The sequence below is a fragment of the Pipra filicauda genome, unplaced genomic scaffold (genome assembly GCF_003945595.2).
Source record: "Pipra filicauda isolate LSUMZ 115617 unplaced genomic scaffold, ASM394559v2 scaffold11_size5308982_pilon, whole genome shotgun sequence".
Taxonomy (NCBI): Eukaryota; Metazoa; Chordata; class Aves; order Passeriformes; family Pipridae; genus Pipra; species Pipra filicauda.
In genome coordinates this window covers 2,226,364-2,797,500 of record NW_024103652.1, presented here as the reverse complement: position 1 = coordinate 2,797,500, position 571,137 = coordinate 2,226,364, and the positions used below count along the sequence as shown (strand labels likewise).

The 571,137-nt window shown below is 36.8% G+C and overlaps 3 protein-coding genes across 20 annotated transcripts in view; all 3 read right to left on the bottom strand.

Moving 5' to 3' along the window:
* NPAS3 (neuronal PAS domain protein 3) overlaps positions 1 to 78,088 on the bottom strand; it is a 610,089-nt gene extending 532,001 nt beyond the window's left edge. For 4 of the 8 annotated variants that reach the window (XM_027726870.2, XM_039386541.1, XM_039386534.1 and 1 more), the window contains exon 1: positions 77,652 to 78,088. In XM_027726870.2, coding sequence (XP_027582671.1) covers positions 77,652 to 77,812 — 161 coding nt within the window. In that variant the 5' untranslated portion in view covers positions 77,813 to 78,088. Of the gene's footprint in view, positions 1 to 73,703; positions 74,209 to 77,651 lie in introns of those variants that run through there. The other 4 variants (XM_027726873.2, XM_027726874.2, XM_027726872.2 and 1 more) reach the window with 3 other exon arrangements.
* Positions 78,089 to 84,103: 6,015 nt separating this feature from the next.
* Positions 84,104 to 406,503, bottom strand: AKAP6 (A-kinase anchoring protein 6). Of its 9 annotated transcripts, none has more exons than XR_005565501.1 (15): positions 406,418 to 406,503; positions 356,670 to 357,027; positions 319,760 to 320,011; positions 313,008 to 314,792; positions 291,984 to 292,106; positions 274,498 to 274,594; positions 273,082 to 273,248; positions 219,175 to 219,323; positions 213,304 to 213,424; positions 184,328 to 184,474; positions 180,627 to 180,851; positions 161,633 to 161,848; positions 137,904 to 141,367; positions 129,688 to 129,737; positions 126,386 to 128,275 (listed from the first exon to the last, which is right to left on the bottom strand). XR_005565501.1 is itself a non-coding variant. In XM_039386507.1 (15 exons), the coding sequence occupies exons 3-14, from the start codon at positions 356,991 to 356,993 to the stop codon at positions 137,945 to 137,947; spliced, it is 7,029 nt and encodes a 2,342-aa protein (XP_039242441.1). In that variant the 5' UTR covers positions 356,994 to 357,027; positions 372,134 to 372,239; positions 406,418 to 406,503; the 3' UTR covers positions 131,896 to 132,845; positions 137,904 to 137,944. The 9 variants fall into 9 exon arrangements, 7 of the variants coding, with proteins under 7 accessions (XP_039242447.1, XP_039242453.1, XP_039242446.1 ...); XR_005565502.1 differs by having other exon boundaries at positions 129,688 to 129,733; XM_039386507.1 differs by lacking the exons at positions 126,386 to 128,275; positions 129,688 to 129,737 and adding exons at positions 131,896 to 132,845; positions 372,134 to 372,239.
* Positions 406,504 to 454,894: 48,391 nt separating this feature from the next.
* On the bottom strand, positions 454,895 to 502,906 carry ARHGAP5 (Rho GTPase activating protein 5). 3 transcript variants are annotated; one of them, XM_027726828.2, is made up of 8 exons: positions 502,646 to 502,905; positions 495,350 to 495,459; positions 487,578 to 491,476; positions 477,922 to 478,069; positions 466,240 to 466,317; positions 465,121 to 465,252; positions 463,379 to 463,484; positions 454,895 to 458,754 (listed from the first exon to the last, which is right to left on the bottom strand). In XM_027726828.2, the coding sequence occupies exons 3-8, from the start codon at positions 491,298 to 491,300 to the stop codon at positions 458,424 to 458,426; spliced, it is 4,518 nt and encodes a 1,505-aa protein (XP_027582629.1). In that variant the 5' UTR covers positions 491,301 to 491,476; positions 495,350 to 495,459; positions 502,646 to 502,905; the 3' UTR covers positions 454,895 to 458,423. The 3 variants fall into 3 exon arrangements, with proteins under 3 accessions (XP_027582629.1, XP_027582630.1, XP_027582631.1); XM_027726829.2 differs by lacking the exon at positions 495,350 to 495,459; XM_027726830.2 differs by lacking the exons at positions 454,895 to 458,754; positions 463,379 to 463,484; positions 477,922 to 478,069 and having other exon boundaries at positions 465,133 to 465,252; positions 502,646 to 502,906.
* Between the last annotated feature and the right edge of the window lie 68,231 nt (positions 502,907 to 571,137).

Sequence of the window (571,137 nt, the reverse complement as noted above, 5' to 3'; positions counted from 1 at the left end):
TGCAGCAGGAAAACTATGACAGTTACCATCATGGAAACATGGTGAGATGATTGGCACAACTGAAGTGCTGCAAGGGGTTGTAAACTCTTCAGAAGGGATAGGCAAGGAAATAGGAGTGGCAGAGTAGTTCTGTGTGTTAGGAAGTGGTTTGGTCATCTACAGCTTAATGATGATAATAGGATTGAGTATTTATAAGTAAGAACGAGGGAGAAGGCCAACAAAACAGATGTCATTGAGGGAGTCTGTTATAAGCCACATAACCAGGATGAAGATGCAGACAAAATATTCTATAAGTAATTGGAAGAAGTCTCACCATCACTAGTCCTTGTTCTCATGAGGAACTTCAATGTACCAGATGTCTGCTGGAAATGCAATACAGCAGAGACGTAACAGTCCAGTAGTTTCCTTGAGTGTGTGGAAGATAACTTCCTGACACAGCTGGTGAGTGAAGATCAGCCTGTCAAAAAGCTATGGCTGGCACTCAGGAAAAAAGAGTTAATGACCATTGGAAGAAGGAGTGAGAAACTCGTGACAACTACAAGGATGCCATGAGGTTACACAGGGAGAAACATAGAAGGGCCGAAGTTCAACTAGAGCTTAACCTGGTTACTGCTGTAAAAGACAGTAAAAAATGCTTCCATAAATACATTAGCAACAAAAGGAAGGCTAAGGAATATCTCCATCCTTTAATGGACGTGGATGGAAACATAGCGATAAAGAACGAGGGAAAAGGCTGAGGTACTTCATGACTTCTTTGCCTCGGTCTTCATTAGTAAGATCAACTATTCTCAGGCTACCCATCTCCCTGAGCGGGAAGACAGGGACCAGGAGCAGAATGAAGGTCCCATAATCCAAGGGGAAATGGTCAGTGACCTGCTACACCGCTCAGACACACATACGAGTGCATAGACGCAGATGGGATCCACCCAATGTTACCAAGGGATCTGGTGGAAGTTGTTGATCTGGTGGAACCACTTTCCATCGTTTACCAGCAGTCCTGGCTAAGCAGGGAGGTCCCAAATCACTGGAGGCTGATAAATGTCTACAGGAAGGGCAGGAGGGAGAACTACAGGCCTGTCAGCCTGACCTCAGTGCCAGGAAAGGTCATGGAGTAAATCATTTTGACTGCCATCACTTGATGCATACAAGGCAACCAGGGGGTCAGCCTCAACCAGTACGGGTTTATGAAAGGTAGGTCCTGTTTGACTAAACTAACCTCCTTCAATGACAGGGTGACCCACTTAGTGGATGGGGCTGTGGATGTTGTCAACCTGGACTTCAGTAAAGCCTTTGACACCATTTCCCACAACATTCCCTTAGAGAAACTGGTAGCTCATAGCTCAGAGGGCTGCATTCTTCACAGGGTGAAAAACTGGCCCAGATATTGGTGGTAAATGGAGTTAAATCTAGCTGGGGCGAGGGGTGTTCCCCAGGGCTCAGTATTCCGGCTAGTCCTGTTTAATATTTTCATTGATAACCTGGAGGGGAGGATTGAGTGCACCCTCAGTCAGTTTGCAGATGCCATCAAGTTGGGCAGGAGTATCATTCTGCTGGAGGGAAAGAAGACTCTACAGAGTGATATGAACAGGCTGGATAGATGGGCCAAGGCCAATTGTACAAGGTTCAATATGGCAAAGTGCTTGGTCCTGCACTTTGGTCACAAGAACCCATGCAGCACTAAAGGCTTGGGGAAAAGCAGCTCTGCGGAAAAGGCCCTGGGGGTGCTGATCAACAGCCAGCTGACCATGAGCCAGAAGTGTGCCCAGGTGGCCAAGAAAGTCCTGACTTGTATAGTGTGGCCAACAGGAGCAGGGAAGTGTTCATCCCGCCTGTACTCAGCACTGGTGAGGCTGCACCTTGAATCCTGTGTTCAGTTTTGGGCCTCTCAGTACAAGAAAAACATTGAGGTGCTGGAGCACAAGTCTTATGAGGAGCAACTGATAAAGCTATGGGAGTTTAGCCTGGAGAAAAGGAGGGTCAAGGGGACATTATCGTTCTCTACAACTACCTGAAAGGAGGTAGTAGTGAGGTGGAGTTGGTCTCCTCCCAGGTAACAAACAGGACAAGACAAAACAGGCTCAAGTTGGACCAGGGGAGGTTTGGATCGGATATTAGGAACAATTTCTCTCCAAAAGGGTAGTCCAAGTGCTGGACAGGCTGCACAGGGTAGTGGTGGACTCACCATCCCTGGAGCTATTTAAAAGTTGTGTAAATGTGGCACTTAATGACATAGGTTAGTGGTAAACTTGGCAGTGTTAGGTAAGCAGTTGGACTCGATGATATTAAAGGTTTTTTCCAACTGAACAAGTCTATGGAGAAATTTTCTATAGTAAAAATGATAGTAATCTCATGTAGCTAGAAGGACTTAAAGTCTTTTCCAGGGCTCTGGACTATTATATAAACTGACATGTACATCCAGTCTGTCTTTGTTTTCTTTTTTTTTTTTTCCCCCAATGCACTGATATTATAAAGCAGCACAGACTGCAGCAATTATCCATATTGATTATGCTACTTGGGTTTGATGTTTTTCTGCATTTTATAAGCACATAAAGTATGAACAATTTTGAAAAAATACCTGCCCTGAGGTTGTTTCAGAAGTCTATTCAGTTAGTAGTTGGCTTACATCTACCTTAATATACATAGAGTTATCTTTTTTTTTTTTAACTTTTCTGAAATTTAGTATTCTTTACATAGCAATCATCAGGGACCATTGTCTAGGGAGAAGATACACAAAACACTTGGGTAGTTAATTCTTACATACAAACCTAACTTCATATCGATTAAAAAGGAAGTTTAGCACCTGCATACAAGTTAAGCAGTTGAATAGTTTTTTAAGTCTTATTCTGGGTCCTCTACAACTAAAACACCTGAAGTTGAGAAAGATTATATGAGTTGAAGCCCAAGGTCACAAAATAGGTCAGTATCAGACAGAAATGAAGTGAGTTGAATTCCCAACCCTTGATCCTTCCCAAACTGAAACAGTGAATGTCTTAAATACTTCGACAAATGTCAAATCCTTTCCAAACCTTTCTACATTTTTGATATAAAGGAAGAAGAGTGCAATGAAATTCAGTAATTAATCATAAAACGTAGGGAGGGAGGTTGAGTACATTTTTGTTTTCTTAAATTCTCAACTTCTAATTTTACTTTATAGCCACTGGCATCTTGCCATTATAAAGCACAGTAAATAGGAGCATTCAGTGTGTATCGCTGTCAGTATTTTTTGTCATGCATTTCTCATCTTTTTTCTCTTGATACTTACCTAACCTCTTCAGCCTCTTCATGTTAAACATGAGTAATTTTTGTTGCTTCAGATTGACTCTGTTCTTGCTATATCTTTCTCTCAGTGATCAGAACTGAACACATTATTCAAGTTGTGTCACGTCATTGATCTATACACCACAACATATTTGTTAAAATGCTCACACTATAGTATCATTAGATGCATTTTCAATACAGATGCTTTTTCTACCCTGTCCCTCAACATTGCTTACATTTTGTTTGTTTTTATGTTTAGTGTTGCACACTAAAGCAGATTTTCACCAAGCTGTCCACAGTGACATCCAGGCATATTTCCTCTAGGTACAGTTAATTTAAAACCCAGTAATATGTATGAGTAGCTCAAATTGTTTTTTTTCCAATGTGCACTACATTTCATCTGTCAGCAATGAATCATTTGTCATTATGCTGCCTATTAGCTCAGTGAGGTGCCTCAGAAGTTTCTTGTAATCTCTACAAACCTAAGCAGAAATGAGCTTCTTCCATATCTTATTCTTTTTTTAAAATACTCATAACTGTATTAAATTTTCCTTAAAAAAATTTAATGAGGGGCATTTTCAGAAACTGTTAACAGTCAGAAATCACACCATTTTTTTGCCATCCTGACTAATATTCTATAACAAATTTCTAATAGAGTAGAAAGGCACTGCTTTCAAGCATAGGAGTCCCTCCATACACCTAAGTTTTAAGCACTTTTTTTCAAGTACATTGTGGATGTTTTATTGTAAAATTCTACTTAGTTAATTTTACTCATATTGTTACTGGGAAGTATTTTTTTTTTAATATTTCAATCCTTATTTTGCCATGGTTTTGACAGAATAGAATCAGTAGCAAAAACAGATCCATAGAGCTAAACGCAATCTTCAGTCTATAATCTAAGTGGCCTGATAGGGCTATAGATTTCATTCCCTGACATGTGAATGAAGAGGAGAAAAACCAAACTGTTGTAGACCTTCTTCCACAAGTTTAAAGTCTGTGTTCTCAGTGCCCCAGTATATACAGTATTTTTGCTGGATTCATGTAGTTAATACTCATCCATTTCTGCTGACAGGATCTCCTAAGACAACATGATACGTAAAGCTCCTATGCACAGCTCTAAAGAACACAGGGGCAAATATTTTTCCTGCTGTATGTCAGCACTAAAGTTTTTCAAACCCCTTAGATGAGGGGATAGTTCAGTTTAGCAGGTTTCTCTCTCAGAAAGTTTTTTCCCTTTAAAAAAAAATTTAGTAATTTGCCTCCGAACCCCTTCCATGAGCTTCATGCTGTCATTTTGGTGTTTCTGTTCCAAGATCAAAAAATAAACAGGTAAAACTCATAATATCTTGACGTGTATTCTATTCAATATAACAATTACATTTACAGAGATAGGGAATATGCTCCTGAGAATAAGCTTCCTGAAGTTTGACTTGGGCTGGAGCCAAAACATTTCAGGTTTAGTACTCAGGAGTATTATTTAGAAGATAAATTGCTAGATATCAGATTTTGGGAAAGGTACAATTAGCATCAAGTCTTGTTGCACAGCAATTCATTGGAGGGAACATACCCTGTATTACTTGCTCATGTTCACAATAATAATTAAAATACAAAACAAATCTCTGGCTAAGGGAATTTAGCTTTGATAAAATGTTTTGAAAATGCTGTTTGGGAGTATTCCATGTAAAGAAAAGTGAGAAATACCCTCCACTTTATTTTTAGGTTAGCATAATATTGTGCAGCTTCAAAAAGATTTTGAGCACTTTACAGACTTTTAAGTCTCTTACCATGAAAACTGATTATTCCTATGAATGGGAGACCCCTATTATTGATCTTGAACTTTTGAGTGACGAGTTCTTGAACCACTGTGCGGCAGTTCCTCACAAAATTCACTCTCGTAGAAAGGATTATATTCAACTAAAACTGTTTTTACAAAGAAACAAAAGCAGCAGCAGCAAGAAGATATGAACTACTTATTTTCCCTTTGCCTACTTGGAGCCTAAGTTTTTGCAGATGCTTATACCTATAGCACTGCATGTACCCAAACATGCATGCACGCCATTCACATACACACATCTGAATAGGAATTGACTCATAAGTAACAAAATTCTTCCTCTTCTCTTGCAAGTCCAATTTTTATCATGGGTATGTAAATATTATTGGTATGCAACACTGCAGGCAACTGCATCACCTTGTGTTTGTTTGCAAATAAATGAACAGGGATATTACTCCTTGAAACTATACTATTGCACACACACCTATTCTTCAGTATCGAGTTGAGCTGTATGCATTCCATTATGTTCTTTTATCCACATGTTTTAAATTACTTTCAAGAAAACAAACAACAGAGATCAGTCTAAAATTAATGAAAATAAGCCTGAAGTTGTACAGGGAACCATAGATGTCATATAGCTGTCAAAAAGGATGATATTGATGTTAAAAAAATGGTCTTAGGAACCAGTACTCAAACATACAAAATCCTCATTGCTTATTGCTGACTTGGACCTATTCTGAAAGGCATCTTTTCTGAGACACACCTTTTCATGAACAATGAGTGAAAACATAAGGCGATCCAAATGTATTAATGGAGAGAAAACAGCTGGTGGCACTGAAAGCCTCAGAGAAAAAGGTAGTAGAAGGCTTTTTTTATATTTTTAAAAAGAATTTCAACTTGCTTAAAAGGGGGCAGGAGTAAAAACGATTCTCAGCAGCACCACCTGGTTATTTTACTTTTGATATTCACTCATCTCATTTTTATTTAAACATGTTTTAAGAGAATTCTTAAAGCAGTTTGGTTTTTGCCTGTTTTGTTGGTTGCTTTTTGTTTGGGGTTGGAGGTTTTATTAATACTGCCACTGGACAGTGATACTGCATCAATAAGTATGTCTTAAGTCCCTACATTAAAATGATATGATTATGTTTTGGAAATGCAGCAAGTATTACATATCTTTAGTTCTCCAAATAAAGGTGACAGTAGTGGTAAAACTTTAACACTACAGAGGTCACTGGAAAATGTTCTAAATAAATATCACTTAACAAACAGATATTATTACAGTAACATATTACTGACACCAGTGATTCACAACCACTCTTATGATTCTTTCTATTATATAGATACCATTATTTTACATGTCTCTCTCCCCAGGTTCTGACAATATAAGAAATTTAGGCTGGTAACAGCTGGAATGAATACATGAAGGAGCAATAAAAGAATTAAATTATTTATATAGCTAAGTATTTTTAATACATATATAGGGAGTGATATTCTCTTTTACTAATTCCATTGTAAATTGTTACATAAATAAGTGAAATCCAGACAGTACACTTATCATTACACGGTTTAGCATTGCTTCGTAAACTGTATTATGCTGAAAGATGTTTTTTACTTCAAATATGATGGCAAAATTGCTACAGTCACATTTCTGTTTTGGAGAAAAGAATGGTAGAGGAATGCTCCATTAAGAGACATTAATTTCATAACAGAAATCCATAGATATCCCATTTCCTACCACAAAATTTTGGGAAAATTAATTCTTATCCAGCACTTCATACAACTTCTTGATTTCAAAGCCTGTAAAGGCTATTAAAGTAATCTAGTTAATAGCACAATAGACTTCTTGGTGTAAACATAAATGCCCATTATATCTTCAATTTCTTCTTTGCTCTCAGTAATCCTCCAGTAAATCACACTCAAAAATAAATAAATAAATCTTAAAAATGCTGATATTTTCTAAATCACTATGAGTAAGCAATCAGGAATGAAGAATATGTTTTCCTTTCTGTTTTGATTTTTTTCTTTTGAGGCAAAGGATTGGTTTTTGCCTAGTTTTGCAACAGCTTTAAAACATCTAAGTTTGAGAAACAGTACCTTCTTTTGAACGTAGGCATCGCCCAATGTTTTTAACTTTGAAAGTCAAATGTTAAAACAAAAAAAATTGTATCATGTTAGTCAGTGATGAAGTTAAAGGAAAATGTGTTTCTACTTCAAAATACCGAGGTATTTGCTACATTTCCCATCTTCAATAGCAACATAAACTTTTATCAGACATATTTAAGAACAGAACTGCAGTGTCTTCTTAGTGAGGAGTTATTCTGGTTGCATACATACTGTACATGCTATTGAAAGTTTTTCATAATAGAAGACCATGCACTTTCATGTAATTCTTAATTAGAAGATGACTACAACTGAATTATTTAAAATCAAGCCTTTGTTATCAGCATCAGTTTTAGACAGAAGCTGAGAATCATTTGTGAGCTGTGGCAGACCCAGACTGTTCAAAGCAATTGCTGTTCAGCATGAAAGCTGCAATGGAGGTCACAGAACAGGTCAGGAGGAAAGATAGTGTATCGATTTCACACCAGGAATAGAGGCGAAGCGAGGGCCCGCTGTTGCTGCATATGATGTATTTCACTTCAGTTTAAGGCACATTTCATTCCAATTCAAGAGGGGGTGGGGTGCAAAGGGTGAGCAGATTTCACACTGAATCATGATGAATTCTGGACTTGTGTATTCCAGTAAATATCTCCTTCCTGACATTAAGTATTTCTATAGCAGAGTGAATACAATGGAAATTAGACGGCAAACAGATAGGAGAAGAGCACTCCTGGGAAAGGAGAAAAAAAAAAAAAAAAGGCAAAACACAGCTCCCCAGAAACCTCCCACCAAAATCTATATACGATTAGGTCTATTGCCTCCTGGCTTAGGATATACAAATGTTGTCTCAAACCCAGAGAACTGCTATAGACAAAAGAAATTGTACATTGTTCCGATATTCATGCTGCTGAAGACACGATATTCTAATCTTTTATTAAAGCATCTTTAAGCCACATAAACATAAGCCAAATGGCTTCAAAACCCAAAGAACAGAAATTCTGTTCACACAAACCTTCCAGCTATGCACACACAAAGTTATGCTCAGTGCAAAGGGAATGCAACTCCTGACAAAATATTTTAAATGCATCAGTGTAATAGACATACAAAAAGGTGGTGCACAACTGTATTTTACTTCATTTTATTTTCAAACTGCTATTCCAACTAATCCTGACTTCTCCAGCAGGGGATATTAGCAGTTGTCCCTAACTGTTTTACAGAACAGTGTTGATTATTCATATTTCATTGTCCTGTAGTAGTGGCCAGCTTCTGCCCCATGTTCTTTCTTAATAACTAATTAACTAACTAACTAACTAAAAACATCAGTTCTAAGGAGTAAAGCATTAAATATAAGTAGAGGGATATTTCTAAGTTACTTGGATAACAGGCTAGCCTTGTTCAATTTTTTTTCCAACACCGAGAAACTGAATTTCCAGTACTTTTGCCCAGTATGCTGTAGAAGTGTCGTGTCAACTCCTAAACTGCTAAGATCATATACAGGGTAATGGTAAAATGCTAAATCTTTTATGGATAAAGTGTTCCCTCCCTTCCTCAGTGTTACTTTGCATAATTTGTTCTCTGAAAAACTGTTCTTCTTTTCAAATGCTGACTCTGCTATTCTGCTTGTGACAATATTTTACAACTTTTCTAGATCTTTATATTGGCTCCATAACACTAGGAAAATAGCCAGACACTGACATATTTCAGAACAAAAGACGATTGTATCTGAAACTGCACAGAGATTTCCTACTAAATTATTTATATTAGTTCACTTCCACGTCATTATTTCTTTTCAACTGTTCTAAGGCATCAATGTCAACTTCTTGAACCCTCTCATGAAAGCTTTGCTGTCATCAGGGTCTATTTCAGCATCCTTAATTCCGCATAAGGAATCAGTTACCCAGCAAGTTTTCAATCACAAAGGGCCAGATGCTCCTCTCTGCTACATGCTGGAGCTGGGCAGACGGGCCCCTCACTAAGTCTGAGGAGGGCAAAAGGTGGCTGTGCAGAGTCTGTGGGTGTGTGCACACGTGTGTGCTACCAGCCTGCCACAAAACAGTTGAGACTGCTGTGCATGAAGAGAAAAAAAAATTCGAACAGTGCCAATGATTAAAAACAAGTGACAATCAGGTGCTCCATGAAGAATGATCCACAAGGAAATGTCACTAACTTGCACTGCAAAATTCCATCATAGTTACCACTTCTCAATAATTCCTCAAACTTCAACGATGCTGCGCTGTATAAATGTATAGAAATCTTCCACAGCCTTGAGTGAGGCTTCAGTGGATAAGCACCTGCTGGCTACAGAAAAAGTCAAAACCCACTAATGCTATTTGATCTACAGACTCCTGCTGACACCGTGCATCATGCAATTCTTACCTCCTCTGATATGTGGAGTATAATTAAATTGCCAGTGATGGCTCTTCTCAGGAACATCCACCACCATGGTGGTGCTTAGGATTGTTTCCTAAAGACCATGAACTGTAGAGTAGCTGCAGACACAGCTCCATGATCAAAGGCCAAGAGGACAGGCATTTCTCTTGCCTCATGGTGCTAATATCCAGAACTACCTCTTCCATTAAGAGTGGACAATATGAGCATCAAGACTCACATCTGTTACTGGACTCCCAGAGAGTACCAGTAGCCAAAATAAAGTCATTTTTCCATTTGCAGTTGAGCAAAGGATTGCTATTTTTTAACGGACAAGGATCTTAGCAAGATAATAAATCATTAAGACCACTGCTGACTTCTAACACACAGTTTGAAAACAGCCTGCAAGCCACCCATATGGAACAGACTGTAAATCCCAAGTAGTTAAACAAAACCAAAACACAGTAATTCAACAAAGTCCACAGTGATTGCCAGGCCTAATTTCAATTCCAAGCCTAATCAGAAGTTCAGTGCCCTCAGTGGCATGGGTCCCCGCTGTTTTATACATCCTCACATTCCCCCTGAACACCAGCACAGCAGTTATGCTTATCTGGGACACATTAGCTGATGCACAGGGAAAAATGAATAGCTGTGAGGCTTGCTTTCATTACAGTTCAGGTTAAGCTGAAGGCTTGCACATGCCACAGAAAGGTTTGTGCCATGCATTGCTATTGATACTCCTCTTGCAGGAAAGAATATGTCAGGTGACACAGCCTGCCGTGGGGGTTCCTCAGAGACACAGCACCAACAGCTGTACCAGGTATGACCACATGCTCCATGGCTGGGGAAACGTGGCAGGAGTGTTGGAACGGTTACTGTGGCTGTGGGCTGGAGAGGTAGGAAACTGTTGCATTTCCCCAAATTTCTAGATCCCGGATTTTTCAGTACTGGCATAATATTCTATCATTCCATCAAAGTCCTCCACCTCCCCATTAATGGAAGTGACCTGTGCTGTCAAAAAAAAAGAGTTCATTAAAAATTTAAAGAAATTTGAAATCTGAGTAATTTTTTTCTCTTCAAGAGTGTGGGAGATGGGAATGAGAAAGAAGAGAGATAAGCAAAGGGGCTTGGGTTAAGTTCAATTAGCAGTAAAGCATGCTCTCTGGAAAGGTGCATGCATAAAATACAGGCCTCAGGGAATAACAGTGGTAAATAGACAAATTAAACATCAAGAGTCTTTCTAACCTCTCATATATATAATTTTTTTAAAATATTTACTGAGTGTAAAAAGATCAGCCTTAGACCCTTGCAATGAACATGATAAATGGTTATATTGTGTGTGTGTTAATTAATACTAACCCCTCTCTGGATAACAAAAAAAGAGTAATGCAAAAAAAAACCCACAACAAAATATACATGCTTTTAAGCAAAGCAAGCATGGCAGGTGGTTGTGTTCCAACTAAACTGCACCGCCATTTACTTTCTATATGGAGACAACAACCCTAAAAAATGAAACTCAAGTGCAAAGCACTTAAATTGCATCTTCTAGTTGTAAGATGCTTTTACCAAAACATTCAGCCACTTCAGCAACAACCTCATCCAAACTACAATATTTGGAATAAATGGTGTGAATAGAAACTTTCGGTTCTACACTAGACATTTTCACAGATTGACCGAAAACACAGTGAGTTTCTGCACAGTCGACTTAATACCTAGCAAAGTAAACATGCTAGAAGCCACTCCTTTACAACCCTGTATCTTAATTCACACCCCTTTTGCTTCTGTTTTGTGTGGTAGGGTTTTTGTTTTTTAAAACAAGGATACTGAAATCCAACACATCTCAGTTATACAGAAACATAAAAGTCATACTGTTCTTTTGAGAATGAAAGACTTCCCCTCGGTGTCCTGACTATTAGAGAAAAAGAAAATATACTCCCCTAAAGGCACAAGTAGCAAATATTTTTGGGAAATGTCCACAAATGGTTTTTTCCTACTAACCATTTGCCTGAGCAAGAAAAGATAACACTTTTAAACCTCAGAAATGTTACTCTTTTTAAAGAAGGACAAAAATCAGTTTGGGGTCTTTTAATCACCTTTTTCAGCTTTATTCAAGTCTGTTTTTTTCCGCTAGCTTCCTAACCAGCATTCCATATTAAGCCATAAGAAGACTGTTGAAAAGTCAGCACTGAACTGAAAATAAGAAAACACAGAAAAAAATCCACAAAACCTCCCACCCCAAACACCACACCCCCTCAGATTCACAGGTAAGCAACTCAAGTCCTGTAGCCTGACAGACTGGACTTCCTATGGAGGATTACTAAGGACTATATGTAATTAACCATAGTTGCACGTTATCTTTCTTACACAATCTATCTCTCTTAAAAAGGGACAACAACCAATACGGATTCTTTACGGTTTCTGATAACACTAAAAAACACAATTATGAATAAACTTCTGAGATTTCCACAGAGTACAAGTAGCAAGACTCATTTCAGAACCAATATCAGAACAACCAATCACAAAGACAACGTTGCAATTGCTGTCTGCTTGCTTAATGATGACTTTAAATGAACTGGTATTCTGTTAGATCAAAACACTCATGGATTTGATGTTTCAGAAAAAGGTCTTCAAGATAATGAATATCTTTAGTATTGATATTTATTGAAAGCATAGAGGGTACTATTACTCCTTCCAATTCTGAGGGAATGAACACTTTAGTAATGTGTAATTCAAGAATGAGAAGGTTGAGAACAATAGTTTTGAACAGATATTTCAGGTCTTCTAGTTTTAGAAGACACATTTAAAAACAAAATGCTTTTTTGGATGCCTTGGCAGAAGGAAAAAAAAGGCAAAAAAAAATCTGAAAAGCAAGCAATGTACTTTTTATGTGATATTAAAGAAAACAATGCTGTTTAAAAGAAAAAAGCAGCATGTCTTTCACATTTTATGTCCTAAGTAGGTTTAAGTACTGCCTATTACTTGTCAAGAATTCAATAGCAAATAGAAACTTTCCAGGTTGACGTGCTGGGGCAGACGAAGGTCATTCTTTAAAGCATTTGCTCCCTTGAGAGGAAAACCTGGAAGGATGCTGTTTGAGCAATTTATACCAGGCACAGCAAGTCATTAGATGCCTGTGCTCCAAGTCTGCCATGATCCTGATTCCACAGCCATATGTAGTTACCATGGTGGGAACCAGTTCTAAAAGCCAGTAAGTCAAAGGAGTGCAGAGGTGTGTATTTTCTTCTCAATGTACTGAACAGATATAGAAACTGTAAATCTTTCACGAAACAGCAAGACAGAAGAAAAGGTGTGTTACACAGATGAACATCACACGTAAGGGTTAAAAAAAGTAAATTTTCAATTTCAGAGCGGGAAATATGACTGTGGAGGGGAAAAAAAGAAGGCAATTTGCAGGTAGGAAAACATTCTTTCTGGTTAGTGTTTTAATGAGAATTTTTCTCCTGATTCAGTTTTACTTCAAAACAAAAACTAAACATTAAGCAATCCCACAACATCTGTGAGTAAATACTATACTGCTCATTTTCTCTTTAAAAATTTTGATAGAGTCAAGAGATTTCTATTTTAAATAGCCAAAACAATACAATTCCTGAACTGTATTTTGTAAAGACTTGAAAACTCAGCATTTTTTGAAAATCCAGCCATCCAGAAGGAATATATGAGCTTGCAAATAGCTCTCTTTTCCAGGAGGAGGTTACAAAAGTATGCAACAGATGTCTAGTTTTCAGATATATAGCGAGCAATACACAGTACAGATTCGCTTATACATAACATGACCTTATTCCAGTTACATAGGCAGAATTTCAAGCCTAATACAGACCTACATGTTTAAAGAGAAACATAAATGAGTCTATTAAGTGCATACTCCTGATATGCATGTGACATGTACCACTATCCAATGTTTACTTTTATTTTCCCTGCAGATTACAAATGACACAAAAACCAAAAGCACTTTAACCAACAAGAACAGCATATGGACTAGTCCCACTCTTCCTTCTCTCAGTGCTTTAATGATCTAAGTTGACACTCATTCCTCTACTTGCCGTCCCCAAGGACAGCCCTGTCTCAGATGTCTCAGTCCAGGCAGATGATTTCTCATTTTATCATGGACTGGTTCACTAGCCTGTTCAGAGTCCTTCCTATGCCTCTGAGCCATACGAAAGGGAAGTTAATCCTCAAGTTCTTGTCCAATTTTATCCCTTCCACATTTGCTGAATGGTTTTGTGTGTGTAGGTTTACTGTGTGTCTGAAAAAGAGAAAGCTCAGGAGGAAAATGATGTGTGTATATATATTATTATTTTTAACTCTCAAACTTCATTACAGAATCTTTACATTTATATACAAGCACAATATAAGTGACTTAATATTTTATGGCCTTTTCAAAATACTCTCCTGTAACATCTGAACTTGTCCCTTTAGCTGAAGGAGCTATGTCGACAAATTTAATATACTCAGAGGACATCCTGACTTTCTTGTAAATTTGCATATCCCAATTCTCACATATTTTTAACATTGGGAAATACATCAAGCTAAAACTCTATGGAAAAAAAAAATCACTGTACAGGACAAAAAAAGCAACCAGATTCACTAAGGTAAGCAAGAGTAGAAAAATCAAGCAAAAACACCATCCTTAGCTGTACACTATCCAATCAGCTTCTGCAGTAGCCTGTATTATGCAAGATATGTGCTACTGTATTTTAAAATGGGGTAGAAGACACTTCCAATCCTGCTGTTTCTTAATTTTTGTACTCTACATTTACTTATCTTCATCCTAAAACTACCAATAGAAAAGAAAATATATCATGCCCAGAAATCAGTTTCCCTTTATATCAAATATCAGTTTTATCTGTGTATAACTTTCAGTGCTTTCCACTATAGGAAAGCACGAATGGTTTTGTCCACATGAAGATTATCCAATTACCTCTCTACCATTAAATAAAATAAACCATATATAGAAACATTTTAAACTTTAGGACACACACAAAGGAAAGAAAAGTACCCCAAAGACAAATGAGATTCTAACATACATATGAGCATTAAGACACAGACATTCAAATTTCTAACAGAAAACTACCTTTTAAAAAGCCACTGCATTCCTACAGCCATATTCTTGTTCTATATGGTCAAAGTTCCACTGAAATCAACAGCACAACACATGCATTAAATGAGGAGCCACAACAAAGTCATAATTTTGTTAAAACAGAAAATTTACACCACAATCCTAGCAACACATCATTCAGAGGTTCTTACTTGAAAACAACCTAAGAGTCCGCCAGCATGTAATGAACTTATCTCAACTTCATCAAAGGTCAGAGTATATGTTTCACTTTTCTCTTTTTCCTAAGCACACCCATGGCCAGAAAATAATGTCTCTGGTATGTTTATTATGAGGTGTCTACATATATAGAAGCAGCATGTATGCATATACACGCATGCACCTTTAAAGGCTTTCTTTCCAGTATTATTAGCAGCTGCTTGCATATATGTAACTTCTTGTCCAGAGTGACAGCTGTATTTTCGCCTGTTTTGACATTGAGTCTGATCTGGGTGAATAGCTCATATCCATTAAAGTGCTATTACAACACTGAATGACTGCCAAAATACTTCCTGATCAATTTTAAAAGCCAGCTAGCTGTCATCATCTAATCGCAACAGCAGAAAACAAATCTTTGGGGAATAAAGCAAGATTTTAAAACATTTTTTAAAAGCAGGGTATTAAGTCTAAAACCTCCAAACTATTTAAATAAAAATCACGAGCTGTAGCAATATCTACGTAAAAATCTCTGTGCTTTGAAAGCTCATATACTTGTTACTGACAAGCATTCTAACATAGTTTCTAAATCTACCATTTCAACAATCTCTGGAGTTTGAACTCTTGCCATCACATAACTTAATAAAGCAATACTGAAAACAATCACCACAGAGTGTGATTGTGCTCACCATTAAAGTTAGTTCTATAAAATTTAAGACTGAATTCAATCATCTTTGTGTCTTTGGTTGAATGGCTGAAAACCAATGTGCAGGTTCAATTCCTTGCTTCTGAATAGCTTTACAGTATGCATATTTTTAAGCTGCAGCACAAACATCATTTCAGACTTTCATTTATCAAGCATACTTGAAAGGCAATATAATTCAGAGACAGTTAAAACCGCTTGAAGAGAAGGCAGAGTTGGCACAAGTTTGGCACAGCTTTCAAAGAGCCTGCAGCAGTGCTGTATTTGTAATACAGCACACTAAAAGAATCAAAAAATAGGTTGTAAGAAATTACATGTTCTAAATGAATGATGTCTAGTAAGTCAAACATGCAATGCCTACATGCACGCATGGTGACTACTCTATGTGTAGATGACTTTTTAATTTCTCCCCACTGCACTGTTTTCTCCCCAACTCTGTGTGGCTTGCTGCTTTGCTGTGTGGTCAGTCTATTTTGATCAGTAAAACACATAACACCAACTACTAGAATGAAATGTTGCCGCATCAAAATATATATGCATGGAACTAGCTCAAAAAAAGTGGACCCACCATTTGCTCCACAAACACCCATGACATGGCTCAAAGAAGACACTGTGCACTTGTCATTAGAAATACACAATAAATTAAAACTTCTTTGAAGAGCTCCTGTATCTCTAACCTGGAGCTGACACAATATCAAAGAAGCAAAAAAAAAAAAAAAACAACCAACCAACAAAACAAACAAACAAAAAACAAAACTAAAACTTCACACACACCCAAAAAAAACCCCAAACCACCAACACACACATACATACAAAAAGAAAAAAAAAGAAAAACACAAACAAAACAAAAAGACAAAAATAAAACAAAACAACACACCAAACAGGACTCACGATGTTCTTACACTAGGCAAGACTGTCAACATGCAGTTTTGCATCCAAATAGCTAACAGAGTATGCCCTTTCAGTTCTAGTTCCCACATAATTGAACTCTATGTTTATGAAGTTGTAAAACCTGATTAAAAAGACAGTTGCAGTACTGCCTGCCAAAAATAATGCCATTTGACAGTTTACAATATAATAATAATTAAGAAATTTTGAGTGTTATCCTAGCCAGAGTGCTCATGACAAGAAACTTCTCTCTATGTAAAATGAGAAACCAGAGAATTAGAGAGGGTTCTGCAGACACAGGCACGATATATTTTATCAGAGCGATAATTCACATGTGAAAATGATGAAGAAGTTTGTGTGGAATGCATGTCATAAGACCTTACTGGTTTTGGCAGTATGTTTTGGCAGTATGTCAAAAAATGTAAACTGCATATGAAGGAACTTTGACAGTGACTCCTGGATTTAAGTGACAATAAATATGTTTTCAGAGAAGTCACAGTGACGACATACGATTTAATAAAAGGAATCTCTCCACCTCAGGCTTTGGTTCAATCCAAACAAAGTGGACAGAATCTAAGTAAATAATTTCAAGCTCATTAAAATAAAAATATAAACACAGTGAATTGTTCAGATGTACACTTAAAAAATCCAATCACATTTGTTTTTTATATTGTAAACATTTAGATTTAAAACTAATTTTGGTTTGTGTCTTAGGTCTAGAAAGAGGAGATCTGACATGAAGTACTAACTAGCAGCATGTCAGCTCCAACAGAATATATGACTGTATTTTCATGTTGTTGTTTATACATTTGGTAGAGAGGATCTTAATCTCCAAGAAGAACTTCCGAATTTTTTTGAGAATAGTAATAACCTAAAGCTGGAGAATACCATTTTTATATAGCAAGTGCCTAAAAGATTTGTGTTAATGTTAAAAAAAATGTATTACATATTATTAATAGATCTATAAACTAGCTTATACATTTTATACCATTTATAGATCTGTTTTTATTAATAAAACACTCCTAAGCTAAGCTAAGTTTAGCTTAGGAGGATAGCATGTTGATTAACTGTTGATAATTCTGGAAAATAGCACTAGTAATAAATAGCGGCTGCATTAATAGCTACAGTGGAAAAGGACTACTGGGAATCTGCATATTTGCAAAAGGATTTTGAACAGCTAATATGTACAGATTGCTACAAAATACTGTTCATGAAAATATACCTTGTCTTGTAACTTGACATCAATAGTGCAGCCTATTAAAAAAAGAAATGATTATAATGTTTCCATAGTTTAAGGGTTCTCAAGATCTTATTCTGTTCTGCATAAAATTCTGCAGCTACCTTCTTTCAGTGTCAAAATTATCATATGTTTTCTGTCAATGTAACTGTACACTAGAAAAAAAGAAATCATAAAAATTGACTAAGAAGCTGAAGAAAACTGATCCTTTTGCATCCCATCGAGCAAAGCCAACCAGGATGATCCAATTAAATAATAGAAATAAGATATGAAACTCCGCATAAACTGGCTATGTCAGCTAGTTAACAGTTATCCATTTACTATTTCGGAAGGAAGACATGGACCAGATCACAATGAACATCTCACTCCCAAATTGGCAGGTTCCCCAAAATAGACTGGCATGTTGCCACTGTGTTTAATCTCAGCAGGAATACACAACAGGAAGAACACTACAAAAGACCACAACAGGAAGGAGGGACAACAGGAGTCTACAATCCTGCTCTTCTTTGCTATTTGCAGAGGAAAGAGGTCACCAATTAAGAGACACCCAAGTCATGTGAGTGACTTTAAAAAAAAAAAAAAAAAAGTAAAAAAGATGATGAACCTTTCCCCTGCACACATATATTCGTGTCATCCAGTAGACAAGAATGCAGGGTGACATTTGACTTATGATGCCACAACATATCATGTTGTTACTTAATACAACTATGAAGTTACCATTAAACTAATTTTAGAAGTATTACAAAGAGCATGAGTCTCACATATCTACTACTGTCTGCCTGAAGTGATTACAGTACTAAGGATACAAAACAGTTTTTGGAAAACCCATCTAAAAGACTGGTTTAGCAATTCCATTGCTAAGAAAGCTTCATGATGTTACACCCATCTCACAGGTATTGATTATGCACATATAACACTGTAGAGTAAATCTAGCATACTACTAATGATGACAGTAGAGACAACTATGCTTTATTTGCATAGTGTTACAGAAGTTGCTCATTGCATCAAAATCTCAAGCCAAAAGAACAGAGCAGAGAAATATATGCAGTTCTGCAACAGTTTGGCTAACGGTCATTACAAACATCATGTCAACTGTATGCCGATTTTATTTTTTTCTTAAAAAAAAAATGAGCTTGTCACACGGTTCATGAGGGAGATAGCTAAGCCCTGGACTGCAAGTAAATCCACCAACGCTAAAACCTCTCCCAGATGTACAGCTGCTTTCTGCAGCACAGAGATATTTCTTAGCCTTTAAGCAATATGAAAATGAACTACCAACTGAAAAGAATAACTGTCATATGCTAATTTAACTGGCTGGGAAAAAAAGTCAGTGGAGAGTCAGGGAACTGCACATCCTACCAGGGACCTTTCACCCTTTGACTTTCTAGCTCACAATCTGGTTGTTCTGGAATGCTGACCTACATGTCAGCCATACAGGATCTGTGCCTAGGGTGTTCATCATGGAGACGCACAGCACAAAGGTATGGTTTTCGTTTCCTTCCCCAACCTCCTTGTCTCTCACTCATAATCACATAGGATCTCTAGCCTCAGTGTTATCCACTTCCAGGGCAGCTCTGTCCTTCCAGTTTGGAATAAAAGCCCACCTCTCCCTGCAGCACTCTTCCTTTACTCATTTCCCTCCTGATCCACTCTACCCGCAGGGCATTGCTTCAGCTAAAGGTAAGACTGGGAAGACAGAGACACAACTCACCTGATGAAGCCAGGCACAACAGGGCACCCAACTGCTACCATAAATTGATATCAGGAATCACAGTAGCACCACATAGTTTTAATACTATTTGGAATAATGTATTATAGAATCAAGCATTTACAGAGGTGGTAGTGACTACAATAACTCATCCCTGTCATTACACAGGAAAAGTCTCCACCCATCACTGTTTCACTAACAAGGACAATGTAAAAGTCTGATATACAACTGCACTTCACATTTATGAGTGTCATTCACAGGAGACTTGATTTCTTTTTTCTTGGGATGTGTTCTATAGTATGCAAGAGGTACAAAGATAAGTTAGTTAGCAAGCATAAAATTGTCTGACTTCAAGTCTGGTTTGGTTCTTCTGTACAGAACTTGGCATATTTTTTTCTATTCTTCCAGTTCTTTTTTCAGCAAGAAATGGATATTGGCCATGACACCAAAATGGACCAACATCATTCTCTGTATGAATCCTCTCACTAAAAATGCCTTAACTTACCTGTCACTCCAAATGCATATAATTGACCAGGTCTCAGAGAGCATTCCTCTAATACTTTAGGAAAGAAGATACGATTGTAAATACCTGACAACACTAACCTCCACAGCAACATGTTCACTAGCAATCTGAAAAAAGTACAGCTAACTAAAGAACCAGCTAAAATACAATATGTAAGGGGAGGGGGAGGGAGGGGTGAGGAGGAGAGGCAGGCCAATGTGAAGAGATCAGCTAGCACTTTGTACTGAAAGATATTAAGTTCCAAAAGCTATGTCAGAAGCCATCTTTGAATTCACAAGTAATGCTAACATTGTTTCTCGGCTCACCAGAAATGGTTCGACCCCTAACAATTACACCTGAAGTGACTACCACAGGCAGATCAGGCAGATCTTTTTCTGAAACCTCTAGACTGCTTCTTGTCAATGATAGTCCATAGCTTTGATAGAGTCCAGACTAGAGCAGGTCTAATGGCCATGCTGGAAGCTGGCAGACCTGACGTCTGTAGCTGTAAAGCTGATAATTCTCAGTTGAGCTGTTTTTGTTAAAACTGACAACTGAGGCTCAGATTTGTATCCAAAATGTTCTATGTTGGACAGCTGTAAGGCATTGCTATATGAACTACCAATCACTTAATATGCTGCTATGTGACTTACATCATGAATATTGCTAGATGCAGTTACATGGATGTAACATTTAAACAATACTGTAATTACAGGAGTGCCCTAAATGTGGGCTTGATGTTTACCAAGATAATTCAGTTGTTGAGAATGCAAACCTATGAAAAAGGGAGATTATGACTGACTTCACAACTTTTAGCACTGGTACCTCATCTATTCCATATATGTCTTTTCTATTAAGCTATATATAATCACAAATACATTTGAAATTTGGAAGAGTTTTCATCCAGAGGGACCTTGACATGTTTGAGAGGTGGGCTGATGGAAACCTCATCAAGTTCAGCAAAACAAAGTGCAAGGTCCTCCACCACGACAATCCCAGATACATGTACAGATTGAGTGGAGCAGTGATGGAGAGCAGCCCAGCAGAGAAAGACTCTGGGGTAATGGTTGATGAAAAGCTCAATGCAAGCCAGCAGTGTGTGCCTGCAGCCTAGAAAGCCAACTGTGTCCTGGGCTGCATCAAAACGAGAGTGGTCAGCAGGTCAAAGGAGGCGACTGTCCCCCTCTACTCTGCTCTTTTGAGACTCCACTCAGAGTACTGCACATAGTTCTGGTGCCATCAACACAAGATCACGAAACTGTTGGAGCAACTCCAGAGGAGGGCCACAAAATTGATAAGAGGACTGGCACACCTCCCCCCACAAAGACAGGCAGAGAAAGTTGGGGATGTCCAGCCTGGAGAAGATAAGGTTGCATGGAGACCTCATAGAAACCTTCTAGTATCTGAAGCAGACCTACCAGGAAGCCAGAGAGGGACTCTTCATCAGGAACTGTAGTGATAGGACAAAGAGTAATGTGTACAAATTGAAAGAGAGAAAATTTAGGTTAGATATTAGGAAGAAACTCTTTACTGTGAGGGTGGTGAGATATTAAACAGGTTGCCCAGGGAGGTGCTCAAAGCCAGGTTGGATAAGGCCTTGAGCAACCCAGTCTAGTGGGAGGTCTCTATCCACGAGAGAGCACGTTAGGACTAGATGATCTTTAAGGTCCCTTACAACATTTAACATGACTGTATGAAATGTTATTAAAAGTTTCAAAGACAAGCAGGTTATTAAAGATCTCAGATTTGTTGAATTGTTTTTGCTCCCTGAAAAATAAAGCACAACTCGGGGTTTTTTTTTTGTTTGTCTTGGGGTTTTATTTGTTTGGTTTTGCTTGTTACACTCAAATTAAAGTTGCATATTACCATGGAGCAAAATAGGAAGGCAGTCTAGACTCTCTCTGTACTGAAGGGAAGTCTTGAAAGACTTCCAGTTACTGAAATAAAACAAAGTCTGTAAATATGAGCCAACATTTCTAAATCTACATAAGTGGAGTTAACAATCCCCTTTTCTATCTCCAGTCTAACTGGAATTTGTGTGCCTGATCTGATGCCATTACTGTTCTTATTCCTCATGTTGGCCATCCAGTCTTTACATCAAATATTCAATTGTCCCTCTGCTCTAAGTATTTAAGGTATTTGTATGGGTATTTCAGAAAGCCTATAAAGCAACATATGTGGTAGTACTCATGACTCACAACCCCACTAACAATAGCCTATGGGGAAAAAAATAAATCAATAGTAGTTAACTCCTACTTCAACACCAAAAAAAGTCTAAATGTCTCTGTGGACTTGAACTGTTAGGTGTGGGGGGGAACTGTGGGGGTGGTGAGAGAGGTCAAACAAAATATGCACACTTCTTCATGAAACATGTCCCGTCATGGTTCACATAACTCTTCTGATACCTTCAAGCATATAACATGCAAAATGGTTTAACATGACTTATAAAAGAATCGAGTGGTAAATTACCACTGTATCTATTTCAGAGATCCTTTTACCGAGTCAGGTGTGGGTGAGCTTGTTGTTTCAGCAGGCCAAATTTGCCAGCAGAGAGGATTAACAACAGTATCAAATGGATGTAGTGGTGTTGACTCCTAGAACAAGAACTGTTAACACTTCAAAAGCACATCATGAAGCAATGGGACCTCGCAAAGTCCCTGCCCTCACAGCTCTCTGAACTTCAACACCTGAACTTAACAACTTAGCAATCATGACACATAACAATAGGCACCACATTCAAAACTAAGTAATCAAAACTGGGTGTATAAATCCTTTGCAAAGTATCGGTTTGTTACAAGTTAGAGTGGTTTTAACCAAAAGAAAGAAAAATAAAAATCAAACTGAAAACGCTCATAGGAAGTTATCCCAAGCATCAAAGGTGTATCCTTGCTGTAAATAAAGTTTTGTATTTACAGCACTATAATTTTGCAATAACCTATTAACTTTGAGAAAAATCTATCTGGTATATAGAAGGAGAGATTTTCTTATTTGTCTCCAAACTATTACATGTTTTAGGATTCACTGTTAGTATAGATAAAAGTATAGTGAAGCATATCCATGCATAGTTCCCATTTATGTGATATGAAGATGAAGAATATTTGCAGTAGTAAATAAATAAAATCATTAATAAGTGTCAGGCTATTCATAATAAAAAGGATACATTAACTTTGCACTCTTAGCTTCAGACTAGATTGTTTTTCATATCTTGTTTGTATTCTTTTAACTAATTCTTTCACCACACCAAAACGTGTATCAGTTGCTTCTGAACGATATTTTACAAAACTGAACTAAAAATGAAGCTAGACCAATGCTTACACAAGAAATGCAGCTTATTACATTTGTTGCACTCAAAATAAATATTGATTTCAATCTAAGAATGCTATGAAAGGGCTTGCATCAATTACACAGTACATCACAGTCATGATGCAAGTTACCTAATTCCAGTGATGCACACAGCAAATCAATCATTCACATCCACACAGCTTGGTGAGTCAGAGCCACCACTACTTACCTTTATCTGAACTTTTAAATACTGCATTCATTTTGGAGTGGCATTATAAAGGAAAAGGTTTACAATGAAAAAAATGTCAGCTAATCTGCCAAAAACCCTGCAGTAATTATAATTACCTCTATTCATGTCATGTGTGTTTTAATACATACACAAATGAGTAAAAGAGCCCTTAATGACAACAACATTATGAGGGGAGGTTTCCCTTTTGCATTATCTATTTATTCAACACAAAATTATTAGGCTATTGTGATAAAGCAGCTAGAGTACAATGACTTTCCTTTAATCACTAATTAAAATGCTGATTGCCTGTTGAGTGAGACGTGCAGTTATGGTCAAACACCAAGTCCTATTGTGTGATAACAGCTTGGGCTGGCCTTACAACTGGGTGGGGTTGAATCACTGCTAAGTAAACAAACCCTCTATGGCTGAAAAACACAATCCCTTCAGCTCAATAAAATCCTTAAGTAACTTTTAATTTTACAGCCTTAGACAAGCTAATATTGCAGAGCGCAAAAGTTCAGAGATAAAGAGATCTACCAGGTGCTGGCATAAACAAGCAATTACACAGATTATAGGAGAGCAGTACTGGGTCTGTATGAATTAATTTATTCTGTGTACAAGCTGAGGTGGAAATTAATTTCATGGGGCCAAATTCAAAGGACCACTGGGACATTAGTGGCTTCATCTACTCAACTTCTGGAGTATACTCAAATTACACCTCCGCAATCCCACTGATAGTGCCCCAATGCCATCAGTGGGGTTTCACAGATATAGTCAGGAGAATCCACACACTCGCATTTCCCTTACATACTTGATTTATTGCAAAATAAATCAAGTAAAATAAGACCTATTTATCTACAGTCCTGTATTCCATGTAATCATTTTAAATGACAGTAAAAAAAAAAATCTGCAATATGCCACTTCACATTGGACACTATTTAACACGTAATGTTATGCTCCAAGTACCAATGCTAAAAAGGAAAAAAAACCTTCACATGCACACACACAGAGTGTAGGACACGAGAAAATCAGCATCACGGTACTTGTCATTTACAAAAAAGACAATTATTTTTCAAGAAAGGGTAAATAATTTGTAATTAAAACCAAAATAAAGTAATAACTGATTCTAGTATTATGATCTTAATTTCATGAGATACCATTGTACAAACCTAAGGATCATTACAGCATTTGGCACTTTCGAAAATAAGGGGGAAACCCCCCATTTTATCCCAACTGTGGATTTATGAATATATGGCTTGCTGATGTTCTAAAAAATCAATTTAACCCATAAAGTTAACATGGCATAGAAGAAACAAACACACATCATTTGTCATATGTAAATTCATTCCTTTAAAAGGCCATTGGTTATTACTAATTTAAAATACCTCCATCCAATAAATAAGTAAGAGCAAATTTGCTTTCTTCCAGTTCAACAGGTTTATTCTCTTAACAGAAAAAATAATAATGTGCTGTTTAATGGACTAAACTTTATCATAATTCAAATAATCACATGAAGTTTGGAGTGTTTGGGCTGTTTTTGGTTTTGTTTTTTTTTTTAAATACAAATTGTAAGAAATTAAATTGTTGCTATACAGAGGCCAGAGAACATGCTACATCTTGCAGATTGTCAGCACTAGACATACAGAAGTAAATGTGTCAGACTATCTCCCACATCCTATGACTATTATTACCAATTATTACCAATATGTAGGGAAAATCATCAAAATATTGTGGTTTCTACCAAAAGTTAAAGAAAAGTTTTGTTTCTAGATTTCTGTAGATCGTTTGGTGATCTAGCCACCACGATACTTTATAAAAGGCACCACTATAGTAAAGGGATCACAATAATTTTGGAGATAGGGCAACTTACGATGACAGCATTGGTAGAAATACTTCAGAATAATTGATAAAATAGCCCAGGCCCTAATCTTCCATGAATACATATATCATTCTCTGAATCCCTGCCTATGTTTCTCAGGCTTTGCAGAAGAAGGAAATGAAGGTGGCATCCAAGTACAAGACTAGAATCTAGGGCATGGGGTCTAAGGTTTTTTACTTCATAAGCATTCAACAGAATTACAAAACTTAGTTTTAGTCTTCAAAACTCCCTTAAGTTTACAGCTCAAATTCTTTTAACCCTTCCGCTCAACACATTCAAATAACTTCCAAAGGCATCAGTTTCCTAACCACTGAACAAATACAAATTGAATGCAGTGACCCATCTTTCTAGACAGCACTGCTGTGGTTTTCTTTTGATCACTATTACCCAGCTGCCATTAAAAAGCTCTCTCTTACTGCCTATGATACTCAGGTGGCTTGGCAAATATAGAACGTTGATTTTCAAGAGCACATTGATTATTGAACATTTCACTTTTTAAAAACCACATCTTTCTTACATAAAGAGGAAGAGACTTTGCCTAATACACCAACAGCTATGCCCTGATCAGTCCTCTCAGTGATTCAAAACTGAACTTGTAAAGATACCTGCCCACATTTTTAGAAACTTGCTACATTTGCAGTTTATGACTTCCATCTAGCTTTGGCATACGCAAGCACACAAAGAATACCAAAAGTTTAGGCAAATACACGTGGATTCTCCACTGATACACAGGAACATTATGCTATAATTGCAAAGGACCACCTAAGATGATCTAATTACACATGGAAAACTAATATCCACTTAAGTGGAAACAAGGAACAATGAGAAACACGAGAATAAGATAAAAGAATGAACATAGGCATCATCAGATAATCTTCCTAAAAGCTGAGTGTATTAAGCAATAGAACAGCTTGACAGGGTAGATGGCAGAAACCCACTAGCTTTTGATTATTATAACAGGAGAAAGTAGACTAGAAAATTCACTGTATATGGGCAGAAACACCGGATGATCTAACTGGTCTTTTCCACTTTTGAATTCCATTATTGATTAGTCCTGAGCTTTATTTAATCTTTTCCAAAGCCTCACACAGTAGTAAACCAGAGAACCAATTCATATCTAACAGCAAATATTTTTAATTCTGTTCCAAAGATCTTCATAAATATTCACTTTCTCACAAATCAGAACTGTTCTGTTTGTATCTACTCTAAATAACCTGACTGAGCACAACATTTCATAAGACAAATATATCCAAATAGAAGCATATCATAAGACAAGCATGTTAAAGCCAAACAGAAAGGAGCAGCAGATGCTCAGATGCAAGAGTGGCCTTTAGGACTTTAAACCCTATCACAGAAAACAAGAGAAACAGTTAGAAGGATTCTCTAGCATCATCTCCCAAGTCATGTTGTGCCATTAGTTGAAGAAAAGCCTTACAGGCTTTTCCCTTGTGCAAAAACAAAAACCAAAAAAAATCAAAAAACACCTGAAATTCCAAACCCATGGGAAAACACTTGTAATACACATGCAGTTTACACTTACATGCTACACTGATGCCACAATACATATATAAATAGAATGTGATCAGCATTATAATGCTAATATGAAGGTTGCATACTTGTGAAGTATCATGAACAGAATTAGTGTTTATGAGGGGTCTACACATCAGTACATAACTTAATGCTAACTTTATTAGCTGTTGAACAAAGCATAGATATGCACACCAGTATATTTTCTTTTTATGAAGGAATGGATCAATAAAATGAGCCAGTTTGAGATGGTACTTATTACAAGGACTGGGAAGCACACCTAAATCAGTTCAAGAAGCTGTTGCCTTCTGTATATTACTAGTACCCAGAAGTGAGTTTGTTTGACCTTTCACAGTGTTAGAAACACACTTGTATGAGACTGAGAAAAAAGATGTGGTTTTCTTCCATTTCCTTGTCTTACGATCCAATCTTTGTTTTTGTATTAACATGCCACACTAAGCCTTGAGTTCAGCTTGTTACCAACTACCAGGACCCCAAGATGCTTTTTCTTCTAGATCATCATCTCACCAAGTATTTAAAATCTTAGCATCATGAAGTTTAGCACTTTCCTTTAGTGAACTGTATATATTTTATTTCCTCAATTTATCAATACAATTTGGAATTCTAATCCTATGCTTTAAAATGCACACAGACCTTCCTTCTGAAAGTAGCTCTAGGTTACAACTACAAATTAAATAAATATTTCCTATTTCTTCATCCAAGGCATCAGTGAAGAAAAATGCTACCAGGTCCTGAAGGCATCCCACCACGTCCACAGTGAAACTGTGCTCACACTGCTTAGCTAAGGGCATCAGTTTGGTATCTATGTAAGAATTCTAGGCTGTCCATCTGATTATGACTTTTCTCTCAATCATCAACCCAACCCCCTTTACGGTAATTTCATCATCATCATCTTTATCATAGAATAGCTGAAGAAAGAATGTCAAAACTAAGATATTTACTAAAAGCTAGAATTTTATTAAAATATATGTCACATTTTGTTTCTCTGCTTCCTATAATGTGTGCTTATCCTATTACTGTAGGGTAGACTTGTTGACACTATATTTATTGAAGGAGTCGTGTGGACTTCTTCCAGATGTTTATGAGCAATGCGTATTTTCCAATAGATGAAGTTTGCTGATTGGTCTATTAATTGAGTCAATAAGGTTTAAAGAGAAGAATGGCTGAAAAAACAGTACTCATAGACACCTTTTTCAGGAAACCAATTAAATGCCTAAACAAGAATTTCTGATAAGGAAAGACACTGTCAGAGGAGCCCCCTGACTCCACTAGGAGCCTGGAATTATCTCTAGTCACTATTTGAGGCCTAGAATCTTAACTTAGGCATCTAACTCGTGTTGAATTGAGCACAGCTCTACACCTGCTAGTATGCTAGGAATCTTACCAGTTCTCCAACAGTTTTCATAGGTGATGCTGTCAGGTATGTTAGCTGCCTGACCAGTTCTCAATTACTCTTGAATATCATTAGTTGTTAAATCAGAACAAAACAAAAAAATCCCCACACTGCAACTCTACTTACCTAGGTATTTTTCATTCCTTTGTTTTTTATATGGATGGCTGAGTTTCTCAAACTTTGGCATAGATTTTAACAGCAAGAAATATCATGTCCGTTAATACTTCCAGTGAAAATTAAGCAGCAAGAAGTTAACAAATTATTCTAAGAATGCCAAGGCATCTATTGGTCTCTTACCTGCTCACTAAGCAATGAGCAAGCCCTTTTTTCTCTTTCTTCCTTTCTCAGTGCTTTGTCTCCTATAGTTGAATTCCATTTTGTGCCCAAGTCTTTCAGAGTTTATCTCCATTTGTCCATACCATTCTTTTATGATCATCCATAACAAACTGACCCAGTTTCAGCTTTTGACAACATCCCTCAAGTTTTAAGTCACTAAAGAGTTCACGTTTAGTTAAACCAAACTTGTGTTGAACTTTATTTCTTTGCACTAGGAAAGCTAGTGTTTAGTCCTTTTGAATGTTTCACTAAAGAACTGTCTACTGCCTTCACATCACTGTGCCATGCACTTGCTTCCTACAGAAAGCTACCTACTAATTTTCCAAGTTTAATGAAGTGCACTTTCTTGAACCCTACCATCATTAACAATAGGATGCATTGCATCTGAAAGCTGCACAAACTGTCAAACTATCTGACAGCCAGAAAGGCAATGGGAAAATTAGTCAAAAACCTGAAAACTAGCCAAATGGTAGCCATGGAAATGCTAGAGACTGGCAAATAGGGCCAAGCAACTGGAAGGAGAGAATCAGAGATTTGTCACAGTTGGAAGAGACCTTTAAGAGAAATTACTTGAAAGTCATATAAGAAATAGTGACAATATAAAAAAGATACAAAGCTATTAGAAAGCCTCCAAAGGAGGGCAATGGAGATGGTGAAGGGCCTAGAGGTGAAGCCAGACAAAGAGCAGGTAAGGTCACTTGGTCTGTTCAGCCTGGAGAAGAGGAGACTGAGGAGAGACCTCATTGCAGTCTGCAACTTCCTCATGAAAGGAAGAGGAGGGGCAGGCACTGATCCCTTCTCTGTGGTGAACAGTGAAAGAGCCTGAGTAATTGGTCTGAAGTTATGCCAGGGGAGGTTTAGACTTCATATTATGAAAAGGTTCTTCACCCAGAGGGTGGCTGAGCACTGGATTAGGGTCCCCAGGGAAGTGGTCACAGCACCAAGCCTGACAGAGTTCAAGAAGCATTTGGACTACACTCTCAGGCACATGGTGTGACTCTTGAGGTGTCCTGTGCAGGGCCAGGACTTTATGGGACCCTTCCAACTCAGGGTTCTATGAAAGGCTGCGCATTGCAGACAGCCCCAACACTTTGGTCCTGGATTGCACAGTAGTGGATTTCTGGACCTGTAAATTACGTTAATTTATGCAAATTAAATTAATTTTACCCTAAGAAAAGTCTTATTTCCTTGGCACTAAGCATAAGTAATTACCATTAGTGTCCATGAAAGTTATATGTACTTGTTGAGAATGGATTAAACAGTTTATAAATGTTTACTTGGAAGGAAGGAGAACAGAAGAGAAACAAACAACACAGAAGTCCTTGGGAAGGTAACGTATTGGGGAAAGTGGTCAGAATAGATTATCCATAGCGTGCTGCTTCACTTGCAGCCATTTCATTTCCATATATTTCTGTTCCCAAGCTGCAGAAACTGAAAAAAATTCACTTTCATGGTTTATCATCTTCAGTTCTATGATATTCAAATTTTTTTTTGTTCTTAACCAGTGCTCTGGCAAACTTATTTACTGATAGAACTGTGTAAAGAACAAGAAACTGCTTTGCCTACTGCAGAATTTGTAAGCACTAGTATTTGGGATACAACTTTGAAAATCGGGTATCTATTCAGTCAGAGAATAAAACGGATCAGAAACCCAATGGAAAGAGCTTAAATTTCACATCCCAAGTAGTCTCACAATTAGCACCTTCTAAATCAGTAAGAACTAAATTTACTTAAATTGTTATTGAAACTTTTGAATAGCTAATATGTTTGGGAAATATTTACAAATAATTCATCATGAGAAAATCTGTTACGAATTAGTATTTGTTATTTATTGCCCCTTAACTGCAAATAAAATAGCTTGTTCATAATAATACAGAGTTGTGTGTCAGTTGCACACTAGATTAAATGAAACTTTTGAAATGCCTAAAATAAAAGTTTTGGAAAAGTTTCCATTTACTAATGCTCTAAATGTTAAACAATTTATATGGCCAGTCAATTTTAACTGCATAGTACGGATAAGACAGGTAGCGAGAATATAGCAAAGCCTGGTAGGGTGTATTGCAAATAACTGAAACTAAAAGTCTCCCACAATTGTTGCATGGGTAGTCCAGGATGTAACTTTGCATCACTTTTATCAGTGGAAAGCTAGCCAGACCTGTTTATCAGTGGATGAAAGGCAGAACCATACCCTACCAGCTTCCAGGCCCCTCCATCTCTATGTTTTAATTTAGTTTCCACTTACAGCAAGCTCTGCATCTGGCACATCCCTTCCCTGTGCCAGAAGGCTCCAGAAGAACCCCACATCAGAACCTCACATACTATTGTACTGTATTTAGATAACTTTATTAATATTTTAGTATAAAAAGAAATTAAATGTATATTTTGCTTATCTTTCATAGTATTTCAGTTTTAACTAAATATTAATAAATTGCAATGCTTTTGTTACCAGAAATAAACTTCAAAGCTCAAAAGCATTAATATGCTGCAATAATAGCTTTTCCAATAACTTTGGCTAATTTCTCTATGCAAAACCCATTATGGAAAGAAAGAACAACATCAAGTCTTTTTCACAAAATGGAAAATCCTTTCTTTAAAGCCAGGATACTGTTAAGGTGTGTAAGGATAGTCAGGTTACTTGTTCGTGTAAGACATTAATTATTTGAAGATGAATACTTCTTTAAGGGAAGAAACACTAAGATGGTGAAACATTTTTATCTGCCAGAAGGAAGCAAATCTTTAAAGCATTTGTTACATTGCAAATGCCACTCTGGACTACACAGACAGAAAACATAGATTTCTGGTAACCGGATTAAAGGCCAAGGCCACAGCTTTATTGAAATACAGTAACTCACAATACAGACTTATCTGACAGCCAGTAGTCCTTGCAGCAGTAAATACTGAGAGCCCAAGGCAAAACACCACATACACTGGACCCCAAAGAAACGCAATCCAGCCCTAATGACAAACTAAGTTTACCAATACTGATGAAACTTCAACTCTTTTGTTTTGAGATATAAAAGATGCAGTAATACCTGCATATGGCAATAAAACTTTCCTTTGCAGTGACTCTTCCTTTCCTGTCTTCTTACTGCACATACCAAAAAAACATTGGTGAAACGCAGTTTTAACAAAAATAAGAAGTGACAACCAGAAAAATCAAAGGCATTTGACTGTTCTCCACCAAATCTATTCAGAGTACTGTATTCCTAGCATCTTTCCAAAGGTATTCAATACCTTCAAAGGTATTCAATATTCTGTCATATTAGATAAGGTATAAATTACTTATTACTCAATTCAATTCATATAAAAATTGTGTGCATAATTTGTCAGTGGAACCACCTATAAGTTTATGCATGCACTAATATACCTTTCTGAAAAAAAATAACTTTGGTGCTTGCTGATTTCTTACCTGATGCACCACATATCTTGAGGCAGCCTAACAAAATTACTTTAGTAATATTATGCAAGGTCAATATTACACTCCTGTACTTCAAGGGTTATAGATCCCTTTTAATGTAAATCAAAAAAAATAACTCATTCCTCACATCAAGTTGTTCTACTTCCAGCTCAATACTTAAAATCAAGTCCATCAATGCTGTTTGTCTCCTCCACAGGAGTATCATTCTGGAAGGAAAGGGAGCACTTCTAGCCTTTCTTCAAAAACATACATCTTAGTCTAAAATTTTTATTAGTTTTATAACTGAATAAGAAGCAGAAAAAGGAAATTACAAAAAAAAATAAAAAAGTAAAAAATTGAAGTGTTATGTCCTCAGGCAACAATGCTGGGAAGAGCTATCTTGCCTGTCATTCATATTAGCTCGAACAATAACAAAAGTTGGCTATATATTGTGGGTTTTATTTGTCCATATACAGATGAACCAAACAATACTTCAGTCCAAACAAAAAATGGGAAGGGCAAACTTTGATATTTAAGGCCCCTTCTAACCCAAGCTATTCTATGATTCTATGAACTTGAAATCCGCAAATAGGAAGAACAGTCACTAAAACCTGCTCAAAATCTACAGGTATAGGATTGGTACATCCTCTGATTGAACAAGGATCTTCCCACAACCTTATGACTTATAGGTTCCTACTACATACTATTGCCTACTAAAGTGCATAAGCAAATAAAACGCTGGTCATTCTCAGTCACATATAGGTAATAGACCAATAACTCTTTTCCTGTAAAATAATGGCTAATGTTCTCAGTCACACAGAAAACTTGCATAGCTCCTGCTCTTTTTCAGGAAGATCTACAACCTACTGCAATGTTATTAGCATTTGAGAAACAAATTACTCTAAATTCTTCGAAAATAGTCAGCTGTAATCAGTTGATATAACAAGGTCATAGGATCCAGAAGTAAAGAAAGCACAGGAGAAAAAAGTTTTGCTATTTTGAGTTAGAAAGTCTCCTTCCGATTAACCCTTGCACCAAGTTCCAAAGGCTACATGAGAAGTAACATGTTGCATTAGATTCCAGTTGTTTCTCCCTGCCGGGTAAGCTCTACATGTAAATCCATTAAGTCTTCGGAGTCTGAAACCTGTACCTGAATGCTCAGTCAAAACAGGTGATAGAACAAAGTTCCTACTAATCAAGTCAAATTATCCAGGAAGTGAGGCTTTGCTAATGAATTATAGTAATTAACTCTAGGGATTGGTCAGTGCTGGCAGACTACTGCTTGTTCTCAGCAATAGGAGACATACAAAATACGCATGTTCGTATGCCTAACTCTCCATTCCTACAGGTTTTGGAGCAGTATCTCATCTCCCTGGAACCTGAAACTCTGAGGTAACATCAAGGGCTAGACAGGCCCCTGGCCCTGAAGTTCAACACTTGACCAATAATCTAACTAGGACAGCATGAGAAATGTACTCATCAATTTCCATCATCTAACTAAAAAAATAGTGAGTCAATGTAAACATATCACTCATCTGAAGAGGTCAACATCATTCCTATATCCCCTGATATTTATTTGACTGTAGCTAATTGCTGGAAGTCCTGGGTTAACAAATGAGCATCGTCTCATCCTACAGCTGAGATCACCATCAGTACTTGAAATTCAACGATCTAAAGAAATATTATGGTCCAAATACAGAGTTGGCAAATATACAGTGCCACCTCAGTCCCATATCACCTTTAATAATCCAAGTAGTATACAATTGTTTAATTTTCCTGGCCCAGCTTACATGAGGTAATAACAGAAACTGCCACCTAGCCAATTTAAATAAACAATAATAAAAATATCTGAGAACAAGTTAAACCCAAAAAACAACAAACACACAAAATTCAGAAAATAGTAAAGCACTCCCCAGCCAATGAATGCTTGCCTCAGATTATGAGAAGTGCATGGTGTTTTTGTGTGACCAGGCCACCTTATAAATATACTATTTATTCTACAGTGACCCAAGGAGTTGGGTCCTTTGTGAAAGAAGAGCGATGCTGGAAGTCCCAGCATCACTTACAGCTCTGTGCATACACACTAGAGAAGAAATACTGCTGGAGATCCCAATCAGAACTGAAGGTGAACAGCACACAGTGATATCCAGCCTCTTTCCATAGAGACAGGGAGTGATTCTTAACTCCAAAGCTCCTCTTCCCTTTGCCACCACTGTCAATGACTGAGGCAGCTCAAATCCTACTCAGGACCCAGCTCTACCAGTAGCTCCAGCTTTGGATTTGTGCACACACTTGAATAGCCATTCCTTTCCATTCCCTTCTGGTGGCTCTCCAACTCTTAGCACATACATAGCAAGTAGTTTTCTCACCACTGTGAGCTGAAGGCACTGCTGTCACTGCAGATCTTATTTAAACTCTGTAGCGTGTCTACAGACTTTTCCATAAGCTGCTGCCACCTTCTTCAGGCTAGCTGCTACAGGGTCATAAAGGTCACTAAAGCCAGATCAGTCACTAGGATCAATTTTCCCTTCACAAAGATACACACAGGAAGAGGTGGTGAGAAACACAGGGTAGGTGTGCAGTCCCCATAGTTTTTGCACCAGCAGCACCTACAGGGTCATAGGAGTCAATTCCCAGACAGGTGGGGAACCCCGTATTTGGTTAAGATGCTATGCCTTTAAAACAGACAGAACACTGTAAATGAAAAATTTCTGTTCTAGTATTTTGCTGCTCCTAGTAGGGGGAACACTTCAATCTTTTTGCAACTGCTATGAAGCTTAAACCGAGGAAATCCTACTTGGATTTCTTTTAAATCAGAATAACCTACCAAAATATTCATGGGAAAGAGTTCATGATAGTGTTGTATTCTTTTCTGAAAGCTTAATTTAGACAACTACCAGCAGATCCCTTCATGAACACAGCAAAATCTTAAACTCTTTATTTGACTGTGCTTGCCTAAGGCATTAAGTTCAATCTACCATGTCGCACCTCAGTAACTCAACGGAGACTTGGAAATTCATACAGTCAGCTTCCCTGAGGGATTTGTTAAGTTTCACATACATTTAGTTGTGCAGTTGGCCTGTTCAAATTGATAAACTTGTTGCTCAGTGCTTGCAGATTTTGTCACTAGGAAAAATAAGTATTGGAGTGGGGGAAGAGAGGCTACTACATCTCAGTAATACTTTTTTTTTTTTAATAATTACACATGTATTACTGCTTCCATCTTTTCTTGAGACATTTATTTTGCGGAAGAGACAGGCAGATACTCTGGTGATGGGCACATTAAAAATGCCACAGATAGACAAGATGAATGTCATTAACATGTGAAAAATGAATAGAGCAGATAGATACAAAAATACTATTCAATTCTATCAAATATAAAGGAATAATTCACCACATGAATATCCTATGTATCTGAACAATACCCATATATAATATGCAGGCTACTGATAAAGACTTCAGTCTGGAAAAGCACTTAAATACTTTTACTTTTTAGTAGGTGAGCAGTGCATTGGAATCAATGAAATTATTCACTGGATTAGAGTTAAAGCATGTATATCTTTTTTTGGTTGAAGGCTAATATGACCCACAAGTAACTATTAGACTACTTTTATAATGTTATATCATAAACATCAGTATGACATGTTATTACAAAGTAAAAGTAACTTCCTCCCACCCAAATGATGCTTATGGATATAAGAATTACTATAAGAATTACTAACCTATAGTATATAGCACAAAACAAACCAGTTCAACCCAGTATCTGCAATGGCTTTTGTCAACATTGGCAAAGGGAGCAGAAAAGCAGCAGGAAAGGCTGGTTGAAGAAATAAGAAGCAAGAGCATCCTCCTTTCCAGAAGGGTAACTTAACGGACATACAGCAAGCAGAAAGCCTACGGTGCTGGCAAAGAAAACCAAACATGGTCACAAGCATCAAACCAAAGGAAGATATGATGTGTCTTTTCATCAGTCTTCAGAACACACAAATTAAAACTTTCTCTGTATCCTGCAGAGCTCCTCAATTACTTGTCATTACTATTGTGTGAGATAGAAAGCACTTAGTCCTCGGAGTGTAGCACAGATAGCACACCAGACTTCTCTTTCAGCTATAGTGTCATGTATTTTGATGACAACCCAAAAAGAAGCAATTATTTTCTCCATCTTTCCTCAGATGCCTTTGTTATAAAATACAAAAAGTCTTATTATCAGTCCTTGCACCTAAACTGTACAAGGATTTCAAATGATGAGATGAATTTACAAGGATGATGCATTGAAATACCAATGATAGAACCACTGAACAGAACATCTTAGTTACGTAGTTCTGCAGGGATCAGTGGTCTGCAGTTTGTGTGATACTCTTAAAAGTTATAGGTTTACAAACACCATGTGGCTGTGCTTGTGACCTGTCAGAAAGCTGAAGATTTACAGTCTCAGAGGTGGGAATCCCTGTCTGTTTTAAAGGAATCCAAAGTGTCACGATAGCCTTTTTTTTTTTAAATATAATATGTTAAAAAGATCAACCTTATTTTCCAGTATGTAAATTGAGTTTTTTTAACAGATAAAATAATGCCAACAGAAATACACATATTTTCAAAAAGAGGATAAAGATCATTTAAGTTATAAAGACTTAATATAGCTAAGAGAAAATAAAGACATATATATCAAAGGCCATTCAGAACACAAATCCTATAAGGTCAAGTGTTTAAAAAACAAATATCTAGAAAATATGTATATATATTTTCATGACAAGTTCTGAGGGAGAGATTACTTAAGGACCAGGACATGCAAATTGGTATTTAGGTGCAGCAGGATATGACCTAATCTTATTTTCAGAGGCAGTTAGAATACCTGAGCCAATAGACAAAATCACATACACAGAGGCTAGAATCTGGATTATCCCAGAAAACATTAATAAAACCCCAAACAGCAACAATTAAAAACCCCAAACAAATGAGAAAAAAAAACCACAACAAAATCCCAACACCAAAACACACGAAAAAACACCAAAATCCAACCCCCAAAATAATTCACTGCCAGTTTTGGGCCCATGTTCTCATCTTTTTCTAACTCACAAATAAGGCATCTTAGAAAGCAGAACAGGTTACAGAAGCTTTCATTCTTATTACCAGCACTGCACCTGACCCGTGAAGAAATAGGACATCATCTTCAGCTGACTCAGTGATTAGAACTTCACAAGCAATGAATAGCTTAAGTTAGGGCAGCTACACTTTCTTCACACTTGAACATAACGATTGTCAGCTTGTGCAAGAGAATCTATACCAAAGGGAAATCTCCCCTTGCTCAAGTTCAAAAGAGCCAAACAACAGCCCATCTGCAGTAACCTGTCTGTCTTTTGTAACTACACTACTGTATGCTCTGCAACAAAGGTTTTATACCTACTCAATGACATATTTATTTTTCATTTGGGAAAAATAATAAAAAGCTCACCTTTTTTTTTCCACTCCCACTTGCTATATTTCAAGATGCAAAGCTGTTTTACAGTTATAAATAACTGTCAAAAGGAACAAACTTCTAAACATCTTGTAATTACTTTCTTGTCCTAATTTAACATTAGAGGATTGCTGTTTTTCTGCCTAAAAGAATGAATGTATTGGTAATAGCTTTGCAATCTAATATGAAACTTTCTTCAAAAACAAGTATAAAATGTTATTTGAATAGATTTTGTTTTATCTTTTCTTTCTATGGACACAATGTTCAGCTTGTCTTTCAAATACTGGGATTGGCATATCAACTAATCTGAATGACAACGATAGCTTAGTTAAACATACAGTATACCTGGGAGATAAAGGGGATCTTCCTCAAAAAACAGTTATTTATGCAGTCTATTTCATAAAGAACTCCCCTAAGGTGGATATGAGCCACCTTTTTCAGACAGAATGGGCTCTTCCACCAATATGCATGCAACGATTGAACAACCATATGAAATGTACTTTGCACACTTGGAAGAAAAACTATGGGAGTTCTCATTTAGAGAATAATACAGTACCTAGTTAATCTACTCAATCAAGCTACCTATAATTCTCTTTTGAAGCCAGCTGTAGTTTGCTGCTAAACTGCCAGTTTCTGTACTGCCTTTAAAAGAAGTAGTTGATTCTCCTGTTTGAGAATGTTATAGTTCTCAGACAACAGTGTGTTTACTATCTTTAGTCATGGTCAGTTCTTCAGCGATTCTTCAACTCTTTCAGAATGAGACAAGTATAAACCAGAAAAGTATCACCTACACTACTTATAAAGATCTATGATCAAGTACAAGCCTTGATAAATAGGATTTTGAGTCAAGGTAAATTTTATCATAGTGAAATCCTCAATCACTGGTGGCCAATGAAAAACGTCTTCATTAATCACTATAGGAATGAAATCATTCCTACTGTATATAACTCAACTCTAGTCCTATAACCCTACAGTCCTACTATTCTTATAACTAGTCATAGTACTTTGATGAAGCCTTTGTTTACTACTAATTAGACTTCTCACACTGTAATTACAGACTGCATCTTGGAGTATTTGTTTGCAGAACTGGGCCTTTAAACTGCAAAATTCCTCCTATTAAGAAACATAATTTTTATCAAGTGTCACAAACTGCTTAACTCTCAAATAGGTGTTATTGGATTTTTTAATAGTATTCAACTTCTGAAGGCAGAAATACACTTTTCTCAATCACCACTAGACAGTGTCTAGTGATTTCTCAATCACTAGACAGTGAATTCTCACCCTTCCTAATTTATTCAACACACTTTACTCCCCACACCTTAGCTCTAATGTCAAATTAAAAATTTCTGCATGTGCCATACTCTGTAGCAAAGGAATTCTAAGGAAGAAATCACAGTGTAGAAAGACAGACCATCACTGTATTTTATGACAATTCAGATGGTCAAAGCAAAGCACTACACAATTAATATTTGCAGCCTCAGTGTTAAGCAATAAGGCAAAATTCCACCAAGGAGGAAGCAGAGAGAAATAAAGCAAAGTGACCTACCTACAGTCATTTGGAACAAGTCCTGGCAGACTGAAGAGTGGAAGCGAGGAACACCAAACATCCAAATCCTGCATGCATTTTTTAGATCAACCATCTCTCTAGAAACATCACCTAATAGCTCACAGTCAGCTCTGGAAGCCAGCAGTTTGAAGCCAAACCTACTGGTAGAATCCATCTGCTTTACAACAGGTGTTCCCTATCCAATGGCCCTAATAATGACTTAGTTGGGTAATCTTGCTTTGACTAGTTGTAAACGGATCCTATTGCACCACATATCCAACCTAGAGCTTGTATGCTGTTGTCTTCTCTACTGCTTGGTGCACAAGAAAAATAAGGCCAGGCTTAGCAACTTCCTTTGCCACACTGATATATGATGTACTTTCTGACCCCTGCAGCTGTTTCAAATCTGACTAAAATTAGACCAGACAGCAAATTCTTCAGTGAACTACAGGGTTACTGAACAAGCAGAGATGCAAGAGAGCAAAAGGAAACTAAAGCCATTTTTATGCACTAGCTCCATCCTCTACACAATTGAGCTATAACCCATAAATTATGTTTACAGTTAAGTCATGAATTGATGCTCACCTTTTTCTGTGCTTTGTTTTTGTTCACTTGTAAAATGGGAATAACAGTAGTGGACTATCTCCATGAGGACAATAAAAAAGGTGTTTATTACCATTTTAGCACCACACTAATGTTCAGGTAGCACAGTGATACATATAAGAACACATGTACACATAGAAACCTACATAGCATAAAGGGGTTTTAAATCTCCAGATCTCCCTCCTAAATATTTTAAGATGAACTAAGAAAATACAGAAATAAAATAACAGAATAAAAGCAGGTCTCATGCAGAAATTACCAGTGGGTTTTTTTTTTTTTGATTGTGCAGAGCAGGTGCAGTATCATTTCCCTCCTGCTGTTTGGCCCACCTGCTGTCTGCCTGATGGTTCTATCCTCACAACCTTAGTATTTATTTTCAATATGCAAACTTAAAGCTAACAATCTAATTCTTTTCATCTTTTTGTTTCACCTCAGGTATATTCTAGGTATTTCCCCAAATAACTCTGTATATCAAACGCAACTTCATTACTCATTCAGATTATGGTGAAAAGAAAACATGCAGCAAAACTTCTTCATCTGAAATATTCTGTTGTACAGATGTGACTTGCTGCAAAGAGTCCAGACAGAGGACATTATGGCCCTTTCTCTGTTTTGCTTCTCATGCTGTCAGAGGCAAAAACGAGTGGTGTCTTACTTGGTGTGAGACATTGCATGGATTCATTGAAAAGGTGCCCAGTGTAGAAGGGCTGACAACTGCAGCAATAAAAGCCTCACGATGTGTAATAAAAATAATAAAATACTGATAATAACAATAAATTTCAAGGTATAAGTCACCTTGGTTTTGAGCCTATAAGGTTTTCAGAGTCTCGTTAAAGATTTTGACTAAAAGAAAAAAACACAAGCACAGGATGTCAGGGGATTTCAAGTAAAATATTGAGTCTCATTAACTCATAATTAGATGAGAGTTAGTAATATTGTAGCAAATCTTATCATGCAATTCTCTCTCCTCCTCCTTTTTCTTCCACAAGCTTTGTAAAAACACACTCTTTCACACAAATGTTTACTCTACAGAACTATGCAAACCTATATGGAAACTTGCATATCTGAGAAAAATCTGTAATTTCCTGGTTCCCCTTCAGTGCTGCAGCTTGGCTGTTAGGTTGTTGGACACCTTGGTTCAGCTCTCCCCCGGCTCACCTGGGCTCCTACTCCGAGGGTGCTGTGTAAGAAAGGTCCAGAGTAGGCAGCATAATCCCAGGAAGGGGTGGAAGTGCCTCCCCACAGCCTACTGCTACAACAGCCATGCTTGCTCTCCTTTGAGTTAATGCTGCCACTTCAGGGATGTGTTCTCAATTTTCTGCTTAGATCACAGACTCTTATGTTGTTTTAATTTATTAAATAGAAATCTACATTTACGGGACTCATAATCAACACCAAAATCTAGATGACACCTGCAGTATATGGCCCATACCCACATAGCACAGCTGCACTGCAAAAAAGTCTCACTCACAGCTCTCCCAGCTTCCAGTCTTCCATGCCTCCAGTGAAGGATATGGCTGACATCTGCATTTGTGAAATTCCTTCCACCACACACTCTCAAGGCCAGCGTTTGGACCACTATTCTGCCCTACAAATCCATGTATGTTTTCACAGCAATGCACCAATGTTTTGATAAGAAAGCATTTATATCTGATCATGTGAACTTAAGTTTTCCTTCTCACCTGTGAACTGAAATGAATCTTAAGCCTCCTTTTCTCTGCAATAAGAGATCTATTGATCTGCAAAGAGAAATTATTCATTAACACTACAAGCAGTAATAAAATTTAAAGTTTCATAATTCTGGACAATGAGGTCCCTATATTTATAACTGATATAATTCTTAATTCAAAACAGTTACTAATGTCACTACTGTTTATTATACTTTTTTGTTTAGAAGATATTTCCTTAAGCTTCACCTTTTTCTTTTGCTATTTTTAACACTTTTCAAATTCGTTCTTTGACTATCCCAATGAAAATTATATTATGCCAAAGAATATTGTAAAGGCTACTGTCCAAGCAATAACGTATTTGTTATTGCTCAAGAAAAATAAACACTTTTATAAATGCACAAATTATGAGAATAATTAATTTTGTTATCAATACTATATGAAAACTAAACTGAGGTCAGAAAAAATAAAAAGTAACAACTGACAATGAAAAAAACCTGAGGCTTTTTGCACAAAGCAAATATATTTGCCACAGCTTTCTCCTATCTATAGTAATGTCCTGACTTTTCTATACGTATGTAGTTTTTATATTCCGATTCCAAATGTCTCAGTCTTTAACTGTGGCTACATGCATCCCAGCACACAACAATACAACAGCTTTCTTTATTTTACCGTTCTGTTACTCAGAGCATAATTTTATTCTTTTAAAGAAAACATTTCTATAAAATCCAATAAATCAATATTTCTTAAAGATAAAAGTTTTCAGAAACATGATTTGCTCTGTTTTCTCCCTTAACTGGCTTTCCGTTTAGCATGAATTTTAAATGTAATGTTATTTCAGTCAACCAATACTTTTAAGCATGCTGAATAGTGTGGAACATTCCTTTATTCTGATGTCATGCAGAAAGCATTTTTCTCAGAAGACATCTTTTGTAGTTGTAACCAAAAGGCAAAGGAAACTGGAGATCTCAAAGGGTGGGGGGGCTGGGGGGTGGGGGGTGGAGGAGGGGAAGGCTTAAACTCTCAATCCTGTCACTTCCAAAATGGTATTAAAACCACACATATTTTTGGCAGTGACCTCTTAAAATAGTCCCTTAAAAGCTAGTACTTCTTTGCCACATTCAAGGTATTATACATATTTTTACAGGTTTTGACTAAAAATTCCTTGCATTATTGTACTGTATCACAGGGAAGTTCGCTATAGTTTCATGAAAGACGTTTTCATTTCTGACTGGCATCTTCTCAATAGCAGGGGGCCCAGGCGTACCGCTCTCTTCCAGGCAAACCTTTCTGCTCTTAAACAGTACAGCATTCATAACGTGCTTTCAGCACCGCAGGGCAGCTACATAGAAAAGTTTCTGCAACTAAATAGGTTACATCACAGAGAATTCCACTATTTGGCCAAGGTGTAAAACATAAATACACCCCTCACTCACTTCTGCACCTTACAAAAATGGAATAATATCTGGCTCAAAGACATGCATTTCCACACCACAGCCTGGTAGGTTGTATTTTTTAGTGTGTTTATTATGTATCATCACTCCAATTAAACACATGAAATGGATAAATCAACTACAGAAGAAAGGAAGTATGAAAAGGTATCAACAGAATAAATACAAGTACTGGCAATAACTTTTGTTTCTGCAAATACTCTGAATTCTCACTGTATGAAACTGTACTTTATGCTGAATGTGACTCTCTCTTTACTACCTCAACTATCTTAGAGGTCTAGACATAAAGGGAAGGCATAATAAGGTAAAATTGCTTAAAAGCATCATCAACATGATTCAGGAACAGGAAATCTTACAAGAAGCAAAGCTTGGTAATTCTAAGATAACTGATGAAATTATAATTAATAAAAATTTTGTATCATCATGTGCTAGTCTACTGGAGCATTCCACCAAGCTATAATTAGAGAAGGAAAAGAAAGCATTTTGCAAGTACTTTTAAAAATGCTCTTTTATTTTTAAAGATCTTTATATACTCAGAATCATAGAATCAAAGAATCATAGAATATCCTGAGTTGGAAGGGACCCACAAGGACCATCAAAGTCCAACTTCTGGTCTTGCACTAGACCACCCCAAGGATCACACGATGTCCCCGAGAGTGTTGTCTAAATGCTTCTTAACTCTGGTAGACTTGGTGCTGTGACCACTTCCCTGGGGAGTCTGTTCCAACATCCAACCACTTTCTGGATGAAGAACCCTTTCCTAATATCTAATTAGATAAGTCCTAATATCAAATTAGATAACTCCTAATATCTAATTAGATATCTAATATCAGCCTCAACAAAGACATCATTGCACCAGGGAAAGTGTCAGATGCTATCAATATAGAAGTACATACTACGTACACACATATATATGTACACAGCCTGTTTGAACTGTGAAGTTCCAACTGTTGTTGCCATCTCAAGTAATAACACACAAGTAATGTAAACTTCTGTGTTCTGCAAATATAGAAATAGAGACACATTAGGTTGTGTGTGTTATGGGATGTTATTATTGGACTGAGCTGTTGGTCATTTACATATATATGTATAATAAATAATACGCAGAAGATAAAAATGTTACCTTACCATTCATAGTAAACACACACCCCTTTTTTTCCTGCATACCTACCGATAAATACACTGGCTGCAACATATTCTGCCAAAAACATACCATATTTCAAGTAGACAAATGCCACATAGTTGTCAAAAAACTGCAATGTTAATGCAGGAAAAGCCTGGTTTCTATTATCTTTTCTGTAGAAATATCTCAAGAACACATTCTGCCAGAGGTAGGACTTGGGACAACCTTGTCTTTTCATGTGTAATTTGGAACTGAGATCCAAGTCTTTTTCTGTGAAAAGAAGGGAAACCTGCTCCCAACAGATCTTTACTAGCATATCAAGCTACATCATAGAATTGTTAGAGTTGGAAAGGACCTCTGGAGATCAACCAGTCCAACCCCCCTGCCAAGGCGGGGTCACCTAGAGCAGGTTACACAGGAACATGTCCAGGTGCCCCCCTGGGCAGCCTGTTTCAGTGCTCTGCCACCCTCAATATAAAGAAGTTCTTCTTCATGTTGAGATGGAACTTCTTATGTTTTAGTTTATGGCCACTGCTCCTTGTCCTGTCACCGGACACCACTGAAAAGAGTCTGCTACCATCATCTTGACACCTGCCTTTGAGATATTTATATGCATTAATGAGATCCCCTCTCAGTCTTCTCTTCTCTAGAGTGAACAGGCCCAGCTCCTGCAGTCTCCACTCATAACAGAGATGCTCCACACCCCTAACCATCTTTGTGGCCCTCTGCTGGACCCTCTCCAGTAGCTCCTTATCTTTCTTGTACTGAGGAGCCCAGAACTGGACATACTACTCCAGATGTGGACTCCCTATGGCTGAATACAGAGGGAGGATCACCTCTGTCGACCTGCAGGCCACACTCTTTCCAATGCACCACAGGATAACAATATCTATTACTTTAATACACTTTTCCAATGTACTAATGATGGGAACAAATGTGACAGCACCACTTAAAAGGAAAAATATTAAAAAATTTCTTTAAACATGGTATGATCTTATTACAGTTGCTGGGAATAATCATAAATCCTCTAATAGGAAAAAATGTTTTTCTACTTTTAATTTTTCTTTTACAGAGTCAGCACAGCTACAGGAGAGTACACTGGCTTCTCTTCTGGCTCATGCATCAGCAGAATTGGTAGCTAAGTGCCAACTGTAGCATCCTCATTGTTGGTGATCCATGAACCAGAAAGAATATAGGTAGACTCAAATTCCAGGTTGAACTTGTGGCACTGGCAGCCAAGAAAAGCTCCTTTTCACTTACTCCTTCTCCTCTTTGATTCTAAAAAATAAATTAAATTATCCCAGGAAAGACAATCAGCTGCTTTGTGATAACAGATTTCTTAAGATAAGACTTTGCTTTAAAAATCAACAACAGCATGCACTGAATGCACACTGTTAGACTGTTGTCCATCACAAGTAATGTGCCATGTGCTTATTGAAGAGCATTAAAGTATAAAAGGAAAAAACAAGCAGAACTGCTTCTGAAGGAAATCATGTTAAAAAACTTCAGAGGAGCAGTCCAATCAAGGGTTTTTAATGCGAAAATAATGTAAGATTCTCAACTGCAGGCAGGATTGCTGAACAGGTGAAGGCTAAACAGGGTAGTGTTTCTGCATGCTTTGAGTTGCCGTGGAGGAAAAAAAAAAAAACAAACAAAGTAGCATAAACAGAAAAATAGACTCTTTTGTCTTTTAGTCATTCAGCTTTCTTAAAATTATTTAAGATTTAAAATTTAAATGCAGTGTGTAATACAGACATTTGATACTAGAAGGGAGTACACAGTACCATGAAAGTTAAGCAATAATATTGTGTACATATATGTTTTGGGAAGATATACTATATACAATTTTAAGTGTTGCAACTCACTGGAATGAACTAGAACTATATGCAAAAGACAGCAAGTGTGTAAAGAAAAGAAAGACTACTAGACAAACACAGACATGTAACCATGAAAAATACTGCAGAACAGCTTTCATCCCCACTAGAAAGACAATGCTGAAAAGGACATTTACTGCCCACACCCTTTAAAACAAAAAAGGAGAATGTTAAATTACTATGTATTTTTGTTTCATGAGGTATCTGGCATAAGCTCAATAATAACAGTTGTCCCCAGCCTCAGTGCTATGTAGCCACTTAAATGACAGCACTAACACTTAGCAGTGCAAGTTCTTCTTTATTTTCTTCTACCACTACTCACTCCTAAAGTTTATCATTCTTCATATTTATTATATATCCACCAGGAGCAGAAATTCAATGTGTTCATAATATTTTGAAAGAGATGCAGCTTCACAAATCATAGGAACCTTGGGGCATTTCAAATTGAATGCATTTTTAAAATCACTTTAAATTTCAAGTATTGACTGTAGCTAGACCTGCTCGCCTAAAGGTAATGCTCTGTATTACCACGCCATCTGGATTACATTTCCAGCCTCTCTATAGCTTCCCAAACTGGCACAACCTGGGGTGAGACTAGTACCTCTTGTTATCATGCAAACACCACTTCAGCAGATTAAGGAGCAGCACTGTTCAGCTTTGAAGAGAATCTCATCCTCCTCACCAAGAAGGCTGTGTCTTTGAGCACAGAGAAAGGTTAAAAACAGGGTTGAAATGGAGTATATCCTCAGGGCTCCACCAGGGACATGAAAGACAACCCCAGAAAGTATGTTATATGACAACAAAGACATCAAATAATTTTAGCAGAACAGCTGCCTTCTACCTCTACAAGTTTCCTGGGCACTTCCATATGCATACCATACCTTTTTCCCCTTCCATCACAAGATTTTTGCGTATTGCTCCTATGTGCTATGAAACAGCTGCTACATTTCAATCTAGATAGCTAAATTACAATGGTGGATTAAGTCATTCACACATAATGGATCAATTACCAGGACCTTCTGTACTCAGTGAAAAACAGAAACTACTCATAAGAGGGCATGTGTAGAAAGCAAGCAGCTGGGTTCAAGTGTTGCTACTTAGTTCTGAAACTTCACATGATCTTGTGCACTCAGTCCTGGTAGGATGTTCAAAATTTAATTTACATTTAAAAATGAAGGAGTTTGTTTCACTACTCCCAGATAGTAGCTAAATATTCAAATTATTCTTGTTAAAATGATAAATAATGTCTATGGGTAAATGTGCGGTATTTATAAGGAGATTCAAAGACAGTCCACACACACAAAACATTCCATATAGCTCTTGCCTACTTTCTGAAGAGAAAGAAAGAAATCCTAAATTTGAACTGCTTGTTGTAAAGCATACAGGAATCCTTTAGAAAGGTATAATCACACTAGATGCTATTGTAAAGGCAATGTTGTTACACTTAGGCTCATGGTACAAGCTTTGTATCTGATGATTTTAAAGCTTCATAGTGTGACTACTTGGCTTGAAATCTGATTTTCTCCATTAATGCAGTTATATACAAAAGAAAAATGACTTTCAGATTAAGGTAAGCAGCTGCATAGTGATAATGGGAGTAAAACCAGCATCTGTGGTTTTGTGAAAATCAGTATTAGTTCAAGAGTGGATGTTGATAAATAAATGGCTGAAAGGCTACATACTTCCTGGAATATAGAAAAAGCCAAAAAGGACAGTGCTAAAGCGCCTAAAAATTTGAAAGATATATACTGCTGAAAATTAAATTGAAATACATTTTCTAAATACCTTCCATAACGTAAGTGGCCTGTATCTTCTTTCAAGACAGAGTATCAGTTTATTTCAAATTTAGAGATATTGGCCTTGATTCAAATTCATGGCAGTTATAGAAACCAATGTTCCATGGCTTGATTCAGGTGGCAAGCATTAAATCTTTTTCCTGCTGTCATGCAACAACAACTTTAATACAAATTAGCACTGCCAAACTCAGTTTCTTGAGCTCAGAAGTCCTTGATGCTACTCCCTGAATTTTATTCATACTTTCACACGAATTTTGCTTTGCTGAAATTGTTATAGCAGACAAGAAACAAAAAAATACAATTTAATGACACTGGATTCAGTATTATTATTCATGACATCGTTTAAAATTTAACATGCAGCTCTTCATTATTTTTTTTAACTGAGGTAAAGCTCAATCAAATCCATACACTGTTTGTCAGATTTTTTTTAACATGTAAATTTGGTTTCTGTGAATCATATCTTCCCTTCAGACCAATTGTTTATGCTGAACCCGATCTCGTCAGTCAACAATAACTCACATTTTTCAAGCTACCGATTTGACTTTTACAATGGCCTTCTTGGCGTTCAAGACAAAGCCATCCAAGCTTCAGAAAATACAAAGCAACAAACCAAAATAAAGAGTTTGTTTCAGTTTTTCTACTCACCAAGAATATACAATTAACTAAACCTGACACTCCAGACAACTCAGAATGAGATCCAGAGGGTAGATCTGAGTCAGAGAAAGCATATTTCCACTTAAAAAAGAACTCTCTGTTTCTTGAATCAGCCACTCCAGATTGATGGGCCCTTAATTGCAGAGTTCCACAAAAAGTGGTGGGAAATGCCAAAGAGTACCTAAGCCTTCTCAGTTTCCATGGGCATGCTCAAAAACCCCTGGCAAAAATTTGCATTTCAAGGAACGCCCAGTTCCAATGCCTTGTGACTCCCACAGAAGTTAACCAAAATCCAAAACCACTTCCTAGCAAAATTTCTGCCAAACCAGTCAACTCCCTGTAACTTTAAAATGAACAACTCATTCTATCTGAATTTAGACCTCAATTTTAGCCAGTCATTCATAAGTTTGTTTTCCTTTTTTATCCTTATTTTACAAATAGTTTACAATCCGGGAGTACCCAAAGATAATCAAGCTCTAGGCTTTAGTGTGCTGCCAATAAAAAGGCATATAATGGTCAGTCCTGGTCAGGGGCTTACAATGTGTGAAGACAAAGGAAGCAAAACAAACTAAAATAACATCCCTTTTCGTTCCCAAAATCCTGCAATGATGAGGATAACCTTGTTAGTTCTATGACTAACAGAATTTTCACTTAACATCTAAATTTAACCTTTGTTATTTTTTAATAACTGCAGCCTTGCTATTTTCTTAGTGATTCTCTATTAGAATTTTTTTTTAACTTCTTCATATAAAAAGAAACAATCAATCAGTTTCTCAGTTACCTCTGTCTGCCTACCTGAAACTACCCCTGGCCAACTACCTTGCAAGTGTGCTTAAAGAAACACTGAAGTCAGCATAGGATGACATTACTCAGACTCTGAAGGCATGGCATACATGTGTTCTGGCTGGCCCTTCCTGCTCCTTCTAGGGCATGCTGGTGTTTAGCCTAAGAAAAGGGGAAACTATATTCATGATTCTCCTTATAAATAGGCTTAAATGATTCTCCAATATAAATAGGACTAGAGTCTTTCTGTCCTAAAGAGATCAAAAATAGTGATGAATATGTTCCAGTGCACCTTATGAAAACACTTGAATTCTTGAATTAAAAAGTGTCTGTGCATGGGAGGGCTGGGGGATTTAGTCTTTTGGAACTACCAAATTCTATACCACTATCAAATTATAACATTTTTAATAACTCATGTTAACAATGAAATATGCTTACCCAGGATTTGTAGCTGTTTCACTAAGAGTGCTAAAGTCAAGAGAATTTTGTGAAAACTGTGCTCCTACCTAAAGACCACACAGGTAGAAAACAGACTTTTCAAAGAGCACAATAGATGTTTACAAAAAATAAAAAAGAAAAGTAAGGAAAGCAATGGATAAAAGTTTAAAGCATACTATGCATTGATACAATTCTCTATATATCTTACTACATATCAAGCATTTATCAGTTGTCAGGAATAGCAATACCACGTTTTTTAAGGCTCACATATGTGAATGTATATAACAGACTTCCACTATCTACTTACAATTTGGAATTACAGAAATGGCAGTGTTACCTAGTTTTCATTGAAACCAAAGAAGACCCTTATTGATTTCATCTGCGATAGGCTCCAAATGATGAAAAAAAAAAATCAGATGTTCTAAATATAAGTGGCCAGCTTGTAAGAGAACCAGAGCATCTTCCTGGCACTGACTTATTTTGGTGACAAATAGCAAGACATTATATAAAATTTTGCTCTAGTACCAAAACTAAGTGAATGTTTTTGCATCTGAGGCATAAAAACATGTATACAAATGGAGAGAAAATAACAGGAAAAGCAGAAGAGGAAATCTGGAATGAATTCTGATGGGATTTCCTAGCTGCACTGCACATACTCAGCTGGATACTCAGCTTGTGTAAATTGACAGCATAGCACTGGAGCCAATGGAGCCACGGTACTTAACACTAGCTAATAATCGGGCTCTATATACTGATGTCAAGATGAAAATAAGCACAAGCTTTCCCACCAAAGAGATTAAAATATAAAAGTGACCCTAACGAATACAATGGTGTTTGGGGAATTTCTGTATCTTTTGCACAAATCAAAAGAAATTATGAAGGGACAGAGAGGGTAATAGCGGAGCAATAATGCCTCACGTAACCTCATGTAACCTCACTGCTAAGAGATTCATAATGAAAATCTTCTCTAGCTGTGTGCATAGTGCCCATGGCAATGTGCCTTTGCATTCCACAGAAATAGGGAAAAACTTACTGACAGGGGACTGTGAGCCCAGGATACAGCACTGAAAGAGGTATTTAAACTTGTGAAATAAACTGGACACCCTTTGAGAAATTCACAAAAATTAATGGTGATATTATGGGATGGGCCAAGCATCAATAACTAGAGATCAGCCGGATACTTAAGGATTAGAACAGACTTTCTCTCTTTCAGCTTTCTCTCTTTATGAAAAATAAAAACTTTTTCTTTTTTAAATAAAACTCTTTAGTGAATATGAGTTAATAACTTTTCAAAATTTTTTCAAAATCTATCCAGAGTCATATGACTACTAAAGACGATGTCAACACACAACCTGGAAAGATTATGTTTTGGAAATTCCTACAAAAAATACTTGCTAGCCTATCTGATAGTACACTTTTTTACAGTTTGTCTTATGCTTATGATGTGAAAAGTATCTTGCTGTCCTAACCTTCAGAAATTACTCTTGATTTCTGTGAAGTAATGACTCATCTCACAGACAAGCAAGTCACAGTAAGCACAGCGACTACTCTCGTAGTCTGACTTGTATCAGACAAAAGCAAAGTAAAATGTCTTGATTTTATTATTCTTTAAGCCTAGTTAATAATATTAGACACACTAAAACTACCACTAAAAAGAGTTTTAAAGGAAGTTAAGACTAAGAGTGATTCAAAATCAGTTGAGATCACTGAGGGTCTTTCCATTGATTGACTTTCTTGAGCTTTGAAACAGGGCTGAATTGGTCAGCAATGATGTTCCAAAGCACATTACAATGTAAAATTCAATTAGGAATGTAGAAATATGCAATTATTTTACCCCTATCATGATCAAAGAAAAGCCACCTCTTCTGTAATCTTTGGCATAGCTTCACAAAGCTATACCTACTCACTACTACACTGCTTGTCAGGGGTTCTTTCTCCCTTTTTTGGGGGAGGACAATAGGGGAATGTCCTCTGTGACAAATGCCAGGTGCTCTCGCCAGCAAAGCAATTCCCTGACCCTAGGAGCTGGCAGAACAGAATGTCTCAATTGGCTCAGAGGATGTCCAGCTTTCTGAGGAGGCATTTAGTAACTCCTCTAGCACAAGCAGAAATAAACTTGTGCCATGTGCTTAAAGTAACAGAAAGAAAAGACTAGATGGTGACATAAAAAATCTTAAATAAAGCCTTCTCCCTGTTTGCTTCTGAATGGTGGGGATAGAACAGATCACCATTACAAGACAAACAGAGGTATACAAATACCCTAAATTAAGAAAAATATTTAACACAAAGTTGTATCCTCGAGCTGGTTTTTCCTACATTTTGTAGCACTGCATTCATTTCATATTTTGTCTAGTTTTGCTTATTTAAATAAATCTCAAAGGGACGCTCTGTTCTTTGGATAACTTGATGTTACTACTGTTAAACATATAAGTGATCCTGAAAATCTTTAACTGAGTAGGATCCCTGTACTTAAGTATTAATTCTAAAGTAGAAATGTAAGGATTTAAAAGGCTGGGCCAAACATTCTATAACATGAAGAGGATGTCTATGACCATTCTTGCAGCATCAGCATGCACTTAGAAGAGCACCAATGCATTTTGAATGTCACATTGTCTAAAAACACATGATAATACAGAATTGATTTTAAAATTCAACCTGAAGTATCTGCATATGATATATACTGTTATTAGGCTTTAAATGTTCACATGTGAAATCCTGACATCCTTCACTATTGACTGCTAGGGATCAGGTTTTCACGTCTTCAAAGAATTTACCCATTTCTTTTAAAAGTATCCCTTTCTGGCAGAAATAAAAAACCCAGTCCAGCTTCTACTGAAAACTGGATGAGTTTCTGTGTTACCAACATTTTCTTCTAGGGAAAAAAACAACCCAAATGACATTTTATTGCTAGTCGGCAAAAATTAATAAAACAGTGATTGGGAAACCAACGTCCCATTTTTCAAAACAGGCCCTTAAGCACCAACACATCTTCATGCTTTTCAATGAGATTAAAGTTCTGTAGATAAAACATATCTGGAAATGAAATTTAAGGTTTCAACCAGTTTGATTGTTTTGAAAATATTACCCTGCAACTTCAAATAATTGTCCAATAGAGACCATTGTTTATTTTTTTGCTCTAAAGTAAAATTTCTCTACAGTTAGCAATTTTAATATTATTGACTAGGACTTACTGAAGATTTTCACTTAAACAAATCAGCAAACCCAAGCTTCAATTTCTTGAGCAACTTCAGCATCTGCTCTGTTTATACTAGCAAGTGAAATTGAAAGTAATATATTATCCAGCCTTAAGGGCTTGCTTCTCTTTCTCCTTTCAATTAATCTTGTCTCCAAGGAGTCCTGCATTAAAATAAAATAAAATATCAATACAATTCTTTTTTAATTTCTATGTGTTTAATTATAAGCAGCAATTAATCAATTTTTTTCAATTTCACTTCTTCTTGGGGGCATCTCACTGATAAAGTGAAAATCAACACCAGTGTATTAATCAAATAATCACAAAACTTTGAGGCAAAAAAGTCTTCACCCCATCAAGACTGTAACCTAAAGCAAAGCAAATCCCATCTTTTACTTGAATTATTAGTAGAACTCATTTATTTCTCCTCAAAAACATTTTCAGAGTATATATTAAAGTTCAATAGAAGAGGACTGATTTCTGTTTTCAATTACACTCTGCAACTTCATTAACACCAGTGGAATTGTTTGGATATAACTAATGGTAGAAAATTACTCACAGTTTACACCTTTTTTTCTGAGTACTTTCTATCAGAGAAAAGGGAGCTCATGACTAATCCACATTGATACTCCCAGTACGATCCTAAAGCCTGGAAAATGCAAATTTCAATCATTTTGACATTACTATTGAATCCACTTAAATGGAATAACACTAGATACTGCTGCTCTCTTCAACATTTTAGTATCAGTGGATCAAGTCAAATCACTCTGGATAGGCTTGGATTTTGATCTATGTGCAATATTAGTTAAGAGTCACCCAGATTTTCATTCAAACCCCTTGGTTTCTAAGAATTCTCAGTATGTCTGACAAGTTGGCCTTACCACTCCAATTATTTTTGTGAATATCTATAAACTTCTCCTCTAACAATATCAGTATTTGACCTCATTTACATTAGAACTGTCATTAGATTTTTTTTTTAGGTACTGTTACAGATAAGAAATTCAAGTATTCCAGGAGTTAATTTCAATTTCTAGCATAAGTCATTTAATATTAACCTCTTCTTTTGTTTAATCTATTTAATTATTTCCACTATTTTAATCAGTTCAGATAAATTAACTGACTTAACTGCAGCAATTTCTTTATTTCTGCACAGGCAAAATGCTCTCCGTCAACAGAAAGCCTGAAGTTTCTTCTTCTAATCCGTAAATTAGTATTTTCCACTGAAAGCTCTAAAAAGCTTTAGTATATTTCTGCCACACAGCTAAGTTCTCAAAAAACATATATGGCTGATTTATATTCATTTACCTAAATAAAGCACATCTGCCAAATTATTTTACATCTTACAGTAGTAAATTCATCACCAGAGCAGTAATGAACACCCTTCCAATAAGAAAAGTGTAAACACTGACAACTTCATTACAGCACATTCTGCCACACACCACTTCCCCATTCACAGTCACACCCTCTAAGAGAAGCTTTGTGCTTCCTGGGAAGGGAATTATTTGTGATGGACTTACTACTACTACTACTACTTTTCTTTGCCGTTGTTAATAGTTGGATCTCTTACACACGTACTGTCTTTATTTATTTTGCATGTATATTTTGCATGTATAATATATATATTTATTTATGCACCTTAACTTATTTAGTCTTAACCAGAAAACCTGAATGTGTGAAAACATGTGTCTAAGTGGCAAGTTACTTGAGAAATTAGAAACTTCACAGTAAACACAGTAAACACAGTAAACAATTGACAAGATTTGTTTATATATATTATAGCCATATTTTTGAAAATGTAGGACTTGTCTGCTTCATATATTTCATCACCTTTAGTTTGTAAAAATTCAGCCAGTGAATTATTTTTAATAAATTCTCTTTGATCAAGAGTGGTAGTTATATCTCTTTATCATTACATTTTTAGCTCAGTTCTCCACAAATGGTATTACTTTATGAAAAGTTAACTCTATATTAATTTGATTAATTGTTTTGCTCTCTCTATGGACAAATAATGATCCACAGCTCAATAAGAACTCAAATAAGTAAAATCAATTAACACCTTACTGTGTCAGTAAAACAGGTGATCACACTGTCTTAAAAAACCTGACATGTAGAGCGGAAAAATGTGGAAAAAATGTAGAGCGACAATTACTTTTTTTACTGAATCACACCACAGAGGTAAAAAATCAACTGTAAGCATTTACAATTTGGGGGAATTTTAAAGCTGTTGGCCCATGGAAAAATGAGATTTAAATATTCAAATTTCACATCTTGGAATCCATTACTTTATACTAACAAGGAGTTTGCTAGAAAAAGTTTTTAAGTGCTCTCCAGGGACAATAAATTTCAAGTTTGACAAAATTTTAAACACGGTTAAAAACATGTCTGTCAAAATTTGATCTTAAAACAATCTTGTTTAGAGAAGTATCTCTCAGATATTATTACAAGGACACAGTTAAATATCTTATTAGCACTTTATTAAGCAGTTTGTGTCATGCTATTTTAATGATGAATCTGTTGTTTCTTGCAGAAAGTTTTCAGCTTCCACATATTTTAAATACTGTAAAGCAGTTTCACAGTTGTCTAAATCCATACCAAGTTTTTTTAAAGCAGCTACTCTATTGGGCCTCAGTTTAACAAGCCATCACTAGTACTCCGCTAGGATCAATTAAAAATACCTGTTCAGAGCAGTTATCTACAGAGGTGAAACTGCATGATCATTTTAGTTCACTCTGTTGTAAAATAATTCTATGAATGAAAGCTGGTTGTATGTTGCATGCCCCCTGCACAATGCACATCTGTTTACAAACAGGGAGCTGGGACTGCAACATCCACCTTAAGAGAGTTCAGGCTTCTCCCTCCAATTTAAGTGTCATGGAAAGCATGAAAAGCATGAAATCATAAAAAGCAAGAAAGCATACCAATTTTCTTTTCTTTTTAAAGGTGCTTATTACAGATTTTGATTATAGTATATTTTACCTTCCAAAGTGAAAAGTATGATCCTTAAAGCACCAGCTGCTGGACACCAATGCGTGTTCAAGGCCTGATCTCCTGTTTGCGCTCTGTCCCACTATACTCCCTCAAGTAATGCCTGGTTAGCCACCCCCACCATCTTCTATCTGACTGATTTGACAGAGAAACAGGCAGCACTTTACAAATCCTGATTTCTGTTTTTCTATAAATGAATACACGGTAGCTCTTCACTTAAGAGATTCCGTTTGGGGTCTTCTGCTCCAGAAATGAAAGAAACCTTAGTAGACATTGTCTCTTCTTCATGAAGACATTTTCTTATTTACCAAGGTCAGCTTTTCCTGAGAATTTCTTCCTTTCTTTTCAGTCCTCTGCCCTCCCACACAGACACACACAGTGTTTCTACTGTAAGGATGGAAACAAGTACCAGATATGCATACTTTTTAACATGTTTTAAGCTAAACAGTGAAATAATGTGACTGCAGAGTAAAACAGTACCTAATTATATGAGTAGTGGTCTTTCATGTTCTGCAGTCTGTGTAATCCTTTATGATCCACTTGAAGAACAAAATGCTCCCCTTATAAATAATGTTTGAGACTGTGTGCTGCCCCTTTGAGCAGTAAGCATTTCTCCACTGGCTTGCTGCTCCCACAGAACAAGGATTTCTTTTCCTGTAATAATTCTGTTTCCAGGTCAATAATAAGCATCAACATGACATGTAAAACTGGTTGAAAAATCAGGCTTTGAAGTACTGAATGTTCACAGGAGCTCTTTTTTAATGTCCAGAGCAGTTGTGAAAAATTATTTATCCACTCCGCTTTATTTTGTGCATTTCTATACAGCCAACTTCATACAAAACATTCCTGTGCCATGAAGAGAACTTTTCTTATTTAATTCTGGTTTTTTCCATTCTTGAAATATCCCATATCTCTTAGAGACACATCAGACATAGCTAACCAAATGTCACTAGCTGCAACTTTTGTGAGTTTTTATAAGTTATTTGCAGTTTTCTCATGCACTCATTCTTATGGAAGACCAACTTTTCTTCCTACTGTTAACTGTCCATTTCCAGTGGACTTCTTTTTCAAGATCCAGTGGACCTGTGAGAAAATCTCACTCAAATTATGTATCACCTGCAATATAGAACTGACTTCCTTGGTTTCTTCCAGAATACTTAGGGGTATACATGTAGTAACAATAAAAAAATCACAAGTGGCAGGAGGCCTGTTGATGCCCAAGTCACAGCTTGTGAACAATTAAAAGGAAAAAAAATACGTAGCCACTTAATTCAGCCTGAACCGTTGATGATAAAGAATGTCTTTAGTGTGCTTCCATTTCTGATTAAAACTGTCCACAATGTTAGGTAGTAGAGGAACAAACAGAATTCCATTTTGGATTTACAGAAAGATTTAGGATTAGTAACTTTCTGTGATTTTGTCCTCTAGAAAATAATTGATGTTCATTACCTATGGACTGTGGTACCACCATAATTTTAGTATCTATTATGATCCCCAAAATTTTAAAAGACTCTGACTCAATCTTTCTATCCTAGGTATTGACTCCCACTGTTTCACTGCAGATGACTTTCTGTTGCTTAAACTCAATATACTCAATAACACAATATTTAGTATCACATATAAAAAACTTGATCACGGTTAAGATTGACCATCTGCTATGGTGTATCTTTTTTGAGTGGTTTGTTCAGCCACTCAAAATCACTGCTGTTGCTGATCCATCCTTAACATTTTTGTCACAAAGTTCTCATTGAAATTCACTATCCTACACTAACATGCATAAAATCAGAGCTTTCCTATTGGAAAGCTCTAAAGTTTTAGAGCTGGTCTACTCTACAAGAAACCTCAGATCTCAGGCCTGTGCTGGACCTTATCAGTGTGCAGCCTTGCATCAAAGAAGGCCAACAGCATACTGATCTGTATTAACTAGAATGTATGCAGTACATTCTCCTTCCAACACTTGTGAGATTGCATCAGGAGTACCGAGTACCGAGTCCAGTTTTGAGCTCTCCAGAACAAGAAATACAGGGACATATTGGAACAAGCCACTGCAGAAAGCCACCTAGACACACAAAGGACTGCACTATGTAATACACTACGAGAGGCTGAGAGAATTGTGCTTTTTCCATAAGCATAGGAGGTGAAAGAGAGTTCTCTACAGCTATATAGTGGAATGTTACACAGAGGATGGAGCCATACGCTTTGCGGAAGTGTACAGTTGTAGAGCAAGAGACGAAGACACAAGCTAGAACACAGGTGATTCTAATTAAATATTACAAAAATCTCTTTTGTCATGAGGTGGTCAAACACTACAGGTTGGTCAAGGACATTGCGGAATCTTCATCCTTGGAGATATTAAAAACTTGGACAACCTGATCCAGCTGACTCTGCTCCAGCAGTGGGGGTTGAACCAGTTGATCTCCAAAGGACCCTGACAACCTCAGCTATTCTTTGATTTGAAGGAAGTCATAGTCTAAGCCTCTCATGACACATATAATGAAACCAGGTCTTGTTCAAGACTGTGATACACGTTCGAACCTGAAAATAAATCATAGTTTCCTACTCTCCCAAATTTGCTGTGGAAGAAATCAAGCTTCCATTCGCTCTCTTTCCAAAACATTCCTCTAAGCTTCTCAGCTGTATTTAGCTTATGCAAAGGTATTAGTACAATGACTTTCTAGAATACAATATCCACTTTCCCTCTCAAGGTGACAGGAAATGTGGTCACCCGAGTTTCAGTTCTCCCTCCTGGAACTCTCCAAATCTCTCCTCCTGATTCAAGACCCAATTATCAGATCGCCACTCTACAATTAGGTATGGATACCAACCTTCTGATGAACAGCATTCCATAATTTCTCTTTCACCTCCCTTTCCTTAAGTAAATCAACACAAGAGGAATTATTTCAAGCTAGAGGAACTTAGGAAAATGAAATTGTATACCTGCAGCTACCTCAATACATCTGTAGTCTTTCTAATAGTGCCAAGTCTACATTGATACAACTGCAAGATGTGACTTCAAATATTGAGCACATAACTAATTAAATTTACACACATGATAACCTATGCCCGCAAGTAGAAAAACTTAGATATTTATGAAAACAGTTATTACAAATCAGATTTTTCTCAAAAAATTACATAGAGAAATTATATGGGGACTGGTATTAAAAATCTTTTACAGAAGTTATCAATGCATATTAAATGTGCCATTTAATGTCCACATCACTACCAGTTGTGTTTACTTTTATCATATAAAACATAATCTGCATCCTGGTTTAAAAGTATAATACACATTGAAGTTCACACATGTTCACTGCAATGTTCAAGTCATCACCACAATTAATGTTATGCCATTGGGGTTTCAACAAGCAAAAATAATATTGAAGCATTTAATTTTGCTGAATTCAATCTGTTTAATATGCACTTTGCTTGATAGTAAAAAAAAAAATCTTCAAATATGAGTGTAAAATTAACTATGTTACAGAAAAACCTTTCCAAGAAATGAAGAATAAACAGCAATTAAAATTATGAACTCCTCAAAGCAGGCACACTTCTTTCTCTTTCTTTTTTCAAGGCATCATATGGTATAGTTCCTTGTCCATACAGTACGAATAAGATCTTCCTTAATCATATCAACACAAGACAAAAATACCTTACGGAGCAGAGTAATGAAGTTGTGGTACATCTCATATCCATTCATGAAATGCACTGAAAGTAATAGCAGCCAAAGCTACTTAACCGAGGCCAACAGTTTTCTAAGAGAGAAAATCACTAAAGAGACTTGCTACAGCTTCCAGAAACATCCTACACAACAGCACAAGAACAGGAGTACTGAGTCAGACCAGTGTTTCCTTTATCCCATCTCTAACCATCCCCAAACGTAGCTGCAAGGAACAACATAACAAGAATGACAGTATATATGATATGCACCCACAGTCTCCAAACATTTTCAGTGCAGGAATTTCCTCAGATTGATATGCATTTAGTAACAGAGTGGATTTCTCTGTCATTAATTTGTCCTATCTCCTCTGAATTTCATAAAAGCTTTTCACACCTCAACACACTTAAAAGACATCACTTAGTCTCACGGGAACTCAGCATCCCAGATCAACCAAATACACAGACAAAATACTCAGATTAGCAGCAGTAACTGTAGTACTAACACATTCACTATATAACCAAGAGCCAAAGAACAAAACTCCTGTCCGCAGCCCCCAAAATCTTAGAGAGCAAGTATCAGACAAGAGATAAGAAATTATTAGAAGCAGTAAGACAACAGCAGCTAGCATCACAAGAAGCAATATCTTGTTAGAAGTAGCTTGATGGTGTCATGCTTTTGTAGGCATTTCAGGTAAGAACATCTTGGGAAGAGAGAGAAATCCAAAAGGTGATGTAACAAGGGAGTCCAAGTCCAACCATAAGGTATCAAACAAATATGTGTTTGCAAATAGGTAAATGGGCAACAGGGCTGGTGTTATAACTTGAAGGAAAAGCTTGACAAAGAGAAACAGTGTGATACAGATCAGTGAAGAAGGACTTGAAACGTAGAGCAAGTTACTAATATTTCATACACCAGAGAAGGGAAGCCAGGAGGGATATAAAAACATACAGTCAGTGTGACAGTCTGTCATTCTGAAAATAATCTCTGTAAGAGGATTCTGGACAGGTAGAACTAGAGCAAGAATAATTCTCAAAGGTAGTGAGGATGAGCATTTAACTGAAGAGTAGGAAGGAAAACAAATACAGCAGGGACGTTAGGCAGAAAAGACTGCGAGATTTAGATATAGTCTAAAAGCAAAGAACTTCAGAACAGAACAAAACTGTTACACTAGGTCAGTAAAAAAAAGTATAGCAGAGAAAGAGCATCCCTTTCCATGATATCCCATGTCAGCAACTAGAGTCAGCTGTGTAAAAACTTCCTGAAGTTGAGTTGCATCATTACCATCACACATAATAGCTTCTCAGAGACATAATAGAGCAATGCCTGATGCATTCTTGAGCCTGTTAATATTTTTTACCTCTAAAACACCCTTTGACAAGGAATTCCACTATTTAATTGCATGTTACCTGGGGGGAAGGAGGAAGAATACAAAAAAGCTGTAAAAACAACAAAACAAAAAAGAAACAAACCCAAAACCAACCAAACAAAACCACTTCTGTAAAATGTTTTAAAACTGCTTCCTGAGACAATTACACAAGGTGTTTCTTTTTTCTCATATTATTAGAGTTAATAGTTGTTTCCCGATTGCCTTCTTTAAGCCTTGCTTGCTCAGTCATCTCTTTTCCAAGATGAAGTATTTTACTTTATTTAACTTTTTCTCTGACAAAACTCCTTCTATATATCTCATCAGCCTTCATGTCCTTACCTCAAACTAGTTACTTTTTGAAATTATGACAATAAAAGTACACAAAATACATAGATTGCACACACTGTGGATCTATGGATTGCCATCATTGTATCAATGCTCATGTTTTCTGTTTGTTTTTCTATTTCTTTCCTACTAATACCAATTTCTTACTAATAACAAATAATCTATTTGCCTTTTTAATTGCTATGCTATGAGGGAGAGGTCTGTACCAGTGAGACTGCCAAATTACAGACCTGTCCTAACTGGAAATATGGCAGTGTTAACTTGAAAAGTAGATAGAGGGCTTGGAAAGAACTCTAGGAGATCTGTTTTGACTAAGGGAATCTAAGCTAAGCAATAAAGGAAGAGATGACAGAGAAGCAAGACTGAATTTTCATTGAGATGGAAATACTGTGAGCTTAGGAATCATCTGCAAAAAGGTGACACTTAAACTGTGTTTCCACATAAGATTATGCAAAGATGAAGAGAAGAATAAGGGAAAAAAGGGGGGCGGTTGAGAGACAACATGTTGCAGAGCTCCCACACAAAGCTGGGTAATGAATGAGAAAGATTCTCCAAAGGATGGACTAAAGAAGTGATCACAGTATCCAAAGGCAGTAGAAAGACGACATTTGCCAAGAAGTCAGAGGGCAAAAAGAAGAGGGACATGGTCAACTGTTTTCACAGCTGACTGGTAGGTTGGGAGGATCAAAACTTAAGATTTAAAGTGCAATTCACAATGATTCTAATGATTTAGAAGTCTATAGCTTGCTTGGAGAGACAGCGTCAGAAGCAATCCAACGGAATCACTGCACTTACTTGTATATGCCTCTGCTCTGCCCTTTAACACGCCCATAGCACTACTGCCCATCCCTGCAATGCACTCCGCACTTGGGCCTGCCTCAGCCTCAGTGGCATAGGGCTATAGAATGGCACTGAGAAGCTGTTTAAATCATGTGATTGCAATACCCAGGACTTTTCATATAGCAACCAAATTTACCTTATTCAGCCTTCTGAGCAGAAGATAATATTGACTTGAACTAGTATGAATTCCAGCTGGAACCAGGTATTACACAACTGCACGAGCCGTAGACCCTGACCCTACCAGGAACTGGGCAACAAGTGGAAGGGTGGCTCCACTGCTATGGATCTGCATCACCTTTTGTTACCTAATCCCAGATCAGTTAACCAGGTTAGCCATCTTCTGCTAAGCTTTCTCTCACCATAGAAGGAAAATACTGAAGACTTTAATTAATACAGTTTCCCACCCTGAACTAGTCCATGAAGTGGGACAATCTAGATCAAAATTACTGCTTAAAAAAATGTTTGGATCCTCCCATTCCTCTCTAATTTGCATTCACATCTCCAATGAAAACTGTTTTGTAGATGGACTAAGTGATTTCACAACAGCTAAAATGACTAAGAAACTCTATAAACTCATTTGTTTTCCAACAACTACACATGCACATACACATACTCATGCTTCCTTCTAAATATCAATGGCTTCTGAAAATACAAATGGAAATAATGGAATAATGGAAATCATGCAAACGCTCTTTCTTTTTCATTGGATGCAGCAAACAGAGAGGGGAAAAAAAAGAAAAAAAACAAAACACCACCGTTTTTAACTGATATACTTTAGTTACTAATATTTTTTGTTACTTAGAAAATAGATAAATTAATTATAATTAGCTCCCATTTGGACAAATTTGTTTATAGCATTCATGTCAGTGATGTGTTAAAAAAAAGAGCCAAAATCAACACATACATTTTCTTAAATAAAAGGCTCGCATAAAACAAAGTCAGGCACTCAGTTCCACTTTCATTCCATATGATACACAGCTGTGTCAATCCCATCAGGAAACAGGCAACAGGAAATTCTTAACATTCTGAAGTGAAATCTAAAGATGTGTCTCATCACCCTTCCTCCTAAAAGTGCTTTCTGATTGTCTAAAAGATGTTTATACTAGTTCTAAAATTATTAATTACTTTACTTAGGTTTTAAGCAGCTATAGGTCTCATTAAGTAACTAACAAGGAGGCAAAAAATACTTTTTTTTTTGTAAGTTGCCTTCACTTTTTCATTTCCTCCATCCCAAAATATAAATTAATAAGGAAACCTTGACACCTATGGACAAAATCAAAGCCAAGTACATAGCTATTGGAAAATGTTCCTTCATAAAGTGCTGCTCCTGTGTTATTTGTGTTTCTAACTATAGCTCTTGCATATATAATTCCATTATACTTTTATAAACCACCATTTTGAAAAATGCTTTTGAACCATTAATATATTTTCCTGGTTAAAATTCTTTGAGATGTTCTTAACAAGAGTCAGATAATGAATTTGGGCAAACTCTGGAACAGTCTTTACAGTATTATCATTCTCATTAATTTTCAGAACTACCCACTGTGTTGAGATGATTGTCATGGGCCTAAGACTTCAATTTGGCTAAATATTTTTGCATATATTTCAACATATAAGTAACTAACAGATGTTTAAAATGTTACATTCACATTCTAGAAATGGTTAAATGTTTACTGTAATATCATAATTTGTTTTGCACTCATATTTATTTTCCTGCTTCTATCTTTAAACACTCTTTTAGAGTTCTGCTTGGCTGTAGATAAAATGCTTTAAAACAACTTCACATGAAAACAAAACATATTCGACTTAGTGAATACAGCTGTGTTTTCAAAGAAAGAAAAAAAAAAAAACACTGAAAGGTACCACAAATTAAAACCAGAGAAAATAAAAGAAAACATTTAATGCTATAAATGTTACTTTTACCTAAGTTCCAGGCTTAATGTAAAACCTTTCAAATTGTTTGTATAATAAAAAGTTTAAAATTCATATTTTATATTTGCTTTAGAAATCTCATACATTCTACTGTCACACCATTCCTAGAAGACTGTGTTAGATGAAAACAAAATTACTTTTAAAATGTTAATACACAGCATAAACAGCATCTTACTTTAGTCCAGATTATTCTTTTCTTTGCCTTTTTTTTTTTTGTTATCTTTGAAGGCTGCTTCTATTTCCATTGTTTCATCCTTAACCATTCACATATCAGAGCAATAAGTATTTCATTACTGGTTTATCTGTCCAGAGGCTTGAGAAGCAGTAACAATTAACCCTCCCTTCACAGTGATTGATACAGGCTTTGCTTTCAATTTGTTCCACTACACAGATCATGAAATTCTGAATGCGATCATCCTTATTGACCTACACTTTCAAACACACGGCTACAATGAGATGAAAGTAATTATTAAAAGGAACATAGGACTACTCAATGCTGAAACAAAGTCTTGAAAAATCTTTTAGATGACCTTCTCATAAAACTAGCATCATTTGATGTGAAATAAAAGGATGGATTTTCTTCATTATGTGAAAAATTAAATTTAAATCTGACCAAAGTACGATATCATTATATCATATAAGCCCAGCTCTAATGTCACATCAGTTCATATCTGACCCAATAAACAGTAACTTCGACTGGAGTGATCATGGTAGGATCAGCCCATATATATTTTAAAAGTTCCTCTGGCAGCTTTATTTTACACCAGCTCTGTTTGAAATGTTGTGTTAAGAATGACAAGACAGTAATTACTTTCTATTGTAGTCTGTTTCGAAAAAGAAACGGTGTTTATTTTTAAGATTCTGGACTTCTTGAGGTACCTAATGTAAAAGAAGTACACAGGAAATTCAGACTGCTAAGGAAAAATGAGAAACTCAAGTCAGATTTCCATCACCAGCTGAGATGAACTAAGACCTATAAACACCACTGCTGGAGACTTACTGCAGTGGAAAAAAAATGTTTCTCATAAACCCTTGAAAAATAACCCCACAATATATTAATTTCTTGTAATTGATACATTTTTGAAAAATGAACTAGGATTGGTAGGTGAACAGTAATGATAGAACTATTTATTTATTTATTTATTGCAGTCAAAGAAAATCAGGATAGAAAACTGTGCAGAAGGATGTTCTTACAGGCCTGAGGCTCTAATCACAAAAGAGAGTGATGGAGATGAACCAATACTGCATGGATTAGCAATGAATTATTTTGAACTATAATCATGTGCCAGCACAAAGGGGAGCTAAAAACTAGCCATTACTCACAAGCTGATCTGCAGATAAGAAGGAAAAAAAGTAAAAAGGGAAAAAATTTATATGCTAAACTGAGTCAGGAGAATAATGAAAATCTAAAATGTTGTTACACTTCAAGTAACATTCTATTTAATGTCTTTCGTGTACTGTATAATATCGAGTATGTACACAATACAATCTGTAAGACACTAAGGGCTAAAGTAGGGTTAAATCAGATAACTCTTTTGCAAATTAGTACTGCGTAATAATATGTGCTGAAAAATATCTTAATAGATGAGATAGTTTCAAAATAACACACATGGGCACTAACTTCTCCCACCATAAAACTACAGAAAATACAGATATATATATATATACACACATGCATAGGTAGAGACAGGTACAGGTATATGCAAATGTATACACATGCACACTTGTGTATACATACAGATACATAATGAGGGATTTAATTTCCATTAGTCCATCTGAACGCAAAGCACCACCATCTTAAGATTCAATCTTAGTTTTCCCATTCAAGAAAAGAAAATGTTAGAACTAATTTTATGAGAAAGAAAAATCAAAACTGCTATCCACAAAGATTCCTGAGATTCTTATGAACAGACTGTTTAAATGAAGAGCACTTTAATCAGTAGAGGAATCCTCACGTTTCTAATGTCTTGCTGTGCATTCTGCAGGTTATAGTAGCAGCTGGTAGAGGTCATATATCTTTTGTGAGCATCCCAAAAAGGCTCACTGCCAGACTGTTAAATTATGAATAAGCAATGAACAAAAGAATGCAGATACGGTGGTGACAAGATAATCCAAGCAAATTTATCTATGACAAATTTCACAGGATTAACAAATTACATTTACACAGAACAATAAAAACGTGCAAAAAAAAAAAAAGAGATGAGCCTACTTTTCCGTCACAGCATTAGAGGGAAAAAAAATCTCCATTCCAGTACACGTATTTACATTTAACTTTATCTAAAGTAAGACATTTATAGCTTGCTGAAGATGAGCAACTAGCATTACTTCCTTTCAAGCAAATACATATACTGTGTCTAACATAAAATGTATAGCTGCACTTTGCAGTACGCGTGCATACAACTCAGTGAAAAATCCTTTAAAGTTTTCCTCATAATTAGTAATAAGCAGAATAAATATTGAAGAATTATAATTTTGTTTTTCAGGTGGAATACTTTGTCATTCTCTGTCATTTGAAACACACTTTTCCCCTTAATCAGTTTGGGTTTTGTTCCTGTTTGAATTGAACAAATATTGTAGTATATGATAATTGCCACAAGAAACAAGTAAGTCATGAATAGGACTTAAATACCTCCTTTTGCACTAGTACCATAACAAACAATTTTAAAAAACATCCCTCTTAAACGAATTCTAAATCCATAATCTAAGTGCTGGCTCTTCCTAAAGATGCACATTCAGTATGTGAAATTATTTTTGGGGAAAGAAAAGGGGATTTGCAATGTTCACTACATCCTGTGGTCTCCTGTTCTGGTTTTTGGAAGGGATACAACAACAACATTTGAAATATTACCCTCAAAAAGCATGGAATAACAGTTTTGAAATCACAATTCTGTAGAGAAGCATTTTTCTTCCTGTCAAGAAAGGAATAAAAGGAAAGAAAGCATCTCTTAGTTTGGAAATTTGAGTGTAAGTAGAGTGATTGATAAAAGTAACAGCATATATGTTTGAAAGATCTGGAATCTGATGTATCTTTTCTATCATGCTTCTCATATGAAGCCTATTTTCTGTCACTTCCACTTATTTCTTTTTGTTTAACACAAAACAGTTGTTCAGTAAAAATAGATCTTGAATAAAAATGGGCCTTCTGAAATCATATATATCACTTATGTATCAAATATATGTTCTTGTTACAGAGCACTGCCTACAAACAGGAAACCTCACTATTAAAGTGAACATCCAATTAATTAAGATACTTTAGTAAACTACTTGGATCCTGCAAACACTGCTACTTGAGTACCATTTATCTAGCTCATTCAGCCAACGACAAAAATTACTGAACTTTTGATTTTTCACAAGAAATGCAAGTTTTGCTGTAAAACTGAACAGCAGCTCAGAAAGAATAAAAGAATTAGGCCAAAGCATTTGTTTCTCTTTTTATGTTCATCTTCCTTTTGGTATTTACCAAGAGAAAGCAGTTTTGTTTTTTAAATTGCAGTTCTTTTCGAAAACCTCCTGTATATACTGTTAGTAATTTATGCAAACGTGAAGCAAACGTGCCAATCCTACATCTAACTATAGTCAGACAAATAAAATCAGCTACCTTGTTTTTCAGCCGTAAAGGTTGAAGGATAAGCACCTCTTCTCTTTTTTTAATATTTTTTTTCCTTTTTTAATCCTGCTGCCAGCACTGTACAGATTCAGTCACTCAGTTCTTTCTATTGACCTCAACCTTGATCTGTGAAGACTGCCCACTTACATTTTTTTCCCACAAAGTAACAAATTCTGCCTCACACCATCTCTAAGAAAAAACAGCTTTCTAACAAACATTCTCCTAAAACTTGGTGTCTTATGTTTTTGCTAAATCAATTACAGCTTTGGCACCTACCTCATATAAGCCTAGGCTCTGAGTAAACTGATTGTAAATGTGAATTTGCATATGATTTTCCAACATGATATGTAAGCAAGAGGAAAAAAATCTCCACCCTGCCCCCCAAACATAATATATAAATATATCTGTTCTGTGCCTAAATTTGAGCAAAACTATAACGCTTTAGGATTTCATCTAAAATGACTGTTAAAAGACTATTCATTACACAATAAAATTCAGTTTAAAACAATGCAATGTGTAATGAATGTAATGAATGTAATGAAGCCTGTTCTAAATTCCTGTTGGAGACAAAATTCCCAGGCAAGTATTTTAAAGGGGGCTTATAGGATTTAGGTGCCCATATTTCACTGAAATGCAGTATGTGTTGAATGCCTAAATCCAATAGGCTCTTCAGAAAATCCAAGCCCCTGGGACATTATTGTAGATAACGTATATACATATTATTCAGACTATATCCCCTATGTTCACTATATACATATGTAAACCTAACATGCCTGCAGGTAATGGAACAGTACTTTTCCACTTAAATTATTTAACGTAAGTGTTGAATTTCTATTATATATCAAGCTAACAGCTAATTTTAAATTGCAATCAAGCCATTCTCTGAAAGCACTTTATTTCAGTGGAGGTTTTGCCTGTAAAAGAAATGTAAATCCCTCTAATGAAGGCAGTGTAATCTTTGAATACACAGTCAAAATAGGGGCTGGAATTTTATTCCTAGTGCTAACATTGACATCTTTTGCCACTTCTGCTAGTTCTCAAGAATCTTTTGTGTGTAACTATCTCATCAGTAAATGTGTAGAACAGTGTTTTCAGACTTTTCAAAGCATGCTAAGCTATATAAAGAAACATATCTACAGAAATACTCATTATTAATATTAAAGTCTTCAGACACTGGAGGACATTAGCAAGAAGTTCTCCAGAACAGACAAATGACAAGACAAAACTGAAGAGTGAAAGTCCAAAATGCAACATATAAGAAAGGCTGGGAAAATATCCTGTAACAAATCTTAAAACTCTGCTTTCAATAATCTGTTTCAAATTCTTGCTTACATATCACTTATTCTCTAACATGCCTGGCTCTCGCCTGCATGCAGAGTCCCGGGTGAGGGCTGGCATAACTCTCAGTATCTAGCTGCAGCAGGCTGAGATCAGGATCTCCTTGAAAACCACTCCATTTTTATTTGAGAATCCCAAGACTTTTGCGTTTTATAATAACGCACAGATGTAAAGTTCACTCCTCCCGCTATGTACATTTATCATTGTGATCTCTTTGAGAACAAATTCACATCTATTAAATTATATGTTTAAAATACTTTTACCCTTGCTTGTGATTGTCTGTAGTACACTTTAATTGTCTACATAATTTCATTTGGGACTTTTCTAAAGATTAAGGTACAACTTGAACTCAATATTGCCCCAAAGACAGAGTCCAGTTCTGGCAAGCTACAAACAGAAATACTATCCTACCCTTACCATACCTTCTTTGTCCTATGTAATATGCTTCTGTAGCATACAAAATTAATGAATATTTGTACTACTCAAAGTCCTGTTCAAATGAATGGCACAACGGTCCTATTCATTTGCTTAGGACTTTGTGTACTGCAAAATCACTGCTCCAGCTACTCACAGAACAATGCTGTAGTCATATAAGACGTGGCAGCAATCATTATATTCTTACTATGGCACATTTTCTTATGCAGCAAAATACAATATTATTACAAATTATCCTTATTATGCAAAGTCCTATTAAACAAAGTCACACACCTCATTTGCACTAATGGGACTTTGTATGTTAAAGATAACATACAGTAGCCTTATAAATATTACATAGAAAGAAATTTCCTCTGCTGAAAAAACTGCAGTTCTTTTGAAATTAATTTTCAAAACATTTCCTCTCATGGCCGTAAATCTTTGGTAGCTTCTTTAAAAAAAACCAAACAAACCCAAACATTAAGCATAAGCAAACAAACCAACCAAAGAAACAAACGACTGGGGTGAAAATTCAGTCTTGGCTATGCACTTTAAAAGTATCTTATGTTTAAAATATATAGACAAATTTCCAGCGTGACATCCTGCACAACAACTTTGCTTGATTCATTTTGAAACAACGTGACTATGCTGAAATCTCATCTCAGAAGATGAGGTGCTTTTACACCTGCATGAGCTACTAGTGACAATAATATAAAATTAATCTGATGCACTGACTGAATGTAAGGTTTATTTACATGAGAAGAGATTATAACAGTAAATTCTAAAAAAACAGTTACTTAGTTGCTGTCAAATGAAATTCTGCCATGTTGGTAAAATGGCTTCATTCTACTGACCTCAGTGGGAGAAGAATCATTCCCAAAATGTTAATAAAATGGTAACAGTTAGTTTTCATGATCAGTACCAGTTATTATCCCAGAATACATTTTCCAATAAGGAGGTTATTGTTATAAAGATCACTTTATGAAACAAACATTTTAGGAAGGATGCTGATGACACTAATGCCTAGAATGTCAACTTTCAACAACTGTTTTACATCACTCTTTCAGTAAAATTCCCGCCTAGGCTGGCAACTTCTGTGCCAAGTTTCAAAAAAATGTGATTTGAAATTGCCAGTATATTAGACTCCGAAATTCAAGTGAGATGCTAATAAAAAGAGATGGATGTTGACAATATATGCTGATATTCTCTTAAAAATACCTATGGGTGTTGTATTAATCTGTTAACAAAATTCTCTAAATATTTATAACTTATTTATAATACAGCTTTAGAATATAATGCCATTAAATTGGTAGAAACAAGCTAGCTAGGTATAACTTGTAAGAAAAAACCAGTTGTGCTGTAAAGAATGTAGAAACAGTGCAGCAGACAAAACCTTGTTATTCAGAATCCCATTAGTTTCTGAAAATACGTAATATAACTTTTGTTGATCAATACTCTCATGTAAGCTCTAAATAATATATGATTCCAGTGGAGAAAAATGCAGCAAATCAAATATGGTGGGAGAATGTTTCAAATTATGAAGAGTAGTATGACTGCTAATCCATAAATCAGAAATCAGACCGATTGTTGTAATGTGGGAGGGCTCTATTTAATAAAGGTCATTATAACTCCTGGCTCTAGAGCTATAAGATCTAATATCCTCTCTGGTAGCTCTATGATATGCCCATGCATTACTGTTCTTGTTGACAGTCTGTTGCCTTGGAAATATTTCATTATTTCAGTTTTTCCATTTGTAGACCCTTGGCCTTGTGATATGAAGGCCACCCTATTTCATATTTTCGATTATCATTTAAGCAATCTTCTGGAGCTATTTATATAAAAGCAAGTGTTAGACAATGCATATCATCATTTATCACTGCTATGTTTAAGCTCATGCTCTAGAAAAAAATGCCAAAATAAAGATTTTTTTTCTCTTTCACTTTAAACACATAGCACTCTAATATTAAGATATGCTTTACAAATCAATGCTGGCATATCATATGCATGACACTTCTGTCTATTTAATTTTCTTGAGTGTATATCCACACAATTTCTTTTAAGCTTAGAGTTTAAAAGAAAACCAAACAAGTGTGTGTAAGTTTTCATACATTCTTTTAAAAACCTAAACAGGTGAAAAGAGTTTTAAAACAATTTGTGTGCCTGGTTACATCAAAGACAACTACTTTTTACATGTGTTTTGTAATCACTAACCTCTTGCTTGAAAAAATGTAACACAATCTACTTAAATACTGTGGTAGTGAAGACTGAAAAAGAATGTACACAAAGTTCGCATACAGGATTCTTAATTTTGAGAACTAGTTTACTGAAGTAGTAGCTAAGAAGAGACTGCAAAACCCCTTCAGTAACTGACATGCTCCTGTATTTCGAATAGCTTGGCTTACACAGCTGAAAGGATGTGTACAAAGACAGCTAAAATAGTTACACGCAAGACTTCAGGAGCACATTACATAACTTTTGAAAAATGTACATGGGTACCTGTTTTTGAAGCATTGATCCATCTTCTCCAAAAGTTTTTTAAGGAACAAATAGATTGCCATTATTTCTGCTACAAAAAATGTCATCAATTTCTACATGCAATACTTATCACTAAACTGTCCAGAGCACTGTAAAGATCACAAAGTGAACCCTAAGGGCAAAAAACAACTTCTTGAACACTAGCCCAAGTTTATGGCTATTAGTGTTCTAGGAATTTAGACTACTTTTTTCCCCGGAAATGATTACACCTCCCACTCCCTACAGGGAAAAACTACTCCAATCCAACCTTTAAAATGACAGCATCAGAGCTGAACAAGAAGATGCTATTAAAGGGCATTAAATTAAATACAGTATATCCTCCTACAACTTCAATCAGAATTTCAGACCAAGTGTTATTTAGTTCAGCTCTCAAGTGGAGCAGAATAACAAATCGCGCACTTTGATTTACCTTCTCCGAATGCCAAATGGAGACAGGTGATAAAGAAAGCACTCATGCACAGGCTATGAAGTTTCCCCTAGAAATTAATTCTATCTTCAAGATTCCTATCTCAGAGAAATTCCCAAAATGGCACACAAATATGCTTCTGCTGGAGAGATTACTGAAGCTATCCTGGCAAATACACTTAGCACTAATATAGTACCATTCTCAGAAAGAAGACAGCAGAATTGTGTGTCGGAAGGAGGGGGCAGAGAGACTGGACTTATTTATATGAATTGTTTTTCCAACAAAGAACTCTGCAGGAGAAAAACATGCTGCTTTAAGTGTTATTAACACACTAGAAACACCTTTGCAGCCACTGGCATGAAGATTTTAAGAAAATAAATTTATAGTTGACGATGACAATCTGTAATTGTCATTGAATTCTGAGGATGCACTGTTTTCCCACTACATCTCTCTCCGAATTTTGCTACATATCAATGTAGCCTTGTCAAAGTGCAACAGTTAATACTAATGCATCTAACACAACCACACTAACACTTCCGTGGTAAATATGAAACGTATGGGGTTTTTATACTGGGCAGACTGCTTTCTTAGGAGAAATGACACAGCTATTTAGACAAAATCTGTGTGATTTGGAAGCTGTACTAGAAATGCTGATCATCCTAAAAAATGTAAGTATGAAATTAAGGCCAAAGTATTTTTCTTTAAATATTTTTCAGACTTACTTGTGCTGTGAAATATAAAGCGTCTAACACATGATCCAGCTACTTTTAAAGGCTGTCTAAATGTTAATTTCCATTTTTACAACTAGCCAGGAACCTTCCTCACCCCTCACCCTCAAGTTCACTTGTAACGCTGAAGGGGGCGGGAGGGAAAGAGCCACCCCAAAACCTCTGGCTGTTCTCCTTCTGGGCATACATCTCGTCGCCGTGTCGCAATGGAGCTTTGAATACTTTTGTAAGAATCACAAAGTAACATCACATGAACTTGTACTCTTGTCTCCTACCAGTCACTTCTAGAAAGATTCACTTTACTAGAACAAATCCGCTACGGGCAATTCGTGTCACCAGCAGAGCAGATTAATCGCAAGCACTCTCCACCAACAAAAGTACATGGGGCAGGCGGCGGACCGGGAACCAAAAGAGGGGTAGCGCGATCCCCCCGCCTCCCTCCTCGGACCCCGCGCACCGCCTCCCCCCGTCCCGCCCGCCCGCGCACCGGCTCCGCTCTGCCCACCCCGGGGGGCACCAGCATCCGCGGCCCTCCCGGCGGCGGCGGGGCGGGGGGGCCCGGCCGGGCAGCTCCGCGGGCGCAGCTGGCGGCGCGCCCCCCCTGCTCCGGCCTAGCCGCGCTGGAACCGCACCGGCGGGGCCGGCCCCTCCGCCCGGAACGCCGGGCCTGGCGCGGCGCCCCGGGGCCGCAGAGCGGCGGGGGCCGCCCGGGGGGGCCTCCTGCCCCCGCGTACACACACACACACACACACACACACACACACACACACACAGACACGTCCGCTTCACAACGCGCCCCGCCAAGCACCGGCTCCGGCAGCCGCGGCGGTGCGGCCACCGGAGCGGGGCCGCTGCTGCGCGGCTTGTTCTGAGAGTGTGTGTGTGTGTGTGTGTGTGTGCCTGTGTGTGTGCGTGCGGCTGGCGGTGCGCACTAGGAGGAACTCACGGTGCCCGGCTGTGCGAGCAGCGGGTGCCGGCGGCAGGTCCCCCCACCCCGGCATGGCAACCAGCCCCGGCCCCCGGCGGCGGCGGCTCGGCCCGGCCCGGCGCTGCTGCGGCTGCTGCTGCTGCTGCTGCTGCAGGTTCAATAAAGAGAAAGTGTTACCGTTCTCGCCTGGAAGGATCCTGCTGAAAGCTTGGCTTGGTGGGCGCCATCTTCCTGGGATTTTTTTTTTTTTTCTCCTCTCTCCCTTACTTTTCCCCCTCCTGATGTTGGTGTGTGTTGTGTGTCTAGCAGCAGCAGCGGCGGCAGCAATGGCCCCGGTTAGCCAGACAGGCTAAGGAAAAGTACTGAGGCCAAAGCATCGCGGGCTCCCACTCCTCCGCGCAGTCCTGGTGCAGGTTGCTTGCTCGCTTGCTTGCTAGCGCTGCTGCTGCCGCTGCCGCCGTCCATAAGCCGCGGAGCGGAGGGAGCCGGGGCCCCGCCGGCCCCAGAGACATGCCCAGCGCAGGCAGCGGCGGCGGCCGGCGGCGGCGGCGGGAAGCGCGAGCCGCGGCGTAGCCCCGGCGGGCAGCCCGGCCGCTGGCATCGCCCGGCAGGTGCGGCACGCACACACACACGCGCGCACACACACACACACACACACACACACACACACACAAACACGCACGCACTCGCACACACACTCCCGCACACACGCACGCCCGCGCCCGCGGGCCGGGCTACGCGGGGTGCCAGGCCATGGGGCTAGCGGGGCGGGGGCGGGGGAGAGAAGGAGGGGTGTCAGGGATCTCCAGGCTTGACCACTGTGAAAGTATTTCTGGGCATTTTCCAGCTGCTTTCCCAGCTCCGCTCCCGCTCTGCGTGCAGGGGACACAGCCTCCGCTGCCGGCGCAACAACGCCACTCAGTTGCAGTTTCGCACACTTTCTTCCTCTGGAGTCTGGGCTCCAGCAGGGAAGAGGAGCAGAGGGAGGCAGGGACTCTCTCTGAAACTCCGCGGGCGCAGAAGGGCGGCGGGTACACAACGGGCGCAGGCAGCGTGTCCCCCGTGGGCTTCCCACGGCGGAGGACAGGATGGGATGGGAGCCGTGGGCCGGGGTTGCGCGCTCCCTGCGACCCCCAGGGCCTTACCAGAGGTGCCCGGCGCCAGCCCGGACGGGCTGGGCCCGGGGAAACCCCACGCACCCCCCAGGCACCTCCGAGAATGTGCCCGCACGTCCAGAGATTGGGCATCGGGTAGTGGCGGGCTAAAAAGGCGTGATCCTGGAAACGTGAACTGAGAGTGATGACTCGCTTTGTTGGTAAAGGGTGTAGCACTTCACGCTGTTTTATTGAGGATTATGAAATTAATTATTAAATAAAGGAGCGGGGAAAAGAAACCGCTACCTTAATTGTTCCTTGCAGGACACCGAGAGAAACCGGGCGCTGATAGCTCTTACAGGAGAAATCACTCTTTCACTAAAAGCTTTCCATCTCCAAGGTAACTTTGTGGCTGCTCTGCGGCTGCCTTGGAAGTACAGCTGCCCGGGCCTGATCCTGCTCCCTGGGAAAATCCGGAGGGCTTCCTTGGGGAAAGGAGCAAGCCCCGAATGTCGGGAGCATTTATTCAGGAGAAACGTTTCCGAGACAACTCCAAAAGTTTTTGTAGGGGAGGGGGAAGAGGGGGGGAGGGGGAAGAGAGGGGGAGGGGGGGGGCGGATGTCTAAGAGCGCGCACGAACCGCAGGGCAGAGCCAGGGAGAATAAGTTAGCAAAAGACCTGGAAGTTTGGCTGCGGGGCGCCGCGGGGTTCCTTCCCGCGGGAGGCAACCGGGCTGGCGGGACTTCGCGCGCGGCGGCGCGGGCCGCCCTCGAGCCCGGGCAGGGGCACGCGGACGCCGTTCGGAGGCATCGCCGCGCGCTCGCGCCGCTACGCACGTGCGCAGCCGGCGGCGGGACGGCGGCCGCCGGGGCTCGGGAGCCGCGACCCCGCGGCGGCGGCGGGACCTCGGGGCGGGCAGGGCAGGACAGAGCCGCCGGGGCGGCGGGAGACAGCGGGGGTGCAAGGTGGATGCGAAGGACTGCGGAGAGGGGGTGTCTGCAAAGCAGCAGATGCCGTTCGCGGCCGACAATCCTGCCTCCTCGCCTCCGAAAGGGGAAAAAGAAGTTAACAGGTGTCTCCTCGGCTGTGGCAATAGACTAAAGAGGTGCCGGTGTCTGCTGTATTTTTAGCGTTTTCAGAAAGCACGGAAGAAAATCGTTCGACGTAAACCACGCTGTTTTGTCGATAGTATATAGTCAAAATTTGGGGAAAGCGCGTAATTGTTTCTCCTTGTTAGCTTAGTGTGCGAGACATCCAGGCTCGTCTGGATTCCTAGTGGTCAAAGTACTTGAATATCTGCTAAGCACTATTTGGATTAGAGGTGTTAGTAGTTTGTCAGAGAAGTATTGCTTTTATAACTTCTTCCTGATTACAGACTAGCATAACCAAACTAAAAAGTACTAAAAAATTGCTGCCTTGTCTATATAATTCTGTTTAAGTCTCCAGAGGTCTCTTTCATTTGTCTAAAAGCCAATCTGACATTTCTGACCCTTGACTTCCCCACTTCACAGACTAAACTATTGTGATTGCTGCCTGTACTTCCTCGTTAAAGTGTTCGTCAGTTTCCATTGTAAGTTAAATATTTTATAAGTGACAAAAATCATACAGAAACCATGAAAAGAAATAAACTTTAATCTGTTCTTTATATCTCTCACATTCAATTTTTTTTTTTTTTTTTTTTTTAGTATATGAAAGCTTGCTGTGTTTGCTTGAGCAAAACAAGACTCCTACTTAGTTTCAAATGTTTCTCAGCTAAGAACATGCTTAGGCATCATAAGGGATTATTTCAGGAGCATCAGCTCCCTATTACTTTTCATTTAATAAAACCTACAAAAGTTACTACCAAACGTTTTCTATCATAGGCTTCGAAACTATAGGAAGCAATACAAAGTTGCTGAACAACAAAACAGGCAATGGTCGATTGCCTAAATCTGGTTCCTAGACTAATTAATTTTGAAGTATTATGCTGAAATTTCCTATTTTTTTCTTTTACATCATAGAGATACTTTGTTTGGACACTTGGGATTACACAGCATTTTTCTCGGTATTTAATTTAATGTAATAGTGGAAAGTAAGATACTCAAGACAGTGCCATTTTTATTACATTTAGAGAAATGTAAATGTTTTGTTCCGATTTCAGTAGATCTGTTGTCATCTACTTTGTTTGAAAATCCAGCTTCCGTTATAAGCTTATGATAGAGCAAACTAACAGATTCAGACTTCAGATTTTGGCTCACAGAAACACAAAGAAATGCCAGGTAATTAATTAAGCTTCATGTTAGTATCAGCACATATAGATGAATTGTTAGGGGGAATGGGGAAGGTCTTTAAACTTCATTATGACTTACTGCCAACTTTCTACGCTTTGCTTCCTAAAGGCGCTCTCTGTGAATTTCCCGCATTTGCATTAGAATGCATTTAAGATGAAAAAATAGCAGTGCTGAGTATACTTAGGGTTTCTTGTTATATTTCCCTGTAGTAACAGGTGACATGATAAAACTGTTAAAACTACAATGTGGAATTGCAAGTGTGTAACCCCAAGTGAAAATTGTTCTCTTTCTTGGTTGAAAGAAAATTATCAATCAGCATACCATGATCAATTATCCCCCTGGCTGCCACACACTGGGATTTGCACAAGGCATTGACATTGAGAAATTCCTCTTTAGAAAGGATGAGCGGACGGGATCCCAAACTTTGGAGCAGCCAAGCTAAGATGCCGGGGTCTCACTTTTTTTTTTCTTTTTTTTTTTTTCTATTGTTGTTTACCAGCTCATCCAAGACAAAACTAGGAGATTGTGTTTACTTCTCAGTGCATTTTAAAAGATGCTGTCTTTTTAAAAAGAAAAAAAAAACAGAAAAAAAGAAAAAAACAAAACAACAACCCTCCCTCCCAACCAAGCTCCCCCCAACACACAGAAAGGAGAGATAAAAAAAAAAAAAAAAGGAAAACAAAGAAACACAAAAGCACAAAGAAAAGCAAGTGAGGGAGCCTCAAGAAGAGCCACACAGCCCTCTCCCCCTCGATGCTCACCGTTGTTGGTAGGAGGTGATGCCCTGGACGTTTTGCGGGTTGCCGTTGGCCGCGGCGCCGGCTCGCCCCATGCCCGGTGCCGCCGGCACCCCCCCGGCCGCCCCGCCGGCCGCCGCCGCCGCCGTCACCTGCACGCTGAAATCCGGGAAGATCCTGATCATCCCCGCGGTTCAGCACCCGGCGAGTGTCGGCGAAGAGGTGCAGCAGCAGCGACTCTCCCTCCGGCGGCTGCAGCAGCAGAGCCAGGCACACTGCAATCCCATTAGTGAGTGGCGGCCACTGTGAGTGAGGACGGGCGCTTTGATGTGAGCGCCTGGGCTGAGACTGAGGAGTTTGGGGGGGCTGGGGGTAAAGAGGAGGGGGGGGGGATTTACCGAATTGCAAACATGCAACGCGTGAAGATTTTGTGGGGGGTGGGAGGAAGTGGAATATCCGAGCTACAAAAAAAAAAAAAAAAAAAAAAAAAAAAAAAAAAAGAGAAAAAAAAAAAGGTATGTCTTATACTGCTGGAGCTGTAGATATAGGAGAAAAATCCAAGCCGAGGAGGGACGGGGAGGAGAGAGGGGGGCGCAATTACTTTAGCGGTGCAGTGAAAATGATGAGCAGCAAATGTTGCCTTTTTTCCCTCCTCCTTCTCGTCCCTCCACCCCCCACCCTCCACCCAAAATGCAAGTCTTAGAGGATTTCTCTGTCTCAATGAAGTAATAATAAAGGCGGCTGACCACAGTCTGGGCTAGCGCCAACTGTGCGGGGGGGGAGGGGGAGGAATATCCCTGCTCCCAGAGGCCTGAGGAGAAGAGGAAGAGTGGAGGATTGTTGCAGCACAAGTTCTTGCTCTTGGTAACTTGCTTTTGCTCCCCACCCCCCTTCCCTTTTCTTTCTCTCTATGAAGGGACGGTTTTCACAAGCGAGGAAATGAGCCGCTTTTGTGCAAAGGCAGAGTTCGTTCCTTATTCTAGGGAGCTGACTCTCCTCCCCTCCTAGTGTGCAGCAATGTTATTGCGAGTCAAACTTGTAAGGTGTGTGCTGTCTGTGGACGCACTGATCCCTACTGCTGCTTCAACATATCAATTATACCGCCGGTGCGCAGAGCCCCCTCGCAGAGCTCCCCTCCGGGCGCGGCACGCACCACACCGGCAGCGGCGCGGAGGGGCTCGGCCTCCGCCGCCCCCGCGGGACGCGCGGCCGCAGCGCCTTTGCGCCTTTGTGCCACCCGGGGCTGCGCGGAGCCCCCTCTGCCCCCCGCTCGGGCGGGTGTGCCCTCCTCCACCTCTGCCAAATGCTTATCCCGAGCCGCGGCGCTGCGCGGCTCCGCCAGCCCGCCGGGACCGCGCTACTGCCCCTGCTTTTGCCCCGGCCGGGCCGGCCGCCGCCGAGCCCGCCTGGCCGCGGCGCTGCGCGGGGGTGGGCGCTGGGAAGGAAGCGAAGAAAGTTGGGCGGGAGCGCGGGTCGGCGGCGGACACCCCCGCTGTCTCGTCCTTCCCCCGATGTCTCCCCTTCCTTGCTTCAGCTTTGAGAGCCGCAACCGCGGTGGGAGTGGGCACGGAGACGCGAGGCTCCCTCGCCATGGTGCTCGGAGGGAGCTGCCGGGGCTGCACTCTGCGCTCCCTCCTCTCGGAGCCGCAGGGGGAGTCGAGGGGCGAGGAGCCCGTCCCAGAGGGAGCATAGCGGCTGTGCCGCGTCAGGGTCAGCAGAGGAACGGGAGAAAAGGGGACTCCCTCCCGCAGTAGGGTCTCACTAGACCTCCCGGCTTCTGGGGTGACTCGAAAACCACGGCCCTGGAAGCCAAGTTGCTGATTGCCGGAGCTAAGAAGTGTAGTGCGTGTGGAGAAGAACTGAACCATTCACCAGACTAGTGAGTGGACAGCTAGAAAAGAAAGTAACACATTGTGTTAGTGCACCTTGCACAAATAGCAGCCGTGATGCTACGCCGTTTCTGAGGAAACCGAGGCTCATTCATACCAAGAGGAGTTGCATGGGACAGAACACAGGTAGCAACACTCCAGAGTATGCTTAGTGTTGGAAAGGCTATGACAGCATCTTAGAAGGGGGCAGATGTCCCAGGCACTGTAACCTTTGCTTCCATGAATCAAAGCTGTCACCTGGGCTAGTCTCCCCTTTTCCCATGCAACTGTGTGCCTTTTGGAATCATAGCTTGGCTCCTAATCTAACAGTATTCTCTTATCTTGACTTTTCTGTCCATTGCTGTTCCAAAGCAAATTAAGACACACCAACTTTATGTTAAAACAGAGACTGCATTCAAATCCTTTGTATTAAATAACATCTGTGTTTGCATTCTGTTTTAATACAAAATGCTTTGTATTGCAGCTAATACCAGGAGATATGAAACTGGTTAGTCCCCACATGTTGCACATAAAAAGAATTCATAATGAGCATCTGTGGGATGTGGAATGGATCCCATGAGTTAGCTGAAGACCTCATAACGTAAGAGCTGAGAAGCCTAAGTGAATTATGACTCTCTTTCCTCGCAAGTAGGATTAATTTTCTATCCCACTTATATTCATTATCTATCCTGTTTATACTATAGGGACATCAATTGTTTGAGTGTTAAATATGAAGACTTTACAGAAACGTGTAGGTTAGATAGCTTGCAGAGAAGAGGGGGGGATGTTATTGCTAGGAAAAATGTTATTCAAACTCCATGTTTAAAGACAAATATTAGATAAAGCTGCTCCGTTTTTTAAAGACTGACAATTCTGCGCCTTTCTCTTACAGCATATTTAAAGTGTAAGGTTTACAAAGTAACCCTCCATCTGCCTGTGGCCCTCCCAGTGATGTCAATAGGAATTTTGCATGCAGATGAAGGCCCGTATATGGCCTTTAGAGAGCAGGTCAATAAATGGCTGGAGGAATAATTAAAGACTTCTGAGCTGCTCCTTTCCTTTTTCTTACATTATAGTACAAGACTGGCATGAATATCGGCTGGACTACCACTCTAATTGGCTATGGAATAACACTGAAAGGAATTTAAATGTGGGCAGTAGCCATTTTCCAAATGATCACTCCATTACAGTAGTTTTGTCTGTCAATGTATGGCCAGGCAGTAGAGTGGATGTAATCATGTCGAAGTCCCCATCCATTGATTGTCACTCTTTACTCTACAGTGGCAACTCTGAGCAGATTTTCATGTTTCAAAGAGACAGCCAGGACAGAGAGCCTGCCTTTAGCCAACCTTGCTTCAGCTTAGTCTCGAGAGTCACTGCTTTTCATCTGTGTAGGCAGAACCAGGATCTCTGATATTTAATAAGATCTTTTATGACTATTGATTAATATCTTAAGTGTTAATGTGAGCAGAAAGTCAGTCTGGATAACTTTGCTTGCACAAGTAAACCCACCGAGTCACTGGAACCACTTGCAAATAGTTTTGTATGTTAGAAGATGAGCAGGATTCAAAGGTAGTTGCGAATGTCTATAGAATACAGAAGCATTTTCTTTGTCATAACTCTTAAAGATATCAAATAAAAAACATTGTCTCATATTTGAAGAAAAGTCCATTTTGATTGCTTGTATCTTTTTTCCGCCCAAAATTAATCACAATGGTAAAATCCAGTAGGAATTTCTGAGACTTGTTTTATACACTGATGAAAATATCCATCATCAAGCTTATACTCTATGCCATATTAAATAGCGTGGACCCAATTTGCTACATATTTCACCAGTGATAAAACATACCATGATGGATTTAAATTAATTTGATGCAGCATGCTAGAGGAAATGAGATGAGAATAAACCCCAATATTTTTAATTTAGTTTATTTCTTACTTTGATAAAACTATTGACAGCTTCTGCTGTCTGAGCGGCATAGTTTTTGTCTCAATACCATATACTATTGCAAGATGTGCTGCAAGTTGCTTTAGTATTGATTAAGAAAAGAATTATCCTAATAAAGTCCTGCTGTTTCTAACTATGTCCTGTAGACTTTCTTTTCTTAGGTAAAAACACAGTAAAGATAAAAATTAAAAACACATGACAGTGTGTAATACAATAACATTCAATATTTATGCTTTTCATATACTACTCTATCACAATTATATGTTATATCTTTATTCGCATTGTCAGTGTACTACTGTTCCTTTCTTTCACAGGTGAAAAAATATCTCTTCGATGGAAATTCATTTCCATTTACTTAAAGTTAAACGGTTTGACTTTGAATTTTCATTATCTGCTGTTGGAAGGAGCCTGTGACAGGTATGAGGGAGAATGCTACAAAGCTTCATTGTATCGTCTAATTTTTGCTTCACTTTAGTCAGATATCATTTAGGTAGAGAGTAAAATAGTATACGTGGAACAGGATAAGATAGAACAAAACAGAACAGAAATAAAATGAAAATAGGATATATAATGAATTACAATAGAAAAATGCCTTTATCTTGAAGTGATTTTTTTTTTAGTTATACTGATTCCTCACTAGTGAGAAAATTGAACTAATTTTATATAAAAGGAATATGTCATAACAGGATATGGCATTTATCTTCCTGAGATAGGGGTGACCTCATCATTCACAAGTGGTGTAGCTATGAATGAGTAATCAGCCTCCCCACCCATTAAGTGTAGATAAAGTCCACATCTTCTGTCTAAGTATTAAATATTTGATTTATTATTTTACAACTCACCATCTCTACAAGTGTTCACTGACTGTTGCTTTGGTTGCTGCTACCAATATGTACCATCATTTGGAAGCAGAAGCAGCTCCTCAAAAGGTGCCCTGAATAATAGTGAATGTAAGATGAGAAGGAAACGGAAAATAGCAGATGAGAAGAAAACAAAAGATGAACCTACAGGAAAAAAATTATGAGCAGAACAGGGATACGGAAAGTCTTTAACTGGCCTATATTTTTATTACCTGTAATATTCCAAGAGCTTTATAACATACATGCAGTGAAAATATTTTTCATATTAATACCTCACATATATCAGCTACCTCCTATCTCAAGTTATATTGCTTAAGTTATTCCCAGAGGAATTTATATATGTATAATGTGAGAGAAATATTTAGTTAGGAAAGAATTCCTTTTTACTATTTATCAGCACTGCATATTAGGGAAGAGCCACAGTTAAAAAAATACAGTTTGTTTCTAGAACTATATATAATAACAAAATTTGCTCTTTCAAATGATGTCACGTGCTGTATTTTGTTTTCATTTCTTTGTGAACCCAATGAGTGCAGTTTAAAGAAAATATTTGGAGTTTAATTTTAAATACAAAACCACTGTCTGTTCTTCTGTTTAGAAGAAAAAACTCTAAACAGAACATGAAGTCAGGAAAAAGACCATCACAACTTAAACGGAAAGACTGAAATATTTTTCATCTTCACCATTCCTTGACATGTACTCAGGGTTGGAAGAGTAGATGAGGGAAATGTCTTTTCTGAAAGGTTGCTCTAGGAATGAAGGGCAAGTCTAAGGTAGCCCCTTCCCCCCTGCATTCAAAAAAAAAAACAAACAAGCATAGAGTAAGATAGAAGAAAAGTGCCTGGGGAAAGTAGCATGACTATCGAGATCATAAAAGATGTATAAGGACATCAGTGGAAGAACTAGAAAAACTATTAGAAGAATACCCTACAGGGCTATCCCAATGGCTCAGCGATTAGCACACTGTGCTGCCATTGGGAAAATGCAGTGAAGGTCTGAGGCTAATCTTAGGATCTCATTCATTGGTACCGGCAGCTGAGAGCCTTTCAAGCATGGGGAGTCCACAGTGGAGAAAGACTGATACATTGCTTACACACCCAGAAATATGTACGTAGGCATGTTCTGACCAATGAAGCTTTCTCAGAAAGGAGTATCATGTCTTCCCTATTATCAGATTGCGTAATTTGCTCTCTGTGTGAAAGCAAAAGAGCACCTCTGGCCCACCGTGTAATGACAGAGGACAACTCATTTTCCAAGGCTGGAACATCAGTATTAAAGTCAATTTCTCCGGTATTGTATACTTTGCTCTGGCCACAAATTTTAGTGAATGAGTTATTTCTTAGCACTAGACGTTTCCTGCAGTGTTGATCCCCCACAAATTCTCTAGCACCTCCAGCAGATTGAGAGATAGCCAGCTCATTTTTTTCAGACTCTACTTGCTTCTCCAGAGTGTCTAACCTGTGATGTTCCTCCAGGCAGTTTTAGCACCTGTGTATCCATTTCCGTTGTCTTCAAGATCAGTCTTATGCCTCCAAAGTGGAGTAATCTGCTTGACATCAAATTGACATCAAATTAGGGTCATAGAAACCACAACTAAATTGTGCTGCTTCCACCTTCTCAAAAACCTGATTCATACCACACAGCTTAATTCTAGAAAGTGAAAAAAACCAAATCAGTTAAGGTTTTTTTATCTCCAGGGCTTCTAAGAGATGCCAGCATATTATCCTTTGTTCTCACTACATTCAGATTTTTGGTTCTACTCATCGGTAAGATAAGTGAAACTTTAAAAGAACACAGGGATAGTCAACATACTTTTCCCTTTTATTTATTTATTTACATTTATTTTTAGCCTCTGTCGGTGCTCCCAAACCACAATAATTTGAAAAAGCAGCTGTTGGTGTGTCCTGAAAAGACAGGATCAGTAGGTAGCTCAAGGTTTTTGATTTCTCTTGGAGGATGATTCTTACCCTTTCCCTTACTAAGTAGTCATTCTCTTCTAATTCAGAAGAAACAGAAAAAGATAAACAGAAGAAACATGCTCTCTTTTTCCTAATAATTTTTTGAGGAACAAATCTAAGTTAATTATACATACGGCAAAAAAAAGCATTGAGCTTTCACTCAGAGTTCTTTCAGACAAGCCTAGTACAGTCCACTGTAACCTTTCTTCTTTGGTAGCAACCATCAGTGCTCTGCTGCGTCATGCAGCAATGAACATTGAACAAGAATATTCACAAGACTACCCATGCCTGTATCTCCTCCCTTACTGTCCAAGTTGCATCCAGTACAGTTTAAAGCTATGCTAAGTCCTTAAAGCCATGCTTCTCCATAGTCAGTGGGGTGTTTTTCTTCTGTTTTATAACAGCATTACTTTTCCACTCACTGAAGACAGCGCATTATGTTCCTGTGTAGTATGGTCCCAGGTGGGCAGCCATGTAGATCTGTGGCTCTGCTAACAGCTTCTGAAATTTCAAGCATACATATAAATCAGAAATAAATACTCTGATCTTTGGTCTTAGTGTTCTTCCAAAAATAATCAAAACTTATAAGGATACATATGTGCCAAAGACTTGAATACAGGCTAGCCTGTCTGAAAATGCATCCTTGTTCAAGCATTGGAATTTCTATCAAAGTACCACTCTTATTTATAACTATTTATTATTCTGCAGTTTGAGTTCTTCCTGGGAAGAAGATGATTGTCCAAAGTTTTTCTTTTTTTTTTTTTTTTTTTTTAATCAAAAAATTCAAGTATTGAGCATACTCACAGGTGATCTTCAAAGTTCAAACATCTCAAATCTTACTCTTTCAATTTCAAACTTTCTTGCGTTAAAATACAAACCTTTCTAGTATTTTTACATGTCTATCAGACAGCTTAAAGAGGTAGCTCTATTCACTTGACAGACCTCCATCCATTTTACTTGCATTTCTCTCTGTTGGTTTTTTTGTTCTTCGGTTGTAAGTATTCTCGCCACTTCAAAGTGTATTTTCATTATCAGAAAGTACTGGACTGTAGTTTTTGTCTAAATAAAGTTGATTAGTTCATTCACTGGAACTTAGGAAGGCTGCCTAGCGTTCTTCGCTTTACACAGTGTATCACGTTATCTGATTTTTATCCTCATGACTGGATAACATAGAAGACATCTCTGTGACTTTTGAGTCTCAAATCTATTAGGTGTTGGCAACATATTGGATGGACTCTCTGGACTCTCTGAAGAAAACACATAATGTGATTTCCTGGTCATCAATATATGTTTTAAGTATTACAGAATTAAGTCATTGTTCTCTTCATTGCACATTTGAGGCAACATATATTTGGCTTTAGAGTATGTATAGTTTGGGTAGATATGGATGTCTACTGGAAGAAAATTATAATTTGTCTTAGTTCAAAATTAATTAAAGAAGTTTTATTGTACCTTTTTTATTTTTACCACAAAATGGATACTCATTTGCTTTTAATAACTTGACAGCCAGTAATGACTGCATTTCTGCTCCTTCAGTAGGACTGCTTGGTGAAAGTTATTAATTGCTAAGGGCATCACCTTTTTCTTCTCTGTACATAACAGGGAAGAAAAAGCAAGGGAACTCCTGCTATCGTTTGTTTTGAAATATGTCCTTTATTCTGGAAAAAAAACCCCTACAGATCTTCAAGCATATTTTGATATAGATTTGGCCTTTTTAGTCTGGAACAAGAAGAAATATCGAGAATCCATGCAAGTAGATATTACAACAGCAGCAACAGCATCTGCACAATGTCAGATTTTATTTATAGTTGCAACTTCTAATAATCACTATCATCTCCTCAGCTTCTCAATTTCTGCAACAATTTTTTGAAGAAATGTTTTTGTCTGACTATAGCATCATGAGAAGTTTCATTATGAAAAAAAAGAAAAAATCACTTCCTTTAACTGAACTAAATCTATATTTCATCCTAAAATAATAAAACCACATGTAGATAAAAACTATCAAACAGGTACAAGTAAAATTTTAATGTTTTTTGGGATATCCAGATCATATAGCAGTAATTCTTTCAATATTCAAAGGCAACCACTGAATTAATTTAAAAGTTATAATTTTATCTTGAAGAATGTTATTAATGGCCTACACTATTTTCTGTGCCATCAATTCCATAACAACTTATCTGTGTATCCAGTCTTTCACTATATGCCAACCCAGCACAGTGATTAGTTTTATCTAGAACATACTATACTTTATTACTCTTCCTAAAGCTGAACTTTTGATTCTTATCAATGTTAGTCAACTGCTTTTAGGTTATGGAGAAGTACAAGGGGAGAAAAATCTTCATAATAAAGAAGACATTATATACAAAAAAATCTCAAATTAATAAGATTACTAAAGCTGATATATCAAATACCTGAAGTAGAAAAAAACCCAAGATTAAGATTTTTCTTGAACTCATTGTACACCTTACTTTTTATGGTATGCACTAATAATACTTCAAAGACAGGAAGAAGAAATATTTAGTTTAAATATCAATAATATTCTCAGCTTTCAGAATATTCTTATTATGAATCCTTGGTACTTCCAGTAATGTTACTCTTTTACATTTACTTTTTAGGTGAAGAAGAGTCTATGGGTGGGAATAATGGAAAATATTTTGACTTTTGAGAGACTCTAAACTCTTCAAACCTATTGTTATAACAGATGATGCTTGACATTGCAAATCATTCTGTCTTCCTTTTCTTGTAAGTCCTGTAATCTGTAATAAACTGTGTACATGCATTCATATGGTGCTGTTTGGTTTGTGGATCACACACAGCTGGAGTTAAATTATATAATGTATAGAGTTTAAAATATATGTTGTCTTCATTGTTAGGAAGATCTTTAAATATCTCTTAATGTAGTTTTCAAGGAAATTAAGCATTGAGGAAAGAAAAAAAGGTGAAGAAACAAATATACTATATACATGTGATATACATGCTAACCTTTGAAATTATCAAACAATATTTTTTTAGGTATGAACTCCATTTTGATATTCTGCATTTTATCATACACACATTCACAGAATCACAGAATCAAAATATCCCAAGTTGGAAGGGACCCATCAGGATCATCAAGTCCAACTCTTGGCCTTGCGCAGGACCATCCTCTGTTCCAGTGCCCAACCACCCTCTGGGTGAAGAACTTCTTTCTAATATCCAACCTAAACCTCCCCTGACACAACTTCAGGCCATTCCCTTGGGTCCTGTCACTGGTCACCACGGAGAAGAGCTCAGTGTCTGCCCCTCCTCTTCCCCTCATGAGGAAGTTGTAACTGCAATGAGGTCTCACCTCAGTCTCCTCTTCTCCAGGCTGAATAGACCAAGTGACCTCAGCAGCTCCTCACATGGCTTCCCCTCAAGGCCCTTCACCATCTTCATTGCCCTTCTCTGGACACATCTAATAGCTTTATAACCTTCTTATATTGCAGTGCCCAAAACTGCACACAATATTCAAGGTGAGGCTGCACGAATGCAGAGCAGAGCAGGAAAATCCCCTCCCTCGACCGGCTGGCGATGCTTTGCCTGATGCCCCCCAGGACACGGTTGGCCCTCCTGGCTGCCAGGGCACTGCTGACTCATATTCAACTTTCCTCGACCAGGACCCCCAGGTTCCTTTCCATTTCACTGCTTTCCAGCATCTTATTCCCCAGTCTGTACAAACATCCAGGCTTGCCCCATCCCAGGTGCAGAATCTGGCACTTTCCCTTGTTGAACTTCATATGGCTGGGGATTGCCCAGTCCTCTTATTTGTCGAGGTCTCTCTGCAGGGCCTCCCTGACTTCGAGGGAGTCAACAGCTGCTCCCAGTTTTGTGTCAACTGCAAATGTGCTTAGTATCCCTTCCAGTCCTGCATCCAAGTATTTTATGAAGATGTTGAAGAGCACAGGGCCCAAGATGGAGCCCTGTGGAACCCCACTGGTGACAGGTCACCAGTCTGATGTCACCTCATTCAGTATTACACTCTGTGCTTGACCCCTGACTCAATTGCTCACCCACCACATGATGTGTTTATCCATCTGTGTGCTGGACAGTTTGTCCAGAAGGATCCTGTGAGAGAGTATCAAAAGCTTTACTGAAATCCAAAAAGATTACATCAACTGTCTTCCCTTGATCAACTAGGGGGGTTAACTTGTCATAAAAGGAAATCAGGTTTGATAAGCAGGACTTTCCTCTCATGAAGCCATGATGGCTGTGACCAATGACTGCATGTGTGTTTCAATACTTCCCAGAATAATCTTCATAACTTCCATACCAGGCACTGAAGTGAGACTGACAGGCCTGTAATTTCCATGGTCCTCCTTCTTGCCCTTCTTGAAAATCAGGACAACGTTCACCAGCTTCCAGCCAGTTGGGACCTCTCCAGATTCCCAAGACTGCTCAAAAACACTATTCCGTGATTAAAAAAATAACGTAGTTTTTCAAGCAGATGCCCAGTGATTTGTTATTAGGTTCAGTTATGATGCTGCAGGATGATAAAATTACGACTAACATTTAAAGAGTTCCAAGGTTGAATCCTCACTATCATATAAACAAACTAGAATTTGACTCTCCTGGTAACTATGAATGCTAGGCCACTGGTTTTATACAAAATATTCAGAAATCTAGTCAACCCAAAACAGAGACCACTGTCTGAGACACAGTCCTTGTTCGGAAAGTAAATTGAGGATTCTCAAGGATTCATGCTGTAAGAAAAGGAACTGGGGAGCCAAAGATAAGTCAATGTCTTTTACCACCACTAAGTACTGAAGTTAATGTGTGTGTGTCTCCATTACTTTGTTCAGAATTACTGTAAACATTGTCTTGTGGAGACATTGCTCAGTCTAAAAATAATTGTAGTTACACCGTCATTCAGGTGAATTAGAGGAGGGAAACAAAGAAGGCTCACCACATTGCTAATAAACACAAGCCTTATGCATTGACTGACTCTGAATACTGGCTGTTCTGGTGTCCTAGGCTGGATACCACCAACAGAGTCTGCTTGGACAGCAGAAGTGTATGACCTGCTAACAGCTAATTATTTCTTCAGAGTGACAGTATGATGTTGATTAAAAATATATACTAATATATATGGTATTTTAGACCTATAAATATATCTTGCTTGATTTATTTGGTCTGAGCTCATCTATAAATTGTCTGGCTTCTGAAGGAAAATGGCAAAATTGTCTTGCATGTAGAGGGATTTCTTTCAAGTTAAATCAGTGGTTACAACAAAAAAATCCTAATGAATGACAAACTCTGAAGAGCTCAAACAAAGCAAATTTTAATACATAAATATCAGAGGGCATATGTATGTCTTGAGCAGAGAACAAACCTGAGATCTGGATTGGTGGGTGAAAAAAAGTTCAGTTTATATTTTCCCTCTGAAAAACCAAGAAGAATAAGAAGAACATTCTAGTACAGCATAGTAGTTTAGAACTGCAACACACCTTATTCAGTCGTGAATTTGAGTAATAGCTGAGATGTAGTCTGTTTCAAGCAAGATGGCAAAAGCAAGCATGCTCATCATTCCTCCAATTATCTCCATCATCAGTTTAATTTAATGGAACAATTTTACAGTTTCCTAAAAAAATAAACCAAACAGAAACAAACAAAAAAACAAAGTAAAAAACCAAACAAAAATGCAAACCAAAACTAAACCAAAAACAACTCCACACAAAACAAAGCATCACCAAAATAAAAAAAAAGCATATGCAAAATACATATTTGTATCATATTGGACCTTTCATATGACTTTCATGAAGGACAAACAAATGTTGATCCATTTGTGTTTAATACATCAGCCTGGATTTTTCATCTTCTCTGTACACCTAAAAAAAAAATTATAAAAGGATACTAACAAAAAAGTCTGCAAAATGCTTCTTTCTTTTATGTGAGGTAATATTCAATACTGCTCATCGGGAAGTCAACAAACTACAACCACAAGAAACAAGGCGTTTGAACATTCAGTCTTGAAAGTATGATGGTGGAATCAGTGGTCTGATGCAGTTAAGAATGACTATTAAAGTGAATTGAGAATAATTTTTAATAGTGTTTCATTGAAGTCAATGGGCCAGTGTTATCAGAAGTGAGTCTCACTGTTGTGAGAGATTCATTTTTATTTCAAGCCATTGAAGTCAAAGGGAACAGGCTACAGAAAGTTAACCCCACACAGTGCAATTATATTCAATGCAGCCTCATCTTGTGGAAAAAAAAGACTTTATTAAGTACAAGGTTCATGCAGCATCACTTTCACACAATATTTTTAAAAACCCACCAAAGTAGTGTCACAGAGGATGGTGAAGTAGTGCAGCTAGGCTTTTAGGATAATTGCACAATATCACTTAGCAGCACAGATCATATAATACTACAGTATGTCTTCAAGAGAGAAATGTTAGGCAAGGTATCCCACATCCTATAGTCTTTGAACAGTGCCTCAAGCTCTTGCTTTTGCTAAATAGCCATGAGAATCAGGCTGAAGGAGTCTGATGTCTCACGCAGAGGGTGGCAAAAGTAAAAAATACCTTCACTATCACTCTCTCCTAAAACTAAATTAATGGCTTCTGCCATGAAAGCAATACCTTCACTGTAGTGAACATTTACAGTGTTTGCAACATTTGATTAGCGAAGGATAAATTTAGCTACTTATCATCAGGAAAATTAATCTTCAACATTTTTTTCAACCTAAATTTAGTCACTATTAACTTCTAAATGTTCAGAGGAACTTATGTAAAACCAGCAGATGCAGGACTAGATCCTGTTAGGTTTTGTGTGAGTCCAAAGTGAGAGACTTCCTTTGTTTTACCACTTCATGGATTTTGTCATCCCCCAAACACCACTGCATAATCACATTACAGTAGAAACCCGTGTCAACAGGCAAATATTATAAAAAAACATGAATGTGGAGGTATGTAAATAGTTCAAAGTGATTACATAGTGTATAATTAATGTGCAGTTTTAGGTTTTGTGCTTTTTTTCTCCACAACACAATGTTCTCTGTGCTCTAGATCCCATTGATTAAAAATTATAACGTAAACTCTTTCAGTATAAGTACAGCAGTTCCAAGTTTCATTGAATGCTTAATTTTTTTATATTCATGAGTGGATTTGCAGCTTGGAATAATTCTGCAATTGTGGAATCCCTGGAATGAAAATATTATTTAATGTTCCATCAACAATGTGACAAAGGACATAAGCCAATTTAGACAGTGTATATAGGGTAACAAAAGATAAACAAAGTATGTGCAACCCAGTCAATAAAGGACTTAAAAAGTGTAAGTCAGTTGATGTGGATTAAGTAGTCTCAAATCTATCCTCCAAAATTCCAGGTAGGTAACGATGAGAATGAAGCAGCAAAATGCCAAGTGTTCTGTCTCCTTCAATAATAGATGTAATAGATGATTTTGTTCCTTCTGCCTTAGCTGCAGGAAGCAAATCAGGTATCTCAGTACTGAAGACATCTTTGTAACTTGAAAGTCACACCAACATATAACATGCTTTTCAGGTCTGCTTGGAAGTGTTGGCTCCTGACCAACTACACTGGTAACAAGGCTCTATTACATTGCTCACACTGATATTCAGTCTCTTAATGCCAACTCTCTGAAAGGTTGTGGTGAATTTTTATCTACCCTTGCGTGGCCTTGTGATGCAGCTTCATAGAGACACATGGTTTCAAGGAAATAACATTCTCTTGCCTTTTTTATCTTACAAATTCACTTAGATTCTTGTCATCATAAAATTGGTCATTCAAAATTTTATCAAAGTCTTAAAAATAGAAAAAAACAACCTATATTCTCTATCTGGAGATATTTTTAAAAAATTCTCTTCATGGAGTGACATGGAGTTACTGAAAAATATGGTAATCAAAAAGGATTTTGAGAAAGCATCGCAATCAGTCCTCAGCAGGTCACTGAAAACTGCCCTACTGGTTTTGCCTGAGACAAATTCTATGTGTTAGCAGCTGTGCTTGCTTCTTCCTTGGAGAGCATAGACAGAGGACAAGTTATAGTCCCAGCAGGACTGAAAGACTAATCTCTACTGAAAAAAATAAGTGAAAATTATGTTTTGACAGTTTCATATTTTCTAAAAAAAATAATAGAGGTAAGTAAGTTAGATGCTGGGATTAGTCAAATCAATGTGACTTGAAAAGATAGAGATGATAAACCCTAAAAAAAATTTTTTTTATGGTAACTTCATCACACTATTCATCATAGAAAGGCATATATATAATTATGTATGCATGGTAGAACCCCTGTAAAGCAATAACTTTTAATGAACTAGCCCTGTTAAAATAATACCTTTCTGGGCACCAAACCAAATATGTACAGGAATACAGTGCAAACCTTCTGAATGATAAAGAAGAAACTAAATAGAAAATAAAGAAAACTAACAAAAAGAACATTCAATAGGAAAATGGACTGATAAGCCTGCTTATATTAATAGTTGTACATGTTTTCATGAAATCAAGATAAATTTGATAAAAGAGAGCCTTTTAAAATTGGTATTTGCTGTAGAAATATTATTTCTTAAAAATAAACTTCTTTTTCCCTAAGAAGGTTGATTCTAATTTCATCTCTTTTCCTGATTTCAGATAAATTATACCAGGAATGTATTTTTTCCTTTAAAGTATTTGTTTCGTGGTAGTTGTATGTTTTGCTTTATTAGGGCAGCATTGGATTTCTGTTTGATAGAAATCCAGTCTCTGATCAGCAAACCTTATTCTACTTAAAAAGCTTGACCCCATGCAGAGCTTAGATCTAGGTTCTCAAATAGTTGTAAGTACTCAACTCTTTTTGAAAATAAAAAGTGATACTACCTAAGATCCATATCTCTGGAGATACTTGGTTTTCTGGACTCCAGTGAGTGCTGAGGTCATTAAGCCTCAGGAGGCAGCCAGCATATTGATGCTTCAGACTATGCTGTCATTCTCACATGACATTCAACTTTTTCCCCTGAATTTGGGAGCCAAAGCTGGTGATGATAACAGTCTGAGAATGATGGGATCAGAGCACATGAATGTTTGCTTGGTTTTGCATAACTGATTGATTCATCAAGGAGGAACTGGACTTTGAAGGACCACATCAAACATTCATTTTTGCTTCCCTGAGCAACAGGTTACCAACGTGCAAGATCCTTAGGAATGTTGGTAGCTTAATAAGACTTTCATTAAGATCATATCTTCCAGGTCTCCTACTCTAACATCAGATCAATTTGTTGCTGAAATTCATTCTAATTTTAAAAGGCATGGAGATAAGGTCTCCAGGTGTGGGGGCAGTGACTCACTTAGTGAGCAACCTTCTTCTAAGTGGCAAAAAAGCCTTAAAACTCAAAATTGCTCAAAAACAAAAAGGCAGGAACACAGTTAAGTTTGGAGAATGGATGTCAAGGTGTAAGCAATAAGAAACAGTCTCTAATACTACAAAAGACATCGTCATAGGGAATTAATTTTCTAAATTATATTTTGAAGGTTAAATATTTCTTCCCTTGATAAGATTCTAGTACTGGTTTCAGTTTCATTTTTTTTGCCTCTTGTATTCACTTCACTTTTCACATACACTTGTATTTCAGAAAATATATTTTACTTAGAAATTGTTGAAAACATTTCTGAAAAGTTCTAATAGATAATACAAGAAGAGTAAAAATTAGTGTTACAAATGTAGTGATGTTCCATATAAAGTTAATTAGTTTATTTTACATCTCTTTATGCTTCAATCCAAACTCAGGACTACCTTTGTCTCCCCATGCTGACTGTGATACAACCTTCTGCCATGGTGACTTGTTCTGAAGTCGCTTGAATTAAACGGCCGTGCTTTGGATCTACATATCTATGGATGAAATACAGCAGATTAAGTGATTCTGAGCTGCTAACCTCAGCCTCCATCCTTCTGTCTGTTTTAGAGCTCTTGTGATTCATTGCCATTCTCCTGAAGTCACAGAGAAAGGACAGACGGTTTTAATTACGACCACAAAAAAAAAGTCAATCAGGCATATGGAGATAACAGCCCAGAATTTTTATGAGACCTTGGAGAAGTTAGCTTGCCAGAATGTGAAACCCTGGAAGTTGACTTATTTCAGCTTGGGAGAAAATTTCCTGAGTCTCTGATTTTTTTTCAGGAGAATCTGATAATAAAATTACTAATATATGACCTTTGCTTAGAAACAAATGAGAGAGGAAAAGAACAGATAACAATAGCTGAAAAATAGTACATATTTATAAGAAGTAAGTACAAATTGTTTTGAACTTTATTTTAAAACCTTTTGTCATGATACTTGTTTGAAGTTCTATTGTGTTAGGTTGAAATCAGTGAAATTTTACTGTACCAGAAAGGATTGGTCCTTGATAACAGCACTGTAATTGTAGTAAAGGGTTTGCAGAATAATACATAATTAAATGTCTTGAATATTTTTTTTAAAATTAATATTAGGGGTAATGTGTGGAATGTTTCCTCCTATCCTGTTGAGTGATCAAAACTTTTTTAATAAATAAATTTCATAACAATATTTGGATTTATTTCCTAACGAAAATCCTAATAGTCCAAACATCACTATTTCCAAAAGAAGGATAGGATTATTCATATTCTGCTGCTGAATGGTGTGATCTCTGATTTTCAGTAGAAACAGCACCTGCTGACAAGATTTTATAAATATGCTTAATCTGAAAAACCTTAAAATAAGTCAGTTTCTGGCTAAATTTATCTCCATTAGAATAACCTGTATTAAGAACACCAAATAGGCAAAAACACTAACACATCAATCTGAATTGAAACCTTCATAATATTGACTTCTATTTTATCTATAGGAGCTACTTTAATGGTACTTGAACAATATATTTTAGCTATTTATAATTCTGAAAACATAGTAGAGGCAGAAGAAGTCTGTAATGAAGAGATACCAGAAGCAAAGGGTTCAGTTCATAAAACTTTCATTCATTAATTTTCATCTAGAGTAAATGTGGTGGCTGGTTCACAAAAGGCACCACACTGAATAAAGTATATCAGTGAAACAGTTTAAAGTCATTACTCTCTCAGGCGCCATGCGTCATCATCTCCTTGCCTGTTGCCTTTTGTGAATGAATGCTGCAGCTTGTGGGAGTGTTCTGGGTCTCCACTTGGCTTCAGGGAGAGCAGAGTTGACTCTTAACATAACCACATTCCTACCAGCATCTTGAGTGAACTACTTTTTTAAGGACAAGAGGTTGTTTTTTTTTTTTCTCTGCAGAGACAATTAACCTAGCAGCAGTGAATTATGAACAATCATTGACCATTCAGAGTAATAACCAGTTCATTATGGCAGCTATTTACAAAGGTACTGCAATTACAGCTAACTTCTAAGTGAGTATACACAGACTGATTTCTTAGTACCTCCAAATTCTTTTCTCTTCCAACCTGTATTTCTTTTACAGACTTACAGGATAAATCCTGAGCAAACATAACAGCATGGGGCTTTTACCTATGTCCATTTTCCATCACTGAAAGACATTCAAGAAGGAAAAGGGAGAGAAATGACCAAAGATTGAAAATAGCTACACTAATCCTGTTTCTTGGATAAAAATCTAGGAAAAACAGATTTAAGAACACTGCCAAATTTAGAAGTTATTACTCAGGGCCAAACTCTTACATTTACAATAACTTGTATCTTAGAATACTGGCTCAGCAAGTGCTTTTTGGAAACAGGGAGTGCTGTCCACCTTCTCCCACACAGCTATGTGTAAGTAGCACTATGAAGATGTAGAGGTAAACTGCAGGTGGAGCAGATGATTGCATAGCTCTTTTAACATCCATGTAGGGCTTGGGCAATCAGTGAGTCAACTGAGTTTACAATTTAATTTTGTCTCCCAGATGGAAAGCTGCCATTGTGTTCATAATACTGTATTCAGCTTATAAAACTCTAACATTGTAAATTCACTTGTCATCGCATTTTCCCCGTAAAAGGAATTATTTAAGTATTTTCTCACAACTTAAATCAATCCTTTCTAAATGGTCAAAATTCCACATGGTAGTGAACACCAGCAGTGATGGCTGAAATCAAACCATAGCAAATAGTGCTCAGCTCTAACAAATTAAACTTATCCACCCAGGACAAAACTGGCATTACTTTGAAATCCACAGTAGTTCCGTGTTCTCTCCTAAAGGCACAGAAGTAGGAATAAAGTACCTCTCAGTGCAAATTCTTACATCCATCATACATACTATATCTCTAAGCAAGCAGGAGTATAGTGTCTTCTGAGGACAAGAGACCAGCAACCAAATTGCTCTCGAATCAGTTGAACTATAAGTACAATGAAGCCTAGAGCTGTAGCCATTTGGCAAAGAGCCTTATGATCTGTTGTGCTATGGCATGGGTTTCCTGAGGAGATTTGGCTTCATCATGAATGCCGGTGGCCATTGCCATCACTGTGATTGAGGTGAGGATGGAGTAACAATATGGGAGTGGCATTGGGAAATTCAGATTTTTTTTCTCTCTTTTTTTCCAACTTATTTTTCCACTTCCATGTGTTTTTATTCTGATTTTGAGGACAGAAATAATCACACACTTACCCTGTAATAATGTAGTAATCTGTCATATAAATACCCTGCCATTATATGATAATTATGGTTTCATTAAATGATCAACAGCTACCATGTTAGCCAAGAATAATTACACATTTGTGCCCTGTATCTTAAAGTGTTCTCAGCTCCCTTTTTTTTTTTTTATATTGAAAAGGGGAAAAAAATGTTGCCTTGTGAATAAGACCACAATTTGGCCTAATCTATGCATTTATTCAGTATGACTTGGAATGCCACAATCTCCTATTTTGATTTTTATTCCACAGCATACCAAGGTCTCATTTAAAGGAACTTCACCACAGCTATTATGGCTGCACATTTTCAAAGTTTCTTGAATAAGGGGCCATTCCACATTACTGCTTTTTTTCCTTTACACTTTCAGTGCCAGTTAATTACTTCCCAGAAATTTTATAATGCAGTAGTGTGTGGATTACAGCTCTCTGTCTGTAAAACCTGTTTTAATATTTGACACTGACCCAAACAATCTGGTAACTTGAAAATTCCTGTTATTGTCCTCAGCTCTAAGTATCTTCTTATGGTTAGTAAAGAGATATTTGCAAATTTTTTCTTTAAGTTAAAATTTGAGATATTGGACATAAGTACCATGTATAATATTCGTTGAAGCAGCATTAAATTATACTGAATAGACCAGTGTATGCCGATCTGCTAAATTTTACTATGTAGACATGATAAAAAAATTTGTTGTTTCAGCTGTACATTTTCCTACTGTTGACCTTTTAGTACAGATGCATGATTATTCATTACATACAGCTTTTGACCATTCATTGAAACTATGGTTGTCAATAGCTCTAATATTCTGGATAAATACATGATGAGTGAATTTAGGGTGCAGTTTGGATGCCTTATCCCAGCCTTGTAGGCCCCTCAGTCATCCTAGGGTACCTAAGCCAGTGACATGGAGCTGGGAGGTCCTGAAGGAGACCAATGGGCTCCTGGATTGGTAACTACAGTCCAGGTGGGATATCCCTGAATAGCGAAAGTGTCACTGTCCCACCTATGTTCAGGCACTGAGTTGTTCCTCCTGATCAGGCAAGTGGTGGGCTGGAGTTAAGAAGCTTTAGTTGAAAGTGTAATATAGCTCTATTTCACTTAACTGGATCAAGTTTATGTTTTTAAAGACATATTCATAAACACTGGATGGGGAAGAGGGGAATAAAGACAGAAAGTGGAGGAGAAGAGGGGGAAAGGAAGTACAGTTTCACAGCTTCTTCTGTCCTTCCCAAAATATGCATAGCTTTGGTCCATTAATTCCTGCATTTCTCTCCTGCCACCATTTTTGTTCTGCCAAATGCTTACTTTTGCAGGCATTTTACACTTTTTGTATACACTCTTCCTCATCAATTTTCCCTTTTCCTGCTCTTACTGAAGCTCTTACAACTGCTCTGTTGTAGTTGTTTTGACCTATTTGTCAGCATTTTTCCTTTCATTTTCCTATGTAATTGAAACTGTCAGTTCCAGAATTTCAGGAAACCTTCTGTTTCCAGCATGTTCATAGGCTCTGATTCATCGTGATAACTTGAGCCCATGCATAACTTGACACATTCATTAAAATTACACATAAACTGAAATAATTGAACATGTGCTTTACAGAACATTTTCCAAAGCATTCCACCTCACTAAAAAATAAAAAGGGCAAGGTTATTACAACACATAGTCAGTACTATTTCCTTGTGTTTGGAATAGCTCTAGAAGAGTTTATTTACCTTGTAGAAAAAAAATACATGAAGTTTACATTGAGTTAAATGCAAGCAAAATTTCAAACTCAATACAAACGCAGTGCTTGAAGGCTGTCATCCTGAAATGTAGACTTTCACCCAACAGAAAAATCTTTCCTTCTACCATATCCTTATGTTAAATATTTATTTATTTATTTTAGAATGTCAAAAAGTCTCACTTTCTGTGATTCAAGTAATTTATCCCAAATTAATAGGATAGATTGGATTTTTTAAAGTTCAAGACATAATCTGGATGGGATTGAGCAGTGAAGTCCAATCATAACATGCTTTATCCATTGTCAGTGCTTGTCCTTTAAATACAAGCCTAACAATACAATGTGTTCTTAGAGCATAACACAGACTATTGTATACCTTTTTTATTGACTTGTATTTGTACCATGTCACCATTTCAAGTGAGATACAATAAACTCAGCAAGAAACAAGTACCCTAACATGATCTTTCTGGCCATAGGAGTCCAACATTGAGGTAGGTCCTTCTTGAAATTAATGAGTAGAAATACAAAAAAAGAAAAAAAGAGGTACAACACAAGAAAACGGAGAGTATGCAGATATAATCCTTAAGGTTCGTACATCATCATGGCTGCCATAGGTTATAACTCACAATGAAGTCTTGCACATATTGCTGAATAAATAAGGAAGATCAGAAACCACAGAGAATTTCTAGATCCCATAGAGTTATTTGTCTTCTGCACTTATATTCCACTCAATCATAAGCCTTATCTTTAGATACTTTCGGGGTATCTAAAAAGTATTTTCCAAGTAGAATTTATTCTCAATCTCTGTTGCTACTGTACATGTGTAAAGGAAAGAAAAACTTCTGCAACAAGCACGAAAATGCAATCAAGAAATTCAAAGCAAGATTTGTACTCCCCCTTCCCAGTTACCACTCAAGAGAGAAAACCTGACTGTTGAGAGGGGAAAAGCAGCTCTATCATGTTTTATTTATATATTTATTTATTTTTAAAAAGCTTTACTAAGAAAGGGAATAATTTAATATGAGGAAACATACAAAAGAAAGATGACCACTGATGCTATATACAAGTAGAGCATACTCAGGTAAATTGACCTATATTTTAAAAAATATATATATTTTCTGTCATTGACTGGCAGCACAAAGGCTCTGGTCTTGCAACTGGAGATTTCTCATTGAAGCCCCAGGCCCATGTGAAACCCTCCCAGCAACAGGGTCTGCAGATGTGCTCTGGGGTAGGAGGTAAAGTCTCTAACAGAGCAATAATATATCTATGGATGAGTTAATTGAACTTTCTGGATCTGGATACATCGACTGTTTAAAAATAGCTGAATATAGCAGCTGCAAAAAGCTTGCATTTTTCATCTTTATGTATCAGCCTTTTTTTCTTTTTTTCATTTATGGCTTGCACATTTTAAAAGCGAGCAAGTATTAAGGATTATATTGATGCAAGTGAAACATCTAGTGATACAACGGAAGTGAGGGTAAAACACAAGAATGAGGTGAAAAATGATACAAGCTTTGAACTTGAAAACATTTTGTGTTGTAGCTGAATACCTTGGCAACAAGCCATGTGATATGTGTACAACCCGCATGGACAGTTCAAAATCCAAATGATAAGGACACAAGGACACTTTCAAACACATTTAATCTGCCATGTAATTTGTGAAAGTATATATTACAGGAAAAAATTACACTTAAGCAATACTAAAGTGAAAAATCGTGTAAGATAATACAACTGTTCAATAGACCTGAAAATAAAGCTCTTTGTATTTAACATTGCCTTTTAGAGCTGTGCCAAACTGGTTTTGTTTTTACCTGCATTTACTTTTTTCATTTTTGCAGTGTTTTTCAGAGTTTCTGTCATCTTTTGAAAGAGTCCTCCCTTCCAAAGTGGGAAATCCTGTTAGTTAAGAATATCTCAAAACAAAAAGAATTCGAAGTGTACATGAAAGACACTTGTAAAGTGTGACTACTTTACAGGCTCACAGAGCATGTCAGGTGAAACTGGGCAGTGTTTAACAAGATAAGCATCCGGACCCCTGTGGGTGGCCCTCCAGCTGGCTCCTGCCAGCTCAGAAAACTGGAGTCTTCTTTACAAATCTCTGGCTTTCAGGTTGTCTAGTTGCTGTGGTTTTTCTTTTGAGTTTCCTCAGGTGACTGTTTATTAGAAACAATGGTCATTGTCATTCTGATTTCCACCTCAGACAAATATCTTATTTTTTCTTCTTTTCCTCTGGCTAGACACATTCAAAGAGAACTCATGTTAGAATATTAATGACATATTAAGGTACCCTCTTTTATGTATACTACAATTACTTTCTTGGGACACTCTCAGACAGACAAGTGTTTGATGTATTAACTCTGCAGTATTCCTTACCAGACAATAGAAGAAACATCAGCCCATTAGCAGTCAGAGTAATGGCATCTCACATACAAGACTTTCTTAGTACACTAAGTCTGAAAAACAGTCAACAAGATAGTGTAGGAACTGATTTCAGTGTACAAAGCATTAATATGCATTTTTCTACTAAAGAGTGAACTACTAGTAGTGCTACTGCTACTACTACCACCTTTAAAATTAAAGAATAAGACTTGCTGTTCTGGGACAGTTGGGTACCCATTCAGTTGGGTAGTCAGAAATGGATCCTGAGGAAAGAGTATCAGAAATATCATGTAAAGTGATACTTATCCTGGTATACAATCCCAGCAGTAAATGTTTTTCTCTAAATTCTGCTGCCTTACCAAAGTTGGTTATCCTGACTCTCAGGACTTGTTTTCTGGAAGATACCGAAGATCCCCATTCTACATATAGGTTGGTTTGGATTTAATGCAGCATAACTATGTCCTATTCAGTAGCTGGAACCAACAATTTTCATAATTTTCTAGATACCACTGTCCATGAACAGAATTAGTAAAATATCTGTTAAGTCCGAAAACCTGGAGTTAAGCTCCAATTTGAAAACATCTGTTCCTTGCCCTGCATGATGGCTCCTATGAAGCATTTTTTCCCTGAAAACATAGGAAATATGGGAAATAAAATCCGCAACCAACCAAAAAAACCCAACCAAAAAACCAAACAAAACCAACAAAAACCAAACCAAGAAAGCATAACATCCCTTGCTAACATCTCTAACACCCTGGAGGTAGCAAAGAAACCAAATCCAGTTCTGGTGTTTGTGACCCTGGTAAGATATGCTATAAAATACTTGGTGTACTATTAGACTTACTGGTGAGTTCTTCCTGATGACACATTTGATTAGGAACTCTATCATAGTGGAGATATTGCTGGATTAGATCACAAATTCTGGACTTCTTTTCATGGGAGCATAACATCTAAGCAAAGCCATTATTTTACCTTTAACAAGTAACCAAAAGGTTTTTTAGTTGCAACTCAGTCTTTCTTTGTCTTGCTATAGAGCAGGTTTTTTGAAGGGCACTGGGGATTTAGGCTTTTGCGTCTTGTTTCCCAAAGAGACTTAAGCTTTTAAAAGCCACTGAAGAAATATCAGAAGAAGAAACATCATTTCTGAGTGTGAGACCAACACCTCTATTATTCATAAACATTGTAGTGGATTTAATGTTAAAACCTTGTTTTTACCTATAGGAGTCCAGATAAAACTGCCAGTTGCTTTCTTTTATCTTCCATTTCTTCGAATGTTAATATCTAGATTTTAGATGCTGTAGGATGGTGCTTAAAATCAAGAGCTCTCAGATCACATTCGTTCTGCAGAACTCTCTAGCAATCATGAAGAAGCAATTTACTCCATCTTTCTTGACTGTAGATATTTACCCTTCTTGTAAAGGGACTAATGATATTAAATTTTACCTTCTTATAGCAATGGATCTGTATGAAGCAGTCATATAGTGTGGGGAGTCATACTACAGAAAAGTCTATAAATATATTTTACTTGAGTTGCATCCCAGACTGCAAGTGTAGACTTCCCTGTCTTGTGCACTGGTTGTTGTCCTTGCCATAAATGGAAGAAATTGAATAACAATTCATCTCATGAAGGACTTAGAAACAGGTAGTTGGATCCCTAGCTGTCCTGAATAGTAAACAGAAAATGGCCTAATGCGATGCAACAAATTAAATTAATTCCTTTCATGTGCATTGTCTGCATCTAGCCTTTCTTTTCTCATCCCAAAAGACAATAGGTTTAATACCCCCAATGTAAAACAAAATCATATATCATAGTTAATTAAGTAATTGCTCTAAGTTGCTGTAACTAACAGATGCATGCCTAGGTATGTTCACATTGTGAATCCACAGAAAAGGGTATAAGAAATTAAGAAAGTTCAAATGGAAGATAGATCACTAGATAAATTACTTTACCCTAAATATTGTAATTAGGCTCTCTTACAAGAATGGATACTTTAAAATTCCAGAGACGATAAATGAAGAACTTCATTAATTTAGGTCTTCACCCTTGAAGGAAATGTCTCTTTATATATACATACAATTTTTTTCCTTTCCTCCCCTCCCTTCTGCTCTCTTCTTTTTGGCTGTAGACACACAAAGCAGTATCGTTGTGATCCAGGATTTATTTGAAAAGATTTCATCTGGAATGGAGTCAAGCAGAGCAGTGGCAGGGGAGCTTTTACAGATTATGACCTGTAATCTTGTTAATACTTGGAAACACAAAGATCCAAATGTTGAGTAATTTTGGACAAGACTATAGCCTATGTGGCTACATGCTCTTCTGACAAGACATTCTGGAGGCCAAGATGAAGCCAGCTTCTCAAAAGTCCAACATGAGATAAAATGCTGTTTATACAAGTATTGACACTTAAATGTAATATTTTCAACAAGAGCAACATAAACTTTAAATCACAAGACCATCTCCTTATTCTCTGTCACTTTGTACAATGTTTCTCCTGGCAATAAAGGGCTGCCCAAGACTTAGTGCAATATAATTTCATCCAGTACTGCTGAAGACAGTTCATGAGAAAGCAAACTGGTTCATAGAACCTCACTCAGGTCCTCAGCTCTTCAGTAATTTTCACACTGTCATGAAAAGCTAATTATGGGGACAAAAAGGTACATTTAGCATCTTGAGCTTGAAGAACCAGAGCAATGTCTGAAAAAAAGCCCTGTGACTAAATCAGAAGTTTCTCTTTATTGTCAAGTGAAATACCAGCAAGATTGTTATGGTTTGTGAGTAGCTCCTGCATGACCATGCAGACCATGCTGAAGAAAGCTTTCCTATGATGGGTGTGTATTTTTAAATGGTGCTGAGGATCACTTGGAAAGGAGTTCTGCCATGACTGCTTGAGAACAGGTGGCAGAGCAGCAGTAGCTGTAAGGTGATCTATCATTATGAGAATTCTTTGGTCCTCTCCTGAATCATAGTGTCATTGAATATGCTGAGTTGGAAGCAACCCATCAGGATCATTGAGTCCAACTCTTGGCCCTGCACAGGATACCCAAGAGTCACACCATGCGCCTGAGGGTATTGTCCAAACACTGTTTGAACTCTGTCAGGCTTGGTGCTATGACCACTTCCCTGGGGAGCCTGTTCCAGTGCTCAACCACGCTTTGGGTGAAAAATTTTTTCGTGATATCCAACCTAAACCTCCCCTGACTCAGCTTCATGCAGTTTTTTTAAGTCCTGTCTCTGACCATGAAAGTGAAGAGATGGGTATTTGCCCTTCTGTTTCCCCTCACAAGGAAGTTGTAGACTGCAATGAAGTCTCCCCTCAGTCTCCTCTTCTCCAGGCTGAACAGACCTCAGCCACTCCTGATATGGCTTCCCCTCAAGGCCCTTCATCATTCTCATAGCCTTCCTTTGATCGCTCACTAACAGCCTAATGTCTCTTTTATATTGTGGTGACCAAAACTGCACACAATATTCAAGGTGAGGCTGCATCAGCGCAGAAGAGAGCAGGACAGTCCCCTCCCTTGACTGGCTGGTGATGCTTTGCTGGTGCTTTTCCACTTGTCAACAAAGATTTTAAACTTGATCACCTTGTGGTCGCCGTGGCCAAGACAGCCCCCAGTCTCCACTTTGCTCAGAGCCTCTCTGTTGACAAGTCATAGATCAAGGAGAGCATCTTTCTGAGTCAGTTCCTTTAGGACCTGTTCCATAAAGTTGTCATCCAGGTTTTTCAGGCCTGGGTTGTGTGATGCTCCCAGTTAATGTCTGGCAAGTTGAAGTCCCCCATAAGGACAAAGGCAGTTGACTTAGAAGTGTCCCTTTGTTCCTCAAAGAATAATTCATCAGCATCATCATCCTGGCTGGGAGGTCTATAGCAGTTTGCCCTTTGGTTCTTACTCCGAGGCTCTCAATGCTGCCATTGCCAACTGTGAGCTTGATTCATTTTATCCCTTCCATTGCACACAATGCCACCCCACCCCAAGCCTCTTCTGCCCTGCCTATCCCTCCTGAAGAGTCTGTAACTGTCCAGCATGGCACTCCAGTCACAGGTGTCGTCCCACCAGGTTTCATTTATGTCAGTGATGTCAAATGTCTGGATGATGCCAAATATCTGGAACTGAGTTCCACTTGTTCGTTCCTCATGCTGCGTGGTTGGTCTAGAAACATTTCAGCTGTGATACTTTGTAGCCAACACCTCCTCATGCAGCTTGAGGGATTCCCTAGTGCTGTTTTCCTCAAGTCTTCCCATTGCTCATCACAGGCAAGCCTGGTATTTCCCTTCCCCCTTCCAAACTAGTTTAAAGCTCTGTCCATGAGTCTCACTAGCTCCTGTGCTCCAATGCTTTTTCCCCTCTGAGAAAGGCACATTGTGTCAGATGTCAGTAGACGAGGTGTTGAGTAGATCATCCCATCCAAATTTTTTGGATTACACCAGCCTTGAAGCCACACATTGATCTGATGGACCTACCTATTCCTATCAATATTTTTGCTTGTTACTGGAAGTATATCAAGGAAATCACTGCCTGTGCTCCTGATCCTTCAACTAATCACATCAAGGTCCCGAAGGCTCTTTGACTGGCCTTAGACTTCTCTTTGTTAGTTCATTGCTGCTAACTTGCACAACCAATAACATGGAGAGATGTATCATGGAGAGACATATAAAGGCTATGGAGTTCTTCAGCAAATGCACTTGAGTGGTTTGATTTTTTTCTGCAGCATAAGGATAAACAATGCCATAAATTTTTTTCTTCCTGACTCATTATTTACATTAAGTATTGAGGGAGCAATTTTATTTATTTTTTCCACTCGGTATCTGCACTTTAAACAATTCCCTGTTTTAATTTTTCTTTAATCTATAAGGAGGACTTAAATAACAAAATTTTATCTCATTCAGTGCTTTTCATAAAAAAATTACAAGGTCAGAAGGAGCTATTCTGCCTAACTGGACTAATTCCTGCGTAACAGAGACCATAAAAATTTAATCGAGTTAGCAAATATATTTTAGAAAGACACCTCATCTTGAATCTAGGCTGAATAAATCTACTTTTAAAGGATAGTGATCACAAATAAAATAGACATCCCAAAGTTTTAGGTAGCTGAAGTTGTGAGATGAAGGCTACCTTAAGCAAGCAGTTGACCACAGAACCATATGAGTTGGAATCTTTACTTGCTTCATTCTTGTAATAATAAAAAAAGTTCAAGGATTCCATCTTCATTTTGACAAAAATAGAACACTCCATGATGTGTGTCTTACTGTCAAAAAATGCATCTTATTTCCAGTTTGCATTTTCTAGTTGTAATTTTCCATCACTGGTTCCATTTTATGCCTTGTCTGCTTGACTAAATAGATCCTTATGATTAGCAATAAACATCCTATATAGGTACTCAGATTTGAGCATTTTGACAAGTTAAATTATATATATAAAGAGTAAGAAACAGTTGCTTTTCTGAGTCCTTTCAAATATTTCCAACATTTTTTTTTCAGTTTTGGGAAATAAGCAGGGATTATGTCAGTAAAAGCCTGTCTAGAGTTAATGATACTCTTTTCTCCTCATCCATTTTCTCATGTATATTAATCCTCTTTGCCATAACTTTGCTCTCCCAAACAAGTTCTCAAAACAGACTAAACTCAAAATTTTTAAACCAACGTTTTTCACAAGTGTGACTACAAAAAAAAAGTGCTCTGCACTAATCTGTATTGAGTGTTTGCTTGTTTTTGATGTGCAATTTAAAATTACTTGTCCCAGCTTCCCAAAACTATAAAACTTTGTTAAGTTCATTTGAAGCCAGTGAGAGCAGCCTGTGATAAAATTCCTACATAAAACTAGTTGCATGGTGTAGCAGGACAGGTACCTGCAAACAATGGCCTGAATGCATCAAATTGTTCAAATCTTTCTGTGAGTTTGTTTGGTAAAAATATTTGGTTAAAAGTGTTACAGTGCTTACTTCTTTGAAGAACAGTTGTCCTGGTAATTCTCCTCCCTTTTCAGGATACACCATATGTATTATCAGCATGTATCACTGTAGGTAAATATGTTTCCAAGCCTATAGTGTGTCCATCTGCGCTTCTGCACAGCTGCATAACAACTTCCCTCTCTGCTAGTGGCCTAAACATGACCACAGCATCAAGATTCAGCAACAGGATACAAGATACTCCCCCTGAAGGAAATAGGGGTGAGAAGAGAATGTCAAGCTCCAAGTGCTGGTTCTATGATTTAGTTCTAGTACCTAGATGCTGGCCAGACCTGTGGAAAGCACAGATTATGGTGAAATTTTGTCTTTCCCCCCTTGCCTATTTCAGTATCCATTTCTATAAGCAGCTATGTAGCATACTGCCTAAGTGTTGAGTAATTATGTCTTCCAGCGAATTGTAGATTCCTAATCACAGAACTCTTCCTTGCTCCTGTCTCTCTTAACAGTTTAGTAGTAATAAAAGAAGAAACTGTAAATCAATCAAATGGATGAAAACTGGAAAAGGTAATCAGAGAAGTAAACTATACAAGATATTTTTTCATAAGAACATTTTTATAAGGTATATGAGTGTGCTCTGGCAGCTAGGAGAGTCAACCGTGTTCTGAGGGTCATCAGGCAAAGCATCGCCAGCTGGTCAAGGGAGGTGATTGTCCTGCTCTGTTCTGCATTCGTGCAGCCTCACCTTGAATATTGTGTGCAGTTTTGGGCACTGCAATACAAGGAAGATATTAAGCTGTTAGAGAGTGTCCAAAGGAAGGCAATGAGAATGATGAAGGGTCTAGAGGGGAAACCGTATGAGGAGTGGCTGAGGTCACTTGATCTGTTCAGCCTAGAGAAGAGGAGACTAAGGGGAAGACTACAATCCAGTCAGGTACCAATCTCTTCACCCTCATTTCCGGTGACAGATCTCAAGGAAATGGCCTGAAACTGAGTCAGGGAAGGTTTAGGTTGGACATCAGGAAAAAGTTTTTCAGCCAGAGCGCGGCTGGGCACTGGAACAGGCTCCCCAGGGAAGTGGTCACAGCACCAAGCCTGACAGAGTTCAAGAAACATTTGGACAATACTCTCAGGCACATGGTGTGACTCTTGGGTATCATGTGCAGGGCCAAGAGTTGGACTCAATGATCTTGATGGGTCCCTTCCAACTCAGCATATTGTACAATTCTGTGTGAGGAAAACTTCTTAAAACCTGGAGGTTTTCTAACTGAAGGTAATTTATAACTTTCAAAGCACAGTATAGCTCTGCTGTGGAAGTTCAACAGGCAGACAGAAAGCCTTTCGAATTTGCTGAAAGTCAGCAGCCATGTATCTAAACCTAGAGTTTTTTGGAAAGCTAAACCACTTTCTGGTGGCAACCCTGAGAAAATATTTTCTTCATTTCCATTTTTCTAACAGGTTCAGTTCATTATCTAATTCTTTCAAAACTGTAAAACTGATTACCAGTTTTAAAAAGCAGGAAAACTTTTTTCCTCTTCTATGAATAATAATTAGGGGGAAAGAATTGGATTATTTATAAAATCTTGGACATAGTAGGCAGAAAGAATCAGTCCTCCTACGTTCTGTCTTCAGTAAAATTGGATTTAAATTAAAACCATATTTATAAAAATATACTTAATTGTTGTCAATTAAATAGTAAAAAACCCCTTTAAATTTGAGCAATCTACAAAAATTATTTATCAACATGTTTTACTGCTTGTTTACTGGAAAGAATAAACTTTTCCTTAAGGAAAATAAAGTACAAATGCACAACAGGACAATATTCAATGGTAAAAATCCAAGCTTCCTGTGTGCTGATTTAAATCATTCCACCCTGAATTCAGTCTTTCCAGTCTCTGTGCTTGTGGTAGTAGAGTTTTCTGGCCTTCCTTCAGTTTCTCAGTGTCTTTGTGGTAATGGCTGTGCCTAAAAAGGGAATGAAATGTTCCAAGTGACTTCACACAGACATGCCTAGGGCCTGATCCAAGCCTATTGACGAGGCTGGAGTCCTTCCATTTGCTTTAGTGAGCTTTGAATCGGTTATTTTATAAGGACATTGCCTCCTGGCTTCCTGATGCGGTAGACATGCACAAAGAGGCCATATTTGCAGTGTTCCTTTTTTTGTAGTCTATCCAACAGCATCTTCATATTTAGCTCACTCTTACCATAACTTACTGTCTTACTCAAAGATCTGGCTTAGGTCTTTCTCTTAGATATAGGGCATTTAGGAATATTGTACTAATTGTGTTACCTTTTTTTTTTTTTTTTTTTTTTTTGTAATTGAATCTGATTTGATTACTTTCAATTCACAAATCTAATTTTTCTAGGTTTCTTCTGCAATCACTCCTCTTTCCTCACAAGTAGTGTCTGCTCCTCCCAATTAAACATAATTTATGAAAATTAGTAGCTCTGTTTACTGCCTTTCTGGGATTGTGAATGAAGTTAAACAAGGCCTAGTGTAATACAGATCTCTGTGGTAATCTAGGTTTCTCTTTCCCATTGACTGTGATGCTTTTTATCAATACCCTTTGTATACAGTCATCCATGTTTTCATATCAATTGATAACTATCTTCCAAATCAAATTAATCTGAATTTGTAAAACCTAGAAGTAAATATAGATTAATATTTTATCAGAATCCAAATGTGGTATAGTTAGTGCTATAAACTTCACTTCATGTTTATCCAGACAGATTCTTATGGACTTAGTTTACCAAATAAAGGCATCAGTTGCTCTGTCCGAAAAAAAAAAAAAAATCATGTTCAACAGTTAAGTTTTCCCAGTTTTAAACTAACAGTGCATATTTTGTGCAACTGTTTAGTCATCTGGATGTTTAGTGGCCCTGTTCCTCCACTCTATGTCATACAAAGTAGTCACTACCAAAGTTCAAAACATTTTTGAAAGCTAATATCCTTTCCCCTTCCCTTCCCTTCCCTTCCCTTCCCTTCCCTTCCCTTCCCTTCCCTTCCCTTCCCTTCCCTTCCCTTCCCTTCCCTTCCCTTCCCTTCCCTTCCCTTCCCTTCCCTTCCCTTCCCGTCCCTTCCCTTCCCTTCCCTTCCCTTCCCTTCCCTTCCCTTCCCGTCCCTTCCCTTCCCTTCCCTTCCCTTCCCTTCCCTTCCCTTCCCTTCCCTTCCCTTCCCTTCCCTTCCCTTCCCTTCCCTTCCCTTCCCTTCCCTTCCCTTCCCTTCCCGTCCCTTCCCTTCCCGTCCCTTCCCTTCCCTTCCCTTCCCTTCCCTTCCCTTCCCTTCCCTTCCCTTCCCTTCCCTTCCCTTCCCTTCCCTTCCCTTCCCTTCCCTTCCCTTCCCGATCCTTCCCTTCCCGTCCCTTCCCTTCCCTTCCCTTCCCTTCCCTTCCCTTCCCTTCCCTTCCCTTCCCTTCCCTTCCCTTCCCTTCCCTTCCCTTCCCGTCCCGTCCCTTCCCTTCCCGTCCCTTCCCTTCCCTTCCCTTCCCTTCCCTTCCCTTCCCTTCCCTTCCCTTCCCTTCCCTTCCCTTCCCTTCCCTTCCCTTCCCTTCCCTTCCCTTCCCTTCCCTTCCCTTCCCTTCCCTTCCCTTCCCTTCCCGAACCTTCCCTTCCCTTCCCTTTTCCCTTCCCTTCCCGTTCCGTCCCTTCCCTTCCCTGCCATTACCCTCTTCCCTTCCCTTGCCCTACCGTACCGTCCCTTCCATCCCTTCCCGCCCGTCCCTTCCCTTCCCTTCACGTCCATTCCCTCCCTTCCCTTCCCTTCCCTGCCCGTCCCTTCCCTGCCCTTCCCTTCCCTTCCTTCCCGTCCTCCCTTTCCCTCCCTTCCCCGTCACTCCCCTCCCCGACCCCTCCCCTCCCTCCCCCTCCCCTCCCCTCCCTCCCCTCCCCTCCCTCCCCTCCCCTCCCACTCACGCCCCTCCCCTCCCCGCCACTCCCCCCCCCTCCGCCTCCCCTCCACGCCCCTCCCCTCCACCCCTCCCCTCCCCTCCCTTCCCCCTCCCCTCCCCTCCCCTCCCCTCCCCTCCCTTCCCTTCCTTTCTCCCAGTCCTAGATGTCTTACTTTATCAGGAATTAAAATACATGAATATTTAAGTAGTACGAGTTCACAGTTCAACTCTTTTGGTAGTGTTAGAGTGTCAGTCATCTTAAACAAGCAACTTGCAAGTGCTCACATATTTCAAGTATTCTCTTTTCAGTATTTCCAATATAAATTTTACTGTGTCTGCCTGCCTTAATTTTTATGTCCTCTTCCTCTTCTTGCTTTAAACAAATTATTTACTATACCTTACACTGTTTTAAGGCATCATTTTAATTTTTCTTGTCATTTATGACAGACACTTAGCTCAGCCTTTCTTCTTCTAAAGTAAATAAGAGTGTGAATGGTATACCTAGAAGTCTCAAGAATACTACCAATCTCACAAGTCTCACTATGTATGTAGGTCACCTCTAAAAGTGCCAAAGTGAGATCAAGCCAGGAATCAGCCCCCCATGCAACTTGGTTTCCACATAAAGACAGATCAGGAAAGGAGTTGTAACACATCTGAAAATACTCTTGATGAGCACACAGGGTGAATACCTTGTCTGTTAAATTGACTTTACCCTTCGTATTATGGAGACAACTTTCTTTTCCTAATGATTTGTTATTATTGCATCACTCAGTTGAAATGCTTTCCACCTTCTCACCTTGACTGAGTTTTGGGTTGTTTTTTTCCTCTTGATGTTCTTTCCATTTTCAATTTCCACAGCAACATGTTGATTCTTGTTAAAGTCTTATTCCATCATTCATCATGAAACCACAAGGCTGCCTCTTGAACCTCATGCTCTGCTTTCTATTTTTTTCAGTAGAAAGTGAACTAGTATATTTTGATAAAAATGACATTTTGGCATCATAGCCTTCTTCTCAACTTCAAGCTTTAAGTCTTTGTTTTACTCATTAGATCCTTGGATCAGTGATTCCTCAACTTAAATGTTTGTAGGATTCAAAAAGGATTCTTCTCTGAATTAAGCCTGCAGTTTCAGGTATCTTTAGTGGCTTTCCATTGCAAAATTTTACCTGAGTGATGAAGAAGGCAGGACATCTCTCCACCATGTTTGCTTTATGTTAGAAAAAAAAATACCTGCTTTCAGAGTTTGAGGGTTTTTTTCCTAAATAAAATAGTTTAATCTTCTCTTATTTTACACACAGATCTCCCATTAATATCATTAGGAAACACCTACACTTTAGGAGTAGATTCTTTATGCTTTAAAAAAAATAAGGAAATCAGACATGATATATTAGCTGAAGGAATAACTGAAATAAACTCAAGAAACCTTAGTTAATAACTTTCAGTCAACAAATCTTGAAGTGGCAAAGACTAATTGTGGATCTCCAAAACAAACAAACAAAACAAAAACAAAAGGAAAAACCACAGAAGATTGAAAGCAGTCTATTTCTACTAGGCTTTTTGAGTATTAAAATCTCACTTAAAAGCATCAGTCACAACTGCATAGGCAGCCTCAGGAGTGACTGAACTTGAGCTCTGGGATCATGGAGCACAAACCAGTCTCTAAACTTAACCCATGCTGGGAGCTACTCTTGCACCTTCTTTGTAAACGGTAGACTAATACCCCTAGCATTGTTAGTTTATTTCTTTCTTTGAAGGTAGGAAACAAAAAATATATATGATGCATTAAAATAATAAGTCTTTGGGAAAGGAATATTAGTCAACAAATTATTGTAGAACACAGTTCCTCTAGATGTGAGTGCTTTTTACACGTAATTTAACTTTCAGCCTGTGAGAAAAAATGTCGGATTTTCTGACAGTCAGTTTGGCTGACTCCCCTACCATCGGCAGATGCTCTTGCTCAGGACACAAGTCCTAGCTTTTTTTTTTTTTTTTTTTCATTTTCACACAATACTGTGTGGAATAGCAGGATTCTGGTCTTGAGTTCTCATCCCTCCGGGCAGAACTCCAACACTAATCTCACCTCATGAGTCTTATGTGTGTGGCTGCCAGGCAGGTAAAGACAACTGTCCTTTAGAAATTACAAAGCAGATTTAGCAGCCTGTGAATACCTTGTCACTGAGACTGATACAGCCTCCTAACTTTTGGCACTGCTCCTTTGAGGAAAAAAGTAATCATGAAACACACTAGGGATAATTACCAAATTGAAAAGAGAAAGCTTTCAGATGAGCAACAGGCGTATTTTGGGGGAGGGAGAGGAAAGTGTTTGCTATTTTTAATTATAGCTCATTAGACACAGAGAATCAGCTCTCAAATCTGTGGGGAGGCTGGCATTATTTCAGTAAAAGTCAAATCAACTACCAAAATATCATATACATCAGAAGTTTCTTTGCTCTGTTTTGAATTGTTTTCCTCTACAAATCTGCTTCTCTTGGCTGCACACTATCTTGTAAACACAGTCTAAGTCAGACCTGTAGAGGAAAACAACTGATGCTGAAGACCCAGCACCCATACCATGCATTTTCTAATGTATATCTCCCTGAAGCATGGGAAATGGATTCTTTCAAACTTGCTTTAGTCACATCAGAGCTGTGCTTTAGAGATCCTGTACAGTAGAGCATTGGGGAATAAATTTTAAAATGGTTTTACCTGAGAGCGGTGCACCTTGTGTGCTTTCACACCACCTGAAACATGAAGCAAAGCCCAGAAAGTGAAAACCATTGTGATCTACTTTGAATACAAATGAAAACGCTAGTATAGGTATAAATGATCTTAAATACGAATGGTCTGCAGCAAAGTGAGGCTACAGATGTTGTAGGAGAACTTCTGTAAGAATATGCAGAGCAACTGAGAGAGATATGGCAGCTAATTTTTGACCAGGAAGTAAGTGGGAGCACAGAAAACTGTGGTATGAATCCCATATTTGTGTCCATAAACAACTCCTTAACTGATGCAATCATGAAATCACGTCCCTGAAATATTTCTCATTGTAATATAAGCACTACTAAATGCAGGTTTGGTGTCTTTTGATGTCAAGAAGGGTCTTTCATAGGGCAGTGATTATGGAAAATTATTTATGCTATTGCAGCCTCACATTTTATGTTCCCTATGTTAGTAATTTTTTTAGTTCATTCTTTTTTTTCCTTGTCATATATTTCTCCTTTTATTTGAAATGTGAAAGTTGATGGATTTGGTGTAAAATTGGTTTAATTGAGATTCCATTTAGATTCTACTCTATAGTATGATGAAATGCCTACTAGTCTAGCACTGTAGTTAATTAGAAACCTGTTTAGGACATGAAATGGTATGTCTCAATTTCTAAATTGCCTATCAAGAATATTGTATGAAATGTTGATGTTTTCATGAGAAAGTAGTACTGATGACTGTAATAAAATGCCTGTGGATCTGAGTTCAGGGAGTAATTGTGAGATGAAAGGAAATGAAGTCCAAAGGATGTGTAGAATGTAAAGTCCTGATATGTACATTAATTCTGACCAGTTGTAACCTTTGTGTGTCTTCTCCACACTTTCCCCCATGTCTCTTTCTTTCCTCACTTTCTCGTTTACGTGAAAGATGGTACTACGTGCAGAGGGCAGGAAGATTTCTCTGAGCTGTGAGAGAAACAGGCAATCTTCATTTACGTGATTTTTTTCAGGATTCCCCTGCAACCCTGTGTAGACCAAGACATAACTTGTTTGCTCAGATTTCAAAAAGTTGGGAAGTACCAGAAAGGCTTACATAAGGCTATATGTCTACACAGAGCACTGGTCCAGTAATATTTTAGGGACATAATTGCCATAATATCCATCCATTAAGAATTTACTGCAGGAAAGAAAATACTGTACAGCTGCTATTAATCTCTTGTTGCTAAGAGCATGATATTCTTTCAACAACTAAAAGGGAATCAACAAATGTATATGTTTTAAACCAGACTCAGTATAAGCTTTCTTAAGTTCAGTTTATTTTCCTCTCAAAACTCTGCAGCAAGTAGCATTTGCTAGGCTATGCAAAAATAGGCAGCTCATATGATTAGTCTAACTTCTTGTTCAAAGCCTTTGAAACTGACTAATTTAAATAATGTTAATACGAGGAAATACTTTCGATAATTGTTGCTGGTGTTCACACCCCTTCTCTTGAAATTCCAAAAGAAATATAAAGTGCATAGCACAAGAAGAACAATATTTGCATGATGTAATTATTTTTCCACATGAAGGAAAAAATGCCCTGTAGAACTAATGGTATTACAGAGTGAACAGACAACACAATGAAACTGAATAAAGCTTATGAGAGAATGATAGGTATTGATTGCATGTGTTGCAGCAAGATGATGCAAATTTCAAGTATTCTTTCCTGGGCCTTCCCTCAGAGAACAAAATAATAGTTTTTCTCCTCTGAAACCAGAGGGCCTCCAACTAAGATTTTCGGGAAACTTTGAAAGGAAGCAGGAATTTGTTTCAGGCACTTCTGGCAGAGGTTAAAAACCTCTTAATGAAGGAGAGAATTACAGGGAAATTATTCTTCATCCTGTATACATAAAGGAATATTTTAATTTACTTTCATTTAATTTTTCTCTAGGAACCCTCTTTGATATAGTAAGATAAGCATTAGAGTTTGGTGTACATGCAATCACTAATTTAAGTTTTCTGTCGATTTTTCATTTGATAGTCATGTTTTGAGCATGCCTGTAGACTTATGCCACAGTATAGGGAAGCCAGTGTGCACTTTAAACATTCAAAATCTTCTAACTTCTGCAGCTTTCCCATTACCTATGCTTCTCAAAGCATGACATGAATCAAATCCTCTGTTCTTGTGCTAAAGTAGAATTTTTGAGAGGTAATTTAGAGGCTGAAATTCTCTATTGATCTACATAGCAGAATTAGTAATAATTGCCCAATTTTACCCATTACTACTTATCTGATTCACTGACTGGATTGACTGTTTTCAGAGCAAAGCTGTTATTCAGGTTGGAGACCTCTGCAATGGTTGCTCTATCTGTCCTACACTGGAATAAAATACACGCTACTAATTTTAAATTCCTCATGTATTTATGAAATAAAGATTATTGCTGGAGTTCAAATCTCTTCTTTACTGTGGTATTAGTTCCATTTGCTGAGTCTACCTACATGAGACTCTCAAATGCAGTAGCTGTTAACCTGGGTTATCAGATATTTTCTATTATGGCTTTAATTTTCTCAGTCTGGAAAAGGGCTTTGTTGATTGAGACTGCCTGAAACAACACCTCAGCCTTGGCCATATTGATCACCATAACTGGTCTACTCTGGCCTCCAATCGGGAGGCCTGGAGACATGCCATCTATAACGCAGCAGTCTCCTTTGAGAACGCACGCAGGATCACCCTTGAGGAGAAAAGGCAACACAGAAAGAACCGTGTATTGCAGAATATACCATCTAAGGAGTCTTTCTGCTGTGCCTTTGGCAATCGGATTTGTCTGTCACGTATTGGCCTCATAAGCCACCAGCGTGCCTGCAACAAATGTGGATAGAGCCTTCCCAAATCTTCGTTCGCAAAGCCTAGCCATGAAAATGAAGATCACAGCTGTTCTGTCGTGGGTTATTCTCATTAATGATAAATTAATAGCATGATAAGAAATATCTGGGAAATAGTGTCAGGATAGATCAGAAGCCATTGTCTGTATTGCATGACATAGGTTTAAAGGCAGAAAGAAGACCCTAAAGTCAATGAACTTCAGACATATGTAATAACACAAAGAGTTTATATTCATGTGAAAATGCCAAATAGGAGAAAACTATCTTGAGCAAATAATGTTAAATTCAGAAGAAATGCATCACCAATATTTTCTCTGAGGAAATAACTATGTGAGGGGTCAATCCTGTTCTCTACACAGACAAACCTCCCTTCAAGTCAGTGAGTTTTGCTGGTATTAGAACTGCCTGATTGGTATCCAAATTTATTCAGATTTACAGTTTGAAGTGTCTCCTAATCTTTCCAGCAAAAATACAACACTTAGTGGTCCCAATCCAGTGAAGACATCCACATAGACAGATTATTATTTACAGACAGAGTGATTTACAGGGGCAGAGACTAAATCTGCCATTAAGATTGTTGACATAGCCTTCCTCAAAAGCAGGCCAAGAAACATTAATGTAAAACTCTCTTCTTATTACTGAGCGTTGTTTATAGCTGTTCTGTCGGTTGCTCACCTCATATAGATTCAGTACAGCTCCTCATGAATTCATTCCTCAATGCCAATTTTTGTGCTTTATTTCCCTTCCTGTTAAAGAGGCCTAACTGCAGCAAAGTAAATATTCTTCTGGTACTGGAAATATGGAATTTATATACAAATTCCATGAGAAGCTTTTATATATAGGCAGGCCATCTCTTAGTCAGATTATAAACTCTGCTTGTTTCATTAAGTTGCAAGAGCATTCTATTTGCAGTGGCTTTTTTGGACATTGTGACAGCATACCATTGCACATGAACCTGTGCTATGAAAAGGATTTAAAAGGAATTTTAAAATCTTTTATAAAATCATCTTGAATATTCCAGAAAGATAGATTCTATTCTCGTAGTGTTCTAAGAACAAGCAATTAATTAAAAAAAAAACCCACACCAAAACAACCAAACCAAACCAAAAGTCCCCACCACTGTACTAGAAAAATAAACTGTTATATGTTTTACTTTTCCACAAAAAAATAGTTTATCTCATCTGGATAAAATACACAGATATTGACTTTGGTAAAGGTATGGTGAAAGAATAATCACAAGGACAGCTAATGCATTTAGAATTTTGAAGAAAAAGTTAGTAATATTTCCAGCTAGTAGCCTGGCCACATAACTGAATGAATACCTTTCAAATAATGTCTTCCCAAAACGAGGGACAGTTTTATACATTATCATGCTAAACTAAAGATGCTTTATGACATGTTGAAAAATCATTTTTTTCCCCTAAAGACTCAATAACCACTGTGATGACTGGTCTTAGAATCATAGAATCATAGAATCAGCCAGGTTGGAAGGGACCTCTGAGGTCATCAAGTCCAACCCTTGATCCACTACCACCATGGCTACTTCAAAAGAAAAAAAAAATCCTATCTACAATATCATTGTGATAACAGCACTCCTCAAATATCAGAGAAAATTTAAATAATTCTGCTGCAGGAGACTTGAATCTTCATTTTCAACTGTTCAGCCAGTGCTACAGCCACAAGACTGCAAGGGATTTGGAAAGGAAATCCTTGTTATTCCTACCTGTTGAATTAATAAACATTCACAAGGACAAAGACTGTGAAAATAGCTCTGCACCAGCTAAGACACTTAATGGACTGTATGGGGATGTAGTACAAAAGACCTGGGTTTAAATCCTGTCCTTTGCACCTGGATTTTAAAGCTGAACTTTACCCTAGAGAATTTGAAACAAAAACACCTTGAACATTCAAGTTAACTCCAGGCATGTTTTAACTATAGTGTCAACATCACCCAATGTCAAGTGATGACAGAAATTTTGAATGTCACCTGCCCCAATGAAGACAATGCACATTCTTTCTGTTTTCTTAGTCCTTCCTGTAAATACAGGCCATATGTAAATGGTTATTATCAATGAGTTTGTTTATACCTATTCAGGACATTTTGTGTGGTATCATATACTACTATTATATTTCAGAACAAACTGACTTTATTAATTGCACTCCTGGTATCATATTATGCTCTTACTTTTGTAGAAGTACGTTATCACAGTAGATACCAATCAGATCATTGATTCTTTGCATGAAGTCTATATTAATTGGGCAACATATTCACTTCTATTCCCCTGTAGACCAGTCATTCCAACAGTAACCCTCCTGGGTGCAGAGTGGCCAGTTATATTGAATTTTGTGGAATGAATTACTTTCTATAAAGTAATGAATAACTAAAAGATAATGTAAGGTGTAATCTCTGTATTAAAAAGAACCTACTTGTTGCACTTAAAAACCCAAACCAGCTTGAGTATTTTTTTTCTCCAAAGCAAATAATTAAAAGTTAAATCAGAGAAGCGTGTTAAGTTATGCAATTAATTATTGGAAAAGCATCTGGATCTTAAAAGATTTAGCAAGTACGAGGAAATAATTGCAGTAGGATCTTCATTAAGTTTGATACATTTTGTGTAACTTTTTTTGCTATTAAATTAATCATTGCTATTAATCACTCAAATATTTCTGAAGTAATTAACCTAACACACATCCTGGTTCTGGTCCATAATATACATCCATAATGCTCAGGTCAAACTATGTGATATTCTTGTTTATTTTCTGATATATATCAAGGCAAAAGCATATTTTTTGTATGTGTTCTCCGCAGCTCTGCTGAGTTTATATAAAATGCTGAGCTCAATAATCCAGGTCATGCCTGCTCTTTAAAATGTGCTTTACAGAAGATTTAAGAGAAGAGGAACAAAGAAATTGTACTAAGTACAGTATTTTATACTCACTGCTGGAAATACAGTCCATATCACAACAGTCAGTTTGTATTATGGTAGTGTTGAGCTACGTGTTGAGTTTTGCTTAACACTCCATTGCTACCATGAAGGTTGGTCTTTGATTTAAAAAGTGTAGAAAAAGAGAGTGAGAGAGAACAGGAGAGGCAGGGCCACAAGCCATATTATCTGTTAAGACTATATTTTATATTGACCTTGATACTTAAAAGGTTTCTGACAGTTCTACAAAGTATTCGAATGATCATGTTTAATGACTTTGGGCACCTAGATCAGGTATTTCAAGTTTAGGAGCCTAAATTAAAACTACATGGCCTAATTTGAAAGCTGTCATTTAAATAGGGGTGATCAGAATTTTTGGAAAACAGATCTCTTGATTAAAGACCCAGATATGGATTGAGATCCTCAGATTTTGAGACCTACATTCAGCTATTTTGCACTAGAACACAATGTTCTTTCTTGCTTTTAGTGCTGCAGTGGATGTGGAGAAAACCAACACTGTCTACAGCAGCACTGCAGAGGCATTTCTCAATTTAGATCTTGGCTTTGTAAGAATGAATTAGTTTTTGTTATTTCCCCTACGCACCCCCCGCTCCGTTAAAGTGAAACAACAGAGTATTTTTAAGGGGATTTTAAGATATGGGGGGTGTACTGTGAAATTCTAAAACTTCTTAGAAAATACCTATCTAAGAAAAGGGAAAAAGAGACTCTTTTTTCAGCCTTGATATTGAATGTCATAACCTCAGAATTTTTAGCATGAATTGTAAGCAGTGAGACAATTAGTTGTTGACAGGAAGAAGTAGGGCACAATTGTTAGAGAGGGCAAGGATTAATAGAATCAAGGAGTTGTGGCACCTAGAGGACTGAGGATATTTAACAGCCATTTAATATCTTTTATTAAACTAGACAGAAAGATGTTGTGTCTTCTTTATAAAATATTTTATATATCAGAACTGTTATTGGTATCTTGTTGATAAGATTCTTGTTAATATAAAATAAAATAAGTCAGAGGAAAGTTTTCAACTATCAGAAAAACAATGTTTTGAATCAGCTCAGAGATTGGAAGAAAGTAGTGACAGGTTTGTCCCATCGAAGATGATGCTTTAGTCACTTAAGAACGTTACCTAATGTGAAGATATTCAAGAACAAGATGAAATAATACCTTTAAAGATCTTCTCCATTCCTAAGTTTTCCTTGTAACTAAGTTGCCTGCTTGAGTTTTAGTTATTGAAAAGCTACTCAGTGGGTTCACAGGGGTGACCAGCCCATCCCTCCCACATTTAGGCATTCTTAAGGGCTCCTCCCAAACTCAAGAGGCAACTTGAACCTGTTTCCTTCATAAGGAAGGCAAAATATTCCATCACTTAAATTTTGGCTTAAAACTCATTCTAACTGCAAAATTCTGTGCTAACCATGGGAATAAGCATGAGGTATTAATCTCTTTAAGTTTCAATAATTTATCCTCTGAGACACTCCATGGATAGCAAGTTCAGCCATGTAGCTTGAGGGAATGTTTAAATAGAACCTTTTCCACTTGTTAAACAAATATTGATAACTGACAGCAAAGCATAAATTAAAGTAATAAGAAAAATAATCACAGAATCCATTCCTATGATAGAAAGTTTTGCAAAGGTACATGAAATCCCACTTGAAGCTAAACAATATAGCCCATTTCTGTCACAATTTCTTCTCTTTTCTTTGCCCTATATCCTACTTGACTTCCTGCATTAAAAAAAAAAGTTTTGCACAGATTTGAAGTGTTTGGCCATAATCTGTTTTCTACTATGGGGATATTTATGAAATGACATCTGGATCATTAATTATTCTGTCAAGATGGAAGTATTAAAAAATGTAATCAATAGCTATTTTTTTGTGGTAACTTAGGGAGTTTTATCCCATATTTCCAGTCAATTGCTTTGAAACATATTTTCTAGTTACCTTTGCTGAGAACTTCTCTTTCTCCCATCCTTGATCTTTAAAAGTTAGGTTAAACTTGATTTTTAGGTCACAGTGGAGAAGTAAAAAAACCAGTAAATACTTCACACTGTGCCTCATGATAACCATTTTATTTATCCACCATCCTGTTGTTTTATCAAAGAGTTGAGAAGTGGTGATTTTCATACACACTAATTATTAAAAAGGCATATAATTTTGAATGACAAATAACTCATCAATATATTATAAACTATATGAAGACTTCAGGGATAAGTCAAAAATCTATTTTTTATTTCAAGTTGAAAACTTTAACATTCTAACATTCTAGAACTAGAATAGCTTTTGGATACATTTTGCCTACTTTTAAGAGTAATAAAGGCAGTTTAAAATCAGACAAGATACTTCTATAAATTGCCATAGTATCCTTGCAATATCTTCAGAACTCTGAGTCTCTCTTCATGCAAGATTTCATATCTGTACCCTGGTGGAGTGGGGCCTGCCAACCAAGGGGTGGAATAAGCGTGGCTTTGCAACCAGCTTGTTCCTTGAAATGTTCTGACACCAGGAATGGAGTTGTTTATGGGAACCAGAAATTAAATCAGATCAGTTCCTTTCAAGCTATAGTAAATAAAAAACAGAGGGTAGCTGGAAATGCAAAACAGAAACAGCTTGTTCATTTCCAGGCCCATGGTTAGGGCTCCTAGGTGCTGCTGCCATACTGGTACTAAAGACAGAAATTGAGGAAGTTGTTAAAGATGCAAACGAGAACTCCAAACCATAGCCCATACAGAGTTCCAGGTTCTAATGGCTTTAAAATATAAAATTGTAGGCATTTGAAACAGTCCTTTTAATTTCTCTATTCCATTATTATGCTTTCACTGGCTCTTATGAAAGAGAAAGAAAGAAAGGCAGAACAGAGCCTGAACCATGGCTGGGAGACTAGCAGAGAAGAGATGAGGAAAGCACAGTCCGTTCTCTTTGTTGCACCTCTTTGCTATAGAAAACTCTCACCACTTCTTTTGCAATCTTGAGAGAGGTCAGAAAAGAAGAACAAATGTGACCCCTAGAAAATAATCTCTTTCATCTCCCTTGCTCTGCTAAGGATACACTTCTTGTCTTGCAAATGGAGCCGTTTGACAATCATTGCTCTCAGTGTCTGGTTAAGCTTCATCTTTGGTGCTAACAACTAGTGCACTTTTGACCTCCCTGTGCTGCCGTAGACATACAGTGGCAAAAAAGGTCAAGGAACAACTTTTCCACAAAGATTATAGTCTGGCGAACCTTTTCCTCTGGGCAGCCTCAGAACTTGGATATTGGCCTTATTGGACCTGATTTTAAGAAAATTCAATGTTGCTCCAGTGTAAGCAAAGACAGTCTTCTGCTATTGCTGTGGAGCCCCCAGACTAGTCCCTTTTTGAGACACAATTTTCTTTACACTTTCTTCAATATGTTTATGGTCAGTTTTCTGTATCTTTGAAAAGGGAGGGTTGTAAAAGTTTTTTGTTCTCTGCAAAAGTATGGGCTTGTCTACCTGTGGTGAGAACAAAGAGGAGAGTAATGGCTGGGACAGGAAAAGTAAGAGCACAGTTTTTGGAATCACTAAATTATTCAGCTTCCCTAAGTCATATACAAGCACTAGAAATTCACACAATACTAAGTATATAAAAATATTAAAGCTTCTGTTTTTACACTAATAAAAACTAAGCTTTTCAGAATTGTCTATGTAAATACTCTTAACTCATATATTGTAAAACAAGTTAATAGTGCAATAACTATTCCATTTTTGTCTTAAATAAAATATTAAAAGCTTAGTCTCACACAAGTGGCCAGGAATTTAAATCCAGGCACCAGTCTATCAGCTAATCTATGGGAATTATCCAAATGACCCATTTTAAGATCTTTTCCTGTAATTGTTCAGTTTTGTCATGTTTATATTCTAGGACACATGCTATGCTATGAATAAGCTGTGTCTCTTGTCATTAGCCAGTGCTAAAGGACAATTTGTCATGTGTTATGGCACTTTTCACCTTAACTGTGAAAAGGATCTAAGTTCCACAAAATCTAGTGTTTGCAGGAATAATCACAAATTGCAATACAATTTAAAAAATACAGCTATAGTATTATTTAACTGGTAGAATTTCTTTAGAACACAGGCATTTGTATTTCCTTTTACTTGTTTTGCTTGTTATAGAACTCCATACTCATATGCAGAACAACTAGTATTTGCATCATAGCTAATTTATCATATTTAAAAAGCCTTTTTTAAACATCTGGTATGTGAATGTTTTTAGGGATTTTGACTAAAAAAAGGTTAGTCATTTCAATCATTTGCCACATTTCAAAACGGTGCTAGCCCTCATTCTTTAGATAGATTCATCCCACTTTATTAGCACTTTAATTAGTTCATATTAGTTGCTTCTGGTTTCCATCTATGTAATGGAAAATTATCTTGCATAAAGACTGGCTATTTATGCGGTCACTGTGGCACTGATTTACATCATAACAGTACACCCTTTTAAAGCAACCATATCCTAGTATCATTCAGTTTCCCATACTTTTACCTTATATCCACTTATTTATTTATATGCTGCTTTGCCCTAGTGCATAAAAGACCTCACTATCCAGCTTCCACTTTCCAACACTGCAGAGGAAGAAATACTCAGGAATCTTTTACCCCTTTCATTCTAATCATGTTCTCTGTGCTGAGAACAGAATTTCCTGATAAGCAAACCAGGCAATAAGAGTCTGTAGCCTGCTTTATGGTGTAGGCATTACTAGTAAATGAAACTGCAAGAGCTCGTTTTTCAGAACCACTATTTATGGATCCTTGTATAGGAACAGCTTGACTTCTGTTCACTAACATTGTCACAATGACATTATGTTTAAGGACTTCAGACCTCTTTTTAAATGTGAATGGGCATGAATGGAAGAACTGTAGTAGTTTAGTAGTTTTTCTTCTTTTTAAAATTTGGCTGATGAGAAGCATTTTATGTGTTTTATTTGAAAGTACAAGTACAGAGGAAGTGTTGGAGGGTTGCTGTTTGATTTCTCATTTTAATAACAAACAGATATTCTTCCAAAACCTACTCTATTGTTACCTTTAGTGCAAGGCAAAAATAACAATATAGTCACAAAAGAAAAGGGACTGGGGAAAATGGCTCAGAAGAGATGCTCTTTTGAACATTTGGTGTGCTCTTCATTGGTAATGAAGTATAAGACAAAGGACGTTTTTATCCAAACTGATGTTTCAGTGAATAGTATTGTAAAGATTACATATTGTTAGATTCAAGTATATAACTCTAGACATTGCAATAATTCTGTTAATAGTCCACACCTACCTTGAGAAATGTTTTTCTTGGTTTTGCAGAAGCCTCACCAAATCCACTCTTCTCCATGAGTATCAAATTCTACTTTCCAAGCACCTGATCTGTCATTTCATTCCTTCTTATTAAAGCCTGTCAGTTGCCATTCACCACAGTGTCTTGGAAGTTTATCTCACGTTCTTAAGCCTTTGTTTTCCAGCTCAACACATATTCAGTGCTGAAAGTCAAACTTTTCCCTGAACACCCATTTTTCCAAAGCACCAGATCTCTATATGTTTGTTGCAGATACTAAATAACTCCAATTCTAATACCTCTAAAAATGTCATGTCAAATGTTCTTTATAGAAGAGCTGGATGAAATCTCAGCTCCTATTCACAGATGCCAGGATTTAGCTGCAGATCTGTTTTGATGAAATCTCAGCCCATGTTCACAGATGGCAGTTGTAGAAGGTGAGATAGGGCAAACCAGAACATTGTTCTGGTATCAGCAAGAGTGACTGGAAGTATGTTCCTGAAATATCTTTCTTCTTTATCTTTCCACAAAGTTCATGAGTATATGATAAAAAATAATTATTAGAATGTAGATTTCCAACATTAACATAAACTTTTACCATATCATGTTTTTAATCTTACTAAGCTTAAGACATACATTGAGAGATATTTCATTAGTGTGTCTACTGTCATGTAAGGATCAGAAAAGGTAAATGTTATTGATCACCATTAAAAAGCCACAAGGAAGTAATTTTAATGTATGTCATATTCTAAAAGAACCACCTGAGTCTTTGTACGAGGATATATAAGTTGGCCTGCAATTGAACTTCCATAGAGGTTTTTTAAGAAAATGTTAAAATTAAGAATTCCAGTTGTATGCAAAATGTGTTTCCTCTCCTGTCTTGTTTTAAAGACTCATGAAGTAAAAGTCCTGGTCTAGAATTTTCTTGAATAGATAAAAAGAGTGCATAATATTGTATAAAACTTTCAAAGTACAATGGAAGTCTAGGACAAATATAATTATTATTGTCGGTTTATCACCTCAAACATGTTGTTGTAAATGTCATGATATCAGATGAGTTTGAAAACAGGTTTCCCATTTCGCACTTTGTTTGACAAGGTCATTCATTGTGTAGAGCAGTTTAAGATGTCAGTTCTCATGGAAAGAATTGAGTTGCACTGATGTGCTTATGAGCATTCCATAAAAGTATATGATTAAAGAAGGGTTAGTCTTCTGAGTATTGTTACCCAACTGGCTTGAAATATGAGCGTTTTCTTTATTGAAATATAATTTATCACAGTTAACTCCTTCTAGTTAACCATGTGTATGTTACATATGGCATATGGCAAGCCAGTTATAGTTATCCACAAAATCATATGTGAGATGGTTTTTAATGCTGCAACACAATAGTTTGTAAAGTAATTGAAAGAATCTTGTTCTGCACCACATCTTCATTCTCAACAGTTGAATAAAGAGTAAAGAAAAGATATACAGACATTTTCTATGCTTTTTATGTGTCTTCTGTCTGTTGGTAGCTTGTTTTTTATTGCCTCAGAGAAAGGCAGAAATCTTCCATTTTGCTTTAGCCATTATTGCATTGAGTTTGGGAAATTTCTCTGTTCTTTCATCAGCCAACATATTTCATCATGGAGAATAAAGTTTGCTCTCCACTGTCATTCATTTGGACTAACCTCCTCTCTTAGCACAGCTGCCTATTCTATATTTAGGTTTCTTTACAATCCCAGTAAACTATTTGACTCAGTAATTTCTTGTAGAAATGAAATTCCACAGATTAATTGTATATCATGTGAAGGAGTACGGTATCTCCTTCCACTGTGTCTGAATTCACTACCAGTTCATTTCCATGAATGACTTGTTATTATTGTGCTGGGGAGAAGAAAGACAGATTTGTCTTAACAAAATCATTTATTATTTTTAATATTACCATGTCTAATAAATTACAAAATACAATCAAATAGTTATATATACTACAGGCACAACTCAACTTTCCTTCTCCTTTCCTTCTCCTCTCCTCCCCTCCCCTCCCCTCCCCTCTCCTCTCTCATATATCTTACTTCTACACAGGTGACCTTTATATTTCTGGATGCTGCTCTACATGTGAAAATCCAATGTGCAGTACATAGCTGAGGGCTAAGGTGCTGATATAGTGGCTGCCTTTGTCTTCCCCTCTTACTGTGGCCATAAGAGTGGTGAGTGGCACAGAAATATGTACACACAGATTAAAATTTGACTTTTCTCACAACTGACAATAATTATTAGGAACACATCCCTCCCCTTCCAAAGTAATCACACATAGATACCCCTCCCCCTCCCAGGAACCTCCTCTTCAACACCCTGTGTTTAATGCAATCAAATGTTAATTAACTGATATCGGTACACCTGATTGATATGCTTGGCATAACTGAACAGCAGATTCAGAAAAATGAGTATTCATGAATAGCATCACTTTAGTTTCCATTAACGAGTCTAGCAACAGAGATAAATGTTTCAATACAGTGTATGCTCCTATCATTCTACAAATATTTTAACCAAAGCTACTTCCCATCAACCATCCTTGAAGTTCCACCTCCTCCTCCACTTCTCTCTTCTTTTTCAGTTATCAGTCAGCATGACATTTGCAGATCTGAATCCTCCCTCCAGCCTAGCTGGTACAACTTCAGCATCACATATCTCCAGTAATAGCTGTATTCAAGAATTACTGCTTTATACAATTTTAACTTAACTTTTAATTTAGCTTATTCTCCCACCCACCAGAAATAAAGTAATACTACTTGCTATTGTAAAGGAAATTCCATTTTTAAAGCACTGAAGCACTTAGAATTCCTCCTTCCATCCATCTTCTCTTCACTCCAAGCCCCTACTGCTCTGCTGCCACTTACCCACCTTTCTAAGTGTTACCTGTAAATTGCTTGTTACAAACATAAGTTACAAACCCTTCATTTAGTTGCTGAGTTGTGCAAGAAGAATGAGTGAATCGTTCAGCTTCGAAGACCAGAGGATAAGATGCAGGAATATGTAAAATGAACAGCAACAGGTTTGAGAGACGTTTATGTACACATTTAAAGCAAGGTCCTTACAAAGACAGTTTTCTTTAGTAGTCATAATAATAGTGGAAAATTGAGCTCTACGTGCATGAAAACTTTTAAAAGGCTTTGCCTCTACAAAATATGGCCAAAAGCATCACTGATCAGCTGAGCCAGCACAGATACTCATCATGCCAACAGAACTATGGGGTTGTGTTGTTTTTTTGATTCATGCAACCATTTTAACCATTGAAAAGACACTTCCATACTCCTTTCAGCACTTTGAAAAGCCCTACTTTGAGGTAAGTAAAGTAAAAACTATAGAGAGGCATAGATTTGTCTAACATCACCATGTCAGGACCAATTAATAGAACTATAATAATCCTACATAGCTTGGAGTATTCTTGATTAGACTACTGGCAGAGGACTACTAGGATTTACAGAAAAATTGCTTTTTTGTTTTCTTTTCCATTTATAATTTTTTTTGTCTGTCATTGTATATCATTTAAAATCTGCTTGCCACAATTTCTTTTTCAAGCTTGTTAGAGGCAGGTGTTTCTCAGATCAAGTTTGGTCCTCTTCCTTATGAAGAAACAACAGAACCCATGCCCGCTAAAGTGAATTCGGGGTTCAGACTTTTGATTCGAAAGCTACAGAGCAGAAATTCAGGTATATATGCACCACAGCCTGTATGAGAAATTGCCATACCACCTTGTCTAAGGGCTCGTTATTTCCAGTAGCGTATATCTCTTCCTGAAAAAAAGGAAAAGATTTGGAGTATATGTTTGATATTCATTATCAGTTCTTCCAGAGTCTGATTTTTTTTTTAATTTTGTAAATGAAGTTCATCAAGAATGGTTTCTGGTTTTCCATGATTGCTTGAAATCTTGTCAAATATGTTTTCCTTTCCCTGTCACTCTCATAAGGCTTGGAAAATGCTACAACTGGATCATTGCTGCATTTAAAACATCCTCACACTAATTGCAAGAAAGAGAAAAATCTTTAAAATATTCCATGTGTTTTAAAGATTATTTTCCCTTCCACTCCCAGAATGTCCCATGAGAGATGGGCTCAACATAAAGCAGAGGTAAAAATATTTACTTGTCTAACTGTTCTTTTCATACTATTTATTTTAAGCATGATATAATTCTGTAATTCTTGTAAGTTTTAAGAATTAGTTTGACAATAACTACAGTATCACAGTAGTATTTGTACTTTAAAATTACTGATTTATACAATTTTAGCTTCACTTTTAACTTAGCTTATTTCCCAACTCACCAAAAATAAAGTAATAATACTTGCTATTGCAAAGGAAATTCCATTTTTTAAGCACTGAAGCACTTAGAATTCCTCCAGCGCACAGACCTAAGTGATGACAAGTTCACTTATGGTATAGTCCTTAAGGACACTTCTAATACCAGGGATGAGCATGTATTTACAGAGCAAACAGTAGCCATATGAAAAATGTAAGCATTTCAGGTTGGTAGAAAAGGCATGAAAGACAGGGCGAGTTCGAAAAATCAGACACACAGCACTGAAGGCAATAGATCACATGTCATCTTTTGGCCAAAATCTATCTCAAAGTGATGCTATTATTAGGAATGAGTTTGTAGAAACTTGTCAGTGAAGGAGATTGACTTGGCTAAGAACTTGACAGTCCCCGTTAATCGTCTTGAGCCAAGTATTAGTTTGGTCTGGCCTAAACATTAATAACCCCTTTACTGCGCACTCTGCAGCACAGGAAAATTTACAACATTGTTCCCTATGTCTTCAAGCCAAAAAAAAAAAACAAAACAAAAAACCCTACAAAAAAACCCAAAAAAACAAAACAAAAAAAATCTTGTTTTGCTTAACACAAGGGAATTGGAATGAAACTAAAATATGTGACATAGAAAGCTATGTCATCTGTGTATCCTGTCACCAAGGCAGGTCAAGATGCTATCTGACAGCGACTCTGCATTTGAGTTTATTGCAAACCAAAGAGGAACAATTTCATATATATATGAATTATATATATGATATATATTATTATGAATATATTTTTATATATGATTATATTATATACTTCATGTATATTTGTATGTGTTTGTATGCTGATGTGTACACATGGATACAATGAACGGCACAAACTGTAAAGACACAGAGATATCATCTAACATTCTTACCGTAACAATGATGCAGAGGCACTGTTCCATAAAAAAAATCTTTCACCTACCTTGGGAAAAAGACAAATCATTAACTGAGAAAGTCCAGGGACATGGCTGCGCTTACAAAAAAACATTTTAAATTGTAGTCCCAGGCATGTCTTTTTGCACCGGTGTTAGTGTGCACTCCCTTTACCTAGAGCTGGAGAGGTCTGGCTCTCTGAGGAAGGAATGTGAAGCAGGCAGGAAAAGGAGATCCATGTGTCAGGGCCATTGCTGTCAAATGGCCTTCTCACACTGCAGATGTTCAAGCATGAGCCAGGAAGTGTATGGAATAAAAAGCAGTCTGTGGAACTTTAGGAGGGGATAAATTCCGCAGAAAGCTTGTAGCATTCTTCTACATCACAAGAGAATTTCACCATCAGGGAATGGGTTCTGTGCAGGACTCTCTGTATGGGCTGATCTTAGACGTACTATTGGTATATCAACATTAATTTTACACTATACCAATACTTTCCTTTAGGAAGTTAGCTCTAGCACTTGCAAGAAGTTCTAGCACAATTTGACCATATGCATAATTTACATGAACCAACTCTGTAGAACATATATCAGAGTTTTCTCTTCCTTTAGAAATCAATTTTTATTGACAACAAAGTCAATTCTGAGAATAAAACTTTAAAAATGGGTAAATCTTCTAGTTGTCCCAAAAAGGGATTGCTGATAATGATGGGTCTTGCATCACAGTCATAAAAATGATGACTTTATCTCATGAGACCAAATAATATAGTTGTGGTATTATTAGTTAAATTAAAATGTTCCAATCCCTCAGAAAGGAACCACAGAAATCTGAGTTGCAACCATATAATATTCCAGATATTGTATGATGAATATGTGGGTTTTTTGATTTGAAAGGTGCTACTGTTTTCCCCCAGGAAAAAAGTGAATTTGTGGCAAATGGCCTGATAGAATAGTAGAAGTAATTGATGGAGTTCTGTGCAGTTCTGCAGGTGAGGTGACAGATCTGAAAAGCCTCTGACTTATTAGTTTGCCTGTCATCACAGTTTAAGGTATGACTATAGACAAAGTTAAAAAAATACAGCATAATCCAGAAAATTCTAGGGAGAAAAGAAGAATAATTCTTAACCCAATTCCCCTGTCAAGATCATTTAAAAATCATGTTTAAGATAACTCATAAATGAACATAATTGTCACTGCTAATATTTTCCTAAAATTAGGGCTTAAATTCTGAATCACTTTATATATATCTTAAAAATATTTAAAATATATTAAAGTGATCTTTAGGTATATAGTTACACATTAGGTAATTATAGGTTAACCTGTTAGACTTGTACATGATACAAGATATACAAGTGCAGAAATCTCTGCAGATTCAAAAGGCTCCCATAATAAATATTTCTTCTTATTTACACTTTAAGATAAGAATTGTTACTGCTGCCGTACACACATCATAGGCTGCCTAGGGCTACAGAGTGGAAATTTAAACTGAGAGATAAATAATTTGCCTCTTGCAGTAATAGGAAGCTTTTAATAATTTGGAAAACATTAGGGTTTTTAAATACCTGTTCCTTCAGTGTTGTATGAATTTATAATCCGGTCAGTGTAGTTCATCTAAGCTTACAGCTAAGTTTGTCAAACTGATGCACATTTTTTAAAGGAATGTTGAAACTTTTTGTAAAGTATATAAACATTTATATACTTGGAAAAGGAATGATTAAAGACAGCATCAGAGGGCATTGTTTGTCTTTTATATTTCCTGACATTCCTTCCTAATAGTGTTTTTAGGAGATGAATGCTGGCTGGCTTTTTTTGGCCACACAATGTAGTTTTAGCACAAGATAAAAACACTTAAAAGGTACAGTCTAAGTCATGGAAACAGCCAATTGTTACAGTGGAGAGAGCTTATTCAATATAAATATATAAATGAATGAAATTTTATGAATTGGACAATAAACTGTTACTGATAAACAAAGAAAAGATTCACTATAAAATACTATATATATTACTAAATGTTTGTGTCTCCTTGTTAGGCCCCAAAGACCTGCAGAATCTTTAATGACAAAGCTCTTTACCTCTGAGCCAAGTAATACAAATCTTCACCAGTTATAGAGTTGCATATTTCTAGGAAATATTTGAAAAGAAAATCATGTTCTTCTTAATTTTGATAAAGCATTTTGTTCTTGGAACGCAGGTAAAACAGATGACCAGTTCTGCTTTTTTTTCCCCAATAAACTATGTTTATTATGCCAATTCTAATTACCATGCAATCTAATGGTTTTAAGGCTTATAATTTCCACATCACTGGACATCACAAACATGAAAGCATTTTATACTGTCATTATACACCAATGTTTGCAGTTGGTTATACATATATACAGAAATTATTCACACATCTTAACCTTGCTATTTCCTCCTTTCAAGCCAACCTAATTTTATCGTGAAAGCAGCTTTTTAATAAATGGTATAAGAAATACAGCAAGGCACACATTTTTTAAAAACTTTTTTTCTCAATACCACCTCAAGAAGCATAAAAACCCAAAATATTGTACTTGATTCAGTAGAATGTCAACAGTTTCTAATATACAACACCATGTAGTTGTTTCTTGAAGTGTTGCATAGATTAAATTTTTAAATTAAATAAATAAAATGCCATTTATTTTAATTGCTTAATTCCTATTCAATCAGGAGGACTAATGACTTCTTTTTGCTGCAATCCAACAAAACTGTCACTTAAGAAGTAAAATAGTTTCAATAAACTTATGCATTATACAGATAAATATTAAATTTGATACATAAAATAGAAGAGCACTGACAGGTACAATTCTGAAAAGAGGAACCAGACTGATCATGAATTCTGCAGAACTTCAAAGAACAGAATCAGTGATAAGTAGTAGAGGAGCATCCAATTTAGGAAGGGGAGGTTATTAGAGGTAGCTTGGGAGAGGAATCCATATGAAAGCAAATGGCCTTGCTACAATGCAAAATGATCACTGACATTGGACTAGCATATGCAGCCTGATCACAAAGCCAACATGGACAAATCACATTTGGAAAGAAAATTTATCTTGGGAGTCAGTGTAATGAAAGGTAGTGATACAATGGAATTGAAGGTCATCCCAGGGTTTACAGGATGAACCTGCACCTGAATTGCAGCCCAGTTTCTAAAAGGAAACAAAAAAGTAATAGTAGGTTACAGAAAATGAAGTTTTATTTGCAAAACATAGGTCTTCCAGAACAATCATAGATAGTCATTAAATGGTCATATGCCAGAGCCTTTAATGCAGAAGCATACAGTAGGCAAGCAATGACTTTTAACAGCCTGAGGTACAAGTTGGTGTAAAAAATGAACTGATGTAGAAAACTCATTGATTTTCATAAACACTTTGTTTCTAAAGAAACTAGAGTATTCATCACATTTGACTTTCTCCCTGGATCCTGTTCTCATCCTTACCTGTGAACTTACCTTCAGCACACTCAGAAGTGCACCAATCAATGAAAACACAGAAATTTTCAAAAGTTAAGCAACAAAAAGATCTACCCATCAGTTATTTTAATATTTGTGCAAACATATATAATAAAATTTCAATGAAGAGGAAAGGATTGTCACATAAGTACTCGTGAATAGAACTGCATTTTTAAATTGCATTTTTAAATTGCAATTCTAGTACCAGTGATGAGCCAAATTTGCATACTATGGAATTATCCAGCTCAGAATATAGAGTTAAACTATTCAGCAAAGAGCACAGGCTTATGATGAGGATTATGAAGAAATAACTGTCAGAATACAGCTCAAAGATTAGTGCAAAGCACATCTCACAGACATTTCCTAGGAGGCACTCCAGACATGCATTATGTGCCTTCCAAGTTAAGCAGGAATATCTGGATCTATCCAGTGACCTTCTTCTTTGATCTTCTTTGTTGCAACTCACCTCCCCATTTAGATGAGAAATACACTTACTTGAAAATAGTAAAAACTCAACAGTTTGTTTAGATATTAAAGAAGAACTGACCTGAATAAAGAGGAAGATTGTATCAAAAGGTATCTACAACTCTGTCATGAGTTGCACATATCTAGACTAAGAAAAGTCTCACTGATGGATTATGACAAGTTTTTCAAAAATTATGTAATTCACAGACAATACAAGACTATCTGGTTTTTTAGATTTTTTTTAAAGTCATCTACTGTAAGGAGCTAAAAAAGTCAGACTGTTTTAAACTCTATAAAGAAACTTCATAGTATTTACTTCCCTATAAAAACTTCCAGGAAATAAAGGATAAGCAAAGATTTAGATTATTCTGGTAGTTCCAGTCTCTAAAAGTAAATTATTACATATTAACTATTGTGTAAACTTGCATATTATTTTTCTCCTGCAGTAAATAATTAACAGTCTTTTGCATTTATGTACCATCTTTTATCTGTGGATCTCAAAATATTTTTAAGTAAGTAAATCATGCTTCATAGGTCCCATGGATCATTATTCTTATTCTTTTTTTGCTAAAGAAACTCAGACAAGGAAGGAATAAGTCATAAAAAAAAAATCTATTGCTGAGCAGGAAATAACAGTCAGGTTTTCTGGGCACCAGTCCTGGTAATGGTAAGTGGCAGGATATTCTAGCTAACATTGCAGCACTGTCAGATAAAATCAATTTAGGTTTCTTAGTCCAAGTAAATGATATTTTCCCTAAATTAAGTTAAAACTTAAATTACAGAAGGAAGGAAATAGCTTTTGGACTTACTTGTAGGAACTAACAGATTACATATAGAATTCTAAGGTGTCCTCTAGAAAAGACTTTGGACAGAACACATAAACCTCCTTAATGTATTGATATCTATGCATATTGAATATGTAACTAAAAATTCCCATCCCATTGGTGAGTCATAGGTCACAGTGACAGCAGAAGATCACCTGATTTCACGTACAGAAAGATAGTTCTTTCCAGGTGACCCCTCATTGAGAAATAAAATCAGCATAGCTTTATGAGCACCTCTGTTGAAGATCTCTGTGTTGGCTCATCTAAGAGACTAGTCAGTGCTGACAGAGATATTTTTGAGCCAGCCTATATAATTGTTATAATTTTCCCACAATGGTCTTTTTTTAATTTTTTTTTTTTTTTTTTGGTAGCACACTACTAAATAACAGCATTGCAATATTTGGCAAAAATATTTATTCACTACTAGTTTTATTCTTCTGTACAGCCAAAGTAAATACTGAAACAGTACAAAATCAACCTACATTTGAAATCATGCCTTTTTCAACTTTGAATTCTCGGTATGCTTTTAAGGTACACATATACTATAGATTATTTTTCTCTAAGTATTGCAGCTACACATGGAATTACACATTTAAATGAGCTTACAGCACAGGTGCTACAGGGAAAATAATGGTGTTTGCCATTTATCTTTCAAATTAAATAATGTGTTTTTAAATAGTAACTTTTTTCATAATACACTTATGGGAACAACATTTATCTGTCACATTTTAAAAGATGTATTAGTAATAAATGTAAATTACCTTTGGAAAATCAGTAATTAGCCTCATCAAAAAATAAACAATCTGCCACCAAAAAGATAATCTTTAGCATAGTTAAGTATAATAACTGTTATTTGAATAAGTTAACAAATTAGGATAGATTGCTTCTGTAATTCATTCCCCATAGCATGAGAGATGAAGTTAAAACATCAAGCTTGTGAATGGGGGAAGGGAGCTCAGACTTTAGTGAAACCAAACCTAGCAGCTCATATTTTCATTTTTTGTGTGCCTGAGATACACTATATGTGTTCCAAACGTCACTATTGGGAATAATACAGTACAGAATTTCCATGGAAGCAATGCTATATGTACCAGTTAAGAAACCAGTGTATCTTCCTAAATATAAAAAGTGGGATGTAGCATGAAGGGTTTGTTAGCTTCAAATTAATTTGTCAACTGCTGGGCAAAAATTGGAAACTATAACCTAACCATATTAAATTGTTGCATACAAATTCTGCATTACATTTTATTGCATTGTGGGGCATTTATTAATAACTCTATCCTCTGTGTCCTCACACCAACTGCATATTGTCATATCCCAGTCTTATGAAAAAAACAGCTGGCTACCATGCAAGTAACTATGAAGTTCTGAAAAGTGAGGAAAGGTTTATACAGTATTTTGAGATCCTCAGAGGAAAAGTACTAATGAATTGAAAAGATGTTATTATCTTCATCAGTGAAAGAATGAGAACAAGAATAAAATCACACTCACTCTAGCAAGTATTCTTCCTCAAATCAATATTATAAAAATAAGTGAAAAAAAATAAGAAAACTAATAAACCAGTAATTTAGGAAAGCTTATGTTTACATAATTATCACTTATCAACCTCAGACTTTTGTCAGCATCTCAATTTCCAAATAGAAGCTCCTATATACATATAATCCATGTAATGTGATTCTAGAATACATTGTATCATTTATGAGTTTTGTAATTCCTAGTTGATTTCCACTGCTTCTCCGGTTGCTTGGATGTGTCCAAGTATTAACCTAATTGACAATCAGCAGGTCATGGTAGCCTATTTCAAGGCCATTCCAGAAATATCCTCTTTGCTATGATGGTTCCAAGACAATGCATTAGTCAAATAGATATGTGTTGAGATAGCGGCAAGATGTAGACTATTGCTGTCATAACCTAAAGGCTTTGCTAGATATATTTTTACATATGTGAATGTGCAAATACTGGGTAAACCACCAATATATGTAAATGAAAAGCCCAAAGCATAGTAATATACCATAGCAAAATCAGGAGATGTGGGAGTTAGATCCCTAAGAGCAGAAAAACAATCTGTATAAACAGGACGAGATACTCTGCTACAGCTATGTAGTTGCAATAGGAGAGCACTAGTGGTTTCAGTGGGCAGTGATGAATAACAGCCTTTTCTCCTAGCAACATTGAGGAATCATAGCATAACTTAGGTTGGAAGGAAACTTGAACGTCAGCTGGCCCAACCTCCTGCTCAAGGAAGGGCTATTTTCAAAGGTAGACAAGATTATTCAGGGCCATGTCCACTCGAATTTTGAAAATCTCCATGGATGGAGATTCCAGAATTTCCCAGGGAAACCTGGTCCCATGCTTAGCCTTTCTACAGCTTCTGGCAAGCAGCGGCATTTGGAATTGGATTGGCATTTGGAGTTGCCATGCTGGCTGTGGTCTACTAGAAGAGTGTTTCCAAAGACTAATGGCATTCCATGTAGCTATGCTGGCTTTTGCCACGGAACCACTAGTGAGATTCACAGCAGCAGTGCTACATGCTAGGAACTGATTCAAAAGTTGCTTTGTAGATCTTCTTCTGTTGTTAAATGTGCAGTAATAGTTGAGCATTTATGTGAGGTCAGAAACTCCAGATCTGAACCACTTTCAAATTTTGGAAGAGACTAGGTCCACCTTTTCATCTTAGGTTCCACCATCTTATTTATGTTTCAAAATGCTTACCACAAAATAGAACCAAAGCTTGCAGTAAGCTGTGTGGCTATGAGTTTCCATCTGCTTTGGTATTCAGGTCTTTATTCTACATTACCCCCACACTATACTCTTTAACGATGCTGCAAAGATTTCTTGTTATCATAACCTCAGCTTTTGGTCTAACATTGTGTTGTAATAATTGGGTTCTTAATAATGGCCTACTGAATTTAAATCATAGTAAACTGACATCCAGAGATAACTTATTATCTCTCTATTCTCCAGTATGCTTAGCCATTCTTCTTGTTTTGTCTGCAAATATTGTAGAACTCCAACTCACTAGGCACCCAAAATTCTTGTAGGACTGCAGGTTCAGCTTCATCAAGTGCTTTTGAACCCCTCCCAAGGCTGGCTTACTGTGTAGAAGAGCATCAATGAGTGGAGCTTGTTTCTGGTTCCACAGCTCAGTTGAGGAGGGAAGAAGAGCCTGATATATTACTTTTGAAGAATTCCCAAGTTCTGCAAGATAGCAGATTTGTTCCAGATGGGAGCAGCTCCCGTCAATGCAAAGCCAAAGGGCAAAAAGCCATTAGTATTTGCTGCATTTGTTGACTAGTGGTATGTAAATTAGGATTATAGTGTAATCAAAACAAATGATACAGCACTGTAATGAAATAGAAGCCCTGGCTGGCAATTCATCTCCTTTCATTGTACAAAAATGTAAAAAAATTCCCAAAACCTAAAAAAAGCTAAAAAAAAAAAAAAAGTGCAACTCGTAGAGTACATACCTGTTTCTAGAATAATGTACGTGCCTTGAGATGGTTACATTCTATCTGTGCATATTTATATGTCTTTCCTTATGAAGTTTCAGGAGATTTTCTTCACAAGTAAGAGTTTTTCTGTTCTGATGCAAAACGACCTTTTTCTGCGAATGGCCAGGCTTTATCTGAAACTCTATAGCTGAAGCCTCTTCAGAAGCAGCAACACATCCTTTGTGCTCTTCAGTTCCAGGTGATTTCCCTGTACTACTCTTTTTAGTGCTAAGCTCTGGAGAATTCTTTTCAAAACTTTCAGTCTGTCCATCTGAAATCAGCAAATCATCATCAGCATTTTTCAAATTGTTTGATGCATTATGTTTGTTAGGACTTGGGACATTGATATTATTGTCATTCCCACACAAAAAAGATAAATCCCTACCTTCAGGTGAACTTTTAACTTCTAATGACTCTGGAGTCACTTCACCTAGTGGTTCTGCAGATGTTTCAGAAATAGGGTTAGAAATAGGTTGCTGCTGCTCAACTTGTGCTTCAGGAGAACCATTAGAAATGGATTGCTGCTGCTCAACCCATTCTTCCTCAGGACAGGCTTCAAAAAAGCATTCAATATTTTCTCTCTCATCTGTGAAGTCCAGTGGCACAGGAGTGCTGCTCTTTTCCTCTATGTATTTGAATACCTCTCCACAGTCACTATCATGAGAAGAAAGTGAAAGGTAAGAATAGAAGTCCCCTTTTCTTAGCTGGATGGGTCTATGAGAGTGTTCTAACACTTTTTCCTTGATCTGTGCTAATGAAGCTGGAGCAGATGACTCACATTCAGGCTGTGACTTACTTTTCAAAGCTGTTGATGCCATGTCTATTATCTCCTTCACAAAATTGTGTACTGAACCATCCTCCATGGTTTTTTTATCAAAATCAGCAGATTCACAGTTACAGCACAAATCAAGACCATTGGTTGAGGAAATGCATTCTGCTTTACTGGATTTCAAGGTAGCACAGCAATCAGCAAATTTTTCAGTAATGCTTATTCTGTGTTGTTGACCATTAGGTAAGGATGCCTGTAAAGCTGTACCTTGCATGTCTACAGAACTAATTTCTGAGGAAGATTCAAGACAAGGCTTTTTAGCAGGAGAGGAAGCAACAGAGTTATGATCAGATTGAAGATGACTTTGACATTCTTTTGGAGGGTTTCTGAATCCAGCTGAGGACTGAATAGTCTCTTTACTGTCCATACGTGAATCATCTGAACTGTCTGTAAATGCTTCACAGATACAACCTTCATTTTCAGCTTCTCTAACATCAAGTGATGCATGAGTTTTGGGTGTTGCTGCTATTTTAACAACACCTTCCTTTTGACTGCCAAGAGTATTTTCAACATTGCCATTCTCCATATCATCCACAAGCTGATCCTTCACAACCTGGGAGATGTCTTTCATTGGGTGACTCTTTGTCCCTTTTTCATGATCACATGGTATATTCTTACTATTGCCATTATTTTCTGACATTTTCTGTACTGAACCATTCAATAGTGTTTCAATGCTTAATGTATCTGTGGCTTTAGATGTCTCGTTACTAACTTCTTTACTGTGCTGAATTTCATCACAGAGGTTACTTTTTCTTCTCTCCCTTGTCAAAGAAAATTTTGGTCTAATCCAGGTTTGCAGTTCATTTTTTATATAATCAAGTCCTGAAATTAAATTGCATTCTTCATAAATATCCTCATCAGTTGCTATACTGGAGTCGTCATCTTCATCTTTGATACCTAGCTCTTCCTCAGTTAAGGTAAGAGTGGAACTTGAAAGCAAATCACTGTCATCTTCATCATCAGTACAAGCAGAAGTGCAGGAGACGTTAACAATCATGCTGACATTGACATCGCTCTCATCAGCTACAGACCTATTAAGATGTTTTCTAAATGATGCATTCGAATCTGGTATTTTATTTCTGTGCAGTACAATGTCTTCAGAGCAGAGAGAAAGATCCTCACTGCTGCTGAGTTCAGTGAGAGAAGCTGCTGAATCTTCATTGATCGAAGATGCAACATCTAGAGACAGCTGTCCAGTAAAAGACATTTTTTGAGAGCTACTTTGGAGTGTTATATCAGAGATGCTGCGCTTTATCTTTTGATCTGAAGGACTCTGGATATTCTCTAAGCGATTCAAAAGATCTAATGTCCTTTTACTGAGCTCTCCAACAGAATCACTGCTTGCACTTATGTCTCCTGAGCCATGATGACTAAAAAGATCTTCGTTGCTTTTGTAGGAAGTCAGCCAGCTCTCCAAAGAGGTACTTCGCTGAAGACCATCTCCACTTTTAAAAATACCTGAGCTGAATAAATCCCCTACTACAGACAGAGATTCTAATGAAGAACTACGAGATAAAGCTGAAACCAGTCTTGTATTCTCTGTAACAGTTAATTTTCTTACAGTTTCTGCAGATTTACAGCAATTGGGATCTGATTCTCCACAAATACTTGCCAGAGTATGGTCATGAATAAACTCATCTGGTTGTGACTCTACAGACTTATGTTCAGAGTTACCAGGCATTTTATCAAAACAAATGTCATTAAACAAACTACCCTCTGTATGTGTTTTTTCAATTTGTGATTGTTTCATTATAACCGGTAATTTGAATTTGGAGCCTTGAAGATATGAGTAATCATAAAATGTAAACACGTCATGTTTTCCTTGCAATTCTTCTAGAGAAACAGGGTTAGACATGGTAATGCTGTCCAAATCCTCACCATTTTCACTTCCACAACATGCAGAAGGTGCCAACTGGAAATCGTCTGAGAGACTAGCATGGTCTTCTTCATCTTGCTTTATTTTTTGATGTATTACATCATCCACTTGACTTTCCACATGCCCAATTTCAGGATTACTCTGAGTGGTTTCAATATCATTTAGCAAAAAAATTTCTGAATTATTTGTAGTTTCTGTATCACATTCACTCACTATCCCACTCTCACTCTCAGAATGCCTGCTTATGTTTCCACTCTGATATATATAGTTATAAGGTTTTGTCAGTGTGGTCCCCCCTATTAGATCTGGTAGGGATTTGGTAGATGAAAACGATGAGTCTTTACTAAGACTTTTGTTTAAAATGTTAGACTGTGTTACACTGGAGAGTCTGGATGTTTTTTTCAAAAAAGGTATGTGGTTTTTTTCTGATAATTCAATATTATGAAGACTATAGACCTGATAGACATGAGGATTTGGAGGGGAAGTAATGTTGGAACAATAAAGAGGACTTCCACGACTACTGATACTTTCGTCTTCATTCACATCATTATCACCACATTCTCCTGAAGCAGGTTTCTGGTTTAGGTCATCCTTCTTGAGCTCCTGATCAGGATCGCTTAAGTCTTCATGAATACTGATCAGCTTATTGCTTATGTCAGTTTCATCCCATTCTAGTGCATCTTCACTTGGACCATTTAGATCCATCAAACTGGGATCAATAACATTCAGAGGCTCCTGTAAAAGAAAAAGTCAAAGATTAAAAATATTTACAGCTGTACTTTAAATGCTTCCACTGAAATCACGCAAGTAAGTTAATAGGAACAAAGTACATTTTTGGAACAATGATCAGTAATTTTGTTATGTTAATTTTGTTATGTTATCAGTTAATTTTGTTATGTTTGTGTGTGCCATTAAAACAATCAATTAAAATTAAACCTATTGCATTTTGCATGATTTCTTAGTCTTCTCACTTTTTTCCTATTTGCTGTCAAAATATAACACAGAAATTTGACTTTTCTTTAATAGACATTAATTGTGCTTAGTCACTCTATATGTAATAAGTTTTAACCATTCTGCAGAATCACATAGGAGTGTGTTAGTAAAAAACATGCAATTATGTTGGATATACGAGAATGTCTCTTAACTAGCTAGAGTTTAAAAGATATAGAGGATTTATTAAAGGATTTTTGAAATGTTTCTAACAAACTTTTGTGTTGTCATCCTTAAAACACAAGACTTGATGAGTTTTTGTTAAAGTTTCTATTTATTCATTACTTACTAAGAAAGGCAGTACTAGTGACCAGTAAGTAGGACTAATGAATGTAAATGTCTTCAGCTGAAAATCAATCAGTCTAATCTAATACTACAAAAATTTCAAATATTGTGTCCTGATACCTTTCTCTGGTAAATAAATAATTGAGCTAAACTTAATTTGCTTTTTTAAAGACTTTTGTAACTTTCTAGTAATATTTGTTATTATTACTCAGAACATATAGTAACAAGAATTATTCCTTCTAAAAACATGTGGGAGAGGAAGAACCCCTTGACAGCTTTGCTCACTGAAATGTGATGTGTCAAGTGGCCAACAGCACCAAATCACCTTAAACTCTTCAAATAAGACTGAAGTGGGCCCTGAAAACAAATAAATTTCACTTAATTTTTCTATTTATTGGGAAACCTCCATTTTAGAGAAGGCTATGCTTATACCTCGTCTAGTAATAGAACTGTTGACTAATGCAGAATTGTTTAGTTTAAACAATCTGAACAGCTGAACAATGATCACTGTATCCAGAAACACAAGCACTTTTTCCAAAAAAACCCTTTCAACTCTTATCTTTTTCTCTCCCTAGTTTTCTTTGAGCAAGTGTTGTTTTTCAAATACGGCATTGATATCCTGCCATACAGCAACAGCAAATAACAAAAAAAACATAAAGTAACTGAAATAAAAGCAGATAAAATGAGGCTTTAGTCCAACAAAGTGCAGTTGTGCACAACTTAGTTACTGACTTAGATTCATCAAGACTCGGACGAGATTAATTGTGCAGGGAAAGGCACGTATCTCTGACTTTGATTCTCAGCTGGAAACTCTCTTTGAAGTAGGAACTAAAGCTGCTCAGCCCTTTTGTGAGAAACCATGGGATGTTCTCCAAAAGCTCAAAAGTTAGGACACTGATTTTGGTCATGGGACACTTTGTCAGCCTGAGCATGAGACATGAACCAGGTAATCAGTCTCTCAGAAAAAACCTTACCTACATGCCATTCTGAAAAGAAACCTGCTTCTCCTGTGTCAATTTGCATAAAACAATTAAATATTAATTCAGTCATAGATAGATGAGGTAATTTTTTTCCTGCAGTGTTGTGTTCAGCACATTTGAAAAGCAAGAGGCACAGGTAGGTCCAAACATCTGCTGAGTGACTAATTACAGGTATAGGTGGCACTATTTCTATGCAAGACACAAGGCTATACCGTCCCAGTACGTCCAGTAAACCAAAGGCTAAAACAAACAAATGACATCAGGAAGAATTATTTTTTCCAAACTGGGCAGAGTAGCTATCCACCATTCAGCAGAGTGATACGATTATTAATTTATTTGAAAAAGCAGGGCACTCTCCCTGTAAGATGAATCTGTGTCCTCATACTTCATTGGGCTTAGCTGTAATGTAGGTCTCTGAGTACTGTAGCTGTGTTAAGGTATAATAATGGGCAGAAATACAGGTGCCAAAGAATTTTTCCTCCTCAGCAGGTAGGGAGGCCTTTAGGCATTTTGTGAATCTGTCATGTCTAATGTTGAAGGCTAGAGTCTCTTTGTGGATCTACCTACCCCAAAGGTTTTATAGAGTACGTTTGTTACAGTCCTTTTTTACCCCTGTGAGATACTGGCTAATGTTAAATTCCCAGGAAAACACCCATTTGCTGGAAAACTATGGCTTTCAGAGCAGTTCTGTACATTGCGGAGTTCAGAAATTCTTATTTGGATTTGCATTTACTGTGTTTTCATAATGGCTCTTGGTTGGTTCTTAGTTTCCCATGTGCAGCTGACCCTTAACCAACCTGCAAGTAAAATGCAAGAGAATTACAATAATTAAGTTAATTTAAAAACCTGTTAGATTAAAATAAAATCAGATAAAATGACTAATTTTCTCTATGGCATGTTTTATGACTCTGTCGAACTCAACATTAGGAAGACATTGCTGTGGAAAGTTTCCTAAACTGCACAATTTTACTGTTTTAAGCTTCTGCCAGCTGCGAGAAGAAATTACTGAAGGCAGGAATTCAGCAGCAGGTTCCAAGGATTTTATGTTCCATAGAATCTGATTTTGTTTCTCAAAACAAAACATTTGGTCCTTATTGGTCAGGAAGATAACCTTCCCTCTGTAAATCAGCACTTGGCTGCCGTGTTTGTTCAGCAAGGCTGATGGACTAAAACAATAAAACATTTAGAGTCGTGACCTCAGCCCATTCATCTTCACTGAGTGCTCCCCACTTCAAAGCCTACTTTTTTGTTCTTCAAATGCACATGCTTTTCTGATGCCTGGTGTACACTCAGTTTTGCGGGCAAAGCTATGATGGTAAGGGATTTTATTTTATTTATTTATTTTACTTTCCTTCCGATTGTTAGTTATGCTTGAAAAGACTAACTAACTAAAATAGTCATTTTACCAACATAGCTTTCTCTCTCCAAGGAACTGACTGAATTGATATTAGTGAATTACTACTGTTGTTAAAAGCATCATATCCCTTGAAGTAAAACTTTAGTGGTTATCAGCTCCATTGGCAGCCCTTCCCAAGTTCTAACTGAAGCAAATCACCTGGCTTAAGTCACAAACATTATGTATTTGGCATTTTTAATAGGGGTATATATTTTTGCCTTCTTTTTTTACAAAATTTAGTGAACTGCTCAAATAAGAAAGAGGCTTTAGACTTTGAGGCAGTTGTTGGAGAGAGTACACCATTCTCTTGAATAAATCTCTGGAGGGAAAAATGGAAGGTGGTGTCACTCCAGCCTGCGTTTGCACTGACAGTAACAGCAACGTAAAAAGCAGGAATCTCTAAGGACTATTTTTATCAGATGTCTCTTTTCAGGATGGTCAGTGGAGAGGTAGGGTGCTGAATAATTAGAGTTATTATAATAGTAATAGATTATTAGGTCTTACCAGTAGAGTGTTTAAAATTTGCCAAACTGATCCTTTACTTGGTGTTATACAGAGGAGGGCACAACATCATAAGTATTGAATGGTATTGGAGATGGATTCTGTTTACTCACTTTACTGGGAAAAAATGATGTTGTTTCTTCTGCTTTGTTTTTCATTTGAAAGAACTGTATAGTATTGCACAATGTATCTTTTACACAAAGCAAATAAATCCACTGTAATTTCCAATGGGGAAAACTTTACTTTTTAAAGAGCTGAATCAAGTTTTTTATTCTGTTTCACTTAATTAAGAATGTGGCTTTCCTACAGTGTTTTTACTTGCACTCCAAATGATGTTGCCTGGTTCAAGGTATTTGAGCAACTCGGCCTAGTGAAAGGTGTCCCTGTCCATGGCAGGGGAGTTGGAACAAGGTGATGGTTAAGATCCCTTTCAACCCAGGCCATTCTATCATTCTATAATCCTTTCTTGAATTGCAAACATCCAACAAGAAAGAGGTCTATCACAGACAGAAATGCTGATCTCCACATGTAAGACAGACTATATTTAAAGAGAATCTTTGAGTGTGCTACAGAGCTTCAGATTTCAATAGGGCGAGCCCTGTATGCTTACTCCTAAGTCCTGGCCTTGCTGAAGTCTGTGACGAAGTATGTTGCAAAGGTACCACACTGTCTGGCAAAAACTCATTGGATGCCAGCCAGTGTAACTGATTGCACTAAATTTCCCAGAATTTAGAAACTTGTTTTTAATATGTGCAACAGTGTGTGAGTATAAATGTATATACAATTTTTCTACAAAATGGGTAGTTTTAAAGTAGGTCAGAGTGGCTCTATCTTATAAAGTGGCTTTATCTTATAAAGTCCACTTATAAATACCACTACATCTAGAGAAGATCTTGATGGTCACATGGTTCACAGTAAGAAAAGGCAAATAGTTTTGACCAAGAAAGCAAAAAAAACCCAACCGAAAAGTGTAATAAAAACCAAAAGATGCACAATATTAGGCAGATTCCTATTTTTTAAATATTACCACTAGACAAACATTAGGAAGCATTTACTGCAAATAATCAATTAATTTATAGACTCAGAAGAGTGAAAGGTTAAATTAATTTTAAGGTATTTGAAAATGCTGCGCTAAGGTGTTTAGCTATTCCTACTTTGAACCCTGAACTATTTTGCTCAGGCCAGCATTCTCATTTCAGTGGGATAACTCATGTGAGCATAGCTAGGTGTGCACTTAAATGCTTGTAGAGTTGGTGTTTAACGGCTAAGCAGTTAATCTGCTGACAATGTTAATGGGAAGAAATAAAGATATTAAGCCAAATAAAGACATTTCCTCAGCCCCAGTGCTCTTTCAGGAAAAGTGTAAAAAATGCACTTTTTCATTTGTTTCCTTTACTAAAAATATGGACAGTTTTGCACTTTGTTTTTAAGCAAATTATATTAAACAATGATTTTCTGTTTCAGCTTCATTTGCATGTGCTACTCCAGTACAGATACTTTGTGTTGGTGAAACAGGCCTGTAATGTAACCCCTACGTACTATTATATTTTTTTAAAGGAATTAACATGAAAAAAAGACCTTTTACGGTAATAAATAAAAACTCTGTTCCTCCCTCCCTGCAACTTCTCCTTCAGTTGCTGTGGCCAAATTATCCAAACTCAACTGCACTTAGGGGCCAGGGGAAAAAGAAAAAGAAAGAAAGAAAACCATCCCCCACCTCCAGGAATGCATGCACATTCAAGGAAGACAAACATGATTTTGTCTTTTGAAAAATGCAAGCATGCCAAGTACTTCTTCTGAGGGAAATAGTCATGTGTACAGTACCACTTCACTTCTGCCTCACTTGAGCTCATTTTCTGAATGGTGTTCTCTATATCATAGTCATCAAAAAAACTATCCCCATTTCCCAACATCAATGTTTTAATATGCATAAGCATGAGCGTACGCATAATATTCCCTGTACTTAATACTGAAGTGACCTATACATTACAATATAATCTCAGAATATATGGAAGCAGCATGATTTATCACAGATCATAATCTCTTACTGCATTTTACAAATATTATTGCCTCTCTCGATGAAATTATACCCTCAGTCCTGCACATGCAGAACTCCTCTTTCTCTGTTAGGGTTCACGTATGCTTATGGCTAGTGCCAGGGTCCTACACGGGTGGTCCTATGGACGGATTCCTGTACAATAGGAAGGACACTGACTTTACCTCTGCTCTCTGCAGTCACAGGTGTCACCTGCAAGGGTCTCAGTGCAAGCTGAGAACAACTCAGGTTCCACCATTGCTCAAGTCTTTATGATGATGTTTGAAGTTCTCTGATAATGCTCAGAAATAAATCTAGAGAGTAGTATTTCAATATACAGGTTTTAAAACAGGTAATTTTCTTTATCATAAGAGCTGCTTTGTGGGTACATCTTCTAAGCAACAGATAAAATAACTGCAGTGACATGTTAAGAGGATGCCCAAGTGGTTTAAAAGTCAGAGAAACTGGCTGTTCTCTAAGCATTCTTTTGCTATTTAAATGTCACCTGATAATTCTAGGTAACACCCTGGGGTCAGTTGTGCCTGCTCATGAGTCTTATGAGGGTTTTCTAACTTCCCTGTTAAGCTTCTTGCACTACCAGATGGACAAAAGAAAGAGTGCAAGGCTCCAGCTGCTCCATCACACTCTAGTCGGTGTGTACAAGCCAGGCTGAAACAGAAGGTGAGCCATGTCAGCAGAAGGCCTGTGGGAACTAAATTCTATCACAGATCAAGACAAAAGCAGGGACTCCACAAGTTCAGTCCCTTCACTGTGTCCAGAGTATCACTGCTAATGCTCCACCCATTATCTGTTTTCCATCCTCTATGGAAGCAGTGGCCTCGTTTTTTACCACCATATCCTTGTATGGCTTTCTAACATCTCTGTTTCTCATTTGCTGAAGAAGCCCCTTAAATGTTACTAGAAAGAAGAAGATCATCTATAACATTTTTATACTGAATAATATTGTCATCCAAATAGGTTCACAATCCCAGATCTATATTCCAAATTATGTATTTGGGCTTTTTTTTTTTCTTTTTTTTTGGGATGAGAAAGCCTGGCTACATGGCATATTTTACTGACTGTTGTTTTTACTGCTTTGTAGCTTTCTTTTCATCTGTCAAGAGGTTACATGACAGGATTTTTTGCCCTTGAATGTCATTTCGATCTCACCTTTACTTCAGAGAAATATATGATTTTCTTTGTTCAAGAATCCAGCACAAGCCCTTTGAGAAACTCTTAGAAAAACATTCCTAGCTTTATCTAAACCCAAAATGTTGCCATGCACATCTAGTTCAGAACAGAACAAATCCTTGCAATCTACCCCAGATACATGCCCATGCAAGTTGGTGGGAGTTCATCCATGCCAAGTTTCAGAATTCGACCAAATCAAAGATAATTCTTTATGGTTAAGACAAAATATCCATGAAAACCAGGAAATATGTGGAACACGTATTGACGGCAAATCAACTGCAGTTAGATGCTCTTGAACAAAGTTGTATTAGCAAAGCTACAGTAGCACAATAAAAGCACTATTCCCTTGTCGTTGTACTAGTTAAGAGGTCTGCATACTGATTAAGAATACTTTAAATATAGTATCATTTACATTGGAACTGGTAGTGCTTTAACAGTGTACTCTCAGTTAAACCAGAACAACTCAGCGGACACTATGAATGGACTTAGTAGACACAGTAGTCATCTCCAACCTACAACAGGCACATCAGGACACCTGGAATCACAGCACTTTTAAGAGCTTTGTTTCAACAGAAATGAGTGTTTGTGAAAAACACTAAAGAGTGAGAGTCACTACAAAACCAGATAGATATAAGGTACAAAAGAGCAGGACATAAGTCCTTGGGAGCTCGACCTTAAAAGAAACCTAGAAAGAAAGTTTTCTCACTAAGGGCTGGAAGAAAGAGGCTTGAATTTCTAAATAAAAATTCTTCCTGTATACTGGAAAGGGAGACTTTATCTATTATTTATGAATAACAGGACTGCATGAAAAATATCTGTCTCTATCATCAGTTTCTTCTCCTCCTGAATCAGTTGAGACACCACCAAATTTAGCCTAATTCATGTTATCAAAGAGAACAGACTCTTTCCCCCCTTATTTAAATTTTCAACGCAATTCCTTTGTAATCTCAGTGCAGGCACTTCCTGAAGTCATTGATTCACCATCTGTAAATTTGGGATATTGACTAGGGGGAAGTTAATAAGCGGGTATTGTTAAGTCAAAGGCTAGAAGAATACTGCATATTATAAGTACTTGCACAGTCTGCCTAACTGTGGATTTCCAAGTGTTAAGTTAAACACCACAGTTGTCAATAAATGGCAGAGAATTCTGGTGATGAATCAAAATTACAATGGTAAGCACCTTGAGACTACAACAGTGCAACTGCTCCTTGCCGTTACAAGTCCATATCTAAGAAAAGCTGCTTTTCAAGCGTTGCAATATAGAAACACTGGTCTCATCTCCAAATATAAGAGATCTTTAGGCAGGGCAGAGCTCTCACTAAGATCATCTCATCCTTGAAGTACCAGATTTTTTTCTTGTCTCCATCTCTGGTAAGTCATTATGTTTATAGCTTTCTCTAGATGCTAACACAGCTCTGGAGTTGGCTGGAAAAAAAAGGAATGGAATTTTCAGTTTAAGCTAGTTAATTGAATAGGTCCTGTGCAATGTCTCAAGTACTGGTATTATGTGTACATTTTTGTTTGGTCACTTGGGAAATTATTTAATATAAGCATACTTTGTAGAAATTCACTTCACTTTGCCTGCCTTAGTTTGACTGAGTACAAAATTACAATGGGGAGTAGCTCGCCGTTATAAAATCACTATTTGCCATTATTAAACTTTCTTCTGTTACAGGAGAGTTTATTTTAAATGTTACACAGTTTAAACTTGGGCTCAAATTGAAACATAAACTGAAGATTTAAGTCTATCCACAACGACAATTTTTAGCGCTGGTGAGGCACAAAAGGCCCAATGAATTCAAAGAGTTTACAGATTGGTGCAATAACTGAGGGGCACAGGCTATTAGTATTAACATTATTAGTAGAACTATTGTTAATAAGCACTAAAGAGCTCAAAGTCTTTCATGCAGCAGCTCAGGTTTGTACTGAAACTGAATGTTTGACATGAACCTTTTGTGTAATGCTTAGAAATTTTGGAAATTTATGGTACTTAGTTTCACATTGAAACAATAGTTCTCCCCTTTTAAAAATTAAAAAGGCTGTTTAGAATAGTCTTTCTGAATTTTTCAGTAAACCTGTTGGATGAACTGTGACTCCATAAAGCTTAGGAACTCATTTATTATGTTTGTAGATCAGAGACTGTATTTATTCATAAAGTGAATCTCTAAAACCTAGCTTCCATTACAGCTGTGGGGAGACCCAGCCTTTCTTCCTTCACTTGAGAAGGTGAAGCTCAAGAAGATAATTAACCATGAAACAATGAGGAGCCTTGGTGGGTAAGCACTAGTGTGAAAACAGTTACTCCTCACAAAAGAGGGGAAATTAGCTGGCTGGATAAAAAAGGAAGTGTCAGACTGGAAGACTGAAAGGACTGCCAGCATAAGTAGATAGCTCTACGCATCATTAATGCCATTTTTTTAACAGTTAAACGTCACTGCTTTCTAAATTTAAATGCACTTAGATGCTATGTGTTAGGGGAGATTAATATGCCATTTTAAAATAATTTCTCTTCAACTTTCTGTTTTCACGTTTCACCAGTTTTAGTTGCCCTTCCCACGTATGAAAAAATCACTGCCTCTTAGTATTGTATTCTTATTTACAAAGCCAATGAAAACAGTGTTCTAAAAAGATTCTGTTGGTCATTGTATTTTACAAACTCATTATTTTATATATATTTTTATGAAGAGAAAATTTCTTTTGATTTTACTGTTTCACAGAGTAAAGACTTATGATATATGTTTCCTTTCAAAACTTCCTTCTACTGAAGCAGCCACATTTTTGGCAGAAATTCAGTTATATGCTATGCCAAAAGAAACAGAATACACAAACACTGCTTAATGCAGCTGGCTAGGTCATTTACATATTACTGCACACACCAGACATGAAGAACTGGATATGGATTAGAGCTACAACGATGACACAAATGGCCTATATATACAGAGATATGAAATTAGGATCATCATTCCTCATGATTTAAATTTTATTATTTAATGTATATTATAACATTTCTGACATAAATGTATGTACATATTTAAATATGAAGTAGATATATGTAATATATTTTTTGTATATTTTACAGAAAAATATGCTAGAAATATCTCGGAAAACTGTTAAGTGGGCACATTTTTGAAAGATTTCTTCTGGTGAAGAAGGGCACATCCCAGCCTTTGCAAACAACAAAAAAATACAATGAAACCCCTCTCAGCATACTGTAAAACTTCTTTACCATACATATGATATAAGTAGACCTCCAAATCTGCAAGTTCATTTGTTTTCATACAGCATCTGTTATTTTGGGTGAGATCAACAGTCCACTCAGCTGAGCCCACCTCCTGCAGTGGCTAGCTGTGAAGGTTTATGGAAAAGTTAAAAACCTTCAAAAATATAGAAGGATATAGAAGCTGCCATCCCAAATTTAAGAAAGCCTGTGGGGACTTTCAGAGTTGGAATTTAATAAGTATTAATTGATGTCTCCCCCATTAATTTGTCTAATTACTTACTGAACTCATTTGTATTTTTTCTATCCACCACATCCTGTAGGAACAAATTTCATTTTTATTATGTAATGCATGAAAATAGTATTCTCTTTTGATGGTTTTAAATCTCCTGCCTGATAATTTCTTTGGGTACCTTTGGTGTGTTAAGAAAAAAGAGTAAATAATTGTACCTCATTTATTTTCATGCAATTTTAAAATAATTTTTAATTGTGTTCTTTTCTGCTTAGAGCTGATGCAGCTCCTGGAATATCCTATAATAGTGAACAATAATATACTGATTATGCATATACTTCCTGAAGATCCTGCAAATACATTTCCATAGGAGCATGAGGATTGTAGTGCTATCATCCAATATGGAAGGCCCTTGCAAGATGGAAATAACTGCTGTACAGCTTGTCAGAAAATAAGGTTTCTTACTCTTTTTCTAAAAACTATTTTGTTTGAGAACTCTTGAAACAACATACCTGAAAGTCAGCTTAAATTACACTCACAATTCCTTGCAGAACTGGAGTCATTAGAGATGCAGAGCAACAAGTCATTAAATTAATTAAAAAATCACAAGTTTGTGACTTTCGTATTTCCCTGAACTCTAATTTTTCAAGCAATACCAGCCCGAATCATGAGTTTATGATTAGTGGATATTAGGCATCTAAATAAAACACTAACTGTAATCAGAACACAATGAACTGCAATGTGAGTCAGTGTCTGCTGAGCACTTTTAATTATCTGACTCTACACTTAAGTGCCTAAATAAGAAGTGAGTTCTTTTGAAGACCTCTGTCCTTGAAAATAAAAACTTAATCATTTTACCTTTTCTTTTTTTAATGAGGTGTTTGTGCCACTTAAATGGTGTTTGACAGTTCTTTCAGTGCCTACATGCATGGGAAACATCAGATTTCCAATTTCTGAATATTACTTATTTTCCTACTAAAACTGAATATTCCTGAGAATTCAATTGAAGAATTTACTCATCTTATAGTTCGAATGTATGTTTCAGAAGCCGGGATGTCTCTTTATCAAAGATGTGTAAAAGTGCTTTACCCACTGGTAATCTGTGGCACAGAAGAACAAGATTAATAGATTGACAGATGGTTGGTAGAAAATATGCCACCATGCTATAAAGGCCTAAACCTGTTACTGTGGTGTTCACATTTCCCAATATAAAGTTATAAATCTCAGATTTCTAGCTTTTATAGGACTGAATTCTCCCATCTCAAAATGTGAATTCTACTAATTACTTGTAGAATACTTATTTTAAACAATTGGGGCAAGCTGATTTACTAATATTCTGGTTACCTACAAAAGCAAAGAAATTAAGAATATTGGATATGCCACCATCAGGTCAAATGCAATTACACAAGAGATAGGACAGAGTTTCCATGATCATATGTTGAATTACAGAGCCATGTGATAAACTGGCACTTTGAAGACCTCACTGGCATTCGAAATCAATTGGGGGTTTGTAAATATCAACCATTAAAAAAAATCAGATCGGCAGAGACGTATTACCAACTTTTTACCTGCTATGAAATTCTCTCACCCAACTCTAAAATGGCACCAGTCTGAAATACAGAGTCATAGATAGTTGAGGAACAGAAGTATCTTTGGGCTGCATGGATAAATGCAGAAAGGTTGTATATTCCCAAAAGAAAATATTTCCAACTTCTTACTGGGTAACGCAGCACCACCGTCCAGCCTTGAAAGTTCACGAGATAGAATAGTTCAAAGTGTTTAAGCAAATCCAAAAGCCATCAATTTCCCCTCTCTATGAATTTATACATTTGAACAATTTAAAACTGAACTAACCAGAAAAAGAATACAGAAGAAATCCAAAGAATTAGTTCTTTTAAAACATAAATATATATGTAGATGTATATACAAAAATTTGTGGCATCGAGCCAGCAAGTTTATGTAATTTTTCCTCTAAAATAATACAGCATAACAGAGAAAAAGATTCAAAGTATCTGTGACTTTAAGACTTGTCAGTCACTGAAACTGACTGCTCACAGGATGCTACTAAAAAACATTAATGTAGTCACAGTATTTTATACCCAATTCAGACCCCATGCTTTGAGTTAATTCTAACACCAGTTACGCAGTCTTATAACACTGTAATCGTGATGTTTTCTGCCTTGAATAATTGAAGTCAGTTTTTCACTGTAGGATGAGTTGTGGAGAGTAGTTATGCATAATTAAGCATCCATATTTGGGTTAAAAATAATATTGGGAAATATATACTTAATTTATGTTGCTTTCATTGTCTTTTTTTTGTTTAATATAATTTATTTTATAATTGTTATAAACAATATAATTGTTGGCTCATGCCAACAATAAAAAGTAAATTTCATTTCTCATCTTAAAATTTGCTGGGTATCCTGGAAAGGTCAAAGAAACTAAATGTGTCTGCAGATGAGCAAGGAGCTGTAGAACAGAAATATGCGTCTTAATGTATGTTGAATCCAGTTGAGGTGGATGGGGATTGAAACTTGCTACTATAGGACTGTGGTTGAACAAGCTACAAGAAAGGTTCTAGTAGGTTTCATTATCATACACACTAAAAATTCATATATAATAGACACCACCAACATCAGCAGGAAATATTTTATATCTGTAAGTTTCAGTGCAGAGTATAGGACTAAAAGAACAAGAATGCTGAGCTACTCTTTCTGCTTTAGGTGGTTCACTTTCTGGAGCAAAAATAAACTGCACTGAAAGAGGCTGCACAGCCTGTTCTATAATTATCCCTACTACACCTGAAGAATGTTAGTAGTAAGCACCTTTACTTTCCAACCTCCTCCAGAGGGAGAGCTCAGGCTTACTATGGTTTAACAGAGATTGTGAAATAGGGAGATAAGGCTGCCTTAGTTTGTGGAGTCAGTTTTGCAGACTCTGAGGATGGAGTAGAGCCCTCTGCTGAAAGACTTAAATGTATTTCTTTTTTTCTTTCTATACACTTTAAGAGCCTACCACTGCAGGTGACCACCCAGGTCATTCTCAAGAATATAACACAACATTTATCTGAATTTTGACTAAACTTGACTGGGTCTGGAATTTTTTTACTAAGATCTGCTCAACAATAAGGATTTTACCAGCTTTGTTTCGTCATATTATCCAGACCGTGTGTACTGCCCTGATGGCTGCCATTGTAACTACAGTTGGTCCTCAAGAGCATTATGAGGAATACAGAATGTGGGGCATATTACCTATCTTCAATTACAGTTCAAGAAAACTCTAGACCTGTGTTCACCATTTATGCGATTATTTTAGATCCTACAGATAATTGCTCCATGTCACAAATCAGAAATGCAGTGCAACCCAGAAGCTCAAAAACATAAACACCTTAAGTATGAGGATGGTGCATCACATTACAGATTCTAAAATCAAACATCCATTCACTTAAAAAGCAAATATTTTAAGGAAACACCAAAGTGAGCAGTCTTCAGTGTTGCAGTATGAATGAAACAAGATGACTGACAGAAACTAATGCAAGCCATAAAGACTGTAGTGTCATATGCTATATGAAAGAGGTCCAATATCAAAGCAAAAATTACTTGTGATAGATAACGAATAAAATCAATCTGTAAAGGTTCAGAAATATGTCACTAAATAATTTGTAAGGGATAGATTGTGTAATAAGTGTTCAGCACTTTACAATATGTAGTCTGCCCTCTTCAGCCAATTAAGCTAATCATCTCTCAGTACTTTGCTGTTCTAGACACTCCTGATGAAATTCTAAATTTTATGCAAGATTTTTATTTAGATCTCACCTTAGAAAATAATGGCTTCTGATGAAATAAGAAACTTTTAGAAACCAAGTTTTGTTTAGTGAAGATATCTAACAAATAACTGAACAATGACAGATTCATTTTTTACCCCTGAGGGATGGGGTTTTGTGTGGTTTTTTAAGCTTAGAACAAGTGTCATTCCCTGGATTGAAAAAATATTGCACCAGTGAAGTGAATATAGAAAAGTGAAAGGCAGACACCATGCCTAGCATTATGAAAAAGTGTTTTCTTTTCCAGAAAGCATCACAGAAACAGATAAATAGAGAAAAAGGATAAAGATACAAGATCAGAAGCAATATAGTATTTTTTAACAATGTACTTTTCCAAGTTCATTATAAAGAAGGAAACCAAGAGGATATTGGGAAAAAATCCTAAATAGCACTTTAAGCATGCTCTTTACCTCCTAAGAAACAAGCTTGTGGAAAAGAGAGAAGTGCCTTTCTTTTTCTTTCGTGTTTTTTTTTTTCAAGTGAGCTGTCTCACCAATGCAGATTTTCCCAAGTCCTTACAACTCTAATTAAAATGTGGTAATTGGTTATGTTACCTCAATTACCATGATGCATGGACATTGATGCAAAGCGACACCAATTGAATCCCTTGGGTATTATACCCCAAGGCCATCCCATTTATTGTGGCCTTATTATTTTCAATTATGTGGCTGGATGTACAGCATACTTTCAAGCCAATACAGATGGGGGGTTTGCTGGACATACAGTATGGTATGATGACTTAGAAGAACAAGAGAAATAATTCGCTTTTTTTTCATGAAGAATAGTAGTGAACTTAGTGATCAGACAAATGAATATTTCAGACATATTCAGGACAATGTGAGAATTACAGCACCTTAACCCAAATTGCCTTACCTCAAAATCTCCATCTTAAAAGCATGAATAATACTGTTCCTTCAATAATTAGCTCTCTCTGTTGAATAAGAAATTGTCTGTTCCATAAAACAGATAAGTTTCTCATTCAGTGAATGAGCAGCCTGGAGAAAAAGTAGTTTCTCCACTCACCAAAAAGGCAGGAATATTGAATTGCAACTTAAGTAAAATCCATTAGAAACCACAGTTTTGTTTCTCTAACAGCCACAGCAGTACAATAGTTTTGTATACTCCAGTATTGGTAAAGCCATCCCAGAAAAGTGAATTTCCATGGTCATCTCATTGTAGCTTTCTATACAGAAACATATCTGACCTGCACAGAACATATACAAACTGTGAACATCTGTAGCAGCTGGAATAAACCACCGAGGCTAAACATATAATTTACATATACACAGGGCATACCACAGGCTGAGCAAAAGATAAAAAAATAAATGCAGAAAACAAATATTCCCACTTTGACGTAACAATTGTAAACTTATGGGCGTGACCATAACTGAGTCTGTCCCAAATCCTTTTTAACTGTTCAGTCTTTCAAGTAGATTAGACCTTCTAAAGGAAAGTGCACAGTGAGTTAAAGTTTCTCCAGCTCTTGAGCAGGAATTTTAGATGGCAATTTTGAGTTTAGTGGACTATAAGATTGTTGCTATTGTTATTGCAATCGCCAGACAGACTCTTTTTCCTTTGAAGTTGATTGCTAGCAGGGTCTTGTTAGGCAAGCTATACTACATCTGTGTAATTCCAGTTAAAATTTAGGTGATATGTGACATTATATCAGCAAAATATGGAATTATAAATCTGGATGAAAAGAATTTTTAACAAAAAAACAAAACAAAACAAAGAAACCCACCAAAACCAAACAAACAGATGGGGGAGATAAAAACCTCTTTTGCTGTAACATATTAGGACTGCTTCCAGTATTCTGTATTTTTGATTCTATGAATACTTCACTCCATATAGCTAGATTAACCTACTGAATCTAACCACCTTTCATCCTTCTGGAGTGATTCTTATTGATAATTTCACAGAACTTTTTGTTTATGAGAAAGACAACTTTTAGCAAATTTTAGGTGCTTGAAGTACATCTTAATATCTTGTTCTTTGTAAAATTATCATGCCCACTATTGCAAAAGGTGTACCTTTTTTGGGGTACCTTATTTACTGTCAGCAAGTCAGATTCCTTGAATGAGCCAGATGCCATCAGGGTATAAAAACATCTCATTTGTTTTCATAAATTACACTATTTTGTGGGCAACCACAAATAAAGACTCGTTACCAAGAGATACATTTTACGTGCCAAGACTGGCACACCATCAAATACAGAGAGATAGGGAAGGAGAAGAAATCGTTCTGATACCTACCCAAGAAATGACTGCACAGGACCTGAGTGAAAAGGAGGGTTAGAACATGCCAAGTAGGGCCAGGGAAGTCAAAGAAACATGAATCCTGCAGTGGCTGGGTCACATTTAAATGTCGAGAATACAGAGAGTTTTATTAACAAAATAAGCTTGCTTATACTGACATACTTCAAAAAATCATAGTGTTATAAAGCAGCCTAGGATGAGAGGTTCCGAAACAAAACAGCCCACAATGAAAATTAGATGAGCATCATGATATCTCTAAATGGCTGCTACTTCTCAGCAGAAAGAATGATACACACCCGGCCGGTGAAATTCCAAGCTCTAATTAGCTCATAACAGTTTATTTACAGTAACTGCAAGTACAACCAGTAAACTGCTTTCCACACAGCAGGTGCCCCCATGCAAAAGAGGATAATATGATTTCACTACAGTAACTTGGATCTTTGTTCAGCACTTTCTAAGATATCTCACAAATGCAACTTCTTTCTGTTCCTAGTCAAATAGAAGATATATATTTACTACAACAAAATGATGTTTTGCAGATTAAAAAGGCAGTCCCTCATCTTTTGGTACTTTACACAGTTGGAACCTAGTCCGATCTCTCTTGGGCTCTTATAGACCCAACAGATTGCTTACCCAACAGATACTCAGACTCTAATAAATAAAATTCAGGATTCTGAGAGCTACTTTTTGTTTCTTTGTTGGTAATACTGCACACACTTATTTCTGAAGCTCCAAAATTCAACGGGTTTTTCAACTGCTGGTCAGATCATTAAACATTTTGTGTAACACTTTCCAAGTTTACTAGAGCTATTGCTGCAATACATTACTAATATGACTAAAAATATACCAAAAATGGAACTACCACAAAAATATCACCAGTGTTTCTCAAGAGAAAAAAAATGTTTCCTACTATATTTTCTTTCTTTATCAATCTTTTCTATTCCTGCCTCATATTTATCTTCTAACCCATTCACTTTCCCAACCTATTTAATTAATGAGTTCTCTTCTGTTCACATTGCTTGCTCTCTCAGACTCATTACCATCAAAACTCTCTGCAGTTTTTGAGATGGTATTTTTCTTCTTTCATTTCTTGACTTTACTCTGATTTAAATGTAATGTATTGTCTAAAACTCCTACCCACATTTTCTCTAAAGCTCTGGATCCTCACTAATTCTGTTTTTTCTTTTAATTCCACTAAAATTTTTCTAACATTTTCTCACAATCTTTGTTTTACCAGCTTTGTTTTACTTTTGACTCCACTTGAACAGACTCTCAACAAATTAATTCCTTTGATTTTTTTGCTCTCTAGATTATTTTTTATCTGTCTTTATCCCTCTACTCAGGGCTGCTCTCAACCCTCTCTGCCCAGCCTGTATTTGTGTTTCGGATTGCCCCAACCCACCTGCAGGACCTTGCATTTGACCTTTTTGGATTTCATGAGGTTCACAAAGACCCACCTATCAAGCCTGTCAAGGTCCCTCTGGATGACAGCCCTTCTCTATAGCATGTCAACTGCACCATACAGCTTAATGTCATTGGCAAACTTGCTGAGGGTGCACTCAGTTCCCCTGTCCACATCACTGACAAAGATGTTTCCAGGAGGATCCGCTCCATGATCTTGCCAGGCACAGAGATAACACTGACTAGCCTATATTTCCCCAGGTCTTCTTTTTTCCCTTTATAAAAATGGAGGTCCTGTTTCTCCTTTTTCTGTCAGGAGGAACTTTACTGGACTGCCACAATTTCTCAAATATGATGAATAGTGGCTTAGCCACTACATCTGCCAGTTCCCTGAAGACCCGCAGATGCATCTCAGCAGATCCCATGGACTTGTGTACTTTCAAGTGCCTTAGATGGCCTTGAATCTAACCTTCTTCTACAGCACGAGGTTCCCATTCTCCCAGTCTCTGCTTTTGACTTCTGCATCTAGAGCAATGTGGTTGGAGCACTTGCCAATGTTGACTAAGTCAAAATAGTCGTTGAGTACCTCAGCCCTCTCCATGTCCCAAGTACTCAGGTCTCCCATTTCCTTCTGGAGAGGGACTAAATTTTCCCCAGTCTTTCTTTTATCACAAATGTACCTATAGAAGCTTTTCTTTGTGCCCCCCCATGTCCCTAACCACATTTAATGCTCAGACAATTTCTATGTACACCTCAGGGGCTACCTGTTCTTGCTTCCACCCTCTGGGGTTTTTTTTGTTAATTTTTTTTCCTTCATCTTCTGTTTTTCACTAGACTCGAACAGCCTTTTACCTTACCTGCTTCCCTTTCTCCTTTTTAGATGATAATATACATTCCATTTCCCCTTTTTAAATGATAATATACTGCAGTTCCCATCTATGGACAGAGGGCTCAAACAAACTCCTTTCATCTAACCCCACTCTTCTTAGTGTCCACTAACATAAACTAAGCACAAACAAAATGGAATTCTTGCTCTTTTCTCCCCAGATTTCTTTTCTTCATGCTTTTTCAGTATGACTGTTCTCCCTCTGGTAATCTGCATCAGTGACATCTACAGCTTTTACTAGCTCTTTGAGAGAAATCTTAGCATCACTAAGATTTGACATTTTTCTACGGGTCATATAGTGGAAGCTCTTAGATGATTTTGGTTGTTTCCAATGGCATTCTTCTTCAGTCAACACTTGCCTCTCTGCACACAGATGTATAAGGAAAGGCAGAAAATTAATGATTTCTCTATACCCTTGTACACTTGCATGTAGCTTCATCATTTTTACACTACCTCCAACCAGGTCAAATTTTTGATGGCATAACTGACTCTTCTCAATTATCTACACTTTTTATATTGTCAGTTGACTAATCCCATGCTTATAAAACCAATGTTGGCACTACATCTGCTTTTCAGTGATGTCTCCCTTCCATGTTGACTCATACAGAGACATGCCCCTTTTGACTTGTCCTGATAGTCTATTCACACCTCTTCCTTCATTAAGTCCCACTTTTATCTCAATACCTAAAGCAAAACAGCCAATAAATCAAATGGATAGAGGACCACTTCTATGTTATAACTTTTGATAAAGGCAGGCAAGCATTCTCCTCGCTAACTCATCATTTCTTGGCCCCTTTAGATTAATAGTATTTACACTCAGGAACTACTAGTGTTTCTGAACAATGCCTTCATACTATAGTACCATAACTGAACCAGAGAATTACAGCTTCTGTTATTTTTTTAAAGGAACTTTAACAAAAAGGAAGTCAAAAGTATTATTTCACAATTAGTGAGATAACTATTAGGAAGGATGTAAGTGTCAAGCATTTTTTCCTTTGCTCTGCTTGGTATAAACCTAAAAAATTATGTCACTTGTTCTCAAATCTCATCAAGGCTCTTCACTATATGAACTACATAGGATTATCATTGCTGTCAATGTAGCTGCAGTATACAGACTTCAGCAGTATGATAGTAGCACAAAACACACTGAGCCAATTCATCCATTACAGTCCACGGTGTTAGAGTAGGGATTATTTTGTTCCTCCTGCTTTGTAATATAGTTTTATGCTATAGAAAACCAATCTAATTCATGCCACTTAATGGATGGTTTAAACAGAGTGCTATTTTGCCTCTTAGGAATCATTTCCCTGAGATAAAAGCAAATTATTGCATTTTACTTATATTCAAATAACATAGGATTGTATATTAGTCCCATACCCATGGCATTCTACGTGAAATACACATCTACTGCTGGGATGTTAATTAAAACCAGTCTTAGTTACACAGGAAATACTTTTTCTAAAATATATTTTCAATCAGTAAAATTTTACCTGGGCACAGTTCTGTTAGGTCCTGAGCAACATAGCACCAAGAGAAGATTGTTTTTATTGCTTGATGGGATCAGACATGATGAGATTAAATATCCAGCAAATAGATTATGTATATTGTGAGTTTATATTACTAATCAATTTTGTCCATAGAATACAATGCTTTGTGAAAAACTGAAGATTCACTTGTTGGCAGTAAAGACTAGGAATGGCATCTTCAGTCAGAAGAAAATGCTTGGAAATTGATGTGTTTGTCTTGTGCTGAAAAAGTGCCTCTCACGAAGAATGAAACCCTGCACTTTTAAAGCAAGCATTACTCACCGAGTCTTTTTCTAATCGCTTCTGTAGCCTTGTTTGCCACTGGACAGCTTGCATGACAATAGCTTCCCACCTTCTCTCAAGGTTTACAATTATCAACTGCATGGACTGGTGATCTGCATTTAGGTTGCAGGTCTCCTGATCATCCAGGAGGTGCTGGCATAATCGCAGCACAGAGGCTACCCCACGACGTCTCTGTTTGATCTCACAGCATAAAGACTGCAGGATAGACAAACAACAGATGTCAGTGTGGAATTCTTTGCAAATTGAAACATTAAGTATTATCTGATATTTAATGGTCCCCAATCTCTGTCTTACAATACTTTTTTCAGCTCTTCCATAAATTCCCATACTTTAGTGTCAAAGCTTAGTGTTTTATTTTCAGATAAATACAGTCTTAATAGCACAGAAGGCGTAACGTTATGTTCAGTCTTCTTCAAACAAATGCCATATATAACTAACTGTCTCAATAATGCTGAAGGTTTAATGATGTAAACTGGTTTATTCTTAATTTCTTTTTCATTCAATTGGGACACATCTGAAATGAGTTACCTTGACAGTAATCAACTTCAGAAATTCTACAGAGTGAAAAAATCATAGTCATGCAATGTGAATATGTGTATTTTTAGAAAAAAAAACAATAGAAATTATGGGTCCTATACAGCCTGTCACAGGAGAAACATTAAGAAAGCAGAAAATTCAGTATAGAATTTTTTACAGATGTTTTTTGTTATCATAACATATTTCCAGAGTAGTTTCGTATTTGAGTAAATATAGGAATACTGTGATAACTGTATCATCCTTGAAGATGAGTAATTCACTGTATTTATTTCATCATACTGATTCCAGTGCTACTGAGAATGCAGTTTGGCATAAGCTGGTTGATAGGAGACAATCACTAAGTCCTAATATTGAAACGATGAGCCAGGATCTGTTGGTTCTACTCCAGAAACCCAAGAAACCTCACTGAGAATCTTATTGAACAGTAGTAAAAATTATGCATCCTACACGGCAGACAGAACTAGAGAGAGATGTACTACCCAAAAGCAGTTAATAGCATGGGGTACTTTCAAGCATGGTTTTATCCATGACTATACTCTAATGTCATTCAACATCAAATCACAATTTTATTCTCTCATAATGTATTTTAATAACAAAATCTATGAAGCTGGGGTATAGAAGGCACAAATGCATCCAAGGATTATGGTTTCAGCCCAGTTTCTGAGACCCTATACTTTTATAGCATTGCATGACTCCAGTATTCAACTATTATCAAAGGGTTGTGCTACTCCTGAATTTAACAGGACTGTGCTCTACACGTGGGAGCTTTCCAGATAATTTAAATTGTAACTTGCCAACATCTGTTTCCCTCTGTGGGATGCCACAGATGAAAGTGCATGACCCCATGAGAAAATCTGAACTATCATCTTTTCTGAAGGCAGGGTGTTTGCCTTTAAACTTCCAGTTAATGATAATAAGCAAACGAAAAAAGCCACTACATCTCTCAAAGCTGTTCACAAGCATTAACTGATAAAAAATCAGGCTCTACCTTCCTGAATTTTATTAGCAAAATAACATTCTATAGAAAGCGAATTCTAGTTCCAGATTTTCGTGCCACTGTTTCTTTAGAAAATGGAATTTATACTTAGAAATGTTGTAACTCAAAGGAGTATTTTGCTGCTGTGTTTGATCAATAATATTAAGCTGCAAGTCTGAAGTAAAACAGTGGTATGCACATCTAAAAACATATGCCTTTTCTTTGCCTACGGATAGTGTGCAAAAGACTTTTTTTTTTAAAGCCTTCAAGAGAAATGATGATTATGCCCACAAACATAGCTGAATTACTAGTCTATTTTCACTGGCACAACTGGGCCATCCTAACAGTTAACAGATTGCTTATTAATCAACAAGGGTAAACAAGGCAATGAAATCTCATTTAAAGCGGAAGTTTTAATTCCTAACAGTATTTCTGTTCAAAGCATTATTCCCGATAAGCCTTCATTAGAAGACATCTTAAAATGATTAAGTACATTTGATTGTAAAGTAAACTGAGTAGTATATTAGCAGGTGGACATTTCATACAGATGTTCCACTTACAGATATAATGCATTCTGTAGCTATTTAAATTACCCTAACTCTATAATAGCTAGAAGTCTATTACTTCTATAATAAGAGAACCCTGTATCTTTAATATTTCTGAATTTTAAGTAATGTGAATGACGAATTCCCAAACCTCTATTTATGACAAAATATGACCAGGAATTTTATTATTCAATTTATACCAGAGCTGCATTTTCACTAACGTTTCCTGAACTTGCCCTTATTTATTTTCCTAGAGTTCATTGCTAGTTTCCTTCATAGTTCTTGATGTAACCACCATGTCTGGCACATTTCCTTTTTAATGCTGTTCATTAGCCTAATGTCACATGAGAAGAAATCCAAACAAAACCAAACCAAAAAATCTACCTAAAGTCAGGGTTCTTACTTTACATTTTATAACAGCTAGGCAATTCAGTTTTTTGGAAGTGATGGTATGTTATTTAGGTCTGCATTAACTTCATAGAAGTCAATACAGCTCAGAATCTGGCCCTAAAACATTAACTTGCCTTGATCTATCTGATTAAGTCATCCCTTACAAATATTGTTCATTTTTGATACAATGCCATTTAATATGATGAGGTAAGGAGAATTGCACTCATAATTGCACTTATACGGGAGTTTAAGTGAGGCCTTTACATAGTGTTATCTGAAAGCAGAGCTACAGTATCCAAGTAATTTCTAATTTATATCAATTTTACACCACTGTAATAACAGTAGCTTTACTGAAGCTATTTCTGATTTACATGGCTGTGACAGTACAATTAGGCCTATGGCACTTTTGTTTCAATTTTATTACATGATATTATGGTTAATATTAAACAGGAGAAGAACGAAGTGCTTGTATCTAACAGTGTGGTGAAAGAGTTGGTTATAGCAACAATACTTTAAAAGCTAGAGAACTTAATCATGTAAAGATATCTTTAAGCCCTATATAATAGCACCAGCAATAATGAATTTAAGCAGTATTAGGGTCTTGTGTTCAGTGTCCTAAAGCAACACAATAATTGCCTATATCCTATGACATGATATATCACAGTATATCATGGTATATCCATCCATGTTTTGCTGTTGTTAAAATGGCATGCTTGTATATAAACCTGTCAATATGGCAATTGCACATGCAAAGTATGCTTCCAGGACTTCCAGTTACTTTCATTATTTGCAAGGTACATTCTACATTGTCCACAGCTGCTGCTATAGTAAGCTACTGGGCACTTGAAGGTTCAGAAAATCTGGTAATGATCTAACAGTAAACTTAGGAGCACCTCTTAGGCTCACTCGGTTTCCTGTGTGCGCAAAAGATTTGCTGAAAAATAGATTAAGAGATCAGACACTTTCAGTTGTGTTTCCTCATACTATCATGTGTCCACTGAGTTGTGGTAAATGTAAACACAATCCAAGTCTTTGCAAATGTGAGAGAAACATTCACTTAAACCATTTGCAGTGAGACTTAAATAAATGTATTTGGCTTTTTTGCTGCAGGCTAAGAGTATACACAGTAACTACAGATGCTGTGTATGAACTTGACTTTGTGTCTGAGTCATTTGCTTCACAACAGACACTCTGATAACATTGAGGTGTTAGTCATTATAATGTTATTATGTCATGGTTTCCCATACAGAGGATTCCTGTCCATGCTGCTAGAATCTTGGAAGATTTTTCTTCCCTCTGCTTACTCCTATTTTCAGTGCTTTGAAGTTATCATCCACATAGCTAGAAAGGGCTAGCTGAAACTACTTTCGCAGCTTGTTAATACCATGCCTTAAATCATCTGGAAAAGCCCCTGCTGGGTCAAATGACATCAAATACGCTTTCAAAGCCATAGGCTAATGGCACTATCTATGGGAATGGAAGTGGCCATGATCTGAACAGAAAGTGCTTGGCATAGCTGCGTGACTCCTAAATGAATGGCATATGACAGAAACATGTCTGCAGCTTTAGGCAGTGCCAGAGCATACGAGAGGCAAAGGAAGGTGGGAAGTTGAGGAATATTAGATCGCCTCAAGCTCCGATCTGCCTCCATCCCTCAGCCTTCCTGCATCATATCAGTGCCTGACTTGTGCTGCACTGCCTGCTCTGCACAGCTGAAGATTTATGGTAAGTCTGCTTTCTCACACAACATGGAAGAGGAGTTGGCCACTGAAGCATCAAGGATCTTGAGTAGGTGTTTAACATTAACTATTTAAATGTACTAAGATTCTCACTATATTCCGTGAGACTATTTGTGCTTAAATATAGCTTAAAAGTCAATCTAAAATTAGTTCCCTTAAATCCACATGATCCACATCTTCACCACATAACATGTTGAGATGTGGGGTTTTGCAGCCTTATTTATTACATGTTGTTTGGAGAACTCATTTTTATAGGATCTGAAGTTTCTTGCTTTCACTCTACAATTCGGAATAATAAACAGAATCACAGAATCACAGAATATGCTAAGTTGGAAGGGACCCACAAGGATCATTGAGTCCAACTCTTGGCCCCTCACTGTACCGTCCCCAAGAGTCACACTATGTGCCTGACAGTATCATCCAAATGCTTCTTGAACTCTGTCAGGTTTGGTGCTGTGACCACTTTCCTGGGGAGCCCATTCCAGTGCCCAGCCACCCTCTGGGTGAAGAGCCTTTTTCTAATATCCAACCTAGCCTGGAGAAGAGGAGGCTCAGAGGTGACCTCATCACCGTCTATAACTACCTGAAGGGAAGTTCTAGCCAGGTGGGGGTTGGTCTCTTCTCTCAGGCACTCAGCAATAGGACAAGGGGGCACGGGCTTAAGCTCCGCCAGGAGAAATTTAAGTTGGATATCAGGAGAAAATTCTTTACAGAGAGAGTAATCAGGCATTGGAATGGGCTACCCAGAGAGGTGGTGGATTCACCATCCCTGGAGATTTTTAAACGCAGATTGGACGTGGCACTGAGTGCCGTGATCTAGTAAATGGACTGGATTTGGACCAAGGGTTGGACTCGATGATCTTGGAGGTCTTTTCCAACCCAATCAATTCTATGATTCTATGATTCTATGATTCTAAACCTCCCCTGACACAACTTCAGGTCATTCTCTCGGGTTCTGTCACCAGAGGTCACCAGAGAGGAGATCAGTGCCTGCCCCTCCTCTTCCTCTGAGGAGGAAGTTGTAGACTGGGATTAGGTCTCCCCTCAGTCTCCTCTTCTCCAGGCTGAACAGACCAAGGGACCTCAGCCACTCCTCACACGGCTTCCCCTCATGGCCGTTCACCCTCTTCGTTGCCCACTTCGGACACTCTCTAATAGCTTAATATCTTTCTTATATTGCAGTGCCCAAAACTGCACAAAATATTCAAAGTGAGGCCGCACCAGTGCAGAACAGAGCAGGACAATCACCTTCCTCAACTGGCTGATAATGCTTTGCCTGATGCACTCCATCCATGCACAGATACCCAGAGCTTTGAAAATAGTTGAATGATGACAAATGGTAACAACACAAATGGATTTCTTTTGTGCTTTCAGGTCCAGAAGAAATGCCAAAGTATACTGAGTCATTTCTGGGCTTACCTTTTGTTTCTCTTTATGCATGGGCAGTACTGGCTGGTTTTAGGAAAACAAAAGAAGCTCAACTGCGGATAAATCTGTAATGACCAGATCCAAGAGGAAGCTTCTGTCTAACCTTGGTCTAAAAGCTTACTCTTTCTCCTTGTTGCAGGATTTGGGTATGAGAGGAAGACAATGATACACTTCTAACTGTACTTAGTTGTTCCTTGATGGAAGATGGAACTGATGTTATTTAGTACCACAACCTTACAGAGAAATTAAGGCAAAATCTGAGAATGGAAGCCAACTTCTGAGTATCAATCAAACTACAACTCTTAAATTTTTTTGCCTTTTTTATGCCCGATTTCTGGCTAGGGCAGCAGTTCAGTTTTCAAAAGTGAGAATGTAAAACTTTTAAGTATCATGACTACCAGAACTAATACATCAGTAAAGGGAAAACTGGAAACAATACTCAAAAAGTTTGGGTAAAATGTAGTTTTCAATGTTTTCTGTGAAATGGCAATGCCTGTTAGAACTTCTCTTGTCAGGCTGATGCATCCCTGTATTTCAAATTCCATTCTTACAGGACATATGGTGAAAAGAAGAATTTCTGTTTCTGAATGAAAAAGAAAGCCAGTAATTCCTCAAAAAATATTAGTAAGAAAGTAATTCCTTAAAATAAAAAAGCTAAATGACAAAGATAGAAAATTAATGATTACTTGTCATCAGATAGAAAAATACTGCCAAACCTGTGTGCTTTTGCTGATTTCAAGGTTAAAAGAATATGTCACCCAATATGGGATCTCTACTCAGTTGCATACTGTGGGACTTAATCTATATTGAAGCTAAATATTCTATAAGTATGCAGTGAAGTGCAAAAAACAGCAATTGAAAAATGACATGATTAAATGGCACAACATGCAATCATTTGCTCTCAATTATATCAATGTATCTTCTTCATTTCAAGGAGTCAGGCAGAAATATTGTTTTTTAAATGCCTCTATTAAATTGGGCACCAATAATAAAATAGATGAGAGTCCTAATAAGCTCATTTGCGTACCATACATCACACACCACAAAACTATTCTCTCAAAATGGGTTTGTTCATAGATCTATCTCCTGGTTGTCACCAGTCTTGGCTATATTAAAAGATTTTAAAGGCACAAAGCTTGCAGACTATTCAGCGAAAAACCTTTGTACTTAACCCTTGAGAGATCTTTAATGCTAATTATGGGAAAAGTATTGATATAATATCTTTCCTGTCATATTTTATTATGATGATGGTCACAACAGAATCTGGGACTGACATTTTAGAAATATCATCTAATTGCAAGTCAGAAATACAGAATGACAGTTTGAAGTAGAATATTACCTCTTTCAAAACAGCGAACTGGTTCTCTTAATTTAAAAACCCTACCTTTTATAGTATTACAACCACTAAATTGTTACGCTGATCATATCTCTCTGTAATTCACTACTTAGTGAAGTGTTACGATATTTCTCTTACAAGAGAACTGCACCTGTTTCTATATATTTTAAAAATGGCAATGAACTTACAGGAAAAAAGACTTCATTTTTGCACTGGCTTCAAGAATGTAGTTTAGAGTTTACATTTTACATATAATAAAGTCCTTATATTAATTCATTCATTTCATTAGTTAAAGTTACATGTTTATTGGAAATAAATAATGGAAATACATGTATTAATTAGGTAAATATGTTTCTTTTAAATAAAATATTTACTTTTAAATAGTATTCTAAAAGTACCTGTGTTCTTTCCCATTTTTCTCTAGAAGTAAAATATATGCATTAAAACCAGTAAAAATTCAGACTAGACACTTCTGGACTCATCCATAAAAGCTACTATTATATCTGTACAACATTCTTTAACATCTTTGTTCTATTCTTTATGCTCATTTAAGTACTTCAAAATATTTGTTTGTAAGAATACCATTCAATGGTCTGTTATTTAGCTCATACTCCCATGTAACTAGTCATATGTAATATGCTCCCCTCCTTAAATTAAAAACACCATTAAAATTCCAGACGTATAAAACAATATGAAGATTAAGTTACTATAAACGACACTATAATAGCTTACAGATTGCTTGTATCATTACAAAAGTGCTGGTATCTATTACAGTGTCTCCCTGGGATAAAGAATGCACTTTTGGCAATAATTTGCTAAAAAAGTGCCCATTATTGTTAAGATGCACCTATCTTAACTCTAAACTAGTGTGCAATTACAGGAAGGTAACTTTTAAAAATAAAAGAAAAATGGTGTGGAATGAAATGAATGAAAATGAATCTTCCCTACTAAAATACAACATCGCTTTTCCAAGCCTTATTTTTCTTGTGTTTCATACAGGGAATTAATTAGCTTCATTTTCACACTGAAATATTTTAGAGCTATTTACTACACACTTCAAAGTTGGGGTTAACTTGGTTCCAGGAGATAAGCCAAGTCATTCAGATAGAGGAGCCAGAGGGGATGGCAGGAGGATCCATTTTTCTAGTCTAGCACTATTTGTGTTTATAAAGGTCTTTGGTTCATGTCTTCTCATTTAATTCGAGAAATTCTCTTTCCCGCAAAAAAGATTCAAAGGACAAATATTACAGGAAGTGCCACAATTTGCTAGGGTTTCTTTTTTTGCCCCCAGAAAATGCTAAGATAAAAGTAGAGTAAGCATCAGACCGGTAGGATAAATATCAGTGCTATGTTTTGCTTTTGTAATGAATCCTGAACCACACTACTCAAACATTCTCTTTTCTGTACTGGAAATTACAAACTTAAAATTTTTGCAAGATCCTCACACTGGGTAGAGTTTCAAATAAAATGTATGGAAATTCAAGAGATTAAACTACTTCAGGTACAGGTGGAAACTTTTTTTAAAAATCAAGTAAGGAATAATTTAGGCTCAACTTCACTTACAGTCATTGGAATTCTCTTAGAATTACAGCCTAAAAGAAATCAAGATGTTTCTCAGCATATTAGATGCCAAGAAACCCCCTCCAATCACCTAAAAACCTTAGGTATCAGAGTTTCAGCCATCTTTAATGAATAGTTTAAACTGTTAAAACTTTGTTTCCTATCTCAGAGTTATATAAGGCTTTAAAGGAAAAACTTCCTTGCATGGGTGCACATCAACAACTGTAACTCTCAAGCTGAGGTTCAGATGTTAATATTGTACTTACTCCCTTTCTTAATCTACTTCCTTCACAGGTGGTAGACATGTATTTTTGCTGTTTCTGTGCAATGAGCCTGGTATATTCCAAAATGTAGTGAGAATGTACTCTATTCTGAATAACAGAAAAAAATCCTGCAGTGCATTGGCATTACCTTATTTATGGGAAAGCAGAGAACATAAAATAAATTAGACTAATCTTTTGGAGACTCCAGGACAGGAAAAGGAAAATAAAAACATGTAATGAGTAAGGAAAAAGATATTTCCTTTGGCTATTTTCTTGTGTCAGCGAAGTAAACTTAGCCTGGACTCAAAAATGTACAGCTTGAGCTGCGCTGGGGTAAACACAGGAAAATATACTGTGATGTTTTTATGTGTATCTGTATATGCACAATGACAACAAACAGGCTTTTCTAGAAATGGTGTTCTTCATCTTATTTCCAAAGAGCAATGCATCCTCAGAATGGATATATGCTAAAATATAAAAACATTTTGTTGATTCTTTTGCCATATCTTGAGCATAAATATACACAGAAACACACATTTTTTGGTTTCAGCTCAAGACAAAACTAAAAGTCCCCAACAAGAGAGGCTACTTGCAGCAGAATCAACCACGTCCTGGCAGCACTGTGATGAGGTAGGTTCACCCATACCAGATGTAGGGTAGCCTTCCTCAGTATCTAACTTGGTTAGTATGTTTTAGGCAAGTGATCACATTGACTAGGGAAGTGATTGTCCCTCTGTACTTGGCACTGATGAGGCCGCACCTCAATAGCATGTTTGATTCTAGTCCTCTCATTTCAAGAAAGACATTGAGGTGCTGGAGCATGTCCAGAGAAGGGCAACAAATCTGGTGAAGGGTCTGGAGAGTAAGTCATATGAGAAGAAGTTGAGGGAGCTGGGATTGTTTAGCCTGGAGAAAAGGAGGTTCAGGGGAGACCCTATTGCTCTTTACAACTACCTGAAAGGCATTTAGTGCCTTAGGTTTAGTTGGCATGGTGGTGTTTGGTCAAAGGTTGGACTCAATGATCTTGGAGGTCTTTTCCAACCTTAACGATTCTGTGATTCTCTAAATATGTTAAATTTTAAATTAATATTAGCTTGCATCTTGTACAAATTAGATACTACTTTGACATCCACAATTTAGTCCCAGGGCAGTGAGAAGGCTTGAATTAGAAGGGAGGACAGAAGTAGGTGATGTGGTCAAGATGAACTGTGAATGGCAATCAAAAAGCTAAGTGTTGTCAAAAGCCAAATATCTGGATGAGGTGACTGTCTACGATGGTCTTAGACACTCAGAGGTACTCATAGTATTGCACCTTCAACTGCTATTCTTCCACTGCCTGGACAACAGGATTGGGGTAAAAAGAAAAGACAGGGTGAAAGAGTCCAAAAAAGAGGCATTCTTTCCTTCATAATGCTTAGACTAGAGAACATTATTAAGTTGCTCTTACTGTGCCTAAAACATTAAAATAAGCATCAGTGCAATAAAGGGAGAGATGGTTCACTAAGAATGACATTGCTGTGCGAAATGCTCAGCAAATCCATCAGATTAGAGGACAAGCTTCCAGTTTTATTTTGAGGTGAGGAAATACAGCACTTTCCTAAGAGACCAGTAAGGGAGTCATCCTTCAAAACACAGGAATCCACAAGGGTTTGGGTTTTTTTCCCCACTGACTTCATGCAACAAGCATTATCTATGTTCTGCTGTCTCTAATAATATGGTGCTAGTCTAAAAATCGCGTTTCTGACTGACATGTCACACTTGTGATACATAATATACCTGATAAGGATTGCAATAAACACTTCAGAATGTGTACTGAAGACTAGTTCTTTTATGCTCATATTCTTTCTCATACTGCATTACACTTTACCCTGCAAATAATTCTACCAAAATCAATAGGTTTCCTGGCAGTATGATATTTTTATTGTAAGTAAAGGTACTAATACAATCTACAATAATACTCCCTATTGGGACTGTGATCTATTAACTTACATGCAAGGACAAAACTTGGGAAATCTATCCAGTATGAAACCAAAATAAGGCAACAGTCTGCTAGGTCAATGATCCACCAATTAAAGAAAAACCTCTTCAGTAGGATTAAATGGCTCCAGAGAACACTATTCAATCAATAATCCACTAATATCGGAGAGATTTGCACCTGAAAATGCAATGCTATGGCTCCAAAGGGGCAGTTATAGACAATCAAATAAATTGTCTAATCACATGCAGTAGCACAAAGTGAACCTTAATGGAGACAGTACAGTGAATTTCTCTTAACTCTCTTATATTTTCAGTCCACGCTGTAAAAGTTTTTCTACATGTTATCAGTAACAAAGGAAATAAAACTTTGAGGCCAACCAAAGTGCCAACTCTTACTGTAAATTAGTGCAAGTCAATCTTGACATATATTTAGGGAAAATATTTCCTTCTCTTTTTCTTTTGTCATCTTTTCCTTTCTTCTCATTTCCCTTTTCCATGTTGATAGAATGATTCTGGTTTTACGGTAACTAGGTCTTCAAGGCAATAGCAGAACAATAAACAGTCACATTTTCAAGGAGTCGTTTGGGTGGATCAAAAGAAGTAAACCAATTAGTCTTCAATGATAATGAAAATAAGTGATGGATCTGGGAATGCTCTCTCAAAAGAAGTCAAGTCAGTCATTTTTCACTTCTACAGATCTGAGTCTTCAAGAGGTCATGACTGAGAGGGGAAAGATAGCTCAGTCTGTAGATGTCATCAACATGAAAGTCTTGGGAAAGGAACTGTTAGCCGTTTGTCACTATGAAATTGCAAGTTTTACTTTGGGTGGCCAGTTTGGGACAGCTTTCTCTGTAAGCCATGGTGTCTTCTGTGTTACTCAACCTGAGGGAGACCTCAAGTCTTTCAAGCTTACCCATGACATGAGAATTAAACATAAACCATCCCACTAGAGTAAGAAAGACAGGGACAAGGGCTCAGTTGCCTCCCCACTAGCTCCAGCAAACAAGGTGGCACTGGTTCAAATGAGCAACGTCCTGCACATTCAGGAGGGCTGAGAGAGAAATTTGAGCTTAACTTTTCTAGAAAAAAAAATAAACCTGTAATTAGTGTAGGAGAACGTGACAGATATTATCGGTAAATCATTCTGAGCTGGAATTGCAGTTGTCTCATCTTCAAGTCCCTCAAGTCTTAATGAATTCCTGATGATTCCTAGAATGGGATTCATCTGAGCTAATGGAGAATTGAGAGCCTGAACTAATCATTTAGAAGCAGATATTCTGAGGTAAGGTACCTTTTCTCCATAACCTAAATTTTTATTTTTGTTTTTAGATGCATAAAACAGGACAGATTATTAGCATCCCAAAAGTGCTTTTCTTTCCCCCAATTACTAGAGAAGAAACTCAGAGAAGATCTCTGCACTGTAGCTAGTCTGTTTTAGTGTGCCTCTACCTATGCTGTTTGTGGGACATTCATCTTTGTCTACCAGAAATAAGGGGACAGTACATAAAATAGAGCTAGGAAGTAAGTAAAATATGAATTAGTGGCCTAAAAAGCCACTAGCTTATTCTCTTCTCCACCAAAGCTTTCAGTGAATTGCCGTATCTGAACTCTGCTAAACTCAGTTCTTTTAGTTACTGCAGTAACCTCCATCCCATATCCCAGTTTTAGTCCAGAGCTCTTCAGTGTTCCTTTATTTTCCCCAGCAAAGGGAGCAATTGTGGGGTAAAATGGGTTTAGAAAATCAGATAGTGTTAATGAATAATTTTGATGTTTTGATTAATCAAGAAGTAAGCAACAATGTAAAAACCTCAGAGAATACATGGTTTAGGATTTACAGCCCAAATGGGATGATGGAATGAAAGCTCCTATCTCAGATGGGATATTTCGTGCTAAATGGGAACTGCAAGTCACATCAGTGTTACCTTAAATAGGGAGACCTTATTGAAACACAAACTGAACTTTTTTTCAGTAAGTAATGAGTATATTAAATCAAAATTTTAGATACATTTGAGCATATTAAGCATTCAAGTACTCTGTGTGTAGAAGTATGTTTATATATATAGTATTGTGCAATGATATTTTAGTACATTAAAATCAAATTAGAGCTATAAAATCATGTATTGTATTAGGGCCAAAAAAAATATATGTGGACCTGCTTAACTATAAAAAGGTGGCTTCTCATTTCAGTGGTCCATGGAAGTGCTACTTTGGGCTGGTGGGCTATGAAAATTCAGTCTGAATTTGCTTCAAACCTTTGTAAGAGGCATGAGTCTATGTTTGACTTTGGAATCCTACCTGATTTTGTAAGATTTAATACTGTATGCCTTTCTGTTTGCTAAAATTTAATCCAAACAAAACTTGGGTAAATAATGCCAGGAACATCATTCCAAAAACTGTAAAGTATCCAAAATGCAGTAGTGAAAGCAATTCCTGGCACCTATAGGAATAACCAGCACTTATGCCCAATTTCTGAGTCTCCAAACCTTTACTCAAACCTTTACTTTTATTTCATTTTGGCCATAATCTTACATGCTCCCAGACTCATTTGTGTTTTATTTGATAGAAATGTGTTTAATTGAATTTTTTGTAAGACATACAGTGCTGACTCTTCTGCAAACTTTTCAGTTCAAATAAAAAGCATCATAAGATGTATTGATTAGTTGATTTGCCATTAATTACCAATGCAATATTACTTAATCAGAAAGCTGAGTTGCTTTAGGCATTGGAGAAATAAGAGATGATGCTGAGAAATACTTTTTTGAAAAATAACACTTCATCATCCGGTATGCTCAAATCATAAATTTAGTGGAAGATGAAAACATACTTCTGAATGGGTCTAGTCATTAGAAATAGTTACAAGCATCAGATAATTTACACTGTTTACAAGGCAAGCAGAAATGTTTAAAAATACTACTAGCTATGGAATTCAACAGACTTTTCGAAATTTTAAATGAGAAAAAAATTTCAACATTTTTGTATGAACAAGCAGTCTGATCTCTTTAACAAATACATTGACTAAAGTCAATGAAAACCACAAGTATTCAGTACTGCTGAGAATCACAAGTGTTGAGTACTGCTGAAAACCAGGAATCTCCTTGTTAAAGATCCAAATAAAGATTTAGGAGACAGGTATAACTATATACAGCATGTTGCTTATTGCTTCAAATAAAATCAGAAGAGAAAATGACATGAAATGCAACATTATTTTTGCCAAACACCATTTAGCAGAAAATCTCTGCTAAAATCCTGTTCTGAACAGGAAAATCCTGTTCCCCCTCCAAGTTTGGAAGGGAAAGAAAACAGGATCCTTTATAAATCCTACTGCTGAAAGCACTAGAGGCTTTCCCAGTTGTACATGATTGAGAAGAGAGTCTGAGACAGACATACTGGCAAGTCTAAGCTTGTTCTTCAGTAGCTGGTGTGTGAGAGAAAGCCATAACAACTTTTTGAGGCTGATGGGTCGTTTCTCTATATAGAACACTTAAAGTCTTAAGTTTTATTGCAAGTGACAGAAATATATAACTAATCATTTAGGCTCCCTTGCTGTCTTTTGGAAGGCATTTTGCAGAGAAAAAAAGCATGCTGTTTGAAGTCCTGGACACATAAAAGCAAATGTGGCAGAACACTTCTACTGACAAGCCAACAGGCACATAAATTTCTGGCCAGACTTTACTCAAATGAAATTTACTAAAACTTTCATGAAAGAAAGCGAACTCTTTTTATCTTCTCATTCTTTTCTGCTCCAAATCTCTCCTGACCCACAAAATTGCCATACATTGTTATGCTAGGAAATCAGTTGTGCCAATTATCAGTCTCATGATATCCAGTCTTTCAGCTGCTAGAACTATGTGTTTACCTGAGAATCTTGTATTTCATTTAAAAAGTAAAATTCTGGTTCTGGCTCTTATCATTTTCTGTGAAAAGCTAGAAAACATGAACTCGAGACTCAAAAGACAGAAGAGAAATAAAAAAAAATTAATAAATAAAATAAATGTATATTTGTAGCTATGAAGTTCCCACGAATTTGAAGTCAATTTCTTTATTTTCTTAGTCCACATTCAAGGAGTTTTTGTGTTACAGCAGAAATAAAAACAGGAGTAAGATAACAAGGCCTCCCTCCTTACAGCTGGGCAACTTGTATTCACTGTGTCCCCTTTCTACTATAGCTACCCTCAGAAACTCACTTAATGTTGGTGCGGAATGGCCAGAAGTGTCACTAAGGACTACAGCAATGTTTGTGCCTGTCCTTCATAACTAAATATGAAAATGTTTGAGGCTGCAAGGAGCACTGAAAGCTGGTGGAATGAGTAACAAAACGACTCTGTAGCCCAGCTGCATGTTATGTTGCACAGAGAACACTGGGCTGACAAAAGTATATCACATAGATGCCACAAAACTAAGAAATAGCAGACCTTACATAAGCTGGGTAATGATCTTAACTAATAATATTATAGTAATTCTAGTATCTAAATATATAATAATGATGGGAAAAAAATCAGCCATGCATCATCATCATGTCTAGGCTTCGCAAACGAAGATTTGGGAAGGACTTTACTCACATTTATTACAAGCACGCTGGTGGTTAAAAAGACCAATGGGAGATAGACATGTCTGATTGCAAAAGGCACAGCAGAAAGACTCCTTAGGTGGTATATTCTGCAATACATGGTTCTTTCTGCGTTGTCTTTTCGCCTCAAGAGTGATCCTGCGTGCGTTCTCAAAGGTAGCAGCTGCGTTATAGATGGTGTGTCTTCAGACCTCCCAGTTGGAGGCCAGAGTAGACCAGTTATGTTGATCAATATGGCCAAGGCTGAGATGTTGTTTCAGGGAGTCCTTGTATCTTTTCTTTGAGGCTCCTCTCTTGTGGCAGCCAGTGGCAAGTTCACCATAAAGCAAGATCTTAGGGAGGCGGTGGTCCTTCATCCTTGAGATGTGTCCTGCCCAACACAGCTGTGTTCTCAGCAACATGGCCTCAATACTCGTAACTGCTGCTTGTTCTAGAACAGACATATTTGTCACATAATCTGACCAGTGGATGTTTAGGATTGTACGGAGGCAGCGTTGATGGAAGCGTTCTAGAAGACACAGGTGGTGGCGGTAGATGACCTATGATTCAGATCCATATAGGAGAGTAGACAGCACTATGGCTTTGTAAACACTGATCTTTGTACTTTTCTTCAGGTGTTTATTTCACCAAACTCTTTTATGGAATTTTCCGAAAGCACTGTATGCCTTTGCTAACCTGTTGTCTATCTCTCCATCAATCTTACCATCCAAGGAGATGAGGCTACCTAGGTAATTAAACTGCTGGACTGATTTGGGCTCTGAAGCCATACATACTCAGCAGGATTTAAACTTTGAATAAAAACAAGAAATAGCAAGGAATCAGTCTCCTTTCATTGCAGAAGAACATGGAATATACTGAGAAGTAACCTAGAGGAAGAAAGGAAGGGCTGCCCTGTGGTTGGTTCCAAAGAGTAGGGTCACTGTAGCTGGGTTCTACCCTGACACGGCCATTGACTTTCTGTGAAAACCTAGAAAAGTCATTAAATATCCATATATTTTATTTCCCTCATTTCTGAAAAGGTGATGATAATAATAACTACCCCAAAGGTTTAGTGGGTTTTACTTCAGTAATGTTTGTACAGCATGTACAGCTCTTGACCGGAGAGTACTATAGAAATGCTAAGTATTATTATTACATGGGAGTATTAGAAAAAAAAGTAATGCAGTAGGAAATTCTTTAATAGAAACACCCAAATTAATATGGGATGATTTTTTTACAACAGAAAATCAAGAGGTCAAAATAATTTCCTACTTCTGATTTTAACAATCACTCCTCCCCAAACATTGCTCTCATCTTGGGTCCCAACTGCATGTGAACTACATATTCAATTCATCCTCCAATTGTAAGATGAAAGAAAAGCACCTAAAAAATGGAATAACTCTTTTTCCTAAGGCATAAGTGTAATATAAAGTATAACATTATGGAATGAAAATCAACAGCGTTGTTGAGTTTATTTTATTAGAAATGATTCTCTGTGGACAGTGCCTGTGTGTATAATTGGGATGGTACAGCACAGTAAATTTCCATTAAGAAACAATGATTCACTTAGTACGGTGAAGACAGTAATACGGTTAAACTCTTAAGTTAAGTGGAAAGTAAGTCAAACTAAACCCCAACAGGTTTTCTGCTAGGGGCATAGATAATGTTTTTGAAAATGTTCTAAATTTTCTTTCTCAAATATATGTATTATACATTGCAATATTCTTAATTATATCCATTTTCTCCTTTATACACTTCCCCAGGAGATTAGTGAAGAATGGAAAACTTACTTATAGTGGATTTCAGATTTAATGAGACAAAGATGGTTTAATATATATGACAAAGTGATATGCTCTCACCATATTTGATAGGTAATTATTTTTTATACTCTAATGGCTACCATTTTGAGAATAATTAATGTATTATTTGTGTAATTAATAGATAATCAACTGAGTATTAAAAGACTCTGGTTACATGGTGGTGGGTGGTACTACACTGTTTAACATCTCTAGAGCTCTTGGCATGTTGGCATGACATCACATCATATATGCATTAAAAGTTTTCCTTTGAGAGACTTGTGCACATTCAAAATACATAAGTAACATTGGTATGATATTTCTGTCTGTATATACATATATATATATATGTTTCTGTGTCATACATACATATATAAGAATGTATATTTTAAAAAAAGTTTTCCAGAACTTAGATTTTTAAATGCATAGTTCTGCACTTAAATAAATGCCATAACTTTCCACAGATATAAAAACATTCAGCATTTCCTATGGAAAACATGCATCTATTGCTGTGAAGTTCTGCAGGTCTATCAACAGTCCTTCATAACCACTAGTTTTGAAGTTTGTTGACAGATAAAACAGAATCATCATGATTTTTTTCCCCATTAGCAGAAGACAGCAACTCATTAAAAAAATGGTATTGATGTCATAAGAAAATTTAAAATTACATTCAAATGGACAAGCTCAGGAACCTGAAAACCATCAACTTCATCTATATCAACATAACCTTCTCCCAAATCATCATGACTGGAAAATTAGGAGTGAAGGAATGACTAAATGGGAAGATAGTAATTTTTCTCGTGTTGTTTTCTTGAATGTTTGTATAAAAAAAGGTATGTTTAGAGGTGCTGGCAACATGCTCTTTGAGGTGCTGATTTAAGAAACTGTCCATCACCTTGAGAGTGCTGTTGCCCTACACACCCTGGTGTACTACTGGAAGAGAAAAACCCCTTACCTCCAAAGCTCAACAATGATTTGTGATTTCTTTCTTATTCTTTGGTCAAAGATCACTTGCAGAGTAAAGTGACTCATAATGATGACCAAGGTGAGAGCTTATTTAGAAGCTATGAACAGAAGAAAATGACGTGGTTATACCAGATCTGTTTGCTAACTTAATAGCCCTCTTTCCTGAATGATGCCACTACTTTTGGGGAATGGATCAAAACATGCAACCTCCACTAAGTCAGTTGCAAAGCTGAACATCGGCCTTCAGTTGAAAGAGCTTGTTCATCTGAATATAGCACTGCACATACCATTCTTTTCCCTCCTTTCCATAAATTTTCAGGCTTAGGTTTAAGATGTGGCCGAGATTGATGCAAATCTCATGGTCTATGTTTTTTCCACATATCTACGACCTTGAATGTTTTCTCATATATGCTAAATTTATCTCTCTGTAACTGTTACCTCAGATATGCTATTCTTGACTCACATGTGCAAAGAAACTGATGATCACACACCTTAAGTAATTGATGTAGGGAGTGAAATTCAGAGTGAAGCTTTTTGTGACAAAACTCAGGGTTTTTTTTCCCCCCTCTCCATGTCAGAGGGGTTGGAACTAGATAATCTTTAGGGTCTCTTCCAACCCAAACAATTCCATGATTCTATGATTTATAGTGAAGTAGAAGGAAAGAAAATTATTGCTTTTCCACTCATGATGCAATTAGTGCCCTCTAAAATTCTCTTTTGTAAAATGTTTAAGAAATAAATATTATAGCAAAGATTCAATAAAACAAATATGAATGAACACACAGTACATAAATGAAGGTGAAAATATATTATTAAATATGTACATGCATTGTAATATGTTATGTATAAAATAAATATTTTATCCTATCATAAAGAAGAGTTTCTCTACAAAAGGATGATCATTTTTTTATTACCTTAAAATACTGCAGTTGTTTCTCAGCATTCATTGTTCCTTCATTTTCTTGTCTCAGACAGGAATTGAAGATGAAAAGCTCTGTATCTCTCAGCCACCCTTTCAGCTCTTTGATCCTGACCTCCAGCTGCCTTACCAGGCTGCCACTTTCAGGCGAGAGCAGGTCACGTGGACCCAACCCACTGTGCCCTACCATTATGTCTTGGATCTTCTCTCCTAGGGTTTTCTAATGCATCAGATAAGGAAAACATAGATTAGTCATATGTACCAAAACATATACCAAAACATATGTACCAAAACACATACACATAATGTGCAACAAGAAGTATCTGTTAGAAGGCCAGAGATGTGGTTTTTTTTAATAATTATTACTAATACCAATAAATTTGATTCTTAGTTTCCTTGTTTCATTCTATTTCATTTTTTTTTTGTACCCTTGTTTCTCACTTATGCTGTTCTCTCTGGGTCACTGACTGTGCTAGAAGGATTATAAATCAATGTTTATTAAGAGCAATTAAGGACAGAGGAGACAAAATGCTACATAACTTTGCAAACTAGTTACTCTACAGAGTTTGTCTGTGGCTTTAGATGATTATGACTGTGAAAGTTACTGGTTTCCAGGCAGCAAGAGAAACATGACAAGCACTGAGTTCACCAGACTCCTGTCCAAGGTACTGTCTACATTTTTGGAGAAACAATGAAATATTTTTTGAATTATGTTTTATGAACTGCCAGGTCATAATTTCCAAACATGTAGCCTTGGGGCTATATGGAGGAGCAGTTAAGTCACAAAAGAGTTGGTTTGTTTTTAAAAGTGGATGGACTCATTCAAATGTCAATAAGCTAGAAACTGCAAATCTTCACTGTTCCTGAACATCAGTCCAATTATTTAGGCCACCAAATTTGAATCTCAGTTCTCTGTGTTAAGCATCCACTTTAAAAATAATGGACCAGAATAAACATTCACCTCTGATTGCTAATGAAACTAATTTACTACATCTTTTCAAAGTAGTATTTCTAATAAAAGAATCACTGAATAACATTTTGATAGTGGACGCTGTGAGCATAATGAATATTCTGAAGAGGCCAGGGATAAAAAGTTACCTTTCTTTTCAGTATCTTGAAAGGCAATTCTTTAACATCACAAGGGAGATGTGCTGTTGCCTGCTTCTTCTATGCTAAGACATATTTTATCTGACCTATAAGAGGCTGTCAGGCAGACACTTATTATGAGCACTAGATCTATGGTACTGATTGTTGAATATTGAATTTACACTGACACTCACATCCAATAACCTTTTAAACTGATAATTATTGGTGGTTAATTGTTGTAACATGAAGATACAGTTTTAGGTGACCCAATATGGCTGTCTGTTGAAAATATAGGCTTTAGAAAGTTACTGGAATACCATTTATAACAATGAAGTTAGCTTCCAAAAATAAGCTTTGAAACACAAATAAAATTAGAGCAACTGATACTAATCTACTATGTGGCATTCTGTAAATAACGTCTGTAGGAGATCATAACTGAAAAACGTGCTTTCTTGGCAACACCCTTCTATTTTCATGGTGCAAATATTGATAATTTGAAGGCCCTCAGTGGAATTCAGCACTAGCTATTGTTTTTATGCTGTAACAAAAGTAGCAGCAGGAGGTGAAATCAATGCCCTTGGAGGGTAGGGTCACAAAAAAGAATTTATTGCCACTTTTTTGTTCTGGAACAGTTTGCAATCATAAATTCTTCATAAACAGAATACTTCAGAGAATGGTCCGTCTTCATAAATATACGACAGAGGACATCAATTTCATTTAATTCACAATTTGTGTCAGCACAGCAGATGCCAATGCCTGCCTTGATAGGGTTGTTTAATATGCAATTGAGACAGAGTAATATTCAGCACAGGGGACAAAATTTCACAGATTAAACTGTACGCACCACTGACATTTCATTCTAATGTATTTCCATTCCACAGTGTTCACCTTAGATGAAAGTAATATTAAAAACCATATCCCTCTATTTTGCCATTGTTAGAAGTTAAAATCCTTGTCTTTAATTTTTTTCATGCCAATTAAAATGTAATCATGCCAATTAAAACAGTATGTCTAGTGTTGTTAGTTTCTGCAAAGGTTTTTATTAAATTAAACAAAACTCTATCAAACTCTGCTTATTATTCATGAAACTGCATTTAACAGGAAAACTGTAATAGTTATATTTTATTTTTCTGTAAATGCTGAAATTAATGGCAAAAGTTAATCTCGAGGTATATACTGAGAAGCAAAGGGCTTCAAATTAGGGCTTCAATTTTTTTTTTAAGACACAGTTTTTTTAGATTTTTAGAATTATCATCAGTTACTTATAGTTTTATATCCTACCAACTCTAGTCACTGCCACTGAATTAAACTGATTAAATACATTGAAATTCATAAATGTAAGGGTTACATCTGAAATCATTTTAAAAATACAAGTTGTCATGATCAGATGTAAAAGATTAGGTTACTAAGTCTTATTTTTATCAATAAATTTATTAAAGATCAAATAGATTCAAAATGCTTATGGTGATGTTGCAGATTAAAAAGTAATAAGATTACTGATCATAAGGCAACTTTTAACATTTTCTGACAATTTGCACATTTAGAGAATTAAGCAATTAGAAGAAACTGTGCTGAATCAAAAAAGCCCCGCCCTCTGAAACAGCTATTGCATTGCTACATAAGCTGAAGTGACACAAGTCAGTACTTAAAATGCTGTTGGCAGGTTGCGTATATAGTTTACTCTTAAAATAATAGAAATATTTTTAAACTAGGATAATAGCATGCAAAATTATGCAATGTAACTGTATTGCTAATATCATACATCTATAATTAATCATTTAAAGTAATTTATAAATTTATCTTACCCTTGATTTGAAGTGAAGGCAATTAAGGAGAGAAGTGGATGGAAAAATATATAGTTTGACCTCTCTCTCTCTCTCTCTCTCAGCTGTTTTACAACAATAGGACAATAGTGTCTCCTGCACAGTGCCATCATCGGTCTCTGGGTAACAGAATCCCTATATTGCTTTTTTTGCCAGATTCTTGTATCTCACTCTTTGGCTGAGACCCAGCCCACCATAGCGTGAAATGAATTACACGAAACTTTTTTGGTTTTTGTCAAAAGTGAGCTGAATACAGCAGCATGAAACATATCCTGGCTGTATTCTCAGTTTCAGGTATGCAGATTTGTACTGAATCTGTATATTTGTTTTTGAGCCACCAGTGTGACCTGAAGTATGCAGTGACAGCCCCACTTTTCATCTTAAAGGTATAGTAAATAGTTAAACAGTAGATGTCTCTAACATGTACCTTCAGAATAAATTCTATTAACATTCACTCAAGCATGACAGTCAGTGTATATCAGATATACTGCATTATAGTTGACTTGGTGCATACCCTTAATACATGGCATATTTTACTTACATTTTTTATGTATTAAAGAACTAAAATTATTAAAGTCAGACAGGAGACAAGCATGGAATAAAAAAAAATCAACAGAAGAGGAAAATACTATGGAGTTTTTATAATAGAATGAGTAGTTTGTTTGAAATGTTCATGGTGGATTGAAAGAGAGATATTTGTGCTTCAAATTAGAAATCAGACAGACAGTGTACTTCAACACACAAAAATGTACACATAACCCACAAACAGTAATAAAAATGCAAATACCCCAAGCAGTTCCCATTTTTCATTAATTGAATCCACTTTTTCAAGGAGATCGTTTGGTAGTAAAACACCACTTTTCTTCAGAGCTTCAACCTTACTAAGCAGTTCCATCTTTTTCGGGTGCCTGATTGACATTTCTACACTGTATCTCTAAAAGGAAAAGAAATATATAGTATTAGCTGCTGTAAAGAGTTTTCATTATAAAAAAATAAATTTTCATTGTATGTGCCCAGTTCTGGTCATGCTTACTCTGACATTTTTTAATTTTATTTTTTTTATATACACAACCTTCTCATGACATATCATAAGAGATTTAGGTACCAAGTACATAGACTTCTGCATGACGTATATATGCAGGCAGTTAGCAATTTATTACATATAGTAATATATTCAGTCTCTCACAATATTCACTTGTACAGTAATATTCACTAATACTCTCCCATCTGAATCTTGATCTACCTTTCTCTCATTCAGGTTAGTGGGACCTTATTTTTCAAATATACTACTTCAACAAGTAACAATGAGGCTCTCAATTCAAAACCAAACCAAACAAAATCCAAGGAAATAATTTCATAATTATATTTCCTCTACAGCTTATTTCTTCTCTCTTTCATTGTGGATTCTGCCTCATAGATGGGCCTGAAATGCTAATTAATACATATGAAAATGTGAGAGTTTCACCTTAGAAAAACAATTAGACATAGCTCCCTTAAAATACAGTAACAGTAATTTGATTTTTATAGCATCAACCAACAGGAGCACTCAAATGGCCCGCAAAAGAGAACAGCCACAATGTTAAAACAGTCAAATCATTTCTTCAAGCTGAAACTACCTTTTATTTCCTGCACTGCTATTTACTGATTAAAAAAAGAAAAAAAGGACAGAGAAAACAGATATAGGAGAAAGAAGAAAAAGAAAAAGATGAAGCTTCTTTCATAATTACTTTCACAGGACTTTCTAAATCTTTTAGCTGTATATTACTTATAGAGTGTATACAAATGTATTCTAATCTACAGACACATTGGCAAATAAATATTTTTAAAAACTGTATTCCCCGGAAACCTGAATTAACTATTAAATATAATATTTACTATAGTGGTTATAAATGTATTCATAGTTGATAAAGTAAAAAAAAACCAACCAAAAACATTAATACGCAGGCATCCATTCATATACATACCCTCCATATAGTTAACTTAATTAAGTATAAAAACATTGATTGAAATAGAACTTCTGATATGGCCAAAAATATGCCTCTTACTGAGAGAGAAAAGTTCAGCACATATCCTTACAAAGGTGTTTACAAGACATACATAAATTATGCATAGCTATTAGCAAATTGCTTCCTAAACATTAAGCTTTCTTTGCTTTAAATTCAGCCAAGAAAACTGCTATGGCAGCTCATACTGGAAATGTTAATAACTGGGCTAAGTATAAAAAATTAAATGAGAATAAGGAATGTTTAAAACATGGATGCCTTCGCTAGATCAAAGAACATGCTCTGTAGGAAAACAAAGCGAAAAGACAATTGGAGACAGCCTAAAGAAAATAATAAAGGTGTGAAATCACTGTTTCAGCTAACAGGTTCTCAGTATTTCCATGCATATGTTTGCATATTGTTAGTTTCATATTTTAATCTCTCATTTACACAACACATGCACATCATTTGTATTATGTAAACTTCAGCAAATATTAGTCATTTGTGGATCATAGAGCAAATGTTTTAAATGAGGTGATTTAAACCATTTCTCATTATTAATGAACACTGATCAGGTGTCTGTGTATCCAAAATTGCATGAATATGCATAGTAAAAAACAAGGAATTGTTTACAAAGAGCTTGCCTTTTGACACTTGGTGTACTGCTGCTCAGGTTTGAGACGTACAACAGTAGGCAATACCTACCAGGATGGGTGCTAGGGGTCTGGACCCACCAAGAGGCACCACTATTTTATTCAACTAACATGTTCAACAACCATGCTTCTTGGTCCTGTCTTATTGCCTTTTCGGCTTGAATGGTTACTGGAGGAGATTACAATCTTCTTTATGTAATCTGATTTCTATTTAAAGATGATATAGCTGAAAAGGATTTGCATAATTATTTCCATAAGTACATGTAATATCAAGGGGAATCCAGAGTCCGATTTGCTAGGCACTGAAATCCAGTTCATGTGACTCCCTTTCTTTTGTCAAGTGAATTAATAGACTGAGGGAGTCCTCTAGCTGTGTGTCACTGGTGCAGGCACAGCTAGTTACTGCTCTAGGCTGGCACTTGTCTGGGCTGGGTATGGGGATGTTTCTAGGCATCTCAGGACTGATGAAGAAATAAAATACATTCCATGTTTCATAACTACAATGCTCTTGTTAACATAGAAACAGAAGACATTTCATTTAATTTTGGACTAGATAAAATAATTCAGTGCTGCGTAATCCAAATAGTGTGACAGATGTTATAAAGGTTATTACGTTAAAAACTAAATAAACTAGATTTTATGTATGTGCTGTTTTTGTCACTGTGTAACCTACTGTATAAACAAGCATGATTGAAAGTGCTGATTGATAGAAAATGCATTATACAGTAACAGTAAAAGATTAAATAATTCAGTTGATTATCAGATGTATTGGTATGTGACTGAGAGTCAGTATTGTTTCACTCACGGATATTTAAAATGCAGTGTGTATTTTAAGGGAAGAGCTTAATGTACAGGAGGTACAGTTTGAGATAACACAAAATGTTATTGCTAATGCTATTTTTTAATCCATTAAACACCTAGACTCTGAGCAGTTGCATGGAAAAATTAGCCACCAGCTCTATCAGTGCTGCACAACCCTAGTCTGGTAGGACTACTTAATCCTTTGGTGAGAAGATAATTTAATCTTCAGATTCATTCTTTCCTCAGCTTTAAGGGAAAAAAGGCTGTTCCATTGTGACATTCTGTGGATGTTATGATATAGAATACTGTTTAATAGCCAAAAATGAGATTAAGGAAGTTAAGGTTGCAGGCTTCTCTCAATAGCCAAAATAATAAATAAATGAGTAATATTTAATTTCCCAAAATACCGTCATATCATAAAACTAGGAAAAAACACAAACAACATCATACTGGAAAAACTGCAAAATATTTACATCATGATTAGCTGTGGGTATGCATGTCTGGTTTTGTGTTCCTGAAGCCACTCAAAAGAAATCCAAAACATTGTTACATAAGTTAAAGAATTTGGCTTTTTATTCCTTCTCACTCAATACAACAAATATTTCTCAAAGGACAAATAGTGGAATTTAAAAAATGGCAGTAGTGTTTATCTGGGAATAAGTTTGGCAGAAATATTTAAGCCACAAGAAGTTGAATTCCAAAACAAATATAGTTAAAACCTTACTTTTCCTGATAAAAACATTCTAAGAAATAATTCAGGCAGGCTTGATTGAGACACATTTTTTGACACTTTAATCTAAACTGGGTATTTTTTTATTTTTTCTTTAAAAAATTATCTAAAACATTTTTTTTGTGTGAAAAATTACACCCGAAAATTCTGCCCAAATGCAGACTGGAACAATGCCTTGTAACAGTGTTAATTGTCACCATGGAAACCAGAAGAATAAGCCATTTTGAAACTGGTATAGAAGGCACACATTGAGCAACTCAAGCATTTTTCAGCCTCCCTCAGTGTTAAGGAACAAGATGCCTAGTCACTGAGAGGTCAGAGAAAGAAATCATCATGAAAGGGTCGTAGATGTGCACTGTCTGGTAAACAATAAAAAAATCTGTACACAGTTAACAACTCTATAAGACTGCACACTGCATCTTTCAGAAGGAGAAACACCACAAAAAGGTGATCAGGACTGGGGTGCAGATTCCACCCCTCAAGCAAAACTTTAGGGCAATAATACGCGAACCTTGCCCCTAAAGCTCCCTGGGAATTCTGTTGTTGTAATAAAACTTCAGAAGAGGAAAGGAAGAAAAAAGCCTGCATGATGGAATTCAAAATAATGCTCTAAAAGCACACAGAGAGATTAAGACATCCATTGTAAGACTTTTGTATGGTGCTTCTGTTGGTTATAGTGAAAAGAGACCAGACATACTGAACACACAGTGGAGCTATGGCTACGAAGTACAGAAGAATTAAGCCAGTAAACTTTCTCCATTACTGGAATAAGGACATACTATTCGTAGATGTTCTGCATTCCATCATTCACTACTAACAAAGTATCTTCAGTCAAATGGCACTGTAGGATATACAACTGAGATCAGGACTGAGTGACCTGCAATTTTAGTTTTACCTGCATTCAATCTTTAAACTTTAAAAATTTGCCTTTTGGGATGTTTTGACTGCTGCAGACACCAATAAATACAGATACATATCCTCGGTGTCTGCGTGTGCACGCACAGTCAGCATTGGCATACATTTGCAAAATATACTGCATGCATAAAATTCAGTAAAGAATACTCTGCAAGCAAATTCACCAAATATGTAATAAAAGTATATACAAACATATATATATATATATGCACATATAGCAATATTTGTCCATCATCTCTTCACACACATTTTCTTTGCTTTCTGGATAATGTTTGCACTCTTCATGCTAGGCTTCATGGTGGCCCCTTAGGAAGCCCATGCCTAATGCCATTCAGTGATGAACAAAGAGTCTTTTTATTCCAAAGTCCAGGGTCCAAAGCTCAGCTGTATACAGGCAAAGTGAAGGAATCTGCTAGAGGCCAGCCTACCCTTCACAATAGCCCTTAATGCTTCTACCTTTTTGGTACTGTCAATGTGAAACATTTTAGAAACTGTCCAGGAGCTTGGTTATATTTCTTATGCCATCAATAGCACTAGAACCTCTGGACAACATTCAAGATCTGGGCTGAGCAATCTGTCTAGATGAATAGCAGTTGCTGTTTCTTGCAAACTTCATGTATTTCACCATTAGCAATTTATGGCAAATAATTGCACAGAGAAATTATAAAGACTCCTACAATTGTCCTTGTAAATTAATAATAGGCTTTCTTGATTGGGATAAATTTGCTGCTGAGCCTTTGGAAAAATTAAAAAGTGCAATGTCATTTAAAATTGCCAGAACTCACAGAGCAAATTACATCTGAGGTTAAGAATCAGTTTTTCCTCTTCCAGTTTATTCCATTTGCATGATCTGGAAATCATATTACATTGGCTATGTATTGTTAATTGGACATAGATTGCATTATCTTTGATATAAATCAAACTACAAATATTAAAATGAATTGCAAATTCTGTAATAGAAGATCATAAAACAATCCTTTTTAAGTATCTCCCATTAATAATTTAATTCCAATTATATCACTCGGAAAACTCAAGAAGGAGAGTGCTAACTTATTTCCATCTGCCTTTTTCCCCTACAAATAAGCACAATAGCACAATATGAATTTGTGTGAGAGTACATGTGCATATGGGTGCATGCCTGTAAAACAAAGCAAGTCTTTGCACTTTTTTCTTAAACCCCTACAGACACCTTGCTTTTTTTTTTGTTTCAGAAAGTAGCAAATGCAGATTACACTTCTGCTATGCATTCCCTTCTGTAGCAGCTAGAGAAATAAACATATTGAAAGAAATATTAAGCAACTTCATGAACTAAATTTTGCCTACATTAAAATTTATGCAGTTGGTATCCATTGTTCTTCATTTTTTTAAAGAAAGGTAATCCCAACCCTTTAAATTTTACTATAAATGTAATATCTTTTTGAAGACTTTGTGTGCTCTTTAATGAATTTATATTAAATATTTAATACTGTTTAGGGCATATCCACTACTACCAAAAACAGTTATATTCCCAGCAGTCCCACTGTTTCAGGCAGAGGGCTTGATTGATCCTCCTAGCCTGAATTGAGTAGAATGAAAAGAAGCAGTTGGAAAATAGCTGCAATCATTTAATGCAGATGACCTCTGACAGGCTCACAGCTCTTCTATCTGAACAGAAATTTGCATGGGGTCTCTGTGCAGAGGAACAATGTAACCTAAATGGTAGACAATCTTTATTCTAATGAAGTGGGTGTCAAGGTCAATGTAAAACTGCAATGATAAATGGTGCACCACTAGGCAAGAGAAGTTGCATAGGCATTGTAGTGCTTTCACATTAATTGAAGGCTGAAATGCACTGAGTGAAAGCACAAGACTCTCTTTTCACCATAATGTGTTAATGCACAAATGTTTAAATGTTTTATTCAAGCCCCTAGCCTGTTGGCACAAATCTTATTGCAAACAAAAATACAATAGTTGGCCAATAACCAGAAAAATAGAACTTTTTATTAGCTTGCCTTATTTCTTGAATTCCTAACAGCTTCCACTATCTACTCAGAGTACCAAAAGAATAACAAGTCTCTGGACACCTAATGTAATTCCCATGATCCTTTTTCTATTTAGGATATCTGTCTTTAATTAGTTCCAAACAAGCAAGCCTTTAGACAGCTCTTCATTAGATACCATTCCCAATGAACTAACTACAAGAAGAAAAGTCATGCTTCAATATTATTATTTTCTAGATTCCAAGTTTTCTTTTAGTATATAGTTAACATCTCCAGGTGCTTTTTGTTCTCAGGAAGAATTAGACCAGTAAAACTGGGTTTTGTAATGCAAAGAGTTGTGTGCCTAGAGTGGGGACTAAACTACAATCTATTATTGTGGCTTTGTCAAAACTGCAATACAACTATAATTATGGTACTTCATCAGTCGATCAAGCAATTTGTGGAAGGCAGTACATTTTGTCTTATAAAAATGAGGAGGACAGTAAGCTGCTTTTTAAAATCCTGAGCTGCTTAAGCTTGTTAAGGGTATATTGTTTGCTAATACACTCATTAGCAGCCAAGCATTTTAACTTCATCAATTAAACAGGAAATGGCATTGCACCATTAGTTTCACAAAATGCTAAAAAACAGATAGGAGTCTACAGCTAAGAATTTTAGAAAACGTATTTTCACCTGTGACCTGCATTATACACTTCAAACCAGTTTTTATGCAGCTACATATACTTGGGGGGCAGAGGGTGTGTCTGTCTGTGAATGAATGTAGGTGGTGAAAGCCCTGCAGATAGCTGTGAAGCTAATTATATATATATATGCATACACACACATACACCCACTTACAATTTTGCAAGTCCCCTAAAGATCGCTGCTAGAGCGCAACATCATTTCTTGACACCGATGAACATTTACTCATCTGAGTAATCCCAAGGATGACAGAAGTTTAGTCCCGTGAACAACTAACAGCTTTCCTGGATAACTAACAGGTTTGCAATATGGATGATAAATTTTGAGTATTTATCAGACTTTAGAGTTTTAGGCTCTTCAGTGCAAATACGTACTAACAATACAATTAGAGTTATTAGACACGGAGCTATAGCTTATCATTAGCCAAGAGGATCTGCAGATTTTTCAGTTTCTGGGGGTCTGTGAGCGGCACATACTATACAACGACATTCTATTTTACAACTCGCCTAAGCAAGGAAATTTTCCATACAGAAATCAGTCTTCAGGATATGGCAATTCAGAGAATAAACTCCAGTGGGGAGGGTCAGGGGGAGGGTGTGGGGAAGTGTAGTGTAAAGGAAAAAAAACACCAAATCCCAAAAAAACCCCACGTTAGTGATGAAACTGTTTAAAAAACTGTACAGCTTCATCTGTGTGTGATTTGTCAGGTCTGAAGCTTTGACGTGCCCAAGGGGCAGACCCCAGCGGGGCGCAGGCTGCAGAGCTAAATAGCTGTGAAAGAAGTCTTAATGTAGGATGGAATTCAAACTAACCTTGACATGACCTCAGGAAAAATATGCAAAAAGTAAAATGAATGCACTCTGCAAGATACATCCTAATTTTGTGGCCGAGCTAGTTAGTTTCACAAACATAACTGGGATTTTAAAAGCAAAATAAAATGTGAGAAAAAAGGGGAAACTTCGGAATTCAGAGTAAAAACTCAAACAGGCATGGGATGTTGCTGTGGACGCATATGAATCATTTGGAAACAATCCAAATAAAAACCAACACTGAACAATATTGTTGTCAGCCTGCCTATTCAGGAAAATTGTTTTTTTAGGTTGAATATAAATGACACAAAGCCAAGATTACATCACTGCATTACAAAGTCTGTTGTGGCTTTTAGCCGAACAAGCTCCATGGTTCTAGTGGCTGATGGCAGTAATTCAGTAAAAAGTTTTAAAGGTTTCTTTTTTTTCTTTTTTTTTTTTTAAGCTTTGTTACTATAAATATAGTGGAATTTTGCTTAAATATTGATTATTTAAAAATTTTAAATCCACATTCCAGAGTTTGTTCTGCAAGCTTACGACTTCATACAAACAATAAAAATTTGAGTGTGCATATTGAGCCTCGATTTGGCTTTATAATACATTTTGCCTGTCTTGCTCAGTGTTCAGTTAAGCAGGAAGACATCCACCTTAATATAGCAACCAAGAACTGCCTAATTCAGTAGATATATGGAAATTGTAATTGAGTGTCAACTAGCATTGAAATTCAATCCCATTACCTTCAGAATGCAATTTTGTAGCAATACCAGTTATTTACTATACTATTAACAAGATTTTAAATATAATTAAATTGCGGAGAACACATAGCCAAAATATAGCTGTTAGAATTCATATGGTGAGGGTAATCCCATATCAGGTGCATGAGAGCCCACCAGATCCGAAATGGCCACCCATGGTGCAACAGAACAGGTCATAGTGCAGTTCAGGTGAGGTCACAGGATTGGTACGATTCATGTTTAACAACCTGTTATCTCACAAACTATGTCTTTTACTGGGTTCTTTGGCTGCTATATGAAGAAAATTCTGATATTCGTCTTGCATTGCTTGTTAGAGTTTTGAGGTTGCTTTCACACCTTGCACCAGAGGTGTGACTTTTGGTACAGATGCAACCAACAGACATGCTTAACATATCAGATGTTGATTTAGCTAAATTTACATTTATTTGTAAATTTTCCTGGAGATTAATTGATATTAAATAAATAAAAAACAGTGCTCTTTAGGAATTAATAACTACTATACTGTTGGGTTTATGCTCAGGTATATTTTTTTGAGGAATAAACTAGAGTAAGGGAAATTCCAAACACTCGTATATTACTACAGTTAGACCATTACTGAGCAGAAAATTTATTTGATAGGAGAGAAAATGTTTGGCCTGGAAACACAAAGGTGTAGTTGCAGCTCCATCCTTGGCTGGATATTCTCGAAATCTCATACAGATACTCTTTCATATTTACATTTTTATAAAATAAAATACAACAATGTAAGATTATGGAGATTTTTTTGAAGAAGATATTCAAAGAAAATCATTTATAACCTGTTATCCTCTCTGTTAGGCTGTGCCTGCTTTTGCAGTATGCATGAAACATAAAATTGGAACTCCTCTATACAAAGATTTAATTCCAAATGCACCCACTATTGTCAGGCTGTGTGTTACAGGCATCATTCTGTTTTGAAATGGATGTTCCTTTGCATTTATCTTTCACAGACTAGCTCTTCTGAAGTCCTTATTCCATTGTTACTCAGCCAGAATGCTAACAGTGATCAGTAATAGTCTTCCATGAGAGAAGTTTGACTGAAAATCTACAAATAAATTACCCTCTCTTCTAGCAGCACCTACTGGGATATGTTTCGGGTAGAATATCTCTGGATCCCCATCTTTTCAGCTGTTTGCCATACTGTTTCATAGGAGAAGAGGTTCCCTGCTGCAAAAATACCCAAGTGGAAATTGAAGCTCCTCAGATCAACAGAGGCAGAACTCAGTCACCACCAAAGGACAGGTAAATCCAAAAAGATCAGTATACCCAGCACTTAAGACACAGGGGCTTTAGTAACACAAATTACTAGACCTTGTCAACTGCGAGAAAAGAAAATCATCCCTGGGCTGTGGCAATAGCCCTACAGTCTCTGCAGGCTGGTGCACGACCTCAAGTCAAGGTCAGACAGACACTGCATCAAGCTTGCTCAGTTTCTAACCTCAAATCTGAGATCTGAATTCTCACTATCTGTAGTATCCAGGGTAACAAAATGATTTTTAAAGTAGTTGAACTTTTTTTCTATATGACAGAACTTACATCTGTTTGATGGCCCATCTAAGTGCTGATTGGAAAGGGTGTTGACAGCAGTTTCTCAATATGCCCAACAATTATAATGAAAAATGTAATTTTTATTTCAAATGTACATCCTGTACTGTACTAAGTAAAGGAAAAGCTAATAGTTTTTACAAAGTGCTATTTGATTTGTTCCTTATAATTTTCCTTGTGTTATGTCAAAGTTAGTACTTTGACATGCAGCAGGTCCAATAGGAGTGCTAAATGACTCCACTGACTATCTAAAACCCTGGCATTCACCACAATTCCTGCTACTGCAATACCATTACAATGATATCAAAACTATTGGTTTAGTTTTAACTATTGTTAAAACATGTTAAAAAGAAAGTCTTATAGTTAACTACTTATTGTCATCTGTACAGAGACATATCCTGAACCTTTCAAGAAACACAGTAGAAAATACCTATTAATTTTTCCAGTATACATTAACATTATTAAGACAAGAGGAGAAAGTTGGCATCCCTATGCCATTATCAGCGTTAACAGTGGACTAATCTCCTCTTATACTGAATTTTGTAAGTTGTTATGAACTCAGTATTTCATTTTTAATATTATTCTAGGGAAAAAATAGTACTTTTATACAGAAGAAAAAATACTCTCAATTTGAAAAGTTATTTTTATGATCAACTACTAACTGTTCTCAAGAGCAAATTTATAACAGAACTGCTGATGCAGCCTAAACTGTGGTTGTGTGAATGATGCAGAAACAGCTATTTCAGAAAACATTTTTTAGCAATAGGAGAAATCCAACTTTGTGTAAACCTAAACTTATTTTTTTTAACAATATCGAATAATGTTAACAGCATGCTGAAAATGTTAAGGCTAAGTGTACAGTGTCAAAATAGATTGAATCTCTCTGAAAACTGGAAATTCAGGTTTTTAAACATAATCCAGATGTTTGGCTTTTAATCACATTTCAAGAAATAGGAAACTTATGCAATACAAAATTCATACATGCATATTTCATTAGTGCCTTTCCTATCACTGAATTAAAAATTTCTAACATATGTTTTCCTTGAACAGATAATGTTTTAAATTACAAGAGTTGGCAAGAAGTTGTACACCTCACAAATGTCATTGAAGTATTTTAAATTAGAAGAAAATATTTCATTTTTTATGTTATTAACAGCTTTGATAGCAAATGCTACAGCAATGATCATTTTTGGCCTTATCAACAGGAAGTTCAATTGTCCCTGAAACAAACTAAGCATATAAAGATGACTGAATGGCAGGAACTAAGAACTAATCTTCTGAATATCTGAACTGATAACATTCTGACAGACCTGAGTATTTAACACAGATGCTTTACATCTTTCTTACCAGTAATCAAAACAGGACAATGTTACGCTTCTTCAGCAAGAGCCAGACAACCCTGAAGGTGAAAAAACTCCTTCTGAGATGTATTTCAATTCTAGAAGACTGACAACACCACTATATTTGCTGAATAATATTTAAAGGACTATATCAGAGTGGCCATTGTTTCTAAAAGCTAATATATGTGATAAATTATACAAATTTTTTTTAACCTCCAGAGTCTTAGAAAATTAGCTTCTGAGTTAATTTGTAAAAATGGACTTTCTGAATGTAATAATGTTTCAATATTTTAAATAATTTAAGACAGACAAAACCAAAGCAATAAAAATGAGAGGAACTATCACACTTATAATGGGAAAAGGGAAAAAGACAAAAAATCCTGCTTCTGGCTACCTGCCTGTGGCATTGGGCTTGCTTTTTAAGACCCCTGTAACTTCCAAGGAGTATGTCAAATGTGCTCATGAACCACCAGGAACAGAAATATTCAGTCTGTTATACTGTGATGGAGTGAGATGTGACTGTGAACTTTAAGTCCATGTACAAATGTTGGAAACTAAACAAACACTAATAGTAACCTTTAAAAGAATATGAGAATGCAGTGACACTGAACTCATTTTGTGTACTAACAACTAGCAAGTCAGAAACAAAAAAAACTTTTCCTCTGTTTCTATTTCCCTGATTTCAGGTGTCTGTTTTCAAGGATTTATGCTAGTGCTATATGTGAACTCTTTTATTTGCTGGCATGATGAAAGCTGAAAGCAAACTTCTTCTCAACTCTAACGGCATTCTGCCAATATATTCCTTGACAAAACTTGGGCTGATTTACAGATCTGAAGTTCAAGAAATTGTCATAATCTAACCTCACCATTTGTATAAAATGTGCCCTAATCTTACCTTCTCTGTCTATATTAAGCTCTCAGCTTTCTGGCTTGAAGAAAATAATTTGTTATTGCATCCATCCCTGATTTAAAGATGCAAATGATGGGAAATTTACAGGACTTCTTGGTAAAATGATAAACAACTAGCTTCCCTCACTGTTAGAAAATGTATGGCTTGTTTCTAGTTTGAATTTGTTTATTTTTAACTTCCAGCTGTTTTATCTTCTTATACCTTTGCCAATATCTTGAACATCTGTGAAAGTTACTACAAGAATCAAACATGAAACCAGATGACTTGCACTGACCTTGAGTAACTCTGTTTGGTGTTTCTGGGATTTCAATTTATGGAACCAAAACATAGAGAAGCTGAACTACTTTTGCAGAGGCTGGTGAACTCAACTACATGCATTTTGGACATTCTTAAGGTGCTTGTTTTTTCTCAGAGCTGTCAGAAAGCATATTTTTAATAACTTGGCCCTGATATAAATAAGAAATATAGGCTTTGGATTTACTTTGTGCTTATGGACAATATTGCCTCTACTCACATTTTGGCTTTTGCTTGTTAGATTATACTCGTTCGCTTAAAGATTGTTTGCTGCCGCTATATATGATGGAAAGCAGGGTAGGGAGTGGGAGAAAAAGAATGTAGTAGCAGATGAAGTCAATGGCACCAATGAGAATTTCACCCACAAGGTGAGTATTTTCTAGTGCACACTATCAACTGCTCTAGACTCACTTCAGAAATTGTAAAGTTGAATGTGATCGTGATGGACCAGGGAATCTGCCCCTTTGTGTTTAGCATTTTGTAATGAGCTTCTCTGAAATCAGCACACAGCATAACCTGCATATTAAGAGAATCTGTCTTTCAGCAATTACAAAAAAGAGTAGTTCTGTAAAGATATGGCAATGAAACTGTAGAAATTGATTTCAGAAAAAAAACCCCACAAGTTCATGCTGACTTATGTTGCCTCACTGAAATGTTAATCTCTATGCTCTAAGCAAACTGATAAACTGGTGACTATAGCATCGATACTCAAATCTATGTAATACTTGCAATGTCAGTGGATTTAGAGACTGGTAAGTTATTGCTATTGTCATGTCTGAATTCTACTTAAAGAAGATGAAAAAGGGCATGTCTTGAAAACAGGAAAAGATATGCATACATCTGAGGGAAAAAACGTTCTTCAAAGGACCGCAGTAGCAGGAAATACCAGGACAAAAAAACAGTAGTGAAGTAATATAATATGAATTCAGGATATCTTGAATGTACTTCAGCTATAGCCAACACTAGGGAAGACATGAACTTTTGTCTTTCTGGCATTGTCTCAAGAGGTTCTGGTCCTGCTTTGTGGAAAGCCTGTTCTGGTAACTATGCATGCCATGATAGCTGCCTGGCTGGTCAAATACAAATTGGAAAGATCTGTGGTCATTAAGACAAGATATACGCTTACAGTAATGTGTATTGATGTCTTCAACTGTAACTGCTGTCTGTTTAATAGATGTTTATTATGGGAATGTATGTAGGGAATTTAGTAATTACAAATGAAGATGGAAAAATGTAAGAAAATAAATGAGAAACGGATGATGGATAAAGAACAAGATCGCATTGCGTGTTCTGTGTTTTTTAGAATCTTTAAGGAATATGTTCTATTGAGAATATCGGCAAAATATGTGACTGATTTTTATGGAGACACAACCTTTGTCAAATAGTATCTGCACTTCAGTGACATAAATAAAGTGATTTCACTTCTTAATTTGAGAGGTTGTACTTCCTACCTTAACATCCATTTTAAAATTAGTAACAATTCTAAAAATAAAAAGTATACCTTGTGGAATACTCCATGTTCTTAGCACTACTAGATTACCTTTTTTCAAATCTATATCTGAGTCAACTATTTTAGGTCATTTTGTTCGCTATTATGCTAGAGGTATAATATGTTGCTATAGAACTGAAGTCTAAAGAAATTAAAGTAATGAATACATATTTTAGAACAGGCCATAGAGCTTTTGTGCATTAAATTACTAAGGTAGCACTACATTAACCCTATTAAAGGTAATTTTTACAGCTCATTGGTGATTGGCATTTGCTACTGATGTTTGAAGAATTGCCATTGCATTGATTTTATTCTTTGCTTCTTTAATAAAGTGTGGAAGAAATGGCAGAGGCAGGAGTTAACTGTCCTTCAATAAAGCTATTAAGCACTTAAGAAAAAGGTTCAGATATTTAAACCATGCAAAAATCTTTAGGGACATTATATATGTTTTTAATTTTCCAACCTTTCATAGGCCTGAAAATGTCCCACTAGTACTGATACATTTAGTTTGATTGGTAAAACAAAAAAAGACCAAGTTCAGATTATCAATGTCACACTTGCTCTCATGAAATAACGCCATCGAACAACAGAAGTCTTAAATATTATTGCAGACCCTTCTCAGGACACGAGTCAGTGCACACGCTAGCACAGTGTAGTAGGCCACCTGCTGGTCAAATCACCCAATAATCCATTCTAATCTAACAAATTAGAGGACCATACAGACATAAACAAGAAAGAAGTGCATAAACTCTATCAACTAAAGCCTTTTGGAACTAAAGTAAGTATATATAAAAGTGACAGTTTCTTCATCTTATTTAAGGTTTTCTAAGAGTGGTCACTACTTGAGTCAGGATACCAAGATTAATGAAGCAACGTTGTCTTGTGTTAAAAACAAACAGTAGCTAAATTCCTAGGCTTTTACATGCAACTTTATAAATTAAGGTTCCATAACAGGTCAGTCTGTCACACTACACAGTTTGGCTCCCTAGGAATGACCAGAAGAGATTCTGGATATAAAAATCCAAAACTGTTTTCCAGGAGCCCTCCTGGGAAGCCTGAACACAGGCTAAACAAAAATATGTTGCCCGGCATCGCTTCTTAAAAGGATGTAGGAATTAAGACTAAACTGTGTCTACGGATCTGGATTCAAATACCTTATAGCCATACAAAGCCATGACAACAGGCAAGCTATTGTTGACGCTGTACATTCAGACTCACAAAAGGAGTGGACGTGAAATGTAAGGTTACCGCTGACTCCTGACAAGTTGAGGAAATGCCTGAACAGATGAGTTAAGGTCAGACTTCAGAAAGACCCTCAACTGTTGGATGACCTGAGAGCTAGGGATCAGAACACGGGAAAGTGCCTGTTTTTTGAGATTTACTCAGTCAGAATCTGCTGGAGTTAAAATTTGCAGCATTAGGATAGCAAATTCTGGCCCTGGTAGATTAAGTCAGCAAGTTACAAGATATAGCTAAAAAATAGAATTCAATAGCCTTTGAAGAACCTGGAAAATGGACCATATGCTCCAGAAGGGAAGAATTTAAAAAGAACAAGAGTGCATAGCAGAATGCATGTGACTGGAAAAGGTGTGTGTTCCATGCTACTTTTAGCCTTATAAAACCATAAATATAAATATAAGAGCCTTTTCTCATAGGATCTCTACATCAAAATCACAAAAAAATCATACATGATCCAAACAGTCTCTTGATTTTAATGAAATCAAATGCCTGAACTACTGGATCTCCCATCACTCTGGGTCTCCCTGTTTGGAGGTTACCCAGACAGTGAAGAACTGTTCAGAACCCATACAGGGACCCATAAGCATAACAGCTTTTAAATTATGTTCAAGTTATTATAGTAATATATTTCTAGTGACTGGCTTGAAGGGAAGGAAAGAGGGGAAATTGGTGGAAGATTCATCTTGTGGTATGAATTCACTTGGGTTAAATGCAGGAAATATATTTCCTCACTATTTATCATGCAGGGGCAAACCAGACAGTTCTAGCTACCATTTGAGCATATCTCAGCACCAAGGTCAGGATTTCCTACCACAGCAATGAAGAGCATTGTCTGTGGAAATTGTTAGTCCACAAAGAGGGAATACCCTGTTCTTCAACCAAGATACAGCTTGTGGGACACATGGCTTTTAAAAGAGATGCAAAAAACTCCTCACATATATCCTCCACTACAAGCAATTCTGCTTGCTATTGCTTGTTGCAGTTGACCAGCAATATTCTACCTCTTTTAGTCTGGCTTTTAACAGAAAGAGTTGAATTTAATTAATGTGAGCCAAACAGAAACGTTTTCCATGAAATGAACATTTTATTGCTCAACATTTTAATACTCTGACTAACTTTGAAATGTGCCAGGAATAGCAAAGGTCACTTGTTTAGCATTTGTGCTGTTATACAAAATACACATATATAGATGTATATACATATATCCACAATTGAACTACATGAAAATATGTCTCTTTAAATACCTATATTCTCTTCTCTTAGCATCAATACTAAATGCCTAACTGTGTTAATCTGCAATCATGGAGGAATCAGTACTATTCATTAATTTGTAGAGATACATTCAGTGCTTGAACTGAGATTAAAAAAACGTGTGATTGGTGTGGTGTGTTGTGGTGTGTCTGCGGCTGGAGGCAGCCAGTGGTGTCTTAAAGGTGATCTATTGCCTACCAGGTAACTCACGGCAAATTACTTCTGGAAGACAAGCACAATATGCATGCGAAGGGAGGAAGTTGTGATGTTGCTTCTAGGTAAGACAGAAATTCCTAGTTTCACTGATTTCAGAAACCAGAGCTCTCTGGGGGTCTCTGCTGGAAGGAACCTACTTTCATTCTAACTTACCCCTACATTCATTCACTAGTTTTGCCATGGTGCCAGGAAAAATGATAGAACTGCTACAGGAGCTCTGTGTAATCAGGAGATTCTCCTAATGCTCAGTCCCTTCAAATAATTGTACAATTTAAGGACTGGTATCTTGCTGCCTTGCCTGCCCCCGTTCCTCTCTTCCCCCCTCCTCTCTGTACTTTCTTTTGGTCCTTTAACTTTTTTTTCAGTCACTGTGTATTGACCATGGAAAAAATTGATAGGCTTTTGCCAAACGTGCAAAAAATTTGTAAAAATGTTTATTTGTCTCTATGAAAGATAGAACTGTCCTTCTGTCAACTGTTCTAGCTGTCTCCTGAGGTGCTCCTAGTTTCTATGGCAAGCAGCAAAGTCCTTCAAAAATCAACGTATGTCACCCACAGGTGATTCACATTCTTTCAAGTTTTCTGCATTTAGATTAATATTCCTGTCGAGGTTTCCATTTACGAGTTGGTTATGGATTGCCCCCTCTTTGATATTTCTGTTTCCTATGTTTAGATTGCCATTAGCTACTCACTAGAAGAAGAGTGCCAGGTTTACGTTACACTGGGATACCCCTAGAAGCTCAGATGGATGAGCATAAAAGCCTACAGATACCTGACAAAATATGCAGCAAAACAATGGTTATGTTGTTCATTCAGATCAATATGCCAAAACATGTTTCTGACATCATAGTAAACACTGTACCATGTCCCATGTTTTTGCATTTTGTTCAAGGATTCCGGAATCAGTTTACTCCAGGATTTTCTGACCATTAGGAGATTGTTTATCCACTGTGCATTACTTTCTGTGGGTGCATGGCCTTTGCTTTGCCACATTGCCTTTTCCAGCAGTTTTACTAAACTAACAGAATTCCATTTTGCTTCTCTCTAGGGTGATTTGTGGGATTTTTTGCTAACTTCAATTTTACATCTAAGTGCTCATCTTCTTCACACATGTTGTATTCCTCTAGAATGCTAGGGAGAAATAACAGTGACTTTACTTTTTTTTCAGGTACTGCTTTGATTATTGTCTTCCAACTGAAAACAGAGCTTGGGTGTGTAGCATTCTTGTAAAACAACTATAGTAAACTTTGAGATAGCATCTCTTATTTCAGGCGTTCCTTGTTGATTGACTGAATTTATCCACTGGTTTCATCCTGATTTCATTGCACATATGCAGTGCTTGGTTGCATCTTTCCAGTCTAATTTTGCTTCTTATAAGTGTTGCACTGCAGCTGACTCCATAATCCAGCTAGAATCAAATTAGTCATTGATCTAATAACATACTTGCAAAAATAGCAGTTGAATGCCTGGCAGCCTTCTGCATTGCTAGAACACCGCAAATCTTTAGATCTGCTTAAGTCACATTATGGATATCTACTTCTTCATTAAAACCTTAAATTCTCAGTGACTTCAGACACTATATTTTAATTTCAAAGGTAACTGTGATATTCAATCTGGCTGGCTGGGTCTTTTTCTCAAGAACATTTTTCTTCTTACTTTTCATGTTGCCTGTTATCCTACATATGTTGCACTGAAATGCCAACATTTTCAGCCAGTCTGCATCTGCCCTGCTTTATGGGTTCCTTTGACTTACAACTTTGTGTGTGTTCCGCTGTTTCTGTTCTGGTGCTTCTCTGGATAGCTTGCCCTCTGTTTGGAGGCATATATTAGATTGGTTTTACTCTTATGTCTTCCCTGTAAATGGGAGCTGTGTATTTTACAAATGATCCTGGGGAAGAGATACAATTAAGAAATGTTTCATGTCTATAGTTACACATGGGTACTCTAGTTCCTGGCACCTTATCATATCCCCCTTTTTGTTTCTGGTTTTGGTTAAGAAAACCTTTTCCTAGCTTTAAATTTACTTAGAGTCATATGTGTCACTCTGAACAATTCTTTTTAGAGACTAAAATATTGTTTCTATTACCTCAAAGCAAAGCCTTTTTCGTTTGGAGTTCCAGTTTTCCTGGTGCTCAGTCACTTCTACCTATGTCCTCCAATTTTAGGCGGTTTTTCCACAGGTAATCAGAGATATTTCATTCCTGTCTAATGTGACTGTTGTCTCAGATCTCATCTGCTGCATTTGGAAAAATAAGATGGAAGAATTTAATATTTCAAGTCTTAAACTGGCTCTTTATTCACTCCCTTGACTGATTCTTGAACTTTTTGGGCCCAGGCCAAGAGCAGTAGTCTTCAACTGCAATGAAACTTGCTCCCTCATTTCCAGTCTTCTGGGCACTGTGAGTTAGCTACCAACCTACCACGTGTGTTCATGAGTTGACAAGGAACTCCTGTTCAGCCATATTTACAAAAAAGTCATCCCTCATGTTTGTTAAAACTGTATCAAGTATATATCTTCATAGCCATTCTAATTTTTAGTAGGCATTTTGTGAATTTTACTTGCTACTTAGCAAGAAAAATAACTGCTCAAAGAGACTATAAGGCTCATACAGCACAATGGCCATAGCATTAACCATTACTGTTAAAAAAGGAATGGAGAGAAAGGTCCCTAGCTCAGCACAGAGGCAAAGGTGTAAAAAGATTTTCAGCATCTGATTTATTCTCTCTCTTTTTATCTGTTTATCTATCTATTTATTACATGTTTAGCCTCTGGTGTAAACATATATTCTAGTAGACAGCTAATAAAACCAAGACACGTAAAACCCACAACTAAAGCTGAAGCAACAAGGAAACTGAATATTTTCAGAAAGCTTTTCTATCTTTATTTTAGTTGGACCTTGATAAAAAAAAGGCAAAAATCTTCCATACTCATGCTATGAGGCATTTGACTATTGACTTGCTGGAGAAAAATAAACCCTTACTGAAAAACAAAAATAACAGCAATGAACCTTTTTGAGGCAACAAAGTGGATCACATAACTAATCACTTCTAACCTCTCATGGTGTTTATTTGATCTCTCTACACATGATAACAAGCTAAGAGATCTTAGGAATTATTGTTCTTCCACCTGCACAGTAGAGACATAGTCCTCCTTGATGAAAGTCAGTAAAAATAAGCATGTCAGTCTTGATACATTATTTAAAAAGGCTAATGTTCCTATTTAGAAAGCTATCACCTGAAAAACTCTTATGGCAATTCTGTATCCATCATAGCCGATTTCTAAGAAAAATCAATGGGTAAAGCAGAGATGATCAAACTCCAGTGCAATGTCTGCCAGAATCTGAATGCATCACAACAGTTTCAATATGGAATATTGCATTGACATTACACAATGGTACCAAGTAAACCTCTTTTTGTGATATCAGTCAGGGAGAGGTAAGCTGAGTGAGGTTGACCTTCATAACCTCTTTGTACAATCAGTGGAGAGAGAGATAAGAGAGTAAAGGTTTCTCCTGAAACTATTGCAAAGTGCTTAACAAGCTTCTGCTCTGAATTACCCCTTAAAGGAACATCCCCATGAGAGAAGCTGGTATACTTAGCTCCCTTAGTAGTCTAAATCAGTCTTCACAGATTACTCCTTCTCCCACTGTATTACTGGGGAAACAATCACCTCTCCATAACCTTCCCTACAGCCTGTGACACAGCTGGCACATGTCCTGCACATCTGTAACAGCACCTGTCATTCTGCAACAACAGGATTTGAAGGGTACAACCTCTGTTTCTCCCAAAAGCATCTCTCCATAGAGCCAACTTTAGCATTTACAGTTTCATGAATTCACTGGAATTCTATAGCAACCATGTTTTCTGCAATGCTAAAACAACAGCACACACAAGAAGTTATGAAGAACCACAGGTATTTCATGCTGGCCACACGAGTTGGCTGGAGCCTGCCCTAAGACCCCACTGGACCTGATGCAGCCACAACTGCAACAACTATGAATGAAATTAGAATGATTGCTTATTTTCCCTTGTTAGAAGGAGAAGTTAGCACAAAATGTTGTAGCTATTTTTAGTACAATGTATTAAAAGTGTATACACAAAGTAAAAACATCACCCAGCCTTAAGTATGTATAAAGGTTACAAATATATACAAATAAATAATTTATATAGATATTTTACATATTTTCAATATACAAATATAGTCTGTAATATATATTTATAAAAATAAAAATACAATACATATACAAATAAAAATTCAGGAGATTATAAACTGGTACACTTCACTGAAACTTATTTTTTATAATTTAGACATGTATTCTTTGAGTGTATTGCCAGTGCAAGTTTATAGAGATTTAGTGAATTTGGGTTTCATATAGAAAACCTGCTAAAAAGGTTTTCCATGGTCATTTGTGAGGGTTTTATTTTTTATAAAATGAATAGTACAGTATTGATTATTTATGAGGTATACTGATGAGAAATTTGGAAAGAAAATAGCAGTTTCTGCATTATATTTATGAAGCAAAACATCATGGATAAAGCATGCAATTCCTGTGAGTTTTTTAAAAAATATCTTCTGCTGGAGTATGAGGTGAAAAAATGGGGAAGCACATCAAAAATTGTCAACTAATTTGAGGAATAGGGCAATATACTATTGCCACCTATAATTTTTACTAGTGATTTTTTTATCTTCATTCCTTTAAAACAGAGGGATACACCAAGCTGCTAAAAAAACAGGACCATGTCCACACACAACTTCAAAAATTATATTGTCATCACATTATTAACATTCCTAATCTTTTCTTATTTCAGTACGTTATCTGGAAAGATCAGTGGAAGGCAGCTCTAAGGTCTCACTGCATAGGACCTTATCCTACCATTTTTTACCAGCAAGGGCACAAACACAGAGCATGTGGAGTTGACTAAGATGCTTGATGTGATGACTGTAAATTGTCCACGTTTTGCAGCTGTAGTAAGGAATGGTGATGACAGCTATGTGGTACACATTTACTTTTGTTTGAAGTTGAATGCCTCTTTCATTCTAGACACATTGCTTTAATCTCCCAAAAGCTGTGCTGGCTTTTGCTACAAGCTCAGTAAATACTGCATTGCTACAATGTGAAATTCATCTTCAGCGTCATGCTGGGAAGAAATGGGAGAAACTCACTCTTGGGAAATGCATGAAGACACTTCTTGCGGAAATACAGGGAGTCTGCTCCATAGAAATTACAACACTGCCTTTAAAAATGCATGTTTACAGTTGAAATACATTATGGAATCAACCAAGAAAATGTAAAAACATTTTTCACATTCTTTTTGTATCCATTCTCTAGATTTACTTTTTAATTCTGTAGATATGGCAATCAGTGTTTTCCTGCTGTAATTATATAAGACATTAAAACTTAACATTTCTCTGCTTTATATAAGAATTTTTGCCAACAATAATTTTTCTGCTTTTTAAAATATAAAATTTGCCAGAATTAGCAAGGAATTTAATCCTTATATAATTAAACATATGAGCCACTGAAGAATGAGCTGGTTGTTATAGGATGTGTCACAAAGGAGTTTTACCTTTGTTCTCCAGTGCAACTGAAGTGAAAATACTTGTGTAGAAAAATTTAACCAATTTCATCATCCCTTGTAATAAGGGACTAGGAAACTGCTGTGTCAGGTCCTGAACTCATTTAGTTCATGTTGTAATAGCAGTCAGACTTTTACTGCAGCTTGAGATATCAGGCATTTTTGAGACCCCTCATATAAAACAATTGATTTTCCTACCTAGTGGGGAAAGTCATAGAGGTTCTTAATCTGTTGGGGAAAAAAAATTCAGCCTAGCACATGAAAATTACTGAACTTCGTGAAGAATAGTAACTGAAGTCAGTTTTGTGCAGTCATTTTACTATATAAGACCATTAAAAACATACTACAATGTTAAAACTGAAGACTAGTTTCCATTAAGGCATGTATCAATCCATGTACATAGACATAAGTAAATGCATACTATTACATAAGTAATAGACATACTATTGCTAATGAGTATCTCTATGGATATTATTTAGCAGAACAATCTCTCCTTTTTTTTTTTTTAATGGTATTGCAAAGCTTTCACTTTGGGACATAATTTGCTAATACCATTAAAGTAATACTTCATAAAGGCGTTGATTTTTGCAAGGCAGCCTAAAAGTTGATTAGCAAACTGTAATGACTATTCTGATTGCAATTAAAAAGCCCTTCCAAATGGGTCAACACACCTAAGTGCTATCTGCAGTCATTTAGATTTTAACATCATGGTTATTACTTATTATCAGGCTGCACAATGAGATATTGATTACTTTTAACCTTTAGATCTCAGAATTCAAGAAAAGTTGAGGTAGTGGCACAGTCTGCCTTTCCTGTCTGGTAAACTTATGGCCTTTAGTGGAATTCTAATGATTTCTATTGGCAAGGCAAGACTGAAATTAGTTGATTCTTTTGGCTCATGTAGAAATGATGGCGTATCTAAAAATACCGCATATATAGCAGATTTGTAGTTACTCTCTACAAGGGGCTCAATCCTGTAGCCTGCTGAGAGCTTCCTCCAAAGTGACGGCCATCATCTTCTCCCACTGACTCTTTCAGTAGCTCTGTGCAAGCACTGACAGATTACCAGGTAGCCAGAAGGAATCCTGGACAGTGCAGAATATGCAGAGTAGAAGCAAAAATCTTCATGTTTTCTAGTTTATAACCAGTTCCCTAAAACATAATGTCCAAATATATCACTCTACAGGCTGTTAATCTTTTAATAAGTTCTCTTTATATGGGAAATCTACTTGAAATAAAGACTGAACTACAATACAGCTTCAGTAGGTACCCAGAACTCATTTTAAATGGAACAAAGTAATCCAATTAAACTAATCTGTTTTACAAGTTAAAATGATATGAAGAACATTAATTGATCCTTATAGGCTGCTGCTATTTGAGCCCTCTCTCTGTTTGCACAGCATTTGGAACCGCTTTGCACATTTGTATCCTCTAATGGCAGAGAACTCAGGCCCCCAGTTCAGGAGAATTATGGGCAAGAGAAACATATAACTGTTATGTGTTAGATTAATTTGCAGAACACTTGGCATTTTATTGCCAAGTAGTCAAATTGTTCCAAGTTGTTCCGGAAGGTTGTTATTAATAGTATGTTTTCTGAGGAAAGTTCTGTCTACTTTTGGAACTGCATTTCTGTTGCCAAGGAAACTCCTTGAAGCACAGCATTCTAGGAGCACACTGCTGCTTTTGTTTGCCAGTATCCTATTCATATCATCTAAGTAAGCACTTCACATACTTTAGCCTCCAGTTTCAAATGTTGAAGTTTTTATGTATTTATATTACTGCGTTAAAAATAGTTTATGCTTCTTTTTAAACTCAGTCTCTTGCAAGATTATTTTAACAGTTGCATTAAAGAGCAGTTTTTTGTGTTTTTTTTTCTTTTTCACAAGTTTGCAATGAATTAGTTTTAATTTGAATAATAGCTCCATAGGTTATAGCACTAGTCCTTAAGTGTTAATTATCTTTTCACTCTGAAATTAATGTAGTCATTTCCTACTGACTCCTCTACACCATTATTGAAGTGCTGAGGAAAACATGTCATTGAGTTCTGAGCCAGAACTGTTGTTGTGATTAATCCTGGTCACATGGCCAATCTCTGCCAAAAGGAGATCACTGAAAAAAGGTGACAAAGACAGTGATTTCCTGTCAGCAAAGAGTACGACAGGGCTGTCTAGAAGTGATGCAAATGAGGGAAACTTTCACCACGGTTTGTTTGATCCACTCCGGGCCCCAGCACACTGAGCCAGGGAGAAAGGCACAATGGAGCAGCAGCACACCCAGAGGAGGAAATTAACTGCACCTTCTGAGCAGGGATAGAGCTTCCAGCCGGGAAGCAAAAACTGCTGGGAGATATTTTCCCCTCAACTTTTTTTGAAATGTATCCTTAGTTTTTGATGTGCATTTTTGTGTTATTTAATACATTGGACTGCTTCCCTTTGATGAAAGAGTTCAGCAACTAACCTGTTCAAAAGCTGTGCCAACTAAATGTTTTCAAAATTTTTGCACTTCTACATAAGGACCTTTTCCCATCTATCATGACTACTGTTGCTGAAGACTTACTAGTACAAAACTTTCAGCTTAGACAGTTTGTGTTAAAACCACCATACATTGCTTGTAATCTGACAGAAAAAAAATATTTCTTTTATTTGATATTTTCAAATGTTTAGTTAATTCTATTCTGAGCATACTAACAATTTTAACAATCATATTTTATTTATTTAAATGGGGTTTTAATCTAACACAATTAAGTTTTGCAATTAATCCTCTGAGGAAAATTGAAAGAATTATCATTAACTTTTCTGCCTAGTATACTCATTTCTAATCTCCACAGTTCCAGTAAATACTGATTTGCTTCATTTTTGAACATTCAAGTTACAGAATTACTCAAGTTCCCACTAAAGGGCTAATTAGCAGAGTTTAAATTCTTTGGGTTTGATCCTCCAGTAACAGCATATGAATACAGTTGAAGTCAATGCAAGTTCTGTGTACTTAGAGCTTATGAGATCAGGCTCACATGCAGTAGATTAAAATGAAATAAACATGATACATTTGGCATTAAACTGAGCTATTACAGAAGTACAAAGAAGCAAGAGTCGAAAAACATGGAAATGTTCCTTTTAGTTTCTTCTTAATTAATAGTTAAAGCATTAGAGAACAAATAAACTCTCATCAATTCATTCCGTGACTGCCATTTTTTCAAACACCAGCCGATTTTCAAAATCATTAGCTAGTTTAGGACTCTAAAGCAGAAATCATTTAGGACTATGCTGTCTTTTTTAAAAATTTTTGCACTGAAATCTAGGAAATCTAAAGAAATTAATACATATGTATTCAGCATTACAAAAAATGTGGCTGTGCTCTTCCTATTGTATTTAGGGCAAAAGAAAACCTAGTTAAAGAGAGATAATAAGGATCCTAGTAAAAAAACTATGAAGTTCCCGGAATATTATAGAATAAAATTAAGCTGAGAGTTGACTTAAATGCATATGGACTCTGAAAATAGAGTACTGTGAAAATACTCTAACCGTGAAAATACATTTCATTTTCCCATATACAATTTTAGCATTTATATATGGTGTTATGTTCCTTTAATGTATGCTTTTCCCTTCTGAATTACCTGTTTTATCATTGCTCCTTCCCATTCATAGGCTCCTTAGGGGCAATGATTACTGTTGGTAATAGTGATACCACAGCAGGTTCCCTGGCAGAGACAGCTTGCTGAGCTGGCTCTGAGCAGCAATTACTTTTCAGCTCAGGAAGTGAGAAGAGAGATCCGTGGGTTTAGGAGAATCCACCAAAATGCAGAGAGTGCAATTAGCAGGTTCACATTTGAAGTTGTAATTGATAAAGCAAAACTAAGGCAAGATCTATATTTTCATAACACCCCACTCCTCATTGAGGAAATCTGATAATAATAACTGCCTGGATTTCTCTGTACTCTCTTTTCTCCCTACAGAGCAGAACGGCTGTGCTCTCTGGGAAGTGCAGGCAGTGCTCATGCCTCTGAGCTGTGAGCAATAGACCATCCACGACTCTGTAAAAAAGCCTCGAAATAAAACGGGTGTCACCACTGATTAGAAGAGAGGTTTACTAGGCTAGTTTTATAAAACGATTAATACTGGTTTTGAGGGCATGATTCATTGTTACATGAATCTCTGAAATTATAGACGATAAAGACCTAGTGATTTATCTGATCTTTCCTTTGCTAGAGCAGAATTGTTCCTTCAATTACATTTCTAATGTTGTCTTTTGTCTACTTTTAAATGTCTGAAATTATGGGGCTTTCAACACTTCTTCAGGAGGTGGTTCAATTTGGGGGGGGGGGGGCTAGGGGGGGTTGTTTTTTGGAAAGACTGATCATTCTAAATGCAATGCACTTAAGATTTTTATGTTACCTGAAAATACTCCTTAGTGATCTCAGACAAACTCAACATTTCTACTTAAAAGTCTTCCACTCAATCCTTAACAATTTGCTTGCTGTTTTTACTAGAAGGGTATATGCAGCGAATATTCACCACAGGAGGGCAAGGAGTCTATTCCTACCCCTCTTCAAGTGGTTTTGCAGTGACGAAGTACCAGATAGGTAGTTTTGAGATAGGGGCTCAAATCTGGTACAGAGCCAGGTGATCTTATGATGGAAATTGCAGGACAAATAAGCTTCCTGTGCTTTGGAATCAGTGCTGGTTCGTCTGTGCTGCTCAGCCTGCAGACTCAGCTACTCTAGCTCACACAAAGTTTCTGCTTTTACAAGTGTCATACATATCATAATACAGATTTTCATAATATTAAGAAACTATTACTTCCTATTTTGCATATACAATACTCGCCCTTTTTGCCACCATACTGTACTGCATACATTATTAAATTATTTCTCTCTATTACTCTTCTCATTATTATTATTATTGTTGCCTTACCATCTATAATTCTTCTTAATGGTTACATTTGGATATAAGAAAGAGAAGTAGCACCTAAAATATTTGGGCTGGCTGCTTAAGCCTTGTTCCTTTCGGTATTGATGGATGAATTTTTGCCTTAATATTTTTGGTTACTGATTTATTTTTTTTTTTAGTATGGGACTAAAACTAGTTGTTAAATTAGGCATGGTACAAGCTGGCCTTATATAGACTGGCACTACGAAAAAACCTTATTTTAGGTTCACAAGGCACTTTTTACCCATTTCTGACATTTTTTATTTCTGAGTCCAGCCAAGGCCAGGACTGTTAATGCCTGATTAGGCATGATGAAGCACTTAGAAAGTTAGGAAAAAGACATTAGAAAAAACAAGAAAAAATTTCCAAAGCAAGAAATGGAGGCTAGTGAATTAAGCTCACTTGCAGGCTAAAATAGTTGGGATCTGAACTATATTTACATTTATAAACATATTTTAACTCAGGTGACAACCCTTTCTCACTGGGTATTTTAAATAAAAGTGTCAAAATAAGAAAGAATAAAATTCAAGAAGACCATCAAGAAATTAAGATGCCAAAGCAAGAAAAAATATATTATATTTAAGAAATTATCAAATCATGCAATCATAGAAGAAACAAAACAACTTCTATTTGACCTTGAATGTACCATTTATTTGATAAGAAATAAAAAAAAGCTAGAGGGTAGTTGTTTCTTGTCATTATAGTGTTGCTGATTCTGTGGTTAGTTATTAATTTTATTTTTTATGATTCACAATCTGCTCTTTGAAATATGCCATATGCTCAAAGCAATTCAAGGATGACAACTGTCAGAATTACTCCAATAAAAATTGCCTAAATGAGGAAGATTTACTGCAGCCTGATATTTCTGTCGAAAGCCCCTCCTTTCTTTCCCCCACCACCCCTCAGACCCGCAGACTACAGCTTCTCAGACACACAGTGAAGCCTGAATCAATTTTCGGATCAAATCACACATTTTGAGGAAGTTCTTAAAAGTACTGTCTGTCTAAAAGAAGTGATAAAGCTTCTGGGTTAAGGTTGCTATAGCAAATAAGAGAAACCATGTGTGTGTTTTGTTATCTGTATGTTAGAATTAGACCCTATAAGTTCACCCTGCAAGTTCATAATCATGTTCTTCAAATCACAACCAAGTGTGAAGAGTTAACATGACAATGTCTACTTTATGTATAACTAATAAAAATTAAATTGGAAGAGTCCTGTATCCTGGCAGCAGCAAACCAAAATCAAGGAAAATGTCTTTCTTTCCAGATGAGGTCTGAAAGGTGGATAAAAATCCAGCTGAAAGCTCCAATCAAAACACATTTTGTTAAATGTTCCCATTTCATTTTTTTCCTTCATTTTGTTTCACTCTATTTATTAATGCAGTTTCATTTATTTCTATTCATCTTGAAGACAAATCTTTGTCCTTCTATAGAATTACACCAAATAGAATGTGATAAAGGGAACTTTCTTGCAATTATGATGTCGGTGCAGCCTGTCAGCGCACAGGGGATGGAAATGAGGTTGGAGACAGGGAAGGGAATTCTAATAGACACCATGATACATACAATGAACGCAGCGATATCCTGTGAGAGAAAGACTTGTCAAGCTAATCAGATCTTCTATAGCTAGGTAAAGGCAGTTATGGTAGCGCTAACCTTGTAAAGATGCTGCTGCTGCTCCTCTGACATCATCAGGTCATGGCTGTCCATCACAATGGATTCCATGTCAATCAGCCAATCCCAGAGCTCCTGGTATTCTGAATCAAAGTCCAAAAGGCTGTAGATAAGGAACAAAATGTATTATGCATAAATACTGTGTAGTTGTTAAAATCTTGTATTAGAATAATATATTCTTGAAAACTCATGATGTTCCAAGTTATATTTCTAAAGAGACATTCTGTATTTATACAGAGTGGATGAAAATGAAAACTGAAATCCAATTTAAGCCAGTGCTATGACCTAAATTCAGTGGCTGATGCCAAATCCTGACAACTGTTGGCATACTGCATTTGCTTCAAGAATTTTGAAATACAAATCCCCCATAGATGCTGTTTAATGGTTTTATATTGCAGATTTTATATTGAGCTAATTTTGCAACAATCATCTTGATATAATTCATATGAAAATATTATTTACATAAAAAAATTACTAAATTCATTCAGCCATCCCTCTGCTGTCTATCTGCCTATGTCTGTAAATATCCTACATTTATTTTCATGGATGAGTAGCTAGCATTTCAACTTAACACCTTAAGATAGGCTTGAGTGAATATGGTAAGCCAGTGAGAACTAAGGCCAGATACAGTATTAGACAGGTGTTCCCTACAGACATGTAAGAAACAAAGGTAAGGACAGGAAGTCAAAACAATGAATCCTTGAATAGCCAGCAATCATTAAAATTCAAAGGAGGATCACTACGGTTTTCAACAAAATAAATCATTAGAATAAGGAGCTTAAAAGGATTAATGTGATTCTCTATTGAAAGCCTAGTGAATAACTAAAGCATAGATTCTTCTAAAACACTGTGATACAAGACAGACGGTATATGGTGAAAAACTGCACATCCGTCAAAAAGATACCTCTTGAAAGGGGATCTTCAAACTTACAAAATTGGAAATAGCAAAAGCCTTGCCAGTAGTATCAAAAAACTCCTATATTGATTGAAGAATAGTGCATGTCCACTAAAGCTAATTTCTCCAATTATTAACAACTTTTTAGCAACTCCAATAAAAAAATTAGCAGTGTTTCAACAGAGAAACAATAACCATGTTTTTAATATTATTAGTACTATCACAGTTTCAGTTATTAACTAGAGTACCATATGCATGGTAATTTTGAAAGTCTGTAGATAAAGTTGTGACAAGTAGAACTGTCTTTCTGCAAGAAAGCAGGCAAGAGAGAAGAAAGCATTTTACTTCTTTGGTATTATTTTCAATGAATTGACAACAAAGAAAGTATTGTATAATGCACAAGTGCTGATTCCTGCTTGTGAAGTAACTCTCTAGTTTAATCCACTGTACTTAGTGTACTTTTACTCAATAATTTATGAGATGCACCAACTTAAAGCTGCCCGCTGCCCTGAGAAGGTACACAATGTTACTATAAAGAAAGAAGAGCAAGCATCGAAGGGCAAGTTACCATTGCTGAAATATAATAGTTTCATTTGGAGTTCAGGGCTTTTCTCCTGTTTCAGGAGGTATTTGACTCAGATATCATTTTGAAACTAACATAAAACTTAAGTCCATCTTGAATGGCATATTTGGCAGTGATACTGAATCTTTATCCCTTCCCCAGAAAGCAGTATAACCATTCTGTGTCTTCAGTACCTACTGCTCCTTTTCTTCCCTTCCATCTTATCCAAATTATTCAAAGTCATAAAACTGACAGGCAGTTATTAAAACATATGTTTTATAATGTAAGATGCTAGATTTCATATCATATAAATCAGTACAGATTCAGTTGGACTTGGATGGTTTGGACCAATGAAATACCTAAATTAAGACATGAAGATGACGTGAAACAAAGCCTACATCCATCATTCATGATCTCTTGCCCAGAATGGGATGAGATGCCTTTGGAAACTGCATGAGGAAATGCACTTGGATTTTACTATAATAGGCAGAAGATGTGCTGGATCCAACCACCTGCTTTGTGTCTAAAGAACCACATCTTAGTTACAGTCCAAATTAGTCCATCTCTTAGTGTAACAGAATGAACCAATTCTTTAAAGAAACAGAAAAGCACTTTTCTTTGACCTTTATAAAACCCAGATAAGCACTAGAAAACAGCTGAACATTTTGATTTCAAACTTTTGTTCTAAACAGGAACTCAACCCAAAACAAAGGGTGAGACAAACAGGATTCACTGGAAAAAAAAACAGGAAGGGATAAAAGATACAGTGGGGAATTTTTTTTCCCATAATTGCTTATTCTCTCCTTTTTTTCTTTTTTAAATGATGTAAAATAAAGTAATCTGGGAGCATTTTTAAGCAAACCGTCTATGGCAGTTATTTGCCTGAGTCTGAAGATAGTGTAGTCAGCCTACAAAGCATCATCAATATATTTTTTAATATGAATGCAATATTTTTAATGGTTTTAAAGTATCTCCAATATATATATTAAAAAAGCAGCTTTGTTGCTAAAATTAATGCCTTGCATCTAAAAGGATGAATTTAGTGATTGCTATTAAATTACTATTTGGAAGAGGATGCAAGTTACTAAGCTGTTAAAAAGATATTCAAAAAATCCAGAAATTGTAGGATCAGTGAGAGGTTAAGATTCAAATGTACCTGTCAGTATTTTTGTGATAGATTTTTATTCAGAATCTACTTTTTCTGAGCTTGGTAGATTTTTTTTTATTTTGCCACAGGCAGAACCAGGGAAAGCATAACTTCTGAAATACTGATGTGTGTTGCAGCTGCAACACATAGCAAAGATCTAATTTTGGTTGATTATCCAAATCCACCAATTGCTAAAAAAGAAATAAATTAGGTCATCTGTTTATAGAAACAATAAATCCTCCATTAAAAGTACCCAAAGATTGCCAACAAAAAAGCTATAATATTAGTTAAATGGCAGGTAAATACAACTTCCTTAATATAGGTTTTTTGGTTGATAAGACAAAACCATTAGCTATGTAATAACTAAAATGACACTAAGAAGTATATTTTGTCTTGGTAAACAGGGAATCAGATATGCAGAGTTGCATGTCTAATCCCTTGAACCCTAAACATATTTCTTAAAATGTGGACATCAATTTATTATTTTGAATGAAAATTCATGAGCACCTTTCTCATGAGAAAACCAGTTCGTCTGTGGCATTAATAAATAAAAAGGAATGTGAAGCTATTTCCATCAGCCTCTTTCTCTATGTTTAACATGCACTTGCAGTTTGTAGTATTTCTTTGATGGCATAACTCACATGGTATTTAGAAGTACTGTAAACACACTGCTATGCCTACCAAAAAAATTCAGCCAGACAAAAAGTTCCTTCAAGTTTCTGGGTCATAATTTTCTGGAACTCTTCTCACATGTTTTTATTAGGAAGATATAGAAGAAATTGGGGTTTTGACCTTAACAGTTTTAAAATTGCCTTATATTCTGAGCATACTTGAAACCCCCTATAATGCATTTCTCTCAAAGCCTCATCCATGAATGCCCAATACTAGCTGATGACAGACTCAGGATCTGGCCTTCATGTTGTACAATGGTGCTGTAAATAATTGTATCCATATCTCCCAATAGTACCTGTACGAACTCCTCCCCAGTTTTGAGGGGATGCAATATTTCCAGCCAGATTTACTGTAACATTTGGCACCTGCTCTTAACTACTCTTGGCTGCCTCTTGCTGCCTGGCTTGCTGGTGTTCTCCTGCAGTGGATATTCATTTTCTTCTCTTCCATTGTCACTTTAGCCATTTTCATGCAGATACACATAAACCCTCTGTATCGCCGCTTTAACAAGATCACTGTTTTGCAGGAAATCTCCTGGGTTTTATGTACCCACTAGCATCACCCTATTCTGCAAATATTACCCCACCTATCTGAGGTTAGCTATTTCCTACACAAAGTCACCTCTCCCAAATCTCATACACACACATACCCATGTCATATAAAAAATTCTTAATCTACAATTACTCTTGTTCTCCCAGTGGACACTCTTCTTTCTCCAAGGTCAATCTTCAACAACAGCTAATTTTCCCACTTATGCAAATGGCCCCTTCTCTGTAGAGATCACGGTCTCTAGCTACATCATTCTACCATGGAGTTTCTGTCCATGGTTTTTATGCAGTAGGGAAATTTTATATCAACTCTATTTTCAAATAGCTGAAAGGCATTTCCATTGTGCTTGATACAGCACCTCACACTTGTTCAACTGGAAGTTTTTCATCTGAATTCAATCTCCCCTAGTTTCTACAACGGCTGAATATGTGATACTGTAGTGGTCTGACTCCAGCCCTCTGGCCCCTGAAGTCACTGTTGAGTCTCTAAGGCTGGGATGGCCAGAAGGGCCCAGAAAGGTGGCCACAGCACAGAAAAGAAAGGAAACACTAGCAGATGACCATTCCCAGTCCTAAGCATGTAATTACAAGTGCAAACAAGTGCATTTAAGGACCTATTTACTTATCACATATGGTACGTGGAGTTACAAACTGGATTTCTTCACGAAGCGTAAAGCTCTATATCCCCTAACTCTCAGGAAAATCAAAAGTCTGTTGATGACATCCTCCGCAATATTCCAGCCTTAAGTCTTGTTCACATTCAATGGTGGCTGCAAAATTAGATGCTAGTTTTGGACATGTAGCCCTCAGAGTACATTTATATACATATACACACCAATTCTGAACAAATTATTTTTATGGTTGGCACTAGCTGCACCAGCATGTTTGAGAATCTGACAGATTTCTGCATATGTAATCAAGATCTCAGTAATCCTACATAATTAGCCCACATCAATTTTTCTAAAACAGTCATCTTTCTGTATAATAAGAGAGGATGTTTACAAGGCTCATTTACCTTAACAGTCAGTAATTTAATAAAACTGTGTTTCCAAGACCTGAACATTGAGTTAACAATCAGAAAATGAAGTTCTGGAGATAAGGAACTCATGAACACCTTGGTCAATGACTTTCCTTGCATAGGAAACTGCAAGCAAAAGTTCTACTGTATTTACTAGGAAACTTTTATCAGGATGAGGGTTTACCCAAACCATGAGCGCTAGTTGGCTCCTTTGAACTGCTTTTGGCCTACACTATTATGATCTCACAGGTATGTGTTTTATGTTCATTTTGGGGTGCTAGCAGTTGGGAGATACTGTTTTCAAAAGACCTTAAAGAAAAAGTCTTAAGCCAGAACTACAAGTTTTCTTGATTGTGAAAAAGGGAGGGCAGCAAGAAGTCATTTTAGCATATTCCAGTGATCTATTCGTCCAACATTCTTTGTTCAAAGTATTAAGAAAGAGTGCTTTTATATGTACACTTAAATATATAATATATGTGTGTTTACATTAATTAAAAAAAAACAGACTGAAATGGTAAAGTCAAGGAAAAACAGTTAAAATTAATGCTTTCTTGAAGTACAAAACTAGGATGTTTGAACTATAAGTGAATGGCTTCATATTCATATTTCCTCGTCACTAGAAGAAAAATTATTATAGAGGTCTTGCAGAGGTATGAGTACACTATAAAGATTCTTTCTTGGAAGATGCTACGAAATCAAATTGTATAAAGCCACTGGAGGAGAAAAGCCTAAAGAATAAAGGATACATTACATTTTTTTAAATCCAGAAAACAGATTACTATTAAATAATGTTAGGTAGTCCTATGAACAAACCATAATTTGGATAAATTATCCAGAATCCATTATTTTTGCATTCATATATGATAAAAGCAAATATAGAGAGAGAGAGTTTTTCCCTGCCTCTTGGCCTAGGAAAAAAAATCCTGGTTAACTAGAAGTAAGAAAAAGTATATCATGTAAAAAAAAACACAGATCAGTGAGAATAAAACAACAAAAAGAATAGTTCCCTACCCATTACTTCCCACTGTGTGAACTTTTGACATATCAGCAAACTCTTCCTTTCGCTTGCTACTACTGTTGTACTGCTCACTGTACAGTTTTAAGGACATCTGTTCAACAGCATCTCTTTGTGCTTCCAGATAGCATAGCTGAACCTCAGCCTAGAAAAAGAAAACAAAGAGAGGAAAAAACAAAACACAACATTTAAAAAAAAATTCAGAAAGAATACATTTAAAACAAATACTTTTGGACGGCAACAATTTTAACCAAACGATTCACATAATGATTCACATAATCATTTTCCTCCTTGCATGACAGTGAAAAAGGCTGAACCATTAAGTCAGAGAAAAAGTACACCATAATCCCAAATGCCAGAAATTAACTATTTAGGTTTCTATCAGAGAAACTGTTATATATTCCATGAGATGCATAGCCAATCAAATCCTGCTTAAAAATATCTGGACGAGAATAAAAAAGATATTAGGAACTAAGCACTACTAGAACAGGTAGATATATAAAATTACATTTCTTACAGGCTTCAAGACTGATATTGTTGACAATTTGCTTGTGCTTCCTAATTAATGAAAGCCATATTGCTACAGGTATTTTTCTTTCAAATAGTAAGTGTAAATAAACTCTGCTTTCTGGTGCACACTGATTACTCAGCAATTTTAATTGCAAGGAAAAAGCCAATAAGTGAGATGTACTGTTTTCCATCAGACTCTGTGCCTGGCCAGAAGAATGTTGAATAATATTTGACATTATAACTGATTGAATAGACACTTTATTTATTGCAGCTGTGGTAATCAGTATGCTTCTGAGGCTCAGAGAACCAGATGATACAAGGATAAAATCTGCTGTTTGCCACACTTGCCCCTAGGAATAGTACAAAAAACAGAGGGTAGAGTAAGTTCAAAAGCATTGTGACCAGTATGTTATTGTTTTCTTTTAATATACTTCATTGAAAGAAAAAAGCATTACAAATTCTGATAATGCTTCAAAAACGGCTACTGCAGTGTAACTACATACTTTTACTTCCATTAGGAGTGGAATGCCTGCTTAACTATTTGGTGCTATGGCAAGAAAATGCAACGAGAATGGAGGAAATTTTATGTAAGGACTCCTGTATTTTCTGCTGTGGGAAGCCAGGAATTGAAAAGTTTGTTTGTATGCTGACAGCTTGACAGTTGCCAATCAACAGCAGCCATAAAGAGAAAGTAGTGAAATGGCTAGAGAGAAGAAGGGTAATCTGCAAAATGTAGGAAAAGTGCAACCAAGTGAAGGGAAACAGGCACTGAAGAATGTCAGTAGGGAAAGTCTGGAGGAAAGCTGGAATGTCTTTATAAACTAGCAGTTTCCTATATTTGCTTATGCCTTGCCTTGGTGCAATTTTTGCTGAGTAATAATGGAGGCCATTTAGAAATTCAATTTCCTTTTAAAATTTCTCATTCAAACATTTATAGTTTTCTCTTTCAGGTGCTTCTTACAGTGAGATTAGTAATGTTTTTCAGTAAACCCCAAAATGTTTTCGAGAAATTAAAAATCCAAACAAACAAAACAAAAAACCAGAAAATACAGAAATTATTAGTAATTTTCCAAGGAGGTAAAAGATAAAAATTCCAATTAATCCATGCAGGTCTTTAAGCGTGTAAAGAAATGTAATTTATTTAAAATTACATATTTAAAAGGCTTTCATACATACTTTAAAATAATGGAAAATTAAACCACAAAAGGTTACCGATGAAGAAACATTACCTGAATAGAAGACTAGCTGGATGTGTCCAGTTAGAGTACAATAGAAAGGTCTGAGAAAGCTATAAGACTTTTCTGCTTTCTCAGAAACTGTAATTAAAACGGCTGTTTATATAACTCAGAAACGACCAAAGGCAGCAAATAAACATCATCACCTTCCTGTTTCCCTTACACCCCCAAGTCCATTTTCCTCTGAGTTGATAAACAGTCCATTTCTACAGTATACAGGGGGTCCTGAACAAATTTCTTTTTTTTTTTCTGGAAGGATTCTTCATCAGTAAGAATAGTGTTCCAGTTCAGTATTTTGTATTGTCCACATAAGGCTATTAATTTGTTCTTTTGATGTATTCTTCCCAATGAGTTATCCACTCATTGTTTTTATTTTAGTTATAGTTGACATGATACATTCAGTCTAAAGCACTGTTGTCAGTGACCAGTAAATTTCTAAAACAATTAGATCTAGAAACTAAAATCTGTGACTGTTTTAAGCCTAGAGGGGAAATCTTGTGGAAAACTTGAAGTAAAATATTTTCCCAATTTTCAGGGTGGGTTTGTAAATCAAGATAAGTAATTTTCGCTTTTTCTACAGGTTTTGGGTGGGGTTTAGGTTGGGGGTTTGGTGGTTTTTTGGCTGTTGTTGAAATGTACACAACCTCCCAACCCGGTACTCCAAAGAGAGGGAATTCACATGTAGCCTAAACTCTGGAATATCACACATATGAATTAAAATTCAGCTCTGAATTATAAGAACACATGTTATTTCTCAAATAGCACAACTATCCCAATAACTGAGATTTTTTTTCTTGCATTTTCTTATTTGCCTCCCTATAATTTCCTCTATATTTTAAAATAAGAAATTGGAAAAATAAAGGCAGCAGCTTTTCACAGATCTCTCATTCTCTGTTCACTTGCAAAAATATTTGTAAATAGGCAAGTCAATAATGTATACAGAAAACAGGAGAAGAAAAAGAAAGATGAAATAGAATACTGGGGGAAAGGAAACACAGGATGGAAAGAGTAAGTAAATACAGGGAGAGGAATGAATAATAATCCACTATTTCTTCCTCACAAATATAGGACCCTCCTGTACTAAGGATTATAGACTCCATCAACATCATACTCTACGAACCCTGAATACAACCCAGTTCTTGTACATCAGAAATATGATCCCTCCATAAATCAACTATTTTTGTTTTTAAACCCAATTTCTGTCTTCAGTGTTTGTGAACAATTACAGCAACTCAAACTCAGACAGCATACAGTTTCAGATGGATCTCTCTGATTTCTTTTCTGTATGTATTCATCCATCTCACTGTTGTACTTAAGCATTTTTTGGTCCCTGTTATACTGATATCAACTGCAAATCCAAAGAGGCTTTGAAGACCTTGAGTAGGTATTGATCAGTTTAAGTCTCAAAAAAGTACATTCTGCAGAAGCTGACCTAACAGGTACAAGGCATACTATAGAAAATAGTACACTGCACAGATACATAATAAATCTACTGCAGTTTATTTTCAATTTAAAATCTTTACTGGTAATGAAGGACTAGTTTTGCAGTATTCTGGGAGAATAAAGTAGAAACTTTATCAATTGCTAATCAAATATAGAAAAGTTACTTGTTTTATCCTACATTAAATGTGCATTTTCAGATTGCTCTACATATGCTTTCTTATTACTTAACTTTTAAGAACTTAACCTCTATCACAAACACACCTCTATGGACATGGATATCTAGCAAATCCTAAGAAAGTCTACTGGGATAGGCGTCATCCCAAATATAGGTAATGGGAATTGGGTGAGAGGCAATCATTAATTTGCTCTTAATGCCCCATCCCAGAAGTGGAATTCAGTTCCTTCTTTTTTTCTTTTTTTTCCAGAGGATGTACCACATCAGAATATGTGAAAAATTGAACATGGGAAAAAAAAAAAGCCAAGAAATTATACTCAGCAATTGTTTTTCACTTCATGGTCCTCTTCTAAGTGACCATTTTTGCAATAAAAAGGCAATAAAGGTAGTGGTGATGATCCTCTTACACACTTGTATAGATTCTCTACCTACCAGGATGGAGTGAGTTTAAAATATTCTATTGTAAATTAAACTGAGATATTCCCAATAATCAAATGACAAAATGTTCTCATTTTCCTGAACTTGCAGGGTCCAATCTCTGAACAAGACTATGAAAAACCAGTAGTCTCTGCAGGAAAACTGAAAAAAATCTAGACTAGTGCCAAATATTCAGTTCTAGTAATTGATTAAAAATGGTAAATAATTTCAAAGCTATTGTTAGAAAGCCCATTTTCTAAAAAACAAGACCTTATAAATAAACTGAGGGAGCCTGGGGTGCAAAATCTGTTCCTTAAGACTGGCTTTGCATGACAACATAGAATGTCCTTTACTATACAGATCACTACATAACACAAAGGGGTAATCAGTGACAATACAAATCAATGAAAATACATTGCATTTCTTGTTAGACCTACATGTTGGAATGACCTTATTCTGAAGTGGAGAAAGACAAGACAAGGGATAATGGCTGTTACTGTGGGAGGAAGGAGATTGAAAGGTTATATTGTATACAGAGTGTGAAATGAAAGACTTAAAATTTACACCAATGTAAACTGGAGATAGGAACTCAGAGCTAGTGTTGCTCTGCTGCAATTTTTTTTTTATATTGGAATGTACTAAAATAAATATCACTGAATTGGTTTTGAAAGGGAAGTATTTTCAGACACTGTTTCCCAGTGAGCAAAAGTCTTTTGTTACGAACTGTTTCTGTAAGCAAACTATCCAGTGTTTCAAATATAGAAATTATAATACATTCAGTTGAATTTGAATTATAAAAGTATCCTATCTTGCACTATCCTTTCTCTAAAGTTCTGTAAAAAAGCTATACTGCTGCCACACCACACTGTGAGAATTAGTGAGAAATACATAGTTCAGTTCCTCTGCCATTATTTGAACTTCCACTGTTTATGTATTATGTTTATTAAATTAAAGCACAAATTCCAGTTTCTGCCAAACAAGAGGTGGTGAGATGCTCCTATGCAGCATGTAGATTTAGAATAGTAGTTTTATGTATATTTTATAGAAGTGCATACTTAGCTGTCTCATTCTAAAAGGATGCACTTGTCACGGTATATCTTTGCAGTTGGTCAGTTTCTTGAGAAATAAAACTGAGAGCAATTCCTTGCCAGAATTAAGTTGATCAGAGTAGCATTTATGTGGTTAAATACTTAAGCCTTTTTTGTCGCTTTCTGTCACAATATTCTGGCTACTTCTCCACATTGTAAAGTTCTGGAGAAGGCTTTATTACAGAATATGAAAAAGACCCTGGCTCTGTCAGAGTATAGCTACTGAATAAAATTATGGTGAGAAGTATATGCCTCAAAGTATCTTCCGTGGAGATGTAGATTACAGAAAGAGTTCTTCAGCAGGCAAGAGTTTGACCAAAGGCATCACTCCATTCCTACACTGAGCCAACAGGTCTTCTGTTGATGAAAACGCTTAAGGTAGAAGCAGTGCTTCTAAGTCACTGCAGCATTTCAAATGGCATTGTACAACATAATCGTAGGATCATTTAGGTTGGAAATGCCTTTAAGGTCATCAGTCCATAGCTTGGCAGCGTTAGGCTTCTTGGACTTCAAGTGACTGCTTCCACCCTAAGTGTAGGCATTTCTCCCCCCCCCAACATAATTAAAACAGGGACCTTGCTGCTGTTGACTACTTTCTTAGTCTGTTACCCTTCCTGCTTTTGGCTTCCTTGCCTCTTCCATCCTTGATCTTGCACACTCTCTCCAGGACCGAATCAGATTAAAAAATAGTCCTATATCATGAAATATGTTTACTGAGAGCTGAATATTTGAGAGTCCTATTACAAAGGACACACTGTGTTGTGATCATGCAGGAAATTAATTTTGTTAATCAGGGCATGCTTGTTACCAGTAAAAATCTTAGCAAAGTGTTTTTATCATTATAAATCTCAGAAATGCTTTTATATCAGGAATAACTTTATCACTTTGTTTTTCAGTATACTAAAACCATCACAATAACATCAAATCTCCACACAGAACGAGCAGAATTACAAGGCAACAACATTGTTGCATATCAAGGTACTTAAATTCATTGTAGAATTCATTGTAGAATTAAATGTACTTAAATTCATTGTAGAATTTAAGTAACAGCAGTAAAAGCACAGTGAATTGTAGGTCCATCCACAGAAGCCACAAAATGAAATTTTAGACAGGCAGGGTTGTGTTATAGCAAGCAGAACTTCAGGCAGTTCTCAGAGCCAACAGAAATAATAAGGAAAAAAGGGGGGCAAAAAAGCCTGTAAACAACAGCAATACTTTTTTGCAGGGTTTCCTTTGGCTTTCAGAAATACATGACCTGTGACTTCAGGACTATGGAGCACAAATGCAATCAGTAGCATGGCCTCAGCAGCATTGTCCGACCAAATCCATGGAGATGCCATGATCATGCTGTTAATTTAAAATCTAGACCTCTGGTGTCTTAATTCCTGACTGTTCACCTGGCCTTTCATTATGTTCGGTGTAACATTAAACACTACACAAGAGCATGGCATGCCCTGTGCATCAAACAGATCTCAGCTAGGTACACAGAGAAGTTCCCTATATTACAAATACCGAAAAGCATTGAAGAAAAGTATGAAAGGATTAACCTCTTCAGGGACTTCCAAGACTGAATAATTTCTGACAATAGCCGAAAAGCATTGAAGAAAAGTATGAAAGGATTAACCTCTTCAGGGACTCCCAAGACTGAATAATTTCTGACAATAGCCTCCAAAAATTTCCAGGTAAAAAAAAGTTTTTGTAACAATAGGAATTGAACAATTGCCAGGATCTTTTGCTACTTTTCTAGTCTTGTAGGTCTGTATCTCCAGCCTGCAGAAACGAGTGACAGACAGGATGCAAAAGAAGAGATTTTAATAACTGGGAGGCCAGGTGGGGAGCAGGTTTGCTCTGAAAATGGAAAGGGTTGTGGTGACAGAAGAGCGCTCGTCAAAACTATATAGAAGATACAAATTAACAAGGATGCAGATCCAGCCTAACACATCAACATAACAGAGTGCATTTCTTCAAAACTGCCACATGCCTTCCAGCTCCTTCAGTGACACCTCTTCACATACCACAATAACAGTAAGCCTAAACAGTCACATTCTTAAAAGCCCAGAATCTGTCCTATTAAATTAGAAGTTCATCAACATAACCATGGTTTCTTTCCTGTTAGTCAGAGAAAACAATTTATTTTAGGAGGCCAGAAGACAAACATGTTGTACATATAGAAGGCTGAAAAACTTTCTGTGCCAGCCTCAAGATTCTCAAGTCAAGAAGAGGATAGACTAGTCATGCACAGAAAGTTTTTCTTCAATGTGCTAAAATTATAAACTTACTTACTTAAAACCTCCACTATTTACACTGTTCTGATTGTTCCAAACATTTCCTGTGTTTGCATTTCTAGAGCAATGAAGTGTTAAATAGAGATTGCTAAAGAGTCTGCCTATCATCCAATGCACTCATACTTCTAAAAATCACACTCCTCTAAAAGGCTTGTATACCAAACCACGTGGACAGGCAAATCACCTAGCTCAGTCTGTAGGCTGAGCATTCAAAGTGGCCATGCCCTTAAGGTTAGAGGTACCCATGCTCAGAATTCAGGACAGTACACTTGTGCAAGAGAAATTCCAGGGTTCTGGTGCACATTCCTCCTCCCCCAGCCCCGCAGCAGATTGACAGATATATGTCTATGCAAAAACAGTGAGGGAAGGTGGGTCTTGCAAAACCAATACTTCCTATGGAAAACTATCCAACACATCCCAGAAAGGCATGAATGAGCTAATAAAAATGTTATGGCCTTTTCCTTGGAGATTTTGCTCAGAGATCTACTTTGTGCATATTTTGGAGAAATCCCTTTTCTCCCCTTTGGGAGCTGTACTGCCTTACAGTGAAGCAAAACCTGATGAGTTATTTACAGAAAGTGGTTTCCAAGTTGTCTGAATTTTATATATTGAAAAATCTTACTTGGAAACAAATAGAAAATAATTGTTTACTTCTTTAAACTTTCATTCTGAAGTTACTTTAGTAATATGCATTGAGTTTCAATTAATTTTACCATACTATAATAGTATTTCTGGTTTCTTTTGCTATCTTTTCATGAACAGTGATTTTTTTGCATAATTCTGTTATTTATGCTCAAAGGAACCTACAGAAAATGTAGAAATTACTAATAAGAGAATGCCATATTACATAAAAAATAGGAAATATTTTTTTCTGTAATACTACATCATTCGTGAGCACTTTACATAGTAATTATTTTTAGTAGTACATAAACAGCTTGATTTTTTCCAAGTAGCTCCATTTTAAACTTCTATATGCTTGAGAAATGTTTCATATCTATTAACCTAATCATTACAAATACATCTGTAAGTTTCCAAACAACTGGTTCCAAAATTTCCTAGACATATCAACTCACAAAACTGCAGAAGTTTTGATCTAAAATCTACTTCTGATTCAATATTTTGAGTCAAATATTTTGAGAGGTTTGATAGTGTCAAACATTTTCAAGTCAAAACTCCTACACTGACTGTACCTCAAAGACGCTCATTGAATGCTTATTTGACTTGTTCTGAAACTGAAGGTGATTCTTTCCATGCCTAGATAGTCTGTTTGATGTTATATTACCCCTAGAGATTCAAATGTTTTCTTATTCCTTCTTTCTCCTCCTACAGCAAGAAATTACAGGGGAGTTTTTAACAGCTTTTTAGATATTGAGCTATTAATAACGTAAACTTGTGCAATATGAACACAAGACTGTCTCCACTGCAAGATTAAGTAAGAATATTCAGACTGTGAAGTAGGATAAAAACTAAATGTCACTAATTTATTTAATAACAGCAGGGAAATGCAGGCTAAGTATTTTTCTCTGTAGATACTTTTTCCTATCCATATATATGTGATATATATATATATATATATATGTGTGTGAGATATATATATATATATATGTTTCTTTGGGTTTTGAGGAAAATTAGAAGCAGAAAACTAAAAACAGAATTTTGAGGAAATTTTAAAAAATATTATTAGTAAAAATATTAGGAATTATTGTAGCAACAGCAAAACATATAGCTTAATATGTTGATTTGTACAACCACCTTGCCATGTATAAAAAGCAGACACAAGCTGCTGCTCCTTTGAGTTTATTTATGATCCTCAGATGAGGAGCCTCTTTAAGAACCTGACACTTACTGAGGTAGAGGGAACTGTAAAAAGATAACTGTTTTAAACATAAAATATTTGTATTGCTAAGAGGTCAGCTTTGCCACTGCTGACTTCATTGCAATTTTGCATACTATTAAAGCATTACCCGTAATGTTTGTAAAATTTAATTTTAAAGCTATGCTGTTAAAGATGTTTGCTGAATTGTAAGCATCTAGGACATTTGGGAAATTTGCTAAAACTATGATGGTTACAGTATTTCTGCCTTACTTTGCTTTTTATTTAATCCCCCCACAAACACACACTATTTTCTTCCATTTTATGACAATGAATCTCGTTTTAATGTAAGCTGAGAAACTTGAAAAGAAGTATACTACAACAGTACAGTAATGGAGATAACTTTCTCTTTTATTCTCAATATATTTAATTTTGTTAAAAATGTCACTAACTTATTTATTTACTTTTGCTGGAGGCTGAGATCCAATTATACTCCTATAGACTAGAGGTGATGGTTATGATTTTCTACTTCACTCTAATTCAGGCTTTCTCATTAAATCTCACAGCTCGGTAATCATAGTCATCACATTTGTGTTTCAGTGCTGCATTCACACTCACACTCTCTTTCCCTGGATTTCCATCCTCCTTCCCTCACCCCATCCCCCAAGATCTTTATTTACTCCCTGGTAGAAACAGCAAAATTAAAGATGTATAATGTGCAGATACAATCTTTGCTTCCTTTTCTCTGCCAGACTAGCACTCTAAAATACACTTCTTTCGGGAAGTACTGACATTAACTCAGTTACTATAGTACATGAACTACCATTCCACTTTGAAGCACTACAGAAAAGTTGTCCTTAGACGATAATGGAAAGGATAGAGTAACACAGGAACAACAAGAATTACTTTACATACTAATAACAACAATTTAGTTATCAAAACAGTACAGAACAAGCATGCCTTTATAGTATTCTTTAAAAAATTTAGCTTCCTAGGGTTCTAATAGTTTTTTTCCTATGGTTCAGGAATGCACAGTAGCACTCAGCCCAGTGCCTGTATCCTTATTTCAAAGAGAATCATTCAAACCGACATCCACCCTGTCAAGAATCTTGACTTTGAGCTGCTAATGCAGAATAAAAATCAATATAAATTTTGATCATTTGATGAATATTTACTTCTTTCTTTCAAGCCTAGGGATTTAGAATGGAAAACTGCTGAATCAAGTCATTTTATTTTTTTTGTGTTTGTGCCAACACCAATTTACTACCCTCCTGAAAGTTCCTGAACAAGATGTCTCATGTGGCATATGTGTTGGTTTTTTCTGTCAATCATAACTGTGTGCCAGTAGGGAACCATAAACATTTTCCTTTCATACTCTTAGTTCTCCAAAAAGGAATATTTTGATTACTTCCTTGGAAAAGGTAAACTTGTCTTATTTAGAAATACTGTAAAATGCTTATGTCTATTTTTCTAGGACAGCTGCTGTGCCTAAATTGATACTATCCATTAAATATTTTCTTTTCAGTATGAGTTGCCTCACGTAAAGAAGCAGTGTACAATCACTGCAAACAAAGCTTAGCAACACAAAACAAATAAAGATCTATATTGACATTATCACTTCCTCCATATATTTTCTGAAAAACTGCATGAAAATTCTGACCAGTATAATCCACACCAAATGTTTGTGAAAATGAAGGTAGCAGGAGATAAATAGATCTCACAAGCGGGCAATTAAGATGTGACTCTAGTTTGCATTTCATCTTTAAAAGAAATTTACCTTCAATCTCAAAAAAAAAAGCTTATAAAAAAAGTTTATGCAGAGTTCCATAGTTTCCATAGTGACTGGTGTGGGGGTGAGGGAATAGAGAGAAAAGGAAAAATGATGCTTCTAAATTTGAAAAAGACTTAGATTAGTTTAACAAGAACTGTAAATGCAAGCAATTTTCATCTTGAAAAATTTTTTTTATATATGAGTCAGTGGCAGACGGGCTTTATCTTAAGCAGCAATTTTGTTGGTCTCTTATAAATTAAATAAAAGTGGCAGCAGCTGTCTTTTGGGAGGCTGATATAGGCTTGTATAGTCATATGATATTACGTAGACAGATGTTTTAAATAAAATAAAATATTTAGATTGCTAGATACCTTGCTAGATACAAAGGCAATTATAGGATGTCTTTGTTAAATTAAATTTCTCATTCTTTTGAGAAAAAAAAAGGGAATTGTCCTGGAAACGGTACCAACAGGAAATGATTCTATATCTAAAACAGCTGGAGACTGTAACTAATATAAATTTACTTGAAAATAAAAATTCTCTATGCCTCTAGAGATATGCAGCACCATGCAGTAAAACCAGATGTGATAAAATTATTTTTAAAAAGTCAGTTTACATATATATAAAAAATATTAATATATGATCCACTCTTGTAGTGAGATTGCTCAAGGCTAAGACAAAGTAAGAGAACAATTAAAGCCCTAAAATGTAAGAAAAGTGACATTTCTTTTCTAACAATAAAAAATGTCCTTTTTTTCATGAATGTTGCCTTTTCAGAAACATGTCAGACACCTTACTTTGACAACGATTCTAATGTGATAACACTTCATTGCATTACCAAGACAAAATTTAGTGGAAACCTTTTATCTCAGCACTTTAAGGTAGATTTTGATTCATATCTATGTTATATGTGTCAAAGTTCCAAAAATAACTTTAAAAATAAAACCAATATCCAGTGCTCAAATTCCGTAGATACTTTAAGTAAGTATAAGCCTATAAGGGAATTTTTCCAGAGCAAAGACTGCACAACTGGGCCTTATGGGAACACTTAAAAAAATATACCATACATTTTAGCCCATGACTGATGTGACTCAACCAACTTGCTCTTTCCACTCTTGTTGAAAACGTCACAGTATAACAGACTGTATTCTGTGTACTTGTAGTTTTACTCTTCTTCAAGGCCTCTGTTACTCCAGGCCCAAACCTGCACAGCTGATTTGGCTAAAGCACCTAAGGTCTTAACCTATAAAGAAAACACTCTAGGAGGAGTATGAATGCCAAAATGTAAGAATAAGAATTTTACAGTTGTACCACCTTTCAAATCACCATTGACAAAAATCCACCCAAATTTGTATGGCCACCTTCTTCCTTCCTTGTTCCCTAATTGCTCATTCAGGGTGCTTTTTAAGTAATATTATTTCGTAATTTCAACAATGAATTAAACGTTTTTCCTTCTCTCAGACTTAAAAAAAACAGCCCAGGTAAATAAAACCAAATGAAGCGCGCTCAAGATATTGGAAGTGCTATATTAGAGTCCCTATATAGCAAGAGCAGTAAATGGTATTAAAGATTCCTTTCAGAAAGCTTCAGGTAGGATTGCTTTCATTTTTTCCAGTAGCCTTAATTGGCTAAGTGCCTTTGGGCCAACTAATACCCAGAGAGACCTAATCTCAGTAATCTTGTAAATACAATGATTTCAACAGATTTGCATCAAAGACATGACCATTACATGAGATGCTGCCTGTTTGGTGCTGTATTATTTCTCATTTAGAATATAGTTAAAATTGCCATATTAATGCAAGATTTATTATTACAGTGTTCTGTGCTACAAAGGGTCCAACAAACAGAAGATACTTGGCTATTTTTATTACAGTTTAGACAGGTGTTTAAACGGATATGAACAAACATTTTAAATTCAAAAGGAAAAGAAACCAGACTGAGAATAGCAAAATCACCCCTCTCAAGGTATAGATGTCAAAAGATGACAAACGTATGTAAAAAATGTTCATGTCACTACATAATCACAGAATTTAATCTTTTTTTCTTCAACATTAGGAAATATAACTTTATTACAGTTTAGACAGGTGTTTATAACGGATATGAACAAACATTTTAAATTCAAAAGGAAAAGAAACCAGACTGAGAATAGCAAAATCACCCCTCTCAAGGTATAGATGTCAAAAGATGACAAACGTATGTAAAAAATGTTCATGTCACTACATAATCACAGAATTTAATCTTTTTTTCTTCAACATTAGGAAATATAACTCAGATCAAAATAACATATCACAGCATAATAGTCATACCTGCTGCATACCTGACCCATGAAAATGTGACTTTTCTGCAGCTAAAATATGAAGCATATTGACTCAAGGAGCCTGAAGTACAATTACTACAAAAAATATGTCAAGGGAAAGCTTTAATTAAAAGATGCACATTTCCAGTAACCATAAATAAGACAATAATTACATTTTTACGTTATACTGTTAAAGAAGTTGAGTATTACTACATGGGGATTTTGGACACAGATTACGATAGACCTTAATTTGTTTTCAGAGACAAAAGAAGCATGAGTTCTAAACTATCTAATCACTGTACAACATGGTGTGGGACATAGGCTCCTTAGAAGTGAAAATAGCAACAAAAGCATTACACACTGATTAATCTAGACCCAAGAGAGGTCACAAAACGATAACTCAGAAGTCAGGGGTCATTAAAACAAGTATCTTCAATGTAGTTTGGTAAAAAAGTTTTATTCTAATCACACAAATTTCTTAAACAGATTGACTGATACTGTGAGGATACTTTTTGCTTTTGTCATAGCACTAATTAAAATGGAAGAATTAAGCCAGAGTGTTACAATAGAATATTAGAGGTTTTATTAACAGGCACAGGCAATTTATTATATAAAGAGTCAGCATCCATGTAGTGGGATGGTCCAAGGCCTAAGGGTATTTTTAGCAGGAAAATACATAGGTACGGGTGAGAGATCCTCATATACAGGCACACAGGTAATCTTGTGCTTCAGGTTCTCTTTGCTCAGCATGGTTGAAAACTGACTTTCTAGCAGTCTGTTTCCACAGAAGCCACATAGGAATTATGCTTAGAGACATTTTTGCATTACATGTACAAAAAAAAATTTTGTATTTGACTATAAATCCCTATATTTATTCTTCAGCTGTGTGTCCAAAGCAGCAAAAGTTAGTATGCTTTTTTCAGGGATCTTGGTTTCATTGTAACCGAACCATCAGTGTCTTATTGGAGTAGGCTCAGATTAAAAGTTCGAATCTTGGAGCTATCAGGAATAATTACCCTAGAAAGTTGTATGGTAGCAGGACATTATGGTCTTATTTATGGAACTTAGGTAGAATTTCCAATCAGCATGATTGCATCTATTTCTAGTGCTTTGTTAATCGCTTCCTGAAGCTGCTCATTAAAGGCTCCTATGTCAACACGTAATGCTGTGGCGGCTGAAACAGAGATTGGGAATACAATCACATCTCGTGGCTTGGCTGAGAAGTACACTGCAACATTGTGCACTTTATCACAAATGCTGTTTTCCCATTTGATAAAATGCCTTACCATGTCATGGAACAGTGGTCATTTATTTCAGAGGAACAAGCTGAATCTTCACCGTTAAATGCTGGATGTGAGCAAACATCATTCTGTTTTTGTCTCCCTCAACAATGGAATTGCAGTGAGACCTAAGTACAGCAATTTAACATCTCTCTTACAACAGCCACAGAAGTGATGACAGCCCTAGACAATAATCACTTGCCAATACCATAGTACTTACCTACCAACTGTGAAAGCTCTCATAGCTGTAGTCAATAATTGAACCGACCAATTCCACTGTGCTGCATGTGATTGGTGATATTATCCCTTTAAGTGTGTTATTTAAGTTTGCAATGCAGTTAATTGAAACCCTACTAGATGCAAATCAAAAGTTTCAGTCTTAATTGAGATATTTTGAAAATTGAACCCATTGCTTCAGGCAGGTGCTACATGAGATTCCATTAATATAGGTAATTAACATTAGCCTCTGCTTTAATTAACATGCATACTTTAATTAGTAAAGCATTAACCAACATTAAAAAATCTGATCTTCATGCATCACAAAAACTGCAGAGTTATGACTGTGTTAGTTTTTCCAAGACTGTAAATCATACAACATATCAATACTTTTTTTTTTAAATACATCAGATATTTTAAAAAGAGAAATAGACATATAAAATGTACATCCTTGTTTTAACTGAACACAAAACGGTGGGAAATATTTCTTAAGAATATCTGATATATGAAGAAAGCTCACATAATACTTCAAAACTTTTGCCTGAAATTTATAAACATGTATATTATATTCATGTGTGTATCTAGTCAATTCATAAATTAAAATAATTCAGTTGTAATCAGATTCAGTGCTCACTATTAATTCTATGGCAGAATCCAAGACAGTGTTTTCCAGAGCTGGCATTTTAAAAACAAATGTCCTGTCAACAGTACTAGCTTTGCTTTCCATCATACTTGTTTTAACATCATGATGCTCCCCAAAATAAGAAAGCCTGTGACTGCAAACACGTTTGCAAACATGAACTGAATGTTTTCTTGAGTTTGCTAAGAGCCTTAAACATCTTCAAGAACTAGTCTGTTGCTCTGAAACTTTTTGTCCTGCTGTGTCATAAAACTCACTGCTGAGTGCCATCACCTCTGGGATGTCAACTGGGGAACTGAAGTGATACAACTGAGCTGGTTTAAGATCAGCCTGTCTGCACAGCAGGTCCCATTTACAGCTGTACAAGCTCTGTAATCAAGGGAACGTGCACAAGCAAGAGAACAAGTGCAGTTACACTCATGCTTTCAAACCAAATACAGGAATATTTCTTTGATACAAACAAGTTCTTTTTGACTCTGGACTTCTATTTTGCCTCTGAAGTTAAAAAGCATTTAGAAACATAGTATATTCCCAGACATATATAACATAAGGAACTCCATTCAAGCCTGTGTAATTAAATGGCACAGAGCTCCAGTTTAAAAACCCTCTTTAAATAAAATTTAACATCAGTATCTTTCAAAATACATTTCCAAACAGTGCAAAGACACCTTCATCTTCCTAATCCTTTCCTTCTGCTATGTATTTACCCATGTGATCCTGACAGCTTTGCTTTATGGTAAGTTCCACTTCTCCAACCTCATTATTACCTCAAAGAAGATTTCTGATCCACTGCACTCACTTTACTTCCTGTGTTTTCTTTCTCTATACCTTTCTCTATACAGGTGGGACATATATTAATTATTATTGTATAATGCTCATAAAAAGATACTGGATGTTTTGGCTTAAATAATACAGTCAGTTTAACCATAGATCTGTTTCTACAATTTCTGCACGTTCTGAACCTCTACTGCATTTGGCAGTGAAAGGAATGGATGATGTTAAAGGACTACACACTCTATTCATATTGCATCCAAATATCTGCAGATCTCAAAGGCAGCATGTACATGTGCAGAGAAAAGACAATGTCCTTTCTGAAGCTCCTTACAAGTACCACATCAATGTCACATAAGGGCTGTGTTTGTTCCTTTTTGTTAAATGGGAAAGAACTTGAATGAAGTTCAAAGACAAAAAATGAAGACAAAAAATATTCTTTAAAACTGGAAAGATTCACTTAATCAATTTTAAACACTTCTTCTCCATGGGAGTAAATCCTGCATTGTGTTTCATATTCATAGCATCTTAAATGTAAGGCTTTCCAAATTCTGAATCTACAATGCTTCCAGTTAAAAAAATCTAGATCTCTTTGGAGCAATTTGCCAGATTTTGTCAGATTCTGCAGGACATATTCTGGAATTTTGACAGTTCTCCCTGAAAGTAAAAGAGCATTACAGCTAAAAGAAACTTTGTTGAGTGCTTTTCATGGCATGCTGTTGAATTCAATATATTTTATAACCTGCAAAACCACAGCTATACTGAAAGCAAAATTTATAGTTAAAAATCTGTCCTGACTTATATTTGAACAAATCACAGTGATCATGAAATTATTGTTTTCTGTAAAACAACGTGGTGATACTTTTAAAACAGCGATTTTCACAATACAGAGTTATCCTAGGTCTATGCGTAGTCACGTTTACACGGAATGCTGAGTGAACCCACAAATATTTTTTTTCTTAGTTACTTGATTGAATTTAACTACATATTTTTTCCATGGTAAGTAACAAAGAAATGAGAATAAAATATGTAAAAACTGTGCTTAAAAAAGTTCTAAGCAGTGCCTTGAAAGGTAGACAGACTCATCCTGAGATGAAGAACCCACAGGAGTTCTTCACAGGACCAAGGAGCTACAGGGAACAATGTGCATTGCATTCATGACATCTTGAAAGGTTTCTCCTTTTTTTTTCCCCAGTGAGGTCTTTATAGTGCTAAGGGTCAAAGTCTTCTAGCACTTCTAATAAACTAGGTAAACCTAGAAAATGAAGTATTGGTAGTATTCTGTCAAAGTCAATGGCAATTTTTTTATTATTATTTCAAGTAAGCAGGGCTTCTTACAAATCATGTGACAAAAATTAATAAATATATCTCAACTTGTAATTTTAAAGACAGGGATTCCAGACACTAAAATTCAACATATTTTTAAGATACAGAAGACATACTGTAACATAACTATCATGATATGGGGTTGCAAAGCAAAAAAAATTTGAAAGCAAGCTCAGACGAGTCAATGAATTTTACTGCTCTAAGAACAACAGAGCCCCCTTTTATCATAAGGAGAACAAGACCATATATGGTCCAGTTATTAACTTGGGATGAAACTTGAAATGTCAGCCTTGCTTCTCCAATATTGCTGCAGGAAGGAAAGGCTGGGCACACCAAATGTCTTTTGTTCCCTGTGGGAGATATATTTTGCCCTCCTGTACCAGCTGCCAGTCCTTCTACACCAAGTTAGTCATTTGTAGCTATAGGTTTCCCACGATACAGACACAGGCAGGTGCAAACAGCAGGGTCATGTCTCCCATAGACAACCACCTATCTTGGGTCATGCTGAGGTCCATTCTTGAAGCTTTTTGTTCTTTTTCTGGCTCTAGAAGATTATCTAATAAATGATATTAAACTTTGCCTCCCTTATCTGTAGTTCATACTTGTCCTTACACCCTAAAGTTATGAGCAGTATTGTACCCTATAGGGCTTGACATGGTCTGAAGCAGAACTTTAAACATACCTGAAACAGTTCTGTAATTACTAAAAATAGATGGTGTGTGACATACTGCACCCAATGCCTTTTTGTTAAGAACCGTTATTTTCCTTAGGCTATGAAAATACGTAGTTAACATCCTCTTATGAAGTGATAACTGTGAAGGATAACTATCATTTTTGTTTCTTGGAGGTTTATGGCAAATTTGGCAAATGTGACTTCCACTTACAAAAGTACCAATGAATAAGAGAATTCAACTTTGGAGTTAGCTTACTAAGCCAATTTGTAAATCCTACCTTTTATTTTCCTATGTTTAAAATACCATGATATAGACACTGGAACATCAGAAACAGTCACTATGATTGGCATTTTTTTAAAAAGAGAGTAGAGCAGTGTGATCTTATAATTCCAATTAATACCCATCTGAATTAAGTATTACCTATTTTTAATTACATAAAATCAACCCTGAACTTAAAATCCTACCACAAAATAGAAACAGTCCACTTGAATGTTGATTTTTTGTGCTTGCATGGTTCTCCCAGAATCCTGGAAAGAGTCTTTCTTTCCATGTTGATCTTGCTGCTTGCCAATACTGACATTCACTATTTGTGTCTGTGGCAGAATTTTGCTCCCCACTTGATTTGCTGTCCTATTGAAATATTACCAGGAGCATGGGAAATTTGCTGCCATACTAAGAGAGAACACTTCCTGTTTCCACTTTTCTTCTTACCCATCTAATGGGAATGTGAACCTTAAAAATTCTCTGTAACTAACCTACATATTTTTCTTCATTACATAATGTAAAAAATAGAGAAACTTAATATTTCCTGTCAATAAATATATACACTGGCTACATTTGTGTTCAGTTTGTTTCATTGCTAATAATTTCCTGACAATATTTAAACACAGAATGATAATTTCATTCCAGGGTAAGACCTTCTGCAGTAAGTCAAAATACCCCAGGATTCATTGGCATTTTGCATCTTCATAGATAAAAAAAATGGAAAAGAGAGTCTAGAAACTTAGCAGAAACTAGGGAAAAATTAAAGATAGGTAAGTTTTGATCATGTATTTCTTCTTGCCAATTGACATACATAATAGAAAATGGTAGAGAATAGGTTAAACAGTCTAAAAGGATTTTAACCTTAAATTTGACAGAAGCTAAATGGCTGTGACATTGGGTTCTTCTACTTTATTCCAGCTAGTAATCCACCTTCAAAGTTCCTGTCAGGTAAATGACCTTGTATTTCATTAACTGATAATTAAATGGATTTATTCCACTAACGGTTTTAATTAAAATGCTAGAAATATTGATTACCCCTCTCATCCTTATTCCCCCAGATGAAAAAAAGGTTTTAGGAATGTTTATTTAGAGAAGACAGAGAATTAAATTAGATTGAATCTCTATGAGACCTGAAGACTGGTTCTTTCATTTCTGCTGCTCAAGCAGAAAAAGGTTTCAATTTTTTGATGTTTGATTAATTATTTTGAAATCCATTTATGCTTACCTTGGTGTTTAATTAAAAATGTCATTTTTAGCATAATTTAATTGGCTATCTGTGGAAGACTAACTTCAAACTTATATTTTAAAAATGTTGTGGGTTTTTTTTAATTTGAGGTAAAAGAAACTTTTTACTTATTTGCTTTTGCTGTAAAGGTATCATCTCATGAATGAAGAACTAAGAAGGGATGAAGAACTGGATTTACTACATTTGAATATGAAGATACATATGCTTATGAGCAATGCAGCTTTATTTGGCTGTACACTTGAATCTATTCCCAGTCATTTAGAATCTCTAATCTAACAAATATGGAGTGTGTGCCTCCAAATATTTTGGATTTATTGTTACTAACTTTAACAAAACTCTCTGCAGTGTGTCCAGAAATGCTTTTAGTATGGGTTGGAATCCTTAAGCACATGATTTAATATATAGTATGTATTACTGAAAAAAAGAATTCAGTTCAATTTATATTCAGCAAACAAATATTAGAAAGAAACACTAATTAGTTTTTTTTTTTAATTTATCTACCATGTGTGAGTATTTCTCTGTTTTCTTACCCTATTGTCTTAGTGATCTAAAATTTGCTTTCTACATGAAATACTATTCCACCGAAGAACCAACTTTTTTTCTTAAGTGAGAAAGAGATTAAGATCAAACTGGTTTGTATCATTTCCATACCAAATAAGGATATGTTGTGGTCTTATAAGACCATATTTTGTTACCACTTGCTAGCTCTAAAATATATGATCTAGAATTTTCAATATGGAAAGTGATAATAAAAATATGAACCAAATAACTAAAGCCCTAATTCTGTAAAACACAAGCTTAACTTCAAGCACTGAATCTGTCCCATTGAAGGGCAACAGAATTATTCCCATGGTTACCACTACACGGTGTGGACTTGCTGAAAGGTTTTGGTGACTCAAGATCATCACACCTATTTATTTTTCCTTTTGTGTTATTTACTTGTGAATGGAATGCTACATAAATATGGGTCAAAAACCTAAAAAAAATTTCACTATTATGAAAGACTAATTGCAGTAGGTTCTTGCATTTCAAGTCTGAAAAAGAGGAAAGGTCTCCTCTGCAGATATGACACTGGACTCTCAGGCTTGTCAAAAACACATTAATGATCTATTTTACACAGTCAGTATAATTTATATTTCTCCCCTCTTTGTTCAACTGTTTAATGAAGAAAAATTTCATAGCCTGATTCAAAGCCCAATGAATCAATTAAAATATTCTTAATCAAAATATTTGTCTCCAGAACTCCATTTCTTTACAGTTATTTTAAAAAGTCATGCAAATCTGAAATACAGTTAGGTGACAGTGACTTGTGTACAGCCATGAGTCATTTAAGCATGGGGTAGCTAAAGATCTTTCCAATGATTTACTGTCTAAAAATCATTGTTGCCCTTTAATAAATAACTGCAAAAAGCAAGTGACAAAAACCCCAAACCAGCTTATGCATTCCTGAGCTGCAGAAGACTTACATTGAGGAGTTGAAGAAGATAAATTGTGCAGCATGATGCTGCCTTTCTGAAGTCACTGGATGTTCCACTCCCCTGATGTGCTCATTGTTACATTTTCAAAGCGCCGCACGTGGTTTTACTCATGCAGCTTTCCATGACATCAGTGCAAGTCCAGTAGCCAGCACACCAAGTCAGACTCTTTCCCACAAATGTACTCATGCAGAAACTTTATTCATACAGCACTGTTTCCAAATTCACAGCAGCTACTCCAGTAATTACTCATTTCCGCTCACATAGGTTTGCAAGATGAGGTTGTTACTGCTTTTTGCTCTAGCTATGAAAGGGAATGGTAAAGTTGGACCTACTAACTTTCACAGACTGTGTCTGTTCCAGTGAAGGCAGCAAGGCCTTTCAAATCTTTAGGTCAAGATTCTGCTTCCTTGACATACAGAATGCCACAACACATTCCTGTCCGCTTTCAGAGGACTAAAAAACTTGGTCACAGCATTTTATCTCTGAGTTACTCTTTTATTGTCTCTTTAATTTTGATTACTGTGAGTACAGGGAAACAAAGTATTATGTTATTTTCATTTAATTTTCTGCTATTGATTTGTTCAATGTTTAACAGGATCATTTTGCCATATTTGGTTACATTTTCTATTTTATTGTGCAAATTTATTAAATTACAGAAGAACCTTTGACCATGTGGTGCCTATAAAATAAAATTCTGACAAGATGATCTATTGTTTGTTTTCCATGTCTACTTTCAATAATGATTTCCAAGAAAAATGCAAATAAAAAAGAAGTCACTGAATACTAGTAACTCCATTGTCCATGGACCAAAGAGGTTGAAGCTTTTCAACAAAGAGCAATCACTATTCAAAAATACAGAAATTACACAGGCAAATCCATATAAAAGTGTTACCTTTACTATTGCTACCACTGGCAGTGATTGGTTTGTTTTCAGAGACCTGTGAAATAATTTTTAAAGATGCACATAGCATAGGTTTTACTGCTTTTTTTTTTTCCTGAACTCTCAGAAAATAGCCAAGATGAATAACTTTGTTTTTAACACTGATATATGACACATTTTAACCTGTCTACATACAAAAGTAGTGCTGTTAACAACTGCAACTTTCTTCAAGTATGCTATGAATCACTGTATTCCTTTTTCCTTTTTTCATGCACCATTGCCACTATCTTACCTTCAGCGGTTTTGCTAGATTTCAATGAAGATGGAACCAGAGGGCACACATTAGAATTTTATATCAGTTCAAGAAGGGGAAAGAAGAAAGACATATGAAGCTAGAATGACATTCATTGAAGGTTCCCTAGGGAAGATAACACATGTTTTTGTCTTTCACCTGCTAGGCATGCTAAATCAGTGCAATGATAAGCTAATTTATGAAATATATTTCATTGAAACCTGGACATCTTTACTGTTGCTAGTTTGGATATTAGCTTTTCAGAAATAAAAGACAACTAATTTAAAAGATGTTAAAAGACTGGTTTTCTTAGGTAATGTATACCATACATGTTCGCTGGGGCTCTGGATTTCAGTGCATAAACATTTTGAAAGCAGTTAGGATCAGGTGAAAGTTAAAATTTACACTCACAGCTCCTTAAGAAAAGGAGTAGCTTGCTTTCAAAACCAAAAGAGGATTCTGCCCAATTTTTTTTTAAATGTACTGAAACAAACCCACAGTAGCTGCAAGAAAGATGACACTGTGTCTTACCAAAACAGTGTCTCAGCCACCTTCCATAACAGAAGTGCAGCAATCCAATACTGAGTAGTTCATTTATTATCAAGGCAGTATAGGCTGCCTTTTGTTCCTCACAGAGTCCAATGCACAAAAGGTGGCTCTTCAGAAGAGACCTTTAGGCTACCTCTGTTCAGGGATTGCATTAAGACCTTTTTATTCTAGCTGTGGGAAAATGTATTATATGGCTGTTGATGGAACATGATGTTAACGTAAAAGTTTACAGTTTACTTCACCATCAAAAAGAACACTGGAAGATGTGATATTTCTGGTTTTGTTGAGGGCTATTTTGTGAACAAGAGCACCTCAACATTTTACAGTCCTTGCTGAACACACTCACAGGGAATTTAGAGACAGTCCATAATGCAGATGTAGAGATGTACAATTCAAAAAGCATGTACTAATGAGGTTAAATTTTATAAAGTATCCTAGCTGTCTTACAGATAATTGTGTTTAATTTTAACAGTTTCGTGATCAGACACAGATGTGAGCGTAATATCAAAGAGGATTTAATGCTTACAACAGTTATAGCTCATCATTTATTCTATTTATAATTTTGGTGGTGCATTAACAATTATCTTTTTTTATTCTTAAATAATCCAAGCAAAAGTTTTAAAGAAAAAATGTATTTTGAAATACTGGGTACATTTTCTGAATGTACTACTGGGACTTGAATATTTCTTGTTCAGAAAAAAAAGAAGGTTGGAGATATTAGAACATCCAGGAGCTTAACTACTGCTAGTGAATATAGCTATGTTCACTAACCCGAGAACTAAAGACTGCAGTTCCCAAAACCTTTATCTTTAATCAGCCCTTTGACTGCGGCGTTTCTTGGCCCCAATAGAGAGAGGAACTTTGGACTCATGAGAAGCTTCAGCAAGGTCAATGAAGCAACATACATGCTTTAAGTTTTAGTGCATGTTTAAGCATTTCACTGAATTCGTGCCACGGTCTTTTTCTGAACATTTATGCAAGAGGTAGGGGAAAATGTGTCAGTTAAAGTTACCTGTTCATTTGGGGTGATGAATAAAATCAAATCTTTTTTGCAAGTTTCCCTGGATGTTTCCACGTCTTTACTGATGTGCTCTTTACACTGAAACATTTTCTTTTTACTGATAATTCCTTTTCAAGCAGTCAAGACTTAGTTATGCCCACATTAACTTTTATAAACTAAGAGAGAGTATAATTCTCCCCAAGTTTTATTTATTCTTCTTCCATATCGATGTAATACATTTTAAAATGGTTTAACTAAATCAGGCCAAATTTTTACCCCCTCGATTGAATTTCCTTTGTGATAACTTCCCAGAGACTGAATGTCTCTAAATATTATCTTCAATTCCTGCAGTATGCTGCACATCGACAGAGCACTCCTTGTGGACCCCAGTGTAGAAAGCTCCACTGGAATCAGTAGTTATCTGTTCAGGCATAAGCAGTTGCAAGATGAAGATTTTAACAAACAAATATTGAGAAGCTCACAAGTATGCATAGATGTGTCCAAATTCCCAATATTTTCTGGGTGACAATAATGCCCAATTTGTAAAGGTCTTACTAGAAAAGCACCCTTGGGATGTCTGGGCACCAAAGTACCTGAGCAAATGTCTCTCTAAGTGACTGCAATATTACAGTATTTTTTGAAGCCTGAAAAGAACATGTTCTTTGACTATCTGAATTCATCTTTTATGCTTGCTATTAACCACAACATACACCTATAAACGTTTCTTTTAAGAAAACTGCGACTTTTTTATTTCGTTACATTACATCTCATTGTTTCATGACAATTCATCTTTTCCAAAGATTAATGCTAAGTGCACAGGATTATAGTACTGCAGCATAATTTGGGAATCATGAGATAATAACCAAGAAGAAATATAATTAAAAAAAATATATATAAACAGAAGGGAAAAAATAATGATAGTTGGATACTGAGATCTCTTGCAGTCTTTTGTAGAAACTTGGCAAAACTGAATTGCAAAATGAACTCATTCCAGAATGTAGGACTGTCTGGATTCAGACTAGGAGTTTGGCATTTGCACTGTTCCAAAGGGATAAATAAACACTATTCTTGATTGCTTTTGGTGATTTTAATGAAAGGTACTTTTTCAGCATTAGCATGACTGCGGATCTTGCTACAAATAAGCTTTAGCCACTACTGCTTTTTAAAATGTCCACAGATTTATGCATAGGAATTAATAACAGTTTTTTCTGCTCTATTTTTTTTTTGGTACACAGTGTCAGATGGCAGTGACTCCTTTTGCCCTTTAGAAAGAAGGACAGTCTTTTAAGAAAGTAGATATCCTTCTTTTATAAGGGAACTGTGTAAACATAAGTAATGTGCCTGTGAACATTTATGAATTTGGCTTCAGCATTTGCCATGCAAAATAAATCTTTAACAGAGCTGATTGGTTTGTGACTTCTTCAGCTGAATACAGTGATGCTTGTGCTAACCATCCCTTCGGTGCTGGCAGCCTTATGAGAACTCCCAGAAAAGCTTTCCTGTCATTAGACATTCTCAGCTGGTCTCCAAGTGAAGGAGTATCCAGCCCCTTGTCAAAGAAAATGTCATCATAAGATTATGAGAAAGAGAGGAGTGAAGGTAAAATTAAGTAAATCAGGGGAAATGGAATTCTGAGGAGGATATGTAAAGTATATTAAAAAAATAGTGAAGATCAGCATCTTGCTTAGTATATATTTATTCCTACAGGAAAAAAGAATATAAAATTGAACTACTGATCTCCTGAGGACTAGACCATTGTAGGGAGGATATTCCCTTTTTCTAAATGGATAGATGGAGTGTAGCTGAAAATGGAAAGTAATTCCTATTTACTATCAGGAAAAGGTATGGATATGCCATGAACATTACCTTGGAAGCAGGCATTGTGGTTTATATGTACTGAATTTTTCAAATTGCAGAGGCAACAAGAGTAAAATTTAAAATTATCAGCTATAAATTAGGATATCGAAGGCTAGGTCCAGAGCACTTTCCTATCATAATCTCCTGGACTACCTATAGGAAAATAGATAAACCTTACTGATATACAGTGAAGTTTATCTATACATACAGTTATATACATATAAATATATATATATATACACATATATATATGTATACACACATACTTTGGATAACCATGGGTTATTCATACAGTGGCTTGCAGAAAAAGCAACAGCTAATACTAGTTAAAAAGGCTGTAAACAATATATACATACGTAGCTGATATATAGTTGTCCCTACATATTTTTCGAATCCTTAAGATTCATATTCTTTAACTTCTTTTCCTCTTGAATGAGGTAAAAGGAAACTTTGGACCAATAAATGGTGAAGAGATCTGGAGAATATTAGAGGCAAAATCTTTTTTCCAGGAGACAATCTGATATCAGACAATAAGACAAAACTAGTCATGCATACAATTATATAGCTAAACTATTACCTGGATGTTAGAATAAGTAGTCTGCTTGTCAGAACTGGTTCCTCACAGCCCTAGTTATTGCCAAAAAAAGCCTAAGATACTCAGGCATCAAAGCGTTGATTTAAGTATGCAGGCTTAAACACTTGGGTTTGAATATTTTTACTTAAGTGACCTTCCCAAGGTCAGGAAAAATTTTATGCATAACTCTCTGTTGACTTACACCTACTCAATTCAGCACTTTAATACTAGGCTCCCTGCTGTTTAATCTATCTTTCTTTCAGTACAAAGTTGTACCTAAAATCCTGAATTTGCCATGACTTATACACATGTTGAATAGTATGTACCTAAAAGGTATGTAAAATTAGAGAGACATGTCAGACCCAGATCAAGACATACACACGGGAAGGAATTTAGAAATAGACTTCACAGTGCAGGCAAGGTGGCCAACTTCTCTTTACAAGGCATGGAGGCAGCTGGGTAGAGAAGGGGATTTCTGACGTTCAGCGTACTGAGCAGAACATTAAATAAAGAATCGATAGGAAATTATGAAGAAAGGCCAAATTTCCCACTGTTGCCTATAAGCCTAAAATAGATGTCATGGAAATCTGGAATTCAGACCGTAAAATGCCTCCTGGACAAAACGCACATAAGATATCCCTATAGGTTGCTCTACAGAAAAAGTAGACCACCGTTTTCTTAAAAAAAAAATAATCTAGGATTTGAGCTGCTACAATTAATCTGTTCCTTGATAGCTTGGTAATTACAGCATTCTCTTGGGAAGCTGAAAATAGAGATTTTATTTCTTATAGTAACTGCTCAAATAGACTGCATGAAAGCAGCTCTTCCTGCTGAAGCTGGGCAACAAGAAACAGAAATGTGAGATTCCTGATGCTGGAGAAGAAGAAAGAGGGTTCCCTGCCCATCACCCAGTGAGAAGAACAATCTTCTGAGTAAAGGAAAAAAAAAAGGAAAGTAGAGTCTGTGTTCCTGGCCCTAATCCTGGCCCTAACCAAGAGACTGATACTAATTTTTCAGCAAAGAACTATTGGATAAAACTATATAAAAACATATTTTAAACAGAAAGAAAAGCTTAGAGTTTCTATTTTTCAAGACTAGGAGGGTATTTGCTCTATTATTTCTCTTTCCTTTATATATTGTTATGCATATTTTATATACCTATACATACAATTATATACATATATATATACACACACATACATATACAAGCATTCTTTAACTTAATTGCCAATTTTTTTACATACACTAATCTTATGTCAGGCTGTGGTTATTTTAACAAAAAAAAAAAAGATGAAATAATGAAGACTGCAAACATAACCTGAGTTTTTTGTTGCGTTGACCATTTTCCAGTGTATTGTACTACCATCATGCATTTACCTGGGAGGTGTACACACAGATATACCCTATTAGAACATTCATAGCTTCATTTAAGCAAATAACAGCATTTCTTCTAAAGTATAACAGCCTTACATAAGATAGTAAAGAAAAGAAATATTTCTTAATCAATATAAGAATATATTCCTATGTTAATACATTTACCTGAGCTTATTGAACCTTTTTTTTTTTCAACAATTCACTTTTACATGTAGACAGGACATAACTTTTCATGCAGCATAGCATAGCAGTAACTTCCACAATTTTATCCATGGGCATTTTCCAAATTTTCTGCTATTGGTGCCATCCATTCAAAAGGTAGATATCTAATTTCAAGCATTTTCTTTTTGCATTTTGTTAAATAAAATCTACAAATAAAATCCATGAGAAAAATAGACAGCCGTAGAGAGGAAGTATCAGTGAAAAAAAACCACCTTCTTTGACTGAAAAAGGAAGGCAAGAAATTACATTAAAATTTTAATCAGAAACACAATTTCTCCACCAATGTAGATAAAAATCTTCTAGAGATAAAACAGTTTTGGCAAAACTGTGCTAATACAGTGCTCCTGGTTGTAAGCCCATTATTGAATGCAAGTGGGGAATAAGTGTAAGACTCCAAAAGGGCAACACTAAAGTTACAAAATGTAGACCTAACCACTGCAAATATAGACCTAACGACTGCAGTATAATTTTTCATATTAATTTTGTTCTCTTATCATCAATATATAGACAAGTATAACAAGAACAAAATAGTATTAAAGTTGGTTTGCAAACATGAAAAAAAAAAACCAAGTAAAATAATACTGATATCTAGTTAATTAGTTTAACAACCTTTTGTCTTATGGAACAGTTTCCATCAAACAAATACTCTATTAATGATCTCTTGTTTGTCTCTACAAATGATTGTACATTTCCAGAAATCTACTGTTCACCACTTCTTTTCTTAATGATAGAGCTGGATTCTTCAATGGTCAAAAAGCTGGAAACACATTTTTCAGCATAAATACCTTAACATGACTTCTGTGCCTCTTCACATAAATAGATGTAATATCTAAGCTCAAGACAAAATTCCTTAGAATGTCACAGTAGGGTCTCTCCCTTCTTTCTCAAGATATGTGCATCTGTTCTCCAACTTTACTACATAAAATATGGAATCACTATGTTGTACTGCTTTATTCTCTTGGGCTCACGATACAACAGCCACACATATACAGAATTATAGTTGCCAGCAAAATAAATAAGCAGTGATAAAACCTGCACTATTATTACTATAGTTCTTTCCAAGAATTCCTGAAATTCTTGGGAATTCTTGAACCATATTTTTTTAGCCCTTAAAATGTGACACATCTAACAGCTACTCAAACATGAAGAAATGAAATACAGATGTAACAGTTTCTCAAGCCTGTCTTATGATGTTCAAGCATCTTTCACTATTCTATGGCTTCTGCCCTACTGCTTTCCTAAATATCTAGGATCTATCCTGGGGTCCACTAGTATGTTACATTTTTCTGTGGATTCTCCAGCAAAGGCTCCTTATCACTGTTCAGAGTTTTAATCTGCTTGGGACTAATAATTTCTAAAATAATTAGAATTTCTTCTTTCACTTTATTTTTTTATTATGTCTTGCTCTGGTAAACATCCTTTAAGTGATATATGTCTGTATGTCTAATATTTGCAACATGGGTGAATGGTATTGAATAGCTTGGCAATTCCATACATAACCCATTTGAATACAGTTCAATGCATTTTTTAACCCTTTTATAAATAATAGAATATGCAAGACACTGAACAGACAAAAAGGTATAATACAAAGGCATTATAATTTTAATATCTCATTTTAAGACAATGCAGAATTCTATGAACAAGTAACTTTCTCTGAGGATTGATTAGAGCAGATGCTTATGTTTGTACTCACATAGTTGTATATAGATGGTTAAAAATGAAAATAAATATATTAAGTTTCTTTTCAAACACAACAGGCTGGAGAAAAATGATGACAAGTATCTGGGGCAAGCCCTTTAAGTCTTAGAAGAAGGAGGGACTATTCTTTCCCCAGGCCCCATAATCATTTAAAATGATGAAGGTTTTTTTAATGATTTAATATAGTGAGTTGAACTACATTCCATTAGATATAATTAGACCTAGACAGGAAAGGTAGATCTGAAAAGCTAATGAAATATTATTCAGATTGAATCTAAGATTGTTGATTAGGATAAAGCTAACCCTGATTAGTATAAACAAGATAGGTGTTAGAGACCTTTTTTTTCTTTTAATTTAATTTTTATGTTAGTCTGAGGAGAGCCATTACTTAAAAAAGGTACATCTAGAAATATTATTTTCTTTATACTTCCTAATATTTTTTCCTTTCATCCTGTTTTACTCTCAAAGTCTTCATCATCTGACTTCTTCTATACCTGTACTCTCATTTCAATATATATATATATTCCATATGACTCCTAAGACTCATCACAATCCTCCTCAATATGGTAAGTGTTCATTTTGCAATGAGTTGGCACAAGATCAGTGCTCTGCATGAGTCCCACTTAAGCTCCATCATAATTTCTTCAAACAGTTCATAGCTATATAAACCCCTACGCTGAGGGATTAAGTAAGATCTAAGTGATGTATAGATTTTGTGCTGGCCTTTCTCATAGCAGTGAATTTCATCTTCTATCAAGTCCCACTCCCAGCTTTATACTTTCTTCGTACTACTTCTTAACGCTTTCATCAGCCTCCAAATCCTATGTGTCAAGCAGTTGCTGAATCTTCATACAAATCTCCCTTTAAACCTATCTCTTTTTAAAAATTGCCCTTGCTTCCAATGTCTAAATACATTATACTTTTGGGACTTGAAAAGTGCTCAGTCTAAAAAAGCTTTCCATGGAAACCATGAAGAAGTGTTGCTAAACTTGGTATGTGTCTCAAAGTAAACTTCAGTGTTGGTGTTCAAATAGTGAATTAATGATGCAAGATGCTTTTTACTAGTTTCACTATGGTCTTTCCAAACAAGCTTTCTTCAAAAGCTTGCAAATGGAATTTGAGAAGTCCAAAACAAATTTAATTTCTGAAAGGTCTTTCAGAAACTTGACAAATGCAATCTGAATACTTTTATTAGTCACCTTTGTGTGTACAGAAATGTTGTTCCTTAATTTATAAGTATTTCTGGAATTAACAGTTTGAGACGTATATTATATTGCCTTAGATTTATTATATTCCAACAAAATGTTTATAAAATTATTATGTCATGCACTATTTCTCACATGGCAAATAATCTGGAAAATATCCTGCAGGTAATAACCTACAGTAGTAACTTTTAAGAGGGACATCTCATCTGCCTCTAGGCAGATCTGAAACCTGAAAAATATAGCCCTTTTTAACAAATTACTTGGGATCAAATTTTCTGACCAGATGAGTAGTAGTAAATTGTCACAGTAATAAATTATATGATAACAACCCCTTAGATACTGATAAAAATTTATTAGAAATAGAAAATACATACATACATATAACATTAGCTTAATTTATTCCTTAGTAGAGATACACAAGCAGAGGGCATTAGGTGAGTAGAAGTCAATGATAGACTCAGTTAATTGATAAGTGGGCATCGTTTGTGCTTTTGATTTTTCTTGCTAATGAATTTTTTGTAAATGGACAGCCTAGACCACAGCTACTTTTTGTAGTCTGTGTTCCTGTAGGAGCGCACAGTGGCATAATGGCATTCTATTTCCAGTCAAGTATAGAAGTTACCTTGGATTTATCGGACATAATTTCTATCAATGCTTTTCCAGATTACATTTTAATTCATTCCTCTAATCCATCTACAAAAGACTATTAGTCACAACAAATTTACTAATACAGTTCTATTATAGGAAGTGCTTTCTGAAGTAACTCTGATTTTAATTAATCTCTATTGTGCATTCAGTCCAGATTTTGGAGTGACAGATACATAAATAGAAAAAGACAATGAAATACACAAATACAAATCCTCTCTCTTTCATGCTTATATTTTAATATGCCAAAACAAAGAATTTTGTTTCTTACATACTAACACCTCTGTAATTCTTTTTCCTTTACGGTTACATAGCTTTGCAAGAGATATTTAATTTCTTCCTGCCTTAAATTAGTGTCTCACAGCAGAGATTTTTGGCAAGGGCTATGGAATTTAAGATATAGGTATAATATAAGGACCAAATTCAGCTTTGTGCTAAAGCTGTAATTGTGGTGCAGCTGGAAAACAAGGACATCATGGGCCTGTGTGCAAATCCAGTGTACTTAGTCATTAATGCCCTAGATGGCCCAGGAATATGTTACCTACTCTCTGAACAGAGATAATGGGCTGATTGGAGACAACAAACCAACTTAAGAGGCAACTGCCCGCCTGCCTTGCCACCTTCACAAAAAAAGTGCTTTACTAATTGTTTCAGGACCTCTCCAAGTGGGACTCAGTCCTGGAGATCCTGCAGGCAGCTCCTGCTGTGTCTAGATCAACTGACAAACGCTACTTGTATACTTCAAAGTGCTGATTAGCATCCTGGGTGGACAATCTGGCAGGACCTGAGACTGTCCAGAACTTACTGCTCCAAAGCTGACCAAATTGGACATAGATAATACACTTGTAAATAGTCAGTAGAAACCGTCTCTGCAGATGAAGAAATATTTACGCAGGCAGACATTCCTTTGTACATAATTAAGACAATATGGAGATGTTTTGTAACTAATTGCTAATAATTGATAGCAATGGATCCTTCACATATTGTGTATGTGCCAGCAAATTACAAGAATTCAGCAAAACAGTACATTGGGCAGGCTCATATTGTACAGCTGAAGCCACCATTGCAGAACCCTTGTCCATTGCAACTTGGAATAGAACTGATCATCTTGGTTGAATCATTTGACTCCTCCTGAAAACCTACTCTGTGTGTGTGTGTGTGTGTGCGCGCACGTGCGCACGTGTCTAGTGAATTACCCGTGCTCAGAAAAGCTGTTAGTTATACAAAAAACAAGATAAACAAATCAGTCCAAAACTGAAAATCTCTCCATTCATCCCAGTCTTCGCTTTAAATTATTTGAGAGCACTTAAACTCTGTAATGTGTAATAGATTTTTTTCTTTTATTTTTTGGAAACCAGACCACCTAACACACGAAAGAAAAAGTAAAGATTACATTCAGGTAGAAAAATTCAAAGTAAAATTCAAAGTGAATAATAATTTAAAGTTAGCTGCCCTTCCTGATTTATCACAGTCTGAATATCGATACAAAGTATATAAATGGGAGCTTGCAAAACTAAGACTGTCGTTCAACACTCATTCCCACAGGATCTGTAGAAACCAGCTTGACTTCCTTCTTCAAAAGTTTCTCTCAGCTCATAAATTCATTGAAAAGATTCTTTTGATGAAATTTCAAGTGTAGAAACTTACTGTAAAAACCAGCCAAATCTGCTACTGCTGTTAAGTATAAAACTGTCAATAGTAGTTATTGCCAAACCCATTAAGATCAACTACTTAAAATTAACAAAATGCAAATTTTTTCTGTGTTGTATAAAGCATGTTGATAATTTCCCAGAACTACCATTTTTTAATGTGTTATTTAACAATATATTTTGAACAATATACAGAGAGTCAAATATACTACGTTCATCATTGAGATTAAATCCTAGAGGTGAAAAGGTTCATTTTTCCTTATGTCAAACTATGGTCACTGGCAGTAATTGATTTATTCCTTTGCAGAAAGCAATCAATTAGGACTGGAAAAAATCAGTTAGAACAAAAAGTATACAGAAGACAAAACTGCAAAGCAACATGTCATACTATGTACTCATTTTCCTGACTGTTTTTTGTATTGTTTATAGTTTTGTAAAAAGTACTTTACAACAACTTTTTATAACCATTTTCTAGTATAAATTATGACCTACAACATTTCAGTTTTCATCTTGAAAAGCTGTGCTCTATTTTTTTCAGTAAGAGTATTTCATAGAGAAAAAGATGGGAGGTTTTTCAACTAGCAGTAGTTGTGAGACATTAAGATCCCTCCAGACTCTTCTTTTTTTCTCTTTTATGATAACGAGAATATAAAAAACCAAAAACTTAATTAACTTAAGTTTTTAATTATAGGTATACTTTAATGAACTGACAACTCTGCATGCATGATGAATAAAGAATTATCTTTTCCCCTTTCAGACTTTATCTTGGTTTTGTTTCAGGGGTTTGTTCTGTTCATTTTTGGGTTTTTTTTCTGCATGGTCCACAATCTGAACAACAAAGCATACAAGGGGATAAATTAATATCTATTTAACAATATAAATAGTTTTTTAAAGTACAGTTCTGGATATCTCTTGGCCTGGGATGGGAGAAAACAAGCATATCTTTTCAGGCAGTTTTATCTGAGGGTTACTTTTATCAATTACACAATGATAGGTTAGGCAAGGGGGGGAAAAAAAAGCAGAGAATTTGCAAAGTTCCCTTTTTATAGCTAGACAGCTTCCTATTCAAACAGCTGCAGTCAAGATGAACATTTAAGAAAACAATTGCAGATAAATGAAGTCAGACCAGTAAATTCTGTCATCTTTTTGTTCTTGAAGTGCCTCCATTTAAATTAACATCCATTTGGCTACTTTTCAACATTCAACTTCCAAACAGCTTTAGAGGAATTATTTCTATTTTGGGTAATAACAATACTACCTACCAGTATTCATTCTTTCTTTGCATACCAGTTTTCTGTTCTAAATACAGGTATGTCTTGTGTAGTATCTACTTAAAAGCATGTTTCAGAAATAAATAAAAGTTATCTGGAAGGTAAATATTTTAATCAAATTCAACTGTAGTGCCAGGGAAAACCATCAAATTTCAGGGATATTTCCACATACTACTTTGTTTTTTTATTTGCCTAACTTGGTAAATACAATTTTAATAGTTTTTATACTTATCCAAAATCATAGTATTGTGCAGAAAATGTATACCTAGCCCTGTTTATTTTTTTTCCTCTTTCAAAGATGGTTGTGATTTACTGAATTGTACAGAGTTCTACTCTGACACCATTATTATGTCAACATGCATCATCTACTTGAGATGGAGCTTTTGAAGTTTAAATAAGCAAAGTAATAAAACTGCACATTTAAAAATTATGTGTTTAAATACTGAAATTGAAATATTTAAGAACATGTTCCTTCAGAAAATGTCATATTAGGAGAGATGCAAAAAGAACTAACTCACTAGTTCTTTGGGAATCAACATCTCTGGAAGGTCTCTGTGCACTTGTTAGTATAGGGATAAGATTAATTAACTAATGCTTCAAAACTGATGTGCATAAGTTAAAGTGCATTAACACCCATGTGGACATTCATTCAGAACTAAAGTGGCTTTAATTTGCTGTAGCTTAATCCTTCTCAAAAGAGTTAGAGCAAGCTACGGTGACTCCATATGGGAGTTTAATGTTCTTTAACTTTTGCACAATAATTTCATTAATCTGGTAAGACTTCCTAAGTGCTCACCATGTAAACAAGCTTTTAGATGTCAAAGAAATAGTATCACTGCTGACCACTCCGTGGGGGATCTCTTCCATCACTCCTTGCCTTTGCTAATTGACGATATAATTGCACTACATTCTGCCATGTTTAAATAGTAAGCACTGGACCATAAACCAAAGCAAACCGGACTTGCAGAGTCTACATAGAGAGGAACTGAGAGTAAGCACATACATATCTGATTTTGCCTTGTTTCTGACCTGTTTTGAGAACTTCTTAAGGATGCTGCCATCTTTGCCTTTGATTCCCTAACTGTAAAACAGAAACACATCTTACTTCCTTTCCACTTGTTTCTGGTACACATACTACTAATACAGGTTTCCCACACCATAAATTTTCTCATAGCTTATGCATGTGCCCTGAATAGAGACTGTAAAAGATGAAATCCAGGCACAGGTGCAAGTCTGCAGTGCAGCTGTGATTTTCTACATATGTCTGATCAAAACAATTTAAAACTTTGGTTTACAAATGTAACATGTGATGGTGAGATTTGTTCACAATCCCTACAAATCAAAGTCACAAATTGAAACCAGATACCATGTGACACTAAGCTATTTCAATTACAGTTAAAAATCAATACGTGTGGTCATTTGACTTTTCTGACAATATTGCTCACATAGCACATGTGAACCTAACAGTGCAATTCATATAAGAGTTGTCAAAAGATGACTTGTGTTTATTCATATCGTCAAGGACCTTTAAAGGTGTTTTTTCCATTCCTTTGAGGATAATATTATTAGTGCTCTTATAAGGAAGGAACTAACTCTATTCCGTTTATCTTCCACAAAATTCCCAAATTAAACTGGACAGCATGAATATTTGCCTTATTTTATTTTGCATTGCACACTTCAAAGAGACTGCAATCCCAGAGAAACATGAAAGGCACCTTATGCCCTGGTACTAATACTCATGGGCATAATACTCATTCTAGACTGCTTGCACCGAGGAAATAAGTTTTAGGTCTGCCTAGCCTGATTTTGTGTGAAAACCCTGCTGTGTTTTCACAACTGTAACTTCTTCGTATATATCTTCAGTATCGTTCATAACTGCATCATTTGCTGGTGTCATGCATGTTACTCATTGTTTTACCACATCTGAAAAAGAAGAATACCCATTCCATGACAGGTAATGCAGAGCAGCTCTGACCTCAGCAAGGTTAGATCCCTCTTGCTTGCTTAGATAGGTTGGTCACTAACTAGAAAAAGACAGCAACCTTATTTCTTGTCCCATTATTTTACTTTACATTGCTTCATTTCATTATATTTTTAGCATTGCTTTTTCAATTTTTCATCAGATTCAGCCTGCTTCAGACACCTCCCTTCCCCACAACTTCTTTACTTCAGCCTACACACTTCCAAGAGGCAGATGAGAAAGGACTGTAACTATTCAAACAAACATGACTTTGATTTGTAATTTTTAGCTACCATGATTCATGCATGTTGTGCCTTCTCCTTCTGTTGTCATTTTCCTCCATTTCTCCAAACTTCTATGACGACCAATTTTTTTTTTACCATTTAACATGGTATGTTTCTACAGACATCTCAATTCTGGCAGTCTTTGAGAACTTTCTTAACTCTGCTTATGTTAACCTTTGTCTTCAATAAGATCATAACATAGATAAATACATGTCCTAATAATTAAGCGATGAGTACTTTAAAGTATTTTTGCCTTTATCTGATCAGTTCTACACATCCCCAGCTACTCATCTATTTGTTTTCTATTAAGGTCTTCTTAAAAGGAAAACTGAGAAACACCCCAAAGCTGTTAGAACTGCTAATGACATTGGGCTTAGTCAAGACATAGTAAAAACCTATGAACAATTGGCTTAGCCTATATTTTTTAAACATATTTTTCTAAACATGCATGTTTACTATAGAACATAAGGCTCAGGAAAAGGTACACACTGAGAAGAATTTAAAGTAGCAACAAAAGGAGTACAGGATAAAATGTACAGCTCCTTGAGTAAACAGTTGTTTACTAGCAAGTTAAGTGCAGGAGCTCATTCCTAGTACAATCAAGGAATATTTCTACATAGTTAACAAATGAAAAGAAACTTTGTCCTCATAAAGAGGTTGCCCAGAAAGTCTCATCTACTGAAGAAGAAAATAGAAGTTTTTAAGAGTAAAGGATTAAATAAACCTAGACTCTAGAGACTTCTTTTGTTTGTTTGTGTTTACCATGGAAGTTATCTTGACTTTTGTTTATTATTAGTTTTACACCATGTTTATAGTTTGACAGGACAAGCCCATGCAATGTGAAATAGAAGAGCAAATTGATGTGATCTTCAAATACATTAAAGCTTGCTACACAGGACAAAGTAAAGATTCTCTGTGTCTGGGCATAGGACAAGAACAACTGTGCATAATGTAAATTTAGGGAAGAGAGTAGAAAAAAGCTTTCAAGTTTGCTGAGCAGAGGAATAAATTGTTTTGGATACTACAGAATACCCATTAGGTTGATTTTCAGAAAACACACAGCAGAAACAGTTCAGATGATTTTTAACTTTTTGTGCATTGGCCTCATGGAAGGCTGATTAGTACTTTGTTCTATGATTTTTTGAAAATGTCATATACCTATGAAGAACTACAAAAACTTGCACATCACTTTTTAGAATCTATCTTCTCCCAGTTACAAGGGTAATACATTAGACCAGGCAGCCCCAGGAAAATGCTCTATAATACTGAAATAGTTCTTTGCATGGAAATATGCACACACCACTTCACAATTTTTCAAGAGGAGTCAGCAGCTCAGCAAATCACATTGTTATACTGTGTTATGATGAATGATACTTTCATAATGATGTGACATGTCTAAATGACACAAACCTGGCTTCCTACCAAAAATGTAAAGCAGTTTACCCTTTTTTTTTTTTTGAGGAAAAAAGCCATTATCAGTTCTTATAGCAAATTTCCCTGCAAGAAAATGGCAGCTGACCAATTTAATACAAAGTATTCCCCAAGTCCATAATTATGAGTCCGAAAGATTTTAGGAGCAGAAGATGCTTTCATAGAATGGTGCATAACTCCACACAATGCAACTATGGAAATATATAACAAACAATAGAAATGAAAGTTGAACATTGTCCTGGAGGTTTTGGAAACACTCAGAACATTTCCAAAACACAGAACATATATTTTTGTAGTAAGATCAATTGGCACTAATAGTACTGAGTTTTACTCATTGCAAAAAACCCTTTCAGATAATAATGCAATAAATAAATACTGATTGATATCAATGTTTTTATTTGATGCATTAATACAAAAGCAGCAATTGATAGCATATTCTCCTTTGCTACAAATAGCTTACCCTGAGATTCTTTTTTCCCTGCAACTTTATAGGACTACTAGATCTCTTTTAATGTCACAGTTTTTCATAAACACAATATAGCTTTTGGCTTTCAAATTGTACCTTGAAAAGTTGCCATGACAGCATGGAGCATTCTGTTCAGCTTGCAATCCTCTGTACGCTATGCTGTTTCTTTCCTACCAAAGTCTCTTAGCACCTGCCCAGACATGCCCTTGGCAATGTGATTAACTCCTATCATATACTGGCCCTATTTGTTGCTCATCATTCCTCCGTGTGAATGAAAACAGTGTTTAGCATTTTGTTCTGGTAGCATGTTGATTTTATTGCTGGTATTTTACATGTTACTGTGTCCTCAGGTTAGAAACGCAAGGACAAAAAATTCTGTTGCAAGAAGACTAGAAGGTGGCGTGACATGTGATGCTCTCTGGTCCCCTAAGAGTTTATTCAACAGTCTCATATTTCCTCTAGTGCATCAGCACTAGACTTCCTCAGCAGCCTATTCCTGAAATGTCCTAGAGAAAATGACAATACAGAAAGTTGGAGCAGGAGAACTACTCAGTATTAACTCAGTCCTTCCACCTAGTAGCTCATGTTTCAGGTTTCTGGGAGCCCTTCCAATACCCTAACTCTGATTCTGGTAGTGGCTGGAAGAACAACAGTAATACTGTCCCTACTTACTTTCAGCATGAGATTCTCTATATGACAAGTACTGAACTTAGTATGGAACTATAAATTCAGAATGAAATCAGTGCTGCTCCCTCTGTGTATCAGGCTTATAAGGCAGATCATTTTAGGCATCAGAGGATTTTTGCTTTAACTTAGCAAGTGTTTTGAGATCACATGCAACTACATTTATGAAAAGAAGTTCTTTTTAACTCAGAAAATATACTCTCTAATATACTCTCTGCATTTGCTATGGGTCAAGCTGGGATTTTTTCCTGGATCAGCCATCCAATCCTAATTCTAATAGAATACCTCTGAATAGTTTTATACTAATAACTGCTCTGTAGAGACTCCTGAAATTATAATATATTAAAGACCCATCAGCCTATCAGAAGAACATGTAATTTTATGTTCATTACTTCTTGGTTCCTGACTATAGAATTTGGATGGTTGCACCTCAATTAAAAGTTGAATCAAAGTTAATATAATTTAAATAAAAACTTCAATAAAAAGTAAAAGTTTTGTTCTTAATAGCATTAATACCCTTTAATGACCGCTACGGTCATTACCACTAGATAACTGACCTTCTTGAACTTCTCTTCACATAGAAACCTTTCTCCCAACACAGTCAATTATTTAGCAGTAATGAGTGCTCTGTAAGAGATTATTGTTTAACCAAGTACCTTGACACACTGCTTTTTCCCTGTTATCTCTATTCTTCAACAAATGGTACATTTTCTTCTATCGCAGGCTTTTCAGTTCTGAGGATAGAAGGCTGTGGTCTTATTCTTTCCAATGCAGAAGTTCACCATATAATTGGCAAAGCTTCAGATATAATTAAAATCTTGAAAATTAGGGTGCTATGAAACACTGCTTGTGAGTAACAACTGTGGCCTTGTAAGACAGAGCAGTTCTGAGGGCAAGTTTGAGATACCTAGGTATAATGAGGAACAAAAAGAGAAATATTGTTGGGGATGAAAAGGCACAGTTCTCTAACTGCATGTGAAAAAAGAAGGAAAAGAAAGATGAATTATAAAGAGACAGATTCAGGAGCATAATGGATGTCAAAGAAAAAAGTGAATGAAAGAACAAATAAAGAAGAGCAAGGGGGGAGACAAATTAAATTTGGGCAGACAGAATTAATTTTCATAAAGAAAGAAATCTTTTTGGCAGTCTTGGAAGCATTAAATGTTAAAGGATCTTTATTACTGTAGAAGTGTGAGCATTACTGGTTCAGTGAGCTCAACACAAGTCTGGAAGACTTCTGAATTCTAATTCTAGCTGGCCTGACGATTCACCCCGTGCCTTTCGGGAAGGCTCTTCCCCCTCTCTGCCTCAGTTTCTTTCTCCGTAAAAATTACTTTTTTTCAAAAAGCATTATGAATCTTGCATATGCTGTATTTCAAAAATACCAATCAAAAATAGTTACTAATGCCATTAACTATGTCTTTTTTTCATCTCTCTCTTTAAGATGTCAGGGAGGTTATTTTGATTTCAAGTTTTTAATATAAGATTCTTGAAACACCTTCCAATTCAAATTCTCAGGTTGAAGTATCTCAAGCATTTTGCACAAATTCAGTTAGAAATACCTTATTCTTTTTTTCCTAAAAGAAATCTTGCCTAATCAATTTAAGAGAGCAATATTCTAATCATTTTTGAATGTTCTGATAACTCTTGTACCTCTTCACATGAAGTGTGCTATGGTCAGATTGTGGAACAAAACCTGATGAATCTAGTAGAAGTACCAGTGTGCTATACTTGGAAAAAAGATAAAAAATGTCAGATACTTAAAATCTGCATGGCACTGTTGTACGTTACTTCCTCTGTGACAGGGTATTTTGGCACAAAACACACGAAAAAAGTCCATATAATGCCTTAATCCAATATATGGAAGAGAATGTCCTAAATGAGTCATTTGCTCATTTAAAAGCAGTAAATATCTTTTAATGTCCTGGATGAATTTCCATCTGCTCTCTTTCCTTAGAAAGAGGCTTTGAAAATTAAAAGGTGGAGGGAAGCAATACATTTTCCTATTACCAACAATGCTGCTATTTAGAAGACAACACAGGAGAAATGTCTTCAAATGATTTTTCTACATTAATACTCCATCTCCTAAAGCCTTAGCTTATTTCATAGTTTATCTGTTACATTGATTGAGGTTCCTCTGTAATGGAGCTACTTTTCTGAGTAAGCAGACAACAGAGAGCAACAGGGAGAGGGTTTTCAAAGCAAACTCCTTATGACTTACCTTCTATCTTAAATGAGTTAAGCTAGGGTTTTTTATTAATGAGAAGACTGTAGGAAAGTATAATAGTCTATTCAGTTCTGGAAAATACTGTAGGTAGGACTGCTGTATATAGAAGCTTGTCAACTAGACAGTTTACTACATTGGAAGAAAATGCAGCAAGAAGGATTTTTTTTATTTGTATAAAATATATTGTTCTTCCAGGCTGTAGTGAAATAGTTTCTATTTAATTGCAGAGAAATCCTAAGAAGGTTACAGCAGTGAAACATTAAAATTCTAAGGGCAACTAATAACATTAAAACTTTATAGCCCCAGATAGAATAATTTAGACAAAAACAACATGAACATATGTTTTGTGTAATAATAACAAACATTTATAGCTGTCAAGAGAGAAAAACACAGGTTTATGCACACCTTAATGGCGTGCATGGGTGAGCATGAGTATATTTAAAACATAATATATTACAAAATTGACAGCAGGCATGACTCTTCTGGGTACTATGTTAAATCAATGAATAAATTACCAAAAGTGTGTTGTGGCTGTTTGGATGTGTAATTGAGCTTAACGTATGTAGTGTTATTTCAAAAGAAACTATTCAAGGAGTTTCTAGACCAATCCACTCTGCATCTTTACTAAGCTGTTTACAAATAACAATAAATGAAACTGTCTCACAGTAGGAAGGAAGTTTACTTATATGCATTACGTAAATGGGAGAAAAGTTAATTTTAATATGTTTTTCAGGAATTAAAACCAAACTTATTATAATATTGCTAGAATTCACTGAATTGGAAATCAACATTTTTCATGTTCAATTTTAGATTTATTTTAATTAGCTGATATTTTGCAAACAAAAGTCTTTGCCTCAATACACATCAGGAAGAAGTCCTCTGCAATAAATATGGATGCTTGTGCAGCATCTCTACTGAAGAGTAAGAATCAATGCCCAAATAAATGAACTAGCAAAAAGATGAACTTAAATTTATTCTGTTTATTTCCTTAATATATTTCTTGTCCAACGTTTAAAAACATTTTTTACATTAGAAAAGTGTGAAAGTAACTTTTAAACCTTATTGTTGTTGACTACTTAATATGAAAAAAAAAACAGATTTGCAAACTAACCCACTAATTGTCATATTTGGAAAAAACTAGGCACATATGTCTATTCCTTAATTCAGGGCTATTTCATCTTACTACATGCAGAATTTGTAAAAGAGAAAATGATCCCATTTTCTTGCATCTATCTTATGTTTTGCAGTTCTAGTAGTATTTGGTTATTCTACAGTGCTCTGAACTGCTTGGACTTCAAATCTAATATAGGAAGGGCAGCCTGTACAAGTTAATACATTTACTCAATACCCTTGCAGTCTCCAGGAAAATTTGCCAAACCAACAGTAATGACAGAAAGGACAAGCTGACCTGATCACAGCCACTTCCCTCTTGCCCCCTTCTTCCAAACTGAAATGACTGTCCTCAAATGCAAGCAGTCATATATGCACTATTCTAAACTTCTGTTGCATGTCATAGCTTTAAGTCATAGTATTTCAGAATACATGGTGCTGAGCTCTTCAACAGATCTGAACTTTTTTCCTTTGCAATTTTCTATCTCTTTTCTCAGCATTTTTCTCCATTTCATAAGGGATGATGTGGATTGTCAGCATCGACCATACTTGTGATTTTCTTAGGGCTCATAAACCAAGGATTAAGGCATTCTGTGCTGAATGCCTGTCTCGTTTCTATAACATGACTGTAAAGAGGAAAAATAGGAAAAAGAAATGAAGTGTACATGCCCAGATGAGCTATTCTTTCTCTCTGGTGTGGTGATGGTTCATAAAGCATGCTATGGGGTGATTATAAAAGAATATGGCATACCACCTGTCTCCTGGTCAGAAAACCCATTTTACATTTAAAGCCATCTTAGGTTAACTCTCATTAACATTTACAGCTGCCCATGGGATATGGCAAAGTACACTACTATCACACATATTTTTGTTGCAGTTACTTCCAAGTGTTTAAGGAACAAGTCTAAATTTCTAAATGTGATGCAGTCCCCATTGTATCTCCCATATCGGTTACACTATCTTGGGTAAATATAATTATCACGAAATGAGGAGCATCTGAGGTACTTTAAGAAAGGATTAATTAAAAATGCAGATAAAATACTAAAAAAAAAAAGGGCAAAAAAGATATAACCCACAAGTAACTAGACCTGAAATACAAACGTGTAAGATGGCAATAAGCATCTTGCAGTCTTTTAGTATTTTAGCCTATATTTCACCAAATGACCTAGTGAAAATGTTGGGGTTTTTTTCATAATGTAGATACACATAAAGAAGTCAGGTCATACAACACTCAGCATTGTACGCTGTTGCCTTCTAACAGATTGGCTTAAAAAACTAGCAAAATCTGTAACATCACTTTGAATTTAAAGTTTAAGTGTAGTCAAGTATACTGTGCCACAAGACATTTAAGAATAAGTCAGTTTTAAAATGCAGGTTGTCCAAGTAGATTTTTCCTTCAAACATTGTTTTATCTGATTTCCCTTTTGTGACCACCCTAGTGAAGAACAGCTGCTTTAAGTATACAGATGAGACTAGAACTAAATGATACTACAGGTTAAATCATTACTAGAAGATGTTCCAAAAGACTAAAATAAGAAGTGAATTGAAAAAAAAAAAAAAAGAAAATGCCACCAAATCATGCTGAATATAAAAGTAATTAAAAGAATTTAAAAAGAATAAAAACATGCAGAAGATAAAATTTACCTTTATCTTATAGTATCTTTGTTCACATCAATGTTTCTTTTGTTCTCTATTACACATTTAATCATTCTCAGACATCAACCATAACAGCAGAAACTCAAATACCTGACTGATAATTAAACACAGTAATATTTATAAGAAGTTAGTTTATTCTGCAGATAGGAACACTTAATTTACTGCATAAATACAATGAAAGTAAAATTTCTTTTTAAAGATCAGAGGATCTTTAAAAGATGTGCCATGCCAGTCACTCTTTAATGGAATAAAGAAGTAATTTTTGTTTTCAGACCAGTAATACAAGTTTAATAAAATGACAAAGTTAGAATGCTATTAACAGAAGCAACAATCTTTAGTAATGACAATTGGCAATAGCATCCATACTGAGCTGTCATTTTTAAAGTACAGGATTCTTAGAAGACTATAACAAAAGGGAAAATTAGCTTTTCAAACATGATTTTTTTAAAAAAGCAAAACACAGTGGAGCAATTTGGCACCAAAAAAAAAAAAAAGCATATCAGTACAGCAGGCAAGCAGCATTTACTCCACTGAATCCTGCACTACCAGCAGTAAACATTGCATTGCTACTCCTAGGACTAGAAAAACCAAAATAGACTAGTGGTGAAAGTAGAAGATAATAACCTTGTAGGTCCAATGCCTCGATCATCAGAAAAATCAAAAATATTTATCATTGGGATGACTGCTAAACAACACAGGGGTAGGAGGCACATTCGAAGTTTACCATTTGAACTGACCATTACCACTTTTGTCAGCAAGTCAGTTACAATGTCCATGGAGTGCCAGCTTTCAGTCCCCCTACACTGCTATCTGAGCCTGACTCAGCAGTAAGCCCTGTGAGAAGTGTCTCCCCACACACTCCTGTTCTATATTTCACTTGTGATCCTGGTGAAATCCTTAACTGTTTTGAAGAGCAACAGACGGCAGGGAGGGAGAGGGAGCAAGAATAAGATATGAGAAAGGAAAGTTAACCAAAAAGATCTGAATTTCAATCAATTTGCTTTGTTAGTGATCACTATCTATAAATCCAACCACGAACTTGGTACACCAAGACATTTTCAGTCAGCTAGGATTCCTTCTTTTCACTTGCTTATTTATTAATTTATTTTAGTATGTTCCATCAACTTCTGAACTCAAACTCAAAAAAAAAAAAGTTCTGTTTCTGCTGTGGCTCTAAAATCTTGAATGAGCACATGGGATTCTGAGCCCACATAGAAAAGGAGCCAAGTAATAGCTCAGACAGGCTACCCTAGAAATTTCTGCTTTAGAACGGCAGATGTTGAGTTTCAGTAAAATAAATCTGTGTATATTTGTGTGTGCATGTTACTAAAAGTTACTAAATGTGGATTTCTCTGGAAATCTGAGAAACTTGTGAAACAATGGGTGGACATGAATAAGCAAAACTTTCCACCAACATTCACTGCTGAAAATACGTTCTATTGAAAATAAAAGATCAAAAATTCAATGATTGTGCAGAGAGAGTAGAATGTACAGATACTGGCAAAATAGAAAATCAAGGCTTTGCGTGGTTAATATTTACTTTATGTCACTTAGGATAAATATATGAATATATGCTCCAATACCCTTGAGGGTTTTTTTTTCAAATATAGGCCAAATCTAAATGGGATTTTTGCCTAAATAAAACTTGTCAGAGTTGGTCTGCTTATGCATGTGAAGTTACAACAGCCTAACACACTTTCAGAGTTTCAGATAAAAATGTTCAAAGATTCAAATAGCATTATGATAAAATTTGCCCCTTGGGCATATGCCAGTTTAAATATCTGTTCTCATCAAGTTTTCAGTCTGCACTTGTTCTCAGTGGAGTGATTTAGATTTAAAACATCTTTCAAAGTGAACTCCTGAAGTAAAAAAATCATAATTTCTTTGCTAACTATGTAAGCATAACTGTTTCTACTAACAGTGATGGCTGTTAAAGAGCAAATAGTTGCCAAAAGTAATCAATATACAGAATCTAGAATCATCAAGGTGTGAAAATGAGAAGATATTATAAGTACCACAGATACCTTGGAGTCCTTGATCACATCTTCAATTAGAATATGACTTTTGATATATTTGCAGTAAATTTTATGATATGCTGGTTAAAAATGCACCTATGTTTTATAACAGGACTGAATATTGTGCTTAATAGTACATACAATTTAGTTGTAAAAATATGACTTTTCAAGCGTGACACTAAATTTTATGCTTGGTAGTGAGTTCAATAAATCACAGATAAGGTGATTATTTTGATATTCACTAGAAAAAAATGAAGAGCTCTGCTACTGTTTTACAAATTTGGCTTATAAAGATTATTAGAATTATTTTAGATACTATGAAAACAATACTGTAATACAGAATTTGCAGTAAATATACAAGGAGGTTGATGTATATATGAGAAAACAATCTCTGTGATATAAAATGGGACACAGGTTTGCTTAAGGACTACAGGGGTATCATATCTTGAAAAACTAGCAAAATATTTGGTTAACTTATGATATAGAGAAGTTTTACCAGGGGTCATGTAACCTGAAAGAAGATGTTTAGGATGGAGCTATTGTTCATTTGTTTTATTGTACTCCAAACACTGGCTGCCTAGCTTCATTCCTTTTGCTGTGAAGGGAGATTCTGAATTAAACCCAAAATCATTCCTCCTGCCCACTGAAAGGCATACAGTTCATATACTCAGGAGAAACAGCTTCTAGTAAGCAGCAGTGAATCTACTGTGTAGAAGCCGACTGTACGTCTAACATCCCTAAATGGTTTTTTGGGCACCTTTGATGCTTTTGTTTTCGATCATCCTGGAAAAAACTACAACTATTTGAACAAAAGAAACGTTTTCAAAATAGAGCTCTTCCAGATATGTAGCATCTAAAATCTTCAGTCAGCTGCAAATTACTTCCAAAAGCAATGGTCAAGTATTACCAATCCATTTACAAGCACATCTGCATAATCCTGCACTTTAGCCAGTAGTTACTATTGCAACATTTACCCTCAAAACAATAGGTGGGTTAGGTTCATCCCAAGTGGCCACAGGAACACAGGCTGTGGATTTCCAGCCGGTGGAGAGGAAGGTAGTGGGGAAGAACCACATATCCCCTTTCCCTGTGAAGCAGCCAACCACCACCATGATTCACAACAGACTCACAGAGGCACGAGAGAAGGACATAATTTGATTTACAGCCTTTCCTGGAAGACCTCAGCTGTGTAAATCCTTACGAACAGCCAGATGGAATGTAACATTCTTCCTCTGGAAAAGGAACAATAGTTCTGACACCTCCTTCTCTCAGGGTGTGTTGGGGAGAAAGCCCTTGTAAAAGAGCTGACCAAGGGAAGGCTTTAAGGCTCAATTTGCTTATGCCTGTGTTTTGGAAAAGGCCTTGGTGTAATGATGCAAAAATTCAAATTTTATGAGCTTGGAAACTTAAAATCACCCCAAAATGACTAGCCTGGTTAAAGTATTTTAATTCCTTTACCAAAGGATAGATACAAAATACAAGACAGAAGAATCTTGGCAGTTTTATGAATATTATTCTGTATGCAATGTATCAATTTAAGATTGCATACACTTAGAAACTTAAAGGAAACATTCTGTACATAAAATATTAGGTGATTACTTTGGGTTTGCCTGGGTTTTTGAAAGTTTCTGCTTAGCTAAAGAAAATTTTGCTTCAAAGTACGATAAAGAGAGGCACTTTCTTGTCAAGGTACTGGTTTTGTCAATAAAAACCCCTGCATAAGAAAGGTACTGAAAAGTACTAAAAGTCTATGTTTTCTTTCTATCTATATTAAAATTATTACACAAAATTTTTCAACTAATTCTCAGAGTCTGGTACAGTACTGTCAACAAAGCTTTTATGCTCAGTTGACACAATCACACCTTCTATACACTTCAGTATATCCCCTTTTTCTCTATTTCTTGTTTCTTTAAGTAAGATTCACTATAAGTCAGTCCATTCGATTTTTCATATTCAGGTTCTCCTTTTACCAGTGCTAGCTTCTGCTACTAAACTTATTCCAAATCATATTTCTGTTTCCTTTTATTCATTCACTCTAAAATGGTGTGTAAAATTATGGTTTCATCTCTCAAACCTTTCCTGAAGATACTTTTTTGTTTATGATGTTGACTAAGTCTGTGCACATTCTAGATGATGTCTGTAACATTAAAATTACATAACTTATAAAGCAAGGTATTAAAAACTAGCAAACGGAGGAACTTGAAGTGTCTAGCTGCATTTACAGACACAAAATTTCCTTCCTCTTGCTTTTTTTTTTAGGTTCTCTTCATGGTTTTATCAACTTAGCTTGTTTTGACTAGCTTGGAAATTCTCAAAGGATGTTTTCAATCCTATATTTGGATAACAATTATTATCAAAAGAATTCAGTCAGGTTTCACATCCTCCAGCAAAAGCACTAAAAGACAAGCTTATTCCTCACAAAACCAAAATTTCATCTACAGATTTACAGAAGGATTTTATAAAAAATACTACCTTTTTTATCCATTTGACCAACTCATACATGGTCCAAATCCCCACCATAGAAGCTGACAGATCACGAATACTGAAATACCACATACTAAAATACCTAAAGCCAAGGAAAATAATAACTGTAATTCATTTTTTCCTAGTACGGCAGAATTAACAGCATCATTTGTACTTAAGACTGGGATCACAGTATTTTTACTCTAGACTTCCAAAGTTCCCAAAGATTCAGGATTGAAACGTCACATGAATGATTTTGAACTGTTCAGCTGCTAGGCACAATATTTATGTATGGATAGCATTTTAAATATTCAACAATTTAAGACTATGCCTCAATGGCAACGTGGCAGAACCTTCTGTTCTAATTGCAGGAAACTTCCCTATTACCATCCTTTGAAGTAGTGAATGGTGAACTACAGACCTCATAATACTTTTCATAATACTTTGTAATACTTTTCAGCAGAGAAATATGTTGTAAGGTATTGTAAGGTATTTTATTTACCAGTGAAAGGTAGTAACTATTAAACTGCACCTGAGACTATCCAGTTGTTCTGAACAGAAGAAACTAATACATTCAGTTGAAACTGCAAAGAATTAGGGTGGCAGATGGTAATTACTAATACTGGAAGTAAGACTGGGTAAATGTGGTTAGATCTTCAGTTTAATGTCTCATCTATGAGGTGTTGCATTCATGACATAAAACTCTTCTGCGTTTGTATGGGAACGTGGCTCATTATGGACACATTAGAGATAAAAATAACAACTTTTCTTGTACCTTTCTTTTCCAAGAAAAGACTTGATTAAGCCATGAGATAACAATAGACCAGAATGGCATGTGTATCACCAGATGAAAGGCCCTTTCCATATGCCTGTACAATGTCAGAGACAAAAGTCTGATTTCCATTTTATTATTTTTTCAGATTTTTACTGATGAAGTGATGGCTATTTACTTGACACTTTATTCCCCAGTATTAAGAACATGAGACACAAAGTTGAATACATGAGTCTGATCCTGAGTTTGTGAATGTGGAAAATAGAGAAAGAGGGACTGTAAGGTAAATAAATAAATTCAGTTTGAGATGTGAAGTTTTACAAGTCCCCTGCAACTTAAGAAACTCCAGCAACCCAAGCAAAATGACCCTTCTAACATATGCTATTCCTGCCCTTTCATTAGAAACAACCAAGTGAAGGAGAATGAAGGCCAGTTACACGTGCTATTTGACAACTTCAAAGCACTAACCACTACAATAATACATACAATACTCCACTTGCATATATTGGACACCAAAAAACACAGTTTTCAAAGTGGTTATGTAAGTAAAACCACTAGATTCTGAAATCATGCTCTCTGTTTTCTGTTATACTATTTAAAACTTTCCCGGTAATAAACTTGGCCTGCTTTTAAATAATGAAAGGCATTGCAAAAAAAATACTGGTATGTTGCTTTTAATATTACTGCCCATGCATTATACTCATGTCTGCAGATTAAAAATTTGTTGCTAAAAGTTGCTAAAAGACACTGAAAGAAAATTATCTACTCACAAATATGATATTTCTCTGCACTAATCATAAGATGCCAAAACATTTTATTTGTATATTCCTTTTATATAAAATTATTGATCTAAATGTTGTAGTCATAGCAGTATGATTGGATGGCCAGGACAAGTTACAAGTCTGAAGTAAAAAAGAAAGGATTGTTATCATTCTCTTTGCTCTGTCTTGTTGCCCATTTCACAAAGTCATTCTCATACTAGCAGGATATAATTGTTCTGAACTGTAATATTTAGTCCACCCACCAAGTCTGAGACCAGTGTCACTATAAAACCATCTTTAAAGGAGCGTTCCCAGAATCCCAAATTGTGGTAGATATTAAACAGCTTCACCAAGTTTTCACTTTTTAAATGAAAATCATTTTTCTGTGTACTGAAGACTGTTTGTTTAGAATGGTTATAAAAACTGTAAAATTATGTGCAACTGAGTGGGAAATGATCCCATAAGTGTGGGATGTTTAATTATCTATCAAGAGGAAATTACACTGGTTTTGTTTTTCCCTTTATGCAAAGGTTTGTTTAACCACTTCAAACCCTGAGCCATCTACTATTTCTGCAATTTTCAGGTTTACTTTATTAAACGTGTTTTTACCTCTTCCTCTAAAACTCTTCAAATCCTTACTGCTTCTATGATTTACTCCGCTATAGAGTTAACACATTCTTCCCAAGACTGGTTTTTTTACCTGAGACAACTAAGTCAGATTTCAATGTTCTAAGCATTAGGCCCAATGTCTTAGGTAGTTTCCTGCTTGTTTCCCTGAATCTCGAATGGAAAATTAGGGATGTTTTTCAGTAATAAAGCAATTATTCTGGAAAGAAACTTGTCCAGAAGTACAGACTACATATATATTTGCAGAGTTCACCATTATTCTTCTAACCTACCAGCCTTTAGGTTCTGATGTTATACTCTGAACTGTTACCAAAAAAAATCCCAAAACTTAATTAAAAAATTTACTTGCAGAACAAAAATATCCGGGTCCAAAAATTATAGTAATGAACTAACTTTACAAATGCATGTTGGGAGCAGAACTTACAACTGACCCTAAGAAAACTATTCCATACCATGTTCAGTGAAGGAGAATGTGTACAATGGGTAATTGCTATTAAGATTTGTATGCTTTTAGAGGACATCACTTACAGAATTAACTTGCAAGCTCTTCAGAGAGCCATGAATTTTTCCACCAAATTATGATTTAAATAGATCAGAGTAATATTGGGGAAGTAACACTCATAGCCACTAGATAAGAAAATACATCATGTTGTTTTTCAATACCACTCTTTACTGTTTATTGAAAGCAATACTGTTCCAGTAGGCCTTTCCTGACTCAATTAAAGAGATCAGTTACAAAACGAGTGGTCTCAGACATTTTCAAAAGGTGAAAAAATGCAAGATATATGAAAACATTCCTCCTATTTCCAGATATTTTCAAATATTACTTACTATTTTCATCAAGAGAAAATACGTACCTTAGCTAAGTGTCTCAAGATTCTGAAGGAAAGTCAAGTGTATAGTATGTCGTGTACTACTCATAATGTTAGATCGGTACTCATTGGAATGTGTCATGGCAATTTTGACATTCATTTTTAAAGGTACTTTTCAATGCAGTAAGAAGACAAAACTTTATATCCTTCAATTTAAACTGAATACATTCATCAATTCTTTTTTTTATAAAAATGACGGAATAATAGTTGTAGTAAATACTTAAAGAGATCTCACTGGTTTTTTAAGATCTTACAGAAACCATAGTACCTCAGAGGAGCTTAGGTACTAGAAATGTTTAAAATCAATCCTTAAAAGCAATCACTATAAACCGCTATGAAACTTACATACAATAAAAAGAAAAATTTCCTAAGCAAAATCTGAATTCTTGAATTCAAATGTTGACAATGTATTTCTGGAGTACAGAACATCCCTCTTCCCATCCCACTTTTCATTGCTCTTATAAAAAATGCCACAGTGTTATGAAAACATGTTTTAAAAATTCTTAAGGGAAAAGTTTCCTAGGGTCTTTGAAATTCCTCCTTTCCCTATTTCTTTACAGATTTCTAACACCAACACTGTTCCTGTCGTTTCTCAAAAAAGGTAAAAATAAAAATAACCTCTAGGTATAATCTTTAGATTTTCTATTATACTTCTCAAATTCCTTTTGGTTTTGTAACAAATGCAAGCTGAAATCTACATTTATATTACTGACTGTATTTTAATTTCAGTTAATCTTGCAGCATGAAGAAGTAGATGGTGTTTGACCGCACTATTGCCCATACTTAGAAGAATCATATAGGGATGTGATTTAATTAATTAAATAACCTGAAAATATTTTCAGTTTCATCAATTTTTGTCTACTTTTTTTTTTAATTTAACTGTAGGCACCAAAAAAAGAAAAAAAGGCTTTGCTTCAGGTTCCTATCTCTATAATAAAAAGCATGAGGCAACGAGCTACCACCTCTCTATATGAAAAATTTACTGCAACTGCCCCATCTCCACTTCTCTCCTTTTAAGCAAATATTTGAATACAATTATTCCAAGCTAGGGATTCCATAATTTTCACAGAAAAATCAAGCTGGATTTTAGAATACTTTTGACATGATAATTTTGATCAAGCAGTTAAACTTTTGGCCATGGATGAGTCAAGCTGTTCGGAGATATGGAATCATATTACTGGCAGGGTAAAAAAATAATCTTTGAGCTAGTCTGTTTACTTTAACAGACCTAATTATGAAATCAAGTGTTATTCCACCACCTAATTCCTAAAGGAAGAGCTATATGGCCCAGGATCATTTTCCATCACACAAGCGATGAGGGATATCAGTTCAAATTATGTCCCCTGCAAGTATGTGTTTTCCTGTAGTTTTATTTCATTGTTGTCCTTGGCTCTTCCTCCATCATCTCTAAGATCATTCTTGCTATGTAGAATTATAGTAAGAAAACAACAGAACTTTTCATGTAATCCTAGCCAAGAGTTACTCTACAAACTACACTCTGGGAAGCACTAAGAATTGTCCAGCATCAGAATCAGAAAATCTACTCAGCACAATCATCTCTGTTATTCCTAGAAACAAGAATTGTGAATTTTTCCTTGCATTTCAGCCTGATGTGTGTCAAGATTTTGAGGTTTTTGATTGCTCTGCTGCGTATTCTTTGCTTAAGAAACACCTCTGCTTACTACTGGTGGTAGTGAAAGGTCATGGACGCTACGCCACAAGTTTCTGTTGTGTGTAGCATCCCTACACTGCTTGCACCAATTTGAAAAAGCATGGTCTGTATTTAAAATGCTCTTACAAATATTGTTTGGCAACTGGTAAGTACTATATCCTTCTTTAAGAATTAATATCCACAAAATTATGATAGGTGTCAATACCTTGTTCTTAAAGTACTTATTGTATTCAACACAAGCACTATTATGGACGTCTTCGAGCAAAAAGATTTGTGAAAAGGCATATGACCTTCTTCCCACTACAATGGCCATCTCCTAATTAAGCAATGCATCTGATAGTCATTAACAGGAATGAGATAATGAATCACTTTCTAATTCTTTGCTAATTTGCTGTAACCAAGCGGCTAATGGATGTCAGAGCTGAGTGATTGCACTGATTATAGTGATTTATAGTTGCAACAAAACAATTTAAAACCATTCTGATTATTCATGTTAAAGATGCTTTATGTTTTGTTTACTAAATGTTTTATGTTCCCCCTCATGCCCCTCTACACAGAATGAGACAGGTCTTCCTGGAAAACTTGAAAGTTCTAAGATTTTTTTTATTGTTTCAGAGTAAGGCATTTCATTTTGTTTATAAAAAAAAAAGTTTACCCAGTAGAAATGAAAAGCCTTAGGGTGGAAAGAAAACTTCAGTGGTGCCTAGTTCAAAAGAAGAAGGAAATAAGAGGAAATAAGGCAAACTTCAAGCCACTTACCTTAGGGCTCCCAGTCCCTTCCTCATTCTCTGCAGACACATCAGTAGCCAGTATTTCTGCTTTGATGATATCCAGAGCCCTAAGAATCCAGCTGTGTTGCCGTTTGATTTGCTTCTGTAGTTCTTTCCACTGACTTGCAATCATCTGCAGCATGTCCTTCAGTCCTTCTCCACAATGAAGGGGTAAAAAGTAAAAGCTGTAAACTCAACAGCATCTTTAAATATTATCCTTTATTCAAATAATAAGCAGGATATTTAAAATAATAAATGCAACAAGAATTTTAGTGTGTTTTCTCAGCAGTAAATCCAAGCATTACTGTTGTTCAGACTGCAAAACAGGGCTATAGGGTCAAACATTTCTTTTAGCCATCATGGTAAATTTTGATAATGCTTCAGCTGACAGTTTCAAGAGAAAAATTCCACATAAACTGTCATTCCCCTGGCAGTAGGGAATACTGGTAATCTTCCCCTCTAATATCTAGTCTTTATCTTGAAACATTTCGTAATCTTCCAAACACATTTTTCTTGCCTCCAACTCCTTTAAATATTTTCTGTAGTTTACACATTACCTATTTTTATGTCTATGGTGACATGCACTACTCTTTGCTTTGGCTATCTTTTTAGAACTATACATACAAGTCAGTAATTTCTTATAGCTTCCCTTTACACAGACCTGTCTGATCTGTGAAACAAGAGGCACACATATAACATAATCAGAAAACAGTAGACCAAAGAATAACTTCAACCTGGATGAAGATGATGCTATGTGGGCCAAAATTAAGATGGCATTCCATAGCAGTATATGCTGATTAAAACCCTATTATCAGACAAGTCACGCAAACATCTAAAAATATAGGAGGTGGTAAGGATAAAGGGAAATCAGTACATCTGTCTCCCTCCTCTACATTTAAGGCCTCTGCAAAAAAAGACATACCTAACCAAAAGAAAAAGATATTTTTAATTTTAATCTAGTGCTCATAAATATATTTAAATCAATGTAAGAATTAGTTTAAGTGGTAAAATAAAGCTTTACCAATGCAATTACCCATGCAGAGTATGTAAATACATACATATATATTTGAAATACTAATTCATTATCTTAATGTTATTTCCACAGCACCTATATCAAAGAATATGTCAGTGTGAAGTTTTCAGTGATGTGATTTCAATTGAAACTCAGCTGAACAGCAAGACCAAAATAAAATGAACAGACTATTTGCAGGCAGTATTTCATTTTATAAGTATCACTGCATTGTATGCAGTATATGAAACATTTATAAATCTTGAAGGTCAATCTGATAATGTAAATATTAATAATACATAAGGAAGTGAATATATGCAGTAATTTACAGCAATGCTTCTTCATTCTTTAATAGTCTGGAGACATAAAGACTTGCAATATTTCAGAAGGATTTACCTGATTTGTGAGATACAATAAGCTCAAGAAGTTGGCGTCCTTCTTCTACCACTGCTTCTTTTAAAGCAGAGTGGCTATCTACATTCAACTTAAAACTCTGGGGGAAAAAAAAAAGAAAAAAAAAAAGAGAGAAGAAACCTCAGCATCAGACATTATAGAGGCAGTTATTGTAAAACACATGTACAAAATTACTTGTTTTTTATCAAGAACCACATCCCTATTTACCCAATAGCCAAACTAATTTGTGATACTAAAAGCTACTGATATTTTGGATCTGGGCTCAAAATGTTTCCATCAGATCAGCAAAGTGCATCTGTGTTGAAACAGCTGACATATCTAGACATTCATTAGGTTTTATGAAAAGTCACAACCCGCAGGCTATATCTGGAGTAACTGTGTTCTATAAAATACACTAAATTTATGCTACCACATATGAACTCTGGGGTTTTTTTTCAGATTTCTTTGAAATGTTGGTGATAGCACTATTTATGAAACCATAAAAAAATTACATCATTGAATATATTGGCCTTATGTGCACTCACACAAATCTATTAATACTGTGTTCCTGAGTTAACTCTCATATCCTTTTTCAAAGAACAAATCAGTCTGCCTTAGATCTCAGCATTCTTAATTTGCAAAGAAACTATTTTTCAAACATTTTTTCACTAATATTTTTATTAGTTTACAAAGGATCTGTGCTTTAACAGTCAAAAATATTTTGTCTGTTTTTTTAATTTTATTTTTAAAAATTGCTTTAAAATCTAGTAGCAGAGAGAGGAACTGGAAACATGATATGCCATTTAATACACCAGTGATAACTTGGATAAATTTTTTAATTATTTGCCAGAGCTTCTCATCATACTTGCCTGTAGAAAGAGAAAGAAAACACAATAGAGAAAAGGGTACTTGCTGTATTTAATCATAAATTGTGTGTAACACTTTTTCTCTTTGAAATGTCTATGGAATAAATGGAAATAATACATGACCACTTGGAAAAAAAGAGCTTTTCCGTCTCTTGGAAATGAGTTAACTGGCAGACATGAAAGGAGACTTTGCAAGTGCACATTCATAGCTTCTGTTTTTTATAAGACTTATTTATACTTCTCCAAATGCTAGTGACCATGCTAATACTGGACTAGCAGACACCACAAAATACTCAAAAGCTGTCAATCCTTAGGGAAGCAACTATTTCCTCTCTTTCCGAACTCCTGTAGTCAGGCTGACTGGCATAGCAGAAAATAATATTGCCAGAACTGTAATAAAATGAGGTACTTTTACTGTATTCATCATGGTTGAAAGAGGGATGTTGCTCAGATAGGCTCTTAACAGTCTTTCAGGCAGCATTGTACCTGACAGTGACAGAATGTTTTTGAGAATTCTCCATTCAAATAAAGAGCAAAAAACAGGAATTTTGCTACCTTCAGCATTTTGTCTAGTCCAATTTTCCTTGTACGGACATCTGAATATACTGTTTTGCACCAGCTGTTGAACAACTGGGCCAGCCAAGAAAAGTTAAAAGGGAGGAAGGATGCCTAGTTTATGTCTGTCCCCTTCTTAAATCTAGAGTTTTATGCAACCAAATCCAGAAGTCCTTTTTCCTTCTTAAAACCATGTCTGAACAAGCACTGACAATATTTAATTTACTGTTTACTTAAAACAGGCTTGTACTGAATAGTTTGTAATCATGCACTTCACAGGAAATGCACTGTGCGTGTGTCTCACCCAGCAAAAGAGAAGCTAAAGGACCTGAGAGTAGGTTGTGTAATTTCATATAATTGAAGTCGAGTATAGATGCAGCTGGATTTGGCAGTGTCTCGAGATGATGTGGATGTGTTTGATAGGAAAATTGGAAAAGATGAGGTATTCTTTTTCATTAGGAAAAAAAAAGAGACTTGCTGCCCTAGAAAAGATTCATTTAACATAACACACCAGCTACTACAATACGGCTTGATTTTCAGGTGCACCTATTAACCAGTAATAATGTTAAACTGAAGAAGCAAAATATGATGAATAAAGATGGGGCTAAACTTTTGGGTTTTGACTAGCAATATTCTCCTCGTGCAAAATTCTTGTTTTATGGATAAATTATGCGTGGCACAAATACCATGAACATACATGAAATTTAGCAGAAATAAGCTTTTGTCAGCATAGAGGCATCACGTCATGGTTTAACCCCAGCTACCAACTAAGCACCATGCAGCCTCTTGCTTAGTCCTACCTCAGTGGAACAGAGGAGAGAATCAGAAGGGTAAAAGCTAGAAAATGTGTGGGTTGATATAAAGACAGTAGGGAAAGCAAAAGCCACATGCACAAGCAAAGCAAAATGAGGAATTCATTCACCACTTCCCATGAGCAGGCAGGTGTTCAGCCATCGCCTGAAAAGTAGGGCTTCATTACACATAACAGTTACTTTGGAAGACAAATGCTGTAACTCTAAGAATCCCCCATCTTATTCCTTCTTCCCCCAACTTTCTGTACTGAGCATGATGTCATTTGGTATGGAATATCCATTTGGTCGGCTGGGATCAGCTTTCCTAGCTATGTCCCTTTCCAGCTTCTTGTCCACCCCCAGCCTACTTGCTGGTGGGGTGGTACGAAGAGCAGAAAAAGCCTTGATGCTGTGTAAGCACTGCTCAGCAGTAACTAAAGCATCCCTGTATTATCAACACTGTTTTCAGCACAAATCCAAAACATAGCCCTATAGTAGCTACTATGAAGAAAACTAACTCTCTCCCAGTCAAAACCAGCACACATCAAAAGGAGAGAACCATTCATATAAGTATATATACAAACAGAAGCAAACGAAACTGTCAGTTGATGTAGTGAAGTATGAGTTTTGAATTTAGAATTATATATGTGGTAATTTCCTAAGAAAAATGAATAACTGGACAAGGAACACTGGAAGGAATAATCCTCAACCAATGTTCAAGGTTTCTCATGCCTAAAGGGCTGAAAATGTGACACATGAAAAAGACGAGAGTTGAAGATGTAACAAGTATTACATGTCTATACAATGGAGATATGCAAATTTACACAGCTAAGGATAATATCAGACCAAATATTTGGAATTGAGGAAGACCTTCAAACACAGAGGTCCTCTCCCATCCTGGATATTTCCCTACTGTTTACTTATGGCATTTGGAAAATTGTAACTCTAACAGCGTGTGACCCAGGTACTCTGCTCCCCTCCTTCTCTGATCTTCCCTGATAATGAATGAAGCCTTTGTGTGTGAAGAGAGGAAAGGAGAAGAGGAGGGAAGTCAATTAATCAAAGCCTTTTTTCCAGACACATTTGCAGCTATAGAGAAGTCTAAATATCACATGAGCACGTATACATTATAGAAAATGCATGTGCATTGGCCTGACAGCAGCTTTTTAAACAACACATTAATGTCATCCCTCACACTACAGTGTATTTAATGTAGTTTACGAGCTGCAACAAGCAAAATTTCCTTACGCAAGTTCTCTGCACTTTTCCCAATTACCATGTACCTATATATAACTATCAATTGTTCTTATTTAGCAAGAAAGGAAAAGTGGGGCAGGAATTATGCAGTTTTAAATAAGCTTGCAGAACTGTAAACAGGAATAAAGACTCCAAGGGTGTAAATGCAAAGCCCCAAGAGTGCTATCTTCTGTTGACAGCATGGTAGCAAGGAGCCCAGCCTTCACAAAATGAAGCTGTCCTCTGACTTTCAGGAAACTTAATGGACCTACCAGACAACAATAGTACAGAACCGCCATGAGGAAAAAAAAGCATCCCCTCCTTATCTGTGCTGGACTCTGAATACACTAAAAATATGAGAGTGCTTACCTAGAATATAATAAACTTTCCTTCTCACCTTACTTGTCTTTACAACTGGAGATTAGAAAAAATTGTTGGAAAAAAAAATTTATTTGATGTTCCTCAAAGGATTTATTTTATGGTTGTAGCTACTTATACGTAGGAAACTTCTATTGAGTAGGTATCCTGCACTATGTACATGTTGAGATATCCAATCTTTTGCTATTTATTATATATTTACTATTATATATAACCCTCTGTTCTTAGAAAAACCTTTGCAATTTGGTAATACACAACCTGGGTCTTGACACAGACAATTAGCAAATTTTTTTTTGTTTCCAGAGGCACAGAGGCTTTGTAAAAGCATGATTTACTTTTTTTTAAAGTCATAAGGTATCCAACTAATTGTTTCCAGTGTACTGCCTCTGAAACAGAAACCAGCAACTAGATATCATGTGACCCTACAATGTATACATAAATATAGTTTGGATGACACATCAGTTTACACCTATCACCAGATTAAGAAGTGTATTAAAAGAAATATTTTTTTTTTCTCAGTCAAGCATGTTATTAGCATGTGTGGTGTACTGGGATATACCTGAAAGACAGTTCTCTTGAGGTTCATTTTTGATGTTTTTAAATACCTTTGAGAAAAATATTACTGTTTCTAGGGTGTTTATTTTTTTAGAGCAATGCTGCAGACAATTAAAAATTAACTGATTACCCTAGATTCTATAAATTTAGAATTTGAAAAAGAAAGCTTAATGTAAATTTCCTAATAATATTTTGCATTTTTTGAGAAATCTACAATATTACTGAAATATGGACTTCTATATTTAGCTATAGTTGAATGTATGTTTTGGCTAAGAATGTAGCACTTTTAATTATAACACTCACTGTGACAGATATAATTTAGAGTGAAAATTAGAGTGATGGGAACAGTTTCTGGCAGAAAAGTTATGGGAATCTTTTGACTGAGACAATCACAGAAGGATAACCAATCTCCCACAAATATTATCAGAAATGTTATGTTTTGAGAGGGAGGCAGTTTAAACATGCAGTAAAGCTCTAAGAAAATGAAACAAGTGTTTTACTTATTTGTTAAATATATTCTATATACCAATAACTGCCAAGAAATATATTATTATGAAAATTCAATTTTAATTTTTTAAATTAACACATTTCATTTGTCTCAAAAGAAATATGACAAAACAGATATTGAAAATTTATTCTTACATGCTTAATACTCAGCTACTTTTGCAAGTCCATTGGTCCTGGCACAGTTACCTTCCAATAACTTGCTATGACAAAACACCAAGATATCAAGTACCGAACTTTTGGTTATGGTCTATTTTCTTCTTTCTCCCTTTTTTTTTTTTTTTGAGGAGTTCTGACAACACAAAAAGCCTCTATTTGGTCAGTGCCTAGAATTTAAGTTAAGAATTTGAGGTAATAATTTAAGAATTTGAATTAATAACCTAATAAGCCATGTAATAACCTGGTGGCATTTTCAGAGTCCTGAACACTATCTACCAATGACATTCAGTAAATCAATAAAATAACTAATATGTAAGTTGTCCTTATATTAACATGGAACTGGTCATATGTTTAGCATTTAGGACTATAAAGTTTACTTATTAAATAAGTATTACTAGGATATGTAAAGGATATGTTTTCCTGGGAAAAAAATATTACATGTGAAATGGTTCCAGTCAGTGTCTCTTTTGTTCACATTTTCCATAAAATCTAGGTGACTACAAAGAATTTTGTATTTTCTTCTTTTCTTTTAATTTGTATTTCTATCTGAGTGACACACCATCTGTTAAACAGAACACAAGCACTGTGGAAATGCTCTATGCGGCTCCATAGTCAAGGCTGAGCTTGATCTCAATAGCAGGGATTGTACCTTTGCTTTTTAAGGAGAACATGATGAATCCTCCTCTGAAGGAGCAGCATCAACTATGAGTCTTTTTCTTCTCTGCCCAAAACTGAAAACATACCCTCCCTACAGCAATGACGGCCAATGGGCCAGTTATCACCAAATGCTAAACAAATCTCTAATGCCTAACACAATATGACCATCATTTTCCTTAGATGAACCACACATTTCCTTCTGTAACCAATGGAAGCTAGTAGATATTTTCTGAGTGAATAGCTAGTGGAAAGAAGATTTGGTCTTCTACCCCCTGCAACAATGAGAAAACTTAAAAGACAATAACTTCGTGACTTTCTCTGGGGATAATTCATTCCATTGGCATCTGTAGGCAGATAAAAATGGGCAAAATAACAATATCACTGTCTATGTTGATTCACAATATCAGATGATAATCTAAAATGCCTTTAAAATTGAAATGAAACTGATCTGGGAACCTAACTACTGGTTCCCAGAAATCTCATAATCATCATCTCATGCTGGCATTATGACACTGTAGATGCAGATCAGATGTAAGATGGTTTAACTGCTCAGATCATTTTTTCTGTGTAAGTCTATCATTCATTTAAACATAATATTAACTGAACATCCTGAGATCAAAATGCTTAGTAATGAGCTAACTATAGCAATCCTGGGAATGATTTTACCTTCTGATCACTCACACACATTCTTCGTCTTTCACTTGATCTGAATGTACTTTTTTGTCTGTGAGGAATCAACCACATTTACGAGGAGACAAAGTATTGGGAGTTTAGTGAAGAGCAAGTAAAATATGTTTAAAGGTGGAAACGGTGGAACCCATAAGAAATAAGCAAGACTAAGTATTGATTAAGAGAAAAGAGTCCCTATTATCTACTTATATTCTATGAATCTGAACACCAGGCAGAAAGAAGACTTAGTACATTATCAGAGGTTATAGTAGATTAAACTAATGGAATTAAATTAAGAGAAAATTTAAGATAAATACCAGTGAAATTTCCACAGAAAGTCAAATCTATTAGATTGTATAATAACCTCCTAAGGGAAACAGTGAAAGGCCTGATCCCTTGAGACCATTAAATCTAGACTGGATAAAAACATGAGAGTGAGGACTGCAACGCACTGACACAGTAGTAACTTAGGTCTTTCGCATGCCACAAAACTAAATATGAGGGGGCAGGCTCCACTTCAGCAGTCCTATAGTAATTGATACTTTTGTAAAATTACCCCACCCCTTTCTTCTCTGTCAAAGCTTCTGCCATTCCAGTATTAGACAATCAATGTTTTTTCCCTTTGTTACCTCTTAAACATGAATAGCACTATTTTCCTCATACAAAATACTTTACGTCCTTCAGTTTCTGTTTCTCATTCCTCATTGTGTTTCTCATACCTCATCATGTCTTAGGTAATTTAGCCAAGTTTTGAATGCATAAATTTAGATATAGAGAAAAAGGATAGTTAGCCCCACTATCCAGAAAGCCTATTTTGCAGATTTAGAAGACATAGAGGGTATTTTTGCAGATATTTTTATTTCAAACTCATGTAAATTCTTCTGCTACCAACTCTATTTTCTGTGTTTCACTATGTAAATTTCTCTTTGATTTTGTCTGTCTGAACATTTCACATTGTCAAAAAAACTTCATATGAGGCTTCCTAAATTGAATCTGTTTGTTTACTATCAAGAGGGATAGAAGAACACATACAGGAAATGACACAGGCCAAATGGCTGTACAATTGCTAAGTTGCCATAATCATGGCGAATTGCACATGCCGTCCACTGTATACAACCACCCTTAATCATTTCTTGCCTTCTTGAGCTTCTTCGGAAAGAATCTGCAAAAAAACACACAGAATCTTCTGAGTCCTTGCCCTGTCTGATCTCACACATCCCTAGGTACGCTTCTTCTACGTGGAGACACACAATTCCCGAAAACTATCTAAACAAAATATGTCCACATTGTACTGTCCTATCATATGTAGAAAAAAGATATATCAGAGATATACCAAGACATAACAGCTTTCCAAAACAAAGATAAATTCATGGGGCATAGCAGCCTTGGTAAATATGAAGTTACCAAGTGAAACATAATACATAGATAAATAGTATTTAAATATAAATTTACTAACTAACAGACCAAAAAGCACTCTCTGGCAATAAATAACACTATGTAGTTTTAAAACAATCCTTGAAGGATTTTAGTTCTATTCAAATTCCAGGGGAAAATGAAGGAGATGTAACTTGTTTTATGTATGTACAGATATAAGGTTTTATGCTACTTAAAGGTAAACTAAAAAGCCTTCTTAGCAAAATTTAGCTAATAAATTAAGATTCTAAATTATTTACCCAATTCACCTACAGAATTAAGAAATGGAAGAAAAAATAAATATCATAGAAGATGCAAAGAAAAACATTTAGCAATCAAAACCTCCATTCATTCCTGGATTTTCTATATTTCTGCTGAATGCTTTGGTATTGCAAACACCAAAACACAGAGAAGAATCGTATTACTTCTAGTACTTAATGTGTGAATCATATTATGTATCTGAGACACATAGCAGAGAACCCATGGGAGTGTACCATAGCTCTTGGCAGGTAAGTAAAAGCAAATATAGTTTAAATGTTACTGAAAGTGTGATTGTATTTCCTTTGAGATCCTGGCATTATAATCTTTCAATGATTTCCAATCTCAGAATTTTATAAAAATAAATTTCATTTCACTTTCAAAACCAAATTACTGACTACATCTTTATTGATAATACTGGCATACTAAAATTTCAGGCAATAGCATGCATTTGAATAGACATAAAAATTACAGTTAACAGAGTTCCTAGATAAGCTTTATGCAGTTTATTAATAAAATAAACATTACTTTCAAACAATTTTGAAAGGTGTTTCAAAAGTTGTTACAATGATAAAATTTTGTACAAAGCATGATCAAGTTGTCATATGTAAAGCTACAAAGCTTCTAAGTCAGAACTTATGTCAAATACTTTCACTGAAAATTCATGATCAAGTTAGTTCAGAGTGTGTTATAATGGCAGTTTGATTTCATTATATCACTATGGGCACTGAATCCCCTGTATGCAAATTATTTCTTCTGCAGGCCAGGCAACAATGGACTCAGTGGAATCGCTAACTTTCAGCACTCAGACAGTGTTGAGTAACAGATACGTTAAATACAATGTCTGCATTTTGGGATACCTTGGCACCTGAGAGTTTTACAATTTTGGGTAGTGAGGCTTGAGAGGAGGCGAACATTTGTAACGCTGCCAATCAAGTTACCCGGCCTTGTTCAGCTTCACCAATAAGTGCAAATGAATTTAAACATTTTTCAAAGACTGAATGATCTGCGTTTTATTGTTCTCTGACAGTGTTTGGCCTTGTTTCCTAAGAAAATTATAATGGGTATTTAATACATACTCAGAGGAACATACCTCCTGCTATATTCTTGCACGTAAAACAACACCATGTTTTAAGGATCTCATCGCTTCCTCTTCCAAAGAAATAAACATTAGCTTAAAAGCATCCTGGATATTGGTGAAAATTTTAAATTTTTAAACCTCAAGCATAATGAATAAAAAGAAACAAAACAACAGAGCAATATAGTTGTTCTTGAAACATAGACCACACTCTATATTTTCATATACTTAAAATACAAGACATCAAAATCCTCACAAGTGATACAGTTCAGATTTTGGACATTACAATTTTCCCTTTTTCTTCAGTAGAAGAAGCAAAACTACTTTAGGATGACACCCTAATATGCTCTGCCTCTGTCCAGAGACAACTGTGGCTCTCAGAACTAGAAAAGCTGGGACAACTTCCCATGGAGCGAGTTAACAACTAATACATTACAGACAGGCCCAGCAGAGCTACCTTTTATTATGGGGTCCTATCCCCTTCCTATGCACAACAATGCAAATCTAGGGCAGTAGCAAAAAATGTCCTGAGAAGGCTTGAACCAATCAAAAACCAAAATAAATACAATCAAGGTTAGGTATCCATAAACTTGAAAGACAGGTTTAGAAAAAAGTAGTACCCTTAAGATTATTCAGTCTCCAGGAAACTATTTCTTATGCTACAGGTTTGCACAAAATAAACCTCTGGAGTGGGACTGTGTGGTAATACCTGGTAGCAACAGTACAGGAGGATAGTAAATGAACAGTTCTTTTCTTCATTAAAAGCACATATAGTAACAATAGATGTCTATCACAATAGACCTCCTACTTCTTGCTGCCAGGACCATAAACATGGTCCACTCCTTCTCCTTACAAAGAAGGTTTGTGTCAGCTCTTCTTTACTGCATGAACTTATGGGAAACATCTTTAGATCAAGTGCAGTATTTTTGTATTGGTCAGGACAGCAGTGCTGTTATTAGCAGGATATATATCCATTCTCTCTTATATACCTGATTTTTCTCTTCCTTAGTCACAAAAAAAATTGCTGAAATTCAAAGAACAGTCCAAACAGATTAGAAACCTCTATTTTTCCCACTGCCAGCAACTGTATGCTCTCTGGCTTCAGACTATAACACAGGTAGAGCCAAATGTATTATAATGACATCAACATTTCCTTTTCATGTTCTCAGGTCCTTTAACTCAAGAAACAGAAAAACTTACTTAGAGGTTACTGGTTTTATGGATTTTAAAAGCTGAATAATATTCACAACTGACAATATACATGTATTCCCTTTGTTTAAGTTTGCTATCTTACTTCCTATTAAGTAATTTTATTTGCCTGTGAAATCTGCTGAGTTTAGTCTGTATCTCTGGTTAGTATGTTCTGCAGACTGCTTCCTATATGAAAGGATATACATTCAGGAATCCATGTATACCCAAAATGCCTTTTAAGATAAAAAAAACTGTAAAATTCAGAAATTTAAACTGAAGTCCTTAGACAAACAAAAGATCAGTCCACTCATGGTGCTCAGACTTTTAAGCACCATCATCCAGCAGATAGTACACTGTATTTTGAGAAAAATATCTAAACTTGCTGCCATGGACATTGGAAATTCCCATATAACAAAAGCACTATACATAACTTAGCCATTTCAGAGGCTTTAATACCCTTAATAAAATTACCACTACCATTGCTACATTAGCCCAAGGCATGTATATTTAAACTTATTTTTTCAATGAGAACAGATATTTAATACTTCTCTAAACTGACATTTTTCAGAAAATGAGTTTTTCCAGGGAGATGAGAATGATTTTTTTCCAGACATAGCAAACTTGTTACAAACAATCAGTTATCATAAAATATCGCAGAAGCATCATTACTTCACCAACACAATTTCTTAAATGTGAAAATACAATCTATTTTCTGTATGAAAGCATTTGCTGTTTACAGCTAAGAAGGTGCTGAGCCATGATGTGGCGAGAAACATTTACAATGGACACAGAAAAATTCTTATTTCATTTCTCTTAAGATAATAAAATTCAAATCCCCCCGTATCTTAAGAGGATTTGGTTCTAGAATGGAAATGACATCTAAACTTTATATACAGAAGGGAAGTAAATGCTAGTGTGAATCTACTTGTCTAATTTGCTTTGAAATACTAGTGATGCTTGGTCAACGATATTTTAAGACTGCAACAAGTAAATATGGTGACTGAGAACGTTAATATAATTCTAGGCTAAAAAGGACTTGTATGTGGCATATCCAAACCACACTTTGCACTGTAATAACTACATGCCATCCTTGTACTTTATACAGAACAATATTTGCTATTCTAGTTTCAATAAAACATAACATATATTTTTGTCTAAAAAAAACCCCCGAGAAGTAAATAACCATTGTATGAACAATTATTTTTTTTTCAAGGAGGTCATCCTCTTCCATTCTTTCCACGAGTGACAAGCAATTCCTGTTTGTGCTATCTGGAGAAACAGGAAACTTCCAGCTGCCATCTTTTCTTATACCAACAGCTACAATGAGAGTAAAGTGAAACACCGAGAAAAGCCCTGTGGAAGACTTGGGGGTATTGGTGGATAAGAAGGTGGACATGAGCCGGCAATGAGTGCTCACAGCCCCAAAAACCAACAGCATCCTGAGGTTTCATTGAAAGCAGTGCAGCCAGCAGGTCCAGGGAGGTGATTCTGCCCCTCTGCTCTGCTCTGAGACCCCATCTGGAGTACTGCATCCAGGTCTGAGGTCCCCAGTACAAGAAAGACATGAACCTTTTGAAGCGGGTGCAGAGAAGGGCCATGAAAACGATCAGAGGGATGGGAGCACCACTCTAGGAGTAAAGGCTTGACAGAGTTGGAGTTGTTCAGCCTTTCAGTACCTGAAGGGGGTTTATAAGGAACATCACAGAATCCCAGAATAGTTAGGATTGGAGATTATTAGGATTTGGAGATTATTTAGTCCAGCTCCCAAGATGGGAACATATTTTTAGCAGGGCCTCTTGTGATAGGACTAGGGGTAATGGTTTTAAACTAAGAGGGTGGATTTATACTACATATAAGGAAGAAATTTTTCACAATGAGATTGATAAAACACTGGCACAGGGTTGTCCAGAGAAGTGGTGGATTCCCCTCCCTGGAAATATTAAAGGTCAGATTGGAAGGGGCTCTGAGCAATCTAATGCAGTTGAAGATGTCCCTACTCATTGCAAGGGGGATAGACTAGATGAGCTTTAAAGGTCCCTTCCAACACAAACTATTGTATGATTCTATGATTTGCTCTTCTCCCCGTTACAAACTTAAATGTAGGCAGGTTACAGCAACGGCATTACTCAAAAGGAGAAAAGTGAACAGCCACTTTGAAAGAAACTACTATATCACATGGAAACCATTCTTTATCTGGTTTTGAAGAAAAAATGCAAAATCTGTCATTACTCTCTCTCTTCTTTGTTCTTTGTACTCAGGATTTCAGAATTTTACACAAATTCTTAAGAGTAAGACTGTTAGAACAAAAGTGCCTGACTACTAATTCCAAATTTCTAAGAAGACTTCTCCCTAATTAATTTTTTCTCTACTGAAAATTATTGTTTGCCAACATAATGCAAGAAGGATTTAAGAATTTCCAACAAATTATCTTTTTCACTTGCAGGTTCCCATTTAAAAGTCTTGTATTACACAGCTCTAAATATGATACTAGACACAGACATGGTTTAGGACAAAAAAACCTAAGAGTTCACCACAGTATGGTGTAAACTAGAAGTTGTGTAGCAACAAGAAAATGAGTACTGTGTTAACAACAAAGGAAAAAGTTGAGACTACAGAATTAAAAGTTTCAGTCCTTAGCAAATATATATAGTGCCTCTTGTCTAAACCTTTCCCTCAACAGTTCTTCACATTTCCTCATTTGCTAGCTTACTTCTTTCACTGTGCTAAAACAACGCATCTTGTACGGCCAGGGATAAAGTTAAACATCTGTTTTAGCAAACTAAAATGGTCAAAAGCAATATGGTGAATTCTTATCTCTCGAGCCGATAAGAAAGTGTGCTTGGTTTCACAAGCACAGCAGTACCACCTAGATAGATGCTTTTAGCTCATAAGCTGCCTTCAGGATACTGTTTTTGATGAAAATTGATTTGCATACCACCAGTCTGTTAGTAGCTGATTTTGATCAGGTTGCCAATGGGAAAGAATCAGCATAACAGAAAAGGATACAAAAGATAAAATGAATCAGAAACCATTTTCAGAAGTTCCTTTTTTGGTAAGGTAAATGAGGTTATCTTTTCATTGGGAATGGATTTGAGCCTAAATGTTCACAAAATTCAAAACCTGCCTCACTTTTTTCTCTAGCAGGACTGACTGAGGCCTTTGTGAGAAAGTAGATTTCTCCTGAAAAACACCCCTGTTTTATGAAAACGTATTAGTGTTTTCGACATCTGCTGGCTTGGGTGGCTGCCTGCAGAGTGCCAGATGTTCAAGTGGTGGCTGCTCCATGTCAGCCCTTCCATATGAATGGGAAGCACGCAGCTCCCAAATCAGTTTAACTGATGTTACTCAGTTGTGAAGACCTGTAAAATTGAAAGAATAATTTCAATCACTATTCCATGGATCTCTGATAGCATTTTCATTTATAGCTTTGTGCTTTGGTGTAATCTAAAATGAAGCATATAGCAACTTCTGTTCTGCAGAACATCAGGGAACTTGGTGTTAAAATTTGCAAGAAAAAGTTCTCCACACTGAAGATTGCCTATTGTGGCACACATTCAATATGTAGACTACCTTTCAATTTATAGGAAAAGATCATGCTATTTAGCAAACTGTATGGTTACTCATCACGGAAAAATCTATGGAGTTTAAGTTGTAACTGTGATTTAAGAATGAAATTCCAATTTGTCCTACAGTCAATAATTATAATTGTAGCATATTTGGGTATCAGGCCTGTGCCTTTGTGCACACAGTGCATTTAGTCATGTATTCCCTGGGTGACCCAGGAACTCTCCAGTTAGTCTCTGCACAGATGATATAATTGGGAAAAACGGATCAACTTGAGGAGAGGTTGCCTTCCACCTTCACAACAAAGTGCTTCACTATTTCAGGAGCTTCAGACAGTTACAGAAATGCCTGCAGGCAGCTCTTGCTGAGCCAAGAGCAATAGACAAACACTATTCGTCTGCTTCAAAGTGTTGATTAACATCCTAGGTGGACAATATTGCCAGATCATATAAAAGAATTAAGCAACGTTGTTTGGGGAATGCTACCAATTTAAGCTGAAGGATGTCATGCCATGATGCTTGTTAACAGAGACTTACATCGCCATCCTGTTCAAGAGATTTGACTCCTCATGTGAGCAAAGATTCAAATAAGTTTTGTTGTAGGTTTCTTGTGATGCCTTTTTTTTAAACACAATCTCTTTAAGTGTCTGTGCCACACTATTTCTCAAAATGTCAAAGATAGTGAAAAGCAAGGCTGAGTGAAGAGAGACTTTAAAATTCAATCATTTATCAACAGTTTACACTGGAATCCTAAAATGACAGTCTAGAATTTTACAAAGTGAAAAACTTGGAGGATGCTCAGAACCCTGTCCTTGTTGCCTTAGCAGGACTTTCCCCAGCCAATAATGAGAAAGGGAACAAGTACATTTTTTCTGTTCTCCTCTTCTTAGATTTTGACAGAAGAGATTTCACTCATGAATGCAAAATATTCTCTCTTTATGGCACTAATTTTGTTATCGCAACAAACATATTTCCAAGAAAACAATTACCACAGGTAGTGAAATTGATAACTTGTGCCAAAGGCTAAGGCCATGTCTCTACTAATAAAAATACTTATCTACACCGATTTTTCACTTATTCTATGATGAGAAAATCTACATTAGAGAGGAATCATAGTTATGAGATTTGCTAGTGTAGATGCAGTACATAGAAAAGAACTAAGACATTTTCTTTGTTTTCCATTGTTTTCCAAGTTAGTTTGTTATCAGTGTCTGTACTATAAACTCCTAAGTCTGGAACCTTATCTTGTAAAGTTCTAAGTTCCAAGTCCTTTACTTCAACAGATCTTAGATGAGTCCGACAACATGTATAACCTGACTGGCAAAAGAAGAAAATGTGAAGTATAAGTCCCTCACAAAGACCTTGATCACCAGTCTTACAATGCTCGACTAAGGGAAATTTCAACATTGAGTTTAATGTGAATTGAAGTTCATACACTTCTGTTTAAACACAGATTAGGATGTCTGACAGATAAATGCCACTGAAAAGCTGAAAATCTAATTAATAAAAATCACTATCTTCCCTGCTATAAAAATGCTCTTTTTTCTGCTGTGTATAAACTGGTATGATAGTATATCTTTTCTGAAATCCAAAAAAGAAAACTCAGAGTTATGTTTTTTCAGGTTATACAGTGGGTTTTCACTGACTATAGATGCCATAAAAATAATTATAATATTTTCAAATTGAAATTGAACTGCTCTTTAGACATTTTATTTCTTCAGAGAAGTAAAGGAAAAACCCAACTTGTTTCATAACATAGTCATCCTGAAGCATATAACGATTTTCTTGCCCCAAAGATACGCAGATATAGAGAGTGCAGCTGGGAACCCAGGTGCTGGCAAGGGAAAGTGAGGTTGTACAGGTGCCCACATACTCATTTATTCAGACTACCTCTAGCAGTGAAGCAATTGCCTCTAAGCTACTGTTCCACATTCCAGTCTGATATAGATGGGTTTGGCCTCACCTCTCAGAGAACCACATGGCAAAGTTGGAAGTCGTTTGCCTACAAATGAGCTACTGTGCTCCTCGCCATGGAAGAAAGGGAAAAAGAAATTAACTGTGAGAAGTACTCAGCCTGGTGATTGTCCTGTTCCTGTAAAATGTTTCTTTTTATCCAGTCAAGAGTGAAAATTGCAATTCTACTCATAAAAACTTATCTTGACAAAAGTTTCATGTTGCAGAGTACAAGGAAAACAAATTGACCAGTGCCTTTTCTGAGGTCTGATTTTACAACGTGCTCTGTATCTTCAGAGCACCTGCAAACACAGTGGGAATCATGGGACCAAGTGTGTGCAGCACAAGGAAAAAAAACAGCTCCACCCCAAACCCCAAAATCCACAAAGTAAGGCAAAAATGCAGTGTCCTCATACTGCATTTGATAGACTACCACAATTTACTGACTGCCCCTGGGTGCTACTACAACAGAAATTGTTTAAGAAGAAAAGGCACAAGAGCCTGCTTTGTAGTTGAAATTCTGAAGACAGTTTTCAATTTGGTTCTAATTGTATATGTGGTTAATGTATACTTAATTAATTTAATAATGGTCACTCCAGTATTACAGTAGAGATTAGGATGACATTTTTTCCTGCAATGCATCACATGACTTCCTGGGACTGTCAAATACTTTTCTACCATAAGATTATCAGAGACTGGAAATGAGACTGAGCTTTGGGGGTTGATGCTCTGTTGTGGGTCAGTTAATGTACTGTTTTATCTAGGTGGGATGTCTAGGTCATTGGCTAAAGGTAGTGTTATCACTGTGTATCTTCCATTTCATACTGGTAAGAACCTAAGATTTTGGCAGAATGAGAGAAAATCTCTTTGCTTGATTTTCCATTCTTTTTTTGTTGCTTTTACTAGCTAGAGTAGTTTACCTGTGAAGACACCTGCCCATTGAACAGCATACATTGAGCTCTATTCTCTACCTTCAGCATTAAATCTTACTTTTGAGGACTTAATGCCTGATTTAATGCAGCTCTTTGTTTCACCTCATAACGAGAAACAGCTCTTAGAAGAATTCAGTGAAAGTCCCATAAGCTTTATCAAATATTTCTCAATCTATAAATCTAGCCTGCAATATATTCAGAAGATTATTCATCCAAATGTTTTCTACTTCCACTCAGTTTTTTAACTTTTTGCACAAGAACAAGGTTAGTGACAGTTGTATTAATTACATGACAGAAATGTACATCAAGTAAAATTATTAACTATTTCAAATTTTTATTTAAATTACTCTGTGTGTTAAAAATATGGGAGAGAGAATAAGTTACACACTAGAAAGACTTTTGTTAATGTTACAGTGGAGTAAAAATCCTAGAATGATCAGCAGAAAAAACATTATCCTTTCTCCTTTTGCTATTGCCATTTTCTTTCAGTTTTGGAGATAAATTCTGAATTGTAATGTAATTCTGACTTTTAATTTATCTTTACAAAGCTATCAGTACATATTTCAAATACAGAAAATAATTTGTTGCTATTTTCATTAAAATAAACTGTAATGCTGCAAATCTTACATTAAAATATAGATGCACACTAGTAATTAAAAATAATAATCAAATAAAAAGCACAGCAGAACACTTCAATTACTGATAGTAATCATAGTGTAATCTTGTCCTACCAAGTGTGTCTCCAGGTACAGTTTAAGGCTGTCTGTCTCTGCTTTAGGAGGAGTCCAATTCTCTGTTGTTTCCATGGCTTCATTTAACCAGTGAATGAATTCATCCAGTTTGCTTACAAACCCCTTGCCATGTAAGAAAAGAGAAAGAACAAGAAAAGCACATTTGTTAGCAAAATGGCGATGTGAAAAATGTATGCTCAATTTTATTCATTTTTTTTAGTCAAGAGAGTACAATTTTGCCTTTTAAAAGCATGCAAAAAAACCAAACCAAAACAACAACAAAAAAACACACGCGCAAAAAAAAGAAAGTGGTCTTCTAGTAAATGAGAAGCAGAACAGTGTTTCTGGAGATAATCTAATGTGATATTTTGGGACAAGACAATGTGAGATCCATATGACTGCAATGAAGTGGAGAAAAGAGCAAAGTTTTAGAAGATATGAAGGGGATATATAAAAAGCTTTATAGGCATTACAATGAAAGTAAACTAAAGAACTTGCACTGGGCAGATAGGCTGTACTATGAGCACTGTAGGTTGACAAAAGGGTTGAACAAAGCTGCATTAACAAGGTATGCATAATGGACTGAGGGAAGAAATTACTTGTCAGAACTCGAGTGTTGTGACTCCTGTTTTGGTTCATAGGATGAGAGAAGAAATCAAACAGTAGATGAGGCAGAATATATAGCATTTAATATAAATATTGCTGATTGCATATGAGCCACACAGATGGTGTTCCATAGAAGACAGGAGCTCCTGCTTCTCAGGAGCACCATTTATTTCAAGATTAGTACCAATTATATTGTCTGATTAAAAATAGTGCCCCTGAATTTACATGATTGGATGATACTATGGGCACATACTGACTACAGATAATTTTACCTAAGTCTTATTCACCATGAAGCAAGAGAGTAAATGGAATAAACTGACCGTGATGTTTATAAGCACCCTGAAAAATAACTCTGAAGAGGAATGTCCATCTATTGCAAGCATTGTAAGACTAGATTAAGTTAGTTTTAATACTGGTTATATTATTAGTCATTAACTATGAATTTCACAGAATGGTGAGAATTTTAGTTTCCAGTTGGATAACAACTCAATATACACAGTATCTCACTCTCACCATTTCAGTTATGGAATGATTTTGACTAATTATTAGTCCATTCAGATAGCTAAAAGCTAAGGATGGAACTTTTAAAGATTTCTGAGTAACTCAGGACCTCAAATCCCCTTCTCTGAAGTTATACATGAAACTGGAATTCTAAACAAGACAGAAACAGCAGTCTGAGCAGTAGGTACACAGCCGCGTTGTGCAGTGGTAATAACACAGGCCAAGTAGAGCCACACTTCCTTCAAAATTAACAGTAGTAGAGTCATTTTGGCCCAGCACTGTGCCAAGAAGTAGGGTCCAACATTCAACTCTTGGCTTCCAGGTGAAGTGGCAGTACTTCTGAACTGAAGCTAGCCTCTGGCAGGAAGCTGCAGTGCATACTGCAGGCATGACAGCAACACTGAGGCACTCTGAAGACTTTATTTATTATTTTTTTATGTGAGTACCTACAAGATCTCATGATGAGGTCACTATTGCTATCTCTATTCATGGAATCCACTGTATCAAGTCATTATAAGGAAGAAAACTGTTACTGTGCAGATTCCATCGTAGGTTGTTTATCTGGACATTCCAGAAAGGGGAAAGGAAGACAGGGAAAGCAACCGAGTGGCTATGGTGACTGAAACAACGTGCCTATACTCTGGGGCAAGTACATCTCCTCTCTCCCACAGCAAGCTACATTCCTCATGTCAAGCCATGGCACAGGGTGGGGGGGTAATACTGCTTGCTTTCTTCCAGCTCACAGTGGAGCATAGGGGATGCCAGACTGGCAGAGGAGTGGGAGACGTGAGCTGACGGGGAGAGGAGCAGGAGGGGTAAAGTCCTTCTTGTCCCTCCAATAAATCTCTGCCTGCATTTTAGCAATGTGCTGTCCTTGAGAGACAAGGTGATATGGTAAGCACACACAAAAAAAAAAAAAAAAAAAAAAAAAAAAAAAAAAAAAAAAAAAAAAAAAAAAAAAAAAAAAAAAAAAAAAAGAAAAAGAAAAAAATGAAGAAAGGCTCTCTCTTGTATATGCGTCATGTATTTTATGGAGACAGACACGTATAACATCTGCCTGCAGTACTCGATGTCTGTATGCCTTCAAAAGGGTGCTCGGGAACACTGAAGGCTTGCAGCAGTATAAAGAGCAACTATTAGCCACAGAGTTACTTCTGCCCTCTCACAAAACGTGCCTGTGTTGTAATGTCTGCTACTTCACGCTGGTGCTTAGAGACTCCCAGGCAGCCAACTCCAGCCTGGTGTGTCCCCTCGCCGCCCAGATCAGGTTGGCTGTGGGCCCCTGTGGGGAGCAGGGAATGCTTGGGGGTTCGTTTGGGGGGCTGAAAAAAAATATAGATACAGTCTCCTACAGAACCGCGATGGGCCACTTTACTTGTGGGGTTAAAAAAAAAAAAAAGAAAGGAAAGGCTGCAAGCTTCAGTTCCAGTGCCACCTGGCACGTTGGAATCGCGGTGGGGTACACGATGCCCGAGGGGAGCCCGCGGAACGGGGAGCACCGGTCGCGGCCAGCCCCGGCGGGCTCTCCTCTGCCAGGCTGCACAAATCACAATAATTCCACTATTTTTCAAATGACGGCAATAAAATTTTATTGAAACCATTCAAAAGAGCACATCTGTAGAAACCGAAAACAGCGGAGGGCCGGGGGAAGGAAGGCGAAGGAAAGGAAGGGGAGCCCGGGCCGCGCGGGGCCGCCGGCGGAGGGAGCGCCTCCCGCCCGCGCGCGCGCCGTGCCTGGGCCCACAGCGCCACCTGCCGGCGCCACCCTGCGCGCGGGCCCGGGAACCTCGGGAGCGAAACCAAACATGGGACATCCCTGTGCGAACATCGGAGCGGAAATTGCGGGCGGTCCGTTTTAGGCTGTTAGAGAGCGTGCGAAATAGAAAATCTTTTTTTTTAATCAAATTGTACGTGAGATTAAATCTCAGCAATGCAGGTCCTACTTCATTCGCCGTGAATTAGCGATCAAAACAATGCCCCGGGGTTTTTCTTTTTTCATAGCAATGCCCAGGATTCCATCCTATTTATTTGAATAGCCTGATGCCAGTGAGAAAGGAAGGAACGGCCTTTATCACCCAGCCGCCAGTTTCGCGGCTCCCCCCTGCCCTGCAGGGAGGCAGCTCGGGCTCGGAAATTGAAACCTCTGCGACCACTACTGACCGCAGCGGCTCGGCTTTGACGGACCGGGCTGCCTTTACTCTGGGTCCTGAACTTCCCCTTCTCGCCTTTGACTTTCGGTCAAGGTGCAGCTACCTGCAGGCTCTGAGATTGGGGCCAGTACAAACGACCCCGCCTGGCCTGGGCAGCCAAGGCCAGGAATAAGGCCGTCTGCTAGCTCACGCTGAGAGAAGGAGCATCTCCAGTATTGCTGGTCCATGTAGCCCTGTCACAAATATAAATTCGGCTCTTTAATCTCCTCAAGTCTGATAATAGAGGGTAAGTCCAAAACATAACTTATCCCTTGACTGAAGGGCCACTGCCCCTCCACAGATTGACCAACACAGAGCCATTTCTGTGTAATCAAGATGGCCTAGTTAATTAGAATAAAATTAATCATGTACATGCAGTCAGGGACACAAACAGCATTAGAATAGTTCTTTTTCTTATAATCTCAAATACTTCCCAGAATATACATTTTAAATAAAAGGTTAAGACAAAATAAGTTCTAAAAAATAATGGGGAAAAAACATTGTCTTACAATACAGAAAATCTATTGTGAGACTCTGACAGAGCATGAAACTATGCTTTAAAAACAGTTTACAAGATAAATTATATTTAAAAAAGAATGAGGCTTAACATATGATCCTAAATCCAAATCCAGGAGTACTCAGTGAATGAAATAAATTCACAGGATGCCAAATTCTAACCAATACAGGATATTTTTCTTTTTTTCCTCTTCATTTAATAAGATACCAATGAAAACACTTTACATCCTCTTCTACATACTTACCTCTCTGATTTTTCTGACTGAGATTATGTTTTTCTTTCACTAGATATTTTTCCTTCATCATTCTTAAGATGGGAAAGAGTTTAACAGGAATAGCTTCGATGAATCTATGCTGATTTATACTAGTTAAGAGTCTGATATCACAGTATCACACTCATAATGAAAATACTGTAAAATCTACCCAACTCGTACTTTGGTAGAAATTAACAGGAAATTAAACTATTGCATTTTCCATCAAAACTTCTTGGAAGTTGAAAGCTAATAGTTGGTTAAGTTGAAGCTAAAAATTACTGTACAAGAATTCCTCAGAGAGAAAAGAGGGGAGCAGAAGAGAAAAAAAGAAACACCAAAGTAATCCAGTCTCTGCCTTTTGACCAGCTCATTCAGTTTTGCAAATGTAATAGTTCTGCACTGTGCTAGCAAGCTAGATCTTAATAAAACTAGGGCTCCTACAGCATAAAGCTATTCTTATTCTATGCTACTTAGTACTGAAACAATTGTTTCTGGATTGTTATTGCATGATTTGCAGCAATTTCTGTGATAAAGTTTGCAAATAATGATAAAGCTCTTCCCATACCACACACAGGAAATTTCAAAACATTAACCTTTAAAACCTTCAGCTTTCCATTTTGTTTCGTGACAATTTTACAGATTTTCCTAGGGGGAAAAAGAAAGTCCTGATCACACATCTCTGAAAAAAATCTGGAGCAAAAATGGCTTCATTTGAAATTTGGCACATACAAATTTTTTTTTGTGATCTGATTCTATTTTCTCTGGATGGATAAGAATGAAAAAGACAGACAATTCTAAGTATTGGGGAGGGGAAACCATAACTCATAGAATGAAAATACACTTAATTCAATTGTTCTATACAATTAAGGAATTAATTAATTAAATGAAGTATTAAAAATAAATTTGATGGGATTTAACTAAATATCCTGAGACTTCCTCATTAATGACCAGAGCACTTAAATTTTTTTGAATCACAAGAATGAGAATTCACTTGCTGAGTCACGCAAAAAGGGCAGGGATGGATCAGCTCATAGGCCAAAGGGCCTATGAGAAAGTATGGGCTGAGAAAGTGTGTACCTGGAAATGTGCCTCCTACCATTGTTCTATTAAATGTAAGGGCATACAAAAGATACAGATCCTCCACCTGCTGCACAGGGCTGCAGGGCTCCCTACACCCAGTATAGGTGTGCAAAGGACCTTGGGTTAGGCAGGCTGGTTGCATCTGGCATGTGGGATAACAGAGCAGAAGAGCAGCTGCAGTGGTTTGCCGCCAGTATAAGGAACCCTGGAGCGTGGGGGCAAGGCCTATGGAGGTGGACAGACGAACAAGTCTCACATGCAATTTGCTACATTTAATAGGACTGTGTGTGTGTGTTCTGTTTATCACAAGTGTGTGTCACAAAAATTAGTTTAAATAAACACAGAAATAGGCAGTCTTTGGCAACCCAAGTAGTTTGTGCCTTTTTCCTGTTTTCCTGGATTCTGTTTAGATATTCCTCCCTACTCATGATGACTACAGCAAACCTCACTGCTCACTACCTGCTGCCCACTAATGCCTTTTGGCTTGGCCCAGGAATTCCTCACTCCCCTTCCACTCTCCAGCTTCCACAGTCCCCTCCTATACTTTCCCATTGAACTTCAGAAGCTCACCCCATCTCTGGCCAAAGACCATAATTCTTTAGAAATATATATGCATTAACTTTCAACTTCCTAGTTTGCAGCAGCAATTTGCTGCTTACTGCCATCAACCAAGTCAATCAAATAAGTTTAAGTATCCACTGACCCCTAGCTACATGCTCCCAGAGTTGGTGGCATAGGCAATGCTCATGGTTTAAAAAGACCAAGTAGAGCCCAGGAGAAATATTATAGGCTGTCAGCAAAACAACAAGCAGTTGACCAACTAAAAAACTTCTGGTAACTACTACAAAACTAGTGATAACAACATAAGTGGTTATGATACTATAGAAAAGCTCTAGCCCCTGATGATAGCAGTGCATATTCTAATAGCTTGTCAGTGGTGTTGCTCAGATATATTCTCACTGGATTGCAATTTTATGAGAAGCACACAACTAAGAGCTCCCAGAAAAGCTTTTACTGTCAGTCATAAAAAGGATGTTTTGACGATCAAGGGAGTCACTTAAAATTATGCACAAATGCCTCTCAACTAGGTTAACACCACTTCTTGCACTAGAACTTTTAAAGTTTCCTAACTTCAGTTCAGTGGTTTAATTTTACTTTTACATTACAAGATCTCTCTTTTTCCTGGGTCAGATAGGAAAGTAAACAGTTCCGGTGTTCGATAATTTTAGCACTTCGAATGATCTCATTTAGACTTTGAAGTTCAGCTTTCATTAATTGAATGGAATGGGAAAAGAGGAAGTTTCCATCTCAGCTGCACCTATCACTTTACAAGTCCAGCTTTTATTAGACCACATTTAGAAAGGAAGCAAACTGAACCTCATTTCTATAGTTTTGAGCTTTAGTCTGAAAGCACATTTAGGGTTACCAAAAAATTGAATGTGAAAACATGGAGCTTATATTAAAAAATGCAACTTTATTTTTTGTTGCTACACTAAAAGCAGCAGAATCTTGGATGTCTTTAGTAGATTTTTGATATGAGATTCCTTTAGATGAGGAATTTGGATATATGCACTTAAGGAAGTTCATATATTGACATTAACACTGCCAAAATTATACTGTAAAACAGAGGAGGCAACTACATTCTACCATTATGAAAAAATTTCTGGCACTCATCCTAGATCAAATTTGGGTTTGCTTTTTATGGAAAAAACCTCCCAGATTTACTGTGCCTATATGGCAGAGGTAACAAATTTATTTCAATATTTTTTGGCTTGTAATTTTTTGACGTACAGTTTTAACATCACTATTAGTCTAACATTTTCATTTAACATGTATGTGGGCTTTAACATGTATGTATACTTAAGACACTTCTGGTCATTGCATTTGTAAGAGTACAAGGCCTTTCTAATGACTTGAAGTAAGAATAAAATCAGAATAAAAGCTATGTGCCAAACTATTAAATGCAAACACACTAAAATTATTTGCCATGATAGCTAAGAGTGATGGTGAAAAGTCTACTGTGTTCCACAAACCTCAGTGTGGAAGCACCAGACAAGACTGTTTGTTAAATCACTACCCCAGACCTTTTTCCTCTCCACCTTCCCTTTTATTACACAAAGGGAGTTCTCTTCTTAAAAGAATTGGTTATGAGGTTGTGTGCTTAAAAATGAATGTCCAATTTTGTTGCAAGCAGACAGTGTTGTAAAGTTTGTTCCCAATTTACAAAAAGACTGAGCTCACAGAGGGGTCTGTGTACAAGGATGGGCTGGCTCTAAGGGCACTTCTATCACAGAATGCATTAAGAAAACCCTTTGTCTAACCACAAAAGGACTTGCATATTAGTCTCAGGAGGAACACATTCCTGCCCATGGACTTTATTTTCAAAAGGATAAAAGTGCACTTTCTTCATGGGCAAAGGTAAGTCAAAGAAATCCAGGTACTCAAGAGGATGAGGCTGCAACAAACTGCCACAGTCAATTTAATTGGAGGTAGAGCCAGAGGCAACAGTAGAACCATTAGCAATACAGATGTTACGATCCCCAAGGAACCAAGATGCCACAATGGAAAATATCCTTTGTGTGAAAATTGTCAAAATTCTGTGGCAGGCAGTGACCTCACAGAAACATACAACTGGCCAAACACATCAGTAGGATGGAAATACTTAACATGCCATCCAAGATATATTCATAAACAATTCAAAAACAGAACTTAGCAGCTTTCTGCTAAAAAAGTGCCACATTTATTCAATAAGCCCAGTCCATAAGAATGTGTGACTTAAATGTTCCTTCCAAACTGGGAAAAGATAAAGATCAAATACTTTTCTTAGACGACATCCATGTGAAGACACAACTTCTTCTACTATATACTGTCTAGTTAAGTATTTTTAAGACTGTTAAATTACACAAATCTTTCATGAGTCCCCCCTCTAGGCTTTGTGCCCAACTACCACACACAGAATTAGAAATTGAATGCATTTTCCCTAATGGGCATCTATTGAATTGGCTATGATTTATATGGTTACAGAGCAGAAAGTTCCATAACCACAGGATGGGCCCTGGCTCATTACTTTTCCTAGGTTTAGAGTCCAAGCTATTTTTCCATACTGTATTCTGACTAAAGCAGGAATAGCCAAAAATATTTTTAATTTCTCACTTTCCTAAAGCCTTCCAGGTAAAAGAGACAGAACCATAAAGGCAGGATAGGTTTTAAAAGCATGATACAGAGAAACAAGTGAAATGTTACTTTTCAATCCATTAAAAACAAACAGATTTGAAGACAGTGAACCCGACTGCAATAAAAAACTCACTGCCCAGATAGGACTGTTGACATTTTTTCTGCTTCTAGACAAAGAGCAGGTTATGCTACCGTGCATATTAAGAATCATTCCTAAATGTATCTCTGTAGATACTCAAACCTTTCCACGTAGTTGTTTCTTTACCCTGTGCCTTGTCTTACTTTTGGCTCAAGATGAAGGTCTACTTTCTGTTTGATAAAATTACCACAAGGCCTCCTCCTGCTTGAAACTTGCCAGATCTAAAAAAGGATATACTAAGTACCAGCAGATTGACTGTGGGGCTAAGATAGATAACAGGAAAAGTAAGCCAAATGCTTTCTAAAACCTGTTCCTAAGACATATATACTTAGATTATCAGACTAGCTTCCAACACCACTGGTAGCATTTCCCCCAGTCTTTTGGAGGATCATTGAACACCTAAAACCACAGCAGCAAAATCCATGGGTTGGAAGCACACTTCTGGAGAGATCCAAGTAGCCCTGAGGCCAAGAGAGCTGTGCATAGGAATGTCATATAGCAGTGTAGGAAAAGCCAGTGTCATTGTGACTTTGCAAGGGTTCAAGAGTAGGGAGGACTGACAGAGAGATAGTATGAGAAAGGCAAGAACATCTGATTCATTTGTCATTTAAAAAATCCACTGGTATGAACTGAACAGCAGTATGGGCTGGTTGTAAACCTCCAGAAATGCCAACTACTCCAATGGCAATGCCGCCAGGCATACAGAATGGCTGCCGGCCTCTCCTCATGCTGACATGGCCATGCTTCCCACCTGAGAAGTAATGTTAACTGGCACAGGGTCAGACAAAGTTTTAGGCCTCCTGCATTTATTCAGGTGAGGACAGAGTTCAGGCTGAGAAAATCTGGGAGGCCAGCACTGTACCTCCGAAGCGGTGTGAGGTTCAAAGCACTCCCAGGGATTGAGTTAGTAAGTAAATGAGCATATCCTTCTTGGTATGGAAAAATCTTACATATGCATTCACATTCTGGATGGCAGACAATAATTTTTCTTATCTGCCTCCCAGGTTATCATGCCTACTAGTTTGAATTCTAGTTATTTTCGAGGCTGGACAGCGGGTGCGAGCCCTCTGGTGGAGGTGGCTTGCGACACCTGCCAGCGCCGCTGAGCAAAAGCATCGTCTCCAGGGGGTGGGAGGGACACTACCCAAAACCCACCCCTCATACACGGGTAAACTTCTTCACCGCGGGGTTATGCAGGCACACAGATATAGGTTAAAGAAGCAAATATTTTCCACTGTTCTAATCAGTACTGGCTTTTGTCAGAGAACCTCTGCAGTGTGAATCTGTGTTAAAATGTTTCTAGCACTCAACTCATTCCATATCCCTAGTCTGGGTGAAATTTTTGAGGTTCACTGGAAAGAGGTTCCTGAGAAACAATATTGAAACTATGGAGTGAATAGTATAAGCAGAAGAAAAGAGAAACCTGTGAGCTGAAGGATACCAAGAATGCTGAAAATGAGACAGAAATAGCAAGGAAGAACAGAATATAAGAAAATGGGGCATAAACTAGGAGGAAAGTGGAGGAGGAGGAAACACAAGAAAAGAACAAGTTAGTTATTTATATGTCATCAAAAAAAAAAGAAAAAAAAAGTGTGATGTTCCTTGGGCCTTTGGCAACAAAATAAGCCGGCAGAAGCTCTGAGAGTTAAAAGTGGAACAGTCAGCAACCATGATAGTGAGTGAGGTGAGTAATATTCAAACTTTTGAATGTTCATACAAAGAGCAATGTTCATACAAGTTCATAAAGAGCAATGCCTGTTATCGGTCATGTTTCACAGAAACTCTCCCTCTTCTTAAAATAAGTTTTTTTCTGAGTCATTTCTTCTCTACATAAAATTCAGGAGGTCTAAGTAGCAGCTACGAAATAAAGATGGATGCCCAAAACATCTTCTAATACAGGACAAGTTTTCTCTTATGCATCACAGTATCAAATATTCTAAACTGAAGCCTTTTTAGCTAATACTTTCATGTGACCCTTTCTAAGTCACAGATTTGCCATATGTAGAGATCAGCTAAGATATGTGAATGTTCTTAGGTCACATATTCTTGTTTTACTCATTAAAACAAGAAGCAAGAACATCTACAGAAATTTGTGGCCAATGATGTATCAAGAAAAGGACAAGAAGAGGAAATAAATCTGCTTGAGTCAAGAAAGATGATGCCAATATCTCCCACAAAGGGGAACTTTATTTCTGCAGTAGCAGCTGGAAGGAGTGTCTGGATCCTGGAGGGACCCTGAGCACAGCACAGGGTCTTGTCTTTGGTAAAAATGCCAGGCACCAACAAGAATTGCTATATCCTGTATAAAGGATAGTGTCACAAAGCTGCAGTAAATTCACATCTACTTCACAGTCCCAAATTTCCTTTTTTTTTCTTTCCTTTTTTTTTTTTTTTTTTTTTTGGTGCATTCTGAACAACTCTAAACTAGAATAGAAAATGTAGAAGTTAGTTCAGGACCTCGTGTTCATAAGTATCAATTTATTATTTATTCTACTGGTAAACCTAAAATCAAATCTCCTGATAAGCACTGTTCCCTTTCAGTATGAAATATTTGGTATACAGCAACCTTGATCCAAACTGTATGGATAATGTAAGCCTATAATTAGGACGTTTATTTTCAGTGAAGCTAGTTGTCTGATGCGCTTTGTCTAAACATGCTGCCAATATAACTATGGATGTTGAAGCAACCTACAGTGATGTAAGGGTACTTGGAAGTACTGCATTGCCTCATTTAATTATTTTAAATGTTGTGTTGGCAACATACCTTATTTTCAGATTGTTTTACAGCTAATGTATGTATTGATTATGAGATGAACTGCATCCAAAAGACAAACTAATATTCATTTGCAGTTTTTTCCATATAATGATCTCTGTAATAGATTAATATAAAGCTTTATTCTGCCCTGAAAAATAGGCTGTTATGGATGACCATCATTCCTTGGTTTGCATACCCTGAGTATTTGGGCTTCAGACAGTGGACTGGGGGTGGAACTCTCTTGTGTAGCTGCTATTTCTAGCTGACGGTCAGCTGCTATCTTGCACGTGCTCTGGGCACTGGAGGACACTCAATTTGAGCCATGCCAGTACCTCCCCTAACTGTCCCAAAATTTCTTTACTCTTTTATCTCATAGTTGCTAGAAACAAACCTCATTCCCCAAGCATTTAATGCTTTGAAAGGCACACATGATATGCACATACCATGGTTGCTCCTGCAGCCTGAAATCAGAGGCATTATGTCAATTAAACTACTCTCTGTGAAGTTCAAAAGACGTTATGTTTTACCAAAAAAAAAATACTAAATCACATTAAAAGAGTGAAAACAGGCAAATTTTACACCTTTACTCCACAGCACAAAATTAATTCCATGTGTTTTTCAGTGTCTTTTAAATAAAAGATAAATTCATTATTTTTTACATAACACTTTCAGTCAATCAGCCAGTAAGAGATAAATAAAGAAAGCTACTGTATTCTTGACCTGGTGGTCCCAAAGCAGAAATAAACACTTCTTGTTTAAATTATATAACTGTAGTTCACTAAATATCAATAAAAATGGCAGTTATATTTGCAGGGAGATAGCATCTCTAAATGTTTTGCAGAGGAAAGGATTTTTTTTTTAATATATTTTACAAATTCTTTAGAAGTGCACAAGCAGGTCTTAATTTTTAAAAGTTCAATAACTGAAATACACATGCTATTTTTTTTATCAAAACTATTTCAGCATTAAATTTGTTGGGATAAAATACATAGCAAAAAATTGTTGGAGACTAAACTAAGGTAAAAAAGATATTGATAAGGAGGAAATTTTCTAGGTTGTGATTTATTTATTCTCTGAATTTCTAACAACAACATTTGTGAAGTTGCGTGGGGCTTGCTCATTTGAGAAGGAAATAAAACCATCAGTAAAATAAGTGCAGGGACAAGTTATGGCCTCAAGAGGGCAATATATCACCACGTCTAAGAGTTTTCGAAAAAAGGAAAAAAAAACCACTTTTTACTAAAATAGAACACATGCTGTTTGCTTGTGGGTAAGTGCTAAATATATTGACCTCTGCTGTATCACTGACATGACTTAAGATATAATGACCACGATTCCCCCTCAAAGACAGAACAGTTAATTCAGTATTTCTTATTTTTCAAGGTTAATTGGTTAGAAGAGGTCAAGTCTGTCACCTCTCAAGAGATATTATAATTCTTTGACCCATGAACTTGTTTTGCAGTTAAAATTTCTGAACTTTAGAACAGAAAAATGGTGATTGCCACTATTCACTAAATATGAGAAGAGTGATAAGAGATTAGGATTCACCACCTCTTCTCTTTACTCCATTATTATTCCTCTAGTTTCCTCATTTAGCCTCCTGTTATGCACTTGGTTCCTGTTCACCTGCAGTCTTCGAAGAAATGCTGTCACTATTAGTTCCTCCATAAATTGCTTTTCTTTTGCTTCCTAATTTATCTACCTTCCAGTTTAGATACTTTTTTTTAGTGGCCTCTAGGAGGCTTTCCTTTACACCCTCTTTAGATCCTAATTCTAACTTACTTTTTTATCCACAAATATGGATAGGTTTACAGAATAAAATAAAACCAATCTCTGGACTTGTTTTCATTCCTCTTTTTAATTTTATTTTTTTTTAACTGCAGAAGCTTTGCTGGGTCTAACACATTTACTACTTGTTTTTCCTGGTTTTCTGTGCTTCAACAAAGCTGTAAGAGATTTGTACTGCAACGCATAGATAAAGCTGACTCTAGTTTGGGCTTACCTGAGATAATTTTAGGCAGCTAATACTGCAGCAGTTGAATTTTAAATTAACTTGTGTGTCTTTAGTCTTATATAGCACAGCAAGGAAACATTCACATAGTCACATGCTGGCACCAGCAGGGGAAAAGCACTTAGTAATGTTAAGTTACTATGACTTGAACATCTACACTGTCTACTACCAAAAATCTGCTTGCTTGTTGTCTCCCAGTGTTAGCCGGGAGAGATTCCAAACACTGGCCAAAGGAAACCAGAGGCAAATCTAGATCTCATTTGGGAGATCTCACTTGGCCTGAATGTGAATCAGTGTTCAAAGTAAGTCTTTACTAATGCTTTAGGAAAATTCCAGTTTGATATGCTAAGGACAGCTTAGCTGTTTGTGAGGATTATCATTTTTGCTCCAACACCTAAAGTAAGGACAAGAAAACAATTTTTTGCCTTTCTAGTTACTTTCAAAATAAATACAGAACACCTACATAAACATAAAGCCTCTGAGAAACAGTTTCCCAACCATAATTACTACAAATTATATTCACTCTGATGCCTATTGATGACAACAATTATTTAGGAGTCAGCATGATTTAATGGTTCATTCCTGATCATAACATATTAGAATGGATAGAGGAATGAAAACTAGTTGCTGTCATAATATATAAAGATATACAAGAAGAAAAAGATAGGAACAGATTTTGAGAAGTTATGCAATAATCTTATATAAGTGGATTTGATCTTTCCTCTCAGGTTAATCCTCTCTAGACCTTTGAACATTTCTCTTGCTCTGACTCATCTCTACCATGTACACATTTTTAAGGCAATGATGTGTTAACAGTAGATAGACTGGAATTTGATTTAGGTGGAAATTAGTAGCAATGTATTATTTAAAAAATTAAATATTTAGAATAGAGTATGGTGATTTTGGTATACTGTATCTTTCTGGAATATCCTGTACTTCCTCACAGAAGGTACATAAAACATGAGTCTCCCAGAGACTAAGTATATTATGTAACAGAACAGCTAGACCTTAAAACATTGTGAAAAGCATATCCCTATGAAAATATAAAGCAATGAGCATTCTCTATATATTTACCATATTTAAGGTAATATTAGAAACCATAATTTTAAATTTAATAGTTTTCTGTTTAATAATGGCAGCACTTCAAAAGCCATAAAATCAATGCACCAAGTAATTAACAGGGTAGATATGAAGTTACTTCCAAACTCTTCACAAACAAACAACCCTCACCCCAGTATCAGCATCTGTAGGACAGCAGTTATAGATGATCCAGTCCTGAATAGCACAAGAAGATTCTTCTTAAACCATCACACACACCCCAAAGAAAATTCCCAATAGTAATTTGGCTGTCTGTGTTTTGTAACCTTCCAAACCTACTTCAGTACTTTCTGAGGGCCTTTCTCTACCTTCATGAGAAAACTGAAAGCTCTGAACCATCACAGACGATAGAGTGTCTCTGCACTGATAGAAAGAAGTGTATCATAAGATCTTCTTGAAGTCGCAAGTGATTAGTTGTCCAAGTTACAGCTGTTTCCCTGTTGAATCTGGAGCCTCTGTGGGCTATCCAGGTGAGTCGCCTGGCACTCACTGCTCACCTTCATGCCTGTCCTTTGCTACAGTGAGAGCAAGACGTCCACCTCTTTCAGTCTTACCATGCCCTCTCTCGTCTTCAATCCTTTTGCACTCTTTAGCCTATTAGCAGAGATCCAGAGATCCTTGACCAACATCAAGAAAGTTTCCAGTTCACAAATAAATGTCATGGGTGGCTCCAGTACAGGCCTGTGGCTAGGCTGTGGTACAGATGATTAAGACATGACACTGGGTCATAAAGCCAATGATCATTTAAAATTGATCTGAGTGACTGCATTAGAATAGAAGCTGAGGGCTCACAGAAACATTTATGCAAAAGCAGCTGTTCCTCAGTTCATCCAAGTTGTTAGTAGACATCCCTGAGCTGAAATGTGGTATCCAACTATGTACACAAAGAGAGAGAATTGTGAGGCTTTTTGGCCAAAGGTCTCACATCAGATGTGAGCCAAATATTAGATGTAGGCATATCCCCTACAACCAGTTCTAAATACTCGTAAGGACATACCCTAAAATCAGTGCTACTAAAATAATTTGGGAGCAGAGTTTTTTTCTATCTCTTTCTCTCTCTCTCTTTCCCCCTCTCTTCCCTCCCCCAAACCCCAAATCATTTGGAATGACTTACCAAATGCTGAATGTAAAAAATCCCTGATCTAAAACCGCTCACTGCCAAATCGTTCTGAGGTCTTTACATTGGAAATTCAAACCATTCTGAGCAAGTATATGCTTCACAATAGATGTGTTTCATTAAGGAAGCTTAATTCCTGCAGTCAATTATAGATGTAAAGTTACAAATTCAGAATTTGCACATCTTAGATAGAAGTTCGTGATTTTTGCAAAGATTGCTGGTAACAAACTCACTCAGACTATTTGTGGTAAAGCAAATGCCAAAGAAAAGTGAGTGTACTTGGAGCAGCTGTTTAAAATTCAAGCAAACTGTTAGGAACTAAGTCTTTTGGAGGAACAGAGGGCTCACTGTAATTCAATACCATCTTCTAGTAAAACTGTATTTGTCTGCATTAAAGTGGAAGTTCCATATGCATACTACATTACTCCTTAATAATTGTTTAACCAGCTTGAAAACTGAGGGATGGGCTTTTGAAGCAGGGGAGTATCATCAGACTCAAACCAACAAAGCACAAACTTGACTCTCAGTACAAAATGTGAAGTGACATTTTCAATTATGCTGCACAAAGAAGCAAGACTGCTGAGAAAACTGCAGAGTTGCCAAGTAATTTCTGGATCTGATACCTCTTTCACTTACTGTTTTTTATAAACTGGGCATCAACCAAAAGCAGTATTTCAATCTAAATTGTATGAAGCAGTATAAGTAAGATTCAGAGATGAACAGATTTTGGCAAGCTCACTATCTGTTAGGGTAACTATGCAATCCATTTATTTTAACAGGGTCAATGTCAGAAGCACTGCTACTAAGCTATTGAAAGTAAGACAGCTGAAAGGAGCACTACAGCACTTTAAAAATCCTTTATCTGGCAATCTAAAATAAGCCAGTCCTGTGCCCTGTTGATTTTCTTTCCTTTTTCCACTTGTTCTGCCATTACTGATTTCAGTTCCATGTTTTCCTTTGTTACCAAGCTCCATCAGCATTATCAGTTCCTATCAGTTTTTCACTACTTTAGCCCCACAGCTCGAACCGCATTTGTCTTTTACGCAAGCTTTTCCCCCTAATGATGAAAATCACCTCCAAACACAAGAAAACTTTTCTTCCCCTAAAGAAATCCAGCTTCTACCTAAACTGTACTGGTGTGTTTTCTGGCAATTCTCTGTCCAGAAGCAACTCTGTCCCCTTTCAATCTAAACAAATTATTTCCACTTTGTATCAGTTCTCCAACTATTTTTAACAAACTGTCTCTCCAGTACCCAAATAGACTCCCAGCCATATCTCCAACATAAGTTTGTACCTTGTTCATTAAGCCTATGCAGAAGCCTACCACTTAGTTACTTTTTGTGACTACCCCCTGAAAATGCAAATCTTTCCCACCCCAACATACAAGCTATTTGTCACACTAGCGAGTTTAGCTGATATTGCACTCTCCTTTGTATACTGCACTGATCCTTACTGCCTCCTAGACAGGAAATTTCTCATTACTCCAGTGTCAAAGAAGGGTCTTAGATTTCTGCTCCACTGAGACATCCTGGGTTCAGTGGGGATAAATGGTCACACGAGGCTGAGGGTTTTCCTGCCTGGGTCCTGGAAGGCAGTAAAATTTGTATCCTTCTCTTTGCTGTAGGTTCCCTGGGGCATGCTCTAACTGACAGCTGAAAAACATGTAGAGCAGCATTATTTTATCCCCTTATCACATCAAGGAGGTGGGTAACCGAGACTGACTGGGCTCCCTGTACAAAATATAGAGCAAATGGACTTGAGAGCAAATTTATGAAATGTGATGAACTAAAAAGATGGGATCAACAGATACCAAATTCTTCTTGTAGAAAAAATTCAGCTGCCTCTTACAGAAAAGGAGCCTATGATAAATCTATATAACAGTAAAAAAATCAGCAATTTGCTCCACACAATTAACCTTGAAGCCTGCAAAGCAAACACATTTTCACTTAAATGGAGTGTCTTGCAAATGGTTATATTTCTACTCTTTGTAATAGTGCCTAATAATCAAGCAGACAGGATTATCAGTGACCACAGATTACAGCATAAGGTGTCATTATAGTCCATTTAGTATCACTTTCTAGAGGAGATAAAACTGCCTGAGGTTATTTTATTGTTATTATATTTTATTCACATGATTGCAAATGTATTGTCATTAGTTCAGCCCAAGATCGGTTTTTATTTCCAATTTTTCAGGTTGCACCTGAAATGGGACGCACAGACACAAACCCAGTTATAAATACGATTCTAAGGACAACTTAGCTTGCTTTCAGAAAGAAAACCTTTAAGCATTGTGAAACCGATACTCCAAAGTCCTAGTGTTACATATCAGAAGTGGTAATTGGCTAACTTCTTATAGCAAAGAACTCTGTTGGTGTTATTTTGTGATAATGATGCTGTTATATCTTTTCCCTTTTCAGTTAGTGCAATAGAAACTACAGAGCTTACTCTGAATCCTAAAAGCTGAACTGTAACGATAAGAGGAACATTCAGAATTTGGTATCACTCAGTTTCACATTTAACTTCTGAAACATAAGAGAAACTGCCACAGAAATTGTTTTGTACCCCAGAATGAAGGTGCCCAGTACTAAGGGCACATGAAGCATGTGTCAAAGAGTTACCTGCAGTGCAAGACAAAATATGGCAAGAATATGCAGTATTTATTGCAAAGCAAGAAACTGTCAAATGGGCCAGTCAAGAAGAATTCTGTTTGTAGACAGACAGCTAGATTAAAAGCATGATAATGCCCATGTAAGGACATCTGCATAATTCAAAAATATCAAAAACTACAGTTTATGTTTCTGCCCACGACTATCCTTTCTATAACTAATAAGGCTTAAAAGAAATTATTTAGCATATATTCAACAAATGGTTTTCTATCAAGGTATTATCACATTTATACTAATTCAAAATTATTCCCATCATAATAAAATGCTGAAACTTCCTTTTTTGTTCTATTACCTAGCTAAAATATGACTTGCAATGACTTTGAGATTGCCAGTTTTTTCTAAGATGTTGTTATCCCAAAATGAAAGACTGAGAAATTTTAGTTTTGTTTTACTATTTAATAGATAAAATACATTAAGCTAGACATTTGCAGCAGTGCAACTGGATTATTGAGAATAATCCTTAATTAAGTTTACATTTCCGATCTGACTTCTTCTGCATGAAACTACTGCTAACAAAAGCAGTATTGAATTATTGCTGAGACAGGTATTCATGCAACTAGGATTCTCCTTTTTGAGTTGGATACATCTTCTTAAATAACAGAATTAACGCAAATGCCAAATGACAAAAATTGAAAAAGCAATGGCACATTTTTGACACTTGGCTTAGGGAATGATGAAACAGGAGATCTAGCAAAAGAAAGGACTCAATTGTGACACACGTATGGTAGTTTTAGCTAGATTTTTTTTTTTGTGTGCACAATACTTCATAGCATCTCATAAGGGAGGAATTTTCTATTTTCTTATTACTTTGTCAAATTCAAGTACCTCAGCATGGGACCATATTGTTACTGAGGCAGGATTTACCTTGGTAAAACACTTGTACTGAAAAATTAGTTTTTAACCAGTCTTACAAGCAGACAATTTAATAACTAGCATCAATGGAAAAACTCAGGTAAATAAGTAGCGTAGGAAAAACTTACATTTCTTTAAAATAGTATAATTGCTTTGCAAAATATTTCAAATTTTTTCATTTGATTATTTTTATTCACTATTCAAGAAGCACATTTAGTGTATCCAGCATACATCTTTCTGCATGAAATAAATATGAAACTTTCTTGTGTTCTGCTTTTAAGTGCATGGAACATTGAGCTATCTCTCTTCCTAGCAGTGCTCTTTGCATCGGCTCTTCTTTTTGTCTGAAGACCTCCTTTTACTATGAATCCCTTCTCACAACATACTTCATAAGATTATTTTCAAACTCCATGATCAATGTTTTCCAAATATTTATAACAACCAGAAACACTGAGAAATTGTAGAAAAAGTAGTCAAGAGTAGCAAAGTTCCTCAAGGACATGAGCAGCAGCTGCAATCACTAGCTAGAAGGATTTACTCCGGCCAGAGAACAGCTAACTACCTTTAATTGCTACGACAAGCTCAACCCACTCTCCAGAGGAGCTGAGGAGAGGATGGGTATTGAGAGGAAGTGGGTGTTTACAGCTGCAGCCAGTTGCTACAGCTGATCCTTACTCCTGCATCCTAGCAGGACTGAACTGCAGCTGCAGGGAATCATTCAAAGACAGATGACCCCTCAAAAGAGAATTACCTTTTCAAAAAGTTTGATAAAATAACATGATTATTTGAGAGGATAATACAAAACGTTTCTCTGCCACCTGTTTCTTGCCAAAAGGATGCTAGTCAGCATCTGTTGGAGGGAGCTGGTCCCTAGACACTCAACAATTCCAAACAGGCTCTTGTAGTGTCATTTGAAAGACAGCATCTTATGTATTCACAAGCAGCTCTGATGGGCTTTGTTGCTTTCACAGCAACAAAGTTGCTTTGTATCTGTCAGCTTCAGCTGGACTAATTTTCAACATTACACAAACTTAAGCACAGAAACAGCTTGCACTTATGAAGATGGTTCTTTCATCAGATCCTGGAAGATGAACCCCAGCCATGAAGATGGAGGGAACAACTTGAATCATTAAGCACTGCCCTTTAGAGCTGACAGCTGCAGCAATCTCCTTTGTTTAAGAATAATTTATTTTTGTGTTTTCTACCTTGACTTTAACATCTCTACCTCAACTATTTTCCTACTAGTCATAATACTTCCAATGTCTGCAAAAGTTACAGAAATCATGTATCATAAGAAACACTTACTGGCATTATAAAACTAGTCCTTTTTTTTTCTTAGCCAGTAGAGAACGTGATAACACAGTAGCTAATGCAGACACCAGATTTAGCATTTAGATGCCAACATCACCCTTTAATGCATGTGTTATGAATTCTAAAGGATTTTGAAATCTAATAGAGATGGAGCTTTCTTTCCTGAAAATTTAAAGTCCACTGAGGATGGGAATGAAATGTTCTGAGTTGAAAAGATATCTACAATGGCCAGGAAGACAAACTCATCAGAAAAAAAAAAAAAATGAAACAAAAATCACTGCAAGGGAAGAGAACTAATTAAAAAGAAATGTTGTTATTATACATGATATGACAGGAATCGAGATTCCTATTCTTGGAATAAAGCAAATCTTTTAAATTAGGAAAATAGGAATATGATATTTAGTATCATATCAACAAAGCCCCCTGATTTTCTAATGTTTATCTTACCCTTCATACAAAAATAACTTATGTATCCAATCTTGGCAAAGAGCAGCTTTGTTGACAAAATAATGTTTTACCAAGTTTAAAGGCATTGGTATAAGTAAAATAATGTAGGCAAATTCTGTATAATTAGTTAACTGCAGACTATTGTAATTATAATAATCACTGCTCTTCTCTACTTCTAGAAGTCACTAGGTGAGACTATTTTCAACATTGAAAGAAAACAGGAGAGCAACTGCATCCCTACCCGCAGCTCCTTCTTCATATACAGGCTTACCAAGAACACAGCAAAATAACACAGGATATTGCCTTACCTCAATTTTTTCCCATATGGTTTCATAATTCTCTTGATGTTGTATATCTTGCATCAGTTGATGAATTAAAGCTGATTTATTTGAAGCAGAAGTCTCATTCCCAGTGGGCTGAGTGACAGCAGTCCTTTCTGACTTTTCTTCAATGTATTTTTTAATGCAAGATACAGGCATACAAAGATCTTCATCAGAGAGAATATCACTGAGAGGCCCAGATTCAATACTGTCACCTAAGGAGGATACTATATCACTTGAAGAGCTTGGTGAAATTCTACCCCTTTTTTTGTGCTTTTTTGTCTGGTATGTTGGATACATTTCTGAATCTGAGTTCATTTCTGAGAGTTCCCAGTCATCAATGTTTTGAATGGTTTCTCTTCTGGGCTTTTGAGGCAGCAACTTGGTCAAATTTTCTAGTTTTAAAGCTAGTACTTCAGTCTGTTTGAGATGTGAAGGAAGTGCTAAATATTCATCAGATCCATACCACACCTCACTGTCTTTCCCGGTTTTTTGAGTATAGTGTGTTGTAGAGGATAAGCTTTTATTTTTCTTTCTCGTCAGTAGAAGAGGGGATGAGTTGGAAAGCTCAGAACCAGCTGAAGAAGCAGTCTTTTGGCTATGTGTTGGTGAACTACAGGACTCAGTTTTACCTTGTGATTGCCCATTTGGATCTTTCTGGTTACAAGAATCTGATGATGCAGAAGAATCTGTTTCCGTCTCCTCCAGAGCCTGAGAGTTATGAGGAGTGATTCCATTCTGTAGAGAATATCCTCCTTTTTTGTCTTCTGTTGATGGAGCTGTTTTACAAATATTTCCAGATATTCTGCCAGCTTTCACTTTCTCTGGAGCATCATGACACTTCTTGTGCTTTGATTTTTCTTTAGAGGTGTAGAAAGGAGACTTTCCTAGAATTATGGGACTGTCTTTAAAGTGATTATTTATTGTGTAATCAAGATTTTTATCACTTATTGTATTTAAGCAATCATATGACTGACTAACTGCAAATGGACTGTTAGTATAGGGTGACTGTAAAGCTAGGCAAAGCTTGGACCTGTCTGGTGGATCTAACAATGAGGGTGTACTTCTACTCATTTCATTTTTGACTATTTGAGAGATTTGCCTTTTTAAATCATTAGCTTCCATACAATCTTTAAACACATCATCTTTCAGAAATAGACCTCTTTTTGGCAGTGTAGGCTGCGTAGGAGAGTCTTCATTATAGTTAAAGCAGTCTCTTATGGACCTCTTGGGAGTTGAGGTTTCACAGTGAGAGTGTTTGATTTTTTCACCAGCGTGCTGTGGAAGACTGCATTCTGGATTCTTTGATGTGGAAACTGGTTTGCTCTCAGTAGGTAAAATAACATTTTCAGAGCAAGGTCCTTTAGAAAGAGAGGAATTTGCAGAAGGAGATGCTAGTGAGAGATCATGTGGTGCTTTCTTGTCTTTGCTTTCTTCTCCATCTTCGGCTGAAAGAGGTACATGGGTTTCTTTCTCCTTTAATGCTTCATTACACTGGGAAGCAATGGAATCAGTAGCTACTGCAAGTAAACCCACACTTCTGATAAGTCCTGGAAATTCCTTATCCATCTCACTATAGTTCCAGGATTCAAATGATTTTGCTTTCCCTTGGCTGGAGGTCATATCATCCAGAGCACCAAGCAAATCCTCACTAGGACTGTAGTCAGATAGTTCAAATGCAGTAATACCACAATCCAGGGACAAGTAATTTTGAGAACATTTGATGGTTAACTGCCCAGAATCATCAACTTCAGTTAAAGAGTCAAGACGATCCTGAAATATATAAAGAAATGGTACTTTTTTAGTAAATTAATTTTCATACACAGCACACACAACGTAACAAACTATCGACTTCTGTGTTTTTCTGCCTAACATTTAGAGAAGCATTTATCACTGACCTGTCTGTTTTTGCAGCATCCTGTAAATGAGCCAACTATTATGAAGTATTTGGGAATTAAAAATGGCAGTAAACTGAAAAATGCTTCATTTCAGTCTGGTGCAGCAAGTTACCTAAAAACAGCCTAAACCACTTTTGTATTGGTGTTTTCCTCATTAAATTCTGCTTTCAGTTCTACTTACTGTGCAGGGGGGACTCAGAAATTCCATACAGCACACTCATAGTATTTCTTGTGATAACTACCTCAAACAGAGGGAGGGTATCCTGGGGTATACTGCTGAGTACACCAGTCTCCTTGTTAATCCTGTGTTCTCAAAAATCCATGCTGCTCTTGATTGCCAGAATGTTTTTTCCAAGCATCATGTAGCAATGACAGACATTTCTTTCCACATTTATGAGATAGATGTTGTTAATTACATTTCACTTTTTTGTAGTATTATCACCTGAAAATTTATTTGCCAAATATTTAAAGGACAAATGAAGAACATCTCAAGGAAAGAAAACTATATCCAGGAATGCTAAACCTCTAACCTGCCATGTCCCCTTGTCAATATCTTCTCAATGGAAGTCCTTCAATCTCAGAAACATGGACATAGCCAGAGGAGACCATCTCAGATGGCAAATGAGATTTTAAGATCAAAGTCAAATTAATGTTTATAGTCTTACTTGAAGGACACTAAAAAATTCTGATGAGATTAAGATCCAAATACTGCATGATACATAACAATCACAGGAAAATTGTGTTTAGTCTACAGTTTGTAAGCATATTTTTAGTAGATGTTCTAACACCTACACAGGCCTTCTGCTTACAGAGACTACTTAAAAAAAATCAAAGAGGGGAGAAATTCATGTTCATATATTCTAAATTTAATGCCTAAATCAGTATACTGTTTTTTTCTTTCCAGGTTTGGTTTTCATAACAATTTTTTTAAGCAAACTCTTGAGTATCCACAATCAGTTCGTGTCGGAATTATTCTCTGTACCACTATACACCTGTCTCACTATTCTGCCTAAATCCATAGTTTGAGGACCTTAAACACCATGCCTGAAGAAGGTGCAATAACCACATAATCTCTTCATCTCACAATAAACCTCTTGGATTTGGTCTGAACGGGAATCATCTCAAAAAAGAAGGCTATTGTTTGCCAACTTCTACAAACATCTAATGTTTGAGCCTTGTTCTCTATCCACCCCCCTTCCATTACTCAAAGTAAAAACAGAAAAAATCCTCCAGCTAAAAATATTATTTATATAATAGATTGATTAGAAATTTATTTATCAACCATAAGCTTAGACATTGAAAATATCTTTTATTTAGCACATTCCACCCAGATGTAGAACCTATGTCACAAATTGGACATTGTCAACAGTCCATAATTAAAAGGGGAATTTTCTATGAATCTGTCAAATTTATATTTTGGAGTTGTATTTATTAAGGAAAATTATGACTAAACAATGATCAGTATTACAGGTGCATTTTCCCTCTAATCTCAGGAAAAGATTACAAACCGTAAAATCATATATAAATCAAAACCCTTTCCAAGGCCCTAAAGGCCTTTATTTCTCCTGAATAATGAGATCCATTCCTTTGTCTCTTAAAAATGTGTCTATTAACATTAATAAAATTTACAATCATATCTTGCTTGGTTATTTTCCAAGCAGCGTCTGAAATGTGTGCTTCAGAGGAGCATTATTTAATGCCAGTATTACCAAATTTTTATTGTTTTTATTTCAGAAAAATGTTAAATTTAATTATTTCTATGGCTACCAATAGGAATGACTTAGTTAAATTCTTTTTTTCCCTTTTCACATAGTAATGCTTCCTGTAAAGGTCTATAGGCTCTTTCCAATACCTTCTTATATTTATATTTAAAGCAGTAAAAGTCTGCCTTTTTTTTACTCTTTCAAATGAACATATTTAAGGTGTAAGGCACTTCTTTTGTGATTTTACCAACTGCTGAAGAATCAGGATTTACTGTATTTTAACATAGCCTTTTACTGATCTTTTCCCTATTTCCTGGCTTTATCAATTCTAAAATAAAACTCACAGGTTGGGTTTAGCTGGACAGAATTCAGGCTGCACAGAACTAATTTTTCTTTCTTTCTTAACATCTCTGGGTAATTCCTGAAGGAAAAGTGGTCCTTCAAAATCCCTACTCTCCAAAGCTTTTTATTAAAACAATTATTTTCTTAATTTTGCATCTCCATCATGGCAGACAGCTTGCCTTACTGTTTCCTCTTATTTCCTCCAAGACAAAAAGCTTTGTGTGCCCTTTCCTTCTGGCATCCTATTCAGTGTGGCACTGCTGGGATAGCCTAAAGCACAATTATTGCCTGCCCAGTTAATGAGTTGGGTATCTAACCAAGCCAGTACAGCCCGTGCTGTATACTTTTGTGTTTTGGTAGCTAGTCTACCGGTGTTATCCCTGTTCATTATGTTGAGGACAGCTTGTGCATACTTATGGGTGTTATAGCCACAGTGTAAATACAGCCCAGATGGGACTGTTGCACCGTGACTACTGTGCAGTCTGGGAACTTAGAGTGAATATTAACGTGATGAGACTGAACACAAAAGAAACCTTGGCAGTTCACTTCTTTTAGGGAACTCCTCAGTTAACGCTGGCAGCCAAAGCTGTTCTTCAGCATCGCACAGAAGTCAATGGACTTAAGGAGTGATCCAAACATTTTGTGAAATTATAGGTTCATGAACTTTAGAAAAGCATAGCATTTGAAATTTGTTCAGATCAAATTTCCATCTGGCTCAGCATCCTGTCTCTGCATCAGTTCAAAACATTCTCTGCTAGCTGAGCTATGAGATGTGGGTCTACATACATGGCCCTTCTCCACACATTTCTACCTGCACTCCCAGCTTCTACCAATGAGCAGCATAGGAACTTCCTTATCTGGAGGTTTAACTTTTGTATCATCCTCGTATCTTTGCTTAGTTTTCACATTTATTTTTTTATCTTTTCTGCATTTCTAAGTGTTCTACTCTAGTGAACTCCAAAATAGAAGTCTTAGTTGTGTGTGAAAGTTTCCTTCTGTAAATTTAAGTCAGATTATTTCTCAATCTTAGGAGGAAAAATAAACTGCCATTCCTGGTTCATAATCCCAAAGGCGTACTGAAAATTAGTGAAATGACTCTCCAAGGAATCCATATGGGCAAAGTTTTCTAGGTTTACTCAGACTCCTGATTCACCTATGCATGAAAATCCTTAACAGAAAATATTTGTATCATGAGGCACTCACTAGTTCCACAATGTAGTCCTGCCTGGGAAGGGATGGGGGGGGGGGAGAAACATCAAAGAAAAGGTGAATAAGAGTAGATACAATTGTTTCTACATTATATTTATTTATTTATGTTCATCAGTTAGCTGCTATCACTATACCTGATAAAAAGCTTAAATACCTGAAAGTTAGAAACTGCAGAGCAATTTCTGTGAACTTATTTAAGTAATAGGGCAGAAATTCTATATCAACTTTGTATCCCTGCTATTGATAGCCATTAATTTTATCAAATATTCTTTATGTTTTAATTGGGGTGGGTAAAAGGAATGATGTCAGGATATTTTATCTTTTATATTACCATGCAAGCCTATCTGGAAACCATATATTTTACCCACTGAAAAATAATCTTTCCTTCTCCAGTCAGTCCTCTACTCCATTGGAGGGATGTTTTCTATAGCAGTCATAATCAGATCCAGATGGAACATTTCCTATTTCTTGGTATCTAAATCTGCACCTTCTTTATGTCTTGAAATTACCATGTGCATGCCATAAAATAATGACTTCACACTAATTCACCAGTCTGGATATTAAGACAAGTGTAGATTTCCTTCAGACTTGCCAGAGGTTTACCAGCAACAGCAAAGCAGAAACTGAATCTGAAGCACCAGGTATGTATACATCAAGAAGAGGAGATGTGAAAGGTGGGCCTGGGCATCTCTGAGCATTGATTTCTGGCACCCACCCTGTTGTTCCAAAGACAAATATAAAACCCAACAGGAAGCAGACAAATATGCACATTCTCTTTGAACTTGAGTGATAATGAAATTCAGGACATCTTTGGGGGACTTCTGACTTCCTCTGTAACACAGGTTGTTACAGAATTCACTGCACTGATCTAGAGTTCTCTTTCTGTAAATGCATCTAATCCTGACAAAAGCATTTGATCTTAATCTTAGGACTTTCATCAAATGAAAAATCTTCTACATACTATCAATCATTAATTACCTAAATAAAAATTAAAACTGTGCATCTTCTTTAAGTTTAAAAAATTAGGCCAGTAGTGTCCTTCTAAGTAAGTTGATTTAGTAATTATCAATTCAAAGGAAAAAACTTTTTAGTTACATGAACCCAGATTTACAAACCATTTACGTTTGTGAATTTGACATACTGTTCAGTAAACAATGTACGATTTGTGCATTGTTGTTTCTCAGACAAAATGTGTGACTGTTTAAAGGCACACTGCAGAATTGCCACTCAAATTAAAGCCCATCCTCCTGCTATAAAGCAATGCAGACCTAGTCTGGAAATTGGCTATAAACCTCAAATACATGAGTGACCAAACCAACAGCTTTGGAACAGATGAACCTCTGTAAGTGTTTCAAATCCTTTCTGAAAAATATTTCCATCAGGAGAAAACATTGCTAGCCTCTAGCATGACATTTCTGAGAGCTGACGTTAATTTGCACTAATTTGGTTCAACAAGAACAGATATCAGCCAAAGACATTTAAAACAAACTTAGCAAAATATCTAGAAGACAAGTAAGCCATCCTTAAAATTGTCATCCTAGCAATTTTAAATGTGCAACATTCTCAAAATTGGATTTAGTTATTATACCTCCTTAGTCTCTTCAGAAAATGCTTGCAGAATATCAGTCTGCCTGGTGTAGTTTCCATTGGCGTCTTGTAGTCCCTGGAGAATACGCTCTCTCAGAACCAGAACAGAAACTCGTAGCTGGTGCCAGAGTAGTTGTACTGTATGGATATCGACTATCACATTGACAGAGTAAGACAGAAGCTTCAGGGAAAACTCAGTCTCTAGTAGAGCGTGAATTTGTTCAACATGATCGGATATATCTTCACAAATATCCTGTAATGGAAAAATAAAGTAGACATTTAGCTACAGGCATGGTCCTTTCATGGATCAGCTCTGCTTTTCATGTACTTTTAATTAAATGCTGAATAGATTATTTCATAGAGGAAAGATACTGTAATTAATACATTAATTAAATTATCTTTTATTTTTATTTTTTTTAATTCATAGCAATGCTACAGCAACTGAACCAGCAGCTGTCTGTTCTCAATACTGCTCAGGAAGTGCAGAGACAGCATACAGTAAAGAAGGATGGCACAACAAGATCACATGATTCAGAAGCAGAAAACTAACACCATAAGGTGACATTCTAGAAGACAGCAATAAGAATGAAAGTGATAATATTGCCATGGGCTGTCTCTGTCTCTGCTCCACACACATGCACACCAGTTGAAATGCAAAGAATCTGGTCTGTGCCATCAATAAAGTTCATTTAATCTAGCCTCTCTAACCAAGTAGCGCAAAAGTCATTGTGAATAAGCCATTTCTGTGACCCATTGCTGACTGCAGGAGCGAGAGGGCTTTAAGGGCTTTAAGGTTTGCATAGTCTTGTCCTGGGCTTAAAACTGAACTGAAGAAGATTGATGGAAAAGGAGAAAGAGAGAAAACAGAGATGTGAACAATTGTGTTAAGAAAGGAGAAAAGAGAAAAGTTACCAGGTTATAAAACTAAGGTTTTGATGGGATGGTATTCTCCAAATTTAACAATTAATGTTACTGATTGCTAAACTGTGCTTAATACAGAGTAAAATCATTTCAAACTACTCTTAATTTTCTTTGTGAAAGGATAAATCACAATACTAAAGAATATTTAGGCATATGCTATTGAGCAAACAACACTGCTTTGTAACAACTCTGAAAACTATGTGTAAAAAGCCTGTTACAAACAAGTAAGGAAATTTTGATTAAAACACTGAAAAAAACTAACACTGGATCCTAAGGCCTTTTTTCCTAGATATCTGGCATATATTTAAAGGTGACTTAATAGCATATTTAAATACAACACCTATTTCTTAAAAATATATAAATTTAATTCAAACCTTCAGAAATATCCTTTTTATATACATCAATAAAAATGAGAAAATGATTACCATGAAAACTTACTACAATGAATAATGAAACTTTATTACAATGAAGCAGTCTCTGATGATACTCTTGTGGTTTCGTACAGCGATAGCATAACAGGAAAATCAGTAAATCTCATTATTTATAAAATAGTAATACTGTACACTGCTTTCTATCAGTTCAGATTTGGCATCTTCAGTCTGAAAGTAAAGATAAATTATTGCTTATGTAATTGTACATATGTAACAAATTAAACCAAAATCAAATATCTAGATAATATTAAATAATTCTGTACAACAGATAGCACAATATTAGCTACTATCATTGAGTGCAGTTGGTACTTACTCATTTTAATAAAGCCCTGACAATTACATCAAGTTCCCTGCAGGAGCAGTTCTCAGAAATGCCAGATGAGCACAAAAGTTTGGAGTTTCAATGAGCAGAGTGTTGGGACTGCCATGAGAGAAAGGCAGTATCTCCTCAGTTCCCTTGCTGTAACAGTAACAGCCAGAATCTATATTTTCAAGTACAATACACACAGCTTGGTCTGCCAACATCTAGCACTGCAAGTGCTCAGGGATTCAAACATCCACACGCTTTCAGGTGAGCAAATAGATGCTCTACTTACTAGATTAGTATGCTCATCTAATTCTACAGATACACAGAGAAAGCTAAAACTCTTAGCAAAATATTTTCCAGGCTTTGGAAAATGTTATTATTATCCATTTAGTTATTATTGTCCATTCATCCAACTACAACTGATACTTGACTGAAAAACACAGCTGTAATTCTATGTTGTTTCAAATGTTTTAAAGAATATTTCTAGTGAATTAGTTTGACTGAATTTGCATTCAGTTCTTCAAGATTGTCAGTCTCTTTTTCCTCTTGGCCATAATGCAGTTAAATTTTCATTCCAGGGATAAAAAAAATAAATTGTTGCCCAGTAACTGTAGTTTTTTTAATTAGGCACAATCTATAGAAAAATACTTAATATCTCTTCATTTAGGCTATTTATGTGAATGAGCTTAAGGATGTGCCAAACTGCAAAAACAAATTTTCAGTATTTTCCAGGTACATGCTGAATTCAACTGCCATAAGAATTCTCAGAGTGGTAGAAAACACAAAGCCGTAAGAGGAAAGAATTAACAATCAGCAAGTGTCTCCTGACAACTGTTAGATAATGTACTGAAAATATTGGCTAATGAATCTAGATAACACTCTAAATCAAGAATTCAGACTCACACTTCAAAAAAGTTTTCTCTTGATCTCCCATTATGCTAGCTACCAAAGCATCTCAAATTTCTGAAACTTTCCACAACAAAACAGACAATTTTTTACTGAAATGCAAATCCCAGTACCACTAGAGGTTTGAAAGAAGTAGATATTCAAGGACATATGCTGTTAATTTTTACATTCTTGCTATAAGTTGCTCATTTTCCTCAAAAAGCAAAGTCTACTTACTTACAGACTACTGCAGGTACAGCAGAGCCAAGTGCTTTATGTACTAACAAGATAATTAACAGTTCCTGAGATTCAGTAACATGGAAAGAACATAAGGCCAACCTTGATCACATCCAAATAAAGGTCACACACTCTGACCTTAACATATAAGACTACCATCTCAGTAAAAGACAAAGTACCAGCTCGTAAAGGATTTAGGTTATGAACAGAATGGGTGGCCAAAGAGAAGAAGTGAGTATATTTTCCAAGTGGTTGAATGATCCAGGAAGGAAATCAAGTCCCTACATACCTTTTCATAACATATAAAATCTGAGCTCCATTTTCTGACTGTATGATCAGCTCTCTCTTCCTTCTGGCCTGGAATCATTACAGCTTTGAATGGTCACTATAGTCTAGTCTTTACTTACATGTGAGAATTGAAAGGATTTTTCCCTTTCTGATAAGTATGTTGACAGGATGTAATCTTTAGGGTTATTGGTTTGGGATTTTTTTTCATTCTTTTCTTATGAGATGAAAATCTGATTGAAACACTCAGGATGTCTGATTATGTCCAGTTCAATAGTTCATATATGCTGTGCAGTCCATCTGCATATGCACTCTAAGTCTGAAGACAGACAAAAGTAGGCTGGATTCATTGTGTGCTTAGAGAGCAGCAGTGTCAATGCAACTCTCTTACTGAACAGGCACCAGCTGCTGATGTGATATCCAGTAGCTGAGCAGCAGTTCCTGATATTTCAGACTCCACATGCATGACACACTGTTGTATATCAGTCTGTTGGGTATTTCTTAAAAAAAATGTGAGGAGTCATAGGTTGACATTCCCGCATCACATAGCAATCTTTTGGTGGGTGACTTCTATTTCAGCTGAGCTTATAGCCTTTGTCAAAAGAACTGGATTTCATTTCACCACAGATCAGGTTCCTGGATAAAATGAGTTAGACTTTGGTTTGTGGGAAGTCTATCTTATATAAAGTTGTTAAAAAAAAAAAATTAGGTCCCTGTTGTTATCCTCTTTGTTTTTTAATTGTCATATGATGATGTGAAGGTGAAGGCTGTGCAAAGGACACAAAAATAGCTGTGTAAAGGCTAACACTAGCCTTCAAGAGAACAAAATTATGAAGAAATTATAACTTTTGCCAAATAACTTCATGTTGATTAGTCTTCAGCAGAAAGACATTAATAAAGCTGCATCCTATTTACTTGCATCTCTTCTCTACATTTGCCTAAAGCAAACCAGCATATTGAGAGGAAACAATATAATGTCAAATCCAGCTGGCATTGTGTAGCACAACTTTTCTTACTACAGTACTTGATGTCCAGATTTACATATAATTCAGAAAAAATAAATAATTATATCTGGCACAGCTGTAAATTTAATAACTTTCTGTAATAATTATGCAGTTCAAATACTGCATAAAAATGTCATGTTATGTAAGTTCATAATTTTACTGAGGCTCAATATCAAGATCTGGTACAACACGGCCTCATTCTCCTCATTCTTCCTAACTCCTTGTTGGTGACTTAGCATTAGATACAGCAAAACCAGCAGAACGTTGTCATGTGCCCTTTTTACACTTTGAATTTATAAATAAAGAATAGCAGTATCACAAGATAGTACCTAAATGCTGTCATGAGTGCCAGTTGCTCTTACCAAAAGTGGCAGGTAGATAAAATAAACCATGTACTTTTAAGTAATAAGAAAACAGCATTTATCTATTGACATCTACTTGTAAATATATGCCAGGTCAATGGTAATTTTATTTTTTTGCCAAAAAAAAATATTATAACTTGATTTTTAGAAAGCACCATTTCCAAAACCATTTTTATAGTCATTAATCTCACACATCTACTAGGGCATTTTTATTTTTACACAGTTTCATAGTGGTGTTAAAGATTTTGTCATCCTCTCACGGGCTTTCCTGCAGCACTGACTGTGGAATTTCTTAGGCTACAAGGGTTGTACCCATTTGGCTGCCAACTGCCCACTTCACTCAGTCTTCCAGACAGCTGATCCTGTAATTTGCAGCTGCTGAATCCATCAGCCTCCTCACAGCCCTCCACGTCAACTAAAATATCCTGAACTGCAAACACTGCAGTAGATGAAGAAAAAATGCATAAACAAACCCTCAAGAGTCAATGAAAATAGCTTTGATGTCGACTTTTAAGAATATTTTCTCTCTGGTCTTCAAGAAATTGTGTTAATATGTACATGAAAATACTGAAAGATAAAAGGTTGCAATATATTTCTTTAGAGTTAGTATCAGTGACAGAGAAGCTATTCTGGAGATTTCGATTCTTTGATCTTGCAGTAAAACCTCAGCAGGAAAAACAGATTGCCATTGAGTCTGTACATGCAAACATAATCTATGATTTAAGATATTTGGTCTTTCCTTTTAAGTACATTTTAATTCCTCAGAAGACAAATATTCCAATCAAAATATACAAATTCTTCTCTTTAGAAAAAAATTAGAATACATGACAAAGAATTTTCAGATTCATTATTTTAAGTGTACTTGAAAGTTGTAAATTAAACTCACTCTCTAGACTGCCCTTCAATGCTTATGCATTTATAAAAGACAAAGAGAGAGGTTTTTATTGCTGAGCAAAGATTTGCACCTTTCAGAAAGGTATTTTTCCTTTAAAATGCACTCTAACTTCTCAAAGAGAAATAGTTTCTCGGTTTTTTCATCCTTATCTGCTGGACATCCAAACAACGTTATAATAAGGATAAAATTGTTCTCTTCTATTTTGAATTACTGGTGAAACCTTAACAACAAATGTTACATACACTTTTTTTTGCAGCTATTTTTAAGTAAACAATTAAGTCACAAAATAACCATACATGAAAAAATCCAGAATTTGACTAGGCAAAATCGACTGTCATGGAAAGGCCTGGACTGACTGCGAGTTACAAGTTTATCAGAAAGTAATTGAAGTACTAAAGTACTGCAGCTGGTGTGGCTGTGCCATTCAGTGACATGGGGAAATGAATATATTTTACTGGGTGAAGAATGCAAAGTGCAGCCGAAAACAGCTACCAGGAGGGTCCTGAGGTCACTGACCCTGCCTGCTGCTGACACTGACAGCTAGGAATTACATTGTTCCTTGAAGTAAGCTTCTCTACTCTTCCATTTTGATAATACACATACTACTGACAGTAACTTTTCCTGGTGGACCATAATTTTCTGCACATTATTCTCTTTCCCAGCTTGGCTTTTATTTTGATTAATTTGCTCTTATTATTTTAAGGGAGCAACATTTTAATCATCGCAAAAATCCTGTAAGTGGATCTAAGATGATCCACTTTCTATTGTACAAATTGCAAAATTCTCAAAAAAGTTTTGAAATTAACTATTGCGTCTGGTGAACTCTAGGTAGGTATGTTTCTACTGTGTTTTGTTATGTCAGGGATCAGTGAGTCACATTCTTATATCCCTGTACTTAAAAATAATGTGAAATAGACGTCAAACCATCAGTTCTTTGATAGAGCTGCTAAAATAGTAATGGTTTGTCTGGGTTTGTAGCAGACACGGAGCTGCTTCATAATAATTTATTAGCTGTTTATGTGATGTTTTATTAGGAAGGTTTTTGTGTAAGTATATTGGTTGACTATCAATCTACAAGGAAAATGAGCAAGAAGAAAGGAAGAAGATATGATGTCACATGCTAAGAACTTCAGGCTGAGGGAAAATGCCTGAAATGTTAATGGTGAAACTCTTGTCTCAGGATTCCAGCAACTTGCATTTGTTTTGCCATATGGGCCATTGCTGGGGCCAAAGGATCAAACATACTGGGAACATTCAAAAGGATCCTTTTGTCCAGGAACAGGGCAGTTGCTGCAGGGAGTTATTCCAGCACACTGCCAGGACCAGCTGCAGTGTCCTACAATTCTAAGCCAGCTTGTACCTTTTCTGCAGGAGGGAATGGATGCAGAGAAGACAGCCTGCTTTCAAATGTTCATTTCTCCTATTAAATTTAAACAGTCTTTTACCACAGGCCAGATCCTTAAATAGAAGGAAGAATGTAGTTCACCCAGGAAGCTTCAGATACCTGATGCACAAAGCCACTCCTAAGGCCTGGGATGGAACTGGAGAGCCACAGAAAATATGGCATTAAAATGAGGCACCGCAGAACTGTATTGAAAGAGTATTGTGTAAACAAATCTGGACTAGCCAGTTCTGGGATATTCCTGACATCAGTAAAATCGATGCATGAATTACATTTGTGTAAGAAACTGCATGTGCAAAAGAAGTACGGCAACTAAGTTGCTGTGGGAAGTGATGTGACATCTGCAACTAAATGTTGTTTTCATATTCCTGAACTTCTACTGGTTCTACTGTGCAATGTGCCTAAAGCTACAACTTAAAAACCCTTTGAAACCTTCAGAATAAGAAATGTATTCTCATATGCCCCAAGCCCACAAAGTCAGAGACTTTGCCTATTAAAGTTATCACTGTACAATATTCCTTCCATGCATAACTGTAAAAATTTTCATTTATCTGACTTTAAGCATATTAAGGCAAACTGATTTTTATCAAGGCCTAACTTTGCTAATTTTAAACAAATTAAAACTTGATAGAAAATGTCATATTTGTGCTGACTGAAGCCTGTTTTTTTACTACACTCTGGAAGACAACATTGCACAGGTACTCTAGAGCAGTTCTTCATGAAGGAAGACAGATAGTACTGAACTGTGTAATAGAGTAGCAGGTTTTGGTTCTAGCTGCTTCAGACAAAAAAAAGGAAAAATACCAAAACCCAAATTCGTATGAAAACCTAGCAAAACAACTGGCAGTAGAGGTAAGTTTTGGGGGGAAAAAAAAAAGTATTTTTCAAATGCCTGTTCATTGGATAATGGTAATTATATATATAAAAAATATATATTTCCATCTTGCACTGATTATTTAAGATCAGAAAGAAATGAGAAAACTTGTTAAAATATCCTTCAAATATCTTATAGTTCTCTTCACACAATTCTATACTCTTTTTGCAATAATATTTTGCAACTGTCTAGATAATTACCTTTGCTTCTTAATTTTTTTTATTCTCTTTACTCAGCACTTTCTTATTTTCTATAAGCCATATACACTAAGTGAAATTTAAAGGCACCTCTAACTATTTCAAATTACCACATGCAAATGAAAACTGAGGATGCAAATGGAAGTACATTTTACTCACAGTGAATTTACAAAGTCTGCTGTAGCTAAGCCAACCAGGTCTTGGTAGCCTGGTCAGGACTAGGCAGTTTTTTATCTCAGTGTAGAGAATAATTAACTGGCTAAAAGGAAATCCTTACTATAATTATAAGACTTACAAAAATTTAATGTGATAAACAATCATGTTAGCTATATGAAGAATCAGAAGGACCACTCCTACTATTTGATCAGAACTTTCACAGTTTGATCTACAATATGAAATAACTAGCCAAATTCAACACTATTGCACTAATAGTTGTGTAATTTTCCAGCAAAAATGTTTATCCATTTGAAGAGAGTTTTGAAACGTCTGTGCAGACAAACTATTACTCTGACGTTTCAGCTTTGAATATGTTCCAGTCTTGTTCCGTTGTCATTTTTAGTTTGAAGACTTGGAATTACTCTTAATATAGAATAAGAAAATTTCAAGAATTCTTTAAGCCTTCTGCAGGGCCATAGGATCTTCATTGTCTGAGCTCTGTTTTCTGGTAAGCCAATCTCTTTGTTTGTTTCTACAAGAAAATACGTTCATCTATTTTAAAAGATTTTTCCATTTATAGACTTTGTCAGAAAGACCCTCGGTTTTATTAAATTCAATAGACTTAATTAGGGTCTTTGATATAGAACAGCTGGTCTTAAAGAGAAGAGTTTAGGTGAAAGAGAAAAAAATTTTGGAGAAAAAGACTCATTCTTGAAATAATGAAATTTCAAATAACAAACAAAATGTATCCCTACATAAATAGCACTAAGAATTTTGGGCAGCAATGAGCTACTGAAATGTAAGATGTCAAAATAAATAAATAAATACCGGGAACTTCAAGTTCAAAGAGGAGAAAAATTCAGGCCTTCTGCATAGACATGCAGAACACAACAGAAAAATTTTAATCAAAATATTTTTACTTGCTCAAGCCAAAGAACGTTAACCTCATTCACTCTCTGACAGAAGCTTAGTGACTATAACAGAATTTATTAAAAGATGGTGAGACTCTCATCTCAAATGAGATATGAAGGGTCAGAAGTGAAGAACTACCATCTGTGCCAGGTCTTGTATGACAAAAATTGATAGCATGATAAGAAGTTTTCAAGATAAGTGGCTGTTTATATCAGTGCAGCTAAGCCTCCAAGAGTTCTGTGACATGTTTTTGAAGTTATTTTCCATCAGTCATTGTTTAGGACAGCAAAAAGGACACAAACTCTCCTATTCTTTATTACCAGACTTCATTTTATTAGCACTGTTGTTCCCTTTTACGTTGGTCAATGAATCACAGAATCATAGAATCATTTAGGTTGGAAAAGACTGAAAGTTAATATTTAATCAATGAAACCTTATGGGGATCACTGAGATTTTTTTGCTTGGATTAGAAACATGAAAAAGCAACCTTATAGTCTACCTTGAATGCTGCTTGCTGTTTGTAACTTTCCTGCACTTTCTCCCAAATGACAAATGTTCAAGTCATCTGGAAAGCCCTTGTAGGTCCTCCAAAGAGTTAGTAACAATTAAAAAGCACTTAGAGCATGTGGAGGCATTTCCTGTAGTCTGAAAAAGCTACCACCTACCCAGTATGCCAGGAGGCTTGTTCCATTCCGGATATCACTTACTGTGTTGTAAGAGTCAGGGTAAGACTATACACAATAATGCTAGAAAAAAATTAAAAACTTAAAAAACAAACAAACAAAAACAAAACAAAAAGCAACTAAGTTTTCTATATCAAGGAAGAACAATTTGAAAGACTTCAGAAAGTTATTTTACATAGTTAAAGTCTTAAGTGAATAAAAAAATAAAATAACAAATTTTAGGTAGAAAATAAAAATTTAGCAGATTGACTCTTAAAGACGTCTAAAATGTACAAGATTTTTATCCTAATTTTACTTTTGAAAGTGCACACGAAATCTCTTGATTTATTTATGGAAAGAGTTCTTCAAGCAGACAAATAAAATCCCTTATTATAGAATCACAGAATGGTTTGGGTTGGAAGGCACCTTAGAGATCACATAGTTCCAACCCCCCTGCCATGGGGAGGGATACCTTCCACTAGACCAGATTACTCAGAGCCCCATTCACCGTGGCCTTGAACACTTACAGGGATGGGGCATTCACAACATCTCCGGGCAGCCTGTTCCAGTGCCTCACCACCCTCACAGTAAAGAATTTACTCCTAACATCTAATCTAAAGCTACCCTCATTCAGTTTGAAGCCATTCTTGTCCTGATAATTCCTGATGATTATGATTGTTATGATTCCTAATTAGGTAACATGTTAAAAATTGTTCCTCATTAGTGTCTGATATGTACAGTATAAGTCACAGAGAGTGTTCCTGTGGTTTTTTACCTCAAACACAATAAAGACAAAACTGAACGAAAACAACCCTAATTTACATCCACTAAAGGAAGAATACAGTAGGCTTTTTGCAGGCTTTTTTTGAGAAGGAATATAATAGACATTAAATCGAAAACCTGGAATTCTGGGACTGGCATGACCTTCAAAGCTATCCGAAGCATTCAAACTACCTGAGATTTCACATACAAAAGCAATTCATATATTGTACCTAGTAGTTTGTACTATCTGATTATTTCCAAATCTCACTATCATCCCACAGGCATATAATGTTGATACAGATGTATATTCATAGGTTTGTGTAAAGTATCTTCTTTTCAAACAAAATCATGTCCATAATATTCCTTGAATTTTTGATTTAGATGTAAATGGATGCTGTATAAACAGAAAATTATCAAAAACTCAGATTTTGCACCATATTTGCAGTACAGTGATCAGAAATACTTCTAACATAAGCTACCGAAAATTGCCATATCTAGTGGACACAATAAAGCACTTCTTTATAATCAAATTGTCTCTAAGGAACCTGAAATTCACTGTCACTAAAATTCACAAGCATTAATAATAGATGCTTGTTCTGGCTGCTTATAAGATTGAGCACACCAGACATTAGCATTTTAATACTATATTTGGATCTAAATATTTAATTTTAAAATTAGACATAATATTGTAGTTATAACTACTCAAACACAGTGCATTTGTAATTTAGAAACATGTTACAACACTGCAGAGTATATTCCAACAACATATTCATACAAGGCATATTCCAGCGTGACAGTTCTGAAAAGACAGCTTGTGCTCTGCTAGGATAATTTTAATTGTGCCAATTTTTAGCTTTACAAGAGAACTTTCCAGTGTAAAGCACTGATACACTTAATGGCTGTTAAGATGTTGATGCTGCTTGAGAAAGTACTTGTGTATTACAGTAGAACTGAAGTGCCTTGAAAGAAGGAGAAAATGAGCAGTGTTTATCTAAATATTTATTCAATTTTATATACACATACATATATATAGGCAAACATATTTATCGCATGTTGCTAACCTGAATAAGATCCTTGATTTATAAAGCACTTCATAGTCAGTGTTGTTTATGTCTTTAAGAAAGCAAGACAGCATGACCTGCGAGATAAATTGTTTCTTATGCTGACAGGGAACAGTTGTACCTCTGAACAGACTGGTGTTTCTTTATATGCCGTTTTATTTTCTAGCTAAACAGAGATAAGTTATAAATTATCCTTGTCTGGACTGTAGTGATCACTTTCAGTGATGAGTGTAACTTACTGCTGTGCAGGCTCAATGAGAAAGAGAAAGGTTGTTGCTGTGTCTGGGCTTGTAAAGTAACCCTTTGAAATTCAATAGCCAAATTTGTCTATACAGAAGTTAATGAAACTAAGTGCTTCAAGCTTCAAATGCATATTTGCGCATTTTATTCACTTGTAAATATTTATATTTCCTGCAAAATTAATCATCATCAATTTAGCCTCAAATTGAATTCTAAATTTACCCAAAGTCAAAACTTTTATCTTCCTCAGATAATAAGATTCACAAAAAATGGCATTGGATCCTTGGATTGTGGCATTCTGAAGTGTAGGCAGGAAAGAAGGAAAGGTAAGTAGCACATAAATTGCAAGTGTTCATATTTCCATATTCTTCTTGGAATATTTGAGCTGGGTCTGCAGAGACCTAACTTGTTCACAAGCTTTCCTCTGTGATAAAGCAGCCATATTGCTGCTGGACTGGATGTGAGCCTGGAAGTACAGTAACTCCACTCTCGTGGTATCACATTTGAGCAGACGGCCCTGCCAAAGCCTGACTCACCCTGCCTAGCAGAGGCAGCTGGACTAAGTCTCCACCTCCTGCACAGGTAATATAAAATGCCCATGGACAATGAGGGACTGTCTAACTCTGATAGGTTAAAGACAGTGTTACTGTACAACAATCTTGAAAAGAAAAACACTTGCAGCAGCCCTGGCCATAAAAATGTGATGTCTAGTCTGGAACTTCTAACAAGAAACACGCCTCCCCCCAAACATCCCAAAAGCCTACATTCTCAGGGGCTTCTGTACCTTTTGTATTTTCAACACATTTCAAAAGTACAATATATTTCTATGCAGGTCATCTTCTACCAAAACACATAATTCACTAAGCTGTAGGAAAAGCAAAAACTGTCTTTGCTTTCTTGACAAACCACAGTCAGATATCAGCCAATCTTGGCAAGTTTGAGTAAAATGGAATGAGTATTGGTGTTTTTAAATAATCTTTATATTTCTCCTACAACTCTAAAATATTAAGGTCTTTTCACAGAGACTTTTTCAGCACTTCATCAAGAATTTTGTAAGAAACTGTGTCACACTGAGCCAATGAGAAGTTTGGTCAGCTGAGAAATTCTTGAAATAGTACAGATAATGGCCAATCTGTCAAACCTAATATATTTATATATCCCCTCTAAATCCATTTTCTTAAAATTCTACCGCTGCCTATAATTCAATATCCTGCCCTCCAAAAATACATTAATCAAGCACTAATATGTTACCTAGAACATTATGACTCCTCTCAGCCATTACTATAAATTAACTTGCAGCAAGACATATTAAAACCCATACCAACTGTTTAGCTCTCTTAATAAGGGCTGGGGGAGGCCATAGTTCACAATAAATAGAGAAGTATCACACTCTGAGATTGAAGTGTGAACACAAAGGATGACAGAATTGCTTGATGTAATGACCCTTTCCCAAAACATTAGCCATACCTTGCTTTGAATCTCACAGTGTGAAGAATTTCTAAAATTTACCGTTAGTCTTTATACTTTGTTATGTCTTTTACAATTTCAAATGGGATCAGAAGCATCAAAATAATTCAAAAATTTCTCCTGAAGACATTCCCAACTTATGAAAACTCTGTTTTGCAAACTTAAAATGAAACTCAGATAATAATCAGAAATGAACTTGACTCCACACTTTCTGATTTTGTAAGCATACTGCAAAAACAAAGTAAAGCAGGAAAAATATTAACTCCTGAGAAACTTTCTTTGCTTATCAGCACAGACAATAAGCATGGCAAAGGCAATTACTTTATCAGCTGTGTATCTTTACCTCATTCAAGGCAATCACATAAACGCAAAACATATTTGGACGAGAAGCTATCAAGTCAAATGAAAGACAAATGAAAATATCACTACAGGTGTGACAACAAATGAAACATAAGTAGAGACAAAGGGATTGAGAAAGCAAATTTTAAAAAGAAACCTCTAGACGGCAAAGACTGTGAGCAATTTCAAGCAGTTTGCACACAGAGGGACTGCTCTCCAGCATGAACCCAGAGTGCTAAATAGCAGGTTAACTTCAAAATCACACTCTCAAACCAAACTAAAATGGTAATATAGCATACCAACAGAAGAGCAAAAACATCTCTCTAGTTCTTATATGGAACAGAGTTAGTTCAGATTCCTACTTTACTGATACATTTCAGCATCTGAAGCAGCACTCAGAAAAGGATATCAAATGGAGAAATAATAGGCACCAACTGCATTTAGTCTAGTACTGAGCATATGTAGCTGTAGGAGAATTTTCCACTTCTTGTTTCTGAGCTTTAAATTAATCTTTCACGAAAAGCACTTTCAATAATACAGCAACAACTGCCATTATGGAGATGAAGGTTTTAACTTGTTTAGCCAGCAAAGTCTAAATAAGAGCAATTGGCCACTGATGCATGGGCAGCTGAAGTTCAAAAGTAAAAAGCTTTTAAAAGTAAATGAACAATTCCTATCCAAACAGCAGATGTAGCTGCTGCCATAATCTATGGCTGATTTCCCATTCTTCTGGCACCTTATAGAGACTATACATCAGTCAACAATTCTCTATCCAGTGTCAACTTTTGCTTCAAGGAAGTCAAAAGACTTTATCATCTTAATCCAATGCAAATCTTTGAAGAAAATAGTCTTGGCTAACCAAAAAATTCCTGAACTTTTCCTGTAGATACAATTTCAAAAGAATTAATAATTTTGCAGAGAGAACAAATGCTTTTGAGCAGTCCGAGGATATTCCTCAGGATATGGCATACACACAATCTTGTGAGCTGAGAAGAAAATGAAAACAAAGGTGCTTTGGAAAGCACAAAAATATCAGAATATTTTTAAATGGTCTGCTAAACTAATGCAACTGTGATAAGCATCAAACTGTTCGTGACACTCAGTCTCCTTATGAAAAGCTACAGAATTTAGTAAGTTTCTGTTAAAAATAGTAAAATCTACATACATTGATGAAGTTTCCTGTTTTCTATTACTTACATAATTTTCTGTCTGTTGGTTTCCTAAGCCTTTACTAAACACATCTCTTCACAATATAGGTCAAAGTTGTAGCCAAAGTAATGCAATTATAAACTTACAGTGTCTATTTCTAATTATACTGTGACCTATAAAAAGTTAGCTGAGTAATGTTTCAGAGAATGGAGACGACTGAGCATTAAGTTTCACCTCGACACACACAAAAAAACTATAATCTTCACATCAAAAAGGGACCAAGAGCTTTACACATGACAAACATCTTTTTTACCTTCAGAAGTGAAAGGTTATAAATGTTTAAGCCTAAGATTGTGATTGCAGAAACTTTACAGTACGTAGAACAGTGAGTGAAAGAGACCAAAGAATCTTCTCTCAATATTCCAAAATTGACATCCACAGAGAAAAAAATCTGTCAGTTTTGCAAGTTAGATTTACAGTGCACAGGAAATGTACTATTTCAAACTAAACATGTTAAGATTATGCAATACTTGGAAAGAACTTGAAAACCAGCTGATTTAAAAAAAATGCTTTTGTTGATAAAACAAATTGCAAACTGATAATTTATTGCTTTAGACTTTTTTAGCATTTTGTAAAATATTTCAGTTTAATGGTATCTTACCTCATTTACACCACAAGGAGAGTTTTCAGGAATCAGCTTTGCAAAAAAAAGACTGTCCCATTTCCTTTCCTCAGCTGAAAGAGTTACATGCAACCAGCAATTCAAAAAATAAGTGTCTGTTTTCAAGACAGACAAGTAAGCCACAGATGATCTGTAAGCAAATCCATCTTCAGTGAAGAGTCAACAGCTTTTGTTTTACACGAAATACAGTGAGTAGTCTGCTGCCTCTACCTGTGTTATTGTGCAGATCAAGTTTAGGCCTGTCTGCTCTTCCCCTGCACGTTCCAAGCTACAGTAGTGATTTCTCAACATTCAATCTGCTGTATGGCAGCTCACTGAAATTTCAGCCGACACTTGTAGACTTGCAATTAGCAAGGTTATTTTAAGCACTGACCTAAGTTCCAGCAGAATGTTTATGGCATTATGACAGGAAGGAATCTAGTATCATATCAGTCACTTGGTAACCCTGTAAAGCTGATCTTGGAGACAAGACCCTCTAATTCACAGCATAAAAGTAAATATCTGACCTCCAATTTACTTTAATTTCTGTTTTTATGGCTTGAATAGAATGGAAATATCTACTTGGTTAATATCAGGAAGCTTAGAACTTATTTTAGGACCTGGCAGATCATATGCTTGGAACAAATGTATTAATAGGAAGTTATGACTTCCCTAATAGAGAGATTCATGGCTTACAAAACAGAGACTGTTAGTTTTGTAATGTTCACATTTGTAATAATTAACTATTACATTCTGAATGGGAAGAGAAAATCACATAGTTTTTGAACTTATTATAGCTGGACTCTATAACAATACCTTTTGTTTCTCCTTGGTTATCTTGAAAAGGGCTCCCTCTTCAGTACAGGCCTTTGATAACCTTCGTTTGTCCTGGATTTCTTTGGAATTCTCTGGCTGTCTAACTATTTCTAAGTCATGTCAAATGGCTCGGTCATACCTCCACACCCTCATTTGCTGTTCATTCACATTACCCCCCACCCCCTTCTTTTTTCTTTTTTATTCATGGATCATCTTTCTTGTTCCCACCCATTCTCATACTTCCAATAGTGGCAGATTTAATCTCACATATGGAACCATGACAAACAGCTTCTCTGACTGCCCCAGGTTAGAGCTATAATGGTCAGCCAGCTCATGTGTGTGCACACACACCCAAGAGAAGCTTTTCTGAAAGCACCACAATCAGAAATACTATTATATGAGAGATATTTTTTTTAAAGGAAAGTAAATGAAGGGGGAAAAAACCAAACCATAAAACCAACCAAAAAAACAAAACCCAAGAAAAGTTGTTGCCTTTGCAAATTATTTAGTAATTTCTACACATCACAAATCACAATGAAACTGCTCCATTGATATTGTAGCAAAATTCACTGGAGGCAAAATGTGCTTTTGAGAATTAAGAGTATTGAGAAAACAATAGTAAAAACAACATAAACTCCTGTTGTCCTCATTTTAAAATATTAAATGTTTCCTGAGTTACATACAAATTCAGATAGCATTCAAAACAATTAGCAACAAGCTGAGCGTTAGAGGTATCCTAAAAAGCAAAATTTAAATTACAATACAGGCAGCAGGAAAAGTCTTCAACTATATCTCAAGATCAAGAGCTGGAGTTTTTGAGTGAACTGGCCATTCATACACTTTTGGGATTGTCACCACTTAGAAGGATATTGTAATCACCACAAATAGTACAGTACCTGAACGCATACACACAGCTGAATTCTGGACATAAGGACAGAAACATTACTATCATAGATACACAATTGCTTCTTTCAGAAGAATATGTTTATAACAGAATATTTCTTATGAAATACCATGATCTAACTATTTCAAGACATCATGAAAGCATTGGCTTGCTAATGTAGCATAGCCTCAGCCACCAAAAACTCTAAGGAGTTTAAGGAAAAAGATTTTTTCTTGCTCAGACATTCTCTTTTTTTTAAATCTGGGAATCACAAAATCTGCATTTAAATAAACACCTTTTCCATTTTAGATCCTTTCCTGAAGCTGTATAAATAGGTTGATCTCTGTAGGACCAAGCAGAAATCTCAAAAAAGGATAATAGTATTTGATTGAAAAATGGCAGGAAAAACACCAGTAAGGCAAATGTTTTGTTTCTGTGCTTAGTAAAAAAGCAGGTTAGGACTACTGAGTTTAGAGTAGAGGGGAGAAAAATTTGACCGTAACAACATTTCCAGGTTTAGCCACGGTTGCTTGCTCTGTGCTCAAATATTATATTCACTGCATTACTTGGTGTTACTGAAGTCATCTCACACAGAGTTATACGAAGCCCTCTGGATAAATTTTTAAAAAATTGTTGCTCAAAATTATTTCAAATTATTTCAGTTACAAATTTTTTTCAGTTCCAGTTTCAAATAATTCTGTTTCTAGAAATATTATATCTTTCCTAGGAATAATACCAGTTTTCATCAACTGCTAGTACTTAAACAGGTAGCTACATAGGCTACAGTAGATTTATATCCTTTTTGCAATATGAAATAGATTTTCTAAGTTTAATTAAAACTTTATTTTATTTATATGAAACACAGGCATGATACATTGAGACATTATGATTTTACAAGGCTTTCCTCTGTTTTGGGGCTTAACTTGTAAAATGCTGAGAAAGAATAACTAAGGATCAGTGGCTCAGTTCTCTCTTTGAAACTTGATTCATACCTGCCTAATAGCAGGAAATCCATTTCCTGTTGAATATCAGGTAACTCCAAGAAACACATCTCAGAATGTTGTTTGCATTACTAGCTAGTGCTTTACTTGCTGATTTCACTCCCTGTTCCAGGAAGGAGCTGTAGATGAGTCAAGTTGGATGAGAAAGGCGTGTAGTCTACTGATGAGTTGGAAATAGACTACCATCTTAATTAGGAAAACTATAAAGATCTTAAATAAAACTGCAGTGAAAGAAATACAAGCAGAATAATATACATGAGCTAACTTTAGTAATCAAACACTGCACAGTAGGAGGACAATTCAGCAGAGCTGGAAGGTTTCATCATAAGTGTTTTGAAAGATCTTTATTGCTAGCTCTGTACAAAGGGGCACATTTTCAACAAATTATTCTGGTGATGTGAAAGACAGAAACCCCTAAGGAAAACAACGCAGGCTAGAATTAATGAATGAGTCATATGTTTTCCCTGAAACACAAATATTTCTGGAAGGCTTAGGTAAAATGCAAACTTTCAATGAAGTGACACCCGTGATCAATTTTATCACTTATGTTGACTTATATGCTCTAAACAGAATTACTGAGTGGGGTTTTTATTACTATTTATTTGTTAATAATGAGGGAGTTGGCAGGGTTTTTTTGGGAAAAAATGACAGAAATAAGACATGAAAGATTTCTAATTTCAAACTTGTAACATCACTGTAACTTTTTTCAATTACATACTTCCATTTGAGGTTTAATTCCTATGCCTTTTCCCTTGAGCTAACCTTTACCAACCAAAGGTACAAACTCTACATTACAAACTCTACATTTTTTATATTACTGACTAAAAATTCAGCCCTTATTTGCAATCAATCTGATCTTTTATGAGTATGGCAAACAGTCCTGGGTAAGATGAGCTAAGCTAGTTTCAAGTTTTCCAGTTAAAGAAATCCTCACTAGAAAAAATATTTATTAGTTAAAATCAAAATTTTACAAAGAAATTTTGATGTTAAAGTTTCTTAAAATCAGAATAGGCTTTCTTTCCATGATATCCAGTTTATATAACTGATTCAAACATTCATGATTTAAAAAAAAAGGTGGTTTGCAGCCTATTATGTTTTTGTGATTCTCAAGTGCGATGTAAGGGACCAAAACTGAGATCTCTTTTTCACTTGGTATTTACTAATTCACAAATGTGGAGCTATGCGTGGAGTACATCAAGAACTTAGACACAATAATTCAAGGTGGGTATCAAGACAAGTACTGGATACATGATATATTGTTCTTCTGCAATTTGTGGATTTGAAAATTTCAGAATAGGATGGTTTTGTTCTCTTGTAGGTGATATAATCAAGTCTAAATACAGGAGTGGGAATGTTCAAACTTAATGAAGGTTGAATTCACTGATAGTTTCATTATTTCCCCTAAAATTTTCCCTAAGCACTCCACCAAGTCATTATAAACAAAAAAGGAAAACATTTCAGTCAACAAATAGATTGACAGCAGAGCAGATGAATTTTAACACATCAGTTTTTGCAGTCTGTATATCTCTATAATTTAATTAAAAAATAAAGTTTAAAAACAATTCCGTCCCAAGTGTTGGTCTAACTGCCTGTATTTGCATTTATTTAGTATCTTCAGAAAAACTACATGAAGAAGTGCACTTCTGTGAGGCAAAGCAAAGTAGTAGGCATTAACCTCTCCTTTTTCATGAAGGAAACATCAGTAAATACTGCCTTTGGTATTTTCTTTATTGTCATTTAAACTGAGTATCATTGAGAATCACTTTTTTCACTCCTATTATGTACCCCTTTGTCACAACCTATCTTCCATTTGCACACAGCTGAGACTGAAGGTTTAGTCTGTTCCTTTCTGCATTTTCAAACTCTTTCTTTCAGAAAATAAGGAATTAAACAGAGCTGCTTGGAGTGCACGCATGTCGGCTCCCTAGTGATTCTACCAAACAACTGCACTGAAAACAGATGAACCTGCAGATTTCACTCACACTGTTCAAACTTAGTATTCTATTAAAAAAACCCTCAATGCATTATCATTGCAAAGTATGAGTTGACATATTTAGAGATATATATTGTAATTCTAAGACTCTAAGTGGTGTCAGACTTCTCTATTATAACATTTCATTATCCCCCTGAAAAACTGAGTAAGGTTACTGCAGAGGAAAACTTTTTCTAAACGGTATTTCCAGAATTTCATAAAGAATAAATATGACAGTTTTAGCTTTTGCTCTGAAGGATTTAATCATTAAAAACTCTAAACATTGTCTTTCCTAGGAAATGAAAGGCTGGTTAAAACCACTTTTCCTTCTCCTATTCCAAGTGACTGATTGTCACATTCTAGACATTTCTAGGCAATGGGATTATGTAATTCAATTTTTTAAAAAATGAAAACAGCTGTTACATCCAATATTCATGACCTATAAGTTTTCCATATACAGTTATTCAGCTGTTCTCTCAGTCCGAGTTGCAGCAAAATGAAACTGTGCAAAAGACCTAAAAGTTTTATTCCATAGTTAAATGAATGCACATACTGTTCCAAAGCAACAGAAAGAAAGCAAAGCTTACAAAAATCTTGGTCTTATCACTGCTTCAATGGATTGCAAGTCCCTTATTCATCCCACGCACAAAATCAGTACAGTATTTTATTGCATATTTCGCATTGCTTCTTATTAGCATTTGATGTGCACAGCTGTATGTACTAGTGTGAATAACTCTTATAGAACTTCATAGAAGGAAAGAAAAGAAGGGAAAGCACACACAGAGATTTTTAAAATAGAGCATGGATACTTTTGAAGATACTTGCTCTCATTATCAGCTGCTTCAAATTCAGCCTATCTTACATCTCTTTCAATGGCTTTACTTTGTTTTTTTGTGTTTTGTTTTTTCCAGTGAAGGATGAGGTTGGTTCATTTGTATAAAAGGGGTTTATCATGTTCCTATTTAGATGGTCATAAACTTATCAAAGTAAGTTAAATAAGATCCATTAGTCTACTTAATGCATAAGGGCATTTCTCATGATAAAATTTAACATGCTGGATACGTTACATTTCCAGGACGTTGTTACACTGATGTCTGCACATCTTCCAGAAAACGTTTTTTGTAATAATACTTATTGCAAAATATAAGAGCTCTTTGTGATTTAAATAAATTGTGAAGTGTAAGCAAAACAGTAAAAGAACCATGCTACTACAAAGAGAGAGTTTGCCTTAGGAACTGCCTGAGAGGGTGTGGGGGTAATAACAGCAGTAGTCTCACAGGTTGCTTGAACTGCAAAAACTTGCTCTTACTGCTGATTTTGCTACCAGTTTATTTTGGACATCGGTACAGGCCATATTGTGTCTGTATGGTCTGCATTATGTCAAGTATACAGTGGGTGCATTCACACTAACTGGCATTGTGTAAACAACTTTAAAACCATATCCAAAACCAACTAAAATACTAATTTATCCAGTGATCCATGCAAACCTGAATTAATTAATTTTGTATCCAAACAGAAATTTTGTTTTTGAATCCAAAGAGGGGTTATAGGTATCACCATATTTAAGAACACCCTTAAGTTAAATCATCATGGCTAGGCTTCGCGAACGAAGATTTAGGAAGGCTCTATCCACGTTTGTTAAGTTAAATACTGCCTCCTGTTAGAAGTATTGTCAAACTCATATTTTTCTCATAGAGAGCACTGTAGAAAATGAGTCCTTCCAGGGAGTAAGAGTATAAATATTTATAAATATAGGTATGTTCATAAATGCAGACACATTTCTCTGAGGGCTCCATATCAGCTTCACTATTACAAGATCAAGCTTTTTATTTTGTAAATCTTATTACGCTAAATTTGACACATTAGTAGCTTTTTTTTTTCGGATAAATAATAAAAAATTCTTGCAATTACTGCTACTATTGATGCTTTATAGTTCTGTGCATGTGACAATAAACTATTTCACTCCCCCTCCCCCCTGGCAGCAAGGGCGGCAGCAAGGGCAGCATGTGGGCAGCTCCTCCAGCTCCTGGAGCACTAGGTGGTGCTGCAGCACAGCCACAACTGAACCTGCTGACTCTGAAATGTCTCATTGCTCTTCTTAACACTGAAGTTTCTAAACTTTCTTACTGAAGATTATTGCGCAAGAGACTCTGAGTTTTCACGGGTTTTTGTCGGGGATTTTTCCTTTTGTTTTAACATAAATTCTAGATTTCTAGGACACCGTAATTTCTGTGGTTTTCTCATAAATGCTGTAAGAATAGAAACAAGGAACAAAAAGAAAATTTATATACATAATAAATGCAGTTAATTACAAACAAAGCCAAATTTTTGAAGGTTATCATTGTGCTGGTTTAAAGGTAAACCGGCAGGGGAAATGAACCCAACTCAAAAGAGAGATGATAAGTCAGAATAACAATTTAATAAAATAATACAATAAGTACGATTATACAGATAAACAATTGGTTTTAACCCACAAACCCCAAATGTATAACTCAGCACCCTGGGGCATGAACAGAGTGGTGTTCGTTGGGCCCCCTGAGTCCAAAGTAAAAGGAGAGGGGGAAAACCTGTTGGTGAGAGTGCTGTTGCAGTCCGGTCGAGAGTGGTGATTGCAGTCTGATTGAAAAGTGGTGGTTGCAGTCTGGTTGAGAGTAGTGGTCTGCAGTCTGGTTGAGAGTGGTGGTCTGCAGTCTTCCTCTGGATCCCACGAGTGGTTAATAAAGTCCCAAGACTCCAAGATTATATATCCTCCAGTTCAGGCAGGAATGCCCAGTACCTCCCTCAGGGTGGGGAGTTCCACAATGGGTGTGAGGACAGGAGCATCCTCCTATCTCACAGGCCTCTTAAAACCCAGTTTATGGCCTGAGGAGTCAGGCTGCTCTGGGCAGAGGGTGTAAATGGTCTACTGATAACAGTTTCTGGGAAATGGCATGGAAGGCTATAGAATACACAGTTTTGGGTTACACCCATACAGTGATGAACTGGTCCCAGCTGTTCTAACTAGGACAATCACGTATCTCTTTTATCTTGTTATACAGTGAACCAAGAAGACAAATAACAAAGATTTTCCTACAATACTATGATCCAAACTTGTACTTTTTGAAAGTAATTTCTCTAATAGAAATACAACGCACTAAATATAAAAATAAGTTAAAAAGGTACAGCATTATAAATATGTTATTTACACGCTAAAAAGAAACTCAAATGTGTTATTAAACTCCATGTTTCAGTAGTTTCATACAGTTCAAGGGCTTCCCAGGGGCATAAAGTTGCCATTGTGCACATTTGCAAACTATATCCAATGTGTACATTAGTTCTCTGGCTTTCTTTATATTACTAAATACAGAGGTTTTGACTTTGGTCGTTTGGGGGTGGTGGTGGTTTTCTTTTTTTGTCATTTGGTTGGTTTGGGCTTTTTGGGGGTTTTTTGCCCTGGTAAGTAGACTTCCAGACTTCCATGCACTGGGTAATTTCCCAATTGCAACTGGTTCTGCAATTCCCAATTGCAACTGGATCCAAGAGAGAAAAGTCTACTTGTCTGAAACAGTTGGATGAAGTGAGGTCTTCAAAGGAGCCATGAAACATTTAATAATTGCAATTTAATGAAGGATTCTTGTAAATTATTGTAGATGTCTAATTTATAGTTCCTTCTCAGTTGCAATATTTCACTACCAAAATTAAAATCACCTCCTTTCTATAAATGCTAACAGCTGTATTTCTCATTCAAAGTCAAATTATTCAAACATCAAGGCAACAAAATCATTATCCATTCAATTATAACAACTGAATCTTCATCTTTGGTAAGGGAACAAACAAAACTAAGAATAAAACGTCCAGTAAAATCAGCAAGATCAGATTCTTGTAATGCAGGACTGCTAGTCAGCTGACTGCTGACTATCTCATTTGCTGCAGGAACATACCACAACCATACTCAAAACTCTTCGAAGCAGAAGCAAGTCTGCCCATTCGTTGATTTGAGCATACTAGAAAAGGTATTAAAGATTTTAAACTGAATCTTCTGTTTACTCTTCTGTAGTCATAGAAATTATACAAAGCCAGACTTCACTCCTGCATTTTTAATGCAGTAAGTATTCTTAAAAATGTGCTCTGGCAGGCTTCTGCTCTCTCCACAGAACATGGCGTCCAGGTTAAGAAAGAAAGCAAGGCTTTTTAAAGTAGCAATTCAATATGGCAGCAGATGACACGGCAATGTGCTTCAGTGAAAAGAAAGGAAGAAGAAAATTAAAAAGGACAGGAATCAGACGGCAGTTTTGAAAGACAAAAATTGTGAGAGAGAGAACCAGAAAACAACTGAAAGGAAAATAAGACAGAGGAGAGAGGTTAGAAAATAAAGCTAGCAACCAAAAGCTAGAAGCTGATTTGCAACCTAACAAATAAGACTCCTGAGCTGACACGAATACATGTGTATTCTTTCAAATAGAGGAAAATGTCTTTTTCAGCAGTTTGTAAGATACCTATATAACATGAGTTTTTCCTTGGTAATTTTTCAAGCAACCTCTATAATAACTTACAGGTGTGGCCCTGCCATTCTGACTTGCTGTCTCCTATATAAGATAACACAGTAGCAAACAAAATCCATATAGTAATTCAGAAGTAGTCACAATTCAAAAATCATTCCCAAGTACTGTAACTACAAAACTGAGCACGGTAGTTTAAATTGCAGTGGAGATTACCGTGAAGTCTTTGCCACTCAAATGTTTGATTTGATGATTCAGTTGCTCATTAGCTTTAATTAAAAAAAAAGAAGACGGATGATAAAACAGGGGTAGACATTGAGAGATACTATAATTCATAATTAGGATCAAAAAAGAATCTTGAACAGATTTGAGATAGGGAAGTTATTCTTGCAGATCTTAGCTGAAAATCAAAAGCATATAATTTACATTGTAATATGGTAAAAAGCACGTTTTCAGTATTCCTTATTTTACCTGAACTTTGAAAGAAATACAGCATTGTCAGTATTTTGTGGATACTTGATGTACTCTCTGAAGAGACAGTTATATTTGTGAGAATTCATAAGAAGTCACACACATTTGCAGGTGTCAATTTGCTATTTTAACCCAATAAATCAAAATTATCTATTTCAACTTAAGATCCAAGCCCCACATGAAAAATAGGTATAGAAGAGATCCTGTACCTGATAAGGGACAAAAAAATGTGTAGCAAACTGTCTTGTTTTCACAGTTAAACCAGGCATCCAAACTTTCAGGAAAGCCCTGTTAATACTGTATGAAAGAAGTCCAGGAGACCTTAGCAAAGAAAACAGAATAGCTTAAGTGGTACCATGGCTGTATAAATCCTACTGTACTTGGAAATATCTGTCTTCCCTCTATTTTATCATATGTTTCACAATACTTGATAATATTCTTAACTGTCCAGACTGTGAGATTCATTTACTGCCTCAAAATCCTGGATTTGATTTAAAGGTTTCTAGCCCTGTTTGCTTCTCAGTAATATAGACTTAAAATAACTGTGGAAAAGCAAGTACAAATATTCAGTTTGGTATCTCAGCTCTATAATTTTAGAGCATAGTTGGCTAATGATTTTGCAGACTTCCAGTTGATGATTTTGTATGCTAGCAGCTGAACAGCGCTGGGATGCAGAAACAGATGTCAGTCATACCTTTCATACAAGCTGACTGTCTGGTGTATAAACCACTTTGCTCATCCCACAGAGCACTTCAAATTTCAATTCTATTTCTTAATTCTGTGGGGTCATTTGGATACTTTACTGTATCCAAGAGTACAGATAGTTTGCACCATTTAAAATATAACATTGTTCCTTGACTATAATTTCTTATTCCTAAAGGATAGTGACAGTACTCTGTCATGTCAGAAATTTTTATTGTCAGGGTACTAAGTAGACTCAAAGACACAGAGTAGCCCCTCGATAACTATGAAGCATGAGGTGAACTGCAAACATTCACACACACACATACATTAATGGTGCACTACAGTGAATTGTAGTATAGTTGCTCTAATATTTTAGGGCAGGTAATTCAGAAAATCTTTGAGGAAAAAACCAGAAATGCATCAGGAATAAGTACATATGCAAATGTTGATGTAGTAGTGCCACTGTATTTCTTTTATGGTACTACAAACATGATACATACACATAGAAATATATTTATGCAAATATATGCCTATATATGTATGTCAGTTATTAAAAATAATGTATTTCATAATGTCAGATCACAATCACACTGGAAGTGCACATATAAAATCACCTATTCTCTATACATTAGCAGATAAACTATGATTAAATCTACAGAACCTATTCTGCAGAAACGCTACTTGCTTTCTCACCTATGGAACATCTGCATTTTTTATTATCAGAAGCAAATGTATTCATCTCAACACAAAGAGATAAATGGCCACACCAAAAGATAAGACTATATTGAAACTTGCTTCCAATCCCTTTTAAAGTACGGAACCACAGCTAAGAGCAGGTATGGCTCCAGGGCTCACTGAGGACAGTAAAAACAATATAGTTCAGATATTTATGAGATGCATTTCCTCAGCTAATACAGATTATGAAAAGTAAGTACACGGCTCAGTGGGAAAGGGAAATTGCAATGTGCAACTACATTCAGTGGGATTTATATTTTGTGAAAACTTAACAATGGTCTGTCAGAATTTTGGAGTGCTACAATTACCGTACTAGTATGCTGTAATGTAGAGCTGCTTTATGCCTTTTAAATTACATGTGTTTTCCAAAGAGAAATGGAAACATTTCCAAAGAAGTGCTCCATCTTTTGAAATGCAAAGCATAGAATCATAACTGACTACACAAAAAGTACTGTCTTTCTCCAGAGAATTGTTTACAGGGAGAAATACGAGAGAGCATTTATAAAGCTTTAACAGATCAAACTGGCATGTATTAGTTCTCCTTTTCCTCCCTGTTTCTGCACAGTCCACTGTAAATGGTTCAGCTTCAAAGAGAAAATTTATTCATCTGTCTCTAGTTCTGCACAATTTCACTAGAGACATGGAACACATTAAAATCTTCAAGTCAAATTTTTGGATATATGTGCATAATTCTGCTAATGCCTCTAATGCCTCTTTACATACGACTCAAAAAAGCCTAAGACGAAAAGAATCTCGTGTGTATTTATAACCTTTTCTGAAGAAGATGACATCACTACACCTACAATGTCAGTCAGACACTAGCCCAGTGCTTCTGCCACCCTGCTGTATTTGTTAGATTCAAACAATGAGGCCAAGCTTCAGAGAAATCCTTAAGAAAAGGTCAGGGTCAAGTATGGCTCCCAGGCTGTCCTAAGAAGACAGAACAAGCTCAGGTAAGGCCACATGAACTTCATCTCAATCCTCCAGAAGGCATCTTACACATCTCATTGTAGTCACAGAGTAACAATTCAAAGTATAAACTCAGCTCCCCAGACATGTTGCCTTCTCCACAGGAAAATGCACAGCACCCTTTTGCTTTGCTGACGTATAAAGGAATCACATCAATTCATAGCAGACTTTTTATTGGTGAACTACAGAGAAAGGGATTTTATGGAATAATTGATATAATTCAAGAGGCAAATATCCAAGGACGTTTAAAAATCACAAACTTGTGGAACCTGTTCTTACTGAAATGCAAGTTTGTTATGTTATTTAAATATTTATGTTGTGGTTTTGGCATTCAGACAGCAACCATCCTATAACTTGAAATGTCTTCTGTCAACTCTCCCATAATAAAAGACTATAAGGGAATTTTAAACATAATGTAACAAACTAAAAAGTTCCTTACATTTTCTGCAATTTTCTGTGCCTGCTGTTACTGCTCACTTATGCATACTACAGTTTTTGGATATCTATAAGTGACAAGTAATTATAAATTGAAAAGTAACAAACCCAGCCAGTATAGTGACTGGTGAGAAATACGTCTACAAAGGCTACTGAAATATGCAAAGCAAGAAAACATCTATAAATATAATAGTTCACAATGCAGCTCAGAACTAGATGACTGCTATAAAACATAATAATATCCTACCTTCTAAACAAATAGACTCAAACAAATCCTCAAGAAAAAAGTAACCAGAAGGACTTATGTGGCACTGCTTTTGTGTGTATTTGTTTGTTTACACACAGATATATATTTACACAGATATATTTATATATATAAAGATAATTAAATGAAGTCACAGCTACTATGATAAAAAGTCCCATTGGCATCCTTATTTTTGAATAAAAATAATGATATAATATCAAGAACCTCTAATTTTAAAAGTTGACAATATTTAATCTTACTTATACCATTGAAATAGTGTTAATTTAGGGTTTTCCAGAAAATCTGGACATCAGCATATGTTATTATCATCACATATATGTATACTAAAAAACAAAATACAATCTCTTAGCAAATGTTTTCATTAAATAATTTGCAGGATGACTTAACATACAACATTTTTTTCATCATAATGAAAAGTATTTATATCACTACATTATTATATCCAGTAAACATTTGAGTCAGATTAGAATATAGTCTAAAAGAGACTGTAATAGGTAAAATCTGCACTGTAATCTGATAGTTACTTTAATATTTCTCCAGAGACCACCACTAGAGTACATTAGCTCATTCTCTAAAGACTGTATTAACATATTTTAATGTAGGAGCAATATGGAGTGAGAAGGGGAAGAAATAATAGTTATATTGGTCAAAGTGCACTTACATGCATTACTGTACTGCTGAGGCCTGAAACAGAAATTCTGGAATAAGTATATATTTCAAAAGTGTAAATATCCAAATAAGAGTGAGATTTTCCAGAGTTTTTATTTTTAGAACTAGAAGAAGTTATGAATGATAAAAGACTCTCTTTTTTTCTCATCTTGAAGCTCCAATTTCCTTTTCACAGGCAAATGTTCACCTTTCTTCTCCTGAGTCTCCTGACTGCTGAACAATCCAAATGTCTATTTTAGGACAACCTTAAGACCTCCATAGAATTACAGATGCTACTCTGCTCTTATACGTACAGCCTCCTTGAATTACACCATCCTTCTATATCCAAATACATTGCTCAGAACTAATGACTGCATCTCTACCTTCAGAAGACGGGCATTCCTTTGGAGGAAATGTTGCAAGTTGCAGAATTTTTGCTCAGTCTGTCCTTACTGGTTTACTTTGAAGAAACTCAACCTGATGTCAGGAGCTGTTCAGATTGTCTCCCTGCATTAAGAGGAGGGCTTAGATACATTGTTCAAAATTTCCTTCCAAAGGTTGTGTATATGGACCCCAAATGAGTTTATCAGGTAAAATATGCCTCTTTTTCCTTCTTTTTCTTTTTTTTTTACAATCTGTTTTGCCCAAGCCCAGAAGGAATATTATCCAGTGCTGCTGTCTTCTACCACTCCAATGAATATTCAAGTCTTTTTGTCACAAGAGCAGTAATTCCAATAATTTTTACTGGTATTCTTTCCTGGCATTTCTAGAAAGGATGTCCAAGCTTAAAAGGGTCCAGCACACTGTCTGCAACATTTATTATTTATTCATTTATCCTGATTTATTATGAAAGCCAGATCCTCCATTATCACTGGGGTTACCAGTTAAGTCTTCTAGCTACTTTCATTCCCTTGATACATAGATAACAGCAGACTAGCCAAGTAGTTCTCACTTCTCTACTCAGAAACAGAGAGCAATTTCTTTATCTTCTATCTTAATTTGATCCCTCAAATAATGACCAGCCTTCTTTAGAAGGCAATTGAATCTACAGTAAAATTTGTATGCTCTCTCTCTCTTTTCATACTGTCTCCCATGGCACACAAGCAGACAATTAGTAGAAAGTTTGCATAAATATGGACTATATAAATAGACTTGCTTACCTAATTCTAACAGAAGAAAAAAAAATCAATCTAACTCCATTGCATCTGCACAAACTGAATAATAGCCAACATGAGACATGGAAATTTTTTTCTATTAGTCTGAATGGCAAAGTTTAAACCCAACTAATTTTTAAGAATCATTGTATTAACCTGCTATTATTTTCTTTTTTAAAAATTTTTAATTATCAACACAGATTAGCTAAACACTAAAGGTATAAAATTTAATTTTGAAGTTACAGTATTACCTACAACTACACTAGATCACAATTTAAAATTAGATTAAAAATGTCAGGGTTTAATGTTTTTTCTAAGGTTACTACTGAAAAACAGGTTACCTGAATTTTTTTAAACCAATACAGTCACTAGCAATACTTAGGTACTTGAAGTTAAAAATATGTAAGAGCCTACAAAGGCTCAACAAATACACGTTTAGTATAAAATATTTGCAACATTAAAAATAGTTTCAGCACTAACAACAATATGTAACTAGCACTCAACCAATGCATTCATGTGTTTTTTGAGAAATGTTATAAGCAAACAGGACAGGATTCTTTTTTCCATTAGGAACTTAAAATTGGGCCTTCAGGAATGTGTTCTTAACAGACTTCAATGACCAGAGCAGAATATATATTAGGACAGAAGGTAGGCAACAGCACAGTCCTGTATCATCTTGATCAGTTGCCATTTAGCTTGTAGATATTTAAATGTCACAGATGTCTGTTGCTCATTTCAGTGAAAGTATTCAAGTGCCTAAAATTTCATACTTCTGAGCTCAGACTACCATACATCCTGACAAGTAACTTAGCACCTAATTTCTAAGCCTAATTAGTACCTAGAAAATTGACACTGATCATCACTTTCGTTCTTGAGGACTCTGACCTGGTAGGCAAGTGAACAGCACACCCAATGCCTCCAGCATTGCACTCTATATAGAAGAGAGCATTAGCCTCTGTTTATGTTTGATAACATACAGCAAGGGATTAGGACAATTTTTAAGGGACGTGGAAAAAGTGGGTTTGCTTCTGTCAGGCAGAAGAGAAATTAGCCCAACATCTACAAAACCGAGATGACTTTTACAGTTGTGGTGTTATCGTAGTAAAGCACATTAAGATGTGGCAAACAAGTCACATCTTTGTCCATAAAAACTTCAATCTAAGCAAGACTGTAGAATTGTCATACAAGTTGGAAGGTTTCTAAACAATGCAATTGTTTGACCAGATAGAATTTGAAAAACACAGATTTATTTCTGCTATTCCATATTTTCAATTCTGACTGTTTTCCAAATCAAGGAATATTCTCAGGTCACAGAGGAAAAGTGAAAAATTTAAAGAAGGTAGGCATACTAAACTACTCAGAAAATTAGAAAAGCTAACAAACCCACCTATTTCATGTTCAAGCCTTGACTGCAAGTAAAGGACAGGCTCTGCAAAACCCAACTTCAGAATAGTTAATCTGTTTTTAACAGCATTTACACTCAGCTGCTCTACTGAATGCTGTGATTCCACCAACTAAATAAAAATACAGCCAATTGCATCCTTTAAATTGTGTATGAAATCTTGTGTTTACAAAGCTGAGCAGGTATGTTCTGCCAAAATATAGACATAGCAAGGAACTTTCCATATCAATAAATGTATTTATTATCTAGTCTTTCACCATACTTCCATAAGCAAACTTAGTTTTGGTTTGCAGTCAGTCAAGTTGTATTTGTACTAGGTCTTCTGGCTAAAAAAGATTGTAATTTATAAAGACTGTCAAATCTTTGGAATCACTATGCACAAAAAGCAATGTAATAAATTATATGTTTATAAAGAAATTACTATTTGTTTAGTGTTTAAGTGCTTCACAAATACATAACTTGTCATCAAATGAGCTTTTGGTTTGGATTTCAGAAAAAAAAATTAAAAAAGGATAACAGCAAAGTGTTTCATTGACACAAATAAACTATTACAGAAATATCCAATATGTTACATAGAGAACCGAGATCTGAAGTTTTCTTACCAAATCTGCGGTAAAGAAATCCTGATACTCAGGCTGTGATTCTGCAATAGAGCTGCATTAACTTTTTTAATCTATATATTTGGAGCTAATAAAGCATTTGAAGATTCTGAATAAATTTTTAGTTATTTCAAATCTGCAGTGGACATTAAAACATCAACTATTTCAAGAAAATTCTCTTTAAAAAGTTTTTTAAGCAAATTTGGGTTTACTTATGATTGTTGAAATAATATTTCCCCTCCCTCTCAATATTCAACTGAAATATTCAAGCTCTTTCAAACATTAAACTTCTCAGAATAATTTTCTCAGAGAATTTTACAGCTTTAACAAGACTAAGGAGACTGAAATCTATCAAATGCAATTAGTTTAAGAGAGTCCCTTTGAAATGCACAGTCCTACACATTTGGGAGATGTTAACCAGTTCAATATGAAAGAAGTTACATTTTCCCTATTGTTGTGGTTCACTTTCACAGCTTTGCACCAGTTTTTGGTGCTAGCTATAGAAAATCTAGTTCTCAAAATCTGAAAACCATATTTTAGAATGGAAATGTCATATTTTACCTTTAAATAATATTTTTTTAATCTGAATTGCATTTCAATTATTTTTAAATTAATTTTATTTCTGTGCAACTTAATTTCTTAGTATAGGATTGTTAATAGTGCCAAGAATAAAGAATTACCATATTACTAGATCTCAAACTATTTGCTAGACCTGAGACTCACTGCACATAACAACAGTTCCACCAATTTTTGTCCAACAACTTGATTATTCTCAGACCTAAATACAATAGTATGTCTTTGTCTCCTTTGAGCTATAGGTCAGAGTTTATAGTCAAATGTCTGCTCCTTAGACACTTGTGTATTTGTCAGAGAAATTTGTGAGAAGAAAGAATAAACCTGCATCTAATGTTGCAAAAAGACATTTGGCAGAGGAAGTATTTATTCAATAAAAGCCTACTGAATTCAAGAGGAGGGCATGAGAAAGATATCTACTGTACCCTGCTTTTACATTTTTTTCAAAATGCTCATAATGGAAAGAAAAAGGAATAACCTGCATCTAACTGCAGACATGTTAGAAACTGCTACCCTTTAATATCTTGTTTTGATAATTTCCCACACGCTCTTCTTATCCAGGACTTAAGTTGAATGAGAACAACTAAAAATTCTTTGTCCCTCAAAAAAGTGGAAATGGAGATAGTGAAAGGATAATGGTTACATGATATTTGATCTATATCCAAAGTTCATGAAAATCTTGTGGTATGAGCCAGAAGGAAAGATAAAAGATCCAGTTAAGCAATGTTTAAGCCTGACCCAGGTATCCTGGAAAAAGATGACTGAAGTCTCTCTACCTGGAACGCAAGAAAACATCAGTGGTCTGCAAAGATCTAAAGACACTATCATAGCATAAAATGTGTTTGTTTCTATGTCAATATACAACATATGGTTCAGATATTTAAGTCACAAAGCAATGGTGGAGTGGTTTACTCCAAAATAAGTTAGAAGTTAACAGACATCTCAGATACAAAAGATTATACTAAATCATCCAAAATGACATTTTTTTCAAAAAGATAGAAAGCAGTAAAGAATAATTTGAAACACTAGACCCTTCCGTGAGAGACTTAAGGGATATAAAGTAAAGCAGAAGAACAGGAGTTGAATCCAAGTTATACCTCAGAAGGATTCCAAGAAAGATTTTGCTGTAAAAGCAAAATAATATTTTAGTTGAAATAAAAAAAAAGCTAAATGGATCATGAAAGCATCTCATCAGGTTAAGATACTACAAGGAGAAAGAGAGCACTTCTTTATTTGCTTGTAGTAAAAACATGTCTTTATTTTAATCTCCTTTACAATATTTGCAATTGGCAAAAGCTACACTGAATGTGTTGGAGAGATCTAAAAGTATCTTAGCACAGCTTGAGTTAAGAGTGATGCCAGATAAATGACTAATACAGGGCATTCTGGAATCCAGAAAGTTATGATTCATGCAACCATCCTCCTGAAGCACTCATGTGAATCTGAGCTTTCCAGGAAATTTCCCAAGAGACGACATAAAAGAAGCCTCCCACTCATGCTGTGGGGCTAGTTCTGAGAAAGGGCATTGCAAAAGTGAGAGAAACAAGTATTTTCAAAGGATCAGTGCTCATTAGTAAAGACCTAAGTCATGTAGCATGAAAAGAGACTGACAGAAAACACCAAAATCCCCAGGGAACAAGCCACAAAAAAGAAACAATGCTCTTGATTACAGGAAGAGCAGAAGCACAGACAGATCTGCAACAGGGATACAGAGAAAATTTTCACAAGTGAAAGAGATGATCTGTGTGCTAAGCAATTTTTCCAAGGAATAATACAAAAAGTCTGCTATGGCCTGGATCCTCAAGCCAGTCTTAACACCACAAGCCAAGTGACAGCCAGAGGAAGGAAATCAACTTTAAGTATCCAAAACAAATAGAAAGCTGTGTGAAAATGGAATCAGATCTCTCCTGGCTGAGGAAAACAAACTATGAGAAAATGAAAAATTGTTGTCTTAGTGCTATGTTTGCATTTTGAAAATTATATTCAGAAACTACTATGTTATAGGTCTTCATCCTGAGACTGTGTCATTCATTTTTCTCATTTGATTGACAAAGGAGTAGAGAGAAGGCTTCTTAAATTTGCACATGAAAACAATGTGTATATTTGGAGGAGATACTTGAGAAATGGGATAAAAGAAAGAAAAAGTTTAATAATGGACAAAAGTAAAATCCTACGTGAAAAATTTCACAGATAAAATGGACAAGAGAGAGGTGGAAAAAAACATATTGTGGGAAAGGAATTTGGGAATTACAGTGAATTACAAGCATGAATCAACCATCTCCTGCTCTTGTGGTAAAAAGAAAATACTAAACTGGTATGTATTGTTCGAAAGACACATGAAACACTTTTTCGAGTCTACTCAGCAATGGTGATACTTCACATTGAGCCCAGTGTCAAGCCTGGGCACAACAGTTCCAGAAAGACACAGATCATTTGGAAGTAGCCCCTCCAGGAAAATTATCAGAGCACAGAAGAAATAAACAAGTAATATCTATACGAGATTATGTTTGGGGTTTTGTTTGTTTGGGTTTGGGTTTTTTTTGCTTAGTTGATTTTCTTAAAGTTATATAGCGAATAAACAGTTCAAAATATATCTCACATCTGCATAAAATAATTTCACAACACTTGTTTTTACAATCATATTTCTTTTTGTCTCTATACAAATTGAAAGATAAGCAGGTTACAGAAGTTCTGTATTACTAATGTGTTTGCTACAACCTTGCTGGTTTTTAAGTCCTACTTCAGATATTTTGAAAGCTTTTTGTTTTTATAGTATTTTGTGAAAAAAATTCAAAATATATCAAAAATTTTAAAAATATCTTCAAATACAAGTCATTATCATGCATGTATAAACACAGAGGAAAAAAACACTTTCCTGAGTGTCTAGTCTCAATGACAGACCCCCCCAAAAGTGAGAGGCCAGGGAATTGCAGATAATTTAGATTCCTTCATCCTTTTTTACAGTTGCATTAATCGGATTTCTTCCTAGTCCCAAACAATCCCAATTGCTACAGCATTTGCTTATATAGATTAAATCATTAGGAAAGTATTTTATAAACTACAATTGACTCTTGCAACTTCACAAATAAACTCTAAAAAGAAGAAAAAGCGTGAGGGATGTTATTCATTCACTGAATAAAATGTTTTAGTGGATATATGAGGGTGAGTTATATGTACAGAATATTCTCATTTCATAAGCAGGCACAAATCAGTTCTGCCTGTGTTCTGAGCCAGCTCAAAACTGTGTGTGAACACCACCCACAAGCTCCACAGACCTTTAGTTTCAGCTTTAGTTTCAGCTCAGCACTGCGCTAATACAGCCAAAAGCAATCCCAGACCAGAACTGGCACCAAGTCCAGCAAGATTTCTCAAGTCTGCCTGCAGAAACACCTTTTCAGAGCATCTGATAAAAATTGTGGATATGGTGCTCTTTCTCATCAAAAGCTGGCAATATCTACCCCAATATTTTTAGAAAAATGGTGGGACCATAAAAAAAATCAAGATCAGCTCTCTGTTTGGGACTGACTATGGTGCAATTGCTCTGGTTATTGCTAGTATACAGAGTTGTATTTTAAGACAGCTTACAGCTCCAGTCCTAAAATAAACACAAACAAAATACCATTGCACTGAGTAGGAAGGAAGACTATGTTCGCATGAAGAGACCTCAGAATGCAACTCTGAAGAGACCTCAGCCTGAAGAGATAACATTTGTGCTATTTTTGGAGATCATTAGCTGCCTTCAAAAGCATGTTTCATCTGCTGCAGCAAACCAAGCCATGCAAATGAACATACGCTTACAGTCCCAGACTATTTATTTGAATTTTGCCTTGAATTTCCTCAATAACTTTAAAGATTTAGCAACAAAAATTAAATCTGGGACCAAGACAGAGGTAATTGTTTAAAGATACTTGGGTTCAGTTGTCAGGTTGGAAGGAGATTGTTGCTCTTATAGCTTACACAAAACACATATTTTTGGGAGGCAAATTCCAGTCTTGGTAATGCATTATCTTGCTGGAAAAAGAATGCAAAAATGTTGATTTACTGGTTGTAACTGTTCAAATCTTACCACTTCATAATTCTTACCAAGTCTCAGATCTGAAAAAAAAATTCTAAGTATTTACAAATTTGCATGTAATTCCACCTGAGTTCCATCTTCAATGAATCTTTACATGACTGAAAGGCCAGACTTTAGACCACCTGGGTACCCCACTACCTCTGAAACTTGTATAGTTTTCAAATGAGCGGCCCTGCTTATTGGAATTTTAAGAATTTTATTGGAATTTTATTTGGGAGTTTTATGTACAGTAAACATTAAAATCAATGAGAATATTTCTGGGCACTTGTAAGATGTCCAATCAGGTCACTGCTAATCTTGTATCACCTGCTCTTGGATGAGTATGGTTATGACCACTGAATTAAGTGATGAGCAAATAATGTTGAAAAATATCTGATAATTAAATGGTTTCTATTATTTCCCTGAAAAGGATTTATTCACTTTTTAACACATGCTGTTAGACGGGCTTCAGCAGTCATGAGAACCCTTTTGTTTACTTTATTAATAGCAGAGTTGAAAGAACCACCTTCACTGAGAAGTCTACAATATAAAATCCATCCTACCTTCAGCTGTACTAGATGCACATCCACATGCTTGCTATCTGAGTCCTGCTGGACAGAGTAGGTCAGATCTCTGACTCTTTCAGATGTCATCCGAAGCCAGGTCTCAATTTCTGGCAAGTGGAGAACAATCTTCCAATCAGCCCCAGTGTGTAGAGGAGGAGGCTTTTCATACTGCTGGCCAGAATCAAGATCCTTTATGGCATCCTCTTCCCCATCTTGTTCCATTGTAGGAGTCATGTTTATAAGCATAGGAGATGCATCAGACGGCATCGAATCCAGTTCTTGTGTTCTCATGGGAGCAACTGCTACATCCATGGCTAACATGGGAAAGTCTAAACCATATTTATTTCAAAAACAGCTGTAAAGATAAAAAAAAAAAGAGAGACTGCTGTTACAAGATCAAATTTAGCAACAAAAATATTTACAGGACAAAGAGTGAATGATAATGTCTGAGGTATTGTACTTCTACATAAATTCTTCACCTTACAAATCTACACTAGAAGTTCAAGACTAAGCAGATTTTTCAAATTAACTTTGTTGATTTGAACAAACAAGATCTTTCTATGAGAATAATAACAAATACTACATTTCTCTCATTGTAGATAATCACCTTGCAAAGTACAATTTTCACTGATGACAAACGTTCTCCACAGGTTAATACAGGACAGGTATTTGTAAACTAGTACATATGAGAACATATTCCTTCACCTGAAATTTATGACAAAACACAGAATATCTCGAGTTTTATTCAAATTTCCCAAGTGTCCCCCCACATACAACTAAAACTTTGAAGGCAAAGTTGAAGCAACTGTTGGGAACACTTGTTTAATTTATTGCTTTTCATTTTGAAGTTTAAATTCTTGTATTTTTGTTAGATTAAGGACTGTTGCAATGAGCAACAACTCTCACAAAATGTAGAGATAAGAATTCCAAATGTCAAAATATGTACCAAAAATTAAAACATCATTTTACAAAGTGGCTTTATAAAAGCCCAAAAGCTGTGTCATCAATATACATTTACAAGGTCCACTGGAAAAAGTAAATAAGTAAAACATTTTACTATGTACCTCTTTCTTTACACATTCTAGCTATATGTAATACAGAAGGCTGCCATAAACCCTATGCATGAGAAGAAAAAAAAAGAAACAAAAAGACAAACCAAAAATACCAAAAACTTTACTTGCTTAACATAAAAGCTATAGGATTGCAGAAAACCAGTGCCTTTCACTATTAAATCAACTACCCTGTGACTACTGAGTTACATTCCTAAATATTTCAAGTGGAGTTGCAGCATCCAGAGACTACTCCTGCAGGCAATGACGGCACCAAAGAAGTATCCAAACACAATTCCACTTATCATAGCCAGGAAGGACAAAAAATTTACATTTAATTTGATTTTATTTCCTACCCTGCCACTACTTAGTAAACTATCTTTTGCATATTTGTCCCCCTCACAAAACAATATTTAAAACTGATATTAAACTGATATTAAATATTAATTTGGCACTTCAGAACAAAATTTTCTATCATGCAAACAAGAAAAAGGGATGAAAGATTTCAAACATTCTCAGTGCCTGCTGTACATTTTCTATCCCTTTAGGCCCAAATTTTGAAAAATTCAGAATTAAATGATGTTAAATAAAAAGTTCTGCAGGAAGACTGGATGAAATTAACATTTCAGGATGCTGAGTATTTTTTAAGTTCATCTCTTTTCACTGCCTGTTTTTCAACTTAAACTCTGTTGCTGTAAATACTCAAAATATATTGTTAGACAAATCACTCAGTTTAAAAATATTTTTATCTTGGAGACTGCTGATCATAGCCCCAGTTTTAAAGCATAGGAATCAACTTTTCTAAAAGCCCAAGCTCTCCAAGTATTTTAAGTATATTCTTTACATTATTTCCTCCTGAAAATGAAATTTTGTTGAAGTACGTGTGGTCCTTATTTTTGGATATTTATTGTTAAACATGCCTATCAGCAAAATAATCATTCACTAAATGATACAGAAACACAGGAATGGCAGCAATTGCTTCATAGTTTTTTCACAAAAAAAACCTGGCACTCTTACAGACTTTTTCAGTATGACTCAGCTCTAGTCAGGGCATTAAAGCAATTAGCAAATCGAAATTAAAACATGCTCCTGCAGAAGCAAACAAAAGCTAGTCCATGCTGCATGCAGAGCATAGTTCTAGTTTTGATACACTGAGTTTGCAATTAGCAGTCATTAGGAACCTGCTGACCTGTTTTTTGTTACGATGTGCTTGACTCTCTAATAGTGGCTCTCCAGCATTACAGCTTATGCTTCCTTAGTCCTAGTTGCTCTTAAAGACAAGTCCTTTAAATCCTTTCCTTTCTGCCAGATCACAAGAAGTTACAACACTTCAATTAATAATATCTGGAGAAATTTTAAAATAGAGCATTCTTTTCACATTCTTCAGAAAAATAAAGATAAAAAAATCCTACAGAGGTCGTAAAACACACAGTGGATACTAATTAGCCAGGTCTGGGAAAGCTTTAAAAAGCTCACAAATGCTTGAAAGGAGAAACTTGAAGCAAGAAATTACTGAATCCAAAGACTAGGACACAGATTCTTTAAATTGCTTCTTGGCAGAATAAAAAGGCATCATCATCCAACTTTGCTGCGAGAAAATACAACTAAAAGGTTCTCCTGCGCACTCCAAAAAAACTGGCCCTGAAGCAGTGCGGTTACTGAAGAGCTCCTAAAATCACCGCAGAAACCGAAAGCTCCACCTCACTATCCCTCCCCCACCGCCTTCGCAATTGGAGCAAAGCGACACCATTCCCCGGGCACGCCTGCGCCGGGAAGGCGCTGGCAGTGCCGCTTTCAGGCACCCTCATGCGTCGGACATGGAAAGAAAATAGGCGAATCCGCGATGCAGAGGTGTTTTTACAAAATTCTAACGTTGAAGTACTGAACAGCAAACATCAAGGCCCAGCAGCAACAGCAAACCTCATAGACATATCTATTTTATGCAATTTAGGAGTTGTAAAACTTGGCAAAAATACTTTTGATCAGAAGTAGGTTCTGCTTTTCAGATTACTGACCACTTGCAAGCCTTGCAGAGGTTTGCATTCACAAAATTTATTAAGGCGCAAGCTACTGAATATGACCCAATTTTCTGTTCTCCACCTATTCTCATATGGGCACTTGCATCTATTGTCCTCTATCTACACCCAATATTTAGGGTAGTAATTGCATACTGAAACATGAAAGATGGAAACAGCAAGGTAGAACATGGAAATCCTCATCAGTTCTAGTATTTGCATAATGTACCATTAAGTGACATATGATACATTTTCGCTAACCCATTTTCAGTTTCAAATTTGAAAAGTGTCATCTGGTGGATTAAAACATTTGCTGAAAAATATGTAGGAATGGATGATCAAGTTAAACAATACTTTAAGGTCATATATTGATACTGAAATCGATTGATTTAAATGCTGGCCTTGGATTTGGCTGTATTTCTGGAATATTTTGTTTTTCCAGATTTTGTGAGATCTACAGATAGTGAATTGTAGACCACTGAGTATTAGAACATATTAAAACTGAATAAATTTAGATAAATTTTTTATACTTTGCAAAAATAATTTTTGAAAAGAGATAAGAAGTGATTCATTTCCTTCCATGCAGGGCCTCCTCTGCTGCTAAAGTTCTTAATAAAACTTAAAAGCTATGCTCTACATCACAAAATCTTGGTAAAATCAATGACAGTTTTAAGTGAGCAAGCCATATTACATCAGACTCCAGCTTTCTTCTAAACCAAATCTTTTCTGTACTCAGAATAGCTGTACAGACTAGATGATTTTAAGCTTGCAGGTGGACAGATGAAAATACAAGGTCAAATGTCTTTATCAATAAAAAGTTAATCTCTCGATATTTTCAGGGCATAACGTTATTGTTATAGTCACAATCAGAGTGAGAATTATGATACCATTATTTAAAAAAAAATACACCTCAGATAATTTTTTTCTGTCACTTCAAAAGCCATTGTTTCAGTCTGCTGAAAAGACATATTTGTGAACTATACAGCATAGCTACCAGCTTCTACTATTTCTGGTGTGAGGAAGAAATAGATGAATTGAGTATATTTTTTGCATTTTTTGCCTTTTAATTCTTTATATACAGTCCTATATTGTAGTGGATACTTATATGAAAGGTGAGAGACCCTGTGTAAGCACATGCACACATATGCTTTCTATCTTCATCCTTAGCAAGTATACTATGCCTAACAGATGGCTGATTACCTTCCACTAATCACACAGACAATCTCACTTACCCCTGCTTTTCCGCTCAATCAGATGTTAGCACTTTTATGCAAAACATAGCATGTGTGTGTCAACCATAATATAGTTTATCAATCACCACAAGCCTCGAAAGACTTCTCTCACTCATTCTGCTCCCCAGTTGTTCACATTTTCCTTGATTATAAAGTGCAGGCCACATTCACTCTGCCAGCTATCAGATCATCCACATTTTCCTCCAATAGCAGTTAATTCCCGCCAAACAAAGAATCATTAAGCATTTTAAGCCATAGAGTAGTCCAATCATTGATCAGTGGTGCAGACACTGGGTCGAATGTTAATGAGCTCTAATTTCCCTTACTGTCACATATTGTTAAAATCAGCCATTAGCACTATAAAGCCACCTGTCTAAGTAAACAATTCATTTCATTCTCAAAAATGCCACACAAAAAAAGAAAAACTGCGTCACTAAATAATTATGTCTGCTTGCTGACTTTGAAATCTAATGATGTAAATTTTAACATCAGATTTAATGAACTCATTGATGTTGAATTTTCTTTAATAGATACAGTGAAAATGAATGTCCCACACAGCCAGGTAATATTAAAATGTCTTTTCCATTTCAGTAGTCTCAGGAATTCTCTGCCCAGTTATTAAGCTCATTATAGCTTTCCTTGAAAATATAATCTACTATATCAATTGCAAAGATAAACTGTCAGTATAATAAAAAACTGAAATGTACCATGTAAGTAACTACATATAGAGCAACTTGAATTTAATATCACAGTAACACTACCCATGATACACTGATCCTGTTGCTGATTTCCTACATGATTTAAAAAACAAAATAATTTCAAAAAGCTTTCAAAGAACTGAATTCTAATAGAGCAAATTTAGGTTTTTCTCTTCATATTAAACATATTTCAAAAATACCTCCTTTACAATTATCCTATCTAGAATTCTGAACAAATCGGACAAATTTCCATTTAGGAAATTTCCATATAGGACTGCTGGCCCTCTTATTTCACATGTGAGACTCTCAGAAGGTATATCTGATAGGGAATATGATGATGGCTCAATTCCTGCAGGATATGGACCAAAGAACCTTGCATAGTAATGCCAACATTAAGCCCGAACAGTAATGTGAATCATGATTAAAATTTTTAATGTGACTGATTTAAAGTCCATTAAAAAGTCTACCCCCAAGGCTTTAATGGCAGCAAAGCCAGACTACCAATGATTAACTGTGGAAATCCCACCATGGACGTTTGAGTTCCTTATTATGTCTGTAAATCAGAGTTTAGGACACTGCAATCCCCCAACATGATCTTTGCTATCTGCTGTTTCTCTTTCTAGTACAAGGTGAAGGAAAACATGAAACTTAAAAGGCAAGTGTTTACGTAGAAACTGGAAATTATTGTGGCAAATCAGGGCAAGTGGAAATTCTACTGCAGGATTTAGCAAAGGATCTGTCAGAAATCAATGGCGAGACTATGAAACAAACCAATAGACCACAAGGTCTAGGTATTATATACCCAGGCAATCTGTGAGAAGCTAAGGGTGAAATAGGCAACTTGCTGATTGTGGTATGCCTGATCTTCCATTTGAAACTTCTTTGGTTCTTAGGATACTAGTTTGTAAAGAAAGGTTCTGGGAATCCTTTCAGCCTGATATTTGTCAGGAAAACTAGTAGAAACTGTAGCATAATGAAGCAACACAATTTTTTTAGAGGAATAGCCTCCGCTGCTTCTGAAAAACCACATTACTGTTTTCCAAACAGATCACAAAATGCTTTTGACAAGACCCAATGCCAAAAGCTAAAGGAATCTAAATAGCCATGATACAAGAAGGAAGGTCCTTGAATGGACAAATAATCAAGTAAAATACTGGAAAGAGTAAACAGTGGAATGGAGAACAAATGAAGATCACAAGCAGAGTTTCACAGAAACCTCTGCTGCACTTTGCTTCTCAGTAAATTCATCAGTGACCTGAAAAATGGGTGAAAAATCAGGTGGAAAACATCTGCAGAAGTTATTGAAATACTTGGGACAAATTTAAACCTTGAGTAAATGCAAGACCTTACAAGGCAAAATAAAATTGAACAACAAAATATCATATTAAGCTTAATATAGACAAATATTAAGTTACGTATAGGGAAAAAAACCCAGCCCTAATTGCTCGTATAGAATAGGCTCCAACATGAGTGTTACACCTCAAGAGCAATGTTTCAGAAGGAAAACTACAAAGTTCCATAAAAACCATTAACTTAATTCTCAATAGCAGAAAAAAGAAAATTAAATTTTATAAACATTTAGCAAAGGAATAGTAAATAATGCAGAAAAAAATCATTACATCATTATGTAAATCCATGGCACAGATTCAGCGTGTTATGTGCAATTGTGGCTCCCTCATCACAAAGGGAATACAGTGGAGCTGGATAAGGATTCAAAAAAGGCAATTTGAAGGACAAACAGGAATATCTAAGCACTTCTGTTCAAATGAAAACTGAGCAGGCCGAGACTCAGCACTGGGAGAGAAAAAAAAAAAAAAAGGTGATTTTAAGATCATGCTATCCAGAAATTTTAAATATTGCTGTTTTTCACAACCTGGACCTCTTCATTCTTCAAGAGAACCCCAACCTCTTATCAATGACAGCAGCCATTATATTTCCTATATGGTCTTTCCAGTGGTAGACCACAATTCCTTGCAGGATCTCAGTTGTTTGCGTAAACACCTTATATACTGAAGAGGGAGCTTCAGCCATCCTACTTGTCATGGTTTTTGCAGGCAATTCTCCAAAAGAGGTCCTGGAAGATCCAAGCAGTACCCTTTTCAGATATTCCTTTCAGGAACAACTCAGAAAAAAACCTTGCACTGTAAACAGCTTCCTTTCAAAGAAAGCGTAAATGAACATTGCAAACAGTGATGAACTCACCTCTCTCAAGTCCTGAGTTTATTTACAGTCTTCAGCTGCTTCATAAACTCCAAATCCCTGATCTAAATTAATTTCAGTATATGTATAAATCCATAAGTATGATAATCTATATGAATAAAAGCTTTGGGCATAAATCCAATATACTCATAATATCAACAATTTGCACCTGAACTGTAAAGTCCAGGAATTTCATAAACTGTGGAAACTATACAGTATTACAGTCCTGCAATTAGTCAGTGGATTAACACTGGAAGTAAAGCAGAGTTCTGTTTCAGAGAGAGTTCACGGCTCAAGAGGTACCAACCATGCGTCTTTACACAAGCACCAAGTTTATCTAAAAATATACTAAATAGTTCTAGTCCAGCATTAACTGCAATTATCCTTAAAAAAAGAACAGCTTGGAAAAAAGCCCATAAGAACAACAAAATGAAGTCTTGCCTGAAACAGTGCATAAAATTTATATGCTCCCATCTCATATAATTTTATGTTCTCACTTATAAAAAGGCAGGGAGACTAGTTGGAAATTATCCATTAGACAACTGCTACATCAGAAAAAAATTCTACACTACAGCATGTACAGACCTTGAAAACAATTGTGTTTTGCTAGACTCATACAGACAGAGGAATGTATTCAGAGTCAAATATATTGTGATGAGTAGTTGTGTTTCCTGGTCCCTTCTGACTCAGTGCAGTGAGAAACGGTATCTGGGAGGTGATGTGATACAAAGAGATTAGCATTAAAATGGACAAAGACAAATTAGCTCCTTCATATTAGTTCATCATTATTTCAGCATCCTTTATTAACTAACTGCCCTACACAACCTTGGGCTTTTGTTGTCCTAATTTCACTCCAGAATGCCAGCAGTACATAGAAGACACACATAGTGGCAACTTTCACATGCTGATTCTTCAGCATACATGAGTGATTGTTTGTTGGGGTTTTTGATTTGTATTTTGGGGTAGGTTGTTTTAACCTCCCTAGATAAAGCCATTTTTGACATTCTAGTAGCCAACAGTCAGCAAAACCTTTGCAATCATAAAATATTTTTTCCCTTCACGAGCTACAAAAGTCAGATGGTGAAGGATGCAAAATAATTATTCTAGCAAGAAGGTGGTGCCTTGTTCCAAAATTTTTCTCCAGAGAGATAGTGTGAAACATCTTTTATATTGGAAGATAGCAAGATTAGGCTTCCCTGAATACTAATCTGCATTTTAAATGGTCTTTCATTATAGACAGAAACGGTGAGATGTAAGAGAGAACATTCTGAGCTGATACAGGTCCTTGACTGTCTGCCAAATCTGACCAGGCAGGAGAGCAGAAAGATCCACAATTATTTGCTTGCATTTGAATGGACAAAATCTTGAACACTTTAGTCACTGAAAAGTTCTTTTGGAAAGTCATCCACCACCAAAACACGAAACAGATTATTTCCACTCCCTAAAACAAAACAATAGGCAAACGTGACATGTCATTTCATACCTGTGTGTGTCACTTTCTCAAAGTGCTCATCCACTAATGGGCACCAGGGCTCCACCAACCGCATGGTGCAGGACATCAGTAATAACCTTTTTCTACTCCAAGCGAGATTACTCTTAATTCTCTCTAAACAGAGCTAGCTTTGTAGCCCTCTAGGAGCTGCTGCTGCTGCTGCTGCAAAACATGAAAATCCACCTCTTTTGCAACACTAAATTTTATTCCAATAGTGCATTTAAGGGAATGTCCTCATTTCAACTTTGTGATAAAACTCAACATCTATTAATATAAAAAAACCATACTTCAATTTCAGCTACCTGAAAATATCATATCAAATCCTTCACAGAACCCTTGTTCAGGTTTGCTTCTTTAATTGTATATTTACCTAGTGGCTGGGAACAGGATGTTTTTAACTGAAGGTTAATTGATTCTGCAAGACTTATCTGCAGTTGTAAATCTGAGATAGAAAAATTCTCATATCAAAAATTTCCCATAAATAACCTCTTGAAATTCTTAGATCGATTAAATGGCTTTTGAATTTTTTCATAGGAAAAAAAAAAAAAAGAGGGTGAAATTTTCCTTGGTTGTCAGTTGTAATTTTAGTTTGCTTTTTTCTGAACATTTTTTTAAAATTTTTTTACTCAGAGTTTTTTTGGTTTCACCATCACCCATCTTTTAAATACAATCCAAAAAAATTACATTTTCATTTCATTGTACCTCACAAATTTTGGAAGAAAACTGTATGATAAACAGTATCAAAGGCATCGCTAAACAGGATTTAAGCATGTTTCTAACTTCATTTTGCATCTGAACTCTAGACAAGTTAAAAAATATTGGCGTTGCAAAACTTTATTATTAAATTCAAAATTGTTTTCAAGAACACTGATAGTGGACAAGAACATTTTTAGTACCCAATGCTCGCAAATTTTCATCTCCTACACTTTTATGAGTACACAAGTACACAATATTTACTAGCCCACAGCACTGTTACAGACTGCTACAGACTGCATATCCTGAGATAAGTAACACTGATTCTTATCTCTATTTGATTATTGTTTCATCAAGATCAATTTCATAGAAGTAAATAAAATTAAACACATAAGAAAGCAGTCTTTCAAGGGCTCTTCAGCTGAACATGTAAAATTAAAGCACAAATGTTTTTATCCTTTTAAGTCATTCTCAGTTACATAACTGCTTTCTTTTGCCATAAACTCGATGGTTCTGATACTTCAGGGTATAGAATTATTTCTTTAAAACTTTAACTAGCTGTAAGATGTTAACACAGTATTTTTAATATTAGTAGTTTGGAATTAACACTGATGCTTTGAGTACAAGTGTTAGATATTATACATTATTTTCATTAGACATTATACATTAGATATTAAGAATTATTTTCCAGGAGAGAAACTATAGTTCTGACATGCGTTGTTCAAAGCGCAATCCCTGAAGAAAAAAAAAAAGGAAGCACCAGTGTTCACCTTGGACAATATTTTACAATGGAGGGATACAACTAGTTTAACAAAAGCACCAACAACAAAAATATAACAAAAGAGAAAAGAGAAAAAGAAAAAAGAAAGGAAGGAAGGGAAGGAAGGGAGGGAGGGAGGGAGGAAGGAAGGAAGGAAGGAAAGAAGGGACAAAGAAACAAAGAAAGACAGAAAAGAAAGAAACAAAGAAAGAAATAAAGAAAGAAAAGATAGAAGGGAAAGATAGAAAGAAAAAAGAAATAAAAGAAAGAAAAGGAAGAAAGAAAGAAACAAAGAAGAAAGAATACTATTCAGCATAATCTATAAAATTACAAGGTATGTTTTCTTTGTTTATATATGTCATTGTCTTATCACAGGAGGCACCTGCCTCTATTCTAAGGCTACATAAGGTGGACTAGATGATGTTATGACTGAAGTTAAGAAATGGCACAAGAATTCTGGAAAATATGGCTTTCAGCATCCATTCTGTCTGCATGGAAGTTGGACTCTGGTTCAGCAAGGAAAGTATAGAGATTTAAAGCTTGGAGTTTCACTAAAAGGAGCAAGGACTCTAAGGAGAAATCTTGCTCTGGATACCTTTTTTCGTTCTTCCTGCCTTCCCCAATGATTTTGACTCTTATTCTATGATAATGGGCCAAAGAGTTACCCAAACACAGTAATTTTGCAGTCAGACCAAATAGATAAGACGGTGCAGAGATCACCTTACAATACTCCGAAAAGACCATCTCAAATCTGACCTTGCACAATGGGTCCTGACCAACCTGCACTATAAGAACAGATATCACAGAACTCGACCACCTGCACAGTAGGTTGCAACTTGATTTTTATAGTTATCTGTGGGCTGGAAAAGAAGAGAAAGATGTTAGTCTCCAACTACAGAAGAAGCTTGTATGTGAGAATAAACAGGTTTGGATATTTCTGATTCAGATCCTTGAATCCCTGTCACTCATAAAGCATTGTATTTGTTGTCTGTCCCAGTATGACTGGGGTACACTCCTTGTGTACAATGAAATGTTCAGACAGTTATGGTTGTTCATTTTGGTTTATTATTTTTTCTCCTGATATAAAAAGTACATGTAGTATCACGTTCTGAGACTTCTCTGAATGCTTTCAAGCACAGAGGATTCTCCTAGAAATGTGACTAGGAGTTTATATTTTAATTTTCCAGGGCCAGAAATAATTATACTAGCCCAAATAGGATCTTAAGATGTAACTTTCTTCATAAGAGTAGCTTGAGAATGACAGATCTTACTCTGCCTGCTGCCCCCAGCAGGCGATGTTTGCACCAGCACATTTTATGAATCAACAAGTTGTAAAATCCTTATTCTCCACACATACATGGTGAACACTTTCTGTAAATCTGTCCTACTCACATAATTTTCTTATTATTTTCAGAATTGTACAGAAAAAATTTATAATATGAATCAATAAACAGAGATGCCATAAAACAGTCTGCGGAAGGCCCATTAATTTGCTATGCAAATTACATATTAGATCAAGCACCTGCAAAGCCAGTAGAATCTAAATACTTTCTGAAAGCTGAAATAATGATATGAAGTAGCATTTTCTTTGGCTAAATTTCAAGTCAGTATATATAATTGCAGGTATTTCCAGTTCAGACTTTTTCATCCTACTACCAACTATGTACGTAGTACATGAAAGAGTATAAATGGGCAGAATGGAGAAATAGTCACTTATCCAGAAGTAAGACCAATTTTTTCCAGTGTTATTCTTTAGTTTTATGCTATATTATTCTATTTGATCTTCAAATTTTGTATTAAAAAAATTGTTTATTATGATGAAATAGCACCTACTCCAAAAATACACATATTGCTACAAGTCATTGGTATGTCTTCAGTTTATGTCTTTTGTTAGTAATAATAATTTTTACTCAGCAAAAGCATCTTACGTTGATAGGCAGAATTTGTTCAGGCAGCTGTGTAAACCTACAGTTGTGAACTATATGCATGCAGGAATGTGTCTGATATTGTATTGTTCCAGAAAAATATTATTATGGAAAACCACAAAAAAGTAGAAAAATAGTGCATAGTCATTTGAAAACTATGTGCACTGTACATGCAAATGATAAAGATTGCAATCTCAGATGCACTTTTAATAATAATATTTTAAGGTTGCAATGATTAAATTTATAAAAAGTCATGAAGCTCTATATGTGCTTTCCTAGCCTTAAATAGCAATTTTTTTATTGAAAAGATTATGCATCTGTTTATGCTCTATGTAGCTTTTAGTCTGGAAATTGGGATTGAAATTCCGTGAGCCTTCCTTTCACAAGATGTCACCACTTTCTAGGTTTGAAATATTCACAAAATAGAATTTCTTCCATGACACTTACTTATTCCAGAACTAAGCCAAGAATCTTGGAGGAACATAAAAGACTTAAAAACCCACTAAAAAGCCCAAAATATGTTAAACTGTTTTCTCAAGGCCATATAAAAAATTCAATAAACAAAAGTCTCTAATTCCTCCACTCCTAAAACGTAATTTAAAAAAAAAGGAGTAATTTTAAATATTTAATTTTATATTATTATTTAGGGCTTCTTTCTGAGAAGTTCTGATAATTTGTCAGTTCCTTTAAGGCCTACCAAAGTTGTTAAGAATTGGCCCCTTAATTTCGTCATTACTTAACATATTGTTTACATGTATTGATTATTTTACAGTCCTATTTTGAAATACTTCTTAGAGAGTTTCAGTTTAGTTACTTGCTGCTGCCAACCTGCTGTGGTACACTAAACCATGCAACAGTGATTATTACGGTAATACAGTATTTCAGAATACCAGTTTTCAGCATAATTTAGAATGCTAACTTTTTGCCTCAAATCTGAAGTTTTTGTTCAGAGAGATTGAAAAAACCTACAGTTACCTGAACTTGTAAGATAATTACTTGGGGAGGCTCAGACCTCAATTCCAGAAACCGTATTAAACGAAGTTCACAAAAAGTAGAATTAAACTGGAGCACGTCAGCAAGCCCTGCTCAAAGCACCTCGTAAAGTTCTGTTTAAGGTGCTTTCTTTCTCAGTGGATGGCAGTTCCTAAAAGTAACAGGAGTTAGAGCTCTTCCTTTATTCAAGATTTCTGTGACCATTTGAGAATGGAGGAAAAACTACCACCACAATTTTTTCTTACCAAATACAAGGAAGTGGTTTTCCTCCAGGCACGAGTCTTCAGATTTAGCACATATGATTTATTTGTGCATGGCAAGTAGTCAAGTATTCAATAAATTGTTTAGTTGCACAGAAGATACAGGAAAAACAATATTCTGCATGCTTGTTCTTCATACAGAACATTAGACTGGAGGAAAACCATCAAAGAATTCTGAATTGCACAACATGTATAACTAATCTGATTAGGATGAGATATAAGACGCTTTCCTGACCTTAGCATCCTTCATTGGCTTACGCTGCTCTACACTGAGGTCGTGGCGAATTACAGTCAACGAATCTCTTGCCTCACATACTGAAGGGAAAGTTATGCTCCTAACTCTGATGGCAAATCTCTTCCACCAAAAGGAAGATGCTACAAGCACTCAGCATGGTAAACTCCAGTCAGGGATAGGTTCTCAGGAACCTGATTTAGCAGCTAAAATATTACAATATATGTCCAAATTTTAAACAATTTAATTTTGAAAGAATGCGTTAAAAATATTTAATGACACACTGTCAGCTCTGTTTAGTCAGCTGTTGAATTCCAATTTATATGTGTTATTCTACCTTCCTGATATACACACGTGACTACTGACTTGAAATTTGTTCTGACCAGCAGTGGTGTATAGGAAATGACATAAAGTAGTTTCTCAGAATTAAAGGCCTTATCTTTTGTTCTGCTGAAATATCCACATCAAAATTACCAGTACAGAAGCGCACTTGCACTCATTAAAAGACATGTATTTTATAAATCATACCAGTACCTATTTCTATACCTCTTTCATGCCAAGGGGTCACTTCAGTGCATTGCAGGTGTAGTAAAAGTCTGTAGAAACAGACTTAAATGAAACCAAAGCAGTATAAAAAGCAATGCTATTAAATACTATTGGATTTGCACATTTCAGTCATCCCATCATTTAACCAATGTATTGAGAGTGAAATTTCTTTGGATCTACTTTTTTCTTTCTTTGCTTATGGACATTTACAGTTCTGAGAAATAGAGACAAGAATTTGAAGAAATAGTAATATGATTCAAAAATACACTATAACTACAGTTCAACAAGTTAGGGCAAGGTCCCACCTAAATATGAAGGATATAATATATATATGTAGGTATGTATTGACACTAAAATATGACAGTGTAATGGTCAAAATCAGTGACTAAAATACAGCTAAAATTTAACACTGATTGGAACGTATCTTTTTGCATTAAAACATCTCTCCTAGGTTATACAAAAGTAGTCTGACAGTTTTTACAAGGAAAGGGACAACCCATGAAAACATATGTGCCTGTTCTACCTCTCTACTCTGCTCTCATGAGACCCCCACCTGTAGTACTGCATCCAGCTCAGAATTCCCTAGCAGAGGAAGGACATTGACCTGTTGGAGTGAGTCCAGAGGAGGACCACCAAGATGATTAGAGGGATGGAGCACCTCTCCTATGAAGACCGGCTAAGAGAATTGGGATTGTTCAGCCTGGAGAAGAGAAGGATTTGGGATGACCTAACTGGGGCCTTCCAGCACCTGAGCAGAGCCTACGAGATGGAGAGGGACTTTGTACAAGGTCATGTAGCGATACAAGAGGTAATGGTTTTAAACTGAAAGAGAATAGGTTAAATTAGATATTATGAAGAAATTCTTTAGTGTGAGGGTGGTGAGGCACTGGAACATGTTGCCCAGAGAAGTTGTGGATGCCCCATCCCCGGAAGTGTTCAAGGCCAGGGTGGACAGGGCTCTAAGCAACCTGGTCTAGTGGAAAGTGTCCTTGCCGATGGCGGGAGGGTTGGAACTACATGATCTCTAAGGTCCCTTCTAACCCAAGCCATTCTATGATTCTTTTTAAGTCTGTTTTGATAAAAACAGCTTTGGGTCACTAATGTCAGTTTTATGACTATGTCTCCCTCAAACAGAAACAACCAAGTCATTAAACATTTGTTAGCTGCTTGAGCAAAGAACCAGTAAGGAAACAATCTGCAGTAAATAAGTTATCTCCGGAGAATTACCAGATGTGTTTTATTCAATGGTTGTGGGCTCCTTAAGCTACATTCTGGTTATAGGGTTTTTCTTTTTTCATTACCCATGAAAATTCATTTTGTTTTTTGGGAAATAAGTGAACAGCATCTGAAAAAAATAATTTACTTACTCAGCAGTAAGGAGGAGTGGAAGCTCAAACAAGTAGCAGAAACAAATTTGAGGACAGCAACTTCACAAGTCCCTGAGATTTAACTGTGTAAGGTCAGATACCAGGGCTCCAAGAGAGAAAAAAAAAAAAAAAAGAAATGAAGAAGAAAGATAAGTGGTCTAGGTCATAAACTCAGAAAAGACTGTGATCTGTGATGAGCTTCAGTTATTCTAGAGCCTAGAAAATGACAGACAGCAATATTCCAGCTGTCGGAAAGCTACCAGTAGAAACAGTGGAAAATGCTGGAAACGTCTGTGTTCCCAGCAACTGTAGAATTAAATGCTATTTACAGAGCCTGACACAAATGATAACATTTTTTCCAGAAAAATCTTGAAATCTGTGAAAAGATGAGAGGGAGGAAGGGAGAGATGAACAATCTACTGGGAAGGTTTCCTCTGCAGTTGCCAAAATCTGACACAGTTAAGATGACATGGATATTTCCTGCATCACTGTTCTAATTGGTAACTACACCCCTTGAACATTTTAAACAGAAACAGATGTTTCTGTCTTAAATAAATGTATTTTGCAAAGCAAAAGGAAAACAGCATAATGGATCTTTGTCTTTTATGTTGAGAAAAATTGATTTTGCATGTATTATAGCTAACTCTTTGTGGAATGAAAACTATGACAATTTAAAACTCCTCTGAGCTTATAACAATAATTTATAATGGACAGGGTAATAAGATGATTATCCTTCCCAAGCACAAACCATGTCAGACACCTTCACTCCCGTACTGACTCTGCATTTGTTGAATCAGCACATCACCTTCCTGTGCCTCTGTTTCCACTCTTTTATGAGCAAGTTCCTTGAGTCAATAACTCTTTTCAATACACACCCGAGGTAAAAAAATGGAGCCAAAAGATATCTGTGAATTTTAAGCATTAAAAGTTATAAACAATAACTTGTCCCTCCAGGCAACATGAGTTCATTCTCTGGTAACAATGAGGTATAGTGGAACACTTTCAGTGGAAAATTAGGAATGCCTTATTTATGAAGAGCAACCCAGTTTTATTCTCAGGTGAGCAGCATTAAACTCATATTGGGTGTTTTTGAGAATCTCCTCACATTTTCTGTTGTCACAGGCACACCCACAAAGATCCAGTACCCACAAATTAAAAAGGATAATCGGTAGGATTTATTGTACAAATCTTTCAGTGTTTGTGCTTGACATTCTAGCCAATTTATGAAGACAATCCTGCTCACTTATTATGGAACTGATTGGGGAGGGGGCTGAACTAAATAAGCATAGTATACATGGCTTTATGCAAAGACTAATAAAAATCCATGGCAGTAAAACTCACAGAGGCCTTTTTCAAGTTTGCTACAAGGAAATTTAGATGTTTCCTTTTTTGTAGTCACAAGAAAGTACCAGAACTGCAAAATTATTTTTAGATTTGCTTGATACTGTAATTTACTCATGTTCACTGCTCTGTCATTTTCAGCTGTTCCATGATTCTACATTTTTATCTTTCTTTGTTCCTTTGAAGAGCACATAAGGTAATAGTGTTATGATCCTTGAGAGAGGATCATACTTGATACTATAATGCAGGTAAATAATGATATCGCTTGCCAGTTTGTTTAATATCCCTGTATACAGACCATACGTATGTACATAATTAAAAAATAATAATAGTCTGCTACTCAGTAACTCTGTAATGAGAAATTATTCTAAACAGTTGCTTGCTAGGTAAAGGGAAGGTCTGTGTGGTGGGTTGACCTTGGCTGAATGCCAGGTATTCACCAAAGCTGCTCTCTCAGTCCCCTCTGCAACTGGACAGAGGAGAGAAAATAAAACGTAGGGGTCACGAGATAAGGACCAGGAGAGATCACTCACCGATTATCATCACAGGCAAAGCAGACTCAAAGTGGGGATATTAATTAAATTTATTACTAACAAAATCAGGCACAGGCTGCTCCAATGTGGGTCCCCCACAGGGCACAAGTCCTACCAGGAAAACCTGCTCCAGCATGGGCTTCTCTCCATGGGTCAGCAGGTCCCTGCCAGGACCCTGCTCCAGCATGGGCCTCCCACCAGGTTACAGTCTTCTTCAGGCATCACCCTGCTCCAGCATGGGTCTCCTCCATGGGGAGATCCACCTCCTGCAGGTGGATCTCTGCACCCCCATGGTCCTCCACAGGCTGCAGGGGCACAGCTGCTTCACCATGGTCTGCACCACAGGCTGCAGGGAAACCTCAGCTCCAGCGCCTGGAGCACTCTGTCCCCTCCTTCTCCACTGGCCTTGGTGTCTGCAGAGTTGTTCACATGTTCTCACTCCACTCTTCCCTGATGCAATTTTCATCTCCACAATTAACTTTTTTTTTCCTTCTTAAATATGTTACCACAGAGGCATTACCACCATTCCTGATGGGCTCAGCCTTGGGCAGTGGCGAGTCCATCCTGGAGCCGGCTGGCATTGGCTCTGCAGAACATGGGGGAAGCTTCTGCCAGCTTCTCACAGAAGCCACCCCTGTAGCCCCCCTGCTACCAAAACCTGGACATGCAAACCCAATATGATCTGTAAGAGTAAGACAGTAAGTAACTGAAAAAAAGTTAAGTCATGGGAGCATGGAAAAAAAAAAGTAAAAACATGAGTGAGTTTCAGAAGCAGACCTAAAAGTCACTTCACAAAGAGTTTTTTCTTTGATTGGAAATCAGCTAATTTTCATAGCAAGAAACTATTTACCATATTTAGAAAGCATACTAGATGTGTAAAGTTTTGATCCATATACGTAGTTTAAAATTATTTTGTTCGTAATTATTTTAAAAGTTCTCCTTGTGATTTCATGAAAGCTTAGGCAATACTGACATCAACAATTTGTTTAAACTGTAGTCTCGTTAAACATCTATGACCAAACAACTTTCTACTCCTTCTCTTGTGATACTCCTTTCTAATTGAATTAACTTCTCACTCTAAAAATTAATTTATCGCAGATTATTCTTAAACTCATCTACAAAACAACCTCATACCCAGTAATTCTTAAGTTGCAACCATTTTCTCTACCACTATCAACCCCTTAGATATGGGAGAACTCAACTCATTTTTTCAAACACCATCATCTAGGACCACACCCTTTCAATATCTAGGATATTTACATGGGACTGGTAGCTATGACATAAGAGCTATGGGAAAACTATGATCTTCAAGCCATAGGCTCCACCAGACCTTCACAGTCTGCACTAAAAATATGTTTCCCTTCTCACACTAACTATGAATTGCACATATGCCAGCATCAAGCCTTGCACAACTCACCAGAAGCAGTGGTACATGCTGGCAGTTCATTAATTAAATAACAACATAAACTGAATGCAGCTGAATAGTTACCCTACAAAAGTGCCCTGTTTCAACTTAGTACTTCATCAGTAAGAACCTGTCATATGATGCTATGGAGTGTCATCCCATATATCAAAAAGATGCCAAGACATTCAATGGGTTTTTAAGTGAATATTCTCACAGAATATTCTGAAATCTTGAAAAATTCACTCAGTTTATACACCACTATGTAACAGAAACACATAGAAGAAATAGAAAGACATCATGAACTAGTAAGATGTTTTTAGTTTGTGAGAGTATGTACATGAACAGTGCAATATGAACTTCACCTAATCTTCATTCTTTAAATGTAAATAGATATTAACAATTAGAACAACATAACAGTGCCAAAAGAAGAGGTGAACTTTGGCATTTGCAATTGCTCCTTGCAGGAGTTTTAATGCATATCTTGTTTCAAAAGTCTTTGTTCGTGAAAACATCCTTTTGGATTAACATAGCATCATAGTAATTGGCATTTTTTCTGTAACACTAATGACCCTGTTTTATCTTTTTACTAAATAGTTTTAGTCAGAATAGAAACCAGCTTCTTGCCTACCAGAGAACAGAGATAGAGGACAGTACCGCACATTAATTTAAAGTTAACTGAAAGAGTAACTCCTTAGAGTAATATGCAGTGACAGTCTTTGCCATCCCTCTTCTGCCCTGAATTTCCTTCTGGTTGAACAAATCTACTCATCTTAAAAAGACACAACTGAAACAGGCTTGAAGATAGGAGACGCATTTCTCCAGTGAGGAAAGAAGAAACAAGCTGAAATTAATGGAAGTTTTTCCATAACAATGTATCCACTTTCTCAGCCGATTACTTCTATTCGGGCACATAGGCAGGGTTTCCTGTGGCAAGAGCGAGGGCTGGTTAATCCCAAAGTCGTGCTTACAGTGAGGAGAGATAAGCACTGATGAAACATAGAGTGTTTTCTCAATAGAAATAAAACATATACCAAAAGGAATTAAGAAGTGGCTGGCTAGCTGAGGGATCATGGGAAGAAGCATTTGGTAGGGAATCAAACAAGGCTGTTCCAAGTGAGACTCCACAGAGATTAGCAAGGCTCAATGCTATTTGACTGTTACATCAGTAATCTAGAGGGAAATATAAAAAGTTTTCCTAGAGCTCCAAGGTAGACTGGTGGAAAGCTAAAGAATTATAAGTCCAGATCTGTTACAGCAAGAAGCTCTCCCTGCTTTCCAGAGGAGCTCCACTGGTGGCTAAGGTCATGCCTTTTGAAAAGGAGAACAATACATAAAATGCATTTTAATCTAAGCAAATGTAGAGTCAAACAACGATGATCAAGGAATGTGATCAGTAAGTAACATATGAGACAATTCTGGGAACAGTAGGATAAAAACTAACACTGCCTCTGAATATAAGCAATAGTGAGAATGGAATGCTGTGTGGAGTTGTGGGATACATATTCAAAAAAAAAAAGTTGAAAAACTGGAATTTGTGTGGCGAAAGTTATCTAAAGAACAAGAAAGAACACATGCTTAAAATTGGAAGGCATAAAAAGCTTGAACTGTTTGATGTATCAAGAGGAAAACCGAGACATTTTCCACAGACATTTTCCACAGACATGAACTTCCAAAGAGAAATATGTTTTTTATTAAAAAACAGAGAAAAACTCATGTGTAAAAGTTGAAACCAGACAAGTTCAAACTATGAAAAAAGTCTCCAGCAATAAGGGCAATTAATCAGGATAATCAAATTACTGAGGGGAAAAAAAGGTGGATTCTCTGCCTGTTGCTCATCAAGAAAGGAAGATAACAGTTAACCAAATGAGGTAATTTGGCCCAAACATATGCAAAAATCTAACAATTTTAAAACCTAGAGACTATTAAGGAAATTAAAATATCAGAAAGATTTCTGGAACATAAATGAGGATTTCTGCAGTCAGAATTCAGACCCTTAGGCCGTACTACATTTCACAATACTATAGTAAAGAATGCTGAACTACCAGGAAAACAAGGATCTGACTCCTTCTGTTCATGCTCTAGAGAACTCTTGGTTTATTGTCATTATTGCTCTGAATATATAACACTATTTCACTGTTAAAACCCCTAACCACCCACCAAATGAAGAGATTCATTAGTAAACACATGCTGTTTTGTAAATAATGAATTTTACCATCTGCTAGCATTTATGATAAATTTTCTATTGTGGCAAAAAGAAAATTTCATTTCAAAGGATTTTGAAGAAAAAACAGACTGAAATTAAAGTAGTTTTATGTTAAACACATAATTCTTAGTATTTGGGGGGGGGTTATTTTTTTCTTTCCCTTATCTTTCTATATTTCTACAGTTAGAAAATTATAAAAAAAAAATTGGATTAAGAATTTTCCTTGAATCCATTATATAAACTAGTCCAATAAACTTCCAAACACTAATTTTTTCCAGAACTTTTGAAAATAGACAATGAAAGTATCATCTTCAGGACAGTCTTTAAATAAGTGTTTCCTGAAGTAGAACTGAAGTAACATGACTGATAAAGCAGCATGCCTATTCTGGGTGGCTTTCTTTAGTTTGTATTACTCAATACATCATGCTGGTTTGATTCAGTCTACCAGTAATAGAAGTTTCTGACACTGAAAATAAATTTCAAAAAGAGGTGTTTATTATAAATGGCAGAGGATAGCTCTGCTTCCAAAAGTGCATAGTCAGGAATAGTTAATCTGTATATTACAACCCATGCAAACACAGCCTCACAGGAGGAGGAAAATAGACCTCTTCTTTCACTTCTTTTTACCTGTTTCATGGAATGATTCTGTTTAATTCATAACAGACCCAAGCAGAATCTGAACATTCTGTACTTACATTCATAACTTTTTTAAAGACATTGCAATATATTCTGTGATGACAACAATCTTGTATATAGTTACAGTCAAGTAACAGTATAGTTACTCAAGGTTTCATTCTGCTAGGTGTTTTTTTCATTTCACATGTAAGCAATCGAAAATTCACTGACTCACAGAACTGCTCCATCTTTGAAGAGCTGCAGAATTGTTTATATAAATATGGTTCCAGGAACAACAAGTCTGCCTGCAGTTCCTGTAAGACTGTTATGACACACCATGTGATTGTTGTCAAACCATAACCATCCCATATATTATAGACTCAGTCCAACCCTTTTCAGAATGAGGGATTTATAACCTTGCCTCTGCACTCCGTGAACTGCACATAGGATCTTTTCTGCTAAGCTTCAGAGTAATAGAATAGCAAAGCATGACTCATAGCCTTGAAAAAAATGTGACCGTGTCTTGGGGAAAAAGTACACACAATATCTAGAAGATCCCAGTTGACGCCAAGCAAGAGAACATTGGCATGACTAAACAGTAAGAATTTATATCAGCTGCCATTACTGCAGCTTTTGTTTGTATAATATGAGATACAGAGCTGTCAATGGCTAAATGTTCACAGCAGGTATAAGTAGTCCTGTTGTATTTTGCATTCCAAGCTCATAAGTTTTTCATCTTATATTGTCAGTAGTTGTTCACAGCAGAGCTGCTCACCCTCCAGAGGGAAGTGAGCCACACTCTCCTCCAGGCACTCCTGCCACATACCTGGCTGTGCATACATGTGTCCTGTCATTTGCCGGTGACACAGATGGCTGCATACCTACTTCACAATCTTGAGAACTGATCTTTCGTGCCTTAGGGGATCTTGACAACCATGCCAACACTTGCTTGTATAAGTGACAAAATCTGTGTCCCCATGTCAAAGGTCCTCGTAAGAGGGTAGGTGAGCACAGGTGGTGGAGCCAGTGAACAGCTGGCTGCTCACCTGCTGGAAAGCCTGCTCCAGCATTTCCTCTAGGACACAGAAGTAATAAGGGGGGAATTTTGTATTGTTACACTGCATTTCACAAAACTCTTATCCAGTCCAAATTATGCCATCTATGCTCTACAGTAAAATGCTCAGGATCAACCTGCCACTGCGTATTTAAATGCTCATTCATGAATGCATTGGGCGTAAAGTGCAGAAGCAAAAACAAAATACAGAGGCATCAGTAAGTTAGAGAAGTTATTACATTCGAAGCTCTTATACTACAGTACTAGATGGAATATCAACACAATCCTGCTTTAATACTGATAGTATGTTATAAATACTATGTCCTTACAACAGTTTGCATCCCCAGGCAATAAAAAGCAGCGGTTAGCTATCACCTACATAGACAAAAAACGATGCATAAATGGGTCAATAAAATGAGATTATCATACCTGCTATTGGCTGTAATAGCATTTTGATGAGTAGCTTGTAGATTGCCTGAGACTGCAAAATTATAGGAAGGCTACTCAATCATTAACATCATCCAAAACTATTTCAAATCCCTTGGAAGTTCATGAGATTCAGAGCAAAGTATTTTGCATACATGAGTTCAGAGGTGGATGTTTATTTAGAGGTCAAATTCTGACACCTAGCTGCTAATTTGCACCATCAAAACTAACCCAACCCTAGAGGAGTCTGAAATTCTTAGCATCCAGTAACATCTCTGAGGCAGCTACAGTCCTGTTCTGGAGCACGTATACAGCCACCTAAACCTGTACAATACTCACTGGTCATCTCATACTAAGACCTCAACCGAATGCATAAATTCCCAAATGTCCTCCATAAGCATCTGCTCCAGTGGATGTGGTCAAAATATGACACTTTCAGAGACTGAGCTGAGGGCTATTTTAATCAAAGCTTGAGTTGGAGAACTTGATTAAAGTTGCTTTCTTGGGAAGTGAGACAGACTTAAATGCCCATAGAGAAGGTGGCATTTGAAGCCAGATCTCCAACTTCCCAAGAGATAGTTTATCCTCCAAGTTTGTAGGCTTGCAATCTGAACACTTGTTTCATCTGGCTGCAATAATCAAATGCACAGTGAGCTATGCAATGCATAAGAACTGCTCCCCAGCTAAAGGTTTGAACCACTCATATAGAAGACTGAAGATCTGTATCTCATTCCCAAGGTAAAATTGGTATTTTAAACAGGAAGGACTAGACTGCATCATGAAATTTTTTAGTCCACTTCAAGTTTAGGACATTTTCCTGTAAGATGACTCCAACTATTTCTCCACTCCGACTGTCTATACATGGTGTAAAGTCTTATTCTGAGGCTGAAAAAATTATTGGCTAAATGCAAAGCCATGAGTCTCTGAGAAGAGAGATACCTGAGCTAGGGAAAGGAATGTGAGGTCATGTTTAAGTTAAAGCTTTATGTTATGCTGTTTTTGTTTTGGAGGGTTGGGATTTTTAGTTTAAAAATGTCCTTGTTCTATATGCTGGACTACATCAAATACATTTTATTCCTCCATATACCTGGAATTTAATTTGACATTATTAATTCTACAGGGTAGGAAGTCCTTCAAAGTTACATATTGAACTTGAGCAATACTGTCCTGCTCCTTTCCTTGCTCCTGATAATGCTGTAAAATGCTGCATGTTTTGCTATTAACCTTTTCAAAAAGCAGATACACTTTGTCTTTTCCAAAACACACCTGATCTTATGCTCAACCATGCTAATGTCTGCCACAACTCTACATGCCTTGAGCAGCAATTACCAAGCCTTGCCCAAAATGGGAAACTTTGAGGGTGAAAAATGCATATTTAAACACTTTTTTTTAAGGCCAGAGTCAGCCATTATTATTTAATCAAATGCTCCAAAGCTAGAATCTGATGCTAAGAAACTTCATAGTTTATACTTTCAGGTTGTAAGTGTGGACTAAAGCAATAATTTATTTTTCTACACTATTTACCATGCTTTGTATGGGGAGAAAAAACCCAAAAGCTTAGGATTTCCTGTGAAACTGGTAAAATGAAGGAATAAATTTTAAACACAGGCAGACAAGGACACAAGTGAGAAGCATCTTTTAATAACTCATGACAGGTGTGAATATGACTGAGGAACTTCATATGATCAGATGACAACCCTAATTATGAGCATGCTGCTAAGGCAACAATTGCACATTTCACAAGATCTTAAGGAAAGAACATTTATTGGTCCACAGCAAGGAAAAATAAAAATCCTGACACAACACCTTTTCCAAAGCTGCAGCTGTAGCCTCTCTCTCCAGATATATGACTTCCAAAGAACGTCTTACTCCTTTAAAAAATTTCACTGACACTTGTCAGCTTGTTTTCAAGCAGTTAGGCCTAGATTTTTTTCCCAGTTGTTCACAGAAAAAAATCCATAGTACAACAGGTCTGCTAAGAAACTGTTTGGTGTTTGTGATCTTTTACTCGTGCTCTTCATATTTAACATGCACCTACATCTACAAAAGTTGCTTGTGCAAGATTTATGCAAGTGTGGGGGGAAGGATGGTTGCTTTTTTAAAAGATCAAAAAGTAATAGAAGTACCATGTGAGGCAACCTAACACTCCAAGGATGCCACTTTAGGTACATCTGAACAAATACAATAATAGCATCCAGAACTGGTTTCTGTTTGCCTTCATGTAGCTGTATGGTAAAGTGAAGCAATCTGCTATCTGTCCTCAAGACAAACACAAGAATTCATAGCTCAGGAGGGCCAAAAACTAAAAAGTGACTTTAGGTATCTTGGCATTTTTCCAGGTCCTTACAGTGGAAGGCATCTTCATTGCCCAGAACAGGTAACCCAGACAGTATCTAGGGAACTGTACAAGTCACAACAACCTTCTGGAACTGAGGCACTGCCCTCTTTGGGCTGTTCTCTGATGCCCTAAAAGGTTCTGTTTTGTAATCTTTACTCAGCTAGGGTTTCTTGCTTAACTACTTGTTAATCCTGCAGAACTACTGTAACTATGTGTATCTGACTGGGAAATGGTTTGTTTTAAAATCGCTGGCTTTTTGTGTACGAGAGGAATATCCATGAGTACAGACTGTCTGCTAATATTTTCTCTGATTTTTTTATGTATGCTCCTTCTTTTTTCATAGGCACCACTAACAATACAATAGCTAAAAGGCTAAACAGAAACAAGCAGTGTACCATATAAGACGTTTTTCAGTAGAAGAAAAATATCTTTCTTTCTGAATAGAATTATAGTGGCCCCATAAATAGAAACATGGAAAAAAAGAAAAAAAAAACACCCGATTTTAAAAGCTTGGAGCAGTTAGTCACAGCCACTGAAGTATCTAGGAGGCTCAAGACAAAATAATATAGCTCCTTTACATCTAAAAATAAGAAAATGCAACAACAGCCTGGCTTGCTACATCTCTGGATTTCCCTATGTCTTCACCTGTAACCTACCTGTAACCATCAGGTAACACCCTGGTGTAAAGTAAACTGCTGTCCTTTGATAGTAAGCATATTCGAGCTACTTTCACGGGCTAGAGCACAATGGAAGCAAAGATGATACTTCTTGTAGAAAATCTGTAAAGGAAATAGTAATAGCAGGCAGCCTGGACACAGGGCCAGGCATGATGCAGAAAACTCCTCTACAGTAAGGATAAAAGCCAGGTGTCAGTGATCTTGAGCTGCAGAGAGAGAACTATAGGACCTCCTGTTTGGGAGAGATCAGGATTTCGCAGGGAGAAAGAAGAGAGATCCCAAACACACAGAAGAGTACTTTAACTGCTCTACCATGACCCTCACTAACTCAGGCACAGCCTGCCTGCAAGCAGAGGTTTGGAGGGATCTGTGCAGAAACAGCTGCAACTTGTTTCCTTCAAGTACAAGTCTCAGAAGTAATAACATGTGGTGTTGGTCCTCAGTCTTGTGACCCAGCTGTGAAGACCAGTTACAAATTTTTGTGTTTCTCATATTTCTGCATTTAGGAATGCTCTCTTAAAAATATATCTATATACATATATTTACACATATATATATATTATATTTCCTTTTTTTTCCAAATTAATGAAAGAAACAGATACAGGCTGAGCATGAGGTCACAGTGCATCAGAATGGAGGACTGCAGAGATTCTTGCTGTTGTGTGACAAAATTATAGAAGTGATAAGAGAGATGGGGTGCATCACAAAGAAAGGAAAAGAGAAGAGAGACATCTATGCAAATATTTTGCTTATTTAAGTTAATGTTTTTTCATATAAAACACATTAAAAGATGCCAAATTGTTTCTTTCCAAGTAAATGCACAAATCTGTTTGTTTAGATTAACAGCAGATTAACACAGTTTTGACAAAACTTTTGACAAGTGAATTCAAATGCACAGAAAGCCAGCACCACACTGATCTATGTTTGCAATAAATCTTTAGGAGAAAACATACAAGACTTTGCATAGCTGGTAATTTTTGGGCACCCCATGCTCTCAAATACACGTGATCTCTCAAGACTCAGCTGTCTTCCTTTGAACTGGACTCCTATCAAATGAGAGAGGATGATATGCCACAAATAACACATGGTAAACCTACCAAAGAAAAAAAACACACCCCCAAATGGGCAATGTTTGGCTTCACTCAGGCATGAATAAATCATGCTTTGATGCAATTCCATCTTATTTTTATAACTGATGTTAAAGTAGCTTGCAGCAATCAGAGTCAAATGAAGCCACAGACTAAAAGAAATACTAAGGATGACTCCTTCTATAAGCATCATTAAAAGCAGTAACCAAACAATCACGACTGACTAATGTGCTTATCTGGGGTCTTTGGTGAAACATTTCTGTAAGGCATACTGGAACTACAACACCACATTGTAATGTTAATAAGGTACATAACAGTTGGTAGGCAAAGGAGTTCTCTGATACACTTCAGTAGTTCAAGGAAGGGAACAGGTTCCAATGCCTTCTCTTAGGCAGAGCATAATTGGAAAAAATCTGACCAATACTGTAAGTATGATTAACAAAATTAACTACCATTTTTTTTGCATGAGATCATGGGCAAGGAAACTAAAGTGCTCATGCTACACAGGAGTGTACAGAATATCTGCAGATGTCATGTTTAACTAATATTTTATGGGTCTGAATTTTGGAAATTTGTTGGAGGTAGAGAAGTAAATACAGCATGTAAAACTAATTTGGGCTGTATTTTCTATTTAAGGTGCATGAAAGCACCTTAAATGAAGCAATCTAGTCCTAAAAGGGGTTTTACTCTACAATTAGCAAATAATGTTGAACCTATTAAATACTTGAAAAGTAAAAAGACATTTTTTGAGAATAGAACGTTCTGTCACAAAATATGCAGTCTGAAGCTAGAACACTATTTTGTGATATGGGAAATCTTGTATTTTGTGTGAACCTGTAAATCCCTTTTACCTCTTCAGTGCTTGCAAAACTGCAAAGAAATCATCAATAAACTGGAGGAAAACTATGTTTCTGCTCTCATTTTTGTGCTGAAGACAAGAATTACCCTTAGAAATTTCAACATGCAACCCATGGCAAATTGCAAACAACTTTAAATTTCACTCACATTAAGTGTATTTTTTCACGACAATATTGCCTGACTGACTGTTGAAGCAAAAAAAACATGCAAGACATGAGGATAAGCCTCCTGCCGATAGTAAGTTCTTCTTTCACAGTATGCCTTTAAAGATATCAAAGTACCTTAAAGAAATTCTCATGGTTTGTTTGCTTATTTTCTGTTATTATTACTAGCAAATCTATATTTTCTCTCATGCTTTCAAAAGTGCTGTCTCACTCTCCCAAAAGAAATCCAAAGAAAACACAGCCTGAGGCATTTACTCATCTGTAAAACTTCATGTCAAATGTTAAACATTTATCAAGGTCTTACACACCACTCTATACTCATGTATATATTTTAAAAAAATTCACCTGCATAGAAATATAAATGCATTTATATATTTATGTGACCATCCAGGCACAAGAAAATAGGTCTCATACAGGACACTATCTTAACTTTTCTAGTAGATAGATTGTATTTTTGCTTAAATGAGCACAGTTTACATAGCTCTGATAGTTTCTACATCCTAAGTATTTTGCTGTGACCTGCTTATTCCTACTCTTCACAGTCACAAAATAGCCACTGGATGAAGGAAAGTTAAATAGCCATTGTACCAAATTCTGCAAACCTGCCAGGTAAATATTGGGGCGGGCAGGGAGGGGAGCGGGAGGAGGAAGACTTGGGAGAAAAGGAAGAATCCCAAAGCAAAGCGCATAAGCCCCTTGAGGTTGATACCAGACCCAGTTAGGTTAATAGAGTTATACTGATTCGCTCCAATTGCAAAGCTGCTTCAAGTCTGTGTGTTCAGAGATGCAAGAGAAACATATTGTACCTTGTTCCTAGCTGAGCCTTGGTTCTAATTGTACCTTATTCCTAGCTAAATATATAGTGAAAAACATGCATCACATTCCTGTCACCAGAATGCTTCTGGATACTTCTCCCAGTATAGTGGTGAATTACACTAATGTCTTAATGGTGATGACCTTTCAAGCCTTCCAATCCTATCATGATATTCACATATACTTGCTTCTCAACTCTATCTCACAGGTCTCGCTGCAAATCAAAGTCAGCACACACTTCACCTTCAGTAGTTTCTCAGCACTTGGCTCTTTTGATGAGTCGGAGATTATTGCTCTGGGTGGCATCCAGCCTACAGTTTGAACATTATGGAATTACATCATATTTTAAGCACAGAAAAAGCATCCTGGATTGTCATCATGGTACATGTAGCTATAAAACAGCATTAGAAATATTTGTATGCTGTCAGCATTTTCACCACTTTGGTTCCTAGACTAGTGCAAGTTGTATATAAGTATCTCAGAGATTAAAGTGCTAATGGCTGGTCCTCACCACTGTTCCTATAAAAGCAGTGAAATAGTAAGAGTGAAATAAATAAAGATTGAGATAAAGAACATGTCTAGTACCCATAAAATAAATTATCACTCCAAGTGAATTATGATTTTCACAAGTCTCCTCCCTAACTTATCTGCTAGCCAACAAAAACTGTCAGATCTCAGCCCCAGAAAACTGTAACCAACACAAGTCTAAAAGAGAGATTTGACCTCAGTCTGCTTCAGTACAGGTTAATGATTCAGCTCTGAGGATGTAAGCTTAGGAGTTGACAACCCTCCGGTGTATTCGTTGAGGCTTTTCTCCAGCTCAGCTACATTGTCCTGTTTCCTCTATCTACCGTCCTTTATTAGAAATAGCTTACACTGGCTTGATTTTTACATCCTGGGCTATTCAGATATATTTCTATATACAGAATGCAAAAGGAAAACTATGGCTTATAAATTCAAAGGAATACGACTAGGATTTACTAAGAGGAGTTTGACCCTTATCCTTTCTCACTGTCTACATGTAGATGAGAAAGATGAGGTAGTGAAGAAATAGCAGCTCCAGGAACAAGTGAAGGCAAAGATGTGGGGTTGGTGCCCACATCCACTCTGCTGACAGATTTATGGCTCAGAATTTTTTAAGAATACAGGAACAGAGAGAAAAATCAGAAGGCATTAATTACACTAGCAAAGGTAGAAGTTAAATTGTAATGTAAAGCATATCTTGCTTCTGTTATAATCTTATTTTGCTGTTTAAATAAAACCCTGAAGAATGGTTTTCCACTCTTGCCTCTCAGATATTCAAGAGAGACTGAGAGAAAAAGTAAGCATGGAAACAGCAGACAATTCTGTTTGGCAGCACCACGTGCAACAACTAAAACAAGCAGAGCAGAATGTACAAATCAGGCATACATGTCTAGATATGCTTTCACTATGTGCAATTGCTGACATCAACAAGAACACGGGAAATTTAAGAAAAAGCCAATGTATTAAGGCCACTATCACCTATGCCACGATTCAAAACAAGAATTTTCAAATCTTCTCGGGATTGCAGATCTGAAAAACTACTGAATGTTTACAGGACATGACAGAAAGAATCACCTGCAGTTCCTTTATGTTTTTGTTACTCACAAGACTTCTTAGAGCTTAAACTCTCTGTAAGTCACCAGAAAATACAGAATACTTCAAAAGAAATGCCTGAAAAACCTCTTTCCTCTTTTAGTCTGGACCTTGAAGAATGGGATATTTTAGCCACATTATAGTGCAATTGATGCTAAGATCCTTTACAGCTGCCTCAAAGTCCTCGCCCTGCCGCTGGATTAATTGTTCCTAATTTCTGTTTGTCACTTCTTATCTTATTCTGTGGTTAAACTACTTAGAGCAGTTTCAGAGCAGAGACTTGATACCTCAAATAAATAAAGAGCTAGCATTTCCTCTTTGGGCTCAGTAATATCAAGAGGAAAAATTCTCTTCTGCCTACAGACAGAATAACAAAGTATTGTTACACTGCTTTTCACAAAACTGCCCCAGTCCAAACAAGGCATGTCCACAGGAGCGAGCATGTGTCAGCAAAGGCAACAAGAAGCCTTTAAGAAATGAGAAGAGGTTAGAGGCAAGCTGCTGCAGGAGCTACAAAGAGAACAGCCCACAAGTCAAACCAGCTTCTAGACTAGCACAACAGCCAAGGCCGGTCTGCAGCTGAGCGGGTGCTGCAGAAGGTTGCAGCAGACTACACTGCCCATTATCTCAGTAAGGAGAGGGAGAGGAAAGGCAGTGCTGATAACAGCTGAGGAGACAGCAATCCAGGGAAACGCTGAAGCAGCTGCTGGACAGCAAACAGGCAAGCAGCAGAAAGTACCCATCATGATGAAATAGAAATGCATGTACATAGTTCTCTATTGTATTCTATTTCCAATTCACTTTCTACCTTAATTAGAACTAATTTTTAAGGTCCCAAGAGAAATCCACCTTCCACACGGCTGCTCTGGCAGTAATAAGGATTAAATCAGTCCTTTCTTCCTTCAGCTCCCCACTGGGAACAAACATATGGCTTCTGAGAGGGTTTGACCCATTTCCCATCTGCCAGTGACCAAACTCGAGGTAGTGAAGCAGCATCACTCTTCTATGAGAAGATGGAAAGACTTGAAATTAGGATGAAATGATTCATCATGCAAAGTTTTTGAAATAACGGAAAGCTTTTTAGTATACCAGAGCTCGTTAACACGTACATGCATACCTACATATGAGTACATTAGGGTTTCATATAAATCGGCTATCAGTGATGCTATGATAATGTAAATTCTTCCATAGTGAATATTCACCTGAAGTTACTAGTCCGTTTTCAAGATTTCTTCCATCATTACTTTAGTTGCTTGTGCACACTACGTGAGGCTAATTGTGAAGTGAACACTGTTGATCATGCCTACCACACAGCAGGATGCAGTGAGGGGCTTTTCAAGCTTGTGAATTAGATTACTCCAAAAGTATCCATATTCCATTAGTAATAAGTCCAGCTGATAAATATATTTATTGCCTCAAGTAGGGTAATCCACTAACGTGGCCATTCTATATTAGTGTCCTGAGTTCTCTGCATCAATGCACTATACAATGCAAAGCTATCAAGGCCAATTATTGTTGTCTTGGGGTTTTTATAGCTCACTTTTCATTATAAAATTGAGCAGGAGATTGTCCTGGGACTCTTGTCCCATGATAAAAGAGATTTAATATATTCATTACAGATTTTTGGAACTGTGGAGCATTATTGTAACTTGTTCATACCCTGATAGTCACTCATGCATCTTTTAAAAATATGCTAAACAGCATATTTTTAGACCAATATAGGTCTTTCAAGCTACAATAAACCAAAGCTTAAATATGGGCCTGTTCAGAGTTGCCATCATATTGGTTTGGAAGGAATCCAGCTAGGCATTTCTACAATTTAGAGACAAACTCTTAAAGGTCCCCTCCTGCTGATCCAGCGCTCCAAATTCCCTAAAGTATTTCACCCTTTATAAAACCTACATAAAAAGCAATGGTCCTAAGCTTGTAACAGTCCCACTAACAGTAGTGAAAGTTATCCAGCACTAGATGACTCATAGATTTAGGCTGCTAACTCAATTATTCAATGCATTTCTTTCCAGACATTTCATTCTATTTTGTTCCTGTCTTCATTCATTCATTCATTGAGCAGCACCCATCACTTCCTAACTCATGGAATTTAACCAAGAGCACTGTTGAATGAAAGGTAAGAGTTGGGAAAATAAAAATAAAGCATATTGCTTCAAGTTAATATCAGTCATTCAGAAGTTATGTCTGTTACTTGGATTTTAGCAGACTTGAAGTTCAGTAAACACCAGTGTCTCATTTAAGCCTCAAGAATGCATAAATATAGAAACACTTTCTCATGCTTGGTAACCAGCACAATGTTTCCTAAGGTACTTCCTAAAGTAAGCTTCATTGGTTTAAGAAAGTTATGATGGTAGTGAATCTTACAGAGGCAATGGACAGCAGATACCAAAAGTGTAACAGTGTTTTCTAGTATTTGATTTTTCATTTGGTCAGGTCAGAAATGCCACAAGACTGTGTTCTCAGAGTACTTCAGAATTTCAAAATGCAGAGCAAAGTAGGACAAAACTTCCCAAGAATTCACATTACAAATTGTTTTGAGGCCCAAACAAGCACTTAGGCTAATTCGCATGTTAGCCACAGGAATGTTTCTTTTTCCTTCTGAGAAGTCTGAATAGCTTGAGAAGACCAAATAACTCAAAAAGACCAATATCTTTTCCTATATGTTAAAGCTGCTGTCGTCAAACCTATCTATTTTTAGCTGCATTTCAATTTCTCACATAGCTTTTAATTTTGTTATTACATATAATACGTTTTTCTTTATGAAACTGTCAATGAAAGAGACTGGAATTTATTACCTTTATTTTTATTATTACAATTTCATTTATTTTTATATCTGAAAGTGTTTTGTCTGAAAACTTTATAATTCTAGAACCACAGACAAATCTGAATTAATGTGATTAGGGAAATGTTTTTATGTGAAAGATTAGAAAACAGGTGAAAGGGATGGTAAATATATGGCCAGTGTTACGGGTTTTTTTGATGCTTTCAGGTTGTTAATATATCTTAATCCATTCATTTCTGACTTGTCTCAATTTTTTAGAAATTTCATCACTGATAAGAAATTTCTTCCATCAACATCAGAATACATCCCTTGAATTGTGAATTCTTCTCCCTTATTCTTTAAAATTTACTTGTAAATTTTCATCTGCAAGTCAGCATAGTGGGGAACAAGGCTGTTCAAAAAACAGCACCAAAATGTCATATTAGCTTTCTACCTACATTTCTTAAAGTAGATTAAGTTTTAGAATAATTCCAAATACATTTTAGAAAATTTCTAAAAGGTTCTCAAATTTTGAAACAAGGAAAAGCTCTACAATAAGATAAATTATTCTTTTTTTCATTTTCCTATTACTTTAATCAATAATTTTATGGTGCTTTACAATACAATCATTTGTACATATCTTCCATATATATATGTGTGTGTCTGTGTGTGAGTGTGAGAATGTAAATATCTTTAAAAATATAAAAAATAAATTCATCAAGGCAAGAAAATGTAATGGAAATATCTGTTTTCATCAATTTCAAGAAAAACAAAGAAGGATTCATTAATCACTTCCATCTCTTACCACCAAAAAAGAAAAACAATGAAATTCTGTATAATGCACTGAGATAATTTAATTATGGTACATATCTCTTAATGAACAAGCGGCAAAAATCTCATCATAGAAAAATCTAAATAAGGGGATCCAAAGTGGCTTTTTCAGTCGGAATTTTTTTAACCTTAGGAGACATAAGGAACGTTAAATTCTGGCCCATGTAATTGCACTGAAAAAAATTATCCTGGGTCTCACTCCAGTCTATGGATAGTTCTGCTTGTGACTTATGATGCCAGGTCAATACATGTCCTCTTAGATACTTTTAAAACCACGAGCAGTCTTCAAACCCTTGAAGAAAATTATTTCCAAGAGAAAAGAAAATCACTTGCCTATTTATCTTGCCTTTAAAATTTGCCGAAAAATGTATGCCTAACTTATGTGCTTCTGTCATAAAAAAATGTGAAATTGTGGCTCTCATTTAGTTTCACGCAGAGAAAATATAATTTATACCAGAATTTTAATTTAAGTCCTCCAGTGCTACTTTAAAGATATAGACTTTGACTATGCTTGGATTTATTAAACAGATCATAATTCCATATTGTGATCTAATAGTCCAGGGAAACAAAGAATAAAGAATGCAGTCAGCATGGATTAAACTGAACTCCATGCTAGAAGGATATTTTCAGAAAGTAACACAACTATTTGTATTTTTTGTTGTTTTGCAGAGGCAAGCAGCCTATTCTTTGCAATATTAAATGTAAAGTCAGCTTTCTTTACACACACAGAATTCTTTATTTTAAATTACAGCACATATCTTAAGGAAGATTTTTCTATGTGGACTGATGTTGAAGCAAATACAGGACAGATCTATTGTTTAATGACATAGATACACTGATACAACTAATTAATTAAAAAATATAAATGTTCTACAGGAACGTGGATTTTAATTGTAATATCTGTTTATTTAAATTATGTTTTATTCATCTATAAAAAAGCATTGACATAGAGTCAAAATTACTGGCAGGGAAAACAGATGCACTAAGGCTTCATTAGTTAACTGACTGAGCACCTCCACAATGGTTAGTGGAAGATCCGTCATTGTCAAAAGCTTCATGTAACATTTCTGACTGCAAAACACCTGTCTAAACAAAAAGGACAACTACAAGTGAATTACGAATATAGGACTATCACCAAACAGCCAAGTTTTCAACACTTTTTGATCTTGTGCACCCAATCATTTTAACCATTTCACAGCTACATTTATATTATATTATAATATAAATCTGGATAAAACTGAGCATAAGTATAAATGGAGAGAGGAGTGGCTGGAGAGCAGCCCTGCAGAAGGGGCCCTGGGAGTGCTGGTCAGCAGTAGGCTCAGTGTGAGGCAGCAGTGTGTGCCAGGGCAGCCTCGAGGGCAAACTGCATCCTGGGCTGCATCAAACATCACTAGCCAGCCAAAGGAGCTGATTACCTGGTTGTATTCAGTGTTATTAAAGCCTCATGCAAGTGCTGCGTGCAGCTGTGTGTGCCACAGGGTAGGAAGGATGTGAAGGTCTTCGAATGCATCCAGAGAAGAGCACCAAAGTTGGGAAAGGACTGAAAGGCGTGTTCTGTGAAGAGCAGCTGAGGACTTTGAGCTTGTCTAGTTTGGAGAAAATGAGGCTGAGACATGAGACCTCAGTTCTCTCTGGAGCTTCCGGAGGAGGGGAAGCAGAGAGGGAGGTACTGACCTCTTCTCCCTGGTATCCAGTGACAGGATGCAGGGAAATGGTTCAAAGTTGTGATGGGGAGGTTCAGACTGAACATTAAGAAACATTTAGTTACCAAGAGGGTGATCAAACACTGGAACAGCCTTCTTAGCTGTTGGTGGTTGATGGCTCAAGCCTGTCAGTGTTTAAGAGACATTTGGACAGTGCCCTTAACAATATGCTTTAACTTCTGTTCAGCCCTGAAGCACTCAGGCAATTGGACAAGATGATCATTGTAGGTCCCTTCCAACTGAACTATTCTATTCTATATTATTAAATATCAACAAGAAGAAAGGTTGATAAATTATTTTTTGTTATTTTTGACACTTCAGACAAGAGAAAGATAACTTTTTTGAATCTCTGCAAATCAACAATGTCTTCTTTTTAAACAAAAACTGTTCATCTTTAAAAGACTACAGCTGTTATTTCAGAAAGTTCATTCCTTATTTAGCAGCTTATTACATCACAACATTTCCTTCTTTTCACCCAGAAGATAGGTTTAGTTTATGTTTTCAGTGTGGTTTTCTGCTAACTCCCAAAACACACAGGGAGACAATATCTTTCTGGGCGGCAATGATACACAAATTAAGTTATTCCTAATTACAGATGACTCCATCAATTTATTTTGTCAATGACTGGCTTCAGAGGTTCCCAATATCATCAAAAACTGTGATGGAACTATTATTGCCTCTTTTGACATATAACTATGTATTAAGAACTTATTCATTAACTGCGAGCTTATTGCCAAGAGGGTAATGATATAGGCCTAAAAAGCTTTGCAATGGGATATGCAGCATTTCACTGTAAAGCCATTCACCCACATCTGGTCTAGCTTAGCAGTGACCTAAAATCATTACCGTATGAAGGCTCCTTCGTAAGTTATGCAAAAGGAACCTATTTAGTTCAGTTTTTAAACTGAGGAAGTATCCATATCACAAAAGACCCATTAAAACATCCGGCAGAGTCTCCAAGGATTTAAAAAATGAGCTTGCTTAGCCGAAGTTAAATTTATTATTATGTTATTAAATTGCTGATGATTCATTTTCTGCATGCTGTAACCATACAGAATAAAGCCAGTAGATATATTTTTTTGCATATTATACTTCAAACTTTTTAATCTTATTCCAAATATGACTAGAAATAGTCATACCCATTAGATGGCCACAGAGGAGTTCGCAATGTTATTTTGACAGGAGCTGAATAGGAGAAGGGGCCCGGGGGGGTCTTTAAGTGGCAGTTCTGGCCTGCTTGTATCAGCTGTTACGTTATTCTCCCTCAGCTTCTTATAACCCAGAGCAAAGCCACTCAGCCTGTGGCAACCCAATTTTTCCCCTCTTCTGCTTGGGGTAGCTCTGACCAAAACTCTTTCTTCCTTCTCTGTGCCCCTTCTCTAAGTATTTATCCAGATCTGACTCCCACTAGTCGGGCTGTTCCAGGCTGCCTCTCTGCACCTCCTTGTGCAGCAGGAAGCCCTGATACCACAAACACACCCTGGGCACATTCTTTTCTTCCTCACAAATCCCTCCGCTCTCTGCCTGAGCATCCTAAAGGGATACTGTTGACTCTCTTGTTTAGCACTGCCCACATATTTCTAGCAACAAGAATCACTTCTTAAAAAACAAGCAAAATAAAACGGGACCTGCCAATAAACAATGCAAGGAGTACCTAATAGGGCTGTTATAGTTTTGTTATAGGTCATGTAGGAGGTTATGTCAGAAATCTTTAACACTCTCTCACATACCTGCCACATTCCTGGTACATACATTTGCAGGCCTGCTCTCAGATATATAGTAGCACAGTAGGCATTTCGGGGTAGGAAGGAGATACTTGAGGTCTTTTTTTCGCATCTGCATGTGATTTCACACTCTCTTTCTGACAATGTTAATATAAATAACCACAGTAGTATAACACTAATACCAAAACACATCATAGTACTGTGCTTGGCTTATTTGTTTCTAGGATCTACAAAATCAACTGGCATCTACCGTAACTACTGTTGATTTCTTCAAAATTAAGTTGAATTACATCAGCAGATGGAGTTGTGGATCTTGACCTTAATGTCCTTACTGCCTGTCTACTTTATCGCTTTTATTTATGTTTCTCATTAAATAGGACTTCATTCCCTAAGACTATCATAAATAATACCTGTAAATTCATAGTTTAAGTTTGTCACCATGCTTTAGTTAAAAAAAATCACTGTGTGAGACTTCGTTTCCTGTACAACAAGGACCTTTTATTCTCAGATTCAGTATTGGGATTTTTTTAATATTTCAAATAAGAGCAAGACAAAAACAACAAAATGCTAAGACATTATTAACCAGTCTACCCCACTCCACATAAAAATCAATGATTTTTTCAATCATACTTTCAAGCCATGGATACCTTACTTGGTCTTTTAGAAAATAAAGCAACACATCTTTAAAACTCTTGATGCATTCCTGAAGATTTTTGCTTCTTTAGCCTTTTAAAGCTGCATTTCAAAAATTGAAGTCAGGATAAAATGTGGTAAGATTTTTTTTATCATCTCTCAAGAAGGCCAAATATTTATGTTAGCTTCTTGAAAAATCAATTTAAAACCCACCTGCATGATATTACTGGTACTCAGATCTTAATCAGCTTTCCAACGCACAAAAATAATTTAGCACTTCACAATACCGTAATAGCAACCAGAATTTCACAGACAAAACCAATAACATTTTCATTTTTTGGCAGGAAATTGAGGACCAAGATTAATTCCAAATCTTTACAGTCATACAGCCCTTTTTCAAACCTTTCAATCTCAAATGAGGCACATACATTTCAAATAGTTTTTCTTCTTCCAAGAATTCTGCTTTGCTTCATTCAATTTCATGACACTTTCCTTGGGGAAATCACAGAACCAGGAAAACAAAACAAAACAAAAAACAAACAACAACAACGACAACAACAAACCACCGCACCATATGAGAAGATACTGGGCCTGAAGCTTGTTAATGACTCCAGTAAGCTTTGAATAAGACCTACAGATATATTTCCATTAGAAGTGAAACATGAGAAGTCAGCAGGGGCAGAATTAGACCTGCACCAAGAACTAAGCACCCCCTGAGGCAAGATTCAGTGGCACGCCTGCAGAGAAAGGGTTGTGAGAGGGAATAAATGCTAAGGTAGCTTCAAGAATAACCTCATGCTGACATTTTGGAGCAGGTCCAAAATATAATTTGTCAGCATGCGATATCATCCCAGGTATTAAGTAGACCATCCACTCACTGCAGCTGTGCTGCAGACCCTGCTGCTCTCAGCCTCTGTGCTGCTCTCAAGGGAACTCTGACAGTCTTCCTCCTCATCACTGCTGCAGGAATTATCTTACTGGGAGCCATTAAAGTACCATTATGCCTTTCTAGCTCCTAATTCTCATTTAAAAATAAAAAAACCTCACTCTCAGAAGCTTAGATTTTATTTGAGGGGGGAGTTAATCTTTAATCAAATTTTCTCTGCTGTGTTTCAGTACGTTCTAGATTTGTTACTTGGAGTCAACGTCCCTAGTGAACACACTTGATGAGTCAAGTGAATGCTTAGATATCAGTCTCCATTCCCACCTTATGCATCTACTCCTATAATCTCTTTAATCTTAAATAACAATGTTTTTCCTCACGTTAAAAAAAGATATTATTTGCATTGCATTAGTACCCAAAAAGTGTAATACTGTGTGATTGATAACATTACTGGACTTTTTCAGCTCTCAGTACAACAGAGTTGCCAATTGATTCATAATTTTTTTATCAAATGGTTGGTAATCTGCCCTATATTTACGTATTTATCAGCCTTCTAACAGGTCACTGCACAGAATTCTGGGTTTTGTCATGTTGTCTGTTTCATTCCATTTGAATCTAACTTTGATTCTGCGATATCTTAGAAGGCGTCTTAGAAGAATAAGAAAGCTAACTTCTGCTTATGGCCCAGCTAGCAGCTATGAACCATCGATAAAATGAGGAGGACTTTAACAGTCTTACAGCACAGATTGCATTTTTCTCACTTTCAGTAAAATGCTTTGAAAGGCTGGAATAAAGCACTATGCATCCTGGCCCAGGATATAACCACCTCTAACTATTCAGTGCATCCATCGTTTTTCCTAACAAAGGGATTTTATTTACCAAAACAATTCTTTTTCTCAGCTGCCTGCAGGGAGAAGAAAAATGTTGGACTTTCTTCCAGTGGGCTGTCAAGATGTGTTATTTTGCTGATCAAGGATCTTCAAGTACCCGACACTAATCAGCCCAAGACAGGCTAATTATAATCCCCGAGGCCGCCTCCAGTCTAGGAAAATATTGCTATTAAAAAAAAAAAATTATGAGCCCTGCCAAACTGGCATTTTTCCTAGCTCCAAATTGTATCAAATTTCACTTTAAGATCATATAATTTTCAGGTCAGATGTAGCTGAGGGAAATATCATTTCACAGGCTGAAGGTTTGCTGAGGTTCTCTATAACGCCTTCCCTGTGGTTCTCCCATACCAGTGAAAGCACCTGACCAAGTAAAAGAATGTTTCTCAGAACCTTATTTTATCTTCATATATTTGCTTAAGTAATGGCTGTCCATTGTCTGAATTTATTAAGGATTAGTTAAAACCATGAGGTACTGCTCAGATTAAAAGAATCCATCAACAATTAAAAGCCAGTAGGAACACCGAGAAACACAAAATTCAATTTCTAAGCCATTCAATAAAGTTCCAGAAAATATGCTTTTGGAATTCAAATATGTCTAACACTAATTTTAGGTGCTGAGTTTAGCAGACTAGCTTGTTTTATTTACATATTAAATACATGTCCAGATTTAATTTTAACAATTCAAAGGATGAATATAGGAATCAAAGCTACATGCCAGTATATAAGTCTAAGGAAGACTAAACTGAAGTGGATTCTAAATTATATTGGAAGTCAGAAAACAATAAAGGGTAATTTGGGGCTACTTTTACTTTTCATAACCCATAAAGTGCCCTTCTTGCCATGCTCCTCTTCCCTGAGTTATTGGCACATTAATTGGAAATATACATCCTTAGCTCACTTTGACACAGCTATTCTGGTTCCTGAAAATAAATATTTATTAGACTGGAAAGAGCAATATCTCCACGACCCGGGGGACTGTCTAATTCAGAACAGATGTTAGTCCTGTGTATCTTACATCTCATTTTAATGCATGTCCATCAGTCATTATCTCTTTGGGGTTGTTTGCTCTCTGAACAAAATCCAGGCAAAAAAGTTTCATGAAGATCAACAATCGGTGGTTTTATGAGTCGGCAAAAACTGAGAAGACAGCATCTTGTAGAATAATTCTTATCAATCTCTAATTTTGAAAAGGAGCCCTTGAAGATCATGCAAAAGCACAGCAGGTCCCCCTTCTTTCATAAAAATTAGCAACATCTCTTTAAGCAGAATGGCATGCACATAATGCCTCAAGCTTTACAGACCAGGTGTTGCTGCCTCTCTGTCTACATGAAAATCACACTCAGACAGTAGAGATATTTGACTGGTCTTTTCAAACCTAACTGTAGAATTAAGCTGATATTTTCAATTAGCGGGCTCAAAAGTTCAGCATACACTACTTATAGATGTAATTTTGTGCTGCCGAAACCACTGAGCTTTTCATACATTTGGTAAGTGTTCTACTGTGCAATCCTTTATCTGAGGACAGAAATCCCCAAAGCTTGTTTCATTCCTTTAGATCTTAACATTGTATTTTCCAGCACCCACATGTCTTTTATTTATCAGCATTCCCATGCACCATTCTCTCTGGCATCTGCTACTGTCTTGCCTGTATATATATGTGCGTGGGTAAAGTTAAATTGGTGTCACCTAGCACACACACAGAGTACTTTACAAAGGGGATCAATAGCATTATGTCCATTCCACAGGTGATGAACAAGGGGTGCAGGTACAGAGACAATGTGCAGGGGGCATATTTACTATCAGAGCCAGAAAGAGTTTCCAGGTCTCCTTGATTCAAGTATCACAGGCTGCTGCTCAAGGCTACCTTTCTCGTAGCTTATAACTTTTCTGACCAGTTCTTACTCTATCATCTTAGACTAAAATTTAAACCCAGGAAGTCCTCATACTAGTTTCAGTACATTTTCATGACAAGCACAGGAGGGAGAACACCTAAGATCTTTACTCAAACAAATATTAATTTAGTACTAGTGTTCTACATAACTCACCATTCAGGATCTCAAGATGCTGACAAACATTTGTCTGTATTGCTAATGAGAAGAGGGAACAACAGAGATCTGAGGGGGATTTATCTCTCTTGTGAGAGAAAGTGACTTTATAAGTTATAATAAAGAAAAGGGATCACATAGGTGGGACCTGCAAATGATACTGAACTTCCAGTCTAATTCAAAATGGCATAACAAAGCTGAACAAAAAGAATAATTAAGACTTTTTAGAGTAATTCACAGAAATACAAAATCAAGTCTCTCCATTTATTTAAAGGTTTATTTTTAAAATCTAGTGCATTGCAAACAGGTGCCAAGCAGTTGGAGGGTTAACATGTTTTTTTTCTGAAAGAGTAATCACCATTATTGCTGATACACTCTCTGTTCCTACAACATGTTCAGAGTATATTTGGACTTCACCTTCTTCAGATACAAGAAAACCCAAAATCCCCTAATTATTTTCAAAGGTTATCTGTGCCTAATGACATCAAAAAACTAAACAGGGGTGCTACTGTTAGTGACCTAGTAAAATACTAGGATGAAATTTTGAGAAGAAGCAACATTAGAAGGCAAATTAAGGATCTATAGAATATACCCTGCGTATTTTAATAGCTGACCCTTAAAATGGCAACTTACAATCTGCTGTGTCATTGCCTTAGCAACAGACTAGACGTGCTGAAATCTGACAGCAGCCTTTTCTAGCTGAAGCTATGGGTTTTGAGTGGAGGTTTTTTTAGCAATCAAAATCTGATTTATTATTCTAAGAAAATATGGTATGTTTTAGGAGACTAGCAGTGCAGCTTGAAGTACAAGATGGATACATACCAGCTAGTACAGAAGTGCCTTGGCCAGGGAATTAGCCTCTTCAGCAGGAAAAGCTGTTTCTAAACATGATCTAACACACTTGAAAATTGTAAGTAGCCTGGAGTAGCTACATGCAACAGCTTTGAAAGATGTCCTTATTTGAAAACATTCTCAATAGACCATAGTTATTCCATCAATAGCTCTCAGCTCTAAAGTGCAGTTTTTCATGACAAAAACTTAGTGTTGAGAAAAAGTCTTTCATTAGTTATGTCATTGTTAACTACTGTTTTATTTGAGTTTCTTTAAGGCTTGTCTCCAATATCAGCTTAAAAACAATCTCACACAGCCCTCAGACTTGGCAATATCAGGCTCTTTTTGATTTGTATTCATCGTACAAGTTCTATCAGTCTCTCTCAAATAAATACCTGTCAAAATCTTATTTTTTTTACTTTTTTTTATTTTATTGTAAGGGAAAAAATTCAATACATGTCAACTGTTCAACAGTATTTCTCAGTGGGCTCAGCTGCAAGCATCTAAGGTAGTACTTCATAGTGTAAAGCAGACATCTGTCCTTGCTTTCTAATTTCCTACCTAATGAGCGTAATATTTCAGTATTCAGGTGTATCATTCTCTTAATTTTTTTTTATCTATTTTGCAAATGTGTTTTGCTAGATTGACTGTCTTGGCAGAGAATATTCTGTCATAGCAATCTTTCAAACAAAGTAGAAGCACTTATCCAGTCAATAAAGGAAATGCTGCTTTAAAACAAATGTGGTTTTTTTGTTGTGCGGGGGGCATTTTTTAAACTAAGAAGTGCACAGAACATTTTCCTTTCTAGTGCCAACAAAGCATATAAAGGTGTAGCTTCTTATTTCATTTAATCAATACAGTCAAGGTTTATCTAAAACACTTTTACAAGCAGATACTCCTCATTTGAAAAACGAGAATGTTCCCCCATTTCTCGTGTTAATTTGCAGCCTAATTTATAGCAGATAACAACCATTTTTTGCCTTAAATCTCTTGAAAGTTCATGGACTTCTGCTAAGGGCTCAGCTTTATCCAATACAACCACCACCAACAAAAAACAACCAACCCAAGAAAACAAACTCGGAAGCACAAAGAGGAAAATACAAAGACAGACAGATAAAATATTATGTTTGTTGTTTTTTTTTTAAGTTCTGTACAAGCAATAGGAAAAATAGCTTTTTCTCCCAGGTCTGCGAGGGATTTTCCAAGAAACCTGAGTATGTTACTGATCCCTTATAAGGGAATATTTAGGAGAAGTGAGAAAAACAGTTTCTCACCTCATTATAAGCTGAAAATTACTGCAATCTAGTCAGGAAAGACTCAGGTATTCATACAACCCCTCGCACTGTAAGGGTTTGATCCAAGTTTCGGTAGAGATATCTGAACTGTTTTGTTATTTTAAAACTTAGTAATAATCCGGAAGTCCCACAAGTTTTCTGTGTCTAACTTTTCATAACCTCATTTTAGAAACTGTCCAGAAGAAATGCAACATTTTTCCAAGGGAATGAATTAAGAAAAGAATGACAACTTCGTAGAAGAGAGCAATTACGGGTATAACATTCAGGAACAGCAAGCTGGAAAGAGCAAGTAAGATACAGAGGAAGTCAACACAAAATAGGATTCAGAGGAGCTGAAAACAACAAATGCAAGTCTAACACAGCCTGCAAGGAGGCATTATGGAGGTTAGGAGGTGGGATGCATTTTAAGACCGAAGTAGAGACTTGCTATGAGCTTTTAGACCAGAGAGAAGATGCTGTAAAAATTACACAGGGGAAAAAAAAAAAAAAGAAAACAAAACAAACACACTTTTGTATTCAGATACATACCTCTTTTATTTTATCCACACACCAAGCTGGTAAAAAATTTATATTAATCTTTGACAGCTCATGAAGCAACTTCATGTCTGCATCCTAATCCTGAAACTATAACACTGATCTTACAAGACAATCAGTACAGGGCAACTCTTGAAAAACAAAAAACATATACAAAAGTAATAGATATACAGTTGAACTAAAAGCAGAACTAATTATTGTAGTTGGGTGCTTCCTCAGTTAAACACTAGGAGTTCTTTTAGTACAACCTAATGCTAACAAAAGCTGTCTAAGTGTGTCAGCTCCCACAAGACACTGTAGCTTGGAGGCTGAGAAAACTATTTTATAGATCTATTTCCTCATTGCAATCGCTGACATTGAAAGATCTCTTTGCCAAAGAGAGAACACACATTTCAGCTAAATGCTTGGCACACTTGGGGTCTCTGAGAAAGTAACTGGATGTGGGGCACCAGTAGTACTGGGGGTCAGTTATTTCTGTGCCTGCTCTCAGGATCACAGGAGCCTGACTGCTGCACTGAGGGTCAGATGGTTCCCCTTGCACAGACCCTTTCTGCTGCCTCACCCTAAAAAACAGTTTGTCCTCCACAGAGCTGACTACTTGCCCTGGGTGCTCTTAACAGTTCCAGAAAACACTGGGCTAAAAAAGGTAAGGAAGTATCACTACAATTCACAGTGTTCATCCTCCACCCTTAATTTTGAGTCTGATACTCTCCTCAGGACACAAAAATTATCCCCCAGGTTGGAGGACACTCCACTTATGTTTACAACCCATCTCCACTTCCTTAGAAGACATTCTTTCCACAGCTGCGAGAAAGTCCCTCCTAGCCTGGCACGAGGATTGAATACTGGACAAGAAGCAGGAGGCGACAGTATTTTGGCCAAGTCTGCCAGGGCAAGCCTGTATCTGACACATGCCATGAGAATTGAGAGTTCCCACAGAGCGGAGAGCATTCCTGGCTTGAAATATCTTATCTGAAAGTGCCAGACATTGGAAAGTACAGAGAGCTGAATTTTTTGACCTTGGAGGGATGAAAAGCTGAGTCAGCCTTGCTGGGATTCAAAGTACTCAGGAGTCCAATATTTGAAACCTGCCTTTCATCCACCAAACAGGAAGAGAAGAGCTATCTGGATTGTTTTTTTCCTTATTGCCTGACCCTTCTCCTCATGAACCAGAACTTTTCTAGAGGCTTTTTAAAAATAAGAAACCATTTGCTTCAGGAAAGCACATTTTGATACTATAAAGAGCAATTTTTGTGATGAGCCTTCTAACATATATACACATATATATGACCATATCAAACTAGTTAAGGCACTTACATTGCACATTTTTAGAGTTTTTTTGGTGGATGTGGAGATAGGGGCTTTTATTTTTAAATCAACAGAAAAGATTAGATACAAAAGCGAATATGAGAAAGAAAACACTCCATAGCCCTTTGTACAAGAGAACCGATCAAACAGCATACATGTCTACTCATCAAGCAAGGGCCAGGTAGCCTTGAAACACTGACAAAATAGAAAATGTCTGTAGCAACAGCTTGTTAGGGTTAGGAATGTAGATGAGGTCTGCCTTGCCCTATGCCAAAGCCTGCAGAAGCTGAGAAGCCCAGGATGGCAGCTGCCTTTTCAGGAAAGTTCTGGATCATGACAGTAATGTCAGATATGATTGCCCATCCATTTCCATATCCATCCACTGTATGTCCTGCTCCCTCACCAGTCTAGACTCCTCCTAGCTCTCCATTCAGCTCAGCTTTTCCATTTGCTCCTTCTTTTCCTGTGGCAGGAAAGACTTGGCCCAGCCTAGGTGACTTATGATAGGGATAACATAAAATTTTTCTTTTTCTCTGCGCCTAGAATCTGCTTTAATGAATGTCTATTTTCATCAAAAAGGCAAAGCAAAAGCCACCTTTTCCCTCCTCCAGTCCACAGAAGTGTTAGTATTCAGACATAAATTAGTTCCAAGGCAATTCCTTGACATCATCTTTATATTCATGTATCATTAAATTTATCCCAGTAATATCAGTATAACGTCTCATTACAAAATTTACAGAAATGTCTGAGCACTTCTGATAAAGAGGACTCCTTTGATCTGACTTTCAAGGAATGAGTTCCTGAACACAGATTCATTCCAGATCTGCCATAGGTGGGAAGGACAGGACACTCATCCAACACTGTTCTACTGCAACATGATCCACAAAAGATAAAGTTTGGAGCATAGGGTTCCCTCAACTCCTCTTTAGAGAAGAAAGAAAACTTCCTTCCATTGAGGACACACTCTGATCCCCTCTAGGTAGGCTTTAAATTCATATGGTGCCAAAAAATCCACAAATTATTAAAATTGCACAAACTTCCATTGCTGGAGTCAGGTTTCGTCATCAGCTCCTAAGCTGCTTTGGGAAGAACCAAGCTTCTGTTTCTATCTCCATTCAGTGCTAAGCTATGTAAAAACTACTTAATTGATAATATAATAAAACCCTTTAGAGTAAAGATTGAACAGTAACTTCCTTTCAGTTCACTAGTACACACTCATCTCTAACTATACATCAGTATGATTCTACATATACAGAAGAACTCTAACCTTCAGATTAAGTGTCCAAATTCAGCTACTTCAGGGAAGAATACATGTATTTACAAAATGGATTACCTTCAGTAATGCTGAATAAGACCAGCTGTGGAACAAAGCTGAAAGCAACCCAGTTTTCACACTGTCTAATGCTGCCTCACTTGTCCCAGTTGTGAATCTGCCTCAACAACAAGCAAAATTGTATCATATGTGGAGTGTTTTTACATTTGGTCATGCTCTGACTCAGGCAATTAGGATTGCTTTTCGTAGTAAGATTCTCTTCATCACTCCATACTCTTCCATATGCTCATATAACAGATCTCAGTGCAACATTTGGGCCTGTACAAAAATGAATAGGAAGCATTCTACAATGAAGGCATTCAGCTGGAGTCAGAATTAGCCAAGATTACCAAGAAACAAGTCATGTCATCACAACTCCGTTTCTAGCAGGTGTTTCCCAGGGCAAACAATGCTGTGAGAAGTGTGTGGAATAGACAGTAACAGGAACTTTTAAAACAGTGTCTAAAAAACAACATGATTTGCATTCTTGTTACCGGGGAAAAAATAAAAATCTGCAATGGGAGCTTCATACCAAGTCATCTCTCCATTAATACTATCAAACGTTGTTCTTTTTCCTCTAGTATGTTTCCCTAAGTTTTAACTTTATTCTGAGAAATTCCAGTTGTAATCAAGTCCCTTCCAAAGTCCAACAAAATACATTATTATTATTAATATTTCAACCAAACATGTCTTATATCTATGTCTTATTAACTGTACTTTGATGGTCCCTAAAGTTGCAAGTTAAAGGCATTGCTCATCAGCTCTCTTCACATCTCTAATTCTGATGCCAGGCAGACATCAGCTGTCCTGCCCTCCCCCCATCCTCCTGCTAACTCATACCTTCAGAGTTTGCTTGATGAGAGCATAGGAAGCGCAGAAGGCCAATACTTTTCATACTGTAAAACGCATCACAAATAAATAAAACAACATCATTCCAATGTTAATTTACAGTCATTTGCTTTGTGTTTTGCAGTAGGAAAACCCAACAGATGTATCCAGACCATGTTGAAAAAAAACACATACAGTACGGACTGTCTAATTAAGATATGAGCCCTATTCCAGCTTGTGCCAGACAAGACCATCACATCCACCCTTACGAGGAGCAGTCGGATCTCATTACATTTATTATTCCATACTTTATCAAATATAAGGGACTAAACATGACAATAAATATAGACATCACGACAAAATTAGTGGCTGCTTTATTTTTGCTGCACTTTTGAAATATAAAGCACACAGGGAGAACAGAGCCAGAGACCACTCCCTAATTCCTAGTGGACATATTGATCAATTAAAGTGACATATGTCTGGTCTTTTCTTCCCTTCTAATAGCTAGCTGAAAGACTAAATCTTTTAAACATGCAAAATCAAACCATTAATGTTGTTATATACCATCTAGCAAGATTAACTTGAAGTTAAACAAAATTAACCTGGCCTCCAGAAGCAAGACCTTATTACAAAATAAACAACTATTGAACATTGTAAAGAATTTCTAAATATTGTAGTCATTATTTTAACCAGCTTTCTAAATATAAAAGATAGGTGTTTTTTCCCAAGATAAAGGTGGAAGCCTTTTTAATTATTCCTATTATTTTATTCATAGCAAATCCTCTCAGAATGCCTGAATCTTTGGCTACACCTTTTACTGCAGTTGCAGCAGAAAAAAAAATGCTTGTTTTCTTCCAGTGAAAGATAGATCTAAAATTCACTAAATTCATATTACTATTTAAAAAACAGATTCAAAGAAAGTAAAATAGTAGAAGAGCTAAAAGCTACTGTACTTTCAAAATATCTGGTAATTGTTTGATAATTATATCAATGGTTTGCTTTTTTAAGAATACAAGTAGAAATAGGACAGTACTGAACCATGTTTAAAATCAATACTGTTCCAGTTGCTTGTCCAGCACTGGTTCGCAGAGTATTTTCTGTACTATCATGCTATGGAAGGCCAGTGAAAGTAAATACGTGATATTCATGCTATTAAAATAAAATAGGTTAAATGAGGAGGTAAACATAATGGGAATGCTCAAATGAAGAGACAGGGAAAGGAACAAGCTATGTTTATGGCATTAGAATTGAAAACAGCTATTCTTTCCATTTAAGCAAATCAGACAGTAGCAACTTTAATTGGACTGTAAATTTAAATATATTCTCTTCAAATGTTCAGGCTATTATCACAAATGCAAAGACAAGTCTAAACATTCAGATTGAATGTGTTTTCTGTAGGCCTTTGTCTTTGCCAGTCTGCCTGAAAAATAATATTCAGGCATGCAGCATCTTTCTCCAAAATGATTTTCACAAGGCAAAACCCACACACTTACATTAGGAAAACCTTATAAAACAGGAAAAAATAAGGTACAATTAATAACAGCACAACATTTTGCACTTACCATGTCCTGTTCAAATCATCCTCTTTTGATGTTTACGGCACATCTGTAAGATGCAATACTAGGAGGTGCCTTGTGTGACCTGCTGCATGATGCTGTGACATCAGTTCAGATGATGCAGCTCATTATGGGAAAGACTGTTGTTGCTATGGCAACTGAGATGTGATACGAATCCTTACTGCATTTCCAGGGGAGTCTGAGACAATACGGAAGCCCTTTAAAGAAACAGACAAAATGCAAACAGGCTTTTAAAGTACAGTGCCACAGATTTTAGAGCCCATGTTAGCATATGCCTTTTAGTACAGAATATTTTAGACAAATTATTCCTACATGGTGATACAGAATTGAGATGTGTGGGCTATAAATTATTTCTATATTTAAAACTTAATATTGTGTGTTTCAATTTAAGAACAATTTTTGTAAGTCAAATTTGGTTATCATGTCAGAGAACCTTTTAAAATAAACAGTCAGTAGCATGACTTTTAATACTAGGGCTGTAAAGATGGTAGTTATTGAACAGTATTTTAAGAAATATATTTTTTCATGCTGCCCCACCCTGCTCCTACATCCAATCTGTCATTTACAAGAAAAATCTTGTTGCTAGGGAAAAACACTTGATACTTCAAAATGAGCAGATTTCACACTGTTGAATGAATGACAATGAGTTAAAAAAAAAAAAAAAGGCAGAGGGTGGCTTTTTATTCATGAGAGGGTAAAGAAGTTTCCAGCCAACCAAGTAAAAATCTCCTTATCATTTTTCAACTGTAGGGCAAACTGCACTACCATCTGCATGCTGAGTAGCCTGGCTTTCATCTGCCCATCAGACAGACAGATGAGTGAAGATTCCAAAAGCTGCAGACAAGCTTCTGCTAGTGCCCAGTGGGCCACACTGCTCTTCACCTCCAGGTAGAGCAGGAAGGCCAGCAAAGTAGAGAGCCCCTCCCCATAACCTAAGTGAAGGACTGGGGTTGGAGGCTGACCCTGTAGATGTTACCTTCTGCAGCAGGAACCTGCTCACATCCTCTTTTCACAGTAGTGATGAGAGAAGCAAAGACTATGTGAATGAGCTGCCTGGAAATTAAAATTCACAGCTAAAGAACCACCAGCACATTTTTGGCCACTTGCCAGTTTGATTTGGTGAGAAAAGTTTCTGGCAAAAACTGCTTTCCCTAGCCATGAAAATCCCTTTCTACATGGTAGGGGAAAAAGTACACAAAAGGCTGGACCCTCTGCTCTTGATAATGTGAAGCCCAGTGTAAAACAAAAGCCCAGCTTAAACCAAGAAGCCTTAATGTCCTGAAGATGTCCAGTCATGTCCAATGAGGGTGCCAATGTCTGAAGCCCTTCATTCTTTTAAACTTCATCCTGTGAGTAAAAATTTTGATATTTGATTTCAGAAAAAACCATACAAAATATTTACACACTCTTACCCACCACCCACCTTTGAAAAAAAATAAAGAGGAGCCTTTGATATCTTTTGATTAATTGATTAAATACAAAGCCTCTCCATAAATCTAGGAAATGCCATAACCTTTCTAATTAGTGCTGTCTTGACATGGTATGGTCTCATTCTTGACAGTTTCTCCCTTCTATTAATCCTATGTCATTCTGAAAAACACAATAAAGCTTTCAAACTGACTCAGTATCAAAACCAATCTAGTGATCCATAATGAAGTGCTATGCACAAAAGAGCTGTAGTTCTAGAATTTTGAACATTTAAAACTTTCTTAGGTTTCCGAGAATGTAATTCCCGATATAGCAGGGGACAACATTATTGAAACACGATTTGGGTTGGAATGACATGAAAACTAAGGTATGTCATTGCAAGTTAGCAGTTTATAGTGTGCTGGATGCCATTCTGTTCAAATGACATGAGTTTTTGAAGTTTTCCTTAAAGGAACTATTTTTGATTTGTTAACTACTATTTGTAAGATTGCATGCCAGACAGCTACACCAGGAACATCCCAGGCAGAGTGTAAACTAAGGATTTGTTGTACAGGTCTTATGAATGGTACTATGGTGACTTTACATGGAGGACTGCAACCACTACTTGCTAAAAATGTATGAATACAAAAGGTAGCACTCGCAAACTTTGTAACCTCCTAATTAAAGCTGCAGGTCTAGAGGAAGAGAGCTGGATGTAGTTGTTATGGGGGTTTTTGGGTTTGTTTAAGAAAAAAAATTAAAATTAAGCTTCTGTTTCAAGACAGCTGCGGTTATTACCCCAGCTCAGGACTGACATATCTTCTAAATTTAAGCTTTAAAATTGCTTTTTATTCGCATTCCTTCCAGTTCAGTGGAACAGAAGATGGAGAGAGAGAGCTAAAACTATTCTATCGCCACACGAATATCTTGATCATTCTGAAGTATAACCAGCATGTTTCCAAGCCAAAAGCACAGGGCTTTGACTATAACTTTTTCCTATCAAAATAGAGATATTTTATCCTCTTTCAATCATGACAACGCAGGTCAATGATGGGCATAAATTACTAGCTTTAAATTCTTATTTTAGTCACATTCTGCCTCTCCAACAGAAGCTGTTGCATTTCTCCCTTTCCCCACATTGGCACCCCCATGGTTGTTTTGAAAGGAACAAATTTTACTGATATTCATTTGAAAGGGAAGAAGTGTTTCATCTACCTACTGCCAATGCTTTCGATTTTGATCAGCTTATGTGAATAACCAACATTTGCACAATCCACAGAGATTTTCAATAAGCAAGTCTTTGCCATCATTGCCATATAAGTAGGCACAGCCTTAACTTTAAAAAACTTTATTTCCCTTCAGTGAGTAATAATCCAGAGATTAACCTTGACATGATTTACTTTCCATTTAACTATGTTCAAGCAAATGAGCTAGGAGTAAACTCACAAACACAACTAAACAAAGTAAAATGCTATTGTAGACCTTTTCTTTGCATAATTGAGACATTTTCTTCTGTGTTGTTTCCCCCTCCAAACAAAGGAAAGCAATTGCTACCTGCTTGCCACCCTACTGACATAGCCAACAGAGAAAGGGGAAAGTACACTGAAGGACCAAAGGAAATGAGAATTGCATATTCTAAATTACCTGTCAAATAAGCCAGAAGCAGGCTTTAAATTAAAAATAAAATGCATAAACAGCACAATCATAATTTACTGAATGCTGATGCACAACAGATCAAAGGAAACCTTGATTCTCATTCAAGATTTTGTAATCTGCTTCAAGAACACATCTCCCAGATTTTGCATGGAGTGCCTTAACCAAACAGCTATATTTATCAAGGTCTCTATTCTGATGTTGACTCTGTCAGAAGGAAAGGCTAGGTCATACACATTGATAACCCTATCCCTCTTCTCTAAATGGAAAGGGATATTAATCAAAGTGTTATTGAATCTATTGTATTGAATCTGTCAATTGAACATTGCATTGCAAAGGAGAGTTATACACAGTCTCATTAAACATCTATGTTTACCTACACTGTTACGTAGGGAGTATTTTCCATTCTGTCATCAAGGTCATTTGAGCCTCTGTTCCTACAGTAAGGGAGAGCCGGCATGGGAACTGCTGTTATGGTGCAAAATTGCACTCTTGTATGAAGTAGAAACAGCACAAGTGATCCCACAACTACACAGCTCAAAGACACTAGTCAAAACCATACATCAGTTTCTTTTAAGTTTGGAGCCTCTCATATGTACTAAATCATTATGTTGAGAAGACTTTGCCTACATGATGGACTAATTCACACTTGTTACTATAGCCTGAAGGGGATCTGCATCACTGATTTCCTATCTGCATATGGGTCACTGGTTTCCTATTTGCATCTGGTCCCAAGAGAGACCATGAGACTACAAGACTTCAACCACCCAAGAAGGATATTATTAACACAATAAGAAAATGCCCTAGGTCTTCAGCTTATTAAAATAATATTTATATAAAAAAAAAATAATAAAAAATTTAAATAAGCTTGAGATTTTCCTCCTTATGTTATTAAATACAACTTATCTGCAATATAAAGACCAGTCAAGTTTAATAGTAAAACTTAAGCTTTTTCAAATCAAGTTGTAAATCTTGATTCCAATACTTTTTGCCTACTCCATCATTTACTATAATAGACAGCACCATAGGTCACAGTCTTGGTTTTGCCTCTGTTATAGCCATCTCTCTTGACTAATGAACCTCATCACGTGCACTTTTCCATATTTTCTGAACTTATTTCTCATGTTTCCTCTCCACTTATACCAATCTTAATCAAAGTTGGGACCTGATCACTTCATATCTTGAAAACTGCAAAATCATTGTCTCCAAACACCAAAGATCAGTTTTACTCCTTTCCATTCAGGATATTACCAATAATTTTGTCTTTCTGGCTCATCTTATGTTAAGCTTTAAATCCTTAAGTATTAAACATAATTAATTTTATTTTTACACATTGGAAAACTCCGTATAGTTTCATCTTCCTGCTCCTACAAAATTGACTACGTTTCGCTCTGCCAGTAACTTTCAAGCCTTTTCCTCCTACAAGCACTTCATTTTCCACTCCCTCCTGCCAACAAGAAAAACGCTCACTAAAAAAAAAAATCTTCATCTTTATTAAAATTCTACTAATATTGCTTTGCACAGTTATAATCTAATTTGTAAACAAATAGGAAAACAACAAGCTGACTGCCATCACTGATTGACTGCCATACTATACTTGGCCAATATGTTCTAAACATCCTATTTGCTTTCCCCACCTCAGCTTTCTCCAGTCAACCTGTGATGCTCCTCCCCACTTGTTTCACATGTTCACTATGTATTACCTTTTAGGAACAGGCTAGTGGCATAAACTCAGTACACACAAGAGACTGAAAAATCCATGGGAGAAGATGAATAATAATTCCAGCTCCAAGAGGCTGCATTTACAGCTATTTGCACTGGAACTGGCTGGTTTAAAGTTAGCTGAGCATTTTACTATTAGGTTTAAATTTAGTTTAGCTTAAAGCTAAGTCACCTCCTATGCTAAAACACAGCATGTAGGCTAAAACACAGCATGATTTCCTATACTAGTTAAAGCAGGGATCTATTTTTTACAATCTGAAAGCAACAGTCATTTAACAGAAACAAACAAACAAACAATGTTGTTCTCTGAATAGGGCCAACGATTTTAAGAGCTTCTACTTATAATGAGGTTGCTTTAATTTTTCATATTTTCTTTTTAAAAACAAAGTTTGGCATTCAGTGGAGTCTAAGTTAGTATTTAAATGCAGTGGGATGGTAAAAAAGTCTGGCTACTACTGTAACAGAATATGGAAACTATGGGTAAAAAAAGAAAAACCACAACGGGAAGAACACAGCAAGAAATATCAGAAACTTCTGGTCCTCATGGGTTGCTGCAAGGCACTAAGCCCCACTATACAGAAGAAGCAATTAGCACTGGCAGAAAACAACTCGTATTTTTAAGAAGTAAATGTCACATGTCAGTTTGATAGCTCTGAAAAAAGACAACTTTAAAGAATGGAGCGTAGAGTACATCAGCACATTACAAGCCCTACTTGGCATATTACCACTTCAGGTTAACTAGTCTGTGTGGTAGACACTTTTATAAAGAGAATAAAAAATTTCACATTCCAGTCATTAACCTATTTGCTGAAATTACCCAGATTCTGGGACATAGTAAATCATGCGAGAAGGCAAAACGTTATCTTTTAAAAAAAAAAAATTGTTTAAAAAGCTGTGGCTGCTCATTTATTTCATCTTGGTTGTTGGTATCAAACAACAACTAATGTCGTTCACTATCAAGTAAAGAGTGCACGCTAAGCTGTCTATGCCTGGGGAAGAGCTGTACATACCACTCTCAGGACATACAGCTGCAGTTTTTTGGGAGATCTGTGCAGGCCTTACTAGCAGTGTACATACTGCTAGTAAGTACACACTACAGAAGCAATCTCGCCAAACTTTACAAGTTTACTTACTCTGGGCTATAAATAACAACTGCTAACATTTACTACCCAAGGGCAACCGCACTAGTTAAGACATTATTATGGCTAGAATATCTTGTTGCCAACTTGCTTATTCAGAACCACTACCATGTGGTCATGCATGTATATCTTTAAATACCTTATTTCGTATATTAAAAATATAGTCACTGTTTACTATTTCTGTTACTTTTAGATTAAATTTTATATTACAAACATCCTCACATCAGAGTGGACTTTAGCTGCCTCTTGGGTCTTTGACCATCAGAGGTGAGGCAATATTTGTATCACTAATTGCCTCTCTATATCCAAGAGGTGGCTTTGATCACAGTTATGGTCCATACAAATGTTTTGGGCTGTAGCAACAATAAAAACAGTTGAGCAGATGCAACATTACCACCCAGACTGAAGCACCACGTACATTTAACGTCCCAGTAAATATGGGCATGCTGCAGATCACGCCACTCTGAAAATGAGTTCTTTAGGTGGACATGGCCTCTCCTTCCCCTCAGTTCCTATACCCTTTGAGGCATGCCCCAGACCAACAGGTGCTAAATCTGATCAACAAGATAGTACTAGTGGGAGCTTCTTGCAGCTCTAGCAAATTCATAAAGGCCTCAAAATATAGTTTGACTGTGGAGCATAGGTTGAGCAGACTTTCTGCTAGAGAGCAGCTGCAGGTGCTCACATAGGATGGATTCAGTGACCCAATACTCTGGTTGGGCCGTACCTGGGTTTTACCAGAATTTCTTTCAAAATGGTGAAGTTGCTGGGAGTTTGAGAAGAAAAGGCCAAAGCCATGCCAGGGCTGAAACAGCCCTTTGTTTTTTGAATGCATTTTCTTTAAACAGTTCCAGGAAGCTGGGTATGTTCACAGGACAATGTAAATCAACTTATGACAAACCACAGCAACAGAGCAGATTTATCCACTCCCTCAGATGGCAAATCAGCCAATGAATATGTGCGTAAAACAAAGTGAGGGATTGAAATCTGATAACCTGTGTACAGCAGGCCTACTGCCACTTGGGCAGATCCCTCTCCCCAGGGCCAGGTGTGCTGGCAGTGCTCAGCAGCAACACTTGATCCTACTGCAGCAATGTGGTCCCCAATAGAACCAAAACACTGAGAAGCAGAACTGTCCTCAGGACACATTGAATGCAATGGTCCCACCAGACACGGGAGAAATGCCAAGGAAATTTCAAGCTGCCCAGGTGCTCTTCAAAAGGCAAACTAAATTCAGACTAGTTCATACTCCTGCATGAGCTTAAATTAGCTTTCTGGTTCAAAGCAGGAATGTGTTTTCAAAGCAATTCTCCCAATCATCCACATTTATTGCACTTGCATTCAAAGCACTGAACAGTCTCCAAGGACATGAACGGCATTCCTTTCTCATGAAGCTAAACCAAAAGACATACTCAATGAGTGCACCCAATGCACTCCAACTGCTAAGAGGTATTTAATCCTGGGAACTAGACATGGTTTAGTCTGCAGCAAAACCTCCTGCAATGCTTCTAATGCATACATTTTGCCCCCAGCACCCACTGTTTTGCTCCACAGTTCTCTCACTGAGTGGCAGGGCTTGCCTGGGCTGGGGCACTGCCACTGAGGCAGGACAGTGACACCAGGCTGACACTGTGCGGTGCCTGCTATTCACCTTCACTGTTAACAGCTCCAGGAACAGATGGCTCTAAACCAGCATTATTAGCTCTGTGCTGCAATAGCTTCACAATTTTGAAGCTGCATAGCTTCAAAATCTGACTTCTCCCCTAAGACAGTACAGCTGCATTCACACAACACAGCATCTGATCTAACAAGTCCTAGTAGACTTGAGTTGGCTCTGCATCATTGCAGACTTACAACAAAACTACAGTCTTTTCCCCACCCTCTTCCTCCTCCAGGCTCTCACTATGCTACAGCTCATCTCACCCCACCTCTTCTTTGCTTGCATCCTTCCCTAACAAATTACTTGTATCACTCAACCTCCATGTGCTCTTGGTCTTCATAATTTGTAAGAAACACAAGTCACATATGTTGATAGAACTTTTCAGATGTAACTGACTACAACCTCCAAACACTGCATTCTCACTTGGTGTGCTTGTGCCTCCACAGTCCTTGGCACATGGGGACTGACACTGCCTCATGCCTCCATAGTCCCCATGACTGTCCAGTCAGGCCTTCACCTGCCACTGGGAAGGAACGGGCATCTGTGCTTTGGATGGTAGACAGAAAAGGGATCTTACTATTTTGAGGCTTGATTCCACAGTTTTCCATACAAAATTCATAAAATGCAGCTAGGATAATCCAGTTATTTACTTTCCATCAAAAAAAGATAAAAAATATAAATCTTAATCCTTTCTTTTTAGTCCCTTAACTTTTCAGCAGTGCAGTTCCACACCTTCCCTCACACTAATGAAACTTGTCAGGTAATTTCATCAGCCCATTTAACTCACTAGTTCAGCCAAAAATGATCCAGTTTTTGCTGGGTTTATATCCTGCTAAATTAGTAAAATAAATTGACTGACTGAGGCTAAACAGTTGAGTCTTTGCCACTCCCACTTTTAGGAAAAGTATGCTGATAGATGGTTTCGCCTCTCCCTCCAAACTACATATTTCTTTGACATGTTTTTTGTGGGCTTGGTGGGGAAGGGTTCATACCTCAGAGAGTGCTTGATGATGAATCAGGGCTGACGATGACAGGAGATGACCTGACATTTTCTTCAGTGCAGTTACATAGTGCTTGTATGTATTGGTCCTCTTATGTGCTTATTCTCCCCCATCACCTGAGCGGCTCATGCCTCCAACCGATCAAACACCATCAGAGCATATATTTCCCTGTCTTCTATGTCCTTCTTTTCATTTTGTGCTTATACCGGATTTGTCTTTTTTGTGAGTTTTGTGAAACACTTGTCCATCCCCACTATGGTATACAAACAGAGATGTATTTGTCCAAGAGACATCTCTGCTCTCTAGTTTCCTCTGCTTTCTACCATGTGTAAATTGTTTGCTTTAATTTCAGTTTCTTTCCCAACTCATCACTACCACACCAAACTCTTCTCATTTCCTTTTCCAAACCAGTTTAAGGCACAAAACTTCCTCACCCTTAAAACACCTCCAGAACAGATGGCTTACTAGCATTCATGTGTTTGGCAAAGCTCTTCATAAGTTCTGAAGAACTTTTTTCACAATTTCAAAGAAATCTATTCTTAAGGCTCCCGTATTTTTTTCTAGTCATTGTGTGGGTCATCAGGCAGAAGCACCAAGGTACCAGCAGTTGCTCAAACTGATCAGGGCTAGAAGTGAATTTGGAGAAGGGTAACTTCAGAAAGATTATATATAGACAGCTTCTTAAAAAGAAGCTATATGAGGAATCTAAGAGTTAATCTTTGCAGGTAGGCTACAGACTGGCTACTGAAGGGTAAGAAGCCAATAAATAGTGGCAGGAAGACATCTTTCAAACAGAAAAAGCCACATCCAAATGAGGAATGTAGAAAAGACTATAAACCATGGCAGTTCAAATGTGAAAATGGAATGTCAGCAACAACAAAAGAGGTTGAGGAGAAAAGCTTGAACAAGAAGAAAAACAAAGCAGGCTATAACTCCTTTCTTGAAAATAGCAGGAACAGAAACCTCATCAAGTTTATCAAGCTAGTAGGTAACCTAGATATGCAAGGGATACTAGTAAGCTAAGACCATAACAAAAAACTTAATCTAATTTTCACTTTTATTGTTACTATGGAAGATACTTACAAAATTCATACCTTTACAGAAGAGCCACCAGATGGATCTCAAGTATAAAGAAGTATAAAGAAGCTGTTATGATACAAATAGGAAAAACAAACTAGCAGAATAATAGTCTTCAATTAGGAGTACAAAAGAAACTCAAACATGAAATAACTAAGATACTAACAATGATATGCTACCTCTCCTTTTCAAACTGCCTTGATAACTCAAGCATGGTGTGTAAAATACCTGGCACTGAATTTCAAAAGGATTGCACAGTACATCTTGAAAAGAGGGAATAAGTTAATTCAGTGTCTATGCTGAAGAATAAATAGAATATAAGAAAGAATTTGTGACAAACAATACAGTGAGGAAGAGTTGCCACACATTTTACTAAAAGAGTATGCATCTCAGAGATCTATTGAGGTCTTTGTGTCAGCAAGTAAATGACCAAAAACAGTCCAGGTGATACTATCCACATGGATTTCCAAAAGGTACTTGACAAGGTGTCTCACCATAGGCTCTCAAGACTATTAAGCAGCCTGGAAACAAAAAGGAATTCTTAGATGAAATATAAGAAAGAGTGGGTAGGAGAAAATGGTTCATATGGTAGAGAGAGGTCACCAGGGGATTTCTGACAATAGGTGATGGGGTGTGGTGTGGCGTGCTAGTAATTCTAAGTTATTCAGTCTGGTAAGGATGAGGGCTGCCTCTGAAAAAGCACAGGAAGAAGTTACATGAGTAAATGGCTATACATTAAAATGGCATATAAATTTCAGTAGGCAAAGTAGTACCATCAAGTAACATACCTAAGAAACTTCATCCTAATTTTGCAAATACAGCAGTAGGTGGTGAGGTGTTCATTATGAGTCAGAAATGAGATCTTGTGGCCTTCATAAATAATTCAATGCAAACCTGAGCTCAGGGCTGTAGAAATAAAAAAAACAGGTAACCAAAACCCAAACAAACAAAAACCCACCAATCCAACAAAATTAAATACTTTTAACTTATTTCCTGAGAGACTAGTACAAGCCAGTGCTCACCTTACTGTAATAAAGGTATTAAAGCCAAAGTCAGTGTCTCCCCTACTGGAAGGAAACCCACAGCCCATCTGTCTCTCCTCCCTGACATGGAAATTATGGTTGCTTTTTTCCTTTGCTCCAAAAGCAAGAAGAACACATATGATTCTTAAGTTCCTCATACAAGTCTAATCTTTGCCAATGGTTCTGCCTGAAAGTGCTCAAATACTCTACCAACCATCCTTTTTGTAATCTGCCGAGGGAATAACTTGGTTGATAGTGATCCTATGCTGACTCCCAGCAGCTGGAAATGGCTGTCATGTTCTTCACTGAAGTTAAGCCTTGAGTGTATTTTATAATGTCTGTTTAGACACTCTCCCTATTAGATACAAAATTATATCAATCTTATAAGTGTAATTTGGAATAAAAGAATGAAGTGCTTAAATGTCTGTCACCTACCTTTTCCTAAATACTAATTGCTTACTGGTATTAAAATTGCAAGAATCTTTGACTTCTCAGATATTTGATGAAACTTTTGTTCAAAGTCTGCTTTTTTCAAGGCACTATTTCAAACCTATAATAGAATCAGTAGCATAACACAGAACTACCCAAATGTTTGTCTCTTCGACTCTTGTAACTTCTGTATCCAAAAGATGTGTACAGTCACAGGGAAAGTGGCAAAGAGAACAAACATTATGCATTTCCCTACCTGAAGGCAGCTATTTGTTTGGTGCAGTAAGATTTAATTATGTTCAGTAATAATGCAAAGAGTTAACTTCAGCAACCATAAAGCAGTATAATTTAGTGACCAATACTTGAATAAGTTAGACTTTCCCATAAAACTAGGTTGCTCTGGAAGGGTTATATATTTGTTGAATAGTACATGAGAGTAAAATGAAAAGAGATAGAAGTCCACAGTTTTCATGTCCTAGGGCAATACATGAAAATACTAAGCTTTCTACCTCTCAAAAATTTATTTTCCAGATGCATTTTTCTAAGATTTAAAAAAACCCCTGAACATTATCCACAGGGCATTTTGGAAACTCTGAGAGAGAAGAGAGAATTATTCCAGAAATCTTCCTGTAAATTTTATGTCAGAATTTTGAAGGAGATATTCCAGGAATGCCTTTGGGCACATTACTAATGTTATTTCCAGGCTAATTAAGGATATATGCTCTCTCCCAATGGGATGAGTGACATGATATGTTTAACCAGGTCTTGCCAGGAAAATTAAAATACATGCCCATTTCAGTACATCATCATCTCTTCTTGGAAATATGCTTAGTCACCATCCAAATTTGCACAAAAGGAACAGATAAGCAGAGGAGCATGAATGCTTTGAACCTGCAGAATGTTCTGATGTAGTGTGGGTTTTCACTCCATCCATCTTTTCCATAGCTATTCATCTCTGAAAGTGTTAACACTAATAATCTTCTTTCTTTTTTACCCTACTTTGCCCTCTTTTACAAAGACATCAAAACATTAAAAAAAAAAATCCATAAAAGCAGGTATGCTTGAGTAATCTTACTGCAAGGCAAGAACAGACATGCATGTTACTCCAGCAGCAGACACACAACCCCACTGTGAAAGATGAGAACAGAATCCTTCCTTTACACTGGGTCATAGCCCTCCAAGATTTTACAGCTCATGACTGCAGAGGAGGGATGAATCATAGAAGTGTTAGCTGGAAAGAACCTCTCGAGCTGTTTGGTCCAACCCATGGTTTGAATAATATTGGACTATTGCCAGCACCAGGTCAGCCACAGATTTGTCTGGCCAAGTCTTGAAACCATCCAAGGATGGAGCTTCCCCAGCCCCTCTGCATATTTTGTAGTTGTCATAGGCTGAGTACTTAGAAGGAGGAAGCATTTAACATCTTAAATCTTTGGCAGAATTCAAATGCAATAGGGAAATGTGTATGTCTAAATTCATTATTGTTTCAATTATTTATTCACTGTTTATTTTCTGTTTTCTTTTCTAGATTTTGAAACCAGTCTGACAATCAAGTCTCCCTAGATACTGCTCCCTGAGCTGAGGAGACAGGCGTGTCAGCCTGAATCACGCTGCCTCCAGCCCTCTGAGTATTTCCTGGTTCAGAGAGAGCAAGCAGCTATGTTCTGACAGTTTCAATGGGAGGTGTCAGCCTGTTTCCAGAGCTTTCAAAAGACATTCCATCCTTTCATGAATCATCATTGTGTGGAATCTCTGAGATAATGAGGCTATGAACATCATCTCACAATGCTATTTGGCTCAAAGACAGGGAAACATATGTGCATTCTCTTCTACACAGATTATGCAGGGGAAGTAGGGAAAATCCTGCTGTAAGACTTTTCTTAGCTTCATTCGCAAAAGGTTGGATGCTACTAGCAGAGGACAAGATGGAACTGGTCAACCACACATTGCACATCTCAACACAGTTTAGCTCTGCTTTACTCTTCTGCATAGAAGTGTGAAAGAGAATCACCATGGGATGTGAAACCTGCTAAAGCTTACTAAGGGCATTAGACTGAAATAGTTGCAAAAAAGCCAACTCATTTCAATTGAAAGATTATTTATTTCTCTTGTTGCCAAATTGAATGAGTCTGTGGAACCTCCTGAGTCTAGATTTGATCTTACACAGATAGGATGACTCAGAGCTTATCATTATGCAACAGAACATGATAGTCATTGAGATGAAATTGATCTGCAACAAGAAAATTAAGTTCCCAACGCCTCCACTGCAGATTGACTTGACCATTTAGAATCCTAAATGGCACAGAAAATTCTTTATACTTGAGCTTTTATTTTGGAAAAGAGGTTAGAACCTAGAAGATATCCTGCCAAAACTGTCACCCAGAGTTTCAACTACCACTTTATCTGACTCTTCAGAATAGCATTTCTGAGTTGTACTATGAAACAACTTTTGTATTTTATACACACACAGACACATATATACACATACTTATCAAAAGGTTTTATTCAGTAGCTACTACATTTAGTTCAGTCACTGCCCTCCAGGCTCAATCACAGGTTCAATCTGGTATTTGACCTCTTTACATAAAACCTACATAGGGAAAACAATAAAAAGCAAACCTGCAGTGCATTCCCTCAAAGAAGGATGTCTAGCCCTCTGAAAATTAATAAAAAGTGAAAGTGACAGAAGAGACTAAAACATTTTTCTACCTTGCCTAGATTGTTCTATAAAAGGTGTATATTAAAATTCTCAGAGTTTACATATCATATGTCATATAACAAGAGCAATAATTTAACTGAATCAAATGTGAATATTGAATTAATGGAATTCTTTATTTGTAGGTGTTTAAATGTAACAATTTATTTTTCCCGTTTAAAGGCCACATGTTCTAATTGATTCACTAAATAAAAAGATAATAATGTGAAAATGTTTTAGAATCCAGCATTTCTCTTCTGAGCAGAGATCTTACATAAAGTAGTTCAGATCCTATATGTGAAAATATCTGGAGGAATCATTCCCCTACTAGAATTGTTCATTCAGCAGGCAATTATTCTCAATGTATGCAAAATACAGGCTGTAGCCCACCTGGCTGCCTACACTAGCACAAAGCAAAGCCAGCTAATGTAACCTCCATGATACTGCACTGCAGCACTTTCCAAAAATTTAACTTCTCTAATCAAAATATTCTGCTCAGAGTTCTAGACGAGCTTGGCTCTCTCAGTGATCTGAACACATTCCAGTATGAATTTGGTGGAGTAAACAGAAAATAGAGAATAACCCACCTGTTGTGAATTTGCTAAGTTGTTTCTTAAGTATTAGGTCCAGTTCTACACAGTACTGAATTAAGGTTCAACTTTGTTGACTCAGATGTCTAGAGCACATTTTCTTCAGTGGTAGCCTGCATTTATTTACACACACAAGACAGAATTTCTCTCCTGGTGACCAAGGAAGAGGCTAATACCACTGTTGAGGCAGTTTTCCTTCTTTGTAAAATTATCTCAGCCTGAAGAACCTGGGCACTGAATTTTGACTATAGATTCAAGGAGTGAAAAACAGGTTATTTTTTTTTTCTATCTTAAGCAAATACCATTGTCTATGCAGAACTAACCTGAGTCTCAGCATTTTTATTTATACCTCAAGGGAAGGAAATATTTAAGAGATGGTAAAAGCTGTTGTGGGCTAGAGAGCCATAACATATAGCCAGCCCTTCCAGGAGAGTGAGAATTCCCTTCTTCTCCAGCTTTTATATCTACTTTCTTCATACAGCCTCCGCTAAATCTCTTTGCAATTAAACCTGCCAGGGCTCAGCTAACATGTAAAGAGCATCCAGATACTTACCTCAGAATTAATCCTCCACAGCGCAATGGAATAAGTAAGTATGGTAATTAACGGTCACAGCAATTAAGGCAATCTCATATTGTGATACTCATTCTCAGCAGAATGAAAAATCTAGTTGATTTCTGCTAACTGAGGGCCAAGATTGCCAATGCTACACTGAAAGATTTAACACAGCAACTTGCAACACAGCAAATCTGCCTCCTCTCTTCTATAAAAATGAGAATGAGGTGACACACAGAGATCTTACTCCAATCTATATTGTTCTTTTCTGTGCTGTGCTTTGACCTATACTGAGTCAAAAATACTGTAAGATACAGCATGCTAACCAACTTTATTTCTATTCTCTGGTATGCTTATGTTTACAACTTGTATTTAACTACATGTTAAAATATAAGCAAAAGCTAGCAACTGTGTTTTTTGCTTCATCTGGCAGTGAAATGTAAGAAGAAAGCCAAGTGAACTGAAAGAAGAACTGCTAAACTGAAAATGTGTTCCCCAAAAGCATTCCATAAAACGTTGGTCACTCGTTACAGATCCTGGAGGAAATACCAGTGGATTTCTGTCGCCCAGAGCAATGAGGAGTCAAGGCATTGGCACATTAGAACTGGGAAAGACATCTTTATAGAGACTGGGATTATAGAACTAATGAAATAGCTGGAGATATTCCTACCACCACCGTCTATGTTCCATCATTTGTTCTTACCAGGCAAAAAAAAAAAAACTAATAAAAGAAAGATAAACTGACTCGTGAGCTCTTTCTCTGCAAAAGTAAAGAAGCAAAGAAAGACAAACCAGTAAAAGATAAATTCCTCTTGTCCCCTATGAAAAATGCAATGTTGTTCTTGAAGAATATAAATAAACATTAATAAAATCATTCTAAAACAGTAATAATGGATAATATAGATCTTTAAACATATAAATTCTATTAAATTTATATATTCTGTACTTTAATCCATAGAAGTGTTCATACAGAAGATTATGAATGTTTACAGAAGTTGATTGGAAGAAATATGAGTTTATTTGGGGGTTTTGATGCATACTATCTGCATGATCTTGGGAAGCTTCAGAGGCAGTCATACGTATTCTTGTGCAGATGATGAATCTTACTCATGCCAATAGCCCCTTCCTTTCACATCCTTTTTAAGTGTTCACAAACATATCTGCAGAATCAGTCATCCATTCCACATGATGCAAAACACTAAGTATAAAATGAGCTAATGACAATTTTCTCCTTATGTATGTCTATTTCCCCACCCTTCATCTTTATCAGATCAGAATATGTCTGGTGACCTTTGTTAGTATCATAGAATCATCATAGAATGGCTTGGGTTGGAAGAGACCTTAAAGATCATCAACTCCCCCCACCATAGGTAGAGATGCCACTTGCTATATCAGGTTGCTCAGGGCCTCATCCAGCCTGGCCTTGAATACTAACAGGAATGGGACGTCCACAGTTTCTCTGGGAAACCTGTTCCAGTATCCCACTACCTTCTAAGTAGCATATACATCTAGAGTACCTAGCACAAATGGAACCCAAATTTGGTTGGTATACATAATTTTAACAGTAGCCAAGTAACAGTAGGCTGATAAAAACCTTCTGTTTTAATAGTCCCTCTTTGTAAAACACTGAAAAATCAGAGAGGTTTTTTTTCTAGTTTAAAGCATTCACAAAATCAATGATCATGCAAAATAGAAGTGGGAGTGAACAAACAATCTTTTCTACTTCTTTGAAGTCCCAAAATACAGAAGAGGAGAAGTTGGATTCCCTATCCTTTACACAGCAGAGAAGGAAGGGAAGAAGCAAATTTGGTAGTCAGTCAAGAAGTCGCACTTCTGACTGTCAAATGCCAGGAATCTTTAAAGAAGATTTTACCTCTTCGTTCATTGAAGACCTGTAATGCATAGAGCTATAACATTCTGAACAGTTTATGTACAGTATATAGCAAAAAGGTTTTGCACATGAAATAGAGAGTTAAACAGAGTCAACTTCTGACATGTCTGAGTAAAACAAATCATGCTTCCAGGTGAAATTTTTCTTTGAATAACCTGACTACCTTTGGCAAAATGTTCCACATTTGGCAACAGCTTAATTTCAGCATATGCATACAGGCTGTATGCTGGGGGCTCAGCCAGAAATTAGAAGATGGAAATAATTAACATCTGGTGCTCACTAACACCACAGCCAACAAAGAGAGGCTGGTGCATCTCTTAGGCTAATTACGTGTGCTATGACTGAATTAGAAAATGGGCATGGTAATCCATGCTATAAAGTTGCAGGTCCAAGTGAGGACTATCCTATCAACCCTTGCTCAAAATGGGTGAGCCAGGGAGACCAGAAGGACTGGTGTTGTGAAGGTATGGATAGGCAACACAGAAAACAAAAACTAAGGAATTCATGTGGTAATAGTTTATTACAATTGCAAGTAGTCTAGGTTTGAGCAATCTGAGGTGATCTCAGCAATTTTTTTTAACAAATTTGAAACACTTTTGGAGAAAGCAATGATTTTTACTCTGCTACAGCATCTCCTGGATGAAAAATATGGATTTTAATATTAATGTCTTCTTTTCCATTTCATCTCAACAGTTTAGTGATTCTTCCCCACAAGGTGGCAGAAAGACCACACAGTTGACCAATAATGGTTATACCCAATCTCAGCCTTGTAAAAAAATTACCATTTTAAAAGTCCTGCCACCAAAGCAAAATAAATCCTTAAACAACTAATTCTATGTTGATTGGAACAGTGCAGCATAGCCATATGACATAACAAAAGTTTAAGGCAGAAGATCACAAACAGACGAGATTAAACTGCTTAGTCATCATGATCTACTCAAATATTATTATGCAAATGGAGGTTTTGCACAAATGCCAACCAGTGATGCCTTGGTTATCTGAATGGAAATGGATATGAAAGCAATTTGGATAAGAAAGAGGATCATATTTTAATACAAATTAACCCAGCCTGGAGGGCAATAACCTCATGTTGGATGAGCTTTCAAATAATAAAGATTCATTAAAAGAAACTCAATATCGGGCTTTTAAAACATAAGTTTCAAGGTGGATAATGAAGGCACATGCCGTGTAGGGAAGGGCATCCAACCTCAGATCACACAGGGCTGTGCACCTGGCCATGAAACAGGATAGCTCTCATGCCTCTGTGGGACAGGAGCACGGTGTGGGCAGTGGGCTATCTCTTGGGCAGCAGGGCTGGCCTGAGCGGGGGACTCTGGGCGCAACAGGAGCCAGGCAGGCAGAGCAAAGGCTGCCTGGCCAGCTGGCAGGGAGAGCCTTCTAGCTCTAGGACTCTAGACCCAGGATCCAGGGAATGGGCAGGAGCAAGACATGAACTCAGCAGGAAGCAGGAGATTTGCAATCAGGGTAACAGACTGCAGCCTGGAGCAGTTTGTGAGCTCAGCCTCATGCCTGTTGGGGTGAGTTCCCTCCTGCAGCACAGAGGAGATGGATGAAGCCAGGGCTGAACCAGAAGCCCTGCAGCCCGGTCAGGGCCCTGCCGTGTGCCATAGGTTCTTTCCTTACAAAAAAGGTGTAAGGCACTTCTCTAAACTAGTGATTACACCACTGTTCCTCTCCTGGATTTACCTAAGCTGCATCACTGATCACAATGATGCAGAAAGGAAACAACTCTTGCTCAACACTCTAGTTTTCATCTTCTTCCCTCAGAGTATCTCTCTTAGTGTCCACCTGACACTGTTTTTTTTTATAAGCAGACAAAAAGACATGCTGCATGTACATAAGAATTCCTCTCTACCTCTGTACCAGATACTCCCAGGTTTTCCTATGCCTCCAATCAATAAATTGCAATTTCCCCCTTGAGGATCAGCAGTAGGTAGGAATAATCCTTACAAACTCCAGAAAGGCCTGCAGCCCTGGCATACCATATGTGTAACTGGCCTTCTAAGAGGCTTAAAAAATAAGAATTTATGAGATATCTTTCAGTGGAACTGACTGCTGTTGTTATTTCAGAATAAAATAAGAAGCAAAAGATAACTCGAAGTCAGGCAAAAGCCAGTTAAAGTGAACAGAAACAATAAAGCCACATACACAGCAGTGATGGCAGTAAACAGTCATGTGCCAAAAAGACCTGACACAACCATGTCTCAGTAACAAACATTCTCTTCAACTTGTGAAAATGCCCATGATTTTGTTGAAAAAAAATATTCCCAAGTCTGCTCAAGCCAGAAAATCAAATTAAGAAAGCATTTAAAAATCAGCTTAAAGTGATTAAAATTTTTGTGAAGTGGAAAAAAAAAGGGATTTTTAAATCACTTTTGCTTGTCAGGAAGAAAGTACATCATCTGACTGAATATGTTGCCCACACGCAAACAGAACAGCTACAAGAAGCCAGGCTGTGCTATGCAACAGCTTCCATGTTCACCATAGTGCCACAGTGACTGCAGCCTCAGCAGTGTCATCCCTCCCTCCTGCTCTGGCCCTAAAGATCAGGAAAATAGGTTTGTAAGTATATTTAGTTTGTCATTTTGTGCCTCCCTCTCTTCTACAATCAGGTGAGCCAGACCTAAGTTAAAAAAAATTAATCCACTGAAATACATTAATGTGTTTGGGATGCCACAAGAAAACCTTGGAGTATCCTTTATTGGGTTTTGGATTATCAGTTTAAAACAGCCAGAGTCTCCAAGGTAATTTAGTGGAGTTTAAGAATAGCTTCTTTTTATACCAGTGGGACTGTGCATCTACAAAGACATTGTCCTACATCTAAGAGAAGCCAGGGCATTTAACAATATTCTTCTCACAGAGAGAAGAAACACGTTTCAATTGTTTCTATTTCATGTATGAAAAAGATGAATCTTATTTATGACCTAAACTGGAAAAAGGTGATTTTACAGCTGAAATTCAGGAGACAGGGAACTGCCACCACAATGGTTCACAGATCTCCACATAACCTCAGGTGAGTCGCATCCCTACTCTCACCTGAGAAGTGATGGAGGCAGTGTGTCACATTTGTTTCATCTGCGTCATTTGGATCTATTTAAATTGTCTTCTTTCTAGGACAGAAACAGATGCTGAGGGTTCTCTTTTTCTTAATGGAAGAGGACTAATAAGGCAAACAGCAATAAAATGCCCTGCACTAAATTAAAATTCTTGCATTAAACTACTTATTGTACCATGGAGGAGAAAGGAAATGAAAGCGTGGCAGGCTCTGCATCGACTGTTTGAGTGAGGGAGCTTCTGCTCTTCTGCTTTTGCCCTGATCCCTGGGAAGGTTTGGAACAGAGCCAAGAAGGAAGTGTATCAGAGTAGGCCAAATGTACTTTCTCCATGAAGGTGCTATCTCCAGATTATGCTGGATCTGTATTTTCAAGTCTAGCTAAGCAGGGTCAGATCAGATTTCCCTAGTCTATACTGTGAATTTTCCCCTTGATAAGCATCCCCACGCTATACCAGGTGCATGCTTATCCCGACTGGCAGCCTTTAGGCTTTCACATTCCAGAACATGGGACATGCAGAAATTAAGGAAATGAAGCAGCACAGTGGCTTTTATGTCCTTTTGCTGAGATCCTGCAGTCTTTTAAAGCTGCCTAGTTTTGGTGCTAAGTACTTGAGTTACTCACTAAGAACAGCTTGCTCCTCCCCCAGAAGAATGAGCCAGAGGAAACCCTGCAAACGGTTTCCAGTTTGCAGCAAGAGGGGTTTTGCTATATGAGGGATAATCTATTTTGCAAAGCTACTTGTTATAGTTAATGGGTATCAGAGTGGTACATAGAAAATTATGACCAAACCGGCTTAGGTAAAATGAAGATATGTTATTGGAGCACTACAAAGAAAGAAGGCACTTTGTTGCCAAGCTAAAACACCACTGGGCTGATACAGCCATTACTGATCATGTTCACACAGCCACAACTGCCTTGCCCACTCCCTGCAAAACTGAGAAAAGCTTCATGCACTTTGTATCTCTTACCTAGCAGCTATGATTTAGCATCATACTAGATAAATCCTATGAAGTCCTAAAAGCAAAGCAGTCAAGAACCTCCCTTGCAGATGTTTGTTTTCAGGGCATGTTTACAGATGATTTATCCCTGATTAACCTGGTTAATTAACTAAATGTGGCAAAGACAGCATGGCTACATCTTTCTTATTACCAAAAACATTACCCAAAGTGCAATCAGGTTTCCAATTCTCTAAAAGAAAGCTAGAACCCTATCATAAAATGTAACAGATCTGACCAATCGTCTAAAAATATCAAAGCTTTTATAACACTGTATATTCAGTTTATATTCATTTACTGGGAACACTAAAAGAAAAAGGAAGAATTTAACACAACCAGGAACTTAGCAGATTCTATAAAAAAATCACACAGGAAGCAACTTTGCTCAGTGTCAAATCCTTAGTCAGTTAAGCTCTAATTGCACTGTAGTTTAAGATGGAAATGACAGAGCTCATCAAATTTATGTCACTGCAAGGGCTGTCAGAGAAGATGTATCAGATAGTAAGCTGAGGATATATTTGTTCTTAATAAAAAGGCCAAGAAAAAATGTATCTTCTTCCTACATCCATCAGCTGAGGCGAGAACACATAACTGGTTTAGAAGATAAGCCAATAACTAATTCAGTCATGTGGAAAGAGCTGCCATGAAATCCCTCCCACCACCCACAACATTTTTCCACCCACATTGTTTGTGCTGCTGCTCAATCCCCACCTAAACTTTTAGAAACTGAAATTCATCTCTTGGCAATCCTAATGCTTTGTTATTTCAACCCACGATTCTTTGCTTCATTGGCAGCATAATATGTTAATGACAATGAAATCTCCACAAGCCCAATTCGAGACCTTCGGATGTCCACAGCAGCAGTCATTTGAAAGGGAATCTATCCTTATTAGAGGAGAGAGGATTTTCAATCAATAACTGCCAGCTGTACATTTTCTTAAACATGTTGTCAATGGGGTTTCTCTCTTTCCTTGTATCAGTCAAATGCTTTTCATACTCACAAATGTGAGAGCCAGTTAGTCGCTCCTTGCATCTGTTTGGATTTTAGTTTCTCCAGTGAGAATGTCAACAAGGAGGCCAACATTGACTGTGATTTCTGTGTTATCTGTATATACATGGAGTAGAAACTGTGTTGAGACCATAAACTCATTTCACATTCTGTAGGTCACTGAACAGCTGCTGGTAATGATTTTTGCTCACTAATGACCTAGGTTATATTTGAATCAGTGCCCTAGAGGTGAAAATTCTGTATTCCATTACTGATCCCCTGAGTCATAAAAATCCCTTAATATTCTTTTTTCTAGATGGCTTTTGCAGTATTGTTATTTATTATCTTATAAAAATTGCAAGTTCATCAAGCTTCAGAAAAATGCATAATAAAAAGCAGGACATAAGAGATGGAAGTATTTGCACTAAATGACCCTCAAAATGTGGCAATACAATGGAATCAGCACTATATAACTGTCAAATGGGTTGGAAATAAGAGGCTTGCAACCCATTGAAAGGAAATACTATTTCAGAAGAATAGAATTGTATAACCAAATATATGAGCAATACGTTATTTTTGGTATAGTAAATGAATTATAACATTGGCTTTTAACCCCATCCTTAGGTAATATGCCAACATATGCAATTTGCATATTTAAGTTAACATGGGCACTTCTACCAGGGAAGTATACTTCTTCTAATAAGATATTATACATATCATTTGCCACATTACGACCTCCCATGTGTTAGATACACAATTCTCCTAATCCCAGTGCATGATTAATGAAGAGAAACACCCGAGCTCCTGGGAGAAAAAATTTACTGTGAATTTTAAAAACCACAGATTTGTGTAGGAAATGTAGCAAGCCATTAAAAAGACAGAGATAAGTGCTTTGGTGTCTCGGTGTACCAGTGCTTTTCAAATATTAGACTCTTCCTACCTGCTGTGCTTAGCTTCAGAATTCAGTACTGCCACAGGAAAAAAAGATCTGTTTGGTTTTTCATCCCTGTACCACATGGCTTTCACTTTCATCAAAACACAGCAAAAGTGTCACAGGGGAATCATTGCCTTGGCTGCCTTAGCACTGCTGATCTTTGACCTCTGACGGAAATGGATTCCAGGCACACTTCTGCTTGACAAGTGAACCGTGTAAAATCTTGATGAGGTGTGTGTTTTGTTTGGTTTGGTTTCATTAACAAGCCCCAAAATTCAAGGGAAAGCTTTGTCTAACAAAAAAAGCCCACTTTTTTTATCCATGCTTTCCCTTTGTAAATTTACTGACCTAGAATGGCAAACGCTGCCCTTCTACATAGGTAAAAAGCACATTAGTACATCAGAGTGGCATTTTAGAAAAACACAAAGGGCAACGGCTACGCACGTAGACCTTGTGGCAAAAGAGGAAAGCTTAGAGCCATGACGTCATAAATCTCAGCAACTCCTGCAATGCACTGAGCACGCACAGGCAGAATAATGATTCTGCTCCCTGGAGGAAAAAGCTTAGGAGCAGGAGGAAAGAAAAGATTATTTTTAGCTAAGGGAACCCTTTGTCTTACAGCATTAAAAATCCTTGAGTTGGCTTCTCACAATAGCAGCCTTGTGCTGTGCTCTACTGTTAACTCATGGAGTGCTGTAAAATGTAACAACTACAGAGCAAAAGTGCCACCTTCTGAACTTGCCTATTTGCTTTTACTTTATGCCACTTTGGCTCCGATTACAATTTTGCATATATCAAAGCTTAAGATTTTAGCCATAAAATTCAAAGCTCTTGCTCTTATTCATTACCAAGTTACATGTTTTCATAAGGAATGTAGACCTAAACAATAGGAGCAATAAGCAACGTATTAGACTGGCGAGTTTAAAACGTAATATCTAAAATTAAACTGAAAGTCCATTACCATTTGAACATTTTATCTAGTGAGACACAGATCTCCCTTTTCCTCTAATGCCAAAGAAATTTGATTCTACATCCATTAATAATCCCAGATGTCAGCCATAGACAACATTTTCATCAATCATCGCATTAAAGCACTGACCAAAAGATATACCTATAAAAGAAGAAAACACACTTCCCACTACCTTAATGCGTTTAATGTGTTTTCAAGATTTTAAGCCATTTTGCTGAAGGCTACTTTTAGTAACATGAAGAGACAACTGCATATACATCTCAACTGCAAAAAATCTGATTTTGTTTAGCAAAGCAAAAAGAAGTTTTACAACCTATTTTAGATGCATCTTAGATACTACATTTTGTAGTATACCTGGCTGTTTGCTAGGGCTGATTTGGACCAGCTTTCACCTGGCCTCTAGTACATGTGGAAGAGCCATGACTGCCTACTCTTTCTCCATGGGCAGGGGTGGCCTGGCATAGCTCTATTAAATGGTGTAACGGGTATTTCTACCTCACACAAATCAAACTTGAGATGAGCTACCCAAGCTGCCTCTGAAAACATTAATTCAAGTACCAGAAACAAGACAGACAGTGCAGTACTAGTCTGACTAATAAGCAGGGATAATTAGTCTATATAGCAGCTTGTACTAATGAATTTCAATGAAAATGGGCTAAATCTAATTACCGAACATTTTTCTGGTTAAGAGCACATACACAAAGTGTTACTATGAATTTCCTGGTCCACAGGAACTGTCCACACATTTAACCTTTCAGTGGAATTCATACCAGTTTCATTCCACACCATACCCCTAGATTAGGCCTCCTGACCATCTATTTGAGAAGTTATGCCGAAGACCGAAGGAGGAAGGTGTGTAACTGACACAGGGGGTCCTGTGCACTAGAACACAGCTGGTGAGCAGAAAAAAACCCCACGTGCTGCTACCATCACATCATAGTTGTTCTCCACCACCGACTTCTCCTTAGGGCAACTTTTAAGAATAGATGCACGAGATAATGGAGACGGCAAATGGAGACGGCAATCAGAGTAACTGATGGGGAAGGAGGAGAGAAGCATTAACCACCCTTCCTCTATCAAAAATCCCCCACTTTGCCATCCCACATCATTGGGCAGCTCTTGGAAATCAAATGTCTTCAGTGAATCAGCTAGAGGCACAGATCATGTTAGATTCATCATGTACCTGCCACACAAAAATGATGGCACTCCAGGACTTGCCTCTTTCACAGCAGCAAGTCTACCACATGAAAATTCAGCCTCTGAACCCTTTTCTATAGGTATTGTTGTTCCAGATAAATAAATCACACTGTTCCCAGCTGAAACCCTGGTGAGGTTTTTTAAGACTGTTACCACCTTGCTTGCTCATTGCTTCAAATGTAGAAGAAATTGAAATAATGCATAGCATTCAAAGACCTTCAGATGTATAGCCTTTCAGAAAAGTGCTTCAGAACGTGCAAAGCTGCCATTTTCATAAGGAAATTTGCTCATTGTTATTTCAGGAAACAAGCAGAGCCTTATACATAGTATGCCTATCCTCTCCATCAGTAAACACCACCACATATAAAGATTTCTAACCTTACTGGTTATCACAATAATTAGGAGTTTGGAATGCTAATAAATAGTTATCCTAATTTCCTAGCACATGCAGTAGATAATGTATATTGCTTATTGACATCCGATGCCATAGATGTGCTATTTTACTGGCACCTACAGAAACCATAAGAAAATAAATACATTACACAAAAAATGTCCTAACTCAAACATTACAGTCTCACCCTTCACAGGAAAAGCATCTGAAATCTGTTAATAACTTGAACTTTAGCCATATCTTAATGAGATACAGACTCTATTCTTTTAGTAAGTGAAGCAGCAAATTCAAATGTTTCTAAAGACAGATATTACAATCCATTGTGACCAAAAACTGTCTCAGCATTCAGTTTAAACAACAATACTAATGAAGCATGATAATCCTTGATGGTACAGGATGTTTAAACATTTAATTAATATTAGCCAGCAAAGACTAATCAAGGGTTGTAAAGAAAGTCCTATAAGCTGGTCTAAGAATGATGACTCACTAGCTTGAAAATAAATCCTACCCTGATTGCCAATAATTGGGCATTAATAGGTATTTATAATACGAGTGCATGTAGACGGGTTTTAGAGTGGAAGTAGTTACTCTGGGGGAAGTACTATCAAGTGACCTTTTTCCAAAAACCAAAATTTCCTCACAGAAGTTATGCTAAAATTTTAGACTTTTTGACAAGGAAACTGCAATGACAAATAATACAGGTCACTAGAAGGCTTAAGGATTATGGCATCTGGGACTTTTTAAAATATATATATCATTCCTAGGGGGAAATTTTCATTAAAACACTTACTTTGAAGAGTGGATGCTACAAGAGAACCCAGAGAAACAGCCTTTGGCCCTGAGATTGGCACAGCTGAAGGGAAGACCCTTACCTTGGGAAAGGATCTCTAATTACGAAGAGTAATCAACTTACATAGATGGCATGTTCAGTGAAAGGACTATATTTAACTGGACTAAAGAAATAAGTGTGGTCACTGTAAAATAAAGCATTGTTATATTAATTAAGAGATCCTGAGAAGTTAAAAGAAATTGACATATTACTGAGGATCACAAAACAGGATACTCTCTGTAAAGGAGAAACACAGTGGTGCAGTAACCCTGAATGTAACACAGCCATTGTAATATTCTCCAGGAGAGCAGGAAAAGATAAAGGTGTTTGACAGCACTCTTTATTAATGGCATATTAAAGTAAGAAAGATAGAAGAAAGAGAGGCTACAGAATAGGTCCAGAGGTGAACAGACAGCACTGAAATTCATTCACGGAAATAATTACCAGTGGTTGCCTCATAGTTGACAAAATATTATTTAAAAACCCCTGTAATAACATTACTGAAGAACTGTTTATTTTTGGATGAGACAGTGGTTTTTGTAGACTTCATAAACAAATAGCCACTTTCTTTCAACAAGAGCAAAGAAAAGAGGAATTGATCTCCTATTGAATGAATTTCATTTTACTCAATACACTGAATCTAAGTATAGAAATACATACTTATATTTTTATATATAAGAATATAATTCAATAAATACTAATGGTTGAAATTTTCTGTTTCTGTAGGGCACACATGGGACATACTTTGTTAAATCTATTGGACAAGTAATTTTATGGACTTTATTTTAAAGGTGACACTTGGAATTTCTTTACATCAGATGCGCATGTTTCCCATAAATTGTGTATGAGTCAAGAAAAGAAAAATCTCACATGGGATTAACATACCAGACCCAGCTACATAAACAGCAACGATCACTAGGCTAGAAAGGAAAGAGAGGCCTGGGAAAAATGAGAGCCAAGTTGTCAGTCTCCAATATCTTGTCTGTATAGCTCAGAGAGAAAAATTGATGGGATCCTTGCCAGTAAGTAATGTGGAGCCAAACATTCTTTTTCAGGGAGTTTCAAATTGAAGGTTTTCTTGAAAAGTGCCTCCCAGAGAGATTTTTCATGTGCTGGATTTTCCTTCTTTGTCCTGCTCTCCTTCTGCTTTAGGTCCTGAATTCAGATTGTTATTTAGCCCCTTTGTCACATTCTCCCTCTCTATATATGTGTTTATAATAAGGCTTACCTTTCTATCATACAAGGGTTTTTTTGTGAAGACCTGTCAGCTAATTAAACAACACTTGTAATTCACTAAATATTATTACCAGCTAAATCATATACCATTTCCTTCAGCTGAAACAACTGTGTTTCTCTGTAATTTTTTCTAGTTTAAGAGAAAAAAGGAGACTTTTGCTCATCTTTTCCTGATTTTCTCTTTCAGACAGCTGAGCGCTATCTAGCACACATGTGCTATGGACAGTCTGCTTTAAAGGACCCAGGAAGATGAAGTTCTGAGCAAAGAGGATGTCCTTTCAATATCTGAAGTGAATAATCCTATGTTCGAATTTTGGAGAATTCTGGTGCGAATATCTCATTCCACACTTGGTCTAGGAAAGCAGACAAATAAACAAGGACCAGTTAAATTCTGTTTACTGAAATGATCTTTCACAGTATTTGGCACTGAAAATGAAGGATATCCACCTGGTACCCAATATGGATTTGCAATTATTGGAGTTGATTCTCAGATGACTTCCAGTACACGACAAATGATGACTTCCGCATCTTCCCCAACTGCTGTGGGGAAGAAGGACAATCTCTTCTAACAGTGAAAATGCATTTCTTTATGGATTTCTGAGGATTTCACAAACATGCTTCACTGACAAACAGGTAAGGAGAGTGAATAATCTCTATGACACTAAATGGCTTTCACCATAAAAAACCCTTTCCCTTATGACACACTATTTCCTCTCTGACTTTTCCCTACCCCAGCTACCTCTGTCTAAATAAATGCTAAACTTGTCCAGCTGGAATTAATGAGCACTTTAACAGACCATGTAAAACTACTACAAATTTTGAAATATAAACTGATGTTGTATACTATATTGAAAAGATTTTCAGTTATTGCAACCCTTCGAACAAATTTAACACAGAAAAAAAATGAAAATAAAACCAGAAAGGATGATGCTTTGATATGAAAAGAAATTTAAAGTAAGAGTACTGTATCTCTGAAAACCATGCAAAGGAGATAATGCAATCATACACATACAGAAGGAAGTTAAAAGAATACTCTTTTTTACCAGAGATGAGTAGTAGTATTCCCTTTACTTCTGCTGTTTTTTACAGTTAGTGATCTGAAGTAATATTCATACTAACAGGTGCTAGATAAGCTGCTAAATATTTCAGATGTCTGCGGAGATTTTGTGATACAACAAGTTGTAAAACACACTATGAGAACACAGGAAGTATTAATCCTCATGTTTCAGGATAACCACTTCCAGGGCTCAAGAAGGTCAGGATAACATTTCCTGCATAGTACGTAATTGCTCCCCAATTAGTACAAAGATTTTCACCTTAAAAAGCCAGAAAATAGACAAAGGAGTGACAAAATACTCTGTTGCAGTACTGAAACTTTCGGTTTTCCTTTTAGACTTCTCAGAAATTTAGTTTTAGGGTTTTTTTTCAGATCAAGTGAAAAGGAAAATTTTTTTTATTATTTTTACTATTACTGATTGAAACAGCTCTTTCTGGTACAGAAAAAAATTAATCCAAATATTTTAAATATTTTCAATATATAAAGGTTAAAAAGGCAGGAAAATATCATTGCTGAGGCATGATTAAGTTGACAGAAATTTCATGTGTGAAAAATATTTCTACTAAAGAAGAAAAATGGAATGATAGCATTGCAGATAGTTTTGAAAGAATAGGAATTTACAAAATGTTGCCAAGTTTCAGCAAGAAAAAGGTGAAATTAAATTCTCACACTTTAAAAAAAAAGAACCAAGCAAACCATGGAGTCAAAAATATGTAACACTCATTATTATTATTATTATTATCATTATTATTGAGAAGAGAAAGGAGTAAGTGATTACCTGAGTACCTGCATGTTCAAGAGAGAAGAACTGGGTATTTGAGTACTTTTTCTGTTTTCCTGAAATATTGTGTGTGTGTCCTTCACTTAAACACCACGGGCCGCTGTGAAACCTTTGTATAACAGTAACTATCAAACAAGGTGAGCCTCAGAGGCTCCAGCCATTAGCATTGCTTAACTGACTTGAGAAGTTCAGCTGCAACATCCTGTTCGGAAATGCAAAAATCTCAACTGCATTCTGATGTAATGAACAGACAAGGTATGGAGGGTGTTTAGAATAAAAATTCAGAGAAGGGTGAGACTGTTTTCAAGCTTTTTTTTTCTGGAGAACAAGGATTGATTAAAAGACTGGCAGACCATGCAAGGTATGAGAGCTTTCAAGAAGAAAAGTTCTTTTATGGATCGATCACAGCAGTTTCTTCTGGCAGCATCAGATGCAATGGCTCACGTGCTTTGTTCGTGTGTTTTTCAGTGTTAAACTTTTTCAGATATTTCAATAGCAACATCAGATGCAGTTGAATTCAATCACCATGAATCAGATTTATGGTCAGGAAAGTCAGTCATCTGTACTAGCTAGTCATTCTGCAGGTTTTTCAGTACCATCACAGTAGATCCTGTGAGCCACATTCTCCCAATGTTATTCTCACTGAGCAGCTTTTCTGCAAAAAATCTCATTGACTTCAAAGCATAAGTGAATTTTATTCTCACTGGCAGGAGACCTGATTACAATTTTTATCATGGGCACAAGTTTTTCCCTTGCTTCTATCCCCTATCATTACCCATCAACTGAGGATCTTTTTCTGAAAGTACTTTCTATTGTTGGAAATACTAGTCAATGCTTACATTAGAAAGAGGTGCTTGGGAGCACCTGTGCTGTGCTGCAGAAGAGATCAGACAGGAAGGAATAAAAATGTGGTGGAAAATGAGCAGTTCCTCTAATAGTTATTTCCTTTTGGGAAAAAAATCTCTTCTCAGCCTTGTTCCAGATGTGCAATCAATCTTGCAAATAAAGCATCAGTAGGATGCAGGATTGATTGTTTTGAGGTAATTTTCTAAATCTGTTCCAGAAAAGAGAGAAATATCAGAACATTTAGCCTACTGCATATCCTTTTTCAAGCTTCCTCCCTTAATAAATAAATAAATAAATAGATAGATAGATAGATAGATAGATAAGGATTCACCAACTTCCTCTGAAACTCAATTCATCTTCCTGTATTGAATAATTTTTTATGTGACATTTCCAGACTTTCATTTCATGACTTTGCATTTCAATTGTAAATGAATGAAAAGATGTGTTACCAAGAAAGCAGGAGTGGTACCACCAGAATTTGTCAGAACAGAAATAAGTTTTATAGATGAAGAAAACATAGGGGAAAAAGGTGGTCAAGTTTTCTACTGAACTAAATGCTCCCACATCAGCCCACACACAAGCAGTGAAACAGATAACCTATCTCCAAGTCTACAGCTCAGTTACACGAAGGTTTCTTTTCCCTCTTGCTATAAAAGGCAAATGGAAGAAAAATCATAGTTAGATGGCACATTATGAAGGATAACATAAAAGTGAAGAAATAGCTCACAAGGAAGACTCTTTTCCTTCCAAACACTTGAGACATTAGAAACACATCATGATATTTCTTTCCCTAAATTCCAATTGTCTGCTGAAGCACTCACATACTGCAAATGAAAAAACAGCAGTAAGTGGTTCTGGCTTAAGATTCAATCTCTGACAAAGAAAAGTGTAAGTAAAATGCAAAGTCTGATTTAAACAACCCACTCAGGAACCTAAGCCTGACTGCAGGCCATAATTTTGCAAATGAAAATCTTTTTCATGGGCAGGGATTTCTTGTTCATAGAACAGACAGGGTAAAAACTACACCTTCCTTTTTGGTTTTTGAGCTCACTCCTGTTACCATCTATAGTCCAACAAAATGGATCCACTGAGTGCCAAAGGCTTTACCCAGTTGGATGAGGAGAGTTCATGGGTGGCTAGTCTGCAGCAAAGGGGTTTGGCTGTGTAAGCCTTCCAAAATTTGAGTCTTTGTGAGCAGCTTGCTCTTCTACACCCTCTCCAGCCACACAACTGAAGGGAGGGGTAGAGAGAAAAGCAGAACTCCAGGAAGGAGCCTGAGAGAAGCTGCAATTAAAATGGGTCTGGCCAAATGCCAGCCCTGAATACCTCTAGATACAATGGGTCCTAAACCTAAATTAGGCCAACTGCCAGGCTTGCATGCACAACCATAATCTCCCAAGAACAGACAGAAAGCAAAGTGCAATTAAGTAGTCTCAGTTCACCAGTCAGTCAGAGCAATCCTTAGGCATAGCAACACTTGCCAAATGTTTTTCACATACAGCAGGAATAACAAAAAGAAATAAAAAATTTTTTTTAATTCCTATCACTTTGGAGAAAGAGAGGGAGAAAATTTGAGATCTGGGAAGAGAAATATTAAAAAGCACATATGGACAGAGCTAGGACAGTAGATTTTAAAGCTATTTTCCAACAAGGCCACATGCCTACACATGAACGACACTGACTTACCTTTCAGTAACAATTGCAAAAATCTTGGCAAAAGGGAGACAAATTAAATAAGAAAGCCACATGGCAATATACTTTGGCTACAATTTATGTTTGTTACATTCTCAGCTTGTAAAGACAGACTTCCAGTAATCCCCTCTTTGACACTAGCACCATGATCCAACTTATTCTCTTCATTAGGCTTAGTTATTCACCATCTGTCTGTACAAAAAAAATATCATTTCTTCCTCATAATGCGGAAGCAATAATGAAATGCATTACAGGAAAAGCAAGCTGGAATTACGATACCTATCAGTTCAAACGAGAAAGAGCTGGAACCCATAGTAAGGCTGCTGGAATCCCAGTCCTGCCACAGCCTATTACTGGGAGCCAACTGCAGGGACTGCTAGTGAGGGAGAAAGTATTAAATCACCACCAGAACTATGTAGGGGTAGGAGTCGGACAAAGAGAGAGTTTTAGTTATTAATAATGCCACTGTAAAGAAAATAAACCCTGCAAATGTGCACACATTCAACAACCCAAAGCAATCCGGATAAAAGGGGCCCGGAGGGTGAGGTCAGTCCTCACGGCTGACCAGAGCACTGGGCTCTCACCTCCCTTCACGTTAAGCAGAGCTAAGACACTGTCTCAAGTTTTGAGTATCAGAATTTAGCATCCTCCACTCATCATCTCTCCCTTTCCACAGCAAAAAAAAAGGCTGGGATGTGTTGAGAGAGATGCCTGTGGCTTATCTGGAGCCTGCTGTCTGGGAATCGCCCTGCAAAGGGTGTGTAGCTGATGTCAGGGACACGCAGGGGCAAATGCTGGTGCAGGGAACAATCCTGCTGGGCACTTGTGAGATGGCTGCTGCAGCCCAAGAAGGGGAAAGAAGCATGGTAGGTCAGTGAGGCAGCAACACACTCAGTCTGGGCTTAAAGGACAAACAAATGAGCTGAAAACAGACACCTCTCTGCACCTGCCAGCTGCTCAGCCGTGGGCCAGCAGGGCTGGACAAGGGTGGCCAGGAGCAAGGATACATGTCGGACTGTAAGCCCTATCACCAGGAGTGTAGGATACTCTTTCCATAGGTAAAAAACTAGGGATAGTTTTAGTAAACTTCATTCCCCTACAAATTCTGAAGATAGGGATACAAATACTTGAAATGATCCACAGCTTCCAGTTGTTAAACTGAAAAATCTGGCCTAACTAGCCAAGATTTGCAACAATGAAATCAGCTTTGCCCTAGTACTTACCTTTGTCAGTCCAAATCATGAATTTTCTTTTTTTTTTTCTTTATTTATGTTATCATCATAAATAAACCTGAGGATACTGAATCTCACCACTTAATAGCTGAAAAATTAATCTTTATGCAAAATTTCTCAGTTACTGATCACTAACATTTCTAGGAAATCAAAGAAAGAAAGAAATACCCAAAGATTTCTGTGTATATTTTTGGGACAAAAGGTAATCACGAGGTATTCATTGTTCAGATTTTTTCTTTTATGATTGACAGAAGTGACAGAAGTGAAGAAAGTCTCCCAAAGGAGCATATAAATAATTTAAATAACACACACAGTGGTTGCCAGTGCCCAGCCAAATTCACCCTGGCTGTAATTCTGCTTGGCTCTGTAGTATTCCATCACCAAAAGAGACAAATCAAATGAGTAACAGAGAATTAAGAAAGAATAAACAATACCAGTAAACCTCTCTAGTAACAGTTATAATCTGTCTTGATAGAGATTTAAAATCTAAGCTCTGTTTGAGAAAGGTTATAAGGAAATTATGTGCAGAACTGCTCTGGAATCTTTGGAAGGAAAACACTGCATATGTTCTACGTCATTTTTAACTACCACAACTTGCATACCACTACTTTGAACACAGCCAATCCAAAGTATATGTAAAAGGTGTTATACGAGTATTTTAAATCAGGGCATCAAACTAGAGAATATTAAAGTATATAAGCTGCCTTCCTCTCTCTAGATGTTTCAATACAACAAAGGCTTGAACTCCTGTTAGCCTTGTTACATGAGTTATGATATACTAACTGTACATTGAGCACAACCAGTTCATTGTAAACCTAAGTAAAATGGATACTACCCTCCAGAGAAAACTAAGTCTTGTTCCCTCTGCCATTCTTCTTTTCTTACAAAAAACATTCGAGGTAAAATTTTCATTTCAACACTACCAAAAAAGTTAAATGACTTGGGTTTGTCTGCTAGTTTGGAAGACCACACGAAAATGGTTTCTTTCGTTTGCTTTTTATATCATTAGTTAAGGGGGGGGGAGGTGTTGTAAATATTCTAGAGAACTACATATGTGTCCAAATTAATTTGGAAGCTGAAATAAATTTCATTACTTTAAGTAAAACAAAGTTTGCTAAATCAGCCCAAGGAATATCTATGATATTTATTTTTTTCCTTTGAACATCTTAGCCGCTACAATCTGAAATAAACCTGTGTTGAGGGAGAAGAGAATATATACAGTTTTGTCTATCAAAGTCAAAGTACAAACATCATTAAACTTTTCAAAACCTTTGTCAGAGGTAGAAATGTTCTCTCTGAGGGAAAAACTAAAACAGAAGATGAAAAATTACCCTTGTTTAAATTCCTGATATGGGATTTTACCTTTTAAGTCTTTTAAAGCTCCTTCATAATCCACAGCTATAGAGGCATTTCAAACAACAGAACTCAAGAACTAAATATTTTGTGGTTTATTCTACATATGGAATCATTTACTTAACAACCAAATTGCTTCTGATATTAAGAAATAATTGTATGGTTTCCTAGAACTATCTTAGGTGTCAAGAAACATTCTTCTCCCATGGAAAAATACTGGAACCCATAATATCCTGCACTGCTGTGGGTCTTAGGAAGTCAGACCGATTTAAGCGTCTTTACCGAACTTGAATTAGCTGCACAACACCAATTAGCATGGCAGTCCATAGCCATGTCATCTATGGAAGAAGCTGGCTGTCAGAAAATTCCAAAGAACACGTCTGCTTCTGAACTAGTCACTGCTAATGGTGACATTTCCCAAGGCTATCTAGAGTGGGCAGCGTTCTTCCCACTCCGGTACATCCACATCACTCTGTGAACTTTCTTAGAAATAATCTTGCTGATTCTGCAGCTCAGTAAGATCTTACCTGGGTCTCAATTGCTGTATTATTATTTGTGTAATGTGTACTGCCTCAGCTGGTGTTCTGTCTGCTCTATCAATGCTTAAGCTCTTCATGTTTGTTTCTGTGTGTTGAAATTCAGAAAAGGATCACAAGTGATATTCACTTTCTAAAAGGGTGGGAAGACAGCTAAACGTGGACCTGATACATGCATATGTTATGTACAAAACACTGTAAAAAGTTAAATCTAGCACAGATAAAAATCACTAGGGACTTCAGTGTGAATTTTAACCCAGCAAACTCCTCAAATTTGCTCTTTTTGAAAAGCTTATAAAACAAACACTAGATGAAACAGAAGTGATTTTTATAGAATTCATAGAACCCCCTTTACAAGGATAAAGAATGTGTACTATTTATCTGCATGTGTAAGTAATTACAATTCAAAGCATTAACATGAATAGTAAGAATAACAAGAACTTTTATGAGTCCCTATGGAGCTTAGGCCAAGCTAGTTTATTTGGCTAAAACCTTTCCTAAATAAAACTGCAGTGGAATTGTGCACACAAGAACAATAAAGCAGAGTAACTGCCTGACAAAGAGCACCAAATAAAGGTGAATAAATAAAAAAAGGCATGAATAAACATAAATCCAGAGTAGCAAATATAAAAAAGAATTAAAGACAACCGTACCAGCATACAGTGAGGAAGGCAGCTAAAGAAGCATTGCTGTTTCTCAACTACCTTTATCTCCTGCTTCATGCCTGTTTCATGTCACAAAATTGAGACAAAAGCAGTAAAAGTAACTTGTGAAAAACAAATGCATACCGCAACATCATACTGAAATGTCAGCATAGACAAAACACTTTCTCCAGATGACAACCAAATAGACAGTCGAAAAAGTTTCTCTGCAGTCCACCTCTCCTGATGCTGTAAACAGACCTGAGTTGACTTGTTAGACAAGCAGTTCACATCAAAGCAAGCAGTTCTCCCCCAGAGGAGCATCTTTTAACAACCTCTTAAAGTCTTTCAAGTGCTGATTTTCCAAATATGCTCCAAGGATACAAAAGAAGTCAGTCACTCCAATCTCTACTTTAAGTGAAGGATTTGATTAACCATCCAGAACGTATTACCTTGGGACACATGACAAGCTTACATCTCTAACTCCATTGCATGGATTTTCAAACCATTTGTGAAAAAGCTCCCAAAGGGCTATTTTACAGTACAGTTTTAAAGCACACAGAAATGAGTGATAGTTCTCTGTAAAATGTTACATTTTAACATGAAGCATAAGACCCTGAATCATAAACAACTTGGACATGGACAGAGTAGGGCAGGAAACTTGGAGAAGTTAGAGCTAAAGTTGTCCCAGCATAAGCCTTTCCTGCTTACTTTCAGAGGCCTGAGAATACCCTTTGTTAATCAGGCTAGATCCACAGTTGGCTTTCAGAGCGCCAGGTTTTCAGCATTCACAGTCTAGTACAACATGCTACTTTTAAGTGGGACTTAGAATTCCATTATGATGTGTAGAACGATCTGATAACTTAAAAGTGGGTGTACAAAAAAAACCAGTCTTGGCAGCAAAAATACAGACCAAACTGAGGGGTCATGTCTGCGTGGGAATCATGGTCTTGAGCCTGCTCCTGAAATTCAGCGTCTTCAACAGTCATTGCTCATAAAACAAAAGCAGGAGACCAAGCAGTGGTTCTTCAGTTTCAACCAGTGGTTAAATGTCTGCATTCATTTGAGACAATTCAGAAGAATTGTATCCAGATCCATTCTCCACTTGAGACATTTAGATTTCTTTTGTCCTATGTTGGCTGCTTTAATATCCTTTTTAAAAACTGGGCTTTGAATCTTTTTTTCAATTAACATTTAGGTACATAACATTCAGTAGAGCATAAACAGAAAGCAAAAACAGCAGTATAAATGTTATTTTTTCTTGTTGCAAGTCAAAATATTTAAATCATTTCAACATATAGTAAATGTGTACATGTAGTCACAAAGCCGCAGTGTCAAAGTCTGCACCAACAAAACAAAACCCAGTTATATTTTCATTTCAGTTATCTATGGTGGATTGCACTGGTGAAACACTAGAAATATTCTAAAGGGAAATCATGTGCTCAGATGCATCAGTTTATGATTCTCTCTATAAACAGTTTTCTTGCAATATTTACTTTTGTCAGCAGCAGTTTGTTTACTCACACTTGTGAATTGCAGCAGGTTGCTGAAGTATAAGACCCTAAAGAATAATAAAACAAATGGCTTTCTGATTCAAGAGACTAGCCTGTAGCACACATAACCTTTATTCTAGCTAGAATACAATTCACATCTGGTTAAATGAGATGTAATGTGCAGAGAGGGTCTGTCCGTCATGAAGGCCTGATGCATTAAGTCTTAATTTTTCCTATTCCTATACATCTGCTGAGCTCTAAGGTTCAACAGTGAATGTGAATGGAGGTCTCACAGACCTTTTCTTTTTTAGCTTAGAGGTCAAACCTACATAGAAAGAAAAAAAACAAACTTTTTCTAAAAGTAAATCACAGTGAAGATTATTATTCTTATGTATTATGAGGGATACTCAGTTTTTACAGTAGAGTCATTATTCAACAGAGAAATTTTAGTGATTTGCCTCAGTTGCATTGTGGACAAAATAAAGTAACAGTAGCAATGGCAAGTTGACATTTGTTTTCACAAAGATAATTATTTAAAGTGGCAGTAGTCTCTCACAGCAGTAGAGAAAGAAAAGCTGTTTTCTTAACAGTGCAGACTTGCAGAACTATAGGCACAGTAAGGACATCTCAAGGCAAAAGCCAACACAAAAGCACATAAAAATACCATGAGTTCTTTTTTATGTCCTAACTACTATATATGCTTATTTTCTGACCATGAACAAGCAAAAACTTTTTTTAAATGACAAGCAGGAAATAATTTAGAAACATGAAAATACTTATTTGCATATTGATCAAATTTTTAGTCAATAACACATCTCATGAACTGAGAGACGAGATTCAGGAATGTTTCAGTATTGGCGGAATAAAGATTTTTAGCCAGGAAAAATGCAAGCTAATCCATCTGTGAGAAAAGTAACTGAAACGCAGCAATAAAACATGAGCAAACATTCAGTGGAGTGATGTGGCCATGGGAGAACTGGGACAAAGCGAAGAAAGGAACAAAGGTGTTCGAACTCTGCAGGGGTCGGTTCTCCAGGAGCTCTCGACCAGTTTGCTCACAGATGTTAACCTGGAGATCTGAGCAATGATCTAAAACCTCAGAGGGAAGGTATCCTGTCCTCCTTTCTACACAACATAGGAACTCAGGGCTGTGTGCCCTCCTGGCCTTTAGCTGTCTATAATGTACTTGTCCACTGTCTTAATGCACAGCTCTCTGCTGGGGCATTGACTCAGGTGTATCCTGTCCCCTAGCAAACATTTTGGAGCTGGAGGCCTGCAGCTGATACAAGCCATCACCTCAACAGAGTGACAAGTAGCGGAGAGAGGAGGAACTCAATGTTGCTTAACAATTTCTCTGTGCACAAGGTCTGCAAGGGCTCTGCTTGATTTGCTGTCCAAGTTGCTGATTAGCTTAACCACTTGGAAGGAGAGAAAGGAGGAAGCCATTCAGACTGAAAAGGTAACATGAGCATCATTCCTATATCTAATTCAGCCTGAGAAGACTGAAGCTGTTGTCAGTGAATGCTTTCAATGATGAACATCAAGCTGTGAAAACCTGAAAACCGGGTAAAGTATTTTAATCAAACAGGAAAGCATTTAAATTTTTTGAACGGTTCAAGCAGCTCTGATTTTTTAAAGTGATAAATTAATTTTAAAAGGAGTAAATTTTCATAGATCAAGCAATTATTTATTTATTTTTAAATAAATTAACACTTTACATTTAACACATTATTACTGAAAGCACATGTAGTGAAATATTTCACAAATCCCACTGTGTTCCTGAAAGCATTATGGCATTTCATAGGGAACAGAAACATTTTGAGGTTTGTTTTTTATCTCCCTAGTTATATGTTTTCTCTTCTCTTGCTTCATTATTAAAAAGAAACTCACTGAGCTCTGAACCTCAGCTGAAGGCAGCTTAACTTGCAGTCCATTCACAGTATGGGATCTATGGCTGGAAACCCCAGTCCACATAGCATCTTATCCTGTCTTCACAGAACATCAACACATGCCAGCCAGAACATCTCACTGCTGAGGCCCAAGCACTGGGCTGCTGCTCAGGATAAAATAACCACTTGAGGGGTCAAATGAGTAATACTAAATCAAGCTAGCTAGTAGTCAGATCCCCCAAACCACTGAAATGATGAAGGAAGCTTATCTAATTTACAGAAAGGCCTTTGCTACCCAAAAGAATTCACATGTCCCTGTTTACACTATAGTATTTTTGTGCCTATTCAAAGCAGCGTGATGCAAAATAGACTGAGTTCATTGGCGATATTCCCCTTTCACTCAGACACGCCATCTTCCGTAACATGAGCAGTACTCCAGTAAACCCTCTCAGTTCCCAGACATACCTTAATGAAGTTCCAGTTGGGGTATAATTGGGGTAGAATGCAAACAAGTTCATCTTGTGTTAGTATCTCAGCAATACAAAACAGGCTGGATTTCAAAAAATAAATCTCTATATATCCTTTATTGTACATGTACAAGTGCTTTCTGCAGTAGCTTTGCAATCAATTGGTCCTATGGTTATCCCACACTTTTGTCAATAAAGCTTTCACATTCAAGCCACAAATGCATTTCTAGAACAATATACAGTGCATTCTATCGTGTGCACAGCTGAATGTAAATATATCATCAAGAATATGAAAGAAACATGCTTTCTAAAAGGATATTTTTCTTAAAGCAATCCTTTTATGTTACCTTCTACAGGTGTACAGTAAGTTGTTTGCTTTGTTATTTAAGAAACTGCTGCTTCGATATTTTGGAATGCACTGCCAACACTAAAGGCTGAAGGGAGTGATATTGATACCACACTCCAAAACCAGCAAAACTTGATTAATGGCCTCTATTACAATGAGGAGTCACGCTACAGTGCTATAGATTTACCTTCCTATGAATGTAAAGAAAGCGAGAAGAATGAGAAGAGGACAAGAAGAATGAGAGGAGGACAGCTGTGTGTTTAAAAGGCCAGATCACGGACTTTCAAACAGTGGCATTTATTGCACAAATTAAAGTCTGTGGATTTTTTGTTGGGTTTTTTGTTACTTTTATCTAGCCCTGAAACTGATGAAGGGAGTCATAAACTTAATGGTCAACAAACCTTATGGAAACATGAACATTGAATCTTAAATTAGCATGTAATAAATGAGATATTTATTATGAAATCCAGTGCCAAATATATTTGCATTGTTTGTAAAACATCACACGTGTCTTTGCAGACAAAGCTAAAAACACCACAAGAAAATCTTAATTTCTTTCAATTTTAGAATAAGGAATTATAAAATGTTGATTAGGTACTCTGAGAAATGGGAAGTATTTTAACATTTTGGATGTACTGGAGTAATTCAGAAGTGAAGACATCTAACTTGCATCACATAACAATATTTCTCTCTGGAATGTTAGAAGCATCCATGGAACAAAGTAATTTTTATATTTCTTTAAAGCAAGGCAATCATAATTGAGGAAAACAGCACATCTGCATTAAGTACATATGCTTTAAGATGAGACATCTATTCCTCACCACTCAATTCAGTAACCATTTTAAAAGGCCACCTTTGCTCTTACCCAGGTTTACTGTGGCTTTTGTGTTTTCTCTGTCATCCTTCTCAATGGCAGCGTTAGATCACAGATGTAGCATGATTTAATAGCTAGTGTTTCAGGAGCAACTAATAATAAAACCACTGCCCTCTTGACTTCTTTGAAAGGCAGAATGTCTCATCCCACATATTCTCCCCATCACTCACGTGCCTACTGAGGAGGCCCCTGTAATACAATAGTTCCCACCATTTCAGTCTATCGAGTGGACAGAAACACCCACCCAACAGTGCAACAGAAGAACTTGGGTCTCGTGAGCTTCAGCTCAAGCCAGTCTCCCCAGCTGAATGGTACTATTTTAAAAGTACATACTGCTAAAAAAATTCAGGGCTTACAGCTTAGGGGCTAATCAGCCTTACAAGTTATTTACAAGACACAAGAAGTATTACATAGGAGAAATTTGTATTCATAGAGTGGTCAGGACTTGGTCCAGTTTGGACCACCAACATACTTCGAAGAAAGGCAACAAAAATATTACAAGCTTTTAAACAAAATGGAAAAAAATCTTAATGGAATGTGTTACTTGGACAAAGAAAAGAGAGTCATGGAAAGCACTTGAGAGAGAAATGGGACATAGCAATCTTCCAGCATCTAAAGATCACCATAAAGGTGACAGTGATAAATATCCACGACATCCACTTGTAATAGAACTAGAAGAATTCCTTTATCTTGCAGTAAAGATTTAGCTTGGCTACCAATCTTTCTTCCCATAAGACTACTGAATCACTGAAATAAGATATGGAGAAAGCAGTGGAACTTATTTCACAGGTTTAGAAGAAAAGCATAGATGAATTTCCATCAGAAAAACAAGAATGATTAAGACCTACATTTGTATAATCAAAGATAATACTTACTTTTATAAAATCTCTTGTGCATCAAGAATTGTCTCAACACCTGTGTAAATTCTGAAATATAATGAGCATATATATTGATTAAACCAGCACAATAACTTAAATACATAGAAATAGTCAAACAAACCCACTTGCATAGCTTAAGCTAGAATCCTTACATTAACACACGCAGCCATTCCCCCATGCTTACTTTTGCATCTTCACCTTCATTAAAAACTAAGTTGTCCCTCCTCTGAAGCCCTTTGCCTTAACTCTAGTAGTTATCGATTTTCCATATTTGGGACCCTAATTTATGGCCTTTTTTTAAATTGTTACATATTACATAACTCTGCCCTCCCTGCCCCCAGTCACACATCTCTTAAACAATCTGTGCAGTCTCTGCAACTGTTAGCAGAACAGTGCAGTCCCCGCAATTTTGTTGGAAGAAAACACTGTATGACCATAGAGATCTACCACCTAGCAAGGGAAAACAGAAAGAAGTAGGTTGTCACACAAGGAAAAAAATGAAAGCAATTCCAGAGGATCTGGGGGAAAAAAAAAAAAAAAAAAAGGAGGGGCAGTGAGGGAAGACAGAATCATTCTAAAGCTTCTCAATTCTAAATGCAGTTCCTACTATACACATATACTTTCTAGAAAATATATACATTATTACCATCCTATTGGTATTGCATCCAGTGAAACTTTGACAATATGATTTACAAAACTCAGCATAATCCCAGCTATTGTACACTTACTTTTTTATTATACAAGTGTGGTCCTTAGACACACCATCAAGAAGGTGCCAAATACCTTCAGTATTGGCAAACACTGAATGCCACAGTATGAAAAGTTGCTTGTTCCAAAAGCTTGTGATTTAAGTGTAAGGCAAGAAACTGGCTATAATAAATGGGCAAGGCAACAGACAGCAAAAAGTGGGTGATGCAAGTCAGGCAAGGTCACTCTTGCTCTTTGCTACCTGTTTCATCTGAGGACGTAGGGAGGGCCAGAGAATTTTTAGCAGTAAGCTTGCTAAAAAAGTCATTTGCAGTTCTTGCAACAAACCAAAGGGTGAGATCAGATCCCTAGATCTGAGGTCACTATACTCATGCCCATGCATTTTTATACACATCTTTTAAAAAACTATTTTTCGGAGTCACAAGGGAAAAGGATTTCAATATCTCCTGCTCAGTGAGCATACGCACATAAGATCTCATGCATGTATTTGGACTTCTTTCTCCCATTTACACAATTCTTTATCTCCTACATCAATTAAAATCAGAAGGATTAGGAAAAGTTTGCAGTTCAGGAACAGATGTGTGTTCCTTTAAGCCTCTTGAGGAAAAGAGCAAAGACTCACATTGCTAATGTAAAACAAGAGGATAGTTTTCTAAATTTTATTTTCAAAATCAGAGGAAGAGAACAGTATACAGTCATTTACTACAGGTTTTCAAGGACACAACTGCATATGAAAGGCCAACCTTTGAGACTCTGTCCTGCCTAGAAACAAGACACAAAGGACCAGCTACCCTAAGAGCACTTGTAGGAAAAGCACAGATGGATCTCTTCCACACACACAGAACAGGGGCCAATTCCCAACACAGAAACCCCCAGATTTTTCTGAAATTCATAGATGTAAGATCACTCACCTTTATTTTCTTCTCTGCTTCTATGAATACCAAGAATATGGATAAACCATGGATGCTATTCAGGAAGCAGACAGAAACTAAAAATTGATGCACTTACAGCAAATCTGAGTTCTAGTTTCCAACACAAGATGGAAAACTCACCATAGTGCTACACATAGCTGAATCTGAGACATTTGGGGACACAGAGGTACTTGACGAGCAAACAGTGCTGTCGGAGAGCCATTTTCATAACTCTCCGTGCATGCATGCACGTATGTGACACTTCCATGGATCAAGCAGAAGCTGCCTGCTGTGGACTTCACAAGTAAACAAAAACTTCAATTCCCTCCTCACTAAATGAATGTGCACCAAAGCAGACAGCACAACAGTTCCATCTCCAGTGAAATTCTACTTCACTTGTGAGGTAGAGAACAATATTTTACCAATAACACATGACTTAGTCTAACTTTATCAGATTGACTCCAACCAAAAACTGTTTTCTGACAACACTGACTAAACGTTTTAAATTGAGCTAATACTGCCATTGTGTTAATATGATTTTGGGCATGTGTAGACAACTTCTCTTTTAAAAAAAGAAACTAGGTACAGGTCAGAAATGAATGTAGGAACACAGGTCTGCTAAGTATTTTTGAGAAACAGGGTAGATAATATACATCTGGCATTTCTCAGCCAGACTATGGCCTAAGACTATAAAACATTCATTCTTCTAGTCATTCTTGTAGTCAAATTTCCAGTAAGAAAAAAATTAAGACAGACTTTTATCTGCTTTACTTATGCTTCTCTCTGGAAAGCTACACATATAGAACTGGTTCTCTTTCCTTTGTACATGGGTGCTCCAGATATTGCAGTCGCACTAGTGCCAGTTGCAGTTGAAAACAAACTTCCACCAGTTCAGGCAAAAAAAGGGCACCCTAATTGTTCTTTAATAATAGAATGTCAGCTGTCTCCTTTTTATATTCTCAGGAAGAAATCTGGATCCCTTTTAATCACCATCTGAATAAAGAATAATCCAGAGCCTCCTATAAGCAGATACTTCACACATTTTTTTTAAACTACTGAATACAACTGTAGTAGTTTTAAAATGGCGTTAATATCCCTGCAAATAAAATAGACTTAAACAAAGCCATAAGAAAGAATCTAGTTGCTAGTCAGAAAATTGTGAGGCCACCTGAAAAACTAATAAAATATTATTCCCTTCAATGTGAATACTTCACTGGTATTTCCAGAGGGTTACTTAGCTAATTCTAATCCTTTCTTTGAATAGTAAATTCCAACATTCCCCCCCCATACACACATACGCACAAAACAGTTGTTGCCAATTCAACAATAAAAATTCATTATTAGCCTTTTTTTCCCCCCTTCCTTTTATTAAAAACGAGCCAACCAACCCACCCCAAAAAAACCTCCCATGGAATCTGTTGTGGGTTTGGCCAACTATGTATATTCCTGAGAACTTTTTTAGGGCAGGAAACTAACTCCCTTACCCTACATGAAACCAGAAAACACTTGTTCTAAGGGTCTTGGTTCTTACATTGAAAGGGAAAAGGCTGATGCAAACTGTCTTAATCACCTCCTTAGCAGTCTCCTCAGCAAGCATACAGCTAGATGTTTGTTAAGAGCACTGCAGTAGTGGGAATGGAATGTGTCCAAACATGTCCTCATATTTTAAAAACACAGACAGAAGGCACTGAAAACACTAGGAGGGACAAAATACCCACCATAAAGATTTCCTTTGTTTCAGATTAAAACCTCTCAGCTCTTAAAATTCCTGCTCTTTCTTGGCTTCCTTCTGATGAGCTAAACTAGTGGCACATCTTATTTGCTCATATTTAGCATGGTTTCTAGTAGTCCTTCACTTCAGCTGTACATGCAATATATCTGCAAGAAGGCAATTGCTTTTTTGTTTCGCTTGACAATTCTGAATATAGAGACATTTTTATCATCTAGATGAGTTCAGAACTTACTTTTTACTACCATTGAGTACAGGAATAGCTGTAGGCTTCCTTAACTAGTACATCAGAAGAAGAGAGGCTCAGAAGTTTTAAGCTATTCTTCTTTTACATTTCTGAAGAAATTTTGGCATTCTAGGGCTCTGGGCACCTATCCCATAAATTAATGCACAAAGATAACTAACTGCCTGCAGACATTTGCTTCAGCCCACTCATCCTCACTGCCTTTAAGGAGGGGAACAAATAGGCTTCATAGCAATCCCAGAAGTTAACACAGATAAATTCTTACAGTGCAAAGCAAAAGGTGAGATCTAAAGCAAAGTACTCCCAAATGAGAATGCCCTGCAGTAGAGAATGCCCCCTTCTTCATATTGGCAGAACTCTACCTGAGGAGTTCTGCTGTTTCCAGAGGGGGCAAAGGGAGAAAGAACATAAAGAAATGAAGGGGGGGGGGGTGACGTACAACACACGTCTGCAGTGTCTTTTAGGCTTCATACACTACTTCAATGCCTCCATTGAATGAGTTGGGGATTTTACCTCATGGTGTCACTATCATGCTACAAAAACACACCTCTGAGGTAACAGTTCAGCCCTCTCATTTTTTCTTAGAAACAATTCTTTGAAAAGAAGAGAGAAAACAAAATAACACTTAATAGCACCGTACAAAAAGAAAATAAAGCTTGATTTCTACTTCCTCAGAAGCATTTCTGAGAGAAGCTTTGTATCCTGGTACATACATCTGGACAGTTTTGAGGACACGTAAAGATGACTTGGAACTGCAGATCATGGTGGCAATACCACTTAAAACCATTTTAAAATAAAAAACAAGTAAACTCTCAGGGCAGCAGGATTCAGGAATAGCGACAGTGAGGAACAATTTAAGGCTTGTACGTATGTTCCCACTGTTTAGGTGTACCATGTTTGGTTGAAGGCCACGTGACCCCTTCTGTGGAGCCAAAACTCCACATCGGACAGAGGACTTTATGCCATAAACTGTGCAAGAACAACACTAGCCCTTGAGGTTAAAGACAAGTGTATAGGTAAAAGCTTTCCCATCTCCTCCTCCCTTTTATGCTATCAGTGGAAGGCTTAAAGTTACCACATACACAGAAGGTCAGTTGAGGTAAGCATCTTCACCTCATTGAGGTACTTAAGAGCTCATATTTATCCTTCACCATTTTTACATGCTCTCCTAGCTGCTCTTTCCAGCATTCTTTCATAAAAAACAGGTTAGGATATGGAATGGGATCATCCCAGTATCTACCTGCTAGCAATGAGAAATCTCCAGACAAGACAAGTGCATCCCCAAAACAACAAGTGAGTGAGCACAGGCAAGTGCAGACAAAAGGGGACAAAAAAGTATTGTCAGACTTCCATAAACTTTATGTGAGACCTGGTATGTTTTACAGGAGAGAAGTAGTATGAGCATGTTATAAATTTTAAGTTTTGACTTTAAGTCAAAAAAAAAGTACTAAGAGAAGAAAGAGTAAAGAAAGCGGTCATTTGTGGAAAGAAATTTTCCAACTCTAACAGTACATCAGGGACAAATAATTAGGCTTATTTGTGTCATCACACAGGATAACAGGATAACAAAATTAAACTAATGTTAGAGCTAGACAACTCACCAACAGGATATCAAAATTAGATACAACTGTTTTCATTCATTTTTCAAAACTTAGCATTTGAATAGTAAGCAATATTTATCTGTAGCAGGCTGACCCCCTTTAATATGTTAAAACCCCTATATCAACATCCACTTCTTTACTAGGTTAAAAAAGCATGTGTATATACATACATACTTCAATAAGGAACTGTGGACATTTCATTTTCCATATTTATTTTATTTGCTACATTCTATATTTAATAATTTCATGTAAGTGTTTTAAGAGACAGCTCTTCAAGAAACCTACCTCCAAAAAATCATGAACTTCGATCTTTCCTTCAGTCCCAACTTGTATGAGATCAATATGACCAGGTAAGGGCAGTCACTGCAGAAACTCAGGTCACACTGTCAAGTACCAAGGGTGGAGCCTTCAAGGGGAGACCACACCGCCTGCAATTTAATAGTGCAACTTGGGGTTTTTTCTATATGTTTCACTAATTGATTGCACTGTCAGTTAACTGATAACTTACCATTCTGCACATTTCCTACTTCAGTAAAATGCTGCAAAAACAATTTAGGAGCCCCTGACAATTCTCATCAGTGACAATGCTGAGAACTGCAGGAATTGACAAGAACAGCCACTTCACCCTCCCTTTGAGTCGGAAAGCAGAAAAAACTGCAAGATGGATTGTGATACTATAATTCTGGGGAAAATATAAGCTACAGCTACACTACAGAAATCAGTCAGACTTATAAACAAGCCAAAGGTACTCTGCAAGCCAGTGCATCTAACCCTGAAGCAGGGTCGTAGCTAGAATTACCACCATGAGATTTTGTTCCCATCCTTTCTTAACTCTAAAAGCTTCTTAGCTTTTGTTATTATCACACTATAAGACTGAAAAAACCACAGTTACTGCACTGTAGACATTCAGTGAAATTATTTAATTTTCTGTATTTTCTAAACCACACTAAATTAAAATCAGTAATGGATGAATTATTATTAATGAAGTATATTAATCCCTATTCTGTAACATAAAGCACTAGAATGTTGGCTGTGCATCAATGACACTCAATTCAGCAACAAAAATAACGTCTAAACACACATGCATTGTATTCAATAAGGAAGATGAGAAACACAAAGGCAACAGTCTTAAGATGCACCAGCTACACACTTGGGAAAGAAATTCTCAGTAAGGAAAGGAAGTGTTTAGTTCCACTAGCTACAATGACAGACTAACTTCATCCCTTCAGATTCCATGGAAATTATGAATTAGTTAAAGGATTGAATTTCACACAAGTGAAAACTGATGTTACACTTTGGTTCTCTGGGACAACTACTCATCAGAAACTTGAGCCTGAACATGGCATTATACTTCAGTCAGATTCAGAAGAGCTGTTATGATATATAATAAAAGCTAAACAGTTCTCAGATCTGAAGGCTGTCAGGAAGTTTTTGCAGTTATTTCTGCATCAGCCATATGACTTAAGATGATCTGAAAAAAAAAAAAACAAAGCACAGATGTTGCAAGCACAAGAACTAAAACGAGTACTATTATCAAATTTGGATTTGTCCCATATAGTTGGAAGAATTATGACCAATAATGTACAACTCTAAAAATTTAAAAGTGACCTTAAAGCCCACAGTTTTTACATCAGGTTTAAAAATTCCATAGGAAAAAATAATTTTAGGAGACCCACGAGAGACACCCTCCCACCCGAGAAAGCCTTAAACACACAGCACTCAGTTTAGCAAGATTTACTGTTGAATTTAATTTCTGTGTCTGTGAAAGATAAGAGTGCTTTTGCCTTTAAAAATTTAGCAGGCAACTAAACTGAACATTATACACAGTAAGCATCTTAGTATTTTATTCGTTGCATCTTTTATACAGAATAAGCTTCACTGATATTTAATTCTCTGCAGTATTCTGCTGATGTAGCAATAAAAGATTACATTATAAACAAAAAACAAAATTTTTGACTTGAAATTTTTTTAAATGTATGTAATTTTTGCAATTGACAAACAGCATTACAATTACTGAAAAAAAGTGAAAGAAGCACATAAGCTATGGCCCATTTTTTTAATCTCCAATTGATAGTTTTTCTATATTTATCATAAATATTGGAAGCTAAGCTCCAGCAACTAAAAATAAACATACCTATAAATTCCTAGCAACTAGGATTCAAATAAAGAAGAAAACATACAACAACAACGAAATTTCTTTTCACTTGAGTTGACATCTGCGATCTATTTACACTGTATAAGTTAAAATTCCACATGATCATGAAGGGTAAAGAATTTTGAAATAACCTGTTAAGCACTACTTAAAATGGCACTGTTGTAACTCCGGTCTGGGATTTTAAAATTGCTAAAACAGTGAAAGACAATACACTGCAGTATGCCTATACCATTATAACATAAAAAAACCCTACTCCATAAAGTGTCACTGAGATGGCTCAATCAAAATAATATGCATTTGTATCTTTATCAAGATAGATATTACCGTAAAAATGCTCACATTAAAAAATATAGTTATTATAGTTTGGATTTTCATTAAAACTAGAAGGGACTACATGAGCCAAAGTATGAGGAATTTGTATATAATGACATGCTTCCTCATTTTATAGCACTAATAAAAATAACAGAGAAAGCTCTATTATAAATCTTTAATAACCACAGTATAATTTCCTATTAACTTTTAAAAACTTTACTATGTGGGTGTATGTGCATGCATGTCTGCATAAACACACGAACACACACACACAAAATCGAAGTGTATATATTACACATACACACGTATCCACATTCCTGCATACAATGCCTCCATAATGCAAACAATATGCAGGGACTCTTTCATGTGACAATCACATGCCACATGCCATGCTTTCTTATTTCTCTTTTTATGTTTATCCAGTAAATGTAATAACACTTTCATATTTGGCCAAATGAGGTGATTTAGCCATAACACCACACACCAGAAATGACGCTGCAAATACTGCTGATCAACAGTTGAACGTGAAAGCTCACCATGAAATGGAATGTAAATTATTCTAAAAATTAGTATTCAAAGATTAGTTAAATATTGTGGCAAACAACTTGGAATTTATAGAAAGTTTAAAATGTAATTCACATTACAAAGACTGGAGATATCTTATAGATAGAACTTTTAAACATGGATATGACTGGCATTTATTTTTAGGCTTACTTCTATTAGAAATAGACTTGTTTCCTGTACAGGTGATGCTTTGTCTATGCCATATACAGTAGAAAAATAAATTCTTTAGCAACCTAGAAATAGTTTATAAAACTTCTGAAGTTTCATTTTCTTCGCTAAACATGCCAATAACAGACTGAAAACTATAAATAAAAGCTATACAGACAACAGGTAAAGTAGAACAAGTTAAGAATACTACAATTTACAGGACAGACTTTATTGTACTATTAATTCCTGTGTGCTTTGTAATAGGAATAGGGTTGACTTTTCTATGTTTTCTTAAAAAAGATAATTACTTGCAAGAATATAACACAATATCAAGATAATTTATAATATACATGTACTTCAAACAGCAGCCGGGTTTATGGTATCATAGTAATTTAGAATGATAATCAAAGTCATAATTAGAAGTACAATACCTAGGACATAAGTGGGAAAGGCAATTTTTATTTTTGGAAAATGGAGCAAATCAAACTCTTAAAAGCCTTAATTCTCAAAATCATCTATTTACTATAATACATACAAGAAGATCTTAAATCTTGTTATAAGTGAAGATTACAACAGTGACCATCATAAAGCTTTTTTTTTAAACGACACAAAACATTCTAGCAGCTGAATGAGCCACGACTTCCTTCTTTGCAGACCTAAAAAGGTACATTTTGAGCATGAAAGAAAAAAAGCTGCTATGAAAAGTCTCACAGGTAGTGTTTATCTATGGTCTCCCCTTTGCTACAATTTGTAACCTTCTAAATTTTTTATCACTATCAAAATATTTAACCAAAAGATTTTTAAATTAAGCAGCATTCTTTTACAGCAAAATTGGTACCAATATAAAAGTAAAATAAATGAAAAAAAAGATAATTTAAAAATACAGAGAAAAAAAAATCAGTCATTTGAAATTTTAGTACAACATACCACAGGAAAAAAATATGAATACAAGTTTATGTGATCTTATATATATACACTCCAAAGAGGTTAATTGTCAGTACCCAAAGTATTTATTGCTATGTATTAGCAATGCATTTTTGTATATCTTTAGAGGGTCACATAAAAATAGATTTAAAGAATAGATTAATTGAAGTCCTAGATTAAAACATAGTTTGGTTTAGAGAATTTTACTACAACAAAAGTCATGTTTATGTATGAAAAGTTATATAACCTTATATGAAAATGTCATGAGCTATTTTCTAAACACTACATGTATTCCCAAGTGGGAAAAATTAAAATATCTAAAATATATTAGATTAAGTTTACAAGACCATCAATGATCTTTTAAACATGCAGCTGTTTACAGAATTAACAGTTTTACAAAATGTTTAGTTCAGTAATGGAACATAAAGAAATAAGTAGGCAACATCAAAATTTTTGTACAATATTTGAAACTCACTTTTACAACAAGCATGTCCTTGGTATTGTGCTGTAAGAAATAATAAGCAAGTTCACCCACCCTTAAACTGTCCACAGGTTTACTTATATGTAAAGATGGATGGTGAAGGATTGTAAAATTCTCAACAGTGCATTTCGCATTCTTCCATAAACCACCCTAAGCATACCATCACATAAGTTAGCCAGGAGATTACAAAATAAACTATATCTGGGCTTTAGTTGTTTACACAGAACGCCTGAATGTGAAGAAAATTGCCAAAAATAGCATGTTAAATAACAAAAACCAGCCATAAAGCAGGCTGTAAGCATTGAATGTTTCATAAATGTAGTTTTTTTAAATCATTAAATTTCTATAGAAAAATTTTATTCACAATATCTTGTGACAAACTGTCACAGGAATGATATAGTGATTGCAATAAGGTATCATGCAGCAGCAGCTTTGTACTTTATAGCTATTTTTGCTTTTTAAAATTAAACCTCTCCAGTCATGCTTATCACATAGTTTTTATCTGCAGTGTGTACAAATGAGGAACACAGTACGGGATGTAACAAAAAGATGTCCAATCAGCTGGATGGGAATTATTTTCCATAAATATGAAGTACATTACTGTATCCTGAAACATGCATGTCTACAGCTTGTCCTTACTGTCCAGCGCCAGGCTGCTTGCAATCATCTTCTGTCTATATGATACCGAGAGGGTCTGCTGGTAACTGCGACTGTATCAGCTGAGGCTGCAGTGGTGGCGGCAGCTGAAGGGGCACCATGGGCTCCACCATCTGCACTGGGTTGGAAGGCGGTGGCTGACATGCCACTGGGTTTGGTGCTTCTACAATCTCCCCATTGTAAAAGAAAAACTGACATTGTTGAATGAAGGTCTCTATAACTGATTGGTGGATTTTGGTGGTAGAAAGAAACTCTCTGTTTTCAAAATCAGGTCTCATCAAAGTAGGCCAGAAACAAATCGATAAGTTATCAGCAGTCATAAAGTTGGTCTTATATTGCTGACTAACCCTGAAATGAGAACGACATGCACAGTGTAAATTAAAACCAGTATGCAATCAACTAGAAGTATTTTCATAGCTCTCTTAACTGTAGGCATTATTACCAAATCTCAAGACTTTTGTTGCTTTCCTCCAGCAATCCATCAGAACAATTGTCTTTGAATTTTTTAAGTGATTATGTAGAAGAAAATTTAGAAACCATGACACTTTCAGATTTGCACAGTTAACTAATATAAATCTGAGTAAGCTTTTAATAAAAAAAAAAAAATTCAACATTCCACCAGCATTTTGAAGGACAATAAGAAACAAACTGAAACAGGTTCTTCGCCTATGATCTACCTTCATTATTGCAATACTATTACAAAAAAAACCAAAACACCTCCAAAGAACAACAAACCATCCTGTTACCAAATTTATCATCTACAAGTAAATGCCTCCTCAGAAAAAACAAAATGCTTTTCACAGTAATAGGCTAGAGAGAGCCAGGATATTTCGGTTTTTTAAAAAAAAACACCTCTTTATTCTAAAGTGACATCACAATTTTATCTAGAAGAAATTACTGAGAGATACATGAAAAATCAGGTCTTAACAGATCTGACAAACACCTAAGATATGCACTCAGCTGGGAACATGTAATTCATATATTACAATAGACATCACAAAGGTAACCAAGCTACAGTTCTCCTGCAGAAATAGATAGAAAATAAAACTTCAGAAATTTGCCAGTTACAATTTTGAGGATTAACAAGAGCAGCCCACAAGAATTTCTGACAGCTGGCTGTAGTCCATATATTCAAAAGCTGTGAAAACCATAGTAAACACTAGAATTAATGCTATAAGAAAATTTACATGCATTTACAATGCATGTATAATGGTAACCATAAAGGGTAGACTTCCATTTTAGCATGTGCATTACTTATTCCAAATAGTGTGAAGGTACACAAATACTGCCTCTCAATCTGTTTTGAATAAGTTTGATCCAAAGGATATTTCTGAGTGACAGTAATATTCGTAATCTCTTTCCTTAAAAAAAAATTATATTTTAACTTCATTTACAGATTGAAGAATAAACGTAAGCTTACGCTTACAAAAACAGAAATACAAACTTACATTTTGCTTAGTATTATTATTATTAACATGCTGTATCTACATAATCATTAGATCCAATAAATGAAGCAATGGGAACTTATGGCTAGAGAGAAACAAAGAAGGGCATTGCACCTCTTCCCCAATAACAGAATAACATAAGAACAATCGACTGCATTCTCTCCTGCGCTTCATTTTACCTTTGTACTTTCTAAGAGTAAACAAAAACCTACCAATCTGTATGCTGTCTCCTATGAAACTTTCTCAAACTACTTTAGAATCTTAGTGCTTAGCAAATGCGCGTTTACCTTCTTCTACGTTCACGCAAAATGAAAATGAAGAGTCTCTTTCTCTTGATCCTGCCCACTTCCTCCACTGCAAAGTCTCAGGAGCTTCACACTGTAAACCTGCTCTATGATCCAACTTCAAAAGCTGTACACCTATGTTTTTCCTGACTTTAGAGACATATTATGCCATATTAGCCCTTATGTATAAAGGGACTCATTATCAAAGAATAATATAAAACACAACCAATATCAAAAAAGGCAGTGTCAATCCAACACTATCCTGTTTCAACTCCAGTCTTAAAAGTTCAGTTCTGCTAAGTCAGTTAATCAATCACAATTGGAGAGCTGGAATGCTCTAAAAGATGTCTATAACACTAATGAAAAATTCATCTCACTGTTGCCTTTTATTAAATTCTTATGGTTATTGGTCTCATATTTATATGTTGTGAATAATACTTGTATTTTTTGTTTCAATAACCAGGTTCTATGCTTGTGGATACACCAAAATATCAATCACCAACCACTATTAACTATACAACAGTAGCACATTTTTACTCTAATGACATAGGATGCAAAAATGAAACATCTAAAACATTAGCCTGTGATGAGAACTCTTCCATCATGCAGAAGACTGCTTTATCTCATTTAATGAACAATTCACTTGACAAACACTTCCCTTTTAATTATACACCAGCAGTAATTTACCACAAATTAATTTCCTGAAAATAAATACTGACTGTCAAGAATTTAGCTAAAAGTTCCCTTTAAAATCGAGCTGTATCTACCTCATTCTATATATGCAATTGCTTACACTCAAGCAGTTTTCTTGCTGAACTGAATGCAACTACCTGATACTGCAAATGAGACAAGACAAATAAGAAAAGATTATTTTGTTACTAGCAACCTGCTAAGTAAGTCAGTCATCATTAACAGAAAGTGGACCAGACTTGAAAGCCAAGGTCAGTGTGCATCACTTATGTTGTCCAGTAAGTTCCATGATGAATGTGCTTCATTTGTTTGTAGATATGCATGTATTAGAACCTATTCAGGAATTTTTAAAATTATGTTTAGATCTTTTACTTGCAGCAATCCAGGTACTTGACACTGTACATTTAGCCATGCTAGGCAAATAGGTGATCAGACGAAGACTTTGACAATTCAGAGAGTGCCATTCTTCCACAAAAATTTCTATCAGGTCAATTAAGAATTAACAAAACATTTCTAATAACTGTGTCAAGTCTGAGATGTTTAGTTTTACTTCAGATACATGCAAGCACATCTTACAATTCCGTAATATGGATATTTGTTCAATGATACAGTTTTATCTATTTTAGGGCTGAATTTGTATTTGACAAGACTAATGGAAAAATTGATCCATTTCCCTGCAAAGGAAAATGGACAACTTTTATTAAGCAAGTAGTATATGTCACGGAAAGAAGTGTAAAAGTAGGTACCTAAATTCTAAAATCTCTTATACATTCAGTGAAAAGGGAAGACTCCTGAATTGCAAAAGAGATTACCTACATTCTCCCTATTGACTACATAGGGAAGTTAAAAGCTCTTCTTTCTGCCCCCATATTACATGCTCAGTTAGATCATTACAAATACCTGCCAAGACACAAACACAAGGACAGTACTCCAGAACAATTAAATGTCATGAATATACATATATATATATATATATACACACACAAAGTTGCCTGGTTGAAAAGTACCACTGTAGAGAAGTATCAGAAATTCCTAGTGGACCAATTGAGCATGAGTTGGCAAGGTGACTCTGTACCAAAGAAGGCCAATAGCATCCTAGGCTGTACTAGGAGTGCTGCCAGCAGGTCTAAGAAGGTGATCTTTCCCCTCCACTCAGCACTGCAAAGGCCACATCTGGGATTTAGCTCTGGGCTCTCCAGCACAACAGACATATGGACACGCTGGAGCAAGCCCAATGAAGGGACACAAGAATCATTAAGAGAGCAAGGATCTCTCAAAGGAGGGGAAAAAAAAAAAAAAAGGTTGAGAATGTGAAGATTTCTTAGCCTCGAAAAGCTCAGCGGAAATCTTATCATTGGTTTTAAACATTCGATAGGATGGTGTAAAGAAGATGGATTGAGACTCTTCTGAAAGGTGTCCAGTGACAGAACAAAAGGCAACAGGCACAAATACACACAGGAAATTCTCTCTGAGCAAAAAAACCCACATCTTTACTGTGAGGGTGACTGAGCACTGGCACAGGTTGTCCAAAGACATTGTGGAGTCTCACTCCTTGGAGACACAAAGCCTAAGTGGACACCATCCTGGACAACCTGTTCTAGTTGACTCTGTCAAAGCAATGGGGTGGAACTAATCAATCTTCAAAGATCCTTTATAACCTCAACAACTGGGAGTCTGTTTAAAAATGCAGAAAAAAGTATCACAAGCTAATCTTTAAGTGATAGATTACTGGATAATGAAGTTTTATGTTAAAAAAAGTTACTTCAGCTTCTGTTTTTTCTTTTAATAATATAGCCAACAATCTCATTCAGTGGATTTCAGAGAAAAATTCCATTTTAGCTGATAAAGAAGCAGGAGAAAGCTGGTGTTTTTCTCTGTTTTTTATAACTGAATATTGTATACTTAAAGGTCAGACTATGAGGCAACAGACATCTACTATTTTAGTAAATATGCAAATAATTTTTAAAGATAAAAACATTACATTTCTATGTAAGAGGTAAAATTTAAGAAGCAAGTATAACCAATTTACTGTTACTTATATCTTTATTCTACATTTTACTTATTCAGCACATGTTTTGGGTGCTACATTTTAGATTTTGATTGAAGCTAGCCCTATTTTGGGGGCAGGGGGAAGCGTGTCTAGGCCAGATGACTCAAATCCCTTAAAATCTAGATTAGTCTATAATTTTAATAGCTATTACTTCCTGGAGAAGAGGATCAGTAATAGTTATAATTAGGTGCATAGTTAATTTTAGGTGCAATTATTCTTTCAAGGTTTTTTTATGTTATGTACGCTGATCATTCTTATAATTTTACAGTCAAAATGATGCCAGATATACATATATATATACACACACACATCAATAAAATGTGAAAAATAAATACACAATGCTTTACTAATCAACCTCTAATTCCTAGCTTCTTTTTTGACATTTATACTAACCAATGAGCAATGCAGTATGAAATTTTCAATTCTAGTAGTCAATTCACTGTTACAAACACAATTTTTTTGGCAATTGATACAACTTAAAACAAAATAGAAAAATACTAAACCTGTTCAGATGTGTTATTATGTATCTGAAGACATCATAGTTCACTGGGTGGAATTTCTTCACAATTTCTTTCAACTCGTGTAGCCGTTCTGTCTTATCCATGATTTCTATAGAAATAAGTGACATTTTCTGACATATCTAGAAAGACATACTGAATAAAATGTTGCTAAATTTTTTTCGTAGTATAATAGTATAGATAAGACATCCACAGACAAATATCAGGTAAGAAGATATTTTATAAAATTCCTATTTGCATAGAGTAACTTTTTCATTATAGATGTTAACTACCTAAGTACAAAAATATTTTTCTGAATTTAAGCAGAATTATTTATCTGTGTTCAACAGCAAGGAATCACTTGACTAGCTTACTGTTTACTTGTAGAATAACAACGTGACAGGGTCATTTCTTGTTAAGAGTTTCCTCTTAAGCAGAAAGATCTTCACATGAACTTAGAATATCTTAAGCTTCTCAGTTATTCAAATAATAAAAAAATTACACATAGGGCTGGTGCAGCTATTTTAAATATATGGTTTAAAGAAGAAGAGGGATTTTTCACAGGCCTAAGGGACATAATCCACACTTCAAAGAGGAAATAAACAATATGTAAAAAAGGAATACTGAATAAAATAACAATTTTATTTTAAAAAATCCCAAAACTAATGCCGCTGATAAAATGCTTGTGAAAAGTACCCTAAAGGATTGTGGAACCAAACATTCTGCAGAACGTACTTCTAATCCATGATGATTCATACAATAAAAAGGAATACAAGTTTACCTCTATTACTTGACTGCATTGCTAAAAAGAACCTCCATCTACCCTACTTCCATAGAGAAAAATGCTAAATATAGTCCAGTATATAAATATAAATTTTAAGTGGTATTAATGGCATTTTAAAACAGTAAGTTCACTTCAATTCTAAGCTATTTAATGTTTTGACTGGAATTTAGCTTTTATACTTTTAAGAAAAAATAAAACCAGATTAATTACATTCCACAAGCAATATGCCTGAAAAGTAGAGCAGAAATACCACAAATAGGTACCTACATATCATCAGAAAACACAATTTCTAATGGCCTATATATTAATCAAGTCTTAGGCTTACACTACTGTTTTCATGTCTTGAACAAAAAATACTTAGGAATAATGTACGTCACAGTTGTACCCTGCAAAAAAGCATAGTGGCCTTTTTCTGAAACAGCTTGCTGCCAAAACAAGAGAGACACTCGTAATTTAAAAATTATTTACTATGAAGTGCCTGGAAAATGTTTGTAAAGCAAACAAAACTAAATATCTTATAAGAGTTCAAAAAGAATATGAAAAAAATCTAAGAGAATTGAGAATTACCATAATATCCCATAGATGTGTCTGATTTCTAAAGCCTACTCTGAATGTAAGACTTTATGGATTCAAGGGGTTTTTTCCCATTAACAATGCAAATCCACTCCAAGAGATTTCATCCTTTTCACCACAAACAAAAAATGGAAAAAAGGAGATTTCTACCAATTAAATTTTCTAGGAAAAGGAGAAATATTACACTATAACTTATTTCAAAAAAATAATGTATTACATTTATTTCATCATATAGTTATTACTTTTAAAGAATATTTAAAAGTGTACATGTCTAAGCCATTTTAAAAATATTCAGTGCAGATAGTACTTTCAACTTATAATGAAGTAAAAATAGCAATAAGGGCAATGAAAATAACACTATTAAATCAAGAAAAGATTGTTTATTACTTACTTGATGTTTCTAACAACTCTTGATGCAAAGAGTAAGGAACTAATGGATCTGGTAGATCTGCAAAAAAAGCTTTAAGAGCCCCAGCCACTGCATTCACTGTTACTCCCATTGACTCTAGACTGATATTATGATCTGCAAAAAAAAATTAAACAGCAGTGTAAGTAAAACCTACCACTATCATTCCTTATAGTATTTTATAAAAACAAGAATTTATTCAAAACACTGAAAACTAACATTTTGCCAAATGGTTGTTAAAAAATGCACAAAGATGAACCTATTGATAAGCTGCTATCGCACTGACCCACATGAAATCAACTGTAAGAAAATCTGACAGTATAACAGAACAGCAGAAGTCCAGAAAAATGAAGTCATCTGTTTCTCCATGAAGACTTAAATGTTTTTGCCTTTGTCATTGAGTGGTTTCTGATTAATCAAGTTTACCCAGTAATGGGTTTTAAATTCTATTTCCCAAAATGTCATAAAACAGCAAAGTGAGGCATAAAAAATAGGATTTTTATGTTCCTTAATATCTACAAAGAATTTTACTATTTTCATAGTCTCAACTTCATGATTAATATCCAAGAACTCTTAAGAAGTGTTTTCATTTTGAAATATAAACACATCAAACTGAATAGCCTAAGTTATCAATCACATTTCATTATATTCTATAATGACAAAGGCTGTGTTGGAAATTATCAAGACTTAACTGTTAATCCATATTATTCAAGAAACCTTTCAATAAAATAAGTATCAAGAATTCGTATTTGTGGGGGATAAGAAAGATAAGCGAACATGAATGCCCTAATGCCCAGAACTGATGAACTGTTAACAGAAGGAACAGTTATGACCACATTTAAACTCTTTTAAACACTAAAATACCACCTAGAAAATACTTTAACAGCACTTAATCCAGCTGCAACAAGATTTCATCCCCATCTAGTGTTTACACAGAGCTTCACTGGTAATAACCTGGAGTATACCAATACAACCTACCAGAGTATTAAGTACTCAGTGGTATGAAAGTTGGTTTGAAAGTGCAATGTTTTTATACTGCATTGTGATAACTCCATGGAGAATTCAAGTTCTGTTTTGGCTTTAAATAATAAAATCTGTGATTACCTTGATCAAATTGTTTTTGAATGTTGTCTTGATCTGTTTTATTCCCACTAACACGGTACAGGCCTTCAGTACATAAACCTTAAAAGAGGAGGAAAAATAAAGATTAAAAAGCAAGTTTATATACTATAGAGCAAAACAGAATCAGTTATAACCACTAATTCAGAAACTAAAAGTAGGAATACAAATCCTAAGTGCCTAAAAAGTAAACACATTCACAGTTATAGCGATATAGAACTACCAAAATACCAGTTCTCTATTGAGTCCACTATCCCATTCAATAAGAATCAGAGGAAATGACATTGTAGGATAACAAGAACTTGACTAGAGACATCTGTGGAATAATTTACCCCAAATTATTCTCTTACTGATCTCTATTAGACTGTTGTTATTTTCACTTTTTTTTTTTATAATCAAAATCCTAAATTCTGTGGTACCCACATTATTTATGTTTCTAAAAACTGTCTTCACATTTTAACAACTTACTACAGTGAGCAATAACACACTAAAAATACTCCGCAGAAAATGTATCAAGTATTTGAAACTCATTCTGATCTTTTAATTTCACAGTGTAACACACTCCTGTATAGGACAAGAACTTCATCTTCTAACATGCTTTCCCTTTTACCATTTATATTTTATAAACTTTGAATCCATTTTTCTTCACTTCTTATCTAAGGTAAATTATCTCATCATTTACAAGTCTTTCTTTAAGGGGTGGGGAAAGAGGGGAAAGGGAGAAGGGTGTTAGGAAGCAGAGGTTCTCCATGCTTCTCATTACTACTTTGTTTGACTATGAGTTACAAAGTCATCATAATTCCAGCAGCCATTCCAGGTAAACATCCAACAGTATACCCTTATTATGCACATGCACACATGCACAAACTTGCTCACTCCACTCCAGTGATTATGCTTCCTACCACATTGCTACCTTTTTTGCCCACAGCTACTCATTGAATGAAAGTGTCCATCCTGATAATCGCACCATTACTCAAGATCTTTTTCTTTGTTAATTTAGAACCCATTAAGGAATATAAGCAGTTTACAGTTCCATAATTCTCGAAGTTACCGTCATGGGTGCAAAATTATCTATATGCTAGATCTTCATAACTGTATATGATTTTATAAAAAAAATTCACAAGTTTCAGAGCTTTATGAAATCTCTTGGCTTTTTACCATCACAGGCCAATAACAGAACATATTTTAGATTATCAGATCAATACATAATTCCTCTGTCACACCACACACAGTCCACGAGTGTGCCTTTTAAGTTACCAAGAAACATTAAGAATCTTGTTACAATGTCCAAAGTACAGAAAGCACTTAACTGCTTCATACAGCTGGGAAATTTATAACAATTTCATACAAACTCTTCTAACTAATTTTATCCTTCTTAATGCCTTTACAATTCACATGTCTCTTTACCAGCTGCATCAAGGCTATTTTAGTAAGCGTTTCTTCAATAAACTTTTATATCTATCATTTAGCTTTCCAAATCCATAGCCAAGAGTCTTCCTCTTGTAAATATACACCTAAACAGTCCTTTCAAAAAAACTGAGCCTTGTTCCTTGATATCCTCAAAAAGCATCAGAAGATATAATGTGGTGGCACAGGGCAAAAAGTAATTTCAATGATTCAATAATTTCCACATGTGAAAGGGGTTTCAAACCCATTTTTTAAAAAATGCCCCCAATGTGCTAGTGTGATCGCAGGCAGACACACTTTGCACTCCTTTTCCAGAAGCTGTAAATAAATACAAAAAAAATCACTGGCAGATAAGAACAATCTAGGATCAAGATTCTCTTTGTTAAGTATGGGAGAATTCTCAGTTGGAGACCCTACAGCTCCAGGGTATTCTGTGTTTTATCCATCTACTTTTCAGTTTCTATCTGCACAAAAGGAACTGAATGTGCTGCATTAGCAGTTAGTGAGATGTCTGACACAGTCACTGTTTAGTCAGTGTATAAACCTTGAATACTTGAACTGGGCTGCTCTGGAGACAGATGCACTAGTGTAGTATCTGAGAAACACAGTACTTCAGAAAATTTTCAGATTAAACAAGGAGATGAATTTAGGCAACTTCCAAAAATAGCAACATCCTGCAATTCTGGACTCAGCTAACTAAATTTGTCCTTTGAATTCCTCAAGCAAAAATTTTTCTTGCTTGTGTATATTCTAGAAAGTAATGCTTCATGAAACAGTTGGTCAACTGTCACTACACTGTTTCCCTAAGGCACAAAAGGAGACAAGTTTAATCTGTTTGTGTGCATAAACACAGCTAAAAATCTTAAAGTATTATTTTTTAAGTAATGCTTCAATTCTCTGTTGCTTTCTATTATCCAACCAGGTCTCTCTAATGCTTGTTACACCAAGATCTTCATCATTTATCAGACATTTCAGTTCACTACTTTTAGCTTTTAAACTCCTGCATATCTATACTATATATCTATACTGAAAAAGAGCACACAACATTTTTTTTTCTGACAGCTTTTAGAAGATTTGGTTCCTTCATCTGCAAGCAGGTTGATTTTTCCAAATTCTTATCTATGTTCTTATCCTGCTTCCATTCTGGTCCAGCTGTAATTTTCAACATTACCAAACACAATGGCTGCTGTAATATTATATAACAGAATCATCTGATTTATTGGCTTCTCTGTCCTGCTAGTTTTACAACACCTCTAAGTTTAAATAATTAGCTCTTCCTTACTTCACGTCACAATAGCCTATATTTACTTCAAGACAGAGCACATCCCCCTTGCCTAGACTATCCTTTTCCTAAAGTACCTGCTAGTGCCTAATAAATTCTCTTCTTGTACCTTCTTTTTTGTTGCCAGTTGTGATCAGGCTTCCAGCCTATCTAACAAACTTCACCACATGGGGTTCAAGGCATTTCGAAGAAAATGAGCAACGTGGATCTGCACCTATATGCATAATTAATTTGTAGGACACTTCCATTCTTAGGCACCAACATATTTTCAAAACTCTTTGTTCCTTCATAGAACATACTAACTTCAGCACAAGGCCAGACCACAGTCTACCGGGTACAATATCCACTTCCTATACCATATACTACACTGAGTAATATATGCTTGAGAACAGACATGGGAAGGGCAGGAGAGAAAAAACAACAAAACCCAACAGCAATCTTTTGTGATATATACTCCCAGCTTCCTGGAGACGGTGGCTTACATAGGCTTTTGCATAAGGTGTTTTAATAGCCACTTGGGGATTTATCCTTCACTAATTTCATCCAAACCCCTTTAAGTCACCTACTTGTGGTCTTTACATCGTGGTACATGCAGCTTTGTTAGGTCAGGAACGTACATCATGAAAGCACACCGACTTTATGCTCATTACCTGAAGTTTTCATAAACATTTTTTTTTCTTAAAAAGAAATAGTAACTTCTCTACACTTTCTCAGCACTTGTTTTATAAATTTATGTAATTTCTCTTCCTCAGGAATGTTCTAACCCAATCAGTTCAGTCCCTCTTTATCCAATAGTTACCATTATTGCCATATGCAGTAACTTTTCCAATTCTTTTCTATTCTGAGAAAGATTGAACCAAACTGCAACTAGTATTCAAACTGTGTGTACAGAATGGAATTATGTAAGAGGATGATTTTTTTCCCCCATAACACTCACTCTCAACTTTTTTCTTTTTTGCTTGTTTGATAGCAAGTACAGAGAGGTTAAGTTTTCAGAGAGCTGTCTATGATGATCTCAAAACCTTTTCCCAAGTGACAACAGGTATATTGACATTTAGACTGCTAAAAAATCATACAGTGTCTGCTAACAATATCCACAGCCAGGTTCTTCTATCATGTTCTGTCTATGTTTCTGAATACATGCCACCTAATCACAGCAAGTCTCTCTCCCCAGTTCAATTCCTTCCCCTAAAGTAGCCAATGGAATGTTTCAGGGCTCATTCTCCACTACAATAGCTGAGACCATTATTCCCACACTTACCTTTGTAAATTCTGCGATCTATATAATTCTCCAATTTTATTCCACAGATTGACCTTTTCAACCTCTATGCTACAACACAAGACTAAAGGAACTGCCACTTTACTAATCCAAAACAGTAATTTCTATGTATACCTAGAATGTAAAGAATTCAAATTCTTTATGTAAGAACCTAGCACTAACTTTACTTACATAAAATACATTCAAAATTCTACATATGTTCTTATCTATACATATCAACACTGACATTTAAAGACCCATGACATTCAATTCACACACTGAAAATCAGAACCAAAAATAAGTGTCTTACTGCTTCTTGTAACAAGATAATTTTAGCATATTGAAATGTTCAATAAACAGTAAGTAGTGTAAAAAATAAGCAGTGCTTTTAGAAAGACTCATATAATAGGAAGCTCTCCAAAGCTGAATTAACACTTCTATAATTTACTCTAACCAATTATTAAACAAGGTATCAATCACTTTATGCAGTGTCACTCAACCACTTATTTCATGGCCTGTTCATTTCAAAAGAAGAATACAAGACTTCAATTAATATGACATTACAAACACACCTACGAAAAGGTAGGTGCATTCTTTGCTTCATTAAAAATGATGACATCTGAAGATACTCTAATTTTCCATACATATATCTGTTTGGTCACTTTGGGCCTGGAGAAAGCTAGGGGAATAAGTGGAGCAGATAAGTACTGTACACACTCTGCAAAAGATATTGACATCTTGGTCCTATCTGCATGGTTTAGGAATTCTTTATATAATTCCTATGATGTTTCCTTTGAAGAGATACCTTAATTAGCAATACAGCTCAAGCACACAACATGTGTTTATGAGTATTTCAAAACATATTTGTTTACAGTTTTCAGTGATTCTCTCGCACTACTAAATTAATCCATGTGCTCCTCCTCCATCCGTCTGGTAGTCAAGTCTTCTGTTAGGAGAAACAACTGATGCCTATTTTACCCTCCTCTCGAGTTTGTTCATGGTTTCCTCTCTATTGATCAATTCCAAAGTTGCCAACACAAACTGGTGTAGTCTCCTAACATACTATTCTATGCCCAATTTTGAAGTGATCACAGAAGGGATTCGCAGAAGGTCATCTAGTGCAACCTCCTCCTGCTCAAACAAGGGTCAACACTGAATTCAGATTTGGTTGCTTATCTAAACTTACCTTGAATATCTCCAAGATTTCTAACAATCTCTCTGGGTAACCTGAACCAGTGCTTAAATAACCTTCCAAGCAAAAGTCTTTCCTTTCCTTCTAATCAGAACCTTGTGTTTTAATGACATTGTACTTCGGTTCTTTAGCCTGGGTGCACCTCCTCACAGGTATGGGAAGCTACTTTGGGGCACCTCTTCAGTCTTTATCTCTCTCAGTTGAACAAACCCACAGATTACAAACTCCAGCCCCTGACCCTCTTCTGCTAGACTCAAGTTTGCCAACACTTTTCTTGTAGTATTTCAGACAAGGCCTAACAGGTGCATAGCAAAAAGGAATAACCACTTCTGCAGCTGTAGTGCCTCCCTTTCTATTGGGACAGTCTAATACCAAAGGTTTGCTTAGCCTATTCTCCACCACAACCGCAAGATCCCTTTCATTAGCACTGATTAGCCACTCAAGTCCTCAGCGTGTACCACTGCAGGGCCCTTGTAATTCTAGTTGCAGGACTTGGCACTTGACCTCACTGAATTCTATCAAGTTCCTATTGTCCCATTCCTCCAGCTTGTCGACCTGCCCCTGAGTAGAAGCCCTGGCCTCAAACACATTAACCACACCACCCACTCTAGGATCACTCACCAACACGATGAGGGTACACAATGCGTTGCAGAGCTATTTAAATCTATTGTTACTGTACCTATCCAGAATCAAGAGTAACACTCATGGCCCATGCTGGTTTTTTTGCTAAACATACAGCTTCACAGCAGTTGAGTCAACTTAGCTGATCATTGTGACTGAAAAGGATGGTCTAACTTCCTGCCTCATCAATCACTGTTTCTGTCCCTCCCTTGTTCCTGCTTCCTGCCTCATGCTTGTTTGGGCACATATTTGACCCTTAACTTACCAGCCACAATACTACACAGCAGGACCTTGACCATTTTTGCTGATACAGATTTCCAAGACAGTGAACTCCACTGATTGAGAGATGTCTGACAAGTACCCAAAACAAGAAAGTGGCAGAAGCATAAAGCAAAAGAGAATATTCCTGGCTATTACACCATTTCTTATGAAACTACCAGCTCTCATACATGAGGCTGAGGCGGGTGGAAACTCCTGTCCTTTTCTGCTCTCTGTCCAACAGAACAGGCTCCCAAAAGCTTCTAGCTCTCCCAAGACCCTTAAATAAAAGGAGAGATAATCAATCTTGAATTTTTGGATTTTCCAGCCACTGGGAATATACTTCCACGATTTAGTAGCCTTTTTACCTCAACAGGCGCTGCTGACTCATTTTCATTGCCTATTTCTACCCAGTTCTCTGGAGATAACCTTTGTCTTTTCTATACTTTCAATGTAAAAATCTGACCTCACAGCAGATTCAGCATAAAAGATCTGGGTATGTGAATTTCCCTGTGAGGGAAATTCAAAGAAGGCAATATTCTATTACTTGAATTACCTCCAAAATTGTAGATTTAGCAGGATTACAAAAAGGTATAAATATCAAAAGCGGTAATTATTGTAGATATACCGAGTATGCAATTTTTAATTTCAACTACAGCTCTCCACACGGACCATGTGAAATATTAAATGAGATATGATTGTGGTTCTGTCAAATTCATTCTTCGTTCTTTATTCTGCTCCTTGTCTCACAAAAATTAACTGAATTATTAAAATACAAATTATTCTAATAACCTTCTCTTACCTCAATTGTTTCATGTACAATTAACACTGTATTAATGCCATCAGTTTTCTATGATGTACAGAATCTAAAATTTATAATCTGGTCAATGAAGTACAGGGATATCAATAGCCTATTAAAAAATTTAAAAAACATTTGAAAACTCAAGAAAAAAACCTTAAAATACTGCTGCTATTATTAAAATTTGAATATCATCGGGGGCTAAATTTACAAAATGCTAAAACTGCACTTGTATTCATAATATTAATTTGATGTCTTTTTCCTTGGTAAACAGAACAAAATATAATCTATACCAAACTTTTCACCAACGAATAACAACGAATACAAAAAGTAAATCCAAAACACAAAAAAAATTGAAATATTTAAAAACCCCTCACATGCTAATAGTATTAGTTAGCACTAGTCATGTTGCCTGAATTATTGTAAGTTTGAGAAAGTTAAAAATAATCAACAGTAGGTGTTGAATAGTACACAAACAGTACATGAAATTTTTTACCACCAACGTGGTGGTGTAAAACAGCATAATGTTACTAACAAAACACTGAAGCTACAAACTTGCCATAAACATGTACACTCTTTACAGTTAAAATTAGACATTCGATATTTTTACATGATATTGCAATACAAAATTCAAACCATATTAACGTTTTATTGAAGTTAGACATTAAATTAGCCTTCAGAAATCTGTGTTCCCCTCTCTCAAACAAAATTACCAGAGTATCAGAATATTCCTCTTATACCCCACTTGGTAATTCCTAGAGAAACAGAATTCATGTAATTAATACAGTTTAACAGTTCTGCTTCAAAAATTATCTCAATTCTGCTGCCTAAATTTAGAAAAAATGAGTTGTACTAAAAAAGGTAAGGGTCTACACTGGACAGTATTTTTTTTTTAAATAACAGGTTTTCTTTTTCTAGCATGTCTTAGCTGAGCACAATTACTTCTGCACAAAAACAGTCACTACAATTTTCTTAAAAATCAAATCTCTAGTTTTCCCTGCTAAATGCATTTCCATAAGCCTGGTTTACAGAAAACCAATACACTTTAATAGTTCACTTCAAGTGACGAAACAAAATGAACTTCTCTTCAGTCCATCAGGAGAAAGCAACAAAACACACCAGAACAACTATATCATCAAAATTTTCTTTTGGAAGCCTGTAACTGAAAATAGTCAAAAAGTCAATTTACATAGCTGCCCTCATGAGCCAGTTACAAACTGATTTGCAAAGAATGTGATAGAGGCAGAAGCATACATGGAGTTATACTTGTTAACATCATGGAGTTACACATGTTATATGTCATGCCTGTCACTAGAGAAAGTATTCATATCGTCCATAAAAGGTTACAATAAGATCACAGTATCTTTACCGTAAGTTTTCCTGAAAACATTATACATTTATATGAAGATATTTAGTGGAAAACTTGATAACTCACAATTATCAAGTTACTTACCTGAAAAAAAATATTCTTTTGATCATCTTGTTCAATGAACCAACAAGAAAGAAGTCTAACAACCAATTAAAAGATTATTCATCCTACTATAATTACAATGAGTTCAAAAATTATAATCATGGACAACGTGGAAACACAGAAGTGAAGTTTGTTTACAGTATTTAGCAAAGCTTTCCTCATTTCTTATCCAGAAGTAACAATATCACAAAATTTAAGATAATCTTACAAGGTATTATGTTTTTTTTTTTTAATCAGTAGGTTCCAACAAGCCCAAGTATTACGTGCTATTGCTGCTTCATACTGCTGGTATCAGTGACAGCACACACTGCTGTGAAATGCAGGTTCTGACACAATCAGAGCTTATCAGGTTTAGATCTCCTCAGGTATTAACCACTTCGCTCCTCAGTTTCTACTTTCAACACTACCAGAAAGATTACAAAGAGATTCAAAACCTATATTACATTTCAAGAATAAATTGGTTGACTCTACAAAGCTAAATCAATTCACAATAATGCTTCCTGTTGGAAAATACCAAAGTAAACAGAACACTACAGCTGCAGGCCCTGACTTAGGATCCCTTATCTTTACCAGATCTCCCTTTACCTTGACAGGATTCATATGGCTTCTTCAAAAGAAAAATCTGTTGATTTATAAAAGGCTAGAACTTTTCAGCTCCTGGACGTACTTTAATTTTTCCAAACTGTCCCTCTTCTACTGATATGCACTTTTTTTTTTGGTGAGGATATTCCAGAATTATGGAAAACATCTGAAACAGAGAAAACTGTTTTTCACACTGCATACTTTCTAGCCTCAGTCACAGTTTAGATGAGTGGCTAGAAAGCATCATCTTGTATACTGGCACGAAGCACAATTTGGGAACATTAAAAATTAAGATTAGCCCTTCAAATTGAGATTAATCACATCTTCACAAATTCAGCAACAATCCAAATTACATATTATAATACAAAGGGAAGGAGACGAACTCCGTGAAAGTACCTTAAAAGGAAAAGCTAAACAATTATGTCCTCTCTAGGAGAAATATACGGATTAGCCAAGTTGGAAAAGACTGCACTCCTTGATTAAAAGACTGGTATTCAGTGCAGTTAGTACTGACAGTAGGTTGATTTGGTAAGAGACAGCTGACTATTGGATGACTCCCCAGGGCCAAGAAGCTTTATCAAATAGGAATGGTACCATTCTGGACTCCAGCCTGGAGCCAATAGATCCTGACTTGCCTTCTGCAGACTGATAACCTCCAAATCTGTATTTGTGGAATTTTCTCAGACAATCCCAAAATTAGTGATGTGAGTCTATCTCAGTACAGGATTTGAAAGCAATGCAAGTGAACATCCTCCTCTCTCAAAAGCAACAAATAGATTCTATCCCTGCTTGAAGACACTCAAATACCTACAGCACATTAATCCAATATAAAAATAATACACACCAAAAATAAAACTTCCACAGCCAAGTATGGAGGCTGAAAAGAACACAAAAGCTACTTACACAGAATCCGGAGCAGGAGAAAGAAAATTGTAATACAGATCAAAAGCAGAGGTTTTGTTCTAAGTGCTTAACAAAACAAGCAAGACAACTACTGTCTTCACAGCCACAAACAAAGTAAGCAGATGGCACAGCATTTGTCCAGCTTATATGTATGGCCAGAATTAAAATTCTCAGCTGCACAGCAGCATCCCAGGATGAACTAACCTATACCCAACCCACTAAAGGAAAAAGCAGTGCCTCCTGAGTAATTACTTTTGAGAAACTCCTACATTTTGAACACATAGTAGCTTAACTAAACATGTTTAAAAGACACGTCATGAGAGGAGAGTAGAAGTGCTAAATCTTCTGGGTGCTTGTATGATTTGATGACTATGAGGGGGAAAAAAAAAGGACAACAAATAATGTTCCCACACTATTATAGCTCTCTCCCTCCACAAGCTGGTGAAAATTCTTCGGGAGAAATAGCCTTTTATTTGGAAAGTTTACCACAAAATGAACAGATATTAGACAACAACACTTTGAAGCAAATAGAACTTTCTTTAGAACTGGATTTATAATTTTGTTGTTTGAAAATATTCTTAGAAAGTTAAACACACTCAAATCAAGTTTTTGCTAGATTTTACAAACTCTTAGAAGAGTCACTTGGTCTTCAGTACTGGAGAATGTCAGTTTTACATAGGTATACATAGTAGCACGATGTAGCCACTTTTAAAGAACAGCAATTCAGACAGTGACTCACCCATGATATTATGTTGGTTTGTTTTGGGGTACTTTTGCAACATAAAAAAGCAAACACAATCTATACATTAAACTGCCTATGCCACTATTACTCCTTGCCCTTCTTCCTCCTTCCCCATTTTTAACTGGGTGAGGTGGAAAAAGCAAAAGCAAGAGGGAAGAAAATACAGCTCTTACCTTTAAGCAAGGAATCCACAGAAGGTAAAGATTAAAGACATATTTATGCTAACATCTCTGACTCCAAAAAGATCAGTGCCTGAGGTTTCAACTCATTTTTTATTGCAATAATGCAGTATGTGAACCTGTAAAAACAGCTATTAGGCTTACCACCAGTAGTAATTCTTCTGGAAACACTACTCTTACAGATGGCAGCAAAACTGAATTTTACCATAAAAAAGAAAACCCTTCAGTTTTACTCTTGCTAAAATTGCTACTGTCATCTTACAGCCAAAATTGTATTACAGAACTAAGCAAACATTGAAAAAGGTGCTGTTTTACTTTATGCTAAACAATGTCATAAAACAGCCCTATGGGTGTTTAAGCTCAGTCACACTGTCACTTGCTCCAAATATAGCAATACAGCATTTATGAAACTTCAGAGTAAGCAGGATCTACACACTAACTGAAAACTGGTGCTCACAATCTTTAAAAACAAACAAAATAAAAAACCAAAAAAAAACAACCTCAAAAAAACAAACAAAACCCAACCACAGGTCACTCCCAAACCTCAAAACAAATCCCCACTCCTAACTGTAGTCTTCTGTTGGACCAGCAAAATCATCCTACTTGCCTCATGGTCACACAGTTAATAGGCTGAAAGCAGGGACAAACACACAACCAGGAAGCCAGGGAGAAAGGAGAGAGAGAAAACCAAAAAGTCATTCGCCATTAGAAAAAGATATAAGTTTTTTAAATTACGGGAAACACATTAAACTTCAAACATTTGCCAAAAAGTAATTAAGTATTTGTATAAATAAAGTCAAAAGACATATTAAGCACACAACTTAGAAAGCACATTCTACTTTTCAAATGTGCCTAGCCCACAATTATTTATTTCTAGGACAAAATTCTAGAAGTACTTTAAAACAGAAAATGAGAGGCTTTACTCATTATGCAAAGTGGGAAAGTCTTTCCTCCAACAGTCCTCCTATCTTACCTGTATCTTCAATGAATTGCACACATTTTTCAACAAACAGAGGTATCGGTTTCTCAGGTGTAACCAAATCCTGTAGGGGCATCCCAAAGTAATTACTTTCCCAGTTTCTACGGATTGGAGGATTGAATGTCTTAGTTTTCTTTTTTGGCTACAACAAAACAGAGTTATTTAAGTAATATTCAAGTAACATTTTAACTAACTCATATTGCAATCATTCAGTAAACACAAACAGATCACACAAACTGAATGAATAAAAATTAAATGTACTTTCTAAATAGCATACATTAGATACAAAGCACTCAAATAACTTCTAAAAGGTTTGGTCCTTTTTGTATCACGTTAGGAACAGGATAACCCAATGTATCAGTAAGTGAAATACCACAGGAACAGAAATAAAGACACCACTTGTTCAGAGTGCTGTGGACAAGTCTTTACATACTAACTTTCAACACTGCTCACAAATGAATCTATATGAATCACATCTGATTCCTGACCTCTATAAAAATTATTAGGATAAAACTCTGAAGTTCTGCATATAGTTAAAGATACAAAATAATCTTTATACTACAATTGTACAAGAAACACGACGATGCAGAATGTATAACAATCAATCTCAAAGTTAAAGTTGCAGGCACTCCTATTAAGCATGATTGCTTTGTTACAAGCACAGGACTTTAGCCAAAAGAAGGTTTGCATACAATCAAATCTAAGACATGTTTCATATGGAGTTTTGTTGCTTGCTTTTATTTTTAATTTTTTCCCTTGAGAAGGACTTTAATCAGTGGAATTGATAAATCACCTTTGGATGATTACAGGAATTATATTGTATTAGATACCATGTTTCATCTCTGAATGTTGATGAAACCACATTACATCATCAAAAATACTTATTTAGGCAGCATCCAGTTCAGATTACCAACAGCTGAAAGCACCAAGCTGAAGCTAAACTGTATAAAACTAAGTGAAAACATCTTTGTCAAATGTGGAATTAAAGACCATTTTAGAGATAAGTCCATTAAGGCAGCAAAGAAAGGAAAAACAAATTAAATGCTTTTTTCCTAGGTGTTCAGAGCATATCCCCCCATCTTAGAATAAATGAAGCAGCACTCAAGACTCTGTATTTTAGATCAACAGGATAGAAAAAGACACTGTGACTCTTGGAAAGCAATCTGGTTACGGAATAATAAACCAGGATTCTACAGAAGCTATATGAAAATTATAAATATTATTATCTGTGTAGAATACCTGGACATAGTATGACATATTAAATATATCTGCAAAATTGGAGTAAAGAATGCTTTTTTCTAATAGTTGTCCTGCGTTTAGAAGAATGGTTGCAAGGGACAGAGACATCAAGTATGACATTAACCAAGTATGACATTATACACTCAGGAAGGGAGAAAGGTTTCTTAGGTGAACTGTCTACCTGAAGTCAGTTTAATCTCCAAACTGAAACATGAGAATTTGTCTAAAAAATTTAAAAAAGCAGAAAGAAAAAAAAGAATAAAGAGAAAAAGAAAAAAAAACAACCCTGAAGTCCTTTGCAAACTTGTCTAAAAGTAGAGTAGGAGAAGAGACGATAATTGCAAGACAATTCCATAAACATGAAATGGTTATTTCACTAGGCAGAGTTACAGCAATAAGTTTATCAGCTATTTCCCATTATATATCATTATGCATTTTGTCTCTCCAGTCCAATATTTATTAAAATCTCTCTCACAATTTCTCTTTTTTTGGGCTGTGAGTGCATAAACCCTCCACTGACAGAGCAAATCAAATCTTCCTGCAAATAACACTATCTACACAATCTTCACAAAAAACACTTCCGTAAACTAAAAACAAGAGTTTAAGGCATTAAAAAAACCAACATGCTATTTCCTGATTTGAGACTTCCATGCTTTCCTTAAGTTGTGGGTCTAGACTTCATAAGTAGAGAACTTGCCCTGAACAAAATGGTGTGTTACTGTGCGAAAGACCTGATCTTTGCCAAAAGATCAACTAATTTCAGGGGAAAAAAATATGGGTCTCATTTCCAAAAGAGTATGTTTTAGTGACAGCTTTTTTTTAAATCCCTGTTCCCCACTCTGAGAATATAGTGGCTTTTCTGATCCAGATATAGAAGTGAACTTTTATATTTGCTAGTCACAATAATGGCTATCAGAAATTTTCTGTGTAAGATTAACTTTTAAAATATCTCTAATGAAACAATGAACAAAACCAGTTAAACATTAAACTATTCCTTTAGTTAAAGGGCACCTGAACAGTTTTAATATTCCTAGATTTTGGCAGAGGTACTTTTAGTTTAATAGTTATGCCCAATGCACCTACTCCCCAGCAATATAGCAGTCATCTAGTACTGCACATAGCAAATATTGGTTTTCTTCATTATTCTTCTTCTACATCATAATGAAAAAGAACTAATAGGCACCAAGTTAGAGAAGACAAGAACCAACACAAAAGTTTTGTTACTTTTACACAGCAAAAAAGATTGTTTCACATACCACTGTTTTCCTGTTAGTAATTAAAAGACCAGCCCAACACTATAAAGTTGAATCCTTAGTTTTCATATAAATCTGTGGGGTTTTTTATAATTGATTGCTGCACTTATATTGAGCTTTCAGCATGGCTTTCACCACTTGCTTCTTGCCAAAGACGACTTCTCTTCATACCCTAACTGAAGTTAAAGCCAAACCTCTAACGGATCTTTATATATTTTGGCAGGAAAGCATTTTAACTCTGAGAATCCCAAACTTGCCTGCACCGCTGATACTAAAAGCATTTACTTGCAGTATTGTTTTAATTGCAGTAGTTCAATTACCAAACATGTTGCAAAAGATTAGCTCAGACATAAAGAATATTCAAAGTTTAACCCTCTTGACAGTAGGTACCAGGGAACCAGATAAGCAGCACTCATCATCTGGATAGAAACATGGTTGAGACTTCAGCCAGCTACGAGTCTTGGGAGTACAATACACTTAAATACAACCTCTTAAAATTAACTTAGACGACTAAAAACTGCCCAAACCTATCTATCAAACCCCTTTATGGATGGGCTGCTTACTCTAGCAAGCCCTCTCTGTTCAAGACAGGCTCCTCTTCCTTTTTTTCGTCTTACCTTCAACCCACCAGAATTATCATCAATAATTTATTTATCAAAGGGGAAATCCAGTCACTTCTCTACCTCCCACAAGCTTCACTACTACTTTCGATACAAAGGAAACTTTCTGCCTGCTTCATTTGCAGTCAGCCCTGGGTTCATGAAGGGCAAAGTCAATATTTTCAAGACTAGTAAAACACTTGATAAAACCACGCACCATGAACAGCATTTACAGGCTTAATAAAATATTTGTAATCTCTAATTCATAGCCAGCTCTTCAGAAACTATATGACATAGAGTAATGCAGATGATAGTCCCTAACATGCTCTTTCTTCCCTTTACACATTCTGCCATTTTTAGAATTCCAGCTTGTTACAGTAAGTTTTAAACTACAGAGGTTCAAGAAGAAATATGGCTCTAAATATGCATATTAAGAGTGTTAAATTTGAACAGATGAAACCTGAAAGCACAGATTCTGGTATTTCCTCTACTCCTCAGGAGAAAAATAATTTCACTGCACATTCCAGTCTGAAGTAAACAGTACTTTGCTAAATCAACCATTGAATTTACACAAGAACACTTAAATAAAAATGCAAGTGAATCTTCCGTTGCTCACATGTTTACCATAGTCTTATTAAAATGGAGAGCAACACACATGGGCTCTACAGTTCCTGACACTATTTCAGTAGTAGCCTAAACAAAAAAAATTAATATACTTTTGAAATTATAATGGCACCAAACAAGTTTAAGCATAAAAAAATGACGAAAACTGTATTACTTACATCATGTTCTAAAACAAGTCAGAGTAAAATATGTGAGAATTCATCCAGATGCTAGTGGATATTTCTTGCTGAAATACTGAAAAAAGTTTTCAGACTCATTTAAAGTAATGGAATTCCTGCTACAGAGAATTACTAAATTAAGACAAGGCTTGCTATTATTTCATGTGGTAATAATACTAATAGATTAAATCAATAATAATTGATAAATAACTTTTTAAATATTTTTGTTTACACATAAGAAGAATGCAATGAGAACAATGAAAAGCCAAGGAGTACTATGGTTCAGGCCTTATATTAATTCATAAACTGCACTACACTTGCAGTTTTAAGGTTATTGCACACACATGAAGAGGTTCCTCCTGTCTGGGATATTAGAAGGCTTCCTTCAGCAAGACCCTTATGCTCTAGGAATGTTCATGCCCTTTCACAGCCTCAAAGTTTCTGCAATTTCTGTTGTTCTGTATCCCCAAACTCATCAAGTTAAACCGAAGACAAAAATAATTTATGATATAGTTTGCAAGGCTGCTGCTTTTCATGTGTACCAACACCAATAATGTTTATACTACACCTTAGTATTACAGTCTTAAAGATTCTAATTGTGATAAGCATCTACTTGTAGTTCCCACTTGCAATTTTTGAAAGAGACCCGGACACGAATGAGCATTAATCTCAGCTGGAAAGGTCTAACTTGGCAAAGAAGAACAACTGAGGCAAAGCTGCATATGAACATTGTACACGGTGCTTAGTTCCTCCAAGTTTATGAACACCGCTAATGAGCTAAATCAAACATAGAAAGCATGCCAAATGCATACTGGAAAATGCATTAAATCTGAGAGCTATTTTGTTTAATAACAGCAAAAACAAGGTGCTTTTTTCCTGAAGAGAAACTTGACAGAAAAAGTTCTGTAGGGGAAGAAAAAAGGCCATCATAGCTTAACAAATACTAGCACACAGCATGCACTTGAAAGCTTACAAACTCAGTGTGCTCACACAACTCCACATGAGCTTGGCTAAAAAGTCCTGTGACTGAAGCAAGTCTGCTTTCTTTTTTGTCCTTCTTTCCACTTCTCTTTATATTCATCCCTACCAGAAAAAGTTCAACAGTCCACTTGTTAACAGCACACATAAGGCCACACAATAATTTTTTCAGAAAATTTAGACGTGTGGTATCAAGGATAAAGGTGGGCGGATCACAAGTCAGACTATACTGGACTGATTCAACCTTCTCCACTGAAAATATGTATTGTTTTCTAGACGCAAAGATAGAACAACCATCAGTTGGTTTCACCAGTCTGGACTCAAGTAAGGCACTTGGTGATGGCATACAGGAAACTACTGTGACAACTGGAGTAGCAGAAGAAACATGATATTCAACAACAAAAAGGACCATCACAGACCAACGCAAAATCATGCCCTGGAATGCACGACTAACAAAAGTCATGTGCTGTAAGGTGCATGTAGCATGTACTACAATGTACAGGTACTACGTGTATGTACTATAAATCACCTGTACTATACGGTAGGAAGTCATTAATCGGAAGTTATCAAGGACAAGAACAGGTCAGAGGTTCCTAAAGTCACAGTAACTGCAGCTAAGAAAAGGCTGAGTGCGATCACACAATTTTGTCAGGTAGTAATTTCTAGTAGGCATCAACAAACAGTAGTATTATATGATGCACTGCTATGACATTCTTTGTGATAATATACAGTTTCAGTCATCTTCATTCAAAAACATAAGTTCAGAAGAAAATTTCATTTTTTTTTTTAAATCTTCTAAAACTCAGATCAAGTAGCCATTTTCTCTTCACCTGTTTGAAGGTGACAGATCACAAACATTTCAGGAGAAAGGTTACCACAGGAAAGGTGAAAACTAGGAATTGCAAGAAGATTCTTCACCAATACAGAGGAAATAGAAGTTCTGGATGAGTTTTACAGAGTAGTGAGAATAAGGGGATAAAAGTTTTCAGAGAAATTATTTCTGTGATAGTGGAAAACAGAGCTCATGGACAGTTCTCTTCCACTTCTGACTACCAGTATACTGAAACAAGATCTAAGAACACTAGCACACTGTTATGGACAAAAACAATGGGCAAATAATTCAGACCAAAGCACACTTTCTTAACTGGTCTCAGTTTTAAATTGTTTGATTTCCTTAGGTAATAAGAATCAGTAGATGACCTTGAAAGTAACGTTACCTGCTCACCACAGACTTGCCATTAGTATACCTTCCACAGTAAAACATTTTAATTTATGCTTCCAAATAGCAAAAAGTAACAGAATTCTGAATATTTACTTCTGCCTTTAATAACATGTGTTCACAATAGATGTTTAAAGTTTGTTACATGTGTTAGCCAAACTACAGCTGCCATTCTCCTACTGTTAGGCAAATCTCACGTCCTCCTTTCTACCCACCCAACTCTTTGCATTCTTCAATTTTTTTACCTGAAGCCTACAATCACACTACACCCATCTCCTACCTCCCTATATCTGTCTTAGCGCCCATTGTGAGCTGGGAGACTGGGGGCCTGAAAGCATCAGGACAGAATGAGAATCCATTAGCAAGGTAATGTCTTTCCTGCAATACCTTACAAGAAACCCACAGAGAAACACCACATCTCAAACCAACAAAGATACAAGGAGTATCAAGCACGTTACATCATATTTAGGCTTTAAAAAGCAACACCACAGTACAAAGCTGATTAAAAAAAAATCATTGCAAAAGACAATTAGGACCTCAGATTTCAAAGTACAAGTTTTTCCAAATAAATTCATTTTGTTTGTAAGATTTCTGTATTTCAGAATTGCTGTAATTATAGCAAGAATGTATCCCATGTATCTTATGTTCCTTTTTTATAGAGAGGAACAATTTTCCTCAAGAAGGAAAATATAATCTGAGTAATTTTTGAGTTTTTGTAACAAAAGACTGCTAGTTGCTCATCTAAAACAACACAGGAAAACATAGAGAATAAGTTCCAAAACTAATAAAACTGCATCTCTTCTGAAAAAAAATTAAGTTAGAAAACCCAAAGTATATTACAAACTAGAATGGCCCATCACTTGAACTGGAACTACACTCACTTCAACTTAATGCAAGCTAACACACAGAGAAGTTACTACTTATCAAAAGCACTGAGCACTCAACATTCTTAGAATTTTGAAAGCTTGCAAGCATTTTCACTAATAAATTAAATTTGTTTTCTCAGTCATTACAATAATTTCTATTACTATTAGAAGTTTTCTGTGACTAATTTGAGAGTAGCAGCCCTGCTAGTTGTGAGTTTAAAAAAAAAAAAAAAACACCACACCACCAGTAGACACCACCACCAAACCACAAACCAAAGCAAAACCAACCAACCAAAACAACCAAGAGCTACATTAAAAAGAACTTAAAACAACTCTACTCTTCAAGAGTTGTAACCACTACAAAAATGTAGAACAGCCTGAAACTTTAAATTCAGGCTTCTTCTCAACAGGCCAAAACCAAAAGTGGAGGCATCGCTGAAGATATCAGGGGTTTCCTGACACAGTACCAGGAAGAAAAGACCCCACTATACTAGGTCTACTCAGCTTAAAACATAAATATCCAACTCAGGGTAACTTTCTGTCAACTCAACACAGCTGGGACAGTAGGAGGATTATGAAACTGCATTTCCATTTCCATGTAGCAAGATTAATTCAATTAAAAGGAGTCCAGGAGTTGGACTCGACGATCCTTGTGGGTTTCTTCCAACTCAGGATATTCAATGATTCTATGAAAAGTATATAAATTATTTTTTTTAAAAAACATCTAAGTTTCCCCAAAAGAGTAATTTCGAAGTATTTTTAATCATATGATTTTATACCCACAAGACATCATTATCCAATGCTTATGAGTAAGCCTTAAGAAAATTTAGTGCCCTTTAAATCAGTCATGTGTAATTCAAATCACAGCTGCATACCAGGAAGTGCAATACAGAATTTAATCTATTAGTAAAATTTAACTATGCTCTACTTTAACAAAACGTATTTCTAACTGCTATACAAGTACTGTCAGATTTAAGCTAAAAAGGACATTTTTAAAATGCTACAAAAGATAATATTAAAATCGGCCTACTTTCAGACAAGAAAAAAATATCTAACTGATCAGAAACACCCTCGATTTCATGTCAAACAAACATTACACCCAACACAATGATTGAGAAAGGAAAAAGAATTAAAATCTAAACTATAAGTGTCCATCTAAAACTTAGACCACAACACTACCTTGATATAACAACTTTTAAGGCAGTAAGCCAAAAAGTAACTATCGGGCATAAAGATTAAAATTAAACATTTTTTAAGTAGAGTGCAACATTATCATCTTCCCTTTATTTCCCTATTGCGTTCCTTGTATTTTACTCGAACAGAGAATCCTACAGGTAGCACAACTTTCAACTTGATTACCTGTTTGACCACACTAGGAAAATGCAGCAGTCAGTAAAACCACTATGCAAAGTTTCCTTTTGATGCTCTTGTTTTAGAGTTCCAGGTTGAACTGAGAATTAAAAAGAAACCACTCCTTTCATTCACCAACCCTAAAACTCATTCCAACAGCAAGAACTGCAAACTGAAAGAACCAGTTCTACTCAAAAACTCACAAAGCAGTTTTTTTTCTTTTTAAAAAAAGAAAGTACCTAACTCAAATGGAAGGAAGCCTGCACACAGAATCATAGAATTGACTGGGTTGGAAAAGACCTCTGAGATCATCAAGTCCAATCCTTGCCTTGATCCAACACCGCCATGGTTACTAGACCACGGCACTAAGTGGCACATCCAGTCTCATCTTAAAAACCTCCAGGGACGGTGAATCCACTACGTCTCTGGGCAGCCCATTCCAATGCCTGATTACTCTCTCTGTAAAAACTTTTTTCCTAATATCCAACCTAAACCTTCCCTGGCACACCTTAAGACTGTGCCCTCTTGTCCTACTGCTGGTTGCCTGGGAGAAGAGACCAACCCCCACCCGGCTACAACCTCCTTTCAGGTAGTTGTAGAGAGTGATGAGGTCTCCCCTGAGCCTCCTCTTCTCCAGGCTAAATAGCCCCAACCCTCCCAGGCTTTTCTCATAGGACCTATGCTGGAGTCCCTTCACCAGCCTTGTTTCTCTTCTCTGGACCTGCTCCAGCATCTCAATATCCTTCCTGAACTGAGAGGCCCACAGTTGGACACAGTACTCCAGGTCCTTACCTGGTCCAGTTGACCACACTGTTCCTGATACAGGCCAGGATGCCATTGGCCTTCTTGGCCACCTGGGCACACTGCTGGCTCATGTTCAGCTTCCTGTCAATCCAAACTCCCAGGTCCCTTTCTGCCTGGCTGCTCTCCAGCCACTCTGTCCCCAGCCTGTAGCGCTGCAGGGGGTTGCTGTGGCCCAAGTGCAGAATCCGGCACTTGGCCTTGTTGAACCTCATCCTGTTGGAATCAGACCATCTCTCCAGCTTGTCCACGTCCCCCTGAAAAACCCTCCTGCCTTCCAGCAGATCAACGCGCCCCCCCCCCCAACTTCATGGCATCTGTAAATTTGCTAATGGTACATACAGAGGTTAAAATAACTGAAACTTATTGAACACCTGCTTAAGTAGACAAATCATTCTCTAAGGTTTGCTAGCTCCGAGCAACTTAACAGAAACTTGAGACAAAAATTAAACAATATTACATGAAAATTTTAAAGCACCAGTTTCAAAACAGAGTGCAACTCTTGCATATTTTGACTCTTCCCTTTTTACAATGCACCAGAAGTTATAAATAAACTGACTTACCTTCTTATCTTCTTTTACTTTGTGGGGTTTCTTTTTCATTTTTTTATCATCCAACTCTTGATCTGATGTAATAGCAGGGTTATCTATGCCACCCTTCCACGTTTCAACAGGTGAAAGAAGTGGGTCTTCCTCGCTTCCACGATGTCTTCCTTTTCTTTTAGTTTTAGAGGTGGTAAAAGCCTCATCATCACTTGCATCTGAATGTGTTCTTCTATAGTAAGACTTGGCTTTGCTGAAGAGAGTCTTAGACTTGTATTTGTATTTTGAAGGTCTTCTTTCCCCATGACCTTTGGATACTCTATCAGCAAACCCATTTTCTTCCTCACCTTGGGTATTCATAACAATTGAGTTTCGAACTTTAATAATACGATTCTGACTATCATCTGGAACCGCATAGATATCGTCTGCAAAGCCTTTATGTTTGTAAATAGTGTCAATAGGTTCAGCATAGTTGTCAGATTGGTCTATATCTTCTGGTGGTGCCGCAGGCACTCGAGAAGGTTGTTTCCTGGGGTTTTTGCCAATACCTGCCTCAATTGTTTTCAGGAGGTTAGGATCGAGTTTTTTCACATTTGTTCTTGGAACAAGTGGTTTCGGTTTTATCGGAGGAGGCACTTTATGGTTACGTTCATGGTCATGACAATTGATTGGTGTACTGTGAATAGGATATTCATTTCCTTCCAAATCCAGTCGGTACTTTGAACGATCACTAGGTGCTGGGAGTAGCCTTACATCATCACCAATTGGACTGTAAGGTGGTGGCCCTTCGGCATCATCCTCCGAATCTGGGTAATTATAATCAAGGGAACCTCCTCTTGGAGATCTTGGAAAAACATCTTCACTTGTATGCGTTGATTCCCTTGTGCTGTCTGACATGTAAGAACTTTCAATCATGTTTTTCTTCTCTAATACATCACTGAAGAACAACGTGAAAACCTCGGTTTGACGATGATATTGAGATAATGAATATAAAGCTGTAAATTTAGCAGTAATTTCTGTTGCTATGTGTTCTCCTTCAGTCATGAGTTCCTTGATTGCTTCATTCTCAAAGAAGTCTGCCTGGCTATCAGTAACGGCCACCAACTGGACAGGAATCGTATCCTGAACTTCAGAAAGAAATGCCCGAAGCATTCCCATAGATGCCTTCCGCTTCGCAGAATAGACCAGTATATACCCATGAACAAGTTCATCTTTCCTTACACCAATTGAAGAATGATATGATAATATAGTTATCTGTATTCGACGCCTCTTTTCACCTATTATTTTATCAAGCATCAAAGAATTGTTCTGGCCAGCCTGAGCAGCACTACAGGAGTGCGAGTCAAGGAAAGGTGAAAGAATAAGATCCACACTGAACGGATCACCACACATGGCACACATGACAATCCTTAGGTCAGCTTCTGACAGATCTTTAATGGTGGGAACTGGACTTACAACATCAAAATTGTGTTTAACTGCTTCCAGTACTCCCCTCAGAGCTTGTTTTATTTGGGTCTCATTAAATTTGCGTGGATATGTACCAGCAGGCACATCTACAAAAGGACACTGTAACTTGTTTGCCAATTGCTGTCCCTGATGTCTCAGAATAGGCAGATTCTTGCTAACGCTGTCCCTCTGGTTAGCCAATATTAACGTAAACGAAAGATTAGCCATATACTTGTCTCTCCTTATCTGAGATGCTTCAGCCCTTATTTTTGCAATGCACTCCCCAATAAAATTCAGTGATTCAATAGAGTTAAACACGCAGAAACAACCATGTGGTTTGAAGGCTGAGGTCCACAACTGAGTCAGCAGGTATGGGGATTTGGCATCAACTGGCCTAAGATCCAGTTCATATATTTTTCCATCTAATGCATATTCATCATCAGTGGATTGTGTCCGAATTTCATTTGCCAATTCTTGTGCAAGGCCATCTTTGCCCAAAATGAAAAGATTGACTTTATCAATGTTGGCACTATCATGGTATAAATTTGAGCGGCCATGGTCTAGTTGCAGAAGACTGTTGGCAAGTAACTCCTCAACTTTTATGTCTGTGCAATTTTGGCCACTGAGACAAGTTTCTTTAGTTGGGTGATAAACAAATCCTATGTGTTTGAGCAGAAGAGATTCTCTATCAGGTGCAAGTTTCTGTAAAGCTTTGTATCTAGGTTCTTCACTCAGAACTGCATGAATTTCACTCATTTTATCTGTACTTGGTGTTGCATTAAGATCCAGGTCATAAAACAGCTCTGAATGTTCAAAAAGCATTTCCTGAAACTCCTCTTTGGCTTTTTCAACAATCTCCCTTTGATGCCTACCATACACTTCCTTACTGTCTGCATCAGTGATGTACTTGAATGCTTCGTCCTCCACCACAAAACATATAACTTCTTCCCATGGCTGTCCAGGTGAAATGAATTGGATTTTCTCAAGAGTTTTTTTGAATTTCTCCTTCATTTCAACTCTCCTTTTTTCTGATATAAGATGCTGCACATGGTTTTGATAAACTTTTTCTGCCTCTAGGGTAGTGAGAAGGTCAAAGGGAATCCTTCTGTCATTCACTTTATCTATATGGTCAGTTTCATCCCAGGGCGTTTTTTCAAGCACTACGAAACAGGACTGGAAGTCAGGCCTTTTCTCCATTACCTTCAAGGCTTCCGACCAGCTCAAGAGTTCAATTTCGTCAAGATTTGATAGAAGAGTATTAAGAGCTCTTGGCAATGCATTAATGTATTCCTCTTTTCTTTTTCTAATATGTTCCTGTTTAAGCTGCTCTATGTGTTTTGAAAATGTATTTTTGGCCTTTTTAGTTCCTTCCAAATTTATGTACTCTTCATAATCAGGGTGATTTTTCAGTTTGTTACTAACAGTTTTCCAAGTTGCATGATAGTCTCTCACAGTTTGGACAAGTTTTTCAAACTTATCTGTTGCTGTAACAACTAGCTGTCTTTGAGTTTTATAGGCATCCAGATAGGGGATTATTTTAGGCTTACCACGAGTTTTATCCATCATTTGTACCAGTGCAGTAAAACATGTTTCAACATTGACATTAAATCTTGCTGATGTTTCCACTACCACGAGGTTCTTCTTATTTGAAGCAAAGGCCTGAACCTCTCGCAGATAATGATCCACACATTCATCACACTTTGTTGCTGCTATTATTATGGGTTTTTTAGATTTTGAGAGTTGGATATAGAGGTTATTCACAAATTTCAGTTGATCATCAAACTTCCTATTGCATCCTTGGCTTACATCAATGCACAATAAAAATCCATCTATGCTTAATTTCCCTTCAGGCATTTGTTTTTGCTCAAAGTCTTGCTCCAAGCCTAGCTGATCTGTGCAAATGTACATTAGTTTTTCTGCGGACTGCAGTTTGGAGGCAGCTGCACGTTTTATGTACGGTTGTAAGTTTGTACTCCGATGAGGCAAGAAAGTCTGATCATCAATGAACTCAGTCTGTTCAATTACGTGAATTCTGCACTCAATTCCATCCTCGCCGCTTTGTGTTACGTCACCCCAGTACAAAAAGTGATCATTGTTAACAACTCTTCCTCCAAAGTCAATTGTGCTAAGCACAGAGGTATGCTCAGGATAATATTCATCTGCTTTCGAACGAACGAATCTATTGCACAAACATGACTTTCCAACTCCACAATTACCTTTATCCTTTTCAGTTCCAGACAGTCCAACAACGCTAACAGCATAAGATGGAGGGCGTGGCTCTTTGTTTTTTGCCATCATAACTTTCCTCTCATCCTTTTGCAATTATCAAGGTAACTGTATGTGGTTTTCATTCTGGAAAAGGTCCTACAAATTTAAATTGTATATCCAGGGTTCCAGAAAGAGCTTTCAGTTGTTCCTGCTTCAGCTTGTCATTGAGAGAACCTCAGATAATCAGGATGAGGGTGATCATCTTCCTAAAAAATACAAAGAGAAAAAAAAAACTTCAAGATTGCAGGTATTTCTTTGGTATATTCATGAGAGATAAGAGATTTTAAGAAGCACTTTTGCTTGCTTACCCTGATTTTCTATGTATATGAAAGCTCTACAACTACTTTAAATGAGATCTTAAATTTGTAATTCATTCATGGTAAAGGTATATATACTACAAATTTAAAAATAAACAGGTTTTAAGCACAGTTTAGTAACAGCTCATCAGCTATTTGATAGGTAATCAGCATACTTCTAAAATAAGAAAACCCACACCCAAACCCCCAAATTACTGTTTTCCTTCCTAGTTTATGAATAGTAGGCACTAAAAAGCATTTCCAACTACAATAAATACAACATAACAATTCTAAACCCAACCAAATATTCACATACTTCAATTTACACTCATGCTTTCACCACATATCATGCTTATTTGCATGAATAACACTACTTTTATGTGCATTTGTAGGCCTGGGCTTAGGTTGCAGTAAAGAAAATTTCAAAATAAGAAGTTGTAAAAGCAGACAGTTGTCCACATAGCTCAACTGCTACATATTTGCAGAAGTAAACTACTTTATTTGCATACTAATAATAAATTGCTTTTAAGAAGTTTCTAACCTGAATTCTACAGAAAAACACAAATAGCATACAAATACTAAAAATAAGACTTAGGTATGAGATTTTAAGACTACAGTGTAGTGGCATTCCTTCTGTCTCTACAGAAAAAAAACAAAACTGGAAACAAAAACTACTACATCTACATTCAGACTTCCACAGAATTATTACAAGATTCCAGTGGCTTTATTGAAGCTGTCATTAAGTGTAACAATTACCATTAACTCTCAGTTATTAATTAGAAAACTCTGCTTGCATGCATACTGCAAATGGAAAAATATTTACTGTTTTAGAAACAATTACATTATGAGGAAACACAAAAAAATTGAATGGCCGAATGACTGGGCCCGCCAGCTTGTGTCAGTGGCATGAAATCTAGTTGGAGACCAGTAACTAGCGAGGTACTAGGGTTAGTACTGGGTCCAATATTGTTCAAAATCTTCATTAATGACTTGGACGATGGAGGAGAATGTACCCTCAGCAAGTTCATTGATGACAAAATTGGAGGAGTGGCTGATACAGTCCCTGCACCCAGGGAGGAATAACCCCAGGTACCAATATATGCTGAGAGCCACCTGGCTGGAAAGCAGTTGTACAGAACAGGACCTGGGGATTTCGGCAGACACAAACACGAGCCAGCAATGTGCACTTGTGGCAAACAAGGCTAATAGTACCCTGGGCAGCATTAGCCAAAGGACTGTCAGCAGATCAAGGTAGGGAACCTTCCCATCTTCGCAACACTGTAGCCGCTGACGCACTGTGTTCAGTTCTACACCACAAGAGAGATACAGAGCTATTGGAGAAAGTGACCCCTTGCTGCACTAACCTGATTAAAGCACTACAGCATCTCTCACTTAAGGAAAGGCTGGGAGAGCTCGGACTCTTTAGCCCGGCAAGGAGAAGACTCAGGGGAGATCTCTTCAATGTGTACAAATATTTGGAGGAAAGGTGCAAAGAAGGCAGAGCCAGACTCTTTTCAGTGGTGCTCAATAACAGGACAGGAGAGGGTACAGACTAAAATACATAAGGTGCCATATGAACATCAGGAAACACTTTTTCCATTACAAGGGTGACTGAGCACTGGTCTGATTTGTCCAGAAAGGTTGTAAAGGATCCTGCATTAGAGATATTCAAAAGTCATGTAGATGTAGGCCTGGGCAACCTGCCCTAGGTGACTCTGCTTGAGCAGGAAGGCTGGACATCCAGAGGTCTCTTCCAACCTACACTGTTCTATATTCTGTGAAAATACTTCGATAAGAATATTCTTCCCATTTTCTTGGTAAAAAGACAGCTATCACACGGCACTATAAATGAAAGGTACATTCTCCTGTACTTAATATACCTACTTTAACATTTGTAGAGTAGCAACACAACGTACGTAAACGAATCTTTAAACAGTCCTTTTAAGAAGAACAGCATAACAAGCATCAATATGGAAATTTTAGTCTCAGTATCTCAGCTTTGTTATACACTTTGTCATTCTTAGCAACAATTTGTTAAGAAGGGTATTGTATCTTCCTTTAGTTTAAAATGTGTAGAATCTGTTATCCAAACAGCTCTCAAAATCTGCTTTAATACCTGTAAAACTAATTCACAAGTGCTAAAACACATCTGAGTTTGAAGACACGCAGCAGTAGAAGTATCTATATCACTAAAAATTGTAAGAGAAGATAAAAATATTGAAACCTTTAGTATCTTGTGTATAGAAACAACCCCCAGCCAACAGAGCTTTCCAACTTACTAACACCTAGAAATGGAAAACCAATGTTCTGACCAGAAACATAGTATATATGTAACTACATTTGTACTGAAATTAATAAACCAAACTATAAAATAAAAACCACACACATAAAAACAGCTTTTAGTTATAAAAATCAGTCAAGGAAAGTACCTTTTTTAGAAAAAACAGGTATCCATTTCACTATAAAATGCAAAGGAAAAATCCAATTTTTATACTTGAGACTGCAAGAACTGAAACTTTTATGCTGTAGAGTTATTTTTTGTTTAAATCAGATTATTTAAAGACATTCAGAAAAGAGAACGTTCCACTGTTTCCACTGTGTTTACTATACTCAAACTACAGAATTTAGAAGTAACAGAAAATGGCTCTGGGAATAAAAATACTTAGCAAAAGTAACATCCTTTACAAGCCACTATTTATATTACTACAAATAAACCCACTGTTTTCTTTCTAAAGCAAAGCTTATCATAGCAGTATCATTCACACTGTTAGAACGAAAAGTTTATTCAGCACTTTCACCATAAAATGTTTTCTGTTTGCCACAGCACAATACGGATGTGATGTGGACTAAACACAAAAATCTTCATCCATAGGATTATTATATTTCATCAGGAAGACACTGTCGATTTGCAATTAGTGTATAAGAAACAATCAATATTTTCATATACTCTACATCCTCATGTAGCAAAAGTTGTTCCTCCTCCATCTATAAAATGTCTTGTTAAATCAATATATTTTTAAGTGAGTAAGTACAAAGAGTAAGGTGAAATGGGACACTGACAAAGGGAAAACAAACACATCAGTCTCTCGTAAAGTTTCTGACATGGAAGATTTTCATCATAGTGGGAGCTGAATCACTGAAAATATTTAAAACCACTGTGGTTTTCTATTTTTTTAATAAAGTTTCTACTTTGCCCTGATTGTACAAAGTAAAGTCACAAAATGAAATATACGTTAATTAAGTAATAAAACCGGTAAAAATCTGACATTATAATGGCTTTGCATTTAATATGTAATCATCATTAAATTGCTCCCCAAATGGAAGACTTTCCATTTCACTATACCACTAATGCAAAGGTATTTTATGGTTTTGTACAGTTTTAAAGTATACACACTGGAAATTCATGGTAAGTTAGTTCCATTATCTTACTTCAATCTGCCTAATTCAATTATAACAAATTGTAAACACTACGATTCATTACTTCACCTCCCCCTCTCCATCTTTGTTACAGATTCAAAGGAGGGGTTGTTTGATTTCCCCAAGTAATTTCAACCTTAGACTTGAAAATAATATCTCTCATGAAAATTCTGAAGAACTCAGAAGATACAAAGTGTATGACATCACTGCAGGAAGAATCTCTGACCATCTACAGATGAACTGTAGGACCTTGTCTCTACAGACTTCTATATTTCCAAATGCAGTTATAAAGAAAATAAGGTGTAGGATCTTGTACTTATTCACCCACCTGCCCCCTTAAACACAACGCCTAAAGCCCAAACTTACCCTTAGGAAAAAAAGGTGCAAAGCAAGATGGTTATTATCCTGCTGTGATCTTCCTGCAGTGATGTCACACATTTAAACAGTGCCCTTCAGTAAGTCCTTCCCTGAGGGATCTGAAAACAAAAAGTAAGCATCATTAAAAGTTTCAATTTTACGAAAGCAGAAGCAGCAATCAGAGAGGGTACATTTCACCTATGCGTGAGGATCATTTTCCTCATTTTAAAGCCATAAACAAAACTGAAGAGCTCAAGCTGGTCTTCCTCTAGGTTTAGAGGGTTTAAATCCTGCAAGTACAGCTAATAGTACTCGAGACAGAGAGGGGACAGTTCTTAAGCAACTGAGATTTAAAGTTCAACTTGGTATTTTAACAATATCTAAGTTGCAGAAGCCTCTTCTGAAAAAAATTAATATAGTTTCTCAGATAACAGACAAAATGTGAGATATAAAAATCACTAATCACTTGCAGAATTTGGAATTCTAAACTATCTAGAACATAGTTTTCTAAGATGAAGTTGGCACAGGCAGTAAGTACAAAATAAATGAAATTAATCTAAGTCTGATTACATGTACATATATTTTACTACTAGAAAAAAGCACTATCTACGTCAAAACTCTTTTACCTGTACTACAGGATTTCTACATTAAAAGGCCTCATAAACTGTGACAAATTAGAAATTTAAAGTATAATCATATTCAAAGATTTTGAATTCTCAACTCGGGTACAAATTATTAGTATAACTTTGTTAATTGTTGATTTTACTGCAGGGATGGTACTATGAAGAAACCAAAAACGGAACCCTCTTCCATTGTTCTTCCCTTTGCATACACAAAAAGCCTAGACTTCGCCAGGCCAGTGATGCACACATTATGATGCAGAAAAGGACAAGAACTTGGGGCACTTGCAGCGGATCTTTACGTAAGCCATTTTCAGCTAAGCAAAGGTATCATTTTTAAGCAAGATGCAGCACCATGCTATCTATGTGCTAAACATTACATCAAAATGGTACAGGAGAGTTTTTTCTTGTTTTGCCGTTTACAATTATATTATTAGAAATTCCACCTTGCTGTGGAATAATATAACCAGCTGAAAAAGTCTAAGCTTTAGTAAATTCTCTTTTGGACAAAAAAGGTTTGGCAATACTAATAAACAATATACCTATACCACCATAATGCTGCAACTAACAGCAAAATAGTAACTCATCTTGTGGTATCAAACAACACTAAAATCAATAGGCACAGGTCATCAGTCCTGCATTAAGCCTAGCCAAGCTCCAGTGCTAAATTCTATCACTGGAAAGAGAAGACAGGAGGTAAGTGCTGCTCCCTGCCCTTACCTCCTAGCTGTGACACTCCTTTATCTCCACAGCTAGAGGAGCAGAGCAGACAGCTGCTCACAAGGAAACAGACTATGGGACTCTGAAGAACCCAGTATGTGGAAGAGCAGACAGAGGGAGAGAAATGCATCTGTGGCTTGGGGGATGCTGCCTAGAGAAAGATCAAAGACAGGCCTCCACAAAATCAGTCAGAAGCATTAAAAGGTCAGAGAAAGTCCTATTTTTCAAATAGTGTTTCTCGAAGTCTTCTGAGCTGAATTCTAAACATTGAAATAGAATGCCATATTAATAGCAAGTAATAAATACTGGAACAATTAATCACCTATCATTATTTAGTAATTGTGGCTGCACAGGAACTTGTAGATGGGCCCATAGTCAAGAAAAACACCTACAGATAAACACTCTGAATATTTCTCAACACCTTCCAAATTTGCTTTTTGAATCTAAAAATGTTTTAGACCTAACATGGCTGAAGTCAATGTGTTGTCTGAAAGAGTCTACAGAATTGATTATGACCATCAACTATTTAAGCAACTGCCAACTGGGAAAATAAAGAGTGTTTTCTCCGAGTCCTTTACTCACTCTGTAGTGTTGTCTAGACACAAAAGTTCATGGATCAGTATTTTCCAGGGTTAGTTTTAATTACCACAGTCTTGCCATAGAGTTTGTAAATTACCTGGTCAAGTAAAGAAAGGCACACATGAATAAAAGGGCCATCACAGCCTAGTCTGCTTTGCAAGGTACAAAAATACACCAACGGAAAGTTACTGCGACCTCTGCAGCAGTTCACAAAGTAAATTCAAACACAACAGGTATCACTGAAATGGTTTGGAGGTTGAGTCTGAAAGCACTGTGCATTCATAATATCAAGGACCATGACTCCAAGTTTTTACACCAAGTCATTCCTCACTTCTTACTTTCTGAGAATCAAAACTTGGCATTGGAAAATATTTAGTACAGTACCCAAATTCCCTATCGGCCCATCAGTAACTACAGCTCTATCCAAAACATAACAGAATAACAATTAAACTGTTTTCCCTTCGACAACCAGTCAAAAAAAAAATATATTGATAAACCTTAATGTAATGTTGTCATTTCTCATTCAGTATTTACTAAGAGTTATCTTTTTCACTCAAACAAGCATAAGAAATCTTCCCTTCAAATGAAAATCCTTTGTAGAAATGAAACCAGATAGAGAGTATACCAATGTCACCCTATCAACAATTTCAAATCATAGAAGTCTGCTGAGGTCCTAACCACTTAATGTGTCCCTTGCTCTTTAGTCACATGCCAATACTCTTGCCTTCACAAGTGCTGGTAACCATAATTAAGTAACAGTACTTGAAATCTTATTTACAAATAAAGGTAAATGCAACACTCTCTGGTAAAATTAGCTAAGGATCAGCCAAAACGAGGAAAAAAATTATCCAGATTGCTTATCAGAAAGTAAGCTCAATAAAGCAACAAGACAGTAAAGGACAATATCTTGAAATGCCTTCAGTAGTGATACTGTGACTGAAAAGGAATACAATTTAAGTGGTATTAAGTGGATTAATCAGGCTAGGTAAATGAAGGATGAGAATGGATTACTCCAACCACTGTTGATTTCAGATGTGGTTAGTATGATAACAACTACTATCCCTAAGGGAGTTCTGTAGCCTAGATAATTCTTTGCATACAAAAGCAAAGTAATCAATTTATTAAAAAAAAGAGGAAAAAAAAACCCAACTGTCCAACTTCATATTATAAAGCAAAACAGGGAAATTGTGTTTAAAAAAAGAAGTTCAAAGCTCCTAGTTCCTACTAAGTTCACTAAATGTCTTCTATCAACAGCAATACACTGAAGACCACCAGTGTATTACCTAAAATTAAATCAGGGCCTAAACATTATTTCTAAAATCAAAACAAAATATGAATCTCGCAAGCCAGTGGCATCTATTATCATTGTTGCCCTCCACAAAAAAAACAAACAAAAAAAAACCAACAAAAAACTCAAATAAAAAAAAAACAAACACCACCCCACACAAACAAAAACAAGAAAAACACCAATCTACATAAGTGAGATCAGGGTACAATAAACAGGTAAACTGAAAAGGTTCAAATTACCAGCACTGCAGTATTCTGAATTCAGGCCTCTCAAGTTACTTATCTTCAGATTTCTGAATATCTGAAAGCACTCAATATAGGTTCAAAGCCTGTATTTTAACAGGAAAGGAAACAGTGCAAGTTTACAGGAAAAATAAACTCTTAATTCCTTTTGCAAAGGATAAGCTCTTACCAAAGATATGCATAGTGCTCAGAGAAGTTTCTCACGGCAAGACTACCTGATCAGGTGTATTTACAGAGTTACTCAGGAAGAACACAAAAGAACTAATGGAGTAATTTTACAAAGCCAATTCATCAAAGAAGTTCTAGAAGAAAGAAGAAGAAGCAATGAGAAAGGAGGGATCCATGGAAGGACAGAAAAGGGGCTAAAATGCTTTTTCTGGGGGAAAAAAAAAAAATGAAAATTTACATCATGGTAACAGCAACTTCAACTAATTTCACTGATCCACATATCTGGATCATTTCACATTATTTGCTTCATGAGTAACTGCAGTATAGAAGCCAGGACTCAACATCATGGAGTTCTGAGACTTAATTCAAACAGTAGTTTGCTGTTTGACCTTGTACAAGCCATATGTGTCATTTCTACCTGCGTAAAATGACAAGTTATCCACTTTTTAAAATTATGAAATGAGCAAGGGAAAAGGTATATGTAAGCAGCAAATAATACTCTGCATGATAATTAGTCAACTTAAATAAATTAATGCCAAAATACAACAATATACACATTTCCAAAAAATTGTGCATGTGGGTATTGGTTTTGCTTTTTAAAGTGAACATTCTTCTGTCATGTTTGTATGTCAACTGATGAAGAGTTGCAAAACTGCGTGGGAATTCTAACTCAAAAAAACAACTCTTATTTACCACAAAATGTAGTGTGCAGAACCAGCCACAGATTAATTATTTTGGTTTCCAATAGGTGTTAAGTGACTAGAAAAACACAGTTAGCATGCAAATTCGAAGTAACTTCATGATGATTGTTTCAGATTTTCCTAGGAGGAATTTTCAACTTGCTTTTCTTTAAATATTTCACTGAAACTGCAAATATAAGTGATGAGGGGGTCCAAATAATAATCTGTAAAATGTAACAGTCTTCCAGCTCACTTACGTTGACCGCTAGGCTAAAAATTCTCAGAGTAAAAAAGAAAAAACAACAAATAAATGAAGTGATTAAGGAGTGATTACGAGCTGTGTGTGCCCATTAGGAAAGAAATAACACAGATACGGGGAGGGGGGATGCTGGCATTCCTAGGACACAATTCCCAGTGTAGCTGGGACCTCTCGAAAGGAAGCCGTCACTCGGAGCCCCGAGTCGCGGAGCCCTGGCAGAGGAGGCAGCGCGGGCCGGGCCCGGGAGCGCCGCGCGGACAAAGCCCCCTAGCGGCGCGAGCCCGCGGCAGGCCCCTCTGGACAGCATTCCTTCCTTATCACCGAGCAGGAATGCACCACCGGCTTCACTCGCACAGCTACGTCATGGCCAGAAATGTGCCTGTTTTCAGCCTGCTCACCGACGTCACCGTGCCAGCAGAACTTAGCGACGGATATTTGGCTTCACAAACTTCCATTCTCTCAGGGAAGGTCAGAGGGTGTCACCCCCAAAGAATGCCTGATGCATGGAATCCTAGGAACACACCATGTAGTAGTCTACTAAACGTAGGGGAGTATTCTGAAGTTTTATACAAAATATTCCTGAAGGATGCCAGTACATGGGATTTATCTTGTGTCAAGAAAGTACTTTTGGAAGCCTTAAGATATCATCAACATCCTTTTAATATCTTTATTAAACAGAATGGAATTATTTTTGTGCCATCTACTCAAATAACAAGTCTCAACAGGGAAAGTTACACAGAACAATCTATTATTATGATCAGTGCTTTTCTTTTCTACAAAGTCTGCACATGGAAAAAACACCTACGGCTTTAGGAAAGCATATTTTATCTTTAGCTTGAAAAACATGTGCAGCATTTGATTCTGTTAGTGCTAAATATAGCATTTTAAAAGAATTAAGTCTGAGCCTAAAGTATTTAATTGGATTGTGTTACACATGCAACACCTTAGCTAAAGTAAAGTCCAATACCAGGGAGTGGTAGGCATCTGGCTGCAATTATTTACCATTTTACAACAATGGCAGTTGCTTTAGATAGGGATACTTTTTTTAAAAAAAAAAAAAAAAAGAGAAAAAAAAAGCATGCTACTTCAGTTCTGTATGTTACCAGCTTAAAAGCAACTTATACTAAAATAAGCTAGTGATAATGTAACAAATGCTTAAACAATTTTGATACTTTAACACTACAGACTTTTTTTAAAAACTACCATATTTGCATCATACTTCCTAAGCTCTAGCAACACTGAGTTTTAGTAGAGTACCATAGAATTTTAAGAATTTTAATACTTCTTAAAAATAATTTTCAAAGCAGCACAAAAATGAAAATAAACCCTCATAAAAATGTACCTGGATGAATATTTGTAATGATCCTTGCTTTAGATATGTACTATAAATAAGTATGGGTTTTATTAGAAGGCAGTTAACTCTGGTCAATGATATCACTGCTGAAAACGACTGTCATGCTAAAGAACCTTCAGAAGGTAAGACAGCACAGCTGAAAAAAAAAAAGCACCTATTAACTCTTCATTCATTTATAGAATAAGTATACAGGCATCAGTGCTGCAACTGGCTTCAATGTACAGGTTTAAAATGGACGTCCAATTGACCAGCAAATGCTGTTCTCTCTTTACTGCTTTTACTCTGCAGTGTAGAGTTTTCAAATTTCTGTCAAGAATCTTTATTAAGAAAAAAAATCCTCCAGTTATCTGCATGACAGTAAAGAATACACACATACCCCCACAGGCCTATTTTGGTCTAGATTAAAAACGTTTCCCTCCTACTTATTAAGGAAATATTCCATGCTGATATGAAAAGCAATACAGGAGGGCAAAAGAGGGGGGTACATAGGGGTGGGGTGTATTATGGGGAGAAGGTGACAAGTATGTCTTCCTTTTATAACTATATAGTCCTGCTTCTATTTCTAATTAAAACAGTGGTTTATATTCCTTATGTCCTATATTTACAACACCACGGCACTATATCTGTATGTCTCTGGTGATTCCCTTGGGTGGAGAGAGTCTAAAGGTTATGCTGGTTTAAGGGATTCAAAATGCTTGCAAGCTGCACCACTGCAACTGACTACCCTATTCCAAAGCCTTAAAATCCACCTGGTGGAAAAACAGAAATGCACACATCATTAGGAGAGTGAAGTTTTGTGAAATTTAATATCGAGCAATATTTGAAGGTGAAAGGAAGGAGGAGACGAATGGACAAGTGTTCAAATTTAGTAGAGGAGGGAAAGAACAGAAAAGGTGCGAATGACCAGGGAATAATGAGAATGAAAAGAAGTACAGAGAAAGGAAAAAAGGGGGGGGGGAGGTAGTGAGAATGGAAGAAAGGAGGAAGCTGAACGAGTAGGGAGAAGAAGGGAATGAGGAAGGAAGGAGAGAGGAGCAGGGAAGCTCCCCTTCCTGCCTTCCTCCCTCCCTGGAGAGCCGTGACCAGCTGGCAGCCTCGTACAGCAGGCTCAGACCCTCCCATTGCTCAGGCCTTCATCACCTGTCTGGGACCAGGCGCTCCGCTCCCTGCCCCTCCTGCCTCCCCTGCGGGCCGGCGGTGCCGGGGGGGCTGTGCGGGGGCGCGGGGCCGGTCCCGCTCCGCACGCGGCCCCAGCCCCGCGCTGGGCAGGCAGCGCCCGCCGCGGCTCGGGGGCTGCGGCCGCTCCTCCCCCCGCTCCCCTCCGCCTGCCGGCCCGGCCGCCCCGCTCCGGGCCGGGCCGGGCCGGCTCCCACGGGACCGCATTCCTGCCCTCACCTCGCGCCGTCGGGATCCGGCTCCTCGGCGGCGGCGGGAGCGGCAGCATTCCCGGGACGCTCTCTCCACGCCGGCGCCCCCGGCGGCTTCTCCTCCCCGCGGGGCTCTCTCCGCTCTCCGGCCCGCAGCTCCCGAGCGCTCCCGGCCGCCGCAGCCCCGTCCCGTCTCTCCGCTGCCTCCCCGGCGCTCTCGGCTCAGTAATGGCGGCCGCCGAGCCTCCCCGGCTCTCGCTTCGCTGACGGAGTCTCTCTCTCCCCCTAACTTTACCTCAGCAGCTTCCCTCCCCTCCCCCCTCCCTCCCGCCGCCGCGGCTCAGCGCGCGCCCGCCCGGCCAGCTGCGCGTGCGCGGGGAAGCGCCTCTTCCTGCTGCCGCTGGATTCCCTGGGAAGCCTGGGAGAGCGCGCGCGGCCAGTCGCCAGCTGCGCGCGCACGCGCGCCGCCCCGCCCCCCTTCCCTGCCCGGCCCGGGCGGGCGCGCGCGGCTGGGGTACCCCGCTCGTGCCCAGGTGGCCGCGCGGGTAGCGCAGGCAGCCGGTAGCTGAAGGGCCGGGGGTTCGAGTCCCGCCTGGGACAGCGGCGCAGGCCGGGGTGCCGCCGTGCCCCAGCGCGAGCGGCGCGCAGGCGGCCACGGGCCTGATCCCGGGCCATCGGCCCGCCGAAGGGACGGAGACCCCCGGGGCGCCGCCTCAGCTTACACCCAGCAGCGCTGCCTCTAAAGGAGGAAAATGGCGGTGGACTGCGATGGAATTAAAAGATGCAAAAATGTTGCCTCGGTCAGGCCTGTCTTCCCTCCTCTCTTGCCAGCGCTCGTAACTAGTCCCAACGTTTCCCAGGTTTAGCCAGTGTAACACAGCAATCGTCTGGCAATCCTTGAAAAGACGGCTGGCAGTGGGGCCTGCTCTGTGGGCTGCAGATGTGAGCCCGCTTGTTGTAGGACATCCCTCGCAGGGGTACCAGCCACGGGTAGCTCAGAGTCGGGTTAAGCAACCAAAGGCAGCACAAGCTTTCGGCATAGTCCATACATGCAGGAGTGGTGGTCCTTGCATAGTCCTTGCATGCACGTGGTTTGCACGTGGTGCAGGAGGTGAAACCCCTCTTCCATCCTCAGAACCCTCCAGGGTTGTACATAAGGCCTGTTACACACTTAGGTAGTGATGGGATTGTGAAGCTTTGCGCTCCTGCCTCTGGAGCTGGGTTTCCCCCCAGGCAGTGGCAGGTGAGGTATGGACACAGCAAAAAAAATAGTAAATAGGTGCTAATCTACTCTATCCACCACGGGGGGCGGTATCCGTGGGCATCATGCACATACAACATATTTCTGTGCATGCAGAAATGCGTATTCTATGCATCATTTATTACTAAAGATCGCTTATATGTATGCATACAAAGGAATAAATTAATATTTTACTAGCAATCTTATTGCTGGCACAGTCCAAGTTTTGAGTTGTCATAATATTTATTAACAATATGGTTGCTTCTGTACAATTTTACATATTGCATGCACATCTTAAACTTTCATATCTGAAAATTAGGAAATTAAAATATTTACAAAATCAGATCCTTTCTAAAGACACATTACCTGCAAACTAGAATTTTTGAGAAAATTCTAACTAGCTAAACCTTTTCATGTTAAATTTGAGTGGACAGCCTAGCATGAACACTGCCTTACATGAGACTATTTCTAGAAATACTCATCTTAGGAAGGCCCACCTTAAAGAAATCAAAAATTATTTGACACTGTAATCGCAACATCTGTTCAAGAGTTTTTGCAGTCACCTCCTAGTTAAAAAAAAAATGGCAAGCTAAAGAAGCCTAAAATCAGAACTTAATTTTAATCTGAATTACCTGATTTTGAGCTTTTTGTGGTTTGTTGCTTTGTTGGTTTTGTTCAAAATAAATACCTTGGATGATTAAGGCCCCATTTCACATAACCAGAATCAAAACCTTATATTCACATAAAAAGAAAAACCTTTTGAAAGTTATTGGCTTTAACAGAAATTTAAAGGAGTAAGATCTGTATCCTTCTAAAACTGCTTAGGTATTAATTACCTTAAGCAGTTCATATTAGAGAATTTTCATAAAGTTCCATCTCGTGGAAGACCTCTAATACAGGAATTGATTGTATCACTTACTTTGATCCTGATCTTAGTTTATAAAAACCTCAGCAAGGCGAATAGGCTTGGGAAGAGGAAGAAACTTTTCCCAGCAAGCTCAAACCTGAAGCATCCAAGGACAGCAAGGAGTATCTCAGTTAGAAGCAGTTGGCAACACCATTAGTTACAGAGATGTGGAGGTTCTCTTCACAAAGAGGCGTGCAACCAGATGAAAGGCAACAGGCATAAGTAGTTTCCTACGATGTTAGTCCACAATAAGACACACCATCAGCTCCAAAGCCCTTGTGAAAGAAAAGAAGGGATTTCCGGGCAGAATTAGATCAGCTAATTCTTTTCTCTGACCCTAAATGTACCTCCAAAATTAATATAACAGAGGAAGACTGTAAAGCCAGAAATTGATTTTCATATAGATTTCCTCACTTCAGGTCACCAGAATCAGAGGCAACTTATGTGCAGAAACTCCCTTTGCTGGTGGCCTTCCAGAAGCATGCAAAGTTCTGGCAGGCTGCAGCAGGCAGCTTGCTATGATTTTGCAGAGCTTATTAAGCCCCTTGATTTTGCTTAAAGCTACAAAAAGTCAAGAATTATGTCCAGTGAACCAGCAAGCAGGGTTCTAAGCAGATTTATGACACAGTGTTTTTCCTAGACTTTATGAAATGTATAAACTTTGCAGTCTAATGTTAACTGTTGGGTAGAGATATACCCATAGACTGTTCCAGATGCACGTTAAGAAGACATGCAAGGTTTATAAAGTTCTAACAGGAAAGTGGTGAGAAAATTGCAAATCCATGAGAAAACAGGTAGTTTTATGCCCTTATGAGAGCATAATATTTAGATTTATAGGGCTACTTAAAGATTTATGTCTCTAATGAAGCAGTAAGATAAATGAAAGCAACTCCATCAAAGTATTTTTAAAATAAAATTTTATTAAAATAGTCCAGAAATATTTGTGAATATTTGTCTGAAGAAATATTTCAAAAAATCTTTTTAATGACTGAGAAGAATGCAGAGAATGACTTAGAGAAAGCATCAAAATAAAGTGTAATAATGAAAACTGATTAATAATTCAGCTAGGTTAGTATTTTGCTAATTATACAGAAAGGCACTTCAGAGAAATGTTTTAGTAAACCTTGAGAAACTCAGAAGAAAGCCATTAATGATTTGCAACATTTGTTATTTATAATTGTTATTTGAGCCTTTCCTGTAGCAGGTTTCATCTTAGAAATATCCTCATACTTTAAAGGCTGATTATAAACACAAATAAAGTAAGCACGCTGTAGGTATCTAGAAGCCTGTACATCAGTTTTCTCTGATTCTGGTGATCTGAAGCCAAGTGAGAAGAGACGACTTATCTCCCCATGCTTCTGGAATTGCAGGATTTCAAACCACAGATCAGATGAGCAATGCACATAGTTCTCACAGGTATAGCATTTTCTTAATTGCCCTTGCTTCTCCATAATTGTTTCTGTAGCACCACTTGGAAGTGCAAAGCAAGCAATCTTACCAGTGTCCTGAAACAAAAATCAATGTGCTCTTTGTGGTTGCAGAATATGAAATCTGCACATATTATTTTACTACAAGCTGCTTTTCAGGCCTCTTCCCCAAAATCCCTCATTAAACAGGAGAACTGCCAGGTCTGTCTCACTTCAGGGGAAAGGCACTGTTTTGCATAAAGTTTAAGAATCAATCCTACAGCACCTTCTCTGTGAGAAAATCTTCACACACTTTGAAATTGTTCTACTATTTATGCTCATGTTAATTCATTGTGCTGTGTGTAAAAACATTTGTATACAGGAAGAGAGGGCAAAAGAGAAGCATAAATGCTTGTACCATCATCTCAAATTATAAGGAAAACCTCTTTGGTTTCTAATCGGAATCATTTAGATAAATATATTTACTTACTGAGTGACCTGCATCACTGCATAATCTCATCGTGTTAAGGGGAGAGCTCACCAGCATTACTGGTTTTCCAATAGTCAGTACACTTGACAAACCAAAGAGCAGGAAGAAATTTCCACTTTTTTTACCTTTCTTCTAATCTCCACCCTTACTCTAGTGTGGGGGTTCAGGTTTTTGGGCTGTGTTTTTTTAAACAAGTATTTTATTAATTTTTAAATTTATTACTACATTGATCATTAATTTTTTATTAATTTGGATCATCTACCATTTCAAAAGGAACATCAGGAGCATGATCGATGATTGCATTGAACCTGGCTTATGCAAAGTCAAGCCTTCACATAATTCACGTATTCAGCTCTTTGTGCTACAACTTCCTGGCTTTTTCTAAACCATGCTAAGTTCCACTCTGCCAGTGTGAAGCCCATGACTCCCAGGGACTGAAAAATCCCAGAGGAGTGCAGAAAGATCTAACAAGGGTATGAGAGGGAGTCAGTGAGCAAAAATATGGAACCCAGTTCTTCTAAAAATTAAGTGGAGAAGAAAATTAGCCAGACATCTTATATGTACGTATTAGTTTAGAAAAAGAAAGGGAAGAAAACCCTTTCCGAATAGGTTTAGCGCTTAATATACATATAGTAATGAAACCTAAACATTGAGGAGAGAGCGATTGCCTAGCTCAACATACAGAAGGAAAGAGAGGATTGTTTCAGTTGTTATTTTACTTATAATGAGCCAGTTTTAACTGTCCCAGACCCCTGGCTGCTCTAGCCCAGCCTCACAGAAGCCTTGGCTTCAGGAGAGGACTGAGCTCTCCACAGCACCCTGCACTCTTCGCTGGAGTCTTGCAACAGGCCTGCCCGCAGCATCCTGTCCAGCTGATAGAGGCCACTGCTGCAATCCAGGCTTGGATACCAGTTCCTATGGACTCAGTGATGATACCTCATTTCAGTGCAGGCATCAGTCTGATGAAGGGAGAGGAGGATAGATTTGTATGAACAGCACCTCTTCTGTTGCTTGCTTGCTTGTTGAAATCAGGGAGTTGAAGCACTGGGAGCTGCTGAGAAGAGATTATACTTATCACAGGTGAACAAGGAGAGATCTGTGAGAGGAAGATACCAGAAAAGACTCATGGGGTCAAGGTCATAAAGGAGGCTTGGTTTTGCTATCATCTTGTCTCCCTGTGTGCTTTCAGACAGCTCAGGTTTTTCTGTATAGAGGCACATGGTTATAGGAGTGTGGGGAGAAGAGAGATTTGAAAGTAAGAAGGTTTTCTTGATTGCTTTCTGCTAAGTAATTAGTATTGATATGTTTTTGTTTCAGATGCCTCAGGGATAATAGAGCTTTAGGAAATGGGTGGATTTCAGTTGCCTGTTTGCTTCACAGCTGTAATTGAGAATTTCTTTTTCTAAAAGGGGGGGAAAAAAGGTGCTAAATGTGCCTCGGGAGAGGTGATGGAAAATATTATGACACTAGTCAAGATGATTGAAAACACGGTAAGGCTGAAATATGTTCAGCTGACCTAACTAAGCATGAATAATACATCACTTCATTTGACTAAATATTATTGGTCAAATTCCAAACATAACAAGGTGATTTCTGTTGTCGTATCAGATACTAACAGTTTAGATGTTACAAGAAAAATATGCTAAAATATTACATTTCTAAAGAAACAGTGCTAAGCATTGTTTTTTAAAGCAGTCTTTCTTATGGAGCATGCACCTTTCCTTGTCAGAGACTGCAGTTTTTTAATATCACAAGAAGAGCAGATCCTCCAAATTGCAAACATCTGAGGACATTTAAAGACAACATTGCCTTTAAATTGGAAGGAGCAGGGCAGACATTTATTTTACCAACAGATTATAAAGTGATCACACCATTGATCATACCGACTTCTACTACTGAAACTATCATTGTAAAGATATTTTTCTTATATATATAGTCTTGAATAGCAAATCTAATAAACATAAAGAATGTTCACCAATTACCAAGAAGTTGATTGTAGGTTGCAACACTTTCAAGACAAATTGCATTTATAGGACCGTATGTGCCTGTGTCCTCCCTACCCGGACGTAAAGGGAGAGCTGGGAAACAAGTATGCTGGAAAGGATTGCTGGATCTTACCTTAAAGGTTGGAGAGACTGAATAGGATTTTTTTTTTTTTTTATGTATATAAGGATCCTGGGCAAAGGCAAACAAATACTTTTTCTGGAAATCTGCTGTTTATGCATATATGTTCTGGTTTTAACCAAAATTCTATGTGGCTCTTTTATTTTCGGTGTGAAGAACAAAGAACAGCCAGCATTTTCCTAACAGGTGCTAATTGCCTTCAATAGATATGCAGTTCTGTTCTTTTGCCCAGTGTTATGAATCCAGTATTTAGTCAGGTGAGACTAGGAGAATTCAGACTGTTTGAGCTCATAGTAAAACAGTAAGAACATTTTCTTCTAAAACTTGAATTCTGAGCTATGACTCTGAAATGGGTTCTATATGCCTATGCCCAATACTTTGCATCTAAATCACTCATCAAAACACATATGCATGAAAATAGTCAGTTGAGCAAAACAGTCTTAAAAGGTGTTGCCAAATCAAAGCTTATGTTATTGTGCACCTACATTAGAGAAAAAGAGCCTTTGTTGTCATTGTAAAATGACATATGAATGGATTCGTATGAATACATATCAAATCAAAATTTATTCATGTAATGGAATTTTTGACATTATGTTGTACACATATCTTTTTAAGGTCTTTTCTGCCAAAATTTGGAAAAAAAAAGAAAAAAGCAAGACCTTCAGATCCTTAAATCTGGAGTGTGAAGAATGTATTTTGGAGTCCTGGACAACAGCAAACAAATATAACTATGGAATATATCTGTAGAAACCTATTGTTCCAGCCCATGTGTTCTATTTTTTCACAAAAAGTGTATGTGGCTCTTTAACCTGTGTGAAGGATGCAGAACAGCCATGTCTTCATAATAGCCTTGAATAGATATGCAGTTCTCTCCTTTTGTCCAGTGGTATGAACACAGGATAACAGGCCTATTCTTCCCATTCTCCATATGTAGACTTTACAGACTACGGTCAAGAGAACTGCTCTGCTGGGTAGGAACAACTTACATGCATATGCATTTATGGGAATTGTCCCAATAAACAACAACACATTTTTCTCATTTGGTGTCTGAAAGTCATGAAAATAGTTCTTTCATATTTAAAATCTTAAAATACTTCCCTTTTATAAAAATGTCAATCAGTGCTTCCGCCGTGATCTTTTTTTCTGCATTCCTGCCTTTCCAGTTACATACACGTGTGAGCACACTCTCACAAGTACCACGTCAAAGGGTCCAGCAAGTGGCTGAAAGGCTCTGCTAGGAAGGTTTTGTTACTAAACAGATGCTCTCCTCCTTTAGCGTATTCATGAGCCTGCCAACTTCTTCCTCGTCTGACAGTGAATCTGTTGTGCATATGAAAGAGGTGTGGCACTCCTCTCTATCTCTGAACACATGAATAAGGGAAAATATGGTGTTTGTTAAACACTAGCTGTCATTATTACCATTTTGTTTTCTTATAATCTAATCCTATTTTACCAAGTTTCATCTTAATAAGACTGAAAGGAAAGAGAAAATAACCGTGTTTAAGTGATAGATGTATTTGTGAATGATACACCTTATTACATCAAACAACTAGTATGGCACCAAATTACTTTTGCAATTAGGGGGATTTTTCTTTTTAGTAAAACAGAAAATTAAGCACATTTCAGTCATTCTGGGTATTATGAGATAAATCAAACATTTAAACTGTATTCAGAACTTTAATATAGACTTGTCTATGTAAATCATTTAAATTGGAGAAGCTACAATGATGATATCCTATTAAAAAAGCAAAATATTTTTTTAAAAATAATTTACTCTTCAACATTCATTTCTGAAATTTTGTACACTATAGCTATAAGGAAAAATTACCACATCCCTCAGATTCCTGCTCACAAAAGTCAACTCTGCTCCTAGATAGCTCCTTGGACTTCTGTTGTGCCTGGCAAACAAGTCACATTTTTTAACAAAAATAGCAAAATTATACGGGAAGTGCTTTATATGATCAAAAAGTTTAATAAATATTATTTGCTCATAAAAATATATGGAAGGAATTTCAAAACTGCTAAATGTAATTTAATACAGTCCAGAAGTGAAGTGATTAATATTTTATAGAAATGTCTGTATTTTGAGACACATTAATCACACAGATTGCATTCAGAAAACTGACTGGTTGGTTTTCCTCTTTACTTTAAAAAAGAACATTTATTTTCACTTTTCTAAAAGTGTCATTTTAGCTTTGTCTGCAAAATAAAAGTAACAGTTCATTTCTCTTTTCGGTTAAATGCATTACCTGGAGTACTTAAAGAGCTGATGGGACAGCTAATGGTTGCCTTGTGTGAGAGGCAGGGAAGATGCAGGGAAGGTCATTTTTGCTGAGAAACGCCCTACAGGAATCCATTAGTGTCCTTTGTCTTCACCGGGTTCAACTAAGTCTCCTGTTTAGTCAGTGGGATGTTTGCCAGTAACTCCACTAGGATCCAAATTTTTCCCATGATGCACATATGATTCATTAATATATTAAGATGCAAGCAGTGCAAATAATCCCCAGCAGAGCTGAGCCAAACCTACATCTAGAATACTCACCTTGTGAAAAGATGAATACCACATCGAACATACACACTTCTCTGTTTTCCTAGATGACTTTCCACAGTATTCAGCCCTTTGAACTAAAATGTAAAGTTGCCTGTCCCCCAAGGTGGCTTCCCAAACTTCCTCTGGGTATTTTTACATCACTTTCCATTCACCAGATGGTGCTTTGAATAGGAAGCCTCCATGAATTGCTAAGGGGAGCGTGAGCATCTGGTCTGGTTTTGGATCCCATTCTTAGCACCAGGTGCCTTAAACTTACAAGTTGTACACCTAATTTATAGGTGCTTTTGCCTTTTACTGTAACTAATTCTTCATTGTTATAGCTCAGATTTTCAGCTCGGATCCACAAACAAATTGTAATGCCATCTCTCAGGTTATTGTTAGGTTTTATGAATTTCAGATCTGTAAAAGGCCTAGGCACAATCAGAACAATGCAGAGTAGTACTCTTGCTATCATATTTTTCTTTAAGGTAATGTATCTGAACATGCCTCTATGTTAACTTTCTTCATGTTAAGTCTTTTGAGCCAAGCTCAACATGTGAAGTTTGTAACATTAAGGATACATTTCAGTGATTACAGGGCCACAGTTTGTCCCCATGTAATGCAGACGAGGAAATGACACTAAAAGAAATAGCATCTGTCATTATTTTTCTGAGCTTTTATTTTTTCTGGCATACACCTAAATTCCAGGTAGGACAATAACTAGATAAGTAGATAAAGTGGCTTTACTAAGATATGCCATATGTAGAAGAATGTTTATAGTTTGCATTTGTACATTAAGTCTGTAGTAAATAATGCATGGAGACCCCTAAAATTCAAAAAGTTTCACTTTCTGGTTCCATTTTATAAAAAGGAAGGTGCCTACCTTATGTAATCTAATTTCAGTTTGGCAGCTATAAACTATAGATTGCATTGTGAATTGATTTAACAATTTCAAAGAAAAGCTATGAATTTGCTCTAAAATAATTTGCAGTAATTTGGATGTAATTTTCAAAAAAAACTTGAGGACACACTTTTTAGCAGGGCCTGTCATGATAGGACAAAGGGTAATCGTTTTAAGCCAGAAGAGGATAGATTCAGAGTAGATGCAAGGAAGAAATTTTTTACAATGCGGTTGGTGAAGCACTGGAGCAGGGCGGTGTACGCCCCATCCGCAATTCAAGTTCGGGTAGGACAGGACTCCACGCAACCTGGTCTGGCTAAAAATGTCCCTGCTTATTGCACAGTTTTGGACTAGATAACCTTCAAAGGTCTCTTCCAACCCAAATTATTATATGATTCTATGAAATTTATAAATGCTTGTCTCTGTGGAATTATAGAAAAATGTATTAATTTGCGTATAGATTTACCACCGGTTAGCATTCTTTTGGTTTGTTGGTTTTTTGGGGTTTTTTCCTTTGGATTTGTTTGTGTTTCTTTTTTCACTAAGTGGTTTCTATATTCCCTTTTATTTGTTCTTATAGTTGATGTGAGAATACTCTGAAAACAAGTTTCTCTATTGCGGGTTTCAGAAATTTTAGAAAAATTATGTTTAATATAACATTCATGCTTTTAAGTAAATCAATAAGAAAATCACCACAAATTATTTTAATTTCCAAAGTTACAAGAGTCAACAGTAACTCGAGAAGTTAAGTCAGTAATATTCCAGTTTACTCATCATTTAAATAAATATAACCTGTTGAGTGTTTGCTGTATGTTCTCCTGTGTCAGGTAGGTATCTCCTTGGTTCTTCTTAGTTTTCAAAAATACTATAGTCATCTTTTATTCTTCTTTTAATAGTGTATTTTTAATAAACCTTCCAGAAGTACATAAATCTGTGGTGTGTTTTGATGATGATCTTAGGGCATTTCAGTAATGTATATACTTTTCTTATAGACTTTTACATTTTAATCTAAATGTCAGTAGTTTAATTCAGTTCAGACTATCTGTTTATTTTTAATCTGTGATCTAAATGAGCGTTTTCACTCCATTTCCTCTCGTTCAGATTCCTTGACTGTTCATATACAAAGAGAGTGCTACCTTGATACAGATACTCAGTTTTAATTTATTTCTTTGAAACACAAGCTTTTTAACTCTCTTCCCTGTTTTTTAATTAAAGTCCCCCAGTACATACTTCCTGAAACTGAAGAATTAGGTCCAGGCCTGATATTAAAAGGTGTAAACCCAGATCTAGACACAGCCAGCCTGGGAATTGCTGCAAAAACTCACTAGCAATGGTGCATAATTCTGATCAGCAATCCATTCTGATAGTGGCACAAGTAACACTGTCAATTATTCAGAGATAAGGCAAAGCGTTCATTTGTAGGGATATTTCCTATTGCTGAAATTGTAGTCATGGGGATTTTAAAGTGAATTAGTTCAGCTGTTCAAAATCTCTTTCTTCTCCCCACAATTAAGATTTTTAAGTGAGTTGATGTCACTTTCAATATATTTTGAAAATAGTAAGGGGGTTTTTATATATATAGGTACATTTTGGAAATAAATTGATGGACCAGGTAACAGAAATACAATCCTGAAGAACTGCTCAACCCTGAAGATTTCCTCAGTTTCTCCCCATAGTTTGAGGGTCCTGTGACTGCTTGCTGCTCTTGCCTTTTAATATGTTGTCAGAGTCAGCAGAAACTGTAGAAGCGGTACTAGGGAAAGTCAGCTCAAAGTGATGCAATGTGAAGAAACCTGCTTTCCCAGTAAATTAAAGCTCCATTTTCCTGAAAATTCTTTTTTTCCTGAAAGTTCTTTTTCCCTGAAAAAAGTCGTTGCACTGATCATAACATAGACCAAAACCTTGTGATTATCAAATCCAAGGCTTAGGACAAGAACTATTAAATTCCTGGATCAATCCATATGTTAAAAAGGAGTAATGACTTAAAGCTACATGTTAATTATTTTAACAGTACCATCAGACATCAGCTTGCAAATGACCATGACATGATCCCTGTCATTTAGTCAATTTGGGCAAAATTCTCATTTCATTTAAAAGATCAGACATTGCTATGGATGAGTAAAGTAAAGCTATGTTCCAAAGTTCTCCAACAAATTTCAAAGTATTTTTCCACAAGTATTTATTCTAAAATGCTAATAAAATCAGGTTTCTAGCGGGATTGCTGAAGTCCTTCAAGGATCTATGCTGAACAAAGAAAACCTACTTTTTTAAAGAATTAACATATCATGAAAGGAATTTCTATTCTTGTTTTTTAATCACTTTCAAAAATTATACAAGCTTGTAAAACCACATTCCGATACCATCACCTCTAGCAGTTTTTACCCAGTATTTGACATTGACATAGTTTTCACAACTTTATTTTCAAAAATAGAAATAGTGAATGCCTCAAAAAAAGACAAAAAAAAAAAAAAAACTGGCTCAAGCATAACCCGCTGAAGATGCCAGCACAGAAGTACACAGAAAAGAGCAAAACACTTAACCGTAATCTTATTTGAACTCTAAGTAGGACAATGTCCTTTTATGTGTCAAAAAAGTGGTTAGGCCAAGAACTTAATATCTCCTCCTGATAATCTGCCAGGTAAATAGGAAGAAACATTTTCTACTGTCAGATTCCTAGAAGAATGTGCGTATTCCTTTTGTATGAGGACTTTTCAGCCATGATATAGAAATGTGACTCTTTTTTGCTCCAACTTACGGTTTTTACCCAAGAACTCTTAAAGCCTCATGACAATACAAAATGCTTAGATGCTGCTTTAGAGAGCATTTCACCTGGGACGCAGGCATCTGGGTATTTTTAAGTTTAAAGAATTTTTTCGTGCAGCCCCAGAGCCTGGCAGCAGGGCTCTGTCCATGACCTACTGTCACAGCAGTATTTATCATGTTGAATTCCTCAGTCTACTAAGTCTGGATTAAAGGGGATGTAAAAGTGCACAAATGACTAGGCTAAGGACACTCTCTGGCTTTGTTCCAGGCACCCCCTGTGAGGCAGCAACCAATGGCTTCCCCTTCTTCCAGAAGCTACCTAAAGTCAAAGCAAGACCCAACACAAGCTAGAATTCTTCCATACAAGCAGAAAAACTACAGATCTTGCAACCAGCCACTGATCGTGGAGTGAATGACACTCCTGGTTTCTTCTTCCATCCCCAAAGTAATCTCGACAAGTCCCTGCGGCAGGGATAGCAAAGAGAGACACAAAGTTGCCTTTGGGGCATCTCAGGATTCCTTCATGCCAAAGGTACCATTAACAGCACATTTAGAAATGCATTGGAGTTACTTTATGCCATTTTAGCGTGGACTGGGAATCTGTCAGAAAGATGTGAAGATTGCATTCAAAAGGTCAACAGACCTAAACCATTCTTTTTTCAGTCAGCACTTGCTTACCTTGCAAGAGGTGACTTAGAAAAAGGATCAAGGTTCATGGCAGATAACATCTGAATACAAGTTCCAGTGCACTGGTCTAAGGTAATATTTGTACAGGCAGGGGATTACCCTCAGTTATCCACTCTACCTGGCCCTGCTTTCAGCAGGACATTGTTCCAGACAAGGTCTAGAGATCCCTTCCAAACTACATGGTTCTCCAATTTTACAAATATACATCAGTATAGTAATGTTGCTAGCACATCTGAATTCATGTTTGTAATTAAAGTACTAGAAAATCTATACACCTGTTCAGAATTTGCATTTTAAATCAGAAAGACTTTGGAAATGTTTCAGAAAGTCTTTGGAAAGGCTTTGGACAAAGGTTTGAAAAGTATATCTTGCCCTGTACTTTTTACTTCTCCATACAATAAGAGCTGTCTTGTTTATCCTCTCTACATGTTTGCACTGGAGAAGACTTGCACAGTAAAGGACTCAGTCTAGTAATCAAGAGAATAATGATTATAGGTTGCTGACATTTTTATTTTAGTAATCAATTCTTTTGACATGGTGTCTGTGCCATGAGGAGCTGAGACCAAATGATACTGTTCTCTGGTCTTAAAAAATCAATGAATCTGGCCAATACAATTCAACATCAAAAGATTCCCAGCAATCAGCCACAAGTGCTGAATCAGTTGTTGTAAGAGACTAGAGCAACTGTTTCTCTGTTGATTTTTACATCCAAAATTCACCCTGTCAGAATCACATCTCAAACTTTCATTTCCAGAAAAGACTGAATATGGAACACAGTGCAAATAGGAAATCACCCAGAAGAATAAAAGGTTTATTTTATAACTAAACATTAAATTAGTAGCAATAAATATTTACAACAGACTAGTCCTGCAAAGACTTGACAGTCCATGCTGGCTGGAGACTTTCATAGCAGAGTTATGGAATTTCATACTCTACTTCAATTTATTCATGCAAAAATGACTAACATTACCATTGCACCACAGGACTTCATTGTATTTTACTGCAGATATTTATATTCATTTAGCTTTGTTCATTATTGTGACAGTGTAATGTATAGTTTTGAATATTTTAATCACCGCTATAATGGGACATAAAGGAAACAGAATGTGTTCCTGTAATATTATATATTGGAAGTTTAATTTCAATTTAATATGCTCTAAAATCAGACAAACTATTACTTTGGCTGTGCCCATTTTATCTCTTTTAACAGCTCACAGAGGCATGTTTCATTTGCCAGTCCAGTACCCTGGCCTTCTCAAAGCCCATAATGGTATCCATCCCATGCTTTGGAAGGAGCGCCATGAACTATCCCACAGGTCTTTGCATAATATAAAAGCTTGTGTTTGTAGATTGTAAAGTTCAGTAAACTCTCCTGCATCAGATATTGTTGTATTAAGAGTAAGGCTAACTTTTGTGTTGAGAGGAAGGAGATTTAGACAGAAAATAAACCTCCTTGCATTCCAGGTGGTCTTCAGGTATCAGAGGGGCTGGGGGCAGCTGGGTTTAGTTTCTGAATGATAGCCAATTCAACACTATGCAGCAGAAATGCAGAGCCAATGGAGCACTCTAAGTCCAGTCATGTTCAATAAGAACCACCACGGCTATGGATTCAGAAATAGTGCGATTGCTGTAAGCTTGAACTCTCATGGCCAGACCAGAAGTCCAGTCACATTCAATAACTCTCGCAGCCATGTGCAGAATAGTCTTACTGGATTGCTAGTGATACACTGTCTGCAGAAGCATGCATAAATACATAAAATATAAATAATACAGCCAGCGACAAATACATTAAATTGCAAGGTGACTGTATAGCACTAGAAGTCTGATCACAAACACAAGCTTGCTTTCTGACTTTCCCAAAGAAGCACTAGGTATAGCCAAGTGTTCAGGTCTTACCCAGTGGGTGTCCCTATGAGAGGAGAGCCCATTGACTGTCCCAGGATACAAAGATAGAGTCTGGTATCTACAAGTTTTTACTTCATTAGCATATGCAGGGCATGAAAAGTAATATGGATTTTCAAATTATTGAAGCATAGTCCAGCTTTTGGTCATTCTTTTGACTTAGTTCCCGTTACCTACATTGTTTTAAATGCAACACCTCCATACTGATCCATCCTTTATTTCATGCTACCCACAGAGTGGTACACCAAGCTCCCCCAGTGTTCCTGCTCCTACAGTATGCAGACAGTTCGGCCCTAGCAAACCATAGCCAATATATGCACTAATTATTGCCAAACTTTGTCATTCAGTATTTTCCCCACAGATATCTCCCGTGATCACCTCAGTGTGCTGGTGTACTGTCCTTCAGGTTCTATCCTGAAACTGAGGGGCAGCCAGCCCACTTTAGGGCCACCCTCCATCTCCATCAGATGGCTAGGCAAAGTGGAGGGATCTAGCATACCTTACCTGACCCATAACCATGCACAGGAGAAGAGCAGGCCTACCTCTCTCTGTATACCAGGCTTTACACATGGCCCAAAACAGCTTCACCTTGGTAGAGGACCAGGCATGGGCAGGAAAAGATAGCGCCAACCACACAGCACTCCAACCTTGCCATGGCCAGAAGTCTTTCTCAGCTAGTGCAGTGCCCGGACAAGAAAGAAGCATATGTGTGCACTGTGCAAACCTACTTTTAAACAGTCCTCTGTAGAAAAACTGGCATGCTGTTGTCCCTTTGCCTGAGATCAATTCCACAGAAAGAATGCAGCAGTTGCCAACTTGTCCTACTGTCCCAGTGTGTGGAAGGAAAACCCTTTTTGTTCCTAAAGTTATTTTATATTGTGCAAAGCCATACCCTGTTTAACTAGCAAGCTACCAATGAGGAGGTAAAGTGACCAGAATGTCAACCATGAGTAGAAAATGCCCGGGGGAAATGATACTGACTTTACTGACTTGTGCCTCAACAAACCCATGACTCCAGCCAAGGCCAGATGGGGGAGGAACCTGAGAGGATGTCTACTTAGGGTGGGGAGGGCTGATCAGAACCAGATCATGCCATGTAATTATAACAGAGTCCTGCCAGGTAGTTGTTTACCAATCTGAATTGTGTGTTTGCTTTCAGCAGTTATGTAGAACAACTTGAACATGCTGCCATGGCAGCTAATCCAGGCTGCTTTAGAAGGGGGAAGGAAGGTTGTGTGCACAAGTCCCCTGCAGGTGCCTGGGAAGGTCTATGTCTGCCAAGAAAGAAACGCCTTCTAATGCTGTCTTCATAAACTAATTGGACACAGGACTGAAAGGTAAGTAGGTTTGCTGATGACACAAAGTTGGGAGAAACTGTTGTCTCCCTCAAAGGCAGAGAGACCTAAACAAATGAGAGAGATGGGCAGTCATCTACCATATGATATTTAACAAGGGCAAGTGCTGGATTCTGGACTTGAGGTGGAGCAAGCCCAGATGTACGTACAGACTGGGAAATGAGAGACTGGAGACCAGTGCCATGGAAAGGGATCTGGGGGTCCTGGTCAATGGCAAATTGAATATAAGTTGCCTGTGTTGCCCTGGCATCAGGGACAACCGTGTCCCAGAGGGCATCAGGCAAACTCGCCAGCCGGTTGAGGGAGGTGGTTGTCATACTCTACTCTGCACTGGTGCAGCCTCGCCTTGAATATTGTGTGCGGTTCTGGGCACCACAATATACAAAGGATATTAGATAGGAGAGGAAAAGAAGGATATTAGAGAACATCCAAATGAGGGCTACAAAGATGGTGAAGGGCCTAGAGGGGAAGCGATACAAGGAGTGGCTGAGGTCACTTGGTTTGTTCATCCTGGAGAAGAGAAGGCTGAAGGGAGACCTCATTGCTGTCTACAGCTTCCTCACAAGGGGAAGCGGAGGGGCAGGCACTGGTCTCTTCTCTATGGTTACCAGTGACAGGACCTGAGGGAATGGCCTGAAGTTGTGTCAGGGGAGGCTTAGGTTGGATATTGGGAGGGCAATTGGGCACTGGAACAGGCTCCCCAGGGAACTAGTCGCAGCACCAAAGCTGGCAGAGTTTAAGAAGCATTTGGACAATTGTCTCAGGCACATGGTGTGATTCTTGGGGCTGTCCTTTGCAGGGCCAGGCATTGGACTTGATGATCCTCGTGAGTCCCTTCCAACTCAGGATATTCTATGACTCTGTGATTCTATGACTGCGGTCAGGCACAGCAGTAACCTGGCCATGACAGCTTGCTATCAGGTGGAGTTGCCAGACAACCTGCCACACCTACCACTGCTTCTCCCCAGCACAGAGGAACGGCTCCATCCAGAATTGCAGTTCAGAATTCCCCTTTGTCCAGGAGAAAGGGAGAGCTTGTGGAACGGGTGAGTTGTTTCTGAAAGGCTCTCTTTATTCTTGAGAGTCCTATATCCTACCTTTGACTTTGCCTGGCTAGAACTTTTCCATCATTATCAGATGGCCCAAAGCTAAGCAGAGCAGTCTACCATCACCTACACAACCTTTGCTCCCCAGTCCCAAAGCATTAAACATGCTTACCACAGCTTAGCTTCTCTCCAAATGTTTAGCTGGTCCATATGTCCTGGTTTCAGTTCCTTATGAAGGGGAGAGGACAAGAAAGCAGCTACAGGTGGTCACCTGGATTCAGAAGACTTGTCTGCCTGCAAAGGTTAGTGTCAGAGAGGTGGATATTTCTCTGAACTTACAGCATAGCTCTTCCTTCCTCTGTGAACAGCCAGCTCTGCCATGCTCAGAATACAGTCCTGTCAGGCAGCTTCCTTGCCAGAGCAGAGATGAATCCTCATCTCATGATCATGTTTCTACTGATAAGTGACTCAGTCTTTCTGAGCTCAGGTTGCTCCTTGACGTTTTGCTGCTTCTGTGGTGCCAAGTAGGTGGATCAAATGGGTTTTTACAATGCGTACCTGAGGAATGTAAGCAAGGTGAGAGCATGGTGGGATTTAAGGAGCTATCGAGACTTAGCAGACTGGGGTATAACTGTTCATGATATGCAGCACCTCTACCTGTACAGGTTGCCTTTGAAAGGGAATCCGTGGTACACTCCAGCACACCTTGGCACCTCAGTGATAAAGAGTATTGGTGTTCTAGGACTCCCAAACAAAATCAACAGTGCTCTGGTTTGGCAGAACAGATGAACTCTGGAAAAATGTTGCTGCTAAAAATGTAGCACACTATCATTGTAATAAAAAAGTCTGACCACAAACTTCATGTCTGTCTCTTGCCATGTGCCTGTTCACACTGTGCTTTAGATTCTGCATGTCAGCTAGGCAGTAGGAAGTGAGCAGGCCTGATGCTGAGAAAGGACAGCTTATTTTGCTTTTTGTCTCTCGTTCCTCACCAGGGGAAGAATTTGTATTTGCCAGAAAGAACTGACAATGAAATGTTAGCTTGAAGTAACACAGGAACCTATAGCAGAATGCTGTTCAATCACAATTGGAGCTACAAAGACCTTCAGAATAAGTGTAATTTGTTTGAAGAAAGCTGTGCTAATTTCTTGTTTATATGATGGGCAGAGCTGTAGCAGAGCTCCAGATAAAAACAAATTTCCAGTCTCTGCTGATGTTATATATACAAGCTATCAAAAACCTCAAAACCAAGAAAATCATGGTATTATGTGAAACCAATCCATATAAATCTTTTATATTGTATATATCCTCCCTGGGACAAGTACACAGGATATGTGGTATGTCTAATGTATTGCTGAATTGAATATTCTTTTATATTTATTCACTAGCAGACAGTACAGCATACTGAATTTATAAACTGAATTTTGTTGTTCAGGCTTGTGAGCTCATAATATGTGTGTAAGATATTTTCACTGTAAAGATACTGGAAACAAACTTGTAACTTGTCTTACAAGTATGGCTTCAAAGTCAAGAAAAATATGGAACAAAATTGTGTATTTTTCAAGGTCATCATTATTAATTTTCACCCAAACTGCAGTTTTTAAAAAAACAATGTGAATAATTTTCCAGACATTCAAATAAACTGATATGGCTCAGCTGTATCACATTCCAGTTAGTAACAATTATAGGGATTTTTTTTCCTGTAGATATTGCTATAATCAGGTAATATTTTTATAACAGTATAAGTAGTACTTTTTGTAGGCTGCTCTAATTAGCTGCCAGTTGACACAGTAAACTCTTGAAGATGATCTTGACATTTCCTTGAAGTTGGCTCCATCAGAGAGAAAGAAATTTGACAGAGAGAGGGGGGACAGAAGAGGCTAGAGACCCTAAGCTAAATGCAAGATGGGCAATGGTTGGTGCAGGAATCCTCCAGAAAAGTTAAATGCTGGATTCACTGACCTGCTCCTCTGCTTGTTTCCTATCTCTTCCCTGAAAGGCTCATGACTTTTCCATGTTTACTATTGCGAAGACAGAAATCCCTTCAGCTTCTGCTTGCAGACTCTTCCTCGCTGACATCACTCTGATTGCATTTGCAGTACTTTTGTTGTAATAGAAGGTAGCACATGAAAATGAAATGCAGAGGAGAGACCAACCCTTTAGGCAGGGCATTGTAGATTCGAGGCATTACTTTTCATTCTTTTAAGGCAATCATTCTGTTTTTCAAATGCAGCATTTGATTCTTTTCTATGAAATAAACTCTCACAAATTTAAGTATTAAAGCAGCTTTGAACTTGTACCCACACTATGTGTACAGGATTTTTTTTTTGTCTATGATGTGCTTAATTTTATCATTTTCTCCACTGTTATTGGTTGTTTTTTAATCTGTGGTTAGATTAGAAAGTTTGATACACAGTATTTTCAATTTAAATGGATTTCTCTGACATTATTTAAAAAATGCTCTAGATGTTGATTGTAAAACTCTTAGCTCTAGATCATTTCCCTTGGGAAATTTTTAGCATCCTCCCAATTGATCCCTCAATAGGATGTTCTTAATAAACATGATAGTTTATCCTCTTCTAGTATTTCTTTCTACACTCTTGATTCATGATGTTTCCAGAAGAGGAAGAAAGCTTTTAAAGCATCTACTCCCCCTGCACAGCACTTATGATGACTAATATGCATTCCATGCTATGAATGATAAAGAAGCAACTACACAGTGATTTGCTCTTTTCTTTTAAAAATATTTGCTGTATTTTATTTCTAGTCATCCATCTCTTTTGGTAATACTCAGATTAATTACAACAGTAACCAACTACCCCCACTGACTTCTACCAAGTATTTTTCTAGTAATGGTAAAAATATTTCCAGTTACCTAATTTAATATAAATTCTTAATCTTTCTACTGCATAACCAAAACGCTTCGTTTATTCATATGAACACTTTTTGTTATTGTAGTTTTTATTATATTCTAATGCTCCCCACATATAAAGTAGGCTGTCGCTGTATTCTCGTTCCATAATATATGTAAATTACATATAGAATATATATAGGATACACATCCCAGAGATTTCAGAGAATTCTATTCAAATGAATTTTTCTTCATTCTAGGGAAAAAAATATAACAATAAAATCATTAAAAGGTTCTTCAGGCAGATAAGCATCTTGTAATTACATGAATATATATATTTGCATTGTTTAAATCAAATGCAATCTATTTACATAGGGTTAAACTCCTCAGGTAAAATAAAGTTCTGTGAAAGATTGTATGTACTTCTTCAGACCTATATTACACATTTTCTTTCACAGAAAGACAATACAAACTAGTACAGTTGTTCCTGTTACCATTTCCATTGTAGACAGGACAGATGCCAGGAGCTCAGATCTCAGGTGACCGGGATGCTCACTCCCTTGCTGCTGAGGGTGCCTGAGCAGGGGCTGTGCTTACAGGGCCATGCTCTGCTGCCTGTGCTGGCCAGCCCCTTGTAGTGTGACGTTACAGCTTTATAATCTGGCCTCTCAAAAATGGCTGCACATTCTGGTATTCAGATTAGTAAACAATATTGTCATTCAGGCTTGACAAAGCTCTCTTATCACTCCCGTGCTGGCTTGCCAAGAGTGACAACTCAGGCCCAGGTGGGGAAGATTCAGTGTTCAAAACCAGTGCAACACGCACCTGTTGCTACAGGCAAGGTAGATGCAGCTGGCTCAAGCCCCAGGGAGCAGTAGACTTTGGCCCAGACATAGCTAATATCAAAAGTAAAGAACAGTCACTGAGACTGCTTGTTTTGTGTCACACATTATCTGTATGGTCAGCCCCTCATTTTGCTTACGTCCACCTAACTCAGCAGCTGTAGGGTGAGTTGGACCAGCTTACTGCTCTAGCAGAAATGTGATTCATCCAAAGCAGGAATTAAGTCACTTTTCAGCCTAGATTTCGTATAAGAGATGGAGTGGAAACGTGTGGGACAGAGAGACAAAACAGAACTGTCATTTCTAGCATCTTACTGCAGGTAAACCAAATGGTGTATCCTGTGAAGCAGCACCCTGCACTGAAGGGAGTAGTTAGGTGAGTGGCACAACAGATTTACAGCATGTTTTCAAAGCACAGTTCTACAAAACCTCATCCCTCCAAAATGGAATCCTGTAAGTTCAAAATGACCCGAAGTGAAACAGCACAAATTTAGAAAAGCAATTAATTATAAAATACACTTTTGGGTTTCAGGTATACCACCATATTATTCAAATCTTGGACAAAACACCTCAGTTTAGCGCTAGAAGTCTGGTCATAGCCCTGGAGAAGAAAGCAAAGTTCAGTTTTAAAAACAGATGTGGTAGAAGGTTGTTCTGTAACTATTTTTTCTACTTTTTGGTTACTCAGAATATTTCTAGTAGAAGCAAAGAGTTGTTACAGAACAGAGCTCATAATAATTCAGAAATTTTCAAAAAGGAGGACATGCTTTTCTTTTATAACTAACAAATTTGGATCATGCAGCCTTTTAGCATTCGATATTATCCTTCAGAACAGTCTTTGTTCTGGAGAAAATATTCCATGAAAACTGAATGTTTTAAGATACTTCTAAAACATAGTAAAAATAAGTAACAGTAGAGATTTGATAAAGGCTTCAGAGCCATAGAAAGACAAACAAAAACATTATTTAAATTGATGTTTACATCCCTTCAATGGCAGGGAAAAGGAACTCTCTTAAACATGGGTGGATTGCCTTTTATTTTTAAACAAAGTAATCTTTAGATCCCCAAAATTACACCCCTTTAAAGATGTGCTTGTAATTTTTCACCACAGCAGGAGCCTGCAATGATTGTCAACAACACCAGAGCCTCAGTCACTAGACCCAGGAAAGCACTGCTGGCAGAAAGTGCTTGATCTGTCTCCTATAGAGAGTCAGAGGTGACCTTAACCCATGAGGTCCCCTGTAGATGACTGCTCTTTGGGACCATTCCATCAAGTTTTACCTGGGCAAATCTCCCACAGACTTGCAGTGGACAGTGTTTTATCTGCACGAGTGCTTCAGGCCCAGGACTTGAGTACCAATATAGTGATTCACAGAGAACAGTGACCAGTCATCCATTCATGATTTTCCAGTGTGTCTTTCATTATGATGTCCAGTCAGCAAGTCCAAGATCAGTAAAAGTGTTTGCTTGCCATTCAGTTTTGTTACTATCATCCTATGAAATACTTACTCTAGTTCCACTAACCAAACACATCTTGAAGAAAAATTGTGTAGAGTAAAAACTTTGCTGACATAAAGAATTGATTTAAAGGCATAGCTAAAGTTTTAGTTAGTCACCAGGGCATAGAGTAAGGGTTTATGACACTGGGAAAGATTTGGTCCCAGGAGAAGTCCATGAGTGCATTGTTGGTGCTTTGGGGAATTACAGCCCCAAACTCTTCAGCTTTATTCTGCAAAGCTGGGTGGTGTGAATGGAAATGATACTGTGATTCAGAACTGCAAAATGAGAGTTGGAGACTGCTGTAAGAAAGCATTGCAGACCTTTTTTGTGATGGCCTTATGTTGTCCTGTCAAACAGTTCACTGCAGGTGTCCATACAGATATGTGCTACCATTGATGAATGTCAGTTTGCTGGTACTTTCAGCCTCCCTTTTGTCCCCTACTCAGTTTGAGGCATGAGCTTTGCATTTTTGTATTCGCGAATACACTAAACATATAAAAGATTGCAAATAGTCTGAGAACTTTTTAAAGCTCAAATATAATCAAGATTTGGGGTAAGGAATACCCAAAGTTTATAGGTGGCAAGTTCCTGTTCAGGGGCATAGGGCAAAATAGCGCAATGTTCTAAGTTCCTTTCAGTCATTCTTAAATGAGTTACATTTCTAAAAAGAGTGACTGTGAGTGCCCGCTATATGCATCAAAATTAGAAATTTGTGATTAAGTCCTTGATGATTAAAACAATTGAAAAACAGAATTTGGGGAGGACTATTATAAGTCCAGATGGCACTTCCCTTGTGACTGTGAGTGTAGGCTCTAAGGACAAAGTTTGGAGCCTCCTGAGAGGTGTGGCACCTCCTGTCCTGTGAAGCCTCCACCACTGAGAAATTGCATATAGTTTGTAGTGTTAGGTGTGCAGTAGCACAGGAAACAAAAACCACTATGATTTTTCAAAATGCCTATGTGACTACTTCCCAGTAATATAACAGTGCCAGACATGCAAATGCCTTTAAAACCTGTAATAGTAGACACCACACTAAACTATTTAAGGCTTAAGTACCCGTAAAATCTGTCCCTTACTGCCCAATAATTTTTACAAAACCTTTTAGCAACAGAGATAGGTTTGACTCTAGTGTGTCAGACTGGGGCTCACATTCTAACCATCTTGCAGTAAATTTGCCCCAGTGTTAGTCCTCACTAACTAACAGCAGTATGAAGTGGTGTGATAGTAATCTCTGGCAAACATTCATAAATAAAAAAGAGAAGTAGGAACAGTGGTATAACATATTGCTTCCCAGCATTAGAAACAGCTCCTACTAGAGACAACCAGGCATTACGTTGCACTCTTGTCTTCTCTCTCCTTTGCACTCTCTCTCTCCCCTACTCTGCTTCTCAAACACACATTTAATCTTGGGAATCAGAAATGTAATGGTATCCAATCCATAATTTAAGGTTAATTTAGCACTGAGTTAAAACAAAAAGTCTGGAATCAATGGTATACCTTGTTCTTAGGCATAAATCAGGAGTAAAGAGCTGGGAAATCAGACTATAATCATAATGAACCAGAAACACTGAGCATGATCAAATCAAACCATAGTTTAAATATGTTCAAGTTAATCTTATCAGTGATTCATTTGATTTTTTTTATTTAATATTTAATTTATCTCTTATAATGACTCTCCTTGTCAAATCACCTTCACTACTTACATTGTTAACACAGGATTTTTATTGAACATATATATATAGATAAGAAAAATATATATATAACTGAAGATGCATGAAGGCACCTACTACTGAGCTTTTAACTATCTACACCTGTTGAGCTAGTATCCCACTAGGGTCCAGATTTCCAAAAGGACCTCAACTGTATAATTTCTAACAGAGGTAAAGCCCTCCAAAGAGATATGTTAGTCTGTACACATATGCATTCTTGGATGAAGGAATTCTGAAACTGATGTAAGTCTTTTAAAGTGTGTAATGAAAATGCAGGCTAGTTATAACAAATCTTGAGCTACAACTGAAAAATTTACCATAGTTAACTTCACTTAGCCTGATATTTCCTCTAAGTAAGTTTTAATCATTCATAATTAGAACAATAAATGACATATGAAAAAATAGTTAAATGGTAAGAAACATTTTGTACTTTCCATCTGTTTCAAGATAAAATAGTATTGACATAACTCGAATCTCTTCTGTAATTTTTAAATAACCTTCCTCTATATCTTTGTTGACAAGAAAAAAATGGGGGCCTTTATTAATACAATTCAGAAGAAATAAGGCATCAAGATCTAACCTGCTCACCTCTCAAATTCGTTGCAAAATATTATTTTCCTCTGTTGAAAACTTAGTTTGCAGTAAATGTAGGATTTCCACCTCTGTGTCCAGCTTTCAGGAGGAACTGAGAAGAAGCCAAAGCAGGAAAATAAGAAGAAAAGGGAGTGTGTTTCCTCCATGCCTACTCTTGTTCAGCTGTTTTGTCTCTTGTCAGAGATGTAGAGCTGGATTCTGATTTTACTGACAATTCAGTTAGGTCAAAGTAAGTTCACAATAACTTCACTGATGGGCATGGAGAATTCCTCTGGATTGAGAATCAGACACACAATGTGTCTCCTTGCTGGCTGAAGAGAAGGGAAATAAATGTTTGTGTGGATCTAAGAGGGAGAAATGGGAGTCCCACTGTTGGAAGTGTCTTTTTCTTCCTGCCTCCCTCTGAAATTGAGAGGGAGAGATATAGGATAGAAATGGAATGGAAAGGAAAACCTGTAAAGTGCCTTCTGTTTTATCTTTAACTGAATGGTGAAGCCCTTTTTTTATTTTTCATTATCTATATATTTCACTAATACAGGCTAGTGAAGAATTTGAAGAATAAATACACAAAATTATTAAATTTAATTACTCATCAGCTTCCATTAACATTTTAAATGCATAATTTTTATTATTTCTGAATAAATACAGGCAGAACTACCTTTTTTCTTATTTTAATGTTCTGTATGTAGAAGGCTAACTGGAATACTTTTATTATTTAAAAGATGTTTTCATTTAAAAAGTTATTATTTTTTAAAAGCACCAGAATAACAAATTACATGAATTAAAAACAAGTAGGACAAATGTGTTATGTTAGTTATCATTTGTCTAAGTACTGGTATATCACCCAGTCTTCACATTAGGAAACACTACCAAAGATCATGCAGACTGTGAAAAAAGCTATGATGATTACTATTCCCACCTAACATTTGTGGTACTAAGCTTCAATTCTTTTAATCTATTGTGCAACAAATATGATCTTCTTCATATTACTCTCCAAATCTGAAAATATCTATTTTATTTTTGGATAGCACTATGTGCTCTGAAGATAATTTTCTGCAAGGGGACAAGTTGAAAATTATAAACAATTTATGTCCATGTCTGTGCTATGAGAGCATCTTTAATTGTTAAAGTAGAAACAAAATCTTCTCTGCCCCATTCAGAAGCACAAGTAAATTTGCCTTGGGTTCTAGCTCTGAGAGATAGGTTATTTAAAAATTATCAGCTTTGGGCTTACAAGAATATACCATAACAAAAAACATTTATATTCTTTTTGTAGTTGGGAAAGTCCTCTTAGCAGCCTACCCATTTACATAAGTTTAATAACATCCAATTTAAACTTAAACTAATTCTTCATTTGTCTTTACATTCTACTGGGTAGATCTGAGGGCAGTGAAATAAATTTTTCATATTCCAAGTCTGCTACAAGGAACAACTCCACCTCACACTGCACCAGCTCCAGGAAAGCTGCATGCTTGAGCAGCATTTTGCTGCAGTGCATTGCAGCTGATCAGAAGTCCACATCTCCCAGTCCTGCTACTATGTTAGCCTGAAAGAGACTGAAAAAATTACAAGGAATACAGCAACTTTTCAGGTGTGTGTGTCCTAAGCCTTTTCTGAGTAATTTACCACCTCTGAAAAGACCTGCATTTTAACTCCCCGAGCTAAACCAATGCATAGAGCGGTACTCTGTTGTTTAAAGGTTGTCACAGATGGTTACCATATTTTTTTCAAGCTCTTCCTTGACCTGCAGTATTACAAATGCACAAGGGTGGAAGGGGGGCATGAGCTGGATTTTCTCCATGTAAGTACCCAGGATCCATCACAAGGCTGCTGCATCGATCACATTAAATAGGTATGCAGTTCTCACTTTGGTATAGCAATAATGTCTTACTAACAGCCATTGTATTTTAGGAATGTAAAAGAATCAGACTGGTGGAACACACTTTCAATTCCTTTTGAAATTTTACTTAATCCTCCTTAAATTAAATTAATCTTGTTTAAATGCTGACGTAAAAGCCAAAAACCGAGCCCCTCAAATACATCTTTATATCATAGCAATTATTTGGAACAAAATTATAATAATCCTTATTCCTTTTATCATCATGCTAGGAATTCATGATTGCTCTGCTTAAAAGGATTTTAATACAACATATAGAAAGGGGCCTTCACTTCTACTAGAATCATATTTACTAAATCCACTAGTTATTTTCTCAAATTTATTTAACAGGTTGCATTTTTTTCTCCCAGTTTCAGAGTCCTATTTGTACATGTATTGTACATTGACATAAAACAGGAAAATAACAACTGACAGGCACTGTAGGATTGCAGTAATTATTTTAAAATAAGGCTGATTTGTTCTACTGCTTCTTTCCCCGAGGCCAATAACTGGAGGGTAGTTATATTGCAATTCAACAAGCCAGAGGAAAAACACCTGTAGCATATGATTATTCTCTATTAAAATACAATGAATAATTCAACAATCATATTTTGAAAAGCAGCATTGTTATCATGCCTCTCCGTTCTTAAGAAAGTGTCTGTAGTGGAAGAGAAAGGGTCAGGTTAACCCAAAATATTGGCTTTGTCCTATAAGGTATATTGGTCCACCCACTTGCTTACACATACTAAACTCACAATTTTGTGTGTGTAATTTTCCCTGTCATTGAGATAGCAATGATATGGCTTCCTTAGAATCACAGAATCATAGAATAGTTTGGGTTGGAAGGGACCTTTAAAGATCACCTAGTCCAACCCCTCTGCAATGAGCAGAGACATCTAGGTCAGGTTGCTTAGAACCCCATCCAACCTGACCTTGAATGTTCCTCAGGATAACATTCTGCTGATTTTCTACATTGTATCATTATATATAAATGTAGGTAAGCTGAAAAAAAAAACAACTGAGCATGATGGTGGGTTTGGGCAATGGTCATTCCAAAAAAGCAATTACAAAGTCAAGGCAGAGTAATTAAGGTGAATCTTACAGTGATATAATTCATGTTTCATCTGAAATAATTTCCCATTTCACTGAAGTCAACAGGTAAATTCCTATTGGATGCAATGGAACCTAGATAGATATTATTTGCCAGGTCGGTGACTCAGCATGTTTTCCAAGAATTCCTGTATTGCTAAAATTTAATGAAAGATAGATAAGTTTGGTGCAATGGCATGACCTCGGGATACCAAAAGCTCCAATGTTCATGAAGAACTCAAATATACCAATCAACTAATAGAAAATTATGAACATCCTCCTTAGACATAAATCAGAATGCTTAGCAGATTGCAGCACTGGGCTTTCATGAAATAAGACAAAATTTCTTACCAGTACAAATAGATACAAAGTAAATATACATATTTATTTCTTCTCACAGAGCTCTAATAATCTAAACTCTCATGTGTTTCAAGATAGGGAAGTTACATGTTTTCAGCCTCAAGGTTCTACAGAAAGAGAAGTAGAGGAGTTCTATTTGTCAGTAGCAACTATTATAATAATTGTTTTACATCCCATGACTACTTGAGCACAAGCTAAGCCATCCAGACTCTGTCCTCATTCAATTTTAACAAGCATCCTCCTGAAATTCAGACTGGGCTGCTGTAAATATAAATCACTAGAACTTCCACTTCAAAAAGCTCATTCACTCAGAATAAGATTTACAGGAACAAGTTATAATACACTTTCTATAGCTTTACACATTTACTGGAAAGACAATCAATAGTACTGGTGATTCACAAAGGGAAATAATGCTTTTGTTCAGATGCTACCTACTGGCAGATCAGGCAATGAATTTAGTAATATTTCAGTGATTTTTAATATCCTTTCACAAACCAATCATTAAAGTCATAGCCTCAGAGGATGGTCTAATCCTGAGTAGAACTGTAAGAAAATGCTTGTATTCAAGAGAAACAGACACATTCTAGCATTGGGAGCAATATTTCTAACAGTTACGTTTTGCAGTATTTAAAAATAATACTGTAAGGAACTAATTTATTTCTGTAAATCAACAGTTCTTCTCAATACTGTATTAAAAAAAAAAACCCAAGCCTTTCTGGCTCTACAGTTAGGTAGAAAAGATGTTATTGAAATTCTCATTGTAAGGAAGCTCCTCTCCTTACAACTTCTTTACTCTTTTTCTACAAAATGCTCACAGCTACTTAGTTTTCAGGCTGTCTCACAGTACTCCTAAAGCATTGTAGCAGGTTTTGCAATCATAAGCAACTTCAAACCAGCTACAGATAGCATCTCTGGAAATCAACAGTTCTGCTTTTTCTCAGGTTTAGGACTTAGAAACACATTTTAGGACTTTTCACACATTTCAATTGGGCTGGTGAGAAAGATTGTAGTTTTCTCTAAGCCATTTTGAGCAATATTTTATGTTCATGAACTTTGTTAGCATGGTTCTTTCAGCAACTACAACTTTCATGTTGCCGGCCCTCTCTCCACCTGAGAAATCCATATCATCTCAGAGTAAAAACAAGTTTAACAAACTTTCTGTAGGTCAGGAACAGAAGGACTTCCTAAACTAGATGTTGGATCTACATGATCACGTTAAGAAGATTCCTTATTTTTCATAGATTGTTCCAACTATTTTTTGGATTAGACAACACCTTTCATTCCACAACTGAACTTGCAAAATTGCACAACTTCCTCAGGTTTGTTTTAAAACCCTATTTCATTCATGCATTTATCCTGCAAGACATATTCACTAATTATTTCCCGTTTCCTTTTTCCATATTATTTCTGATATTGGGGACCTCTATCCTCTCCCTGAAGTTGTCCTCCTCTAGCCTCACTCAGAAGTTATGCAAAATATATGGCTTTATTGTCCCATTCAGTTCTTCATTTCTAATTCTTCTATATTCATTTAGAGATTAAATCATCAAACTTAAAATGATAATCAAGATGTGAGAATACTGCAGGTCCACAAAGTGCTATAATAATCTTTTTGGTTTGCTCTCAACCCCTTTTCTAAATTTAATTAAATTCTCTATGCACTGTTATGTTGTTTTCATAGAGAACTCTATAAACATTTAGAAATATTTTCCTGTGGCACTGCAATTCTATCCCTTAGATGTCTCTCAGCAGTTCATTTTGGCATCCAGCATCCAAGTCCTCATCATCACCACAGTGCCTGCATTTCTGATGAAGAAAAGCTACATAACATCAGCTTGCTTCCCAGTTGTAATGCCATCCCCTGTAGTGACCTTCTCCATGTCTAATGAGTTGGTTTCACTGTATGAGTTGATAAGAATATCTCCATAATTACATATGGAATTATTAGTAACCCATCTTTTTCCATAATGTCATGCTATGGCTGTCTCTGAGTGTCCACCCAGAATTCTAACCATGTACACTGCCAGGCTGCCAAAGACATCCTTGAACATGATTGCTCTCGTATACAGAAAATTATTACTCACCAAGAAATTTTAACTTTGATATTTTAAATAATAAGAAATCATATTCTATTCATAAAAATTATATCTCTAAAATTTTCATATGTTTGAACTGCTTATTTGTAGAAAGGATAGTGGGTTTCAGCTTTCACCTGAATCACAAATTATTTACATACAGATGAAATCATCATATTTCTGGTACTATAATGATTCCAAAAGAATTTAGCTAGTAAACTACTGCTGCAACCTGCAAGCTACAAATATGTGAAAAATACACCACATCATTCTGTGCCACTTTTACCCTTCCTGTATTGTTTTGCATTTTTATTACACTCTTTGCTGTTAATTAAAAAAAACCAACACACCCAAACCACCAATCTGTCAGAAGACAGTACCATAATACAATAATACCATAATATTGGAAATCATTTTGCCTTGAATCAGTTTATTTGGAAAAAAAAAATTAGTGGATAATATAAAATAGTGCTTTACATTAAACATTAAAAAAGACATGTGAAAGCAGAATTTACCTGTAAGGTTTACCTTATCTTCCTAGTAACAGAGTTCTACCACCTCCAATGTTCTTCCTCCTTAGCTCAGTGAAATCTTTAATCCCTTTTCTGCTCCTCTTCAGGTCTCCCCATTCAGAATATGCCATACTTTGAGAACACTATTTGATTTCCTCAAGTGGTGGAAAGGAAGGGACTGAACTCAGATCTCTTAGAGCACCTCAGTGCCCCAGACTACTGTAGAAGTAATGACACGTCCATCTTCTTATGCCTTAAAAGAAAGCAGTGGCTATCACGAATTTATTTTTAGAGGGGCCAGTAATATTAAATGCATTCCAGAAATACCTACAGCCTCAAGCCCCTGAGAACGAAAGTGTTCTGCTCTTAAGCTTGTGATTTTGATTACATCTGAGCACAGAATTGAGACAGTGCAAAAAAAAATGCCTGGAAAGCTTTAGATCAAAAGATAAGAATTCTGGTATCTTCAAGATAGCTAACAATTGAAGCAAAGGTTTTCAGCACTAAAATGTTGGATATAGGCATCTAAATTCTACCTAAGTTCCACCTGAAGTGCCTAAAAGTCCTGTCTTTGGTTTGGCTTCAAATTCCTTTAGTTACATGAACAGGAAGGAAGAAGATCAATACTTCAGGTGCCAGAGTATGGAAATAGAGTTAATCCATTACATACACATGGTGTCATACTGAAAAAATATAAGAATTCTTCTCTTACTTTGAAGAACTCACAGCTGCTCTACTTTGTAGGCTTTTATCCTGATTTTAACGAAGTATAGTTGGTTTTGAAGTAAAAGTCTGTCGGTTTTCATTAAAAGAATTAGATACTTCTCTTGCACTGCCTGATCAGATTTAAAATAGGACTTAGTTCTCATTATCCTCTTAACAATATATTTTAAAGAAATTAATTGTAGTGATACATTTTAACCTGATGTGATGACAGGCTCATTATCAAGAGTACTGTGCTAGCAGGCAAAGACGGATTAACTAAAAAACAGGTTCATGGGAAGGAAATTTAAAAGATTAGGTTGTCTCCTGGGTAAAGGGCCTTTTTGCCAAAGTCAAGAGCCTTTGAAAATGCTCTGCATTCATTTTTAATAGAAAAAATGCCTTTCAGTTCTACTGAAGAGGCTGTAAATATCACAAATGTAACCTCTTAGACCATTATTTATTGGTAGGAGGTAAGCAAAGATCTAAATACAAGAAAACCCAGTAGGTCACTGCCTGCCGTCTGTGGCTGCAGCACTCTAGGAAGTACCATGCTCTCAAAGTAGGAAGAAGCCAGTATTTCTCTTGAAAATTTCGAATTTGGATGAGATACATGGAAGACATTAGGAGAAGAGAAAATAATTAGACTTTTGTTGCCCCAGTTAGAGCTCTTACCACCTCTAGATTTTCAGCAACCACTATGAGCTCCTCCAAATGTCATCCTACTGAACTCCTAACCATTCAATTTGCACCAAATACTGCCCTGCTATATTTGGCAATTGTGTTGGCTATGGCATTAGCATCCTGCTTCTTGCCTCTGGCACTTTGTGACAGAGCTCTCATGTGGAACTTCTGCAATGGAGATGATCCCCTAGCTCCTCTGGCCCCATTCCTCAAGCAGCAGGATGCCTGCCTACCCTGTGCCCATCAGTCCTGGGCATCTGCCAAAGCATCAGGGAGTGTCAACAAAAGACTTGAGATGGTGATTCCTTAGAGAGAAAGACTATGCTACTCACTGTCACTGGTGTCTGTGAACAGAAATAGCCACGCTTTATGCAGTTCCACCACCCTCAGCCAACCTTCATCTGAAAACTCATAATCAAATTGAAGGCTGTGAATAGGGTTATTCATGGCTGGTGAGGGAAAAATTGATACCTCATAATGCTGTGCAGCCAGCCCTGCAATCTCTAGTAGCAGTGCTCCTCCAGAGGGAAATAGCGAGATACATTAATCGGAGAACATAGTATTTGCTTTAAACAACCTTAACTGAGGAAGAGTTATAGATGCAGTCTGGTGGATTGACTACATTGGAAATAAAACAGGCTTGAAAAAAATCTGTCTCAGGCAGATTTTCAGAGGGAGAAAAGAGCATGTCAATATTTTTGCAATCTTTCCAGCACTGTGAAACACTAGTAACCAGAAGACTGCTCTTATAAGGGAGAAAGTGTAGGGAAAGCTAAGAACTAAACCTTAATAACAGAGAGATTTTTAAATTCCAAGAAAATTAAGGCCTTGAAGGAGACAAAAAAATGAGAATAATTAAAACTTTAAAAAATATTATTGAATATATCTAGTTTTCACCGGAAAAGAAAATAAATAAGGAAAAGAAGCAAGTCACAGGAGAAGAAAGACTTTTCAGAAAGAATCTGGTGAATCCAAAATGGCTTACGAGAGAGAGACATGAAATGTCTTCTCTACAGAAGATATATATAACGGGGGAAGCTCCCAGCAGGAGACCACCTCTATGATTAAAAACAGAAACACCAGTATCAACAAATTCCACTGGTTACCAAATGTTTTTCATTACTTCCGCAGTGGAGGCTTCTGCCTTGAACTATGAAAAATGCTTTGACAAATAGCTTCCAAAAACTCAGCTTGAGGAAGCTACAAAGTTGTTTCATTCATAAGCAGAGACTACAAATTACTGGCAAAAAGTCTGGCTTCCCAGCTGCAAGACAAAACACCCCAAAATAGAGCACTCAATTAGGTGGGGTTTTTGAAGGAGTGGTTGCTGCCTAGCAAAAATAAGGGAGCTGATTAACATATCAGGCAAAGCACACTGAAGAACCAGCTGCAGATTTTGTAATAGAAAGAGGCAACAAATTTGAAAGGGGCTCTCTCTTTGAGATTACAAACCACTGAAATATTTTATTGATGGTGGTGGTTAAACCTCTCTACAGCCTCCCTGAATACTAGTGACTTATGCAGAAAACGTTTTATCAGCAATCAGAGCAGAGATTTCTCAACTCTGTCTTTCATTTCTCCTTCTCTTTTCTTTTTCCTTTTCCTATATACACATGGAGAGGAAAAGGGAAAAAAAACATAGCTATGAAGGTAACATCCAAACGTGCATATAAATAGCTTGTATTAACTTTGAAGAGTCCTGCTCAAAAATAAACAGCTTTATGAAGATTTAGATTTTCTGAATGGATAAATTTTTCCATTGGTATCCGTAATTAAAACTTTGATTTAAAATGAAAATGCATTAAGGTGAATGTTGAACTGTAATTTTTAACCACTTGTTTCAGGAAGAGTGATAAAAAGTACTATAATTCTCACAGATATTTAAATAAAATTAATAGGAACACAAATCCTTGTGCTGTACGGTTAATACTCTCAGTTTTCTTTTAATATTATGACATTGATTTAAACAGAGTGTCTCATGATCCACTATCTTTTCTAAAACTTACCCACAGACTGTCTGTGAATTTAGGTAGAAAATATCCTGAACAGAGTGATAAAATGTGGAATATTTATTCTACATGAATATGCAAGGAGAATTTCTAAATTTGTGCTTTGAATTTTCTCCAATTTTGCTTCCAGGCACGAATTTTCCACCCTTTCAGCAAAAATTTTGAATATACAAAATAAATAAATAAATAAACAAAGAGCAAACCAAACATAAATAGCAAACCAAATTCCATAAATAAAGCATTACTTGCTCAATAAACCTGTTTTTCATCAGATTTTCGTTGAAGGGATGTCAGTGGGCAAATAGTGCATAGGAACAGGAATGGGGTTTATTCTGTGACCTTGAGAGAACTCTCCCTGACTTCCTGTGTTCCACTTCAAGTTGGCGGGTGCCTAAGAGCACATTTACGAAGTGCCTCTCAACAACTCATAACAATTGCTCCCCACCTGCCCATAGACACTGCAAGAGCCAGTGTCTCTGCCAGATCTGTCAAGAAGTGTTACAAAGACTTGTTGCCAGTTAGGAGGATACAAAAGGAAATTAGCTCGTTAGGATCAGAGTTCAGGCTACACAAAGAGATAATGGTTGGGTACTAAACTGGAGATTAAAGTCGAGCAAAGAAATAGCCATCTATTGTTTTCTTTTGGATCTGGAACAAATGATGTAACTTTTCCATCACAGTAGGAATGAAGATATTTAAGAGCAAACATAACCAACTATTCAGATGGTAGAAAAGCAGCAGCCAAACCAGAGACTATTGCCTAGGAACAAGTGACAAAATGAGGTCTAGTCAAAACCACTTTCCCTCTGACCAAGAATTATTTGGAGGAAAATCTGTGTACATAAAGAGAATTTGGAAGGAGACAAATTGTAAGTGACATTAGCTTTCCAGGCAAAAGGACTGAGAGAAATGCCACTAATAATTCAGAGGCCTGCTATTCCCCAGTACAATAACAAACAGATATTTTTATCAAATAATTGTTAAAACAACGGGACCGAATTCTATTTTAAGCTTGGTTTTGTTAGTAGTGAGGACATTCATAAAAGAACTTGGTCATAGTAACCCTTGAATTGAATGATCAGAAGATGCCATTTAAATGGAATGGAAGAACAAACAAGGAGCATGGGTTGTAACTCAGCAATTTGTAATAAAGTTAGCCCGAGCAAACCTAACTGCAACAGTTAGAGCAGCACTAGAGTAACCTAAATCAAAGCTGCAGCAGATGTTTACACTACACTATTATTACTGCAAGAATTGCAGTACTCATACTAGTGAAAGCTCCCAACTTACAAGGACAAACTTTAAGGAAGTGAAGAGACAATGAAGTCAGTCAGGCAAAAAAGCTCAAAACTCTCTTTCTTCAGGAAGGCGGAATGTCATTAAGTCAAAGGTGTCAATCTTATCTGGAATTTATACACTAAGGCAAAAGTTTGTAGGGAAAGTCACAAAAACATTACTGAAGATAAGGAAATTACAAAAAACCCCAACAAAAGTCAGCCAAGAAACAAACATTTTGCTGGTCAGGAGGTGTAAGAATAAAGTCGATATATTCAATACTCAAAGAAAATTAAAACAAGGCCCTTTAGTCATAAAACTGGAAAGCAGGAGAAATTAGGCTCATTATACAAGAAGGAAGAGAGACTTCTTAAAGGACATATAGGTACATTCCAAAAATTAAGCAGGGACAGGTTGGAAAAAGGGTATGGAACCTGTCTTGGAAGCAAATCTCCAGATATGAAAGACTAGGTACTCTTCTTCACTGCATTTCAAAAGGAAGGACACAGAAAATTCCAGATCTGATACCAAGTATTAGGAATAAATGTATTCAATTGAAAGCTACTAAATAACCAGAAAATCATGTATGTGGTAACTGCATATGAAGTTGCAGGGGAGGAAAAACAGGAGTGGTCAGGACCACTACAGGCCCATTAGACTGATCCAAGCAAAATGCAAAGCTTTAGAAAGAGTTTTTTAGGGGAAAACAATCAGATCTGGAGGTGCAATGAAAATGGAATGGAATATAACAGGAGCTCACTTAATTCAGTTAAATACTACCAAAATCTTATCTTCCTTTTCCAAGATAACCAACTCTCTAGACAAAACTAATGCAGTACATCTATGCTGATTAGAGGTCAGCAAAGCATTTGATTCAAAAAACCAAATAAGAAATGGTTAGTGATGTTAGAGAAAATGTTTCTTTTAATAAACAAGTGCTATTGATAATGATGCATGGCAATGTCATGTATGCCACAGTTATGGCCCAGACCCTGGCAAGAACTAAGGAAAGGCTGAGAGTTTATTTCTCTGTCAATTATAATAAGAATTCCATTGATATTGTTTAGGGTTTTCAATATGCTTACCAATCCTAGAGCAACATTTTGGCCATCAGATGAGAAAGACATTGGGAAAATGGAGTATCAGCTGATATTTTGTGGCAAAGTAGAAAATGAAAACATTATTGTGTTAATTATAACACACATGCTGTTCGTTTGGCTTTTTCTTCCTCTTTCCATTGAGACCAGAATGCTATTGAGGAAATTCAAATTTACTGACAGTTGCTTCAGTTGTTTATTTTCTGCCAAGCACTTCAGGGGAAATACTTACTCTTTAGTCAACACTTGTTTGATGCTCTACTCAGATGTACACAATGCCACAGCCTGGCAAAGGTGGTACACGCTGGCCAAGATTTCTCCAGCACTGAGGAAGCTGGCTCTTTGCTATGCCTTTTAGCACACCTGGTGCTACCAGTCAACAAGAGGAACTAAGGGTAACTCCAGCTGCCATCCATATTTAGCAGAGCACAGACCTATCTCTCACTGAGCTCTCTTTCTTAATGCCATTTATTTATGTAGCATTTTGAAGGAGTAATGAACTGTGAGAAAACCCTTCTAGGGACTGGCAAAATGTCTCTCTCACCCTTGTAGATTTCTCTGTTTGACTTCTATGTGAGAGCCACAAATAATGACCAATCCACCAGTCTGGGCATCTTAACAGGTTACCAGCCAGAGGATTTGATGTGCATCCAGCTGCTCTGGAGCAGCATATCACTTTCATAGAGTTTTATTACATCACATGATTCACTGAAAGTTTTGATATGGAAAATGAGCTGGGATTTTTTCCTTAAGAGAGAAGAAAATAGCCGTTCTACAAAGAAAATAATTTAAAAATGCTTTGCTAGGTCTTAGAATGCTTAGCCTTTACTGTACTATGGGTCTTACCAAGTACATGCTTTTTCAGTTAGACATGTTACAATAGCATTCACAAGGGGGTCATGCATACTGGCAGTGAAGTAATGCAGCCATTGCTGTCATGAATAAACCAAATAAGCAAAAGAAATTGCAGATACTAACAAAAATGTCTTTTTTTTTTTCCACAAAGAAAGCCAGAACATAAAATAATAGTGTGAAAAGCTGAAAGCAGAAGATCTCTAAGCTAAGAAAATTCTCCTGAAAGCCAACTTCCCATGTGAGCTAACCCTAAATTCAGAAATAACCCCCCAAAAGCAGGGAAATTTAAATTAAAGCCAGTGTAAGATAGAAAGCCTCTGGGATACATTGTCAAAGTGACTCATGAGGTTTAAAGTCAATAGAAGTTGACGAGTGAGACCGAAATTCTGTGTAGTACTTTAAAAATATACCCTAAGGTACCAAACAAAGAAACCAAGAGCTAACCCCTGCATACAAATATCATACTGCAAACTTTACTTATGTTTTTTTTTTTTCAAAAAGGTCATAAGGATTAGATTTTTATGCCTGTCCTAGAGGGCACAAAATATTTGGAAAGAAGCCCGCCCCGGAGAGAGAGGCAGCCCAAATCTGATGGTTTAAGTGACATTTTGGTGGTGTCCAGCTCTCCTTTTATTCCTCTTTACTTTAGACTATGACAACCCTTACCACTGATACAGTTATCAGTAAAGGACATGCATACCTGCTGTGTATGCACTTTCAACCTCCAGATCCATGCTCAGATCTACAATAGATTTTCCTCTCACTTCTCCCTTCCCTTTCTTGATTTCAGTTTCTACATTTCCATCAAAGCAGGGACATGTAATAAAGTGATCTGTGACTGAAATCTTTCTGAAATAAGAACACTTTATTGGTAAACTGTAGTGGGTTTCTGTGGCTGGGTTTTGGTAGCAGGGGGGGCTACAGGGGTAGCTTCTGTTAGAAGCTGCTAGAAGCTGTCCTGTGGAGCCAATGCCAGCCGGCTCAGGATGGACTTCCTACCACTGACCCAGGCCGAGCCAATTAGAAGTAATAGTAACGCCTCTGTGATAACATATTTAAGAACAAGGTTGTTGCGCAGAAGAGAATTCCAGCCAGGGAAGAGTGGAGCGAGAACATAGGAATAACAATGTAGACACCAAGGCCAGTGCAGAAGGAGGGGCAGGAGGTGCTCCAGGCACCGGAGCTGAGGCCCCTGCAGCCCGTGGTGCAGACCATGGTGGAGCAGCTGTGCCCCTGCAGCCCATGGGGGACCATCGGGGCGCAGAGACCCACCTGCAGCCCATGGGGAGCCCATGCTGGAGCAGGTGGATGCATGAAAGAAACTGTGACTCTGTGGGAGGCCCAGGATGGAGCAGGGTTCTGCTGGAGACCTGCAGCCCATGCTGGAGCAAGTTTTTCCCGGGTAGGACCTGTGGCCCCTGTGGGGGACCCACATCAGTACAGCTCATTCGTGAAGGACTGCACCCCATGGAGGAGTGACCCACAGGACAGCAGTTTGGGAAGAGCTGCTGCCAGAGGGATAGACTCATGCTGGAGAGGTCCTTTAAGGACTGTCTCTTGTGGGAGGGACCCCATGGGAGCAGGGGAAGGACTCCTCTCTCTGAGCAGTGGCAGAAACAACAACTGACCATAACCCCCATTCCCCATCCCCCTGTACCACTGTGGGGGAGGAGGGAGAACATGGAAGGAAGGAGGGGTGGGGAGAAGGTGTTTTTAAGACTTTTATTTCTCACTCTTTGGCTCTTATCCTGTTAGTAATAAATAGAAGTATTATCCCCACTTTGAGTCTTATTTTGCCTGTGAAGGTAATCAGTCACTGACTTCTCCCAGCTCTTATCTCTACTCATGAATTCTTAGCTGGTTTTTTTCTCTCTCCTCTGTCCAGTTGCAGAGGGAGAGTGAGAAAGTGGCTTTAATGGGTACCTGGCACCTGGCCAGGGTCGACCCACTACATAAATACATGCAAAAAATTATTATTTTTTCAGTTGCATTTTTTATGTATTTATTTTATTGATTGTGGTACAATCAGGGAACTGAATGAAATTTCAAGTAATAAAAACCCCAGACAAATCTGCATGCAAGCATCTAACAAAACCTATTCAATTGTTGTTCTTCTGAGTCATGCTGCAGTCAGGAGTGAGGGAGAGACAGAAAGACGACCTTTTTATTTACTGAACTCAGTGCTGTTGATGCTTAATGGAATTTACATCCCCTTAGTAATCATTTTACTTTAGTATTGTTTTCTATCCTTAATTTCTCACACACTTTATTTAACATGGACATCAGCATGAAAATGGGACGCTTCCTTGTTGACGACTTCACCTGCTTCAGTTCAAGTTTCTCATCCGGTTTGGAGGATGATGACATTTGACACAGTAACATGGCTTTCTGGGCTCTGTTTAGCCCGGGCTGAGATCCCCTGTGCGATACCTGAGAGCACAGCCCTGAACAATGGCTGGCTGCATCTGCTGGATGGGACACACAAGTGGGCTTCCTCTTCCCTGCTGAGAGATACTGGCTTGTTTCTCTCCAAGAAGGTACTGCGTGTTTATAAAGCAATTGTTGCAGTGGATAAATAAATAACCACATGCTGCAGACTTTTGGGCAGCAACAGCATAAATGGTCACTTCCTCAGTTACTTCCTATGAGCATCTTATCCTCATCATAAGAACTACAGGCAATAATAAACTATACTGCTATTCCAAAAAGCAGGAAAACATCATTCATCTTCCTAGAATTCAGGAGCGTGACTTTAAACTTTGCTTGGTTATTTTAGGTGCAAATTATTGCTTAAGAAATTGTTCCAGCATGAGGAATCTCTAGTAGGTTGCTGCAGTGATAGTTTGGTTTTGAAAGGAAACATTTGAAGAACAAAGTCAACCAAATTACAGCTGGACAGCACTCCTCAATTGGCAATATTTCTATCTCTCTACCTGCAAGATCACTTCTTGAGACTGGACAGGCACTGAGAGGTTTTCCAAAGGAGTGTATCTATACAATATTTCTAGCACTGCTTTAAGATAAGGTTCTCTCAAAAAGGAAAGAGTTTCAATTTTTCTCTGTGTCCAAATTCCACTCAGCTGAGCAGCAGATGAAGCTATTAAGATAATGTCCATGATTTAGGCTGATAAGACTGCGGCATTAAAGTAGCAAAGGAGCTTTTCTAACATATAACACTGGCATAAAGGCCATTAGGAGTGGTAAATCAGTGAAGCGCAACAGAGTACGCAGTTCTGCCCCAACTCCTGTGGGAGGTACCAGTGCATGGACACTCACTCTCTCTGCCCTGTCATATCCCAGGGGTCCCTGGCACAGGTGCTGCCTTCACTAAGGGAATAGTTCCTGCCAACCACTTTGAACACAGTCCATCCACTTGGTCCCTCCAGAGGGCCGCTAAGAGCTCGACTGTGCAGCCCTCACAGTATGGAGCTCTTTCACAGGAGTCTTGAGGACCATCCATGGCAATAAGCATGCCCCAGCTGGGGCAGAGCCACACAGCCCAGTTCCCAGGGGATTGTCTAATTGAGGACTAGCAGATGGCAAGCGACATGAAGCAGGAGTTGCTGTAGTTAATGGAGTCCAAGCAGGCATTAACAAATAAGTACTCTTAAGACCATTTTTACCCATGGCTCTCTTTCAGGCATGAGTTTGTTTTCCTCATGAGCAATACTAAGTGTTGCACAGGAAATTCTATGTAATGCCCCCAAAAATCTATTAGGTAAGTTAGAACATTTTTCTACTACTAATCCAATTCACAAAACATAATTTTTTTCTCCCAAAAATAAAAGGTGTCTGTACCTTGGTTTCACCATTTACATCGCTTCTACTTCAGCCTTTGTGAAGCTAATCTGCTCTCCCTGGAAACTCCTGTGCCTAGTCTCACTGGAAAATGTGTACCAAACACAGTGAAGGGAATCAGAGGTTGTCACTTGGACAGTAAAAGTTCTGCATGGGCTGGCAGACCAATGCCATGGAGTTCAGGTCTGGTTGTGAATTCTGCAAGGCTCTGGGGAAGCAGGTTCACAGAGCCAGGGTCCCAGACAGTGTAAAACTGGAACGCAGAGGCTGTTTCCTGTGTAAAGCAAAGCCAAGCCTTTAACACCTAGAAAGTCTTTTTCTTGCATCACTGATTAGATGGTGGTTGCCACAGACATGAACTTAGAGGAAACTCGGAACTGACACAGTGAATATTGTCGCCTGAAACTAATGGTGAGACTCTTGATAGAAAAAAAATGTATTTTAATCACTAGAAAATCTGATCCATTATTTGATTTCAAGTAAGTTGTCTTTCTACTTCATTACCTGTTATTAGTGACCCTTTTTCTTTCTGCTCCATTCAAAATGAAAAAATGCTTACACTGACTAAATTCTGCCAGCAAGAAGTCTGCATACAGGAAATACTTGAGGCCAGCTTTCACTTGTCACTTCAGTGGATTTTTTTCTCCAGCATCCAGATAGATGTTCAGCCTTACCATACTACCATTATGAATACTGTAATCATAAATATACATGTCTACCTATGCATATGTAACTTTTGTTTTACATGTAAAATGACTGAATGGAATTTTATTTTTAAAAGACTTTAGCTTTTATTTGTAGCGAGGCTTTCAACCACACCTGGTACCTACAAGGAAAGAATAGGAAACTTAAAGAACCATCTGCAATACACTCAAAGCTACAATCGATGATTCTATGTTAACGAACATGCTGTGTGTATAGTTATATATATATTTATATGCACACAAAATGTACATATATTGTATTAGAATATATAAATATATTAGCATAAAGAAGTTTATGAAAGCTAAATAGTCTCCAGGTATTTACTTAGATATGCATGATTATGATTAGAATCTTTAAATAACATTTATGACAATTAACTGCCAAATTATACTAATTAATGTCTCTCCTTTCTCATCTATAAATGAATAGCAGCTTCATTTTATGCTATCTTACACTTAAATTGCACATTTCAAATTTAGTTTTGTAAACCTTTGTATTTATTTACTTAATGCATTTAAGAGTAGACTATAGTTCTTCCCCTGCATTTGAAATGCAAAGATTTCAGTGGGAGTCAAATATTATTGTGATGTTGTGATTAAAAATTGACATTAATTTCCCCACAGACTGTTCACCTCTAGGAAAGAAGTTCATACAGTTGATTTGTTCTTCCCTGCACAGTGATGCTCTTATTTTATCTGACATTCACTAAAAATAAATGTGTGTGAATGAAGGATTTAGGTCACCTAGTGACATTACCGATGGTAGAAGAATATTCAAGAAAAAAGTTTATACTGGTGCACACTGAATAGTTTAGTTTCATGCAATAAAATGACAGGATGGCCACAGTAATTGGTTCCAGTCCTGGAGCGGAGCAAGGGATGCCATGGTTACTGGCAACAGCGGTCCCTGCTAGCAGGCAGTGCACTGCACCCAGGGTGCAGCAGTGTGGTATATTTGCTGCCCCGAGGCTGTGATGGCCTTCAGCATCAGGGAAGGGTGCCTGGCTTACAGCCAGCTTTCTGCTGCCAGCTGCCCAGGCCCTGCTGCTGGGTACGTAACACTCCTGCTGATGGCAGGGCAGGGGTATGGGAGCACTCAGCCCACTGCCCACGCAGGGGATTTGGAGCCTACCAGAGCCTGAAAACACCTTTGCACTATCCCAGGTGCTGTACCTGGTGAGAGGAATGAGCCAAACTAAGAAAGGACAATGAGACAGCAGTAACAGTACAGTTGCTGCTGTCACGTCACTTCACTCCTCAGCTTTTCAGCCAACTCTGTTTTCAGCTTTAGAGCTTCCTGTGGAGCCAGGAGATGCACAAATCTGCACATCTTCTTTTCAATAGACAAATCTAATATGGACAGTTTTCTTCATTTGGGGAAGCAAAGAATTCATCACATAAAACAACAAGCAGTTATCTATGACACTGACTCCAGACAGGGGAATACTGAAAAGCCTTGACCTTCATATCTATGATGACTGAGCAGTATGTAAAGAGGAAGAGGGGGCCTGCTCCCTGAGTGCAATGTATTCTTTTTAATAATCTTTGCCTCCTTACTCAACTGGTCTTTTGCCATGACAACCATCCCTGTGTTTGAGAAGCATCGTTATATTTGGTTTTCATTGTCCTACACCTCTGGCTCCAAGACTGCAAAGTCCTTGCTAAAAGACCAATACATTCCCTGTGTAAAATTTGCACAAGCTCTTCCGAGTTAGGGAACAGGTTCAGGATCCAAATCTAGTTTCCTGTACATACTTCATGGAAAGCATTTTGGGGAAAACTCTTCCCAATTATATTGCTTGCAGTGCTTTTATAAACATCTCAGGATTTATACCATCATATTCATCAAAGCTGATGTACACTGAGTTTGTAGGTATGGTGGTAAAATAGCATACACTAATATCTCACGTAGATAGAGCTGTTGTGCCAGCTACAACTGGCCCAGCTCATATGAAGCGTTACACTGCCAGAAAACAATGAGTGACCCAGAAAAACTACATGCACAGTAACCTTATCCTTACAATGGATCTGAATTCAGTCCCATGCCTCTTTGATAAATGATGAGCTTTATATTACAGTGTTTGATTCACTGTGATAAGAGTCGTGTGCTGAAAAACTCCGTGAGTCAAGAATCTTTCAGTGCAGTGAGGAAACACATTGATAATGAAAGAGCAAGGACAGGTCACTTGGAACAGCAATATGGGACTTCACAAACTGCAATCAGTATGCAGTGCTTTTGTCATGGTATAGAAGGGGCACAGATTGTGTGTGTACTGTTTTGTACTCATTTTGTAGTGTAAGACTACCCTGTCTTTAGATATGGAACAAAAATGACTCATGAAGAGCTGGAAAGGACAGACATTCAGCAAGGAATTTTCTATTTTCTACCTCTCACACTGTAGAAATCCAGAAGGAATTAAATCCACTCACCATGGGAATTGTACCAGCCAAATTACTGTGAGCCAGGCAATTGAAAGCTATGCATGCAGATCTACTTACCTAGATCTACATAGTGGGCAAAGGTGAAGAAGCCTCCTCATATCAGGGCTTTCCAGTCCCCTCCTCTTGAAAGCACCAAAGTTCACTGAATATTCACCAACAGGTTTGGTCCTCCAACCCCCTTCTCAGGAATTTTACCAATGGGGTGTAAAAGCAGCCTCAGAGGGTGCTTAAATCCACTTAAGCCTTTCCCTGTTGTTCCTGTCTGCGTGTTCCTAGCCTTGCTGGAAAGGAAGGTCTAACCGTAAACTAATGACTTTTCTTGCAGGATGAATTTATACCACTTCTCTGAAAGAACTTATTCTGTAACCACATAGGGTGGGAGGTGAGGACAGGGTCTCAGCAGGTTTAGTCTATAGCCTGAGATGTTCTGGATGAGCATATTCAGGATCTTCAGTTTCCTAACACTTTGCAAGGCAAAATCATAATCCATCTCAAAGAACATTTTCTCAGTTGCTGTAATACACAGTTCATCAGATAACTGATCAGTGCTCATACACATTAATTATTCTAAGACTGTTCTCAAAAAGTGAGTGTATTCATGGGCTGGTTGTCTAACAAAGCTTGCACAAAATTAATAAAAATGCAAAATACATACTCATCGCAAAGTTGACTTACTTTTGCAGAAGAATCTAATTTCTTTGGCCATAGCAAACTTAAAATGCTTCCTGGCCAGCTTTATTTGTGCCTCAGCTCTATGCACAGTGATCTTTTCATAGCACAGCAGCTGCCACGCTGACACGTGCAATACCCTGACCACCAAAATGACTGTCTGTCCTACTAAAATGTTCTAATTGGCTCTGATTTGCTGTGAACGGTTCATTGAATTTTGATGACACAAGATTTTATTGTGATCCTGATGGACTGTTGATTGTTTTGTTTTGTTTTGTTTTTCACAGAGGTGAAATCTCAAACTGAAAATCCATTCTGAACTTCAGAGAGATAACAGCAAAAAATCTGTAGTGAGATGTTATATTTGACAAAATTGAAGACTGTAAAAATATGGTTTTAGAATCCTTCTCTCAGGCATATAAATTTCTGCCTGCAGTTTTGTTTTAATTTTAGTGATCCAGTTTCCAAAATAAGGAGAAAGCTGAAAATAGAGTGCTTCTGTTTAATACTGTAGGACTTTTTTATATGCAGCTGCTAAAACAATGGTAAATATCATCCCTGTCCACTAAGATAAAGTTTCTGGACCTAACACTTTAACTTTCAATACTTTAACTGTGAATGTGTTTGGTATGAGTGGAGAAAGGAGAATGCCAGAGCAACAGGAGCAGAGACAGAGGGCATGAGGCCTTTCAGAGGAGAGGCATTATGCATTTTAATGTATTCCAGCTAAGGAGAGGGAAAGCTTCACTGAGTGACAAAAATTTTTACAAAGTTTAACCACTTCAAAATAAACGACTACTGTGCTTCACTTTAAATAGCTGTATAAAGTTTACAAGGATGTCTTAAGGTACCTTGTTCTTTATTTCCTGTGGCTGTAAATGCCACTTCAAGAACCAGAAAGTAGAAGAAAAAATTCTTGGTAAATTTCCCTAAAGAAACACTGTTTTTTATCCAGCACACCACTAGAGGTGAATTTAGTTTTCTCTACTGTATTTTAATAATACATAGGCAGGGGTTCAAGGAGAAAAGACAACACAGAAAGAATCGTGTCTTGCAGAATATACCAGCTAAGGAGTCTTTCTGCTGTGCCTTTTGCAATCGGACATGTCTATCTCGTATTGGCCTTATTAGCCACCAGTGTGCTGGTGCTAATAACAAACGTGGATAGAGCCTTTCTCAAATCTTCATTTGTGAAGCCTAGCCATGAAATGGCAGGCAGGGTTACAGCTGCAAGGGAGTTTTTTAACCAGTTTATACATTTGAAACTAGATTTGCTAAAAATCTTCAAATGCAGATGTCTAAATGAAAGCATCTGCAAGTCCAGCTAAAAGGACATAGCCCTCTCACTGTTCAGTGGTACTCTGCAAAAAACAAAACAAAACAAAACAAAACAAACAAAAAAACCCAAACAAACAAACAAAAAACACTAAAAAAACCCAGAGCCTAATAAGGCATCTACCTTGCAGCTAAGGAACCATGGCACCAATCCCACAGCCCCTCAGCCATCGTGCGTATGTCGAGCACAAGCCTGCTCCTCACTTCTGGCCAGCTTCTGAAGTCCTTATTCAATATGTTTCTGAAACTCCTCCACTGAAATAAGCCATCCATTCTTCCGTCCAGGGTAAGAAGTTGTGTTGCATGTAACCTATTTTATTATCTTCTTCTGTGAATGTGTCTGAAGCAAGATCAGGCAAGTAGAAAGCAAAAAAATGCTTATCCTTACTGAATCCATTTACAGCACTGGAAGAAGCAGATGAGCAGTTTAGCATCTAAACTATTGTCCTAGCCCTGAAGAGGGATTTCTGTGTTGGAGGCCCTGTTGGCTGTGTTTATGTTCTTAGAGAGCCATAACTACAACATCAGTATCACTACAGCATAGCAGATGTATCATGTACAACATAAACATAGCACATTCATACAGAACAACTAACTGCACTGAAAGGAGGCAGTTTGGGAGGTAGTCATTAGGTCCAGATAGGCCTAATGGATACCTTCCAATAATATTCATTCTATTAAATATATTCAATTATATTCAATAATAATAGTCATACAGTTCCTCAAGGCCTGGGTGTAGGAAAGTATTTATAGAAACTCAGTAGCCACCATCTTAGAATCATAGAATCATAGAATCATAGAATCAATTGGGTTGGAAAAGACCTCCGAGATCATCAAGTCCAACCCATTCTTATACCCTGAATGCCCAAAATCAGGTATGTGTGGTCATACTTACTTACATGTTTGTTAGATTTCTTGCAAATCTGGAGGACCTGCAAGGACAAAGCCAGAGATTTGCACAAGTTGCTAAGCAGCCTGCAAAGCCTCGTCCCAAAGTAGAGGAGGGAAGAGACCTCATGCAGACCAGAAAGCCACAAAACTGCTCCTACGCTCTGCCCTGCCCTGTCTCTCTTCCCTCTTCACCAGGAGAGGAGCTCTACCCCTGTGCACAGAGAAGGAATTGCTTCCCAGAAGAAGAGAGTCTTGGCAGCAGGGTCAACCCCTGCCATAAGGGACCAGAAGGCACATGGGGAGTTTGTATCACTGCTCAGAAGCAGAGTGTTGTGTCCGAGTTGCTGCCTCCACCTCGAAGATACACATGCATAGGTTTCACATCTTTCATCTGATTTGTCTTTTATGAAATGGGTTGAACCTAGCTGAAAAATGTGTGGTTTGAGGCTTGCATTGAGACTAATACAGATTTCAGCTTCTGAGAAGTCAAGACAAGGACAGAATTTAATCTGTATCCACACAATTCATACATGAGCGCATACAGACACGATATAGCATGCTGACATCAAATGTCAACATTTAGCTAGTCCATTTATAAGGAAAAGTAAACCTCTTTCAAACACACAAAAAATCTTCTTTAAAAGCTTTTATTTTTTCTTTTTTTATGATTCAATTAATGATGTGATCAAATATATTTTCCTTACTCTCTTCCCTCTTAACTACTGTTCTTATTACCAGTCTTTCTCATTATCAGAGCAGACGTGGAGGAAGCACTGTGAATAAACAGAAGGGAATTTGGACTTCAGGATGCACTTTACCGCAGGCTTTTAGCATGCAATATAGTTTGCTAGAAGGCATCTTTGATGCCACTGTTCTTTCCCCAAAGACATTCCTCATTACTGAATGCTACATGTTGCCCTGTTGGTCTGGAAGAAACATTTCATTAACTTCAATATCACTATAGATTGCATCTAGTTGCCATAGAAACTTTAGAGAAGAAGCTTGGGTTTAACCCTTGGAATAGACTGAATTTTTTCATCCTTATAGTACTATAACTTAAAATTATACCATGTCTTTTACTGGCCTTTATCTTTCAGTACAAAAACTGACAACTACTGATAATGTTGATGACTGTGAAATATTTTTATTAAAATATCTCCTACTTAACTGGGACACGGCATTGAGGGACAAAATTGCTGTTGACTTCACTGCAACTCTGATTTCAACCTCAGCCATTCAAAGGCAAAGGCTGCTGTACAATTGACATAGAAAACTTTTACTGGTATGTTCTGGGGGCAGAGAGTGAGCCAGCAAATGTGGGTGCTGGGCATGGCTTTGCCACAGCTTCTGTTGGTCACAATTTGTTTGTCAAATGGGTGTAAAGACACTGAGGTGCTTAGAGATCCTCAGGTAGAAAGTGACTGCTTATGGTCACTGGTTTGTTTTCTTCACACACTAGAAGATGCCCTTTTTCTTTTGCAAGTAAAAACAGCCCTTCAGCCCAAGACTATAGATTATTCCATACATCAGGCTTTGCAGCTCCCTAAGCAGCAGTACTGCTACTAAAATGGTTCTTTCTTTCAACTGAGACTCCTTCCTAGTGTGCATGGAGAGACTAAACTTCATAGTGTTTTCATACTGGAGTAATGCACTGCTCTGTTCCAGATCACACCACTTGATCTGATAGCTAAATAGCTTGCTCAGTAAAGAAACATCAGCTCTCTGAAACTGGAGCCACAATCCCATATCTGTCTGCACTTCAGACTTGAGCAACAAAGCATTTTTTCTTTACTGTTTTCACTCCTGTAAAACGAAAAGCCTGCAGATTCTGGCAGTATCCCATTCACATAAGCGTAAGGGTAAATTGTGCAGTATATGCTATTATCACTCATTAAAGAGTCCCTTCTGCCTTGCCAGGCTACATAAAAATGTGAAAAGCCTAGTCTCCAAAAGGTCTTAAGTTCTCCATCTCCCTTTTTCTTGTGTTCTTGTTTCCTCTCTTATAAGAAATACATCAACATCAACAAATGATAGTTTAAGGTTACAGCAGTGGAAGGGCCTGGCTCCCTCTCCTGCCAACATTCTTTGCAGGGTGGCTTCTGCACACTAGCACTTTTGTTCTTTTTGCTACAAGCTCCTTTCAGTTTGTAAAACTCAGGCTCTGGTTACAGCTGGTTTTGTTCCGAAAGAAAAACTGGAGGGGGATGTGTGTGTATGTCTGGGGATGGGAGAGCTTGCGCCCATGCAGTTTTGTGACTATTCTATGGCAGGGTTGTGGTGGGGGTTATATTTAGCTTGATAACAGAGGTTTTGTTATTAAGATCCTTTTAACTACATTGCACAGCCCTTACTAATGTTGGTGGACCAAGCAGTATCACTGAAGTCAATGGGGCTGTGGTGCTTTACTATTTCAAATCACATAATGATCACTGAAATAGGAATGATCATAATGAAGCACTTTCATCATGAAGTCAATGGGTCTATTTGTGCAAATGTTCACAAGCATGAATGAGAATTGCACAATTTAGGCCAATACATATTATTTTCTGACAAATCCAGTATCTTTTCTTGATAAAAACTCCATGAATAGTACTGCCTCACATGTGCAAACTACACAATGAACCTGGTTCTGCTTGGAATATCTAATTTGTGTCAGTGGCATTGCTCCAGAGGAATGTATTTAACTCTTTGGATCCACTAGATTAGGACAAATCTGATGCTTTTAGCTGATTGACTAGGGATGATTCAAAATAAAGGATTTTCTGTCCTTGAGAAGCACTGGCTTAAAATAGCATTATTTCATTTGAACTGTCTTGCAGCTGAAGTCGTGCCTTGAAATGGTGCACCTATGAAAATTTACATGAAGGAGACAAGGTTCAGTATGAGAATTCCTATTAGAGGACAATTATATAGCTTGAAATAATGCGATACCACAGTGAAAACCATCCAGTGAATACAGAACTCATTCACAAGTAGTTTCATATTTTATTAGCATTCAGTGTTTTGAGATAGGAAGACAGCCTTCTACCCAGTTGTACATTCAAACTTAGAATTACAAACACCAGTAAACCTAGCAAGCACAGGAATTGCGTAGGGAGCTATCCCACTGAAGGTAGTCCCGGCAGTGCACATAGGTAAAAAGTTTAATTTGGCTGCAAAACTGTAAACAGAGAGCTGCTTATCAAACATCCTACTCCAGATGAGGCGGATCCTTAGGTTGTGACAGACATGCACCTTATTTTTCCAACAGCATTTGTCATTACACATTGGATAATTCAAAGCTGTACTTCCTCCTTTTCTACTGGCAGCTAAATTTCATTCCCATCTCTTTTACTTGCTACTAAAATGACACAACTTGAATAGAAACTCATAGTTGCAAAAGGGATGGATGAATGATTGCAACAGCCTCCATGCTTTAGGCAAACATCCATCTGAAGGGAACTGGAGCAACATCATACCTGGCCTGGTTGGAGTGGGAGTGCATGACCCAGGGGGCTCTGAGACCACAAAGGAGCAATCCCTTCCATGCTAGTTAAGAGGATTCCTTGTTTTGCTGGAATTGGGATACAGTGGCACTGTTTGCTATGGAAGGATAGCAGCATTGGTCCATACATAAAACCAGGGCATTATTTCTCATCTCTGACTGCAGGCAGTGCACGTAAAGAGGTTCAAAAAGCATGAGGAAACCACATTGCTTCTTTCACAGAATAAGCCACATCTAACTCTTTGGCTGGCTGCTGTATGTCCGAGTTACTCTGGACATGTCTGGATGTAAGAGGAAAACGCAGGCTATTTTTCTGGGTATCTGGTATCCTAGTTGGAGCAGATAAGAACTAAACACGATCAGGTTGACTCCAAATGTATGCACAGTAAGCCTGACATATCCAGAAGTTGGATTTATGGCACATGAATGACATAGTACATGCATACTAATGTTTTCCTTTCGCAAATCCTGGAGAGATGTATGAGAGCCCTGCATTTTGGAAAGAGGTATGTTCTGTAGGGTAAAACTTTTAATATCTGAAAAAGTGAAAACACTTCAATGGGGCATAGATACCATAGATAACAAGTTCAGTATTTGCCGATACTGTCTGATTCAGATACACAAGTATTCTCTAAACTAATGAAAGTCCATCCCATTATCTCATTGTGTCATCCTCAGGGCAGTGAGGATAAGCACTGTTGTGACCTTTCCCACGCTCATCCACCCCTACAAACTCACCAACCAACTCTGGACTGAGCAGTCTCATAACCAGGCAACTATAAGTCTAAGTATCTCTAATACTGCTCCCTCTGACTCAGGAGTTCTCCAATTTGTCTGTGACTTCAGCCTCATAGAAAATGGTTCAAACTCTCCAGAACTGTGTTATATTAATGATCAGATTAATCTGTCATTGTATTTTCAAGATGAAGCAGAAATATCTAAGAGAAAAATCTGATCTGAAAAGCCCTTAAATTCTCACACTCAGTAGGATGTACATTCAATACCAGTCAGGATTTGTGAGCTTATAAAACTGTTGTCTGCCACAACTCTCAAACTTTGTATACTTAAATTATCTAACAGATGTTTTTCTACAGCAATTCTACCTGCAGACATCTTGCCTCAGAGAGACCAGATGTCAGTTCAACATCAGAAGGAATATCTCTGAGTCTCAGAAAAGCAAATAGTTCTTATACAAAAAAGGAAGAACATCTGTCTAAACAATCTTATCAAAACACTACAGCATTCTAGAAAAAATAATCCAAAAGCATGTAGTAACACTTACTGCATTTACAGAATTCTACTACAGAATGTTAGAGGCTATTAATTTCAAGTTACTACTGTTTGAATTTTCTAAAACCTGCACCTTTTGAAACATACTGAGGCATCTTTCCACAGAGTCAATGCTCATATCCATTAAAGCCTGGTACCCCAAACTGGTATCAATTAAAATCAAGCCATTTGTAAAAATCAATATTATTTTCCTTCAGGATAAGATTATTTTTATGTACATGTGTATTTTAATAGAAAACTGTTACCTCTAAGATACAACAGAAGAGCTCATATATGGATGATGTTTTAATTGAATTTAAGAGCAATACATACACTACTGACACTGAATGGTGTAGTCCAATACCTGCTAGATGGTCCTGATGTTGTATAGATTTGCAGGTGTGTCTGCTGTATGACAGAAGGCATTCAAGTCTGTACTCCCATTTCCCATGTGAAATGGGGTTAGGCTTAACTAGGCATGCTCACTGAGGTGCACGAATAAGAGTGTACAAATGAAAACCTTCCATAAAAATTGAGTGCTTTAGAACTAAAATTGTATTAGTGATGTTAAATTGAATTAGTGAGGTTTTTTTCACTCAAGATATCCCCAAGTATGGAACAGGTATCTTTGTCTCCTTCCACCTGACAGCTACAAAGCAAGTCTCTCAAAAAGGAATACTAAGGACTTGGTAATAAATACTAAGGGATGTAAATTCTCAAAAATGGGAATACGTGTATATTTTCTAAGAAACTGAAAAATGAATGGTTAAAATTGAATCCTTTTTCATTTGCCTTTTGTTAAATTCTCCTCTTATTGACTAATTTGCACAGCATAGACACCCATTTATTTTACTTGTAAATAAATGGTTAAAGGATTAGAAACATACAGCAGTCACTCTGCCAGACTTATTGACGAGTTCTCAAAGACACAAGCCCTTGTAGAAGGATTTAAGCAAACAAAAAGCATTATGATCTATAGAGACTGAGACATAAGCTAATTGCACTTGCTGGATTGCAAATAGTACTGTACAGAGGAAATAAATAGGGGTTTAATTCCTAAAGGTGAATCAGGTTCAACATCTTAACCATCCTGATGCCTAGTGAGTCCTGGTCCTAAGTCCACAGTTTCATGTTTCATAGAGAAAGACAGGTGCTAAAGAATGGAGTTCACAGACATCAGCTGATAGACCAGGCGACAACCTCAGCCTTCCAGCAAGAAACACTAGTGTAAAGGCTGGTGCTTGAGAGCTTGAGTGCTCATGGACTTTTTAGGCTGTCATAATGACTTACAGTTAGTGAGTCTTCTAGACATGACTGTCCATGTCAAATCACTCCTGTCTTGCAAAACAGAGCATAAAACTGCTCAGGCTCTCCGATACTTCACAGCCTAGCTGAGCTCAGGTGAGCAGTCAGCAATCCAGAAGGAGCAGTCAGGGCAAGGGCAAGGACTCTCTCTTGCTTTTCCCTCTTCCCCCCACCACACATTCTTCATTTCATGCTCTGCCCAAACAGTAGACTGAGAAGGGAACAAAAAGCAGATGAAAAACAAAATTATTCTGAGAAAGTAGCAGTAGCTTCCATCTACTTTTTGCTACAACGTATACTAGCCAACTTCTTCCTTCTCAAAGCCTTCCCCGGCCATTGAGAAGAGCCACTTCCTTAGGCTAGAGGAGATTGAATGAAGTAGTCTGGATAAAGCACTTAAAAATTCAGTGGGGTAAAGAGTTTAAAAGAACAGCCTAATAGCCTTAGTAAGGACACATCCTGGGAAAAAATAGGCTTCTGTTTCTCCTCCAATGGGGATATTTATACATAGGAAAGCAATGTTCACAGAAAAGTTCAACAGGTCTTAGACTACAGACACATGCATAATTTACAATCACTCCATGCTTCTTCGCAACCCAAAAGAAAGCACAACAATTAATGGACAGATTAAGTGATATCCTGAAGTTTATCCACATGCTGAAAGATTGCAATGAAACCCTGCCAGAGATATACATTGTCCATTAGCAGTTCCTTTGGAACTTTTCACTCCGGCAAGAAGAGCTCATCCAGACCGAACCTGCAGGCTGTCATGTCATGACAGAGATTGTTTTCCAAGTACATTCTTGCTTCACACTGTCCTTGCTCTAAGCAGCACACTGCCTTAGCCAAACAGCTAGCAGGTGACAGTCATACCTCAAGTGCTGGCAAGCAACATCCTGCATGAGAGCTCAGTGAGACTCCCACCGTGCTCATCAGATGAGCAGCCACTTCTTGAGAGGGTGAGGAAAGGCTTCTTTGTTCCTCTTTCTTTATAACTAGGTTGAAATTACCCAGTAAAATATCTACACAGGTGAATCATGATTCACCAGAAGGGCAGAGATTTATTCACAGCGTTAGACTTTTTTCCATGCTTCTCCCTTTGTTGTAGGGCAAACAACCATTATCAGTCCTGTTAAATGATGGAACTTCCTCTTCTGGTTAGTACTGCAGAAGCCTGTCAGTGTCACTTCAGTGTCTGGTACAGTTATAAAGAAGATTATTCTTAGAAGTATTGAAACACACCTGAAAGACAACTCAGTCATTGGTCACAGCCAGCACGACTTCATGAGAGGAAAGTCCTGCTTATCAAACCTGATTTCCTTCTATAACAAGGTAACCCACCTAGTTGACCAAGGAAAGCCAGTTGATGTAATCTTTTCAGATTTCAGTAAAGCTTTCAATACTGTCTCTCACAGGATCCTTCTGGACAAAATGTCTGGCACGCAGCTGGGTAAACACATTGTGAGCTGGGTGAGCAACTGGCTCAGGGGTGGAGCAGAGGAAAATAGTGAATGGGGTGACATCAGACTGGTGACCTGTCACTAGTGGGGTTCTACAGGGTTCCATCTTAGGCCCTGTGCTCTTCAACATCTTCATAAGGGACTTGGATGCAGGACTGGAAGGGATACTAAGCAAGTTTGCAGCTGACACAAAACTGGGAGGAGCTGTTGACTCCCTTGAAGGCAGGGAGGCTCTGCAGAGAGACCTCAACAAATCCCCAACCATATGAAGTTCAACAAGGGAAAGTGCTGGATTCTGCACCTGGGATGGGGCAACCTGGGATGTACGTACAGCCTGGGGAATGAGATGTTGGAAAGCAGTGCCATGGAAAGGGACCTGAGGGTCCTGGCTAATGGCAAGTTGAATATGAGTCAGCAGTGCCCTGGCAGCCAGGAGGGCCAACCCTGTCCTGGGGGGCATCAGGCAAAGCATCACCAGCCAGTCAAGGGAGGGGATTGTCCCGCTCTGCTCTGCACTGGGGAGGCCTCACTTTGAATATTGTGTGCAGTTTTGGGTGCCACAATATAAAATATATTAAGCTATTAGAGAGTGTCCAAAGGTGGGCAATGAATATGGTGAAGGGCCTTGAGGGAAGCCATGTGAGGAGTGGCTGAGGTCACTTGGTCTGTTCAGCCTGGAGGAGACTGAGGAGAGACCTCATCCCAGTCTGCAACTTCCTCGTGAGGGGAAAAGGATGATCTCTTCTCTGTGGTGACCAGTGACAGAACCTAAGGGAATGGTCTGAGGTTGTGTCAGAGGAGGTTCAGGTTGGATATTAGGTTGGATATTAGAAAAAGGTTCTTCATGCAGAGGGTGGTTGGGCACTGGAACAGGCTCCCCAGGGAAGTGGTCAGAGCACCAAGCCTGACAGAGTTCAAGAAGTGTTTGGATGATACTTTCAGGCACATGGTGTGACTCTTGGGGATGGTCCTGTGCAGGGTTAAGGGTTGGACTCAATGGTCCTTGTGGGTCCTTTCCAACTCAGCATATTCTGTGATTCTGTGATTCCACAGTTCAGGTTTTCAATTAACCCTCAACTGAATGTTTTCCTGGTTTAACTGCCAGGCTTTGGAAAGAGGCCTAGCACCCAGGCCCTGACAGGAGTGCAGCATGCGATATCCAGCTGGCTGCTGTCCCAAAGCAGTCAGAGCAGCCACTGGAAAGAGATTTACATCCCTATGGGATGAAATACTTGTAGCTTCTCTTGCAGAGCTATGCCATCCCCTGCTACTGTAAATGGCACTTTCCAAGTCACTGGAAATAGTATTGACCCTGGAAGTCTTGCCAAGCCTTGGGAGAGCTGGATGGGCAGCTGGCTGCTGTGTCTGTCTGCAAATGCTGCTAGAGGGCTGGATGATGCTGGGATCTGCCCTGCATGCAGCCTTGCTTCATGCTGACTGAAAAATCTTTGCAGTTGAATTTCTTCATGAGGAAGGGTGCTAGAGAGCAACAGTTTCTGATTTTCTTCTTTTTAAACAAAGTATTTCCACTATTCATAATGCATAGGGTTCACTTGTTAGTCTACATCCAGAAAAAAAAAAATCACTTCTTATTAACATCAATGTGATGGGTAATGTGAATTCATTCAACTTGATTATGATGATGGTGTAATGCCCCTGTTATTCTTTTCATACTGTCTTTTTACAGGCACAAGGCTCAATTCTATGCCCAGCTCATTTGATTACTGATTTTACTTCTAAGTTGAGACTCAGGTAATTATTAGTCGCCATCTTTTATTTTTGACAAGTGCTCAGTAATGGCAGTCTCCCCTGGACTGTTTTGCCTCTCCTGGGATAGAAGGGGTGACAGAGAGAATCAATAATTCAGGTGACAAGGCTGTAGCAGACTGAGATATTCCTCTGTAGTGCATCCAGGGCTGTTGTGCCAATGTTATCCGTGTCCTCCTGTCATCGCACTGCCCCATTTCCTGAGTGCTTTCCTGTGAAGTTCTCAGGGAGTTATTAGCAGCCCAGTGTAGCAAAATTCTCCTGTGCAAACTGTGCTGAGTACAGATCCCAGAACCCAAGTATAAAACTCAGATTCTAGTGATGTACACCCAACTCCCAATCACCCCACTGGTTCATGAGCAGACCTCTGCAAGGTTATGACAGCAATCCATCAGGTACAGAGATGGTCACAGATAAAGCTGGGGAACACCTTCATCATTTTCCCAGCACTTGCACAGCCTGTGACTATTTCCCAGAGCTGTTTTTACCAAACAAGCTGCTTGATTTTTATTATAGTGATAGGGCAAGAAGAGTTAATGTCAAGTGACTTAAGCCAGAAGAAACTCTGGACTGCACACTGATATTTCAGACCTGGGACCAAGACCAGATCCTCACAACACTACACCTGTTGTTCAGCCATGCAGCAAACACATTTGCCTAAGCCAGGATGCCTTTTCTCCGATGGGTAAGGAAGTCTTTCAACCCTCAGAGTGCTAGAGGCCCTTATTAAGAGAGTGACCTTCCCTTCAAAGGCAGTGTGAATGGAAAAGTACAGGGGTGTCAGTGCCAAGCTCCTCAGTTTGCTTAGGAAACAGCTGTAGCAGTTCAAGAAAATATGTCACAGCTGCTCCAGACAGTAAATTCCTGGTTCTTCAAAGTGATGAGAAGCTGAAGATGAATGCAGGAAAACTCTTAAATATGTTTTACTGCAAAGTTTAACCATTATCAGAATGACTTAACCTAATCTGTCTGACTGGGCACTGGAAGGGGCTGGGAGGAATAACCCAGTCAACCTGAACTGCTCCTCAGCTGAAGGCCAGGAACAAGTAGCCAACTGTTCAAGGACAAGGTAGCTGCAGTCCTTATAATATGCCCTGAAGATTCTGAAACCCAAGCTCTGGGCTCAGGTTGCTCCTTTAACCATCTGTGTTTCAAAGGATGATGGGAATGGGTGTTAAAAAGTCCATATGCCAACAGCCTTACTAATCCCAGACCTATGGACACAATGATGTCTTTAGGTTTTCCAGTTTAACGTCTTTTAAAGGCCCTTGTTCAGGTGATTAATTAGCCTGCAAGGTTAAAATATATCACAACTGAAGGTTAGGCTTTTAAAAGAAGTATATTGGGTTTAGATATTCAAATCACAGTGCACTTAACATCTTGGGTTTTATTAAGGTAATTATCTGACATCTAGGCAAAACATGGATATGACACAAGTAGGCTTATGGCTATCTGCTGTTTACTGTGAATGTTTTTCCTTATGAAAAGAGACATCCAGAGATTTCTTCAAAGAACATGGAGTGTGAATAAAATAGAAGAGATCTTGTTCACCTCAAGTTGCCTTAATGGCTGAAGACACTTGTGGTGAATGTTTGCAAAGAAAATGGCAGCGAAGATTACAATGAGACACAAGATGTCCCAGAGAAAATACTGACAGATGGGAACTCAAGGTTTTAGAGACAGAGCAGAAGAAAGGCAGAGGAGCATGGCTTGCTACTTGTGCATTACTGATTTTGAAAAGCAACTTACTGACTTTTTTTGCGGGCCACATTGTTGCAGGCTGTTACCCTGACCCTTGGAAAGCCGGGTAACTGAATGAAATGCCACTCCAAATTATGTTTTTGTCAGCTCCCAAGAACATTGCATTCTTAAAACAGGAACTGGCAGAGTTCAACGTGCAGCTAGTGTGGGGGAGGGTAGAAGCAGCGTCCAGAAGGGAAATGTCTTGAGGCACTAGTTCCAAGGAAGAGCCTGATAGATTGTAAGAGCAGAAAGCAAAACAAAGTGAACCAGAAGAGTAAAGCTCTAGGCCATGCCTGCCAGGAGACAGACCTCTACTGCTGAAATACAGGCTTTTGCACCACTGAAGGAAGACGTTCTTCATTTTTTTCTCTGGATGCTCTCTGAGAGAAGTAGCAATAGATAAAACAACATATATGCACAGGAAGGAGAAACTTGTATTCCACCGTGGAATATTTCCCTTTCAGCTTTGCTGCAAACTCTTACATTTGGTGGCAACAAAACTGCAGTGCAGTATATAAATCCATTGGGAAAAGGAAAACCTCCGGACAAAGTCTCAGTAACATTTCCAGAGAAATTTTACCTCTGCTGGCCCATCTCACTGTTCCTCATCAACACATTAGAGGAACAGTGTTTAACATTTTTCCTAGTTGGATTTAAAATGTGCACAGAGTGAATATATCCTATATGTTACTACTTCAGTATCGTCACAGCTTGCAGCAGTGCATCAAATAACTGTAAGCTGAATTACTTAGTGTATCAGGAAAACAAGAGAAGGATAGAAGGGGAAGCTTAGAGAGAGGTAGTCAGTGCCTGAGGAAGCAGAGTGACCAAAACCGAACTGAATACTGAAAATACCTTTGGCAATATTTAAGGATATACAGCGTTGGGAAGGGATGGGACAGGAGAAATGGGATAGTATCATTGAACAAGGAGAGTGGGGATCCTTTTCTTATAGTATTTGGCATTCATGGAGAACAGTGATCAAAGATTTATGGTCAGGGGATCCTGTGTTTCTTCTAGCTAAAGAAGGTGATTAAATATAATTAATACACCCATTAAGAAAAAATACAGCCTACTATACCAAGAAGTTATGAAAAGTAGGAGTGAATCGGGCAGCAACTAGAAGGCCGTTAATCTCATCCTTGCACAAGCCAAAATACATGATAAATGAGCCTCCATGAAAGGGAAGCAGCTGAGCAATATGTAGTGCAATATAGACTGTAATGTTCAGTGATAAGAAAGCACAAGCATGCAGGATATACACAACTCATGAGGAATGTCTGTGATATGATAATCAGTTTGGCAGCTCTGAACATCACTGAAAAAAGAAGTTTCTCTTGTTTCTACTACAGCTTGAGCAGTTAACACATCCCAGGATTGATAGTGGGACAATTCATTAGGAAATGGACATTATTTGCACATAGCTTTGTGCCTAATCACTTTTGTTATTTATTTAACTCTGATCACTTCTGAAGTAGATGGCCATAATTCTCCAGAAAGGCAGTTCCCAGTGACCCTACTGAGTTGTGTGCTGATATACTCATTCCCTTATAGCAAAAATTATTGTGACTTTTTGCTCTCCCCATGATATCTAATGCAAACAAGGTCCAGAAGCTTGGATGAATAATGCAGTTCATCAAATCAGGTCAATCAAGTTAACATAACCTTGCTATGACATGTACATTCAATGCTTTGGCACCAAGACTGTTGCATCCCTGTTATAAGTGAAACGTGACCAGACACAAATCATGTGCACATATTTGCTAGTCACAGGCTGTAATATTTCACATTGTTCTTTCCCTTGCCTTCAGTAAACAGTAAGAGAATGCAAAAAGAAAAAGGGGTATGTAAAGCATTGTTGCAGAGGCAATCTGGAGTAGAGGTTTGGCTTTACCTTCCTTATCTTTGCCCTTAACTGAAAGACAAGGTTTTATCTAGGAGATGGTTCTGAAGAAGATTAAGAAAAGTTTCTGTTGGCACTGTGACTACTACATTACTATATACCGTTCTGTCATTGAATACATGTTCATTATTATTTTAAAATACAAAGTTTAAGCCATAATATAAATATTTATATAAATGGGATGATGTCTACAAAGAAAAGCCATTCAAGTCTTTCCTATTCAGTGGCATCTATAATCATTGTCTGCAAGAAAACAGTCTTGTGTTCATTTCACAAATCATTTCACATTTATACAACAAGTATATACCTGCTTCAAGTTAGTAAAACAGTGATGAGAATATATATTGGGCAAATGTATGGAGCTTTAAAAAAGTGATTATACTACATATTTCTAATCTCTAGACAAAGTGTATTTGTATGAGTTTCTCCTGAACTAAAAGTTTTTAAAATATTTTTTGTTTCATTGGAAGTCTAAGAAAAAAATCATTTTGTTTTATTGCTTTTTATTATTATAAAAGTGGAGAACGTGGTGTTTCTCTGCTCAGCTTTCTCAGATGCTAAATTGTTGACAATTATGTTCTCGCAACGAACATAAAGTCTGCCAGTTTTGATGATGACTTCACTGTAGGCAGGATAACATGTTTGAGCCTGCTTCCATGAAAGACAGCAGAGAAAACTCCCCTGAATTATCATGGCATGGTATGAAAACTTTTAAGGATGATCCATATTGAGTAGGGGTTAGACAGGTCTTTATTTAAAAGTCTCCCAAAGTTTGAAATTAAATCATTTTGGCTTGAATCAATTCGTTAGCATGTTTTCCAGCCAGAAATATATACCAATCTAGGATAATGTGATCTCTTGAAGGATAACAACATTTTCTAGTGACCAACTGTATTGTACTTTAAAAATCACATGATGCAGACAGCTTATAAAGAATATAGAGTGTGTAGCAGCTTTCTCATTTAGATCTTCTAATGGCAGCACATTACAGGGCTGTTTGCTTCAGGTTTTGTGTTTGTTTTCTAATTGCTGATGCAGGTACTAAGTCCTGCTATTGGGCTAGTGTTTGAAGAACTGCTATGTCCAAGGGGAGAAAAGTTTCAGCTGAGAGAATAACAGTTGCAGGGTGCTTGGATTCATGTCATATTAATTTAGTGAATTTCAGCCTTACAATACAGATGATATCAGCTAATAATTGAAGGTGGAAAGCAGATAGGGAGTTCAAGTGCAATTACTACAGGCAACATTTGTAAAAGTAAAAACATTAACATCACTTGTGGAATTTAACCCATGCTCCATTATTCTGTTATCAACACTTATTTCTGTTGATATGACAAAGGAAAAGTCTTATTAATATAATGAAAGCAAAAGTGGAAGCCTGGCATTGTCTACACCCAGTAATGCCATCTGTGGCTCAGAAGGGGATTTTTCTGCTAATCTGGCAAAGGAGTAATCAAAAGGATTTTTATTGATAAAATTGAAAATGGTAGTAAAGTGGAAATAGAGCAACTGTGCTAGAGAAACAACCCCAGTCACATACTGGTTTCTGGATTATGCAAAAACCAAGAAAAAGTGAAATTGACTCCTAGGCACCTTAAGACAACTGCTTATAGACAGCTAATTAAGAGCTTAAGTAATCACAGCAATCAACCTAAAGAAATAAGAGGTACAAAGGGAGCTGTGAGCCTAGGCAAACTTGGCAAAATCACCTATTGACAGTAATTCACTATAAGGTAAAGAAAGCAGCAATTCCAGTGAGGAAGAAAATCATTCCCTACTGGCTCTCATCCTGTTGGTTACTGATTGGCCAATCCTTACGGACAAGCCAGGAGAAGCAAGTAGAGATGATAACTTTGAAGTGGAGTAGTTGTTTAGGTTATTGTATGTTCCTCTAAATGGAATCCAGTGTTGGTTTTCATCAAGTGAACTCACTATCATCTCTAAGGTTTTGTAACTTGTCTAGTATATAAAGAGTGCTGCCATAAATAATCACAGAAAACCAATTTTAATCCCCATTCTTATTCATTCCTAAAATCTCAGTTTATGCAAATTTTTACTGAATTTAATAGGACTTTCCCCTAGGTAAAGGCTGAAGGCACAAAGAGATCATAAATCTGCTTAATATCAAGCCATTATTCTTCTGTTTTTATTTGAATGCCCATACACCTGCAGAAGCTGGATAAAAAAATGTGCTTGACAGGCCACAGACTACAAAACTTCTGTACTGTTACCTGGGGTTCAGGTGTCTGAGGCTGAAAACCTGCCAACACACACCTCACAACACCCCAGGTCACAGTTGGGTCCAGAGGCAAAAATTGCAGTACTACTGTGAAACTGGGCAATTGTCTTCTGCTGTATTGTGGTACCTTCTCCAGTGCTTTGGCTGCAGTTGCACAAACAGCTTCCCAGAAGTGACCTGGAAGACCATCCCCTGATACCAGTGAAAAGCCTTCCTCTCTTTGCAATTGTTCTTCTCTGCCCTTTCTGCAGAGAGGAAACCAAGGAGACTTCCCCCACAGAACTGCTGCCTTCTTCAGGTGAGAAGATAGTGTCAGTGGGAATGTGGTATTTCAGTGTAACTGATAGCCAGGGTGTTAGAAGTCCTATTCTACCAGGAGGAAAAAAGAAAAAAGCTTTTTTTCCTGGTTCCCACCAGAAGTCATGGCTGAAACAGAAATAATCAGCATTGTACTTTTCTGTACTGCTTCTTGGTTTTTTCCTGTTTCTTAGCAATATTAAATTTTGTAGTATTCACATAGGGGTTTTTCTTTTCTCTGTGCATGCAACCGTTTTCTATTTGGAAATCTTGCTTATCTTTTTAGAAGTCCTAGAGGTTCTCCTGAGTTGCCTCATCTGTGATGCCCACTCTCAGCTCTGTGCCCTGGCCTCTTCTGGCAGAACAAAGTAAGTTGAGGGTCCCTTGGGAGATTTGGAACTAAGCATCAGTCACTGAGAACAGCCAATCTTGAGGAAAGAAGGGCTCACAGAAAGGGAGACATAGTGCTTTCAAGGTTCCTGCAAATCTCCCAGGCTGGTGATACGACATAATATCATGCACTACACTTCCATTTGCTGTCGGCCAGGTGCAAGTTTGGGTGAATCAATGGGTGTGCTGTTCCTCCTACACTGGGAATGGCTGGAAATAGTCTCTTGCTCTCATCCTGAATCCTTTAGTTTTCACTGGTGTATTTACAAGAATGTGAGAATGAAGTCTCCAGGCATGACAGTGGGAGCAGTAACTAAGGAAAATAATGGTAATGAAGGGAAACTTATCCAAACCAGGAGGTTTGCACATATTAGTTTTAATGCAGAAGCCTAAAGCCGTGAGAACACATTGCATTGCCTCCTTCATCTCTTGGTTTGTACTTGGTTTGTTATTTTTCCTGACTGCTGCTGCATCAAAGCACTCACAGTGAAAAGGGCCTGGCATGACACGTCAGGAACAAGATTGTGCTCGGGCATGAGGCTTTGATCTTGAAGATTCTTTAGCTGCGTGCAGTGCACAAAGGTGCAGCCTTGGTACAAATCAGCAGAGGGAAAAAATTCCAGTTGGGAGTTTTGCCTGGTGAGTGCAGAGTTAGTACAGATCTAATAAATGCTGCGTACGCAGTTTTCCATTGCTGATGCAGTTTTAAAACACTGAGCATATGCAGAGGAAGTCCCTGCATGGTGGTAACTTGCTGCGTGCAGACTTTTTTTATCTTTCTATGTATTTTTAGATATGTACCAAGAAATTAAATCTTCAACAAGCAGGAAGTGTGAACAGAACTTTCATTGCAATATGTGTTTGTAAACCAAATATATAGAGATTAATAAGTAGATAAGAGGTAAAGAAAAATGTTCATATTTTTTCAGACTCTTCCACATGTATTAATATCAAAATCACACCAAGAAAATATTCTTTACTCACTGTTTTAGTATGATGTGCTTCACATACTTCTTTGATGTCTTGATTTTCAGTCATAGGGAGGAAAACCAAACAAATACTTTTCCTTTTTTTCTAGAACTCTGTGTTTTGTTTCATTCCAAAACCCAACCTGACAGACTTTTATATCACAGGGGGAAAAAAAGGAGATACAGAACATACCGTGAACTGTAAACTTCTCTAATGATAGGTGATACCTCCGTGAAATAAACAAGCACACCTCCCCCTGGGGGGTGCAGTATATTTAGGAAAGGAATTCTCACAGAGAATTTTTCAGTAGCAGTAGTGTTATGTGAAATCTGGCATATTTTTTTTCTTTTTTTTAATCTTCTGATAAAGGATGGAGAGAACCTCACCAGGTGTTTTTAGACCATCATCAAGAAACTAAACTAAAACAATATAGGTTAATCATACAGCATGCAAAATTTGGTCAAGCGCACTTAGCTCCATAAAGGCCAAAACACGTATATTAACATTCAGAATGAGGTTTTAAATGGTAAGGCATCATTCTGTCTTTGCATAGAGTAACTTCCACCTTTACAGTTACAGCTATATAGTGACACCTTTTCTAGATTAAAAAACATTTTTCAAGTTTGAAAAAAAGTGAGTATAGCTGATAGAAGTGACAGTGTGTTAATGTCGACATCTGATGAATACAAAATGCAGGGGGAACTGCTTGTTGCTGAAATACATTAGATCATAGCAGCAACAAAATGTAGTAGTGAGACGCCACCATCATCATTTCAACGTCTGTTCCATATAATTGCAGAGTGACTGCGAGCTAGCAGGGAAAGCTATCTGTCTTTGGGAGTCTTGTAAATGACACACTATTTAAAATAAAACATCAAGACTGTGAAAAAAACATTCAGAATTGTGTACAGTGTTCGTGGAACATCATAAATGCAGTTCTCAGAGAAAGTAAACGGTTGTCTGAAGATACATTGCTACCAATGCCATTAACACAACTCATCAGCTAACAAGAGCATATTCATCTGTCTAGACACAGATTATATTAGAAGAGCAATCACTATAGATCATATTCATGTCCCAGTCCTGAAGGAGCTTTGTGTGGTTTCATTCTGTATCTGCCCTGGCCCACACTACTGAATGCAGCCGTCCTCGCCCACGGCATTACCTATCCGAGCTCTGCATGAGCAGTGGAGCTCCTGCTGTCCAGACCTGATGAAGTATTTGTCTGGTGCAGATAAATAGAGAGCTCATTGCTGAACCAAAGCTTTAAAATGCCAAAGAAATAGCTTCCTGTCTCTTCTTCTCCCTGACACGACATACAATGTTTAGAAGATTAGCTTAAACACACAGCTTTTTGAGAGGTAAAGAAAAAGGACATGATTTTCATTCAAGCTGTTAAAACTCTGGTCAAATACAGAAGCATAAATATTTGTTTTTATATATAATGGTCTGTTAACCATAATGCTCTGGTTTTTATATAATGCTTTGTTACCATAACACTTTGTCATTCATCATTGTATTCAAGCAATATATTTTGCTAGAAATTAATTTGTATGTTAAATCCCTTTCTTAAATTTTTGCTAAATTCTGCATTTGGAATTTATTTTGCTTAAGAGTCCAAAAATCACATTGCACCTTGGTGAAAAATTATTTGCTTTGATCTGTTATTTTGCCACTTTTTTCCCCCCTTCCTCTGTGCTCTCTTGTAAATGTGATTTCTATTTAGTGATCTTTGGGACAGCATGAATACAATTTTGGCCGGTTTTCTTAATTTTGTTACATAAAGGATATGACCTATACAGAGCACATTTGTCCTGCCTTGCTATATAATGTAGCAGAGTCTCAAGTGGAAACAGTCCAAGTGTCCTCTTGAAATTCAATCTCTAATATAGTCAGTATCTTTGTTTCTATCAAATGCACATTACAGAAAGAGCAAAGACTCAGAAATTAATTCAAATTTATTAAGGAACTATAAGTTGGTCTTTATGACTGGGAGCTTAGCCTAAGGAGAGGACTCTTGGAAAATTTATAAGCAAAAACTTAGAGATAAAAATTATGGTACTTAAGCAGCTTCATGTAACCAGCAAGTTGAATGAAAACTTCAATTTATTTTGCTCAAATAAGAGAAATAATTGTCTTGGGATCTGCTTGAGACACTGTAATGATTTTGGGATACTCAGTCTGTGAAATCTCTGTCACAAAGGCTGGCAAGACTTATGTTCATCCCATTACAGATTAGAAAAATACATTATATTATGTCTGTATGCCTTCAAACATTGTGCCAGATATGTGAAAATGTAATAATGGTTCTAGTGATTATTTGTTTCTGCACAGTTTTGTATCACAGCAGACTGAGGTAAATTCTAATGCCATATGAATATAAAACACGAATCGTACACATGTAGTGCCTTTTCTGCTGCCAAGTCTTATACTGTCCATGAATATCTATGCAATGGTCAGAGTACACTTCATAAATCTTCTGTCAGTTTTGGTTTGAAAAGTACAAGTACCATCTTATATATTTGGAATTTATGCAGCCTTTCCTTTTTGTTAGGACTCATCTTTTTTTATCCCAAAAGTTATTTCTGTAGTATTTTGAAAGGTAAAATATTTACAGTTGAAAGTTTTGGTTTCACTTATATTGTGTAGCTTTGTAAATAAGTATGGCAGAATTTAGTAATACTTCCATAACAGGGTTGGAGCCCACAAGCAGATGATGATTTTGACACCTACATTTTTAACATCTGCAGGCTAAATATTTCAAGTGAGTTACTGCAGAGAATTATTTTAAAACATGGGTAATAGAAGTTTCTAAACAAATATGCTTGTTTATTCCGAGTGTGGAAAAGTAATCATAGAGTTTAAACAGACCATAGTGCTTGGGGTGATTTTGTGTCTACTGCAACAGAAAGAAAACAAGAAAATGTTTGGAAAACAGCAGACTGGCTCCTCAGTAAAGTTCTTGATCCATAGCTGCTGACAGATAACTGTATTTTGCTCTCAACTGAGATTCAGAGAGATGGATTGAAAAATGTACTCTTAAAATTCACATTTTATAAAAGAGAGAAGAAAAAGGTTAGTATGTATGATTAAACAAATCCAAACTGGACAATGCTGTATTCACCTTCTCATCAGACACCAGGTTTCAGTGAGGCACCCAAGATGAAACCAGCTTCATTACAAATCATTTATTTCAAAGTAGATATCAGGACATAAGTATATCCACAGGTAAAGAAACTGATTCTTTTTGCAGTGTTGGTAAAGAGACCACAGTTTTGTCACCTTCAAAGATTTCAAGTAAATAGAAGCAACTGAGTTGCCAAAGCTCCTCTCCTCATTTGTGCTCCTTTTGTACAGGCATCCGAGACTCAGGTGCTATGTGCAGTCCTGCTGTGCTCTTGATTTCACATAAAATGACAAGGAGGACCTCACAGCAGACCTTATCACTAGTGCAGCTTCCAGCTCTCTGGTAATAAGAATCCCAGTTCCACCAGTGATCCCAGTTCCACCACAATAACCTCGTAGGCACTGGCTCACTCTCAGCCTACTAACAGAAAACACAGTCAAGAGTACCTGCTAACTTGTGCCATTTTCTACCTTTGCCTGTGACATGCTAGGTTTTCCCAGCTTCCACATGGATTTTCACAGTTTTCTGACACCTCAAGATAAACAAGAGAAGAATGACAGGAAAATGAAGACTGATACAAACAAGCTGGAAGATAAAAGATGCCTCCAAATTTATCCTGCAGCTTTCCTGCAAGGTGAGAGAGTCTTCTGTTCTCTAGTGCTACAGCCTGATCTGTTCCTAGAGCTTCTTTGATATGATAAATCTCATCATCAATCCCAAGTAACAACATGCAGCAAAGCTGGACCTTAACTGCTGCACGAACCAACCACTTCACTGTAAAGATTACACGTAGCTCAGGAAAATTTTCTCTAACTCTAGTTCTGCTGAACCTGTGTCTACTTGCACATTTGAATTTCCATGTGGTCTTATATTTACACATCTCATGTACCTATTCAATATTCAGAAAACTTAAGTATAAGGTGGTGGTCATCTCCTCATCTGTCTGTATAATAAGCTCTTCATTGTCCTCAAGACAAGAAAGAAACATAATCAAAAGTGTAAAGCTAGGTCATAGAAGAATGGATATAAAATAAAGGCGGGGCAAAATCAGAGAAGGACTGAATGAAATAAAATTAGGAAGAACATCCCGGGCAACAAGAGTGTATTTGTATAAACAGGTTACTAGTAAAAAGAAGACCAAGAAAAGCGTTAGTTTGCTGATTATAGGGGAAGAAAGCTGCCAGTAGATATGCATGAGGCAAAGAATCAAATCCATATAGTCAGTTTGTTAACACTAGTAGTACCAACAAGAGATGGGTTAATATATTTGCCTAGAAGAGCAAAAAAGATATTAGAGAGAAGCTGAATGTTTTCAGTTCAGCTGGTCAGGCTGATTTCAGAATGAGA

Coding starts and splice junctions, on each gene's coding strand:
- AKAP6 (XM_039386513.1), bottom strand. CDS start 356,993: ATGTTAGCCATGGATGTAGCAGTTGCTCCCATGAGAACACAAGAACTG. Junction 274,595..291,983: donor TGTACCTGGAGACACACTTG/GTAGGACAAGAT, acceptor TTTTTCCCCCAG/AGTTTTAAGTTGAATGTAGA. Junction 219,324..273,081: donor AAGGGACTGGGAGCCCTAAG/GTAAGTGGCTTG, acceptor TTCTTTTTCTAG/GCTGAGGTTCAGCTATGCTA.
- ARHGAP5 (XM_027726828.2), bottom strand. CDS start 491,300: ATGATGGCAAAAAACAAAGAGCCACGCCCTCCATCTTATGCTGTTAGC. Junction 465,253..466,239: donor TCAAAAACAATTTGATCAAG/GTAATCACAGAT, acceptor TTTTTTTTGCAG/ATCATAATATCAGTCTAGAG. Junction 463,485..465,120: donor AGAGTTGTTAGAAACATCAA/GTAAGTAATAAA, acceptor TTATTTCTATAG/AAATCATGGATAAGACAGAA.